General features: G+C 39.5%; 1 protein-coding gene, 1 long non-coding RNA gene and 5 pseudogenes across 9 annotated transcripts, besides 9 other annotated features; 3 read left to right on the forward strand and 4 right to left on the reverse strand.

The window, feature by feature from the left end:
* STAG1 (STAG1 cohesin complex component) lies at nt 4,877–421,019 on the reverse strand. Of its 8 annotated transcripts, NM_005862.3 has the most exons (34): nt 420,836–421,019; nt 299,511–299,622; nt 291,787–291,889; nt 272,950–273,114; nt 237,406–237,502; nt 210,760–210,836; nt 189,854–190,058; nt 171,269–171,420; nt 168,864–168,937; nt 145,930–146,053; nt 142,180–142,278; nt 141,054–141,133; nt 133,522–133,629; nt 120,674–120,788; nt 111,928–112,045; nt 102,197–102,300; nt 91,593–91,685; nt 91,409–91,498; nt 91,051–91,254; nt 89,734–89,804; nt 86,526–86,613; nt 67,390–67,470; nt 46,301–46,393; nt 37,749–37,923; nt 35,584–35,723; nt 32,007–32,108; nt 27,789–27,937; nt 26,361–26,489; nt 17,799–18,004; nt 12,473–12,647; nt 10,082–10,192; nt 9,132–9,246; nt 7,011–7,091; nt 4,877–6,918 (listed from the first exon to the last, which is right to left on the reverse strand). In NM_005862.3, exons 2-34 carry the CDS (start codon nt 299,537–299,539, stop codon nt 6,895–6,897), a joined length of 3,777 nt encoding a protein of 1,258 aa, NP_005853.2. In that variant the 5' UTR covers nt 299,540–299,622; nt 420,836–421,019; the 3' UTR covers nt 4,877–6,894. The 8 variants fall into 8 exon arrangements, 7 of the variants coding, with proteins under 7 accessions (NP_005853.2, XP_047303184.1, XP_047303185.1 ...); XM_047447228.1 differs by lacking the exons at nt 299,511–299,622; nt 420,836–421,019 and adding an exon at nt 293,846–293,912; XM_047447229.1 differs by lacking the exons at nt 291,787–291,889; nt 420,836–421,019 and having other exon boundaries at nt 299,511–299,579.
* Nucleotides 98,725–98,824, reverse strand: RNU6-1284P (RNA, U6 small nuclear 1284, pseudogene; annotated as a pseudogene).
* Nucleotides 216,195–216,244: an enhancer, noted in NCBI's record as "active region_20586". NCBI's record gives its function as "activates an Ori minimal core promoter by ATAC-STARR-seq in GM12878 lymphoblastoid cells {active_cell/tissue: GM12878}" and the evidence as "EXISTENCE:reporter gene assay evidence [ECO:0000049][PMID:35858748]".
* On the forward strand, nt 256,850–256,952 carry RNY4P4 (RNY4 pseudogene 4; annotated as a pseudogene).
* HMGN1P10 (high mobility group nucleosome binding domain 1 pseudogene 10) lies at nt 277,691–278,243 on the forward strand (annotated as a pseudogene).
* Nucleotides 294,315–294,815: an enhancer, noted in NCBI's record as "H3K27ac hESC enhancer chr3:136344516-136345016 (GRCh37/hg19 assembly coordinates)". NCBI's record gives its function as "activates a minimal SCP1, AML or CMV promoter by ChIP-STARR-seq in naive H9 embryonic stem cells {active_cell/tissue: H9 hESC(naive)}" and the evidence as "EXISTENCE:reporter gene assay evidence [ECO:0000049][PMID:30033119]".
* RNU6-789P (RNA, U6 small nuclear 789, pseudogene) lies at nt 390,035–390,136 on the reverse strand (annotated as a pseudogene).
* Nucleotides 392,728–393,354: an enhancer, noted in NCBI's record as "NANOG-H3K27ac hESC enhancer chr3:136442929-136443555 (GRCh37/hg19 assembly coordinates)". NCBI's record gives its function as "activates a minimal SCP1, AML or CMV promoter by ChIP-STARR-seq in naive H9 embryonic stem cells {active_cell/tissue: H9 hESC(naive)}" and the evidence as "EXISTENCE:reporter gene assay evidence [ECO:0000049][PMID:30033119]".
* Nucleotides 404,937–405,896, reverse strand: DNAJC8P2 (DNAJC8 pseudogene 2; annotated as a pseudogene).
* Nucleotides 420,343–420,722: a silencer, noted in NCBI's record as "silent region_14758". NCBI's record gives its function as "represses an Ori minimal core promoter by ATAC-STARR-seq in GM12878 lymphoblastoid cells {active_cell/tissue: GM12878}" and the evidence as "EXISTENCE:reporter gene assay evidence [ECO:0000049][PMID:35858748]".
* Nucleotides 420,343–422,327: a biological region, named in NCBI's record as "hESC enhancers GRCh37_chr3:136470665-136471596 and GRCh37_chr3:136471597-136472528".
* Nucleotides 420,464–421,395: an enhancer, noted in NCBI's record as "H3K27ac hESC enhancer chr3:136470665-136471596 (GRCh37/hg19 assembly coordinates)". NCBI's record gives its function as "activates a minimal SCP1, AML or CMV promoter by ChIP-STARR-seq in primed H9 embryonic stem cells {active_cell/tissue: H9 hESC(primed)}" and the evidence as "EXISTENCE:reporter gene assay evidence [ECO:0000049][PMID:30033119]".
* Nucleotides 421,043–421,272: a silencer, noted in NCBI's record as "silent region_14759". NCBI's record gives its function as "represses an Ori minimal core promoter by ATAC-STARR-seq in GM12878 lymphoblastoid cells {active_cell/tissue: GM12878}" and the evidence as "EXISTENCE:reporter gene assay evidence [ECO:0000049][PMID:35858748]".
* Nucleotides 421,283–421,602: an enhancer, noted in NCBI's record as "active region_20587". NCBI's record gives its function as "activates an Ori minimal core promoter by ATAC-STARR-seq in GM12878 lymphoblastoid cells {active_cell/tissue: GM12878}" and the evidence as "EXISTENCE:reporter gene assay evidence [ECO:0000049][PMID:35858748]".
* STAG1-DT (STAG1 divergent transcript) lies at nt 421,312–424,481 on the forward strand. Its single transcript, NR_185911.1, has one exon. It is a non-coding gene; the product is annotated as an STAG1 divergent transcript (long non-coding RNA).
* Nucleotides 421,396–422,327: an enhancer, noted in NCBI's record as "H3K27ac-H3K4me1 hESC enhancer chr3:136471597-136472528 (GRCh37/hg19 assembly coordinates)". NCBI's record gives its function as "activates a minimal SCP1, AML or CMV promoter by ChIP-STARR-seq in primed H9 embryonic stem cells {active_cell/tissue: H9 hESC(primed)}" and the evidence as "EXISTENCE:reporter gene assay evidence [ECO:0000049][PMID:30033119]".
* Nucleotides 424,482–466,122: the final 41,641 nt, after the last annotated feature.

Below are 466,122 nucleotides of genomic sequence, written 5' to 3' on the forward strand. Positions count from 1 at the left end.
CAGATCACCTTAGGTCAGGAGTTTGAGACCATCCTGGCCAACATGGTGAAACCCCATCTCTACTAAAAATACAAAAATTAGCCGGATGTGGAGGCACATGCCCAGCTACTCAGGAGGCTGAGGCAGGAGAATCGCTTGAACCTGGGAGGCGGAGGTTGCAGTGAGCCGAGATCACACCACTGTGCTCCAGCCTGGGTGACAAAGCTAGATTCTGTCTCAGAAAATTAAATAAATAAACTTTCACCCAATAATTTTAGTATTCATTGATGATTTTTGCCTCAATCAATGATTCTGCATTGATTATAAAATGTTGAGTTTCTAACTCTCTCATATTTATTAGTTGGAACTCTAGGTAAGGAAGGGAGCTTTCTTTTCTCCTGTTTTTGTTTTCTTAGTATCATTTTGGACTTGATTTATTTTATTTTATTTATTTATTTTTTGAGAAGGAGTCTCGCTCTGTCGCCAGGCTGGAGTGCGGTGGCGCAATCTCGACTCACTGCAACCTCTGCCTCCCAGGTTCAAGCAATTCTCCTGCCTCAGCCTCCCGAGTAGCTGGGACTACAGGTGTGTGCCACCATGCCCAGCTAATTTTTGTATTTTTAGTAGAGACGGGGTTTCACCATATTGGCCAGGATGGTCTCGATCTCTTGATTTCGTGATCTGCCCGCCTCAGCCTCCCAAAGTGCTTTTAATATATCCCACTGATTTTTTTAGTATTTCGTTATTTTCTGACAAGATAATGCTCTAGGCTTATCTTGTATTTTCCTTGCCCAGCCCAGGAATCAGCAGTTTCTCCAAGGAGTTTCTTTAATAGGTATGTAGTAGTAGTATATAGTAGTTTCTTAGTTTCTTTTAGTAGGTATGTCATTTAGAAGCTAAAATTGGCACTAGGTATTCACACTGATACTGGATATCATTGCTTTGAGGCATTTCAGCAGACAGAACTAGGAAAATTTATGCAAATAAGTGTGTGTATATATATGTGGGACACATGTATATATGAATACATATTTATCATACTTTTAAATCATGAGTTCATACTGAAACTTTTAATCCAACACCATGGGTGCTTCTTTGCCTTCCCCCATTCTGTATTGTCTCTCTTACCACAGCAGTAATAACCCTGGCTCCCATTATTCTCAATATATTTCACTCATTTGCTCAGTGCTACCATAAATACAAGTTTCAGAATCACTACAGCTCTATCAACAATAAACCTTCTAAAGTTCACGACTTCTTTGTAGTTCATTTTGTCTTTAAACTGAAGATACATGGTTAAGCTACCTCAATTAGTAACTGAGTGGTTATCAATATGAATTAGTCCTTTTTGTTTGTAAACCACTTTAAAGCCTTTCCTCCTACACTGTTGACTTGATTTTACTAAGTTAAAACATTAATAGTTTTACCGAACTGGAGATTAAGTTTGAGCAGAAGTACCAACCATGGAGTGCTGATCCAAGATGCCCCCCCACCTCAGGCATCCTCTCTGGTGAAACCCCAGGGCCCTCCCACTACTGATGGCTTTCCCTTGGCTCCAGAGATCTGTAAGCACTGCTTGGACAGTGAATCATTATTTCAAGGTCAACTTAATGTGTGACTGTTTATTCTCCACTTTTCCCATTTCAAAAATATTTTCCCCTACCCCCCATTCCCAGTAGCCCTTAAGAGTCATTCTTTTTTTTTTTTTTTTTTTTTTTTTCTTAAAGCATCTTTCCACTCTCCTTCAGTCACCAATCCTAGTTGGGCTCTGAGGACTTTTGCAGCAGTCTCTTCACTGATCTCTGTGGCCTCCCACTGAGCTGGAAGTCCTGTTCTCAGCTACCATACTAACTCCAGATCCAGATTTTGTTGCATTCCTCTGCTCCAGCGCCACTTCCAGAGCTCCCTGTTCTCCAGAGTCCTTAGCCCACGTAGGTGGTCCTGGACAGTCTGTCCCTCCCTTGCTTGCCTAGTGAGTTTTCTGAGCCCACAGTTCTTGTTTTCGTGATCTCTGCTATGGTCCATAAAAGAGTACATACAAGCTCTTTTTTTTCTTTTTGGAGGTAAGAGTCCAAGAAGTGTTTCACCAGGTTGTGCAGTCTGGACACCGAGATGGTAGAGGGGCTGTAAGATGGTAGAGGAACCAGCTCAGGAGAGCAGCTGGGCTAGCAGCTTTACGGAAGCCTTGGATGGTGGGGAAACTCCCGTACAGAAACTCAGCTGGTCAAAGAAACTCAAAGCCACAAGACCTTGGAAGCTTTGTCAAGTGGACCAGCCTCCATGGACCACGGAATACCTTGAGAGTAATGACAGTTGAGTGTTCTCTTGTGTGGGAATGCCTTCCCCAGCTGGTGCCCTCACCTTAAAGGGAAAAAGAAAATACACTGAATTTTGTAAATGGGAAATACTTGGGTCCACTGAGCTGATAGCTGACAAGTGTCTGTCTTTAAACTGAGAGCAGATAATATGGTGAGCTGTGGTGTAGGAAGCACTGCTAGGGTCTTGCTGGTCCTGCCCCGCCTTGTGTTAATCCAGTTCCTCCTGAGCTACACAGCTGACAAGTGGTGAAGCTGGGATTTGAACTCAGATGGGTTTGACCCCAGCCAAGCCTGTGTTCTGATCATTTCAAAGTACTACCACTCAGCTGATGAGGAAGGTGAGATGGACTTCTAAGGGTTGGCCTAAGAGTAGGGGTGAGGGAGGTTGGTGGTCTGTTCCCCTGGGCTTGTCTTAACCCAGAAAGCTACTACATTTAGACAGCTTTCCTATCTCCCGCATGATTCTCTTGCAAAGCAGTACCAACAGATGGCCAGTCATCTTTTTGAGTTGCTAGAGTAATGGGGAGCACATCCACAATACACCCTTCTAATGCTTGTTAGAAAGTGCTTTTGTTGCAAAGTTCTTCTAGCTTCTTTTTTTGACCCTGTCTTGGTCTCCCCAGCCCAACTTTCTGCCTCTGGTTGCACTGATACTTTGTCCTGGTGCTGGTGCTTAAGATGTGGTCTGCTCAGCCAAAGAAGTCTGTGAAGGATACTCACCCACATGTGGAGTTGATGAATCAGCCCTCTTCACCTATTCAACAGATGTGACTGTTTTGTCTTTCTGGTTCCAAAGGATTTCTGGAGAGCTATGACTTTACCCTTTTAGAAGTATTGGTCCTCATACTCTGTGCACCTCTGATGTCAGCATGGGATTTCTACAATTCCAAGCAGGAGTTGCAGCCACTTGATAGGCAGTGCCTCAGTCTGGGGCCTCTGTGGAATCCAGCTGGCATATTCCAGCCAATGTGGCAGCCTCAATAGTTAGTTAAGTTTTGACCATGTCCCTACTGTCCTGGGTGGTGAAAATACTCCCTTTATGTGTCCTTGGGAGCAGAAAGATGCTCTTCAAAAAGTGGTGCCTGATGGAGATCTCCACAGAACAAGACACTCAGAAGGGCAGGGATAGAATCTTACCTGAGCTTGGTCTAGTATGAAAAGCCTAAGGCTGGGTGCGATGGCCCATGCCCTGTAATCCCAGCACTTTGGGAGGCCAAGGCAGGTGGATTGCTTGAGCTCAGTTCATGACCGGCCTGGGCAACATGGTGAAAGCCTGTCTCTACTAAAAATACAAAACTTAGCTGGGCGTGGTGGTGGGTGCCTGTAATTCCAGCTACTTGAGAGCCTGAGGCAGGAGAATCTCTTGAACCCCAGAGGCGGAGGTTGCTGTGAGCTGAGATCACACCATTGTACTCCAGCCTGGGTGACAGACCGAGACCCTGTCTTCACTTACCGCCCCCCCCCCCCCCCCGAAAAAAAAAAGGCAAGCCTGAGTGGCATCAAACCTTTGTTTCCCATGAATATACTAGTCCCTGCTTGATGGACTGTTACCTGGGAACAGGGGCAAACAGGGAGTTACAGTCAAGCCACAAATGGGAGATTTGCAAGCCTGACCCAAGCCTGAAAGTGCTCATCTAGTCTCATACTCTTGTAACCATCTAGATGAGCTGTTACAGACCATCCTTAAATGACCTTCCTTCCTTGGCTGTCTGGAAAGCTTGCTTGCTGATTTGTCTCCCACACCTTTGCCTTTTTTGCATAGGCATATTAGGCCATTTAAGGAACTCACCCCCTATTGCCAGACCCATGAAGTGTGTAGGGTATGACTTCTTAAAGAAAGAGTGAGGAGGTCTAATGCCAAGAGAAACTTTTTAAGACAGTCTGGCTCTGTTACCTAGATTGGAGTGCAGTAGTGGTGCAATCTTGGCTCACTGCAACAACCTCCACCTTGTGGGCTCAAGCCATCCTCCTACCTTAGCCTCACGAGTAGCTGGTGTGCGCCATCATACGCAGCTAATTTTTGTATTTTTTGTAGAGGAGTTTTACCATGCTACCCAGGCTGGTCTCGAACTCTTGAGCTCAAGTGATCCACTCACCTTGGCCTTCCAAAGTGCTGGGATTACAGGCGTGAGCCACCATGCCTGGCTGAAAACTTCATTTCTGTAGCTGCATTGACTCTATGTGGTCTTCAAAAGGGCACTGCCAGGGTGCAATTATGCATGTAAGCCCAGAGTCTCAAGCCGTGAGGACCCATGCTACAGGCCAGTGGATGGGTGTTCCCTGAATGCCTCATGCAAAACTCAGTTTGCAAGAGACTCCCTCTTAAACCACAGATGACTTGGCCTACACACACTCCAGAGAAATCTAAGGAATGAAAGAAAGTGAGCTATTCCTAAATTCTGCTTTCTTAAAAAAAATTAAAAAGCCAAAACAACAAAACCACCAACTCACTAATAAGGTTAACTTGCTGCCATTTAACAGATTATCAGAAATTGCAAACTCTCTCAAGAGCCACAGGACAGAAAATCATCTCTTTAAAGCCATACCTGGTAGAAACAATAGGATGACTACCACAAGCCTGATTTTGAATAGTTTATTAAAGGAAAGGTGAAGCATCAGTTTCAAATTGTACAAAAGGAAAAAAAACCTCATATTGCAAATGTACAATTTACAGAATTACTAGCAAAACCAATCAAGGAGACACCGAAAATACAAAAATTTGATTGACTTCAAACTGAACTGGAAACCCATTGGAGTAGATATTTAGCCTTTTTGTGTGGCATGGTAGTCTACAATTCTGTCAGCATCTGTTTTCCATACAAGACTGTCACGCAAAGGATCAATTTGTGCATGTGCCAGGGCACCTCATGGCTTGCTCCCTGGCCAAAACCACAGGCAGGCAGGGCTGGGGTGGACAGTCCAGTCATTCCTGCACCTTCACTTCCAGTGAAGCCCACAATTCTGGGAGAAAGTGAGGCCCCAGCTCCCCTAACTGGAGCCCAAGAATTGCTGAATTAGCAGAGAAGATATTTTTGGTGACCAGGTTTTTTTCAGAACTGTACAAATGTTGAGAAAAATGTTTTGTGTCTTTACTAAAAGGATGAATAAAATCATCCATCATCATCTTGCTTTCCCGCACAAAAGATGATCACTGGGTGTGCAGAATTTTAAAAAATGTTTTTCGTATTTGATAAAAAGGGAAAGCCTCATGATTCTGTTGCAGCTACTTTAAAAACCAGCCCAGAAACAGCTGTGGATGAATTGGTTTGGAAATTCTGAGGCTTACTTTAGAAATCAGAAAGGAAGAGAGAGACTAAGTGGGGTTTTTAAAACAATAGCAGCAAGTCATAAAAGTCTAGGCAGAATGTAACTCTAAACCATTGTAGACTGTCCTGAAGATTCATAATTTCTTTCCCCAAAAGAATTATTCTTAATATGCACATTTAACACTGAAATGTAGCTGTAATTCAAGGTAAGCTTAGGAACTTCACCCTCTAAGCACAGACTTCTATGCAGCACATACTTCTATAATCAGTAAACTTAATTCACAAAATTAGCGCATAAGGGTATTAAGTGCATGGGAAGTAAACACAGTTATGTTACACTTAAAATTACTTTTGAATGATTGATAAAGGATTTCTTCATGATTGATTATCTTAAGAAAATGGAAGTCTGTGTAACTTGAATTTGGCAGGGCATGAAATAAGTGGTAAAAACAGCAAACTGATAACTTGAGAATCATTTTCGTTTTACTGAGAATACTTTATTTGCTGGTAGAAGTTGCTAAAAATGCACAGAACAAATACCAATAGAAAATGCACTGTATTTGAATCTCCCTAGTCTATATAAAATGAACGGTGTACAGCATCTGTTGGAAAAATGGCTGCATGGACATTTCTTATTTTATGCCCACTTATAAATAAAAATAAACCTTTTATTCAAGAGTATATAAAATCTGGGAATTCATATCCATATCCACAGAGGGTGTGTGGTTTTTGGCAGAGATGTACTATGTCAGAATTTCATCTTAGCTTGTCAATGTTCTGCTCCTTCATTATTTGTGTTCCACAAAGGTCAACCAAATCCAGTGAACTCCAAAACACTCTTCGCAATTAGGATGAGCTGCTTACTCATAGGTTTAATAAAAATGGTTAGCTTTTAAAACATAAAAAGGCAAAATGTTAAAACGGTTTTTAAATTGTACAACAGGAAAATAAAGTTAAAAATATGTTTTTTTTTACTCAATGTTGAGTTTTCATAAAACAGGTGTATAACAGTGTTTATCTTGACAGCTGTTTTAAAAATTTAAAATTTCTTCCTCCCTCCAGAAAAACACACACATCTGTATTGGGATAAGTCCAATAGTAGGACACAAATGATTTTCAGGTCAGTCTTTCTGAGTTGACATTCACCAACATTCCCTTGGGTAATTTACATGCTCCTCTTCTGTCACTGCAAAAAGGGATTGACCTTAATCATTTGATTAAAAAACAAATCAGATCACATCAAAAGTGTTTTTCCCCATACAAGCTATCACAGTATATAGGCCTCTAGCTCTAAATAATAGAGTTCCAGATTTGTAAATTTTCTTCAGACTTCAGAACATAGGCATTCCAAATCCCTAGAAAAATGATGAGAAACATAATTATTAATTTCATGCATAAACAGGACCCAGGAACCATAAATAAAAAGCAGTAATAATTTGACATTTACTGAATCATCTTCTATGATAGCTGCAGAGTCAAAGAAGTCTGGCCTTAGCTCAGCTCTCTCTCGCCGATTTCTTGATGGAGGCTGGAAAGAGAAATCGGTTTCTTAATTTTTTTCTGAGATCATTAAGACAATGAATTGTGATAATCAGCTAATATTTCTGACAGTATCATAAATATATGGAACTGCTAAGAGTCAATTTTGAAAGGAAGAAGAGAATCTGGCTTTTATATGAAATAGATTTTTTAAAAACAAACAGTACTTTTGGCTTTTAATTATGTTGGCAAAAACAAGGCACAAAACTTTCAAACTATCATGAATAAACAACATGTTAATACATATAAATAACTTTGGGCCTACATGCCCAGGCCATATCTTCCCTTTAAAGTCACAGAAAAATTACAGAATTCATTAACTACTAGGTGATAAACCTCTGTGAATTCCCCAAAGCAGGTAGATGGAAAGTTATTGGAAGGTGGGGGCAGGGAGATTATAGATTGGAGTAATATGATCTCATTTATATTTACAAAACTTACAAAAACTTTTCATTATGGAAAATTCACAACATACAAAGCAAAATGTTACGGGCTGAATTATGTCCCTTCAAAATGTGCATGATGCTGAAGTCCTAATCCAGTACCTCAGAACATGCCAGTATTTGGCGACAGGGCCTTTAAAGAGGTAATTAAGGTAAAATGAGGTCATATGGGTGGGCCCTAATTGAATATAGTTGGGGCCCTGATAAGAAGAGGAGAGACACATATAGGAAAGACCATCTAAAGACAAAGGAAGAAGGCAGCCATCTACAAGCCAAGGAGAGAAGCCTCAAAAGAAATCACCTTCATCTCAGGACTTCTAGCTTCCAGAAATGTGATAAAAAAAATAAATTTCTGGGCCAGGCATGGTCGCTCACACCTGTAATCCCAGGTGGGCGGATCACGAGGTCAAGAGATCAAGACCATCCTGGCCAACATGGTGAAACCCCGTCTCTACTAAAAATATAAAAATTAACTGGGTATGGTGGCATGTGCCTATAGTGCCAGCTATTTGGGAGGCTGAGGCAGGAGAATCGCTTGAACCTGGGAGGCAGAGGTTGCAGTGAGCCGAGATTGCAGCATTGCACTACAGCCTGGCAACAGAGCGAGACTCCATCTCTAAATAAATAAATAAAAATTTGTTTACCCACTCAGTCTGTGGTATTTATTATGGCAGCCTTAGAAAATACACAGAAAAAGCAGCATGATTAATTTCTATGTACCCATCACCCAGTTTCAAAAATTGTCAAACATTTGGCCAGTCTTGTTCCACTGAGTCTCACTGTTTTTCCTTCCCTATGTAATTCTGCCTATAACTACTACAATGTGTTGTCTATAACTGATGAGAACTTTTGAAAAAAACATAAACACCATGCATTACTATTCCTGAAGAAATAAGTTCTTAGTATCACCTATGGTTAAGTCCATATCTCAAACATGTCTTCTCATACTGAACAAAGAAGTCCCATATTCGGCATTTTGTTATGCTGAAGCACCGTGGATTTTTGTCAGGCTCAAATTTAAAGCACAAGAGGCCAGATACACAGTGACGCTGAAAGATCTGGTATGAGCTCTCTTCAAAGAAGGTAAAAAGAAAGAACCAGTTTCTGTTATTATCAGAATTTAAAATATGACTGCTTTGAAAGGAGGCTTGAAGAACACCCAAGCTCATCCAAATGCCCACTGTTGTTGATCAGTGTCACCTCCTCCTCACCTCACCCTTCCTCCCAGAATTCTGAGAATAAGAGGATAATTTTTTTTTGTTTTTCTGAGATGGAGTTTCGCTCTTGTTGTCCAGGCTAGATTGCAATGGCACGATCTTGGCTCACTACAACCTCAGCCTCCCAAGTAGCTGGGATTACGGGCACGTGCCACCACGCCTGGCTAATTTTGTATTTTTAGTAGAGACGGGGTTTCTCCATATTGGTCAGGCTGGTTTCGAACTCCCGACCTCAGGTGATCCACCCACCTCAGCCTCCCAAAGTGCTGGGATTACAGGTGTGAGCCACCATGCCCGGCCTAAGAGGATCATCTTACACCAATGCCCCCACATATTTTAACAAAAGAAAAATATAGTGAATTTCTCTACCAGATCAATAACCATGGTGTCCTCAAATTCTTCATTCATATCTTCTAACTGGCTTCGGGATGACATCATCACATCTTCAAAGATGGGCTCAGCATCTTCCTCCATTAGACCCCGACTGGTAAGAAAAAGGTATTGTCAGAAAGCTCATCAGACTCCACCATTTGGAGTCCTGGCTGTTTCTCAGATTAAAGTTATTCTAACCAAGTGAAGTATACCTTCTAATCATGACCTACAGACTACACAAATTAGACTGAATTCCAAGACAATTAAGAATCATTCCTTTGGTTCATTCAAGATTTCATCTCACATATCAAAAGGAAGTACAATTCAATAATAACGGTTGTTAACATTTATTTATGTGTCAATTACCCTAAAAATCTTATTGGTAGTATTATCCCAATTTTACAAATGAGGAACCTGAAGCACAGATTTTTTTGAGACGGCGTCTTGCTCTGTCGCTCAGGCTGGAGTGCAGTGGCGTGATCTTGACTCACTACAACCTCCGCCTCCTGGATTTAAGCGATTCTCCTGCCTCACCCTCCTGAGTAGCTGGGATTATAGGCGCCCACCACCATGCCCGGCTAATTTTTTGTATTTTTAGTAGAGACGGGGTTTCACGATGTTGGCCAGGCTGGTCTTGAACTCCTGACCTCAAGTGATCCGCCCGCCTCGGCCTCCCAAAGTGCTGGGATTACAGGCGGAGCCACCGCGCCTAGCCAGCACAGATGTTTTAGAGCTTGTCCAAGGCCATGCAGCTGCCAAGTGGCAGAGCTAGGATTTAAATGCTGAAAGTGTTAAGAACTCACACCCTCCTTTCCTATGCTGCATAGCATATCACGAATTATAATTTTAACTCCTAAGACCAAACATCAAAGAAACCCAAGTCATTTCACAAAATGATGGGCATCACATAGTTGTTATGTTCTTGTGATACTCCATGTAACACTTACACAGCATGCCTCACTCCAGTTCTCACTTTCATGTAGTTCATTCCTGTTCTGTCCTTCCGATTTAAGTCTTCTAACTTCGGCTGGCCTAACCAAGAGATCTGCATCTGAGGACTAAGAGAGGGTACTATTATTAATTTTGTAGCAGCAGATGATGAATTTAGCTAATGAGCCCCAAGCTAAGAAAGCCAAGGTAGGTTTACTTAATCCCATGTTGGAGGAATTAGCTGGATTTATTCTGGTGCCTTTTTATAAAAAAGGCAATAAGTTGCCCAAAGATATCTGTAAGTCTCCAAGAGAAGCTGGCTGAGGCTAATTGTTAGATGCTTAAACTATCAACCAAATCTCTGCCAAACAAGGGTTCTCAGACCTCTGTTTTGGGCTGGTGCCGCACTCACAGGTGTACCTAGCTGGACAGCAGATCCCCAACTAACAGAAATTATGTTGGCTTGGCAGCTGAAAGTTCTCCAGAATTCAACAAGGAAGAATATAGCATCTTTTCCTCAGTCTTTATGGAGTCAAATCTGCACTTGTACTCTAAACTTATTGGCACATGGAAGTGTGTGTAAACATGCCTCTAAGGAATTTTTTTTTTTTTTTGAGATGGAGTCTTGCTCTGTCATCCAGGCTGGAGTGCAGTGGCACAATCTTGGCTCACTGCAACCTCCGCCTCCCTGGTTCAAGGGATTCTTCTGTCTCAGCCTCCCGAGTAGCTGGGACTACAGGCGTGCACCACCACACCCAGCTAATTTTTTGTATTTTTAGTAGACATGGGGTTTCACCATGTTAGTTAGGATGGTCTCGATCTCCTGACCTTGTGATCCACTTGCCTCGGCCTCCCAAAGTGCTGGGATTACAGGCATGAGCCACCGCGCCCAGCCAGGAATTTTTTTTTTTTAAGACAGGTTCTCACTCTTGTCACCCAGGCTGGAGTGCAGTGGCATGATCTCAGCTCACTACAACCTCTGCCTCCCAGGCTCCAGTGCTGCTCTCACCTCAGCCTTCCGAGTAGCTGGGATCACAGGCATGCGCCACCACACCTGGCTAATTTTGTGGTGGTGGTGTTGAGACAGAGTCTGTGTCACCCAGGCTGGAGTGCAGTGGCGCGATTTTGGCTCACTGCAACCTCTGCCTCCCGAGTTCAAGCAATTCTCATTCCTTAGCCTCCTGAATAGTTGGGATCACAGGCGTGTGCCACCATACCCATACATTTATAGGATGTAAACTTTAGTGGTTTTTTAGCCAATACAAACTGTCACATGAAGTTGTCTCTAAGTAGCTGTCTTTATATCATGTGGGGCCACCACCTTGATTAAACCTATAAACCTGGAGCAGGGAAAAGAAGGCAGACCATGGCCACAGGGAATGACAAATGGTAGGGTCAGAGGGGCAAGGCAGGCTGCTAAAACAAGGAGAAACCCACCCTGTAGGAAGAGGGGTGGGGATATTGGTTAGGTCACCCATCTTCGGATGCTTGCCATAAGGCAAACCACCTTCTAGGATACTTGGCAGCACAAGAATGCCCAGTTATACCATGGGTGACAGTGAGTATCCTCTTGGGTTTGAAGGCTGATCCCTTAGAGCAAAGGGATCATGAAAACCCAGGATTTGATACTTCTAACACTGTCTCTATTTTCAACCTAACTAAATTTGTTGAGTTCAAATGAGAGTTCTCCCTCTTATCCATCAGAGTAATTCACAGCATTACCCAACTATACACAGAAACACAAGTGAGGAGCTCAAAGAATTTCAAAGTTGGATGGAAAACAACAATAAGATTTTTATAAGCAAAACACGCCATCACCCTCTGCCTTCTCTACAATTTTCAGAGGTCTGTGTACTAGAAAACATTTTAATTACTAGCATGGAGGAAAGGTAAGACCTTGATTTTCTCTTTGAGGGCAACTATTCTCAGAATTTATCAAGTAAGATCTTAAAAATTCTTAATCCATGAGAAGTTTGAGTTTAAAATGTAACAAGACAAAATATTAATTAAATGGATGATAAAGCTAAATACAGTCTATTTATTTGGTGTCCAGACTACTGACAACTTAATATAGGCTCTTACAGGTTTTCTTGCCTAGGAAGTAACCTGCATTTCTTGGTAAGTCCCTGAGAAGAAACAGACCTGCCCAATGAAAATGCACATGCCAACTGAAATTAGCACCTGGTGAGACACCGTACATTTAAAGGTCTGTAAACTTCCAGGAACTGGTATCTTCAACAATGTTTACAGACTTTTTATAGCTCTTCTCACATGAAGTGTTTACCCTCCGTTTGTGGCTTATCATGAACTGACCAGCAATATGTTCTGATGAACAAATAAAGTTTTTCTTAAATAGTTTTACTTTCTTTAAAGGCTTTTTGTGAAAAAGACAAATTTTTGCTACTTACTTGTGTAAAAAGTCTGGTTCAGAACCATGTTCAGACTCAGGTTCTTGAATCTGGTCTCCCATGGGCCGACTGTTCTCCCGCAGTACAGTGGATGTGAGTTGTGGTGCTGGCAGGGGGCCAGGAGTCTGAATCATGGTGTCAGTCCTGTTTAGCCATGTGTTATCCAGACTCTCATCTGTAAAATTCCAGTTAAGGTCACACAATGTCGTGGGTGGAGTGAACTCTGGTAGCAGTCATAGCATAGACTTGTGAAGAGTGTGGCTCTGCAGTCAGACTGCCCACTTTAAATCTCAGTTCCACCACTTACTTACATGACTTTGTGTAAGTCATTAAACTTCCAAAGTTGAGTTTTCTCATACATACAATGGGGATGCATTACCTAACCTCACGAAGTTGTAGGGACTAAATGAGGTAATGTATGTAACCACTGAATGTTAGCTATCATCACATCATCATCTCTTTAAGTCCCTCCATCTCTAAAGATTCATTCATCCTAGAAGGGGAAGATTGCAGCCAGCCAGAGACCTCTCCTCTTTTCTTTGTTCAAGCAATAAAGGGCCTATTTCCTGGGCCTCGTAGGGGTCCCAGGCAGTAGCAATTAAAGTCTGACTGGCTTTTGTGGAGAAATAAGCAAATCCCCTTGCACAACTAGACACTGGTCAGTAACTTCTTGCCAGGTTATACATGTGGAGATGGGTTGAAAGGTTCACCATTTTCATGCCTCTGTACTTCAGGGAAGCCTTCCCTGATTACCCCTACCCAACCCCCCACTTACCATTCTTTGTTTAAACTTTTTTTTCAAGACGGAGTCTCACTCTGTCGCCCGGGCTGGAGTGCAGTGGCGTGATCTCGGCTCACTGCAACCTCCGCCTCCCAGGTTCAAGCGATTCTCCTGACTCAGTGTCTCGAGTAGCTGGGATTACAGGTGCCCGCCACCACGCCCAGCTCATTTTTATATTTTTAGGAGAGACGGGGTATCATTATGTTGGCCAGTCTGGTCTCGAACTCCTGACCTCAGGTGATCCGCCCACCTCGGCCTCTCAAAGTGCTGAGATTATAGGCATGAGCCACCACGCCCAGGCTTCTCTTTTAATTTCTAGAGGAAATACAGTCATTCATACTCACTTAGGACTTAATTATACACTATACTGCATTAGCAGGTTACGTAATTTGTCATGTATATAAATTATCTCTGTAAAACTTAAGTTTTCCAGGGGCTACGAACTGTTTTTCTTTCAGAACTTATGAAAATGGTTTATAAATATATATATATTTTTTGAGACAGCGTCTCACTCTGTCGCAGGCTGTAGTACAGTGGCACGATCTTGGCTCACTTCAACCTCCGCCTCCTAAGTTCAAGTGATTCTCCTGCCTCAGCCTCCCAAGTAGCTGGGATTACAGGCATCTGCCATCATGTCCAGCTAATTTTTGTATTTTTAGTAGAGATGGGTTTCACCATGTTGGCCAGGCTGAAATGGAACTCCTGACCTCAAGTGAGCAGCCCACCTCAGCCTCCCAGAATGCTGGGATTACAGGTGTAAGCCACCAGCTAAGATGGTTTATAAAGATTTGAGCAGATTAAAGCATTATTTACAAACTGTCCTGATAAAATATTACCTAGTTGTTTTTTTTTTTTTTTTTTTTTTTGAGATGGGGTTTTGCTATGTTGCCTAGGCTGATCTCAAACTCCTGAGCTCAAGCGATCCACCCATCTCCCAAAGTGCAGAAATTAAAGGCATAAGCTACTATGCCCGGCCAAGTTTCTACCTATAAAAATTCTAAATTATTCTAATATGATAAGGCTTCTTAAAAAGTATTACTGCTTTGGTTTTCCTTCTGAAGAATTTTAATCCCAATACATAGTATGAATCCTGTTGCTTTTCCTCTCAAGTCTCAGAGATGTGTGTGTTAGGTTCCTCTTTTGCCATCGAGCATCCTGTTTCTCCTCGTATTTCTCAGGTTTCTGATATTTTTTTAGACCTGTACATTCTAGATGGGCTTTTCTGTGCCTGGAAATACCTACCCATTGTCTGGTTAAAGTAATTCCTCTGATCTGAAGCTCACTACTCAATCTCTTCTTAGTTAACAAAGACACATTTCATCATCTTCTATTCATAACACATTTCATTCAACATTTAATTCAAAACTTTTATTCTCTACCACACTTAAAATTTTATGATAAAAAGATTATTATCACTTAAGTTCTGAACCTGGTAAACTCGTCTGTCAGCTGTCTACTACATGTCATCTTTTCCAGAAAATCTTCCTGTATTCATTAAAAGTTTGGTCACTGTCTATATGTTCCCACAACCTCCTGTGTTTGGCACATCAGAGCATTGACCATGGTGAAATCAAACAGCCTGTTTCTGTTCTCTATCTGCACTCACAGCATATTAATACTTAATCTGTAGTACTTAGCACAGTTCTTAGGAAGGCGCTTGGTAGAAACTCACTGAATGAATGGATAACTCCAGGGAGAACTCTCATCTTAAATAGAAATAGATACTTCTAATCCTTTAAAGATTCCTCAATGAAAATATTTCTTTTAATACTTTCTCATTTTCATCTCTGAAGGATGAAACTCTGCAGCCTAAGGGTTCTGTGCATGCAACCCATCTTAGTCATTTTGTAAATCTCAAATTGACAAAAAAGTTTTCTTTTTTTAATTTAAACAAATTAGGTTATCTGGTTCCACACAAGCTTCTCTTAATCTTGAAAATAATATTGACTGTACCACTAATGAACATTATGGATAGTTAAAATCTCTAAGCTTTAGTTTCTTTTGTGAAAAATTTAGATAACAGTGTTGACTTATAAGACATTTATACACTTATACGTCATTCGCTATGTGCCAGAGACTGACTTAAGTGCTTTATAAATATGTCAAATAAATGATTAAATGATATAACGCATGTTAAAACATATTCCTAGTACCTAGCAAAAATTTGATGAATGTTGGCTAATAAGAATATTACATTGAAGAATGGCTAGGCGCAATGGCTCATGCCTGTAATCCTAGCACTTTGGGACACTGAGGCATGTGGATCGCTTGAGTCCAGGAGTTCAAGACCAGCCTGGGCAACAAGGTGAAACCCTGTCTTTACGAAAAATACAAAAATTAGCTGGGTGTGGTGGCACATGCCTGTAGTCCCAGCTACTTGGGGGCTGAGGTGGGAGGATTGCTTGAGCCAGGGAGGTTGAGGCTGGACAAGACCCCAGCCTGGGCGACAGAGTGAGACCCTGTCTCATTAAAAAAAAAAAAAAAGAAAAGAAAAACAAAAGGCCAGGTGCAGTGGCTCATGTCTATAATCCCAGCACTTTGAGAAGCCAAGGTGGGTGGACCTACTTGAGGTCAGGAGTTCGAGACCAGCCTGGCCAACATGGTGAACCCCTATCTCTACTAAAAATACAAAAATTAGCTGGGCGTGGCGGTGGGCACCTGTAATCCCAGCTACTTGGGAGGCTGAGGCAGGAGAATTGCTTGAACCTGGGAGGTTGAGGTTGCAGTGAACCAAGATCACACCACTGCACTCCAGCCTGGGTGACAGAGGGAGATCCTGTCTCAAAAAAAAAAAAAAAAAAAAAAAGGAAATGCCTGTAGTCATTCTTTAGAGAAAAGTCCAGGATCCTACAGTACAAAGACAAGATTTTATATTTTCTTTCTCTGGACTTTTAAAAAAGACTTTAAGTCCCAAAGCTGTAATTTGAAAGGAAATCTTAAACTTTGTGGAGATTTTGTTAAACTTGAACAGTAACATTTATATTAATTCTTTTATTCCTTTTGAAATATAGATGCTTTGAGCTGGAGCTGCAAGGTTAAAAAAAGAAAAGGAATACAGATGCTGCCTAATTTACTGACTGATGCTAGATAGATATGAGGCATTACTATACAATGATAACGTTCAGATAATTTATTGAATGCTACCTATGTGCCAAGCACTGTGCTCAGTACTGTGTGTATACTAAGTAGTTTATTTGTAGTATCTAATATTCACGGGAACTGACAGGATAAATACTCTGCTAATCCTTCATTTGATGAATGATTTAAACTTAGAGAGGTTAAGTAATATGCTCAAAGGTTGCATAGCTGATAATGAGAAGGCCAGGTCTGAATTCTGGAACTCTCATGTTAGAATTTGTACTCCTCATCAACAGTCAATACTGTTTCCCCAATAATGAAAAGAATCATTAGATTTAAATTCTAATTAATTTTGCCACAGATTTTAGCAAAACCTTTATTAGTCATTTTTTTAGGCAGCACAGGTAAGATGCTGAAAGATAAGAAGTTATAAAAAGAACAAGAGAGAAGGCTCAGATCACAGACCTCCTCTTGGTTTGGAGAAAATTTATTAGAAGCATGAAGAAGGATGAAGATTATTTGAGAAAATAAGCATTTTTACTTTGAGGCTTCTCTTAGTAATTTTAACAGGAATGCTTTGTTTTAATAGAGCAATTTTTAGGTTTTTTTTTTTTTTTAACATATAGGAATACCTACTGTTGATCAGATTTTCATGACAATTTAACTTCCCATTCCCCATAGTCCAAGAGGGTTATAAAACCAGATTTAGCCATTACTGCCTTTTTAAAAAATTAAATGATGGGAGTCTTCCTCTGTCGCCCAGGCTGGAGTGCAGTGGCATGATCATAGCTCACTGCAACCTCAAACTTCTGGGCTCAAGTGATTCTCCCACCTCGGCTTCCCAAGTAGCTGGGACTACAGGTGCATGCCACCCATTTAAAATTTTTTTTTTCTTAGAGATGGGAGTCTTGCTATGTTTCCCAGGCTGGTCTCAAATTTCTGGCCTTAATTTCCTGATCCTCCTTCCTTGGTCTCCTGAGTAACTGGGATTACAGATGTGAGCCACCACACCTGGAGGCCATCACTGTCTTACTGTTCCAACCAAGTGGTAGAACTGGAAAACAACTATTCTGGTATATTCAATTTGCTGCAGAAATCTACCCTCAAATTACCTGTATCTCATCTATATTAGGAAGAATTTTAATAGAATAGCATTGTGACTATCTTACTTTATATTTTAATGTATTAGAGGCATATAGTATGGGGATTGATTTTATAGACCTAGCTAATTTTTTCCTCTTTTGGGCTGTCTTCCTTTGTGCTCCATGCTTCCTCAACTTCTTTTTCCTTGATGCTTTTCTGTCTTACTTCATCTGTTTCAACCTTTTTGCCTTAACATCTCATTGTGAATAAAATATACAAGAAAATCATGTGCCTGATACTATTATCTTGCTTCAAAAGATTATTTACTACTTTATCTCTTTAAAACCAGGCAAATTGTTTCTTATAGTGTAAAGGCAGACTTACCTTCTACTCGTTTTTTATGAAGTGGAGGTCGTCCTTTCTTATTCCTTACTGATGAGGTTTTGCTGCTGCTACTTCCACTGTTCACAGACATTCTATCATCTTCACCCCCAGTGACTAATGAATTTCTATAGGAGATGAGTGGAAGCCATACATCCTCCCTCCTTTCCATCATCTGCTCGGTAAGGAATTTCTCTAGGTATGAATGACTAGAAACACAATAGAAACAGCAGTGATTTTCAGAGAAGCAGTTCATACATCACTTACTTTTTCTTAATCTGAGGCTCTCTTTCTGCAGGTTCTGAAGAATACCTAAGGACACACATTAAACTATTAACAGTGGTCACCTTTGGAAAGAGAGGGACTGAGGAGTTAAGGTTTTGTTTCACTTATTCTTGGGATACTTTAAAGCAAGTGAGTGTATTACCTAAGGGTGTGTATGTATGTACGGTCTTTCCTATATTTCTTCCTTTGCTTTTAAACACCAATGTTAAAAAAAAATCAGAAGTTTAGCTCAAAAAGATTATTGAGTTTTCTTATAAAGTGTTCAAGCCAAAGCAGGATTTCTAAGATGGTGGAGTAAGGAGGCTGGCATGCCCTCTTTCCAGCAAAACAACATTTTAACTAGTAAAAATTATAAAATACCGTAATTTAAAGTATTTGCCAATTCTCTTAAGGGCATACAGCAAATGGAGAAAAATTTATTCAAGAAAATCTGGCCAGGCACCGTGGCTCACGCCTGTAAATCCCAGCACTTTGGGAGGCCGAGGTGGGCAGATCACTTGAGGACAGCAGTTTGAGATCAACCTGGCACAACCCTATCCCTACAAAAAAAATTAGCCAGGCGTGGTGGCATGCACCTGTAATCCCAGCTACTCAGGAGGCTGAGGCAGGAGAATCGCTTGAACCCGGGAGGCGGAGGTTGCAGTAAGCCAAGACCGTGCCACTGCACTCCAGCCTGGGTGACAGTCTGGAGACTCCATTCAAAAAAAAAAAGAAAATCTAATACATTTTAGCAAGAACAGCAAAAGTTTTGTAGCATTTGATCCACAACCTGTTCCCTTCCCTTGTTTCCTTCTCCCTGCCACTACAGCTCTATATTTTAGAAACTCTATCTAGTCCAGGCAGGTGGCCAAGAAGATGGGGGTTCCCTCTCTCTCTAGTTCCCAGGCTACCCTGAAAGAAAGAAGCATACCATTTGCATTTCTCATCACCTCCCAGCCCTGTGTTGTGTAAGTTCTATTCTGAACAGCAACCAGGAAAAATGAAGCTCCTTTTATCCCACCAAGTCTCCACTCCTGGGGTAAAACACTACCCTGGGCACAGCAGGCTGAGAACACTGGAACCCTGAATGCCCCACCTCAAACTCCCTGTCGAGAGATTCCAAACCTGGGGCAAGCTGAGAACCAGGGGTTACCTACTCTCTCCCCTGCTCAAAGAGCCAGAGGTGTTATTCTGGGAGAAGAGGGATGCTGGTCCATGCCATCCAAATTCTGCCCTCCTCCCCATTTCAGTGGCATAAAAGTTAAAGTTCTCCCTGGTGGCTGAGGCTGACTATGAAGAAGAAACTGCAGCTGGAGAGAGGAGTGAGGAGGAAGGTGGTGGTGATGACTTTGTTTATTTGGAATGAAATGTAGAAAATTCCTTTCCTAAGGGTGTTGACAACAGAGATCCTGATGGAGTGAAAATGAGAGGGTGCTGGTAGTTCTCTGACACTAGCAGCAACAAATGACAGCGCAAAACAGCCGGAAGTTCAACAGAGAAAACCAGAGAAAGAGACAGCCAAGAAGAACCTTCCTGGAGTCATAGTCAATCCTGGGAGTTGGATTTGTTAACTGACTGTTGTCATCATCTTACAACATATATGTATATCAAGACATCATATATATACACCTTAAATATATATTATTTTTTAAAAGGAAGGATTTGTTTCCCTTTGTTTTTAACTAAAAAACAAGTGATTCTTCATTTCACTAGCTCCCTTTGATTCATTTGAACGTAGCCTACCAAATCCTCCACTGTGCTTATTTTTTTTTTTTCATCACAGCATTGGAAGAATGCTTTATCACCAATCTTTGGTGGTTATTAATAGGTTGCTGAGCTAACTTGGCATTTCACATATTTCTTCTTATATGAAAGAAGGATAACATTTTATAGTTACTGATCTGCTTAAGTAATTGCTATGCTTAAAAGTTTCTTTTGTTTATAGGTTTCAAATTTTGTGAGTTTATCTGTTTATCCATTAAGCATATTTGGAACAGGTTTAAAAAATAAAATAAAAAATAAAAGTGCTGGGAGTTGGGAAAGCTATGCACATATCCTAAGCTGCATTCACTCATGGGCAAAAAAAGGGAAGGGAATGAGGCAGACTTGAAAGCATTCCCCAAGCCACATACGGATCTATCAACACAGGGAGGAAGCTTCACTGGCAAAAGTGGTTTAAATACAACCTCTCACCAAACACTGGCTGAACTAACAGCTATTCTTACACCTAGGAGCAACTCCTAGGAAGCCAGGCTTAAAAATAAAATAGTAATGCTTCCCTGGTTGTCTGAAGACTGCACACCCAAGGCTGCCTTTCTCAGGAATAATCAGAGAGGTATCTTCCAAGCTGCTAGTCCCTGGCCTAAAATGTGGGTCAAAAAAGTAAATACCCTGAATTATGAAAGCAGCCTGCAAGCCATACACATATCCAACAGTAAAGGGTAAACCTAACTGGCTAAGGGGTTTAAGCGCAACCTTTGATCAGTAAGTGGCTTATGCTAACCCAGGGGTGACCTCCTCAGCAGCCAAGACAAATGATAAAAACAAAGGAAAAAAGATCTGAGCAAAGACATCAGAGGCTGCACAAGGCAGAGAAAACAGATTTTGGAGTTTGTTCATCCAAGTAACTAAACAAATAAATGACCAACGAGAAAATAATATCAACCTCTAGGGGGCAGATAATTAGTAAAGAGTAGCTATATTATTATTTCAAAAGATATCATTTTTGCAATATTTGTTCTTTTTATTTATTTATTTTTTTGAGATAAGGTCTCACTCTGTCACCGAGGTTGGAGTGCAGTGGCACAATCTTGGCTCACTGCAACCTCTGCCTCTCAGGCTCAAGCCATCTTCCCACCTCAGCCTCCCGAGTAGCTGGGACTACAGGCATGCATCACCATGCCCAGCTAATTTTTGTATTTGTGTAGAGACAGGGTTTGCCATGTTGCCCAGGCTGGTCTTGAACTCGTGAGCTCAAGTGATCGGTCCGCCTTGGCCTCCCAAAGTGCTGGGATTATAGGTGTGAGCCACAGCGCCTGGCCAAATGTCCAGTTTTTAAGAAAAAATTATGAGACGTACAAAGAAACAGGAAAATGTGATGGATACATTGATAAAAGAGCAAGCAACAGCACCTTGGCCCACAAAGATTTCAAAGCAATGATTATAAATACAAAGTCCCCAACTTACAATGCTTTGACTTATGATTTTTTTTTACTTTATGATAGTGCTTTTAGCTGTGTACTTTAATGGTGAGTACCTATACAATCATTCTGTTTTGTACTTTCAGTATAGTATTAAACAAATTTCATAGTATATTTGACATTTCATTATAAAATAGGCTTTGTGTTACATGATATTATCAAACTATAGGCTAATGTAAGTATTCTGCGTGTTAAAGGTAGGCTATATTATTCTGTGATGTTTGGTAGATTAGGTGTATTAAATGCATTTTTGACTTACAATATTTTAAACTTATGATGGGTTTATTAGATGTAACCCCATCTTAAATCCAGGAGCACCTGTATGTTCAAAGAACTAAAGAAAATCATATCTAATTAAAAGTGGGTATGATGACAATATCTCTCATGAAATAAAGAGTATCAATTTTAAAACAGAACCAAGTGGAAATTCTGCAGTTGAAAGTATAATCAAAATTAAAAATTTACTATAGTGGCTTGACAGTAGATTTGAGCTGACAAAAGCAAGAAACACCACATTTGACGATATATCAAGAAGTTATGCCATCTGAAGAAGAGAGAGAAAAAAGAATAAAGAAAAATGAACAGAGCATGAGAGAAGTATGGGATACCATTAAATATACTGACATATGTGTAATGGGAGTAACCAAGGTAGCAGACGAAAAAGCAGAAAAATTTAGGAGAAATAATGGCTAAAAACTTGCCCAATTTGATGAAAAACATAATTTACACATCCACAAAGTTCAATGAACTTCAAACAGGATAAATGCAAAGAGATGCACACATGGATTCATCATAGGAAAAATGCTGAAAGCCAAGGATAAAAACAAAATCATGAAAGTAGTAAGAGAAAAGTAATTCACTACATACAAAGAAAATCCAATAAAATTAATGATTAATTCTTATCACCTGGCTCACAATGGAGGCCAGAAGGTAGTGGGATCACATGGTCAAAGTGTTGAAAGTAAAAAACTATCAAACGAGAATCTTACATCGCTCACTGTAACCTCAAACTGCTGGGCTCAAGCAATCTTCCTGCTTCAGCCTCCCAAAATGCTGGGTTTACAGGCATAAGCCACCCCTGAGAGAATCTGTTGCTATCAGACCTGCCTACTAAAGGAAGTTAGTCAAGTTGAAAGCAAATGTCACCACAGGGTAATTTGAATTTACATGAAAAAACAAAGAGTGCCAGTAAAGGTAATTTGTAGGTAGTTACAAAAGTATAATTACATATTTACTTATCCCTTCTCTCTTAACTGATTTAAAAAGCAAATATATAAAACAATATGTATGTTACTGTATTGTTGGGTCAATAACATAGAAATGTAATATATTTGACAATAAACACAAAAAAGTGAGTGAAAGAGAAGCTGTATTTGAATATAGGAATGATACCAGATGGCAATTCGAATCCACAGGAAGAAATGAAGAGAACCAGAAAAATGGTAAATAGGAAGATTAATATAACAAACTCTATAAATACATACTGGCTTTCCTTTCTTTTCTCAGTTTCTATAAAAGATTATCTCAAGTATAATTATAACAATTTATTATTGGGTTTCTAATATATATAGATGGACTAGGTATAACAAGAATAGCCAAAAAAGGAGGAAGGAAATGGATTTATATAGAATTAAAGTTTCTGTATTTCCTTAGAATAAATCAGGATAGACCTTAGGTAAATTTTGTTTTGTTGAGGCGGAATCGCACTCTATCGTCCAGGGTGGAGTGCAGTGGCACGATATTGGCTTACTGCGACCTCTGCCCCTGGGGCCCCTGGGGTTCAAGCAATTCTCCCACCTTCGCCTTCCAAGTAGCTTGGATTACAGGCATGTGCCACCATGCCCGGCTAATTTTTGTATTGTTATTAGAGATGGGGTTTCACCATGTTGGCCAGGCTGGTCTTGAACTCTTGACCTCAAGTGATCTGCCCACCTCAGCCTCCCAAAGTGCTGGGATTACAGGTGTGAGCCACTGCACTCGGCCAGTAAATTTTGATAAGATGTATACTGTAAGGCCTGGTAAGGCCACTAGGAAAATAACTAAAAAAATACAATTAAAGATTAATTAAAGGAATTAGTATGCTACACTAGAAAACATACATTTAATATAAAAGAAGGCAGTAAAGGAGAAAGAACCAAAAAAAAAAAAAACCAAAAAACAAAAACAAAATCTCCAGGAGACATATAAAAAACAAAAAGTATAATAATAGAGAATGTCAGGTTGAATTTAAAAACACATGATCCAATTTGCTGTCTACATGAAACACACTTTAGATTCAAAGATACAAAGGCAGAAAGTGAAAGGATGGAAAAAAAGGTGTACCATGCAAAACAGTAGTCAAAATAAAGCTGGAGTGATTATAGTAGTATGACACAAAAATGTCTTAGAGAATGACACTTTAGAATAAGACTCAACTGGTCAGGAAGATGTAACAATTAAAAATGTATGTACAGGCCAGGCGTGGTGGCTCACACCTGTAATCCCAGCACTTTGGGAGGCCGAGGTGGGCAGATTACTTGAGATCAAGAGTTCAAGACCAGCCTGGCCAACATGGTGAAACCCCATCTCTAATAAAAATACAAAATTAGCCAGGTGTGGTGGCACGCGCCTATAGTCCCAGCTACCCAGAAGGCTGAGGCAGGAGAATCGCTGGAACCCGGGAAGCAGAGATTGCAGTGAGCCAAGATTGTGTCACTGCACTCCAGCCTGGGTATCAGAGTGAGACTCCATCTTAAAAAAAAAAAAAAAAAAAAAAAAAAAAGTATATACACCTAACAAGAGAGCCCCAAAATGTATGAAGCAAAAACTGACAGAACTGAAGGGACAAATAGACAATTCAATAGTAATATTTGGAGACTTCAATATCCCACTTTCAATAATGAATAGGACAACTAAGCAAAAGATTAACAAGAACACTGAAGACCTGAAAAGCACTATAAACAAAACTATAAGCTAACTAGACAGAACACACATCTACAGAACAAAAACTCCAACCAAAACCAGAATGGTAACACATTTTGTCAACTGATACATGGAACAGTCTCTAAGACCGTATGTTGGTCCATAAAACAAGCCTCAATAAATTTAAAAGGATTAAAATAATACAATGCATGATCTCTGACCACAATGAAATGAAGAAATCAGTAAGAGAAGGAAAATCTGGAAATTCAGAAATACATAAAAATTAAACAAAATACTCCTGAATAACCAATAGGTTAAAGAAGAAATAAGTGAAATGAGAAAATACTTTGAGATGAATAAAAACAGAAATGCAACATACCAAAACTTACAAGATGCAGCTAAGGTAATGTTTAGAGGAAAATGTATAGCTGTAAATGCCTGTATTGAAAAAGTTTTCAAACCACTCCCACTAATATTCAACACCTGTCTCTATCATATTACCCCATTTCAGTGCCTGAAACTCTCGTTTGTCTGCCTGTTTTTTTTTTTTTTTTTAGAGACAGTCTCACTGTCTTGCCCAGGCTGCTCTCAGACTCTTGCCCTCAAACAATCCTCCCACCTCAGCCTCCGGAATAGCTGGGATTCCAGGTCGGAACCACTGAGCCTGGCCATCTGCCTGTTTATGCTGTGCCCCCTGGCATTAGAGCATAAGCTTTACAACAGTAGCTGACCATACTAGGGGCTTAATGAATATTTTCTGATCAACATGACATCAACATCTTTACTTAGAACTATCACTTATAGTCATATAAGTATTAACTGTCTCTCCAAAATTCTATTTATTTAGAATCCTGTTATATTTAAAAAATCGACTGATTGACACAGGCTCCCCAGGCTGTCACCCAGGCTGGAATGCAGTGGCATAATCATAGCTAAGTGCAGCCTCAAACTCCTGGGCTCAAGTGATTCTCCGACCTCAGCCTCCCAAGTAGCTGGGACTACAGGTACACACCACCACACCTGGCTAATTTTAAAATTTTTTTATAGAGATGGGGTCTTGCTACGTTGCCAGGACTGGTCTTGAACTCCTGGACTCAAGCAATCCTCCTGCTTCAGCCTCCTTACAGGCGTGAATCACTGCACCCAGCTAGAATATTATAAAGGACTCTCTGTCTTAACAGTTTATAAAATTTAGGATTCATTATAGTATTATCCTCTAAAAAAGTTTTTATTTTATTTTATTTTTTTATTGAGACGGAGTCTCGCTCTGTCACCCAGGCTGGAGTGGAGTGGCATGATCGCAGCTTACTGCAACCTCTGCCACTTGGGTTCAAGCGATTCTTGTGCATCAGCCTCCTGAGCAGCTGGGACTACAGGCATGCACCACCATGCCTAGCTAATTTTTTTTTATTTTTTTTAAATTTTTTATTTTATTTTATTTTTTTTGAGACAGAGTCTCGCTCTGTCACCCAGGCTGGAGTGCAGTGGTGCGATCTCGGCTCACTGCAAGCTCCGCCTCCCAGGTTCACGCCATCCTCCTGCCTCACCCTCCTGAGTAGCTGGGACTACAGGCACCCGCCACCACGCCCGGCTAATTTTTTTGTATTTTTAGTAGAGACGGGGTTTCACCGTGTTAGCCAGGATGGTCTTGATCTTCTGACCTTGTGATCCGCCCGTCTCGGCCTCCCAAAGTGCTGAGATTACAGGTGTGAGCCACCATGCCCAGCCTAGAAGTTTTCTGGTTTGGTTTTAAATAAAACTTACCCAATCAAGATTTTCTTTTGAAATTACATATATATTTCTTTAAACTGTTATCAATAATCAAAAAAAGCAAATATGAAAAAAATCAATCTTTTGAAACAAGTCAAATAGAATATAAAACTAAAATGAAATTAATATAAAAGGAAAGAAGGAAGAGTTACACAATGGCTAAACCAGTGTTTATACATCTTTGAACTGCATAATAAGAAATCATTTCCACCTGCTTAATTTCATGTTGCAGATTCTAGGGTACTAAAAGATAAGCAGTGAAATAACTACTACATAAATGCTTGAAGGAAAACTATAATTCCTTAAAACAAACTATCAGAGCCTAAATTATCAAGAGTAAAGATATCCAAATGATTAAAAATTTTTCAAAAAATAAACATTTACAACAGTATTATTATAAAAACCACTTCTCTTGTAATGTGCAACTTACACTGTCTTTTTGTCCTGTCGAAGAAGTTTAGAAGAAAATTCACTTAGTACTTCAAGAAAAGCCAGATTAGGAGGTGGATACTCTTGTCCTTTCTGATTTTGGTATTTAAATGCAAACTCTATGCCATCCCTGAAGTAAAAGAAAATATCAACTTATTTTTCCAGATAGTGTAATTCTCTCAATTAGCTAACATTACACAAATATTTGTGAAGGTAGTAAAATTATCACAAAAGGTAGTAAAATCTGATAAATTCAAATAATAAACTAATGTGAATATATAGGACATATTTGTGTATATTTATAGTATGAAACTGTAAGTTGGGGAAAATATACAAAAAATAGCTACAGAGCAACAAAGCTAAATTCGTATTTTTTTTTTTTTTTTTGAGACAAGGTCTCACTGTGTCGCCCAGGTTGGAGTGCAGTGGTGCTATCATGGCTCACTGCCTTGACTTCCTGGGCTTAGGTGATTCTCCCACCTCAGCCTCCCGAGTAGCTGGGACTACACGTGTGTGCCACCACACCTGGGTAATTTTTGCATTTTTTGTAGAGATGGGGTTTCGCCATATTGCCCAGGCTGGTCTCAAACTCCTGGGCTCAAGCAATTGGCCTCCTTTGGCCTCCCAAAGTGCTGGGATTACAGGCATGAGCTACCCGTGCCTGGCCCACTATGTGTAGTTTTTAGAGGTAAGAAGATACCCTGGACAGAGAATTATTAATACATTGCCAGAATATTTGCTTCTTAGAGCTGGTAATGGTACCAAGCTGTGTGAGTTTACTAAAGATTTTCTGTTACTTCTGTTTTCACAATAATGAAACCCAAATCAGTTTTGTATAGTCTTAACAAAAAATTCTATAATAATTATTTTTTCAGAGTCAGGTTCTCACTCTGTTTTCCAGGCTGGAGGGCAGTGGTACAATCATAGCTCACTATAACCTCAAACTCCCAGTCTTAAGTGATCCTCCTGGCTCAGCTTCCCAAGTAGCTAGGACTGCAGGCACATGCCACTATGCCTGGCTCATTTTTATTTTTTGCAGGAGACAGGGTCTTACTGCATTGCCCAGGCTAGTCTCGAACTCCTGGCCCCAAATGATCCTCCTGCTTTGGGCTCCCAAAGCACTGGGATTACAGGCGTGAACCACCACACCCAGCCTGTATAGTCTCTCAAACCCACTGTTTTCTTACTGACAGACCAGACAATAATATGTTATTAAATTTTGCTTTCCATACTTTGTAAGATGAACAAATGGGTGGTTTAAGTTTTTTCAAATTAAAAACATCCTCCCAGTTTAGAATCTCTAAACTAATCTCCAAAGTTCTTATAACTTAAAATTCTATCGTCACTTTAAAAATGGGTCATATAAGAGTTATTTCATTAAAATTCAAGTAAATCAGATTCTGCATAACAAAGTGTTTATCTCACTCACTTGTGAAGTGTGGCAACTGCTTCTCGTGTCTTAATCTGGTCCAATCCAAATGTAAGGGCAAAGCGACGTGCCAGTTCTTTAATGCCACTGACATGGGCAGATGTCCTATCTAGGTTGGGACCTTGCTCTTGAACAAGTTCATTAAATAACTGATAGAAAGAAAAAAAGAAGAAAAAACCTATAGCTCAGAATTTTAAACAGTTATTTTCAGAATAGGTAATTAAAAAATATGTAAAAGGTATAAGGTGAAATGTTTCTCTTCTTGCATTGAATTTTAGCTACTCTGTTCCCTTTCTACAAATTGTCTATTATTAATAGCTTGAGTTAATTTTCATGCTAGTGGTGTGATTAAATGCAGACAGAAATTTGTTTCTAATAATAATAAAAAAACACATTCTTTTATTGAGAGTCTCGCTCTGTCACCCAGGCTGGAGTGCAGTGGTGGGATCTCAGCTCACTGCAACCTCCACCTCCCGGGTTAAAGGAATTCTCACGCGTCAGCCTCCTGAGTAGCTGAGATAATAGGCGTGTACCACCATGCCCATCTAATTTTTAGCAGAGATCTTGGCCAAGCTGGTCTCAAACTCCTGTCCTCAAGTGATCCGCCTGCCCTGGGCTCCCAAAATGCTGGGATTACAGGCGTGAGCCACCACACGTGGCCAAAAGAATGTATTTTGAGATGGGAAAAGGAAATATATTTATAGAAGTACACTGTATATTTATAAACATCTATTCTTTTTGTTATTGTTTTTACAGGAATGACAATATATGAAATATAGGGTTAAGAGGTTTGTTTTTTCACTTATTATATTTCAAACAAGAACATTATATAAAAGAAGACCATTTACATACATGGTGCTATGATTTTTCCCACCCAGTAACAAAATATACCAAAAAGTTCTTAAGCTGGGTGGAGTTTTATAAATTGCATATCTGTTAGCTATTTCCTGTGAAAATAACAACAAAAACAGAACCCTGGAGGTAATATACAAGCAATTATCATTCCACTACCAAATCTAAAAACTTAATTTTATCTGTAGACATCTACCTTTCCTCCTGTTATGAGGGGTGAACTGTCCAGACTTTCACCTAAAGCCATTCCCTCCTATGTATTAGATAAGAAGGGAGTATGTAAGGTTTCGCCTGCTCAATAGTTTTGCTCTTGTGTTTACTGCTCTCTCCTGCCTCCTAAACTATTCCTTCTGTACTAGATGTATACATCTTAAAAATACTCTTAACTTCTTGACCCCATTTCCTCTGCCAGCTACTAACCCATTTCTCTGATTCCCTTTATAGCAAAGGTCCTGAAAAGTATTGTTGACATTTCTTTTCTTCAGTCTCTCACCTCCCAATCTCTCAATTTATTCTAATCACACCATTCACTGAAATAGCTCCTGGGTGCTAATATGTTCTGCACCTTTTTAGTTTTCTTCAGCAATAGATTGGCCTGAACTACTTGCTATGTCATTACTGAAGGAACAGTTCTTCCAGGGATTTCAAATTTATTCATAGATAATTGTTTATAAATTCTTTTTTTTTCCTGAGGAGTCTCGCTCTGTCACCCAGGCTGGAGTGCAATGGCATGATCTTGGCTCACTGCAAGCTCCACCTCCTGGGTTCATGTCATTCTCCTGCCTCAGCCTCCTGAGTAGCTGGGGCTACAGGCGCCCGCCACCACACCCAGCTAATTTTTTGTATTTTTAGTAGAGAGGGGGTTTCACCATGTTAGCCAGGATGGTCTCGATCTCCTGATCTTGTGATCTGCCCGCCTCAGCCTCCCAAAGTGCTGGGATTACAGGCTGTTTATAAATTCTTAAACTTTAAAATGTTTTCACATATTGGTATATACAATAGCCTTAAACTTTAAAACTTAAAGTGTACATTTAAAGTGAATACAAAGAATACATTTTGTTGTGAAAAATTCAAAGAATATCAAAGTAAAAGTTATTCTTTCTCTCTTCTACCAAATACCATTATTCTCTCCAAAGGTAACCAGTGTTTAAAGTCTGAAAGTTTTCTAGATCAGTGTAGACATATTACTTTTACAGCTAAAGTTTTTATTTTTACATAAATGGTAGCATACTGCATTTGTCCTGAAACTTGCTATTTTTCACTCAATATTTTGTCTTAAAAATCCTTTATCTAGCTCAGTTTATTTAACCATTCCCCTGTTGATAGACATTTAGACTATTTCCAGTTTGTTACTATTACAGAGACTGCTGCAATAAAACATCTTTTACATATATTTATTGGTACACACCTGTGCATATCCATGTAGATACCTAGAAGCAAAATTACTGGCTTAAAGGGAATATATATCTTCAATTTTGGAATATACTACAAAACTGTCTTCTAACAAGGCAGTTTTCAAAAGGGGCCTTTTCCTCTATATCTTTGTCAATCATTTTCATTCATGCCAATCTGTTGAGCAGTAAGTATCCATTTTAATTTGTATTTCATTAATAATAATTATTATTATTAGAAATGGGGTCTCACTCTGTCACCTAGGCTGGAAGGCAGAGGTGCAATCATAACTCACTGCAGCTTGGACCTCCCAGGCTCAAGCCATCCTGTCACTTTACCCTCCCGAGTAGCTGGGACTACGGGGTGCGTGCCAACACATCTGGCTATTTTTGTTTTTGTTTTTGGAGACGGGGTCTTGCCATGTTGCCCAGGCTGGTCTTGAATTCATGGGCTCAAGCAATCTGCCTGCCTTGGCCTCCCAAAGTGCTGGAATTACATGTGTGAGCCACTGTGCTTGGCTTTCATTAATTATTAATTACTTATGTTATATATAATTAATGCTTCTTTTCTTTCTTTTTTTTGAGACAGAGTTTTGCTCTTGTGGCCCAGGCTGGAGTGCAATGGCATGATCTTGGATACCTGCAACCCCCGCCTCCCAGGTCCAAATGATTGTCTTGCCTCAGCCTCCTGAGAGTAGCTGAGATTACAGGCACCCGCCACCACGCTTGGCTAATTTTTTGTATTTTTAGTAGAGATGGGGTTTCATCATGTTGACCAGGCTGGTCTCGAACTCCTGACCTCAGGTGATCTACCCGCCTCGGCCTCCCAAAGTGCTGGGATTACAGGTGTGAGCCACTGCGTCCAGCCTAATGCCTCTTCTCATGTTTACTGGTTTGTAAGATTCTTCCTTGGAAAAGTGCCTTTTTCATATCCCTCGCTCACTTTTCTATGGGATTTATTTATCTTTCCTACTGATCTGTAGGATTTGTTATGTAGGACTGAAAATATTTCCATCTGTCACTTTTTTTTTAACTTTGCTCAAAGTGCTGATTGATGTATACATCTATTTAATCTATTTAAATTTATACAGATTGGCTGGGGCAAGGTGGCTTATGTCTATAATCCCAGCACTTTGGGAGGCCGAGGTAGGTGGATCACTTGAGGCCGAGGAGTTTGAGACCAGCCTGGCCAACATGGTGAAACATCATCTCTGCAAAAAAAAAAAAAAAAAGAAAAAAAAAGAAAAAAGAAAAGAAATTTATACGGATCATCAATTATGAACTCTGTGACTTCTTTAGAAAGAGGATTTAAAAAATATCCTCTTATTTTCTTATAAACCCTTATTTTTGTCCTTTTATATATAAACCATCTAGTAGTTATTTTGGGTACACATTAGGTAGGACTATAAACAGCTATTTTTTTCAAATACACAGTCAGCTGACCCATCACCATTTATTGAATAGTCCCAATCCTTTTGCCACTGATATAAGACTTTTATCATAAACTAAATACAAACATATATATATTATGTATTTTTATATATGCACATATCACATATATATATCCACTAGGCCCCCTGAAATCATTTTAAATTACTAAGCATTTATTAGAAATCTTATTTACGCAACATGAAAAACATTTTCTTATCTCCTGGTGCCCTTCCTCATGAAATACTTTTTATATTTTTCTTCTTAAATTACTACTTTTTAAATTTCCAGTTTGACATTTCATCTAGTCCAAGAATAAATCACCTTAGGATTGCATCTATTTGAAATATGAACTCTAGGATTTTCTTCCAAAAGAAAAGACACCTAACCTATGTCTTTGTACCAGAAAATATCCACAGTAATGCACTGACAAAATGATATAAAATGACCTAGTTTAAATGAGATGAGATACCTAGCAAATATTAAGCACAGAGAAGTGCAATAATGTTATTTCCATTCTTTGTCTCCCTCTCTCCAAATTTCTTACCTGTTGCAAACTGAGAATGAGAGTCTTGGCACACTGAATTTTATCAATCTGCCTGGTTTTACTCAGTGTTTCCTTAATAATATCACCATAGTCATTGTAATACTGTGAGGGAAAGAAAGAAAACATGGCTTTAAAATTACTGACATTTCATGAGATAAAGAATAGGTTGGTGTCACCTCCTTTGAAAATGAAAAAAAAAAAAAAAGAACAGGTTGGTTGGTAAAAGAAAGGAAAGGTAAATAAAAAAGTGTTTTATTTCTTCATCTTAAACATAACAGGAGTTAAATAACTAAAGTTACAGGAATGCACATTTGATGTTTAAGATTATGAACTAATACTAGTAAAACCAAAAAAGCTGGGAATTCCAGGAAGAGAGGTGGTGAGAAAAATTCCCCATTCTTGTTTTTTCTTGTTTGATACAGGGTCTCACTCAAGCTGGAGTGCAGTGGTGTGATCGTAGCTCACTGCAGCCTTCAACTCTGGGCTCTGGTGATCCTCCCACCTCAGCCTCCTAAATAGCTGGGACTACAGGCATGTGCCACCACGCCTGGCTAATTTTTTTAAAAAATATTTTGTAGAGATGGGGTTTTTGCCATGTTGCCCAGGCTGGTCTTGAACTCCTGACCTCAAGTGAGCTACCCACCTCAGCCTCCCAAAATGCTGGGATTACAGGCGTGAGCCACTGCACCTGGCCTTCTCCATTCTTGTTTTTTGTTTTTGCTTTTATTTGTTTTTGAGATGAAGTCTCACTCTGTTGCCCAGGCTGGAGTGCAATGGCATGATCTCGGCTCACTACAACCTCTGCCTCCTGGGTTCAAGCAATTCTCCCACCTCAGCCTCCCAAGTAGATGGGACAACAGGTGTGTGCCACCATGATCGGGTAATTTTTATATTTTCAGTAGAGACAGGGTTTCACCATGTTGGCCAGGCTGGTCTTGAACTCCTGACCTCAAGTGATCCACCAGCCTCAGCCTCCAAAAGTGCTGGGATTACAGGCGTGAGCCACTGTGCCTGGCCCCATTCTTTATAACATGATTGAACAGACAACATCTAAAAGGTGACAGATCAAGAAATAGAATTTTGGTAGAAGCCTCCTGAAGAACTAAAACCAAAACAGTTAAAACTGCTTACTTCTGGGGGGTGGGCCTAAATAGGGGGAAGGGGGGATTAGGGTAACAGACTTAACTCTTCATTTAATACTTTGTGCACTATCTCATCCCTGTAACCCCCCCATCAACATGTCTATATTTTACTATCGAAATATAAAAAAGTAAAACACAGACATCTTCGACAGTGACTGGGAAAAGTTATAATTCAGTTTCTTGACACAAGATTTAAATAATTTTTTCTGTGAGTAAATAATCAAAAGGTTTCATTTAAAACCATTAAATCTGGACATTGTTTCCAAGCTAAAGTCTACAGCCTATGTGAAGAAGTGATTAATAATAGTTTGGCAATTAGATTTTCAAAATCTCAAAAAGATAGGTATGTTTCCATGATGTGAAATGCTAAAAGGCGAACAGCTCAAAAGGATCCTTTTAGTGCAAAGAAGAATTATCTCAATGAAGAGAAAAAGATAAATATCAAAACACTAAAGTACTGGAGCAGGCAGATTTCTTTTAAGTTCAGACTGAACCAATTATGTACAAAAATTGGAGGAAAAGCCACATAGCCATATATCAGAAGAGCAAATAGCTATTATAATACTCACAAAAAGGTTAGAGCCTATAGTGAATAGAAGTGTCCCTGAAATGCTAAGGATGATAAAAGTTCTGAATAAGACTCACTTTTTGGAACCAATGAAGTATTGTTAAAGGATTACCAGGAAAAACCAGAATTCAACATATTTCATGCCCTTTATTTCCTGCTAAAGAGAAAACTATATAAAAAGGGTAGGATAAACACTTATAAAATGGAACTGACATCCAGGTTTAGTGAAGAGATAATGAAAGCATCAAGTTGTTCCGAATTGAATTAGTTTCCTAGGCCAGATGAATCGTGTCTTAAGAAAATTTGTGGAGATTATGGAAACTTTGTGCTCTTTAAGAAATGGTGAAGAATAGGAAAGGTGCTAGAGGACAGAGAAAGATAATCATAGTTCTGATTTTCCAAAAGGAAAGAAGGTTATATGGAAAATTAACCCCTCCTCCACAAATGCCTGGGATCCACCCTAAATATTTTTCATTTAGGTTGAGTGGGACCCAGGAACATGTAATTTGGAATAAAGTTCCAGGTGACTGATGGAAAATCAGGATGAGGAATAACTTTTCTGAACAATACCATCGGTGAGCTTGATGCTGAGCCTAAGATTACAGAATACATTATTAAATTAAATGTAATGCCTGCGAATATTTGGAAAGTAAATGGTCACTGGAAGCAAGCAGAAGTTTGCTAACAGATCATGACATTTTCTTTTAGAAAGGTTCAACATGCAAATATCACAGTCTATTTGGGTATCAATAATTAGTTTGACAAGTTCTTTCATGATTTCTTTTTGGATTAAGTAGAGAAAAATGAGCTGAAACAGGTAGGCATATTTATGCTGCTGTCTTGGCAAGGGCTTGTCTTCCTTCCCATGCTCATCTAGTAAGCTCCTATTTATCCATGCAACTCTGTTTACACATTAGCTTTAGGAAGTCTTCTCTTGCTCCTCTCACTTAAGTCTCTCTCTATATTTGGTGTTAGGTTAGTAATTTATGCATCTATCACTACAATAATCATGCTGAAGCTTTGTGGTCTAGTGAAAAGAGCTAAGCTTTGAAGTTAGACAAGCCTAAAATAAAATCCCAGTTTCTGTTATTTTAATAGTTGTGTGTGACCTTGAAAGGTTTACCTCTCGAGCCTTAGTTTCCTTATATGTAAATGATGATACTATTTCTTACATCACAGGGGGATTAGAAAGATCAATGATAATGTGAAAGTCTTAGAACAGTGTCTCAAATATAAATGGCATGAACACATGGCAGTCATTCATTATCAGTATGCTACATTATATTATGTTTAGATGTTAGTTAACTCTTAATCTGTAAGCTCCTTAGTGCAGAAATCATGTCTTACTTAAACCTCTGGCTACCAGCACATTACTCAACACATTGCAGTTGTTCAGCATAATATGATAAATCAGCTACTATGCCATAATTGGAATTGGACTACACCCAAACATGAAGACACAAGTAGATCAAATGACACATACAATATTCTAAATAAAAGAGAACATTCTCTCTGACACAAGAACAAGGCAAATACAGGAAAACTGAGTATTCCCTCCCATCTGTGCCTGTCAGGCCACATCAAGAAGGTCTCTGAGCCCTGCTTTTTCAGAGAGTCAGGAACAAAATGGAGCTTATGAAAGTAGCTAGAAAGTATGTTCTTTCATATAAATGCTGGAACTCCTACTCAATGGAACTGATATAATAGTACAGACTGATAAAAAGCTTATATAAGAGAAACTTTATCATAAAATCATCCACATTACATAGGTGAAAAGCTGTCAATTTTAGCTTCTGTCATCATCCTTTCAATTGCTAATTTCTCTGCCAGTTAGAGGAAGGAGAAAAATAAGAATATTTAACTATACCTTCATGTAGTGTTTGAAGATGTCTGCAGCTGCATGCATGTCAACAATGTCATAAATGATAAGTTTGCTGAAAGCAGCAAGTAGATTCCTTCTTTTATGTAAGGCCTCAATTTTATTAGCTTCATCTTCTTCATCACCCTCTAAACACAGATTACAAATTGGTTATGAATTCTGGTACTTTATCCACGTAAAACAATGCAGATAATCTGTATAATTGAAAATTAGCTTAATATTATAACTTCACAAATAGTACAATTCAGTTTTAGATGGGACAAAAACTGTTACATTAATTATTTTAGGGTGCTGTATTTAGTTACTCATTTATCAAACATTTAATAGGTACTAAGGTTTCTGTCTTCTTAGGAGATTATCATAGTAAAGACTGAATAAGATAAGCAAACCATGTATAGTCTACCCTCCCTATCTGTGGATGCAGAACCCACAGATAGGGAGGGCTGATTATACTCTACCATTTTATTTAAGAGATTTGGGCATCCATGGATTTTGGTATGAGTGGGAGTCCTGGAATCAATCCCCCACAATACTGAGAGACAGCTGTATAAAGATTGGTTTTCTGATACTTGTGTCATAACAATACTGTGAAATTATCTGATTACCTTTAAAACGCTGTCTTTTCTTATTTCAATATTCCTTATGTGTTAATACATTCTCACTGAGAGAACACTTCTGAAAAATTTTAAGACACAAGGAAAAAGTTTTCTTTTAGAAAAATATTTAGGGAAGAAATTGAAATATGGATGAGTTAAATTTTCAGTGCTCATCCTAAACATGGTTACATTATCAACTGAGAAACAAAATATTTTGCATACCATGTTATGCACATATAAAAAATTTTTAAAGCCCTATCAAATACTTTCAAAACAAGTGTGTTTCTTCCTCAAATTTGTAAGTTCCAGACCCCACTGGGGTTTCTATTTCTAATCCTAGAAAAAACATGCCAACAAGACTCCAGATGATAACATTTGTTTCAGGCTCTGTACTGACCCTCCCGTGTCCTGGCCTGTCCTTATTTGGAATCAACCTTCTTTCTTCTCTCCCTTATATGTATAGATTCGCAAAAAGAACTTGCTGTCAGTCTCTTTCCTTTCTACTAATTAGTCTTATTGTGAAGCATCAGTGGTTTGAGAAGAACACATTTTTTTGCTTAAGACAAGTAGCAGGTAAATTTGTCTCCTGAGATGAATATAGACTCTAAATAAACATACTGTTTCACAGACTAGTATTTTCCAAAATGTTGTGAAAGAACAGCCGAACAGCATCAAATAGACTTGTGGATCAAATATACTTCTTATATTATTTTAGAGAGCTTAAATAATCTATTTCACAAATAATGTATTCTAAGTGAACTTATTTACAACTAATCATTAACAATTCAGTCTAATATTGCTAAGTTATCATTCTGCAGGCATAGCACAATTTTCACTAGTGAGGTTTGATAACAGTTTTTCAGCATTTAATATCAAACAGTTAGGTTTTGTTCATTTAAGTAATACATAATGACCACTTAGGAACAGAAAGGAACCTGGATACTTTCTTTTAGAAAAATTATGAACCTGGACATAGCCAATTAGAAACAACATCTATCCTACATACACATTTGTACATGTGGCAAATGACAAATGTACACTACTATTCATTACACCATAGTTTGTAATAGTTGAAGATTGGAAACTAGCCATATGTCAATCTGTGTGAGATGGATAATATGAATTATGCTATATCTACATAAAGAAATGCTGTGTAGCTGTTAGAGAAAGACAGAGCTCTCTATATAACGACAGGAAAAGATCTGAGGTACAGTATTAAAGGAGGGAGACTTCACTATGTACATTTTTATTCTTGTTGGTTTCTGAACTATATGAATGTATTACTATTAACTTTTTTTTAATTTATGTTTTTTCTGTTTTGTAGAGACAAGGTCTCGCCATATTGCCTAGGCTGCTCTCGAACTTCTGGGTTTGGAGCAATCCTCCTGCCTCAGTCTCCTAAAGTGCTAGGATTACTGGTGTCAGCCACTGCACCTGGCCAACTTTTTTAAAAGAAAGAAATCTCGATAATTTTTAGAACTGAATTTGTTTCTTTTCTCCTATCTTTTGGGGTTGGTAAAAAAAAATCAATATTGACAAGATGATAGCTACAAGTACCCATGCTCTGGTTCTCCTCGTCTTGGTCAATAAAAACGTGATCCATCACAAAACTGAGGAGTTCAGATTGGAGTCCAGTATCTGGATTGAACACCAAAGGCTGAAGGCCCTCTCTGCCACCTGTCATTAATTGGTGGCTGAAAATCATCAGAAGATCACAGAGTAACATGAAAGCCTGGAATACAAAGGCAATTTATCAGCAAAATATTACACAAATATAACTACAAGTCAACATTAATGAAAATGTATGAAATTAAAACATAGTTTAATAGCAGTACCATAATATAAATTTTCAGTATTTAAATTCCAAATATTGTTATAATTTCCAAATTTAATAAAATTATTTTTTCTCACTAAACAAGTGTCATATTTAAGACTTTTCCCAAATATAACCTATTTCTTTTACTTTGCTGTATCAACTCAAAAATAGCTCATTAAGATAGTTTGACTTGAACTTTTAAAAAATGAGTTTAAGCAAGGTGTTGATTACAGGTCAAAGAACAAAATGAGTTTAACCCAACTTTGCAAATACAAAATTGATAGATTATAACAAAGATTAGAAATCAATTGTATACTGCTTAATCAAATTAGCATAAAATTTGAAACTCTAATTCAACATAGTATAATGAATATTTCTAAAAATTCTAATGTTAAAAAATGTCAGTGTACTACTGCACAGTGATGTTTCCGTCAATAATGAACTGCATATACATGATGGTGGATCCCATAAGCTTGTAATGGAGCTGAAAAATTCCTATCACCTAGTGATGTAGTAACATAACCCTGTGGTGCAACACATTACTCACGAGTTTGTTGTGATGTTGTTTGTGGTGATGCTGGTGTATTATGCTGCCAGTCGTATAACAGTATAGCATATCTAACTTGTGTATAGAACCTAATGCTTGAGGATAATGAATGACTATGTTACTGGCGTATGTATTTACTATACTATACTATACTATACTATACTATACTATACTATACTATACTAATTTCTATTCTATACTTTTAATCATGATTTTAGAGTGTACTCCTACTTATGAAAAAAATTAACTGTGAAACATCCTCAGGCAGGTCCTTCAGGAGGTACTCCAGAAGAATGCATTATTATCATAGGATACGACAGCTCCATGCAAAATACTGCCACTGAAGACGTTCCAATGAGACATGTGGGAGGTGGAAGACACTGATACTGATAATTCTGACACTTTGTAGGCCTAGGCTAATGTATGTGTTTCTTTTTTTAATTTTATTATTATATTATTATTATACTTTAAGTTTTAGGGTACATGTGCACAACGTGCAGGTTTGTTACATAGGTATACATGTGCCATGTTGGTGTGCTGCACCCATTAACTCATCATTTAGCATTAGGTGTATCTCCTAATGCTATCCCTCACCACTCCCCCCACCCCACAACAGTCCCCAGTGTGTGATGTTCCCCTTCCTGTGTCCATGTGTTCTCATTGTTCAATTCCCACCTATGAGTGAGAACACGCAGTGTTTGGTTTTTTGTCCTTGTGATAGTTTGCTGAGAGTGATGGTTTCCAGCTTCATCCATGTCCCTACAAAGGACATGAACTCATCATTTTTTATGGCTGCATAGTATTCCATGGTGTATATGTGCCACATTTTCTTAATCTGGTCTATCATTGTTGGACATTTGGGTTGGTTCCAAGTCTTTGCTATTGTGAATAGTGCCGCAATAAACATACGTGTGCGTGTGTCTTTATAGCAGCATGATTTATAATCCTTTGGGTATATACCCAGTAATGGGATGGCTGAGTCAAATGGTATGTCTAGTTCTAGATTCCTGAGGAATCGCCACACTGACTTCCACAATGGTTGAACTAGTTTATAGTCCCACCAACAATGTAAGTGTTCCTATTTCTCCACATCCTCTCCAGCACCTGTTGTTTCCTGACTTTTTAATGATCGCCATTCTAACTGGTGTGAGATGGTATCTCATTGTGGTTTTGATTTGCATTTCTCTGATGGCCAGTGATGATGAGCATTTTTTCATGTGTTTTTTGGCTGCATAAATGTCTTCTTTTGAGAAGTGCCTGTTCATATCCTTTGTCCACTTTTTGATGTGGTTGTTTTTTTCTTGTAAATCTGTCTGAGTTCATTGTAGATTCTGGATATTAGCCCTTTGTCAGATAAGTAGGTTGCAAAAATTTTCTCCCATTCTGTAGGTTGCCTGTTCACTCTGATGGTAGTTTCTTTTGCTGTGCAGAAGCTCTTTAGTTTAATTAGATCCCATTTGTCAATTTTGGCTTTTGTTGCCATTGCTTTTGGTGTTTTAGACATGAAGTCCTTGCCTGTGCCTATGTCCTGAATGGTAATGCCTAGGTTTTCTTCTAGGGTTTTTATGGTTTTAGGTCTGACATGTAAGTCTTTAATCCATCTTGAATTAATATTTGTATAAGGTGTGAGGAAGGGATCTGGTTTCAGCTTTCTACATATGGCTAGCCAGTTTTCCCAGCACCATTTATTAAATAGGGAATCCTTTCCACATTGCTTGTTTTTCTCAGGTTTGTCAAAGATCAGATAGTTGTAGATATGCGGCATTATTTCTGAGGGCTCTGTTCTGTTCCATTGGTCTATATCTCTGTTTTGGTACCAGTACCATGCTGTTTTGGTTACTGTAGCCTTGTAGTATAGTTTGAAGTCAGGTAGCATGATGCCTCCAGCTTTGTTCTTTTGGCTTAGGATTGACTTGGCAATACAGGCTCTTTTTTGGTTCCATGTGAACTTTAAAGTAGTTTTTTCCAATTCTGTGAAGAAAGTCATTGGTAGCTTGATGGGGATGGCATTCAATCTATAAATTACCCTGGGCAGTACGGCCATTTTCACGATATTGATTCTTCCTACCCATGAGCATGGAATGTTCTTCCACTTGTTTGTATCCTCTTTTATTTCATTGAGCAGTGGTTTGTAGTTCTCCTTGAAGAGGTCCTTCACATCCCTTGTGAGTTGGATTCCTAGGTATTTTATTCTCTTTGAAGCAATTGTGAATGGGAGTTCACTCATGATTTGGCTGTCTGTTATTGGTGTATAAGAATGCTTGTGATGTTTGCACATTGATTTTGTATCCTGAGACTTTGCTGAAGCTGCTTATCAGCTTAAGGAGATTTTGGGCTGAGACGATGGGGTTTTCTAAATATACAATCATGTCATCTGCAAACAGGGACAATTTGACTTCCTCTTTTCCTAACTGAATGCCCTTTATTTCCTTCTCCTGCCTGACTGCCCGGACCAGAACTTCCAACACTATACTGAATAGGAGTGGTGAGAGAGGGCATCCCTGTCTTGTGCCAGTTTTCAAAGGGAATGCTTCCAGTTTTTGTCCATCCAGTATGATATTGACTGTGGGTTTGTCATAGATAGCTCTTATTATTTTGAGACACGTCCCATCAATACCTAATTTATTGAGAGTTTTTAGTATGAAGGTTGTTGAATTTTGTCAAAGGCCTTTAATGCATCTATTGAGATAATCATGTCGTTTTTGTCTTTGGTTCTGTTTATATGCTGGATTACGTTTATTGATTTTCCTATGTTGAACCAGCCTTGCATCCCAGGAATGAAGCCCACTTGATCATGGTGGATAAGCTTTTTGATGTGCTGCTGGATTCAGTTTTCCAGTATTTTATTGAGCATTTTTGCATCAATGTTCATCAGGGATATTGGTCTAAAATTCTCTTTTTTTGTTGTGTCTCCGCCAGGCTTTGGTATCAGGATGCTGCTGGCCTCATAAAATGAGTTAGGGAGGATTCCCTCTTTTTCTATTGATTGGAATAGTTTCAGAAGGAATGGTACCAGCTCCTCCTTGTACCTCTGGTAGAATTCGGCTGTGAATCCATCTGGTCCTGGACTTTTTTTGGTTGGTAAGCTATTAATTATTGCCTCAATTTCAGAGCCTGTTATTGGTCTATTCAGAGATTCAACTTCTTCTTGGTTTAGTGTTGGGAGGGTGTATGTGTCGAGGAATTTATCCATTTCTTCTAGATTTTCTAGTTTATTTGCATAGAGGTGTTTATAGTATTCTCTAATGGTAGTTTGTATTTCTGTAGGATCGGTGGTGATATCCCCTTTGTCATTTTTTATTGCGTCTATTTGATTCTTCTCTCTTTTCTTCTTTATTAGTCTTGCTAGTGGTCTATCAATTTTGTTGATTTTTTCAAAAAACCAGCTCCTGGATTCATTGATTTTTTGAAGGGTTTTTTGTGTCTCTATTTCCTTCAGTTCTGCTCTGATCTTAGTTATTTCTTGCCGTCTGCTAGCTTTTGAATGTGCTTGCTCTTGTTTCTCTAGTTCTTTTAATTGTGATGTTACGGTGTCAATTTTAGATCTTTCCGGCTTTCTCTTGTGGGCATTTAGGGCTATAAATTTCCCTCTACACACTGCTTTGAATGTGTCCCAGAGATTCTGGTATGTTGTGTCTTTGTTCTCGTTGGTTTCAAAGAACATCTTTATTTCTGCCTTCATTTCATTATGTACCCAGTAGTCATTCAGGAGCAGGTTGTTCGGTTTCCATGCAGTTGAGCGGTTTTGAGTGAGTTTCTTAATCCTGAGTTCTAGTTTGATTGCACTGTGGTCTGAGAGACAGTTTGTTATAATTTCTGTTCTTTTACATTTGCTGAGGATTGCTTTACTTCCAACTATGTGGTCAATTTTGGAATAGGTGTGGTGCTGAAAAGAATGTATATTCTGTTGATTTGGGGTGGAGAGTTCTGTAGATGTTTATTAGGTCTGCTTGGTGCAGAGTTGAGTTCAATTCCTGGATATCCTTTTTAACTTTCTGTCTTGATCTGTCTAATATTGACAGTGGGGTGTTAAAGTCTCCCATTATTATTGTGTGGGAGTCTAAGTCTCTTTGTAGGTCACTAAGGACTTGCTTTATGAATCTGGGTGCTCCTGTGTTGGGTGCATATATATTTAGGATACTTAGCTCTTCTTGTTGAATTGATCCCTTTACCATTATGTAATGGCCTTCTTTGTCCCTTTTGATCTTTGTTGGTTTAAAGTCTGTTTCATCCGAGACTAGGATTGCAACCCCTGCCTTTTTTTGTTTTCCATTTGCTTGGTAGATCTTCCTCCATCCCTTAATTTTGAGCCTATGTGTGTGCCTGCATGTGAGATGGGTTTCCTGGATACAGCACACTGTATTTATTCAAAAATAAATAGAAAAAAGCTTCTAGAATAAAGATATAAGAAAAAAATATTTTGGCCAGGCACGGTGGCTCACAGTTGTAATCCTAGCATTTTGGGAGGCCAAGGTGGGAGGATCACCTGAGGTTGGGAATTCGAGACCAGCCTGACCAACATGGAGAAATCCCATCTCTACTAAAAATACAAAATTAGCCAGGTGTGGTGGTGCACGCCTGTAATTCCAGCTACTAGGGAGGCTGAGGCAGGAGAATTGCTTGAACCTGGGAGGTGGAGGTTGGGGTGACCCGAGAATGTGCCACTGCACTCCAGCCTGGGCAACAAGAGCAAAACTCCGTCTCAAAAAAAAAAAATTTTTTTTTTTGTACAGCTGTTTAATGTGTTTGTGTGTTAGGTATTATTACAAAAGAGTTTAAAAGTTAAAAAAATTAAAAAGTTTACAAAGAAAAAGAATTATAGTATGATAAGGTTAATTTATTATTGAAGAAAGAAAAACATTTTAATTAATTTAGTATAGTCTAAGTGTATGGTACATATAGAGTCTACAGTGATGTATAGTAATGTCTTAGGCCTTCCTATTCACTCACCAATCACTCATTCACTCACTCAGAGCTACTTCCATTCTTATGGTAAGTATACCATTTTTAAATCTTTTATACTGTATTTTAGATATGTTTAGATATATAAATACCAGTTGTATTATAATTATCTATACTACTCAGTATAGTATTATACAGTACAGGATCATAGCCTAAGAGGAATAGGCCATACCATAGAGCATAGGCATGTGGTAGGCAATACCATTTGTTTGTGTAAATATACTCTTATGATGGTCATACAATGATGAAATTGCCTAACAACACATTTCTCACAATGTATCCTTGTTGTTAAGTGGTGCATGACTGTATTAGAAAACCATTCATATAAAAACCAGTATCTAATAAAGCCTCCAAACAAATTTAATTATATAGAGACTTTGAATACATTTGTACACATTATAGGTATGCTGCCAAATTTGCCCTATTTAATGGATTGAGTGAAATAAATGGGTCTGATCAGTTTATTACAATAGAAAGATTTTGTTGTGGGATAATTGAGGGCTCTGAAACTTCCAAACAATCCACTAACACTGCCCCCTCCAAAGTTGACTTCTATGGGAAAACATAATTTTGGCATTTAGTTTGGGATAACTGTATATCTGGTTGTCCAACTGCAGCAAGAGTCTTGGCAGTTTATGCCCTGACAGCACAACCATGAAATATACTCAGGTATTTAGAAAGAGCCATTTGAAAAAAAGGCAGCATACAGAGAATCCACAGGGAATACTTTTTAACCAGCAGGCCATAGTTTTGGACATCACCAAGCAGGTCTGATGCAGAAACACTGGATTTGGGGTTTAAATGGCAGAGCTGGGCCAGGTGCAGTGGCTCACACCTGTAATCCCAGTACTTTGGGAGGCTGAGGCAGGCAGATCATGAGGTCAGGAGTTTGAGACCAGCCTGGCCAACACAGTGAAACCCATATCTACTAAAAATACAAAAAAATTAGCCAGGCGTAGTGGTGGGCACCTGTAATCCCAGATACTTGGGAGGCTGAGACAGGGAATTGCTTGAACTCAGGAGGTGGAGGTTGCAGTGAGCCGAGATCACGCCACTGCACACCAGCCCGGGCAACAGTGGGAGACTCCGTCTCAAAATAAATAAATAAATAAATAAATAAATAAATAAATAAATAATTAACAAAATAAAATAAAATAAAATAAAATAAAATAAAACAAAATAAAATAAATGGCAGAGCTGGGTATTTCTCCATAAGTAGTGTTCTGAAGATTTAAAGAATAAGGTTTAGGGAAGACCATCTCTGTTTCCATTTTAAGTTAAATGCTGATAACTCAATAAAGATACTTGTCACTATTTATAAGAGACAGCAAAGGATAAGTAATACTGTACTCTTTCACCAAACGACTCTAGCCCAATATCAAAATAAGAAATAGTATGGAAAATATACATTTTGTTTTACACAAATGTACTCCCCAATACAACAGTCTATTTTAAAAAATAGTTTACAAAATCATATCATGGAAACAGTACTTCCCTGGCCCACCCTGACCCCCACCCTGACCCTCTTTGGGCTGTGCCCCTCTACAAGAGATGAGGAATCTATCAGACCAATGGGATATGCCCACCTGCTTACCAAACCCCACTTCTACACCATTGTCCAAGTATAGGGACTCAGAAACTCCTTGCCCTACAGTCCTGATCCTGTTGTCTGAGCCTGCAAAGGCCTCTTCTCTAGGCATACTGCATACCCAATGTACATATTACTAGGCCCCTGGGTGGTGAATGGGCAGCTGTTTGGGCGGGTGGTATTGACAAGAGTTTCAAGATGTGGGGCTAAAGTGTTGGCATGCATGTGTGAGAAACTTAACTGGTGTGGGAAGGAGCTGAAGGTAAGATGATAAAAGGGTATGTCATATGTCAGCTCCCCAGACCCTCAATATTCTGGTGTAGAATTCTTTTTTTTAATCTTTTTTGAGAGAGTTTTGCTCTTTCTGCCCAGGCTGGAGTGCAATGGCGCGATCTTGGCTCACTGCAACCTCTGTCTCCCGGGTTCATGCGATTCTCCTGCCTCAGTCTCCCAAGTAGCTGGGATTACAGGCGCCTGCCACCATGCCCGGCTAATTTTTTTTTGTATTTTTAGTACAGACGGGGTTGACAGTCTCGATCTCTTGACCTTGTGATCTGCCCACCTCGGCCTCCCAAAGTGCTGGGATTACAGGCGTGAGCCACTGCGCCCGGCCATTCTGGTGTCAATTCTTAGGAGTCAAAAAGTCTACATTTCGGCCGGGCACGGTGGCTCACGCCTGTAATCTCAGCACTTTGGGAGGCTGAGGCGGGCTGATCACGAGGTCAGGAGATCGAGACCATGGTGAAACCCCGTCTCTACTAAAAATACAAAAAATTAGCTGGGCGCAGTGGCGGGTGCCTGTAGTCCCAGCTACTCGGGAGGCTGAGGCAGGAGAATGGCGTGAACCCGGGAGGCGGAGCTTGCAGTGAGCCGAGATTGCGCCACTGCACTCCAGCCTGGGCGACAGAGCGAGACTCTGTCTCAAAAAAAAAAAAAAAAAAAGTCTACATTTCAACCTGCCCTTCCAGCTGATGACAGTATACTTGTGAAAGTAAAAGGAAAGAATGTATATTATATAATAAGTTTGTTAGCTTGCTTTATAACATAAATTCACACATCTACAGTCTTGTTCCAGGTCCAGTAAATGTTAGGAATGAACATGTGTACAAAAACTGCCATAAAAAATTGTATCTTCTTAATGTTCATTAATGTATTTGAGTTGATTTTATTGAGAGCTCTTACTGATAATTTCTTACCTGTTCTTTCACTGGAGTATTAACATTAGACAGGCACTGCTGGCAAACAGCCAAAAAGGATTTCACCGTTTTCCTCAATACCAACAAATCCTCCTGTAAGACACATTCAAATTTGCAAGCGTGAATTACAGGATCACAGAAAACTGATCTAGAAGAAACAGTAAGTGGAAAATAGCAAAACTGGTTTATTCTCAAGGAAATTCATATAACCAAATTTAATGTTGGGAACCATTTAATGTAGTCATTTCTTAGTTATCTGTCCTAATAGAAGGGGTAGTGACACTGACACTCTAAAACAGTTATAGTTAGCTATGGAATACTCAGTATGATTGTTTTCAACAGATTTCCTTTATAAATATGGTTTATTTAGGTTGATTAAAATTGCTAGTCATTCCTGTGACACACATTACTGCTAGTAAAGTGAGGCAGCAGAGCAGCACACTGAAAAAACTCAATTAGGCAACAAATGTGTACTGAATTTATCTTATATCTCAGCACTCTGCAAAATGTCAGGGGAAGAAAGATAAATTTAAGACAGTGCCATGCCCTCAAATAGTTAACATTCTAGCAGACAGGCCAATTACGGAGATGAAGTGTTCAGTTATTGTATTAACTCTTAACTGCAGCAAAGTTGGAGAAATCTTCATAGGAGGATGGGCTTTAATCTAAGGTTGGATGGGTAAATAGATTTAATTAGATGGCCAGATAAGATTCCATAAGGAACATTTGAAAAGTCCAAAAGGAAATTTCAAGTTGAGTGCAGTGGCTCATGCCTGCAATCCCAGTGCTTTGGGAGGCCCAGGTTTGAGAGGATTGCTTGAATCCAAGAGTTGGAGACCAGCGTGGGCAACACAGAAAATTAGCCGCGCATGGTGGAGCATGCCTGTAGTCCGAGTTACTGGGGATGCTGAGGCAGGAAGATCACTTGAGCCCATGGGATCAAGGCTGAAGTGAGACATAATTGTGCCACTGCATTCCAGCCTGGGTGACAGAGCAAGACCCTGGCTTAAAATATTTTAAATTTATCGAGTGCTTACAACCCACCAGGCACTGGTTTAAGGGCTTACTATTATATAGTTTAACATTTACATTGATCCTAAGAAACAGTAATTATTAGCGAGGGGTTGAAACTAGGACTATCTGATATAAGAGCTCATATTCTTCTCACTGACTAATGAGTAAGACACATGCAGATACCAACATTTAAAACAGTAATGCAGACTAATTACCTGAGCAAAGGCTAATATAGAAACACTTAAAAAGTACTCAACTAAAACTCTTTAAGCCACTCTATTTTATACAGATGACAGCACTTAGTCTTTTTGGGGATCTTTACATCCCAAATAATGATACTTCAAAAATTACACACATATTTTCTTTTGCTAACATGAGTATAGTATGTGGAAGAAGGAGCGAGTTCATCTTGTGGAGAGAAGTAAAAAGGACACCCTCTTGAGAACTTTTCATGTTTCTGCAGATAAATATCTAATAACTAAACTTCAACATTCCTGAAACTTTAATTTTAAACATTCAAAATACACTGAGGGAAACAGATAAGAGAACAGGCAACTGCAATATAGTGTAAGGAGTGCTATGGTAGGAGAAAACATGGGCCCCATGTTGGAAAATCTTAACTCAGAGTCAAAAGTAGTCATGGAAGAGTTCCCAAAGAAGATAACATGTAAGCTGAGTCCTGAAGGAGAAAAATAATCTAGCTACAGAAAAAGGTATTCCAGTTAAGGCACAGATATTCAAAAAAGCAGAGGTGGCTGGGTGCGGTGGCTCACGCCTGTAATCCCAGCACTTTGGGAGGCTGAGACGGCCAGATCACCTGAGGTCAGGAGTTCGAGACCAGCCTGGCCAACATGATGAAACCCCGTCTCTATTAAAAATAGAAAAATTAGCCGCGTGTGGTGGTGCATGCCTGTAATCCCAGCTACTCGGGAGGCTGAGGCAGGAGAATGGCTTGAATCTGGGAGGCAGAGGTTGCAGTGAGCCGAGACTGCGCCACTGCACCCCAGCCCGGTCAATAGAGCAAGACTCTATCTCAACAACAACAAAAAAGTGCAGAGGTGCTTTTGAGGAACTGTTAATTTATTGTAGCTGGGGTATAAATAGGGAAGACAGCAGCAAGAAAAAAAGCTAAAGAAGAATAAAACCATTTGCATTTACATAGAAGACCATTTAAAATATCACGTTAAATCATTTGAATATTGTCCTGCTGGCAATGAGGAACTACTGAAGAAGGATTTTTAGCATAAGAGTGCTAAAATTTTGTGTAAATGAATCATATTCTAAACACAATGGAGAATGATGTGGAATAGGCCAGTTAGAGTAGTCACATCTTTCGTTGAGAGCTGATATGTACCACATACTGTGTTCCCAGAACTATAAATTTACATTTCACCATCACCCTACAAAGTAAATGGTAATATTCCTATTTTACAGACAAGAAAACTGATACTCACAGCACCCATAGATGCTAAGTGACAGAGCAAGGATTCAAACGTGGGGCTGTCTGACTCTAAAGTCCATGTTCTTAATCATTACTGTGTATTTTATTGCATATTAACAAAGGCCATAGGATTTTTTTTTTTTTTGAGACGGAGTCTCACTCTGTCACCCAGGCTGGAGTGCAGTGGTGCGATCTTGGCCCACTGCAGCCTCTGTCTCCCGGGTTCAAGCAATTCTGCTGCCTCAGCCTCCTGAGTAGCTGGGACTACAGGTGTGTGCTGCCATACCTGGCTAATTTTTGTATTTTTAGTAGATACGGGTTTTCACCATGTTGGCCAAGATGGTCTTGATCTCCTGACCTCGTGATCCGCCAGTCTCAGCCTCACTAAGTGCTAGGATTACAGGCGTGAGCCACCGTGCCCAGCCAGGGATAATTTAGAATGAGGGCCTGAAAATAATATATTGGCTCTAAAGATATGGATAGATGAAAGATAAAGCAGTAGAACTGATAGAATTTAGGGAGCAATCGGGTAGAGCCTGTTGATGATTACTCCTTAATTTCTAGGGAGCTGCCTACTAGAGGAATTGTGGTATTAAGTCATCAAGATAAAAAACACAGGAACAGGCCAGGCATGATGGCTCACGCCTGTAATCCGAGCACTTTGGGAGGCTGAGGTTGGCGGATCATCTGAGGTCAGGAGTTCAAGACCAGCCTGGGCAACATGATGAAATCCAGTCTCTACTAAAAATACAAAAATGAGCCGGGCGTGGTGGTGGGTGCCTGTAATCCCAACTACTCAGGAAGCTGAGGCAAGAGAATCGCTTGAACCCAGGAGGTGGAGGTTGCAGTGAGCTGAGATTGATTGTGCCACTGCACTCCAGCCTGGGAGACAGAGTAAGACCCTGTCTCGAAAAAAAAAAAAGAAAAAAAAAAAAAAAGAAACATAGGAACAAATGCAGTTAGTAATAGTTAAATTTTAGAGATGATGATTTTGAGATCCCTAATAGATATCTTGAAGATGTCTAGTAGGCAGCTGCGTATGTGAGTTCAAAGCCTAAGAGAAAGAAGTAAACAAGGATTTGGGAGTCTTCAGCATTTAGATAGCAACAGATGTGTCAGAAGTGGATGAGACTGCTCAAGGAGAATACACAGAGAAAGGTGACAGCAAGTATCCTGGGAAATACCAATATTTGAAAGATGAATGACAAAGAAGAGCTTATGAAGAAATCTAAGAAATTATTTGAGAAGTAGAAATAAAACCAGGGGAATATGATATCCCGGAGGTAAGAAAACATTAAAAAAATGAATAATTAACAATGACAAATGCCACAGAGAGATTAGAGATAAGTATTAAAAGTGCCAGGGATATAGCAATTATGAAGCTGTGGGTAACCTTGGGGAGAGCACTTTCAATGGAGTTATGAGTGCTGAATCAGACTGCAGTAAGCTGAAAGGAAGATAAGGAAGAAGTCAACTCTTTCAAAAAAGTATGATTATAAAGAGTCAGTGAAAAATAGGATGGGGCTGATAGAAGTCTTTTAAGGTTGATGGATTTTTTTTTGGTCATTCTTGACCTTTTTAATAGAAAAGATGTGAGAATGTTTGCTGAATGAAAAGTAACTAAAAGAACAAAAAGCAAGCAATGCTATTAACTAGCTATATGATCTCAGAAAAATTATTTTACATCTCAGGATTAAAGATTTTTAAAATCTATAAACAAGAGAGTTGAACTAGGTATTCTAAGGTTCTATGTTACTCTGATTCTGCTAAATTAACTCTATGAAACTCAAATGAGAACAGATAGCTGTCAACTTGTAAACCTTCCAGTATTCAAAGGAACACTGTTCCACTGTTAGTACCTAAAATAGTGCTTTGCATATAGTAGATATTTAATAAATAGTTACTCAATGAAATGTTGGTATACTTAATATGGATGTTTACCACAATCCTGGGGGCAACTTATAATGTGTTAATTTCATCAAACAATAAATAATTATTGGGTTTTTAAGAAATGATGCTAGGAGTTACTAATGTTCCTTTACTCCCTCAGATTTCTTGATTAGTATGTAAGAAAGTCTAGGGAATCAGCCATCTTAGGAGTTGGAGGCAAAGGATTCCTTTATAAAGGCTGAACACAAAGCAAATGTGTCTTATGTAAAATGATTACTTCCCAAAACATCTAAAGAGTAGTACATTTAATACCACAAATAAGTAAGCAATCAACTGATGAACTAATTAACAGTAGTATTTTAAGAGACACTGGAAATGTGAAACAACCAAGGCTTTCTTTTTTTTTTTTTTTTTTGAGACAGAGTTTTGCTTTTATCGCCCAGGCTGGAGTGCAGTGGCGCTATCTCGGCTCATTGCAACCTCTGCCTCCTGGGTTCAAGCGATTCTCCTACCTCAGCCTCCCAAAAAGCTGGGATTACAGGTGCCCACTGCCACGCCCAGCTACTATTTTTTTTCTTGTATTTTTAGTAGAGACAGGGTTTCGCCATGTTGACCAGGCTGGTCTCGAACTCCTGACCTTAGGTGATCTACCCGTCTTGGCCTCCCAAAGTGCTGGGATTAGAGGCATGAGCCACCACGCCTGGCCAGGCTTTCTTTATTGTTATTATTTTTTCCCAATGGGGATGGACTAAAGACCTTCTTTAGCAATAAAGTTTGGCCTAGATTTGGATGCAAACTAAATATTATTTGAGTGCTCAAGAAAGTTAATTTAATTGTAACTATATTCCACTGAGAGAATTATACATACTGACAGATTTGGGTAAATAAGCACAGATATTGTATACTTAACAAAGTTAGTTAATCTCTTATAGTAAATCCTTTGAACAGTTGGGAAGATAATTTAGGTTCCTGAAAATTTCAGAACTCAGTGCTTTTATTCATCCACTTCATGATGTTGGCCTGTTACTATACTTCATTTCATTTAAGTAGTGGGAATTATGATTCCCAAGACTGTGATTTTGCTCAAGTTGAGGAAGGCTGCCATTACTGGGTCATGTGATAGTAAGTATCTATACATTTTCAGGGTGTTACATCAAGATTTTGAAATTAGTTCAGGATTTGCCAATTTAAGACTCCAATAGTAAGAAAACAAAGAAGTCTCATAGAGTTAGCTTTACTCTTAATGCCCCTTAAAGAACAATAGATAATATTCAAGAGAAAAAGAAAAAGAAATATAAAAAGATTTGGAATAGGGCAAATTATAAGAGCTTGCTCTAAATAGGTGAAAATTAGCACACTTACTATGAATTCTTTTAAAATATATCACTGACTGCTTTTTAATTTGAAAAAAGTTACATTCCTCATATTATGGATACTGTCACTTCTCATCTGCTATAATAGCTGTAATTCATTATGAAAAAAAGTAAATATGCTTAACTTACTTCATTTTATCTGGGCCAGAATACAATAATAATAAAAGTTAACATTTATCCACACTTACTACTTGCCAGGCACTAATCTAAATTTTTCACAGATTAACAACTGATCCTTACAACTGTGATAGGTATTGGTATTATCACCCCCACTTTATGTATAAAGAAACAGGCACGGCCAGGCGCGGTGGCTCACGCCTGTAATCCCAGCACTTTGGGAGGCCGAGGTGGGCGGATCACGAGGTCAGGAGATCGAGACCATCCTGGCCAACACGGTGAAACCCCGTCTCTACTAAAAATACAAAAAATTAGCTGAGCGTGGTGGCAGGCGCCTGTAGTCCTAGCTACTCGGGAGGCTGAGGCAGGAGAATGGCATGAACCTAGGAGGCAGAGCTTGCAGTGAGCCGAGATCGCACCACTGCACTCCAGCCTGGGCAACAGTGCAAGACTCCGTCTCAAAAAAAAAAAAAAAAAAAGAAACAGAAACAGTCACAGAGATGTTAAGCAACAGGCCCAAAGACACAGAGCCATTAAGTAGCAAAGTGAAATAACAAAAGCAGTCTGCCTCCAGACTGTGGTCTTAACCAGTATGCTATAATGACTCTTTAATATGATAAAATTAATATGTGGCAACTTGCAGAGACAGGCAGCATTATGAAAGTAAGAAATTTGGCTGGGTGTGGTGGCTCATGCCTGTAATCTTAGCACTTTGGGAGGCTGAGGTGAGTGGATCACCTGAGGTCAGGAGCTCGAGACCAGCCTGGCCAACATGGCAAAACCCCATCTCTACTAAAAATACAAAAACTGCCGGGTGTGGTGGCACATGTCTGTAGTCCTAGCTACTCCAGAGGCTGAGACAGGAGAACTGCTTGAACCTTGGAGGTGTAGGTTACAGAGAGCAAAGACTGCACCATTGCACTCCAGCCTCGGCAACAGAGCAAGACTCCGTCTCAAAAAGAAGAAGAAAAAAAAAAAAAAAAGAAATTTGAGGCCAGTCGTGGTGGCTCACACCTGTAATCTTAGCACTTTGGGAGGCCAAGGTGGGTGGATCACTTGAGGTCAAGAGTTTGATACCAGCCTGGCCAAACAGGTGAAACCCCATCTCTACCAAAAATACAAAAAATTAGCCAGACGTGATGGCATACGCCTTTAGTCCCATACTCTGGAGGCTGAGGCAGAAGGATCACTTGAGCCTGGGAGGCGGAGGTTGCAGTAAGCTGAGATTACGCCACTGCACTCTAGCCTGGGCAACAGAGTGAGACTCCATTTCAAGAAAAAAAAAAAAAAGTAAGTAAGAAATTTGAAAGTTGAATTACTCAAATATATTTATATATAAACAAAAAAGCCAGTTAACTCACTAGACACTGAAAAAGAATAATACAAGAACAAGATATGCTGATTATACAGACTGTCATTTTAAGAAACTAGAATACATTGGAATTTTACTTCCACAAATCCCCTTTCTAGTCAGATTACCTGGATTACAGGAGTGGGAACTGAAGCTAATGGGTGAATACAGAAGAGTAATCTATGCTACTTTATCTACTTCTCTTAGTTCATATAAAATGTCCTTATATTGATGCTTCCTTTCAAATTTTCTTTTTCCTAAATGAAACCAATATTTTATCTTATTTTTAGAAAGCAGCATGGCATCAAAAGCACTTTTTCTGGCTGGGTGGGGCAATTCACACCTATAATCCCAGTACTTTGGGAGGGGGAGGCAGGAGGAACGCTTGAGGCCAGGAGATCAAGATCAGCCTGGGCAACAAAACAAGACCTGTCTCTACAATATATCAGCCAGGTGTGGTGACATGCACCTATAGTCCCAGCTACTCAGGAGGCTGAGGCGGGAGGATCTCTTGAGCCTGGGAGATTGAGGCTGCAGTGAGCCATGACCGTGCCACTGCACTCTGGCCTGAGCAATAGAGTGAGACCCTGTCTCTACAGAAAACCAACTTTTTCCTAGAGTACCTGCAGAAAGGAATTCAGATGGCTCGAGTAGTAAGATCACACTGAGATGTAAATCATAGTATCTTGGTTATATTTTGTATCCATTTTGCAAGTAGCTTTATTAGATTGGCTAAGGTTTTTGCTTCCTGGTAGATCTAGTGAAACCGAGAATTAGAAGACTGAAACCTACATATACCCATATATAAAAGGGCTAAAATAGTTTCAGTTTATCAGTGATCTACTAACCAAGATAAGAGGAGAAACCTCTTAAAGAGACAGGGTCTCACTATGTCTCCCAGGCTGGAGTGCAGTGGCACAATCATAGCTCAATGCAGCCTTGAACTCCTGGGCTCAAGTGATCCTCTTGTCTCAGCCTCCCAAGGGGCTGGGAATATAGATGTGTGCTACCACACCTGGGCTAATTTTATATTTTTTGTAGAGACAAGGTCTTGATATGTTGCTCAGGCTGACTTTGAACTCCTGGGCTCAAACAATCCTCCCGCCTCAGCCTCTCAAAGCGCTGGGCTTACGGGCATTAGCCACCATGCTTAGCCAAGAAGAGAAACCTCTTTCAACAAATTAAGTTGACGTTTTTAAAATACAGTCTTGGCCGGGCGCAGTGGCTCATGCCTGTAATCCCAGCACTTTGGGAGGCCGAGGCAGGCGGATCACAAGGTCAGGAGTTTGAGACCAGCCTGGACAATATGGTGAAACACCGTCTCTACTAAAAATACAAAAAAAATTAGCTGGGCATGGTGGTGCACGCCTGTAATCCCAGCTACTCAGGAGGCTGAGGCAGGAGAATTGCTTGAACCCAGGAGGCGGAGGTTGTGGTGAGCCGAGATCGTGCCATTGCACTCCAGCCTGGGCAACAGAGTGAGACTCTGTCGCAAAAATAAATAAATAAAAATAAAATAAAAGTCTTGTCAGCAAGATATCAACAATGAAGAACCCCAAATATGGAAGGCACAATTAAGATGGTGAATTTATCATATAAGCTATATTAGAAAGAAGCTTTCCTAAAGGCACAAAGGCTCAAATTTGACATCTTAGGAAGAAAAAAGATCTTTAAATGTAGACTGACCCATAACAGCAAACTGTATGATTACAGTCAGTGAGGAAAGGTAAGGGAGTTTAATACCTATACACACAAAAACAGAAGTATATAGATTTTAAATGTGTGATTCCTTTTAATTTTCTTCCACAATAGTAGCAAGCACTACAGGCACACACCACTACACCTAGCTAATTTTTTTTTTGGTATTTTTTTGTAGAGACCAGGTACCACCATGTTGCCCAGGCTTTGTTCCAAAATTTTACATGGCTAGCGGAGGACCAAATTTAGTTGCGTTTTCATCCATAACTATGAAATACGGTTAACATAATCACAGTCAGAAAATGAAGCCATGGAAAAACTAATTAGTAAACACATAAAACTTTAGCTCAACATTATCTGACAAATATAGATTTTTGGAATGGGCAGAAATAAACAGTAAAGTAGCAAAACAAGGACCTAGACCAGATAAAAATTCTCAGAATACAAAAATAAAGCCTGCTAAAAATTTAGTGATCAATTTTCATGATGAAAAGGCAGCACAAAACTAAACTGCTTACCCAGAATAGGCAAATACGTTTTTCTAACTGACAAAGTTTGGTACACAAGGCAAAGAAGTTAACTTATTAGGCCACTGGTTGGCAAACTTTTTGTGTTAAGGATCAGATAGTAAATATTTTAGGCTTTGCAGTCCATATGGTCTGGATCCAACTACTTAACTGTCAGTGTAGCATGAAATAGTCCTAGATAGTACTTAAATGAATGAGCATGGTTGTGTTCCAATAAAACATCATTTACAAAAACACATCAGGTCAGATTTGGCCCATGGTCTGAAGTCTGCTGAGCCTGTTCTGAGCTATAAAGATCTTTGGAGACAAACTGTATTATGTTTTTTTGTACCTACCACAGTGACTAATATATAACAAGGCTCATTAAATTACTTTTCACCTGAAGTAAGTCATTATCCATACTATATATAAAACAGAACTAAATTCATTCACTTGGAACAAGTGACAAAAAGAACAAGACACAAAAGGCCCCACCATTGTAGAAGGGTAAACACTATGCTGTATTTCTGAGATTGTTTTCTTCTAAGAGTAATTGCTACTGGCAACTTTCTTCAGAGGGATAGGGGGAGAGTGTGCAACTTTTGTGAATATATAATAAAACGACTATTTGATATTTAAACCCCAAATGTAATACCTAGTTTTCAGTGTTGTTGCTGCTCTTGGCGATCTGAATCCCCACCTGCTGACTCCTGCCATTGCCTCAAAGGCTAATCCACTTATGATCCAGGAACCCTTAAGCTGCCTACTGTAGTTCCAAAACATCTTCTGATTTCTTTCCTGTAGTATACAAAGATGAAGGAAGCTAAAGAAGGAGTCAGAGGAACAGGGGAAAAGCAGTGACTGTTAGGACCAAAGTGAGAGACTTGAATTCCCAAATTATCCCAAAAATTCAGATGGAGGACTAAATCTATCACGCTGTATCCCAAACCTACACTACCCATTAAGTATGTTTATGTATGCCCATGGCCTCAGGCAATAGTTCAATAGTTCATTTTGGTTTGAGCAGGGGAGAAGACTACAAAAACAAAGATTAGGACTGCGACTTAGTGCCAACAAAATAACATTTACTGTTAATTCAAACACTTCTTTCAATTTCATCTTCTCAACAAACCTATCCAGCAGTGAGTATCATTCTCATTTTATATATCAGGAAAGTGAAGCTCAAGGTGAAGTACCTTGCTTATCTTGCCACAGGTGGTAAGAAGTGGAGTAAAAATTCAAACTCAATTTTAACTCCAAAGACCATGTTCCAACACACACACAAAATGCTGGAAACAGAAGAACTGGGAGCTGCTTTTTTGTTTGTTTGTTTTTTTGAGATGGAGTCTCGCTCTGTTGCCCAGGCTGGAGTGCAGTGGTGCGATCTTGGCTCACTGCAACCTCCGCCTCCTGGGTTCAAGCGATTCTGTTGCCTCAGCCTCCTGAGTAGCTGGGATTACAGGCACACACCACCACGCCCAGCTAATTTTTATATTTTTAGTGGAGACAGGGTTTCACCATGTTGGTCAGGCTCATCTCGAACTCCTGGCCTCCAGATCCGCCCACCTCAGCCTCCCAAAGTGCTGAAATTACAGGCATCAGCCACCGCACCTGGCAGGGAGCTACTTACATAGATAAATTGTGTAAGCAACAAGAAGTCATTTAACAAACAACTAGTAACTGTTACTTATTAGGAAAAACAATTTTTAATGAAAAACCTACTGTAGTAAGGAAAATGATTACTGTACCACTTAGGGGATATTAAGCAGGATAAGATACCCATTTCTTTTTTACTCAAATAAATAACCTGACAGGAAAGGAAACTTCTTTTATCATTAATTTTGGTGGAGGAAATCTCAAATCTCTGTACTAGAAAGTGTTATGTTTTGTCTAAATATTCTTTTTTTATATATAATAAGTTTAAAAAATAGAGATGGGATCTCACTATGTTGGCCAAGTTGGTCTTGAACTCCTGGCCTCAACCAATCCTCCTGCCTCGGCCTCCCAAAGTGTCTAAATATTCTTAATATTGTTTTAGGCTTCTGATAAGCTTAGTGAAAACATATTTTTACAATGTAATACTTGTTACTTAGAATTAATTATCTTGGTCCTGCCTTGTTACTTAGATCATGAAGTATTAAATGTCTTAAGAAGTTTGGATATTTGTAAACGAGGCAACTGTCTCTTAATAAGTAAAAACAGCATTCACTGGGGACAGGCTAGTGAGGCTGAGAAGGCCTTATGCTTTATTTACTTATTTGCTTATTTAATTTTTTTTGAGACTGAGTCTCACTCTGTCACGCAGGGTGGAGTGCAGTGGTGTGATCTCCGCCTCCCAGTTCAAGCAATTCTTCTGTCTCAGCCTCCTGAGTAGCTGGGACTACAGGCGCACACCACCACACTTGGCTAATTTTTTTGTATTTTTAGTAGAGACGGGGTTTCACCATATTGGTCAGGCTGGATTTATTTATTTTTATCATTCTTTTCTGAGATGGATTCTTGCTTTGTCGCCCAGGCTGGAGTGCAGTGGTGCCATCTCAGTTCACTGCAGCCTCCACCTCCTGGGTTCCAGCAATTCTCCTGCCTCGGCCTTCTGAGTAGCTGGGATTACAGGCGTGTGCCACCACATCTGGTTAATTTTTGTATTTTTAGTAGAGATGGGGTTTTACCATGTTGGCCAGGCTGGTCTCAAACTCCTGACCTCAGGTGATCCACCCATCTTGGCCTCCCAAAGTTCTGGGATTACAGGTGTGAGCCACCGCACCTGGCCTTATGCTATTTTTTTTTCTTTTTTTTTTTTGAGATGGAGTCTCACTTTGTCACCCAGGCCGGAGTGCAGTGGCATGATCTTGGCTCATTGCAACCTCTGCCTCCCGGGTTCCAGCGATTCTTCTGCCTCAGCCTCCCGAGTAGCTGGGACTACAGGTGCCCGCCACCACGCCCAACTAATTTTTTCTATTTTTGGTAGAGATGGGGTTTCACCATATGGGCCAGGCTGCTCTTGAACTCCTGACCTTGTGATCTGCCCACCTTGGCCACCCAAATTGCTGGGATTAGAGGTGTGAGTCACCACGCCCGGCCCCTTATGCTATTTTTAAAGAGGGGATTCCCTACCAGCAAGCAAGCCTCTATATCTAGGGACTCAGGAACAGGGCTGCAAACACAACATGGTACTCTTAATGGAATGCTGAAACCATGACTTGTAAGTCATTTTCTAAATCGAAGATATTTATTTCTGGTTTTCAGAGAATTTTAAAATATTGGGTTGAATATAATTTTGGAGAAGTTCTGAATTTGGTATGAATAGACACCTACTTTTACATTCCAGATTCTTTTAAATGAATATTCTGAGAGCTGAACATGAAATGGATATTAAACAAGACCTGTATCTTTCTTCTCTAACTTTTCTAGACCAGCCAATCAGGCACTTGTGATTGGACATAATATTAACAGGAACACATGTATTAAAGAACAACTCTGGAGTCATGGAACGACCGAAAGGAAAGGCTTAGAACTAACTAATGGAACAGAATTTCCAATAAATAAAAGGTGGGGGCAAAGATTCTCTAAGAAAAGAAGTGAAATAAAATGCTTACATGCGACTAAAAATTTGTTCCTACAAGGATCACTATTATTTCTCACGCCTGGCCCCACTCCCTTCCTCTCAAAGCAGTTAACTCTGCAGATAGGGAGTTGCTATCTGTATTTTGTTATTACAGGAATTCCGGGCCAGGACTCTAATGAGCTATCTCTTGCTCACTGCTATTCTGAAGGAGTGGGTAGGGAAGAGAAAAGAAAGAGCTACAGAAAGCAGCCTGTAGATTTTTACACATCTGAGCCTATTTCTAACACATTTGTAGGAATGCATGTTTGTGGGAAGGACAGCAAGGTTAAACATGTCTTCTCATGGGGCTTGGCCACTATCAGTCCCACCTTCACCCTTACTGCTCTTTTCTCCAGTCTGTTTGCAGGTCAACAAGTTGGAATTTTCAGAGGAGAACCTTTAGTCAAGACAGTGATGGAAGGACAAATTTTACAGCTAAATACCTCAATAATAATTGGACTTGTAGCTACCTAGGGTATATTGACTTTCTTTGACATAAAGGATTTGAAATAGGGTGAGGGTCCAGAGGTAGGGATGTTTGGCCCAGGCCCTCCCTATTGCAGTCTAGAATAGAAACATGCAGGGTAAGGCAGAGAGAGTAGCACAAATATAAGACTACAGAAAGCAGGACAGCTCCTCCCAGGAGAGAAAAAAAATAAGGATAAATTCTAGATCCGCAGGCCAAAGAAAGTAATAGGGCATTACTTTAGCCCTCTTTTTTTTTTTTTTTTTTTCTTTTTTTGAGACAGAGTCTCACTCTGTCGCCAAGCTGGAGTGCAGTGGCATAATCTTGGCTCACTGCAACCTCCGCCTCCTGGGTTAAAGCGATTCTCCTGCCTCAGCCTCCCAAGTAGCTGGGACTACAGGCGCACGCCACCATGCCCAGCTAACTTTTGTATTTTTAGTAGAGACAGGGTTTCACCATGTTGGCCAGGATGGTCTTGATCTCTTGACCTTGTGATCTGCCCGCCTCGGCCTCCCAAAGTGCTGGGATTACAGGCGTAAGCCACCATGCCCGGCCCATTTTAGCCCTAACTCTTATTTGCCTGGCTCTTTAAATGTCTTTGTGTATGTCCAGAAGGAGCTGAAGGAAGAAGGATGTTTTCTGCTACAAAGAAAAAATGAAGGTTACTTCCACAGGACCAGCACTAGGGGGCACTGGAGCAAAGTATACTTAGCATAACCTGTAAGACTGCCCCAGAGCTTCCAACTCTGGGAATCAGGGGAACAGAGGAAAACCTATTGGTGAAACCCAGTGCACTTCCATTTCAAATAACGATCAAAGCTTTTTCTTGATATAGTCTTCTCATAAACTTTATTTAATAGTGTTTACTGTTGAGTTAAATTATAACTTGAATTTAAACTTCAATTATAACTACCATTCATAATCTCCTGAATGAGTGTTTATGACAATAGAAAAGAAAAAAAATTTTAGAAAAGTACTCTTTAAAAAGCGATTTGGCAGTATGCATCAAGAACCTTAAAAGTATATACAATCATTGACCTAGCAATTCCATTTCTAAGAATATAATACAAGATGAAACAATGAAAAACACAGAACAAGCTTTTTGCACCAGAATGCCCATCATCACAGCATTAATTTTATTAGTAAAAATATTTAAACCCAAATATCTAAGAGCGGAGAGAGGTAAAATAAATTACGGTATAGCTACACAATAGATTATGCATATATTAAAAATATTCTCTATAAACTTTTCTTAATAACTGAAGAAAATATGTTAATTGAAGAGAAGATAAAAATTGAAAGTACATTGTAATCTCAATAAAATTACAAATATATTAAAGAAAAAGCACTAAAGAAAATAAACCAGGCTGGGCGCAGTGGCTCATGGCTGTAATCCCAGCACTTCGGGAGGCTGAGGCAGGTGGATCACAAGGTCAGCAGATCGAGACCATCCTGGCTAACACGGTGAAACCCCGTCTCTGCTAAAAATACAAAAAGTCAGCCAAGCGTGGTGGCATGCGCCTGTAGTCCCAGCTACTGGGGAGGCTGACGGAGGACAATCGCTTGAACCTGGGAGATGGAGGTTGCAGTGAGCCGAGATTGTGCAACTGCATTCCACCCTGGGTGACAGAGCCAGGCTCCGTCTCAAAAAAAAAAAAAAAAAAAAGAAAAGAAAATACACCAAAATATTAACAGTGGTTATCTACAAGTGGTAAGAGTCAGTTTTATTTTGTTTATATTACTATTTTTGTATTTCTTCTTTTATAATAAGCATATGCTGAAGTAGGAGAGCTCAAATTTATGAGAACTCTACCTTGTATTTTATAACAAAAAATAATAAGCATATTTTATTAATAAAAATATGTGACCTCTTGAGAGATTTAAATGTTTCTATAACTGTATAAATGACTACAGAAAGAAAAACAAATAATGGTTGGCTGGCTTGCTCCCTCACTGTCTAAATGACCCATTTCATTTTAACATTTTCTCAACAAAATAATACAAAATTACTTTACGTAACAAACTTTCAGCTTGCTTCTAAATGACCAACATTACAAATATTAAATACATTTAACATATATAAAAATCCCAGTATCTACCATACTACATTTAAACTTCAGGGAAAAAATTAAGGGGAAAAAATGGATAGAGTTTTAGGTGCATTATCACAGAAGTCCTCCATATACTGTTAGTCCTGGCATTACAAACTGAGCCAACTTTTGTAAAAATACAAAAATTAGCCGGACATGGTGGTGGGTGACTGTAATCCCAGCTACTCAGGAGAGGCTGAGGCAGGAGAATCCTTTGAACCTGGGAGACGGAGCTTGCAGTGAGCTGAGATCATGCCACTGAGCTCCAGCCTGGGCAACACAGCAAGATTCTGTCTCAAAACAAACAAATGAACAAACGAGCAAACAAAATGTAAAACAATAAGGTAATGACAACAACAAAGTCCCTTCCTACGCTTCATCTTTTTTTTTTTTTTTTTTTTTGAGACAGAGTCTCACTCTGTTGCCTAGGCTGGAGTGCACTGGTGTAATCTTAGGTCACTGCAATCTCTACCTGCTGTGGGTTCAGGCGATTCTCCTGCCTCAGACTCCCGAGTAGCTAGGACTACAGGCATGTGTCACTACACTTGGCTAATTTTTGTATTTTTAGTAGAGACAGGGTTTCACCATGTTGGTCAGGCTGGTCTCCAACTCCTGACCTCAAGTGATCTGCCCACCTTGGCCTCCCAAAGTGCTAGGATTACAGGCATGAACCACTGTGTCCAGCCTGAAACATGGATTTTTCTTTTTTTTGAGACGGAGTCTCGCTCTGTTGCCAGGTTGGAGTGCAGTGATGCAATCTTGGCTCACTGCAACCTCCGCCTCCTGGGTTCAATCGATTCTCCTGCCTCAGCCTTCTGAGTAGCTGGGACTACAGGGACATGCCCATGCCACCACGCCCAGCAAATTTTTGTATTTTTAGTAGAGACGGGGTTTCGCCATGTTGGTTAGGATAATCTCTATCTCTTGACCTCGTGATCCGCCTGCCTTGGCTTCCCAAAGTGCTGGAATTACAGGCATGAGCCACTGCACCCAGCTGAAACATGAATTTTTAAAGTTTGCATGTGTCTTAAAAATTCATGCTTTTGAAGATTATCACTTAGAGAACCATTTTAAAATTATAGACAGAACTGATGTACGATGACTACTGAATATACCCTGGACTTTTAAAGAAACTACCAACAACTTCAAAATGAGAAGAAATAACTTGAGAGACAAATACCTAAGTAAGAAAAATTCCACATATGCTATAAATGCACATAAAACTATAAATTGTAATTAACTGAATAAAACACATAAAAGATGCTGCAGCATTCTTTCTGGCATAAAGAAAATCAGTGGGTCACACCTGTAATCCCAGCACTTTGGGAGGCTGAGGCGGGTGGACTGCTTGAGTCTAGGAGTTTGAGACTAGCCTGGGTAATATGGTGAAACCCCATCTCTACAAAAAATATAAAAAAGTAGCCAGGCGTGGCTGGGTGTGGTGGCTCACACCTGTAATCCCAGCAATTTGGGAGGCGAAGACAGGCAATCCCAGCAATTTGGGAGGCGAAGACAGGCAGATCACCTGAGGTTGGGAGTTCGAGACCAGCCTGGCCAACACGGTGAAACCCCGTCTCTACTAAACATACAAAAATTAGCCAGGCATGGTGGTAGGCACCAGTAATCCCAGCTACTTGGGATGCTGAGGCAGGAGAATCGCTTGAACCTGGGAGGCGGAGACTGCAGTGAGCCAAGATCATGCCACTGCACTCTAGCGAGACTCTGTCTCAAAAAAAAAAAAAAAAAAAAAAATGTAGCTAGGCGTGGTGGCACACACTTGTAGTCCCAGCTACTTCAGGGGCTGAGGTGGGAGGATCACCTGAGCCCAGGAGGTTGAGGCCACAGTGAGCCGTGACAGTGGGCAACCAGGGTGAGACCCTGTCTCAAAAATAAAACAAAACAAAATCAGTTCTGGTAACAAAATCTGCATTGCCAATGAAATATGTAATATGACTAATACAAAAATAAAACTATCTTTTATTAGGAGAATGTGTCAGACAAAAAAGGCAAGGAATTTCAAAATAATTCTGCTGTAAAAAGATTAAAAAATAGAAAATATTCAAAGAAGTCGATTGAAGAATAGAGATTCTCATTCCAATTATGGAATATAGTTGTAAAAAGACAAAATTTAGGCTGGGCACAGTGGCACACACCTGTAATCCCAATACTTTGGGAGGCTGAGGTGGGTGGATCACTTGAGGTCAGGAGTCCAAGACCAGCCTGGCCAACGTGGTGAAACCCAGTCTCTACTAAAAATACAAAAAACCCGGGCATGGTGGCATGCGCCTGTAATCCCAGCTACCCTGGAGGCTGAGGCAGGAGAATCACTTGAACCCGGGAGGTAGAGGTTGCAGTGAGTCAAGATTGCACCACTGCACTCCTCCAGCCTAGGTGACAGAGTGAGACTCCATCTCAATTAAAAAAAAGACAAAATTTAAATTATTAATAGATTTACAAGGAGGAATTAACTATCAATTATGCTGAATTTTTACGGAATAACATATTCTAAATTTGCTAAATGCAATAATCAATATTTAGCCAAAATGCAAGTAACTCAACAAAAATGACGTCTGTGGGAAAAACTATCTAAAACTCAATCAGAAGGGTGAGAATAAAAGCAATTGTGTAAAATCATTAAACCCTTCCTATCAAATTTTAATATATAAATTCAATCTCCTTTGACTTTACTATATTAAATAACATTTCAAAAAAAGACAAGAGGCTCGCTCTGTCACCCAGGCTGGAATGCAGTGGCAAGATCTTGGCTCACTGCAACCTCTAGCTCCCAGGTTCAAGCGATTCTCGTACTTCAGCCTCCAAGTAACTGGAATTACAGATGTGCGCCATGATGCCCAGCTAACTTTGTATTTTTAGTAGAGACAGGGTTTCATCACGTTAGCCAGGCTGTTCTGGAATTCCTGACCTCAGGTGATCCGCCCACCTTGGTCTCCCAAAGTGCTACGATTACAGGCGTGAGCCGCCAGGCCCAGTGTAACACAGTTTTTTTTTTTTTTTTTTTTTTTTGAGACAGAGTCTCGCTCTGTCGCCCAGGCGGGGGTGCAGCCACGCGATCTCTCCGCTCACTTCAAGCTCCACTTCCTGGGCTCCGGCCATTCTCCTGCCTCAGCCTCCTGAGTAGCTGGGACTACAGGCGCCTGCCACCACGCCCGGCTAATTTTTTTGTATTTTTAGTATTGACAGGGTTTCACTACTGTGTTAGCCAGGATGGTCTCGATCTCCTGACCTTGTGATCCGCCCACCTCGGCCTCCCAAAGTGTTGGGATTACAGGCGTGAGCCACCGCGCCTGGCCTTTTTTTTTTTTTTTTTTTTTTTTTTGGAGACAGTCTCGCTCTATCGCCCAGGCTGGAGTGCAGTGGCATGATCTTGGCTCACTGCAACCTCCGCCTCCCGAGTTCAAGCGATTCTTCTGCCTCAGCCTCCCAAGCAGCTGGGACTACAGGCGCCTGCCACCACACCCAGCTAATTTTTGTATTTTTAGTAGAGACAGGGTTTCACCATATTGGCCAGGCTGGTCTCGAACTCTTGACCTTGTGATCTGCCCGCCTCGGCCTCCCAAAGTGCTGGGATTACAGGCGCGAGCCACCGCACCAGGCTGTAACACAGTTTTAAAGTGGCTTTCATTACTAATAAAAGGTTAACTGTTATTTTTGTTTTTCAAGACTGAAATTATTAATAAAAGAGAAAAACCAAGAGGCTAACCAATATATTACCATTCTTCTAATGAAAAAGAATTTAAAAATCCTACTACTTTCTAAATGCAGAGATCCTCAAATTGTTACTCAGAAAGGAAAAAAAATTCTTACTCTGAAAAAATAACACTCCATATCAAGCTGTTTGTTCTATATGCAAATGCATTACTCATCTTTACTGGTTAAACAGCTTGTTTTGTTAAGAGGAGATACACAAACATACTAATATCTTTATTTGGTTCTTTATCAAATGTTTACTTCTTAGTCATGTTCAGGCCTCTCATTACATGAAATAACTGAAACATTTATATTTGTGTCAGATAATTCCAATGTGAAGTATTTTTTGTCTGATTCTCTTCATGGTTGTTTTCATGAGTGATATTTTTGCTGTGAGCTCATTTTGCTTAAGGTTTTACTTGTGGAAAATTCTTTAAGGCAAGTTCCTTCAGAAGATATTTAGATTTGATTCTGTTAGGTGGTTGGGGATTACCACCATTATAGAACACTTAATCAAAATCTCAACTTTTTTTCTTTCTTTTTTTTTTACCATCAAAATAGTATGAATTCAGGTGAAAACCTATGCAAAAGCTAAGTCATAAACTTTCATGGGAGATTTATTTTTCCCCATTTTAATCAATGACAAATTTTAAGACAGACTCTTTTCCTTATAATCCCCCAGCCCCTGAAGGAAACTGGAGTGCGTTTATTTCTAGTTCACCCCTGTGGTAAGAGCAGGTCATTAGGATCCCAAAATTATCTGGGAGATGTGGCCACCTATGAGACATTCTATCCTGGATGGACCTTGAGAAACATCCTCAAGGTAAAGCAGGCTTCAGTGCTCTTTTTGGCTTTCTTGATCTTACTTTTTTTCATTTAATCCCTAGCCCACATTTTTCTTTGTTTTGCATGGTCATGGATACATTAAAATTCAAAAAAAAAAAATTTACCCAACATTTTAAGTTGTTTTTAACTTCAAGAGGGTTGTTCACTTTGTGTCTCTAGGTATCATACTACTATCTTTCAATGATGTTATTCTTTTTTTTGAGATGGAGTTTTGCTCTTGTTGCCCAGGCTGGAGTACAATGGCGCGATCTTGGCTCACTGCAACCTCTGCCTCCTGGGTTCAAGCGATTCTCCTGCCTCAGCCTCCTCAGTAGCTGGGATTACAGGCACCCAACACCACACCCGGCTAATTTTTGTATTTTTTTTTTTTTCAGACAAGAGTCTCACTCTGTCGCTCAGGCTGGAGAGCAGTGGCGTGATCTGAGCTCACTGCAACCTCTACCTCCCGGGTTCAAGTGATTCTCCTGCTTCAGCCTCCCAAGTAGCTGGGACTACAGGTGTGCATCACCATGCCCAGCTAATTTTTGTATTCTTAGTAGAGATGGAGTTTCACCATATTGGCCAGGCTGGTCTTGAACTCCTGACCTCAAGTGATCTGCCTACCTCGGCCTCCCAAAGTGCTGGGATTATAGGCGTAAGCCACCGTGCACGGCCTCAATGTTATTCTTTTTAATAGCATGTTACCTATCAGAGCTCTTGTGTCTACTACAGTGATTTTATATAAGAAGTTTTAATCCGTGTGTGTGTGTACATATATATACACACACATAACTATGTGTCTTTTGCTTGAAGATTTTGGCTCTTCCCAAAGAGGTAAATGTATACTTACTCATAAGATAAACCAAGAACTGGTAATAGTCATATATTTTATTAAATATTACAATAATTTATATTATACAATAACTGATAATAGTAAATTATTAAATAGTTAAGCAAGGTTATTATTTCAGTAATAACCCTTCTGCCTACAGAAACTCTTACTTACTTTGGAAGGAGAGCCATCAGTAATTTTCACCAACTGCCAAAGAATCGAATAATGGGAACACTGCAGTGCTTGCACGACTATCTGTATCAAATGAAAAAAAATTTTTTTAATGAAAAATTCAAAAAAATGAGATCATCTGTTTGCACCGTGCTAAGATAATATTTATCACAGTTGTTATTTTATAGTATAGCTTCAAGTCCAAATTTTTGTATAATTAATGAGAATGTATAAAATACTTGGTTAAAAAGGACAAACCAATGTATCAATCTGGAGAATAAAGACACAACATATGGGAATAAATACAGATTGAAATAGCACTATGTTTAAACAAAAATGTAGTGTCATGAATATTTTACTTAGTCAAATTTTTAAAAGGAGACTGATGAAATTATTTTTATCCAAATTTTATAGTTGAAATAACTGAATCTAAAATATTTACCCACATTTTATAAGAAAATTTCTACTTCTTTTAAAGTATTTTAATGTGAAAACAGTCATATCAAATATACATTTATGAGTATAAAGCTTAATGAATATAAAGCAAAAATACCTGTGTAACCACCACCCACATCAAGAAATAAAACATTGCCAGCACCTCCTCCCAATATAATTATCTTTCTTCTCCCAAGGGCAACAGTTATTATGGATTATTTGGGAATTGGTATATTTTAATTACCTAAGTCTGCATTCCTAGTTTTTTACGCATATCGTTGAACAGTACATAAACGTAATCATACCATATGTATTGAGTCTGACTTTTTTCATTTAACATTTATGTTTCAGATTTATTGATGTTGCATGTACCTAGAGTTCATTAGTTTTTAGTTCCGTGTAATATTTAGAATACTCCCTATTCGTCTATCATTGATAAACTTTTACACTGCTTTGAGTTTTAGGCCATTGTGGATCATATTGCGATTAACATGCTTATATATGTGTCTTGGTGCACTCTGCATGCATTTTTCTAGGGCAGAGGTTTTCAGAGTTTTTAGTTCTCAGGATCTCTTTATACTCTTAAAAGTTACTAAGAGTCCCAAAGAGTTTTTCCTTATGTGTGTTATATCTCTCAATACTATCATATTAGAAACTAAAACTAAGAAATGTTTATAAAATACTTATTAATTCACTTAAAAATTTATTACATAACAAATAATAAAACTTTCTGAAAAGAAACAAACTTTCTTTTTTTTTTGAGACAGGGTCTCACTTTGTCACTCAGGCTGGAGTGCAGTGGTGTGATCACGGCTCACTGCAGCCTCAGCCTCCCTGGCTCAGGTGGTCCTCTCGCCTCAGCCTCCCAAATAGCTGGGACTACAGGTATGCACCACCACATCTGGTTAATTTTTGTATTTTGAGTAGAGGCGGGGTTTCACCATGATGCGCAGGCTGGTCTCAAACTCCTGGACTCAAGCAATCCACCTGCCTTGGTGTCCCATACTGCTAGGATCACAGGTCTGAGCCACGGTAACCAATTATCAAAAATTTTCTTTTTTTTTTGAGACAGAGTCTTGCTCTGTTGCCCAGGCTGCAGTGCAGTGGCGTGATCTCGGCTCACTGCAAACTCCACCTACCGGGTTCAAACAATTCTCCTACCTCAGCCTCCTGAGTAGCTGGAACTACAGGCACACGCCTGACTAATTTTTTTGTATTTTAGTAGAGACGGGGTTTTGCCATGTTGCCCAGGCTGGTCTCGAACTTCTGAGATCAGGCAATCTGCCCACCTCTGCCTCCCAAAGTGCTAGGACCATAGGCGTGAGCCACCACGCCCGGCCGCAACATAAATTTTCTTTCTTTTTTTTTTTTTTGAGACGAAGTCTCGCTTTGTTGCCCAGGCGGGAGTGCAATGGCACTGTCTCGGCTCACTGCAACCTCCGCCTCCCGGGTTCAAGTGATTCTCCTGGCTCAGTTTCCCAAGTAGCTGGGATTACAGGCGCCTGCCACCACGCCTGGCTAATTTTTGTATTTTTAGTAGAGACAGGGCTTCACCATGTTGGCCACGCTGGTCTTGAACTGTTGACCTCATGATCCGCCCGCCTCAGCCTCCCAAAGGGTTGGGATTACAGGTGTGAGCCACCGTGCCTGGCCTCAAAATAAATTTTCTAAAGGAAAGAATATTTATTAAGAGTAGCACTGTTTTACATTTTTGCAAATCTCTTTAATGTCTGTCTTAATAGAAAACAACTGAATTTTCCTATCTGCTTTGCATTGTTACAATACATTGTTTTCATTGAAATATATGAAAAAATCCAGTCTCACAAAGTAGTTTGGGAAAAGAAGGTATAGTTTAATAACCTCTGTAGACAACATGAATATTCCTTGCTATGACACCAATACCCCACCTGTACACTTGCAAGAGAATGAGAGTGTAAAAAGGAAATAACATCTTGATCTTATTGTAAAAATAGTTTTGACTTCATGGACCTCTCCTGGAAACCGCCCATGGGTTCCCAGGCCACATTTTGAGAATATCAATATTATTAGGTATGTTTTATTGCAGTAAGATACATCAAGTATTCAAACAAAAATGTGGTAAAAAACCTATCCAAATTGGAGTTCTCTTTTACGTTGTAATCCTTAATCAATTTTACTTTCCTTAATTCTGATATTTGTCTCTCTGGAAAATAGGGACAAAATCCTATTCCTGATGCTCTAAGAATAGGACTTCTGGATCATACAGTATGTGTATGTACAATGTTATTAGATATTCTGAAACTGTTATTCAAAGTGTTTGTATCTACTAGTCATTGACAGTTGCTGGGTCTTCACATTTCTACCAACACTTGATATCAGATTGCTTAAGTTTGGGAATTCTATTACATATGGGTAGTGGTTTTAATTTACATTTCTCTAAATACAATGAGGATGAGCACCTTTTCAGTTTTTTTTTGAGATGGAGTATTGCACTGTCTCCCGGGCCTTGGATAGATCTTTTACTGCATTTTTGTACACAAAATGTTTACTACATTTTTTGAATAAACGATGTATCTTTTCGCAATAAAGCATACCTAATATTGATATTCCTTTATTTTATTTTACTTTAATTTTTTGAGATCAAGTCTTGCTCTGTCGCCCAGGCTAGAGTGCAGTGGTGGGTTAAGCAGTTCTCCTGCCTCAGCCTCCTGAGCAGCTGGAATTACAGGCACGTGCCACCACGCCTGACTAATTTTTGTATTTTTGGTAGAGACAGGGTTCACCATGTTGGTCAGGCTGGTCTCTAACTCCTGACCTCAGGTGATCCACCCGCCTCGACCTCCCAAAGTGCTGGGATTACAGGTGTGAGCCACCGCGCCCACCCAATATTCCATTATGTAATCAGTAAATTTATCTTGTGTCACTATGATCTTCCCCACTTGATAAACTACAAACCATAAAGGTAAACATATGTAGATAATAAGTTAAAAGGAAAATCAATAAGTAGAATGCTGCAGGAACTAGTTGAGAGTTAGAGCTGATTTTATTTTTTTAATTTAATTTAATTTTTTTGGGGGGGACAGAGTCTCACTCTGTCACCCAGGCTGGAGTGCAATGGTGTGGTCTTGGCTCACTGCAACCTCCTCCTCCCGGGTTCAAGTGATTCTCCCGCTTCAGCCACCTGAGTAGCTGGGACTACAGGTGCGTGCCACCACACCCGGCTAATCTTTGTATTTTCAGTAGAGATGGGGTTTCACTATGTTGGCCAGGCTGGTCTCGAACTCCTGAGCTCATGATCTGCCCACCTCAGCCTCCCACAGTGTTAGGATTACAGGTGTCAGCCACCGTGCCCGGCCTAGCTGATTTTACTTTAAAATTTTCAGGTTTCAGACCAGGCACAGTGGTTCACATCTGTAATCTCAGCATTTTGGCAGGCCGAGGCGGGTGGATCACCTGAGGTCAGGAGTTCAAGACCAGCCTGGCCAAGATGGTGAAACCCCGTCTCTACTAAAAATATAAAAAATTACCGGGTGTGGTGGCACATGCCTGTCTCAGCTACTTGGAGGCTGAGATATGAGAATCACTTTAACCCAGGAGGAGAAGGTTGCAGTGAGTCGAGATCATGCCACTGTACCCCAGCGTGGGTGACAGTGAGACTCTGTCTAAAAAAGAAAAAAAAATAATAAATTTTCAGGTTTCAGATCACTCAAGCAAAAGATACTTCCAATGTGCCTACTTGAGACTGACAATAACTCTTAAGAATTGGAGGTATGAGGAATGACCTGGTCCTGGGTGCAGTGGCTCACGCCTGTAATCCCAGCACTTTGGGAGGCCGAGGTGAGTGGATCACCTGAGGTCAGGAGTTCTAGACCAGCCTGGCCAACATGGCAAAACCCTGTCTCTACTAAAAATACAAAAATTAGCTAAGCATGGTGGCACATGCCTGTATTCCTGGTTACTAAGGAGGCTGAGGCAGGAGAATGACTTGAACCTGGGAGGCAGAGGTTTTATGAGTCAAGATCACACCAATGCACTCTAGCCTGGGCGACAGAGTGAGACTGTCTTAAAAAAAAAAAAAAAAAAAAAAAAAAAAAGAAAAGAAAAGAAAAAAAAAAGAAAAAGGAAAAGGGAAGAAAAAAAGAATTAGAGGAATAAGTGGTGCGCTGCCTTTGGTGCAAAATTAATGAGATGATGTCAGGATTTTATTAAACATAATTAAATGATTGACTCATGTCAGAATGCAGAAAATAGACTACTGGAACATTGTCAAGTTATAAACATTAGTGCTAAAAAAATTACCCTAATACACTAGAAGATGTTCAATGGTCCTGAGATACCTTAAGGTAAATTCTAAATTATAATATTAAGTACAATAATAATGAGGTCTGAATGGAAAAGACAAGATTTGAATTTGAAACAACCCTATCTGTTAAATTACTAGAAGAGTGATATATAAATTAATAGTAATCAATGGGAAATTAAGCTGGAAAAGAGTAATGTTGAAGAATTGCTTTATTTTGGTTATGTCATTGTCCTACTCATTATAAATATCACTTCCTTTCCTTCTACTTTTCTATTATTCTACACTATAAATATTTCAGGCTGTTTCATAGTTTTAAAGAAGTTTCTTGTCAGGGGTTATGAGGGAACAGAGACACTTGGCCATCCCATTACCTGTTTCAAATATAGAATTTCCATTCTAATCTGTTTCACACATTGGTATTCCTTTTAAGTTTACTTTTAAAGGGACTCCACTGCATTACCTTAAAATAAAAAGCTTGCTCTTATTGACTTGGAAACATTCTGCTTTCTCGCAGACATAATTCTATAACAATATAGCTTATCAGACACCATTTAGAACTTCTCCTGTCAAGCTTCACTCTTAGCCATTTTGATATTTTGTCCTCCACACCAGCAATGTTATCCTAACTTGTCCAGAAATCATTGTTCAGTAACTTCGTCTTTCTGGAGGACAAATGACACAAGAAACAAGGAACAAAAAATTGAAAAAGGCAAAAGCCACTGTTGCAACCTTGAGTACCATACTCTTTCTGCCTTGGATTAACATTGCTCTGAGCCTGGAGAGGATCATCAAATGACAGCAAGTCATTATTAGTCTGATGACTAATAATTTCTTCCAACCCATCTTCTCTGCCCTCCTGTTTCCATGAGGAAATGGTGTTCCTAGGAGGAAACGCTAATGTGTATTGCACATTTCTAGGCAAATTAACAAGTAGGAGTGCCTTTTCTATCTTTTTATCTTCTCCTGTCTGCCAGGACACCAATACCCCATGAAAACTTCGGTCCCTGAATGACTGGGGAGAGCAATTAACACCCTACTCCCCCTAATGATACTTTACGGTTATGGGTGTGAGAAATAAATTTCTATGTGTTAAGCCACTCAGATTTTGAAATTAACTGATTATAGCAGCCAGCACTACTTTAATCAAAATAAAATTGTTATTAGTCCCTTTCCTTAATAGTTCTTTAAAAGAACTATACCTTTTTATCTCTGACTAGCTGGCTGAATCAGTGAGAATCATTCAGCTTGTGGCTAATGACAGATATCACACATCTTGAAGATTAATTTTCTAATTAATGTAAAGCTTCTGGAATGTTTAAGTTTAGAAAACTGAGTTTACCTGGAAAACAAAGTCTGAATTAAGACTAGAGAATAATAGTAAGGAAAATAATTATGCATATATGTGTGTGTGTGTGTGTGTGTGTGTGTGTATACATGCATATTACCCACACCTATAGGACATGTTTAAAAACCTAAAAATCCACGTAATGACAGTGGAAAATCTGGGCTCTTCTATTTTTCTGTTGGCAAGAGACCTTAAATAGAAGGAGGCTCAAACTTTTTAGTGGACATGTGCATGATAAAAGAGTGAACTAAACTTAATTGTGTCTGATAGCCAATATTGGTCTATCATTTTTAGACTGGGTTAATATGAGCGACAATTAACATCCTCTTCAAAAAATGAGCATTTAGATGCAAATAAATAATCAATATGGCTTTCCCAAAGAGGATATAAGGCTGGCAAATAAATAAACACATGAAAAAACCTCTTTTTTTTTTTTTTTTTTTTTTTTTTTTCAGACGAAGTCTCACTCTGTTGCCCAGGCTGGAGTGCAGTGGCATGATCTCGGCTCACTGCAACCTCCATCTCCCAGGTTCAGTGAATTCTTGTGCATCAGCTTTCCGAGTAGCTAGGATTACAGATGTGTGCTACCATGCCCAGCTAATTTTTATATTTTTAGTAGAGACAGGGTTTCACCATGTTGGCCAGGCTGGTCTCAAACTCCTGGGCTCAAACGATCTGCCTGTATCGACCTCTCAAAGTGCTGGGATTATAGACATAGGACACCGCGTCCAGCCTCAACATCTTTAGTATTAGGAAAAATATGTTAGGCCAGGTGTGGTGGTTCATGCCTGTACTCCCAGCACTTTGGGAGGCCCAGGTGGGTGGACAGCTTGAGCCCACAAGTTCAAGACCAGCCTGGGCAATGTGGTGAACCCCGTTTCTATTAAAAATACAAAAAATTAGCTGGGTGTGGTGGCAGGTGTCTGTAATCCCAGATTGTGCCACTGCGCTCCAGCCTGGGTGACAGAATGAGACTCTATCTCCAAAAAAAAAAAAAAAAAAAAAAAAAAAAAAGGAAAAATGTTAAAAGCATGATGAGATACCACTATATACTTAGAAGGATGGCTAAAGTAAAGATTATCAAGTACCAATGACGATACACAATAACTGAAGCTCATACATTGTTAGCAGGAATGCAGAATGGTACAGCCACTCTGGAAAATGGTTTGACAGTTTCTAATAAAGTTAAATATATAATTACCATAAAACCTAGCAATTTTACTCTGGGGCATTTACTTAATAGAAATGAGTACTTATGAATTCAGACAAAAATTTGCATACAAATGTTCATGACAGACTTAATTGTGATAGCCAAATACTGGACACAACTCAATGTCCTTCAGTAGCCGGATGGATAAAGCAAACTGAAGTATCCACACAGTGGAATATTACTCAGCAGTAAAAAGGAACCAACTTTGACTCACACAACTTGAATTAATGTCAAAAACATTACTTTCAGGAAGATATTATGCTCAGTGAAAGACATGCTCTCAACGGTTACATGCTGTATGATTTCATTTATTTGGAAATCTTAGAAAGATGAAACTATAGTAATGAAAAACAAATCACTGATGTCCAGGAGCTTCAGTTGGGGTGAGCATATGACTATAAAAGGATAGCATGAAGAAGTCTTCTGGGATGATGAAACTGTTATGTATCTTGATTATGGTGATGACTACAAAAATCTAAACACATTAAAATTCATAAGACTGTACATAAATAAAAAATTAGTCATTTTTATTGTATAATAATTCAAAATAATATGGCAGAGTAAAATTCACTGTAACATTTTTAAGGAAATATTAAGAAATACATAAACACTGATGCAAATCCTCAGTGATATAAAGTAGCAAACGATTGAGTAAAGAGAAAAGATTAATAAATTCTAGGAAATAGGGGATTGATTATCCAATCAATGTACTGTATTATTAGCAGGATGCTATATCATAAGTTAAAAAAATAAAAAATATCATTAGAAGCGTGAAAAACTCAAGTAAAAAATTCAAGCAGTAAAAGGTTAACTTCCGTGATTAAAGAATTAAAAGATTTCCCAAAGAATGGATACGAAGCAGGCTAATGCACATTAATCCTTGGCAATTCAAGACTCTGAAATTTTATTGTCAAGCTTACATATAAATTCCAAATATTGGAAACAAGGAAGTGTAAAAAGAAAAATCACATATTAACAGTGTGGTGTAGAGATTATATTCTCTTTTTGCAATCTCTTTTTTTTTTTGAGACAGAGTTTTGCTCTTGTTGCCCAGGCTGGAGCGCAGTTGCGCAATCTCAGCTCACTGCAACCTCGGCCTCTGGGGTTCAAGCGATTCTCCTGCCTCAGCCTCCTGAGTAGCTGGGATTACAGGCATGTGCCACCATGCCTGGCTAATTTTGTATTTTTAGTAAAGACAGCATTTTGCCATACTGGCCAGGCTGGTCTCGAACTCTTGACCTCAGGTGATCACCTGCCTCGGCCTCCCAAAGTGCTGGGATTACAGGCGTAAGCCACTGTGCCCAGCCTCTTTCATTAATGTTTTATACTTTTCAGCATACAGATCTTGCACATACTTTGTTAGATTTATACCTAAGTATTTCATGTTTTTGGCACTACTGTAAATAATACATTTCATAATATTTCATTTTTCAATCGTTCATTGCTAAATAATTATTTTCTTGAGACAGAGTCTCACTCTGTGACCCAGACTGGAGTACAATGGTGCGATCTTGGCTCACTGCAACCTCTGCCTCCCAGGTTCAAGTCATTCTCATGCCTCAGCCTCTCAAGTAGCTGGGATTACAGGTGTATGCCACCATGCCGAGCTAATTTTTGTATTTTTAGTAGAGACAGAGTTTCATCATGTTGGACAAGCTGGTCTCGAACTCCTGACCTCAGGTGATCTGCCCACCTCAGCCTCCCAAAGTGTTGGGATTACAAGCATGAGTCACTGTGACTGGACTGTATTTTAATTTAAAAAGCATTAGACAGGAGGCTGAGGCAGTGGAATCACTTGAACCTAGGAGGTGGAGGTTGCAGTGAGCCGAGATCACGCCACTGCACTCCAGCCTGGGCGACAGAGCAAGACTCTGTCTCCAAAAAAAAAAAAAAAGCATTAGATGTGCATGGTAAAATATCCAACAGTATAACTGGTGTACAATTCAAGTTAACTTTCTTCCTCTAGTTTTCCACTGAGAAAGCCACTGTTCATAGTTTCTTATGAAACATCCAAAAATATATTTCAACTAAATGTATGTATATATAAATCTTCTCATCATCCTTTATCCTTCTGTATTTAACTGGTTCTCTGTAGATGAACATGTAGAATGTTTTAAATTTTAAATATTCATAAATGCTACAATGAACATATTTGCATCTATGCCTCTGTACACACATCCAAGTGTATATTTATAATCTAAATTCCTGGAACCACAAATCCTCAGAGAAAGGTATGTCCACTTTCAATTCTGATAGAGATTGGCAAGTAATCTACACATACAACAGTATTTGAGAGAAGTCAGGTATTTTTTAAAAAACATTATCAGAGTTTCTCATGGATACACATAGTTAAGAGTTACTGTAACAGAACCTAGAATGGAGAGAGGGTGAAACTGAAGTTACTAAAACAGAAAGGTTCTGATGTGATCCACAAAAGAAAGTATTAGGTTGGTAAAAAAGTTACTGTGTTTTTTTTTTGCCATTAAAAGTAACAGCAAAAACCACAATTACTTTTGCACCAACCCATAAGGGATTAAACTAAAGATATGGTAGTGGGGCTAAAAGAGTACGGCAAGAAGATATTCAGAAGGTAGAATTTATAAAAAACAATCAAGAGTCTCATGAGATTAAGGATTGCTTGTAGCACACCATTATATCCTCAGGACTTGGCACTCAAATGCATTTTTGGTAAATAATGACAAGGTAGACAGCAAGTAGGATGTACAGTGTGTGTGCTGATGAAGAAAAGGGAGGCATTAACCTAGATTCATGTCTTTTTGACTTAGAAGTCTAGACAGATAAAAAATGGATAGAAGAATACTAAAAGGTTTTTATATAGTATGATCAAGGAATAATCAGAAGTATGTAACTAAAATAATTTCTAAGCTCAGTCATGGAAATAAGTGTGTAGTCTTCTAAGAATAGCATGACTCTATCAATATAAATAACATAAATAGTAAGTCACAAGCCAGGTGCGGTGCCTCACACCTGTAATCCCAGCACTTTGGGAGGCCGAGGCGGGTGGATCACAGAGGTCAGGAGTTTGAGACCAGCCTGGCTAACATGGTGAAACCCTGTTTCTATTAAAAATATAAAAATTGGCTTGCCGTGGTGGCGGGCACTGTAGTTCCAGCTACTCGGGAGGCAGAGGCAGGAGAATTGGTTGAACCTGGGAGGCGGAGGTTGCAGTGAGCCAAGATCGCACCACTACTCTCCAGCCTGGGTGACAGCACAAGACTCTGTCTCCAAAAAACAAATTAAAATAAAAGTAAATAAATAATAAGTCACAATCTATCCAAAAACCAATAACCACTATTGGTTCAAATGTGACTATTTTTTTTTCCTTTGAGACAGTCTCATCCAGGATGGAGTGCAGTGGCATGATTTCGGCTCACTGCAACCTCTGCCTCCCAGGTACAAGAGATCCTCCCATCTTAGCCTCCCGAGTAGCTGGGATTACAGGAGCACGCCACTATGCTCAGCTAATTTTTGTATTTTTAGTATAGATGGGGTTTTGCCATGTTGCCCAGGCTGGTCTCAAACTCCTGGCCTGAAGTCATCCACCTGCCTTTGCCTCCCAAAATGACAGGATTACAGCTGTGAGTCACTGTGCCCAGCCAAAATGTGACTACATTGAAACTCGCCCCCTACATTACACTCAGTCTGAAGAATGTGTTCATGTCTAGTTCATGATGATGTATTAAATACTAGCATCTAATCTCTCCCCATTAACTGCCATTAAAACAACCTAAAAAGATATCTGAAAAAAGATAAATTCAGCTGGGTGTTGTGGCTTATGTCTGTAATGCCAGTATTTTGGTTGGCAGTGGTGGGAGGATCCCATTTGAGCCCAGGATTCCAGACCAGCCTGGGCAACATAGCGAGACCCCATCTCTATGAAATATTTCTTTTAAAAAATTAGCTGCGGTGTGGTGGTGCAAGCCTGTGGTCCCAGCTCCTTGGGAGGCTGAGGGCCTGGGAGGTAGAGGATGCAGTGAACTGTGATTGTGCCACTGCCCTCCAATCTGTGCAACAGGGAAAGTCCTTGTCTAAAAAAAAAAAAAAAAAAAAAAGATAAATACAAAAAATAAGAGTTTGCTGGCCGGGCATGGTGGCTCATGCCTGGAATCCCAGAACTCTGGGAGGCCAAGGCAGGCAGATCACCTGAGGTCAGGAGTTCAAGACCAGCCTGGCCAACATGGTGAAATCCTGTCTCTACTAAAAATACAAAAATTATCTCGGTGTGGTGGCGGGCTCCTGTAATCCCAGCTACTTGGGAGGCTGAGGCAGGAGAATTGCCTGAACCCGGGAAGTGGAGGTTGCCTGCAGTGAGCTGAGATCACACCACTACACTCCAGCCTGGGCAACAGAGCAAGACTCTGTTTGAAAATAAAAAGTTTGCCCTAAGACCAACATCAGAAGGCAAGGATAAAGTGGAAGAGTAGTGCAAGCTACCACAAACAACACATTAGTAGAAGAAAATGGGAAGAGACAATGAAAACAATTAAAAAACTTGGATTTGAGTGGGTGCGCCACTGCTATGTGACCTAAGGCTAGTTATTTAGTATCTCTGGTTTCATCATCAACAAAATGAAAATAATGAAACATATGTAAAGACTTAAAATGAAACAAATGTAAAGACTTAAAAAGACTTAAATGTAAAAGACTTAAAATACACCAGCCTGGTGGCTCCCTCCTGTAATCTCAGCACTTTGGGAGGCCAAGGTGGGTGGATCACTTGAGGTCAGGAGCTTGAGACCAGCCTGGTCAACATAGTGAAATTTCATCTCTACTAAAAATACAAAAATTAGCTGGGGACGGTGGCACATGCCTGTCATCCCAGCTATTTGGGAGGCTGAGGCATGAGAATCTCTTGAAAATACAAAAATTAGCTGGGCACGGTGGCATATGCCTGTCATCCCAGCTACCTGGGAGGCTGAAGCATGAGAATTGTTTGAACCCAGGAGGTGGAGGTTGCAGTGAGCTGAGATTGCATCACTGCACTCCAGCTTGGGCAGACAAGCGGGGAGCTTAAAATAGTACCTTGTATGTAAGAGCAAAATAAAAGTTTTCTATCCTGATGACTTGAGAGGCCCAAAGTTAGTGATACATGATTATACTTCATTTTTATGGGTGTAGTCGCACAATTTTGTTCTATGGCAAATACTATTTACAAAAACACCTGTAAATGATCGATTGGTTTTCCATTTTTAGAATCTACTGAGGGTTGTACAAACTATAAAGCAGGAAATTAATATTTTATTTTTCCAGAAAATATTTCATCTTTCAAATGGTTTCATGAAAAAAATAAAAAATAAAATAAAAAATTATTTTTCTTAGAGGTTATCTGGGATGATATTTAAATTTAAAACTATACCAACAGAAAATAGGAACAAAGTCACAAAACAGAATAGAATTTAAATATACCTTGACTTTATTCTACAAAAGTGGGTATAAGAGATATTACAATAAATTCTGAAATGTGTGCTTTTCACAAGCTAATGATTATTGTTGTTACACAACTGCAATCACTTTTAGTACTTTTCATAGATTAAAAATAATTCATTAGCACAGAAAAGGGCATAAGCAGACCCTGAAACATATTCGTGTGTCAGAAAGGATGGAGATGCTTAAAAAATAATAATAATAAAGGTCAGGTGTGGTGGCTCACATCTGTAATCCCAGCACTTTGGGAGGCCAAGGCAGGTGGATCACAAGGTCAGGAGTTCAAGACCAGTCTGTCCAAGATGGTGAAATCCCATATCTACCAATACAAAAATTAGCCGGGCGTGGTGGTGGGTGCCTGTAATCCCAGCTACTTGGGAGGCTGAGGCAGAGAATTGCTTGAACCCGGGAGGCGGAGGTTGCAGTGAGCCAAGATCACAAAAGCCTCCTGAGTAGTTGGGATTACAGGCATGGACCACCACGCCCGGCTAATTGTGTATTTTTAGTAGAGAGAGCATTTTGCCATATTGGCCTGGGTGACAGAACGAGACTTCGTCTAAAAAACAAACAAACAAACAAACAAAATCTAACGTACATAGGAACTGGATTGAAAGGAACTCCCACTGGCCAAATCTGCTACAATTTGAGAACCAAAATAAAAAAAGAGTACTGATTTACAACTTGTCAAATAAAACAGAAATAAAATAGGTATCCATGAGTCTACAGTGATACCAATTTTTTTTAAAAGGAATTCAGAACTGTAAAAAGTGAGTGAATGAATGAATAAATGGAGAAAGGAAAGTTCTTCCTTACAGTAGAGTGCCAACTAAGAAATACAAAATAAACGACAGAGTTAGAAAATCATCATTTTAGTCACTACTCTGTGACCCTCACAGTAATAACTGAGTCAGGCAAAGATCATAAATCGGTACTAAAACTATTATGTCAGAGTCTGATAAGAAACAGGATTATTACATAGTTTTAAAGAATACGTCTACAGCTCACTTCAGTAATTAAAAAGGACACTGCTAACTACACAGGAGAAACTTTGCAGACCTCACTTTAGTCAGTGATCAGAGTTAATAATATGAATAATGAACAAACTGACATCACGTGCCTCCTGATGTGATGCATTGAGGACAAAATATCATTTATGTAGTAGTCCTGCCAAGAATGTGAAACTAAAATTTAAACATGCAGATCAGACAAAACTCAAGTAAGAACATTCTGTAAAATAACTAGTCTATACTCTTCAAAATGTCATGAAACAAAAAGGCTCAGAAACAATTCCAGGTTAAAGGAGACAAAAACAAATGTAACAACTAAATGCAATGCATTATTCTGCATTGGTCCTAGGCTGAAAAAAAATTGTTAAAGGTTGGGGTGGTTGTGACAATTTTTTCTTTTTTTTTTTTTTGAGACCGAATCTTGTTCTATCACCCAGGCTGGAGTGCAGTGGCGTAAATCTCAGCTCACTGCAACCTCCTGTTCCTGGGTTCAAGTGATTCGAGTGCCTCAGCCCCCTAAGTAGCTGGGATTACAGGGACGTGCCACCACACCTGGCTACTTTTTTGTATTTTTAGTACAGACAGGGTTTTGCCATGTAGGCCAGGCTGGTCTCGAACTCCTGACCTCAAGTGATCTACCCACCTCGGTCTACCAAAGTGCTGGGATTGCAAGTGTGAGCCACCTTGCCTGGCCTAATATATATTTTATATATGCATATTAACATGTGTAACACACACATTATATATTATATATAATTTATATAATGTATACTATATATAATATATATCGTATATTACATATCGTATACAATATATATCGTATACAATATATATTATATATACATAGTGTCTAAGTGCGGAAATCTGGGAAAATATTGAAAATGGATTAGGTGAATTTTCTGTAACATGTCTATAATTTGATTGTTTTTTAAATTTATTTTAAAAAATTATTAGAATACGTAATTTCTTTTTGATCTGCCACATATTATTATTATTATTTTTTTTTGAGATGGAGTTTTGCTCTTGTTGCCCAGGCTGGAGTGCAATGGCGTGATCTTGGCTCACCGCAACCTCTGCCTCCCAGGTGCAAGCGATTCTCCTGACTCAGCCTCCCGAGTAGTTGAAATTACAGACATGTGCCACCATGCCCAGCTAATTTTGTATTTTTAGTAGAGGCAGCATTTTGCCATATTGGCCAGGCTGGTCTCGAACTTCTGGTCTTATGTGATCTGCCTGCCTCAGTCTCCCAAAATGCTTGGATTACAGGTGTGTGCCACCATGCCTGGTCAGTCTTCCACATATTCTAAAACTACTATGGTTAAAACAGTACTGATATGATAAAAGATAAATCACTAGGAGGAGAAAAAATATACAAATACATAGGTGTACCCTGAATATAGCGCAAGTTTACTCCCAGACCATCACAAAAAAGCAAATATTGTAATAAAGCAAGTCACAAAACCTTTGGTTTCGCAGTGCATATAAAAGTGTGCAATAGCATTATGTCTGAAAAAACAATGTACATAGCTTAACTAAAAAATGTAATACTTTATTGCTAGAAAATGCTAATGATCACCTGACTCTTCAGTGAGTCATAATTTTTTCAGTGGTGGAGGGTCTTGCTTGAAATGTTGATGGCTGCTGACTTAACAGGGTCGTTGTTGAAGGTTGGGGTGACTATGGCAATTTCTCAAGATGACAGTGAAGTTTGCTGCATCAATTGATTCTTCCTTTCATAAAAGATTTCTCTGTAGCATGTGATGCTGTTTGACAACATTTTCTCCACAGACCTTCTTTCAAAACTGGAGACAACCCTCTCCCACCCTTGTCACTGCTTTATCAACTAAGTTTATGTAATATCCTAAATCCTTCGTTGTCATTTTAACAATGTTCACAGCATCTTCACTAGGACTAAATACCATCTCTTTCATTGCTCATCCGTAAGAATTAACTCCTCATCTCTTCAAGTTTGAGCAGGAGATAGCAGCAACTCAGGCAAATTTTCTGGCTCCACTTCTAATTCTAGCTCTCTTGCTATCTCCACTACATCTGGGTGACTTCCTCCACTTGTCTTAACCCCTCAAAGTCATCCATGAACACTGATATCAACTTCTTCCAAACTCCTGTTAATGTTGATAGTTGGACCTCCTCCCATGAATCACTAATTTCTTAATGGTATCTAGAATGGTGAATCCTTCCCAGAAGTTTCTCAATTTTCTTGCCCAGATGCATCAACAGAGTCACTTTCTATGGCAGCCACAAGGCTTATGCAATGTTTTTTCTTAAATAATTAAGGCTTGAAAGTAAAAATTACTTCTGTTGTGTTAACAGTCATGAAAAATGAGAGAAGTGTGACTCTTCCACTTGAACATTAAGGAACATTGTAGAGTTATTAAGTGGCCTAATTTCAATATTGTTTTGTCTCAGGGAATAGGGAGGCCTGTGAGGGAAAGGGATCAGGGAAGGGCCTGTCAATGGAGCAGTCAAAACACACATAACATTGATGGATTAGGTCCACCATCTTATGTGGGTACAGTTCATGGTGCCCCAAAACAATTACAATAGAACATCAAAGATTACTGATCACCAATCACCATAGCAGATTTAATACTAATGAAAAAGTCTGAAATAACCAAGATTTACCAAAATGTGACACAGAAACACTAAGTCAGCATATGCTGTTGGGAAAATGGCACTGATAGCCTTGCTTGATGCAGGGTTGCCACAAACCTTCAATTTGAAAAAAACCACGCAATAAAGCAAAGCACAATAAAATGAGGTCTGCTTGTGTAACAATTCAGTGAAGGAAGGAACTAGGAACTTCTAGTTGAATTGGTTATTATAAAAAAAAAACAAAAGACAAACAAAAAAGTCAAACATATAGCTAATATAATCTCCCCAAACAGCTAGACAGTTTTAAGGTATCTTCAAAACATTAAGCACAACTGAGGGTCAACAGTAATAAATATTTTGGTAGCTCTTCAGTATCCCTGCTCCAAAAGGTATTTTCTCTGAATTCTTATTGTAAGTACACAGTTGGAACCTTAAAAAGTGAGCTTGCATGGTTGTATTAAGAAGTGGTTGAGGGCCGGGTGCGGTGGCTCATGCCTGAAATCCCAACACTTTGGGAAGCCAAGGCAAGCAGGTCACTTGAGGTCAGGAGTTCAAGACAGCCTGGCCAACATGGGGAAACCTCGTCTCCACTAAAACCCAAAAATTAGCCCAGCGTGGTGACGCAGCTACTCAGGCGGCCGAGGCGGAAGAATCGCTTGAACCCAGGAAGCGGAGGTCACAGTGAGCTGAGACCACGCCACTGTACTCCAGCCTGGGTGACAGAGCGAGACTCGGTCTCAAACAAACAAACAAAAAAGAAGTGGTTAAATACAGAATTTCTGTATTTTCAACAGTATCTTAAGAGATATTTCTCAGAGCTGCTAAAATGAACAAGAGTACAATCTAGTCATATTTGAGTCATGCACTCAAACTTCATACACATGGTTAAAAATACGTGTTCAAGAAATTAACAAAGTTAAAGCCATAAAACTTTTTTTTTTTTTGAGACGGAGTCTTGCTCATCGCCCAGGCTGGAGTGCAGTGGTACAATCTCTGCTCACTGCAACCTCTACCTACTGGGTTCCAGTGATTCTCCTGCCTCAGCCTCCCGAGTAGCTGGGACTACAGGTGCCCGCCACCGTGCCTGGCTAATTTTTGTATTTTTAGTAGAGATGGGGTTTTGCCATATTGGCCAGGTTGGTCTCAAACTCCTGGCCTTGTGATCCGCCCACCTTGGCCTCCCAAAGTGCTGGGATTACAGGTGTGAGCCACCGCGCCCAGCCCCTAAAGCCACAAAACTTTTAATGTCACATAAGTATGTACTTTTATCCAACAATAAAAATGGAGGAAATAAGACATATGCAATGAACATAAGCAACAGAAAACCAAAATAACAAAGACGACAACACTGTGAAGCTGTCACAAGTCAGTACTAGCACAATAATGATGGTATAGTAAGTCTAAAAATTTTGACACAGTAGATGAAACAGAGATGTACTCTTATTCTCTCCCTGGAGAAAATGGAGAAAAGGATAAAAAGAATATCTTAACTCTCTCATTCACTTTCAACTTAGAAGCATGGCTTGAAAATATGAGTGAATTTTATTTAGGTTGCTGGTCTGAGATGAAGAGAGGATGGGAAGTTGATGTCAGCAATACATTTTAAAAAAGAGAGGGTAAAATATTTAGTGTCTTTTCACAAACTACAATAAAAACACCTAATATAATCAGGGACATTTGTAGGGACCAAGAAAATGACTAATGTTAGGCAATTTAAATGAATTAATCACAGCAATAATAAAGTACTGTTTTCATAATTAACTTTTTTTTTTTTTTTTTTTGAGACAGAGTCTCACTCTGTCACCAAGGCTGAAGTGCAGTGGCACCATCTTGGCTCACTCCAACCTCCGTCTCCCAGGTTCAAGCGATTCTCCAGCCTCAGCCTCCCAAGTAGCTGGGGACTACAGGCGCATGCCACTGCATCTGGCTAATTTTTTTATTTTTAGTAGAGATGGGGTTTCACCATGTTGGCCAGGCTGGTCTCGAACTTCTGACCTCAGGTGATCCACCCTGCCTTGGCTTCCCAAAAGGCTGGAATTATAGGCGTGAACCACTGTGCCCAGCCCATGATTAATTTTTAATATAAGATTATTATTGTATCTGTTGAAATTCTTACTGCTTTAGAGTAATAAGGTATCATCTAAGCATTCTATACTACCAAATGGAAATGAATGAGATAACCCCTAAATATTACCTACACTTAATGATGGAGATGATATTTTGGTCTACATGAATATCTGCAGTGTACAAAATAACTCCTTCCTTTCTCATACTGAATCAAGTAGAGTAATTATTCTACTGAAGTCTCTTTCAGATTAGGCAAAGTTTGTTGAATTTCTGCCCCTTCTACTCTAACTTGTATATATGAGTGTACAAAGTTCTAAAGTCTATTAAAGGCTGCCATGTTAATTTAACTATGGTTCTAATATAAAAACTAAGCCATACTTAATATGATTAATACCTAGAACACGGCTGGAATATACCCATCATCAATTTTCATTATCCAAAGTTTTAAAATTGCTGCCATAGATATTAATGGTATTTCTCCTAATAGAGAAAAGTCTACCTTAACAGTAAAATTTTTAAGATATGTTATAGCAAAAGTTTTTTCTACTCTTAACACATAAGCCAGTATAATACACCTATCAATAACATTTAATTACTACAGCAATAATTCTCTCAAAAGAGGCAGCTGCCCTAATGAATCGTCAATTACTTTCTATAAAAGGCTTCTGATAATCATATGACTTCAGAAAAACAACTTTCTAGAGTCATACAGAAGGAATACCAATAAACTCCTACCTGTTCTGGCATGGCTCCATGTTCAATTCCAGTCTTCAATAATCTGTAGCAATTACCAAAGAGATCCCATTTTGTGAGATCATGTGCACTGAAATAAACAAAAATGCATCTGTTTTATTCTAGAATGGAAGGAAATTTAAATTTGAGCTCAGTTCAGGTGAGTGGAAGAATAAAATAATTTCATTTCGGCTGGGCACACTGGCTCACGCCTGTAATCCCAGCACTCTGGAAGGCCGCGGCTGGCAAATCACTTGAGGTCAGGAGTTCGAGACCAGCCTGGCCAACATGGTGAAACCCTGTCTCTATTAAAAATACACACAAAAAAATTAGCTGGGCATGGTGGCGCATGACTGTAGTCCCAGCTACTCGGGAGGCTGAGGCAGGAGAATCACTTGAACCCAGGACACGGAGGTTGCAGTGAGCCAAGATTGCGCCACTGCACTCCAGCCTGGGTAACTGAGCAAGACTCTGTCTCCAAAAAAAAAAAAAAAAAAAAAAAAAAAAAAAAAAAAAAAAGGTTTTTTTCATTTCCTTGCAGAATTGAAAAAGATCCATAAAGGAAATACTCATTAAATGCTCAAATTTGAAAGAAAGGTAGAAAGGAAAAGGAAAGAAAGAGATGATTCTATGAATTTATTAAAGAAATCAACAAAAAAATAAAACCTGACATATTTAATTGAAAATTTCTACCACATGGTCAAGCTAAGCTTATATTCTATTCCATATATGGATAAAATCCCTTTATTGTATATATAATAGTATTTTTTTTTTTTAAAAGACAGGGTCTCGCTCCGTCGCCCAGGCTGAAGTGAAGTGGCAAGATCTTGGCTCACTGCAACCTCCGCCTCCCGGGTTCAAGAGATTCTCATGCCTCAGCCTCCTGAGTAGCTGGGACTACAGGTGTGCGCCATGACACCTGGCTGATTTTTGTATTTTTGTAGACATGGGGTTTCACTATGTTGGCCAGGCTGGTCTTGAACTCCTGGACTCAAGAGATCCACCCGCCATGGTGTCCCAAAGTGCTGGGATTATAGGTGTGAGCCACCGCGTCAGGCCTATTTAAAAGTACATTTTAAAGAACTCCATTTACAATTTAAAAATATAACCACATGTGTATTTTTAAAAGAGATTTGTATTTTCAAAATGGAGATAAAGATAAAACTCGGGGAAAGGAAAAATGGGAAAGCTCAAAAACTGCATTATAGCTATTTACTTGGGCTGAGGACTTATGAATGTGATAATGGTAAATTTTTATATTCTCATGGGCTCTACTACTAAAAATAGTCATTCTGACACTAGTAACTTCTGTTTTCAAATGACAGTTTTTTAAAAAAATAAAAGTTTGCTTTTCTAGGGAATTCTAAAAAAAATTTACTTGTATATAAAGGCTTAGATTTTGGAAACTGCTTTTGAATTTTGAAGTACTGATTAGTGCAAAAGCTATATTCAAACTCTCTTTGGACAACAAAGTTCTTTTTGTCCTTTCTTCATGGAGAAGACCGGCATATCTCATTACAATGCAAGTGAAAATTACAATTTGACAACACAAATTTCAGCCACCGCACCCAGCCTTTTTTTTTTAAAGAGAGAGTCTTGCTCTGTTGCCCTGAGGTGCAGTGGTGTAATCTTGGCTCTCTACAATCTCTGCCTCCTGGGTTCAAGCGATTCTCGTGCCATAGCCCCAAGAGTAGCTGGGAATACAGGCGTGTGCCACCATGCCCGGCTAATTTTTGTGTGTGTTTTTTTTTTTTTTTTTTTAGCAGAGATGGGGTTTTGCCATCTTGGCCAGGCTGGTCTTGAACCCCTGGGCTCAAGTGATCCACCTATCTCAACCTCCCAAAGTGCTGAGATTACAGGCATAAGCCACCATGCCTGGTCCCAAATCTTATTTCTTACTTATTAAGAGCAAGATTTCTAAAAGCTATCATTTGAAAATTATACCTGTAGCACTCTAGTGATAAAATAAGCCTAATTTGTTAAATACTCATGGGCTGAAACTTTTACAGTATATATTCATTACATTAAGTGATAGCTAAATCATTACAGTAAATAAATTTTATACCTTAAGTAATTAAATGATAGGCCAGGCACAGTGACTCACGTCTGTAATCCCAGCACTTTGGGAGGCCGAGTGCCAGTGGATTGCTTGAGGTCAGGAGTTCAAGACCAGCCTGGCCAACATGGTGAAACCATCTCTATTAAAAATATAAAAATTAGCTGAGCAAGGTGGTGTACACCTGTGGTCCCAGCTACTCGAGAGGCTAAGGCATAAGAATCACTTAAGCCTGGAAGGCGGCAGTTGCAGTGAGCCGAGATCGGGCCACTACATTCCAGTCTGGGCGACAGAGTGAGACTCTGTCAAAAAAAAAAAAAAAAAAAAAAAAGTAATTCAGTGATAGCAAAACATAATCATCTAGAGAAAACTGAATAAAGGAAAAACATATCTCAATATTCTCTAAAATTCCCATTTTTTAAAAAACAACTATTTTGTTTTAATTGAGATAGGGTCTGCCTATTGCCCAGGCTGGTCTCAAACTCGTGGGGCTCAAGCAATCCACCTCCCTTGGCTTCCCAAAGTGCTGGGATTATAAGGTGTGAGTCATCACACCAGGCCTAAAATTCCCATTGTTATTAATGTCAAACACAACAATCAGTCAGTGTATGTTGGCTGTTACATGTCATTCACTAAATCTATTTTATCTTTTTGTTGTTACTGAGATCAGATCTCACTATACTGCCCATGCTGAAGTGCAGTGGCTATTCACAGGTACGATCATGGGCCAGTGTCATGATCAAGTGCAGCCTTGAACTCCTGGGCTCAAGTGATCTTCCTTCCTCAACCTCCCAAGTGGCTGGGACCATAGCTGTGTGCTTACACACCTGGGTTACTACATTTACTTGATTTATTTATTTTTTGAGACAGCCTGTTGCCCAGGCTAGAGTGCAGAGGCACGATCTCGGCTCACGACAACCCCCACCTCCTGGGTTCAAGCGATTCTCCTGCTTCTCCTGCCTCAGCCTCCTGAGTAGCTGGGACCACAGGTGGACACTCTCATGCCCAATTTTTGTATTTTTTGTACAGACAGGGTTTCGCCAGGCTGGTCTCCAATTCATGGCCTCAAGCAATCTGCCCATCTCGGCCTCTCAAAGTGTTGGGGTTACAGGCATGAGCCACCTCGTTGCCTTTACTTTAAATAAAATAACGTACTTGTGAAAAGAAGTTAACCGCTTTAATGTAGAAAGAACATTGTAAATGTCATCATCATCAGCTTCTTCTCCCTATAAAAAAAGGAAACATCACATCATTACAACTTTACTCACCTTATAGTATATTACTACTTATTGCCTAAATAAAAATTCTTCTAAATTATATTAATAGTATATATTCATTGTAGATCCATAATACAAATAAGCAAAAAGGCAAAAACACCCATAACTCTAACAACCTAGAAATAATTTCTGCATTTTAAATAATGTTGTGATAAACATGACTTTGAAAAGTTTTCTGATACTATAGATAAAACCCTTTAAAATTTCTAAGAGAAAAATGTACTTGAAAGATTTTCAATGATTTCCAATATTTTATTTATTGTCAGTCACTTTTGTAGCTTGAAAATCACAAGGAAAATCATAAATAATGGTTGAAAAAAACTGGTAAGTTTCAATAGTAGGAAAGAGTCTTTTATAAATCAGTTACATGGTCATCAGAGCACAGAGAACTATGGAAATTCCAGACTGCCTTATATAGATTGATGAGAGAGAGGGAAAGAGGAAGAAGTCACAGAAATAATTAGAAAATAAGCAATTGGAGATGTTTGCTGATATCTTGGGCATACCATTGATAAGCAGGCATCCTTAAAAGTAGACTTAATTTGTACGCTCTATTCATTAGCATATCACAATAATTCAGCAATATTAAAATGTAAATTAGGTCCCAGAAATAGAAAATGAGTTAGGAAAAATTAGACTTTAAAGAGATTTTTTTGCCCGATGTGGTGGCTCATGCCTGTAATCCCAGCACTTTGGGAGGCTGAGGTGGGCGGATCACTTGAGATCAGGAGTTCACCAGCCTGGTCAATATGGTGAAAACCCATTTCTACTAAAAATAAAAAAACAGCCAAGCGTGGTGACAGGTGCCTGTAATCCCAGCTACTCAAGAGGCTGAGGCAGGAGAATCACTTGAACCTGGGAGGCGGAGGTTGCGGTGAGCAACGAACTGAGATCGTGCCACTGCACTCTAGCCTGGGTGACAAAGCAAGACTCTGCCTCAAAAAAAAAAAAAAAAAAAAATTTCTTGAAAGAGAAAAGAAATTCTAGTTTTTATGACAGATTTTTAGAATAAAAATAAGGCATAACCAAGGCTGATCTTTATAGAATACACAATTGTAATAAGGTTGCTAAGTTTTGGAAGGGGCAGACAATTCTACTCAATTTCATTTTAAAATGAAAATGATTTACACACTCAGCTATCTTAAGTAATTCTCAGTCAATATTATTATATGTACACATTAACTTTAGAACAGACCTCTTGCAATAGGTCTTCCACAGAATGATTGAATCGATCTACAAACTCATCAATCAGCTGGCTTCGAGCTATGTCAACTCTGTTCTGGATGGTATATTCTTCACTGCATAAGATACTATAGGTTTTACTGCAGGCTTCTAGAACATCTGATTCTACGTGTTTCTCCACAACAAACTTAATCTGTTTTAATAAAGCATCCAGATGCTGAGGAGACAAAAAAAGAAAAACTGTAATATTTAGGTTAACAATAAAAAATAAAAAATTAGCATCTGTCAAATAACAAGTCTATAAGAGTACATGAAAATAATTCAGTTAATAAAACTATAACAGCTGAATTTCAATTTCATAATATCATTACCTTTTCCATTCTACCTGTGCTGTAGATTTCTAAATCAAAATACTGTGGGATTTGTAGCAAGTTTGCTACCTTCTCTGCATCTGCAGAATACTAGAAGGAGAAGCAAAGAAAAAGACAGTAACTACTTTAATAGTACAATGAAAGCAAACTCAGTGACATAACAAAACTGTAAATGAAACTGTACCTTTGACAGTAACATAGGAAGTGTAATAATAAAATGTTCAGTCAATTTGTTTCTATCATCAATTTGAGTTTTCCTTTCTTTGGCAGTTAGCACCTAGAAACAAAATCGGAAAAGAAGAAGAGTATTGTGTTAAATTATAAATCCAAACTGTTACATATATTGATGAAGCACTGGCAAATAATATAACCACAAATTTTAAGAGAAACTTAATGACTGAAATAAACACAAGAAAGTTTATGCAAATTTTTACATAACATGCACTACTACCTTATCAAACAGCTAAAGTCTGGGCGAATTACTATTTGTTTATGTCAAATAAAAATATATACATATTAATAAAACCATAGTTACCATTATTAAAATACTGAAACCAATCAATACCCAATTTTTCTAGGGTTTTAATCTCAGTGTGTTAACAGTGATCTTCCTATGTTAAATATACACACACTTTTTAAAGTAACGCCTTTTAAATACCAACAGAAGCTAACACATTCTCACTTATTTTTAAAGCACACACTAATAATATCTCTGGATTCATTTACATTTGAGTCTCCTTGTAACTAAACTCACAAATCTGTTAAACAGCTATCAAGAAAAAAGAGTATAGTTTGTGCTCATGGAACAAATTTAAGCTGCTAATGCTCATCACTTTAGCCTGTATCCAACATGTGAAACCACAGGTGATTCCAAAAATAAAATATTAAAATGTAAGTTCAGTTTAACATAATCATTTCCCCTAAGTATTCTGCATTTTATTATCTTGAAGGGATTTGCCATCATAATGTCAAATGGTTTTACGGAACAGAAACATTCCAATATAAATTGCCACTTCATAAATGTGAACCTCAATGTTTAAGAATATGTGCAAGAAGTAATAGCACTGCCTATTTGATTGTTCAGTCTTTTTTTTTTTTATTTTTTTTTATTTTTGAGACAGAGTCTTGCTCTGTCACCCAGGCTGGAGTGCAGTGGCACGATCTCGGCTCCCTGCAACCTCTGCCTCCTGGGTTCTAGTGATTCTCCTGCATCAGCCTCCTGAGTAGCTGGGACTATGGGTATGTCCTACCATGCATGGCTAATTTTTGTATTTTTGTAGAGATGGGGTTTCACCACGTTGACGAGGCTGGTCTCAAACTCCTGACCTCAAGTGATCCACCACGCCCGGCCTTGTTGTTCAATCTTTTAAGCATATAAAATAATCACTTTTGAATGATCTACCAACTACTGTGTTTACCTCTGCACAAAGCAATTAAGGGAACTACATGTATGTCTAGGAATGTATTCAATACATTGAAAAGTCTTGAAATTCATTTGACAATGTATGAAACATCTAAGGATACTGATTTTAGGGAAATGGCTATTTTTGATGGAACGATCTTTTTTTTTTTTTTTTTTTGAGACGAAGTCTTGTTGTGACACCCAGGCTGGAGTGCAATGGCGCGATATTGGCTCACTGCAACCTCCGCTTTGCTTCCTGGGTTTGAGCGATTCTCCTGCCTCAGCCTCCCAAGTAGCTGGGACTACAGGTGCGTACCACTAAGTCGGGCTAAGTTTTGTATTTTTGGTAGAGACGGGTTTTCACCATATTGGCCAGGCTGGTCCAACTCCTGACCGCAAGTGATCCGCCCACCTTGGCCTCCCAAAGTGCTGGAATTACAGGTGTGAGCCACTGCGCCCAGCCTGAGTGGTCATTTTGTTAGGCACTCTACATACATGAACTCATCTAGTCCTCAAAATACCTCTGAGGGGATAACAAAAATGGCATGATACCTATGAAGAAGGAATTTGCCAATATCTAACAAAATTGTATATATATTTTTCCTTTGACCTAGCAATACCAATTCTATCTCACCAACACACCTGGTACAAGTAATGAGATATGCATAAGATTATTCATTATTTCTTTTTTGATGGAGTCTCACTCTGTCGCCAGGCTAGAGTGCAGTGGTGCAATCTCGGCTCACCGCAACCTCTGACTCCCTGGTTCAAGAGATTCTCCTGCCTCAGCCTTCTGAGTAGCTGGGATTACAGGCACGCACCACCACACCTAGCTAATTTTTGTATTTTTAGTAGAGATGGGGTTTCATCATGTTGGCCAGGATGATCTCGATCTCCCGACCTCGTGATCTGCCCGCCCCGGCCTCCCAAAGTGTTGGGTTTACAGGCATGAGCCACCATGCCCAGCTGATTATTCATTATTTCTAGTAGCAAAAGACTAGCAACAGTACAAAAGACTGTGCGTAGGTGAACTTTCAGTAGTGCATCCACCTAATAGACACTATACAGCCAGAAGAAAATGAAGACCTCCAAATAAAGACATGGACTGATTTCCAGGATACACTGCTAAAAAAAGAAAGGTACAGAATAGTATATAAAGTATAGTATCTTTGGTAAAAGATTGGGGGGTGAGTGGGTGGAATGTGAAATATGAATATATATATCTGTATGTGTACATGCCTTTACCTATTTGTGCAAAATGAAACACCTGAAGAATAAACCAGAAACAAATAAAAATGGTTACTAATAAGAATGAGGTGTAGAGAAAGTTATATAAATAAGATTTCTCTGACTATATCTTTTCACATGGTTTTGACTTTTTAACTAATGTAAATGTTTTACCTATTTCAAAAAAATAAGTTTGGGAAAAAAACTCATAAATTCAAAGAGGTAAAAACTCTATTAGGCTAAATTTAGGTCAAATACCAATATGAATGTATGATTTAAATACGTGTATGTGTGTGTATGTATGTATGTATGTTTATATATATGTATATATATAAACATATATACATATACATATATATCTATAAAAGAAGAAGATATGTGAAAAGTGCAAGAAAGTAATTAAAAAATAAGATATGTGAAAAGGACAAGAAATTAGTATGAAGGGGCTTATCACTAGTCAAAGTTGGGATAGCATATACTTTAAAGACTATTAAGGAAAATTTCAGAAACACTCAAAAGCAGAACAATAACCATTAGCACTGTCATTCTTGTTTCATTAATTATCTCTCAGTTTTTTTTTTCTATGGCATTTTAGGGGAAATCCTTGTACATTTGTCCCTTGAACAACATAGTTTGGAACTACATGGTTCATTTATATGCAGATTTTTTTCAATAAACATATTGGAAAATTTTTTGGAGATTTGCAACAATTAAAAAAAAAAAACTTGTGGCCGGGCGCGGTGGCTCATGCCTGTAATCCCAGCACTTTGGGAGGCCGAGGCGGGCAGATCACGAGGTCAGGAGATCGAGACCATCCTGGCTAACACAGTGAAACCCCGTCTCTACTAAAAATACAAAAAAAAATTAGCTGCGTGAGGTGGCAGGTGCCTGTAGTCCCAGCTACTCTGGAGGCTGAGGCAAGAGAATGGCGTGAACCCCCAGGGGGCGGAGCCTGCAGTGAGCCGAGATCGCGCCACTGCACTCCAGCCTGGGCAATAGCGAGACTCCGTCTCAAAAACAAACAAACAAACAATAAAACTTGCAGACAAGCCATGTAGCCTAGAAATATTGGAAAACAAAAGCAAATTTAGACTCATCATGATGTATAAAATATATGTAGATATTTAACATTCACTACTATTAAATATATATGAATCTATTGTAAGAACTTAAAATTTATCAAAACTCACACACACACTTACAGATTGTACATGGCACCATTCGCACATGACAGCAATGTGAATAAAGATACAGTATCGTGGCTAGGAATGGTGGCTCACGCCTGTAATCCCAGAACTTTGGGAGGCTGAGACAGACAGATCACTAGACATCAGGAGTTCAAGAGCAGTTTGGCCAACATAATGAAACCCCATCTCTACTAAAAAATACCGGCTGAGCGTGGTGGCTCACGCATGTAATCCCAGCACTTTGGGAGGCCGAGGTGGGTGGATCATGAGGTCAGGAGATCGAGACCATCCTGGCTAACACGGTGAAACCCTGCCTCTACTAAAAATACAAAAATTAGCCAGGTGTGGCGCCTGTAGTCACAGTTACTTGTGAGGCTGAGGCAGGAGAATGGCATGAACCCAGGAGGCGCAGCTTGCAGTGAGCCGAGATCGCGCCACCGCACTCCAGCCTGGGCGACAGAGCGAGACTCGTCTCTTAAAAAAAAAAAAAAAAAAATTAGTGGGATGTGGTGGCAAGCGCATGTAATCCCAGCTGCTCAGGAAGCTGAGGCAGGAGAATCGCTTGAACCCGGGAGGCAGATGTTGAAGTGAGCCGAGATCACACTACTGCACTCCTGCCTGGGCAACAGAGCGAGACTCCAACTCAAAAAAAAAAAAAAGATATAGTATTAATCATAACTGTACAGAATTAACTTTAGCACACATTCTACTACAATAATATTGTACACATCTACTGTTGCTATTGCAGTGAGCTCAAGTATTGCCAAGTATTCACTAAAAAAGCCCCATGACACTAATCATCTTTGCATGAACAGTTGGTCTCTCCAGTGAATTGTGTATCATAGTCAAAAGTGATCTTGTGGTTCTCACTTACCATGTTTAGTGCCATACCATAAACCTTGAATAACATTATGGGACCCATATGTGCTACTAGTGATGCTGGAAGTGTTCCCAAGAAGCAGAGAAAAGTTATTACAAGAAAAAATTTAAAGAAAAAAATTAAATTGCTTGATATGTCTGCAGCTACAGTTGCCCACCATTTCAAGATAAATGAATCTGGTATAAGGACCATTGTAAAAAAAAAAAAAAAAAATTCTTAAAGCCATTACTGCTATACTAGCAGGTGCAAAAACCACTGTACCTTTTGCAAAATACCTTTTTATTTCACATTAGAAGTACAGCTTATATATGGGTGCAGAATTGCTATAAAAAAGGCACACCTATACTCATATGATTTTAAAAAAGTGAAGTCATATAATAACAACTTAAAGCCAAAGGAATGTGAAGGTTACAAAGCTGAGAATTTAAAGCCAGCAAAGGATAGTTTGATAATTTTAGAAAGAGGTTTCACTTTAAAAATGTCAAGAGAAGAGGAAAAACTGTTTCTGCTGACCAAGAGGCAGCTGACCACTCTCCAAGACGCCATTAAGAAAATCACTGAAGAAAAGGATATCTGCCTGCAAAGGTTTTTAATGCAGATCACAGTGCCCTATTCTGGAAAAAAAAAAAAAATGCCACAAAGGACACTTATTAGTAAGGAAGAGAGGTGAGTACCACTTTAAAGCAAGAAGAAATACACTAATCTACTCATTTGTGCAAATGAAGCTGGGTTTATGATCAGGACTGCCCTTATCTGTAAAGCTGCTAACTCTCAAAAGCCTTGAAGGGAAAAGATAAACATCAGCTGCCTGTCTTTTTTTGCCAGTAATGTCTAACAAGAAGGCCTGGACAACAAGGACCCCTTTTCTGGATTGGTTTACACTGACGCTGTAAAGTCCCTGAAGCCAGGAAGTACCTTGCCAGTAAGGGATTGCCTTTTAAAGTTCTTCTGATAACGGACAATGCCCCTGACCAACCAGAACCCAGTAAGTTCAACACCACAGGCATCAAAATGGTCTACTTGCTCCTAAACACAGTATCTCTAAATCAGCCTACAGATCAGGGGTCCATAGAACCCTTAAAGGTCATTAAACATAGTACTCAATGGAAAGGGCTGTCAACACTATTGAAGAGAACCCTGATAGAATATGATGGAAGTCTGGAAGAATTACACCACTGAAAATGCCATTGTTGTTCTAAAGCCATCAAGCCCCCCAAAATAAATACCTGTTGGAGAAAACTGTGTCCAGATGTTATGTACGATTTCACAGAACTTATGACAGAACCAATCAAGAAAATCATCAAAGAGATTGTGGTTATAGTATAAAATGTGGGGAATGAAAGACTTCAACATATAGATCTTAGAGAAATTAGAGAGCAAATAGACACCAGCCAGGAATGAGGGCTCACGTCTGTAATCCCCGCACTGTGGGATGCCAAGGTGGGAGAATCACCTGAGGAAAGGAATTCGAGACCAGCCTGGCCAACATGGTGAAACCCCGTATCTACTAAAAATACAGAAAACTAGCTAGGCGTGGTGGCACAGGCCTGTAAAACCCAGCCACTCGGGAGGCTGAGGCAGGAGAATTACTTGAACCCATGAGGCAGAGGTTGCAGTAAGCCCAGATAGCATCATTGCACTCCAGCCTGGAACAGAGCGCAGGCTGGGAGAGGTGGCTCACACCTGTAATCCCAGCACTTTGGGAGGCCGAAACGGGTGGATGACCTGAAGTCAGGAGTTCGAGACCAGCCTGGCCAACGTGGCGAAACCCTGTGTCTACTAAAAATACAAAAACTAGCTGGCCCTGGTGGCGGGTGCATGTAATCCCTGGTACTTGGGAGTCTGAGGCAGGAGAATCGCTTGAACCCGGGAGGTGGAGGTTGCAGTGAGCCCAGATCACGCCACTGCACTCCAGCCTGGATGACAAGAGCGAAACTCTGTCTCAAAAACAAAAAAGACTACACCAGAGGAACTAATAGAGGATGACTTGATGGAGATGAGTGCTTCTGAACTGGTACCAGATGATGAGGAAGAAAATGCTGAAGAAGGGGTGCCTAAATCAACATTAGATAATTTGGCAGAAGAGTTCCAATTATTTAAGACTGCTTTTGCTTCTTTGGTGACACAGACCCTTGTATTACGTGGGCACTGAAATTAAAGCAAATAGTGGAAGGAGGATTGGTATCACACAGAATGAAAAAGCAAAAAGACAGAAATTACAATGTATTTCTGTAAAGTTACAGTGAGTGTACCTGCCTCTCCTTCCTTCTCCATCTCTTCTGCTTCTGCCACTGGAGACAGCAAGACAAAAACCCTCTTCCTCCTCCCCAGTGTACTCAATGTCAACATGTCAAGGATGAAGACTTTTATGTTGATCCAGTTAATAAATAGTAAATATATTTTCTCTTCCTTCTGATTTTCTTAAAAACTTTTTTCTCCTCTAGCTTAATTTATTGCAAGAATACAGTGTATAATACATATTACATACAAAATGTGTTAATCCATTGTTTGTGTTAACAGCTTTAAGGCTTCTGATCATTTAGGTTATTGGTAGGCTATAGTAGTTAAGTTCTGGGGGAATCAAAAGTTACACGTGAATTTTTTAAATTTTAAGATTCATAAAAATATTTCATAAATTTGCATGTCATCCTTGCAAAGGGGCCATGCTCATCTTCTCTATATTGATCCAAATTCAGTATATCTGCTGCCGAAGTGAGCACACATGGATTTTTGACTGTGCAGGTCAGTGCCACTAACCCCTGCATTGTTCAAGGGTAAACGGTATATAATTTCACCCTTAAATATTTCAGCATATGTCTCTAGCAGATGAGGACCACTATAATTCCTCTGTTTTTATTTTTAAATATGAATGATTACTGTAGGGATTATAATATACATTTTTAACTTGTAACTGACTTCAGGTTGATATTGAATTAATTATAATAAAACATAGCAATTTTGCTCCAATATAGTTCCATATCTTTTTCCCTTTTGTGTTACTCTTGTCACATATATTTATGTTATAATCTCAACACTATAGTGCTATAATTATCTACTTAAATCAGGGGTATCCAATTTTTTGGCTTCCCTGGGCCACAATGGAAGAACAATTGTCTGGGGCTACACATAAAATACACTACCACTAACGATAGCTGAAGAGCTTAAAAAAAAAAAAAAAAAGCGAAAATATCTCATAGTGTTTTAAGTTTAAAAATTTGTGTTGGGCTGCATTCAAAGCTGTCCTGGGCCACATGCAGCCTGCAGGCCACAGGTTGGACAAGCTTGATTTAAATAATTTCATGTTCTTTCAAGGAAATTAAGAGAAGGAAACAGACATAGACAGACACACACACACACACACACACACACACACACACACACACACACACAGCCTTTTACCTTTTATATCCACTCACATACTTACCATTTCAGATTTACATTCTTCCTTTTTTTTTTTGGAGACAGAGTCTTACTCTGTCACCCAGGCTAGAGTGCAGTGGGGTGATCTCAGCTCACTGAAACTTCTGCCTTCTGGGTTCAAGCAATTCTCCTGCCTCAGCCTCTCGAGTAGCTGGGATTACAGGCATGTGCCACCATGCCCAGCTAATTTTTGTAATTTTAGTAGAGATGGGGTTTCGCCATGTTGGCCAGGCTGGTCTTGAACTCCTGACCTTAGGTAATCCACCTGCCTTGGCCTCCCAAAGTGACAGGACTGCAGGAGTGAGCCACTGCACCCAGCCCATTCCTTCTTTTTTCATTCCTTCTTGTGGATTTGTTTTATCACCTTATGATATTCCTTATGGCTTGAAGGACTTTTCTTTTTTTTTGAGTCACAGTCTCACTCTGTTGCCCAGGCTGGAGTGCAGTGGCACGATCTTGGCTCACCACAACCTCTGCCTCCCGGGTTCAAGAGATTCTCCTGCCTCAGCCTTCCGAGTGGCTGGGACTACAAGCGTATGCCACCATGCCTGGCTAATTTTTGTATTTTTAGTAGAGATAGGGTTTCCCATGTTGGCCAGGCTGGAGTCGAACTCCTGACCTTGTGATCCACCTGCCTCAGCCTCCCAAAGTGCTGGGATTACAGGCGTGAACCACTGTGCCTGGCTGAAGGACTTCTTTTAGCATTTCTGGTATGGGAGATCTAGCAACACATTCTCCAAATTTTTCCTTTTTGTTTCTCTGGTAATGGTTTTTTACACCTTCATCTTTGGAAGATAATCTTATTAAATTTGTAATTCTTGGTTGGCCATTTTGTTGACTTTCACTGAATATGTCATTCCACTGTCTTCTGGACTCCACTATTTCTGATAAGCTAACTGTTAATACTATTGCTACTGCCCTCTACATTAGTTGTTGATCTCTTGTTGCTTTCAAGATTTTTTGTCTTTGTCTTTTAACAATGTGACTATGTTGTGTCTATATGTGGAACTTTTGTGTTTATTTTATTTGGATTTTGTTAAGCTTCTTGAATCTGCAAATTGTCTCTCATCAAATTTGGGAGGTTTTCAGTGATTATTTCTTCAAATATTTTTTCTGCCTCTATTCCTCTCTCCTTTCCTTCTGGGATTCCCATTATACATATTTCAGTGCACATGATGGTGGTTCCACACATTTCTGAGGCTCTGATAGTATTTCTTCAATCTTTTTTCTTCTCTGTTCTTCAGAATGGATAATTTCTATTAATCTTCATGTTTTTCTATTGTCTCTTTCATCATCTTAAATCTGCTAATTAACTTACTCAGTTAATTTTAAATTTGTGCATTGTACTTCTCACCAGAAATTCCATTTGGGTTTTCATTATTGAGATTCTCTACTTCTTGTTTTCATATTTTCCTGTAATTCTTTGAATATACTTATTAAAAGGCCTCTGAAGTCTTTGCCTGCTAAATCCAACATATAGCCCTACTGAGAAGCCATTTCTATTGTCTGCTTTTTTTCCTGAGTATGGTCACATTTTACTGTTTCTTTGCATGGCTGTAGTTTTTCTTGAAAGTAGACATTTTTGAATAATACAGTAACTAAAGATTTTAATTTTTGTTTTCTTTTTTTTTGGGGGGGGGGGGGCACAGAGTCTTGCTCTGTCACCCAGGCTGGAGAGCAGTGGCATGATCTGGGCTCCCTGCAACCTCTGCCTCTGGGTTCAAGTGATTCTCCTGCTTCAGCCTCTCGAGTAGCTGGAACTACAGGTGCATGCCACCCTGCCCAGCTCATTTTTGTATTTTTAGTAGAGACGGGGTTTCACTATGTTGGCCAGGCTGGTCTTGAACTCCTGACTTCAAGTAATCCCCCACCTAGGCCTCATAAGTGCTAGGATTACAGGCATGAGCCACTTAATCCATTCTCTCTGACAACAAAGCTTCTGGTTTTTGCACGCAGTGCCACTCTGGTAACAAACTACAGATCTTATCGACCAAGCATGTGGGTACATGTGTATTGGCAAGAAGGCCACAGACTTCCGCTGCTTTTACCTGAAGCTCTATCAATTTTTCAGGAAAAAATATTTCCCAATGTGTGTTTTTTTTTTAATCTTTGGTGAATTTCCAGAGCCCTGATGTAATGTTTTTGACAATACATTCCAGTTTTATACTTGCTTTTTGCAGAAAGATCTGCCTACCTCTTCAAACCAACAGAGCCAGGAGTCTCTCCATCTATGATTATCTGAACTCATCTTTAATATAAATACCTGTATTACTAGTCCCATATTACAGATAAGGAAACTAAGACATACAAAAATCATTCATCTATCTAAAGATTATATAGCTGCTAAATAGAAGAACTTGCAAACTAGGCATTTTGCTTCCAGAGCCTTTATGTACTTTTAATAGACGTAAAAATCCTTAAAATATATATATATATAAAATACGTAAGTACAATAACAGAAGCAGGTACAGGTGCTATGGGAGCATGAAGGAAAGAATCTATTTTTGGAACCTGAGTATAGCATATAGGATATAAAGATGAAGCACCATAGTCCATCATTTATAAAAACACCATGTTTTTAGGGATACAAATATCAGTAAAATTTCCAAATATTTAAGACAGTTAATTGCCATTAAAAACCTTTTAGGAGATTTCTCACTAATGTAACTTACTCTCTTGCCGGTACCCCTTCCCACTGGAGGATGTGCCTCAGCAGCTTGACGAATTGTACAAACCATTAGCTCTATAAGAGCACTCTCTTGACGATCAGACATTGCTAAGGTAAAACAAAATACATGAGCATGAGTAGACAGTTTTACAACAACCATGTATTAAAAATGAACACATTATTAAAAAAACTGAAAACATTCTATTACTGCTTATTTTAAAGACTAAAGTTAAGCTCTGTACTTTGCTATTTTTTTTTTTAAAGTAATTATGTGCTTGCTGTCATAAGTCAAATAGGAAAGAGATACAAAGTAAAGAATAAGAGGATAAACTCTGGTCTCTTCTAATGCTACCTTTCTAAGTTAGGCAATTCTAAAATTTCACAGTGTTTCCTTCTACATAATTTCAAAACTCCTAATTTTTCTTTTTTAATGAAAAAGACTATGCCGTATGTTTTTAAAAACTTAACAGACAATATTTTTCAAGTCAATACACACATAATAATTATCTTAATAAATTACTATCTAACGTATGTACCATAATTCAGTCAGCCTTCTACTTATGGTCATTCAAATAATTTCCTGATTTTTGACACTGAACAATGCTTCAATAAACATCATTAATAGATATATATTTATGTAACTGATACATTTATTTCTGTACAATAAATTCTCCAAAGAAGAAATAATGGATTCAAATGGCAAGACCTTGATATTGAGAAATCATAAGATTATTTATTATAATTTATATCCCCAACTGCAATGTTATGAATGTTTGGTTCCTTATATCCCTGTGAACACTAGATGTTATAAACCATTTTAATTTTTGCCAGTCCAATGGTTGAAAAGGGGTATTTGGTTATTATTTTGCTCCTTCCTATCTACTAATTAGTTAAGTGGAATATATTTTCTATTTTTCCCTAAGATTTGTCTATGTTTATTCTTCACCTGTTTTTGTGCTACTATTCACCTTTCTTATCAATCTGAGAACTCTTGTATGGTAGGGGTAGTACTTTTTATCTTTTGAATGATGCAAGTATTTTCTCCCAGTTTGTCATTTGTTATCAGACTCTTCATGGTATCTTCTGTCAGACAGAAATTGTTAATTTTTAAAAAGCCACGTCTGTCTCCTTTTGTTTTATGGCTTCCAGGTTTCTTGTATTGCCTTCAAAGATCTCTCTGTCCTGCAGATTACACTAATATGTTCTTCATTTTCTTCTAATTTATTTCATCTTTTGCTGTCTCGTGTGCTTGCTTGCTCTTTTGCTCTTCCTTCCTTTCACTTTTTCTGTCTCTCTTGCTTGCTCACTTTTGTATTTTTAACCTATTTGGCATTTATTTCTGATGATAGTAGGTGGGTCTGTTTATTCCCACCAAATAGCCAGTTGTCTCCACCACTGTTAAACCAGATTTCCCTTTTTAATTTAAATGTCATTTTTAAACATGGTTCAGGCATTTTTGGATTCTTTAGTTTCACTAATCTATTTGTATATTTCTATGACAATGCTTTACTGCTTTGATTATACTAGACTTATGGCATAATTTGTTATAACTTAATATGTAACTTAATTCAACCAACTTGAATATATAAGCAAGTTTCCCTTATCTAGCCCTTTTTCTAAAATTTTGTTTAATTTCTATAACGCTAATAGCAATTCATTTATTAAGAATTTTCTATATCTAAAGCACGATCATAAGTGGCTTATATGTAATAACTTGTTTTATCCACAAAACATTTCTAAGAGATAGGAACTAATATCCTCACTTCACAGACAGGGAGAATGAGCCACAGAAAAATGCACTTAGCTAGCAGTAGAGCATTCAAATATATGAACTCAGGTAGTTTGACCCCAGAGTCAGTTCTCTTAAGCACTACGCTATACTGTCTTTTCAGCATAAGCTTAGAATTCTACATAAACTTTAAAATCATTTTGCTTAGTTAGTTCGTATTCACCATATCTCCCAGAACTCTCTCAAACCCACTGGAATTATGACTAGTACCATTAAAAAAAATGACATTTTCAGCTAGAAATACAATATAGCTTTTCAGTTTTGAGATCTTAAGTCATTTAATTAAAACTATGGTTTCCTTCACATAGATTCTATACTTTCCCGAATTCTTTTTTTCTTTTTTTTTGAGACGGCATTTCACTCGTGTCACCCAGGCTGGAGTGCAGTGAGGCTATCTTGGCTCACTGCAACCTCTGCCGCCCAGGTTCCAGTGATTCTCCTGCCTCAGCCTCCCTAGTAGCTGGGATTACAGGTGGCTGCCACCGCCCCTGGCTGATTTTTGTAGTTTTAGTAGAGACGGGGTTTCACCATCTTGGCCATGCTGGTCTTGAACCCCTGACCTCGTGATCCACCCGTCTTGGCCTACCAAAGCACGGGGATTACAGGTGTGAGCCACTGCACCCAGCCTGTTTTTTTTGAGACAGTCTTGCTCCATCGCCCAGGCCAGAAGGCAATGGCGTGATCTCAGCTCACTGCAACCTCCGCCTCCCAGGTTCAAAGGATTCTCCTGCTTCAGCCTCCTAAGTAGCTGGGATTACAGGTGTGCCACCACACCCGGCTAATTTTTGTATTTTTAGGAGAGTCGGGGTTTCACCATGATGGCCAGGCTGGTCTCAAACTCCTGACCTCAAGTGATCCACCGGCCTCAGCCTCTCAAAGTGCTGAGATTCCAAGCATGAGCCACCACGCCTGGCCTCATTCTTACATATTTTTAAACTCAGATATTTTTGGTTTTTTTGGAAGTGGAGTCTCACTCTGTCACCCAGGCTGGAGTACAGTGGCGTGATCTCGGCTCACTGCAACCTCTGCCTCCTAGGTTCAAGTGATTCTCCTGCCTCAGCCTCCTGAGTAGCTGGGATTACAGGCATGTACCACCACGCCCAGCTAATTTTTGTACTTTTAGTAGAGACAGGGTTTCACCATGTTGGCCTGGCTGGTCTCGAACTCCTGAGCTCAAGTGATCCACCCACGTCGGCCTCCCAAAGTGCTAGATTACAGGTGTGAGCCCCTGTGCCCAGCCTTAAACTCAGATTTTGATAATTCGAATAGTTTAGTTCTTTCTTTCTCCTTCCCTCTGTATACTTATTTATATTGAAGACCAGTAGATGTAGGTATTATAGACACAGAACTAGGTATAAATTTAAGAATTCAATTAATTTACAAAGGTTTAAAAGTTTACATTGATTATTTTAAACTAAGTTGGAGCAAAATCAAAGAAAAGGCAAAAAAGATACAACATCTTGTTCTTTATTCTGTACCAAAATTATCTTGTAAAAATATGTATGTACATCTTAATTCAGTGTTTTAACAATTGTCTTTTAAAAAAACACATGAACTTTAGCTTATCTTAGGAAAAACAAATGAAACATCAGCTTGTCCATCTGTATCCGAATGATCCAATGCCTAGTAATACAAAAAAAGCTTTTTGCTCAATAACAACTAAAGTTCTATTTTTATGATTTCAGAAATTCATAATTTTTCACATTTGGCTGGAGCTAAAGGAAGTACAAGGCTGCCCATGAACTAAATGCATTGTCTGTTATTTAGGAAGAAAACACAGTCTTACGGAAAGTGAGGAAGGACAGAACAACTTATCTCAAGAACAGAAACATTCTCCCATTATAGTGGGAGTAAAATTCACAGTAGTGTTGAAGCTTAACTCAACCTTGCACAGTGTTCAATTCCATCAATTTTGTTACTTTATCATTTGAAGCCATCCACTTAGAAACTTACCCTGAACGGGGAGATAAGGTAAACTCAAAAGCAGTTGAAATTTAATTGAAATTCCTTTTGGGATATGACAGCAAAACTACATAATAAAATTGAAAGCAAACAAGCCTTAAGCCACAGGCAAGAGCCAAACAGCCACACTGACTGAAACAAATGGGTAGCTGTTCATGGTACAAACTGTCATTTGAACTTCCTAACACAACATATAACTATACAAGTTTCTACACAGCATCTCCATTTCCTCACTATTGATTTTAGTCTTATCACCTTGAACTCTGGCTTCTCCCTTTTAGTATCACTGAATATATATGGTATCATTGAATCATGCTTTAAAATCACCAATGACCTAAATCATCACAAAATGATTTGTGTAGTCTTTTTTCTCCTCTGCAATATATATTATTAACTATGGCTCTCTTGAACATCCTCTTTACTGGGCTTGCAAAGGTTATAATTATCTCTTATCCTTTTTATAGTTAGGTAGAACTCTCATTCTTTCTTGCTCTTCCTGCTTTCATCCCCTATCCACAATCTTTAACTCAGCCATGGGCTCTTTCCCTCTTTATAAGCCATCTCCCTCTTTTATATTTTTACCATCATTCCTCATAGAGACCACTGCAATGATTATGTATTTTTCCAAACAATGTTTATGAAAGGGATTTTTCTTAAAATATGCATTGGATCACATTATTCCCCTGTTTAAAATCTTCAAAAGCATCTTATTACATTTAGGATGAGATAAGTTCACTTATAAACTAAAATGCTCTATATCATCTGATTTCTGCTTCTATTACATCTTGTATCATTGGCTCATTATGTTCCAGCTATTGCATCTCCTAGAACATAACATCATTCATGTTTCAGATACTTTGAAACTGTTATTTCCTCTATCTAGATAGCTCTTTTATGACAATTTCCATATCTGGTCCCTTATCGTTTAGTTTCTTTTCTTTTTTTTTTTTTTTTTGAGATGGAGTCTCGCTCTATTGCCCAGACTGGAGTGCAGTGGCATGATCTTGCCTGCCGGGTTCCTGTGATTCTCCTGCCTCAGTCTCCCGAGTAGCTGGGATGACAAGGCGCGTGCCACCACACTCAGCTAACATTTTGGATTTTTAGTAGAAACGGGGTTTCACCATGCTGGCCAGGCTGGTCTTGAACTCCTAACCACAAGTGATCCGCCCGCCTTGGCTCCCCAAAGTGCTAGGATTAAAGGCATGAGCTACCGTGCCTGGTTGCCTTATCATTTAGTTTCTTGGCTCACAGGTGGCCTGCTCAGGAAGGTCTTCCATCAGGATTCAGTCTAAAGATAGATCCCCTATAATTATCCACCAAAGCTACTTATTAACTCTTGAAATTATTTTGAATATTTACTCAATTTTGGTCTGCCTTCTTCAGGAGAATGTAAGCTCCATATTGGCAGTGAGCTCATCTAGTATAACACTATACGCTCAGCACTTAGCATAATATTTGACTCATATAGTTAATAAATATTTTTAAATTATTAATGAATTAATAATTCCTGCTTTTAAGAATCTTATTATTTACAGCTACTTCATTCATCAACTGGATTACAGAATGTTAGCACTAGAAATAACCAAAGAAGATTATCTAGTTAAAGTTTCTCAGCCAGGTGTGGTGGCTCATTCCTGTAATCCCAGCACTTTGGGAGGCCAAGGCAGGCGGATCACTTGAGGTCAGTAGTTCGAGACCAGCCTGGCCAACATGGGGAAACCGATCTCTACTAAAAATACAAAAATTAGCCAGGTGTGGTGGTGAGCGCCTGTAATCCCAGCTACTAGAGAGGCTGACACATGAGAATCGCTTGAACCTGGGAGGCGGAGGTTGCAGTGAGCCGAGATCCGCCACTGCACTACAGCCTGGGCAACAGAGCAAGACCCAGACTCAAAAAAAAAAAAAAAAAAACCCATAAAAAAAAAAATAAAGTTTCTCATTTTACAGTTTAAGAAGCTGATATCCAGAAGTTACTTGATTTGGTTATGGTCTTGTTACCTGGTGGCAGAGCTGTTGACAAGAACCAGATCCAAACATTATACTAAAAATTTATTCAGCAACTTGATTTTGCTGTAAAACACCCCCCGACACACACACACACACACACACACACACACACACACACACACACACACACACAAACACTGTAAGACAGTCTTAAGGCCACTGTGATTTAAACTGATGTTGGTAGTCTGTCACAGTGTGTCTGCTTTCCCAAAATTTAGTCCTACATCTCCAACTGCTAACCACAGCCTTCTCCACTGGAATTCTACCACATTCCACCTATCTAAAAAATTACTTTAAAAAAAAGTTACTGGTAGCATTTTGTTGTCATAAAATACAGCAAAATACTAGCACAGAAAATTAATTTAGATGCCACTCCATGCCAGAGCTTATATGTGGTTTGCATGTGGTACAACATGCATAGAGATAAAATGTATTTGAAAAATTAAGTCATTATGTAGATACAGTTCTGCAACTGTTATGCCTAATTTCTCAGACTCTGCCTACCTAGATTCGATCAGTGAAACTGTGGTTGACTTCCAAAAATGTTCCCATCTGGTAAGTTACTTTTCTAGCTTAAACCAACCAACCAAACCCAAGCCAAGCCAAACCAACCTTCTGACCGGAAGTTTAAAAAATCCAATGTAAACAGAATTTAAACCACAATGAAACACCTAATAGTATATATTTTAACAAGTAAAATGCACCTAGACCACCTTCATTACTGAAACACTTAGTAATTATTATTTACTGACTTACACATCTTATTAACATGAGAGAAAGTTAACAATATCAAAGCAGACCATCTTGTCTTGTCTTAATTTATATATTTATTTTTTTCTTTTTTTTGAGATGGAGTCTCACACTGTCACCCAGGCTGAAGGGCAGTGGCGCAATCCTGGCTTACTGCAAGCTCTGCCTCCCGGGTTTACACCATTCTCCTGCCTCAGCCTCCAGAGTAGCTGGGACTACAGGCGCCCGCCACCAGGCCTGGCTAATTTTTCATATTTTTAGTAGAAATGGGGTTTCACCGTGTTAGCCAGGATGGTCTCGATCTCCTGACCTCATGATCCACCCATCTTGGCCTCCCAAAGTACTGGGATTACAGGCCTGAGCCACTGCGCCCTGCCCTTAATTTATATTCTTTGCCTCCCTTCTCCTTGGAAATAACCTTATGGAACATGGGGTGATATACAGAAAATGAGTTGGAATAGGAAGGAGAAGCTCTACCTTACTCTGGCAATTTTATAGCTACAAACAAGGTAAGGAAAATGAATGGAACCTACCATTGAATACTAACCTGAGGCCCTTTACTCAAGTGTTGATAAGGCAGTAGACATTAGAGGGAAATTGATTTTTATCAGGGAAAATATTAAGGTTAGTTAGAAACAGAATGTGTAAGCCGGGGAGTGGTGGCTCACGCCTGTAATCTCAGCACTTTGGGAGGGTGAGGTGGGAGGACTACTTGAGCCCAGGAGTTTGAGACCAGCTTAGGCAACATGGTGAAACCCCATCTTTACTGAAAATACAAAAAAAATTAGGCATGGTGGTGCACGCCTGTAGTCCCAACCACTTGGGAGGCTGAGGTCGGAGGATTGCTTAAGCTGGGAAGGCAGAGGTTCATATTCCTGTGATCACAAAAGTGAAGGGAATTCAAAATATAGTGGACAGTTTCACCTAGTGAGCAGAGGGCCCTGTCAACTTAACAACAGGACCATCTTTCCTTTTTTTTTTTTTTTTTTTTGAGATGAAGTCTCACTCTGTTGCCCAGGGTGGAGTGAATCGGCGAGATCTCAGCTCACTGCAATCTCTGCCTCCAGGGTTTAAGTGATCCTCCTGCCTCAGCCTCCCGAGTAGATGGGATTACAAGTGCCCGCCACCAAACCTGGCTAATTTTTGTATTTTTAGTAGAGACGGGGTTTTGCCATATTGGCGAGGCTGGTCTCAAACTCCTGACCTCAGGTGATCCACCTACCTCAGCCTCCCAAAGTGCTGGGATTACAGGCGTGAGCCACCACACCTGGTCTAGGACCACTTTCTTACTAAGGATATCATGGAGTGAAAGACCATGTGCAAATAAAATAAATAATAATTACAGCTAGAGGCAAATATAGCATAATAAGCTCTTCCTTGAAAGGTCTGAGAAAAGTTTGGGAAGAATTTGTGTCACACATAATAAATTAGAAAAAAGTTTTTAGTTTAGAAGAGGCATTTTGGGCCAGTTTACCAGCATGTATCTGGGTTTAACACAAACTTGTTTGTCTCAATGAATTATGTCAAAGCCAGAATAGATAATACAAATTAGTATCACTGCTTGGAAGGAACACTGGGGGATGCTCACTCTCCCGGTAATCTGCATGGGTAGTCTACTGCGGGGGATGGCTCATTATGCTCTTGTAATATTCCAAAAGGATGAACCACACAGGAGGGTACAGGAAGCAGAAAAGGGACTCAATAGAACAGTATCTTGCTTAATCTTCACAGCTATATAAGGTACACAAGGAAATAATCTCTGTTACAGAAAAAGGCAAACTAAGGATTAGAAAATCTGAGGACATAAGTAAAAAGAGAGAGAGTTAAAAATTTGAATTAATATTACTTTAGATTTTGGCCAGATGCGGTGGCTCACGCCTGTAATTCAAGCACTATGGTAGGCCGAGGCGGGAGGATCACCTGAGCTCAGGAGTTCAAGACGAGCCTGGTCAACATGGTGAAATCCTGTCTCTAATAAAAGTACAAAAATTAGCTGGGCATGATGGCATGTGCCTGCAGTCCCAGCTACTCAGGAGCCTGAGGCAGAAGGATCACATGAATCTGGGAGGCAGAGGTTGCAGTGAGCTGAGAATGCGCCACTGCACTCCAGTGTGGGTGACAGAGCAAGACTCAATCACACACACACACAAAAATTTTCTTTTGATTCTGAAGACCATGTTCAATCTACTGTGGGCCTCACTTACCTCAAGGCATCACTCACCTTCTAAAGCTGTTGTATGAATTAAATGAGTTACCAATTCTTTAAAGTACTATTGTGGGCTAGTTTGAAAACGTAACCATACACAGGAAAAAGCATTTCTAGTTCTAACGAACGAATATGCGTATAAGCTTTCAGAACACAATCTCTTTATTAGGTATACATGTTCAATTTGCTGTGCATATTATTAAGTAGCATATAAAAAGATGCATACTTCAAAAATTATCATGTGGCTCTTATGTCCCCCTATTTCTTGAGTAGCTAGGTAAATGACTTTATCTCTGATTTCCTGATTTTTATCTTAAAGAAAATGCAACAAAAGAGGGGATGGCTGTGGTCTAATTAAATCATTATGCATAAAAGGTTTTTTCAAAGTTCACATATAAATCAAGAAAAAAAAAATTCTGGATGTACTTAAAAAAAAAAACATTAAGTTACGTCAGTATTTTGTATCTCAAATCAGCATCAAGAAAACCTTTTGGCCAGGTGCAGTGGCTCATGCCTGTAATCCTAGCACTTTGGAGGGCTAAGGCAGGAAGATTACTTGAGGCAATCTGGGGACCACAGTAAGATCCCTGTCTCCACAAAAAATTTAAAAATTAGCTGAGTGTGGTGGCATGTGCCCATAGTCTGAGGTGGGAGGATCCCTTGAGCCCAGTAGTTCAAGGCTGCAGTGAGTTATGACTGGGCCGCTGCACTCCAGCCTGGGTGACAGAGCAAGACCCTGTCACTTAAATTTAAAAAGGAAAAAGTAAAGAAAAACTTTTTTGACTATTACATGACACGCATGGATTTTTAAAAACTTATGTGGCATGGTGGCAGTGTTTATATGGAAACATGTTAGAAACGATTGACACATCCTTACTTGTTACAGAAAACAAATTGTTCTCTTGGCAAAAAGACACAACATGCTTATATATGCTCATTTTTAAGAAGCGATCTATATACAACTGTATTGCTATCAATGGAAATACAAAATCATGTAAATTAACTTGTCAAAATACTATACCTTCCTCTCCTTGAACAGGTTCTTCTAATAGCAACTCTGTCATACATTCCCAGTCTTTCAACAGTTCTTGAGAGCTCTCCCATAAACTGTCCACCAAGTAGGCTGCATGTTCATGTAACTAAAAAGAAAAAATCAAGTGTGACCAAAGAATATTTAATAAAGAAACTACTAATACTAATTTGAGTTAAGAAATCATTTTCTTCATAATTAAAATGGCTTGGTTTCCATGATTCTAAAAACCACTTAGAGAACAATATATATATTCACATTCCACTGTCAATAGTGTGGATGCAGTATGTAGAATCAACTTTTTACCATTTACAGTAGTAAAAGTAAGGATCTCCTAGTCCAATGACATCATTTATAGATGAGGAAACAGAGCATAGCTAGTTAGAAAATTTTCTGAAGTTATATGCTGGATCTAGGTCACTTTTCCCTACTCCTTGCGGTCTCTTCAACTATCTTTATTTTTATTTTTTAAAGGAAATTAATAATTTTTCCCTTGGAATTCCATTAGAAACTCTTGGACCAGCTGTACTTACTTCACATCTCTGTCATCTTAGTCAAAGTAAAAAATACAAGTTACTCCATCTCTCCACTATTCTACTCTCATTTCCACTGGACTCATTTCATTCCTTACTCCACCCCCATTTTCTGTTGGTCATTATTCTCTTGACAATTTTCTTTGGAGCCCATGTTCCCACAGTAAACAAACATAGTTAAGGTCTTCATCAAACACTTCACACCAAACTCTACCACTTGCCAGTCATTAAGCCTTGGAGAATATTATCCTTTTTTTTTTTTTGAGATGGAGTCTTGCTCTATCGCCCAAGCTGGAGGGCAGTGGTGTGACCTCAGCTCACTGCAACCTCCACCTCCTGCGTTCAAGTGATTCTCCTGCCTCAGCCTCCCGAGTAGCTGGGATTACAGGCCCACGCCACCATGCCTGGCTAACTTTCGTATTTTTGGTAGAGATGGGGTTTCACCACGTTGGCCAGACTGGCCTTCAACTCCTGACCTCAAGAGATCTGCCTGCCTCGGCCTGCCAAAGTACTAGGATTACAGGTGTGTGCCACCATGCTGGGCCCTGAGAATATTACTCTAATGAAGCTTTTCAGGGAAGGCAAGTACAGAAGGTGTTGGCATTGTTCTGGTTTCTGCTACTTACAAGTAACTTCTCCACCCTAATATAAAAGATCTTCCACTTTTGAGGCTCATTACATTCAGTTAAACAGTCCTGGTAATCAGTGTTAGTCAAACTACAGACTGCAATCCATTCTTGGGTTATTAAACCAATTCAATGCATTGAGAACTAAGATTCAAAAAATGATGCACAGTAGAAAGAGTGCATAGCACATAGAAAGGGTAAATACTATTTCATTAACTGTAATCTGTTATATGTGCTTGTACTTGTCAGAGAAAATATTTTTCTCATCATAAGTAGTGGCCCAAAAGTATGAAAGTCACCCTTCTAGATCTACTATTGGTTATCTACTGTTATCTTGGCACATTCAGCACTTGAGTTGGATTTCCTCCTCATTCCTAACTCTATAATCACTCTTAACTTCAGTGTGATTTTTTTTTCTCCTTTGGAGACAGGGTCTCACAGTGTTGCGCAGCCTGGAGTGCACTGGCACAATCACGGCTCACTGCAGCCTTGACTTCCTGGGCTCAAGTGATCCTCCGAACTTAGCCCCTGGAGTAGCTGGGACTATAGGAGTGTGCTACCCCGCCTGGCTTTTTTTTTTTTTTTTGTAGAGACGGGGTTACCATGTTACTAGGCTGGTTTCAGTGTGAATTTTAATGACTTATGTAATGCTCTGCCTCTTCTGACACTAATTCAGTACTTCATTTCGACTGCATTTCAAATGCACACAACATGTCCTGGTGAATTCCATCAAAGCCAGAGTAAATAATACTGATTAGCATCTTTGCTTGTAAATAATATAGGCAAAGGTTTGAGGGAGATATCTTCAAACTTTCCTAATTCGCATATTCTGAGAAACTATCCTTAGACCATCCATAACATTACTCCAACAGTGACAGGAACAAGAGGTGCACAACTCAAGAGTCAAAGATGAACAATGGCAGCAGAAAAAAGAAAAATAAATTGTTTCAAAACTGTTGCTATTAACCCATGCTAAATTAAAGAGTTATTATTTATACATATATAAATTAAAGAGCTTTATTTTAAGCTAAAATAAAGAGTTTCAGTTTGGGAAGATTTGAAAAAGTTCTGGAGATAAATGGCAGTGATGACTGCCTAGCAATATAAATGTACTTAATGCCAATGAACTGTATACTTAACAAGGTAAATTTTGTTTTATATATTTTACAATAAATCAGCTGAATATGCTTTTGTGCTTGATTATGTGTATTTCTGTAGAATAGGTATATGAAGATTTACAATCGCATATATTTGGCAGATTATACCTTCAATAAATACAGACTATCCCCTTTCTATCCCTCTTAATGCTTTTGGTCTTTAATTCTGGTTTATCTTGTACTGATATTGCCCCCTCTGCTATCTTTGTGTAATCATTTATTAGTTATTTCCAGCCTTTATCCAGCCTATTATTTATAAACTTCCTATAAGTTATTTTAAGATGTGTTTGTAAATAGCATAAAGCTATTCTTCATTTACTTCAATCCCAAATGATAATCTGCATTTTAATAAAATATGTTAATTGATTTATATTTACTGGGATTACTCATGCTGAAAATATTGCTGGCATTTTATTTTCTGTGCTCTATTTGTGATGTTTTCTTGATTACTTTATCTGTCCTTCATTCAGGGTTTTATTTTCTAGCATTTATCCGTTATCAAAATCCTTAGCCTATTTTTCACTTCTCTTCATTTAATTTGAACACTATACTCCTACATTTAAAAACTAATTAATAGATATTTGCCTTAAACATCAATGTCATAGTTTTTAGGTTTAGCGCTCAGGTTTTTGTTTTTTGTTTTTTAATTTATTTGCTCACCAATGTTTCTTATACTCCTCTTTTCCTTTTATTGTATTGATTTTTCACTTCCCTAGAAAACATGTTCAAGTAATAATCTGCATATAGAGTCTATTAGGCAGTAATCTGACTGCATGTCCTTTGATTTGGTTCTTTCCCTTCATTGTTTTTTTTTAAATTATTTTATTTTTAGACAGAGTCTCACTCTGTCGCCCAGCCTGGAATGCTACGGCATGATCTCGGCTCACTGCAACCTCCGCCTCCCAGGTTCAAGCGATCCTCCTGTCTCAGCATCCCGAGTAGCTGAGATGACAGGCACCTGCCACCATGCCTGACTAATTTTTACATTTTTAGTAGAGAGAGGCTTTCACCATGTTGGCCAGGCTGGTCCTGAACTCCTGACCTCAAGTGATCCACCCGCCTCATCCTCCCAAAGTGTTGGGATTACAGGCATGAGTCACAGTGCCTGGCCTCCCTTGTTTCTGTTCTCCTACACAGCTCCTACTACACAATATAATAAAATTTCTTAATCTATACTGTACCTTAATTTCTCTTTCATATTTTTTTTTTTTGAGACAGAGTCTTGCTCTGTCGCCCAGGATGCAGTGGCGCAATCTCGGCTCACTGCCACCTCTTGCCTCCTGCGTTCAAGCAATTCTCCTGCCTCAGCCTCCTGAGTAGCTGGGACTACAGGTGCATCCCACCACGCCACCCTGCTAATTTTTGTATTTTTAGTTGAGACTGTGTTTTACTATGTTGGCCAGGCTGGTCTCGAACTCCTGACCTCAGGTAATCCACCCGCCTCGGCCTCCCAAAGTGTTGGGATTACAGGCGTGAGCCATCGTGCCTGGCATTTTTGGGAAATTTCTTAAAAATATCGATAAGAAGCTGTCAATTTTCCTGTCTTAAATGACTGTCACAATTATCCTCCTCATTCATAAGAAGGGTGACTGGCTGGGCGTGGTGGCTCACGCCTGTAATCCCAGCACTTTGGGGGGCCAAGGCGGGCAGCAAGAGATCGAGACCATCTGGCCAACATGGTGAAACCGTCTCTACTAAAAATACAAAAATTGCTGGGTGTGGTGGCGCGTGCCTGCAGTACCACCTACTCAGGAGGCTGAGGCAGGAGAATCACTTGATCCCAGGAGGCGGAGGGTGCAGTGAGCTAAGATTCTGCCACTGCACTCCAGTCTGGCAACAGACCGAGATTTGGTCTCCAAAAAATAAAACAATAAAAAAAGAAGAAGGGTGACCATACTGCCAGATTATCCAGAAATGTTCTGGGTTGTTCTTGTTGTTTTGAAATAATTACTAATAGCATCCTTATCCCTCTGAAAAGCATCACATTTTTTTTTTTTTTTTTTTTTTTTTTTTGAGACAGAGTCTTAAACTGTCGCCCAGGCTGGAGGGCAGTGGTGCGATCTCGGCTCACTGCAAGCTCCGCCTCCCGGGTTCATGTCATTTTCCTGTCAGTCTCCTGCCTCAGCCTCCAGAGTAGCTGGGACTACAGGTGCCCGCCACCAGGCCCAGCTAATTTTTTGCATTTTTAGTAGAGACGGGGTTTCACCGTGTTAGCCAGGATGGTCTCGATCTCCTGACCTCGTGATCTGCCCGCCTCCACCTCCTAAAGTGCTGGGTTTACAGGCATGAGCCACCGCGCCTGGCTGCATCACACTTTTTATAATAAATTCTAGAGTCATACTACCTCTAGGGAAATCCAGACTTATCACATTCAAGTACGACTTATCCAACTATCTGGCATGCATCTAAAATACAAGGTATTTTGTCACCTGAAATCAATGACTGTCACAGGTTGAAACATCTTAAAAAATCACCTTTTGGTACCAAAAGAAAACAAAGTTACTGACTTGTTTATGCAGATCTCTTAATCACATTTTACATGCACTGCAAACTGATTCCAATTCAACATTTTATAATTCTACTAAAATGTTACTACTTCTCATTTCAGTAAAATAAAGAAAAAAATAATCAGTTCAGTTAATCCCAGGTAAATGTCTGTGTACTGGTCTGTTCTCATGCTGCTAATAAAGACATATCAGAGACTGGGAAATTTATAAGGGAAAGAGATTTAATGGACTCACAAAACAGATCCACATGACCGGGGACGCCTCACAATCATGGCAGAAGATGAAGGAAGAGCAAAGGGACATCTTACATGGTGGCAGGCAAGAGAGCTTGTGCAGGGGAAATCCCATTGATAAAAACATCAGATCTCGTGAGACTTACTACCATGAGAACCATGTAAGAAAAACTGCCCTTATGATACAGTTATCTCCACCTGGTCCCACCCTTGACACATGGGGATTATTACAATTCAAGATGGGATGTGGGTGGGGACAGGGCCAAACCATATCAGTCTGTAACTAATCTATAAAAGACTCCCTTGGCTGGGGACAGTGCTTCACGCCTGTAATTTCAGCACTTCGGGAGACTGAGGAGGGTGGATCACCTGAGGTCAGGAGTTCAAGACCAGCCTGGCCAACATGGCGAAACTCCATCTCTACTAAAAATAAAAAGATTAGCCAGGCGTGGTGGCGCATGCCTCTAATCCCAGCTACTCGGGAGGCTGAGACAGGAGAATCGCTTGAACCCAGGAGGCAGAGGTTGCAGTGAGTGGAGATTGCACCACTGCACTCCAGCAAGACTCCATCCCAAAAAAAAAAGACTCTTTCTACTCTATTATTTCTAAAGTCTCTTTAAATTCAGTATTTCACAAGTCTATTACAAAATTTTACCAATTAAAGTGTGTGACAGTAAAACAAAGAGAAATTCAGAGTAGAGCACAATTGGAATACCATCATACTATGAGAATATGGCTTCATTAAGCATTCATCCTAGGTGTACACTAGTATAAAAAGATAAGAGGAGAGATTTTCACAAAGAATATTTCTTGTGAAACACAGGATACCATAAAAGTCAATATAAACACCATGAATCATTAGAATCAACCAGAAACCTTTCAATACTATTTGCAGTTGCTTTTGTAGCTGTGAAAAATGCAATACAGGGCCAGGCGTGGTGGCTCACGCCTGTAATCCCAGCACTTTGGAAGGCCGAGGCAGGTGGACCACCTGAGGTTAGGAGTTCGAGACCAGCCAGACTAACATGGTGAAACCCTGTCTCTACTAAAAATACAAAAATTAGCCAAGCATGGTGGTACACACTTGTAGTCTCAGCTACTTGGAGGATAAAGTATGAGAATTGCTTGAATCTGGGAGACAGAGGTTGCAGTGAGCTGAGATCACGCCACTGCACTCCAGCCTGAGTGACAGAGCAAGACTCTGTCTCAAAAAAAAAAAAAGAAGGAAAAAAAAGGAATGTAATACAGCTGGCAAATACATTCTAATTCTGTTGTAAGACTTTAGAAAATGGTAGCAAACACAGGAATACAGTAAGACCATCTGAAAATTGTGCAGTAATAAACATTACAAATTACTTCTTTAAATAAAAGACAAAACGCCTGAAACTAAGTACTCATGCCTTTTAATAAATTGAAAAGCCCTTGAGCTTTCAGAGATAAAAAACATTTTCCTTTAATGAATAATCAAAGTCAGTTAGCGAAGATCATCATATTCCCTAAACTTTTTAGTAGTTATCTCATACTTATCAATTTCTGAAACTATTGTTGCTTTTTTTTTTTTTTTTTTAGAGACAGGGTCTTGCACAGGCTGGAGTACAAATGGAGCGATCATAGCTTACTGCAGCCTGTGCAACTCCTGGGCTCAAGGGATCCTCCCACCTTAGCCTCCCAAGTAGCCACCATGTCTGGCTACTTTTTATTCCATTCCTCTAAAAAACCTAAGGGAGGTAAGAGTGTAAGTTGAAATGGTTTACTAGACATGTGATATTTACGGGGTAGTTAGTGTTTTACTAAAAAAATTCACACTTTGCATTTTATTCTGTAATACATGCACCCTTGCTTGTTAAGAAAATAATGCTTCAAATCATTAGTATGCAAAGTGTGATCCTTGGACCACGAGCATGAGCACTATCTTGGAGACTGTTAGAAATGCAGAATCTCAGGCCCCATTCTAGAGCTATTGAATAAGAACTGGCATTTTAACAAGATCCTCAGGTAATTTGCATACACATTTAAAATACTATTAAACACATTCTTTACTCAAATTCAACTCTCTAGCTAGTTTTGTTTCTGACTTTATTTCTCTAGTCATTGGTAACTCTCTTAAAAAATGGCAGCAACTCCTTCACCACTTTCTGCTGTTTTGCCCTAACACCCTTCACTCCACTGACTGAGTTCTTCTCCAATTTTAATTTTCATATAGGCTACCTGTTTGTGTCTCTCTTCCTTATTCCTACTAAGTTCCCCTCTTACTCTCAAACTTGAGCATTCATAGAATCGTTTCTTCACTGACATTCTAGCACAAATCAAAAACACTTTTTAACAAATAAAATTGAGAGTCCTAGGTTTCTAGATGTTCTTTACTTCTTTTGCAACTCTATTTTGTTTGCTTATTTATTTTAATTTTTTTTGAGACAGAATCTGGCTCTGTCGCGAAGTGTGGAGTGCAGTGGTACAATCTCGGCTCACTGCATGCAACCTCTGCCTCCTGGGTTCAAGCAATTCTTGTGTCTCAGACTCTTTATTAGCTGTGATTAGGTGTGCGCCACCACGCTCAGCTAATTTTTTTCTATTTTTAGTAGAGACGGACTTTTGCTATATTAGCCAGGCTGGTCTTAAACTCCTGGCCTGAAGTGATCTGCCCACCTCGGCCTCCCAAAGTGCTGGGATTACAAGCGTGAGCCACTGCACCTGGCCTGCAACTCTATTTTCAAGCATTTCTAAACGAAGAAGTTAAGTTATTCAGGAGTTCTTCAGGTTTAATTTACTGTTTCTCCAATGACACGGCAGTAGTAGGAAATACAGATTACAATATATTAAAAAAAAAAAAACCCACACCATTTTGGTGGAAAAACCGAAGTTTACTTGAGAAAACAGATCCTGACATATAAGTGTTAATTACAAAATTGTTTAAGCAATAACTGAATATAGCACATGGAAATATTGCTATGAGGCTCGTACAACTATCAATTAAAACATGAATTTGTATTTTTCTTTCTCCTTACTAAATAATTTTCAAACAAGATAAAACTAATGTTATTAACAGTCTGACAATTTTCAAAAACTGTTTAATGTAATGTAAAAGCTACAGGCATAAAAACAAAAGGCAACAATAAAAAAAAGGTATGCAGGCTGGGCATGGTGGCTCATGACCATAATCCCAGCACTTTGGGAGGCCAAGGTGGGCAGATGACCTAAGTCAGGAGTTCAAGACCAGCCTGGCCAACATGGTGAAACCCCGTCTCTACTAAAGATACAAAAATTAGCTGGGCGTGGTAGTGGGCACCTGTAGTCCCAGCTACTCGGGAGGCTGAGGCAGGACAAGCCCTTGAATCTGGGAGGCAGAGGCTGCAGTGAGCCGAGATCGCACCACTGTACTCCAGCCTGGGTGACAGAGTGAGACCCTGTCTCAAAAGAAAAAAAAAAAAAGATATGCAGTATTGCAATACTGTAAAAGTTTAACAATTGCCAGTCTGTATTCAGTGTTGATCCACACCTACATATATATTCAGAACACCTTTCCACAAAAGGTAAAGGACTGATTCTATATCATGCAATTCATGAAGGTAACTTTATAAGAAACAGACTTGTTTTTATTTGATTGAAAAAAATTAAAATGAATTGACATTTAAAATGTAATATAATAAAAGAAATAAGGAATTATCTTAAAACATTTTTTACCTCACTTTCAAGAAAGAAAAGAACCAGCATCCTAATGAGGTTTCCATTCGGGCTGTTTCTTCCCCTCCTCTTTGCTAATGCTTCTTCTGCTTGTGGGTCATGTCTGCTAAATAGCCTGGAAATGAAAAACAGGGCATTGCAAAGTTACATGAATATGAACTTTAGTCTTCCCTCAACACACAAATCATTTCAGTGTTTAACAACAACAACAACAAAAAGGGGGAGCAGGGAGAACGAGCATCAGAGATCAGGCCAGGTGCAGAGGCTCATGCCTGTAATCCCAGCACTCTGGGAGGCCGAGGCAGGTGGATCATGAGGTCAGGAGACTGAGACCATCCTGGCTAACACGGTGAAATCCCGTCTCTACTAAAAATACAAAAAATTAGCCGGGCATGGTGGCGGGCACCTGTAGTCCCAGCTACTTGGGAGGCTGAGGCAGGAGAATGGCATGAACCCAGGAGGCGGAGCTTGCAGACAGCTGAGATTGCACAACTGCACTCCAGCCTGGGTGACAGAGACTCCGAAAAAAAAAAAAAATCAGAGATCAGATTATTCATCTATTTCAATAGAAATATGTAACTGATGTCATTATAGGTCGGAAAATGGTGGCATCTGAACAATGTCCTACAGGTTAAACTAGATATAAAATGTAAAGGGAAACTTTTACAATGAACAATCAATGTTCAAATATGTGTGAAAATGATAAGGACTGCTATTATCCTGTATGATTGATACTAGAATATGTAATTTTTAACTGAGTTCTATTTTCTTTTTTGAGACAGAGTCTCGCTCTGTCACCCAGGCTGGAGTGCAGTGGCATGATCTCGGCTCACTGCAACCTCTGCCTCTCGGGTTCAAGCAATTCTCCTGCCTCAGCCTTCCAAGTAGCTGAAATTACAGGTGCCTGCCACTATGCTGGGCTAATTTTTGTATTTTTAGTAGAGATGAGGTTTCACCATGTTGGCCAGGCTGGTCTCGAACTCCTGACCTCAAGTGATACCCCTGCCTTGGCCCTAAGTTCTATTTTCCTAAACACTGATTTCACAGTCATGTAATTATAACATATAACCAAATGTTTCATCAATAATTTAAAAAATTCACACCTTATTATCTGGAAACATTATCTATGAACCCAATAGTTTTTAGTAAAATGACATTAATGGTAAATTAATAAAATATCATGTAGTAACAAAACATCTGAAATATGGCAAAAAAAAAGATTTGAAATTTTTAATTTGTTTAGATTTATTCTAACAAAACTTAAAAACTGCTAAGTTGGCCGGGCACGGTGGCTCACGCCTATAATCCCAGCTCTTTGGGAGGCCGAGGCAGGCAGATCATGAAGTCAGGAGATTGAGACCATCCTGGCTCACACAGTGAAACCCCATCTCTACTAAAAATACAAAAAATTAGCCGGGCGTGGTGGCGGGCGCCTGTAGTCCCACCTACTCGGGAGGCTGAGGCAGAAGAATGGCATGAACTCAGGAGGTGGAGCTTACAGTAAGCCGAGATCGCGCCACTGCACTCCAGCCTGGGTGACAGAGCGAGACTATGTCTCAAAAAAAAAAAAAAAAAATTGCTAAAGGTATCTTATTTCTAGGCATTGCTCTAGGTAAAAGGGAATCTTAGGAACAAACGACAAAATCCCTGTTCTCATGGAGCTCTCACTTTAGTGAATAAACGGTAGATAAGTATATACTGTTGCTGGTTATAAAGAAAAGTAAAAAAAAAAAACGGTATATGTATATAGCATGTACTAGTTTATACATAAAAGTCAGAGTAGGCCTCTCAAATGAGAGGCAAAATAACTGAATAAAATGAGAATAATTTCATGTGATATTAAAATAAACCAATCTCTACCAGAAAACGACCACAGAGAAGCTGAGGTTTTCTGGGGGGGCAGGTGAGGAGGAAGGCATATTAGGGGACTAGAGAACTTATCTTGAAGCTATATCTATAATCTATATAGCTGTCATTTAAGAGAAGGTTCTGTTTAATGGGTGACTTTCAGAGGGGTGGTAAAAGGAAAATATGAATATCCCTGATAACTGAAATATACCAATCTATTTATTTATTTTTTGAGACACAGTCTCACTCTGTCACCCAGGCTGGAGTGCAGCGGCACAATCTCCGCCTCCTAGATTCAAGCGATTCTCATGCCTCAGCCTCCCAAGTTGCTGGGATTACAGGTGCCTGCCACCATGCCCAGCTAATTTTTGTATTTTCTAGTAGAGACAGGGTTTCACCATGTTGGCCAGGCTGGTCTCGAACTCCTGACCTCAAGTAATCCGCCCACCTCAGCCTCCCAAAGTGCTGGGATTACAGGCCTGAGCCACCGTGATCGGCTTATTTTATGTTTTTTTTGAGATGAAGTCTCACTCTGTCGGCCTGGCTGGACGGCAATGGCATGATCTCTGCTTACTGCAACCTCCGCCTCCTGGGCTCAAGAGATTCTCCTGTCTCGGCCTCTGGAGTAGATAAGATTACAGGCGTGTGCCACCATGCCAGGCCAATTTTTTGTATTTTTAGTAGAGATGGGGTTTCACCATGTTGGCCAGGCTGATCTCGAACTCCTGACCTCAAGTCGTCCACCTGCCTCGGCCTCCCAAAGTGCTGGGATTATGGGGATGAGCCACCATGCCCAGTTTGTGCCAATTTAAATAATTCCATTTATTGCATATAAATAAGGTATTGAGGAATTTGCTTAAATTTTGAGTATTAAAATGTGGAATTTTTGATCATGTAGTAAAACATTCATTTCAGACAGATCTTACTACTTTTTGGATGATTGGTTAATATTGTGAATAGCTTATGACTAGACTACAAGACACTATACGTGTGTGGATGTGTACATTTATGTATCTTTGAAAGCTGATCATGGAACTCCTGGGGATACACCATAGCTTATTTAAGATTTTCTAAGTCACCATATTAAATGATGGAAGAATGATAAAAGAGATCATTAATCAAGTCATCAAACTGTAAGTTTCTCCAAGACACGGGCCTAAAAAACATTTATGGAGTGAAGCTTTCATTTGCATAAGAATTGGCTTGATTTTCACAAAGAAACAAAAACTAATGGAGGCTTATCCTTCTGGATTTCTGTGGCAGATATTCTAATAAAAACTTTTTTTGGTGTTGTGATATCAGCAAGATGGTGGAACAGAAGATTGCCGAGCATCACTCCCCCTACCAAGATACAACCAGAAACTATTCAAACACAAGGATACCACCCTGAATATGCTAGAACTCTGAAGAGAAGTGGAGAAACCCTCTGGGCCCACAGAATCAAGAAACTATGATTAGTAAGAGAAACAGTCATTTCACACGGTGCCAACTGCCCCCTCCCTACAAGCTGGCAAAACTCAAAGAGAATTTCCCTAGACCCATGATTCTGGTAAGAGGGAATTAGAAGTGGAAAATTGCTCTCCTTGCTGGTCTGGGCATCTTTGCAAGAAGCCCACTCCAGTTCCATCCCACGGAACCACTGGGAGTGCCTGGAGGCCAGAAACACCTGGGGTGAACTGGGGAGAAAGAATAGGGTGCTGATCACAGCAACTGGTGCACATCACAGCAACTGGTGCACGGATCTTGGCAGCCACTCGGCACATTGGCCAGTGGGAATGCCATGTTGAAGGGAGTGGCCAGTGCAAAAGCACTGCAAGGGGCACAATCCAAGCGAAGGATCAAATCCCTAGATGTATTTTCCACAAAGCCCAGGTGACTGTATAAAGTCTTTCCTTGGCCTGGAAACAACTAAAAGGTCAGGATTAAGTTGCAGTACCCACTTAAGGATTTCCCAGGTTGGGAAATAATGTAAGGCCAGCAATATAGTTCCAGGGAAGTGTTTAAGCTCCAGTACTAAGAGTCTTCACCAGACTGAGAAAGAACAGAAGTGCAGTGACTTGGTTCTGGAATACTGTTTAAATTCCACTATAAGTTCTTGCCAGACCAAGAAAAAAACAAGAGGCCAGGGTTCAAGTTCTGAAACTAAGAAGTAAAGGTCTAACACTACCAAAGAAAACTTGCAAAAAAGTGGAAGCGGTAGCTATCTCTTCAAATACACAAGCATCAACTTAAGTCAGGGAAATATTACACTACCAAACAAAACCAGCAGAGGTCCAGCAACAGATCCAGAAAAACTGAAGATCTATGAAATGTCTGACAGGCAATTCAGGGTAATCCTCTTAAAAAGAATTTTAAGGAATTACATACACACAAAAAATCCAAATAGAAAACTAAATCAAATTTGAAAAACAAAATGAGAAATATGATGAATAGAAACAATTTTTAAAAATCAAATATACATCCTAGAAATAAAGAATATAACTGAAGTGAAAAACTCACTAGAAAGCTTCAACAGCAAACTTGACCAAACAGAGGAAAGAATTAGTAAGCCTGAAGGCAGAACTTATGAAATTACCTAGTCAGAAGAGCAAAAAGAAAAAAAGAATTTAAAAAGCCTATGAGAATTATGGGACACGTTCAAGCAAACTAACTTCTGCAAAATTAGCATTCCCAAAGGAGACGAGAGAGAAAAAGGGCCTGGAAAGCATATTAAAAGAGTAAGGCTGAAAATTCCCCAAATCTGGAGAAAGACAACAGCATCCAGGAACAGAAAGCTCAGATGTCATCAAACAAATTCAACCCAAAGAGGAATTTCCCAAGGCATATCATAATCAAATTAACAAAAATCAAGGACAAAGAAGAAATATTCAAAGCATCAAAAGAAAAGAATCATATCATATTCAATGGAGCTCCTATATGGCTTTCAGTAGATTTATCAGCAGAAATCTTGAAGGTCAGGATAGACTGGGATGCTATATTCAAAGTTTTGAAGAAAGAAAACTGCTATCCAAGAATACTGTACCTAACAATATCCTTCAAACATGAAAGACAGATAAAGACTTTCCCAGACAAATAGAAGCTGAGGGAATTCATCAACACCAGAGCTGCCTTATAAAAAATGCCAAAAGGAGTTCTTCAATTTGAAAGAAATGAATGCTAATGTGTTGGCAGAAAAGCTCAGGCAGGATTGGCTTGTCTGTCATAATATAAAAGAGTCTTGGAAAATGTCCGGGGTCCAGGGTCTAAAACCCCTCATGGCCTTTGGAACAGCAAAGTCTGTGCCAAAGGGTGGAAGGCTGCCCTGCCGCACCACAAATATAAGCCCAGGCATAAAACCCCTCGTAGCTTGGATGGAATCCAAGGCTCAGAGCATAAAACCCCTCGTGGCCTCTGGAATGTGCGCAGACTTGTTGGTTGCTCTCCCAGGCTCGTAAACATGTTCTCCATTATCTCAAGCAGCAGAGCATATTTTATATGCATCAAAGAAAATAGTAAACTGTCACAGATAACGCTTGATGCACCGCTACCTTTCTACCCCTACGTCCTCATGTCCTCACCTGTTTACCCCCACATCCAAACGTCCTCACCACCTGCTTCTTTCTTTCATCACCAATAAATAGTGTGGGCTCCCAGAGCTCGGGGCCTTCGCAGCCTCCATACCAGCGTTGGCCCCCTGGACCCACTTTATGCACTCATTCTTAACTTGTCTTTTCTCATTCCTTTGACTCTGCTGGACTTCGTAGCCCCCACGGCCTGCTGTTGGGTCTGATCACCCCAACACTAATGTGTGACAAGAAAACTTCAAGGTATAAAACTCACTGGTAAAAGTAAGAAAACTGAAAAAAATTCAGAGTACTTTAAAATGCAGCAAGTAAATGACTTATATCTTAAGCATGAAGACTACAAGAAAAAACTATTAAAAATAACAACTGGGGCCAGGCATGGTGATTCATGCCTGTAATCTCCAAACTTTGGGAGGCCGAGATGGGAGGATCGCTTGAGCTTAGGAGTTTGAGACCAGCCTGGGCAACATGGCAAAACTCTTGTCTCTACAAAAACAAAAAACAAACAAACAAACAAAAAAACCCCAAAACAAACTGCAACAATTGCTGAGATAAGCAAAATTTTTAAAATGTAAATTGAAACACAGAAAAGCCAAAACATGGGAGGGGAGCAGTGTTAAAGTGTAAAGTTTATTTATGATACTTTACAATCAAAGTTATTATAAGTTTAAAATAAACTGTATTTTTTTCTGTGTTTTTTTTCTGTTTTGTTTGTTTGTTTGTTTTGTTTTGAGAGTGAGTCTTGCTCTGTCACCTAGGCTGGAGTGCAGTGGCACAATCTGAGCTCACTGCAACCTCTGCTTCCTAGGTTCAAGCAATTCTCCTGCCTCAACCTCCCAAGTAGCTGGAATTACAGGCACCTGCCATCACGCCTGGCTGATTTTTATATTTTTAGCAGAGACAGGCTTTCATCATGTTGGCCAGGCTGGTCTTGAACTCCTGACCTCAAGAGATCTGCCTGCCTTGGCCTCCCAAAGTGCTGTGATTACAGGTGTAAGCCACCATGCCCTACATAAAATAACCTGTTTTAACTACAAGATATTTTTTACAAGCCTCAGTGTAATCACAAAGCAATGTCTATAATAGATACACCAGAAATAAACAGCACAGAATCAAAATATATTATTAGATAACTAAAAGGAAGACAGTGAGAGAGAGAAAAAAATCAATGGGATCTACAAAACAACCAGAAAACAAGCAACAAAATGGCAATAGTAAACACATGCCCATCAACAATAATCCTGAAGGTAAATGGATTAAATTATCAAATTGAAAGACATATAAAGTGGCTGAAACGATTAAAAAAAAACATGACCCAATTATATTATGCCGTAAGAAACTCACTTCATCTATAAAGACACACACAGACTGAAAGTGAAGGTATGGAAAAAGATAATCCATGCACTTAGAAACCAAAAATGTAACAGAAGTGGATATATTTGTTATCAAATAAAATAGACTTTAAGTCAAGAATGATTAAAAAAAGACAAAGAAGGCCAGGCACGGTGGTGCAAGCCTGTAATCGCAGCACTTTGGGAGGCTGAGGTGGGCAGGTCACAAGGTCAAGAGATGGAGACCATCCTGGCCAACATGGTGAAACCCTGTCTCTACTAGAAACACAAAAATTAGCCAGGCGTGGTGACACGTGCCTGCAGTCCCAGCTACTCGGGAGGCTGAGGCAGGAGAACTGCTTGAACCCAGGAGGTGGAGGTTGCAGTGAGCCAAGATGGCGCCACTGCACTCCAGCCTGGCGACAGAGCGAGACTCTGTCTTAAAGAAAAAAAAAAAAAAAAGAAAAGAAAAGAAAAGAAAAAAAGACAAAGAATACCATTTTACAATGGTAAAAGGGTCAATATGACAAGAGGATATAACAATTATAAATATCTCTACACTCAATATTGAACCTCACAAATATATTTAAAAACTTAAGACATAAGGAAAGAGAGTAACTGCAATGTAATAGGAGTAGTAGGGGACTTCAACGTGCAATTTTCAGCAATGGGAAGATTATCCAGACGGAAAAAGAATCAATGTTTCCAAAGAAACACTGGAGTTAAACTGCATTCTAGACCAAATGGACCTAACATACATTTACAGAACATTCCATCTAACAGTTGCAGAATACTCATTTTTCTAGTAGCAAATGAAATATTCTCCAGGACAGGCTACAAGGTCACAAAAGAAGTCAATAGATTTTAAAATATTGAATGCATATTGAGTATCTTTTTTAACCATAATGCAATAAAACTAAAAATCAATTACAGAAGGAATGGAAATTGTTCAAGTTCATGTAAATTAGACAACACGCTCCTGAACAACAAATGGTTCAAAGAAGAAATTTTAGAATTTCGTGAGAGAAAAGAAAATAGAAACACAACATACTAAAACCTATGAAGTACAGTACAGCTAAAGCAGTTCTAAAGGAAAGTTTATACCAATAAGTATCTATATCAAAAAACTAGCAAAACTTCAAACAGACAACAATAATGAAAGGTATCAAGGAACTAGAAGACCCACACAAAAACAACAACAACAACAACATCAAAAAACAAACCAAAATTAGCCGAAGGAAAGGAATAATAAAGATCAGAGAATAAATGTAATTAAGACTAAATACAAAAGACCAATGAAACCACAATTGGTTTTTTAAAAAATAAACAAAATGGACAAACCTTTAGCTGAACTAAAAAAAAGAATATCCAAATAAAATCAGAGACAGAAAAAGAGACATTACAATGGTTACAAGAGAAATACAAAGGATCAGTAAAAACTATTATACACATCTGTATACCAACAAAATGTAAAACCTAAAAGAAATGAATAAATTCTTGGACACATACAACCTAACATAAATGAACCATAAAGAAATAGAAAACTGCCGGGCACGGTGGCTCACGCCTTTAGTCCCAGCACTCTTGGAGGCCAAGGTGGGTGAATCACCTGAGGTCAGGAGTTTGAGACCAGCCTGGCCAAGATGGTGAAACCCCATCTCTACTAAAAATACAAAAATTAGCTGGGCATGGTGGCAAGAGCCTGTAATCCCAGCTACTCGAGAGGCTGAGGCAGTAGAATCGCTTGAACCCAGGAGGTGGAGGTTGCAGTAAGCCGAGACTGTGCCATTGTACTCCAGCCAGGACAACAACAGCAAAACTCCGTCTCAAAAAAGAAAACCTGAAGAGACCAATAATGATATTGAAGCAGTAATAAAAATTAATGATACTGAAGCACTAATAAAGTCTCCCCCCCCAAAAAAAAAAGCCCGGTACCTGATGGCTTCACTGCAGAATTCTACCAAGCATTTAAAGAAGAACTAACACCAATTCTACTCAAACTATTCCAGAAAATTGAAGATAAGGGAATACCTCCAAGCTCATTCTACAAGGTCAGCATCACCCTGATGCCAAAACCAGACAAAGACAAAATAACAACAACAAAACAACAACAAAAACTATTAGACAATATCCCTAGTAAACATGCATGTAAAAATTCTCAACAATAACTACCAAACCAAATTTAACAACATATCCACAAGGTACTGTACCATAATCAAGCAGGATTTATATCAGGGACACAAAGATAGTTTAACCATATGCATTATCAGTAAATGTGATACATCACATCAACAGACTGAAAGACAAAACTCATATGACCCTCTCAACAGAGAAAAAGCATTTGAAAGAAATCAACACCCCTTCATGATAAAAACTCTCAACAAACTAGCAAAGATGAAACACATCTCAAAATAATAAAGTCCACATATGACAAACCCACAGCTACAATTACATTAAATGGGGAAAAGGTGAAAGCCTTTCCCATAAGAACTCAAGACCAGGATGCCAACTTTCACCACTTTTATACAACATAGTACTAAAAGTCCTAGTCAGAGCAGTTAGGCAAGAGAATGAAATAAAAGACATCCAAATTGGAAAGAAGTCAAATCATCTTTGTTTGTGGATGGCATAATCTTATATTTAGAAAAACAGACTCCGCCCAAAAAATTGTTGTGAGAACTAATAAATTCTGAAAAGTAGCAGAATACAAAATCAACATAAAAATCAGTAGCATTCTTGTACAGCAAAAGTGAACAATCTGAAAAAGAAGTCAAGAAGTCAATCCCATTTCCATTAACTAGCAAGACTCCGTCTTGAAAAAAAAAAAAAAAGAGAAAGAAAACACTGGGGATTCTTAAGAATATTAGTCTGGGTAGAGTTTTGGGGCAAGACCTCAATAGCATGGGCAATAAAAGGAAAAACAGACAAATGAGATTATATTAAGCAAAAAAGTTTCTATACAGCAAAGGGATCAATAAAGAGACAACCTGCAGAGTGGGTGAAAATATCGGCCAACTATTCATCTGACAAGGGATTAGTAACCAGAATATATAAGGTACTCAAACAACCCCTTAGCAAAAACGAAAACAATCCAATTTACAAATGGGCAAATGATCTGAACGGACATTTCTCAAAGGAAGACATACCAGTGGCCAACTGGTATACAAAAAGTGCTCTCATTATTTATTATAAAGAAAGTGCAAATAAGAAATCACAATGAGATATCATCTTACCTCATTTTCAATAGCTATTATCATAAAGACAAAAAAATAACATGCTGGCCAGGATGCAGAGAAAGGTGAATGCTAGTACACTGTTGGTGGGAATGTAAATTAGTACAGCAACAGTGGAAAACAGTATGGAAGTTACTCAAAAAACTAAAAATATCTACCATATGATCAAGCAACTCCACTGCTAAGTATATATCTACAAGAAAAAAATCAGCATATCAAAGAGATATCTGCACTGCCATGTTTACTACAGCACTATTCATAGTAGTGATACATGGAATCAACCTAAGTGTTCACCAGCGTTTGAATGGATAAACAAATGTGGTATATATACACAATGGAATACTATTTAGCCATAAAAAGGAAATCCTGTCATTTGCAGTGACACAGATGGAACTAGATGACATTATGTTAAGTGAATTAAGCCAAGCACAGAAGGACAAATATCTCATGTTCTCACTTTAATGTGGGAGCTAAAAAAAAGATTGATCTCCTGGAGGGGCAGTAGAATGATCGCTACCAGAGGGTGGAATAAAGAGAGGTTGGTTAATGGGTTCAAAAATACAGTTAGAAGAAATAAGTTTTAGTGTTTGATACCACAGTAGGGTGACTATAGTTAACAATAATTTATGGAATATTTCAAAATATTTATTAATAGAAGATTTGGAAAGTTCCCAACACAAAGAAATAATACATATTTGAGGTGATGGATATCCCATTTACCTAATTTCACCATTACACATTAGGTGCATGCATCAAAATATCACATGTACCCTATAAATATGCATTTATCAATTTTTAAAAGTATAAAAAATTTAGCCAATATTTCAAACATAGAAAAATATAATACAGACATAAAATAAGTATATTCTAAGACTTTTTCTAACTCAAGAGTTACCAGTTTATGGCTTCTATTATACAGAGAACCAATCTCATAAGTTTATTTTTCTCTCTGAAACTACAGAAGCAACAAATTATTTCTAAAAACACGAAGTTCTTTGAAAAGTAGAGAATAGAGACTAATTAGAATAAAATAATGCTGAAAAAAGAAAGACTACAGTACATTCTTGGTATCAGTGACAGACAACATCCAAAGATAAATATAAAATCAGCATTATTCTACTAGCCAGAGCTGTCAGAGTCACTAGGAAATGCAATATTATTTTAAGTCATGCCTGAAAACCTTGACTTTCTTCCTCTTCATTTCCTTTGCCAGCATGCCCAGTAAGTAGCTGGTTTCTTTCTTAACAGAGATTTCTTACATAGAAATAACTTTTCTCACTTTGAGAGGTACAAGTGAGTAGAGAACAATTTGTTATTGTAGCACTGAATGCAGATACTGGAGAGAGGACCAGGCCTGCTCATTATCAAAGTTAGTCAATGATGCACAACAGTTGCCTAGTCCATGATTTATAGTTGTACTTCAGCATAAGAAGAAGTTAGAATACATAATAAACTTTTAAAATCACTTGTGAATATTATTCAAAGCTAGTAATTTAAATCCATGAACAAAAATCCAAAACACAAAACAAAGCAAAAAGATACACACCTATAACCAAGAATATGTTTATATTTTAAATATGAATTAATCAACTGGGTACAGTGGCTCATGCCTGTAATCCCAACACTATGGGAGGCTGAGGTGGGAGGATCACTTCAGGCCAGGAGTTCAAGACCAGCCTGGGCAAGACAGCAAGACCCCATCTCTCTAAAAAAAAAAAAATGTGTATATGTGTGTGTGTGTGTGTGTGTGTGTGTGTGTGTATACACACACACACACACACACATATACATATACATACATATATACACATATATTCATATATACATATATACATACATATATAAATATATATTTATATATACATACATACATATATACTTATATATACATATATACTTACATATAATATATATTTTAAAATGATTTAAAGAATGAGTTAATCTACTAATCAATTATAGAACATATACAGTAAATCACGCTAAAACATGTACATCCTAAATGTTTACATGCATACACTCTCATTAACGTTATGCTTTACAAAAAAATAAGGTTTAAAAAAAATTAAACTGCAACTATATATATATAAAACTTTCAGAATTACTATGAATTACTGATTAAAATAATCCTGATCATGGCCAGGTGTGGTGGCTCATGCCTGTAATCCCAGCAGTTTGGGAGGCTGAGGCGGGCGGATTACCTGAGGTCGGGAGTTCGACACCGGCCTGACCAACATGGAGAAACCCTGTCTCTAATAAAAACACAAAATTAGCCGGGCAGGGTGGCGCATGCCTGTAATCCCAGCTACTTGGGAAGCTGAGGTAGGATAATCGCTTGAACCTGGGAGGCAGAAGTTGTGGTGAGTCGAGACTGCACCATTGTACTGTAGTCTGGGCAACAAGAGCGAAACTCCGTCTCAAAAAAAAACAAAAAAACAAAAAAATCATCATAATGGAAAGAATGAAAAAAAATGAAAATTTGGAAGGCATTTTAAAGGTGATACTGCTTCAAATTTAGATTACAAATGTTAAGAAAGTAAGATCAGACCTCAGAATTTTAAAGAAAAAACTAGTGTGATGAATTATCAATTACGTTAGCTTTTATAAATTTCATGCATTCCTCCAATCTCCACTCACATCTAGCTGAGAATCATCCTCTCAGATTTCAGAAAAAAGGAGTATGTCACAAGGTACAGCATCCTCAAGGCTGTGATTCACCATGTATACATAGGCTGTGAGGCTGTTATAGCCCCTGGAGTATCAGATGGACATTTTCAGCACTGTGTTCAGTCACTATTACTCTCTTCTACAAACTCTAAAACAACAAGAAAACAACATAGAAAAGTAGAACCGGTTTTCAAAGATAATTAGCTCACTTTTTGTGAAGGAACTCTCCAGCTGCCACAGCAACAGGGCGATGTGCCGAGTACACCAAGTGGTAAACATTTTCACAGTCTTCATTGGAAAGAGCTTCTTCACTTCCACTGAAAAATACAGAAAGTAACATCTGATCTAAAGCAAATGTTTATTTTCCTTTCTACTTTTATTTAAACTTGCTAAAGTTCATTATAAAGCTCAAGACTTAATAATTGTTGTCTCATCTTTTATCTTACTTTGAAAGTAATGTTTCCCCTTTAAGTATAAAAGACAATAATGTAAAATTCAGAAAATACAGATTCAACGAGAAGAAAATAAAATGCTCACAATTCTTCTACAGCTTTTTTTTTTTTTTTGAGACAGAGTCTTGCTCTGTCAACTAGGCTGGAGTACAACACCATGATCTTGGCTCACTGCAACCTCTGCCTCCCGGGTTCAACTGATTCTCCTGCCTCAGCCTCCTGAGTAGCTGAGATTACAGGTGCCCAACACCACGCTCAGCTAATTTTTTGTATTTTTAGTAGAAACGGGGTTTCGTCATGTTAGGCAGACTGTTCTCTAACTCCTGATCTCAGATAATCCAGCTGCTACATCCTCCCAAAATGCTGGGATTATAGGTGTGAGTCACTGTGCCTGGCCGCCTTCTAGTCTGTGGGACAGAGCAAGACTCTTGCCTCAAAAAAAAAAAAAAAAAAAAAAAAAAAAGGGAAAAGGAAGAGACAAAACTGAAATTGTTTGCAGGTTATATAATAATATACATACTAAAACCAACAAAATCAACAAAGTATTAGAATGCATTCTAGGACTCAGAATAAGAGCTCAAATAGGGTCCACATATTAGACCAACACAAAAATTGAAGGTTCTCTTCCTCAGCAATAACCAAGCAGAAAATACTAAATACTATTCTAACAAAAACAGCATAAGGCATTTCAGAATTAACCTACTAACTAATGCATAACCTCTACGAAAAAATTAAACCCTATAAGACCTAATGGTATTTTTAAAAAGAAATCCAGCTGAGCATGGCAGTGCATGCCTGCCATCCCAGCTACTTGTGAGGCTAAGAAAATAGAGGGAAAACTAACAAACAGAAAGGACATCCACACCAAAACCCCATCTGTACGTCACCATCATCAAAGACCAAAGGTAGATAAAACCACAAAGATGGGGAAAAACTGAGCAGAAAAGCTGAAAATTCTAAAAATCAGATCGCCTCTCCCCCTCCAAAGAAACAGAGCTCCTCACCAGCAACAGAACAAAGCTGGACGGAGAATGACTTTCACGAGCTGACAGAAGAAGGCTACAGACGATCAAACTTCTCTCAGCTAAAGGAGGAAGTTGGAGCCCATCGCAAAGAAGCTAAAAACCTTGAAAAAAGACTAGATGAATGGCTAACTAGAATAACCAGCGTAGAGAAGTCCTTAAATGACCTGATGGAGCTGAAAACCATGGCAGGAGAACTACGTGACGAATGCACAAGCTTCAGTAGCCAATTCGATCAACTGGAAGAAAGGGTATCAGTGACTGAAGATCAAATGAATGAAATGAAGTGAGAAGAGAAGTTAAGAGAAAAAAGAGTAAAAAGAAACGAACAAAGCCTCCAAGAAATATGGGACTACGTAAAAAGACCAAATCTACGTCGGATTGGTGTACCTGAAAGTGACAGGAAGAATGGAAACAAGTTGGAAAACACTCTGCAGGATATTATCCAGGAGAACTTCCCCAATCTAGCAAGGCAGGCCAACGTTCAGATTCAGGAAATACAGAGAACGCCACAAAGATACTCCTCGAGAAGAGCAACTCCAAGACACATAATTGTCAGATTCACCAAAGTTGAAATGAAGGAAAAAATGTTAAGGGCAGCCAGAGAGAAAGGTCGGGTTACCCACAAAGGGAAGCCCATCAGACTAACAGTGGATTTCTCAGCAGAAACTGAACAAGCCAGAAGAGAGTGGAAGCCAACATCCAACATTCTTCAAGAAAAGAATTTTCAACCCAGAATTTCATATGCAGCCAAACTAAGCTTCATGAGTGAAGGAGAAATAAAATCCTTTAGAGACAAACAAATGCTAAGAGATTTTGTCACCACCAAGCCTGCCCTACAAGAGCTCCTGAAGGAAGCACTAAACATGGAAAGGAACAACCAGTACCAGCCACTGCAAAAACATGCCAAATTGTAAAGACCATGGATGCTAGAAAGAAACCGCATCAACTAATGAGCAAAATAACCAGCTAACATCATAACGTAACGACAGGATCAAATTCAAACATAACAATATTAACCTTAAATGTAAATGGGCTAAATGCTCCAATTAAAAGACACAGACTGGCAAATTGGATAAAGAGTCAAGACCCATCAGTGTGCTGTATTCAGGAGACCCATCTCACATGCAGAGACACACATAGGCGCAAAATAAAGGGATGGAGGAAGATCTACCAAGCAAATGGAAAACAAAAAAAGGCAGGGGTTGCAATCCTAGTCTCTGATAAAACAGACTTTAAACCAACAAAGACAGAAAGAGACAAAGAAGGCCATTACATAATGGCAAAGGGATCAAGTCAACAAGAAGAGCTAACTATCCTAAATATATATGCACCCAATACAGGAGCACCCAGATTCATAAAGAAAGTCCTAAAAGACCTATAAAGAGAGTTAGACTCCCACACAATAATAATGGGAGACTCTGACACCCCACTGTCAACATTAGACAGATCGATGAGACAGAAAGTTAAAAAGGATATCCAGGAATTGAACTCAGCTCTGCACCAAGCGGAATGAACAGACATCTACAGAACTCTCCACCCCAAATCAACAGAATATACATTCTTCTCAGCACCACATCACACTTATTCCAAAATTGACCACATAGTTGGAAGTAAAGCACTCCTCAGCAAATGTAAAAGAACAGAAATTATAACAAACTGTCTCTCAGACCACAGTGCAATCAAACTAGAACTCAGGATTAAGAAACTCACTCAAAACTGCTCAACTACACGGAAACTAAACAACCTGCTCCTGAATGACTAATGGGTACATAACGAAATGAAGGCAGTAATAAAGATGTTCTTTGAAACCAATGAGAACAAAGGCACAAACCTGAATCTTTGGGACACACTGAAAGCAGTGTGTAGAGGGAAATGTATAGCACTAAATGCCCACAAGAGAAAGCAGGAAAGATCTAAAATTGACAACCTAACATCACAATCGAAAGAACTAGAGAAGGAAGAGCAAACACATTCTAAAGCTAGCAGAAGGCAAGAAATAACTAAGATCAGAGCAGAACTGAAGGAGATAGAGACACAAAAAACTCTTCAAAAAATCAATGAATCTAGGAGCTCGTTTTTTGAAAAGATCAACAAAACTGATAGACCACTAGCAAGACTAATAAAGAAGAAAAGAGAGAAGAATCAAATAGACGCAATAAAAAAGGATAAAGGGGATATCACCACCGATCCCACAGAAATACAAACTACCATCAGAGAATACTATAAACACCTCTACGCAAATAAACTAGAAAATCTGGAAGAAATGGATACATTCCTGGACACATACACCCTCCCAAGACTAAACCAGGAAGAAGCTGAATCCCTGAATAGACCAATAACAGGCTCTGAAATTGAGACAATACTTAATAGCCTACCAACCAAAAAAAGTCCAGGACCAGATGGATTCACAGTCGAATTCTACCAGAGGTACAAGGAGGAGCTGGTACCATTCCTTCTGAAACTATTCCAATCAACAGAAAAAGAGGGAATCCTCCCTAACTCTCCCTGTTATGTCCCTGGCAGACACATAACAAAAAAAGAGAATTTTAGACCAATATCCCTGATGAACATTCACGCAAATATCCTCAATAAAATACTGGCAAACCGAATCCAGCAGCACATCAAAAAGCTTAGCCACCATGATCAAGTTGGCTTCATCCCTGGGATGCAAGGCTGGTTCAATATACACAAATCAATAAATGTAATCCAGCATATGAACAGAACCAAAGACAAAAACGACATGATTATCTCAATACATGCAGAAAAGGCCTTTGACAAAATTCAACAACGCTTCATGCTAAAAACTCTCAATACATTAGGTATTGATGGGACGTATCTCAAAATAATAAGAGCTATTTATGACAAACCCACACCCAATATCATACTGAATGGGCAAAAACTGAAAGCATTCCCTTTGAAAACTGGCACAAGACAGGGATGCCCTCTCTCACCACTCCTATTCAACATAGTGTTGGAAGTTCTGGCCAGGGCAATCAGGCAGGAGAAGGAAATAAAGGGTATTCAATTAGGAAAAGAGGAAGTCAAATTGTCCCTGTTTGCAGACAGGATTGTATATTTAGAAAACCCCATCGTCTCAGCCCAAAATCTCCTTAAGCTGATAAGCAACTTCAGCAAAGTCTCAGGATACAAAATCAATGTACAAAAATCACAAGCATTCTTATACACCAGTAACAGACAAACAGAGAGCCAAATCACGAGTGAACTCCCATTCACAATTGCTTCAAAGAGAATAAAATACCTAGGAATCCAACTTACAAGGGATGTGAAGGACCTCTTCAAGGAGAACTACAAACCACTGCTCAATGAAATAAAAGACGACACAAACAAATGGAAGAACATTCCATGCTCATGGATAGGAATAATCAATATCGTGAAAATGGCCATACTGCCCAAGGTAATTTATAGATTCAATGCCATCCCCATCAAGCTACCAATGACTTTCTTCACAGAATTGGAAAAAACTACATTAAAGTTCATATGGAACCAAAAAAGAGCTTGCATTGCCAAGACAATCCTAAGCCAAAAGAACAAAGCTGGAGGCATCAGGCTATCTGACTTCAAACTATACTACAAGGCTACAGTAACCAAAACAGCATGGTACTGGTACCAAAACAGAGATATAGACCAATGGAACAGAACAGAGCCCTCACAAATAATATCACACATCTACAACTATCTGATCTTTGACAAACCTGACAAAAACAAGCAATGGGGAAAGGATTCCCTATTTAATGAATGGTGCTGGGAAAACTGGCTAGCCACATGTAGAAAGCTGAAACTGGATCCCTTCCTTACACCTTATAGAAAAATTAATTCAAGATGGATTAAAGACTTCAATGTTAGACCTAAAACCATAAAAACCCTAGAAGAAAACTTAGGCAATACCATTCAGGACATAGGCATGGGCAAGGACTTCATGTCTAAAACACCAAAAGAAATGGCAACAAAAGCCAAAACTGACAAATGGGATCCAATTAACCTAAAGAGCTTCTGCACAGCAAAAGAAACTACCATCAGAGTGAACAGGCAACCTACAGAATGGGAGAAAATTTTCACAATCTACTCATCTGACAAAAGGCTAATATCCAGAATTTACAAAGAACTCAAACAAATTTACAAGAGAAAAACAAACAACCCCATCAAAAAGTGGGCAAAGGATATGAACAGACACTTCTGAAAAGAAGACATTTATGCAGCCAACAGACACGTGAAATAATGCTCATCATCACTGGCCATCAGAGAAATGCAAATCAAAACCACAATGAGATACCATCTCACACCAGTTACAATGGCGATCATTAAAAAGTTAGGAAACAACAGATGTTGGAGAGGATGGGGAGAAATAGGAACACTTTTACACTGTTGGTAGGACTGTAAACTAGTTCAACCATTGTGGAAGACAGTGTGGCGATTCCTCAAGGATCTAGAACTAGAAATACCATTTGACCCAGCCATCCCATTACTGGGTATATACCCAAAGGATTATAATCATGCTGCTTTAAGACACATGCATACATATGTTTATTGCGGCACTATTCACAATAGCAAAGACTTAGAACCAACCCAAATGTCCATCAATGATAGACTGGATTAAGAAAATGTGGCACCTATACACCATGGAATAGTATGCAGCCATAAAAAGGATGAGTTCATGTCCTTTGTAGGGACATGGATGAAGCTGGAAACCATCATTCTCAGGAAACTATCACAAGGACAAAAAACCAAACACTGCATGTTCTCACTCATAGGTGGGAATTGAACAATGAGAACACTTGGACGCAGGAAGGGGACCATCACACACTGGGGACTGTTGTGGGGTGGGGGGAGGGATAGCATTAGGAGATATACCTAATGTAAATGACGAGTTAGTGAGTGCAGCACACCAACACGGCACATGTATACATATGTAACAAAGCTGCACATTGTGCACATGTACCCCAGAAGTTAAATTAAAAAAAAAAAAAGAGGATCACCTCAGTTCAGGAGTTAGCAGTTTTAATGTGCTATGATCACATCTGTTAACACACTCCAGCATGAGAAACATAGTAAGAATACTTCTCTTTAAAAAAGATGAGAATTCCAGCATTTTCATGCATAAGTGATATAACATAGCAAAGTACTTTAAACTCTCCTAAATTCATCATAGAAGTCAATGGAGTTCTAATATTCAAAATTCCAGGCAAAGTTTTTGAGGCACTTGACAAGTATATTTTTAAAATTCATATCAAACAAAAATCAGACACAAGAAGGTAACTAGATTTTGAAAAAAAAGACAAAGAGGAGAAAATGACCCTATATTTAGAACATATATTATAAAGCCACAATAATAAAGAGCATGGTGTTAGAGCCAAAATGTAAAAGGATTTCAAACAACAGTAGATCCCTGCATACATATTTAGTTCGTGATAGATGTACCATCACAAAGTAGGGAGAGGAGGATTTGTTATGTATGACTTTGCTAGGATATATTCTCTCACATAGATTCTTGCTAGTTTTTAGTCAAACCTGTAGAAATACAGCTATAACATTATTATTTTGAAATCTCTATCATTAGTGAGACAATTTAATTGCTTTATTTTTTTCTTCTACTTCTATATCATTAAAAAGAAGCCTATTTGGGAAACTGTCCCTTTGAGGGTTCTTCCTTTTGCAGTCTTCTTTCTCTCTGAGTTATTTATTTATTTTTGACACAGGGTCCTGCTATATCACCTATGCTGGAATGCAGTGGCTCCATTACGACTCACTGCAGCTTTGACCTTCTGGGCTCAAGCGACCCTCCCACCTTAGCCTCCTAAGTAGCTAGGACAACAGGCATGTGCCACCATGCCAGTTAATTTTTTTAATCATTTGTAGAGACAGGGTCTCCCCTTTTGCCCAGGCTGGTCTTGAACCCCTGGGCTCAAGTGATCCTCCCGCCTTGGCCTTCCAAAATGCTGGGATTTTAGGCAGGAGCCAACATACTGGGCCTGCTTTGTTTTAAACAGAAAGGTAAGTTACATCATTGGTATTTTCTCTAGGCTGCATAAAATAATTTTTATGTGGAAGAAGTAAACAATAGTGAAAATAAAAAACAAAAATAGAAAAAAACAGAAAACACTTTTTAAATCTAACGTTAAAATGTAAAAGTTGAACCTAAAATGATAAACATATACATAAGGACTATATATAGATAGGACATTAAAAATCCTGGGGAAAAGGTATTAAAATATCAATAAAGTTAAAATAGTAATGGATATTACTTACTGAAGTATCAGAGTAACCAATCGAATAGCTTCCACAGCAACATCATATTCTTTATCAAGTGTCATTGATACAATGCGATCCTGAGAAAAAAAAGTTGTAAAACAAACCAACTATGAACAGAAAATAAGCTGGGACAGATCTAATATAATGTATTCTGGGATATATATGCAATACTAATGATAGGTTAAATAAAAAGCTTTACTCTTGAAACTGCAGTATTGTAGTCCTACTCACACAAAGGGGATGTTAGTATAAATGTTTGTAATTTAAAATCTTTCTCAACAATTGCTGTTCCCTAAACCTTGTGTCAAGGAAGCCTTAACATACAAAATTACTATCTTTATAACAAGCTGTAAAGAAAATTTTAAGCAGGTAAGCCTTCTTCCAAAGGTAATAAATAAGAACTCATGGTAATATCTTTTGTAAAGCAGAGATTCACTTATCAATTTCATATGGGTTTATTTAAAGAACATGTAGTAAAAGCAGGGGTCCCCAATCCTGGTCTGTAACCTGTTAGGAACTGGGCCACACAGCAAGGGGTTAGTGGTGTGGGAGCAAGTGAGCCAGTGAAGTTTCATCTGTATTTACAGCTGTTCTCCATCACTCCCACTATTGCCTGAGCTCCAAGTCTTGTCAAATCAGCAGTGGCATTAGATTCTCAATAGGAACAACAGGAACATGAACCCTACTGTGAACTGCGCATGCAAGGGATCTACGTTGTGTGCTCCTTATGAGAATCTAATGCCTGATGATCTGTTACTGTCTCCCATCACCCCTAGATGGGAACATCTAGTTGCAGGAAAACAAGTTCAGGGCTGCAATGATTCTACCTTATGGTGAGTTGTATAATTGTTTCATTACATATTACAATGTAATAACAACAGAAATAAAGTGCCCAATAAATGTAATGCACTTGAATCATCCCGAAACCATCCCCTCAACCCCCACCTTGGTCCACAGAAAAACTGTCTTCCATGAAACTGGTCCCTGGTGCCAAAAAGGTTGGGGACTGCTGTAATAAAGAATATGAACTAAACACTTGTATGATAATGTAATTTGCTAAACTAGCTGTAACTAGCATTTGTAAAGAGAAAAATTAAATAAGCTTATCATTCTTGATGCTTACCTTGAATCGGTTAGTGAATAGTTCCAATTTGGGGAATAATTCTCTATTGGTATATAGACTCTGCAGAGCTTTCAAACACTTCAGCCTGACTTCCCCTTGCTTCAGAAATACAAATAAAAGCACAACAGAAGGAGTCAATTCCATACTACAATTTTCAAGTCTATATGAAGACTAAAATTTAGCTTAAACATTTGACTTACTGCATATTGTAATTCAACATAGGATGAGACTGAACAATTGTATAGTGTGTGTTGCCCTTATATGTAAAAAAAAAAAAAAATTCACTGAAAAGACCTTAGTTACTTGAGAGTAAGTTATGCCTATTTTAAATATTTATCAACGCTGACTCAACATGTGGTATAACCCACGTCATCCAGAGGCACAAAGAGAGAATTTTAAACCTATAATTAGGGAAAAGTATGTTTATTTGTCCTTTATGTAATTATTGAATAATTCTGTGGAAAAACCTGATTTTTATACAAAATGGTCATCATTTATTCATGCAACAAATATTTACTGGATTCAATTTATATTCCAGGGACAGCAGTTAGCAAAACAGAAATAGCACAATGTTTAAAACAGAGGCAAAATGATACATGAAGAGTCCTGGGAGTGCTATTTATTAGTGGAATGTCTTTAATAAAGTCATCAACTTGGCGTACAGGATGTTGATGATCAAAATGCATTCAGGATCACCTAGAAATCTAGACAAGTCTCTCAAAAGATTTAAAGGGGATTAGTTTCTATCCTCTGAAAGAAGCTATGTGCTGTAACAGCAGGAGACCAAGTTCTGGAATCAGATACAACTAAATTTTAGTTCCAATTCTATATAATTTATTAGCTACATGCAAGATGTTAAGTATATTATTAATCACCCTGATACTCAGGTTTCTTGTTTATAAAATTATCGTAGGGATTAAGTGCAGAGATATGCTGGTAAAAGTTTTAACAAAGAGCTCTGAGGAATAGGGTTCTGATTTGTTCTCTTTGCAGATTTATTTAATGTAAATAGTGCCTTCATAGCCAATATTAAGTTATTGATGAGATGTCAATGAACTCATTTATGGAGATGCATAATCACTCTTTTGTAAGCTGATTCAAGCCTACAGTAGCATACATACCATGAGATGTGCTATGAGATAACGTAATATTTGTTGGTAAGTCCCTAGCACACAAGCGAAAGCTGAAGTGCCTGTGGCAGGTGCTGCTGATGCCCTACCCAGGTCCCCTTTACTGGGCTAATTCTTCAGTGTCTGCCAGTGTTAACTGCTAATGGTTCAATATCTCTATCTTTCTCTGGAGAATGGACCACGGTTTACTAGAACCACCTAGCACATAGACCCCTAGGAGGTTATGCTCCATCTTTCCTCTCCCAACCACTTCCCTTCTCTCGCCCAGGTTGAGGCCCATAGCCAGTAAAGAAAGATACAGGGGTGAAACAGCCCAGCCTCCTTGCTTCTGTACAGGATACCCTCTAAGGTACAATTTACTCTCCCAATCTCCCTGTGAGATCAGGTTGAGATTAGACTTCTCCTGAAACCACATTTTCATTAGTCTGTTTCCTGCTTTGTCATACTTTCCTCACTTTTTTATAGGTTCCTTTTTTTTTTTTTTTTTTTTTTTTTGAGGCAGAGTCTTGCTCTTGTCACCCAGGCTGGAGTACAGTGGTGTGATTTCAGCTCACTGCAACCTCCGCCTCCCAGGTTCAAGTGATTCTCTTGTCTCAGCCTCCCGAGTAGCTGAAATTACAGGTGCCCACCACCATGCCCAGCAAAGTTTTCCATTTTTAGTAGAGACAGGGTTTTGCCATGCTGGCCAGGCTGGTCTCGAACTCCTGACCTCAGGTGATCCGCCTGTCTCTGCCTCCCAAAATGCTGAGATTACAGGTGTGAGTCATCATGCCCAGCCAACAGGTTACTCTTGAGAGTACAAACCTCGCAACATCACCAGCACAAAAATCCCCAACTCAGGCTTGGCATCCAGGGAATGTGATCTATGAGAGCTGGAACCAAGAGTGGTCCTGGGAATCAGACTTCAATAATGGGATTCTGGGATTGGATTACTGAAGGCTGGATTGCTATGAGGTAAGACTCAATGGTGGTAGATGAAGTCTTGATAGTTCCTGACGTAGGACAGCAGTTTGTTAGGATTTTCACTTTTAGTTGAAAGTGGATGTGCATTAACTTGTACAACATTTCTACACTGGAGGGAGCAGAGCAAATAGTAACTGTAAAAACTGTGAAGTTAAGTGGCTATTGCTAAGTGTCACTGAAAGGCTAAAGAGAAAATGACAGGGCCAGGGTGTTTCATCACCAGTTCAAAGCCAAGTGTTGCCTCTTTGGAAACATTTATTTCCTTTAGAAAGAGAACTGATGATACTAAAGACCAGGCCTAGCACTAAATTGTAAGTGTGACAGAATTTAAGAACTCTGAATCCCAGGCAAGTCTCTTATGTCAAAATAAGAGTTATGATATGAAAAAAGTGAAGTCTAAAGGATATCTGGGTAGATGCAGTGAGAATCTTGAACTCCCCATTTCCTCTGAATTTGTAGGCCTGAAAATATGGCTCATGCCCACTTGTTAGAGGATAGTATGTTTCCTCCTTACTCCATCCTTTGCTGAAAGACTACCTGGAAGCCTCAAATAAGGCAGGTGCCTATAGGACAATGCTAGTAGCCCTTGTCTTGATATAATACACAGACCTTCCTCCTGGTCATGAGACTAAGGACAAATCTCAGCACAGACCAAATGGAAAATTTGGCTCCCAGGAGCAATGGAGATGTGAAGATCCCAGAAGAGCAGAGAGAACAAAGCTTCTCCTGACCATCATAGTCAAGGGGGGTGGGAACACAATAATTGCAATAGGCAGTAACTGAAGGGCAACCCATAGGGATTTATGGAACTTGCTCAATGAATATGGTATTCCAGGGGGCAAGACAGGTGGAAAGCAAACAAAAGTATTACGTAACATGTATAATGAAAGGATCAACAATGGATGAGCAAAAGGCTGAGGACAGCTGTTCTCTGTAAAGTCACCACAGGAACTTCTTAACAATTAAATAAGGTAGTATTCATGAAAAATACTTCAGAAAACTGTAAAATAACTTATAATGGGAATGAAAATTCCAGTTGCTTTTATGATAAGTGCTCTACTTTGGGGCTCTAATATACTCTAATATTATTTCTATTACAGTACGTAAATGCCACACCTGGCCAAATTCCAATAACTTATCACTCCTACCCATGGTTATTCTAAGGATTACTTATTCAGGATTACTTATATGAGGGATTCCTTTTAAAGTCAGAAGGCAGAATTAGATTTTTAGATCAAATATTCTAAAATCCAACAAATCTATTCAAGTCTGATAAAGCACTCTACTATGATATGGTCCTAGAAAATTTTTTTTAAAAAAAAGCTTAGTTTTTATATATTAAGAAAAAAGAAATCTCCTTTGATTCTGAATTAGAAAAAGAATATAATGATTTTCTTTCTCTGAAAACTTTATATATACCAGGTTGTCAAACTTGGTTCAAGACAATATTGTAACTAAACAAGATAGGGTCTTCACCCCTGGGCAAATGCTTCCAGTTTCATCACAATCATCAAGTAAATAGTTATTCAGCTGCATCATCTTAAAATTTCCACATGATTACAACTCCTGAAAAATCAACTACTGTCATTTTGATTCCCAGCATTTTAGTACTGAGACAAACATAACTTCCATCAAAGCTTAGAACAGAGTAACTTACCCTGTCATGAAGAGTCCAGCCAACATATTTTAGGTAACTGTCATTTAGGAAGGCATCACTATACATTTTCATCCATACTCCAATTTCTTCAATACAAATGGCTCTAATCTCAGCAATAGCATCACTAGAGAGAGAAAAAAAAGACAATCTCAAATTAATATACAAAGCTAGAATGCATTCATACTCGCTTTCCATAAGCAATAAATATTTCTAATGCTGTTTGTATATATTTGCATTCTGAATGGCCTCCAACTTAAGTATCTTCTGTTTTTCATGTTTTCTATAAAATAAACACTAATAATACCAAACTGGAAAAAAAAAGCTTCTATTAAACTATTTTGACCCAATTACTCTATTTTCACTGGGCTAGACAATGACATTTGGAGCTTTCTGAGAGCCTCACAACTATTACAGAGCCAAGAAACATGTTAAACTTTCTAAGAAAATCAGAGTCACAACATCCAAGTACAGAATAATGTTTCTCAAAAGAACTGTTAATCTTTTTTTAAAAAATTATTATTAAATGGAGTCTTGCTCTGTCGCTCATGCTGGAGTGCAGTGGCATGATTTCGGCTGACTGCAACCTCTGCCTCCAGGTTCAAGTGATTCTCCTGCCTCAGCCACCCAAGTAGCTGAGACTACAGGTGCAAGCCACCACACCTGAGTAATTTTTGTATTTTTAGTAGAGATGGGGTTTCATCATATTGGCCAGGGTGGTCTTGAACTCCTGACCTCAAGTGATCCACCCACCTCGGCCTCCCAAAGTGCTGGGATTACACGCGTGAGCCACTGTGACCGGCCAGAACTGGGAATCTTTATAAGCTAGCACACATGTAATGAATTAAAAGAAAAAGCCCACTTTATTCAAGGCACAGGTCTTTCATCTGTAATAATATATTTTTTAGGCTGAGACGGAAGAATCCACCTCTAGTGACAATGGTAACCATCTTGGTGACAATACTGCGAAGTCATGGCAGAACAACCCGAAAAGTCAGAATTCTGGCTCATTGCCTAGATGGCTTTTCACCTCACCATAAGTAAGCATCCAATATAACCCTCCTGGGATGACTTTCCTACTATACAATCTCTGTGAATTGTAAACAAATACAATGTTAACACTTTTATAATCTTTCATCACAAGGTTATTAGCCTTAGCTTTAAGAAAAAAATATTAACTATAATATCATAAATCCTAATTTTCTTCTGTAGATCAATCTTCAAGGTTTCTGATTTACCATTCACAAATGTTAAAATTTTAAGTAATTTTTAATTATCCAATTTACAAAAGGCAATAATCTATCATTTTAGCTAAAATTTTAATGATAATTAAGGCACTTTTCTTAGTTTCTCTTTGGTGACAAAATTCCTTGCTCTAATAAGTCTCAGTTCTCTCTAGGCTCCTGTCATTGCTTAAGGATAAAAACAGGGAAAACATTCTCTTTCCAAGCCATACTGCCAATTACAACCTTTAGTTTTCCTACATTTTTTGATAGTATCTTTTTCTCATGGAGAGGCTGTACAACATAGTGGCTAAAAGTACAGGCTCTGGAGGAAGACATCCTGAGTTCAAATCCTGGTTCTGCTATTTACTAGCTGTGTGACCTTGGGTATTTCCCTTTTTCTTAGGTTTCCTCATCTCTAAAATAGTGGTAATAATACCACCTAGCTCACAGTTACTATGAGAATAAAATCACTTAATACAAATAGAAGACTTAGAATTCTACCTGGCATCCATTAATCCTTCCATTAAATGTTGGCTATTATAATCTTTCTTTTTTTTTTTTTTTTAATTTTTTTTTTTATTATACTTTAAGTTTTAGGGTACATGTGCACATTGTGCAGGTTAGTTACATATGTATACATGTGCCATGCTGGTGCGCTGCACCCACCAACGTGTCATCTAGCATTAGGTATATCTCCCAATGCTATCCCTCCCCCCTCCCCTGACCCCACCACCGTCCCCAGAGTGTGATATTCCCCTTCCTGTGTCCTTGTGATCTCATTGTTCAATTCCCACCTATGAGTGAGAATATGCGGTGTTTGGTTTTTTGTTCTTGCGATAGTTTACTGAGAATGATGGTTTCCAATTTCATCCATGTCCCTACAAAGGACATGAACTCATCACTTTTTATGGCTGCATAGTATTCCATGGTGTATATGTGCCACATTTTCTTAATCCAGTCTATCATTGTTGGACATTTGGGTTGGTTCCAAGTCTTTGCTATTGTGAATAGTGTCGCAATAAACATACGTGTGCATGTGTCTTTATAGCAGCATGATTTATAGTCCTTTGGGTATATATCCAGTAACGGGATGGCTGGGTCAAATGGTATTTCTAGTTCTAGATCCCTGAGGAATCGCCACACTGACTTCCACAATGGTTGAACTAGTTTACAGTCCCACCAACAGTGTAAAAGTGTTCCTATTTCTCCACATCCTCTCCAGCACCTGTTGTTTCCTGACTTTTTAATGATTGCCATTCTAACTGGTGTGAGATGATATCTCATAGTGGTTTTGATTTGCATTTCTCTGATGGCCAGTGATGATGAGCATTTTTTCATGTGTTTTTTGGCTGCATAAATGTCTTCTTTTGAGAAGTGTCTGTTCATGTCCTTCGCCCACTTTTTGATGGGGTTGTTTGTTTTTTTCTTGTAAATTTGTTTGAGTTCATTGTAGATTCTGGATATTAGCCCTTTGTCAGATGAGTAGGTTGCGAAAATTTTCTCCCATGTTGTAGGTTGCCTGTTCACTCTGATGGTAGTTTCTTTTGCTGTGCAGAAGCTCTTTAGTTTAATTAGATCCCATTTGTCAATTTTGGCTTTTGTTGCCATTGCTTTTGGTGTTTTGGACATGAAGTCCTTGCCCACGCCTATGTCCTGAATGGTAATGCCTAGGTTTTCTTCTAGGGTTTTTATGGTTTTAGGTCTAACGTTTAAATCTTTAATCCATCTTGAATTGATTTTTGTATAAGGTGTAAGGAAGGGATCCAGTTTCAGCTTTCTACATATGGCTAGCCAGTTTTCCCAGCACCATTTATTAAATAGGGAATCCTTTCCCCATTGCTTGTTTTTCTCAGGTTTGTCAAAGATCAGATAGTTGTAGATATGCGGCATTATTTCTGAGGGCTCTGTTCTGTTCCATTGATCTATATCTCTGTTTTGGTACCAGTACCATGCTGTTTTGGTTACTGTAGCCTTGTAGTATAGTTTGAAGTCAGGTAGTGTGATGCCTCCAGCTTTGTTCTTTTGGCTTAGGATTGACTTGGCGATGCGGGCTCTTTTTTGGTTCCATATGAACTTTAAAGTAGTTTTTTCCAATTCTGTGAAGAAAGTCATTGGTAGCTTGATGGGGATGGCATTGAATCTGTAAATTACCTTGGGCAGTATGGCCATTTTCACGATATTGATTCTTCCTACCCATGAGCATGGAATGTTCTTCCATTTGTTTGTGTCGTCTGTTATTTCCTTGAGCAGTGGTTTGTAGTTCTCCTTGAAGAGGTCCTTCACATCCCTTGTAAGTTGGATTCCTAGGTATTTTATTCTCTTTGAAGCAATTGTGAATGGGAGTTCACTCATGGTTTGGCTCTCTGTTTGTCTGTTGTTGGTGTATAAGAATGCTTGTGATTTTTGTACATTGATTTTGTATCCTGAGACTTTGCTGAAGTCGCTTATCAGCTTAAGGAGATTTTGGGCTGAGACGATGGGGTTTTCTAGATATACAATCATGTCGTCTGCAAACAGGGACAATTTGACTTCCTCTTTTCCTAATTGAATACCCTTTATTTCCTTCTCCTGCCTGATTGCCCTGGCCAGAACTTCCAACACTATGTTGAATAGGAGCGGTGAGAGAGGGCATCCCTGTCTTGTGCCAGTTTTCAAAGGGAATGCTTCCAGTTTTTGCCCATTCAGTATGATATTGGCTGTGGGTTTGTCATAGATAGCTCTTATTATTTTGAAATACGTCCCATCAATACCTAATTTATTGAGAGTTTTTAGCATGAAGGGTTGTTGAATTTTGTCAAAGGCTTTTTCTGCATCTATTGAGATAATCATGTGGTTTTTGTCTTTGGCTCTGTTTATATGCTGGATTACATTTATTGATTTGCGTATATTGAACCAGCCTTGCATCCCAGGGATGAAGCCCACTTGATCATGGTGGATAAGCTTTTTGATGTGCTGCTGGATTCGGTTTGCCAGTATTTTATTGAGGATTTTTGCGTCAATGTTCATCAAGGATATTGGTCTAAAATTCTCTTTTTTGGTTGTGTCTCTGCCCGGCTTTGGTATCAGAATGATGCTGGCCTCATAAAATGAGTTAGGGAAGATTCCCTCTTTTTCTATTGATTGGAATAGTTTCAGAAGGAATGGTACCAGTTCCTCCTTGTACCTCTGGTAGAATTCGGCTGTGAATCCATCTGGTCCTGGACTCTTTTTGGTTGGTAAACTATTGATTATTGCCTCAATTTCAGAGCCTGTTATTGGTCTATTCAGAGATTCAACTTCTTCCTGGTTTAGTCTTGGGAGAGTGTATGTGTCGAGGAATGTATCCATTTCTTCTAGATTTTCTAGTTTATTTGCGTAGAGGTGTTTGTAGTATTCTCTGATGGTAGTTTGTATTTCTGTGGGATCGGTGGTGATATCCCCTTTATCATTTTTTATTGCGTCTATTTGATTCTTCTCTTTTTTCTTTATTACTCTTGCTAGCGGTCTATCAATTTTGTTGATCCTTTCAAAAAACCAGCTCCTGGATTCATTGATTTTTTGAAGGGTTTTTTGTGTCTCTATTTCCTTCAGTTCTGCTCTGATTTTAGTTATTTCTTGCCTTCTGCTAGCTTTTGAATGTGTTTGCTCTTGCTTTTCTAGTTCTTTTAATTGTGATGTTAGGGTGTCAATTTTGGATCTTTCCTGCTTTCTCTTGTAGGCATTTAGTGCTATAAATTTCCCTCTACACACTGCTTTGAATGCGTCCCAGAGATTCTGGTATGTGGTGTCTTTGTTCTCGTTGGTTTCAAAGAACATCTTTATTTCTGCCTTCATTTCGTTATGTACCCAGTAGTCATTCAGGAGCAGGTTGTTCAGTTTCCATGTAGTTGAGCGGCTTTGAGTGAGATTCTTAATCCTGAGTTCTAGTTTGATTGCACTGTGGTCTGAGAGATAGTTTGTTATAATTTCTGTTCTTTTACATTTGCTGAGGAGAGCTTTACTTCCAACTATGTGGTCAATTTTGGAATAGGTGTGGTGTGGTGCTGAAAAAACTGTATATTCTGTTGATTTGGGGTGGAGAGTTCTGTAGATGTCTATTAGGTCTGCTTGGTGCAGAGCTGAGTTCAATTCCTGGGTATCCTTGTTGACTTTCTGTCTCGTTGATCTGTCTAATGTTGACAGTGGGGTGTTAAAGTCTCCCATTATTAATGTGTGGGAGTCTAAGTCTCTTTGTAGGTCACTCAGGACTTGCTTTATGAATCTGGGTGCTCCTGTATTGGGTGCATAAATATTTAGGATAGTTAGCTCCTCTTGTTGAATTGATCCCTTTACCATTATGTAATGGCCTTCTTTGTCTCTTTTGATCTTTGTTGGTTTAAAGTCTGTTTTATCAGAGACTAGGATTGCAACCCCTGCCTTTTTTTGTTTTCCATTGGCTTGGTAGATCTTTCTCCATCCTTTTATTTTGAGCCTATGTGTGTCTCTGCACGTGAGATGGGTTTCCTGAATACAGCACACTGATGGGTCTTGACTCTTTATCCAACTTGCCAGTCTGTGTCTTTTAATTGCAGAATTTAGTCCATTTATATTTAAAGTTAATATTGTTATGTGTGAATTTGATCCTGTCATTATGATGTTAGCTGGTGATTTTGCTCGTTAGTTGATGCAGTTTCTTCCTAGTCTCGATGGTCTTTACATTTTGGCATGATTTTGCAGCGGCTGGTACCGGTTGTTCCTTTCCATGTTTAGCGCTTCCTTCAGGAGCTCTTTTAGGGCAGGCCTGGTGTTGACAAAATCTCTCAGCATTTGCTTGTCTATAAAGTATTTTATTTCTCCTTCACTTATGAAGCTTAGTTTGGCTGGATATGAAATTCTGGGTTGAAAATTCTTTTCTTTAAGAATGTTGAATATTGGCCCCCACTCTCTTCTGGCTTGTAGGGTTTCTGCCGAGAGATCCGCTGTTAGTCTGATGGGCTTTCCTTTGAGGGTAACCTGACCTTTCTCTCTGGCTGCCCTTAACATTTTTTCCTTCATTTCAACTTTGGTGAATCTGACAATTATGTGTCTTGGAATTGCTCTTCTCGAGGAGTATCTTTGTGGCGTTCTCTGTATTTCCTGAATCTGAACGTTGGCCTGCCTTGCTAGATTGGGGAAGTTCTCCTGGATAATATCCTGCAGAGTGTTTTCCAACTTGGTTCCATTCTCCACATCACTTTCAGGTACACCAATCAGACGTAGATTTGGTCTTTTCACATAGTCCCATATTTCTTGGAGGCTTTGCTCATTTCTTTTTATTCTTTTTTCTCTAAACTTCCCTTCTCGCTTCATTTCATTCATTTCATCTTCCATTGCTGATACCCTTTCTTCCAGTTGATCGCATCGGCTCCTGAGGCTTCTGCATTCTTCACGTAGTTCTCGAGCCTTGGTTTTCAGCTCCATCAGCTCCTTTAAGCACTTCTCTGTATTGGTTATTCTAGTTATACATTCTTCTAAATTTTTTTCAAAGTTTTCAACTTCTTTGCCTTTGGTTTGAATGTCCTCCCGTAGCTCAGAGTAATTTGATCGTCTGAAGCCTTCTTCTCTCAGCTCGTCAAAATCATTCTCCATCCAGCTTTGTTCCGTTGCTGGTGAGGAACTGCGTTCTTTTGGAGGAGGAGAGGCGCTCTGCGTTTTAGAGTTTCCAGTTTTTCTGTTCTGTTTTTTCCCCATCTTTGTGGTTTTATCTACTTTTGGTCTTTGATGATGGTGATGTACAGATGGGTTTTCTGTTAGATGTCCTTTCTGGTTGTTAGTTTTCCTTCTAACAGACAGGACCCTCAGCTGCAGGTCTGTTGGAATACCCTGCCGTGTGAGGTGTCAGTGTGCCCCTGCTGTGGGGTGTCTCCCAGTTAGGCTGCTCGGGGGTCAGGGGTCAAGGACCCAATTGAGGAGGCAGTCTGCCCGTTCTCAGATCTCCAGCTGCGTGCTGGGAGAACCACTGCTCTCTTCAAAGCTGTCAGACAGGGACACTTAAGTCTGCAGAGGTTACTGCTGTCTTTTTGTTTGTCTGTGCCCTGCCCCCAGAGGTGGAGCCTACAGAGGCAGGCAGGCCTCCTTGAGCTGTGGTGGGCTCCACCCAGTTCGAGCTTCCTGGCTGCTTTGTTTACCTAAGCAAGCCTGGGCAATGGCGGGCGCCCCTCCCCCAGCCTCGTTGCCGCCTTGCAGTTTGATCTCAGACTGCTGTGCCAGCAATCAGCGAGATTCCGTGGGCGTAGGACCCTCTGAGCCAGGTGTGGGATATAGTCTCCTGGTGCGCCGTTTTTTAAGCCGGTCTGAAAAGCGCAATATTCGGGTGGGAGTGACCCGATTTTCCAGGTGCGTCTGTCACCCCTTTCTTTGACTCGGAAAGGGAACTCCCTGACCCTTGCGCTTCCCAGGTGAGGCAATGCCTCGCCCTGCTTCGGCTCGCGCACGGTGCGCGCACACACTGGCCTGTGCCCACTGTCTGGCACTCCCTAGTGAGATGAACCCGGTACCTCAGATGGAAATGCAGAAATCACCCGTCTTCTGCGTCGCTCACGCTGGGAGCTGTAGACCGGAGCTGTTCCTATTCGGCCATCTTGGCTCCTCCCTCCTATTATAATCTTTCATTTGTTTCATCAATCTAGACATTTATAATGAATACAGTATAAAAAGTAGCTCTACTGGCCAGGCACAGTGGCTCACGCCTGTAATCCCAGCACTTTGGGAGGCTGAGGTGGGCAGATCACGAAGTCAGGAGATCGAGAACATCCTGGCAAACATGGTGAAACACCATCTCTACTAAAAATACAAAAAATTAGCTGGGCGTGGTGGTGGGCACCTGTAGTCCCAGCTACTCGAGAGGCTGAGGCAGGAGAATCGTTTGAACCCAGGAGGCGGAGGTTGCAGTAAGCCGAGATCACGCCACTGCACTCCAGCCTGGGTGACAGAGTGAGATTCTGTCTAAAAAGAAAAAAAAAGTAGCTCTACTATAAACTGTGAGGTGTTCCTAGACCTACATAATACTGAACATGCGTGGGACAAGAATATTTCTTTTTTCAGACAAAAAATTTCAGACATAAAACAAGGTATAGGGGACAATATAATGAATAACTGCATATATCCACTGCTCAGCTAAGAAATATAATACAGTTAAAAATTCCTATATACGTCTGATACATCTCCCTTCCCAAGAGTAAATGACTGTCCTTGATTCAGTGAATATCAATTCCATCTCTGTTTAACGTCATATGTATTGTTTTACATAAATATTATCCTGTAGGCCTCCTTCTACAACTTGCTTTTTTCACAAATCATATTTTGCAATTTATGCATACTGGTTTATAAAGCTCTGATGTTTTAATTTTAGCCAGTGTCCACTGTTCCTTTCTATAAACAATTATAAATTACATATTCTCTCATAAATGGAAATTTAAGTTGTTTCCAAGGTTTTGCTTTTACTAACAATGAGTCCATGAATATTCTTGTATGTTTCTCCCTGTGCAGATATGTGGGAGTTTCCTTAGAGCAGTGTTTTTAAAATACTGCATCGGGACCCATTAGCACATTATAAAATTGATTCAGTGAGTGGCAACAAATACATAAAAGTATATAGGACAGAAAATACCAAAATGCTCCACATGTAGTAGGCAAGTAAGTATTCTTTCTTGAAGCTACTGTGTACCTAATGTAGGACATAGTCAACAACATCTGTGAGACACTGTTTTGATACCTACAAGTGAAATTATTGGGTTAGAAGCAATGCACATCTTCAACATTATTAGATATTTAAAAATGTCTACATCAGTGTTTCACATCCTTGCCTGACATTTGGTATTATCCTACTATTTAAAATTTCCATCTCTGAGCTACAGCTTTGTATACTTTGTTTTCTACTGGGATGTCCAAATAAAAACAAGCTAACAGTAGCAAAAATAAAACTCCCCTCAAAAACCAAAACACAACTACAAAATATATCTATAAAACATCCAAATCATATCATTTTAGCTCTTTCAGTCCTACCAAGTAGTATCTCTGCCGAGGATCCATTACATTTTTCCTCTGCTATACTACCCTTGTAAAAGTCAATTCTATAAAAACCAGGCTAAGTTTTATTACACAATTTCATGGAAGCAGGCTGAGGACAAAGTCAATAGGTACAGCATGCTGATTAAAACTTAGTGACTACTCAGTATGGTAACTGCACATATACACAGTGAAATCATTCTTCCATCTAACTCTTCCAACTAACTCTTAGAGTTAGGTTAATTCTTGGAATTACTACTAATACTGAGATTATGAATGGCTGTTTGCAACAGGCTAGAGAACAACCAGTCTTACCTTTACGTCTTCAGCAGGGAAATCCTGTTCAAAACATTTTTTACACCCATATCTACATCTATGCCTAATTTCTAACGTCTTTGTTGTTTCACCAACTAGACTACTGAACAGCTTATGTTCTCAGAACACAGGTTCTCTGTATGCAATGCCGATTTTTTTTTATTTCTTCAAAAAAAAAAAAAAAAAAAAAAAAAAAAAAAGCAGATACAAGCACAGAACGTGCAGGTTTGTTATACAGGTATGCATGTGCCATGGTGGTCTGCTGCACCTATTGACCCGTCCTCTAAGTTCCCTCCCCTCACCCCCAACTCCCAACAGGCACTGGTGTGTGCTGTTCCCCTCTGTGTGTCCATGTGTTCTTAATGTTCAGCTTCCACTTATGAGTGAAAATATACGGTGTTTGGTTTTCTGTTCCTGTGTTAGTTTGCTGAGGATAATGGCTTCCAGCTTCATCCATGTCCTTGGAAAAGACATCATCTCACTCCTTTTTACGGCTGCATGGTATTCCATGGAGTGTATGTACCACATTTGCTTTATCTAGTCTATCACTGATGGGCATTTGGGTTGGTTTCACATTGCCAGTATTTTCATACCACATGTTTTCTAGGAATCCCAGTCCTTGTCTACTTCAGATGCCAGTTCAATCCTTCCCATCTTAACTTTAAAAATGTAAATATCCTTTTCCAGACTTGCAATTTGACCATGTGGGGCCAGAGAGCCTATTCTGTAGCTATAAAAACTCCCTGGGTAACTTGTCTCCTCTTTGGGTTCTAGTGCTCCAATCCACTTTGACTGCTGACATCACCCTGATAGATCATAATACATAACATATACATGTGAATAATCACAGACTAGACAGCAAAATTACAACTGATGTGGTAGTTTTGAAGGATGTCCACAAATTCTTTGCTCCTTTCATTCCCCTTTTCTTGAATGTGGGTATACTACGTAAAGTATCTCTGATGAATATAATGTAGTAGAAATGAGGAATTCTGACTCCTGAGGCTAAGTGACTGTTTTGTTCTCTCTGTGATCACTCTCTGGGGAAAGCCACCGGCTATGTCTTGATGACATTCAAGGTGCTCTATGGAAAGCTCCATGTGATGAGTAACTAGAGCTTTCTGCCATCAGCCATGTAAGTAAGCCATTGTGGAAGCAGAACCTACAACCCCAGCCAAGTCTTCAGATGACTTGGAGGATGCTTTGATTGTAATCTTATGAGAGATCTAAGCTAGAACCAGCTAGCTGGGCTACTCCCAAATTCCTGACCCATAGAAATTATGAGACAAATGTTTTTTTGTTTGCTTTTTGAGACGGAGTCTCATTCTGTCACTCAGGTTGGAGTGCAGTGGCATGATCTCGGCTCACTGCAACCTCCACCTCCTGGGTTCAAGTGATTCTCCTGCCTCAGCCTCCCGAGTAGCTGGGACTATAGGCACGTGCCACTGCATCCGGCTAATTTTTGTATTTTTAGTAGAAACAGGGTTTCGCCATGTTAGCCAGGCTGGTCTTGAACTCCTGACCTCAGGTGATGCACCCGCCTTGGCCTCCCAAAGGGCTGGGGTTACAGGCGTGAGCCACTGCCCCCAGCCTGAGATAAATATTTGACACCACCAAGTTTGGGAGTAATTTGTTACATGGCAAAAGATAATTAAAATTATTAGTTTCCTTATTATAAAAGACCCTTAGAAATATAATAATAACCAATCATCTTACACAATTAGTTCTTTAGTCCAAATAGCTCAAGTGCATCAGCACCTACACGTTTGTGGTTATCCCTATGCCTATAATACCCTGAATTCTACTCTGATTACCTACACTGATTATTCTTTCAAGCTCTAGTGAAGTCTCAGTTCTTCTGTGATTCCTATTATTATTATATATTTGCTTTCTTGCTCTCCAGGAACTAATAGTATATTCAAGGAGATACAGTATAAAATAAAAATGCAGTGTAAGTCTAAATATCCCTGATTTGATTACAACATATCTTTTGATATAAACATATTTCCTCATAAGAGTCCTCCAAATTTTATGTTTTCATATTAAATTTATTTTTAAACAACTAATCTCTATTTCCAATAGCCTCACCCCATTTAAGAAAGATGTCTAGCTGAGGCATTTGGGAGCATCCAAAGCAAAGAGTAATGCAGGGGGTGCAAAAAATAGTAAGACAAGAGGAAAGGAATAAAGACAATCATAAGACAGACTAATTTTTACAACATCCTAGCATTCAGGCCTTGAAATTAAAAACTAAACATGAAGGCTTTACTTGGAAACTCAAAGAAAAGGAACTAGAAAAGAATAATTCAGGTGCAATTCTATTAATCCTTTGTGGTAACTCTATTTTACAGCATAAAAGAATGATCATGTTTGCTTCTAGGAAAAACTTATCTAATTATTGATCATTACAATGCATCCTTTTGGGGAGAACATAACCCTTTAATATGGTATCTGGACCTAAGTTTTCATTGGATTACTTTCTCAGCAGATGGAAGTTTAATTATTTTCTGCTTATAACAAAATGAGGTTGAACTCCAGTGAATTTTAATTAAATGTTTCTTGTATTACCCTTATGGATGCTTTTCCAGTAAGGATGCAGACTAAATTAAAATGATTATAATACAAATTTCAAAAACCATGCTTAGCTAATATGGATGTTTTGACACTCACAATTATTGCTCATGTACAAGGAATCTCATGAGAGCTCCACAGGGAGAAATAATTATGAATGGCCAAAAAAGGCACACTCTCTAAATTGCAGCACCCAGTGAATTCAGGTCTCAACCAATTTTATCACTAAGATTAGGCTGCGAGGAAAAAAAAAATCACATTTTCCAAAATAGAATAATTATAGAGAATTTTTTGGTATGAAATAGCATAGGGAGAAAGAAATAGCTGAAAGAATTACAGAAAAGTCATACTGTATCCTTTATTAGACTAAGAACTTGAGAATAGAGACCCTAACTTACAATAAGATGATTAAAATAAATACTACCTTAGCGAGTGCTGAAAGTTAGTAAAGAGTGTTACAGAGAACACAGAAGCACGTAAAATGGAGAGGAGAGAAGGTGGTCAAGGAAGGCTTTTGAAAGGTAGTAATGTGTAAGAGTAAACCCGAAGAGCTGAAACTGTGTTGTTTACAAATTAAATACAAATATTTCATTTATTATTTCAGGCTTACTAGAGTTATTTAATTTTAGTTTTAATTTAATTTAATTTAATTTTTTTGGGACATAATCTTACTCCATCGCCCAGGCTGGAGTGCAGTGGCACAATCTTGGCTCACTGCAACCTCCACCTCCCGGGTTCAAGCGATTCTCCTGCTTCAGCCTCCTGAGTAGCTGGGATTACAGGCACAGACCATCACACCCCTTTTTTTTTTGTATTATTAGTAGAGACAGGGTTTCGCCATGTTGGCTAGGCTGGTCTCGAACTCCTGACCTCAAGTGATCCTCCCAAAGTGCTGGGATTACAGGTGTGAGCTACCGCACCCGACTGCTAAGAGTTATTTTAGATGTATTGAAAATGTGGCAAGTTTATAAAACTATTTTTCATCTCATTTTTGTTGCTAATTATTAATAAGTAAAAACAGTGGCAAAATACACAGAAAGGCACTGCATCACTAAGAGTCTCATACAGAGAAGGTGTATGGCTATCTGTTACCCTGCATTACGCCTTAATATTTTACTATTAACAGAATTTTAGGCTTTAATAAGATTAAAAATCAAATGTCAAAGATACATTAGCTTTCAAAGAAAAATATCCTCTAATTAATATTTACATTTTAACTAGCAACCTGACCCCCACATTAGATCAAAGATGAAATATTAAGAAGAAGATTAAAATAATGGAATAATAGTTTGTTCAGAATAAATCTATTATGGTATTGTATAAGAATAGCTCTGAAAATATGATTCTGAAATGTTTCATTGTAACATAAAAGGATGAAAAGACTCAACTAGTCTTAAAGACATCTGTTTTTCATCTTCTCAAAAGTACTTAAATCTGTCCTCTGAGTAAGTTTGTCCTTATGGCCTAACAACTTTGTTATTCTTTTTTGTTGTTGTTGTTATTCTTTTACCATTACTGAAATAACAATCTTTCTGGTTGCTTTTATAACTGTCTTCATCTTTGATGTTTTTCATTTTCACTACGGTATGTCTAGATGTAGAATATATTCCCTAACCTACTCAGCACTCATTAAGTTTTTTTAATCTGAAGTTTCTGTTTAACTAATTTTATAAAATTGTACTCACTACTACTACTTCTCTCTAATACATTTCTTTCTATGTATCTATTTTTTTAGACACGGGGTCTTGCTCTGTCGTTCAGGCTGGAGTGCAGTGGCTTGATCATAGTTCACTGCACCCTGGAACTCCTGGGCTCAAGCAGTCTTACCATCTCATCCTCCTGTGTAGCTGGGACTACAGGTGCACACTACCATGACCAAGGGCTTCTCTCTTTTCCTGAAACTTCTTTTTAAAGGACTGGTGAAGTATCTGACACTACCCTTCCCATATCAGAAAGGTCCGTCCATATCTTTTTATCCCTTTATTACTGTGATCTGGGTAAACTCCTCAGTATTACATTCCAATTCACTAATTGTCTCCTCAACATTCTAAAGTATATCCTGTTCATTAAATATGAATTTGTGAGTGTTTTTCACATTCAGTATTTTGTGTTTTTACATCCCCTGGTTCTTATTATTTGCCATTTATTTGTGGAAGAAACTGATCATTTGGTCTGAAGTACAGTTTCCCAAATTCTAGACTTAAGCAATACCACAAGGATTCAGTTAGAAAACACATTCTTCTGGTCTCCATACTTACTGTAAATGATTACTTAGATCTAGCAGCATACAGATTAAAATCCAATTTGTTGGCCGGGTGCAGTGGCTCACACTTGTAATCCCAGCACGTTGGGAGCCCGAGGCAGGAAGATCACCTGAGGTCAGGAGTTCAAGACCAGCCAGGCCAACATGGTGAAACCCTGTCTCTATTAAAAATACAAAATTAGCTGAGGATGGTGGTGCACACCTGTATTCCCAGCTACTCAGGAGGCTGAGGCAGGAGAATCACCTGAACCCAGGAGGCGGGGGCTGGAATCAGCCCAAGATCACGCTGCTGCACTCCAGCCTGGGAGACAGAGCAAGATTGTCTCAAAAACAAAACAAAACAAAAAAACAAAAAAATCAAATTTGTTTGAAGTGGATGGTGGTAAGTGGGACACAAAGTGGTAACTTAAAAAGTGATATCTCTGCATAGTACCTACTACTTCCAGTACGTGCAGTAATATCTCCTATTAATCAATAATGTAGACTGAGTGATACTTATGGAAATTAATGATTAGTATCCATGGCATGCTGATCACTTTTGCCAAGTAGGTCACATTCTCAACTACACTTGTATTCTAGTTTTGAATAGTTCAGTCAGGCTATGACAGATCCAATACTAGTTTATGCAAGGTCTGATTAAATAAAATGTAAATCAACATTGTAACAGTAAGAAATTAAATAACTGTTGTTTCTACAAGGATAATAGGTTGAAAGCTTTGTCAAGACTCAAGAAAGGTGAGTCATTAAAATAAATACTGGTGTTACAGACTGACAGAAAATCATAAAAATATGGATTCTGAATTCAAGACTGCATGACGGAGCCAAGATGGACAGAATTTATGCTCTCACTTGAAAAAAGTAAATGAAAACAAAAACCAAATTGCACAAAATGATTTTTAGATGTTGGATTATCAGTCAGAGCAGAATGGTAATCTCTGAGAGGGGATAACACAAGATGAGCCCTAAGACTGCCCCCAGATATTTACATGCCATTTAACAGTTTAAGCAGGGTAAAATTTACCTTACAAGGGACACAAAATGAAGTCCTTCAAACTGCAAGGGAATAACACGATACAATAACTAAATTCCACGGGAAAAAATGAAGAATGTCAAAAATGTTAACAAGAAAGTAAATTAGAAGACAGTAAGTGTATTTGTATTTTCTCCTCTTAATTTTGTTAAGAGATGACTGAACACTCTGAAAATAATGCTGTACAGGTGGGTTAGTAACTAATGTAGACAAAATATATATGACAATAATAGCACAAAGGAAGGACAAGAAAATGAAGCTGGGCTAGAGCAGTGCTTTGTGGAAAATTTAGAGCTTATAAGGGGAGTTGAGAAAGGAGGAAGGATATAAAATGAATAATTTTAGTTTTCAACTTAAGAAACAATTAGGCCAGGCATGATAGTTCACACCTAATCACAGCACTTTGGGAGGCTGAGGGTGGTAAATGGCTTGAGCCCAGGAATTTGAGACCAGCCTGGGCAACATGGCGAAACTTCGTCTCTACTGAAAATACAAAAAATTAACCAGGTATGGTAGTGTGTGCCTGTAGTCCCAGCTACTCAGGAGGCTGAGGTGGGAAGATCACCTGAGCCCAGGATGTTGAGGCTGAAGTGAGCTGTGATTGTGCAACTGCACTCCCACCTGGGTGACAGAGTAAAACCCTGTCTCAAAAAAACCAAACCAAACCAAAACAAAAAGATCAGCAAAGGATGGCTCACACCTGTAATCCCATCACTTTGGGAGGCTAAGGCAGGTGGATCACTTGAGTCCAGGAGTTCAACACGAGCCTGGACAACATGGCCAAACCCTGACTCTACAAAAATAACAAAAATTAGCCAGGCATAGTGATGTGTGCTTGTAGTCCCAACTACTCAGGGGGCTGAGGCGGGAGTACTGCTTGAGCCCGTGAAGTCAAGGCTGCAGTGAGCAATGATCATGACACTGCACTCCAGCTTGGACAACAGAGCGAGATCCTGTCTCCGAAAAAAAAAAAAAAAAAACAACACAAATAATAAATATGGAAACATAAATCAAGGAAATAAAAAACAGAGAAAGCCAACAAAATTACAAGTCCATTATTATTTGAAAAGATCAACAAAACAAACTTACAGTGAAACTGAGAAAGACAAAAGAGAAGACACAAATCACACAAGAATAAATAAGGGGGCTGACAACCCCCCAAAAATTAAAACAACTACAAAATATTATGAATAACATTATGCCATTAAATTTACAATTTGCATGAAATAGACATATTGCCTGAGAAATACAAATTACCAAATCTGACTCAAAAACAACAAAAAATCTGGCGGTGTGCAGGGCGCAGTGGCTCACACCTATAATCCTAGTACTTTGGGAGGCCGAAGCAGAAGGACTGCTTGAGGTCAAGAGTTCTAACCATTCTGGGCAAAACAGGGAGAAGCCCTAGTTTCTAGAAAAAATAAAAAATTGGCCAGGTGTCGTGAAGCTTGCCTGCAGTCCTAGCTACTTGGGAGCTGAGGCAGGAGGACTGCTTGAGCCCAGGACATTGAGGTTCTACGGAGTTGTGATTGTGCCACTGCACTCCAGGCAGGGTGACAGACAGAGACCCTGTCTCAAGAAAATAAATTAATAAAAAACAAAACAAAACTTAAAAAAATTCAGGATATATAAATTGAATCAGTAATTAAAAACCTTTACACAAAGAAAAGCCTGGTATTAAAGGGCTTCTCTGCTGAAATCTACCAAACATAGAAATATTACCAATCCTTCATAAATTCTTTCAGAAAACAGAGCAGGAAGAATAGTTCCCAGTGTATTCTATAAGGCTAGTATTGACACTGTTATTCCTTATGAAAGTAAATGCACAAATCCTTAACAAAATACTAGCAAACTGAATCCAGTAGCATATAAAAAGGATTGTATACCATAACCATGTGGAATTTCTCCCAGAATGCAAGGTTGGTATAATATCTGAAAATCAATGAACACAATACACTATATTAATATAATAAAAGAAAAAACCTGCATGACCACCTCATTCAAAACAGAAAAAATAAAGAAATACATCAATCCATCATGATAAAAACACCCAACAAATCAGGCTAGAAGTAAATTCCTCATCCTACTAAAGGGTATCTACACAAAACTTAGTTAATAACATCGTGCCTAATTTCAAAGTCTAATTGTTTCCCCATTAAGATAAGGAATAAATTCTATATTGTTAAGAGGTTAATTCTCTCCAAATTGGTTCACAAGGTAATTACAATCCCTATGATAATTTCAGAAGCTTTTGTTCAAAAATTGACAAGCTGACCCTAAGATTTATACAGAAATGCAAAGAATCTGTACCAGTCAAAAAATTTTTGAAAACGAAGAATAAAGTAAGACAACTTACACTACCTAATTTTAAAAGCTCATCTAAAGCATACTCAATGCAGGTGGTATCAGTGTAAGGATAGACAGAAAATCCAAAAATAAAACCTTGTGTTTATGGTCAATTCATCTTCAAGAGAGATGGCATGGTAATTCAATTGGGGAAAGATACTTTGTCATTAAATGGTGCTGGGAAAACTGAAAATTTGTATGCAAAAAGTAGACTTCTGCCCTTATATCACGTCATCTACAAAAATTGAATTAAAAATTCAATTTTAAAGGTTCATATGCCTTAATAGAAGAGACAAAATGATTAAACTTCGAAAATAAAACACAGAAGAAATCTTAGGGGTTAGGCAATGTTCACAGATACCAAAAGCATGACCACAGAAGAAAAACTCATAAACTGGGCCATACAAATTGAAAACATTTGCTCTGTAAAGGTCACCATCAAGAAAATGAAAAAAAGCTATACATCTGTTCACGAACTTATATCAAGAATATCAGCCAGGTGTGGTGGCATGGATGGCACGGTGGCTCATGTCTGTAATCCCAGCACTTTGGGAGGCCAAGGTGGGTGGATCACTTGAGGTCAAGAGTTCGAGACCAGCCTGACCAACATGGTGAAACTCCGCCTCTATTAAAAATACAAAATTAGGGCCGGGCACGGTGGCTCATACCTATAATTCCAGCATGTTGGGAGGCTGAGGCAGGTGGCTCGTGAGGTCAAGAGATCAAGACCATCCTGGATAACACGGTGAAACCCCATCTCTACTAAAAATACAAAAAAATTAGCCAGGCATGGTGGCAGGCGCCTGTAGTCCCAGCTACTCGGGAGGCTGAGGCAGGAGAATGGCGTGAACCTGGGAGGCGGAGCTTGCAGAGAGCAGAGACCGTGCACCACTGCACTCCAGCCTGGGTGACAGAGCAAGACTCCGTCTCAAAAAAAAAAAAAAAAAAAAAAAATTAGCTGGGCGTGGTGGTGCATGCCTGTAATCCCAGCTACTTGGGAGGCTGAGGCAGGAGAACCACTTGGATCTGGGAGGCAGAGGTTGCAGTGAGCTGAGATTGTACCACTGCACTCCAGCCTGGGCAACAAGAGGGAGACTCCGTCTCAAAAAACAAACAAACAAACAAAAAAACCCCCAAAAAACACAGAAAGTACTCCTATAAACCCTTCTTAATAATTGTTAGAATAAACAGACCGAAAATCAGTAAAGAGAGAGAAGACTTGAACAACACTATTAACCAATTTGACCTAACTGGTATAAGACGCTAGCCAACAAAAGCAGAATATACCTTATTTTCTTGAGGTATAGAGATCTATAGGTATCTATAGGTATCTATTCACCAAGATAGAGTTTACTGTGGGTCTCATACAAATCTCAATAAATTTAGAAGCATTCAAATCATACAAACTATGTTCTTTGACTACATTGAAATTAAATTAGAAATCAATAACAGAAAGGTATCTAGAAAATCCTCAAATATCTGCACACTAAATGCCATGCTTCAAAATAATCCATGGGTGAAACAAAAAAATCAAAAAGGAAACTAGACAGTATTTTGAACTAAATAAAAAATGCAATATATCCAAATTTAGGACACATAGCTAAAGCAGTGCTTTAAAAAATTTATAGGAGTAAATTCCCTTATTAGAAAAAAAGTGTCAAATCAATGACCTCAAATTCTACCTTGAGAAACTAAGAAGAGCTGAAGAAGTGAAACCCAAAGTGAGCAGATGAAAGGAAATAAAGGACAGAAATCAATGAAATAGAAAACAAAAATAATAGAAAAATTCAATATAAAATAAGATAAAATAGCTCCACATACACTGAACAATGAAAAGAGAAAAGCGGGAAGGAAGCAGGGGGAAAAGGAGTGGGAGAGAGAGAGGGAGAGAGAGAGAGATGTTAAATTACCAATATTATGACCAACTTTATGCTGATAGTTTTTTAATACAACTCAACCACCAAGATGAATGTACCAATTTCTTATAAGACATAAACTACCAAAGTTTACTCAGGAACAACAGATAACCTCAACAGCCCTATATCTACTGGAGAAAATTCATACTTAAAAACCTTCCTGCAAAGAAAATTCTAGGCTCCAATGGTAGAACTCTTATCTGAAGAAGAAATAATACCAGTTCTATCAAACTCACCGAGAAAATTAAAGAAGAGAGAATACACTGTAACTCAATCTACAAGGCCAGCATTACCTTGCTAACAAAGGTAGACAGTGATATTCATTAAAATAAAGTTAGAGCTATTTATCCCTCTTGAACATAGATGCAGAAATTCTTGGAAAAACTCAGCAAATCACATACAACCATATATAGATAAAAACATATCATGATAATGTGGGCTTTATGCGTTCATGTTAACATCTGAACATAAATTCACCACATTAAGTCTTTAAAAAATAAAACAACACACTGATCTCAATAGATGCAGAAAAAGATTTGACAAAATCCAAGATATATTCCTAATAAAAACTCTCAGAAAACTAGGAATAAAAAGAAACTTCCGGCTGGGCGCGATGGCTCATGCCTGTAACCCCAGCACTTTGGGAGGCCGAGGCGGGCGGATCACCAGGTCAGGAGATCGAGACCACCCTGGCTAACACGGTGAAACCCTGTCTCTAGTTAAAAAAAAAATAAAATAAATACAAAAAATTAGCTGGGCGTGGTGGCAGGCGCCTGTACTCCCAGCTACTTGGGAGGCTGAGGCAGGAGAATGGCGTGAACCCGGGAGGTGGAGCTTGCAGTGAGCCGAGATCGCGCCACTGCACTCTAGCCTGGGCAACAGAGCGAGACTCATCTCAAAAAAAAAAAAAATTCCTCAATCTGATAAGGGGCATCTATGAAAATATTACAGCTAGGCCGGGCCTGGTGGCTCACGACTATAATCCCAGCACTTTGGGAGGCCAAGGCAGGCAGATCACCTGAGGTCAGGAGTTCGAGACCAGCCTGACCAACAGGGAGAAACTCCGTCTCTACTAAAAATACAAAATTAGCTGGGCGTGGCAGAGCATGCCTGTAATCCCAGCTACTTGGAAGGCTGAGGCAGGACAATCACTTGAACCCGGGAGGCGGAGGTTGCAGTGAGCCGACATTGTGCCAGTGCACTCCAGCCTGGGCAACAAGAGCAAAACTCCATCTTAAAAAAAAAAAAAAAAATTATATATATATATATATATATATACACATACATATACATACACACACACACACACACACACACCACACACACATACACACACACACACACACACACATATATATACACATTACGGCTAGCAACGCATTCAATGATAAAAAAAACTCTGACTTTGTTCAGAGAAAGAAGCCAGATCCGCCCACAAAAAAAAAACCCAGATATGTTGCATAATTCCATTTCTATAAAATTCTAGAAAATGTAAATAATCAGCACATCAATGCTTGCTTGAGGATGATGGAAAGGTAGAACAACAGGAAGGGAGGTAGAAAGGAGTTACAAAGTGCCATGAGAAAACTTGGCACTTGAATTTCTTAAGGATGATGGAGAGATTCATTATCTCGCTTGTGGTGGTGGTTTTATAGGTGTATATATGTCAAAACTCATCAAATTATGCACTTAAATGTGCAGTTTATTTATGTGAATTAGACCTCCATAAAGTTGCAGTAAAAAAAAAAAAACAAAGACTGCATGGCAGGTATATGCAAATCCTTGTTCTTTTTAAAACAAATATATCAATAACATGTTATACATGCAGTATATGCAAGAAAGCAGACATAAAACTCCAATCAGACAATCCACACTGAACATAAAAGCCCTGGACCTATTTCAAAAGAACATTTTATTCTTTTGGTTAAAATGTTTAAGTTCCATTAAAATAAATTATCAAACAGATACACATACACACACAACTTGCCACTTGGTATACACAGGGGATTGCTTCTCGGACTGCTCACATATAGCAAAATCCATGCATACTCAAGTACTACAGCTGTCTCTGAGTAATCTGCATATTCAACAAGTTAGACCTCCATGTAAACAGGTTTCGTATCCCACAAATACTGTATTTTCAATCCGTGTTTAGTTAGAAACAAATGGTTTACAGGCAATTCTTGCAGTTCAAACCCATGTTGTTCAAAGGTCAGCTGTGTATGTGTGTATTTCTTTGTTTTGTTTTAGACAGGGTCTTGTTCTGTCACCCAGACTGGAGTGCAGTGGCGCAATCAAGGCTCACTGCAGCCTTGACCCTCTGGTTCAGGCAATCCTCCCACCTCAGCCTCCCGAGTAGCTGGGACTACAAGTGCACACTACCACACCGGGCTGATTTTTAAATTTTCTGTAGAGATGCAGTCTTTAACTCCTGGCCTCAAGTGATCCTCCCACCTTAGCCTCCCAAAGTGTTAGGATTACAGGGATGAGCGACCACATCCCACCGCTCTATATTAATTAGCCAAATATACTCTCAAATGGGTCTGAAAACAGTGCTTCTATTTATTATCTTTGTCTATCTACTTACACACATCACATCTAATCAACAGAAGGTAACAAGTATATGTATATGATTCATTCACTCAATGTAAAATATGCTCTTTTACAATGTAGTTAGTGTTTTTAAGGTTCCTGGGCTTCACAGAAAGACAAACTAAAATCATTAGCAATGGAGGATAACAAAAATATTTTGCTAATGGCTTTTATTTCAATGTGTTTATCTGAAAGGAAACAAGAATGAAGATACAGTTGTTGCATTAACTGCGGGGTTGCCCTTCTCTGTCCTCTTTTCGCCCAGCTTCACACAGGTTTTTTTTTTTTTTAAATTATTAATTTGCCCATGGAACAAAATGAGTACCACAGAGCAAGAAGTAGGGCACTTAATTTTTTAAATGTGAAAACAAGAATATCTTATTAAAGCTACATTAGTTTATGATCCTATTAATTAATATTCCATCAGTATAAATCCAAGTACATAAGCTACTTCCAACAGCATATGTTCTGAATTTGGAAGAGTATAACAGTGGTAGTGGCAGCAGTCATACAATTTCTTCTATAGTTGTAGTGTGACACTGACAGCCAAAGTTGTTTTCCAGAAAACAAAACATAAATCATAATTAGTGAGTTTTACAGTTAGCCTGGGCCACAAAAAAAATCAATAATTGTTTAAGTGAAAAGCCTTCAAAATTATTTTTAAAATCTCTTACCGGTATCTATGAACAAATATACCCTTAAAAATAGAGTTCATCATATTTTCGATTTCATCCTGATTTTCTTGCAGCTGAAATGAAAAAATATATATAAGTTGAAATCCTGATCATTTTATTTGGAAGGAACAGCTCCAATTGTTTTTAATTCCTGGTTATTTTCATTCTGGGTAGTTTTCAATCCTTTTCTCACTTGTAGTACAGATGTGTGAAAATACCAGTATATTTCCATTATTCCTTTACATTTATATCATATTGGTTTTAGAACTTTTCACTGTCTCTCTCTAGACACAAACTTCACAATCACAAACAAGGAGTGGTGGTATAGCTAAGTGTGGTCAGATTCCTATCTCCAAAATATCATCTGCCTTAGGAACAGAACTCTTCTGTCTAAATCAGGTCCCTGGGTTTGGTTTTGCCTTTCTTGGTTAAAGGAACATCCCTAATTAACATATTTGCTGTTCTAAAAGTAACTTCCTACTCCATCTAATGTATCCAAACATTACTCTGCATCTCACTAGCCTGTAACAGACAGCAGGCCAAGTTCCCAATAAGAGGTATAACAGAAGATAAAAAGGATCCTGGCTACTTATGGTGAAGTACAGTAACAAAATAAATAGTATCTATGGCAAAGATACAAATTTCAGGCAACAAAACTGATCAGAGTTAAAGTTTGTGTTTATTATTACTCAAAAACAACAACAGCACTGAATTACATTCAAGGTGGTATCTACTATTCTAATTTATTCTGTAATTTACTGTATAGTAATATTCAGTGAAATATTTGCTTTTACTACATACATGAATGTTGACAATAAAATTCCCTCAGATTTATTCTTTTGCTGTATGCTTTGTTTCAGGCTTTACTAAAATAAGTTTGGGAATACTTTTATTGCAAAATCATTCAAATTTCTGCAACTTCCTCCAAGTGTTAAAAATTATTTTTATTGCATTTATCATATAAAAACTAATTAATTTATAAGAGGCATACATTTCTGAGTCAGCAGTACTTACGAAAGCCCAGCTCTAGTATTTACTTCTATAATATTTCAAGTATGGTATGTGTGAAGGGTTAAACTATGTTCCTTAAAAATTTGTACATTGAAGTTCTAACCCCTAGTACCTCAGAATGTGAAATTAGGAGAGGACTGTGGCAGATTTAATTCATTAAGATGCAGCCATACTGGAGTAGGGGAGGACCCTAATCCAATATGACTGATGTCCTTAAGAAGGGAATAAATTTGGGGACAAACATACACACAGGAAGAATGTCATGCAAAGATTGGAATTATGCTGCCACCAGCCAAGCAACTACCAGACACTAGGAGAGAAGTCTGGAACACAACCTTCCGAGCGAGGATGGCCCTGCCAACACCTTGATCTTGGAATTCTAGCCTGCAAGCCTGTGAGATTATAATAATGTTATTTTGTTTAATTCGTTCAGTTTGTGGTACTTTGTCACAGCAGCCCTATCAAACTAATACAGTATGGCTAATAATCAAAACATCGTTGCTTTTTCTTGCCTATTATAAACCCATTAAGTTATTATTCATACGTAATTCCTTTGCTGTAATGTGATATTCTTTTTTCAAGTTATAAGATAGACTAATAGTGCAGATCTAAGATTTTATGTAGTATTGGATAAATAAAAATGTTTCCTATTAAAAACCCAGTATAGGCCGGGCACAGTGGCTCATGCCTGTAATCTCAGCACTTTGGGAGGCCGAGGTGGGCGGATCACCTGAGGTTGGGAGTTCGAGACCAGCCTGACCAACATGGAGAAACCCCATCTCTACTAAAAATACAAAATTAGCCAGGAGTGGTGGCACATGCCTGTACTCCCAGCTACTTGGGAGGCTGAGGCAGGAGAATTGCTTTTGGGGAGGTGGAGGTTGCGGTGAGTTGAGATCGCACCATTGCACTCGAGCCTGGGCAACAAGAGCGAAACTCCATCCCCCAAAAAAAAAACAGTATAAAATCATTTTTAACACATATATGAAAATGTCATTGTAAAACTGAGACCAATCTTATTCATAGGAGTGCCTTATATACCAGCTAGTATGTAGCCTTTAGCTTTTTCCTGGAAATGTAGCTTTGCTGGCTCACGGTTCTGACTTCAGTATTTATCATACTTTTTGAGCCTATAGCCTTATAACCTTTTTGAGTTGCCTAACTCCCAGACCAACTTCTTTCAAAAACAGAGGTGTTCTATGATTCCTTTCTGCCATCAGACGGCACTTACATGATCACCAATGAACACTCCAGCTTCATTTGGAAACCCTGACATCAAATAATCTAACTAAATATACACATAAACCTTTTTACAGGGAACTTAAAAAGTACTAATGTCATATATATTCCACACATTTACAGAACATAAAATCATCAGTTCCCATGAAACTTACCTCTTTGCGTTTCTGAAGTAGTAACTCCAACCTTTCATTGGCTCTCTTCCCAATCATTTTATTTCTCTCGGCTTCATATTGTCTCTGGGTATTATCCTGATGAATACTGAGGTTTAAGGCAACATTCACCAGAGCAGTCATGAGCTTCATGGCTATGAAATGAAGAAATATTATAATACCTATGAATCAAAACTTTATCCATATAAGATTACAAATTTATAAAGCCAATGGATGAAGAAATGAAACTAGTGAATTTCTGTTTTACAACCCAGGCATAATTTAAGTTTAAATAAAAGATAACTAATTTATAGAAATAAACTCATCTGCAACATAATTTTCTCTACCTCAGCTTGGCTTGTTAACACTTTCCATTTAAACACAGCCTCATCCTAACTAACAGAAGAAAGGATTTCAGTTCTATCTTCAACAACTCCTTTCTCCTACTCCTAAAAATACACACGTAAGGGCACACTAATCAAGCCTAAACCTCTCTACTGATCATCAAATATGAGTATATATAAATGCATCCTTAGTACCTTTACTTAAATGTGTCAAAGGTACCTTAGATGTTTTAGATGTTTACAATCAATTTGTGATCTTTACCCCCATATATGGTCCTCTCCCTTTGTTCCTCACCTCAGAGAGTTGCACAACCTCCAAACCCTGAAAAACATACTAATCCTACCAAACTCATTGAAGTCCATTAAAAATGTACTTTGTGAATTTCCAATTGACCTATCCTCCCCAGCCACAGTGATAATGTACTTTTAAACGTTCACTTGTATTTGTAAATCTTATTAAACACTTTCAAATTTGTTTCACATCCTCTGACAAACAGGTATGACACAAACCTCAAACTTCTGTCTGTTCATATTTGTTTTCATCATTGAGATAGTGAGAATATGGGAAATACAGGTAAAGGAACAAGACAGTTTGAGCTGGTAAATAATTTCCCCTTTTTGCTCCTTTTAGGTTATTCATGTGCAAGTATGAACATTTGGTTATTAAAAAAACTGAACTGTTCAGTGCTTTAGAAGAACTGATTCATTTATCTGCAAACATATCCATATAATTAAAAACAAGCATGCACTGTTTCTAAAATTTCATTATTTTTATTTTTTTTTTGAGTTGGAGTTTCGCTCTTGTTGCCCAGGCTGGAGTGCAATGGCGCAATCTTGGCTTACTGCAACCTCCACCTCCCAGGTTCAAGTGATTCTCCTGCCTCAGCCTCCGGAGTAGCTGGGATTACAGACATGCACCACCACGCCCAGCTAATTACTGTATTTTTTAGTAGAGACAGGGTTTCACCATGTTGGCCAGGCGGGTTTTGAACTCCCGATCTCAGGTGATCCGCCCACCTTGGCCTCCCAAAGTGCTGGGATTACAGGCATGAGCCACCGCACCCGGCCTATTTTTTCTTAATTACATATGTAAACATATGTGTTTTCTAAATACATATAGTATGTATGTATGCTGTATCTGTATTTCTATCTACACGTATACTCAATTTGTTATTCGGAAACTCTATCTACATTTTGATCAGTTCTATGTTATTAAATAATTGCTGCTGTCCTTAAACCAAAATATAAGGTAAAAAACCTGAAAAACAAATGTAAACATCCTGAAAAAACAAACGTGTTTAAGTTAGTGACCATTACAATGCAAAATTATAATGCAAAAATCCTGAAAAACAAATTTATTTAAATTAGTGACCAGAAATGGATTTTTCAGGATTTTTGCATTAGAAATGAATTAAATGAAAATGTTTCTTTCCCTGTGGTAGTGTCTCAAACAGTAAACTGAGAAATATTCTTGTGTTTCAAAATATAAGACAGTGATTTTGAGTTTTGTGTGTTGCCAGTAGTAGTATATTGGACTACACTATGAAAGTTTAAAATAATTTGTAAAATTAAACTGTATAAGGAAAGAGAACAGCTCAAAGACAAGAGGAATCTGGAGCATTCCAACTACTCAAGCTGATAATACTAGTTTATCAGTGTTTGTTATGAGCATATGAAGTGACACCCAAAGGAGCTTAATTCAGTATCTACCTCTACATACCTAACGCAAAATGACTTGAATATCCAGGAGCTGAAAAGCATTAAAATTAACACCAACCCTGGTTGCAATTCACCAGTGGAAACTGAGGCACGGCTTTTTAAAAACTTCATAGCTTTTACTTTCAGCTGTATATCTTCTTGTGAACCCAGATCCCAAACTCCAAATGTCATTATTTAATGACTCTCCTTCCATCCCAGATACATAAACAGTAAAGTAATCAACATACTAAAACAGACAAGACATGTTAAAAATGATCAATATATCTTCGGAAACATATTAGGTATAATACAGCAGTGTTTACTGAGATAAAATATTTTTAAACCTGTAAAACTGAGACTTCATTGAATAACACATAAACAGCTATTAAAAACAAACCTCAAATTAAATGACAGACATAAAATGAGGATTATGATGTTTTAATTGAGTCCACTGAAAAAGACTTATCTCTGCATAGAATTGGTACTTATCAAATTTTCCTGGTATTACTAAAAAAACCTTTTTGTAAGTTAATAATCCTGCAGGAATTCAGCCATCATAATGTGACATCAGCTCTTAAGTGGCTTCTTCTTGTCTAGCAAGGAGAAGAATACGTCCTTCATTTAGCTTTCACATTTTAACTGCTGACTATAAAATGGTAAATATGTTCTAGTACAGTGGTACTGATAGTGTCGTCTGCAAATGGGTGCTGACCACAACAAGTTTATTAGAAGGTCATTATGAGCAAAAAATTGAAAACATTTAGAAGTTTTTATAGCAATCTGACAATTTAATGCCTGTTGATTTTAATAACATGACACTAATAAATACATATATACTATTTCCACCGCATTTTACAAAAGTACTAGGTTGTGACAGATTCGTAATTAAAAACTAGTCATTCATCATAGCTAAAGAAGCACTTATTTAAAGTCCTGTCCATTCATCTAACAATCCAGCATATACTGAGCATTGTTCTAGTTATTAGAGATACACAAGTGAACAAAACAAACAACTTCCTTTTGTGATTTTTACATTCTAGTGAGGAAAAGAAGACAATAAATGAATAGGTAATATGCAAATGAAAAAACCACGTCAGTTAATGATTAAGGGGGTGCTATTTTAGATGGTCATTTGGGAAGGCCTCTCTGAGACCTTGACATTTGAGCATGAAGTGAAGGAATGGTCACATGATTCCACAGCAGAACAGCTTTCCAGGGACAGTTATAAGGTAAACTGTTGGGAGGAGGGTACTCACTACAGAGTATAGTATTTAGTCTGGTTGGAGCACAGAGGTAGTCAGAGGCAGAAGAAGATACTTAAAAGGAAGGAAGAGGCCAGATTATAAGAGAGTTACTAGGATCCAGTTAACCTATCCTCTCCTTAAGGCTCATGAATTAAATCTAAGCAGGGTAAGATGTCCTAGAGAATGTGGAGTGATGTGAAACAGTCTGAATTAGATTTTAAACTGATGTGTGACCAGAGTATAGGACAGTAAAACTGGAAGAAGGGAGACTAAATAGGAGCAGTGAGGCAGAGCTGAAAATATTTTGCTCAAAGTTTGCAATAATGAGTCTTAGGTTTTTGCCTTTGGCAACTCAGTGAAATGATGCTGGCTTAGATTAACGTGGCAGCAATAGGTAGAGAGAAATTGTTAGATATGAAGTGTATTTTGAAAATACCAGGCCAGGCGAGGGGGCTCACGCCTGTAATCCCAGCACTTTGGGAGTCTGAGGCAGGTGGATCACTGGAGGTCAGGAGTTCAAGACCAGCCTGGCCAACATGGTGAAACCCCGTGTCTACTAAAAATACAAAAAAAAAAAAAAAAAAAATTTCCCAGATGTGGTGACGCACGCCAGTAATCCCAGCTACTCGGTAGGCTGAGGCAGGAGAATGGCTTGAACCCAGGAGGTAGAGATTGCAGTGAGCTGAGGCTGCACCACTGCACTCCAGCCTGTGAGACACAGCAAGACTCCACCTCAAAAAAAAAAAAAAAAAGAAAAGAAAAAGAAAAAGAATATACTGCTGAAAGAATTTGTTAGATTACAATGAAGGAAATGAGATAAATGGAAAGGGCAAAGATAATTAGAAATATTTTTGTTTATTAGTTATGTAAGTGGAAATGCCTAGTAGACACACATTTGGAAGTCATTATCAAAGACACTGGTATTCAGAACCATAAAACTAGATGGAAATTAGAAAAAGGTGGTATTATTTGTGTGTTGTAAACAAAAGATCACCAAGATATTTGTTAATGGAAAAATACAGACAAGATAGCCTTACAGTGTGTATATGCTATCATTTGTGCAAAAGAATGTATTATTTATTTTTACTTGCCAGTCACTCTTCCAAGCCGTATAAACATACTTATTCATTTACAACTCACAAATCTACGAAGGAAGTACTATTATTAGTTCCTTTTCACATTAAGAGAAAACTGAGGCACAGATCAGCTAAAAGACTTGATGGTTACATAGCAATTGGTGGACATAGAATTTGAGTATAGGCAGCCTTGCTCCATAGTCCCAGCTCTTAAACACACCATATTGTCTCTCACTGAATGTGTATTTGCTATTATTTGCATATAACATGTTTAGAAAAACGTAAGAAACTGGCAACTTTGGTTGTCTTCAAGGAAGTTAATTTGAAGGTCAGAGACAGGGGTGAAAGAATAACATTTCACCATATAAAATTTTTTTACTTTTTGTTTTTCTTTTGAGACAAGGTCTTGCTCTGTCACTCAGAATAGAGCACAGTGGTGCAATCACAGCTCCCTGCAGCCTCGACCCCCACCAGGCTCAAGTGATCCTCTCATCTCAGCCTCCTGAGTAGCTGGGACTACAGCTACCACCATGCCCAGCTAATTAAAAAAAAAATTTTTTTGTAGAGATGGGGGTCCCACTATATTGCCCAGGTTGGTCTTGAACTCCTGGCCTCAAGTGATTCTCCCACGTCAGCCTCCCAAAGTGTTGGAATTACAGGGATGAACCGTAGTGCCTGGTCTACTTTGAATTTTAAATCATGTGACTATATTATTTTCCTACTCATCACTATTTTTTAATAAAAATAATGTCTATGAAATTGGTTTTCACTTTATTCAATAAGGAGTGAATACATTAAAAAAACCTGTCTGAAGATTGAGTGTCAAGATAACTCGATATTTGCAGTTTAGCTTTCTAAAATCACCAGGACAATGTGGTATTCCAGAAAACAAGTGAAGACAGTGTTCCAAGGAGAAAAAATGGTAGCTGTGTCTTTCCAAAGAAAAAAAGATGACAACTGGAGCTGCTCACTGATTTGGGCAATAAGAAGGTAACTGCTGACCTCAACAGGAGAGGTAGTGAAGTAGTAGAGACAGAAACCTAATAGGAGAGGACTGAGTGGAGAGAGTGAATATAAATAATTCTGAGATTTGCTATAAAGAAAAGGAGAAAAATGAAACTGGGGCTAGAGGAACGTGAGGGAACAAGGTACAGTGTAATGGTTAGTCTTATGTGTCCAGGCATGGCTAGACTATCACAGTCAATTACTTAATCAAACACTAATGCAGGAATTTTGTAGATATTCCTTGAAGGAATTTTGTAGATATTTTGTATGGTTAACACCTATAATCTCCTTTAAATAAAGGAGATTACCCTCAATAATGTGAGTGGGTCTCATGCAATCAGTTGAAAGCTTAAGAGAAAAAATAGGTTTTCTAGAGAGGAAATGTTTGCCTCAAGGCTGCAACATAAAGTCCTAGGCTGAGCATGATGGCTCACATCTGTAATCCCAGTGCTTTGTGAGGCAGAGGTGAAAGGATGACTTGAGGTCAGGAGTTCAAGACCAGCCTGGGTAACATAGCAAGACTCCATCTCTACAAAAAATTTAAAAATTACCTGGGCATTGAGATGTGCACCTGTAGTCTCAGCTACTGGGGAGGCCGAGGTGGGAGGATTACATAAACCCAGAATTCAAGGTTGCAGTAATCCACAACTGTGCCACTGCACTTCAGCCTGGGTGACAGAGTGAGACCCTGTCTCTAAAATAAATAAATAAGTAAATAAAATCCTGAGTTTCTAGCCTGCTCCACAGATCTCAGACTCAAGACTGCACGACTCCTGTCTGATTTCCAGCTTGCTGGGGTACCCTACAAATTTCCGATTTGCAAGTTCCCACAATTGTGCTGAGCCACATCAGTGAAACGTGTGTACGTGTGTGTGTGTCTGTGTGCGCGCGTGCGCGAGAGAGAGAGAGAGAGAGAGACAGAGACAGAGAAAGATGCAAGAATATCTCTTAGTTCTGTTTCTCTGGGGGAACCCAGACTGACACAAAGGGTTCCTAAAAGATGGGAGCTATTAGCAAAATAATGAGTTATCTAATAAAAGAAAGAAATTTTGAAGTAATGAGAGTGAGAACAACTTGAGAGACAAAGTTCTTGAGAAGGTGAAAAGGGATCAGATTCACAGTACAAGTACAAGCATTGGCCTTAGAGGCCACTGTAGTTAAGAAAACAGATAGAGGATAAGAGTATAACTGCAGCTAGATAGGTAGGTAGGCTTAATCCCTGAAGGATTCTCTTTCGACTATCCCGATTAAACAGGCAAGATAATCAGCTAAATGTGAAGACTGGATAGGAAATGTAGCTTTGAGGAGAAAGTATAAAACAATTTTGTTAGGATGTGGAAATAACCCTGGAGTATAATACACTAAGGGGATTGCTAGGCAGCATTAAAGGACCACTTGGAAAAAAAAAAAAAAAAAAGTAAAGCCCAGCCCTTATGGTATGTATTTTTCTCCAGCCACTTTCAGCTCTGCTGCAGGTATGGGAGAGATGGTTGTATGGGGTTTTCCTACGGAATATGAAAGAGGAAGACAGAAGCAAGGAAGTTGACGGTATGAAGGAAGATGTAATTATAATAAAGAATGATAAAATCTAAGTGGGAAAAATAAAGGCAGTGAGGACAAGAAGAGTGTGAAGAACATTAAAAACATAGTGTCAAAGTATTTAAAATCACAATTAAAAAAACAGTTGAGTGGAAACACAGAAGAAAACACTGGAACAAAAGGAGAGTTCATCAGGAAATGGGATGCCTAAAACGAAGTCGAAGGACACTGACCCTTTTAATCAATAACCAACAATTTGCATTTCTGTCTTGCTAAACATAAAACTGAAAAGTAAAAAACTGCATTTATATTTAGTGATACCTATTATACCTTTGAAAACTATTGTTATACACCTTGGAAATATGTCTGATATAGTGGAACAAACTAGATTTTTAAAGAGAGAGGTGATTATAGTACTTTATTTTTACAATGCTTATTTTTTTTAAAAGGGATCTTATGACAAACTACCAGTTTCCAAATGACATAGATTTAACAAATCCATTTATCTCTTAAAAAACAATTTTTCTGGAAAGCAGTGTTGCAGTTCCACAAAGACCTAAAAACAGAACTACCATTCAACCCATCAATCCCATTACTGGGTATATACCTGATATGGCTTGGCTCTGTGTCTCCACCCAAATCTTACCTCAAATTGTAATCCCCATAATCCCCACATGCCAAAGCGGGACCAGGTGGAGGTAACTGGGATCATGGGGGCAGTTTCCCACATGCTCTTCTCATGATAGTGAGTTCTTTGGATTATTTTTCTTATTTTTTGAGATGGAGTCTCATTCTGTCGCCCAGACGGGAGTGCAGTGGTGCGATCTCAGCTCACTGCAACCCCCGCCTCCCTGGTTCAAGTGATTCTCGTGCCTCAGCCTCCCTAGTGGCTGAAATTGCAGGCGCCCACCACCAGCCCAGCTAATTTTTGTATTTTTAGTAGAGATGAGGCTTTCACCATGTTGGCCAGGCTGGTCTCGAATGATCTGCCCTCTTCGGCCTCTAAAAGTGTTAGCATTACAGGCGTGAGCCACTGCACCCAGCCAATAGTGAGTTCTCACGAGATCTGATGGGATGTCTTTGTTTTTTTTTTTTTTTGAAGTGGAGTCTTGCTGTGTCACCAAGGCTGTGAATGCAGTGGTGCGATCTCAGCTCACTGCAACCTCCGCCCTCTGGGTTCAAGTGATTCTCCTGCCTCAGCCTCCAGAGTAGCTGGGATTACAGGTGCACGCCACCATGCCCAGCTAGGTTATTTTTTTCTTTTTGAGATGGAGTCTTGCTCTGTCGCCCAGTCTGGAGTGCAGTAGTGCAATCTTGACTCACTGCAACCTCCACCTCCCAGGTTCAAGCGATTCTTCTGCCTCAGCCTTGTAGCTGGGATTACAGGCACGCACCACCATGCCCGGCTAATTTTGTATTTTTAGTAGAGATAGGTTTCACCATGTTGGCCAGGCTAGTCTCGAACTCCTGACCTCAAGTAATCCACCTGTCTCGGCCTCCCAAAGTGCTGGGATTACAGGCATGAGCCACTGCACCTGGCCTGAGATCTGACGGTTTTATACGTCTCTGGCATTTCCCCTGCTTGCACTCACTTCCATCCAGCTGCCCTGTGAAGAATGTGCCTGCTTCTCCTTTGCATTCTGCCATGATTGTAAGTTTCCTGAGGCTTCCCTAGCAATGCAGAACTGTGTGTCAATTAAATCTCTTGCCTTTATGAATTACCCAGTCTAGGAGAATTCTTTATAGCAGTATGAAAACAGACTAATACAACACCCAAAGGAATATAAATCATTCTATCATAAAGACACATGGATGCACATGTTCACTGCAGCACTACTCATACTGGTAAAGACATGGAATCAACCTTAATGCCCAGCAATGGTAGACTGGTTAAAGAAAATGTGGTACATATACACCATGGAAGGCTTTGCAGCCATAAAAAAGAACGAGATCCTGTCTTTTGCAGGGACATGGATGGAGCTGGAGGCCATTATCCTTAGCAAACTAATGCAGGAAAGGAAAACCAAATACCTCATGTTCTCACTTATAAGTGGGAGCTAAACGATGAGAAAGCATGAACACACAGACAGAAACAACAGACAGTGAGGTCTAATGGAGGATGGAAGTCTAGAGGAGGGAGAGAGTCAGGAAATGTAACTAATGGGTACTAGGCTTAATACCTGGGTGACAAAATAATCTGTACAACAAGTCCCTGTGACATAAGCTTTCCTATATAACAAACCTGCACATGTACCCCTGAACGTCAAATAAAAGTTAAAAAATCAATTTTCATCTTCAACAAACTCAGAAAATACATGTAACCCCTAACCACAATATAAGAATATATTAATATGGACAGCAGGAGGATGAGCAGAGAGCATTTAAAATCACAGAAAGGGTAGAAAAAGCATGATAACCATATCTCTAAGAAAAACAAGCACTGGGCGTGTGGTGGTGGGCACACCTATAATCCTAGCACTTTGGGAGGCCAAGGTGGGAGGAAAGCTTGAGCCCAGGAATTTGAGACCAGACTAGGAAACACAGTAAGACCTCTTCTCTACAAAATAAAAAAAAAAAAAAAAAAAAAAAAGGAAAGGAAAGGAAAAGGAAAAAGAAAGAAAAGGAAAATTAGCCAGGTGTGATGGCACATGCCTGTAGTCCCAGCTTCAGGAGGCTAAGGCAGGAGGGTCAATTTAGCCCAGGAGGTTGAGGCTGCAGTAAGTTGTAATCATGCCACTGCACTCCAGCCTGGATGACAGAGCAAGACCCTGTCTCGAAAATAAAAATAAGCTATTTTAGCTTAGTAGAATCCAGACACCATCAGCTATTAGAAGTAGTAGGTTCCATAGAAGATGAAGTGTGTTATGGTCTGAAAATAGGAATATTATCTCAAAGTCTGTATAATAAGCAATTAAATCCCCAAGTCTCTACTCCAAGCCAGGCAGTCAAGCAATTCCTTTATGACACATTCATTTTGGAAGTCCAGACATTTATCTTCTCAAGAAAATAAACCAAAAATCCAGAGTCATCAGACATATGTGTGTGATTATGTTTGGTTTGTGTGAGTGCCCTGAGTGTTTCTTCATTCTATCTAACTCCAAAAGAGCAGACAGCAGCCAAGCTTAAGTGGACTGGAAGATCCTTCTGCAAAGAGGCTGAACTTCTCCAGGGAAGACAGTGATCACTAACAACAATTGAGGATCTATAAAAAAAAAAAAACTAACTGACCACCAGACTGCTCGATAGTGATGCTCACCAATCTGGAAGCCAGAGTCAATGTCCCATCATGCCAGAGGTGAACACACACACCCCTCTGCTATTGAGCTTTTTAGTATCTCACTATCAACAATAACTACAGAGCCAAGAAACAAATATTTGAGGAAAATGTCCAATATGAATTACAGTTTAAAAAGCAGAGAATAAGAAGAAAAAAGGTTAGGACTGACAGCAGAAGAAAACCTCAGAGAAATAATTAATACCATCAACGAAAAGGTATCTACGAAACACAGAATATTTCAAAAAAGGGAGACTTGGGCCGGGTGTAGTGGCCCAAGTGGCGGGGTGTAGGGCCTCCCAGCCCTTTGGGAGGCCGAGGCAGGCAGATCACCTGAGGTCAGGAGTTCGAGACCAACTGGCCGACATGGTGAAACCACATCTCTACTAAAAATGCAAAAATTAGCCAGGCATGGTGGCACATGCCTGTAATCTCAGCTACTCAGGAGGCTGAGGTCGGAGAGTATCCCTTGAACCCAGGAGGCATAGGTCATAGCGAGCCAAGATCGTGCCACCGTACTCCAGTCTGGGTGACAGAGCAAGACCCCGTCTCAAAAAAAAAAGGAAGACTTGGAAAATAAGAAAGAACTCTTAGAAATGTAAAAGGATACTCAAAATTAATAAACATGAGGTAACACAGTGGACAGAAAGGACAAAGAAATGGAAAATAAACATACATAACACTGTATCATCACAAAATTTCAGGATATCATCATGAAATTTCAGTAACAAACAAAAAAATCTGCAAAGCTTCCAAAGACAAGAAACAGGATCACAACCAGAAGTCTAAAATTAGCACTGGACTTCTCAACAGCAACTTTGGAAACGAGAAACAAAATCTTAAAAAAAAATTTTCAATTATGAAATTTAAATTGGGTCAAACTATTAAGCAAGAAGCTACAACATGTTTTTCAGGCACGTAAAGTCTCAAATACATATTTCCCAAATTGTCTTTTTCTCAAGAAACTATCAAAAAATATGCTACACAAAAAGGAGAGAACAAATTAAGAAAGAAAGAAAACAAAAGATAATAGGGGATCTAAAAAAGAAAGACAAAAAATTCAAACAGCAGAAACAATTAAGTAGCATCTAAATTTTAGAAAATGAGGCATAATTTTAAAAAATTAAAAGAAAAAAAGTCAAAAATTTGATCAGAACACTTGTTTAAAAATAAAACCAAAAAGCTTCACAAGTACACATGACAAAGAAACTTAAAATAACAAGTTATGGCATAGTCATAAGATGGTACCATTATAGAGAATTTTTATTTTTGTACTTTTCTCTTTTTCTGAATTCTCTGTAAGTAGTATATGTAATTTTATATACACTGAAAATATTCTAGTGTACAATATGAAAACGAAAAGTATGTTAAAACATTTTTCAAGTTCTGTGCCCTCTTTACAACCAAACCAAGTAAGCTTAGCTGTTCTCTATATTAAAATCACAAGGATATGAACAGACACTTCTCAAAAGAAGACATTTATGCAGCCAACAGACACATGAAAAAATGCTCATCATCACTGGTCATCGGAGAAATGCAAATCAAAACCACAGTAAGATACCATCTCACACCAGTTAGAATGGCAATCATTAAAAAGTCAGGAAACAACAGATGCTAGAGAGGATGTAGAGACATAGGAATGCTTTTACACTGTAAGTGGGAGTGTAAACTAGTTCAACCATTGTGGAAGACAGTGTGGTGATTCCCCAGTTATCTAGAACTAGAAATATCATTTGACCCAGCGATCCCATTACTGGCTATATACTCAAAGGATTATAAATCATGCTACTATAAAGACACATGCATACGTATATTTACTGCGACAATATTCACAATAGTAAAGACTTGGAACCAACCCAAATGTCCATCAATAATAGGCTGGATTAAGAAAATGTGGCACATATACACCATGGAATACTATGCAGCCATAAAAAAGGATGAGTTCACGTCCTTTGCAGGGGCATGGATGCAGCTGGAAACCATCATTCTCAGCAAACTATCACAAGGACAGAAAACCAAACACCGCATGTTCTCACTCATAGGTGGGAATTGAACACTGAGAACACTTGGACACAGGGTGGGGAACGTCACACACCAGGGCCTGTCGTGGGGTGGGGGCAGGGGGAGGGATAGCATTAGGAGAAATACCTAATGTAAATGATGAGCTAATGGAAGCAGCAAACCAACATGGCACATGTATACCTATGTAACAAACCTGCACATTGTGCACATGTACCCTAGAACTTAAAGTATAATTAAAAAAAAAATCACAACGTTGGGCTGGGCATGGTTGCTCAGGCCTGTAATCTCAGCGCTTTGGGAGGCCAAGGTGGGCGGACTGCCCGAGGTGAGGAGTTCGAGACTAGCCTGGCTAACATGATAAAACCCCGTCTCTCCCAAAAATACAAAAATTAGCTGGGTGTGGTAGTGCACGCCTGCAGTCCCAGCTACTCGGGAGGCTGAGGCAAGAGAATCACTTGAACTCAGGAGGGGGAGGTTGCAGGGAGCCAAGATTGTGCCACAGCACTCCAGCCTGGGTAACACAGTGAGACTCCATCTCAAAAACAACAACAACAAACAACATTAGACAATTACTAAGTGACTTATGTATGTTACATATTTAACAAAAATTATTTCATCTATATGACTCAGGAAACAAAAGATAAATTATTTCATTTAAGCTTCCCAATACTACCACGAGAAAGGATTATTAGTATCTATGCTATAAAGACGAAGAAAGGCACAGGAGTTACATAATTTGTCCAAAGTCACCAAGTTAATAAATTCAAGATATGTAATGCTTATAAAGTAATTTTTAAAATCCTTGTTTCTTTACAAAAACTGGCTGCCAAAAGAAAGCTAATTTTCAGAACCGATGATAGAACGTAAAAGACAATAATACTAAGAAAAAAGTTAGAAAATTTCAAGTTATTATAGACCTAAATATACAGATTCAAAAAAGTAATTACATTTTAAAGTTATACTTTATTTTATGGGTAAAACTACATGATATAGTGGTATTTGCAGATTTCACCAACTATTGGGCATTAATCCCACGAGAACATCAGAAGTCTGTTATATACAAACCCTAGAAAATTGAATAAAGATTTTATATCTGGAGGAGGGATGAAAAACACAACGGTGAAAAAGTAAAGTAAGACAAAGTAAAAGTACAAAGCAATGAAAAGGTCAAACTCTAGAAGAATTTTGAAAAATGAATATAAAAAAATAAAATGTAAATACAAAAAGGAAGAGCAATTATTTATACTACATGGTCTATTCTTTGATAATACCAGATTGCTCTAAAATTTTCACATCTTAACCATAGAAACCAGAAACAATCTGTGTGGTTAAAAATTATAAAATAATTATTGAATTTAATAAACAGAATATGGGTCCTGAGAGCCAAAAGATAAGTAAAATGAAAATGCAGGCTGGGTGTGGTTGTAATCCCAGCACTTTTAGAGGCCATGGTATGCAAACTGCTTGAATTCAGGAGTTCAAGGCCATGGGCAACATGGCGAAATCCCAACTCTACAAAAACTACAAAAAAATTAGCCGGATGTGGTGGCATGCACCTGTGGTCCCAGCTACTCGGGATGCTGAGGTGGAAGGATCGCTTGAGCCTGGGAAGCGGGGGTTGCAAGGAAACAAAACCATGCCACTGCACTGCAGCCTGGGCAACAGAGTGAGAATCAGAAAATAAACATACATTAAAAAAAAGCAAAAGAAAAGAAAATGCATGCTGTTCGTTTTCTTAACAGCGGTTCTTGAAAGTTTATCTACTTGTTTATTTATGATTTCCCCATCTGTCATGTCTTATTACTTTTTATTAAAATAGAACAAGCAAATCAATAAATTCTGAGTAAAACCATAAAGGAAGGGAAATATTGGCAAATACTATTATCCGTTTTTCTCATTAAAGAATAATAGAATAATAGCTGCAGCTTACTAAATGCCAAGCATTGTCCCAAGCACTCCTAATCTCTTTTCTTTCCCACTTTGCAAATAAAGAGAGTAAGACCAGTTATGTTAAGGACTTGTCCAAGGTTATCCAACTAGTAAAAGACAGAGACGAATATGAATTCAGACAGGCACGCCAGAACCCATTCTATCAACCACAGTATTACATGATTTCAGCAACTGAAGGCCAAATAAAAAGACTTCAATTTTCTGAGGCAAAATTATTTTCAGCCTCTGATCATAAATTAAAGCAATTTCATATGTCATTTCCTTCCTCAGAGGAAAAGTCTGGAGATGCTGATTCTATAAGAAAAGTTAATCAATAATGAATCATATGTGAATATAAAATCAACCATAAGGTATAAAGAAATGTTTATCCCTCAGGAGTCTGAGAGTGACTTATTGATAAGCACTGATGAAGACTGGCCTTGTGATGATCTTGACCACATTTTCTAATTTTTTCCCAAATTCATTTTAGGAGGGAAAAAAGAGAATAGAAACAATCTTCATGTCATTATTAGTACAAATTTTGTATTTTAACTCCCTTTTGTTCAAATTAGAACTTTAGAAGTCAGAGGCAGCCAGCATTAATATATTTATAACATCACAGAAAATTATGTAGGTGAGAAAATAACAAAATATTAAAACGTTAACCAACATTACTCAGCCTGAATGTTGCCCTCTAACAAAAATTTGAAGTCAACAAGTTGTAAAGTATTGGTATACATTTTAAAAGCAAATGTCTAAAAATAAACATAATCCTGAAAAGCAATTCTTTGAGAGTAAAATTTTAACTTCATAATACCAAACAAGAAAGTGGTAAAACAAAGAAAATCTTACCTATTTTTGAACTTAAAAGGAAAATATTCCCTCAAAAAATAAAAATGTCATCAAATTTGAAAATAAAAAAGTTCCCAGTCTCAGATTGTAAATCCACCAAAATAATTATGACACAATGTTTCTTACATAAATTAAATCCACAAACTGTACTACTATGTCCCACTGAGATAGCTATTTCAAATAAAAATAAGGGCACTTAGCTCTGAAGATCAATAGTTAATGAAAACTACAATGTAAAGCTTATTAAAATGGGCCAAATAACTAGGACAGTATGTTTGAAAATTCCAACGAAGGGATTAAAGAAAATATAAAATTTAATTGTTAACAGTCTCTTTCAATTTAATGGTAAAATATATTCTAAAAAGAGAGTTTACCTCCAATGGAAAAATAAGAATATACTTATGAGTGTGGAATAAACAGACATAAAGAACTATATAATGATAAAAAAAACTTTTAATAAAAATGTAAAAGTATACAATTAAATGCAATGCATAAACACTGACAACAGGGACACATATTGAATTCATAACAGGAAAATGGGATATTTGGAAAACAGATTAAAAATACTACTGATAAGACCACTCTGATGACTTATGAAGCTCTGGAACTCATCACATCTGTACCCTACAAAATAACTAACCTGATTGTCTCTCTTCTCAGCTAAGATTTAAGCAATGTCAAGGAGCATTTTATTCCAAAGCCGATAATCATATCTGGCCATAACTGCCTTGTAACTGTCCATGCACATAGTCTTTGAAGCAGAGGATTAAATGTTCCTGCCCATTTTATCTAGTCCCCAAGACTTGTCCTGCAAAGTGAATAAAAATGATTATCTTTTAATCTATTCCTCGTACATATACCATTAAAAATAAGAAGAGGGCAAAGATGAGAACAAAATGTCCTTGAAAAGAGGGATAATTGTTGTCCAGCCTGGAATTAAGTTCTCAGCAAGCCCTCTGTGCTTTGTTGAAGGGTAGGTGACTGCTATGTCTCACATTTTATACAAGTGAGCCTTGGAAGATATAACCATTAATTAGTGTAGACACATGGGAATTACAGTAATACGTTAAAGTAAATTGAGAGAACAACTGAAAAGTTTTATCCTTTGAAAATTCCGTATAAACGTATGTTGTTAATTTGTTTTTTTGATATCTGATTTTGAAAAATAATTTCGAATTTAAATAGGCTACATGATGATACTAATATAAAAAGAACACAGGTGAAAACAAAATCACATTCATCAAGTAGTTTTAAAGGTTATGATGAACGCAGGTAGACCGTGGAAAAGAGACACAGAAAGGCAATGGGGGGAGGCAGGAGACACTCAATTCAAAAGGAATAATGAAAATATATTTAAACATACACAAGATTAGCAGATGGAGATAACCAAAGGGATAAGTATAGAGAAAACAATACAATGAAAGTTACTAAAAATGAGCAAATGAAAAGGAGAGCTGAAATGGCATCAAAAAGGCAGTAAAATACAGTAATACTGCATTTACATGGCAGTGAAGGACAAATGCAAATGAGTTAAAGTGCATTGTTCACAAAATAAAACAATGTTTTAAGAGTCAAAATATTCTGCGTATTTCTATAATATAGCACTCCTCTTATGTTCTTAGAGTAAATGGCATACAATTAACCTTTTAAACAGAATGCACACAAGTTTCTAGATTAAAGAAAAGTAGCTTGCCCCTACAGAGAAGCCAAAGGTTGTGCTCTATCTTGAGAACTGTAAACTAATTTTTGTGTCTTCTTCTTTTAAATGGTCATTTCACAATACTATCAGCCCTCAATTAACTTATTGCTTCTCCTTCTCTCTTGGCCTTGGGAAACCCAGATAATAACTTCTGCATAAAAGTAAATTCGTTAATTCTTATGACAGCAAAGTTGGTTATTTACAAGCAATTTCTACTTTATTTTCAAGGTTTTTTTTTCCAAATTGCTGAATTTCCTATGCATGTGACAATCAAGTAAATGGGCATTACTGTACACAGAAAGAAGTAAGACGAAAAGGAACAGAAAGTATAAAGAAAAGAAAAAAAGCAACGACCAAATGCAGAGGATACTACGAAAGGTTGGCGAATTAGAAAAAAAAAGTCTAACATTATATAACTGTTTGAATAATAAACAGTATTTTTACAGTAACTTTTTAAAAAAGATAAACAGGGTAAAAAATCTTTTTCTTCCTGATAATGAGGAAGAAGATACTCTCAAAACACAGTATGAACTGTGTCTGATGTATGTTCTACATAGGTATTTTTCAACAAATTATATTTTTAATCTTTTGAAAAAAGATAAAATTGGGTAAAATATCTCCCTCTCTTCCTAATAATGAGAAAAGAACACTCTCAGAAAAAACAAACTGTGCTTCATGTTTACTTGGTTAGGACTGTAACTAACAGAATAACAGACACTAATATGAATTAATATGAATTAACTGAGTAAGGGAAAAATGAGAATTGGGAAAAAAAGAATGTAAAAACATATACACAACTCCAGTTATTATCTTATTGGCTTTGGGCAACAGGTTAAGCCAAAAAATAACAAAATTTTAAAGCAGATATTTGCAATGTGTAGTTCCCAAATCACCAGCATCAACATTGCCTAGGAACTTCTTGCCCAGCCATCTGTTTGAACAAGCTCTGTAGGTGATTCTGGTGTGTGCTAAAGTCTGAGGAACAGTGCTTTAAATAAATTAGATAAATGAGAAATTAAAATTTAAATGCAAAATGAAATGTAACTAATGAGTCTAAATCTGGTTTATTATGATAATAAGTAAGATGAATATAGGCAAAGTTACTGCTACTAAAAAAGATGTAATTTGGGAGTATTTAAACATACACTTATGAACACTCAACAAGTATACACACACTCCATTATGAATGAAAAAAATAGTCATTTTAGGTAGGCACAGTTAAAGCAGTGACGGAAAAATAGAACAATTGCTAAAATAAGAAAATTACCTCGTTACTGAAAACCAAGAAAAAAAATGAATATAGTTGGTTGACAAGTTGTCATGATAATTCTAAAAGAAAGCAAAAGTGAAAACTAATCTGTTAGTTCTTCAAATTATCTACAGCCTACCTTAAGAACTGACTTTAAAGATGTTAATATTTGAGTATGTTTAAGTTATTATAGCACTAGGAATAGGAAGAATGTTTGTTACCCTAATGGACAGAATTGTTTCAAGTATATAAACAAGTATTTACCCACTTATCTATAATAATAATGAGCAATAAAACAATGTAATTATGCGATGAAAAAATACAATAAATTTGGAATTTCAACTATTATTACTTGGGTTTTCCAAAGAATTTGGCCTAGTGGTCTCTTAAAATTTCTTCAGTTATAAATAAGGATGTACATTAGTAACTAAACATTCAGACAGACATTTGATGACACTGGCCAGAAAATTTCAATTTTCATTCTTAAGGCTATCAAATGCCAGTTATGAAAACAGGCATAAATTTTAACAAAAACTATTCAAATGACTGTTTTATTCTAATTAAATTTTTAATTAAATCTTCTCATTAAGTTTGTAATCAGAATAAAACATAGTCAACAAAACTAAATGAAAAGGAAATAAAATGTTAATTACTTACCAGCCAGGGTACTTGTATGCCTAAAAGCTCTGACCTGGGAGTCTGACAAACCCGTCAAAAGGGAGATTACTGTGTCCATCATATACTCATCATAAATTATGCTATACTGACACTGTCGAATCAGGACTCCAATAAATTCACAAAAGTTTGAACGAAATTTTTTCCACTGAGGTCCAGGCATGGTAAGAGGATAATCACCACTGTCCTAAAAAACAGAAAAAGAACATATTAAGTATGTCACATTACAGAGTTTGATGAAAGCTTTTTTTTTCTTCCTACCTACATAGGAACCCTTTTTTGCAAAGCAGTTATAGAAAGAAATAGGTGACTTTCATAGCACATTTGATTGCTTTATTTCTCTTTGATTTTGATCTGCCACAACTAAGTAATTCTTAAAATACTCAAAATTACTATTTTAGAACCAGCATCTACTTTATTGTTCTAAGTCTTTGGTTGAAAATAATAGTTCCACTTTGTTGTATTTGGATCATAGTTGAGGTAATCTGAAACAGTAAAAAAAATTTTTTAAAGTTTAGACTAGAAAGGATGATTGCCAGTTGAATTTTGATGAAAGCTATCATGATACCTGTGTCATACCACATCTTTCAATATTTTAAATTGAATTTTTAAGAAGTGAGAATTTCAAAAGTATAAGCATTTCATTGGGAAGTGCAAAAATAATCTTACACATCCTAAATTCCAACCAAATTTCCTCAAATTTTACTATGAACTTCATTTTAATACCACTTCATACACTGGACTGATTAAGTTTTCTAAGAAAACAATCTGAGTTCTTGATATCACCAGGTTGTGTCATCTTGTTTTAAAACACAAAACGTAGAGTACAACCCAATTGGTTAGAGGTTTCTCTGTCTAGTGTAAGACACTTAAGTACAGAAATGGAAATTAACAAGGTAGGGAATGAGGAATTCTGTGAACAAGGTTGCCTGAATATTCTCAATGTGTAGCTTTTTGTCCTTTCTAGAACAAAGTGCTGCTAGGCAAATTTCTTTATAAATGAGGCCTTGAGCTCTACTGGAGTCATAGGAAAGAGAACTAGTGTGATATACAGAACACCAGATCCCAAGAACAGGTAACAAAAAGCAGACACTACAGGAGAACGGACTCAGAGTCAAAATCCCAAAAGTTAGTTAATGTTGGTGTTAGATGAGTGGTAGGGAGCACTACATGACGGGGAGTGTGAGTGTAGATTGGAGAAGTTACATAGACTAGAAAGAAAAGATGCTTCCTAAAGGTATCTCAGCAGCCTACCTGCTGCTTCTATATCACAAAACCCCACTATAGTAGAGTTCCTCTTGTTTTTTTCTTTTTTTGCTGTTCTTTTTTGTTTTTAATTATAATTATTTTTCACTCTACTTTTAGTTCTAGGGTACATGTGCACAACGTGCAGGTTTGTTACATATGTATACATGTGTCATGTTGGTGTGCTGCACCCATTAACTCATCATTTACATGAGGTATATCTCCTAATGCTATTCCTCCCCCCTCCCCCCACCCCACGGCAGGTCCCAGCGTGTGACGTTCCCTTCCTGTGTCCAAGTGTTCTCACTGTTCAACTCCCACCTATGAGTGAGAACATGCAGTGTTTGGTTTTTTGTCCTTGTGATAGTTTCCTGAGAATGATGGTTTCCAGCTTCATCCATGTCCCTACAAAGGACATGAACTCATCATTTTTTATGGCTGCATATTATTCCACAGTGTATATGTGCCATATTTTCTTAATCCAGTCTATCATTGATGGACATGTGGGTTGGTTCTAAGTCTTTGCTATTGTGAATAGTGCCGCAATAAACATACGTGTGCATAGGTCTTTATAGCAGCATGATTTATAATCCTTTGGATAGATACCCAGTAAGGGGATGGCTGGCTCAAATGATATTTCTAGTTCTAGATCCTTGAGGAATCGCCACACTGTCTTCCACAATGGTTGAACTAGTTTACAGTCCCAACAACAGTGTAAAAGTGTTCCTATTTCTCCCCATCCTCTTCAGTACCTGTCATTTCCCGGCTTTTTAATGATTGCCATTCTAACTGGTGTGAGATGGTATCTCACTGTGGTTTTGATTTGCATTTCTCTGACGGCCAGAGATAATGAGCATTTTTTCACGTGTCTGTTGGCTGCATAAATGTCTTCTTTTGAGAAGTGTCTGTTCATATCCTTAGCCCACTTGTTGATGGGGTTGTTTTCTTTCTTGTAAATTTGTTTGAATTCTTTGTAGATTCTGGATATTAGCCTTTTGTCAGATGAGTAGATTGCAAAAATCTTCTCCCATTCTGTAGGTTGCAAAAATCTTCTCCCATTCTGTAGGTTACCTGTTCACTCTGATGGTAGTTTCTTTTGCTGTGCAGAAGCTCTTTAGTTTAATTAGATCCCATTTGTCAGTTTTGGCTTTTGTTGCCATTTCTTTTGGTGTTTTAGACGTGAAGTCCTTGCCCATGCCTATGTCCTGAGTGGTATTGCCTAGGTTTTCTTCTAGAGTTTTTATGGTTTTAGGTCTAACATGTAAGTCTTTAATTCATCTTGAATTAATTTTTGTATAAAGTATAAGGAAGGGATCCAATTTCAGCTTTCTACATGTGGCTAGCCAGTTTTCCCAGCACCATTCATTAAATAGGGAATCCTTTCCCCATTGCTTGTTTTTCTCAGGTTTGTCAAAGATCAGATAGTTGTAGACGTGTGATATTATTTCTGAGGGCTCTGCTCTGTTCCATAGGTCTACATCTCTGTTTTGGTACCAGTGCCATGCTGTTTTGGTTACTGTAGCCTTGTAGTATAGTTTGAAGTCAGGTAGCATGATGCCTCCAGCTTTGTTCTTTTGGCTTAGGATTGTCTTGGCAATGCGGGCTCTTTTTTGGTCCCATATGAACTTTAAAGTAGTTTTTTCCACTTATCTGAAGAAAGTCATTGGTAGCTTGATGGGGATGGCATTCAATCTATAAATTACCTTGGGCAGTATGGCCATTTTCACGATATTGATTATTCCTATCCATGAGCATGGAATGTTCTTCCATTTGTTTGTGTCGTCTTTTATTTCATTGAGCAGTGGTTTGTAGTTCTCCTTGAAGAGGTCCTTCACATCCCTTGTAGGTTGGATTCCTAGGTATTTTATTCTCTTTGAAGCAATTGTGAATGGGAGTTCACTCATGATTTGGCTCTCTGTTTGTCTGTTACTGGTGTATAAGAATGCTTGTGATTTTTCCACATTGATTTTGTATCCTGAGACTTTGCTGAAGTTGCTTATCAGCTTAAGGAGATTTTGGGCTGAGACAATGGGGTTTTCTAAATATACAATCCTGTCATCTGCAAACAGGGACAATTTGACTTCCTCTTCTCCTAATTGAATACCCTTTATTTCTTTCTCCTGCCTGACTGCCCTGGCCAGAACTTCCAACACTATGTTGAATAGGAGTGGTGAGAGAGGGCATCCCTGTCTTGTGCCAGTTTTCAAAGGGAATGCTTTCAGTTTTTGCCCATTCAGTATGATACTGGCTGTGGGTTTGTCATAGATAGCTCTTATTATTTTGAGATACGTCCCATCAATACCTAATTTATTGAGAGTTTTTAGCATGAAGGCTGTTGAATTTTGTCAAAGGCCTTTTCAGCATCTATTGAGATAATCATGTGGTTTTTGTCTTTGGTTCTGTTCATGTGCTGGATTACGTTTATTGATTTGTGTATGGTGAACCAGCCTTGCATCCCAGGGATGAAGCCCACTTGATCATGGTGGATGAACTTTTTGATGTGCTGCCAGATTCAGTTTGCCGGTATTTTATTGAGGACTTTTGCATCGATGTTCATCAGGGGTATTGATCTAAAGTTCTCTTTTTTTGTTATGTCTCTGCCAGGCTTTGGTATCAAGATGATGCTGGCCTTATAAAATGAGTTAGAGAGGATTCCCTCTTTTTCGGTTGATTGGAATAGTTTCAGAAGGAATGGTACCAGCTCCTCTTTGTACCTCTGGTGGAATTTGGCTGTGAATCCATCTCGTCCTGGACTTTTTTTGGTTGGTAGGCTATTAATTAGTGTCTCAATTTCAGAACCTGTTATTGGTCTATTCAGGGATTCAACTTCTTCCTGGTTTAGTCTTGGGAGGGTGTATGTGTCCAGGAATTTATCCATTTCTTCTAGATTTTCTAGTTTATTTGCGTAGAGGTGTTTATAGTTTTCTCTGACGGTAGTTTGTATTTCTGTGGGATCGGTGGTGATATCCCCTTTATCATTTTTTATTGCGTCTATTTGAGTCTTCTCTCTTTTCTTCTTTATTAGCCTTGCCAGTGGTCTATCAATGTTGTTGATCTTTTCAAAAAACCAGCTCCTAGATTCATTAATTTTTTGAAGGGTTTTTTCTGTCTCTATCTCCTTCAGTTCTGCTCTGATCTTAGTTATTTCTTGCTTTCTGCTAGCTTTTGAACGTGTTTGCTCTTGCTTCTCTGGTTCTTTCAATTGTGATGTTAGGGTGTCAATTTTAGATCTTTCCTGCTTTCTCTTGTGGGCATTTAGTGCTATAAATTTCCCTCTACACACTGCTTTAAATGTGTCCCAGAGATTCTGGTATGTTGTGCCTTTGTTCTCACTGGTTTCAAACAACATCTTTATTTCTGCCTTCATTTCGTTATGTATCCATTAGTCATTCAGGAGCAGGTTGTTTAGTTTCCATGTAGTTGAGCAGTTTTGAGTGAGTTTCTTAATCCTGAGTTCTAGTTTGATTGCACTGTGGTCTGAGAGACAGTTTGTTATAATTTCTGTTCTTTTACATTTGCTGAGGAGTGCTTTACTTCCAACTATGTGGTCAATTTTGGAATAAGTATGACGTGGTGCTGAGAAGAATGTATATTCTGTTAATTTGGGGTGGAGAGTTCTGTAGATGTCTATTAATTCTGCTTGGTGCAGAGCTGAGTTCAATTCCTGGATATCCTTTTTAACTTTCTGTCTCATCGATCTGTCTAATGTTGACAGTGGGGTGTTAAAGCCTCTCATAATTATTGTGTGGGAGTCTAAATCTCTTGTAGGTCTCTAAGGACTTTCCTTATGAATCTGGGTGCTCCTGTATTGGGTGAATATATATTTAGGATAGTTAGCTCTTCTTGTTGACTTGATCCCTTTACCATTATGTTATGGCCTTCTTTGTCTCTTTCTATCTTTGTTGGTTTAAAGTCTGTTTTATCAGAGACTAGGATTGCAACCCCTGCCTTTTTTTGTTTTCCATTTGCTTGGTAGATCTTCCTCCATCCCTTTATTTTGAGCCTACGTGTGTCTCTGCACTTGAGATGGGTCTCCTGAATACAGCACACTGATGGGTCTTGACTCTTTATCCAATTTGCCAGTCTGTGTCTTTTAATTGGAGCATTTAGTCCATTTACATTTAAGGTTAATATTGTTATGTGTGAATTTGATCCTGTCATTATGTTACCTGGTTATTTTGTTCATTAGTTGATGCAGTTTCTTCCTAGCATCCATGGTCTTTACAATTTGGCATGTTTTTGCAGTGGCTGGTACTGGTTGTTCCTTTCCATGTTTAGTGCTTCCTTCAGGAGCTCTTGTAGGGCAGGCTTGGTGGTGACAAAATCTCTTAGCATTTGTTTGTCTCTAAAGGATTTTATTTCTCCTTCACTCATGAAGCTTAGTTTGGCTGGATATGAAATTCTGGGTTGAAAATTCTTTTCTTTAAGAATGTTGAATGTTGGCTCCCACTCTCTTCTGGCTTGTACAGTTTCTGCTGAGAAATCCACTGTTAGTCTGATGGGCTTCCCTTTGTGGGTAACCCGACCTTTCACTCTGGCTGCCCTTAACATTTTTTCCTTCATTTCAACTTCGGTGAATCTGACAATTATGTGTCTTGGAGTTGCTCTTCTCAAGGAGTATCTTCATGACATTCTCTGTATTTCCTGAATTTGAATGTTGGCCTGCCTTGCTAGGTTGGGGAAGTTCTCCTGGATAATATCCTGCAGAGTGTTTTCCAACTTGTTTCCATTCTCCCTGTCACTTTCAGGTACACCAATCAGATGTAGATTTGGTCTTTCACCATAGTCCCATATTTCTTGGAGGCTTTGTTTGTTTCTTTTTACTCTTTTTTCTCCAAACTTCCTTTCTCGCTTCATTTCATTCATTTGATCTTCAATCACCGATACCCTTTCTTCCAGTTGATCGAATCAGCTACTGAAGCTTGTGCATTTGTCACGTAGTTCTAGTGCCATGGTTTTCAGCTCCATCACACCATTTAAGGACTTCTCTACACTGGTTATTCTAGTTAGCCATTCGTCCAGTCTTTTTTTGGTTTTCAGCTTCTTTGTGATGGGTTCCAACTTCCTCCTTTAGCTCAGAAAAGTTTGATCCTCTGAAGCCTCCTTCTCTCAACTTGTCATTCTCCCTCCCGCTTTGTTCCGTTACTGACGAGGAGCTGTGTTCCTTTGGAGGGGGAGAGGCAATCTGATTTTTAGAATTTTCAGCTTTTCTGCTCTGTTTTTTCCCCATCTTTGTGGTTTCATCTACCTTTGGTCTTTGATGATGTTGACATACACATGGGGTTTTGGTGTGGATGTCCTTTCTGTTTGTTAGTTTTCCTTCTTACAGTCAAGACCCTCAGCTGCAGGTCTGTTGGAGTTTGCTGGAGGGCCACTCCAGACCCTGTTTTCCTGGGTATCAGCAGCGGATGCTGCAGAACAGTGAATATTGCTGAACAGCAAATGTTGCCACCTGATTGTTCCTCGGGAAGCTTCATCTCAGAGGGTTATCCGGCCGTATGATGTGTCAGTCTGCCCCTATTTGGGGATGCCTCCCAGTTAGGCTACTTGGGGGTCAGGGACCCACCTGAGGAGGCAGTCTGTCTGTTCTCAGATCTCAAACTCCGTGCTGGGAGAACCACTAATCTCCTCAAAGCTGTCAGACGGGGACATTTAAGTCCGCAGAAGTTTCTGCTGCGTTTTGTTCAGCTATGCCCTGCCCCAGGGTGGAGTCTACAGAGGCAGACAGGCCTCCTTGAGCTGTGGTGGGCTCTACCCAATTTGAACTTCCTGGCTGCTATGTTTACCTACTCAAGCCTCAGCAATGGCAGGCGACCCTCCCCCAGCCTTACTGCAGCCTTGCAGTTTGATCTACTGCTGTGCTAGCAGTGAGTGAGGCTCCGTGGGCATGGGACCCTCTGAGCCAGGCGCTATAAGAGATGTGCAGATATCAATTAAGGAAACAGGAAACATGAAAAAGCAAAGAAACTTGACATCTCCAAAGGAATACAATAATTCCCCAGCAACAGATGTCCCCGCACCCCCCCCCCCAAAAAATCACTAAGTCCTGGAAAAGGAATCCAAATTATTTATTCTAAAGAAGCTCAGTGAGATACAACAGAATTCTGAAAAACAATACAGAGGAGTCAGCAAAACAATTCAGCATATAAACCAAAAATTTACCAAAGAAATAGATATCATTAAAAGGAACCAAGTCAGGCGCAGGGGCTCACATGTATCATCCCACCAGCTCGGGAGGCTGAGGTGAGTGGATTCCTTGAGCTCAGGACATGGCAAAACCCCGTCTCTACCAAAAATACAAAATATTAGTCAGGCATGGTGGTATGTGCCTGTATTCCCAGCTATTTGGGAGGCTGAAGTGGGAGAATCACTTGAGCCCAGGAGGCAGAGGTTGCAGTGAGCCAAGATCATGCCACTGCACTCCAGTCTGTGTGACAAAGCAAGACCCTGACTGAAAAAGCAAAAAACAAAACAAAACAAAAAAAAACAGAAAACAAACCAAAAAACCCCCACAAATTTTGGAACTGAATAATTCATTGAATAAAATAAAAAATACATTTGCAAGCTTCAACAAAAGACTGGATCAAGCAGAAAAATGAGTATCAGAGCCTGAACACAGGTCTTCTGAAATAATTCAGCCAGACAAAAATAAAGAAAAATGAACTATGCCTTTGTGATATATGAAATACCACAGAGCACCCAAATGTTCAATTTGGGGTCCCAGAAGGCCAAGACAGAATGAAAGCATTTTAAAACCTACTTAATAAAATAATAGATGGAAACTTCCCAAGTCTAGCAAGAGATACAGACATTTAGATACAAGAGGCTAAGATCCAAAAAGGTCTTCTTCATGGCACGTTATAGTCAAACTGTTTTAACGTCAAAGACAGAGAGAATTCTGAAAACAGCAAAAGTGTCTAGTCATATATAAAGAAACCTTCATCAGACTACCAGTAAATTTCTCAGCAGAAACCTTATAGGACCAGAGAGAATGGAAGGACATATTCACACTGCTAAAAGAAAACAACAACAACAACAAAAAACCCTGCTAGTCAACAGCACTATATTCAGCAAAACTATCTTTAATAAATGGAGAAATAACATTTTTCCCAAACAAGCAAAAGCTAAGGAAATCCATCACCACCAGATCTGTTCTACACAAAAAAATGCTCAAGAGAGTCCTAAAACTGGATGTGAATGAACAATGTTTACCATGAAGAAAACACACAAAAGTATAAGTCTCACTGGTAAAGCAAACACACATATGAGGAAGATAAAATAATCAAATGACACTGCTACAGAAAATCACCAAACAACAAAGAAAAACAATAGGAGAAAAAGAAAGAAACAAATAATATTACAAAACAACCAGAAAACAATTAACACTATGACAGGAACAAAGGGTCACATAGTAATATTAACTTTGAATGTAAACGGATTAAATATTCCACTAAAAAGACAAAGACCAGATGAGTAGATAAAAGACAGGATCCAACCACATGCTGCCCACAAGTAATGCACTTTACCTGTAAAGACACATACAGACTGAAACTAAAGGGATGGACAAAGATATTCCACACAAATAGAAATGAAAAGTGAGCAAGAACAGCTATACTTATGATGAGTGAAACAAACTGTACATCAAAAACAGTCATAAAGACAAAGGTCATTATATAATGATAAAGAGATTAATTCAACAATAATAATTAATAATTTTTAGTATATATGCACCCAACAGTGGAGCATCCAGATTTATAAGGCAAACATTACTAAATCTAAATAGACTCCCAGACTATAACAGAGACTTCAACACCTCACTCTCAGCATTCGATCATCTAGACAGAAATTCATTAAAGTAACACTGGATTTAAACTAGATCTTAAACCAAATAGACTTGACATTTATAGGACATTTTATCCAACAACTGCAGAATACACATTATTCTCTGAGATCAGACAAAATTGGGTGCGTTCAGGGTGGTATGGCCATAGACAGAATATACATTATTCTCATTAGCACATGGATAGACCATATGTTAAGCCACAAAACAAGTCTCGTCAAATTTTTAAAAATCAAAATCATATGAAATATCTTCTCAGACCACAATGGAATAAAACCAGAAATCAATACAAAGAGAAACTCTGAAAACCTTACAAATACATGAAAATTAAAAAACACACTCTTGAATAACCAGTCAACGAAGAAATTAAGGTGTAAATCAAAACATGCCTTGAAATAAATGAAAGTGGAAACACAACATACCAAAACCTGTGGGATATAGCAAAAACTGCAGTAGGATGAAAGTTTATAGAAATAAACACCTGCATCAAAAGAGTAATAAGGTTTCAGGCCAGGCACAGCAGCGCACACCTGTAATCTCAGCACTTTGGGAGGCTGAAGTTGGTGGATCACCTGAGGTCAGGAGTTCGAGATCAGCCTAGCCAACATGGTAAACTCCGTCTCTACTAAAAATACAAAAATTAGCTGGGTGTGGTCATGGGCGCCTGTAATCCCAGATACTCGGTTGGCAGAGGCAGGAGAATCACCTGAACCCAGGAGGCAGAGGTTGCAGTGAGCCGAGATCACGCACTGCACTCTAGCCTGGGCAACAAGAGCGAAACTCTGTCTTGAACAGACACTTCTCAAAAGAAGACATTTATGCAGCCAAAAAACACATGAAAAAATGCTCATCATCACTGGCCATCAGAGAAATGCAAATCAAAACCACAATGAGATACCATCTCACACCAGTTAGAATGGCAATCATTAAAAAGTCAGGAAACAACAGGTGCTGGAGAGGATGTGGAGAAATAGGAACACTTTTACACTGTTGGTGGGACTGTAAACTAGTTCAACCATTGTGGAAGTCAGTGTGGCGATTCCTCAGGGATCTAGAACTGGAAATACCATTTGACCCAGCCATCCCATTACTGGGTATATAACCAAAGGACTATAAATCATGCTGCTATAAAGACACATGCACACGTCTGTTTATTGCGGCATTATTCACAATAGCAAAGACTTGGAACCAACCCAAATGTCCAACGATGATAGACTGGATTAAGAAAATGTGGCACATATACACCATGGAATACTATTGCAGCCATAAAAATGATGAGTTCATGTCCTTTGTAGGGACATGGATGAAATTGGAAATCATCATTCTCAGTAAACTATCGCAAGAACAAAAAACCAAACACCGCATATTCTCACTCATAGGTGGGAATTGAACAATGAGATCACATGGACACAGGAAGGGGAATATCACACTCTGGGGACTGTTGTGGGGTGCGGGGAGGGGGGAGGGATAGCATCGGGAGATATACCTAATGCTAGATGATGAGTTAGTGGGTGCAGCGCACCAGCATGGCACATGTATACATATGTAACTAACCTGCACATTGTGCACATGTACCCTAAAACTTAAAGTATAAAAAAAAAAAAAAAAAGAGTAGTAAGGTTTCAAAGTAACAATTTAATGATGCACCTCAGGAACTAGAGTAGGAAGAACAAACCAAATGCAAAATTAACAGCAGAAAAGAAATAATACAGATCAGACCAAAAATAAATTAAAACTAAAAAAAATACAACGGATCAATAAAATGAAAAGATAAAACTGATAAACCACTAGCTAGATTAACAAAGACCCAAATAAAAAAAATTAGAAATGAAAAATGAGACATTACAACTGATAACACAGAAATACAAAAGATCATCAGAGACTATTATGAACAACTATACACTAACAAATTGCTTGATCATGGTATATTACCTTTTTGATGTCTGTTGACTTTGGTTTGCTAGAATTTTTGTATCTAACTTCATCAGGGATGTTGGCCTGTAGGTTCCTTTATGTTGTTGTTGTTTTTGCTGTGGCCTTATCTGGTTTTGCTAACAGGGTAATGCTGGCCTTCTAGAATGAGTTACTGAGAATTCTCTCCCTTTAAGTTTTTTGGAATAGTTTGAGGAGGACTGGTGTTATTTCTTCTATCTTTGGTAGAATTCAGCTGTGAATCCTTCTGGGCCTGGGCTTTTCTTGGGTGGGAGACTTTTTATTACTGATTTAATCTCACTACAAACTCACTAATACACCATGATCAAGCAAAATTTACATAAGGCATTCAAGGATGGTTTAACGTATGCAAATCAACAAATGTGATACATAACATCAACAGACTGAAGGACAAAAACCCTATGATCATCTCAATAGATGCAGAAAAAGCATTTGGTAAAATCCAACAACGCTTCATGATAAAAATTCTCAATAAACTAGGCAAAAAAGGAATATACCTCAAAATAACAAAGTTCATACATGACAAACTCACAGGTAACATCATACTGAATGGGGAAAAGTTCAAACCTTTTCCTTCAAGAACTGAAACAAAACAAACATGCCCACTTTTACAAGTCTTATTCAACATGGTACTGGAAGTCCTAGACAGACCAATCAGGTAAGAGAAAAAACAAAATACATCCAAATTGGAAAAGAGGAAGTCAAACTGTCCCTCTCAGCAGATGACATGATCTTTTATTTAGAAGAACCCAAAGCCTCTACCAAAAAATTCTTAGAGCTGATAGCAAATTCAGTAAAGCGCTTTACATTTTTTCAACATATAAAAATTGGTTTCTATATACCATTAATAAAACAGCTGTAAAAAAATCAAGATGGCAATCCCATTTACAACAGCTAGAAAAAATAAAAGATCTAGAAATAAAGCTAACTAAAGTGAAGGATCTCTATAAGGAAAACTACAAAAGACTGATGAAAGAAACTGAAGAGGACACAAACGAATGGAAAGACAACTCATGCTCATGAATCCCAAGAATATTGGTAAAATGTTGGTAACCACTGAATTTTTTCTTTAAAAAAAGGTTGGTAAAATGACTGTGTCGCCTTTTTTTTATTTTTATTTTTTGCATTACTATAAAGAAATACCCAAGACTGGGTAATTTATAAAGAAAAGAGGTTTACTGGCTCAGGTTCTGGAAGCTGTATATGAAGCATAGTACTGGAGTCTGCTCGTCTTATGGTGAGGTCCTCAAGGATGCTTATAATCACAGCAGAACGTGAAGGTGAGCCAGTGAATCACATGGTGAGAGAAGGAGCAAGGGGGCAGGGATGCCATACTTTAAAAAATAACCAGATATCTTGTGAATTCAAAGTGAGAATTCACTTGTTACTGCAAGGAGGATACCAAGCCACTCACGAGGTATCTGTCCCCATGACCCAAACACTTCCCACCAGGCCCCACTTCCGACACTGGGGATTACATTTCAACATGAGATTTAAAGGGGACAAACATCCAAACCATATCAATGACCATACTGTCAAAAGCAATATACAAATTCAATGTAATCCCTATCAAAATATCAATGTCAGTTCTCACAGCAACAGAAAAAACAATCCTAAAGTGTGCATGGAACCAAAAGAGAACTGGAATAGCCAAAGCAAAGTTAAGCAAAACAAACAAACAAATGAACGAAACAAAACAAAAACAAAGCTGAAGGCATTACAGCCTGACTTCAAATTATATTACAAGGCTATATTCGCCAACAGAACAAAGTATTGGTATAAAAATAACCACACATACCAATTGAACAGAATAGATAACCCAGAAATAAATCCACATATTTACAGCCAACTGATGTTTGACAAAGGTGTCAAGAATATACACTGCGGGATGGACACCTCCCTTCACTAAATGATACTGGAAAAACTGGATATCCATATGCAGAAGAATGAATCTGAACCCCTATCTCTCACGTTATATAAAAATCAACTCAAGATAAAGACTTAACTGTAAGACCTGAACCTATAAAACTAGTAGAAGAAAACACAGGAAAAACAATTCAGGACACTGGTCTAGGCAAATAATTTATAGCCAAGACATCAAAAGCACAGACAACAAAAACAAACAAATAAAAAAGGCAAACAAGATACATTAAACTAAAAATAAAAAAGCACAGCAAGCAAAGAAAACAACAGAGTGAAGAGACAACCTCTTGAATGAGAGAAAATATTTGCAAACTATTCATCCAACAGAAGACTAATACTGAAAATAAACAACTCAACAATGAAAAAAAAACATAATCGCATTAAAAAGTGAGCAAAGCACATGAATAGTCAATTCTCAAAAGAAAACTTAAATGGCCAACAGGTATATGAAAAAGTGCTCAACATCCATAATCATCCAGAAAATACAAATTAAATGGGCAATGAGATATCATTCACCCCAGTTGGAATGGCTATTATTAAAGAGAAGAAAAACAACAGATACTGGTGAGGATCTGGAGAAAAGAGAACTTCTATACACTGTTGGTGGGAATGTAAATTAGTACAACCACCATGGAAAACAGTGTGGAGATTTTTCAAAAAACTAAAAATAGAACTACCATATGATCCAGCAATCCCACTACTACGTATTTATCCAAAGGAAAAGAAATCAGTATATCAAAGGGATACCCACACTTGCATGTTTATCACAGCACTATTCACAATTGCAAAGATATGGAATCAATCTAAGTGTCCATCAATAGATGAATGGATAAAGAAAATGCAGCATATACATATAACAGGATACTATTTGGTTATAAAAAATTAAAGTCATTTGCAACAGCATGAATAGAACTGGACATCCTTATATTAAGTGTAATAACTCAGGAACAGAAAAACAAATACATTTTCTCACTCTTATCTGTGAGCTAAAAAACCTGATCTCATGGTGATAGGGAATAGAATGATAGATGCCAGAGGGAGAAAAGCGTGTGAGGAGGAAACAGAGAGGTTGGGTAAATAGTTATAAACTTACAGTTAGATAGAAGAAATAAGTTCTAATGTTCGATAGCAGGCTTGGGTGACTACAGTTAACATCAATATATTATATATTTCAAAATAGCTAGGAGAGAGCTGGGTGCGGTGGCTCATGCCTGTGATCCCAGCACACAGGAAGGCCAAGGCAGGTGGATCACTTGAGGACAGGAGTTCAAGACCAGCCTGGCCAACATGGCGAAACTTTGTCTCTACTAAAAATACAAAAATTAGCTAGGCACAGTGGCACAAGCCTGTAATCCCAGCTACTTGGGTGGCTGAAGCAAGAGAATCACTTGAACTTGGGAGGTGGAGGTTGCAGTGAGCTGAGATCGTGCCACTGCACTCCAGCCTAGGCAACAAAGTGAGACTCTGTCTCAAAACAAACAAACAAGTAAACAAACAAAACAAAAGCTAGGAGAGGACTTGAAATGGTACCAACACACAGAAATGATAAATACTCAAGGTAAGAGATACCCCAAATACCCTGACTTGATCATTACACATTCTATGCATGTAAAAATATTCACATGTACCCCATAAAAATGTGAACTACTATGTATCCATAAAAGCAAAAAGTGATACCTCTAATAAATAAAAAACCGAATTCCTACTATCTGGCTTTAGCTGAAAAATCTAATACATCTTAATAATAATTAACAAATATAAATGTGATTTATGTGAATCACTGTAAAATCCAATTTTGTACGAGTTTTAAAACGGAAAGATAAAAATTTTCAAATTACCAGCATGTAAGTATATCCTCAATAAATACTTTATCATGACTAATCCAGATAGTATTTCATCTAGTAACCACTGACATAAATGTTATTGTTGGAATATACTTTGGCTTCATGAGTATCTCATTTAAGCATCTCTCATAATGAGTGATGTCTCAGATAATGTAATGGAGAGGTCTGACTCAATCTAAAAAGATTATCCCAGATTAAGAGAATATAACAGGCCCATTAAAAAACTACTAGTACAATTCTATAACTTACTGGATCAGCAGTAAGAAATCGATAATAAAAATAGCCAGAAACAAATTATATGACCAGGGTTGTCCAAACTGAAAAAGTGTAACTGTTACTGAGTAATCTTTTCCCAGACATTTCAGTATCATAAACTTCTGACTATATAAAACACAGAATAGGACAGTAGTTAAGACTATGGACTTAGGGCCAGGCACAGTGGCTCACCTGAGACCAGGAGTTCGAGACCAGCCTGTCCAATATGGTGAAACCTTGTCTCTACTAAAAATACAAAAATAAGCCAGGCGTGGTGGTGTGCGCCTGTAGTCCCAGCTACTCAGGAGGCTAAGGCACGAGAATCGCTTCAACTCGGGAGGCAGAAGTTGCCGTGAGCCAAGATCACACCACTGCACTCCAGCCTGGGGGTGACAGAGCAAGACTCAGTCTCCAAAAAAAAAAAAAAAAAAAAAAACTACGGCTGTAGGAGCTAGATTGTTTGGGTTCAACTCCTGGCTTGCCATTTACCAGTTGTGTGACCTCAGGCAAGTTTCTTAACCCTTTTGTGCCCCAATTTTCTCATCTGTCATATAGGGATAACAATATTATAAACTACCTACCTCACAAAAATATTGTGAGAATTAAGTATATGTAAAGCACTTAACAGTGCTTGCATCCATTAAGCATAATTATTAGCTATTATTATTACTATTCAACATTTGCTCTTGTCCCCAATAGATCGAACTGCAGGGTTCAGTCATTGTATATTTTCTTTGTTACATTTTTGCATATTACAAATTCATTACAATTTCTGGAGTCATCCCAATTTTTTAATTATTCATTTGTCTTTTGGCACTTGTCATTTCTAATTCTATTTTCTTTAACATTTTCTGTTTACCTTTCTCATCTTGGAGCAGTTTCCACAGTGATGTATGCAACACAAATGGAGTGGTGTATTGTAAGAAAATATTAGAACTTCTATTTCTATTTATTTTTATCTACAAAAAGAAAGAAATTAATTGCTGCTAATATTTAATATACAGAATAAGCCTGGTATGCCCTCACTTGGTCCATATTTCAGACTGCTTTGTGTCACAAAACAAATTTAACAGAGTAGCAAAGAGTTCAATACTCAAAGGAGCTGACAGTAGAAATGGCATTCCTCACTGGTTTCTTAGGTTATTTTAAGTTACATATGACCACTTCAATGACTTTAAGCCTAATAGTGTCTTTTTTTTGTTTATTTTTTTTTTGTTTTTTTTTTTTTGAGGTGAAGTCTCACTCCATTGCCCAGGCTGGAGTGTGGTGGCGTGATCTCGGTTCACTGCAACCTCTGCCTCCTGGGTTCAAGTGATTCTCCTGCCTCAGCCTCCCCATTAGCTGGGATTACAGGCATGTACCACCACGCTAATTTTTTTATTTTTAGTAGAGATGGGGTTTCACCATGTTGGCCAGGCTGGTCTCAAACTCCTGACCTCAAATGATCCACCCACTTCAGACTCTCAAAGTGCTGGGATTATAGGTACGAGTCACTGCGCCTGGCCAATAGTATCTATTTTTAACTCCTGGCAAAATGGAAAGGCACCAAGCACAGATTTTTCAAGAAAACTGAAACAACAAAAACCTGAGCATGTGATCATAAGGAAATAAGAAATGTGGTGGCACTGTCACTCCTTGCACGCATTCATCTTAGTCCACTATAAAAGTAAAGCCATGAAAATCTAATGATACAAGAAAATGACCCTGAAAACTTTAAATTATTATTAAGACTATTAAAAATAAAGATATACACCCATTACCAACATTAGAACCATGTCTAAATAAATACTGAGTCTTGAGTTATTAGCCTGTGATATTTGAAAACCACTGTGTGATCACAGTATTTTGATCAGAATAGTATGAAATATTGTCTTATCTGTCCATTAAAATTACTTTTACACAAATAATGATAGCGCAATACTATATACATTTAATTCTATTAATAAATATGCATATGCTGCAAAGTATACTTTAATACAATAAACAAACAAGGGTATACACTCAGTCTTGATTACCAAGGGTGGAAGGAAGAAATCTTTTCATGTATTTACTATTTATAAGACATTTAGAAAATAGATGTAGTTCAGAACTAAGAAGGTCTCAAATAATCACCATATAGTTACTTTTTTTTTTTTTTCTTTTTTGAGAGAGAGCATCTCACTCTGTTGCCCAGGCTGGAATGCAGTGGTGGGATCTCAGCTTACTGCAACCTCCACCTCCCAGATTCAAGCGATTCTCCTGCGTCAGCCACTCCAGTAATTGAAATTACAGGCATGTGCCACCACTCCTGGCAAATTTTTGTATTTTTAGTAGAGACAGGGTTTCAGCATATTGGCCTGGCTGTTCTGTGAACTTCTGACCTCGGGTGACCCACCCACCTTGGTCTCCCAAAGTGCTGGGATTACAGGCGTAAGCCACCATGCCTGACCACCACATAGTTACTTCTTAAGCACTCCTCTCGTACGTTAAAAACTATGGCCCTCTGAAAAGGAGCATGGTGAAGAGAGAGGAGGCTTATCACAGGTTTTCACTATTAGGATTATAGTTTAAAAAATGTTTTAGTGGCTGGGAGCGGTGCTCACGCCTGTAATCCCAGCACTTTGGGAGGCCGAGGCAGGTGGATCACGAGGTCAGGAGATCAAGATCATCCTGGCTGACACGGTGAAACCCCGTCTCTACTAAAAATACAAAAAATTAGCCCAGCGTAGCGGCAGGCGCCTGTAGTCCCAGCTACTCAGGAGGCTGAGGCAGGAGAATGGCGTGAACCCAGGAGGCCGAGCTTGCAGTGAGCCGAGATTGCATCATTGCACTCTAGCCTGGGCGACAGAGCCAGACTCCGTCTCAAAAAAAAAAAAAAATGTTTTAGTGATGGGATATACAATTGAAACAATTTAGAGACTTTAACTTGGGACTGGAGATAATTTGAGCTTTCCCCTATCATATCCGTAATATTTCCTTTTCTCAGTTTGTATACTATTTAACCATTTTTATACTTATTAATGATGTTAATCCTTTGATTAAATAAATGCTGAAATGGATAAATTTAGAGAAGTACATACGATTAGACAGGAAAAGAGAAAAAATCTGCAAGGTTAAGTTATCACGGGAGAAGAGCACAATACACAAAAATCACGCAATTTATCAATGTAATGCAAAAGAACAAGCAAGAATTAAAGGCACTAAATGAATATATTAAATGTGTTTTGTTATAAAAATTTCCCTACATAAAAGTCATACTTAAAACATATGAAAACTATGCAATCTGACCTTGGAAACATAACAAAGACTTTACATATGAAGGTGCAATTCCAAAAATGTGGGGAAGAAATATCAATTTGCTTTAGCTTTCTACAGCTAGCTCTATCAAGAGCGAAGTGTATGTATTGACTGAACAGCCCATAGATTGCTCTGGGAAATAATTTATTTTTAAATTAGGTTGACATTACAATCACAAAGCACTGCTATGTGCAGGTTTATAGGTATTTTAAAAAGATTATTAACCAACATTGTAATAATCTGTTTGTAACAAAGAATAGGAACCAAAGTGTACTTCTCAGGCAACAACTTACTTTTAGATCACTTTACTGAAAATCTTAACAGCTTCAAACTAACTCATCTCACCTTTACCTTACTTTGCTGTAATACAATATATTAATTTTAATAAAATTTAAATGATTATTCCTTGAGAATTAGACATTGTTCTAGATTCTTGGGACCCAATGGTTCTTGTCATCAGATCTTTTAGAATATTATAAAATACAATTTAATAAAGCTAACCTCCTCAACTCCCACAAAACCAAATGACATATATAGTCTTTTGAAGAAAAAAATGTAATAAACTTCTTAAAATAAGTTATATTTCACAATATACATGCATTTAAACCAAGTTTCTCGGGTATATACACAGTAACAAAAGGAATAATATCTTCCTCAAGTGACAGAAGATAAAATGGATAGCCTCAAATATCTAGTAAGTATTTTCACTTTAAATACCTTCATATCATAATCAAACTGTGTTACTTTACTATCAAACAAAAAAAAAAAACTAGAATGGTGATTTTAAAAAAGTCTTCTTTGATGAAGCTGATCATCTCAAATATTGCGAGAAAATATATTTAGGTATATGAAATGCCTTTTCAGTAATTTCACTTGCAACGTAACTCATTCTTACTTTTCTTAATAGTTTACTATTCCTTCAACATACCATAATAGTTAACAATATTTACAGGAGTATTTTAAGTATATATTTGGCCAGGCATGGTGGCTCATGTCTGTAATTCGAGCACTTTGGGAGGCTGAGGTGGTTGGATCACCTGAGGTCAGGAGTTCCAGATCAGCCTGGACAACATGGAGAAATCCTGTCTCTACTAGTAATACAAAAATTAGCTGGGCGTGGTGGCACACCCCTGTAATCCCAGCTACTTGGGAGGCTGAGGCATGAGAACTGCTTGAACCGGGGAGGTAGAGGTTAAAGTAAGCTGAGACAATGCCACTGCGCTCCAGTCTGGGCGACAGAGTGAAACTGTGTCTCCAAAAAAAAAAAAAAAAAAAAAAAAAAAAAACCTATATATTTATTTTCCTGAATTTCTCAACTTCTAGTTATTTAATAATCCTAAAACAAAAGTAATGCTTTCTTGTTATATGTGCATTTTCACAGTGTCTTTATTTCTGTTTTTATCTCATTCCATTTTCATACGTGAAGAGTTTTACTAAGTTAATTCTTGGCTTTCTGTTAATTTTCTTTAAACTAGTAGTTCCCAAGCTTTGGTATACATTAGAATCACCTGATGAACTTTCAAAAATCCCAATACCCGGGTCACACACTGTTTGTCTTAACATATGTGTTTGTATGACGTTTTCCAAGTTAAAATTAATAATAATAAAACCCCGTGCCCACTCCCTGTCAAAGAGCAGACCTAGAAAACAACCAATATTTTAGTGCTGAAAGTCAAGAAAAAGAAACACATACCAAAAATAGAAATGTTATTTAAATCAAAAGGCAGATTGTTAAAACTGGAATTAATGGTAGCCTAATACATAATATAAATTCATTTCACCATAAATACAATACAGAAATAAAACTGTGGAAATGTTTCTGCATTTACAATCACTGTAAAACTGCTCAAGAGAATATTTCTGTGAAAATGAGAAAGGTGATTAATTTGTGAAGCCAAGCAAAGAAAACATGTATTCTAAATGAAAATAAGAATACTTTCAAGTAGAGTATCCCAAATAGAAGCTTAACATTCACACACACACACACACACACACACACACACACACACACACACACACCAGGGGTTTGGGAGAATTTCCACGTAAAATAATTTTGGGAAATTCTGGGTTAAATGAAGGTAAGCAGGGCTTTTCTTAATTAGGATGTCTTGGAATCTTAAATAACATAATGTGATTTTATAATCTCTGAGACAGGTATAATATGTGGTCCTGCTTAGAATTCACTGACCTCCAAACTGTTTTCCCCTTAAAGCATTTAATGCAACTAGCATTCCACAAACAGAAAACTGTTGGAGATGCATTTATAAATTTGGGAATTTGAGATGGTCTTCAAAATAAATATCAAGAATCTACTTTTACCTCATATCACTAATTTTCTTAGCCTGCCAGTAATTATTCAATACTCCACACAACATAATCAAATCTCCAAAGATCATTAATTTTGGAATTAGTACCACAGATTATCATATATAATTAAAAAATAGATTTTCAGTTACACTAAACATCAAATCAAAACAAAACCTGAGATAATCAACATATTCATCATGTGAAAGTATAAGTAAGCAATTTGTATGAATATTGGAATGCTATACCTCATCAAATTCTTCAGTCATTTTTCTGATGATTTCTGCATTCTGCATATTTCGAAACATCTCTATTCTCACAGTACCTGTGGAACAACAGATTTTACATTAATCTTTCAATTAATCTTTCAGATCAATTTCCACTCTCTCAAGCATTAACAAGTTATCTGTGAGAATCCCAAAAGAATAACCTTCCAACATATATTTTATATTAAAACATAAAATGTTGTTTGATCAGGCCCTTCTGACAGGACAGTACTCCTAAGAAGGAAAAGGAAGAATTTTGAAATTGCCGTTTTTAACTATAAATAATTCCATAATTAGACATAACATCAGAAATCTACCATAAAGTTCTAGATAGTTTAAATTACGTTAAATTGCTGATAAAAGTATATAATTTGGTACAATCTCTATGGTATGCAGTTTGGTAAATGTCTGCCAAAACTACAAATTTACATACTCTTTGATCCACAGATTGTACCTGTAGCAAAACATCCACTGACTAACACATGTGCAAAGTAATGAATGTAAAAGGTTATCCCTGAAGCACTGTTTGTAATAAAAAAAAAAAAAAAAGGAAAGAAAGCCTATATGCTCATAAAGATCAGATGAAATAAATAAAAAGGTGATATTAATGACGATGGTGGTGGCAGCTAACATTTGGGTGCTTACTATCTCCCAGGCACTTGATGCTTATACATTTAATCTTTACAACAGCCTTATGAAGAATGTACTATTATTTCTGAGACAAGAGGCATCTAGAGGTTTAGCAACTTGCAAAAAAAGTTTCCCGGTATCAGACCCATGGTTTACATGCAGGCAGACTGGCTACTATGATTAACCACTACTCTTTATTGACTCTCAAAGTCAATGGAATCTATCAAAACTATAGATGGAGCTATCAAAAAATAAGCTATCTATGGAAAGATCTATAGGATATATTCAAACACAAAAAAGAATGGATACTGAAATATATTTGATTGAACATACATTAAAATATTTCTAGAAAGATACTCTAGTAAAACTGGTTGCCTCCAAGAAAGAGAAATGGGCAGTTGAGGTTTAGAAAAATAAGGGAGGCTATATTCATACTTTTTGCACTTTAAAAATTTGAACTACATGAATATATTACCCAAACAAAATTATGAATAAATACATTTCAAATAAAAAATAAAATGTAAAAAACTAAACTGAAAGACACTGCTCTTAAACACTATCAGGCATTTGTATAGTCCTTATCAATATGCACTCAGTAGAAGGCAAGAATAAGAATCCTTAACACAAGTTTGCCAGAAATACTGTGTTTTTGTTATCTGCTATCACAGGGCACAAAAGACGGAATATAAGGCTGGAAAACACGCTCTTGTATAAATATCTATATAGACAACAATAAAAACAGACTGTAATTGTAGTTGCAGTGATTACAACATACGTTAGAAGCCTCAGGAAATAAGTCATCCTAGAGTGGCTCAATGTCTTTAGAGTAAGACATAGTAGGGTTTCTCAGCTCCATCAGTTACCGGATATGGGACACTAGAAAAGTCACTTAGTCTCTATGAAACTAGGATTTCTAATCTTTTAAGTGGTGATAATATCACTGCAGAGCAGAGAGCCTTTCTTCAATGTTCTAACTGCTACTGCCTGGAACATTACTTAGCACATGGGAAACATTCAAACAAATAAGGATGATAAGAGAATTAAATGAGATAACAAATGTAAAGTATTTGGCATTGCACCTGTAACATAAAAGATACTCAGTATTAGACTCTCCTACTTTGGGCATTCATTTTTTTTTCTGATACATTATCGTGCCCATTTTGGAAGCAAGCTAAAAGCTCCAGTTCCTAAGTTGAGTTCTACAGGAAGTCAGATTCCTACGTATGCACAGATTCAAATACTGTTTCAAGAGACGAGCTACCTCTTTTATCCCAAAACCAGGGAAAGTAATTCCAGAGGTTTTCCCATCACCTAGACCTATAGCATCCACCTCCAGAGTAGACATATCAGGTCCAACAGCACTAAACACCCTGTTCAAAATGCCTAGTACCTATCATAGGGGTAAGTTAAGACAATGATGAGGTAAATTGTCAGAAAAGTCAAGAAGGACCCAGCAAACTTTCTTATCCTCATATATATGAACCACACAGTTTAGAGAAATGTCTCAACCCTGTCCCTCCTCAGTCATTTTCAATTCTCCTCCTCTATTCTATGATGTCAGCCAGGGCATAAACTCCAAGCCTTCTATACATCCCTCCAACTAGGTACACAAGTACACAGAAGACTGAAAGTAGACAGAACTTTACTCAGCAGCAAAACAATTTATCCAAATATAACACAAGGCTCTTTTAAGTTTATATTAATAATAGCTTTTGGCCATGTGTGGTGGCTTACACCTATAATACCAGCACTTTGGGAGGTTGAGGTGGGCAGACTGCTTAAGATCAAGAGTTTGAGACCAGCCTGGGCAACACGGCGAGACATCATCTCTACTAAAAATACAAAAAAACAGCCGGGTGTGGGTGGCACATGCCTGTAATCTCAGCTACTCAGGAGGCTGAGGCACAAGAATCTCTGGAACCTGGGAGACTGAGGTTGCAGTAAGTTGAGATTGCACCACTGTACTCCAGCCTGGATGACAGAGCAAGACTCAAAAAAAAAAAAAGTTTATAGCTTTTATGACACACCATTCTTGCTTACCTCAAATTACTGAAGTCTAAGTGTGATTGAAATACACTAACATTGTCTAACACACTTAGCAAAAGATCCTTCCAAATAGCAGATGCTTTCTAAGTAATTGCTCCATGTATAAATCATTTTAAAGCTCTTCTTTTACAGAGTGGATTATAGCGCCTTAATAAATAAAATGTAATCTAGTTATGTACTAGAGATAATCCAAGCATATGACAGGATCATTTTTATTGTCATCTAACTTTTTATTTTTTTATTTCTTTTTTTTTGAGATTGTGTCTTGCTCTGTTGTCCAAGATGGAGTGCAATGGCGCGATCTCAGCTCACTGCAACCTCCGCCTCCCGGGTTCAAGTGATTCTCCTGCCTCAGTCTCCTGAGTAGCTGGGATTACAGGCACACGTCACCACGTGTAATTATTCTCTACTAAAAACACAATAAGTTTTGTATTTTTAGTAGAGACAGGGTTTCATCATGTTGGCCAGGCTGGTCTCGAACTCCTGACCTCATGATCCACCCACCTCGGCCTCCCAAACTGCTGGGATTACAGGCGTGAGCCACCGTGCCTGGCCATTTTTAGTTTCATTTTTATATAACCTAGCCTGATAAACAGCAAACTGTAAATCAAGACTAGACATAAATATGGATGGATTGGTAGAAAAAATCTGAGTCAGGATAGGAGAAGAAATGTTGAGTCTACTAAAACTGAGAAGGATTCACTAAACAAATATCAGTATACCAGAAATGTAGAACTTAACAGTTACCTAGTAATGCAGTGACTACATTTAAGAGTCTTTTTCAAGATTTGAGGAGGGGGTCTGGGGAAGAGGTAAAGAAAGAGACACTTTGATACCTTTCAAGCTTAATCGTAAATATCTTGGGATGCATGGGATCTGTCTAAACAGTATGTGCAAAAAGGAAAAAAAAAACCCTCACAAATTATGAATAAAGATACATTTTTGATACTTATAAATTTTTTAGAATGCCTTGAAAACAGAAATTGCTGTGATTACATCTCCAATGATGAGTCTGTCTCTAGATGGCAGCCTTCACTTTATAACAGTCCTTGTGGGGGAGGAAAAAAAACTAATGTATTTTTTCCTTTCTAAATACAAAAGATAAGTAAAACATTAAAGTAAATGTTTTTAAAAATCACGTATTGGCACATAACATGTGAGTACCGGTTAACTAATCTTTCAAGACTGCACAGGATGCAGTCCATCTACACCAAGAACAGAAACTTTACCAAATACTAGAATATCAAATTGTAGAGCTTGTTTGAGCCATGCTAGTATAGCCCAGGGCCAAAAGCAAGCACTATCCTAGCTAGAGCTATAGAACTGTTCAAAGATGTCCAAAGTATTTTCACCATATCTTCAAGAACTATTAAAATAAGTTCATATCAGTGCTAATGTTGTTCACGTAAGACTTAGAAGAAATGACTGTAAGAAAAATAATGTCTGTCTGCCACCTCAGTTCTATTACGACTATTAATAGGATTCAAGATAGGCAGGGTTTCTTGACCTGTGGCACATGGACTCCAAAGTACCTATGAACCATTTTAAAACATACGAAAATTCATGTCTATGTATTTTTGTAGAGAAAGTCCCAAAATTTTCAGGATATTATTAAAGAAAATCGAGAACTCAGGCAAAAATTACACATTAGAGACAAAATGTCAACCAAAAAATTTTAGTCATAGGGAACTAAAGGGAGAAATAAAATGATAACAATAAAAAGTAATTCTAGAGAAGATTGTTACCTTTCATCGCATGGTATGGAAAAGCAAGGAGTAGAAAACAGAGAGTAGAAAAGGCTGAACTCTTCTCCTTTCTAATTAATGAGGCCATGAGTGAAATAATCTGATATAGGGAGAGCCAGGTTTCATTTCTAAATTCAGGGTGAAAAAGCAAAGAGAAGCTGCCCACATTGTATACAAATCCATAAATTATAGAGCAAAAAGTTTTAGCAAGTACCTTGTTTATAGATGACATTGTATAATTGGCTCCAGTTACATAATTTAAGATTTAAATATTTGAGACTACTTAAGATTCTTTAGCAGTTTCTTATCAGACTGCATAAATGATCAAGTCCTGTTTCTTCAACCTGTGCTTCAAAGCTATGTCACTAGGGGTCCCAGATAATCTCAAGTATACTTTGAAGTCTCTCACAACTTTTGTCTGGTGCCACTAAGATTTTCTCAACTCATCTTTTGCCTAGAATACCTATTTTTCATTTTACAAAACTTTTATGTATGTGAGGAAAAGAACTGGTTGGGTTTAGTATTTCAGTCTCAAGGAATTTTTCTTAACTGAATTCCTATAGCATTTTTAAAAAATATGCTTTCTATTTTAGAATAGTTTTAGACTAACAGAAAAGTTACAAAGATAGTATAGAGATCCCATACACATCAGATTCAGTATCCCTTATTGTTAACACCTAACATTAGTATAGTACAACTGTCACAACTAATGAGCCAATACTGATAACATTAATAACTAAAGCCCATACTTTATGCAGACTTCCTTAGTTTTTACCTAGTATCATTTTTGTTCCAGAATACCACCAAAGGTGGTAGCTGTCATGTCTTCTTAGACTCCTCTACACTGTGACACTTTCTCAGACTGTTTATCTCTAGAATGAATTCATTTTGCATTACTGAAACTTGATACACATTATTAGCAATTTCCCACTTCCTGCTTCCCCCTCCCCCTGGCAATCACCCTTCTGCTCTCTCCTTCCATGAGTTAACATACCTCATGTAAGTGTAATCAAGCAGTTATTTGATTGATTTCTGTGTCTTTCTGTGGCTGGCTTATTTCATTTAGCATAATGCCCTCCAGATTCATCCATGGTTGTCACATATTGCAGAATTTTCTTCCTTTTTAAAGCTCAATAATATTCTATTGTATGTATATACTGCATTTTATTTATCCATTCATCCATCCATCCACAGACACTTTTTGGTGTTATTCCCATGAATTCATTGCCAAGACCAATGTCATGAAGCTCTTTTCTCCCTATGTTTTCTTCTAAGAGTCGGTAAGTTTCAGGTCTTACGTTTAATTGTTTAATCCATTTTGAGTTGATTTTTGAGTTAAAGTGTAAGGTAAGGGTCCAAACCAATTTCATTCTTTTGCATGTAGATATCCAGTTTTCCCAAACACCATTTGTTGAAAAGACTATCCTTTCCCTACTGTATATTCTTGACACCCTTGTCAAAGGTAAGTTGTCCATACATACGTGAATTACTTCTGGGCTCTCTATTCTGTTACATTAGTTGCTATGCCTATCTTCATACTAGTGCCAAACTGTTTTGTTTTGTTTTTTTTTTTTGAGACAGGGTCTCACTCTGTCATCCAGGCTGGAGTGCAGTGGTATGATCATGGCTCACTGCAGCCTTGACCTCCCCAGCTCAGGTGGTCCTCCCACCTCACCTCCCAAGTAGCTGGGACTACAAGCAAGCACCACCATGCCCGGGCTAATTTTTGTATTTTTAGTAGAGATAGGGTTTTGCCATGTTGCCCAGGCTGGTCTCAAACTCATGGGCTCAAGTGATTTGCCTGCCTCAGCCTCCCCAAGTGCTGGCATTACGGGTGTGAGCCACTGAACCCAGCTGATGTTTTAACTACTGTACTTTTGTATCGTATTTTGAAGTTTGGAAGTGTGGTGCTTCCAGCTTTGTTCTTCCTTCCTCAGACTGTTTTGGGTATTAAGGGTTCTCTGTGATTCCATATGAAGTTCAGAATTTTTCTATTTCTGCAAAAAATCCCATTGGAATTTTGATAGAAATTTCACTGAATCGGTAAGACCACTTTAGGCAGTATGGACATTTTAACAATATTAAGTCTTCCAATTCATGGATGTCTTTCCATTTGTTTGTGTCTCCTTTAATTTCTTTCATCAATGTTTTGTTGTTTTCAGTGAGTCTTTTACCTCCTAATATGGTTTGGGTCTGTGTCCCCACTCAAATCTCATGTCAAATTGTAATCCCCAATGTTGGAGGTGGGGCCTGGTAGGAGGTGGTTGGATCATGGGGATGGATTTCCCTTTTGGTGTTGTTTTCATGATAGTAGGTGAATTATCATAAGATCTGGTTGTTTCAAAGTGTATAGTACCTCTCCTCCCTCTCTTCCTCCTGCTCTGGCCATGTGAAGATGTGCCTGCTTTCCCTTCTAATTCTGCCATGATTGTACGTTTCCTGAGGCCTTCCTAGCCACGCTTCCTCTACAGCCTGCAAAATCGTAAACATTAAACCTCTTTACTTTATAAATTACTCGGTCTCAGATATTTCTTTACAGCAGTGGAAACGGACTAATAACACCTCTTAAGTTTATTCCCAAGTATTTTATTCTTTCTTATGCTATTGCAAATTGGAATGTTTTCCTAATTTTCTTTCAGAAAGTTCACTTTTAATGTATAGAAATACAACTAAATTTATATGTTGATGTTGCATCCTGTTACTTTGCCGAATTGATTGATGAATTGTAACATTTTTGTGGAATAATCAGTTTTCCTTTTTTTTTTCCCTTGAGACAGAGTTTCACACTTGTCACCCAAGCTGGAGTGCAATGGTATGATCTCGGCTCACTGCAACCTCCGTCTCCCAGGTTCAAGCAATTCTCCTGCCTCAGCCTCCTGAGTAGCTGGGATTACAGGCACCTGCACCATCCTGGCTGATTTTTTGTAGAGACAGGGTTTCACCATGTTGGCCAGGCTGGTCTTGAACTCCTGACCTCAGGTGATCTGCCTGCCTCAGCCTCCCAAAGTGCTGAGATTACAGGCATGAGCCACCATGCCCAGCCTGGTTTTCTATATATAAGATTATGTCATCTGTTAACAGAAACAATTTCACTTCTTCCGTTTTTTTTTTTTTGCTTGCCTAATAGCTCTGGGCAGAACTTCTGGTAATACACAGAATAGAAGTGGTGAGAGTGGGCATCCTCACCTTGTTCCTGATCTTACAGAAAAAGCTTTTAGATTTTCACCATAGAATATGTTAGCAATAAGCTTTGTATATATGGCCATTATTGTGTTCTATTTTCCTCTATTCCTAGTTTGCTGAGTTTTTTCTTTTAACATGAAAAGGGTGCTGGATTTTATAAAACTCTTTGTCTGGTATCTACTGAGATGACCAAGTGATTTTTATCCTTCATTCTGTTAATGTGGCATACCATATTAATTGACTTTCATTTGGTGAATAATATGCTGTTAAATTTGGTTGCTAGTCTTTTGTTTAGGACTTTTTGCATATATACTCATCAGGGATCTATACTGGCCTTTTTCTTTTCGTGGTATCTTTTTTTTGTGATGTCTTTTCTTGGCTTTGGTATAAGAGTAATGCTGCCCACATAAAATGGGTTTACAAGTGTTCCATCCTCATCGATTATTTGGAAAAGACTGAGAACTGGCATTAATTCTTTAAATGTTTGGCGAAAGTCACCAGTGAAGCCAAATGATACTGGGACTTTTCTTTGTTCTCCTAATCCGCCCACTGGTTACAGGTCTGTTCAGCCTTTTTTTTTTTTTTGAGACAGAGTCTCACTCTGTCGCCCAGGCTGGAGTACAGTGGCGCGATCTTGGCTCACCGCAAGCTCTGCCTCCCGGATTCACGCCATTCTCCTGCCTCAGCCTCCCGAGTAGCTGGGATTACAGGCGCCCACCACCATGCCCGGCTAATTTTTTGTATTTTTAGTAGTGACAGGGTTTCACCGTGTTAGCCAGGATGGTCTTGATCTCCTGACCTTGTGATCCACCTGCCTCAGCCTCACAAATTGCTGGAATTACAGGCATGAGCCACTGTGCCTGGCCCAGCTTTTCTTTTTCTCCATAACTCAGTCTTGATAGGTTGTATGTTTCTAGAAATTTAGTCATTTATTCTAGATTATCCAATTTATTGGTGTAGAGTCGTTCCTTGTAGTCTCTTATGATGTTTATTATTTCTGGGACATCATCTTTAAAGTCTCTACTTCCATTTCTAATTTTCACACTTTACTTGTTTTTGATGACCACAAAGGTTTTAAGAAGCAGTGGTCAGGTATTTTATACAATGTCTTTCGATTTGTCTGATGCTTTTCTCACGGTTAGACAGGGTTTATGGATTTTTGGAAGGAAAGTAAAGAGAGAAATTGCCATCTTCATCATATAAAATCAAGTCACTATCGATATGACTAAACACTACTGATTATTAATCATGAACATCTAGATGCAAGTGTTTGTCAGTTTTCTCCTTTGTAAATTACATTTCTCCACCTCCTTCCACACTGTACTCCTTAGAAGTCACTATGCACAGCCCACACTTAATGGGTAAGAAGTTATGTTTCATTTCCTTTAAGATGATTTAGGTATCTACATAAATTTTTTTAACTCCTTTTTTTTTTTTTTTGAGAGAGAGAGAGAGGTTGAGAGAGAGTGAGAGAGAGAGAGAGAGAGAGAGAGAGAGAGAGAGAGAGAGAGAGAGAGAGAGGGAGAGCGAGAGAGCGTGCTCTGTTGCCCAGGCTGGAGTGCAGTGGCACAATCCTGGCTCACTGCAGCCTTGACCTCCCAGAATCAAGCAATCCTCCTACCTCAACCTCTCCCACCTCCCACCTCTGCAAGCTAGGACTATAGGCAGGCATCAATACATCTGGCTAATTTTTTTTTTTTTTTGGCAGGGGGAAGAGGGGAGAGAGATAGGGTTTCTCTGTGTTGCCCAGGCTACTCTAGAACTCCTCAACTGAAGCGATGCCCCCACCTCGGGCTCCCACAGTGCTCAAATTACAGGCATGAGCCAGCCTGCTCTGCCTCTTTTGAATTTCTGAATAGTTCATGTGTCTATTCTCAGTATTTTTTTTTTGAGACAGGATCTTGCTCTGTTGCCCAGGCTGAAGTGCAGTGGCAAAATCATGGCTCACTGCAGCCTCAACCTCTTGGCCACCTCCCACCCAGCCTCCCAAGCACCTGGGACTACAGGCACACACCTGGCTAATTTTTCTATTTTTGTAGAGACAGGGTCTTACTATGTTGTCCAGGCTGGTCTTAAACTCCTGGGCTCAACTGATCCTCCTGCCTTGGCCTCCCAAAGTGTTGGGATTACAGACGTGAGCCACTGTGCCTGGCCTACTTGAGAGAAAGACATGAGAGAGAGACACTGAGAGAGAGAGAGGCTGAAATTGAAAAATATTAAGGCAAAATACTTCATATTCCAATCTCTTATTTTATAATTTTTATCCTGTTCTCTGCATACCCAACAGGTTTTCTTTAAGTGTAAACCCATCAGGATTACTTGTGGTTTCTTTGTACACTCTACCTAAAACAGTACCTGCACGTCAGCCTACATTTGAAAGCTTTTTCAAAACCATGACAATAATAAGCAATTGAAATCTTCAAGTAGGCCCAAGAAAATCAAAACCTATGAAAGCAGAAATTACATTACAACAATATACAAAGTAAATATGCAAATTATGCCAAAAGCATCAAAGTTTCAAAATTATTCATTTCCACAAAAAATTTTTTTGAAAAATTTCAGCATTAGAAGTTACATTTACACACACATATACATATCATCTGAGGGAGAAATCACTTTACATTTATATATACAAGTTCAGTTTATAATGATATTGTAAACAATATTATTTATACAAATCCTTTCCCTCAAATGCTAAATAAAATATAAACAGCATTTTGAAAGCATCTGAAGCCATATGAAGCAGGAAGATATTAGGAGGACAATAAATAAAAGCAGAAATTCAATATATAGAAGCAATGCTGAAATCACTTTTTCTATGATGACCCTTGCTAAGCCTATTTGCTTCAGTTGGGCGATATGAGGTAGAGGGTCTAGAAGAAATAACTCTATAAAGTGGGGCCTCAAAGGATTACATCTTCAGGTTAAGGCTAAACCAGGGGTCAATTTATCACCTCATACTCTGGGGAAAATAAAGTTTTTCTGGTACTGCAAAGAGGGAGATAAATGTATCTAAGAAGTTATAATCAAAAACTGGTGTTCTAACAAATAACTGAAAGAAAATCTCAAACTCTCTATTCAATTACAAATGGTCCTAGATTGGTAGCGCCCCTGGACACCTGCAAAGCAAATGCTAAATCCTCTCTTAGAGAAATGTAACTTAATCCTAGGATTCAAATAAATTTGAGAGTAAATAAGGAACTTGGAACAAAAAGCAACAAAATACACCAAGAAGAAAGACAACATGCAAAAAACAAGCAAAAACAAGACCACAGAAACAGGCTCACAAAGACTTAAAATACTAGAATTATCAGATAGAGATTAGAAAAGAAATAAACTTACCATGTTAAAAAATAAAAATACAAGTTTGAATATCCACAGGGGAACAATTCCATGGACCAAGTAGTTATAATTTACAGAAATGAACAATACACTAACTGAAATAAGGCTTAAGGGATTGGCATAGATAAAAAGAGTAAAAGAACTCGAATTTGGGGGGGATATTATTCAGAAAGCTGCACAGAAATTCAAAAATATGGAAAGATACACAGAAGAGAGTATAACAAATTTACACAAAGTTCCTGAAGGAGAAGATAAATAAAATGGAAAGAAAATTTAAAGAGATAACAATTAAGAAATTTTAGAATGAATGAAAAACAATACTCCCTGCCCCTGTCAAAATATATTCTACGCCTACAGCAAAACATAATGAAACTCAGAAAACCAGAAATAAAGAGCAAAAATTAAATTTTGGGCCGGGTGTGGTGGCTCATGCCTGTAATCCCAGCACTTTGGGAGGCCAAGGCAGGTGGGTCACAAGGTCAAGAGATCAAGACCATCCTGGCCAACATGGTGAAACCTTGTCTCTACTAAAATACAAAAAATTAGCCGGGTGTGGTGGTGTGCGCCTGTAGTCCCAGTTACTCAGGAGGCTGAGGCAGGGGAATCGCTTGAACCCAGGAGGCAGAGATTGCCGTGAGCCAAGATCGCGCCACTGCGCTCCAGCCTGGCAAGAGAGCGAGACTCCATCTCAAAACAAAAAGTTCAAAGAAGTAGAGAAAAGAAAGACAAATTCTTTGGTATTCAAGTAATTTAAAGACCAGAAAGAAGAGAAAAAGAAAACATAGAACAGGAGGGGCAAAGAACAACCACTGGTTCAATATAAAACTAATTACAGTGATTGTATTAAATGCAAAAGGGACTAAATGGTGCAACTAAAAGACAGACTGAATTAAAAAAATACGATCCAGCTGTAAGTTGTAACAAGCGGCATCTAAAAGATACTGGAACAATAAAAGGAAAAAAAAATAGAACACTAGAAAAACATGAAAAGTGGTAGGTTTCATTAATATTCAAATGAAACAGACTTTTAGAGAAAAAAAAGTATTGCCGGAGATAAAGAGGAACATTAAATATAAAATATTGAGTTATAAAAAAGCTGGATGTCTGTATACATCTAATAACATATCAGGGAGTGGAGAGAGAGACAGACACAAGAGGGAGGGTAAGGAAGGGGAAAGGCAGTTAAGAAGAAATCAAGGAAAAATACATAAATCTACAACCATGATGTGGGATTTTAACATACACCCCTCTCAGTAATCATCAGAACAAGCACAATAAATTAGAAGGATATAAAATATTTTAACAAAATTATTGAGCTAACAATGGACATACTACACCTAAAAAATGCATAATACGCATGAGTTTTAAGGGCACATGAAACATTAGCAAAAGCTGACCATACAACCTTGAGACAAGTCTACAATTACAGACCATTTCCTTTTGCCTCAAATTCAAGGAAGCTAAAGAAGAAAACAATACAAAAAGTTAACCAGAAAACTCTCATGCTTGAAAATTTAAAAATATGCTTCTGAACAGGCACAGTGGCTCATGCCTGTAATCCCAGCATATTGTGAGGTTGAGAGGGGAGGACTGCTTGAGTCCAGGAGTTCAAAAGTAGCCAGGGCAACATAGCAACCTTGTCTCTAAAAAAGAAAAAAGAAAAATCAGCTGGTGTGGTGGCACACACTTGTGGTCCCAGCTACTTGGGAAGCTGAGGTGGGAGGATCATTTCTGCCCAGGAGTTCAGGCTGCAGTATGCTGTGATCACATGACTCCACTCCAGCCTGGGTGAGAACCCGTCTCAAAAAATAACCGAAAAAATAAAACAAAACAAAAGCCATTAAAACAAAGAAGAACAAATATGCTTCTAAATAATCCATGTGTCAAGAAAAAGCTATAATTAGGAATTAGAAAACACTTAAAATTAATGAAAAGGGACATCAGTAATTCACAACTATATATATACATATATGCACACACGCACTCAGGCACACACACACACTATTTATATATTTATAATATATATATTATAAATATATAAATAACATATATGGAATATTATAAACAACTTTATAAATTTTAAAATTTAGATAAAATGGAGAGTTTCCTAGAAAAATCTGGTTTATCAAAATAATAAAAACACCAGAAGCTGGGCATGGTCTTGCATGCCTGTAGTCCTAGCTACCTGGGAGGCTGAGGCAGGAGAATCTCTTGAAGTCCTGAGTTCAAGACCAGCCTGGGAAACATAGCGAGTCTCTAAATAATAATAATAATAAAATACCTCAATAGTGCTAAATGAGTTTTTAAAAAGTGAATCACGACTGGGCACAGTGGCTCAAGCCTGTAATCCCAGCACTTTGGGAGGCTAAGGCAAGCAGATCACTGGAGGTCAGGAGTTTGAGACCAGCCTGGCCAATATGGTGAAACCCTATCTCTACTAAAAATACAAAAACAGCTGGGCATGGTGGCTCACACCTGTAATTCTAGCTACATAGGAGGCTGAGGTAGTAGAATCCGCTTGAACCCAGGAGGCGGGGGTTGCAGTGAGCCGTGTTTGTGGCACTGTACTCCAGCCTGGGCTACAGAGCTAGACTCTGTCTCAATCAATCAATCAATCAATCAGTCAATCAATCAATCAAGTATACAATTTAATAGTTAAAAAAAAAAATCAGTAGCTTGAAATCATCCAACAAAAATCTTCAGGGTCCAGATGCCTTGAATTCTACCAAACATTCTGGAAAGAAATAATTCCAAAAAAAAAACAGAAAAAGAAGGTATTGTTTGCAATTCATTTTGTGAAATTAGCAAAGTTTTCATAACAAAACCCAAAATGGAAAGAATGAAAGGGGAAAAGGACAGGCAATCTCACTGATACAGATATAAAAACCCTAAGCAAGATACTAGCAAACCAAACCTAGCAATAATTTAAAAATATATCATGACCAAGTTGAATTCGTTCTAGGAATGCATATTAAATTTTACATTAAAATATCAGTGGTAGACATGCTTTTCTGTAAACCTAAAACTGCTCTAAAAAAATAAACTCTATTTTTAAAAAACCATTACTTATAATGAAATTTTTAAATGCTGAAAGTTCAGAAATAAATTTAATAACGGACGTATAAGACCTTTTCACACATACATCCCCTTCAAAAAATCCTCTAAAATACTTGGCAGAGGGGATGAATATATGCAGAAATAAACACAATGATCACAAACTGAAAGATTCTATTTTATCAAAATGTAAATTCATCCCCACTGATATACAGCAGCAGTTGTTCAAGTAGGAATGGGGTTCTACTGACATTTAGTGGGTAGAGGCCAGAGATGCTGCTAAATGTCCTACAATGAAAGAATGCTTCCCACGACAAAGACTTTCCAGTCCAAAAACTCAATAGTGTCAAGATTGAGAAATGCTAACATACATACAGATTCAATATAATTCCATTTAAAACTCCGACGAGTTTGCTGATAGAACTTGACATTCGTTTTTTTTTTGTTTGTTTGTTTGTTTTTTTGAGACAGGTTCTCACTCTGTCACTCAGGCAGGAGTACAATGGTGTGACCACAGTTCACTGCAATCTTCACCTCCTGGGCTCAAGCGATCCTCTCACCTCAGCCTCCCAAGTAACTGAGACTACAGGCACACACCACCACGCCCCACTAATTCCTGCATTTTTTGTAGAGGCAGGGTTTTACCATGTTGCCCAGGCTGGACACCAATCCCTGGGCTCAAGAGATTCACCCACCTCAACCTCCCAAAGTGTTGGGATTACAGGTACGAGCCACTGTGCTTGGCCCACAAACCAGTTTCTAAAATATATACAAAAATACAAAAGCCAGTAAGTTTCTAGTCAAGAAATTTTTTGACCAGGAGCAATGGCCGACGCCTGTAATCCCAGCACTTTGGGAGGCTGAGGTGGGCAGAACTCTTGAATCCAGGGGTTCAAGACCAGCTTGGGCAGCATGTTGAAACCCTGACTCTGCAAAAATCCCAAACAATTAGCCAGGTGTAGTGGTGGTGCGTGCCTGTAGTCTCAGACACTTGGGAAGCTAAAGTGGGAGGATCACCTAAGCCCAGGGAGGTTGAGGCTGCAGTGAGTCAAGATCGCACCACTGCACTCCAGCCTGGGTTACAGGGTGAGACACCATTTTAAAAAAAGAAAAGAAAAGAAAGTTAGCTTTCCATCTAAGAGACCAATTAGCAGAATAGAGAACCCAGAAAAAGACTCTCCTGTAAAGGGTTACTTGATATATGCTAATGGGGTCATTGTACAATCAAGAAAAACTGAAGGACTTTTCACACTTAAAAAACTGAAGTCTAGATGACGTAAAAACCTAAATTTGAAGGACTAACCTATACATAACTAACTAAACTTCACATAAACTAGAAAGCTTTTATAAGAAAACAGGAGAGTATCTTCATGACCACGGTGTAAATAATTTTTTAATTTTTATTTTCACTTATTTATTTTTTTGAGATGGAGTCACACTCTGTTGCCCAGGCTGGGGTGCAGTGGTGTGAGCTCGGCTCACCGTAACCTCCGCCTCCCAGGTTCAAGCAATTCTCCTGCCTCAGCCTCCTGAGTAGCTGGGATTACAAGTGCCCACCACCATGCCCAATTTTTTTATTTTTAGTAGAAACAGTGTTTCACCATGTTGGCCAGGCCAGTCTTGAACACCTGACCTCAAGTGATCCGCCTGCCTCAGCCTCCCAAAGTGCTATTACTGCAGGCAAAAGCCACAGGGCCTGGTCAATAATTTCTTAAATATGACACAAAAAGCCCATAAAAGAAAAGACAAATAAATTTGGTTACACTTAAAAATTTAAAACTCATGTTCATTCATTCTTTCAATAAATAATTATAGGTGCTAGAGATACAAAGAGAACAAAGACAGACAAAAATCCCTTCCTTCAAAGGATAATGTATCAAAATAAAAGAGAAAAAGCAGGCTGCAAGATGGAAGAAGAAAGCTGCAATATACATAACAAAGGAGATTAGTATTAACACTTTTTTAAAAATCTTGGCCAGGTGCGGTGGCTCATGCCTGTAATCCCAGCACTTTGAGAGCCCAAGGTGGGCAGGTCACCTGAGGTCGGGAGTTTGAGACCGGCCTGGCCAACAGGGAGAAACCCCATCTCTACTAAAAATACAAAAATTAGCCAGGCGTGGTGGCACATGCCTGTAATCCCAGCTACTAGGGGGGCTGAAACAGGAGAATCACTTCAACCTGGGAGGTGGAGGTTGCAGTGAGCCAAGATTGCACCGCTGCACTCCAGCCTGGGAAACAGAGTAAAACTTATGTCTCAAATAAAATAAAATAAAAATCTTACAAAACAATAAAGGACAAAAGGTAACATCGCAATACAGTAATTTGTAGAAGACTTTACACAGTTCATGCAAGAGAAAATTCTCATGGTTAACTGTTATGTGAAAAAGTAGTCCATCTCAATAGTACTCAAAGAAATATAAATTAAAACCACAATCTGATATTTGTAATCCTACTCAACAACATAAAACTAAAAATACTGGCAATACTATCTATGAGCAAAATATGTGAAGCCATCAGAATTCTGTGACATCACCTGACTAAAGCATGAAAAGTTACAACTACTTCAGAGAAATTTGACATCATCCAGAAAAGTTGCATATCTTATAACCCAGCAATTCCACCCCTCAGTACGCAAACTAGAGCATTTTGTGCATGAATACCAAATTAATATGTGCAAAAGATAGCTTTTAGTAACCACTGTCTACATTACCCAAAAATTTCCTTCAAGAATGGGAAATATAAATTAACTGGTATATTCATATAAGGTATACTTTACAGTAGTTCTCAAAATGGGGTAATTTTGCTTCCCAAAATTGAACACTGGGAAACTTTTGCAGACATTTTTGCTTGTTACAACTGGAGGAGAGGGAGAAAGAAATGTGCTACTGGCATCTAACAGGTAGAGGCCAAAGGCACTTTATATTCAGTCTTTTGTATATATAAGATGTCACAATTTAAAAGGATTTAAGAAAGATAACACTGAACTACCTATCTATCTATCTATCTATCTATCTATCTATCTATCTATATACGTACACACTGTACAGGTGAGGAGATAAGAATTCATTAAAATAGATTGCTAAAGAGAATACTGATTAATATATAATAAAGCCATATAAGCACTTGTTAGTTTCTATCCCCCAGATGCAGATACTAAAACAAGGATGCCAGTGCAAGTAATTTATTTAGAAGGACAACCCACAAAATACCAGTAATGCAGTAGAGACATGAAACAAGAAAAAGAAAAATAACAATTAAAAAAAAGCAGACAATAAAGAGTATGTTATCTAGCCAATTACAATTGTAGGTAACTGGAGCCTAATTAAGCTCCTTGAGAAACTGCAGTCAGAGTAGGCCATGCCCTTCAAAATGATCCCACTGATAGGCAAAGGAATTGGGGTATTTATACACTAACTCCCGGTCAGTCACTTGTTAAAGCCATGGTGCCCAAACTGTGCACTGAGATGTCCTGAGGGACTCACACAAAATGATATGGGTAATGTGGATATTTTAAATATTCAAAGGAAAACAATACAATATTTGATATTTGTCAAGTACCACAGGAACTATTAGCATGAGGCAACTTGCAATCTCAACATCTGGTCCTTTATTCCTGTTGATAATGCCCTATCTTTGAGAGGCTGAGTTTCAACAAGGGCTATCAAAAAACCAATATAAAACAGGAAATGAAGATAATTTCAAAATGTGAGAAGCTATACAATGCCCAACACATCTGTACACACATTAGTAAGTAACTGCAGTTATTTGAGACATGAATACAATTTTTTTCAATTATGTATGTCATTTTCTAAATGGCTACTAAGTTGTGAGGACCTAAATAAATAGTTTGGACATAACAACTTCCTGAAAAGAATGTTAGGTATTTCTTTTGGCTTACAGGTGCCATGAAAAAATCACTGAGATGCTAATTAGCCAGCGAACTGGGTTAAGTTCAGGAACTCTTAGATTAAGTGCTCCTAGGTGATTAATTCTCTGGCAATTCTGCACTCCTAGAAAGCCCTGAGGCATCCGGAACTTCTCTGTTAGGCACAAACAGAGCAAAATAGAAACATTCCTTGTTATATTCAACTAAGAAAGAAGGTTGCTTTTAACCACCAACTTTCAAGTTTGATCAACAACCCTTATTAAAAATAGGCACATCTGTCAATGAAAACTACTTATCAAAAACCATATATTTCTGAAATTAGTTATGTTTAAGTACATACCAAAGTAAATATGTACGTGTATCAACAAGGTATACTTTGAATATATGGAGAACATATCTTCATTTTGCTATGCATAATTCCCTGAATACATGCTATAATTCTGTGTTCTTAGTTCTCTCATAACTTATTCCAATAAACACTTATGAATTTACATAGCTTTAGAATGCAACTCTAAGTCAACAGTGTTTAAATCAACTTTACCTTTGCATTTTTCCCACTTCATTGATACTGAATATATCTATTACTACTACATATTGAGTTAGCCAATTCTGAGGTTTCCAATGGTAAACAGAATTCACTCCAGCTGGTTCAAATGAAGAGACTACAGACGTTTCAGCAGAGTTAGAAAAACAACTATGGGTGCTAATGCAACTTGAGATAGCTAAATTAGAAAACCAATACTGCACCTTAGGGCTTGGCTCAAGAGCCAAGATGAGAAAATAGTGATAATAGGGATACTGGAGCCAATGAAGGAGGAGTTGTTCATACTATTCACTCATGAGAAGATGTTTCACTTTGTTCTGTCATTGTTGGTGATACCACTTCTAGCCGGGAACTTGGGTGGGGACGGGGCGAATTGTGATTTTTTTTTTTCCTGCCTTTCCTTGCTCTCTTCCCACTTCAGGTCAATTTTTAAAACACTCTTTTGGTCCTTGGTTCTTACGCAGCTTTAGGGGAAAATGGGCTCACACAGTAAAATGCCAATCTAGATTTTGGATATTAATGTGCAAGACAAGGAGTCCTTATAAAATGCAAATCTTATCTCAACATATATTAGAGATAGCAGCCTTTGTAATACAAAAAAATTTCCCCCACTTGTCCCTTGTCGTTTGACTTTCCCTATAATGTGTCTCCATCTTACAAATTTTTTGTTTTCTTATGTCATTTATGAGTCTTTGCTAACTTATAGATTTTGAGTCAGTTAATTGTGAGTCAGTTAATAAAAAGGTCTTCCCCACTCCGTGGTTATAAAGGAATTCTTAGTTTTCATTGAGTGCTTTTACTATTTTTCTTTGTATTTGTTGTTTGTTTTTGCCCTTAAACTCTTGATGCACTGGAAATTTATCCTGGTTTACACCATCACAGTGAAATGTAAATCTGAAAGAATTTTCCCCCTCACTTTTGTCTTGAAAAGGAGGTCTTTAAATCTTCTAACTGGCTGTAGGATAGTAATTTTTCTCTATAAATTCTGTATCTCAATATATTATGGAATTATTTTATTGCTTATAATAGTTTTGCAAACTGATTCTCCTGAGTTTTCTAAACATGCTATATTATTTTGAATAACATCATTTTAAAAACAGTGATCATAATTACTTTTTATTGTCCAAATGTGTTGGCTTGCATATCCAATATAATGTTAAATAAGAATTGTGAGGCTGGGTATCCTTGTCTTGACAGTGACAATGACTACTGATTTCCCTTGAGCATGACGCTGGCTTTGGGGTTAAAACATTTTTTTTTTTTTTCATTTTTGTACTTTGACATAATTTTAGATTTACAGAAAAGACAGCAAAGTACAAAGAACTTCTGAATACCTTCCACCCAAATTCTTCAGATGTAAACATTTACATCCGTTTTATCCTTCTTTCACTCTTCATATACAGATGCATTTGTTCTGAATAAGTGTTTAGCTACAGACATGATATTCCTTTACTCTTTAATATTTCAGTGTGTATTTCCCCCAAATAAACCTATTATACAACCACAGTATAGTACAATGTTCCAAAGCATAAGATATAACAATTGATACTACATGTATGTTCTAATCCACAGAACTAATTAAGATTTCACGTGTCTCAATAACGTCCTTTATGCCAAAAGAAATTCTAAGATCATGCACTGCAGCCACCTGTCACATTTCTTCAGTCTACTTTAAACAGTTTCTGAGTCATTTCTTTTTCTTTTTTTTTTTTAGACAGAGTTTCGCTCCTGTTGCCCAGCCTGGAGTGCAATGGTGTAATCTCAGCTCACTGCAACCTCCGCCTCCTGGGCTCACGCGATTCTCCTGCCTCAGCCTCCCAAGCAGCTGGGATTACGGGCACCCACCACCACGCCCGGCTAATTTTTGTATTTTTAGTAGAGACGGGGTTTCACCACATTGACCAGGCTGGTCTTGAACTCCTGACCTCAGGAAATCTGCCCAAAGAAATTCTAAGATCATGCACTGCAGCCACCTGTCATGTTTCTTTACTCTACTTTAAGCTAGAACAGTTTGAGTCATTTCTTTTTTTCTTTTTTTGAGACAGAGTTTTGCTCCTGTTGCCCAGGCAGGAGTGCAATGGTGTGATCTTGGCTCATTGCAACCTCTGTCTCCTGGGTTCAAGTGATTCTCCTGCCTCAGCCTCCCAAGTAGCTGGGATTGCAGGCGCCTATCACCATGCCCAGCTAATTTTTGTATTCTTAGTAGAGATGGGGTTTCACTACACTGGCCAGGCTGGTCTTGAACTCCTGACCTCAGGTGATCTGCCCGCCTCAGCCTCCCAAAGTGCTGGGATTACAGGTGTGAGTCACGACGCCCAGCATTTCTGACTATTTCATGACACTGACTTTTTTGCAGAGTACAGGATAGTTGTTTTGAAGAATATAACTCAATTCAAGCTTGTCTTATGTTTCTTCATGAGTAGATTCAGACTATGCACTTCTGGCAAGAATATCACAGAAGTGATGTTGAGTTCTTCTAAGGGCATATCAGAAAGCACATGATAGCAATTAGCTCCGTAACTTGCAATGTTTGCTTTTATCATTTGTTAAGGTGCTATCTATCAAGTTTCTACATTGCAAAGTTTCTATTTTACCCTGTAAATAGTAGATATCTTGAAAGGAGACATTTTGAGACTGGGTAAATATTGTGCTCTTCATCAAACTTCTCCCCGACCCCACTAGTTTCACAGCCCACTTACTGAGTTCCCAAGTTACGTTGGTTAGTAATTTTACACCTTTCAGTGTGGTTGTTATTATGGTGTAAAGGTTATTTGTTCTGTTTGTATTCATTTTTAGGATATTCTCCCTCCATCTTTGTTGATTTTGTTTTCTTGGGGATTTGAAATATTAAGATAGCTCCAAAAGTCAGGACTATTCAAAAACTATAAAACTATATTCAAATTCAGTATCATTCCCTCACCTCAATTCCCTCTAAACTTTCCGACACACACACACGCACGCACGCACAAACTCTCTCTCTCTCTCTCTCGCTCTTTAGGTAACCAATCTCGTTACCGTCAGGTTTTTCTTTCCTGTATTTCTTTTTGGTGAAATGAACCCTTATATTCCCTTCTTTCTTACAAAAAAAAAAAAAAAACAACAACAACAAAGTTGCATACTGTAGATATTATTCTGCAATTTGTATTTTGCCCTAAAAACATATCCAGAGAAAGGCCGGGCACGGTGGCTCATGCCTGTAATCCCAGCACTTTAGGAGGCCAAGGCGGGTGGATCATGAGGTCAGGAGTTCAAGACCAGCCTGATCAACACGGTGAAACCCCATCTCTACTAAAAATACAAAAAAACTTTAGCTGGGCATGGTGGTGCGTGTCTGTAATCCCAGCTACTCGGGAGGCTGAGGCAGGAGAACTGCTTGAACCCAGGCGGCGGAGGTTGCAGTGAGCCGAGATCGCACCACCGCACTCCAGCCTGGGTGACAGAATAAGACTGTCTCGAAAAAAAAAATACAGGGAAAATCCCTACTTCCATTCACAGACATCTTCCTCATTCTTTTTTACAGTAGCACAAAACTCCAACATGTGGCTATCCTATAGTTCATTCAATCACTGTCTTATATATGAACATTTGGATTGTTTCCAATATTTTCCAGTAACAAATAATGTTGCATTAATTTTGTGTACCTATTTTCTTACTGCTGAAGGTATATATTCAAGGTAAAATCCCAGAAGTAGGATGGTTGAGTCAACAGATAAGACATAAATATAGATTTGGTAGATATTCCTGGATACCTTTACAAAAGAGTTTATCAATTTGTATTCTAACCAACAATGTAACAGTGTCTGCTTTCCCCCGCCACAGCCTGAACAACAGAATGTTGTTATGATTTTAAACTTGTGCCAATCTGATAGGTAAAAAGAAATGGTAACTAAGTATAGTTTTAATTAGTAAATCCCTTTTGTAATAAGTAAAAAATGTTTTCTTTTCATATGTTCTAAGATATGTTTACTAATGTCTCATAGGTACTTAGGTCTATGTCAGGATTTTTATTATATTCTACTGATGTAAAAGACAGTGTGCTTTCTTTATAAATCATATTAAGAAAATATGCTTCTATGCCCCTTCAACAAAAATGTTTTAAGACCCATTTTGTCAAATGTCTTTTCAGGAACTGTAAAGGTAGTCAAAAGAAAAATGGGCAAAGGATAGGAACAAAGAATTCAAAGAAAAAACAGTAATGGTTCTCAACCCTCATTCATTAGAGAAATACAAATTAAAACCAACCCATACACAAAAATTAACCATGGATTAACAGCCTAAATATAAAATATAAAATCCAGCCTCCAGATTTGTGAGCAATCGCCATTAGAAGGAAACATAGAGGTAAATCTTCATGACCTTGAATTTGGCAATGGATCCTTAAATTTGACATGTGTATGAGGAAGGAAGGAAGGAAGGAAGGAAGGAAGGAAGGAAGGAAGGAAGGAAGGCAGGCAGGCAGGCAGGCAGGCAGGCAGAAGGGAGGGAGGGAGGGAGGGAGGGAGGGAGGGAGGGAGGGAGGGAGGGAGGAAAGGAAAGAGAAAGAGAGAGAAAGAAAGGAAAGAGAAAGGGAAGAGAAAGGAAAGAGAAGGGAAAGGGAAAGGAAAGGAAAGGAAGAGAAATCAGACTTAATAAAATGTAAACCTATTGTGCACCAAAAAACATCATTAAGAAAGTTAAAAAGACAACCTAGAGAGCGGACAAAAATAGCTGAAGTTAAATACTTGATAAAGGTTTGGTATCCACAATATATACAACTCATCAACAAAAAGACACATAATCTAATTTTAAAATGAGCAAAGGACTTGAATGTATATTTCTTCAAAGAAAATACAGACATGTCCAACAAGCACATGAAAAGAAGTTCAAGATCATTAGGCATTAAGTGCACACAAATTAAAACCACAGTTAGATACCACTTTATACCCAGTAGGATGGCTATAATTTTTAAAACTATAAAATAACAAGTGTTGTTGAGGATGTAGAAAAATAGGAATCCTCATACATTTCTGGTGGGAATATAAGATGGTGCAGCCACTGTGGAAAACAGTTTGGTGGTTCCTCAAAAAGTTTAAATGGAATTATTATACGACCTAGCAATTCTACTCCTAAGAATTTACACCTCAAAGACTCAAAAACGGCACTCAAACAAGTATTTGTTCACGAATGTTCAAAGTTGCCATATTCACAATAGTCAAAAGGTGGAAACAACTCAAATGTCCTTCAACAGATGAATGGATAAACAAACAGTGATATATACATACGATGGATTATTATTCAGCCCTAAACGAAATGAACTACTGATGCATGCTACAACTTAAATGAACCTCAAAAACATGGTAAGTGAAAGAAGTCACACACAGAAGGTGACATATGGTGTGGTTCCTTTTATATAAGATGACCAGGACTGGCAAATCCTCAGGGACAGAAAGTAGATTCATGATTGCCAGTGATGGGGGAGAAAAGAACAAATAGTGATTACCTAACAGGTATAGGGTATTTTCCTGGGGAGATTTTTAAAGTTTTGAGAAAAGAGAGAGGTGGTAACTGCTACAATGGATTGAATGTTTGTGTCCTCCCAAAATTCCTATATTAAAATCCTAACCCCCAAAGTGATGGTATTAGAAGGTGGGACCTTTGGGATGCAATTAGGTGATGAGTGGGACCCTCATGAATGAGATTAGTGCCGTTATAAAGGGGACTCCAGAAAACGCTCTCAACCCTCTTTTTGCCATGTAAGGGTACAACTAGAAGTTAGTATTCTGCAATGTGGAAGAGGGCCCTCACAAGAACCAGACGATATTGAGACCCTGATCTCAGACTTCCAGCCTCCAGACTTGTGAGAAATAAATTTCTATTATTTGTAAGCCACCCAGTCTATGGTATTGTTACAGCAACCCAAAGTAAGGCAGCTGCACATTTATGAATGCCCTAAATGCTACTGAATTGGTACACTTTAAAATGCTTACTTGTATATTACGTGAACTTCAAAGCACTTTTAAAAATCAGACTGAAATATTATCTTCAAATCATTCTGAAGACTAATCCAAAATCTTAATACACTTTGTTGAAAAGGCTAAGAAAAAAAAGACATTTTAATATATCACTGATGAGAGTATAGAAGAGTACAATTCCTATAGCTGACGATTTGGCAGTATCTAATATAATAACAAATGCATTTACCTACAGACATTCTTTATAAAGACCAAATAAGGTATACATAAAATTACTCATTACAGTACTCTCTGTAACAGCAAAAGACTACAAATAACACACTGGTCTTTTAATAGAAGTCTAGTTAAATAAATTATTGTACATATACACAAAGGAATGCAATGAGCCTGTGTTTTTAAAAATGAAGGAGAAAGGTCTCTATACACTATTATCTTTTGTGTACGACAGGTGAGGTGGAGAAGGAAAGAATATACATTCCTACCCTATAGGTATGAAAATTAGATAGATGGACAGACAGTTAAGTTCAACAAACTAGTTAAGAGCAGTTAACTATGTGTAGATGGATGGGAAGACAGAAAGGCAAAGACTTCTTATTATACAACTTTTAAACTTTTTTATTTTGAACCATGAAAATAAATTTCAAAAGGAAAAATTTTAAACACTACTAATTGCTTTCAAATTAAAACCCAATCCAACAGGTCTGTTGATTAATAGGACTATATGAGAAAATTTATATAAAGCACATCATCAGTGCTTGCCTCACCTACTTTAAGGCTGCAAAATGAGCAAACTCTCTTACTTTCAAATAGTCTAATCTCTTGCCAATCCTCACTCATCTCCATGCTCTACAATTCAGCCACAGAATCCTCTACGTCCCGGACTGAACCATGCTTTCTTGTCTTAAGGTCTTTTTGCATAATATGTTACCTTTTGCCTTTCTCATCCTTCTAACTTCCTTTTACTCATCTTTAATCTCACATCAGAGTTTATTTTTTGTAGGATATACTTTTTTACAACCTCCCCACATTCACACATATATACAGAGACACACAGCCTGGGCTGCATCAGCATCCCTTGCTTTCTTGTTATTCCCACAGTGTCTTGTGGCTGGGGACACACACTCCAGGTGACACAGCTTGACTCTCAATCTTGAGTTTCACACTTGCTAACTGTATGATCTGGAATAAATTTACCTAAACCCTTTCATCTCAGTTTGCAATGTACAAGATAAAGATCAGATCTGCCTGATGGGACTGTTAACAAAGATTAAATGAGCTAATGTATGTAAAGCACACAGCTTGCCACATACTAAACAGTCATTAAATAGTAACCAGTTTTATTATACTTATCATGGCACCAAGCCCTTTGCTGAACTATTAATGTATTTCCCCTCTTTCTTACTCACAATGAAGATGCCTTTAAAAATTACACATACTTTAACACTTTTTACGGCAGAGACTGCCTTGATAACTTCTGTATACCCTGGTGGAGTATCTCGTATAAGGGTGGTGCTCTGTAAATATTTGATAAACTACTCATGTCAATATGGTAAGTGATAACTTGTACATAAATAAACAAGCCTTCAAGAAATCAATTTGGTCAGTTATCTCAATTAAAGATTACTATTCTTCTGTATTCACAAGCAGAGAATGGTGATTTAACAACTCACTTCCCCCCATGTAATACAAATTAACCTGTTAAGATTTATCTAGAGAAGAAAAAGATCTAGCAGTTATCTCCTAAAATGATAAAAATAAAATTACACTTTAACAAACTGTCTTACAGTTGTAAACTTAAGACACCTGATTCTGCTACTTGTGTTACTTTAAGAAAAGTATTTAAACTTAACTATAAAATGAGTACGAAATACTGGCAGGGATATAAAAGAATGAATGCTAGCAACTAGCACACTTCCCAATATGGAGCATACATACAAATAATATGAGTAAAAATTATAAAAGCCTATGATCTAAAAAATCAATTCATGAAACTACTGAACGAATTTCAGATTTCCTCCCAAAATTTCAAAAACTATATAAATGTATTACTTTATAGGAGCAAAACTGAACAAGAACAAAAATGGAATATCCTTATATAACTTACCAATAATATTCTCTATCAGAAAAAGATTAGCAGATAATCTTTAATTTTAGGGTAAATTATATACGACTAGTGGCAGGTGAAGTAAAAGTCACACTGCTGGACTGACAGGCTCAATGTACATCATTTATTTCAACATTCTGTACCTCGACATCCTGAACACTGGATAAAAAAGTTGATTAAATCCAGAAGTGCGATGTCCCTGTCTTGTTTATATGATTCAATCCAGTCATCCACCACGGACTGTGGAAAAAAAATATAAAAATGAAAACTTCAAAAAAATTTGATATTATAGCAAATAAATTTTCAAAAAAGTTTGTGTGTTTGTGTGTGTTTCTATCTGAACGAGAAAATTACTTACCTGAAATTATTTCTCTGTAGCCTAATAAAAGTAGAGACTCCCTTATTTTTAAAGGCCAATAAAAAGTGACTTACTAGGTTTCAAAGATTTGTTTACAATAGAATCCAAAACAAATCGGACCTTACCAATCCCATTAAGTCCAATAATTATTAAGCAAGTATAGATAATATTCAAACCATATTAAGAAAATGATAAAAATTAACTTCACTTTTACACAGATACAAACTTTCTGAGTTATCAGAAAGCATAATCCACCAGTAGTGCATAAAAAGAATGCAAATAATAAGAGGCATTTTTTCAAGAGTACAAGAATGGCTTAATATTAAGAAATCAAATAACTGAATTTATCAACAAAGTGAAAAAGAAAAATAAAACAATTATATATCAAATCAGATCTCAAAAACGTATCTGATAAAATTCTGTAGCCAATCCAAAAAAAAAAAAAAACTTTCTAGGAAAATTAGGGTTCAATAAAATCTACTTAAAGGATAAAAAGACTAAAATATATTTGTTGTTGAAATACTTAAGATATTTCAACTAATTAAAGAACAAGGCAAGGATGCCCCTCTAACCATTCAACCCAGGGTTGAAGTCTTTAGTTAATGCAAAAGTTAGCAAAATTTAGTAAAGACAATTCTCCTTTCCTACAGTTGATAAGAAAACCCAGGAGTCTCTATTAAAGTGATTCAAGAGATTAATAATAGGAAAATTTGACAAGGTAGCTGACAAGATAAATATACAAAATAACTTAATAGTGCAATAACTAGAAAATATAAATGGATTAGTAGCTTGTTCACAACGAAAAATACCTAAGAATAAATCTAAGAGAATTTTTAATAAGGAAAATTATTAAAACTTACAGGATATTAAAAAAAGACTTCAACAAGTATCATATTCTGAATTTAAAAAAAGATTTAGTGTTGTATCAATAAAGTCTGAGAGTCTTGCCAACTTACAAGGCAAATTTAATGTAATTCCAGTTTGCATTCCAGTGGGCAGGATTGTTTGAGATTTTCTTGGGCAGAGGTAGGGATCAGAGGAAATGTATAAAAATGTAAATTTTAAAAAAATAAAATTTTGTGTACTAAGGTATATTTATATACAGTAAAATGCATTAATCCTGTTATACCTTAATTTTTATAAATACATACACCTGTGTAACCACAACCAAGATGAAGATATAAAACATTTCCACAACTAAAACAGGCTCCCTTATGTTGCTTTCCAGTCAGTAACCATCCCCAGCACAAAGGGTAATTATTATACTGATGCATATTACCATGAATTAGTTTGACATGATATTGAAACTCATATAAATGATATCATCTTTTTTTATTTCTTTCAAGCAAAGTTGTATTGGTAAGATTCAGCAGCATTGTTATGTGTATTAGTAATGCCTTTTTTACATTGCTGAATATTATTTCATTGTATGAATATACCACAATCTATCACCCATTTTACTGTTGAGGAATATGAGTACTCTTTGCAGTTTAGGGCTATCACAAATAAAACTGTTATGTACACACATTTGATGAATGTAAACATTCTTTTCTGTATTACAGAACCAAGAGCAGATCTGTTAACACACGTTACACACACGCATCAAGGCTTAGTAGATAATGCCAAACAATTTCTCATAACAAGTTGTAATAAATCACACTTCCACCAGCAATGTATGACATCCAGCAAGATGTGAGATTTTCAGATGCTCTACATCCTCACCCAAGACTAGGTACTGTCAGTTATTTTAATTTAGCCCATGCTGATTAAGCATATCCCTTCTTCAATGACCTTCCATTGGGAAGAACCACTTTCCCTTCCTCCAAGTGAAAGAGAAGACTTTCTATACATAATACTGTTTCACTGTCTCATCACATTAGTGTCTGGGGGGTTTTGTTTTTAAAGTAAAGAGAAAACTAGAAAGAAGATTATGGTGGTAAGAGAGGGTCAAGAAGAAAAGAATACCATGGTATCTGGGCAAGGTTCACCTCTGCTGAATAATGTGTCAGGCTCTGCAAGCTCAGGATGATGGTGAAAACTAGAAGTTAATAGAGCAGATTAAGAGCAACTTTTAGACTCAGGACTGAAGCAGAAATGCTTTGCAACCTAGGTAACAAAGTGTGGCATAAAACTGAAGAAGTCACTTCCTCACTTTTACAGGGGTCCAGTAATATAAAGGCAGTCTGAGTAGAATTTTAATTCCCAAAGTGATTGTACCAATTTATACTCCCACCAGTTACATATGAAGAGCTCAAAACATTCTAAGACTGGTGCACAGGAACCTGCATCAGAAATATTAACACTTTGGTCTGAGCGTGGTGGCGCACACCTGAAATCTCAGCACTTTGGGAGACCAAGGTGGGCAGACGACTTGAGCACAGGAGTTTGAGACAAGCCTGAGCAGCATGACGAAACCCTGTCTCTACAAAAATTACAAAAATTAGCTAGAGTGGTGGTGCATGCCTGTAGTCCCAGCTTACTTGGGAGGCTGAGATAAGAGGATCACTTGAGCCTGTAAGGTCAAGGCTGCAGTGAGCAAAGATCGCACCACTGCACACCAGTCTGAGTGACAGGGCGAGACCCTGTCAAAATACAAACAAAAACTTGGGGCCAGGCACAGTGACTTGCACCTGTAATTCCAACAACTCCTGGGAGGCCAAGGCAGGAGGATGACTTGAGGCCAGGAGTTCAAGACCAGCCTGGGCAACATACAAAGACCCTCATCTCTACCAAAAAACAAAACAAAAAAATATTAGTGAGGAATGGTGGCACGTGACCACAGTCCCAGCCACTTGGAAAGCTGAGGCAGGAGGATCACTTGAGCCCAGGAGTTTGAGGCTACAGTGAACTATTACCATGCTAACACACTCTCTCTAGCCTGCGCAACAGAGTGAAACCCTGTCTCTAAAATGAATAAATAAGGCTGGGCACGGTGGCTCACGCCTGTAATCCCAACACTTTGGGAGGCCGAGATGGGTGGCTCACTTGAGGTCAGGAGTTCCAGACCAGCCTGGCCAACATGGTAAAACCCTATCTATGCTAAAAATACCAACAAAAAGACAGAAAAGAAAAAGAAAAAACAAAAAAGAGCCAGGCATGGTGGCACATGCCTGTAATCCCAGTTACTTAGGAGGCTGAGGCACAAGAATCACTTGAACCTGGGAGGCAGAGGTTGCAGTGAGCCAAGATGGTGCCACTGCACTCCAGCCTAGGAAACAGAGCAAGACTGTTTCAATTAAATAAATAAAAATAAAATGAATACAATAAAATAAACATTAAAACATACTACGAAGGAACTGAAAAACAATCAGAAATAGTAAAATAGTAAACAAGGCCAGGCACTGTGGCCCATTCCTGTAAACCCTGCACTTTCATAGGCTGAGGCAGGCAGATCTCCTGAGCTCAGGAGTTTGAGACCAGCCTGGGCAATGTAGCAAAACCCGCCTCTACCAAAAATCCACGAATTAGTCAGGTGTGGTGGTGCACACCTGTGGTCCCAGCTACTTGGGAGGCTGAGGTGAGAGATCACTTAAGCCCAGGAGGTGGAGGTTGAGGAGGAAGCTGCAGTGAGCTGTGAGCGTGCCACTGCACTGCAGCCTGGGTGACAGAGCAAGACTGTCTCAAAAAAAAAAAAAAAAAAAAAGTAAGCAAGTAAGAGAACAAAGTACAGAAATAAAAATAAATAATAGCCCTTTGCATTAAGGGAAAAAATAAATGCAGAAGAAATAGATCCAGATATATATAACTTCCACTATGACAAAGGAGACGTTTCAATTTTAGAGGGGAAAATTATTTATATAATAAATGATACTGACCCTGATATATTGGTTATTCATCCAGAAGTAAACAAAGTTGTACCTTTTATAAGCTTTCATAAAGATATGAAGATAAATGAATTTAAAGAACTAAACTCCAGGCCAGGTGCAATGGCTCACACTTGTAATCTCAGAGCTTTGGAGGCCAATGCGGAAGGACCACTTGAGGCCAGGAGTTCGAGAGCAGCCTAGGCAACACAGTGATACCCTCACTCTACAAAACATTTTAAAATAATTAGTTGGGCACAGTGGCACATGCCTATAATCCCAGCTACTCAGTAGTCTGAGGTGGGAGGGTCACTTGAGTCCAGGAGTTTAAGGTTGCAATGAACTGTGATCTTCAACTGCATTCCAGCCTGGGTGACAGAGCAAGACCTTATCTTTAAAAAAGAAAAGGATTAAAAAAAAAAAAAAGAATTAAACTTCAAGGAGTCATGTATGAGCCTTTCTTGAGTTGGCAGAGAATGGCAACTGTTAGAAGCATTGCCAAGTATGGGCATAGGTGGGTGGATAATGCAGCCTGTCATAAATACAGGGGACCATGACTAAGTTAAGAATTTGTTTTAGAAATCACATATGGCATATAATCAAATTGTGCTGAAAATTTTCAAAAAGAAAATTCAAGCAACCAAAGGGTACACACATAGGGAAGCAAAGGATAGAATAATGACACACTTCCCATCAAAAACAATGCAAACCCATGGATAATACAGTAACATATTTAATGTCCTGAAGAAAGATGAAAAAGTCCATTCTGAATTTTTTAACTGGCCAAAAAAAATATTTCAAATAAAGGCAAATAAAATATTTTGAGACTAAAAAACTAAAACAAAAAATAAAAAAAAAACCAACCTCATGAAAGACAGATTGTCCAAGCTGGATAAAAAGACCCAACTGGCCGGGCATGGTGGCTCATGTCTGTAATCCCAGCACTTTGGGAGGCCGAAGCGGGCGGATCACGAGGTCAGGAGATGGAGACCATCCTGGCTAACATGGTGAAACCCCATCTCTATTAAAATACAAAAAATTAGCGGGGCGTGGTGGTGGGTGCCTGTAATCCCAGCTAATCAGGAGGCTGAGGCAGGAGAATGGCGAGAACCTGGGAGGCGGAGTTTGCAGTGAGCGGAGATCGCGCCACTGCACTCCAGCCTTGGCCCCAGAGTGAGACGCTGGGTGCAGTGGCTCACACCTGTAATCTCAGCACTCTGGGAGCCGAGGCAGGCGGATCAACAGGGCAGGAGATCGAGACCATCCTGGCTAACACGGTGAAATCCCATTCTACTAAAAATACCAAAAATTAGGTGGGCATGGTGGCACGCGCCTATAGTCCCAGCTACTCGGGAGGCTGAGGCAGGAGAATTGGTTGAACCCGGGAGGTGGAGGTTGCAGTGAGCCGAGATGGTGCCGCTGCACTCCAGCCCGGGTGACATGAGCGAAACTCTGTCCCCCCAAAAAAAAAACCCGACCACATAATATTTACAAGAGACACACTTTTAATATAAGAGCAGATAGGCCACAATAAAGGATATATATGTATGTGTGTGTGTATACACACACACACACACACACACGCACATCCTTGTCTTGATTTCTACTTTGATGTAACTATAACAATAACAGGTTTCTTATGGTTTATGTTTGCATGGTGTATGTGTGTATATACACATACATACACACACATATATACATATACACACATATACACACACCATGCAAACATTAACCGTAAGAAACATGTTGTGGTTATATTCATGTCAAAGTAGAAATCAAGACAAGGAATGCTACCAAACATAAAGAGAAATATTTTATAATAATAAAACAGTAAATTCATTAGGAAGCTATAACAACATTAAATTTTAACACCAAATAACAGGAGTCTCAAAATACATAAAGCAAAGATTGAACTAAAAGAGGCAAATTCATAGCCATGGCTGAAATTTTTAACACACATCTTTTGGTAACTGATAGAAGAAGCAAACAAAAAAATTAATGAGTGTATAGAAGATAGGGATAAAATTACTAATGTGATCTAACTAATACATAAAACTTAACACCAACAATTACAGAATACACATTCTTTTCAAGTACAAACAAGAATATTCACCAAAATAAATCATAAATCAAACCTCTGTAAGTTTTTAAACACTGAAATAATACAGAGCAAGCTCTCTTGCAATAACAGATTTAAAAATCTGTTTAAATCTGATTTAAAAATCAGTAACAAAAATATACCTAAAATGTCCCCAAATGTTTGGTAATGAGAAAATTTTAAAAAACTGAATAAAAACATCTCAAAAACTGTTGAATCCACCTACAGTAGTGTTTACAAGAAAATTTAGAGCTTTAAATATTTATAATTTATAGCTAAGTTACAGTTTATATAAAGAAGGGTTTAAATCAATGACCTAAGAATCTACCTTTTTGGTAGTGGGTTTTTCTTTTTTCTCTGAGACAGGGTCTCACTCTTTCACCCAGGCTAGGGTCCAGTGGCATGACCACGGCTCATTGTAGCCTAAATCTCCCAGGCTCAAGCTATCCTTCCACCTCAGCCTCTCAAGTAGCTGGGAACAGAGGCATATGCCACTGTGCCTGGTTAATTTTTGTATTTTTGGTAGAGACGGGATTTCGCCATTTTGCCTAGGCTGGTCTCGAACATCTGGGCTCAAGAAATCCTCCCACCTTGGCCTACCAAAGTGGCTTCTACCTTAATAAACAGAATATTCCAATGTGGATTGTCTCTATCTGGAGGATAAGGAAAAGTATGCAATATAATTCCAACAGAAAATTAACAGAAAGGCTATTTCTGATAACACAGCCACAGACCCAAAGAGAAGGCTATAGCTTTAGAACATCTGAATCACAGATTATAGACACACAATCATTCTGGGACCTAAGGTGACATAGGATCTTGTATCCTTAACAAGCAGCTTCCAAGGTCAACCATGAATATCAGTAATAAGACAGCATTTCATGGGAAATTTTTGTAAGTCATGTTTGGAAGTTGTGCATATCATTTCAGCTAATATTAATACTTCACAGGCAAGAACTTGTTAGCTAGCCATATATGAATGCAATGGAAGTAGAGAAATGGAGTCTCTGTTTGCCAGCGGCCTCCTTGAACGTTCTTCACTATGAAAAAGGAAAAATAACTTTTGGTAGATAGCAAGTCACCTCTGCCAAAAACTGCCCCTCTGCCTACTAATATTTATATGCTGCCTTCCTCCCACTTAGAGAAAATATTTATTTGCATGGATATAGGTATTATACTACTATTTACTATTTTAAAAACCCCACGAAACAATTTTAATGTCTATAAAGGAACGTTTCACTAAATGATAGTATATCCATACAGTAGAATGAAATGTAACTAGTAATACAAATGAGCTGAATCTATGTTAGCACTAATGACAGAAACAGTTGCTTCTGACATCAAATGCACAAAGAAATGAGTATGATTCTATTTTTTAAATAAATAAATCTCTCTTTTTCTCTCTCACACACACATACATATAAGCATGGGAAAAGGTATGGAAAAATTCAACTTGTGACACTAATAGGCTTGAATGTCCTCAATTGATTCCAGTTTAAGACTTGGATACAAAGAAAACCTCGAGACCTGAGCCATAGATCCTCAATGAGAAAGCTATAACAAGCAGCATCTGAATCATAGATTACATTCATATGACAAAAAATGATGACATTTGCTATAATTATGATTTTATCATATTGTACTAGAAGGCAGTATAAAAATTAATATTCTGTCTTGTTCCATAAGGAATATGAGGTAGTTAAAAAATAACATTTTTTAAATTGAGAAGAATAAAAAACATCAAGGCTACAAAGAGGAAATATAAATATATGGAAAAGAGCAGTCAATATGGTGGTTAAAGATGAGTTTTAAATCTGCCTAAGCTCCCTGTAAGGTAAACCTAAAAGATAAATCAATTCAATCTAGATATCTACATAGTACAGAGTCCACATTCTTCAAATTCTATTAGGTTAAGTATACTTTTCTCAGTAAGCCATTTAGTAGGACCTTGGTTAAGCAGACAAGGGCACAGAGAATTCGTATTCTATACTGCTGCTTAAGAGTAGATTCGTTTGCTTTGGAGAAAGATAGATTCGTTTGCTTTGGATTAAAGTAGATTCGTTTGCTTTGGATTAAAGATAGAGCTTAGCTCCTTGCCAAGGAAATGGAATGCTAGTAATCGATGTCATATAGTAACTTGGGAAAATTAATCAAGCTATTGCTGGTGGCTGATTGTGATAAAGTACCAATTCAAGCACATGCCTTGAAAGCTTACATGGCTGCTGAATTTAGGAATTACGGCAATAATTATGGCTGTAAAGGCAGCAGGGTTAAGAAAGATCCTTTTAAGTACACCTGAGTATTCACAGAGATAAAACAAAAAGCTCAAGTCAATTAATGCTCAGCTTAAGTCGTAATTTGAGAACCAGAGAACTTCCATGAAGAATCCTAGAATGTCTCATTTCTTATAGGTGAGGGGCTGATTTTGTTGAAAATCAAGCCAATAAAATCTAATTGTATCAGAGGCAATAACAGTTTAATTCAGTCTCACCAAGTTTCTCATCTGGAAGTAAGGATCTTAACTGGCAAAGAATGGGATCCAAAAACTTGGAACAGAGAAATCTGGTTGGTCCCAGATCAAACTAACAATTTTGAATAGCTCTCCCCCATCCTCCAAGTAATTCTGAGCCTCCCATACCAGTGGAAGTAGCTTGCTTTCCAAGGTTTGAGAATACTAGCCTTCTTAAGCTTGAAAGCCCTCTGATAACTTTACATGGACAGATGCCTTGAAGGGGGATGCTCATTCTCCTGAAGACTTACCAAAACCAGCCCCTGATGCCACTAGATCCATGACTAGGGTCAAATCTCACCATGCTCCAAGAACACAAATACACACTATAACCCAGAAGAAAATAGCTTATATACTCAACAGAAATCTGAGGAACATGTATGATAGTAGATTCTAAATGTATTTTACCAAAGGAGGTGGTATAAAACCATAACACGCCAAATTCATTGGTATCAGGCGCACTTACTAGAGATTCCAGACTTCATACATTAGTTCCTGTCGCTGAAAGTGACTACAACAGTTTATCTGGTTGGTGCACTGAAAGCTGGATTTAACAGCTGAGATACCAGAGCCTCCCTGGCCTTGACAGATTAGGGAGTTAGGAATGCTGGACTAGACTTACCATGTGAGAACTATACACATGCAGCCCCATTCCTCAACTATGCTCCACAAGAGGGCCCAGAGGCAATGAAAACTACAATAGTGAAGGGAGTAACTATATCTATGTGCTTTTAAAGTTCTGTAAGCTTACTCTTTTTTGTAAGCCAGATATGACTATGGGGAATGTGGTCATTAAGAGATTTCTATGGAGATGATGGGATCCCAAGGTAACACAGCCCAAGTGGCCACACTTAACCATCAAAGACCAAGAGAGCAAATTGTCTATAAAGGGCAGTAGGGACACACTGGTATTCACAACGTCTTGGCCTGCAGAGATCTTGGGCAGTAGATAACATTACCAGTACCCCTAGGAACAATATAGGTGGGCAGCCCACAAGAATACTGTTTGATTTATGGAGAAGAAAAAACTTTAGGCCTGGTAGGCAGAAATCTAACTTGTGGAGAGTTATGGACTCTCACCAGTCTCCAGACCTGTCTCAGTTCACAGACCCAGAGCCCCCTGACTGAAGGGGAACCAGATCCCTGTACAACTATTCCAAGTACATACAATAAATCTTTTAATCCTTTCCCAAAGGGACCTGTAGCCATTAATTAGAGATACTGTGCATTGTTGAAAGGAAATATCCAGACCTTTCATGTATTAATAGACACTGTCTCTGAATTGACATTAATTCCTGGGGATTCAAAATGCCATTGCAGTCCACCAGTTAAATCAGGGGCTTACAGTGGTCAGGTAATAGATGATGGAGTTGTAACTCATGTCTGTCTAAGAGTGGGACCACCACTGACCCACCCTGTGGTTATTTCCCCACTTCCAGAATGTGTAATTGGAAAAGACATACTTGGCAACTGGCAGAAACCCCATTATCAGCTTTCTAACCTACACGATTAAGGTCATTAAGGTTAAATATGGCTAAAAGGAAGTTCGTGGAACTTCCTCTCCCTACCAAGATAATAAACTAGAAGTAAACACTACATCCCTGGGAAATTGCAGAGTTTAATCAAAGACTTGAAAGAAGCAGGGGTGGTAAAATCTATTACATCTTCATTTAACTCACTAGTTTGGCCTATGCTGAAGTTAGAGGGATCTTGAAGAATGACTATGGACTATAATAAACTTAACTAGGTGGTTACATTAACTGTAGTGGCAGCCCCTGGAACTTGATATGCAGCTACTGACCTCACTAACTCCTTTTTCTCCAATTAACAAGAACCACTCAAAGCAAGTTGTTACCTGAAATGACAGAAGTATACCTTCGTACTCAACTAAGTATGAATGCTTTAGCACTATGCTAGTTCTCCTGTCTCTGCCATAAGGTAGTTGTATTGGTTATCTAATATCTCACAATTTCTGTGGATTCAGGAATCTGAACACAGCTCAGTTGAATCCTCTAGGGTCTCATTAGGCTGCAATCAAGGCACTTACCGTGCTGCATTCTAATCTGGATGCTCAACTGGGAAGAAGCGATTTCTAAGCTCACTTAGGTTGATTTCCTTGTGGTTGTATAACTGAAGCCCTTGACGTCCTGCTGGCTAATGGCTAGAGACAAACCTCAGGGCCAAGAAGCTGCCCACAGTTACTTTCTACATGGGATTCTCCAATGTGTCATTTTATTCCACAAAACATCACATTCTGGTAACATGTTCCAGACCACTGACTGCCCTGAAACTTTATTGAGGTGTCCACCAGGCTCTGAATTTGACAGGGTTGGAGGGGCAACTCCTACATTCTACTTTGCATATGTTTTACTAAGGCTTTAGATGTACTCCCCGTTCATCATAAACAATTAGTACAATGCTGTCAGTGTATACGTATAAAATATCAGTAAATAATTATGTAAATGCCAGAGGAGAAAAAAGCTAAAAGAAATGAAAACATTCCACCAGGTTGGAAGTGGAGAGGACAGAACAGGGGATTGCTATTTTGGTCACAATACCATCTGAATTTTTTTTTTTTTTTTTTTTTTTTTTTTGAGACGGAGTCTCACTCTGTCGCCAGGCTGGAGTCCAGTGGTGCGATCTCGGCTCACTGCAACCTCCACCTCCAAGGTTCAAGCAATCCTCCTGTCTCAGCCTCCCAAGTAGCTGGGACTACAGGCGTGCACCACCACGCACAGCTAATTTTTTGTATTTTTAGTAGAGATGAGGTTTCATCATGTTGGCCAGGATGGTCTTGATCTCTTGACCTTGTGATATGCCTGCCTTGGCCTCCCAAAGTGCTGGGATTACAGGCATGAGCCACCGCGCCCGGCTCATTTGATTTGTTTAAGTCATGTACATGTATTACTTAGATAAAAATAAAAAAGAAGAAAATAAAGATACGAATCAATAAATACTAGGTAAATAAAAAAACAGAAAAACTGTGGTGACAATATTAACATCAAGTTAGTATTAAAGATTAGAAGCACTAAACAGTAAAAAGGTGGCTATTATATGGTAAAAGGCTGAATATACAAAGTAGGCAAACAAATCATTTGCTCTGAGTTTGCATTTATTCTTGTATAATTCTTTTTTTTTTTTTTTTTTTTTTTGAGACGGAGTCTCGCTCTGTCGCCCAGGCCGGACTGCGGACTGCAGTGGCGCAATCTCGGCTCACTGCAAGCTCCGCTTCCCGGGTTCACGCCATTCTCCTGCCTCAGCCTCCCGAGTAGCTGGGACTACAGGCGCCCGCCACCGCGCCCGGCTAATTTTTTGTATTTTTAGTAGAGACGGGGTTTCACCTTGTTAGCCAGGATGGTCTCGATCTCCTGACCTCATGATCCACCCGCCTCGGCCTCCCAAAGTGCTGGGATTACAGGCGTGAGCCACCGCACCCGGCCTCTTGTATAATTCTTAAATCTAAGTTTTTCACCAAATTTTTTTCTCATTGAATTATTATTTTATTATTTACTACATCTAGACTCTACTTTGGTATATGGTATGAGGTAAAAATCTTGTGCTTTTCTTTTTTTTCAAGTTGTTAATCAACTGTCAGTCACAATTATAAGAGAAAGAAAGTATCAGGAGAACAAAAATTTTTTTGTAGAGATGAGGTCTCATTATGTTGTCCAAGCTAGTGAACTCCTGGGCTCAAGCAATCCTCCTACCTCAGCCTCCCAAAGTGCTGGGATTATAGGTATGTGCCAGCAAGCCCAGACAAGAACATAATTTTTAACTTAGTTATGTTATTGATACACTTAGGTCTATTTCTGTTCAAGTGATCCATCTGCCAGCTGTTGAGCTCCGCTAATTTACATTACTATTTTCTGAAGTTTTATGATACAATCTACAAATCGGTAGAGCAAGTCCTTCATTACTCTTCATTTCCAGAATTTTCTTGCCACTTACATGTAGGTTCTACTCAATCATTCAGCAAGTTCAAAAACAATCCCTAATATTTTGCTGTTGCAATACATATAAGTTATTTTAAAAAGATTTTTAAAGGAAACACAAATATTTCAGAAAAAAAACCACCTGTCTTTTTATCAAAGAAACGCAAATAGACCATTTTAATCTTTCAAATGACAAATAATGTATTTAAATGATGACCCTCAGTGTTGCCAGAGGTTTGCAAAATAAGTATTTACAATGCTGGTAGGAAGAGACAGCTATTTGGTTACATTTATACAAAACCTTAAAAATATTAATATTTTTGGACCCAGCAGCCCTAGTTAAACGAATCACATGAAAAATTATATGGGCATCAAGATTTTCTAAATGTTTACTTCTACTTAGGATAATGAAAAATTATAACACAATCAAAATGGAAATGAAAAAATGGAATTTTTTTATGGAATACCATATATTAAAAATTCACATATATTCAAGGAATATCAACAGTGGAAAAAATTAATCATTCCACTTTTATAAAACAAATATAACTTTAACATAAGCCTAAACCAAACACCAAACAAAACACCAGGAACCAAAATCTTAAAAATTATGACTATGTGTGATACTTTCTTCTCTTCCTTTTAAAGTTTTCTTCTAAATTTCTAACAAGAGTATATATGAGTTAAATAAAAAAGTAATAAACATTATTTTAAAAATTATACATCTAAAAGGAAATAATTTGTTAAATCATCTTAGTAAGTCACTAAGTGCTGACTATATACATTTTACAGTGGAAGGTGCTAAGTGGATACAAAAAGTGCTTACCATAGTTCCTGCTATAGGAAAACATTTAATCCTGCTTTGTTTTTTGTGTGGGGGTTGAAGAGGTGGGGGTGGGGGGTTAACAAAGAAACACAAATGTATCAAAGGTACATAGCCAATACCTGCAATGAGAGAAGTTCAGGTAATAAACACGGCTAGAAGAGGCTCACCACAGTTTTAAGGAGAGCTGAGGGAGTTTGTTTCACATGTAACAGATGCTTTTGAAGTAGCAGTTAACATTAACCACCTGTTTCTCAGAGAGCCATTAGCAAGAGCTGATAATGGAAAAAGGAAGGAAAAAATCCTTTGCTAGTTGCTAATGGTATAATGCCAGGCTTTAAATTTGGATCATATAAATTAGCAATTCCAGGCTGGGCACGGTGGCTCACGCCTGTAATCCCAGCACTTGGAGAGGCTGAGGTGGGTGGATCATCTGAGGTCAGGAGTTCGAGACCAGCCTGGCCAATGTGGCGAAACGCCATCTCTACTAAAACTACAAAAATTAGCCAGGCGTGGTGGTGCGTGCCTGTAGTCCCAGTTACTTGGGAGGCTGGGGCAGGAGACTCACTTGAACCCAGGAGACGGAGGCTGCAGTGAGCAGAGATCAAGCCACTGTACTCCAGCCTAGGCAACAGAGTCAGACTCCATGTCAAAAAAATAAATAAATAAAATAAAAAATAAATTAGCAATTCCAAGATGTTATTTCATGAACCAGCAAATCTCCACAAATAACTTGAGAGATGAGCAAAGGGTTGCCACAATAGTAAAGAAAAGAATCAAAAAAAGGTTAAGAAGAGAAATTCATTACCTTTATTTTTCTCTTTGTGCATAGACTAGTGTCAGAATTTTTAGACCCATTCTGAACTGCTATGCTTCTTCTCTATAGCTGCATTATTTCTTTATTACAAAATATAATGGTATCAACTAAGTCAATATTGAAATGAATTATTTTGATTAACCTTAGCATCTTATTAAAAGCAGTAGGCTCTCAGGCAATTCATTTAATACACAATTTAAAAGAAGATTAAATTAAAAAATTAATTCAGGGTAAGGGATATTGTATATGCTTAAGAAGGTATTGCCTGACTCAAAACAGGACCACTCAGAATCCTTCTCATTCTAACTTTTTTCTAGTTTTAAGTTAAATTTTAACATGATGTATTCTAGAACTCAATATAATATCTATAAATACAAAAAAAATTCTACAAAATCAGAACCACATTAAGTCCACTGAAACTGGGCTGAATTTATCATGAATTTTTTTAATGTTATCATGAAGCCAAGTATAATTAAAATAATTTGTAGAACAATATACTGACATAAATCAGCCTCACCTGATTCTCACATGAAGCCTAATAAGGGCCGGTGCAGTAGCTCATGCCTGTAATCCTAGCACTCTGGGAGGCCAAGGTGGGTGGATCACCTAAGGTCAGGAGTTCGACACCAGCCTGGCCAACGTGGTGAAACCCTGTCTCTACTAAAAATACAAAAATTAGCCAGGTGTGGTGGTGCACACCTGTAATCCCAGCTACTTGGGAGGCTGAGGCACAACAATTGCTTAAACCCAGGAGGCAAAGGCTGCAGTGAGCCAAGATCGTGCCATGGCACTCCAGCCTGAGCAATAGAATGAGACACTGTCTCTCAAGGAGATTTAAAAAACAAAAACAAAAACAAAAAAACAAACCTAATTAGACAGAAGATCAATTATAAGGAAACTAGGGGAGGGAAGATGTTTAGTGACTTGCCCAAGACCGTCCCAGTTAAATAATGACAACTTTCTATCTTTGTCTCCTCATAGTATTTTCCCCACTGTAAAATACCTGGGGATCAGCTACATGTCACTCAAAGCCAAACAAAACAAAACACCAGCTGGAGAGCCTATACAACTGTTCAATTTTAAAGCCAATTTATTCTAAACACCTAAGCCAATAAAACTTTTTAAATGACCATGTAATCTGTATCACCAACAATCGTTAAAAGCACAATGCTCTCCTGTCCTGGTACTCTAAAATACCATACTGGTCTTGGTTTCTTTCTCCTTATTCTTCCACTGATCTTCCTTCAAGATTATTTCCACTAAAAATATCTGGACTGGACACAATAAACTAGTAGTTCACACAGTAAAATTCCTCTATACATTCAACCAGTTCACAAAACCTCCTTGGCCCTTATCTAAAACTGGGCTATTATCCCAGTAACCTTGGAATATTACAGTACTTACTTTTTAGGTACTTTATGATAACTGCTGTCTCCTAGCTATTAACTATCACATGCAAGCCATCCTGTTTCTATCAGCATTCAAAAGACTGATCAGCCTTTAGGACCCTTGCCAGGATTCCTACCACCACTCCTCCACCTTGTGATAGATCAGCCTCATAAGCCATCCCTCCTTCCATGCCCAGTCACTGAAGCTTTGTTTCTTGGTTCAGTGTTCTCTATCCTAATTTGAGCCATAATGCTGAGGTATTTTGATATTCTTATTGAAGATACATCCAATATCTTTCAATCCACAATTTCTACTTCTGTAGGTCTGAGGAGAAGCTAGCAAGGAACATACCAAGGCAAGCCTCTGAGTGACAGGTGAAGGATGAAGTTTTAATATGGAATATGGGGCTTTTAACTTTCTTAATTATGTTTTTTCAGGTCCTCTCTGCATCCAGTTAGGAGACATTCATATCCCAGCCCATTAATGCTGCAAACAGCATGACATCTATAAACATTTTCTAAGACTATACATGCCAGATTATACTCTGTCTTGTTTTAAGTAACTCAGGACACTCAATGAACTACAACTACTGAAAGGAGTTCCTGGAATGAATCATAACTCACATTCTTGTTCTTTTTGCTGAAGAGTAAATTTAGATTACTAATATCTGGGTTACAGAGCCTTAGGAAAAATATCAAATAATTATATGAACTGGAACAGCTATAAATTTCATCTCCAATGCCTTCAACAATTATTTTACCTGTCCTAGATCAGTTTTCTCACTTACGTCTTTTAAATCAATTCCAGGCTGGGAGCACTGGCTCACACCTATAATCCCAGCAATTTGGGAGGCCAAGATGGGCAGATCACCTGAGGTCAGGAGTTTCAGACCAGCCTGGCCAACATGGTAAAACCCTGTCTCTGCTAAAATTACAAAAATTAGCCAGGTATGGTGGTGTTCACCTGTAATCTCAGCTACTGGGGAGGCTGAGGCAGCAGAATCGTTGGAACCCGGGAGGCGGAGGTTGCAGTGAGCCGAGATCACGCCGCTGCACTACAGCCTGGGCGACAGAGTGAGACTCCATCTCAAAACAAACAAACAAAACATCACAAAAATTATCTGGGCATGGTGGCCTGTAATCTCAGCCACTAAGGAGGTTGAGACAGGAGAATTACTTGAATGCAGTGAGCTGAGATGGCACCACTGCTCTCCAGCCTGGGTGACAGAGTGAGACTCAAAAATAATAATAATAATAATAATAATAAAAAAATAAAATTAATCAATTCCAATTTTTTCCTTTTCACCACTCTTTCCATCTGTGTTCATGTCCTCCAAGAATCCTAGCACTGACTCCAGATTAAGAAATCCTGTACTGAGATCAAAGGTCCTCACTGGAAGTAAACAAATCTCTTTTGTCTTCCTATCTCAAAAGCTAAGACTAAAACCTAGCAAATAGTGAGAAATTCTATCAACATACATTCAGTTTTCTTTAGTAGTTTGGAAACAAATTGTGAATTAGCTTTTTGCAAGGATTCTGCTTCATACATGATTCAAGTCAGTGTACAATGAGAAACTGCACAGGCATATTCAAACCAAATTTATTGAGAAAGAATTTTTAAGAAATCTCATTTATACCTGGATATAGCTTTATTCATGCAATGTTTTCTGTATTTCAATTCTTACTGAGGGTACATGCAGGATAATTTGGCTAGAAGCATTAAAGTAAGTTAGGTTCCCTCTTTGAAAATTAAACTAATAGAAAGTCCACCATATTTCATATATTTAAACATCTATAAACAATAATATAAATGAAGTATGTAAATACATAAAGTCCATTTTTCCTAAACATTAAATAAAACCAGTAAATGTATAATCCTTTATGTGTGTGTATACATATACATATACACACACACACACACACATCATAATCACAAACACTACAGTCATCTCTTTACTTACTTGATCTGCCCTAGATAATCTGTATAAAATTCTATATATATAGGGATAAAGCCTTTGGAAAATGATTTACGGGAAATCATGAAGGGACTTAATATTATCTAAAACACCCATGTTAATTTAAAACCACGTGTTTGAAATCAGCAAGTACAGAAAAATAATAACATCAATATATTTGCTAAAAGCTAAGCTCACGAGTAACAGTAGGTACCTTTAGGTGTAACTGAACAGAGGCTAAGAAAATTCCTATTTAAAGTTTCTAACTTCCTTCAAGGATCTAGCTCTAAGTAACCTGAAGGCAGTGAATGCTCTTCTTATCTTGGCACTAATCAGCAGCTTTTATAATCTATTGTGTTTTGGAGAAATTAAACAAAAGCAAAATATTTACTGCATGCCTTCTAATTACCTAAAAATAATTGTAGTGTGACTAATCTGTATGCACTAACATGGGGAAGCAAGCATCCAGCTATGAAATACATTACTTAGCTCACCTGAGTATGTGGTAAGTTCCCATCAATGGAATGTAAATAGAGGGGCCAAAGGCTTCTAAGAAGTAGACACTGCTTCTCTTTCTCTCTCCCCTTCCAACCAAGTGAATGCAAACAACATGAAGGCTCTAGGGGTAAGAAGAGCCAGAAAATGGAGGGGCTTAGATTCCTGAATCATCCTATGAAGAAAAGATAGCTACCACTAACTCTGGTATTGGATGGTTACATAAATGAGAAATTGTCTATCATGATAAGCTACTGATTTAAAGTACATTTTTTAACAGCATGTGAACTATACATGAAGCTGCTAGACTCATTTAAGACACGTTAAAATACCCAAAGTTAATTTCAGAGACTTTCTAATTATGTTAAAAAAAAAAAACAACTTCACTCTTAAGCAAATATTAATCTATCATCTGAGGATTTTCAAACAGCTATGAAATGAAAAAAGCAATTTGAGGCCGGACCTGATGGCTCACACCTGTAATTCCAACACTTCGGCAGGCCGAGGCAGGTGGATCACTTGAGGTCAGGAGTATGAGACTAGTCTGGCCATCATGGTGAAACCCTGTCTCAACTAGAAATACAAAAATTAGCCAGGCATGGTGGTAGGCATCTGTAATCCCAGCTACTCGGGAGGCTGAGGCAGGAGAATCGCTTGAACCTGGAAGGTGGAGGTTGCAGGGAGCCGAGATCACACCATTTGCACTCTAGCCTGGGTAACAAGAATGAAACTCCATCTCAAAAAAAAAAAAAAAAAAAAGCAATTTATAGCTTTTGACCCAATACATTCTGTATATTCTATGTATTACTTTTCATCCTAGGAAAATAAAGGGAAAACAGAACTAAATTGCTTAAAAAGAAAAATTAGCCAGGCCAGGCATGGTGGCTCATGTCTGTAACCCCAGCACTTTGGGAGGCCAAGGTGGGTAGATCACCTGAGGTCAGGAGGTGGAGACCAGCTTGGCCAATGTGGTGAAACCCTATCTCTACCAAAAACACAAAAATTAGCCAGCCAAAAATAAGCCAGGCGGGTCCCTGTAATCCCTGCTCCTCGCAAGGCTGAGGCAGGAGAATAGCTTGAACCCGGGGGGGCGGAGGTTGCAGTGAGCCAAGATGGCACCATTACACTCCAGCCTGGGCAACAAGAGCAAAAGTTTATCTCAAAAAAAACAAAACAAAAAAATAGCCTACACTTAACACAATATTAGGTCAAAGTAAGAGTAAAGATTAATCAAGTCCAAGGAAAATTTAGAAATTTGTCAAATACCTTTTATGTTAACATCTTTCCCTCATAAAAACATTCTTAACACATTGTTCAACAAATAGCAAAACATGAATTCGCTCTTCACTTGCTCATTATCTACTGGGGAGGGTAATCAATCAGTAGATATATACAAATATACACATGGCTGGTCTGATGGTAGTGGGTTATCAGAACTTATTAACATTAGTGTCATTAAAGTTGGTATACAACCCGCCACCCGCCACTGCTATATTTGACTGGTTTTTTGGGTTTTTTCTGTTGTTGTTTTTGGGCTTTTGTTTTTGTTTTGAGATGGAGTTTCGCTCTTGATGCTCAGGCTGTAGTGCAATGGTTGGCTCGATCTCGGCTCACTGCAACTTCCACCTCCCAGATTCAGGCAATCCTCCTGCCTCAGCCTTCCAAGTAGCCAGGATTACCGATGCATGCCACCATGCTGGCTAATTTTTGTATTTTTAGTAGAAACAGGGTTTCACCATGTTAGCTAGGTTGGTCTTGAACTCCTGACCTCAAGTGATCCACCTGCCTTGGCCTCCCAAAATGCTGGGATTACAGGCGTGAGCCACTGCATTTGGCTTTATTTTTTTTTTTGTCTCCCTCTGTTGCCCAGGCTGGAGTGCAGTGGCGCCATCTCAACTCACCACAACCTCCGCCTCCCGGGTTCAAGTGATTCTGCTGCCCAGCCTATTTTCTGTTTTTTTTGTTTGGTTGGTTTTGTGAGATGGGAGTCTCGCTCTGTCACCCAGGCTGGAGTGCAATGGCACAATCTCAGCTCACTGCAACCTCCGCTTCCAGCTTCAAGCAATTCTCCTGCTTCAGCCTCCCAAGTAGCTCGGACTACAGGCACGTGTCACCACAACCAAATAACTTTTGTATTTTTAGCAGAGAAGGGGTTTCACTATGTTGGCCATGCTAATCTCGAACTCCTGACCCTGTGATCTACCCGCCTTCGTCTCCCAAAGTGTTGGGATTACAGGTATGAGCCACCACACCCAGCCTTGTATTTTTAATAGACATGGGGTTTCACCACAATGGTCAGACTGGTCTGGAACTCTTAACCTCAGGTGATCCGCCTGTCTTGGCCTCCCTAAGTGTTGGGATTACAGGCATGAGCCACTGCACCTGGCCTATTTTATCTTTAAAAAGCCAATCAAGGCCGGGCGCAGTGGCACACGCCTGTAATCCTAGCAGTTTGGGAGGCCAAGGCGGGCAGATGACCTGAGGTCAGGAGTTCGAGACCAGCCTGACCAACATGGTGAAACCCAGTCTCTACTAAAAACAAACAAAAAAAAATTAGCAAGGTGTGGTGGCGTGTGCCTGTAATCCCAGCTACTTGGGAGGCTAATGCAGGAGAATCGATTGAACTCGGAGGCAGAGGTTGCAGTGAGCCAAGACTGTGCCACTGCACTCCAGCCTGGGTGACAGAGCGAGACTCTGTCTCAAAAAACCAAACAAACAAAAAACAAAAAATAGGCCAGACAGCAGAATCACTTAAACCCAGGAGGCGGAGGTTGCAGTGAGCCAAGATCGTGCCACTGCACTCCAGCCTGGGCAACAAAGGGAGCCAAAAAAAAAAAAAAAAAAAAAGCCAAATGCAGTGGCTCACGCCTGTAATCCCAGCACTTTGGGAGGCCAAGGTGGGTCCATCACTTGAGGTCAGGAGTTCAAGACCAACCTAGCCAACATAGTGAAACGCTGTCTCTACTAAAAATACAAAAATTAGCTGGGCGTGGTGGCACACGTCAGTAATCCCAGCTACTCGGGAGGCTGAGGCAGGAGGATCGCCTGAATCCGGGAGGCGGAAGTTGCAGTGAACCGAGATCGAGCCACTGCACTCCGGCCTGGGTAACAGAGCGAGATTCCATCTCAAAAAATAAAAATAAAAATACATAATAAATAAAAATACAAAAAATAGCCAGGCCTGGTGGCACACACCTATAATCCCATCTACTAGGAAAGCTGAGGCAGGAGAATCACTTGAACCCAGGAGATGGAAGTTGCAGTGAGCCAAGATCATGCTATTGCACTCCAGCCTGGGTGACAGAGTGAGACTCCGTCTCTAAATAAATAAAATAAAAATACATGTATCTCTGAGAAACAGAAGACAATTCAAACACTTCATGACTAAAAACTAAAGACTGGCTGGGCACGGTGGCTCACGCCTGTAATCTCAGCACTTTGGGAGGTTGAGGTGGGTGGATCACGAGGTCAGGAGTTCGAGACCAGTCTGGCCAACACAGTGAAACCCCGTCTCTACCAAAAAAAATACACACAAAAAAAATTAGCCAGGCGTAGTGGTGTGCGCCTGTAATCCCAGCTACTCGGGAGGCTGAGGCAGGAGAATCGCATGAACCCAGGAGGCAGAGGTTGCAGTGAGCTGAGATCGCGCCACTGCACTCCAGCCTGGGTGACAGAACAAGACTCTGTCTCAAAAAAAAAGAAAAAAAAAAACAAAAACAAAAAAACTAAAAGACTGGGAGAAATGCAGCTTATATTTAGCACTTTCCTACTTTTATGCTTGAATAACCTAAAAGTTACTCATATGACCAGGACTTATTGTAAAATATCCTGGACCAGTTCCAAATATTGGTCTAAGACATGTACAAGATGATGAGCTGTAACTGTAGAGTATAAAAATGAAGGAGTATAAAGGTAATTCAGCTGAATCTCTAAAGGGGTTCAATGATGATAGCTTTATAAAAATACAATTGTGGAGACACTATGGGTTATAAAATCTGAAAATTTCTGAGGATCAAATTAATTAATCAGTTCTAAAATATGTGCCCTGGTTTGACAGTTCACTGATGGACGTAAATATTTCATTTATCCAATTAGTTATCTGTGAAGTTCCATTTATTTTATCTGATGATGCACAACCTCTCACCAGGACCCCCCAGAAAAGCTGTATTGGTTTTGGTTGGGTGTTGTTTTGTTTTTTTTTGCATAATCTGACTGAAATTCAAACTCCATCTTTCACTTTATGCTTTCCCCATATTTTATTATATTTCATTAGATTTGTTATATTAAGAAAGTTGCTGCAAAATTATCAAAGACAAAATATGTACAAACATTTTTACATAATAAAATATTACTAATAGCTTTAATGAGTGACCTGCAGAATAAACACTGGCAGTTTGTGGACAGAGTCTTTTTTCAAAAAAAAAAAAAAGAAGGGAGGGAGGGAGGGAGGAAGGGAGGAGGGAGGAGGGGAGGAGGGAAGGCGGGAAGGTGGGAAGGCAGGAAGGCAGGAAAGAAAGAAGTAAGGAAGTAAGGAGGGAAAGAAGGAAGGAAGGAAGAAAGGAAGGAAGGAAGGAGGGAAGGAAGGAAATTGTTTAAGCAAAAAAATAATATTCCCTGGGCTTGGCGTCATGGCCATATGCACCTGTAGTCCCAGCTACTCGAGAGGCTCAGGCCGGGGAGGATCACTTGGGCCCAGAAGTTCGAGGTCAGCCTGGACAACACTGACCTATTTGAAAGGTCAACATCTCTATTTGAAAAAAAAAAAAAAATTATCTGTTAAGTGAGAAGCAAAGCATATGTATTGGTGGTATAACAGACAAGAAATATGGCTATTGTGCAAGTTCAAATAAAACCAAAATTTTCTTTTCAACAAGATGATAACTATGAAGTAGAATTCAGGATGAAGATGCCAAATCTTTCCATTTGGAACCAGAGAGAGATAATTAAAAGAACTAAATGCAAGAAAGAAAAGCACTGTTCCTCACATAAACTCATTAAACCTTTAAAAGGTATCCCATCACTTTGAAATGGCCCTAGGGTATCATCTTAACCTTTTCCTTTACATACTATCAAAGACATCATTCAATGGAGACCTCTTACATCTACCTTTGCTGAATTCAAGAGTCAGATTTCTTGGCCCTGGACCAAGAGTAAGAAAGAATATTAGAAACAGCACTTCAAGAAAGGTTGGGACATGAGGCCAGAAAGAGAGGTAGTCCTGGGTCAAAACCATCAAACTGAAGAATGGAAGGAAAGGGAGGAAGGGAAGTTGGGGATGATGATGGAGGAAGTATCTGCCTTGGACCGAGAATTAAGTTTCACTCTGAACTGATCCTGAACCCTCCCTTTATGTCTTCCCTACTACAGACCCATACTTGCTGATATAGTTTGGCTATGTCTCTACCCAAATCTCATTTTGAATTGTAATTCCCATAATCCCCATGTGTCATGGGATGGACCCAGTAGGAGGTAATTGAATCATGGGGGTGGTATCCCCTATAATGTTCTCATGACAGTGAGTGAGTCCTCATGAGATCTGATGGTTTTATAAGCATCTGGCATTTCCCCTGCTAGCACTCATTTTCTCTCCTGCTGCCCTATAAAGAGGTACCTTCCACCATGATTGTAAGTTTCCTAAGGCCTCCCCAGCCATGCAGAACTGCGAGTCAATGAAATCTCTTTTCTTTATAAATTACCCAGTCTCAGGTATTTCCTGATAGCCATGTGAGAACAAACTAATACACTTGCCCATATATTCAACTCCCTCAACCCTTGATCTCTATCTTCTTATATTTCCCCAACTTTCTCCTGATGGTGACCACCAGAACTACAATGCCAGCAACAATGGCCACCAGGACCACTAAAATGACAACGCTAAGGTTAGTTGCCAAATACTTCATGGTGGGTAAAAGTAGGTGGCAATTTCTTATCCACATAGAGATTACCAGCAGAAGGACTCTTTACACAACTGCATTCTGGGGCTGCCACAGGCCTAAGAGTAATTTATCCTTAGTCCTCCTCTCAAAATAGGCAGGGCAAAGTCCAGCAATAACCACTGTAGACAGTCTTCTGAAAGGTTTTCTGCTACAACTTGGTATAGATGATGCACTGCTTGTAGTGCACAACTTTGTCTGAGTTCAAAGGCACAGACAACCTGGCAATAATAATTTGTGACAAGGGTGTTGTTATCATTGGCTCAGGTCTTCCTTTTCCAAATTGTGGGTGCTCACTAGGTTCACCCACCAACACAATGATATCTGGCTGCACTAGTGGGCCTTTAAATATCCTTTCTGCCATAGCTGGGGTTGGGAAGGCAATCAACATCCAAAAAGGTATGCTCACTAAAGTTCACCATGCTCTGGTCACTCGCGCATGTTTTTTCAGAAATAAGGGATATAAACTGGAACAGTTCCTCTCAAAAGCCCAGTGCGTGGGACCAGGCTGGGACCCACCCTGCCCCTCACCTCACCCCAACACGTAGCACATTAACTTGTTCATGGTACATATTAGGTGAGATATGTCTGGTCTTCACCACTAGCAAGAAGCATTAGGCCCAGAATGCCCACCAGCGTCAGGCAACAGGAATGAAAACAGCACAGGAGGATATCCAGAGGGTGCTTGGAATAAAGACCTAGAGTTGGCTGCCTCCCATTGTGCTGCCTTAGCAGCTTCTTCCTTTTTAAATGGAAAATCCAGTTTTGAAAAACATCAACAGGTATACTTCTAAAATTACAATAAAATATACTTTAATGATTATTAAAATATTGAGAATTTCAATTATTTCACAATCCACCAGTCCCCATGGAAAAGACCACGTATCTATGATCTTTTACATATGAGAGAAATAAACATCTATCTTGTTTAAACAACTGCTATTTTCAGTTTTCCAATTTTATCTTCAGGCAAAGACTCTAAATGTTTAGAATATTATATGATTTTAAATTCTGTACCCAATATTTTGCACTGTAGCAGTCACAGCTATTAACACATTTCTTGTATTATACACTCAAGTATTAATTCTATTCAAGTATTTATATTTGCTTAGTTCCACAAAATTTTACTCCTTAACTTCATTACAGTATTTCTGTCTTTCAATGTGTTCTCCCCATCTTTGTCATGAAGTTTCATTTTAATCAATAGTATATGTGTCCTCTCATCTAATGTCTCAGTATCATTTGTTTATAATTACAATCCTTATACATTCTTTGGCCATTTTAATACTTCTTGAAACTTTCAAGCTTCTCAGTCAATGAATATTAGAAAATTATTAAAACACTTTTATCCATTCTATTAATAGCTCAGAAATGCATACAAGCCCTATTACAGTTACTATGTAACTGTCAGTTCTAACACTTACAAGTTAACAGGTAGAATTTAAATAAACCCACAGCTGCTTTCCTCTTTCCTTGGTATAGTCATAGAGTAAAACTCAAGCCCAGCTTGAGAATTCCTCTCCATTTGATGATACGAAGCGATTTGGCATGTAACTCATCTATAATTCGGAGGCTAGAAGAAACCAATGTCACTATAAAAGTCCATACTTTTCTTTGACACTAAAACAAAGCTTACTAACCCTAAGGGACAGAGAATGTCTGATCACAATTTCTAAGACACCTACCTCTTGCCCAATCATATTTAAATGGACAAAATTAGTTTCACCTTCAAAGTCAGTTGTCAAAAGCAAACAGAAGACCAAATTGTCTCACTAAGTATACTTAATTTATAGGTTAACAAGAGTTCCTTATTCACATAAGCTGTTGTTATCACTACACTAAGACCAAAGAAAGTTTGCTTAGTGTTAATCAACAGTTTTTAATTGTATATTAATAGATCATTTGATTGGTATAAACTATTTCTTCTTCCAAGACTAGAAAGTCCATGAAGGTAAGGGTCAGGTGAGTTTAATTAATATTGTAGCCCTGCGCCTAACCCAATTAGCTTGGAATTTTTGTTGAATGAATAAACGACAGTCCGACTTTTTTTTTGAGACAGAGTCTCACTCCCGTTGCCCAGGCTGGAGTGCAATGGCACAATCACAGCTCACTGCAGCCTTGACTTCCCGGGCTCAGGTGATTTTCCCAACTCAGCCTCCTGAGTAGCTGGGACTACAGACACATGCCACCACACCTGGCTACTTTTTGTATTTTGGTTGAGATGGGGTTTTGCCATGTTGCCCAGGCTAGTCTCGAACTCCTGGCTCAAGAGATCTGCCTGCTTCAGCCTCCCAAAGTACTGGGCTTACAGGACTGAGCCATCATGTCCAGCCCTATAGTCCAACTTTTATAGTTGATATCTAGGTGTACAAAATGAAAATGCCAATGGATTACAGAAATTAACAAGCTCTTACTCATAACTACTAAAGCAAAAAATATCACTTAGACTACACAGCTTGAAAGTTCCAAAATTCAACATGTATTTAATGTCACAGATCTAAAAGTCAGGATGTCCAAACTACTCTCATAGCCATCCTCCAATACCTATATTCACACAAACTTTCAGTGAACGCTACCAAGTCAAACAACTAGGGACCACCTTAGATTACTTCCTCTTTCTCATCTTTCCTAATCATTCCAGAGCCTGAATATTTGCACAATCTGTCACTTCCTCTCCATTCTCACTGACCTTCTATAAATTTGAACTTTCTACTTTGGGAGGCTGAGGCAGGTGGATCACGAGGTCAGGAGATTGAGACCATCCTGGCTAACACGGTAAAACCCTGTCTCTACTGAAAATACAAAACTGCGGGCGCCTGCAGTCCCAGCTGCTCAGGAGGCTGAGGCAGAAGAATGGCATGAATCCGGGAGGTGGAGCTTGTAGTGAGCCGAGACCGCACCACTGCACTCCAGCCTGGGCGACAGAGCAAGACTCCATCTCAATAAATAAATAAATAAATAAATAAATAAATAAATAAATAAATAAATAAATAAGAACTTTCTTTAGTTCCCTAATGGATCAGTGTTTAAAAAAAAAAAGCCTTTGGTCTGATTCCAGCCTTACCTGCCCACCAAATCATCATCTAAATTGCTCCCAGAAAGGCATTTCTAAAAATGAAAATACAAACAAGTAATTTTCTTTCTAAAATACCATCAATTTTACAAAAAGTATTCAATGGTCAGAATGTAGTTTCTCTCAGCTCCATTTTTACAAGGGCATCTACTGTCCTCTATGGTCGGATAACAGATTTTATCTTTGCATTTCCTGTTTCTAAATTAAGAAACGTCTTCTGCTACTGCCTACTAAACTCCTACTCCTGGTGAAGATGCTGTGAACACTGTTGAAATGGCAACAAAGGATTCTGAATATTACATAAATTTATATGATAAAGCAGTGACAGGGTTTGAGAGGACTTCCTCCAATTTTGAAATAGTTCTGTGGTAAAATGCTATCAAACAGCATTGCATGCTACAGAGAAATCTTTCATGAAAGGAAGAGTCAACTGATGCAGAAACTTCATTGTTGTCTTGTTTTAGGAAACTACCACAGCCACTTGATCAGTCGGCAGCTATCAACATCAAGGCAAGACTTTCCACTAGCAAAAAGATTATGACTCACTGAAGGTTCAGATGTTCATTAGCGTTTTTAATAGTATTTTTAATTAAGGTACGTACATTGGTTTTTTTTCAGACATAATAATATTGCACACACAATACACTATAGGGTAAATATAACTTTTATATGTACTAGGAAGCCAAAAAGTTTGTATGACTCACTGGAACCAAACCCACAATATCTCTGAGGTATACCTATATATCATATAAACCTTTGTGGTCCTATCCTTTTTCTCCTATCTTTTCAGAAAGTAATCAATATAAAAAACATGATGTTAAATAACCTTAAGTATATTTTCACACTTTATAAGTACTGTAGCATCATGTGTTATGCATCATTCTGCAATTTGCATTGGACCTTTAAAATCCATTTTTAAAATTTATTCGTACTGGTACCTAGAATTCTAGTTTACTCATTTTAAATGCAGTAAATAATTTCAGGCCAGGCATGGGGGCTCACATCTGTAGTCCCAGCACCTTGGGAGGCCAAGGCAGGCAGACTGCTTGAGGCCAGGAGTTCAAGACCAGCTTGGCCAACATAGGGAAACCTTGTCTCTACTAAAAATACAAAAAATTTAGCCAGGCGTACTGGCGCATGCCTGTAATCCCAGCTACTTAGGAGGCTGAGGCACAAGAATCACTTGAACCTGGGAGGCAGTGGTTACAGTGTGCTGGGACCATGTCACTGGCACCCCAATCTGCGCGACAGAGCGAGACTGTATCTTAAAAAAAAATTTTTTTTCAGAGTTTAAATATACCACAGTTTATCAATTATCCTGTTTATTATAGAAATTTGGGATTTTTATTTTTTTGTTAGTATAAACAAAGCAATGAAAAAAATATTCATTCCTATATATGCCTTTTATAAACATGTAAAAAAACTGTATCCAGAGGTTATATCTAAGAATTGAATTGGTTTTCTTTAATGTTATATTCTTAGTAAAGAAAAGAAAGAAGGGAAAAAGTGGTTTCCACAGTGTAAACACTCATTAAATATTTACTGCCTGAATGAAAACTCTTCTTGATATTACCAAAATAGTCTCCAAAGGAGAATCTGTACACAGATCTGTACTCCCACTAGTTGCTGTTCTACAACCTTACTGACTATTGGTATGGTCAGGTCTTTTTAATTACTCAATATGATGGGTTTTTAAAATAGTAGTTTATTCTGTTCCACCCAAATTTTTTATTAGATTTTTATTTTGTACTTCATTGATTTTACTTCTATCTTGAATATGCTCGTTTCTGATTACTTGTTCTAATTGGTTATTAATGCCATACAGAAAAGGCTACTGATTTTTTAAACTTTCTATCCAGGAACGTTGCTGAATGCTCTCATTAGTTCTAACAGTCTACGGTTTCTCTTGAAATTTCAACACAATTATATCCTCTTCCAATAGGGATACTTTTGCATCTTCATCTTCAATTGCTATAGCTCTTCTTTTTTTTTTTTAATGTATTGGCTAGGTGTTCCAGTACTGAACAGCAGTAATAATGCTTATATCCTGGGAATACACCTAAACTTCACCGTTATTTAAAAATGACATAATCTGAGCTGTAGGTTTGGGGGAGATAACCTTTACAAGCTAAGGAAGTTCCCTCTTGTTCCTAATTATCAAAAGTTTCTGTTTATAAAAACTATTAGCTATATATTATCACATAATTTTTCTAAACATCCTACATCACTTCAGGTAAGTATAGGCTTTTTTCTCCTGTAATGAGATTATCTGGACATTATACTAAAAGATTTTCTAATATTAAACCATCTCGGTATTCCTAAGATAAAACCTTCTGGTCCTAAAGTTTTCTTAGACTCAAATATTTGGGTTTAGTTGACCTTCTTTAACCTTTCTATTTAACTTCCATTTCTACTTTTATTATTCCTTTCTTCACAGTAATGTTAGGTTTGCTGTTTTTCTTTTTTCTAGTTTCTTTTGCTTTTGCTTAGCATTAATGCCCTTAAGATAACACATCTATCCAAGTAATGCTTTAGCTGGCTCCAACATTTTCACTAACATTTCTTTCACTAATATTCACATTACAACTCTGTATATCTCCTCTTTAATACAACCTTTTTTTTTTTTCTTTTTTTTTGAGACGGAGTCTCGCTCTGTTGCCCAGGCTGGAGTGCAATGGCGCAATCTCGGCTCACTGCAAGCTCCACCTCCCGGGTTCACGCCATTCTCCTGCCTCAGCCTCCCAAGTAGCTGGGACTATAGGCGCCCGCCACCACGCCCGGCTAATTTTTTGTATTTTTAGTAGAGACGGGGTTTCACTGTGTTACCCAGGATGGTTTCGATCTCCTGACCTTGTGATCTGCCCACCTCGGCCTCCCCAAAGTACTGGGATTACAGGCGTGAGCCACCGCGCCCGGCCAATACAAACTTTTAAAAAGCACCTTTTTATTCTCCTGGTAAATTTTATAATGCAATTTACCAGGAGAATTTATTTTACTGTGTATTTCAACATTAACTGCATTATAAAGAAAACGATCAGACATTCCTTGATGAAATCTTTCAAAATTTCCTTAATACTTCAGTTATACTATACTATTTACAGCTATGAAATTACTTTCACTTATCTTGCTCACTCCTGAGAACAAACTTTGGATCAAAGGAAATTTGTCTGGAAATTTCTCCAAAATTATCTCTTCAAAAATTGTATCTAAGACCGTGATTCCTCAAAGAACTAAAGGCAGAAATACCACTTGACCCAGCAATCCCATTAACAGGTATATACCCAAAGGAATGTAAATCATTCTATTATAAACATACATGCATGTGTATGTTCATTGCAGCACTATTCATAATAGGAAAGACATAAAATCAACCCAAATGCCCAACAATAATAGACTAGAAAATGTGGTATACATGCAGCCATTAAAAGGAAAGAGATTGGGCTAGGTGTGCTGGCTCAATCTTGTAATTCCAGCACTTTAGAAGGCTGAGGTAGGAGGATCACTTGAGTCCAGGAGTTCAAGACCAGCCTAGGGTAACATGGCAAAACCCTGTATCTACTAAAAATAAAAAAATTAGCCGAGCATGGTGACATGTGCCTGTAGTCCCAGCTACTTGGGAGGCTGAAGCAGGAGAGTGGTGTGAGCCCAGGAGACGGAGCCTGCAGTGAGCCGAGATTGCGCCACTGCACTCCAGCCTGGGTGACAGAGCGAGACTCTGTCTCAAAAATAAATAAAATAAAATAAAATAAATCCTTCATCTCTTTTCTTCCCTCTGATCTCTTCCCTTGGTATATTCTGGAACCCTTCAATCCATACCAAAGTCTTTAAATGGCTCTTTCATGTTTTCTTACCTCCTTATTTCTCTGGGCTACATTCTAACTGAGTCCAATAAATGCCAATACTTGAATTCTCCCTCTCATGGCACCTAAAGCAGTATTTTTCCTCAGTAACATAATGTACTGTTTTAAGAATTTACTTTCAATTTTCGAGACTGCTCCTGTTCCATATCTTGTTTCATCTTCCTTATTTTGTATAAGACAGAATTTCTTCTTTCATCCCTCTAGCATCTTCAACATACATATTCATTATTTTATTATTTATCCCTCCCCTCTTATGTTTCTGTCATTACCTCCATGGCAGAACCAGATCATATAAAAGACAAGAGTGGGAATTTTCAGACTCTTTCCTAAAACAACATTGGGAATTTTCACAGACCCAGTCACCAACCAAATGAACAGACATTTCAATTCAGGTGTCAGTTATAAGAATTATGTCCATCTTCTCCCTTTCCTCAGCTTTTGATTTCCTGTAAGTGATGTTTTAATAAAAATAGCCATGCAAACTACTACCCTTCTGAATATTAAAGGAGCCTCTATTAATAAATACATGGACAATAAGCACAAACTGGACATCTCAAGGGTAACTTGAGATACACGATTACCCTAAACATAAGCCTATGCAGTAGTTATTGGCACTTTCCTTCAGCCTGCTTTACAAATGGGGAGACTCACATTAGGCCTTGGCTTCATGTAATAAGCCCGATTCGATTCTCCTATTCTTCATGAAGCACTTTAACACTCAACAACCAAACTCCTGGCTATAAAGCATATGCTTTTCTGCCCTAAACCCAATCCTGTTCATCACTTTGTAGTTTTCTTCCATACAAACCACAGAAATACCTACTTTGTTTCTAAATCACTGATGTCGGCTTGTATTATCTTGCTCTTTATTTTTTATTTTTGAGACGGAGTCTCGCTCTGTCACCCAGGCTGGCGTGTAGTGGCACAATCTTGGCTCAATGCAACCTCTACCTCCCGGGTTCAAGCAATTCTCCTGCCTCAGCCTCCTGAGTAGCTGGGATTACAGGCTTGCGCAACCATGCCCAGCTAATTTTTTTTTTATTTTTAGTAGAGATGGGATTTTACCATATTGGCCAGGGTGGTCTCAAACTCCTGACCTTCTGATCTGCCCGCCTGGGCCTCCCAAAATGCTGGGATTACAGGCGTGAGCAACCACGCACAGCTGTGCTCTTTATTTTTTCTTGTTGTTGTTTGTTTGTTTGTTTTGTTTTGTTTTGTTTTGTTTTGTTTTGTTTTGTTTGAGAAGAAGTCTTCCTCTGTCGCCAAGGCTGGAGTGCAGTGGCGCAATCTTGGCTCACTGCGACCTCCGCCTCCTGGGTTCAAGCAGCTCTCCTTGAAATTAGCACCACATCCAGCTAATTTTTGTATTTTTAGTAGAGACAGGGTTTCACCATGTTGGCCAGACTGGTCTCAAACTCCTGACCTCAACTGATCCACCCGCCTCAGCCTCCCAAGGTGCTGAGATTACAGGCATGAGCCACCACACCCAGCCTAAAGAAGTACTATTTTTAATACAATAAAACTGGAAACAGTTCAAATAAAATCTAGTTAAATAAACCATGACCCAACTATTTTAGGAAGTACTGCCAAAATAATAAAAATCAGAAGGTAAATTCATAGAAAAAAATGTGCCCAAAAGACTGCCACATAAAAAAATTACAAACGTTTATAAATTTTAAATATAGCCAGTAAAAAATATTAATAATTAAAATTACAGTAAAAATAACATGAAGCAGATTTCAAGAGAGAAACAGTAAGAAGAAGTTGAAAGGTGGGTTAACACCAAATTATGGAAGGTACCAGAGTCCTGACTACTGATCATTATCTTTCAGAAAATAAGAAACAAAAAGTTTCAGCCGAAGACAGCTGGGTGTGGTGGCTCATGCCTGTAATCCCAGCACTTTGGGAGGGTGAGGCGGGCAGACCACTTGAGGTCAGGAGTTTGAGAGCAGCCTGGCCAACACGGTGAAAGCCTATCTCTACTAAAAATACAAAACAAACAAACAAACAAACAAAAAATTAGCTAGACGTGGTGGCAGGCACCTGTAACCCCAGCTACTCGGGAGGTTGAGGCAGGAGAATCGCTTGAACCTGTGGGGCAGAAGTTGCAGTGAGCTGAGATCGTCCACTGTACTTCAGCCTGGCTAATAGAGAGAGGCTCATTCTCCAAAAAAAAAAAGTTTCAGCAGAAAAGACACAGCATAAGAGTATAATTAGAAAAGAGTAATATGGATGAAGAGAAGAATACCATGAATTAAAACTGAAAACACTTCTATTGGTCAATGTTTTATTTCAAATATAGATGATGATAAGAGTTTGTTAATATTAAAAATAAGGACTGGCATTAAGCTTTAATACAATATGCATGAAAATTATTTTTACATAAATATCTCATAAAATAAAGGCTTACATTTAAAGAAAAGGAAGTAAGGCCGGGCACAGTGGCTCACGTCTATAATCCCAGCACTTTGGGAGGCCGAGGTGGGCGGATCACGAGGTCAGGAGATCGAGACCGTCCTGGCCAACATGGTAAAGCCCCGTCTCTACTAAAAATACAAAAATTAGCTGGGCATGGTGGTGTGTGCCTGTAGTCCCAGCTACTTGGGAAGTTGAGGCAGAAGAATTGCTTGAACCTGGGAGGCGGAGGTTGCAGCGAGCCGGGATCACGCCACTGCACTCCAGCCTGGCGACAGAGAGACACTCCATCTCAAACAAAAAAAAAAAAAAAGAGAGAGAGAGAAGAAAAATATCTGAAATGCAATTATCAAAATTTTACATAAAAATACATTTCTGTCATTTTTCTGCTTGTATTTCTACCTAAAGGTGGGAAGCAATAGAAAAGGTCTTTAAAATTAATGCTTCCGTAGCTTGTTAACAATTCTTCTATTAAAGTATAATGAGGCCGGGCATGGTGACTCATGCCTGTAATCCCAGCACTTTGGAAGGCAGAGGTGGGTGCATCACTTGAGGTCAGGAGTTTCAGACCAGCCTGGCCAATATGGTGAAACTCCATCTCTACTAAAAATACAAAAATTAGCTGGGCGTGCTGGCACACACCTGTAATCCCAGCTATTCAGGAGGCTGAGGCACAAGAATCCCTTGAACCCGGGAGGTGGAGGTTGCAGTGAGCCACTGCACTCCAACCTGGGCAATGGAGCAAGACTCTGTCTCAGAAACAAAAGTATAATGAATAAATTATCAAGCTTAATGGCAAAAGGTCACAAATCTATTTTTATATTAAACTTATATAATTTAAATATTGTCATCCATTGCTTTGGGTAACTGGAAATTCAATACATGTTTCACCATTTAGCATCATCCCACTAATCCACCTCCTTCCCTGCCCACACAAATTCCAGGACTCTTGAACACAACACGTCAATCTGGTAACATACATAAAAAGAAAGAAACACTAAACACCCTTAAGGGCTTCAAAAAGAAATACAGGTAAAAAATATAATAGAAAGTATACTAATGAAAAGTTGTCTGTTTTAGTTCTAATAGTAATTCCGTTTCACAATTACCTAATTTTTTTTTTTTTGAGATAGAGTCTGGCTCTGTACCCCAGGCTGGAGTGCAGTGGCACAATCTCGGCTCACTGCAACCTCCACCTCCTGGGTTCAAGCAATTCTCCTGTACACTTCTCGTGAAAGGTGAAATAGTACAATTTATGGGAGAGAAATACAGTATTTATATATTTCACAATTTAAAAATATCCTTTAGCCAAATAATTCCACCTCTAGCATTTTAAAATGTTAAAAATGTAGAGACGAACATAAATAATAAACACATTTAATGATAGTGATAAAAATATACACACTAAAGAAAAATAATTATGGCTTATCCTTACAATGCATTAGTGAGAATGGTGCTCCTGCAGAATACTTAGTATTTATGGACTAAATGAGAAGAGATAAAAGAGTAAGAAAGTTATGGCCGGGCGCGGTGGCTCACGCCTGTAATCCCAGTACTTTGGGAGGCCGAGGCAGGTGGATCACGAGGTCAGCAGATCGAGATCATCCTGGGTAACACGGTGAAACCCCATCTCTACTAAAAAACATACAAAAAATTAGCCGGGCATGGTGGCAGGCACCTGTAGTCCCAGCTACTCGGGAGGCTGAGGCAGGGGAATGGCGTGAACCCGGGAGGCAGAGCTTGAAGTGAGCCAAGATCGTGCCACTGCACTCCAGCCTGGGCAACAGAGCCAGACTCTGTCTCAAAAAAAAAGAAAGAAAGAAAGAAAGAAAGTTACAAATGATGTAGTTCTGGTTATTCCTAATTCACTACTTAAGAATTCTTTTTTTATATCCCTTCTTCTTTCAAATACTCTGAAAGACACATGTGTTACTTACACTAAATCAGATTCAAAAAAAAAATATCAAGACAATAAAAATTCTCTTGGGCAGCTTCTAGTAGACCTTTTTACTTAGAACAATTTAAACAAAAGTACATCTTACGATTAAACAGCCATTCCTGACACTCTTTGCAAAACAAAGCAAAATAATAACCTTTCAGGATAAACTGAAAGGTTGCTTACATAATCAACAGAAGTATATAAAGTGCCAATATACACACTAACTGATTCCACCCAAGTTATTAACTGTATTGCTTTATACGTGAAATAAAAACTTAAAATTTACCTGCATTGCACTTTTCCCCAGTTTCACCACCTCAAATAATGTGACAGGCTCCCCTTCCCCATTCTGTTGAGGGTGTCCATTAGCTCTTCCACGGCCTGCTCCTCTAATTCCAGCTTCAATTCTGCTCTTCTCACCTGGAGATTTTCGAGGTTTCTTATTTGTAGACTGAAAAAAAGATAAAAAAAGATTCCATTCGATTAGGTTTACTTTGCTTTATATAAAATGATCACTACTATAGAAGAAATATAATCCCTAACCAAAAGAAACTTTAAAATTTCTTCTCAGTAATTCAAAAAAGTGCAAAGAGCAAAACATAAGTTTATACATAAAAGGTATGAAGGTAACTTTCTTTTGTTTTTTGAGACAGAGTCTTGCTCTGTCGCCCAGGATGGAGTGCAGTGGCACTCTCTTAGCTCACTGCAGCATCCTCCTCCCAGGTTCAAGTGATTCTCCTGCCTCAGCCTCCCGAGTAGCTGAGATTACAGACCCCACCACCACGACCAGTTAATTTTTGTATTTTCAATAGAGACGGAGTTTCACCATGTTGGCCAGGCTGGTCTCGTACTCCTGACCTCAAATGATTCGCCCACCTTGGCCTTCAAAAATGCTGGAATTAACAGCATGAGCCACCACACCTAGATGATGTTTTAAAAATTGCTTTAGTGTTTTGTACAATAATAATGCCAATGTTGAATATTTTAACCTTGCCCCTTCTTGACATTTCCTTCTGCATACATTCATTGATACTCTCCTACTTCCTCAGAAATCTTGTACAGAAAACATTTCTGGGAAATGCCATATATTCAACTTCTACCCCTACTGAAATGCTCAAGTATTTCTTAGTCATGCAACAAATATGCTGAACGTATCTGGAACTATTTCAGGTACTGGCAATACAGCAATAAACAAAACAGACAAACATTCTTGCCCTGATGGAGTTTACATTCTTTAATTAACATACCATCCCCTCCCCCCAACTTTATTTTAAAAAGTTAATACTTGCTATAATCTTATCTCTATCTCACCTTTAGGGCCAAGGATCATTTGAAAAAATTGTTGGCAGTCACTGTATCTATTCCTGTTAATTTCATTCATTCATACATTCATTCATTCACATACAAACTCATTCTACAGTTGCTACTTCACCAAACTCACCAGTGACACCAACGTTGCTAAATGCAATAGACATTTCTTGAAACTCTCTTAACAGACAAGACTTTTTTCCTTTCCTTTCAGTTATCTTTCCCCTCCCTGTATTTCTTACCTGCTAGTATTACCTAGAGGTCTCCCCTAAGTATCTTTTCTTCTCAGTCCTTATGCTCTCTATTGAGTAATTTAATTCATTCCCATTATATGCCTGCTTCACTTACCAATTTATGGTCTCTCATCTCCAATGAGATAAGTGTCTCCAATGAGAGACAATAAATTGAAATAAATTTGCCCTGCTTTTTGACACTGAAGCTGGACCCTGTAAACATTTATCTTTTGCCATCTGCTGCAGTATTAGGCTTTGTAAAAGGAAGGTACTAGAGGAACACTACAAGGCATAGCTTGGAGGGGCTTCTTTTCCTTATTATAGTACCTGCTCCCTGCATTTGCTTTTACTGTGTTTCTGACAGTATAGTCCTCTTTTCACTTCTGTTAGTAGTTAATGGCCCTCTAACCATTTCTGTGTGTGGATTAATATATAGAGTTCATTGCTTAATTTTTAAATAAACTTTTTTTAGAACTTTCAGATTTACAAAAAAAAAAGTTATGAAGATAGTACAGAAAATTCCTAAATACATATAGTTACTCCTATAATTAACATCTTACATTAGTATGGTACATTTGTTACAATAAACCAATACTGATACACTAACAAAAGCCCATACTTTCTTTGAATTTTTTTTTTTTTTGAGAGGGAGTCTCACTCTGTTGCCCAGGCTGGAGTGCAGTGACACAATCTCGACTCACTGCAACCTCCGCCTCCCAAGTTCAAGTGATTCTCCTGCCTCAGCCTCTAGAGTAGCTATGATCATAGGCGCCTGTCATCACGCCCAGCTCATTTTTGTACTTTTAGTACAGACAAGGTTTCGCCATGTTGGCCATGCTGGTCTTGAACTCCTGACCTCAAGTGATCCACCCACCTCACCTCCCAAAGTGCCACAATGACAGGCATCAGCCACCACGAGCGGCCTGATTTTTCTTACTTCTTGCCTAATGACCTTTTGGTCTAGGAGTCCATCCAGGATACAATATTACATTCAATCATCATGTCTTCCTAAGCTCCTTTTGGCTGTGACAGTTTCTCAGATTCTCCTGGTTTTTGATGACCATAGGAGTTTTGAGAAATATTGATCAGGCATTTTCTAATAGGTTCCTCACTGGAATTTGTCTGATGTTTTTGTCATAACTAGACAAGGGATTATGGGATTTGAGAAGAAAGGAGAGGTAACATGCTTTTTTTTTTTTTTTTTGGGGACGAAGTTAACTTGTTGCCCAGGCTAACGTGCAATGGCGTGATCTCAGCTCACTACAACCTCCGTCTGCTGGGTTCGAGCAATTCTCCTGCCTCAGCCTCCCGAGTAGCTGAAACTACAGGTGTGTGCCACCACCCCGGCTAACTTTTTTTTGTATTTTTAGTAGAGATGTGGTTTCACTGTGTTAGGCAGGATGGTCTTGATCTCCTGACCTCGTGATCCGCCCACCTCAGACTCCCAAAGTGCTGGGATTACAGGCTTGAGCCACCACGCCCAGCCAGTAACATGCCATTTTTATCACCTCATATCAAGAGTACATACTATCAACATAATTAATCAATGTTGATATTGACCTAAATCACTTGGCTGACATAGTGTTTTGTCAGGTTTCACTTCTGTACTTTTCTTACTCTTTCCATAGTGTACCCTTCAGAACAAAGTCACTATGTATAGCCCACATTTAAGGGGTAGGAAGTTCCACTCCACCTCATTGAGGAAGTATTTACACAAATTATAATTCTCTCACATGGAAGATTTGTCTATTCTCAACCATTTATTTATTCAATCATTTATATCAGTATATACTCATCATTTATTTTATACTTGGGGTTCTAATTCAATACTATTTGTTTTGTTTTGTTTTCTTTTTGGAGACAGATTCTCTCTTTGTTGCTCAGGCTGGAGTGCGGTGGTGCGATCTTTGCTCACTGCAACCTCTGCCTCCTGGGTTCAAGCGATTCTTCTGCCTCAGCCTCCTGAGTAGCTGGGATTACAGGCATGTGCCACCACACCCAACTAATTTTTGTGTTTTTAGTAGAGATGGGGTTTCACCATGTTGGCCAGGCTGGTCTTGAACTCCTGATCTCAAGTGATCCACCCACCTCGGTCTCCCAAAGTGCTAGGATTACAGGCGTGAGCCACCGTGTCCGATGTAATTCAATACTGTTTTACTTTGTTGTTCAAATTGTTTCAGCTTTGGCCAATGGGAGCTCTTTTAGTTGGCTCCCAAGTCCTTATGACATAATCACATCATTCTGTGTGGTTTTTCATTTCTTTTTTAGCACTTGGCTACTTACTGGCACAAGATGCTCCAGGTTCACCCTGTATATTCCTTGCCCCAGTTCTAGAATCAACCAATACAAGAAAGAGACTGGGTTCCTTTTATTGGAAAATGATATCAGAGAGTAAGAACTGCACACTGGTTGGCCGGGCACAATGGCTCACGCCTGTAATCCCAGCACCTTGGGAGGCCAAGGCGGGCAGATCACCTGAGATAAGGAGTTCTAGACCAGCCTGGCCAACATGGCAAAACCCCATCGCTACTAAAAATATAAAAATTATCCAGGCGTGGTGGCACATGCCTGTAATCCCAGCTACTCAGGAGGCTGAGTCGGGAGAATCGCTTGAACCTAGGAGGCAGAGAGGTTGCAGTGAGCTGAAATTGCACCATTGTACTCCAGCCTGGGCAACAGAGCAAGACTCCATCTCAAAAAAAAAAAAAAACTGCACACTGGTAATACCAGCACAGGGGTAGACAAGGTGGGGAGGATGACTTGATCCCAGGAGTTCCAGACCAGCCTGAGCAACATGGCAAAAGCCCATCTCTACAAAGTTAGCTAGGGTAGTAATGTGTGCCTGTAGTCCCAGCTGCTCAGCAGGCTAAAGTGGGATAATCGATTGAGCCGGGGAGGCAGAGTCTGCAGTGAGCCGTGATTATAGCACTGTACTCCTGGATGACAGCGAGACCCTATCTCAAAAACAAAACAACAAAAAGAACTGCACACTGGTAATACCAGCACAGGGGTAGACAAGGTAGGGAGGATGACTTGATCCCAGGAGTTCCAGACCAGCCTGAGCAACATGGCAAAAGCCCATCTCTATAAAGTTAGCTAGGGTAGTAGTGTGTGCCTGTAGTCCCAGCTGCTCAGCAGGCTGAAGTAGGAGAATCGAATGAGCCGGGGAGGTGGAGTCTGCAGTGAGCCGTGATTGTAGCACTGTACTCCTGAATGACAGCGAGACCCTATCTCAAAAAAAAAAAAAAAAAAAAAAGAACTAGACACTATGTTTTGCTCGTTGCTACTAGAGTACCTTTGCTTCTAGGTTCTTATGTGGACAAAACATAAAATACACCTCCCATATGTTACACATAACAAAGTCACTCTTTGAGCGGGTATCAGTAGCTCAGGCAGTTGGAGGAGCGGCCCGGCAGCCCAGCTCACTGAGGCTCTCTGTGCACCATGGCCCACTAGCACCCAGTATGTACTCTCCCCACTGCAATGATGCCCAAGAGGAAAGTCAGCTAAACAGAGGTGGAAGTCAAAGTGAAGAAAGAGTCAAAGAGGAAGACAGGCATGGTTGTCAGCTAAACCTGCTCCTGAAAAGTGGAAATGAAGTCAAAAAAGGCAGCAGGAAAGTACAAACAGGGCCAGGTACAGTGGCTCACACCTGTAATGCCAGCAGAGGTCAGGGCAGGCAGATCGCTTGAGCCCAGGAGTTCAAGACCAGCCTGGGCAACATGGCGAAACCCTGTCTAGACAAAAAATTACAAAAATTAGCTTTCATATATGTGTATATATATTTGTATATATATTTGTATATAAATATATATTTGTATATAAATTTGTATATAAATATTTATAGATACATATATATATATATACACACACACATATATACATGTAAAAGGTATAAAGAAAAGGGAAAAGGGGAGCAAAGAGAAAAGAGGCTGATCAGGCTAACCAAAAAACTATAGATTTACCTGCAGAAAATGGACAAAGCAAAACCAAGAAGAGTCCAGCTTCTGGTGAAGCCGGAGAAAAAGAAGCCAAGTCTGATTAATATCATATACTATTATCAGTGGTCCTTCTATTCTAGTAGAATCCAGAGGAATATTTTTATCAACTATTGTATAAATGCAAGTTTTTTAGTAGATCTAGAAACATTTTTAAGAAGAAGGGAATCCTACCCACATCCCATTTTTAAAGTGTAAATGCTTTTTGTTTTTAAGAGGTGAAATCATTCACTGGTTATCTTTTGGTACAACCAGAAAATAGTGTGGGATACTGAATTGTTGTCGGAGGCTTTGACTGTGTTGGGTGTCAGCTTAACATTCCATAGATGGGGGTTACTTTTCATATCCTAAAAGACAAAGCATATAAAATGGCAACATGGAGTTATAGTCCTGAATTTAAAAAAAAAATTTTGCATTTTAATGTCTTGGATATTTTAAATTATTTCTATTGCATGTTTTTTTATAGCAGAATTTTCTTTTTTTTCTTTTTTTGAGATGGAGTCTCGTCTGTCGCCCAGGCTGGAGTACAGTGGTGCGATCTCAGCTCACTGCAACCTCCACACCTCCCAGGTTCAAGTGATTCTCCTGCCTCAGCCTCCCAAGTAGCTGGGACTACAGGTGCCCGCCACCACTCCCAGCTAATCTTTGTATTCTTAGTAGAGATGGGATTTCACCATATTGGCCAGGCTGGTCTCAAATTCCTGACCTTGTGATCCACCCACCTCAGCCTTCCAAAGTGCTGGGATTACAGGTGTAAGCCACTGTACCTGGCCTTTAGCAGGATTTTCTAAAAACCAACAAACAAACAAATAAAAACTCCTTGATCATGGCTCTCCCTGTCAGAATTGTGTGCACTCTAACATCTTTGGTTGTGGTATTCCTGTTTTCCCAATAACTTTGTTAATGTGCTGTGAAAGACTGAATATTTGAGTATGTTGTGTATATGCTTTTAACTGAATTGGAGAAGTGTATTTAACAGCTTATCAACATGTGAAGATACTGGTACTTGATAGACTCAAGGAAAATTTGCCTCCAAATTTTAAGCTGGAAAGTCACTGGAATAACTTTAAAAAAGAATTACAAACTTTTTTTTTAGATTTTCAGTATGTATGTTAAGAATTGCACACAAACTGAAATGTCTGTGTACTAATCCCCAACACAACCAACAAAATCTCAATTATGAAAGAAAAAAAACACATTTACTCTTTGTTCTGTGAAGTTCTAAGGGTTTTGACAAATGCTTGGTGTTGTGTATGCACAATTAATGGTTATCATGGAGAATAGTTTACTTTAAAAATCCTGTGTATTGCCCATTCAACCCTTTCTCTTCCCCTTCTCAGGAAACCACTAGTTTTTCATTTTTTAATCATCATCATAGTTTCCTTTTTTCCACATATTAATATATGGGTTGAGTACCCCTTATCTGAAATGCTTGGAACAAGAAGTGTGTCAGACTTCCAGTTTTTTCAAATTTTAGAATATTTGCACATACATAATGAAACATCTTGGGGATGGAACTCAAGTCTAAACATGAAACTCGTTTATGTTTCACATATACCTTACACACACAGCCTGAAAGGAATTTTACATAATTTTTTTTTCTTTTAGACACAGTTTCACTCTTGCCGCCCAGGCTGGATTGCAACGGCACAATCTAGGCTCACTGCAACCTCCGCCTCCTGGGTTCGAGCGATTCTCCTGCCTCAGACTCCCAAGTAGCTGGGATTACAAGCATGCGCCACCATGCCCGGCTAATTTTGTGTTTTTAGTAGAGATGAGGTTTCTCCATGTTGGTCAGGCTGGTCTCGAACTCCCGACCTCAGGTGATCCGCCCGCCTCAGCCTCCCAAAGTGCTGGGATTACAGGTGTAAGCCATCGTGCCTGGCCATAATATTTTTAATAATTTTGTGCATGAAACAAAGTTTTGACCTTTTTACTTTTTCTTTTTTTTTGAGACACAGTCTTACTCTGTCACCCAGGCCGGAGTACAGTGGCACGATCACAGCTCACTGCAACCTCCCCTCCCAAGCTTAAGCAATCCTCCAGCCTAAGCCACCTAAGTAGTTGGGACTATAAGCACTAGCCACCACACCCAGCTTTTTTTTTTTTTTTTTTTTTTTTTTTGGTACAGATGGGTTTTGCCATGTTGCCCAGGCTGGTCTCGAACTCCTGAGCTCAAGATATCTGCCTGCCTCACCTCCCAAATGCTGGGATTACAGGGGTAAGCCACTGCATCTCGCCTTAATCTTGGTTTTAACTGTGACCCGTCACATAAGGTTATGTGTGGAATTTTTTTTTTTTTATAAGACAGAGTCTCGCTCTGTCGCCCAGGCTGAAGTGCAGTGGCGCGATCTCGGCTCACCGCAAGCTCCGCCTCCTGGGTTCACGCCATTCTCCTGCCTCAGCCTCCCGAGTAGCTGGGACTACAGGTGCCCGCCACCATGCCCAGCTAAGTTTTTGTATTTTTAGTAGAGACTGGGTTTCACTGTGTTACCCAGGATGGTCTCGATCTCCTGACCTTGTGATCTGCCCGCCTCGGCCTCCCAAAGTGCTGGGATTACAGGCATGAGCCACTGCGCCTGGCCTATGTGTGGATTTTTTATATGGCTATATGTTCGGATTCAGAAAGTTTCGAACTTCAGAGCATTTCAGATTTCAGATTTTTCTATTAGGGTTGCTCAACCGTAACTGGAGTCTAACAACATGTAGGCCTTTTAGACTAACATCTTTCACTTTAATAATATGCATTTAAGATCCATGTCTGGCTGGGCACGGTGGCTCACACCTCTAATCCCCGTACATTGAGAGGACAAGGCGGAAGGATTGCTGAGGCCAAGAGTTCAAGACCAGCCTGGGAAACAAAGCAAGACTCCTTCTCTACAAAAAAATAAAAAAATTTATCAATTGACAAGAAATACAAAGAAAAAAGAAAAAATATCTAAAGATAAAGGATAAAAAAAACAAAAAACAAGAACAAAAAAGTTAGCTGGACACGGTGGCATGTGCCTGTAGCTCCAGCTATGCAGAAGGATGGCTTGAGCCTAGGAGCCTGAGGCTGCAGTGAGCCATGAACGTTCCACTGCACTCTCTCCAGCCTGAACAACAGAGCAAGACCCTGTCTTAAAACAAAAACATTCATCCATGTCTTTTAGTGGCCAAATAGGTCATTCAAAAAAATTGTTGAATAGCATTCCATTCCATGGATGTATCACACTTTGTTAGCCATTTACCAAATAATGGGCATCTGGGTCACCACTGTTAGGCAATTACAAATAAAAAACATTCACAAGCAGGTTTTTCTGTGTACTTAATTTTTAAAATCAGCTATGTATATACCTAGAGGTATAACTGCTGGAACTTTGAGTAAGACTATGTTTAGCTTTGTATGAAATTGCCAAACTGTCTTTCAAAGTGGCTGTACCATTTTGCATTTCTACCAGCAAGAAATGAGAGTTTCTGGGCCGGGCGCAGTGGCTCACACCTGTAATCCCAGCACTTTGGGAGGCCGAGGTGGGCGGATCACGAGGTCAGGAGATTGAGACTATCCTGGCTAACATGGTGAAACTCTGTCCCTTACTAAAAATACAAAAAAAATTAGCCAGGTGTGGTGGCGGGTGCCTGTAGTCCCAGCTACTTGGGAGGCTGAGGCAGGAGAACGGTGTGAACCCAGGAGGCGGAGCTTGCAGTGAGCCACGATCATGCCACTGCACTCCAGCCTGGGCAACAAAGTGAACAGAGTGAGACTCCGTCTCAAAAAAAAAAAAAAAAAAAAAAGAAATCAGAGTTTCTGTGGTATCACATACCTCCCAGGAAACTGATATTGTCAGATTTTTAAATTTCAGCCATTCTAATAGGCATGTAGTAGGATCTCATTGTTGTCTTGATTTGCAGTTCCCAAATGACAAATGATTTGAAGCCTTTAAATAGTTAATAATTATTTTTTAAGATGGAGTCTTACTCTGTCACCCAGACTAGAATGTAATGATGCAATCTCAGCTCACTGCAACCTCTGCCTCCCAGGTTCAGGTGATTCTTGTGCCTCAGGCTCCCAAGGAGATGGGATTACAGGTGTGTGCCACCACACCCAGGTAATTTTTTTATTTTTAGTAGAGATAGGGTTTCACCATGTTGGCCAGGCTGGTCTCGAACTCCTGGACTCAAGTGATTTGCCCCGCCTTGGCTTCCCAAAGTGCTAGAATTACAGGTGTGCGCCACTGTGCCCGGCCAATTAATTCTTTACATTAATTTTTCTCCATTTGAATTACTGGCAATGATTCTCTCACCAGACTGGACCCAGACTGATTCTTTATATGTGCACTGTCCAACATGGTAACCACTATCCCCAAACATGGCTTTCAAAGAACTTATACTGGCTGGGCGTCGTGGCTCATGCCTGTAATCCCAGCACTTTGGGAGGCTGATGCGGATGGATTAGCTGAGGTCAGGAGTTTGAGACCGGCCTGGCCAGCATGGTGAAACCCCGTCTACACTAAAAATACAAAAAATTAGCCAGGCATGGTGGTACGCGCCTGTAGTCCTAGTTACTCAGGAGGCTAAGGCAGGAGAATTGCTTGAACCCGGGAGGCGGAGGTTGCAGTGAGCCAAGATTGTGCCACTGCACTCCAGCGTGGGCAACAGAGAAAGACTCTGCCTCAAAAAATAAACAAATAAAATAAAAAAGAACTTATATTATTTAAGATGTATTTTCAACATCCTAATACAATCTTGTCAATTGGTAGTGATGAAGGAACACTAGTGTTTTATATCCCATAAACAACAGTACAAATGAAATATCTATGGTCCATAGGGTTATTAATACAGAAATTAGAGTTCATTACTGCAGGTAATTCAAGGGACATAGTGATTTTAAAATATTTTAATGAGTATGTATAGGAAAGCAAACCTGAAATACCTGAAAGAAAGCCTGCAGCAACACAGTAAGTAATGAATTTCATGGAAAATATGTTACATATACATAGGAAGTCATTAATCTTCACTGTTCCTATATAAAAATGATGCAATCTAATCTCAGAATTTACAGCAATCTTTAGGACAACTGTATACTATTCAATTTAAATGTGTATCTACATTTCTAGTAAACTGTTTTAAATACACAAATTAGCCCTGCTGTGTAGGAAAATAACTTATCCCAAATACTCTATTCCAAAGCTCTAGAATAGGTTAAGTTGCAGTATGAATGTGCAATGACTTTCCTAGAAGTTTTAAGAAACAAAGATACAAAAACATTCTTTAACCTTTGTGCCTTATCTGGCATAATGAGCTGTGAATGTGAAATAATCCACACCGTATCACAAATAATATATATTAACTTTTTTGGGGACTGCATAATGCAAAAATTTTATACATACACAATTAAAAGATAAAGAGATAAATACGTGCAATATAAAATAATAAACTATAGTATACAAAGATACTTTTAATGGAATTTTGGTTTATGATAAGTGCTAAAAACCTTCTAAGAGAAACATTATTTTTAGTACCGAGAAGCAGGAAAAGTTTCACAAAAAAATTATGCTGCAAGTTGGGACTTCATGAACTCATAAAATTAGTTAAGAATTAGTATTAGTAAGATTAGCATATGTAGAATTTAGAAAACAAGGGTTCCAGAACGAAAAAACACAATGAGCAATGGTGTGAATGTGGGAAAGCAAAAGCCATACATGAAAAAACAAGAGACAGATAGATACCTGACTAAAAAGTTGTGAACAGGGAAATACAATAAAATATTAGGTGTAATATTAGGTTAGTTGAAGATACCCCACACTTTTTCATAAAATGGCATTGCCTGTGAGCTGAGATCGTGTCACTGCACTCCAGCCTGGGTGACAACAAGACTTTGTCCAAAAAAAAAAAAAAAAAAAAAAAAAAAGGAGTGGGGGCACTGCCTGCTTTTTGAATAAGAAAAAACATATTCGTGGCCGGTCGGTGGCTCACGCCTGTAATCCCAGCACTTTGGGAGGCCGAGGCAGGCAGATCACGAGGTCAGGAGATTGAGACCATCCTGGCTAACACGGTGAAACCCCATCTCTACTAAAAATACAAAAAATTATCCGGGCGTGATGGTGGGCACCTGTAGTCCCAGCTACTTGGGAGGCTGAGGCAGGGGAATGGTGTGAACCTGGGAGGCGGAGCTTGCAGTGAGCCAAGGTCGTGCCACTGCACTCCAGCCTGGGCAATAGAGCAAGACTCCAAATCAAAAAAAAAAAGAAAATGAAAAAAAAGAAAAAACATATTCCCACCCGGCACTATTAAAAAGGATGAAATAGAAAAAGACAAAGACCAAAGGTAGGAAGCTAACAGTACAGCTGCCAATAAAGTAAGCCCTAAAGATACAAACTTGGGAAATGTAAAATAAAGGACAGATGTGGAAGACACAGTGAGCTTATAAAGTAAAAGTCATCAGACGCTGGGCGCAGTGGCTCGCACCTGTAATCCCAGCACTTTGGGAGGCCAAGGCGGGTGGATCACGAGGTCAGGAGATCAAGACCATCCTGGTTAACACGGTGAAACCCCGTCTCTACTAAAAATACAAAAAAAGTAGCCAGGCATGGTGGTGGGCACCTGTCGTCCCAGCTACTCGGGAGGCTGAGGCAGGAGAATGGCATGAACCTGGGAGGCGGAACTTGCAGTGAGCCGAGATCGCGCCACTGCACTCCAGCCTGGGCGACAGAGCAAGACTCCGTCTCAAAAAAAAAAAAAAAGTCATCAGACCTCAAATTTCAATAGATAAAGGAGACAGGACAAGAGACTTGGAGATGAGGAAATGTAACAATGACTCAGGTCTTAATTCTGTGTTCTTGGAACTGTGGTAGTCTTTAACATAATTAAGGAAGTCAGAACTAAAAACTAGTCTAGTCAGTAGAAGAAAATTCTAAATGAAAAATTAAGAAAACAACAAAGACAGCTTAAAAAGAAGTCCAACTAATATACTTCCTAAAGTGATCACAAAAGAGTGCACATTTAAGCTCCAAAAAAATTTTTTATAGAGATCTTTGTTTCTTAGAAAAATAAAAATAGAAAAAGTAGTACAGAAAATTATAAATAGGCTGGGCCCAGTGCCTCATGCCTGTAATCCAGCACTTTAGGAGTCCTACTGGGCAGACTGCTTGAGCCGAGGAGTTTGAGACCAGCCTGGGCAACATGACGAAACCTTGCCTCTACAAAAACTTAGCCGGTGTGGTGATGCATGACTGTAGTCCCACTCCAAAGGCTGAGGTGGGAGAATCACTTGAACCTGGGAAATCGAATCTGTGGTGAGCTGTGATCATACCACCTTTATTCACAAATAATGAACAATATAGAAAGTACTGATTTAAACTTCACCACTTAAAAATTAGAAAAGACTTAACCATTATAAGCAGTAACATAGCATATACCCATATATTTTGCTGTGTGAAAGGCAATAATATATGTCAAAAGCTTTCAAAACAAACAGCATATACTAACAAACTTCACTTCTAGAAATTTAGGATTAAAAAAAACAATGGCTATACAGCAAAACTTACTTGCAAAACAGTTCATGTCAGCATGGTTTAGAATAGTTAAGAATTTTTAACATAAATGCTCAACATGGCACCAACTCTGCAATTGGTTTGTCAGTGTCCCACATTAACTCCCTGGGCCTGGTCATTCAGTTTCCAGCCTCTGCTGAGTCCCTCATACTATTCCAAGTGTAGCAGGGGAAATTGAGAGGCCCTTCCTCAAGCTCTGGTCTTAATGGAGGTACAAGGGAGACATCTACAGGGAACCATGAGATCATTGGTGTTGGAAATGCTAAGTCAGTCCTTCTTTAGGCTGGATGTTGGTAGTGGTCATCACAAAGTCCATATATTTTATATCCAGGCCTTCACCTGGCCTATGGACTTATACCCATGTGCCTGGTTTATCAGTTCAATGGTTCTTCAGCCCATTACAGATAAGGAGCTATACTGAAGATCAAGGAGGAACCACTGGAGTCTGAATGTTCCTGAAAGATTGACTTAGTCCTAGCTTAGTCCTCATAAAACCTGGTAACAACAGGGTTGGTACTTTTACTCTCTATTTTACAGGAGTTATAACAGATTGTTAAAGGACAACCAAGAAAGGACAAAAGAAGTGACAGTCAGAGGTTGAGAGGAGCCAGAAAAAATCTAGCAGACATCTGCCACCACATTGTAACATGGTGGTTCCTATCACAACGCTGGGTCAAAAAGAGATTGATTTGATTTATAATGCTAAACCAAGAGGGTGGGCAAATAAAAATTTTGGTATTTAAAAGAAAAAAAAACTTTGGAATTTGAATATTATGAAATTCCCAACAGTCTACATTAAACTACCAAATAATTTTAAAGATCCAATTTTTATAAGTGACCTGTTAACTTACCCTTCTGGTACTCATTAATCTTTTGTTGTGCATTCTCCATCTTCTATGTATGAATAGACATTTAAAAATAAAAACTGTATCTTTTTATTGTTAGATATGAGTTCTAAATTTCTTTTCAAAGAAAAGTATGTTCAATTCTTTGCCTTCTACTTTTAAACTTAACTTCCTCATAAAGCAACCTTTTCCAATTACCTGCTCCACCCTGACTCATTCCAATCACCTGCTCCACCCTGACTCATTCCGATCACCTGCTCTGTCATAACCATTTTTCCCACCAAACCACTCACCCCGTCACTCTCTTTAAATTAGCCAATCGGAATTAGTTTAGCCTGGGTGGTCTAACCCTAGCCAATAAGGGAATGACACAGCAGCAGGCGCCACATGCGTCAGGGATAAGAACCCCTTCCCCTCCCTTGTCCAAGTGTGCACTCACCATTGTTCCATCTGTAAGGGCGCACCCTTCTATAGAAGTACCTTGCCTTGCTGAGAATTAAAAGAACATTTTATATTCAAGTGCTATTTCTTTTGCAGCACTGAAACTTTATATACAACATTATTTACCTCTCCTACTCAGCCTATGCAAATATGAAAGTTAAATAATGTTGAGAATATAGAAGTGCTGGTTCTCACTAAGAGAAAAAAATCCATAATAAAACACGAGAGACTAAAGAGGGGTTAAGGTTAGAGAGGTGCTGATTTACATGACAACTACAAGCAACATAAAATCCTGGACTAGACCCTGATTCAGGAAAAGAATAGTTTTTCTTTTCTTTAAGGGATTAGATTATGACAACTGGCAAAATCTAAATGAGATGTATAGATATCATTCTTATATCAATATTATTTTCATATTTTCATAACTGTACTGTGGTTATGTAAGAAAAAATGTCCTTGACTGCAAAGAAATACACACTAAACTATTAGAAATAAAGTGCTGCGAAGAGATATTCTACAAAACAATACTGAATTTAAAAAAAAAGTAACATCATGTCTGCAACTTACTCCAAAACAGTTCAAAACTAATAGATACCAAAATACTTATCTCTGCATATGTCATAAAAAATCCATATTTACATGTGTATATGTGTGTACATACATAGAGGAGAAGACAGAAGCAAAGAGTGGGAATATGATAAAGCAAATGTAGTAAAATGCTAACATTAGGACAATGTGCATGAAGGACAGCTGACAATTCTTCATAGAATTCTTAGAATCCTTCTGTGTTGGAAATTATTTCAAAATGAAAAATTTTTTAAACACCAAAGGGCAGGGGGTGGGGCAGTGCTTATTTAACAAAATTAAAACACCATTCACTCATTAAACATTTACTGAACACTTACTGCAGGTCAGACACTAGTAAATAGCAGAAGACACACTAGATAAAAATTCCTGCCTTCACACAACTTACATTCCAGTTGTAGGAGAGAGACAATAAGCAAGTAAGTAAAATGTATGTTACGTTAGCGCAAGGGGAAAACAGTTAAGTCATATTGGGTAGAGGTGGCGATTTGCAATGTTAAACACATCTTTAGGCCTGGCGTGGTGGCTCACGCCTGTAATCCCAATACTTTGTGAGGCTGAGGCTGGTGGATCACTTCAGGTCGGGAGTTCAAGCCAGCCTGGCCAACATGGTGAAACCCTGTCTCTACTAAAAATACAAAGATTAGCCAGGTGTGGTGGCGCATGCCTGTAATCCCAGCTACTTGGAAGGCTGAGGTGGGAGAATTGCTTGAACCTGGGAGGCAGAGGTTGCAGTGAGCCAAGATCGTGCTACTACACTCCAGATTACGCAACAGCGCGAGACTCTGTCTCAAAAAAAAAAAAAAAAAAAAAAAGGAGAGGCCGGGGTAGCGGTTCCTGCCTGTAATCCCAGCACTTTGGGAGGCTGAGGTGGGACGATCAGTTGAGCCCAGGAGTTTAAGACCAGCCTGGACAACATAGTGAGACCCGGTCTTCACACAAAAATAAATCAGCCATGCGTGGTGGCGTGCGTCTGTAGTCCCAGCTATTCAGGAGGCTGAGGAGGTGGGAGAACTGTTTGAGCCCAGGAGTTTGAGGATGCAGTAAGCCACAGTTGCGCCACTGCACTGCAGCCTGGGTGACAGAGTGAGATCCTGTCTCAAAAGAAAAAATAAAATAAAATAAAATAAAACATAAAATAGAAGTAAAGGAAACAATACTGCCTATAATAGAAACTCCTTATATTATTTGTTTTTGACTGGCTAAATGAAAACCAAAGATACAAGAAATGCCTTTTAAAAGTAATAAATTTTAAAAGGATTAAACTTAAAAAAAGAAGTGATGAATAGTATTACTACAGCTAAACAAAGAATGCTATCAGTTAAAACTTGATTTATTGTTCAAAATGCAGCTAGTTGATAGAAAATGTCCAATATTTCTTCATAATAGGTACCTGAGGCAGGACTCCAATCTGATCATTCTGACAATTATAACTCTCAAGATTAATTAACAGCTTGGCATTCTGGCTTCCTTAAGAGAAACAGTGTGGGAGTTATCATATAAATTCAAATCCTAGCTTTCCCATTTACTTGCTGTGTGACCTTAGGCAAATTACCACTTTTTAACTTCATATTCTACTCTGTAAACTGCATCTAAGACCTATTTCATAACACTAGTGTGAGGATTAAATAACATAAAAAGCCAAAACAAAGCTCAAAGTAGAAATTCAGGAAGTTGTTTATGTTACATTGTTGGCACAATCAAGAAATGGGACTGATTGAGTTAGGTGGAAGTACAGACAGCCATGTGAACTAATTTGTGTGAATGTATAGACTGAAATATAAATAAAACAAATTTCTAGAATACTACTTTCTTATACTGGTTGACATTTTTTCAATACTGTAAATATGGCATGAACATGCACTATTTACTTACTAGATTATGTAGTAGTAACTTCAGTAAAAATCAAGTATTTCCTACCACAAAAGGGTTAAGCATTTGGGTACACAGACTTCTTTTCATCAAAAAAGCACAACATTGGTGAAACCCCATCTCTACTAAAAAATACAAAAAATTAGCTGGGTGTGGTGGCGCACGCCTGTAGTCCCAGCTACTCAGGAGGCTGAGGCAGAAGAATCACTTGAACCCAGGAGGCACGGGTTGCAGTGAGCCAAGATCATGCCACTGCACTGCACTCCAGCCTGGGCGACAGAGTAAGGTTCCGTCTCAAAAAAAAAAAGGTACAACATTACAAGGATTCAGCTGTACACACATAAAACTTAAACAGGTTCTAACGAATTATACAATAGCCTGCTGGTGGGGTGGTAAATTCTCTTTAGGAAAAATAAAAAAGTTTCTTTAAGGAGACAGTACTTAATCTGAATCCTGTAAGTGAAGAATTTCAAGTTGGGGAGAACAAATTCAAGTAAGCAAACATGTGGGCAATTCATTCTCCTACCTTTAAGCAAATCTAGTCTTATTTCCAATTCTGCAGTTATATCCTGAGATTGCCAGGATAGCAATGAAACTTGCCTATGGTCTCAGAAAAATCACATGGTAGTAATGGGAACTAGAATAGTCAACAGCTTCCAAGTGCAAAACTCTCACTTTTCCCAAAATACGTTTGTAAAGAATACTGTACCACCAAATACTTCTACAAATGAAGAAATAATACAAAAAGTTACTATACTGCATGTCTTCCCCCATTATTTTTTTCCTTTAAATAAAAGTAGAGGATAAAAGCAAGTGTATAGCAAAATACAAGAAGTCTTTCATCTTGTTTTTTATTTTAAGGTTGGCCTGGAGGAGTAATTAATTAAAAATTCTGGCAAACAAGAGGGAAAAATGACTTAACTTATCAAAAAACCAGTCTTGTTGTGTAACTCACTGTAAAAGACATATAGACAATAACTGGTTAAGCAACATAACCATCAGTTGCAGGGGGTGGATCATTCCTGTGTCATGACTCTAACCACCGAACTAGATTTTAAATGTTCATAAGATGATTACAAACTATAAAACTGGCTATTTGGTGATATTAATAAAATATTTTATACTGGGACTTCACAATGATATTGTGGTGGTGTGGAAAAAAAAAAAAAAAAAAAAGAGGGCTGGGTGCGGTGCCTCAGGCCTGTAATCCCAGCACTTTGGGAGGCTGAGGCGGGTGGATCACCTGATGTCAAGAGTTCGAGACCAGCCTGGCCAACATGACGAAACCCCATCTCTACTAAAAAAAAAAAAAAAAAAAAAAAGAAAAGAAAAAATTAGCTGGGCATGATGGTGAGGGCCTATAATCCCAGCTACTCAGGAGGCTGAGGCAGGAGAATCGCTGAACCCAGGAGGTGGAGGTTGCAGTGAGCCAAGATTGTGCCATTGCACTCCAGCCTGGGCAACAGAGTGAGACTCGATCGGTGGGGGGGAAAGAAGAAACAGGCCCTTATTTTTAGCAATACACACTAAAATATTTACAGATGGAATGATGTCTAGAATGACCTTAAAAATAACATAGGATGGAAAAAAAGGAGGAGGGGTGATGAGATGAAACAAGATTGGTCATGATTTGATAAATGCTAAATCTGGGTAATGGCTATATGGTGGGTTCATTATATGATGTCTCCTATTAAAAGGAGGCTAAGAGTTTCCATTAGAAGAATTTTCATAAAATAGAAAAGAATTACTAATAGCAAATCACATCATAAAAGCAAACATAGAACAGTATAACCCTTAACCCCTTGACAAGCAGATAACAGTATCTTCTATAGGGTTTATGCATGCTTAAATTATGACTGATGCTCGTACAATACATTAAGCTATCTCTCAAAGTAGGATTATCTAGAGCTCTTCTAAACTTCCCAATCAGGTTATCAATGAGAATATACTCTGAGACTGGCCCCAAACTCCAAAACAGTACTTGGGAGCTCATAAGAAATCAGAGTTGCATCTGAAAAGCAGCAAGTCTTAACTAACTAAACCTCATTCACTGTTAGTGACCTTCTCTATGCCTTCACATGGACTACCATTTATTTACAAAGAGAAGGAGGGCAACAAAATCATACTACAATCATCTCCTTTTTCTGATCACTGCCAAGACAATTTATGTGAAAAAAAGTTTCCAATCTCTATTGTGTCACTGAATTTTTTTTAAGTATTAACCATACTAGCACTAGAATTAACAACTCATATAAACTCATTAACACGGTCACTATTAAAGGAACAAAGAAGACAAGCATAATACATACTGGAGGCCGGCCAGGACGACCCCTTTTTCTTTTTCCTTTGACCTCTGTTTCTTCAAGCTCGCTGCCAGCATCGGAATGGGCAGTAGTTTCATTAGTTGAATCCCTAGAAAATGTTATATTATTTTAGCGAACAAATTAATAAGTATAATGCATTTCTGTTTCACTACTTTCCTTACCACCTGCTATATGGCTGATTAGAAGTGGTTTATACTTCTACTTTCAGAGAAACTCTCTAGCAAACTAAAAATGTTATCCTCCCTTCCTAATTTCACATAACAGTGAGTGAAATGAATCCCCCAAATAAAGAGGGAAATGAAGAGGAAGAAATGATTGTGGAAATGATAGCTGCTATACAAAAATAAATGCAAAATATAACTGCAAAAGACTAATTCTTCAGTACAAAAATATGAAGGCTTAGGAATATTTTTATTTATTTTGTTTATTTTATAAAGTCATGAAGGGCAGTGTTATGCCAGTCTTTTCAAAAAAAAAATACAAACACCTAAGTTATAAGTATTAAGACATACGGCCGGGCACGGTGGCTCATGCCTATAAATCTCAGCACTTTGGGAGGGTGAGGCAGGCGGATCACCTGAAATCAGAATTTGGGACCAGCCTGGCCAACATAGTAAAACCCCATCAGTACTAAAAGTACAAAAATCAGCCGGGCATGGTGGCGCATGCCTGTAATCCCATCTACTCAGGAGGTTGAGGGAGGGGAATCATTTGAACCCGCGGAGGTTGCAGTGAGCCGAGATTACGCCACTGCACTCCAGCCTGGGCAACAGGGCAATACTCTGTCTGAAAACAAAATAAACCAACAAAAAAGACATAAAGGATACTTAGCATATAATTTACAAACAATAATAAAACACAAAACACTCTTTATTGTAAATTCCACATAACCGATTCTCACAAAATAATTTTAAAGATAATTTTTGCCCAACTCTTATATTGGAATCTTTTTTTTTTTGAGACAGTCTCACTCTGTCGCCCAGGCTGGAGTGCAGTGGCACAATCTCAGCTCACTGCAAGTTCCAACTCCCGGGTTCACACCATTCTCCTGCCTCAGCCTCCCAAGTAGCTGGGACTACAGGCACCCGCCACCAGGCCCGGCTAATTTTTTTTGCATTTTTAGTAGAGATGGGGTTTCACCGTGTTAGCCAGGATGGTCTCGATCTCCTGACCTCATGATCCACCTGCCTCGGCCTCCCAAAGTGCTGGGATTACAGGTGTGAGCCACCGTGCCCAGCCAATTATTGGAATCTAACCTACAGCTGCAACTGATGAATGAATAGGAATTTTAACATGAAAGGTGGTTTCTATTTTTGTTCACTTTAATGAGTAGGATGCAAGTAAAATTATAAAGACATTTGTTGAAACTTCATTCATTAGTCAATGGTGTGAGCAACTTCTCTGCTGACTCAGATAAGGGCTGAGGAAACATGCTTCCTCAATTTTTTGTTATTGTATTGTAATGGGTATAGACCATCCGATACACCTTTAAGTTGAATCTGCATTGTTAACAATTTCTCTATCACTTTCTTAAGTCTATAATCAACAAAACAATAAATTAAGCATTGATTTTTATCATTTGCTGATTTTCACGGTGTACATATTCCTACCATAGCCAATTTCAAATGACCAAAGTGGCATAACCAAAGTGAGGTGGGAAGTGACAAACAGTAGTACAGCATTAAAACATATTTCTACCACAAAGACACAACAGGTTTAAATAACAACTTCAAGAGCATAAATAGTAACATGAAATAATTAGGAAGTGATGAATTTTGAGTATTTACTATTTTTATTTTTCATATGACATTTAATTTAAGCTTATATAAGTTAACTTTTTAAAACAGATATGTTGTGTTTAGCTACCTTGCAAAATTCCTAAAAATTTAATATTTAACTCTCACAGGCCAATACAAGCTGGCTTCAACACAGCATTGAAAAGGTTTAGACAGCATGAACAAGAATCTCTTCACTAAATTCTACATTACTGCATAAAATTGTAAAGAGTAGGAAAAGTACATAGCAAATGGTAAGTCCAACTCACAATCTACTATTTCTCAATCTCCTTCACCAAATGCTCTTTTAGGCTCATTCCCTCTTCCTTAAAGCTCAACTGTTAGGTCTGCTCTTCTCCATTTATATTACACTCCCTTGGAGATTTCATCCAGTTAATGTGTAACTTCTATGCAAATGACTTCAATACCCTATCAGTACACCTGACCGCATTCCAGATCTCTGACTCAGGATTTTTATCTTGCATGCATGACATACTTACTTGAATGCCACCTCAAATTCACCAAATGCCACATCTAAAATTGAATCCAATCCTGACTTACCTCTGACTTTCTACTCACAGAGATACAATTAATTAACTGATTTAAGTTATGCATACGTATGCTTTAAGTTATTATACAAATTTATTGTCACCATTATCCTGTCTATAAACTCGAATTGATAGAATGATATCAGTCTTCTTGTGCCTCCTGCTAACATAATCCTACCTCAGCCATCCTTCTCAGAACAATATAATCTGTTTCTCACTCTTTCCAGGATTATTACCACAATCACCACTCCCCATGATAATCTCAATTTATCTCCCTACTGCTGCTTATTCAAGCCATTCTACACACCGCTGCCAGTAATATTCTCACATCATTACTTACCCACTTGTAAATCTTCAAAGTTATCATATTACTCTAACTTATATATCTTTAAAGTTAATCTGGTATTTAAAACCATAAATAAGACTGGGCGCAGTGGCTCATGCCTGTAATCCCAACACTTTGGGAGGCTGAGGCACGAGAATCGCTTGAACCCGGGAGATGGACGTTGCAGTGAGCAGAGATAGCACCACTGCACTCCAGCCTGGGCGAAAGAGTAGAACTCTGTCTCAAAAACAAACAAAACAAAACAACAAAAATGAAACTATAAATAATATTGTAAATGATGTCCAGGGTCAGCAAGCTTTTTCATAAAGATCCATACAGCCGGGTGCAGTGGCTCATGCCTGTAATCCCAGCACTTTGGGAGGCCAAGGCCAGCAGATCATGAGGTCAGAAGTTCGAGACCTACCTGGCCAACATAGTGAAACCCCTTCTCTACTAAAAATACAAAAATTATCCAGGCATGGTGGTGTGCGCCTATAGTCCCAGCTACTTGGGAGGCTGAGGCAGGAGAATTGCTTGAACCCACGAGGCGTAGGTTGGCCGAGCCAAGATCACGCCACTGCACTCCAGCCTGAGCAACAGAGTGAGACTACATCTCAAAAAAAAAAAAAAACCAAAAAAACAAAAAACCATACAGTATATATTTTAGGCTTATGGGTCTTAAGTTCTCTATAGCTACTACTCAACCCTGGTGACATAACATAAATGCAGCCATATGCAATATGCAAATTAATGGGTGTGGCTATGTTTCAACATTTTATTTAAAAGAGGCATCTGAACCACTAGCAGTATTTGCCAACCCGGATCCAGTCAATCTTATTTGTCTCTACTAAAGAACAATGAATCATACTGCTTTTTCTCCTCACTACAATCCAAATAGGCCATGTTCAGTATAGACTATGTGTCAGTTTACATATGTTATCTATAATACATATGCACAAAAACCTTGTAAGAAGCATGTTATCTTCCTGATTTTATGAATGAGGAAATGAAAGATCTGAAAACCCGATAAACTTGTCCACAGTCGCACACTTAGTAAGTGGCAGAGTCCAGTTAGATCTCAAGATCAACCTGAATTTTCTATTTTCATGTTAAGATACTACAATGCAAATACTATGTTTCGTATTTATCTTGTGTGGACAAAATCTCCAAGTGCTTTTGATGCTTACAAGTGTCCAGGCAACTATAGGAGCAGGTTGGTTCTAGAATATAATTACTGACCCATTAGTGAAACTAACCTATTCTTCAGCAGTATTGTTTATTGATGCCCCTACCAAGAGTCAGAAAAGTACAATTTGTTTAATAATGCTGCCAACTGCAGTCAGCTTAAACAGTGAGAACTATTGCCAACAAACAGCTAATGCACTGTTATGTGTTAGTATGTGTATGTTTAATTATTAAGACATAAGAAAACAAATTCTAGGCTTTTGAAAAAGAAAATTTCGAGCAACAGAAAATATATAAGAATACAAGGAAAAGTTTCACTTTATCTCATCCTAACTCTGAATCCCATCTGCAGAATACCACTGTTAATAGTTTGACGCTGCCATAAATATTTAGGCTTTTGCATCTCTCTGTCTCTCTCTCTCAAAATATAAATATCAATATTTCAATTTTTTAAGTGTTACATACATGAGAATCTTCCATATAAATATTTTAGATTCCTGAATGGCACTCCATAATATGCACTGAACTTATTTAGCTACTTCCTTATCAATGAGCACTTAGTTTGTCTCTAGTTTTGCACTATTACAAACAGGGCTGAAATGACTGTTCTTGTACATAAATAAATCTTACTACATAATCAAGTTTCTCTTTAGGATATATGCAGTGAAAATGACAGGTCAAGGGGTATGGAAATTCAAACTTTGACCAATTGCTCTTCAAAACTCCTGCAAATGGCTAATGTTCACATTTATAACACTACTAGACATAAATTAAGAGCATGGAAGAGTAAGATCAAATCTTGTTTAAAAAATGATTTTGCTCCCTAGAGCTCTCTAAATTCTGTCTACCTCTTTCTATCTCCAGGGTAACTAGTTTATCATCTTTTCCCTAGATACTGCAACATCCTTCTCCTGACAGGTCTCCTTGTTTCTAGTGTTGGCCTTTCCCATCTAATACTATACTGCACCAAGTAACTTTCTAAGTATATAGCTTATTATATCTCTATCATGCTGATACGGTTTGGCTCTGTGTCCTCACCAAAATCTCATCTCGAACTGTAATCCCCACCTGTCGAGGGAGGGACCTGGTGGGAGGTGACTGGATCACGGGAGCAGTTTCCTCTATGCTGTTGTTGTGATAGTGAGTTCTCACGAGATCTGATGGTTTAAAGTGTGGTACTTCCTTCCACTCCCCCACTTCTCTCTCTCCTGCTGTCTTGTGAAGAAGGTGCTTGCTTCCCCTTCACCTTCCTGAGGCCTCGCCAGCCATGCCATGAGTCAACTAAATCTCTTTTCTTCATAAATTACCCAGTTCCAGGTAGTTCTTTATAGCAGTGTGAAAATGGAATAATACACATAGTGAAGAGAAAAAAACATAATTCTGAACATGACTTAGCAGGTACTGATATGATATTGTTCCTCCCTACTCACAGTTTATCTCATGTCACTCTCCATCCCCAGTGCTGGAGAAAAAAAAGGGGTGGGGGGAGGCTTTATTTCAGGCCTTCAAACATATCGCAGGGTCCTTGCATGACATAATCTCAGTCTGGGCCTAATAGCCTGCTCCCTTCTTCTTCTCCTAAACCCCACTTAAGACCTCAGTTCAACTGTCTCTTCCTTAGAAAAGTAGACTAAACAAAGGCATGTGTTAAAATTCTCATAATACCTCCTACTTTTCCTTCACAGCACCAATGATAGTTTAGAACTATGTATTTGTGATTATTTGATTTATATCTAACTTTACAAGCTTCTTTGCAAAAAGAACTAAGTCTGCTCTACATGTTATATCTACCCAGAACCTAGTAGGCTTCCCGGAATATAAAATGTAGTAAATGATAATGTTTTGACAATGCTTAATAGTAAACAGCACTAAGGTGACAAATCCATCAGCAATTACAATATCTAAGTAAGCCAAGAAATAATAAGGATAATCACTAGAGTGGTCTTTATAGTGTCTACATTTTAAAACCAAAATTGGACATCTCAATTTAACCAAGAGTACCATCTTCGGCTGACAGATCTAAACCAGAGCTCATTTATCCAGCTCCCAGATCACCACTGTCCAGTACCCACAGACATATTACAGATTTACATTCTTTTGAAAAAAATTCACTCACAAAGCATGATATATTAGATATAATGTCAATACAAACTCATGTAATACAACTTCAATTTAAATATAACCTCTGTTTCATATTTTATCAAAGAGCTATTAAAGGCCTACCTAATACCCAACAGTGTCCTAGCAGCAGGACATACAAAAATAAGGCACACAATGCAGTTTAGGAGATGGGTCAGAAAAAACAAGAGACAATTATAAAATGTTACATTAAGTACTTTTCTGGAGGCATAAGACCTGAGCTAAGACTTAAATAGATAGTGGCTTGGCCAGGTAAGGGCAGAAGTGTATAAGTACAAAGAAAAGAAAGAAAATACTATAAGGGGCCCTCCAAACTTAAATATCATATAAATATGGTATTTATACCATATTTATATATGTTCATATATTTATATATATGATATCATGCTCAGGTACAGGGGTAAAAAAGAAATAAGTAGGCAGAAATAAATTTTATCTCCCATATGTCGGCGAAAGGACAGGAGGACAGTATTGATGGTTTTTCAAGCGGTTTAAAGAAATTTGGATAGCTCTGTGTCTTAGAATGCTGGAAGGGAAAAAAAGAAGGCCAAGAGATCAATCAGAGGTTCTCTCTTGAAAATAAGGTATGTAAATGAACTGAGTAGTAATAATATATAAATAACTGCTTAAAGTGCTCATCACTTTTATTATATCTAAACCATTGTTATACAGAATCAAAGTATGCAGATTCCCGACTTGCATCATGATAAAAGCTATGAAAGGAACAATATCTGCCATTCCTGTGATCACATTTCCCAGAATAAGTCCCAATTCTAAATCTGGCCAGGCACAGTGACTCATGCATGTAATCCCGGCACTTTGGGAGGCTGAGGTGGGCAGACCACCTGAGGTCAGGAGTTCGAGACCAGCCTGGCCAACATAGTGAAACCCGTCTCTACTAAAAATACAAAAATTAGCCGGGCATGGTGGCACGTGCCTATAATCCCAGCTACTCAGGAGGTCGAGGCAGGAGAATCGCTTGAACCCGGAAGGCAGAGGTAGCAGTGAGCCGAGATCGCACCACTGCATTCCAGCATGGGCAACAGTGGAAAATTCCATCTCAAAAGAAAATAAAAATAAAAATAAGTCCCAATTCTAAATCTGTCCTTAACTCCAACAAATCTAATGGGACGCCATCAAAAATGTCAACTGGTGTATCCCTTACATTTCTTCTGGTAGCCGGAACACCTCAACAATCTCAATCTAAGGAAAAAGAAAGAATCATAATAAAAGAGCTGGAAGTGAGCAGGGAGGGGGGGTAGAGAAGGGGTAGAGAAAGAGTATGGTATAAGATAGGTGACACCAAACTATTTTTTGTAAATGGCCAGACTAAATATTTTAGGCTTTCCACGCAATACTATCACTGTCACAACTTGTAATACAAAGTAGTCATAAACAGCATGTAAAGGAATGAGTATGGCTCTCATCCAAAATTTTATTTTGCAAAAAGAGACAACATGCCATATTTGGCCCATGGGCCACAGTTTGCTGACTCCTGATATAGGACATTAACATCTTTTTTGTTGAATATCAGAAAACATGTTGACAGTTCAATAGCAAAAGCCATGAATGGATACGGTAATTACACACCCTACTACTACTTACACTGCAAAGATATTGTCCCAATATCAAAGAACATATTTGAAATGTATCATCGAAGAGAGCATTTTGATAAAGAAATAAGTTGTCCAAAATTTTCCTTAAAAAATATAAAAAAAAGAAAATTACAATACTTACTGTAACACTGGTAATTCTGAAGTAATCATTGCTGGAGAGGTCCTTTCACAATGCAGCAAAATAATCAAGTGCTGTACAACTCAAAACTTTTAAAATAACCTCAAAGGCAATCCTGTCAATTAAAAAAAAGAAATTATTTTAAAATAAAATGAGGATGACAAAATTCATAAACTACAATCAATCCACACCACTACCAGTGATCACACTACTTGGCATTTACCCAAATGAGCTGAAAACCAATGTCCACAGATGTTTATAGCAGTTTTATTCATAACTGCCAAAACTTGGAAGCAACTAAGATGTTCTCACTAAGTAAATGAATAAATAAACTACGCACATCCTCACAGTGAAATATTATTTGGCATTAAAATTAGCTTGAGAGCCTTGAAAAGGCATGAAAGAACCTTAAATATTATTAAGTAAAGAAGCCAATCTGAAAAGGATACATACTGCATGATTCCAACCATATGACATTTTGGAAAAGGCAAAACTATGGAGCCAGTAAAAGAATCGGTGGTTACCAAGGATTTAGTGGGTGGAAGGGATGAACAGGCAGATCACAGAAGATTTTTAGGGCAGTGAAACATGTGTGATGGATGTGTCATTACAGATTTGTAAAAACAGCAGGAGTCCAAAAACAGCAAGACACCAACAGCAAGAGTCAACCCTAATTTAAAGTAGCAACTTGGGGTGATAGTGACTTGTCAATATAGGTTGATCAGCTGATAAAAAATGTTCTCTCGTGCAGGACGTTGATAGTACGGTAGGCTGTGCACGTGTAGGGACAGAGAATATAAGCAAACACTCTTTACTTTTCCTTCAAATTTGCTGTGAACCTACAATGGCTCTAAAAAACATAAAGTCTCATATTTTTCAAAAGCAGGGGTAGTAGGACCTAACAGTCCACACTAGGCCATTATACCGTATCAAATGGAATAACACAGGTATAGTTACAATTCCGGACAGAAAGACAAAGTACAAGGCAGAATAAATATTTGAAGAGATATAATGGGGAAGAATGTTCAAAAAATCATGTAAGATATCAAAACAGATGTAAGATCAGAGAATTCCCAAGCAGAATACATCAAACTACACAAACTGCTAAAAACCACAGTTAAAGGGAAAATTCAAAAGGAAGCTAAAGAAATAGGATACATACATACAGAAAGACAAAGATCAGTATCAGTCTTCCTAATGGAAACTATGTAAGTTCAAAGACAATGGAGTAACATCTTAAAAGTACTGACAGAGGGGGAAAAAAAAAGTCAACCCTGAATTACATACCAAGTGATAATCTTTCAAAAAAATGAAAGGAGTCATACCATGGGAAATCGATGAGTAGAAAACTTCAAGAATAAGCCTCTCCAGTGAAACAACACTTGGGTTGACAAAAACTGAAATCAACTTTTACAGAATTCCTGAATCTAATAAAACTTACAAAGAGAGGGGTGCTTAACAAAGAAAGAAGCTGCAAAATTTGGTGAGAAGGCACTATGGCGTCTTTTGCTTACTTGCCTACCATCGCCCATTCCCCAACTCAACAGTGTCAATGAGGACAGCAGATCAAACTCTTGGTGCAACTTGCTGGTACCTGTGGGAGCAATACCAACTTCCTTCTCAAAAATGATAGCTGTGCATTTTGAAGAGATTCCCAGCTGGCATCTGCTGAAAGGATTTAAATATATATACTACACATAAGCTCTCTGGGGTAAGAGACAGCATACAAGACAAGCAGCAATATGTAAAGCCTTAGAATAAAGAGTCTAAGGAGGAAAATATGTTACGGACTAAGGGCTTTCAAAGACTCCCACGTATTCTGGGGAATTCAAGGTGCTACACGCATGCCCAAGGCTAAAAGCATGGTCAGAGGAGGCCTGAGAGAAGCATAGGCTTGCACCTCTAATTGATCTTTGAGCTCTGTGCAAGCAGAAGATGAAGACTAAGGCCAAGCTGCAAATGGCCAGGCTATTTATTGCAAAAATACTTCCGCAAAGAACCTATCTGCAAATACCCACAGAGGGTTTTTCCCTCTTTTGGGTGCCAATTCTTTAGGTAAATCTATCAGGTTACTGGTTTGACCACCAAGATGAAAAATGTCAGTGTCCACACAGGACAATAAAGACAGTCTTGGCAAAAGTAGTTGGGGGAGGGCGGGGAATCACTAAATAAACAGATGACTATAGATTTTAACAGTCAGTAAAATCAAACAGGGCATGGGGGAGGTGAAAGGATGATTCCCAGAGTGAAAACATTTTAATATTCAAAATGTCCATTTTTTTAATGTTAATGTTTGAATTTGTCCAGCAGGCTTTCCAGTTTCGGCCAGAAAGTACCCCCACCCCGGCCCCAAAATAAAAATTAAAAAATGTGATCATTGAAGTAAAAAAGGCAGTAGGATGACATAACTAAAGTGCTGAAAGAAAAACCATCAAAAAAGAACTATATAACCAGTAAAACTATCCCTCAAGGGAGAAATTAAGACATTCATAGAAAAATAAGAGCAGAAGGAATTTGTCCCTAGACATGCCCTACAAGAAATGCTAAAGGGAGGCCAGACATGGTGGCTCACGCCTGTAATCCCAGCACTTTGGAGGCTGAGGCAGGTGGATCACTTGAGGTCAGGAGCTCCAGATCACCCTGGCCATCATGGTGAAACCCCATCTCCACTAAAAATACAAAAATTAGCCAGGTGTGGTGGCAGGTGCCTGCAATCCCAGCTGCTTGGGAGGCTGGGACAGGACAATCACTTGAACTCGGAAGGCAGAGGTTGCAGTGAGCTAAGATTGTGCCACTGCACTCCAACCTGGACAACAGAGCAAAAGTTTCCATATCAAAAAAAAAGGGGGGGGGGGGGGTCAGGGGCACAGATATTATAGGCCGAGGCAAGAGGATCACTGGTGGGGGCCAGGAGTTCGAGACCAGCCCAGGCAGAATATATAGAGACTCCATCTCTACAAAAAAATTTAAAAACTGGCCAGGCACAGTAGCCCACGCTTATAATCCCAGCACTTTGGGAGGCTGAGGCGGGCGAATCACTTGAGGTCAAGAGTTTAAGACCAGACTGGCCAACATGGTGAAACCCTGTCTCTACTTAAAAAAAAAAAAAAAAAAAAAAAAAAAAATTAGCCAGGCATGGTGGCAGGCACCTGAAGTCCCAGCTACTCAGGAGGCTGAGGCAGGAGAATCACTTGAACCCAGGAGGCGGAGGTTGCAGTGAGCCAAGATCGTACCACTGCACTCCAGTCTCGGTGACAGAGTGAGACCTTGTTTCAAAAAATAATAAATAAATAAACATAAAAAAAATTTTAAAAAGGCAAAAACAAAATTTTAAAACTAACCAGGCGTGGTGGCACACACCTGTGGTTCCAGCTACTCTATTCGAGAGGCTGAGGTGGGAGGATCACTTGAGCCTAGGAGGTTGAGGCTACAGTGAGCCATGACTGGGCCACTACACTCCAGCCTGGGGTGACAGAGACCCTGCTTCAGCCCCCAAAACAAACAAACAAAAAAAAAACCAGGGCACCATATAATGGGGGGGTCCCCAATTCATTTCCTTACAAACATATAAAAAATCATAAAGTTATAAACCCTTAACAACAGAATCTCAAAATTTTTTTTTAAAAACCAGAGAAATTAGAATACTTGGAGATAAATGAAACAAAAACACAATATATCAAAATGTATGGGATGCAGCAAAAGCAGTGCTCAGAGGAAAATACAGTTGTAAAAATCAAGCTTTTAGGGAAAAAAAAAAAAAAAGCTCAAATAAATGACCTAATTCTACAACTGAAGAAAAAAAATACAAAGGGCAAACTAAGCCCAAAGGCAGCAAACTGAAGAAATAATTAGTGCACAGATAAACTATATTGAGATTAGAAAAACAATACAATCAATAAAACCACAAGTTTGTTGTTGGAAAAGGTAAACAAAATTGACATATCTTTAAATAAAATGACTTTTGAAAAAAAGAGAGAAGGGGCAAAAGAATACGGTAAACAACATATGTCCACAAATTTAGTAACATATTAAATGGACAAATTCCTAGAAATGCACAAATCGTCAAAACTGGCTCAAAAAACACAAAAAATGTGAAAAGAACTATAACGAGACACTGAATCAGTTATCAAAAATCTCCCCAGGAAGAAAAGCCCAGGACCAGATGGCCTTACTGCTTAATTATACCAAACATGGTTTAAAAAGAATTAACATCAATCTTCCAAAAAAGAGACAAGAAGGAACTACTTTCGAATTCATTCTGTGAGGCATTTCTGTAACACCAAACTACACAAAAACACTACAAGAAAATTACACATCAATATCTCTAATAAACATATATGTGAAAATCCTCAACAGAAACATCAGCAAATCAAAACACACAATGTGTAAAAAGAATTTTACATGAAGACCAAGTGGGATTTATCTCAGTCATGCAAGGCTGGTTCAACATTCAAAAATCAATTAATATAATACATCATATAAAGAGCCAAAAAAGAAAAACTACATGATCATACCAAAAGACAAAGGAAAAGCACTTGACAAAATCCAACACCCATTCATAATAAATACTCTCAGTAAATGAGAAATATAGGGGAACATTCTCAACTCGATAAAGAGTATCTCCAAACGCTGCAGCTAACATCACATGTAATGGAGAGAAACTCAAAGCTTTTCCGGTTAAACCAGGAAAAAAGCTAGGATGCTATTCTCAACCACTCCTTTTTCACATCACACTGGAAATCCTGGCTAATGCGACAAGAGAAAGAAAATAAACAAAAGGTACATAGCTTGGGAAAGAAGAAATAAAACTTTATTTCCAGATGACAAAACTGTCTATATAGAAAATCTGAAAGAACTGACAAAGGCAAAATAAAACAACTCTTGGAACTAATAAGCTATTATAGCAAGGTTTCAAGATACAAGGCTAATATATAAAAGTCAATCACTTTGCTGTAGACGATGAACAAATATAATTTTAAATGAAAAACACAGTATCATTTGCATTCACATCAATGAATTAAATTCTTAGGTGTAAATCCAACAAAATACGTAGAATCTATATAAGAAAAACAATAAAATTGTAATGTAAGAAATCCAGAGGCCGGGCACCATGGCTCACGCCTGTAATCCCAGCACTTTGGGAAGCTGAGGCAGGTGGATCACCTGAGGTCAGGAGTTCAAGACCAGACTGGCCAACATGGTGAAACCCCATCTCTACTAAAAATACAAAAATTAGCCAGCCATGGTGGTACGCGCCTGTAATCCCAGCTACTCGGGAGGCTGAGGCAGGAGAATCACTTGAACCCAGAAGGCAGAGATTGCAGTGAGCCGAGACCACGCCATTGCACTCCAGCCTGGGCACCAAGAAAGAAACTCTGTCTCAAAAAAAAAAAAGAAAGAAAAGAATCTCTTAGCAATGTATACACACACAGACATACAACGCAGGTGGTGGTAGTGGGGTGCCACATGATTTGCTAAGCAAATCAAAAATTATAATTATGACAATGATGTTATTTGTGAAGCCACTTTTCAACAGTTTCTGTAAGTGGTACTCCATCTACATAGAAGAGATAGACTCATTTACTATTTTTAATGGAATTTAACTATTTTACTCATGTTTATATCAAATCAAGTATATTAACAGAAAACTTTTTATTGAATATAACATACATGAATATACACTAAGTCTTAACGTCAACCATGGGTTCTTGGAAACTAAGAGTTAAAGCAAAATGACATGTAACAAAACCAATTTTAGCATAGGCTAACTGATATAAACAATAGTTAAGTTCCTACAGCATACTTCTGGTCACAAAAAAATCAGCAAACTTCTAAACAAACACCAAAACATTTAAAATATTAAACACTAAAATAAATGTTAAGCTTTACATATATTTAAGAAAGATTAATTTTTAACAAGTCAGATAATTATTTACCCAATTATTCCAGCTCAGAATCGCAGGTGGCCAGAGCCTATCCCAGCAGCTCAGGGAGCAAGGTAAGAACAAACCCTGGACAGGTCACCATTCCATCACACAGGGCACTCACATACATACCTAAACTACTCATACTAGGACAATTTAGACATGTCAATTAACAGGCACATGCACATATCTGGTATGTGGGAGAAAACCAGAGTACCCAAAGAAAAGAAATCCACACAGACATGGGGAAAATGTGCAAACTCCGCACAATGGCCCCAGCAAGCAATCTATTTTTCTTTCCCTCATCAACATTATAACAAAATGATATTTGACAGCCTACTGTATACTTAAATTCTCTGTAGCATAAAGGTTTAAGTAGCATCAAGAAAATAAAGTTCCAAACTCTTTTCCCAGTAAAATTTAGCCTGTGAGACAGATTTTGTAGCTCTTTCAGTGAACAAAAAGAATGCCAAAAATAAAATTGGATTTTCCAAGTTGCACAGCAATTCACACGAAAAGATAAATAAGTAGGAAACATTAAGACTCAAGAAAGAGAGGAGTAATAAATCTTTTGAAAATATCAGCCTAGAAACTCTCAAACATTAAGCAGACAGAAGGATATTTTAAGCCAAAACTGAATGATGTGCTCAATGGGATAGCGATGAGGTTCACTGGCAACAGCAGGTTAGATCATTATTCTGCTCTTTCTCTCTGAATGTTGTACTGTAAAAGACTATTTTTAAAATATCTCAGTAACATAAACCTTAAAATCAAAAGAAATGTAAGAGTAATTTAAGAGTTTCGGTTCTGGGGCTCAATTACCTGAGTTCTCATACCACGTATTCTACTTTCTAGCTTTGCAACTCACTATGCCTAAGTATTCTCATACATCAAACTGGAATAAAAAAAGAACCCATATAGCATACAGTTATTGTGGTAAGTGACTGGAAGAGTACCTGGAACTCCAGAATGAATATTAATTCACAGCTACAGGAGGAAGACAAAAGCATAAAGGAATGTAAGTTTCATGAGGGAAGGTATTGTTTGTCCTTTTTGTTCACTTCTACATATGTGTGAACACATTTTTTTTTTTTTTTTAAGATGGGAGGTCTTGCTCTGTAGCCCAGGTTACAGTGCAGTGGAGCAATTCATAGCTCCCTGCAGCCTCCAACTCCTGGGCCCAAGTGATCCTGGCCACAGCCTCCAACTCCTGGGCCCAAGTGATCCTGGCCTCAGCCTCCCAAGTAGCTGGGACTAAGTACACGCCACTATGCCTGGCTAATTTTTTAAAAACTTTTTGTAGAAACAGGGTCTCACTTTGTTACCCAGGCTGCATTTTCTTTTTTTTTTTTTGAGACAGAGTTTTGCTCTTGTTGCCCAAGCTGGAGTGCAATGGCGCGATCTCAGATCTCAGCTCACTGCAATCTCCGCCTCCCAGATTCAAGCGATTCTCCTGCCTCAGCCTCCCAAGTAGCTGGGATTACAATTACCCACCACCACACCCAGCTAATTTTTTGTATTTTTAGTAGAGAAAGGGTTTCACCATATTTGTCAGGCTGGTCTCAAACTCCTGACCTCAGGTGATCCGCCTGCCTCAGCCTCCCAAAGTGCTGGGATTACAGGCATGAGCCACCAAGTCCAACCTCACTTCTATATTCTTAATGCTTGAAACCTAGTAAACAGTTGTTGAATTAAAAATATGTGTGTGTATATGTGTTTATGGATATATTTATTTTTAAGGAGAGTACACAAAGTTAAAAACAAGGAAAGCTCTTAGAGTTAGCAAACTAATCAAAGTTAGCAGCTTTCTTTTAAAAAACAAAAAATCATGGCTGGGTGCGGTAGCTCGCGCCTGAAATCCCAGCACTTTGGGAGGCCTAGGCGGACAGATCACCTGAGGTCAGAAATTCAAGACTAGCCTGGCCAACATGGTGAAAACTCGTCTCTGCTAAAAATACAAAATTAACTGGGCATGGTAGCATGCGCCCGTAATCCTAACTACTCGGGAAGCTGAGGTGGGAGAATTACTTGAACCCAGGAGGCGGAGGCTGCAGTGAGCCAGGATCACGCCATTGAACTCCAGCCTGGGCAACAGAGGGAGACTCTGTCCGTCTCTAAATAAATAAATAAATGCATGTTATTGATTGGATTGCTCTAAATTTAAGCAGCATTAAAAATGTCACAGTCTTTAAAACAGCTAACAAGTAAAAATGAACCTCAAGACAATTAACTTGCCTTATCCTAAATCACCCTGCACTAAATATATGAGAGAATGCTCACACACACACACACACCTTCCTGTCAAAATTACAAGTATTTATGTTCCCATGCATATTATAAGAAAAGTGAGTCTGGGCAACATAAGTAAGACTCCCATCTCAAAAAAAGAAAAAAGAAAAGAAAAAAAAAAGGCCTTGGAGTCCCAGCTACTCTATTCCAGAAGCTGAAGTGGGAGGGTCACTTGAGGCGAGGAGGTCAAGGATGCAGTGAGCCATGATTGGGCCACTACCTTCCAGCCTGGATGACAGAGCAAGACCCTGTCACCAAAAAGAAAAAAGGAAAGTAAATTATTATGATTTTTAAAAACTACAATTTTCCCCAAATTCAAATAACCACTATCACTCAACCTCTCTCCAGTTAAAAATTACATGCTTTTAAATATTTTACAAATCAATCTACATACTCATACAAATAAGAATTGTGTGACAACTAATAGCTTCATTAGGAAAAGCATATCACTAGTTTAGTGGCTGTACATAAGGAACAATAAAAATATTCCAAAAATGTCCTCTGGCTTAAGAAAATAAACATCTACTATTAAAGAGATCCTAAAAGAATTAACTAACAGTACTTACGAGAAAACTGTCTTTTATAAATACAACAAAACCTTACCAAAATAAGTAAGTTTGTATAGCCCCATGATTTTCATACAGAAATCATTTCAAGCGTTCATATAAACAAACATTGGCACTACCACAGCCATAAGAAAAAATTACAACATTTAACAAAAATACACATGGTGTTTTTAATATGGTAAAGAAAGCATCACTGAAGACCAATCTTTCTATTTTCAATTTCCTTTAAACTATGTATGTGTGTGAAAAAGTATACATGTATATATTAAACCCACTAAATGAAACTTCCCATAAACACTAAAATTTCTCCCACAATTTATAACTCAAGCTTAAAGGCCTTATCTAATCAACCCCCTTTCCACATAATTACTACAAAAATCACTCACAAAAACCTGTAAGTTTTTGAAGAAAGAATATGTACCTATTGAGTTTGATGATGCAGTGAAAAATTCTCTGGGACCACAATCCAGAATAAATGAGTTCTTAATAAATTCTATGGCTAAATGAACGTTTTAAAATAAGGCCAAAATCAAATAAAAGATAACAAGTTGTAGTGGTTCATTATTTTGTTGATTCATTTAGGAAAAGTTATTTTATAACAAAAAATTCCGAACAAATATTGTTTATTGAAAAATAAAGTATCTAATTTTGTGTGGTTACTTTAAATCCAAAGAGAGCTATTTGTGAGTTCTTCTCAAAACTACTGTTCCACCATTAGATAACTTTTTTTTTTTTTTTTTTGAGACGGAGTCTCGCTCTGTCGCCCAGGCTGGAGTGCAATGGCACGATCTCGGCTCACTGCAACCTCCACCTCCCGGGTTCAAGCGATTCTCCTGCCTCAGCCTCCTGAGTAGTTGGGATTACAGGTGCCCGCCACCATGCCCGGCTAATTTTTGTATTTTTAGTAGAGACAGGGTTTTGCCATGTTGGTCAGGCTGGTCTCCAACTCCTGACCTCAGGTGAACCGCCCGCCTCAGCCTCCCAAAGTACTGGGATTACAGGCATGAGCCACCGCACCTGGCCTGTTTTGTTGTTTTTTTTTTTTTTAGACAGAGTCTTGCTCGCCACCCAGGTTGGGGTACAGTGGCGCGATTTTGGCTTGCTGCAACCTGTGCCTCCCGGGTTCAAGCAATTCTCCTGCCTCAGCCTCCCGAGTAGTTGGGATTACAGGCGCCCGCCCCAACATGCCCGGCTAATTTTTGTATTTTTAGTAGAGACGAGGTTTTGCCATGTTGGCCAGGCTGGTCTCCAACTCCTCACCTCAGGTGATCTGCCCGCCTTGGCCTCCCAAAGTGCTGGGATTACAGGCGTGAGCCACTGCGCCCGGCCCCATTAAATAACATTTTATCTGAAAATCTGAAAGATCTTCCACATCTTGAACACTGCTATAATTAGGAAAAACCTCATGGTTTTCATATAAATATGAAACTGTAATGGATCCTAACATAATGAATAGAAGAGCTGTCTAAGAGTTTTTACAGATACAAAGTTGAATGAAAATTGGGGGAGAAGAGAAAGATTCTTCTTCAAGTAGAATAAATATAAACAAAATGACAGAAATAGGAAAATCACCATTTGAGGAACATCACAATATTTTTTCAGATGGGAATCAATAATGAATACTAATGGGCAAAAGTACAGTAACTCCAGGAAATCCTTTTTTTTAAAACGTATTAAAAGAACTTACACAGAATATCAAAGTATCTCCCCTGAGGAAACTAATTATAAAGAGGAAAATGGTAATGTTATAGTGAAGAAATCCAGCAGACCCCTCCATAACCAACTGATTACAGTTAACACTGCTAATAGTGAGACATATTAACAGGGGCCTCCTAATAGGATAAACAAAGGACACAACTATATTTCTTTAGCATTCTTGCCAAAAATGCATAACCTGAATTTAATCACAAGTATAATCAGATAAACCCAAACTGCAGGATATTCTGCAAAATAACTGGCCAGTATTCTTCAAAAGTGTCAAGGTCATGAAACAGTAAGGCTAAGGAACTGTCCCTGATTACAGGAGAGGCATAAAAACTAAACTCGTGTGATCACACACTGGATCATGCACCAGAAAGAGGACTTTAGTAGGACAACTGATGACATTTGAATAAGTTCTACATTTTAATTAATAGTATCATATCAGTGATTTCTTGACAATTACTATGGTTATGTAAGATATTGGCAGTTGGGGAAGCTAGGTGAGGGGTACAGGGTTGAAAACCTCTGTGCTATTTTTGCAACTTTATTAAAGTATGACATTATTTCAGGAGAGAAGGAATAGAACCCAAACTAACTCCCAACTCTACACTAAAATACAACTCAATAAAAGATCTAAGGACATGAAGAAAAAGAGGTGAGGTACTTTACCAAATGACCTTCCAACTTTCTCCCCAAGGTTCAAAACATTTCTTTACTCTTAGTAATACACTTACAAAAGCTTGGCATTAGTGCTATGTAAGTTCCCCCTCCCTACTCCTAGTCAATATGGTGTCTATCTCTTGAAGATCAAAAATTATAACTACTCATTACAAATAAACTGCACTTAAAACTATTTGCATATCCCATAGAGTTCGATGGAACTCTATGGAACACGTACTGTGTAACAGACAGAATTTCTTTTTTTTTTTTTTTTTTTTTTTTTTTGAGACATTCTTGCTCTGTCACCCAGACTGGAGTACAGTAGCGCGATCTTAGCTCACTGCAACCTCCGCCTCCTGGGTTCATGCAATTCTCCTGCCTCAGACTCCCAAGTAGCTGGGATTACAGACATGTACCACCACTCCCAGCTAATTTTTATATTTTTAGTGGAGACGGGGTTTCACCATGTTGGTCAGGCTGGTCTCAAACTCCCAAGTGATCCACCCGCCTCGGCCTCCCAACATGCTGGGATCACAAGCGTGAGCCACTGCACCCGGCCCACAATTTCAAGCAACCCTTGATGGACAATAAAAGAAACTGCTGATAAAACCAGATAATTTTGTATGGGAATAATTTCTCCCTTTATCTTTTATTCTTATACTTTGCAATTGCAAGGCTCTTCCCTTGTATTAGTTTCCTAGGGCTGCTGTAACATACAAAAAGCTGGATGGCTTTGAACAACAGAAATTTATTCTCACAGTTCTGGAAGCTAGAAGACCACAATCAAGGTGTTGGCAGGGCCATGCTCTCCCTGAAGCCTCTAGGGGAGGATCCTCCCTGGACTTGTTCCAGCTTCTGGTAACCCCAGATGTTCCTTGGCTTGTTGGAGCATTAAATCTAATCTCTGCCTCCATCTTCACATGGCCATCTTCCCTCTGTGTGCCTCTGTGTCATCACACTGTATTCTCTTCCCTGTGTCTGTCTTCTCTTCTTATAAGGACACCAGTCATATTGGATTAGGGCCTACGCTAAATGCCTATGAGCTTGTTTAATAACTTGATTACATCTGCAAATATTCTACTTCCAAATAAGGTTGCATTCATAGGTATAGGAATTAAGATTTCAACGTATCTATTTGGGGGACACAAATCACAAATACGACATCTCTCTGTTCTATAAAAGCATTGTTTTGAAATTACTTATTCAAGATCATTTTAAGAAATGTTTACGAAGCAACTCCTCTATGCTAGGCACTATTCTAATTAGCTACAAACAATGGTAAATAAATTAGATGAAATTCCTGTATTTAAGAAGTTGCTATTTCTAGTTCATAGAATCAGACAATAAAGAGATAAACATGAGAGTTTCAGATGAGAAGTTCTATGAGGTGATAAATTACTTCAAAAGGATGGTCTTATATTTCTAAGGAGGTGACACTTCAGCTAAGACTTGAGGGACATGCAAGTGTAATGACCAAGGCAGGAGGCTGGAGTAGAACAACTATTCTTCTTGTTTGTTTTGAGAAAGAGTCTGGCTCTGTTGTCCAGGCTGGAGTGCAACAGCGCAATCTCAGCTCACTGCAACCTCTGCCTCCTAGGCTCAAGCAATCCTCCCACTTCTGCCTCCCAAGTAGCTGGGACTACAGGCACACACCACCACACCTGGCTAATTTTTGTGTTTTTTGTAGAGATAGGGTTTTGCCATGTTGCCCAAGCTGGTCTCAAACTCCTGAGCTCAAGCGATCCACCTGCCTCAGCCTCCCAAAGTGCTGGGATTATAGGTATGAGCCACTGCGCCAAGCCTGAATGATATTCTTGACAACTGAGGAAAGATGTTTGTTTACTTAATATGACCGTGTAGCAAAGGTATAGACAGTTTACAATTTACTAGACCTACCAACCTTAAAATTATGTGATTCGTAAACAATAATTTTCAAAGAATCATCAATTTTGCACAACAAAGTTCGATACTTAATTTTTTTAATATTACACCCATTTCAATTTTGGCTAAATTTGTACAGACCATAATCATGTTGTGAGCATTTGCTTATCACAAACCTGAAGGACACAGTAAACCACACCAATAACACAGTGTAGGCTAAGTCATGACAATGTACTTTTATAATATGAAACTGTGGTAGTTATTATACAGTAGCATATTTACTATTAAATAAATATTATGCTTCACTACTATAAGAAAATTAATTTCTAGGTGGTGAAAAACTTTGAGGATGGTTCAAGAACTGGAGTATTCCCCCAACAGAAGGTTTTTCAGAATCCCACAGACTGTAAAATTAGGGGAAGAACAAGTTAAGTGAAGTATAAAAGTATCAGAATAATCATAACCATACACTTTTATCACTGCTCACTGGAGCACCATGCCTGCCAGCTGCCCAAGGCAATCATCTTGATTAAATATACTCCAGGGATGCCTCTGATCAGGTTTCTCCTCTTTATTTCTCTAGTGTTTCCCACTGACAAGCTCACTCTCATCAATGAGATATAAAAAACCCACGGAATTAGTAAGAATGCAAAAACTGTTATACTAAGTACAAAATTCTGGGATATGATTATTGATGTAGGTTAGTATAGCATAATACAATGATCAGATTTAATGCAGGCTGTTATGTGGAATTAACAGTTTACTAGACTCATTTCTTACATCTCAATTCCTACAAACATGCAGTATTTCTGTCATTTTTTTTTTGCTTTTATTTTTTCTGCTTTTATTTTTTGAGACAGGATTTCACTCTGTCACCAGGCTGGAGTGTGCTGGCAGATCTCAGCATACTGGAACCTCCCCTTCACCGGCTCAAGCCATCCTCCTACCTCAGCCTCCCCAGTAGCTGGGACTATAGGCACCTGCCACCATGCCCAGCTAATTTTTTGTATTTTTGGTAGAGACACAGGGTTTGGGTTTCGCCATATTGCCCAGGCTGGTGTCGAACTGCTGAATTCAAGCAATCCTCCTACCTCGATCTCCCGAAGTGCTGGGATTACAGGTGTGAATCACCATGCCTGGCCTGTCATGTACTCTTATTAAACATTAGGCTCTCCAGAGAAACAGCAACACCTCTACTGGCTAAATAGTGTATGGGTGATTCTGTATGTAGTTATCTGGGACAATTGATATTTTGCTTTTTAAGTCCCAAAACACTTAAGCATATTGAATGGCAAACCTAAATTATACTCCCCTGATTTCACTGCTCAGAGATACATCTTCTATCTCTGCACCCCAAAAACAGCTATAAGGGGTATCTTTATGCGAGAACTGTGGTTTGAGAGAATTGGGTGAAATGCCTGAACATGTGAGAGGTAGGTTTCCTGGTGCTAAACCTGCTTCCTTTCTTCCCCAACTACTCCTTCCTCCATGCTCTATTCTAGGTTAAATGGTAAGTTTCATTGACTTCAGCCCCAACTGCCTCTGCTCATACCACTCTCCATCTCCATTTCACCTCCATCACATCACTCTTCCTCTTCTTCCATACCTCTAGATCTCAACATTTCAAATGTTACTGGATGAAGTAATAAATCTTTTCTTCAAAAGTATCCTAGAAAATTTACTGTCCATGCTGTTCATAGCAAGTAACTGCTTTATTTTAATTTGCACATGAAAATATTAAGCTTTATGGGTAAACCCAAGGTCTTGGACATCTGTTTACAGAAATAGCTCAACTATCTGGAACATAGCTGAAAACTCAGAGAAATAGTCTCCTACACTCTGAATTCTCTTAGTTACCCATAGTGTCTCTCCCAAACCATTTTCTCTCCTCCATTCGACATATATACCACCGTTTAATCTTCCTTATCAGTGCCATCTACTCACTTTCTGACCACCTACCACTGCTCCTCACATTCACTGAAGGTATCTGCATCTTAGTCTTATTTCTGCCCTGCCCTACCATATGTCCCACAACCATAGGCAATGTCCACTGCAAACCCAAGTCTCAGGATTCCTAGACATTTTCAATTCCAAAGACCTACTTCATGTGCTACACTCCACAGCCCGACACTTTAACCAATATGACCTAATCTTCCAACATTCACAGCTTTCTCATGCTTACACTACCATGGCATCTGCTCCTCAGTTTCATACACACAGTCTAGGGCTTACTCCTTTCACTGTCTACGTGTCTCTTCTTCATCTCATTTCCTTAGTCAATCTACACATGAATGATTACCTAAACCACTTTCTCACAAACACTCCTTCTAGGCTCAAGCAATCCTCCTGCTTCCACCTCCCAAAATGTTGGGATTACAGGCATGAGCCACCATGCCTGGCTCAGGTGGAATCTTAATCCCACTAAGCAATCTTTGTATTTGTCCGTGGCTCCCTTTCTGATTCTCTTCAACAACTATTTCAAAGTTTTACTAATATTGAGAACCCATCCTAGGGACAACCTCAATACTCTCCAAAGTTCATCCAAAAATAATTAAGTCATTAGTTATGAATTATCGGTTCAACTTTTTGTCTCTCCCTCAATCACTCTTTATCCTTCAATACTATCTCAGAAAATAAGGTATCCTTGTGGGATAGATTTTTTAAAGGATATAAAATTACAGCCAGGCAGGAGGAATAATCTCTAGTGTTCCATAGCACTATAAGATGACAGTAGTTAAAAATAATATAGTTTCATAACACCTGTAATCCCAGCACTTTGAGAGGCCGAGGCAGGCAGATCACGAGGTCAGGAGTTCAAGATCAGCCTGGCCAACATGGTGAAACTCCGTCTCCAGTAAAAATACAAAAAGTAGCTGGGCATGGTGGTGCATGCCTGTAATCCCAGCTACTCGGGAGGCTGAGTCAGGAGAATCGCTTGAACTGGGACCCAGGAGGTGGAGGTTGCAGTGAGCCGAGATCACGCCACTGCACTCCAGCCTGGGCAACAGAGCGAGACTCCATCTGAAAAAAATATATAATAATAATAAAGTTTCAAATAGCTAGGAAGAAAATATTGAATGTTCCCAACACAAAGAAATAATGAATGTTTGAGATGATACACATGCTAATTACTCTGATCTGATCATTATACATTATGTATACTGCAACACCACTATGTACACCTAAATAGGTACAATTGTGTCAATTTTTTAAAAAACTTAAATCGTTAAATTTAACCTATTTTTTTAAAAATAAATACCATGCATAAATAATTGTGGCACAGAAAATGAGGTAATGGTGTTCAATATGATTCCAGGGTCTGAGAAGTCATGCAGTGCCCAACATACATCCCATTAGTAAATATTGTGGTTATTTAAAAATGAAATAAAAATATCTTTCCTGGCCGGGCATGGTGACTCATGCCTGTAATCCCAGCACTTTGGGAGGCCCAGGCGGGCGATCACCTGAGGTCAGGAGTTTGAGACCAGCCTGACTAACATGGAGAAACCCCGTCTCTACTAAAAATACAAAATTAGCCGGGCCTGGTAGCGCTAGCCTGTAATCCCAGCTACTCGGGAGGCTGAGGCAGGAGACTCGCTTGAACCCGGGAGGCAGAGGTTGCTGTGAGCCGAGATCGTGCCATTGCACTCCAGCCTGGGCAACAAGAGCGAAACTCGGTCTCCAAGAAGAACAAAAATATTTTTCCTTCAAAAAAAAAAATAAGGAAAAAAAGATATTCTTCTTGTTCTTGCTCCCCAAGTCCCCATGTCAATATTTCATTTCCCTACTAGCTCTTTTGCTAAGTCTACAAACCACCCAACTATCCCTTATCACTTAAAACATATAGCCTGTAATTTCGTATACATGTTAGGCACTATACACCTTGTTTTCCTTTGAAGAAAGGCAGTTTATATTCATTGCTTCTACCTTCTCATTTTTCATTCCCTCTCATTTAATAAAGAAAAAAACCTTACTATAATCCCAATTCTCCATTGAAAATACTCTTTGGAAAAACAATCACTACAAAGTATTGTATGATATTAAGAAATTATTGTTGATGTTTATAGTGCTTCTTAGTTCTTATCTTTTATAGATATATACTACAGTATTTACAGATGAAGACAGATTGTCAGGGATTTGCTTCAAATAAATATAGAATGAGTGGTATACAGATGAAATAATAGTAGAGCCATGAGTTGATAACTATTGAAGCTGGACAGTAAGTATCTAGGGGGTTCATAGAATTCCATCTACTTTTGTATATGCTTTGAATTTCCATTAACAAAAAGATAATAAACCCATAGATCTCCACATTATCCTAGTCTTTTCAACTAGACCATGGTTGTTAACCAGAACAGAAATCATTGAGTCACCTGGGTTTGGGGAGTATTCCCTTCTCCCAAACTCCTCAAACACTCCCCAATCCTTGCTCCTCAAGCACCAGTAAACTGCTTCTACTGATGAAATGTGATGTACCCTTTAGTTATGTTAGGTAGTAAAAAGGTTGTTAACATTAATTTTCAAAGCACCTGATGACTCCAACATCTTTATTTCACATCCTAATTTTACTACTGCTTCCTGTAAAAATTTTCTTAGATGTAACACCATGACCTTGGTCAGGACATCCCACAAATTGAGCTTCTTTTCTAACAATCCTCTACCCTCTCTGTCCTCCAAAACAAGAACCTAAGTAAAATTTAAGATTATGTGTTTTATCCAAATTCCTCATTTTATGTAATGAAATCATGCAGTCATCCAAGCTAGAAAATAAAAAACCCTGAAATCAGTCTTGATTTCCCCTTCTACCTACCCTTCTTCCCCTTCTACCATATCCTGACTATTTTACCTGTAAAATGTATGTTAAATCCATCCCTTCCTCTTTCTCTCTAATCTTATACTGTCCTAATAAATAAACGCCCCTGCTGTCCTGTTGAATATTTCAATAGTCTCCTAGTCTTCTTGCTTGCCGCAATTCAATTCTCCACCCTAGAGCCAGACTGATTTATTTAAAATATTTAATCACACCAGCTCCCTATTTAAAATCTTTCAAATAACTCTCTACCACTTCGAGGATAATATTCCAATTCCTAAACATAGCAAGCAAAAATTTTAAGTTCTGGGTCCTCCCCGGTCTCACCTCCAATCTCTCTCTGACACTGTAATTTACATCTCTGTAATATCAAATTATATACTTGTAGTTCATCCCAAATACCTTTATGGTTCAGACCTCCATGCCTTTGCTTATACTATTTCCTCCCTGAAACATTCTATTCACTATTTTGTTTGTTAATTGAAAGGGTTGTTAATTGAAAGGCCAGGGGCGGTGGCTTGTGCCTGTAATCCCACTTTGGGAGGCTGAGGTGGGCGGATCACCTAAGGTCAGAAGCTCAAGACCAGCCTGGCCAACACAGCAAAACCCCATCTCTACTAAAAACATAAAAACTAGTAGGGCATGGTGGCACGTGCCTGTAATCCCAGCTACTCTGGAGGCTGAGGCATGAGAATTGCTTGAACCCGGGAGGCGGAGGTTGCAGTGAGTGGAGATGGCGCCACTGTACTCCAGCCTGGGTGAAAGAGTGAGACTCCATCTCAAAAAACAAAAACAAAAACAGAAACAAAAAAAAAAAAAAAAAAAGAAAGGGTCCAGTTTGACTTAATAAATATTTCAATAGGGCAGCCAATGAAATAAATACAGAAAAATGAGTAACTTTTGTTTGTATATTTAAAAAACTAATATAAAATAACAGGCCAAGTGCAGTGGCTCGTGCCTGTAATCCCAGCACTTTGGGAGGATGTGGCAGGAGGATTACTTCAGCCCAGAAATTTGAGAGCAGCTTGGACAACATAGTGAGACCTCGTTTCCGTAGCAAAAAAAAAAAAGATTTTTTTTGTTTATTTGAGACAGAGTCTCACTCTGTCACCCAGGCTGGAGTGCAGTGGCACAATCTCAGTTCACTGCAATCTCCACCTCCCAGGTTCAAGCAATTCTCCTGTCTCAGCCTCCTGAGTAGCTGGGACTACAGGCACATGCCACCAAGCCTGGCTAATTCTTTGTATTTTTAATAGAGAGGGGGTTTCACCGTGTCAGCCAAGATGGTCTTGATCTCCTGACCTCGTGATCCACCCACCTAGGCCTCCCAAAGTGCTGGGATTACAGGCGTGAGCCATCACGCCCAGCCAAAAAAAAATTTTTGTAAAGTTAGTTAGGCAAGGTGGCATGTGCCTGTAGCCCCGGCTACTCTGGAGGCTGAGGTGAGAGGATGGCTGAAGCCCAGGCAGTCGAGGCTGCAGTGAGCTATGGTTGCGCAACTGTACTCCAGCCTGGGTGACAAAGTGAGACCCTGTCAAGAAAAAAAAAAAAAAGAGAGAGAGACAGGAAAAATAATAATAGAAATAAATATTCCATTCATAATAACAATACAAAAATAAAAATGTATCAACTTATCAAAATATACAGAATAAATATGAAGAAAATAGTCATTTTTAAAGATTGACTAATGATTATTTCTAAACAGTGAAATTAAGGGCAACTTTTATTCTTTGCTTTTGCATCTCCATACATACTACAAGTATTACATATGCAATAAAAACGAAAGATTTTTAAAATCTGGATAGATCTAAATAACTAGTTAGTAACACACTGCTAAAAAGTTACAAATGCCTATCTCTACATATACACACCTCCCAGGGCCTACCCAAATTGTAAAAGGCCTTCAATGTTAGTCCAGGGAACTTAAGATTTCATTTTGTCTAATGAAGCTATCTATATAAATGTTAATTTGAGGCACAGTGGTGGAAAGGACAGAGCGATTACAGCCTAGCTATAAGGCAAACAAGTATAAAGCTCTTATGATAGTACTGTGAGGAGATATTATGGGACTTAATCATGAATCTAGTAGCAGGTAAGCAACAATGAGCTCAAGAAAAAATAAACTGGTAGCCCTGAGCAGTTCAACTGAATGTGGTGGCCTAAAAAAGTGTCATTAAGAGAGATTTATTTCAAAGTATACACACAAGAGAATGGTGGTAGAATTAAAAAAAAAAAAACAAGGAAGATGCAGCACTGGGGAGAAAAGCACTCCCCACAGGGATAAAGGGTAAAGATAATGGGCTCGGTTTTAGAAGAAAGGGAAGATGACAATGGATCGTTCTGTCAGAAATATCCAATGCAGAGATATAATATTAAAGTATCATGTGCTGGGCACTGTGGCTCACACCTGTAATCCTAGCACTTTGGGAGGCCAAGGCAGGAGGATTTCTTGAGGCCAGGAGTTCAAGACCAGCATGGGCAACGCAGTGAGCTCTCGTCTCTACAAAAAATAAACAAAATTATCCCACTGTAGTGGTGCCTGCCTGTAACTCCTGATACTTCAGAGGCTGAGGTGGGAGGACTGCTTGAGCCCGGGAAGTCAAAGCTGCAGTGAGCTAAGATTATGTCACTGCACTCCAGCCTCAGTGAAAGAGCAAGACCCTATCTCACCAAAAATTTAAAAAAAAAAAAAAAAAAGAATCATGTAAAGTAGATTAGATTCAACAGAAACAGACTCTGATCTTGGCTGTAATATTTACTAACTTGTAAATATTAAAATATTAAAAATCTTGTAAATATTAAAAAGTTAGTAAATATTTACAAGTTAGTAAATATTTTTGTAGTAAAATTTTGTAGCAAAATTGATCTTGGCTTTAATATTTACTAACTTGGCTTTAATATTTACTAATTTCTCATGCTAGATCAGTATATATTTCCAACTTTCTCTCTCTCATGGCAGAAGATATAAACCAATAGTCTTATGCAGACCACCTACACAGAGATGATCATATGTAGACTACCAACAGAAAAGAGCTCAAAGTACCTCAAGAAGGGGAGGAAACTTGGAACGCTGCCCAATTATCAAGCCTACACCTCAGTGCCATATCTCCAACGGACCCTGAGATACTTCCATGACATCCTAAGCTCTGTGAAAACCAAGGCAGGGGGTGGGGAGGCACACACACAGTGAATAATATTTATGATCACCTACAATTTTAGCATGTCAGGGGAAGAGGTAACACCTGAAGTCAGGTGAGTGATTCAGAATGAAGGAAAAAGGATAAGTGTGCCCTTGGTTCAACCAGGAAAACATCACAGCAGAAAGTAGAAAGATCACAGGAAAGTCTCAGAAGAAAGTTTCAGGAGCTAAGGCCTTCTTGTGCATAAAAGCAATAAAAGATTTCACAAAGGAAAAAAGTAAATGTGTTTTCATAAAAATTAAAACCTTTCACATCAAAACGAACAAGTTAAAAGTATACCACAAATAACAGCTGCAAGTCATAACTTATACAATTCTGAGAGGAGGAAAAATTGTTAAAAGACAAATATACTCACAGAGGAAAAAGGGCTAACGCACTTGTAGAAAAATTCTCAATATAACTAGGAAATACAAAACATCACTTCATTGCTGATTTAAATTGCATTTTTTTGATCAACAATGAAGTTAAGCATTTTTGCCTCAAGAACACATTTTAAGTGATAATACTTAGGCAGGATAAACTAAGACTGACATCCTCCTATATTGTTTGGTGTTACTTCATCTTAAGAAACTTGAAACTCATTCCATAAAGTTCAGAACACTACAAAGACGCCTATTACCACTGCTACTGTTTAATAAAATAGTAAAGGTTCTGGCCAATGTTATAAGAGAGTTAGAGACAGACACATAAAAATTAGAAAGGAAGAGACCAGATCATCTACAAAGAAAAACAACCAGAATCTACAAATTATTAGACTCAAGTTCCAGTAAGTTTAGTTGAGCACAAGTGCCAGATAAAAGGTAACAGAAAAAATCTGTTAACATCTCCCTCCGATAGCAATAACCAATCAGAAATTAAAATAAACTCCATTCAAAATGGCAACAAAAACAATACCTCAAGAATAGGGTTTCTCAACCTCGGCATTATTGACATTTTTAGCCAGATAAACTAGTTGTTGTGGAGACTAGCCTGTTGATGCTACTAGATGAAGTAGCATCCTCCTAAACTGTGACAACCAAAAATGTCTCCACACATTGCCAAATGTCCCACGGAGGAAATAAGGGTGGGAGACACTGCCCCTAGTTAAGAACTAGCAGCCGGGCACAGTGGTTCACGCCTGTAATCCCAGCACTTTGGGAGGCCGAGGCAGGCAATACCTGAGGTCAGGAGTTTGAGACCAGCCTGACCAACATAGAGAAACCCTGTCTCTACTAAAAATACAAAATTTGCCAGGCGTGGTGGTGTATGTCTGTAATCCCAGCTACTCGGGAGGCTGAGGCAGGAGAATAGCTTGAACCCAGGAGGCAGAAGTTGCGGTGAGCCGAGATCGTGCTGTTGCACTCCAGCCTGGGCAACAAGAGCAAAACTCCATCTCAAAAAAAAAAAAGAAAAGCAAAGAAAAAAGAACTAGCAATTGAGAATAATGAGTACTATGCAGGAAAAAAGGAAATTTGATTGTATTAAAATACGTTAAAAGTTTTGAGCAATAGACAGCCATTACATTCTCTTGGATGGGGCAACTTAACTTAATTTCTCCAAAATTTATCAATTCAAATATGAAATTCAGATGAAAATTCCATTTTTTTCTAATTTTTTAACACTAACCCATTTATATAACATTTATTGTGTGCCAGCCACTATTCTAAACACTATACACATATTTACTAATTAATCCTCACCAAAAGGGTGGGAACTACTCTTAACCCCATTTTACAAATTATAAAAATGTGGCATTGAGTGGTTGGCCCACAGTAGCACAGTTACTAAATGACAGATTCAACCCCAAGCTGACTGGGTCCAGAGTACATGCTCTTAACTTTGCTGAGAAAACACTGAAAAATACAACCCAAAAAAGTTGTCAAACTGAATCCAGAGCATATAAAAGGATTATACACCATGACCAAGTGGGATTTATTCCTGGAATGCAAGGATGGTTCAATATACAAAAACTAATCAATGTAATATACCACATTAACAGAATGAAGAAAATAAAATCACATGATCATCTCAATGCAGAAAAGGTATGAGAGAATTCAATACCCCTGCATAACAAGAACACTAAGCAAACTAGCAACATAAGGGAATTTTCTCAATATAATAAAGATGATATATGAAAAACACACAGCAAACATCAAACTCAATTCTGAAAGACTGAAAGCTCTTCATCTAAGATCAGGAACATAAGAAGAATGCCTGCTTTTACTACTTCTATTTAAAATAGTACTGAAGTCCTAATCAGAGCAATTAGGCAAGAAAAAGAAATTAAAATAAAAGCAACCAAATTGAAATGAAAGAAGTAAAATTGTTTCTGTTCAGACAACATAATCCTGTATGTAGAAAACCCTAAAGATTTCACACATAAAAGCTTTAGAATAAACAAATAAAGCCAAGTAGCAGGATACAAAGTCAACACACATAAAAAAAATCAGTTGCATTTCTATACACTAACAATGAACAATCTGAAAAACAATTACAAAAACTGTTCCATTTATAACAGCATCTAAAGCAGTGAAATGTTAATGAATAACTTAACCAACAAGGTGAAAGACTTGTAGTACACTGAAAACATGGATGAAAGAAATTAAAGACACAAATAAGTAAAAACACATCCCACGTTTTTGGATTGGGAGACAATCTTTTTAAATGTATCAATACTACCAAAAGCAGTCTGCAGATTCAATGCAAACCCTTTCAAAATAACAACAGTATTTTTTGCAGAAATAGAAAAACTCATCCTAAAATTTATATGGAATCTCAAGGGATCCAAATAGCCAAAACAATCTTGAATTTGAGGAACAAGATACTGAATCTTGAAGAACAAAGCTGGAAGACTCACACTTCCTACTTTCAAAACTTACCTCAAAACTACAGTAATTAAAACTGTGTGGCACTGCCATACAAATATATTGACCAATGGAATAGAAAAGAGAGCCCACAAATAAGCCCTTGCATGCATGGTAACATGATCTACAAGAAAGTTGCCAAGACTATTAATGGAGAAAGGACAGTCGTTTCAACACATAGTAATGGAAAAACTGGGTAGCCACATGCAAATTTGGACCCTTATTTAACACTAAATACAAAAGTTAACTCAAATGGATCAAAGACCTAAATGTATGACCTAAAATTATAAAACTCTTACAGAAAAAACATAAGACAAAACTTTCACAGCATTAGGTTTGGCAATGATTTCTCAGAACAACATCGGCACAGACAACAAAAGAAAAACAGGCAAACTGGACTTCACAAAAATTTTAAAACTTTGTGCATCAAGAAACAAATCCAACAGGGTAAAAAGTCAACCCACAGAACAGGAGAAAACCTTTGCCAAGTATACATGTGATAAGAGATTAATATCCAGAACAAATAACTTCTACAACTCAACAACATAAAAACAAATAACCTGATTCACAAATGGGCAAAGAGATTGAATAGACATTCTCCAAAGAAAATACACGAATGGCCAGTAAGCACGTGAAAAGATGCTCAATATCATTAGTAATTAGGTAAATGCAAATCAAAACCACAGTAAGATAACACTCATCATCCATTAGGATGGCTATAATAAAAAAATCCAGAAAGTAGGCTGGGTGCTGTGGCTTATGCATGTAATCCCAGCACTTTGGAGGCCAAGGCAGGTGGATCAGCTGAGGTCAGGAGTTCCAGGCCAGCCTGGCCAACATGGTGACACCCCATTTCTACTAAAAATATAAAAATTAGCCAGACATGGCGGCGCATGCCGGTAGTTCCAGCTACTCAGGAGGCTGAGGCAGGAGAATCACTTGAACCCAGGAGGCAGAGGTCACAGTGAGCCAAGATCACACCATCTGCACTCCAGCCTGGGTGGCAGGGTAAGACTCCATTAAAAAAAAAAAAAATCCAGAAAGTAACAAGTAGAGAAATCAGAACCCTTATATACTGTTGGTGGGGATGTAAAATGGTATAGCCACAGTGTAAAAAAATATGGTGTTTCCTCAGAAAATTAAGAATAGACTTACCATACAATCCAGCAATTTTACTTCTGGGTATGTAGTCCAAAGAACTGAAAATGAGGTCTTGAAGACATATTTATACACCCATGTTCATAGTAACATTATTCACAGTACTTCAATCAAGGAAGCAACTCAAACTGACAAATGGATAAACACAATGTGGTATACACAAACAATGGAGTATTATTCAGCCTTAAAAAAGATAATTCTGACAGATGTTATGAATGAAACTTGCTTTCATTATGCTAAGTGAAATTAGCGAGTCGCAAAAAAATAAAAAAAAAAAACACCAAATACTGTATGATTCCAATTACATAAGATACTTAAGAGTAATTAAATTCATAGGAACAGAAAGTACAATGGTAGTTGCCTGAAGCTGGGGTTGGGGGCACTGAAGGGTTTTTATTTAACGGGTATAGAGTTTCCAGTTTGCAAGATGAAAAAGAGTCCTGGATACATACAGCGGTGATGGCTGCAAAACAATATGGACCTATTTAATACCACTAAACTATACACTTAAAAATGGTTAAGATAGTAAATTTTAGGTTGTGTGTATTTTATCATTTTTTTTCCCAACATTAGCGGTGGGGGTAGAAACGGTGGTGGCAGAGGGGTCCCCAGAACAAAGCAATGCCAATCCACTTTATGTTTGACTTCAAATATAACCACACAAAACAACAATATATATAAGAACACATACAAATAAACGTGTGCTCTCTGTATTTATTTGTGTGTGTGTGTGTGTGTGTGTGTGTGTATCAAACCTATGGAGAAAAGGAGAATGAGTGAATAACCCACATAAAGGAAATAAATAAATAAAATGAAAGCAAGGCTTTGAATGAGTCAATTACTGCATGCCATGAACTGTGGTCAGGATTAATTCAGCCCTCCGCACCTGAGGTCCTACAAGTAAATTTAAAGTAATTTACACGTCAAAAAAAATGTAAAAGCTCTTCCAGAAAGCATCTAATATTAATACGTATCAAGACCTTTAAAAATCAATAATCTTTAGTTCAGCAATTCCTCTTCTAAAAATATTTCCTAAAGCAAAAATAAATACATAAATGAAAATATATTTACACTTAAATGTATTATCCACTCTGAACTACTTTATAATAGCCAAAAAAAAAAGAAACAATGTCCTATAAATGGAGAGCAATTACTTGTGAATATTTTTTATACACTATTAAGAACTATGAGAAGAATTGCTTATGATATGCAATACTTATATGGAAAAAAAAGTGGCCAGTGTATAGATGCAAATATAAAGAACGTCCTCTCCTACACGTTTCTTTCTTTCTTTTTTTTTTTTTTTTTTTTTTTTTTTGAGACAAAGTTTCACTCTTGTCGTCTAGGCTGGAGTGCAATGGCACGATCTTGGCTCACCACAACCTCACCTCCCGGGTTCAAGCAATTCTTGTCCCTCAGCCGCCCGAGTAGCTAGGATTACAGGTGCATCCCACCACGCCTAGCTAATTTTTGTATTTTTAGTAGAGACAGGGTTTCACCATGCTGGTCTCAAACTCCTGACCTCAAATAATCCGCCTGCCTCAGCCTCCCAAAGTGCTGGGATTACAGGCATAAGCCACCACACCCAGCCATCCTACACAGTTCATATATACTCACATGCACATAAAAAGACTGAAACGGGCCAGGCAGGGTGGCCTCACGCCTGTAATCCAAACATTTTGGGAGGCTAAAGCCAGTGGATTGCTTACACCCAGGAGCTCGAGACCAGCCTGGGCAACATGGCAATACCCTGTCTCTACTAAAAACACAAAAATGAGCCAGGCATGATGGTACATGCCTGTAGTTTCAGCTACTCCTGAGGCTTAAGTGGGAGGACTACTTGAGCCTGGAAGGCACAGGTTGCAGTGAGCCAAGATGGCACCACTGCACTCCAGCCTAGGCAACATAGCAAGTTGCTGTCTCAAAAAACAAACAAACAAAAAAGGCTGAAAAGGAATGAAATGCACTAGAATGCAATAGTAGCTATGAGTTGTGGATTTCCCTGTTGACTTGTTGTACTTTTCTTTTATCTCTTGGTATTAAATATAAAAAGGGAACACTATTAAGAATAATCCAGTACTACCAGAACTGGCAGACCAGGACTTATGGTCACCTGCACACTATCATTTAAAAACAAAATGAGGCTGGGTGCAGTGGCTCACACCTGTAATCCCAACACTTCAGGGGGGGCTGAGGTGGGACAATCATTGGAGACCAGCAGTTCCAGGTTACACTGAGCTATGATCGTGCCACTGTACTCCAGCCTAGGTGACAGAGCCAGGTCCTGTATCTTCCACCCAAAAAAAAAAAAAAGCATTTCCAAGGGGTAATACTGATGATTAACGAACTTACAGATTTTGGTGTTTAGAGGAACATTTATTGAACTTTAAGGTGTTTTGTCAAAAAAAGTAATGAGGGCATCCCACATATCTAGGTAGGTCTATTAAGAAAAGTTTTTCTGTAATATTCCTGAGTGTTACTTGAATAGGAAATTTAAAAAAAAAAATCAAAGGTAATTTAGGGTGTTGGTAGATATTGATTTGTATCACCAATTTTTGCTTGCAAAACCAAAAAACCAAATATAACTATACACCAGCATAGCTGTAACATAATCAGTTCATCAATTTCAACACTAGTACCATAATCAATAATTTTTTAAGACCCTAAGTAGAAACAGCAGATATGTAAAATAAGCTACATGCCTTAGTACTCTTTTCCAAGTACATATGGCTGAACTAACCAACTGAAGTTTTTACAAAGTGAAATCATTTCCGAGGTGATGTTAAATTATTGATTAGTAAATTTCATCTGAATTATAAATTCTGATAATTATGTTTTACTTATATTTAACTGTCAAAAGTAGTAGTAGGTGGAGACTGATGAAAATTCTGTCATTTAACAAGATATATGTTACTGTGCCATTTTCCATGGCTCTATTAATTTTTATTATGGTAGTTAATTATGCTTAATTTTACTTACTTTACTGGCCTCAAAATCCACAGTACACACCACAACCTCCCTTTTCACACCATCCAAATACCCCTAAGAATGAGGCAAGTATTCATGGGGCTATCTTAAGAATCAAGTAAGAGGCAATTCTAATCTAATTCATGTAACCAGAGTAAAATTTTGACGCTATTCCTGGTTTTACCACTCTTTTTGACCCTGCACAATTAACAACCTTCTCACGCCTCATTGTAATTAACTCCTCTGAGACAGGTACTTCAGAGAATAGAGCACAGAACGCGAGTGATAGCTGTGAAAGTGTTTCTTTAAACAACAGTAAAATAAGGAAAAGTGACAAGATTACAACATTCCTAAAAGGATTTTGAAAATTATTTTTCCAAAAATTTGTCCTGTCTCACTGTCATTATTCATAAAACTACTTCCAGCAAAATTGTGTTAACAGTAATATAAGTGTTAAATTTTTGTGAGCTGTTCTGTTAACTTCAAGAGCTTTAACAGGATTCCTTCAAAACCCTCTTTCATTTGCTCAATTCTCTTCTCAAGCATATTAGACTCCATTAACAGCCAATCATGTAAGCTGAGCTGCAAGTGACCCGAGAGTTGCCATAGCAACAGCTGCTTTCTGAAATACGTGTTATGCATTTTAAAAGCTTTCACAGAGAGGATACCACATTTATCAATTAACAACCAAAGCTCAACACAGCACATTATCCAAATGAAACGGAAAACTCAACTACCTTAAAGGGCAACTACTTCGTAATAAAAGGAATGTCTGGTATTCTTGACCCAAAATGCTATCATGGTTTGTAAATTACTAAATGAAGTCTATAATTAATGACAGAATAGTTGAATACCATGTTTAGTAACGTGCAAAACTGATACAGTAAAGGAGAAGAATAATCAGGACTAAAATTTAGCAATGGGCCATCAAGGGTAATGAATGAACATATGCTATAATATACTAGAAAAATTGTCATGAAATCTTACTAATGAAAAGGTTGGTCCAAATGTGGTATACTGAATTTTTTTTTGGCTGGGCATGATAGTTCATATCTGTAATCCCAGAACTTTGGAAGGCCAACTCAGGAGAACTGCTTAAGGCCAGGAGTTTCAGAACAGCCTGCACAACAAAGCAAAACCCCATCTCTATAAAATTTTTTAAATTTTTAAAAATTAATGTTTTTCAACATACATGCAGCATGTGCGTGTGCGCATGTGTGTCTGTATACATACTTCACAGATACATGACAAATGTGGAGGCAAACAGAAAAGACATTCTACTATTTTCAGGAAAAATCATTCTTTTGGCAATTCATTGGCGATAGATGTCTCTTCCTATAAAACTCTTTCTCATAGAGAGATGTACAGCTACCCAGGGTTTACCAGTAAAGTCATTTCCACAGTGTGCAATTCTGCAACTAAGAAAATTCAAAAACTTGTCTCTGCAAAATAACATCAAAGCTGTTACTTTTAACGTATGGCCCACAATTGAAGAAAAAAGATAATAAAATTTAGCAATCTTAAAAAATGAATTTCTAAAACTATATTCAAACAATTAATTCAAGTGAATAAGCAGAATGTTCAAAAAGTACTACTCAGGATGTTTTTCACGAGAAAAAAAACTACAAATAGGATAATTAGACAAAACATACTGAAAACACTAATGATTATACTGTAACACTCAAATACAGGAAAGGAAAATACGTTGGGTAACATACTCTAAAGAGAGACTTTAAATTAATGTGATAGAAAATCCTGTTTCATACACATTCTAAGTTTCCTACAACTTCAAAGGGAGAATTTTTTTTAAACCTGGGGACTGGCGAGGCATGGTGACTCACACCTGTAATCCCAGCACTTTGGGAGGCTAAGGTGGGAGAATCACTTGAGCCCAGCAGTTTGAGACCAGTCTGGACACATGATGAGACCCAATCTCTAAAAAAAAAATAAAAAATTAGCCAGGTATAGTGGTACACGCCTGTAGTCCCAGCTACTCAGGAGGCTGAAGTGGGAGGACTGCTTGAGCCTGGGAGTTCAAGGCTGAAGTAAGCCATGATTGTGTCACTGCACTCCAGCCTGGGCAACAAGCGAGACCCTGTCTCAAGAAGGAAACAAAAATAAAAATAAAACCTGGGGACTACTGTTAACTATTAAAGCAGAAATTCAGAAAATAATGTATAACAAGGATGAAAAAGGTAAATTGTTTTAATGACTAAGTGAACAGGCTAGCAACAAACCACCATAGCAATGCCTAGGTATGGCCCCAAATATCTTAGAATAACTCTAGAAGGCCTAATGTTTGAAGTATTGTTGTATTCATAAAGTATTTATTAATCTCCCAACTAACTCCTGTGTCCTAAATATTATTCCACCTCTAGATGGTAGAAAATATAGTACATTTCTATCAATATGAAAATCTCACCCTTTACTTCAACTCTGTATTCTTTATAAAGGTTGAACATTCCTAACCCAAAAATCCAAAATTCAAAGTGCTTCAAAATCCAAAACTTTTTGAGAGCCTATATGATGTCATAAGCGGAAATGTCTACACCTGACCTTAGGTCGTGGGTTGCAGTCAAAACAAAGGTGCACAACAGTTTATTCAGTGTCAACAAGGGAAAAATAATACTGCCTTCAGGCTATGTGTATAAAATATGTATACACATACGAAATATAAATAAATGTTGCGTTTAGACTTGGGTTCCATCCCCAAGATATCTCATTATGTATATGCAAATATTCCAAAACCCCCCCAACCAAAAAAAATCCAAAATCCAAAACACTTCTGGTCCCCAAGCATTTTACATAAGGGAGACTCAACAAACTCTGAACAAAATCAAATACTGAATTCAAATCCAAGCAAAATGAATTCAAAATCCAAGCACAATATTAATACTACTAATAGCTGTTGTCTCTTAAGCACTTGTAAGCAACTAACATGCATTAATTCATGAGATCTTCACAGTATCCCTGTGAGGCAGGTATTATCATCCCCATTTTACACAAGGCACAGAAAAATTAAGTAACTTGCTCAAAGTCACACAGCCAGCAAGTTGTGGAACCAATGATCTAACTCAGATAGTCTGACTCTGTATCCCACACCCTTAACTATTATCCACAAAGCAAATGTAAGTAAATATGGTTTGCAACCTACTATCCTTCATCCTAATAAGCTGACGTTTCTCTAATCACCTCACACCTTTTCTCTCCTTAGTTCAGCTAACTGAGTCTTAGCTAGGCCAATTTTCCAGTTTACTAATTCCAGTAAAGCAAAACACAGTTAGACTCTTTTTTTTTTTTTTTGGAGATGGAGTCTTGCTCTTTCGCCCAGGCTCAAGTGCAGTGGCATGATCTCAGCTCACTGCAGTCTCTGCCTCCTGGGTTCAAACGATTCTCCTGCCTCAGGCTCCCAAGTAACTGGGATTACAGGTACCTGCCACCATGCTCACCAAATTTTTGTATTTTTAGTAGAGACAGGGCTTCACCATGTTGGCCAGGTTGGTCTCAAACTCCTGACCTCAAGTGATCCACCTGCCTCGGCCTCCCAAAGTGCTGGGATTACAGGCATGAACCACCATGCCTGGCCTTAGACTCTTTGAGACAGGGTCTCACTCTGTTGCCCAGGCTGAGTGTGCTAGCGCAATCATGACTCACTGCAGCATCAACCTCCCAGGCTCAAGTGAACTTCCCACACCTCAGCCTCCCAAGTAGCCAGGACTCTAGGAGCGTGCCACCATGCCCAACTAATTTTTGATTCTTTGTAGAGATGGGGTCTTACCATGTTGCCCAGTCTGGTCTCAGATTCCAGGGCTCAAGCGAGTCCCCTGCCTCAGCCCCCCAAAGTACTAGGATTACAGGCAAAAGCCACCGCACCCAGCCTTAGATTCTTTTAAAAATAAAATCAGCTGGGCATGGTCGCTAACATCTGTTAATCCCAGCATTTTGGGGAGCCAACGTGCGTGGATCACCTGAGGTGAGGAGTTCAAGACCAGCTTTGCCAACATGGTGAAATCGCATCTCTACTAAATGTCAAAAATTAGCCAAGCATGGTGGCAGGCGCCTGTAATCCCAGCTACTTGGGAGGCTGAGGCAGGAGAATCGCTTGAACCTGGGAGGTGGAGGTTGCAGTGAGCCAAGATCGCATCACTGCACTTCCAGTCTGGGCAGCAGAGTGAGACTCCATCTCAAATAAATAAAATAAAATAGTAAAATTAAATTAAATTAAATTAAAATAAAATCAAGTGGGTTGAAAATAAATAAACCTACACAGCCTATACAAAAACTGTGTAAGAGGATAAAAAAGCTGTTTGTTTTTTTAAAAAGGATATATATGTATGGATGAGTATAGTTATGATGATGATGTTGACAAACAGCAGTTATCAAATGCTTAATATAAGCCAGGAACTGTCCTAAGAACTTTCTTTATATGCCCTTAACATTTAACTCTCACAACAACCCTATGAAGTAGATATTACTATTCCTACTTTAGAATAAGCAAATAGGTACAAAGAAATGAGGCAATTTGCTCAAGAGCACATAGATTATAAGTGGCAGAATTTAATAAGTGAGATAGAAACCTGACAGTTTGATCAGAGATAGATTCACTCTTAACCATGACCCAATCAGTTAGCACCAGAGATAAGGGGAATGAAAGATTTTACAGGTAGGCTTCAGACAAGCAATCATGTTTTCATCATTCCTAAAAATAAGCATGGCTCCTCATGTAGATATAGCAAAAATAAACTCTTAGAAAAACTGGAAAACACCAAAATGTAACACTAACTTAGGACTGTTAAGTAAACTATAAGGTTTCCAATTGAACACGGTGGACTGAGCATACAAATGTACTCTTTGTTCCACCCTTGATCTTCAGGTAACAACAGAAAGCTGTTTTATTTTGTTTTTAAACTCAGAAATCAAATCATAAACATATGGAAGGAAAAAAACTCCACTCTCAGATCAGAAAATGTGGGTGATACCTAGAAAATATAAAACAACCGAGATCCAACTAAGAAAAAGTAAGCAAAGGAAACTGCAGCAAAGATAGTGGTTTAGGTCTTCCCAAAGGAGATAAAGAGAGGATCCAAGCTTAAAATGCAAAGAGCAGGGGTTAGGGGTGGGATATCATCAATTTTATCATGTAAAATTTGCATTCCAAATGACTTAGCCAACTAGGCCTCTCCTCCTCTTCTTGCTTAAAGAGTTGACAGCAAGGCTGTCAGCTTCAGGATTAAGCCCAGGTACTGGTCTAAAGTATTCTTCAAACTATGGGGTTTCAAACAGTTTGGTGGGTTACTAGTAATTTTTAATGATCTGGAATGCATATAACAGAAAATACAAAGTGAAGCTATGTCCTATTTCACGGAATTTTTCTTTAGTTATAGATTTACAAGTTAATATACATGTGTGTACTAAATTGCAATGTAAAATGTATTTTGAACTATGGAACATAGTGCATAAAAGTTTGGAAGCTACTGCTCTAAACAAAATGGGCAGGTCTGTGAAGAGCTCTTGAGGTAGATGTTGAGACCTAAAAGTAAACAAGGGCAGCTCTTCAGACACTAAAGCATTCCACTCCCAAAATAAGGCATGATTATTTTAGCAATTGGGGGTACCTAGAAGCCTGCCACCTAGTCAACCATATACCTTAGAGCACTGTTTCTCAACCTTTCTTCCTATTACTAACACCAATGGAGCTTTTTTAGATGGTTATTCCCTAATCACTCCCTCCATGAAAAGTTTAGAACCACAGATATACTATACATTTGTGTATTGTATGTATATCTGTGCTTTACACACAAAAAGAGCAACTTTTTTTTTTGCCCCCAAAACCAATTTTTTGAGAAACGCATGCCTTTGAGAAGGCATTAAAGACTACCACATGCCACAGCCAAGAGAAAGACCTGTGGATGAAATAAACCTGCAACAGAGAATCTCATTCCAGTTACTTAAACAGACCAACTTAATCCTCCTTTCATGAATATGGATGGGCAACCAAGAACCATCAAACCTGAGGAAAAAGAAAAGATATTTTTTTAAAAACTAACAAAAGTATCTAAGAGAGCAGGCAGAGCTGCAAGCCCAGAGGGTGAAACTGCAAACCACAAAGGATTATTTTCAGGCCTTGAAATGTAGTGGAGTTTCTCCAGCTGGTTTTTGAAATTGCTTGGGACTTGCGACTCCTTTTTTACATCTTCTCCCTTTTTGAACCAGAATGTCTATTACTGTCCCAACACTTATTTTGGAAGAAGTAAACTTGTTTCTTTAGTTTCACAGGTCCATCAATAAAGAGCATCACCCATATTTTTATTTAGATGATCTAGATGTGAGATTAAGGACTTCTGAGCTGAAAAGCTTGAGATGAGATATTGAACTGTTATACAATGAGATCTTTGAGGACCTTGGAATGGGGTGGTTGTATTTTGTATGTGAGATAGATATGGATCATGGAAGCCAGAGGAAGGACTGTGGCTAGGCAAGATTTAGGCCCTTTATGATTTTTGTCCCTTGCTGTTACTCTTCTATATACTGTACTACATAGCGTTAGGGTTACAGACTTTAAAATAAGGCAGTTATCCTAGATTATCCAGGTAGGTATGATATAATCAAACAGGCCTTTAGAAGTGAAAGAAGGCCAGGCGCAGAGGCTCACACCTGTAATCCCAGCACTTTGGGAGGACGAGACAGGCAGATCACGAGGTCAGGAGATCGAGACCACCCTAGCTAACACAGTGAAACCCCATCTCTACTAAAAATACAAAAAAATTAGCCAGGTGTAGTGGCAGGCGCCTGTAGTCCCAGCTACTGGGGAGGCTGAGGCAGGAGAATGGTGTGAACCCAGGAGGCAGAGCTTGCAGTGAGCCAAGATCACGCCACTGCACTCCAGCCTGGGCAACAGAGCAAGATTCCGTCTCAAAAAAAAAAAAAAGGCCAGGTACAGTGGCTCACACCTGTAATCCCAGCACTTTGGGAGGCCGAGGCAAACAGATCATGAGGTCAGGAGATCGAGACCATCCTGGCTAACACAGTGAAACCCCGTCTCCACTAAAAATACAAAAAATTAGCCGGGTGAGGTGGCGGGCACATGTAGTCCCAGCTACTCGTGAGGCTAAGGCAGGAGAATGGCGTGAATCTGGAAGGCAGAGCTTGCAGTGCGCCGAGATTGCGCCACTGCACTCCAGCCTGGGCGATAGAGTGAGACTCCATCTCAAAAAAAAAAAAAAAAAAAAAAAAAAAAAAAAAAAAAGAAAGAAATGCAAGTGGTCTATAGAAGCTGAGTGTGACACTTCCTCCCCCAAGCCAACAGCCAACAGGGAAATAGGGCTTAGTCCTACAAGCACTTAGAAATCAATTCTGCCAACAATCTGAACAATCAAGGAAGCTGATTCTCCCCTAGAGCCTCCTGAAAGAAAACAGCGCTGCCAACACCTCGATTTTGGTCTTATAAGACTCTTAAGCAGAGACCTTGCCTAGCCCTCTGAACTTCAGACCTATGGAAACTATGAGATTATAAATGGATGTTTTAAGCTTCTAAATTTGTGGTAATTTACTGTAGCAATAAGAACTGTATAAGAACTCAGAACTGTAACACTAGTTTTGCAGATCATAAATGTTAAGCACAGAGAGTAAGTAACTTGCTAAAGATCACATGATGAATAACTGTTTGATACGACTGGGCGCGGTGGCTCACGCCTGTAATCCTAGCACTTTGGGAGGCCGAGGTGGGTGGATCACCTGAGGTCAGGAGTTCAAGACCAGCCTGGCCAACATGGCGAAACCCCATCTCTACTAAAAATACAAAAAAATTAGCAAGGCATGGTGGTGGGCACCTGTAATCCCAGCTACTCAGGAGACTGAGGTAGGAGAATCGCTAGAACCCTGGAGGTGGAGGTTGCAGTGAGCCGAGATCACGCCATTGCACTCCAGCCTGGGTGACAGAGTGAAACTCTGTCTTTAAAAAAAAAAAAAAAAACCTGTTTGATGCTAGGATTCAACTCCAAGTAGTGTGGCTTGTGCTCTTAAATGAAGAAGACAATATAAGCAACAAGGAACAGAGACAGCTGAGCATCTAGAAAGAAAACTGAACCTGGCAAAGCTGAGATACATGGAATTATATTCCACCTATATAGTTTCAACCAAACCACTCACTTCTGGACTAAGTTATATTTATGTAATTATAGCAAATAAAATTACTGATTTTCAATTTTTAAAATCAATTTTTACTCAATAGGCGGTCTAAATAATATATACAACTAAGTATAAACATAAGCTTTAACAAGGTAAAAATAACATCACCAGTAAACAAAAATTTAAAAATGGAGGAGAAAAGGTAAAAGAATGTTAGATATACTAATTCCCTTATCTTTCAGAACACACATGATAATAACAGACACTATCTAAAGTTGGATGTGGTGACTCACACCTATAATTCCAGCATTCTGGGTGGCAGAGGCAGGAGGATGACTTGAGTCTAGGAGTTCATGTCGAGCCTAGACAACATAGCAAAACCCCATCTCTTAACAAAAAAGAAAGATAGATAGATAGATAGACAGACAGACAGAAAATGAAATAATGATATCAGTGAGATTATGACATAGGTATGATTATGAACATATGAAAATGGTTTTCTTAGAGTTTGGAGAAGGGGTGGATTGTTTATTTTTCATTTTGTGCATTTCTGTGTTTTTGTGGTGCCATCTTGGCTCACTGCAACCTCCGCCTCCCAAGCTCCAGTGATTCCCCTGCCGCAGCCTCCCAGTAGCTGGAGTTACAGGCACATGCCACCACGCCCAGCTAAGTTTTATATTTTTAGTAGAGACAGGGTTTCACCATGTTGGCCAGGGTGGTCTCAAACTCCTGATCTCAAGTGATCTGCCCGCCTTGGCCTCCTGAAGTGCTGGGATTACAGGTGTGAGCTACTGCCCCTGGCCCCATTTCTGTGTTTTTTAAACCATAAGAATGAATGATAATGTCTTTAAATACTTATTTTTTAAAAACCACCTGGTTGTGTGTCAGTTCAGGTTCTCTAGAAAGTAGACCTGGCCGGGCATGGTGGCTCATGCCTGTAATCCCAGCACTTTGGGAAGCTGAGGCAGGCGGATTGCTTGAGGCCAGGAGGTAAGACCATCCTGGCCAACTGGTAGAGAATAGTAGATAACTGGCCAATTGGTTCTCTTTAGTAGAGAACAAAACTCTGTCTCTTCTAAAATTACAAAAATTAGCCAAGCATGGTGGCATGTGCCTGTAATCCCAGCTATGTCGAGAGGCTGAAGCACAAGAATTGCTTGAACCCAGAATATGGAGGTTGCAATGAGGCGAGATCATGCCACAATGCATTCTAGCCGAGGCAACAGAGTGAGACTGTCTCAAATATATATATATATAAAACACATTATATATTATACATAATATATATTATACATGATATATAATATATATTATACATGACATATATATTATACATGATATATACCATATATTATACATGATATATATTATACATAATATATTATACATAATATATAAAATATATATTATGTATAATATATATAAAATATATAACATTTATATATTATATTTATATTTATATATCTATAAAAAAATAAAGTAGGCCCAAGATGGAGTTAAAACTTTAAGAAACATTTTGTGAGAAATGCCTACGAAGAATGAAAGGAGAAAGCAAGAGGAGTAAGCATAGAGAAAGCCTTCAGGCTGCAATGCAGGCTGCCAACTGTGAAAGCAGAGGAGGAAGGAGGGGAAATCAGGAAAGGACACGGAACAGTACAGTTCTGATCTGCCAGCCCAGCAGAGAACTCGAGAGAAGCCCCATGTTGAGCAGAAATGGTCAGACCGTAGTATCTACTGGGATCAGTCACTGGGAGGGAGCTGCCTGAGGAGAATGTGGCTCAATGATGTAGCCAATCCCAAAGGCTCTGCAGCTGGAAGCTATCAGCTAACACTCCTCAATAGAGACTTCCTTCAAGGGAGATCGAAGCAAAACACTTCCAGAACTATCACAGATGTCAAAGGATGGAATATGATGCAGCCATTAAAAATATTAGAGGTCAGTAATTTTCCAACTATGCTTGCTTTCTACATGATGCCCTATACTTCTTCAGTGGTACCTCCAAGGCAGAATGTTCAGACTGGTGAAGAAAGCCAAATACTGAGGTTTTCTATTACAATCCCTCCTTCAACCGCAACAGCTCTAGTTTTGTTGTATTTACTCCATTTCTCTGTAAGATCTGTTTGAACAAAAAGTTGCAATGCTAGTAACAGTTGTAGTATTACCTCTGTCACAAAAAGGAACTTCCAATTGAAAAAGGCAACACACTGTATTTAGAATCCACTTGCCTGCTTCTAACACACAAAAAACGCTGAAAAGATCAACACGGAAATGTTAACAGTGGTTACCCTATTGGGTGGTGAAATTAATAACATTAATGGTCGTTGTTGTTTTTTGTTGTTGTTTTTGCTTACTTGAATTTTCTTTCTTCTTTCTTTTTTGAGACGATGTCTTGCTCTGTCACCCAGGCTAGACCGTGGTGGTGCAATCATGGCTCACTGCAGCCTTGAACCCCCGGGCTCAAGCAATCCCCCCAGCTCAGCCTCCCAAGTAGCTGGGATTACAGGCGCACAACCACCATGCCTAACTAAATTTTTATTTTTATTTTTGTAGAGATAGGGTCTCACCATGTTGCTCAGGCTGGTCTCCAACTCCTAGACTCAAGTGACCTGCCTGCCTCAGCCTCCCAAAGTGCTGGGATTACAGGCATGAGCCACCACACTCAAGACATATTTTCTATACATTTTACAACTGACATTACAAGACTTCGGTGATAAAAATAAAAAGACGCCATTTCAAAATTTTGTGTTTAAAAAACAAAGCTCTAATCTAACAAACTGACTTCTCACAACTTCAGAGCTATATTGCTGCAGAAAATAATGTGGCTTTCTATTAACTAGTAGGAAAAACCGTATTTACAAGGTATAACATTTACTTCAAAGACTACTCATTTGATATATGAATTTACTCCATATACCATAATAGTTAAAGAATATTCAACTAATTATGTGCTACTAATTGGTAACACACAAATAACTAAAATATATCACATAGTTTTCAGGAAATTTTCAATGACTCCAATATATAAATTCCAGGACCTGGCACAGTGGCTCACACCTGTAATCCCAACACTTTGGGAGGCCAAGCCAGGAGGACTGCTTGAGCCCAGGAGTCTACAGTCAAGTTATTCACTAATCATTTTGATATTATAGAATCATCCAATATTAGCAGCAATGCCTGTGGTAAAAAGCACATAGGTATATGTAACTGCCTTTGTTTTCCCAACCCTATAGCCAAGAAAGTTTCCAGTATTCCCATTTAACAAATGCAGAATGTGATGTATGAAGCCAAGGTCACAAGTGACAATGCCATGGAAAAACAGTGATTCATAATTAAGTGATTTTAAAACTACACTGGTAGAGCTCCTGTAGAACTCATGCATTTCCAACAAGACCCTAATTTAATTTACCACAAAGAAAGTACAATCATTTTATAAGAAAAGAACCAAAAAAACTAGTATTTTTCATTTTGGTTTTATACCTTTTTTGGGGGGTGGGTGGAGCAGAGAAGGACAGAATCTCACTCTGTCGCCCAGGCTGGAGTGCAGTGGCACAATCTCAGCTCACTGCAACCTCTACTGGGTTCAAGCGATTCCTGTGCCTCAGCCTCCTGAAGAGTAGGGATTACAGGCAGCATTCCCAGCTTATTTTTTGTATTTTTAGTAGAGCCAAGGTTTCGCTATGTTGGCAGGGGCTGGTCTCTAATTCCTGACCTCAAGTGATCCGCTTGCTTCAGCCTCCCAAAGTGCTGGGATTACAGGTCTGAGCCACCATGCCCGGACTTGTTTTTTCTTTTTAATCAACTTATATTTTCAAGTAAAATCATCTATATTAACACATGTTGAAATACATGTTAGCTGACACCACCTGAGATTTCAATAATGGATGTATTTTCCAGATGTTGGTGGAATTTTGTTTTCTTTTTGTTTTGCATCTGTATATGCCAGAAATTACTCAAAAGTGAAGAGGCTCTTAATATTTTAATGAGATTTTCTCTTTAAAAGGAAAGTACCGGCCGGGTGTGGTGACTCACGCCTGTAATCCCAGCACTTTGGGAGGCCGAGGCGGGCAGATCACTTGAGGTCAAGACTTCAAGACCAGCCTGGCCAAAATGGTGAAACCTCGTCTCTACTAAAAATACAAAAATTAGCTGGGCATGGTGGCGCAGCCTGTAATCCCAACTACTCGAGAGGCTAGCACAGGAGAATCGCTTGAAATCAGGAGGTGGAGGCTGCAGTGAGCCAAGACTGCGCCACCATACTCCACCCTGGGCAACAGAGCGAGACACCATCTCAAAAATAAAAAGAAAGCACACACACACACAAAAAATCATACGTGCCATATAGCTTGCATTTTTTTCTCTTCTAGATGCTTTGTATACCTATGACAGGCAGTATTCTCATACTCTATTTGGGTCTCAATGGAGCCTATCATCTTCACAAATACAGAGGAATAGGAAGAAAAGGCTAAAAGTTACTAGTGTAGGAATGCGAGATTATCTCTAGATAATGCCTTTGATAGTACTAATAAAAATGTAGAAGTAAACTGAAAAGAAAAGGTTCTAAAAACAGGACTCTTGAAGAAGGAGTTTAATGAAAAAGCAATGTATTACACTGGCAAACAGGGACCTGGTGCAGTGGCACACACCTGTAATCCCAGCACTGTGGGAGGTAGGTGGATGACTTGAGCCCAGAAGTTCGACACTAGCCTGGGCAACATGGTGAAACCCCATTTCTACAAACATTAGCTGGGCATGGTGGTGTGCACCTGTAGTTCGTGTTATTTTGCAGGCTGAGGTGGGCAGATCACTTGAGCCCAGGACGCCGAGGCTGCAGTGAGCCAAGATGGCATTACTGAACTGGGTGACAGAATGAGACCATTACCTTGAAGAAAAAAAAGAGAAAGAAAAAGAAAAAAAGTAAACAGACCATCATTCACTAATGTAAGTGTAGAACAAAAAAGATAAACTAATATTTTCATCATCAGTGACACAGGGGGTGGTAGTAAATTTCACTGCTGAAGTATGAACTGACTCACATAACCAATCCACCAATAAATTTCTGGAGTTTCACTCAAATAAATATCCAGAAACATTTTTCTTTTCCTTGGTTACTGTTTACCAAAGCAAGGATTCCATTCCCTTAACCTGTAGCTGGCAGTCTGGCCAATACACATGCATCTGACTACAAGAACAGAAATGTCATGAGAATTCAGATTAGCTCACAAAAATGAGGCCTACAAAATGAAAATTACCACTCTTGTTAAACACATCAGTTAAGATGGAAACAGCATTTTCAATAGATGTGTATGTGCACACAGATGTGTGTTTCAACACAAAACCTTAAATTGAAAAAGTGAGGGTTAAATAATAAAAATACATAGTGAGAAATATAACTTCTACAACCCTTGACCCCAAAGGCAAACAAACCCACTGTGACCAATTTTGTCTGTATATTTCCAGATATATTGTATTCCTAAACAAGCATCTAGGAGTATATATGTAGTTTAGAGAGAGAAAAAGACTATCACAAAGCTTGGCTATTTTTTATCTTTAGCACTCACACATTTCCATTAAAAGTTTACCACAATAAAAAAGCTGCCACAAAACACAAAAATTAAAAAAGCTTGTCATCACAGTGTAAAAGTCAACAACTAGAGTACTTAGAACATGATAAGCATTTAGCCAATGTTTTAACCACTCCACTCCACCCCGCAACACACACACAGAGAGGGGGGAGATCCAAGATACATGCTAGTCATATGTGCCAGTCAAAAGAAGATACAGAGAATTCATACAGCAGGTAAAGTTCATATTTTAAAATATAACAGTATTGTTAGACAAAGACCATGGTGAAAAGGCTAAACAAATAATTTGGACAGAAGAAAAATTACTATTATGCAGCACATACTGACATGGAATATTCAAGCTCACTAAAGCAGAAGAAAGAAAATGAAGAACAGGTGACTCCCAAAGCAAGACTAGATGTTATCTACTCTTATACTGAAAGTAACTTTCCAATGTCATTATACATGGAACATTCTCATTAAGAGATGGGGCATCTCAATGAAGAGATCATTCTTTTCTACTGGATTGAAAAAGGGAATAAGAATTCGTTTTAATATCAAAACAACATAGAGAGTTACTTCAAAGAAATAGGGTAAACCTGTTTAGTTTTAAATTTCTAGAAGCAGCAAAGTTGAATTTGGGCCACTTAAATCTGTAAACTGTGTTTTCAAAAATGAGGAAGAATACGTAGCAAAGGGTTAGACAACAGATGGCTAATATTAGCTTAAAAATGTACTGAATGAGTTTGCTGACAATTCTTAGTTATAGTTTGTACCTTAAAATCTCTTCACTGTATGACACGGTTGAGTATGTACTGAGCCTAGGATGAACAGTATTTCATTTTTTATTTTATTTTGGGGGAAAAATGAGTACTAGTTGTAATATAACTAGAAAACATGAATGGTAAGATCCAAAAGGAGCTTCATGAAGGTTTAAAAAGTAAATTTAGTCATGAGAAATGACTGCTTGATGTGTGGTTTGAAAAACTGTAATAAAATAGGCCCAACATCTGTATTACATGTTGTATGTATGTACATGCCACAATCCCTCTACCTCAATTATGTCAACCTGTTATCATAACAATTATCTAAAGGGAAACAGAAAAATTTTTCACCTCAAAGCCTGCCCATGATGATAATGCTTTTGTCTCCAACTTTGCTGTCTCTATGCATGAAAGACATGGTTATAACATACTTGCTAAATGTGGAACAATCTGAACATCAAATACAATAACTATAATTGATTATAGAAAATATAAAAATACAGGCCAGGCGCAGTAGCTCACACCTGTAATCCCAGCACTTTGGGAGGCCGAGGCAGGTGGATTGCTTGAGCTCATGAATTCAAGGCCAGCCTGGGTAACATGGCAAAACCCCGTCTCTACTAAAAATACAACAATTGGCCAGGCGTGGTGGTGCATGCCTGTAGTCCCAGTTACCCAGGAGGCTGAGGTAGGAGAATCACTTGAACCTGGGAGGTGGAGGTTGCAGTAGGCTGAAATCATACCACTGCACTCCAGCCTAGGTGATAGGGAGTGACTCTGTCTCAAAAAAAAAAAAAAGGGAGGGAGGGAGGGAGGGAAGGAAGGAGGGAGGGAGAGAGGGAGGGAGGGAGGGAAGGAGGGAGGGAGGGAGGGAAGGAGGGAAGGAGGGAGGGATTAATTCAAAAGAGCCCAAAATTGATAACAACCCAAATGTCCAAAAAGTGAATGAATAAAACAGACTGGAATATATCCATACAATGAATGCTACTCACCAACAAAAAAAGAATAAACTACTAATAAATGCAAAAACATGCATGACTCTTAAAAGACATTTGGCTTACCTCAAGAAGCCAGACAGAACAGTACATATTGTATGATTCCATCTATGTGAAATTCTGTAGAAAAATTCTGTCACTTATATAGTGATAGAAGCAGAACTGTGGTTGCCTGAGAGCAGTGGTGGGAATAACTGACCAAGAAGGGACACAAGGGAACTTTCTGGAGTGCTAGAAACGTTTTCATCTTGACTGGTGGTGGTAGTTACAAAAATCTATACATTTGTCAAAACTGAAAATGTACACTTACAATGGACACATTATCAGTATACTAATCCTAAATAAAGTTGTTTTTTAAAATAAGTATCCTGATTGTGGTGACTGATGTTTTCACAATGTATACTTATGTCAAAACTTAACAAATTGTACGCTTTAAATATGTACCATTTACTGCATGTCAATTCTAACTCAATAAAGCTGTTTTTTAAAAAGCTAAATGAAGACTTGCATAATTAGTTCTGTCTTCCTGTTTCCTTAAAAAACGAAATTCTACAGCCAGCCCTGAACATGTAGAGTAGAGAACTTTGCTACTTTCTAGCAAAAGTTAAGAGAGTAACTCTCTAGCAAAAGTTGGGGGTTGGGGGGAGCCGGAAACTAAACTAAAAACAGTAAATTGTGAAACCTATTTAAACATAATTAAGACTACTGAAATGTTCAACTAAAAAGTATTCAAGTTGGTTTCATAATTGTAACCAACAGTAGATGTCCTTCCAAAGTGTGAATATTAAGTGACAACAGTTAAAATAAGGATTTAGACAGGAAAGCTCACTGTGGCAGAAACTTTCTGGCCAAAATCTAATTCCCTTACCACTATCTTGTCCCCAGTCAACTTCCAGAAAAGAGTGACCATTTGGCATTGTCCAACCATTAAGATGTGAAGACTGTTTTGGAGTTCCTGGTACAGTCAATGTTGCTTCCCTGTCCTCTTGCTTCCAATGCTTGGAGCCACAACAGCCATATGCAAACATGAGTGACAGGCCAAAAATTAATCATAGAGACATCTGTCCTGATACCACCACGCCAGTGAATCAATACCAGCAACACTGCAACTCTGCTTATTATGAAGGAAAAATAAAGCTCTGTTTTATAAAGCAAGTGCAGTCTGGTTTTCTGTTATCTAATGCCAAATTCAACCCTAACTGATAGAACCACTGTTATCATTTTTTTAAAGTTGAGATATACAATTCACGTGCTATAAAATTCACCCTTTCAAACTATACAATATAGTAGGTTTACTATATTCACCAATTTGCATAACCATTACCACTGTCTAATTTCAGAACACTTTCATCATACCAAAGAGACATCCCATATCCATTAAATCACTCATTATCCTCCCCACCCCTACTCCCTGACAATCACTACTATTTGGATTTGCTTATTTTAAACATTTTCATATACATGAAATCATATATTATTATTAACATTTGTGTCCAGTCATATGTTGCTTGACTGTATTTCTCTTTTCTCCATCAACTGATGAATAAACACTCCACAATGTGCAATGAAGAAATTATCTAATGATGCATTTTCTCAGAAAATTTTCTTTACAATGTGCAAACATTGTAGAATGTACTTACACAAATGTAGATGGTGTAGCCTGCTACACACCTAAGCTATATGGTATAGCCTATTGCTCCTAAGCTACAAACCTGTACATCATGTTACTGGACTGAACACTGCAGGCAACTGCAACACAATAGTAAGCCATTTGTGTATCTAAACATAGAAATGGTACAGTAAAAATATGGTACAGAAGACTTAAAATGGCACATCTATATGGGGCACTTACCATGAATAAAGCTTGCAGAACTGTAAGTTGCTCTAGGTGAGTGAGTGAGTAGTGAGTGAATGTGAAGGCCTAAGACATTACTGTCCATTACTGTAGACTTTACAGACACTGAACATTTAGGCTACACTAAATTTATAAAATAATTTTACTTTTCTTTCAATAATGTCTTAACCTTAACTTACTGTAACTTTTTTACTTTATGAACTTTTTACTTTTTAAACTTTTTGACTCTTTGGTAATAACACTCAGCTTAAAACAAACACATTGTCTGGATATACAAAAATATTTTCTTTCTTTTTGAGACAGGGTCTTGTTCTGTCACCCAGCTAAAGTGAAGTGACTCAATCATAGCTCACTGTAGCCTCAAACTCCTGGGCTCAAGTGATCCTCAAACCTCAACCTACTGAATAGCTAAGACTAAAGGCATGTGCCACCATACCCAGCTAATTTTTAAATTTTGTATTTGTGGAGATAGGGTTTCACTATGTCTCCTAGACTCGTCTTGAACTTCTGGCCTCAACTGATTTTCCGAACTAAGCCTCCCAAAGGGCTGGGATTACAAGTTTTTGTTTGTTTGTTTGTTTTACATCCTTGTTCTATAATTTTTTTTCTATTACTAAGCTTTTTTGTGATTTTATTTCTTAGACTTTTTTTATTTTTTAAACTTTTTTTAAGTTAAGTTATAAAAACTTAAAGTTTTTTCTTTTTTAAACTGTGCCTTAAAAACTAAGGCACAGGCATACACATTAGCCTAGACCTACACAGGGTCAGGATCATCAATATCACTGCCTTTCACCTCCACATGCTGTCCCACTGGAAATTCTTCAGGAACAGTAACACCCATGAAGCTGTCATCTCTTATGATAACAATACCTTCCCTCTAGAATATCTCCTTAAAGACCTGCCAGAGACTGTTTTACAGTTAACATTTTTTTATAAGTAGGAGTACACTCTAAAATAACAATTGGAAGTATAGTACAATAAATATACAAACCAGTGACATAGTCATTTATTATCAAGTATTATGTACTATATGTAATTGTATACGTCCCATACTTTTATTGTAAGACTGGCAGCCCAATAGGTTTATACCAGCATCACCACAAACGTTGACTATTTTGTAGTTCTATGACATTAGGAAGGTTACGAGATCACAAGGACTAAAATATTACTAGGCCATAGGAATTTTTCAGCTCCATGATCATCTTATGAAATAACTGTCACACGCAAGGTCACTGTTGACTGAAATGTCATTATATGACATATGACTATATATAAAAATCAACAGCTTTTTCTACTGGAGAAACGAGAATTGCTATGGTCTGAATGTTGGTATCCTGCCAGCATTCAGGTTAGAACCTAATACCCAATGTGAAATTATTAAGAGGTGGGGTCCTTTTGTGAAGTAATTAAGGCATGAGGACTCTACCAACATGAATGGAATTAGTGCCCTTATTAAAAAGGTTGATGTAAGTTGCCTTGCCCTTTCTAACATGTGAAAACACAATCTTTGCAGCAGAGTGAGCCCTCGCCAGACACTGAATTTACTGGCACCTTCATCTTAGACATCCCAGCCTCTAGAATCAAAATAAATTTCTGTTGTTTATAAATTACTCAGTATAAGGTATTTTGTTATAGCAGCCTGAATAGACTAAGAAAATAATCTTAGAGAAGGAAGTGAGATTAAAATACTCTCAACATCAGATCATTTCTGATATATATATCATATATATAATATATATTATATATATTTAGTACTTTGATATATATTATATATTATATTTTATATATGTATATAATATATATATATTCTCAACAGCAACAATACCTATATATGACTTCTGAAGAAATTTAGTAAAAGTTGGCACTAGTATGAAGAAAATACACATTCTTAGTGAAGGGCATAAACTTTATCATGTATTTGAAAAGCAGTGATAGAAGTATCAATTGCCCCCATATTAATTTATTAATTTTATGTAATTCAAATTAGAATCAAAACAATTTCTACTTTATTAAGAAAAAAATCGAGTTTATATATAAGAACAAATGCTAGAGAACAGCTAATGCTAAAAAAAAAAGGTGTAAACTTGAAACTGCTTCAAATAACAGTGCATATTAGACTGTCACAGAAAATAAATCAATATAGTATTGATATAGAAACACATCAATATATAAATAAAATAGTACCCAATGATGAAAAAATCCATAAATATAAAGATTTTAAATGAAATAGGGCAATCACCCAAGTCAGTGGGAAATAGATGGCTTAATTTTTTTAAGTGTTGAGAATCTCCAAGCAGAAAAAAGTAGATTCCCTTATGTTATCCAACATACAAAAATAAACGAGGTAAACATGAATTGCAAAAAAAAAAAAAAATCTTATAGGAAAACAGTATGAGAAACATTCACTACTCAAAAGTAGAACTATAAAAAATTCATATTAAAAATTAAGTTTTTGTATCTAGGGAAAAGTAAAAATATTTCAACAGTGGTAATGAAGAACTAATGCTTTTAACACACACTGAGCTTCTGCAATTTGAAAAAGATAAACAACTCAAAATTAGGTGCCATGTGTGGTGGCTCATGCCTGTAATCCCGGCACTTTGGAAGGCCAAGGTGGGATAATCACTTGAGGCCAGGAGTTTGAGACCAGCATGGACAACATAGCAAGACCCCCATGCTCACAAAAAAAAAAAAAAAAGAAAAAGAAGAAAAAGAAAAAAAAAAAACAATCAGGCATGATGGCATGTGCCTGCTGTAGTACTAGCTACCTGGCAGTGGGGAGAGCAGGGCAAATTTTATTTCAACAAAGAATATCAAAAATACTTCACAAAAAAAAAAAAAAACAAATGTCTACAAACATAAAAAAGATGTTCAAACTTATGCCTGCCCAAGAAATTCAAAGTAACAGAAACTAGGAGACATAATGTTACACCTATTGGGCTGGCAAACTTAAAAAGTTACAGCCCTACTGCTGGCAAGGATGTAGGAGAAAGAATTCTCCAACATTGCTGGTGGCAAATTTTTGTGGAAAGCAATTTGGCAACATCAAGTGAAACAAAAAATATAGAAATCCTTTAACCCAGCAATTTTACTCCTGGAAATCTATCCCACAGAAATAAAAGCAGCATGGGCCAGGCACGGTGGCTCATGCCTGTAATCCCACCACTTTGGGAGGCCGAGGCGGATGGGTTCCTTGAGGTCAGGAGTTCGAGACCAGCCTGTCCAACATGGTGAAACCACATCTCTACAAAAAAAAATACAAAAATTAGCCCAGCATGGGCCGGGTGCGGTGGCTCACGCCTGTAATCCCAGCACTTTGGGAGGCCCAGGCGGGCGGATCATGAGGTCAGGAGATCGAGACCATCCTGGATAACACAGTGAAACCCCGTCTGTACTAAAAAGACAAAAAAATTAGCCGGGCGCGGTGGTGGGCGCCTGTAGTCCCAGCTACTCGGGAGGCTGATGCAGGAGAATGGCATGAACCCACAAGGCGGAGCTTGCAGTGAGCCGAGATAGTGCCACTGCAGTCTGGCCTGGGCGAAAGAGCAAGACTCCGTCTTAAAAAAAAAAAAAAAAAAAAAAAATCAGCCGGGCATGGTGGTGCACGCCTGTAATTCCAGCTACTCAGGTGGCTGAGGCATGAGAATTGCTAGATCCTGGGAGGCGGAGGTTGCAGTGACCCGAGATTGCACCACTGCACTCCAGCCTGAGCGACAGAGTGAGACTCTGTCTCAGAAATAAATAAAAGCATCATGAAGTCAGGACATATATTCAAAGATACAACATTATTTAAAATGAGAAAGAACTAGAAATAAAATATATTCCCATAAATGTGGGAATGGCTAAATAAATTTTATACAACACAACATGAAGCATTCATTATACAGCCATGAAAATAATAAACTACAGTCTGGCCAACATGGCGAAACCTGTCTCTACTAAAAATACAAAAATTAGCCGTGCACGCCTGTAATCCCAGCTACTCAGGAGTCTGAGGCATGAGAATCACTTGAACCCAGGAGGCAGAGGTTGCAGTGAGCCAAGATCGTGCCACTGCACTCCAACCTGGGCATCAGAGCGAGACCCTGTCTCAAATAAAAAAAGAAAATAATAAACTAGAGCTATACCTTAGGTGGGGGAATTCCCTCCAAGCTGTTATTAGTGAAAAAGCAAGTTACAGAAAAGTGTGCAAAACAATCCCTTTTTTAAAAATCTTCACATAAAGGCCTATATAAGTAAAAATACACATAACTAAAAGATTGTATGAGTAGAGAGAAAAAGAGTAACATTTTTAGTAATACAGTAAAATGGAGTAATACGTAATACTATTTACAAGAATTTTTGGGAGGCACAGGGGCAGGGATTAGGGAAGGGATACAACGGGAAGGAAAGTTGAAAACCAAGTCAAAAACAATGGCATGAGTGATAAATCCTCATTTATTATTTCATGTAAAATTATAAATAAAATATTTTTAATTTTAAGCAGATACATCAAGATATAAATTTTGTCCAAGATAAGGATGAAAGATTTACACTTACACATAACAAGATAAAGAAACCTAAAGTAACCATTGAATAACACAAAAAAATTATAACTAGTGGTAAATATATATATAAAGAAATATATATATTACATATACCTATATACGTATAAAAGTATACATTTATATATACAGTCATTCCTCAATATCCATGGGGGATTGGTTCCAGGACCCCACCCCCACCCCACCCTTGTGAATACTAAAATCCACAGATGCTCAAGTGCCTTATATAAAATGATGTAGTATTTGCATATATCCTACAAACATCTGTCCATATATTTTAAAATCATTCTTGCAACCTTTTAAAATTTCTTATGATACCTAATAAAACATAAATGCTATATTAATAATTGTTGTATTGTTTAGGAAATAAGAAAAAGTCTATACACATGCAGTACAGACAGAACCATTCTTTTTTCCCCAAAATATTTTCTACCCACAGTTGGCTGAATCCACAGATATAGAACCCATGTACGAAGTTATGTATATGATATGCAGGGCTGACTGTACACATAAAGTATCAAAATTCACTGAGGAGAATATAATCAATCTGTGAATTACATTTCAGAAAGCTACAAAAAGCAATTTACCTATGCCCTAATTGAAGAATATGAATCTTTATATTAGAATTGAAAACTGTATTAATCACAAATATTTAATTGAACGATTTAAATGAACAGCTTTGATATGTGAAATTAAGCCTTCCTTATATGATCAATCTGCCTGTAGCCTTGGGGGAAAAATACACTCCCTTAACTCAGGCACAATCCAAACAAGGTAGTATACAAGGCATGAGGTTATAAATAAGAGCTGAAATACCAGGCTATATAAAGTATCTATAAAATGAACACAGCCACTGCCATTTACAGCAAAAATTGGCATTACATTTTTTTAAAAAAGATAACTTCATTTTTCAAATGTTTCAAGATTAAACAAAACACTAGCAAACTGAACTCAACCTCATATTAAAAAGACTATAAACCATAACCAAATGACATTCATTAATAAAATGAAAGGATGATCCAACGTATGAAAATCAATACACTACATTAACAGAAAGGGAGGGAGTCACATGATCATCTCAATGCAGGAAAAAAAATGACAAAATTCAAAAGCCTTGCATGATAAAAACAATCAGCAAATTAGTAATAAAGGAAATTTTTTCAATATAACAAAGGTGGCATATGAAATACGCACAGCTAATATCATACTCAATGTTTAAAGATAAAAATCTTTTCCTCTATGACCTGAAAGAGGGCAAGGATGGCCACAGTCACCCTTTCTATTCAACATGGTGCTGGAAGTCCTAGCCAGAACAACTAGGCAGGAAAATGAAATAAAAAACATCCAAATTTTAAAAAAAAGAAATAAAACTATCTCTATTTGCAGAAGACATGATCTTACATGTGAAAATATAAGAAATCTACAGATTTCTCTAAAATATATATACCGAAAACTCATGCCTGTAATACCAGCACTTTGGGAGGCTGAGGTGGGTGGATCACCTAAGTTCAAGATCAGCCTGGGAAACATGGTGAAACCCTGTCTCTACTAAAAATACAAAAATTAGCCAGGCGTGGTGGTGGGTGTCTGTAATCCCAGCTACTCCGAAGGCTGAAACAGGAGGTTCACTTGAACCCGGAAGGCAGAGGTTGCAGTGAGCCAAGATCATGCCACTACATTCCAGCCTGGGCAACAGAGTGGGACTCTGTTTCACAAAATTAAAAAAAAAATAAAATATATATATATATATACACATATGGACAGAGAGGTGAGAAAGAGAACTAAATATGTCACACGAAAAAAACACTTTTTATAACCAATAAATTCAGTGAAGTTGCAGGATACAAAAATTACCAAAAATTTACATTTTGATACACTTTTAAACAATTTGAAAATGAAATTAAGAAAAGAATTCCATTTACAATACCATGAAAAGAAATAAAATACCTCGGAATAAACTTACTGAAAAAGGCAAAAGACTTAAACACTGAAAACTATAAATGTTGCCAAAAGACATTAAAGAAGGCACCAATGATCCAGCAATTCCACTGCTGAATATATACCCAAAAGATTTAAAAGAAGGCTCTCCAAGAGATATTTATACACCCATGTTCACAGTAGCATCATTCACAATAGCCAAAAGGCAGAAGCAACCCAAGTGTCTACTAACGGATAAATGGATAAAAATGCAGTATATACATAACATGGAATATTATTCAGCCTTAAAAAAGGAAATTCTGACACATGCTACAGTATGGATGAACCTTGAGGATATTGTGTTAAGCGAAATAAGTCAGACACAAATATACAAATATTATATGGTTCTGTTTATATGAGGTGCCTAGAGCCATCAACATTCAGAGAGACAGAAAACAGAATGGAGGATTGCCAGGGGCTACAAAGAGAAAGTTAGTGTTTAACAGGTGACAACGTTTCACTTCTGCAAAACAAGAGTTCTAGAGATTGGTTGCACAACAATGGGAATATATTTAAATATTACCAATTGTATATTTAAAAATAACTAAGATAGTAAATTTTATGTGTATTTCAACACAATTTTTTTTTTTTTGAGATGGAGTCTGGCTCTGTCTCCCAGGCTGGAGTACAGTGGCATGATCTAGGTTCACTGCCACCTTTTCCTCCTGGGTTCAAGTGATTCTCCTGCCTCAGCCTCCCAAGTAGCTAGGACCACAGGTGCACACCAACACACCCAGCTAATTTTTGTATGTTTTGTAGAGCTGGGGTTTTGCCATGTTGGCCAGGCTGGTCTCAAACTCCTGGACTCAGGTGATCCACCAGCCTCGGCCTCCCAAAGTGCTAGGATTACTGGCACGAGCCACAGTGCCCAGCCTTCAACGTGATTTTTTTTTTTAAACTACAGATAATGTTGTACTGGTGAGAAACTAGAAACTTTCCTACTAAGATAAGCAACAAGGCAAGGATGCCCTCACCTTTTCGACAATGTAATGGAAGTCTTAGCTAATGCAGTAAGATATGAAAAGGAAATAAAAGGCATACAGAATGGGAAGAAAAAAGTCAAAACAGTCTCTGTTCCCAGGAGACGAAATTGTCTTGCAGAAAATCCACACAAGAGCTGACCAAAAAACTCTTTGAACTAAAAAGTGATTGTAGCAAAGTTAATATACAAAAGCCAATCGCTTTCCTATATGCCAGGAATGAACAAACAATTTGACATTTAAAACTCAATACCATTTATGTTAGCACCCCAAAACATAAAATGCTAAGGTATAAATCTAGCAAAACATGTACAAGATATATATGAGGAAATGTATAAAACTCTGATGAAAGAAATTAAAGAACTAAGTAAAAGGAGAAATATTACATGCTTGTGGATAGGAAAACTCAGTATTATCAAGATGTCAGTTCTTCTCAACTTGATTTATAGATTCAACATAATCCCAACCAAAATCCTAGCAAATTGTTTTGTGAATACTAACAAAGCGATTCTGGTTTACTGAAGAGGCCAAAGGTCTAAAGTAGCCAATATGATACTGAAGTAGTATAACAGAACAAAGTCGGAAAACTAACCGTAGCAACTTCAAGATTTACTATAAATCTACAGTAATCAAAACGATGTAGTGTTGGCAAAACAATACGACAAATAGATCAACAGAAGAGAAGGGAGTCCAGAAATACACCCACACAAATACAGTCAACTGATCTTTGACAAAGAAGCAAAGGTAATACAATGAAGAAAAGATAGGCTTTTCAAAAAACAGTGCTGGACCCAAACAGGCGGGGTGCATTGGCTCGCGCCTGTAATTCCAGCACTTTGGGAGGCTGAGGCAGGTGGATCACTTGAGGTCCAAAGTTCGAGACCAGCCTGGTCAACATGGTGAAACCCTGTCTCTACTAAAAAATACAAAAATTAGCTGGACGTCGTGGCATGTGCCTGCAGTCCCAGCTACTTGGGAGGTTGAGGTGGGAGAATCATCGGGAGATTGAGGTGGGAGAATCGCTTGAACCCGGAAGGTGGAGGTTGCAGTGAGCCAAGATCACGACACTGTACTCCAGACTGGGCAACAGAGTGAGACCCTGTCTCCAAAAAAAAAAAAAAAAAAAAAGTGCTAGAACAATTTGACATCCACAAGCAAAAAACATCAGTCTAGACACAGACCTTAAACTCTTCACAAAAAATAACATTAAAGACCCAAATGTAAAAGGTAAAACTATAAAACTCTTAAGACAATAACACAGAAGACAATCTAGATGACCCTGGGTTTGGAGATGGCTTTTTAAAGGTACAATCAATGAAAGAAATAATCAAAAAGTTGGACTTCGTTAAAATTAAGAACTCTTGGCTGGGCCCGGTGGCTCACGCCTGTAATCCCAGCACTTTGGGAAGCCAAGGCAGGTGGATCACCTGAGGTGAGGAGTTCGAGAACAGCCTGGCCAACATGGTGAAACCCCATCTCTACTAAAAATACAAAAAATTAGCCGGATGTGGTGGCACACACCTGTAATCCCAGCTACTCGGGAGGCTGAGGCATGACAATTGCTTGAACCCGGGAGGCAGAGGTTGCAGTAATCCAAGATCGCACCATTGCATTCCAGCCTGGGCGACAGAATGAGACTTCCTCTCCAAAAACAAACAAACAAACAAACAAACAAACAAACAAAAGCCCTCACCAAGAAAATGAACCCAATAATGATGAGCCAGACCTTAAACAGACACCTCACATCTGGCAGTTTCTTACAAAACTAAACATATTCTTTTCATAAGATCCAGCAACTGTACTTCTTAGAATTTACTCAAATGAGTTGAAACATATGTCCACACACGTTTATAGCAACTTTACACACAACTGACTGACAAAACTTGGAAGCAACCAAGACGTCCTTCGGTAGGTGAATAGACAGATAAACTGTGCTAAAAGAAATGAGCTCTAAGTCTTGAAAAGACATGGAAGAACTTTAAATGCATATTATTAAGTGAAAGAAGCCAATTTGAAAAGATTATATATTGTATGATTCCAACTATATGACATTCTGGAAAAGGCAAAACGAAAAAGGCAGTAAAAAGATCCATGACTGCAAAGGGTTGGGGGGACTAGTATGCCGAGTATCAAAATCAAAGTATAGAGACAAATCTCTAAGCAAAATATTTCAGCTGGGAATATATAAAACCAGAAGTGCAACTTGGAACAAACACAAAGACTGAGGTGGTCTTTAGTATGTCTGAAGAATAAAGAAGATTGGGGTTTAAGTAGGAAAGATAAATGTTATGTATATTGTTTTAATAGAAAGCTCATTGGTGCTAGTGAGAGTTCTCAAGTATTGGTAAGCTCTGATTGGTGAGTGACAGCAGTAGGTAAAACTAGCCACAGAGTAAGGCAGGTGGTTTTAGCAGCTACTAGGCAAAACTGGCCTTAAGATTACAGCAGGTTGTTTTGGCAGCTGGGCTTGGAAGATAATTCCTGGCACAGGCACTTTATGCTCTGAGTGTTTTTCCCCTACCTGGTGCCTCAACTCCAAATTAGTTGGGTGTCACAGTAACTCCAATTCACATAATCGATTTTCACATTTTTCCCTTTTCCTCAAACTCTTTCTCTGAAAGCATCAACTATCCTGAATTTAGGCTTTAATTGTCTCTCAGTGTGGAAATGGATGTATCCTTGTTGTCTCTGGTCCCACATCAGGGAGAAAATATGACAGTCAATGTCAGGGATCCAAGCCACAAGTTAGTTACAAAGAGGACAAAAGGAAAAACCCTCATGGCAGGTTTGCCTGGAGTTCAGAATTGAATTCCATCTTATTAGAGCCACAGGCATTAGCAATCGCCTCGAACCGTTAGGCCAACATCATCTTGTTGGGAGAACTGGCTTTACAAAGGTTAGGCAACAAGAACAGAGCTTAAAGATCATAAGGTAAAGAACAGTAACATAATAAATCTAGTTTGAAAAACAGCTCTAATCCATGAACCCAATTTTGAAAGTAACCAACTGAACAGATCAAAAAGTCTAGATGTATTTGATGAACTTGTTGGAACCAGGTGACTTGTTTTTTTTAATCTTCTATAATTGTGTTTTTACTTTTCCAGAGGAATTTATCCATGTGTAGTAAGTAGAGGCAGCAAATGCATAAATGCCTCCTTGTTCAGCTACTTAAGTAATTCAGAGCAATCCTAATTCACTTTAGCAAGAGAATCTAGTGAAGTCTGTTGAGATGCAATGGCTTAAGCTGTGGAGTCAGCTACAGACCCAATTAGTCACAAATTTTTGACCACTGTTTATAAGGGGCTAACTGATCCAAGGGAAAAAGGATCTAACAACTGGGACCATCCAGTTGGATGCATGTTTCTTGGTAAAGTATCTCTTTTAATATGATGGTGTAAGTTAAGAGGTGACAACCAATGTTCAGATTTTGCTAATTTAAATCCAGAAATATCTCAAACCACACTGGTATTTTTTCTTTAATTGACTGAGACATTATGTTGTCCATGCATATGGTTGACTACTGAATCCCCCTCAAATGAAACTGTATCTTGATAGAGCACAACAGGTAATTCCATCTACAGTCTGTGTGTATTCATAGTTACTTGTAGGGAGGTGACAGCAATACTTATTTAAGGTTCTATTATTAAACTACTATATTGTTGGAAGACATAAAAAATTAGAGGAACAGGGTCATAAATGTTTTTGTAATCTGTTAAATTTTTTTTCTTGAATTATATTACCATATTTTTCTTTACATAATTTGAATTTAATTTTAAAGTCTTTTGTGTAGACTCTAGGTATTACGGTGAAGCAGGGAATCTGCATAAGTGGGTCCAAAAACTCGACCTTGAAAAAAAAGGTCCTATACAAAATCTGAATAGTTGCACTGGGAACATTAGTAAAAATTTGTTATAAAGTAAACTAAAGGTTCATTTGGATCATGGATAGATGAGGGTTTTGGGTGATAAATCTAAGAGTCAGTTGTGTTTTCCCCTTTGGCAAGAGACTGGGAAACGTGGATTATACATTGTCTTTCTAGAAAAATGAAGGTATCTAAGAAGAGACCAATTTTTTTTTTTTTTTTTGAGGCAGAGTCTCCCTTTGTCGCCCAGGCTAGATTGCCATGGCATGATATCAGCTCACTGCAACCTCCACCTCCTGGGTTCAAGTGATTCTCCTGCCTCAGCCTCCCGAGTAGCTGGGACTACCAACGTCCACCACCATGCCCAGCTAATTTTTGTATTTTTAATACAGACGGGGTTTCACCATGTTAGCCAGGATGGTCTCAAACTCATGACCTCATGTGATCCACCCGCCTCGACCTCCCAAAGTGCTGGGATTACAGGCATGAGCCACGGTGCCCAGCCAGAAGAGACTAATTTATACTGGCCTGGTCCAAGCATCTTGGGATGACAGTATACTACAGATGTCTGTTTTGATTCCAGGTTAACTTTAGTTTTAAGTCACCTGTTGAGGTACTGTTTCAGTCAGGAGTGAGGGCCTTTTTAAAATGAAATGTGGATCCAGGAGTCAATACCTTTCAGCATGTCGACATAGGGACTGGCGACAGGGAGCAATATGAACCCTTTCAATGAGACTGACAAGAGTTCTTATGTAAGTGTCTTCTCCAGTAGACAAAGTCAACAGGTTGCAGACTGTGGTGTTTCAGATCTTCATCTACCAGGAGTGCACTAAGCAAAGATCGTTCTACCAAAGTACAAAAAGTTTAATTTTTTTTTTCTTTTTTTGAGACAGAATCTCACTCTGTTGCCAAGGCTGCAGTGCAGTGGCACAATACTGACTCACTAAAACCTCCGCCTCAAGCAAGCCTCCTGCCTCAGCCTCCCATCTAGCTGCGATTACAGGCGCATGTCACCGCGCCCAGCTAATTTTTATATTTTTAGTAGAGATGGGGCTTTGCCATGTTGGCCAGGCTAGTCTCAAACTCCTGACATCAAGTGATTTGCCTGCCTTGGCCTCCCAAAGTGCTGAGATTACAGGCAGGAGCCACCACGCCTGGCCAAGAGTATAATTTTTATATGTTGTTTTGACAATGTCCTTACGATACTGGAGTATATCTCCTTTTATCAACTCTGACTAAAAAAGCAGAGTGACCTAAATGTACAAAACAGCCTGTGATTGTTTTTAAAGATGAAAGTTTGTGAGCCCCAAAGGATGGACAGCTTTCAAATTTATTAACACCAAAGGAAGAACCTGAGGCCAAAAAAGCTGTTAGGTTTCCATAAATTTTGCCAACTGGGTTTTTACAGTTGCATTTCTTTGTTCTGCCAGGAATAAGATGGGGGATGATATAAGCACAATGAAAATCCTGTAAAATTTGCCAAATTAAATGTACCTGTTTAATTACATGGCCAGAAAAGCAGATTCTTTATGGTGTTCTTTATAGAACTTTACAAAACACTATGAACTTCAAGGGGAGTTCCCCAAATGGGAATAATTTTCTCAAGAATAATTTTGGCCATGGTTGAAGCAATGGCTTGTCTATAAAGAAAAATTTCCACCTGATAAGAAAACATACAGATCATAACCAATACATATTGCATACCCATGGGAAGGAGGTAACTGGATAAAATTCAATTGCCAAACCTAGAATGGCTTATTACATAAATTACAATCTCCAGGAAGAATGTGTACATATAGCTTTTCCTGGATTAAACTCAGAATAAATGGCATAATAAGCCAAATAAGGAATCTTGGCAGGTTTTTCTTTGTTTTATGTTGCTTCTCAATACTGTTTTATAAAAGAAATCAATTTGTCAGTTATCAAAGGAATCAAATTATATACTATAGTTAACAGTGGATATTTTATTGAATTTGGGAGAAAAGGTTTATTATCAGGTCCAAATCATAGTTTTCTTTTATCATCAAACCAGTAGCCATGATTTTTCTAATTCTGTTTTTCAGCTTCTGGAGCCAAATTTTGTACACCTCTGGCTGATCGCTCTTAAATTATCTTCTGAAATCTCTTTCAGTGGGACGACAGAGATCTGACTGACAAGCTTTAATAGCAGCATTTCTTACAGCATTATCAGCAAGGTGGTTTCCTGTAGCCTCAAGAGTCTAACCATGGCCAGGCACAATGGCTCATACCTGTAATCTCAGCACTTTGGGAAGCCAAGGTGGGCGGATCATATGAAGTCAGAAGTTCCAAGACCAGCCTGGCCTAGATGGTAAAATCCCATCTCTACTAAAAATACAAAAATTAGCCAGGCGTGGTGGCGCATGCCTATAATCCCAGCTACTCAGGAGGCAGACAGGAGAATCAGTTGAACCTGGGAGGCAGAGGCTACAGTGAGCCAAGATAGCACCACCGCACTCTACCCTGAGCAACAGGGTGAGATTCTGTAACAAAAGAAAAAGCAAACCAAAAAAAAAAAAAAAAAAAAAAAGTAAAGAAAAGAGAGAAAAAAGTCTAAGAGTTAGTCTAACCCTGAATGTCCAGGAATTCTTTTAATAGTCAACACAGCTGGTGGCTGAATGACATCCAGTAAGTCTCGTACAAGGGTCAACTCCTCCAGTGGAAATAAGGAAACCAATTTGTTTTTGGCTTTTTTTGTTTGTTTTGAGAGAGAGTCTCACTCTGTTGCCCAGGCTGGAGTGCAGTGGCACAATCTCAGCACTTTGCAACCTCCACGTCCCGTGCTCAAGTGATTCTCCTGCCTCAGCCTCCCGAGTAGCTGGGACTACAGGCCCACGCCACCATGCCCAACTAATTTTTGTATTTTTAGTAGAGATGAGGTTTCACCATGTTGGGCAGGCTGGTCTCAAACTCCTGACCTCACATGATCTGCCCATCTGGGCCTCTCAAAGTGCTGGGATTACAGGCGTGAGCCACCGTACCCGGCCAAATCCTATTTGTTCCTATAACATTTTACAATCATGAGCAACCCCAAAGGCATATCTGCTATCTGTGTGTATATCACATATACACACACAATCATTAAGGTGGAGGGGTGTCTCATCAGAAGGAAGGGGTAAAAGAGTCACAGGAGTAAGACTGTTACATCAAGAAGAGTTCTGTGAGGAGGAAGAGTCAGCAAAAGAATTTCATAAGAGGTAAGATGACTGGCAAAGATGTGTTGTTATGATGTAAATTTAGAAGAGCTTTGATACTATGGGAAACAAAGGTGGTTAAGGGAGATACCATGATAATTTCTTTGGTGGATTTGACTAGTAGGGCAGTGGCTGGGATAGTTCTCGAATGGGGGATAATCTTTGAGCTACTGGATCTAGTTGCTGACTGCAATATCCAACGGGGCAATGTTATCTCGATTTTTCTGAGTCAGACATGCATTTTCTTTCTTTTCACAAAAAGAAAGACAGTTGGCTGGGCATGGTGGCTCAAGCCTGCAATCCCAACACTCTGGAAAGCCAAGGCGGGTGGAACACTTGAGCCCAGGAGTTCGAGACCAGCCTGGGACACATGGCAAAACCTCATCTCCACAAAAAATACAAAAAAAATTGTTTGGGCGCAGTGGCTCACGTCTGTAATCCCAGCACTTTGGGAGGCCAAGGCGGGCAGATCATGAGGTCAGGAGATCGAGACCATCCTGGCTGACACGGTGAAACCCCACCTCTACTAAAAATACAAAAAATTAGCTGGGCTTGGTGACAGACGCCTGTAGTCCCAGCTACTCGGGAGGCTGCGGCAGAAGAATGGCATGAACCAGGGAGGTGGAGCTTGCGGTGAGCCAAGACTGCACCACTGCACTCCAGCCTGGGTGACAGAGCGAGACTCTCAAAAAAAAAAAAAATTAGCTGGGCACAGTGGCACATTCCTACAGTCCCAGCTACTGGGGAGCCTGAGGTAAGAGCCTCACTTGAGCCTTAAGTAGGGCATGTAGAAGTTAAGCAATCAAAGAAAAGTTTGGTGTCCAGTAGTAGCTGGTGTGTCTGAGAAACCCTCAAAGCTGCCATTTCATTTCAGGTTTAGGGAAGTGCAGGATGTCCTGAATCCATTCAGCGTCCAAATGTAGTCTTGTTTCAAGAAATTAGATGGCCCAGATATTTAACTTGTGTCTTACTAGTTATAACTTTTCTTTAGAAATCTTATGACATTTCGCAGCTAGATGTTTTAATAAATCAACACCATCTTCCTTACAAGCCAGCTACAGGGAAGAGGAACTAAGTAGATCATCTACATATCATAGTAAGGACAAGTCCCGGGGAAAACTTCCATCTCCTAAATCAGGCTTCAGAACTTGAGAGAAATAGAAAGGACTTTCAGTACAGTCCTGAGGCATAAGTCTAAATGAACTATTGTCCTTCCCCAGTGAAGCAAATAGTTACTCACTGGTTTGAACAACAAGGATAATGAAGAAGGCACTGCAGAAGTCAATTACAGCCAGGGGCAGTGGCTCATGCCTGTAATCCCAGTACTTTGGGAGGCTGAGGCAGGCAGATCACCTGAGGTCAGGAGTTTGAGACCAGCCTGGCCAACATGATGAAACCCTGTCTCTACAAAAATAGAAAAATTAGCCGGGCATGATGGCAGGTGCCTGTAATACCAGCTACTCAGGAAGCTGAGGCAGGAGAATCGCTTAAAATCAGGAGGAAGAGGCTGCAGTGAGCCAAGATCGCACCATTGCACTCCAGCCTGGGTGACTAAGCAAGACTCCATCTCAAAAAAAAAAAAAAAAAAAAAAAAAAGTCAATTGCAGTGGGCCAGGCACAGTGGCTCATTCCTGTAATCCCAGCACTTTGGGAGGCCAAGGTGGGCAGATCACCTGAGGTCAAGAGTTCGAGACCAGCCTGCTTAACATGGTGAAACCCTACCTCTACTAAAAGTACAAAAATTAGCCAGGCGTGGTAGCAAATGCCTGTAATCCCAGCTACTCAAGAGGCTGAGGCAGAAGAATCACTTGAACCCAAGAGATGGTGGTTGCAGCAAGCCAAGATCGTGCCACTGCACTCTAGCCTGGGGAACAAAGCAAGACTCTGTCTCAAAAAAAAAAAAGTCAATTACAGTGAAAAATTTACTATCAGTTGATATGAAAGTAAGGTGTTCTAAACAAATCTCTACCCTCAACCATGAAGTTTTTTTTAATTGGGAGAATAGAAGTCTTATAGGGGCTGGTAAAAGGAATTATTAAACCTTCAGCTTTGTATTCCTTAATTATAGGTTTTCCAACTTGTAAGGCAGATTGGCTCAACAGATATTAGGCAAAAGCTTGGCTGGATCAATTTGGATTTCAATTAGGGATGTATTACACAAGCATCTGATGATGATGTGGCCCATAAAGAGACAGATGTATGTTTCAATAGGGAATTTTGGGAGCCAGCAGAGATGTCTTCGGTGTGTGGGACACCGTAATAGAAAAGCAGGGCATGACTGGAAGAGTCCAGTGAACTATCCAGTTTATCAAACTCTAAAATTATGTCTCCCTTTTAAGGAGAAAGAGATGTCATCATGATTTTATTTTTTGTTTTAAGTCTTGTCCCAATAAATGAGCTGAAGCAGATTTCACCAATAAAAAGGGATGAATATCCTGTAAACGTCCAAGGCAAAAAGTAATGGGCTGGGACAGAAAGGTTGTCAATGGTTTATTAGAAACTCCCACTATTTGAATATTTTTATTATTCCAACACCGTGGCTGGTTGAGACTGGTGGGGCTGAGGACCAATATGGTTGCTCCTGTGTCTACAAGAATAGTCAGAACTTCACTGCCAATTTGAAGAAAGTTTTCTGTGAGGTGATTAAAAGAAAGGACTGGGAAAAACCCCAATGTGTCCTCAGAACCCCTTCATTCTAAAGGAGAAGCCAAAGAGATAAATGAAGAAGTCCATTTAGATAGCTTAAGTTTATGGCAACTTTTTTTGCAGTGGGATGGCTGTTTACATTAAGGACAGATTTCAGGAGGTTGCTTTTGTGAACTACAGTTGTGCCACGTAGAGCCCTAATTGTTTTCTGTGGGTGAATTTATCTGTTTTAACTGGAGGTACGTTCACCACTCACTGAAGCCTTGACCTCCCGGGCTCAACTAATCCTTCCATCTCAGCCTCTCAGCAGCTAGGACCACAAGTGCACACCCCCATACTCAGCTAATTATTTTTTTTTTTTTAAGAGACGGGGTCTCATTATGTTGCCAGGCTGGTATCAAATTCCCAGGCTCAAGCCATTGATCCTCCCACCTCAGGCTCCCAAAATGCTAAGATTACAGGCATTAGCCACCATGCCTGGCCTTTGCTGATATTTTTTTAGAGTGAGACAATTAATTTACCAAGTTAACAAGGTCAGGGGTTTGTACAGTCTCCCATTCCATGTTAGCTCTTTTAACTGAGAAATTCTATGTTAGCTCTTCTTGGGAGACCACTGACAAAATTAAGACCAATTCTAGTAGAGTCAACATCCACAGGAAAGCCAGAATTTTCTCTGAATACCACCTGGAGTCTGTTATAATGGTTATGAACCAGTTCATTTGGCTCTAGGATACAAGCTTGAATTTTATTCCAATCAATGGCTTTAGGAAATGCTTTGAGGATAACCCTATGTAAATTCTTTGCAAGTTGATACTTATCCCAATATCGTAGGCCAGAAGCTGAGGAAGTGGAGACAGGTCTCACAGGGGATAGATGCAACTGACCACTGAGTGTTGGGCTGGTCTCCCACAGGCACATGAGTACACTGATAAAGATTGGAAAGTGGCTGGGTGCAATAACTCATGCCTGTAATCTCAACATTCTGGAAGGCTGAGGCAGAAGGATCACTTGAGGCCAGGAGTCTGAACCTAGCCTGGGCAACATAGTGAGACCGTGTCTCAACAAAATAAAAAAAAATTAGCTGGGTGTGGTGGCACATCTCTGTGGTTCCAGCTACTCAGGAAGCTGAGGTGGGAGGTTCAGTTCAGCCCAGGAGGTTGGGGCTATAGTGAGCTATGATCATGCCACTGCCTAGGCTGCAGAGTGAGATGCTCCCATCTCTTTAAAAAAAAAAAAAAAACATTGGAGAAGACAGTCTGGTAAACTTGAAATGTAATGTTAAATTAGTCAGCAAAATGACAAGGGACCTCAATAACCTACGAAATTCCTTGGTTTGAGCACAGAGTTCAGCTTTAGCTCAAGGGACACAGGAAATCTGGGGAACCTCACAATTGTTAAACGGCCTAATAATAAAGGGAAAAGTTTTTGTAAGTAGAGGCTGGGAAGCAGAGGGAGGAAGAATAGTAGGGTAAGAAATATCATGGAAGAAGAAAAGTTTTGAAAAGTGAGGAAATATCACAATAGAACAGAAGCTTGAAAAGGTGGCACCTGAGAAATAGAAAAAGTTTGAATTTCTAAGTCCTTTTTCTCTGTTTGTCTGAGATCACCCAGAGAAGTATTTTGGAGCAAGGCAAATTCCGACTCTTAAATGCATTTGGATGCCTGAAGATACCAACTAAGGTATATGTCCAATTTAGACTGTTTTTTGGCCTTGGCCTTCTAATTTATCTCTGAGGAAAACAAATTTAGGAAGGTCAAAAGAACCCAATGAAGGCCACTGTAATCTCAAATTATCTTTAGTATAATCAGTTTATCAAGATAAGAAGATATGTGATAGCACACCATAATGTTTCAGCCTGGCCAACATAGTGAAACCCTCTACTAAAAATACAAAAATAATCAGCTATGTGTGGTGGTGCAGCCTGTAGTCCCAGCTACTCAGGAGGTTGAGGCAGAAGAATCACTTGAAACTGGGAGGTGGAGGTTGCAGTGCGCCGAGATTGCACCACTGCACTCCAGCCTGGGCAACAGAGTGAGACTCTGTCTCAAAAAAAAAAAAAAGAGAGAGACAGACCGTAATGTTTAAGCACATAACCAGCTGGAGTCCTCAATGGGGGAGTTACTTTCGCATGCCTTTGAACCCTGAAAGCCCATTTTGTAAATAAATCTAGGTGACTTGGTTTAACATCAAACACACAAAAGTCGAAATAAAAACCAAGTGCAAAAAGAGTAAAGTACTCACTAGAAAAAAAAAAAGACAAAACTTTCTTTAACAGGAGGGTGAAAGTCCCCATACACAGGAAGGGGAAAATCCCTCATAAACAAGAGGAAAAAGATCCCTCAAAAATTAAATCCAAAATAAAACTGGAAAGTTCAAACCACAAGAAATGGGAGTTCAATCCGAAAGAGACTTACCAAGTGGGGGAAAAAAAGCAACACACAGAAGCAGGAGGATCAAAGAGTACATAGTTCTGGGGCGGGGGGATGGGGAGGCCACTAAACCCCTCCAGGTGAGCTCACCTTGGATCCCACTTCTGACACCAGGTATGTCAAAAGCAAATAAAGCACAGAAACACATCTCTAAACAAGACATTTTATTTGGGAATATATAAAAACAGAATTGCAATTCAGGACATACACACAGAGCAGGATAATCTTTGGTATGTCTAAAGAACAAACAAAAGATTGGGGTTTTATTAGGAAAGAGAAATGTTGCATTAATTGCTTTGATAAAAAGCTTGTTGACATTAGCAAAGTTTTTCTGGAACCACCAAGCTGTAACTGGTAAGTGACAGCAGTAGGTAAAAGTTGCCTTAGAGTCAAGGCAGGTGGTTTTAGCAGCTACTAGGTAAAACTGGGCTTAAGTTTATACAAGGTCATTTTGGTGGCTGGGCTTGTGAGACAATCCCTGGAAGCATGTGCTTTGTACCATAAATGCTTTTTCCTCCTTGGCCCCTTGACTCCAGTTTAGCTAGGTATGACAATTAACCTCAATTTGTATAAATGATTTTCATAAGAGCATGGAGGATTTTTAGGGCAGTCAGACAACAGTGTATGATTCTATAATGGTGGGTGCATGCTATATTTGACAAAACCCATAGAATGTACACCACCAAGAGTAAATACTAATGTAAACTATGAACTTTGAGTGATAATGAGTCAGTGTAGGTTCATCAACTATAACAAATGTACCAATCTGCTGACAGTGGGGGAGGTTGTGCATATTGGGGGAGTGAAGAGGGGTTTTTTGTGAACCCTCTATACTTACTGCTCAATTTTGCTGTAAATCTTAAACTTCTTTTTAATAAAAGGAATGAAGTATTAATAAACAAACAACATGTATGAATCTCAAATGCACTGTGCTTAATAAAAGAAGCCAGGCTAAAAAGGTTACATATCAAATGATTCCGTATGTATGACATTCTGAGAAAAGCAGAACCACGAATAAGAAAACAGGTCACTGTTGCTAGGACCTGAGGTTCATGAAAGGAATGATCAAAAAGGGTATGAGGGAAATGTTAAAACTCTTCTATATTTTGATTCTGTTGATGGTTGCACAACGGATGCACATGAAACTCATGAAACTGAACACTAAAAAAAGTTTTGAATTTTACCGTATGTAAATTATACTCAGGGTGGAGGAACGTTTGTTGTCTTTAACATCTGTGGCGATATTCTTTTTGCTAAGTTAGTATTTATGATGCTTGGGACTTTTCATTGCAAATGAAATTTTAAAGTTTATTTCTGACTTACAATGAATAAAGCCTTTCCACTTTATAAATTAAAATTTTCCACACTTAACATTTTTTACCTTGAAATCTATTACACTTTCTATGTTGCTTATGAACTTAGTTTTCTCACTTAATATTGCATATGTTCCAAATTAAGCAGGTAGTTCCCAATCCCAGTCAGGGTACAGTTCTCAAAGTGTGAAACTAAAAGCATCTGCATCAACTGCAAGTTGTTCGAAATGCAAAATCTCAGTTCCCACCCGACCAACTGAATCACACTCAGTTTGGGATCTTCCAGGTGATTCTAAAACAGTTTAAGAATCACTATCTTTACCCTCTAAATAATTAAATCAGGTTCTCTGGGGATGAGATCCAGCCACCAGCATTTTTTTTAACTCCCTAGATGATTCTAATGTGTGGTCACAGTTGATTTTGATTCAGAAAATCTTGGGAGGGCACCAGACATCATATTTTTAACAATTCCAATTATTTCTAATGTCAATAGCCTAAAGTAGAAAATAAAGCATTCTCTCACAAATACTGACTACCATCTTCTGCTATAATGCAATGTACTTTTTCTCACTGGAAAACTCCGTTTACTTCAGCTCCCTGGAATTAGACACAACCCAGGCATTTTGAAATCTGGAATTATCCAACTAAGAGGAACAGAATATAAAGAGATTAAAACATCTTCAGCCTGATTACATTCCCAGGAAGTGTATCTTGTGTTAATATAGGGATTAGAAGATACATTTATAGAAATGGGACTGCACCACAAATGTTTCAATAAATAAACATCAGGTGCATTTAGCAGAAGTCAGATGTCCACAGCCATATTTTACTGTTTTCTTATGAAATACACATTATAACTATATAGACAGAGCAAGATTACGTCTTGGGAAAAAAAAAAGAAAGAAAGAAAATCTAAGACCTGAAACCACAAAAATTCTACAATATCAGAAAAACTCTTCTAGACATTGGCTTAGGCAAAGAATTCATGACTAAGACCTCAAAAGCAAATGCAACAAAAATAAAAATAAATGGGACCTAATTAAACTAAAAAGCTTCTGCACAGCAAAATAATCAGCAAACAGGCAACCTACAGAATGGGAGAAAATATTCACAAACTGTGTGTCTGACAAAGGACTAGTATCCTGAATCTACAAGGAACTCAAATCAGCAAGAAAAAAACAATCCCATCAAAAAGTGGGCAAAAGACATGAAGAGACATTTCTCAAAAGAAGATATACAGCTAACAAGCATGAAAAAATGCTCAACATCACTAATCATCAGGGAAATGCAAATTAAAACCACAATGAGATACCACCTTACTCCTGCAAGAATAGTCATAATTAAAAAGTCAAAAAACCAACAAACAGAGGAGCATGGATGTGGTAAAAAGGCAACATTTTTACACTGCTGGTAGGAATGTAAACTACTACAACCACTACGGAAAACGGTATGGAGATTACTTAAACAAAAGTAGAACTACCATTTGATCCAACAATCCCACTGCTGGGTAAAGGTAAAGAAGCCAGGCTAAAAAGGTTACATATCAAATGATTCCGTTTGTATGGGTATCTTGCTGGGTATCTAAGCAAAGGAAAAGTCATTATATGAAAAAGACACATCCACATGCATCTATATAGCAGCACAATTCACAATTGCAAAGATATGAATCCAACCTAAGTGCCCATCAACCAATGAGTGGATGAAATAAAGAAAATATAGTATATATACACCATAAAATACTCCTCAGCCACAAAAAGGAATGAAATAATGTCTTTCACAGCTACTTGGATGGAGGTAGAGGCCATTGTTCTAAGTGAAGTAACTAAGGAATGGAAAACCAAATATGGTTATGCTCTCACTTCGAAGTGGGAGCTAAGCTATGAGGACATAAAGGCGTAAGAATGATATAATGAACTTTGGGGATTTGGGCAGTGGAGGAAGGTTTGGAAGGGTGTGAGGGTTAAAAGCCTACATATTGGGCACAGTGTACACTGCTTGGGTGACAGGTACAGTAAAATCTCAGAAATCACCACCAAAGAATTTATCCATGTAACGAAAAATCACCTGTACTCCCAAAACTATTGAAATAAAAAAGAAAGAATGACTTCCTTTAATGTCTCAATAGCCTACTTAATTTTATAGGAAGAAAATGTCTTTGCTGAGACCACTGCTTTATTCAAATACTTAAGAATTTCTGGTCTGTTTATCCACACCATCAAATATTATTACTATCTCTAGAATTAGTCAACTGCATTTTCTTTTCTTTTCTTTTTTTAAAGACAGGGTCTTGCTCTGTCACCCAGGCTGGAATGCAATGGCATAATCACAGCTCACTGCAACCTCTGCCTCCCGAGCTCAGACGATCCTCCCACCTCAGATTTACAAGTAGCTGGGACTAAGCGCCACCACGTCTAATTTATTTTTTTTTTTTTTATGGTAGATGGGGTTTCACCACATTCTGGATTACCAGGGTGAGACATGTCTTTCACAGCTACTTGGATGGAGGTAGAGGCCATTGTTCTAAGTGAAGTAACTCAGGAATGGAAAACCAAATATGGTTATGCTCTCACTTCGAAGTGGGAGCTAAGCTATCAGGACACATCCTTTGTGTATCCTTTCAGAAAAAAAAAATCCTAGATGATACTAATGTAATATATAATCCAAATCACTAGGTTGATGACAACCACTAAATTAAAATATACAAAACGATCACTTCCACATCCCAGGTTTTTCTGAAAGAAAAATACTTTCAGATGAAGCGGTAAGAAATTAAGAGCAAGCAGGTTTGATACATCCGAGGAAATACAAAGAACCCTCCCAAGGAGCCATATCACATGTACATCTGCTTTAAATGCTATGCCTATTACTATTCACAGCCCTCTGTTCTTCCTCTTGCCTGTAAGTTTACTTTAAAATATCTAAAATTGCCCTGTGTTGAAGAGAAACCATTTATTCTTCCCTTTCTCCTCTGTGCTGTTCTACAACATGCCTATAATGTGACAGTCCTTCCAGTTCCTAATTTTCATATACCTCCCAAATTGTTTCTTTTTCTCTATCTAGGATGCTTTGCCTAGAATATGGTCTTCAGAAAAAATTATTTCTGGATGCTCATGCTATCCTCATTCCTAATTTTGAGCAATAAAGAACTAAGAAAGACTTGAAGATAAAGGATCACTAAACTAGGTTTCGAATCTCGGTCTGCTGAATAACTAAAAGTATTTAATCTTTTAAACTCATTCAATTTTCTCATCTGTTAAATGAACATATACAACTAAATTACTTCTTCTTTTTTTTTTTTTTATTTGAGACAGAATTTCGCTCTTGTTGCCCAGGCTGGAGTACAATGGTGTGATCTCTGCTCACCGCAACCTCCACCTCCCAGATTCAAGCAATTCTCCTGCCTCAGCCTCCCAAGCAGCTGGGATTACAGGTGCCCGCTACCACGCCCGGCCAATTTTTTGTATTTTTAGTAGAGACGGGTTTCACCATGTTGGCCAGGCTGGTCTCGAACTCCTGACCACAGGTGATCCACCCACCTTGGCCTCCCAAAGTGCTGGGATTACAGGCATAATAGACCATAGAGCTAGCCACAGAACTAAATTATTTCAAAAGTCCCTTCCAGTTACTGAAAATATGAATCAACGATCCTGTTCATTTATAATGGGATTACTAGCAGAAATTAACACACGGTCTCTCAAGAACAACTTAAAAAAACATAAATGTGTGTGTGCTCTATTTTTTTTCTTTTTTTTTTTTTTTTTTTTTTTGAGATGGAGTCTCACTCTGTCACCCAGGCTGGAGTGCAGCGGCATGATCTTGGCTCAATGCAACCTCGACCTCCCGGGTTCAAGTGATTCTCCTGCCTCAGCCTCCCGAGTAGCTGGAACAACGGGCACATGCCACCACACTTGGCTAATTTTTGTATTTTTAGTAGAGACAGGATTTCACCACGTTGGCCAGGCTGGTCTCAAACTCTTGACCTCAGGTGATCCACCCGCCTCGGCCTCCCAAAGTGCTTGGCCTCCCAAAGTGAGCCACTGCACCCAGCCTGCTCTCAACTATTTTAAGTTGACATGACAATCCCTACCTTGATTTAGTGCATCTTCAGAAAACTCTGAATATTGTCCTTATTTTTTAATATCCAACTTATCAGGAAAAACATATTAAAATACTCCTATTTTTGTAAAAACTGAATTTTATCCTTGACCTTTTTGCTTCTTGATTAAAACTTAACCTCAAACTGACACACCACCACCACCATTCCCATCCTCGTGTGTGTGTGTGTATAAAATCCTAAAAGGAAAATAGTCTCTATAAAGTAGTGCTTACCCTACACATTTTCAGACAAATCCTAGAAGTTATTGTATCCTATAATCAAAAGCAGCTCAGTAAAATAAAAAATAAGAAAGATCTGAACTCGCTTCCTACCTCTGCCACTTAACAGCCGGTATGCCCCCCGGATGTAAATATGTTGAATCTCTCTGAGCATCAATTTTCTCAACTGAAAAAATCAAGATAACACCTATCTTACAGGAATTCTCTGAGGATTAAAATAGATCATCTAATAAATCAGTATCCCTGGAATACAGCAATCACTCAATAAAAGGCAGTTAATGCTTCTGAGAGAATCATTATACAAACTCCTTCTTTATAGGCACTGAAACTTCAAATGAAAATTGTTATCACAAAATTATCAAGAGCTTCAACAGGATACAGACTAGAGAAAAAAATTATCGAGAGCTACTTCTACTTCTTTTCCCCCAGAGTTTTACTGTGCAAGATAAATTAGATTTTAACTGCTAAGTCAAACTTAATAGGTATTCTTTTACTCTTTTTTTTTTTTGAGGTAAGCTCACAGCAGTCTCCAACTCCCAAGCTCAAGTGATCCTCCTGCCACAGCCTCCCAAGTAGCTAGGACTACAGGCATGCACCACCATGCCGAAAGAGAGAGAGAGAGAGAGAGAGAGAGAGAGAGAGAGAGAGAGAGAGACAGAGAGACAGAGAGACAGAGAGACAGAGAGACAGAGAGAATGAGAATGTGGTGTGTGTGTAAAGACATGATCTCACTATGTTCAGCCCAGGCTGGTCTTGAACTCCTCTTGCCTCATCCTCCCAAAGTGCTTTTACATTTATTTTTTAAGTAAAAATCACTACTTATAAAATTATTTCCAATAAATATTGGTCAATATTAAATTAACAAATTACTAAGTTAAATCCACAAATAAACTTACCAAGTTCAGTTATAAAATCACTTACAATTTTTTCTTCTTTTGAGATGGAGTCTTGCTCTGTTACCCAGGCTGGAGTGCAATGGCGCGATCTCGGCTCACCGCAACCTCCGCCTCCCGGGTTCAAGTGATTCACCTGCCTCAGGCTCCCAAGTAGCTGGGATTACAGGTGCCCGCCACAACACCCAGCTAATTTTTTATTTTTAGTAGAGATGGGTTTTCACCATGTCGGCCAGGCTAGTCTCGAACTCCTGACCTGAGGTGATCCACCCACCCTGGCCTCCCAAAGTGCTGGAATTACAGGAGTGAGCCACCATGCCCTGCCTCACTTACAACTGAACTTAAAAACTGACTTCAATTATCCAGGTTCATTCAGATTTTAAGCTAGGAAACAGGAGATAACGTCAATATATAAAACTAAAGGCCGGGCCAGGCACGGTGGCTCACACCCGTAATCCCAGCACTATGAGAGGCCGAGGCGGGCAGATCACGAGGTCAGGAGATCAAGACCATCTTGGCCAACATGGTGAAACCCCGTCTCTACTAAAAATACAAAAATTAGCTGGGCATGGTGGCGCACACCTGTAATCCCAGCTACTCAGGAGGCTGAGGCAGGAGAATCATTTGAACCCGGGAGGCACAGGTTGCAGTGAGCTGATATTGCGCCACTGCACTCCAGCCTGGCAACAGAGGAAGACTCCATCTCAAAAAAAAAAAAAAAAAAAAAGTAAAGGCTGAGGTGACATCATGGAAGATGGCCAAGTTAAGAAGCTCCAAGAAAAAGTTCTTCCACTGAAACAATTATAAAGCTGGCAAGAACTACAAGAAATCAACTATTCCAGAACTCTAAAAGTCTAGTCAAACACTTATAGTGTCCATGAGTGGGCAGGATGAAGAAAGTCATTGGTTAACACTGGTGAATTTCTATATTCCATGTAGCAGCTACCATCCCCCATTCACCAGCTAGGAGGCAAGCACTTATCAGGACAGCAGCCCACCTTTCTGATTCAGCTTGCTGATGTCAGGGTGGACAATAAGTGCCTTGTTCAAAAATTGGGGTTGTGTGTTTTTATCTGCCTGGTGGATCACTAAGGGACCTGCATGGAGGCTGACCACTGTTTCAATCCCATTGAGCTAAAGTGATTTATTGAGCGGCATTGCTCAGTAAACATAAAACACAGAAAACTTTTTTTCTTTACTGGATTCAGACACTCAAGGATCTGACAGGTCACTAGCTGACCACGAAGATAACAGAACATAGGCTTCAGTGACCACACACAAATAGCAAAGTGGCAAGAGTTCTTCCTTATCAGCAATTACTTTAAATGTAAACAGCTTAAAATCGACAATTAAAAAACGTAGACTGGGGCTGGGCTCAGTGGCTTATACCTGGAATCCCAGCACTTTGGGAGGCTGAAGCAGGTGGATCACCTGAGGGCAGGAGTTCAAGACCAGCCTGGCCAACATGGTGAAACCTGGTCTCTACTAAAAATACAAAATAATTAGCCAGGCATGGTGGCACACACCTATAGTCCCAGCTACTCAGGAGGCTGAAGCAGGAGAATCGCTTGAACCTGGGAGGCGGAGGTTGCAGTGGGCCAAGACTGTGTCACTGCACTCCAGGCTGGGTGACAGAGCAAGACTCCATCTCAAAAACTAACAAACAAAAAAACACAGATTGGCATAAATGATTTTTTTTTTTTTTTTTGAGATGGAGTCTCACTCTGTCGCCCAGGCTGGAGTGCAGTGGTGCGATCTCGGCTCACTTCAACCTCTGCCTCCCAGGTTCAAGTGATTCTCCTGCCTCAGCCTCCCAAGTAGCTGCGATTACAGGAGTGCACCACGACGCCTGGCTACTTTTTGTATTTTTAGTAGAGACAGTATTTCACCATGTTGGCCAGGCTAGTCTCGAACCCCTGACCTCAGGTGATCCGCCTGACTTGGCCTCCCAAAGTACTGGGATTACAGGCGTGAGCCAACGAGCCCAGGCATGATTTTTTTAAAGATGCAACTATATGCTAGTTAAAAGAGATTCACTTTAGCCTCAAAGACACATATAACTTAAAAGTAAAAGGATGGAATTATTTATATCATGCAAACAGTAACCAAAAGAGAGGAAGGGCAACAAAACTGATAGTAGACAAAGCAGATTATAAATCAAAAGTTGTTACAAAAGACAAAGAATGGCCGGGAGTAGTGGCTCATGCCTGTAATCCCAGCACTTTGGGAGGCCCAGGCAGGCAGATCACTTGAGCTCAGGGGTTCCAGACCAACCTGGGAAACATAACAAAACTCCGTCTCTACCAAAAATACAGAAAATTAGCCAGGCGTGGTGGCATGCATCTGTAGTCCCAACTACTCAGAAAGCTGAGGTGAGAGAATCGCTTGAGCCTGGGGGGTTGCAGTGAGCTGAGATCATGTCACTGCACTCCAGCCTGGGTGAAGAGTGAGTCCCTGTCTCAAAAAAAAAAAAAAAAAAAAAAAAAGATAAAGAAGAATGCATAGTGATAAAAGGGTTAATTCATTAAGAAGATATAACAATTACACACAAAACAATGGAGCCCCGAAATTGTGTGCAAACACTGAGAGAACTAAAAGTAGAAATAGTTCAACAATAATACCTAACAATAAACTTCAATATATAATAAACTTCAATATAACAATAATAAAACTTCACTTTCAATAATGGCTAAAACATCTAGACAGAAGATCATTAAGAAAATTAAAAAACCTGGCCAGGCGCAGTGGCTCACGCCTGTAATCCCAGCACTTTGGGAGGCCAAGGCAGGCGGATCACAAGGTCAGGAGTTCGAGACCAGCCTGGCCAACACAGTGAAACCCCATCTCTACTAAAAAATACAAAAAATTAGCCACACGTGGTGGCATGCGCCTATAATCCCAGCTATACACCATGAACAAGTAAGATTTAGCCCAAGAATGAAGGATGGTTTATCATAAGAAAATCAATCAATGTAATACATGATATTAACAGAAGGAAAAATATCACATGATCATCAAACACACACACACACACACACACACACACACACACACACACACACACAACGAAGTTCAACGTATGATATTGTTTTGCTGTGTCCCCACCCAGATCCTGAATTGTAGCTCCCATAATTCCCACGTATTGTATTGTAGCTCCCATAATTCCCATGTATTGTAGGAAGGAAAGATGGGAGGTAATTGAATCATGGGGGTGGGTCTTTCCCATGCTGTTCTCGTGATAATGAATATAAGTCTCATGAGATCTGATGGTTTTATAAAGAAGAGCTTTCCTGCACATGCTCTCTTTGCCTATTGCCATGTCAGATGTGACTTTACTCCTCCTTTGTCTTCTGCCATGATTCTAAAGCATCCCCAGCCATTTGGAATTGAGTCAATTAAACTTCTTTCCTTTATAAATTACCCAGTCTCAGGTTTGTCTTTATTAGCAGTGTGAGAATGAACTAATACAACATATTATCAGGCTAAAAAACAAACAAATGGCCAGACACAATGGCTCATGCCTATAATCCCAGCATACCGAGAGGCCAAGGTGGGAGGATCACTTGAGCCCAGGAGTTCAACAACAGCCTGTCTTGCCCAGACAGAGGCCAAGGTGGGAGGATCACTTGGGCACAGGAGATCAAGGCTACCATAAGCCATGATCATGCCACTGCACTCCAGTCTGGAAGACAGAGTGAGACCCTGTCTCAGAAATAAACAAACAAACAAAAAACTCAGGAAACCAGCAATAAAAGGGAGCTTAATGTGATAAGATGCATTTATGAAAAGCCTACAGTTAACATCATACTCAATGGTGAATAACTAAAAGCTGTCCCTCTAACATCAGAAATAAGACAAGAAGCCCACTTTCAACACTGCTAGCCAGGCAAGAAAAGAATTTAAAGGCATTCATATTGGAAAGGATGAAGTGTAACTATCTCTAGTCGCACATGACACAATCCTATATATAAAATATTCCAAAGAATCAACAAAAAATTCCCACTAAACTGATAAAAAAATTGAGCAAAGTTGCAGGGTATAAGATCAATATACATAAATCAGTTGTGTTCCTACACATAATAATCCAAAAAGGAAAGAAAACAAATTTATGATAACATCCAAAAATTAAAATATCTAAAAACAAATTTAACCAAGAAGGTGAAAGATTTGCAGAGAACTATAAAACACTGTTAAAAGAAATTAAGACTTAATTAAATGGAAAGACATCTAACATTCCCCAATTAGATCATTTAATATTGTTAAAATGGCAATACTCTCCAAAACAACGTACAGATTCGGTGCAACCCCTATAAAAATTCCAATGGACTTTTTTGCAAAAATGGAAAGTCCAATCCTCAAACTCATACAGAATTGCAAGGGGTCCCAAACAGTCAAAATAATATTGAAAAAGCACAATAAAATTTGAGACTAAAACTTTCCAATTTCAAATTTACTACAAAGCCAAGGGAGTCAAAACAGTGTGGTATTCGCATAAGGACAGAAATATAGACCAATGGAATAGAATGAGAGTTCAAAAATACACTCTATGGTCAACTGATTTTTGACAAGGGTACACGACAATTCAACGGGGAAGAAATAGTCTCTTCAACAAATGGTATTGGGATAATGTGATACCCACAAGCAAAAGAATGAAGTTGGACCCTTACCTCACGCCATACTAAAAATTAAATCAAAATGGATCAGTGGCCTAAATATAAAGGCTAAAATTATAAGCTCTTATAAACTCTTAAGAGAAAACATAGAAGTAACCTACTCCACTGAATTTGGAAATGGTTTCTTACATGACACCAAAAGCCCATGTACCTAAAGAAAAATTATATAAACTGGACCTTGTCAAACTTAAAAGCTTTGTGCATCAAAGGACATTATCAAGAAAGTTAAAAGACAACTCACAAAATGAGAGAAAATACTTACGGGTCCAGTATCCAGACTACATAAAGAACTCTTACAACTCAACAACAAAAGACAAACAATCCAATTTACAAATGGGCAAAGGACTTGAAAAGACATTTTTCCAAAGAAGATAAACGAATGGCCAACAAGCACATGAAAAAATGTTCAACTTCATCGGTCATTAAAAGAATGCAAGTCAAAACCACAAAAAGATACTACTTTACAAACTTTAGAATAGGGTATTAGTCCATTTTGTGTTGCTTATAACAGAATACCTGACTGGTAATTTATAATGAAAAGAAGTTTCATGGTTCTGCAGCCTGAGAAGTTCAAGGGTTCAAGGGCATGGCCCTAGCTTCTGGCGACAGCTTTTGTGCTACTTTACAACATGGCAGAAAAGGTCAATGGGGAAGTGGACACATGCAAAGAGGGGAAAGTGTGAGGGATGTCGCGGCTTTACAACAACACACTCTTGCCGGAATTAATCCATTCCCTCAAGAATTAATACAGTCTCTAGAAAGCAAGAATTCACTCACTACAGTGAGAACAGCACCAGCAATTCATGAAGGATCTGCCCTCATAACCCAAATACCTCCCAATAGGTCCCACCTCCCAATATCACCACACTGGGGATCAAATTTCAACATGAGTTTTGGTGGTACAAACAAATCATATTCAAACAATAGCAGGCGGCTATATTTTTTTAAAAAAAAGGAAAACAGCAAGTGTTAGCAAGGATGTGAAGGAATAGGAACTCTCATACATTGCTAGTAGAAATGTAAAATGATGCCAGCCACTGTCGAGAACAATTTGGCATTTCTCAAAAAGATAAACAGAATTACCACATGATCCAGAAATTCCACTTCTAGGTATACACCCAAGAAAAATTAAAATATATATCCACACAGCAATTTGTACATAAATGTTAATAGCAGCATTATTCATAATAGCCAAAAGGTGCATCAACAAATGAACTAAGAAATAAATGTGGTATATACATACAATTGAATGTTATTTAGCCATAAAAATTAAGTACTAATATATGCTATAACTTCGATAAACATTGAAAACATGACACTAAGTAAAAGAAGCCAAATATTATATAATTTTATTTATAAGAAATATAATAAATAAGCAAATCCATAGAGATAGAAAGCATATTAGTGATTGCCAGGAGACTGGGGGGGAGGGTGTCAAGGAAATAGGAAGTTATTACTTACGGATATGAGATGCTCTTTTGGTATAATGAAAACATTTTGAAACTAGAGATGATTGCACAACAACACAATTGCACTAAATGACACTAAATGGTATACTTCAAAATGGTTAAATATATGTTATGTGAATTTCATCTCAATAAAAAAAGACTCAGTACTGGAAAGCCAGTATGAAGTATCAAACACTAATATGAAATAAACAGTTTCTAGGCTTACTATGTTGGTATTACTACTATATAGCTACTTAAAATTGTTAGGTGCTTAGTTTCACCCCTCCCATCCCATTCGTCAACAAGTTATTTATAGTTAAAAGTCATGGAAGTTTTGTAACATGTAGTAAATCCTGACAATTATTTAAGTTGGGGTACAGTGGCACAATCACAGCTCACTGCAGCCTCAACCTTCGAGGCTGAATCAACCCTCCCACCTCAGCCTCCCAAGTAGTTGGACCACAGGCATGTACCACTGCAGCTGGCTTTTTTTTTTTTTTTTTTTTTTTTTTAAAGACAGGGTCTCAGCCAGGTGCGGTGGTTCACATCTGTAATCCCACCACTTTGGGAGGCTGAGATGGGTGGATCACATGAGGTCAGGGGTTCAAGACCAGCCTGACCAACATGGTGAAACCCTGTCTCTGCTAAAAATAAAAGAATTAGCTGGATGTGCTGGCGCATGCCTGTAGTCCCAGCTACTCAGGAGGCTGAGGCAGGAGATTCACATGAACCCGAGAGGTGGAGGCTGAAGTGAGCCGAGATCATGCCACTGCACTCCAGCCTGGGCGACAGAGCGAGACTCTGTCTCAAAAAAAACAAAAAAAGACAGGGTCTCATTATGTTGCCCAGGCTGCCTAATTTATAACTAACTTAAATGAAGACAAATTTATTATATAGGAAAGCAGGTTACCATATCATTTACATAGAAGAACTCCAGTTATTTCTGAGTTTTGGTGAATTTTTCTCTAATCAATGAAGGGGCCCAGCTCACTCCTATAATCACAGCAATTTGGGAGGTCGAGGCAGGAGGACTGCTTGAGGTCAGGAGTTCAAGACCAGCCTGGGCAACATCATGAGACCCATCTCTAAAAAAATAAAATAAAATTAGCTAGGCATGGTGGCATACACCCGTTGTCCCGGCTACTAGGGAGACTGAGGTAGGAAGATCACTTGATCCCAGGAGTTCAAGGCTACAGTAAGTTATAACCAAGCCACCTCATTCCAGCCTGGGCAACAGAACAAGACCCTCTCTCTAAAGAAAGAAGGTGGGGGGCCGGACAAGGTAGCTCATGCCTGTAATCCCAGCACTTTGGGAGGCCAAAGTGTGTGGATCACCTGAAGTCAAGAGTTGGAGACCAGCCTGGCCAACATGGTGAAACCTCATCTCCACTAAAAATACAAAAATTAGCTGGGCATGGTGGCACACACCTGTAATCCCAGCTACTGGGAAGGCTAAGGCATGAGAATCGCTTGAACCCAGGAGGCAGAGGTTTCAGTCAGCCAAAATTGCAACACTGCACTCCAGCCTGGGCAACAGAGTGAGACCCCATCTCAAAAAATAAAATAAAATAAATTTTTAAAAGGTGGGGAGGAGGGATTGGGAACTCCAGATAAGTATCAGACTTTATTCATAAAACAATACAACAGCATTTTTGGGGGGCTACATATACCCCTGGAAACATGCTGGGGTTTTTGTTCTTTTTCCTTCCTTTCTGGATAACCTGTCCTTAAGACCCAGAAAAGTTCACCCAAACACAATTCCAACATTAAGTTTTTATAAAAATGCTTATCAACTTTCACACAGTAATACAGTCTGATTTTATAATGGTTTTCCAGAAACTAAGCTGTTAAAATTTTGTTTTATCATTCTCTTCTCCATGCTATTTCATTTTCCCTGTATTCTGATCCTTTTCTTCCTCTCTATTACAGTGCTCCAATTCCAAAGCTCTGGTTCAAGTATTCAGAAATAAGCATTTTTCTGTCTCTCTCACACACAACACTATGCAGTATTAAGCCTACCCGGTACTTTGCTTCTTTTCCATAGTACCAGAATTTCAAGTCTTTTTACTTCACTTCCACTGAAACAAGATTGCAATGTGCATACTGTATTTCACTTCGATGTTGGTTTAATTATAGCCCCTCCCCCCTCCAACCATCGAGCGAAGAAACTACCTAACCCAAAATAAAGTTTGCCAAGAAGAAAAATCTAAAACTTAAAAATAGTAAATAAACCATTTTATTTAACCAACTACTTTCATGAATAGATTAAAACCATAAATGAAACTAAATGCCAAAGTCCCCCTACCAAAAAAAAAATGAAGTGAAATGGTCATGTTATTGTGTTTGTATTTCAATATATGATACTTTACCCAGTCCTGCTTGAAAACAAAAAGGAAAATGACACCATCAGAAGCATTATTTGTGTACCATCCTGGACTCCCTTTGGCTTTATAAATACTGGAGATGCTTTAGACAATGACTTAAACCTATTATAGAATATAATTTTTCACAAAAACCTTTGCTATAAAACTCCTGGTTAAAGTATGACAATTTCTGAAATCCCACTTACAAAAAGAAAAATATATATATATATATATACTTACTATGGCATAAGAAAATCAAGTATCTAAGAATAAATCTAACAAAAGATATGCAAGACTTCTAACTAGAAAACCATAAAGGATGTCAATTCTGCCCATTCCAAAATTGATCTAAGGCAACAGTATAATCCCAACCAAAAGTCCAAAAGATTCTGTGGTTTGGTTGGAGGTTAAGTTGGTTACTCTGTTTACTTAGGGGGAGAAATTAATGCAGTGATTCTAAAATGTACATGGAAATGCAAAAGAACAGACTAGCAAATCTTTAAAAAGAACAAGCTGGGCAGCCTGAGTAACATAGGGAGCTCTCGTCTCTACAAATAATTTTAAAAATTAGCCAGGCATGGTGGCTCACACCTACGGTCCCAGCTACTCGGGAGGCTGAGACAGGAGGATCGTATAAGCCCAGGAGGTCAAGGCTACAGTACACTGTTATCACGCTACTGCACGCCAGCCTGGGAAACAGAGCGAGAGCATGTTTCAAGGAAAAAAAAAAAGGATACTTATTCTACAGGATATTTAGATTTATTTTATTAAGCTCAATAAATGAGGCAGTGATATTGGTACAAGGCTAGACAGACTAATGTAACAGGATAAAGGCCCAGACACATAGCATGCATCTATGGACATGACTTATGAAAACACAACACTCCAGAGTGATGGCAAAAGTTTTTTTGTTTGTTTATTCATAAATGGTGCTGGAACAACTGGATATCCATTTGAAAAAAAAATAAAACTTGACCTAAAAACTACACACACACAAAAATCTATTCCAGGTGAATTACATATTACATATCTAAATGAGAGAAGTAAATAAAATTTATAGATGATGTGAATAACTCCATTACCTCCAAGGAAGAAAAAAAATTTTAAAACAGAACACAAAAAAGCACTGTTTAACGGAAAAAAACCTGACGTATGTACCTATTCAGATAACTTTTTTTGTTTGTTTGTTTTTGAGATGGACTCTTGCTCTGTCGCCAGGCTGGAATGCAGTGGCATGATCTCGGCTCACTGCAACCTCTGCCTACCCAATTCAAGCGATTCCCCTGCCTCAGCCTCCTGAGTAACTGGGATTACAGGCGCACGCCACCACACCCAGCTAATTTTTTGTATTTTAGTAGAGACAGAATTTCATCACATTAGCCAGGATGGTCTCGATCTCCTGACCTCATGATCCAACTGCCTCGGCCTCCAAAAGTGCTGGGATTACAGGTGTGAGCCACCGCACCCAGCCTACAGAGAACTTTTCTGCACCAAAAGATACCATATAAAAAGGCACCACAGGCAAACTACAGAATGGGAGAAGACATAAGTAACCTACTTAAACTGACAAATGCCTTATATTAAGAATATATAAAAAGCTCCTATGAATCAAAATATGCATTAATTAAAAATAAAAATAGATAAGTGATGAGAACAATCACTTCACAGAATAGGACATCAAAATGGTCAGCACTGAGATGCTCAAACTCATTAGTAGCCAGAGATAGTGCAAATTAAAGCCATCAAAAATGGCTACAATTTTAAAAGATTGGCAATAATGTGCACTCAGGAGAATATAAAAGGGAATTCTCACATGCTGCTGTTGGAAGAAAAGTTCAGTAAAACCACTCTGGAAAACAATTTGGCCTTTTCTACTAACAACATACCTTATGACCAAGAGATTTCGATCTTAGATATATATCCAACAGAAATGGCTTCACATGTGCATTAAAAAACACATATGAGGCCGGGCACGGTGGCTCATGCCTGTAATCCCAGCACTCTGGGAGGCTGAGGCAGGTGGATCACCTGAGGTCAGGAGTTTGAGACCAGCCTGGCCAACATGGCGAAACTTCATCTCTACGAAAAATACAAAAATTAGCCAGGCACAGTGGCGGGTGCCTGTCATCCCAGCTACTCAGGAGGCTGAGGCAGGAGAACCACTTGGAACCCGGGAGGCAGAGGTTGCAGTGAGCCAAGATTGCGCCACTGCACTCCAGGCAGGGCAACAAAAGCAAAACTCCGTCTCAAAACAAAACCACAAGAGTGTTCTCAGCAGTAATACTTACAATGGTCCCAAACTAAAAATAATGTAATATCCATCAAGAATAGAATGGATAAATGTGGCGTAATCACACAAGTATATAGTTCCTAAAAATGAACTACGGGTCCCACAACATGGATGAATCTCACAAACAATGCTGAGCCAAGGAAGCAAGACACAAAAAATAGTGTGCAGCCAAGCATGGTGGCTCACTCCTGTAATCCCAGCACTTTGGGAGGCCAAGGCGGGACAATCACTTGAGGTCAGGAGTTCAAGACCAGTCTAACCAACGTGGTAAAATCCCGACTCTACTAAAAATGCAACAATTAGCCGGGCGTGGTGGTGCATACCTGTAATCCCAGCTACTCGGGAGGCTGAGGCAGAAGAATCGCTTGAATCCGGGAGGTGGAAGTTGCACTGAGCCGAGATCATGCCACTGCACTCTAGCCTGGGAAACAGAGCGAAACTCCACCTCAAAAAAAAAAAAAAATACACTGTGGGGAAGCACGGTAACTAGCATTTGTAATCCCAACACTTTAGGAGACTGAGGCAGGAGAATCACTTGAGGCCAGGAGTTAGAGACCAGCCTGGGCAATATAGCAAGATCCTGTCTCTACAAAAAATTTATAACTTGGCTGGGCGCTGTGGCTCAAGCCTTTAATCCCAGCGCTTTGGGAGGCCACAATGGGCAGATTACCTGAGGTCAGAAATTTAAGACCGCCCTAGCCAACATGAAGAAACCTCGTCTCTATTAAAAATACAAAAATTAGCTGGGCATGGTGGCAGGCACCTGTAATCCCAGCTACTCGGGTGCCTGAGGCAGGGAGAATCACTGGAACCCAGGAGGCAGAGGTTGCAGTGAGCCAAGATCGTGCCGTTGCACTCCAGCCTGGGCAACAGAGCAAGACTCTCTCTCAAAAAAAACAAAAAAAGAACAAAAAATTGAAAATTAGCAGGGCAAGGTGGCTCATGCTCAGGAAGAACCACTTGAACCCAGGAGGTGGAGGCTGCCCAGAGCCATGATTGCATCACCGCACTCCAGCCTGAGAAACAGAGCCTGCACTCCCGTCTGAGCAACAAAGCAAGGCCCTACCCCCCAAAAAAGTGTAATTTCATCTATGTGAAGCTCAAAAACAGAACGTCAAACCACAGTATTTAGCAATAAAGACTTAGGGTGTGAAAATATTTTTTAAGAACAAGAGAACTGGCCAAGCACAGTAGCTCACACTTGTAATCTCAGCACTTTGGGTCACCAAGGCAGGAGGATCGTTTAAACCTAGGAGTCTGAGAATCCTGGCAACGTACCGAGAACTCATCTCTAGGAAAAATAAGAAAATTAGGCCGGGCGTGGTGGCTCACGCCTGTAATCCCAGCGCTTTGGGAGGCCGAGGCAGGTGGATCACGAGGTCAGGAGATCAAGACCATCCTGCCTAACATGATGAAACCCCGTCTCTACTAAAAATACAAAAAATTAGCCGGGCGTGGTGGCGGGCGCCTGTAGTCCCAGCTACTTGGGAGGCTGAGGCAGGAGAATGGCATGAACCCAGGAGGCGGAGCTTGCAGTGAGCCAAGATCGTGCCACTGCACTCCAGCCTGGGTGACACAGCGAGACTCCGTCTCAAAAATAAAAATAAATAAATAAATAAAATAAATTAGCTGGGCATGGTGGCACATGCCTATATTCTCAGCTACCTGGGAGACTGAGATGGCAAGATCACTTGAACCTGGGAGGTCAAGGCTGCAGTGAGTCATGATTATGCCACTGCACTCCAGCCTGGGCAAAGGAGCAAGCCCCATCTCAAAAAAAAAAAAAAACAAATATATATATTAAATATATATATATATATATATATATATTTTATATATATATTTTTATATATATATTTTATATATATAATATATATATAAAATATATATATAAAATAAAAGTCAAGATAATTGTTCTTTTAGAGGAAAGGGAGGGTACCGTATGAAATACAAAGGGGCGCACAGTAAGAGAGTTCGGTGGTGCTGACATTCTGGTTCTTGACCCAGATAAAATTTGTGTATGTGGGGTTTTTTAACTTTTTTTTTTTTTTTAATTTAAATAGAGACAGGGTCTTGCTATGTTACTCAAGCTAGTCTCAAACTCCAGGGCTCAAGTAATCCTTTCGCCACAGCCTCCCAAAGTGTTGGGATGACAGGTATGAGCCACTGCACCAGGGCTAGTTTGTGTTTATAATAATTATTTAGGCCCGGTGCAGTGGCTCACGCCTATTATCCCAACACTTTGGGAGGCCAAGGCAGGCGGATCATGAGGTCAGGACATGGAGATCACCCTGGCTAACACAGTGAAACCACGTCTCTACTAAAAATACAAAAAATTAGCCAGGCATGGTGGTACACACCTGTAGTGCCAACTACTTAGGAGGCTGAGGCAGGAGAATTTCTTGAACCCGGGAGGCAGAGGTTGCAGTGAGCCGAGATCACACCACTGCACTCCAGCCTGGTGACAGAACAAGACTCCATTTCAAAAAAGAAAAAAATTTTTAAGCAGTATATTTATATCTAATTAACTTTATGTGTTTTATTTCACAATAAAAGGGAATTGTGAAAAACGTTTTTACAAAAGGCAAATAAATGGGAAAAACCTACCAGACATTATCAATAACTACTGTAGTTTTTTTTTTTTAAAGTATGTATAAAACATATATATAAACTGAAATGATGGCCAGGCACAGTGGCTCATGCCTGTAATCCCACCACTTTGGGAGGCCAAGGCAGGCAGATCACCTGAGGTGAGGAGTTCGAGACCAGCCTGGCCAACGTGGCAAAACGCTGTTTCTACTAAAAATAAAAAAAATTAGCCAGTGTAGTGGTGCATGCCAGTAGTCCCAGCTACTCAGCAGGCTGAAGCAAGAGAATTGCTTGAACCTGGGAGGTGGAGATTGCAATGAGCCACGATGGCGCCACTGCACTCCAGTGTGGGCGACACAGAGAGACTTCATCTCAAAAAATAATAATAAAAATTAAAAACATAAATTGAATTTTCATGGTTCACTTTTCATGGTTCATCTCACTTAAGTCATGGCGGGCACAGTGGCTCACACCTGTAATCCCACCACTTTGGGAGGCTGAGATGGGTGGATCACCTGAGGTCAGAAGTTCAAAACCAGCCTGACTAACATATAGTGAAACCCCACCTCTACTAAAAAAAAATACAAAAATTAGCCAGGCATGGTGGCGGGTGCCTGCAGTGCCAGCTACTCGGGAGGCTGAGACAGTAGAATTATTTGAACCCTACAGGCAGCGGTTGCAGTGAGCCGAGATCACGCCACTGCACTCCAGCCTGGGCGACAGAGCAAAACTCCATCTCAAAAAAGAAAAAAAAAGAAAAAAAGAACTACATTCCTGCCAGGCACGCTGGCTCATGCTTGTAATGCCAACACTTTGGGAAGCTGAGGCAGGAGGAGCTCTTCAGGCCAGGAGGCTGAAGGTGCAGTGAGCCATGATGGCACCAATGCACTTCAGCCGGGACAACTAAAGTGAGACCCTGTCTCTTTAAAAAGAAACAAACAAAAAACTCTATATTCTAATTAGCTAACCAATCCAATTATCAAAGTAACCTCTAACATTTCAGTGCTTTAAAAAAGGAGAGCAAAAACAACTGCATTCCCTCCCTGATAAGACAACTGCCCACAGTGGAAAGTATACCATGGTGGTAAAAAGAAGCATAAACTTTCCAATTAAAGCTGCACTAACTAATTGTAAGACTTTCTGCAAATTACTATATTTTTCCAAGCCTAGTTTCCTCATATATGAAGTGAGGATAACAATACATATCTTCTGTAAATTACTTCACAGTTACGAATTGTGGTTTGGAATGATAACAACAACATATACCACCATCATTGTCACAGGGATCAAATGGGAATTTACATAAATGGTTTATAACAGCAACGTGTACACAGCAACACTTAATCGTTTTTGTCTGTTCTATTTCTCTTTGCTCTTCTTTGTAAATGCATACTGCATAAAACCACAAGGTATTGTTAACCCTGCCTCAACACCTATTCCCACCACCAAAAGAAATCTACACACACTTAACCTTCTCATTATCTTATGATATTATAATATCCCTATTTTATATATGGACTGAGGCTCAAAAAAGCAGAGCTGCCTATATAGATCAGACATAGAACAAAATCAAAGCCAAGATTTACTATAAACAGTTATTGATTTTGGTGTTAAAAGCATTTTGTTACTAATGAGAAATCAATTCTAAATAATATGGAGGTCGGGTGTGGTGGCTCATGCTTGTAATCCCAGCACTTTGGGAGGTCGAGGCAGGTGGATCACTTGAGACCAGGAGTTTGAGACCAGCCTGGCCAACATGGCAGAATCCTATTTCTACTAAAAATACAAAAATTAACCGAGTGTGGTGACAGGCACCTGTAGTCTCAGCTACGTGGGAGGCTGAGGCAGGAGAATCACTTGCACCCAGGAGGTGGAGGGTGCAGTGAGCGGAGATCGTGCCATTGCACTCCAGCCTGGGCAACAAGAGTGAAACTCTGTCTCAATAAATTAATTAATACGGAAAAAAATTGTAGTTTTCAGAAAACAACACAGAAAAGAGATGATGGATCTCAGACTATCCAGTGAGATCCATAATCCAAACAAGGAATCACGTATGGAAAGTAAAATTTAGAATTTAATTTTAAAGCAATTGGATTTCTAATGCAAATGATAGAAATAATTCCTCTAAAGCAGTAATAAAATGAATTCAAATTGGACCTCATCCCATGTTCTAAAGCTATTTATTCTCATGTAAATGGACCAAATGAAAACATCCTCTCAGCCTCCACACCCTCAAAATTTTGTTATAATCTTTTTCTGATAGAAGGGGAGGAAAGCACAGGACCTAAAATCCCTAAAGAGATTTCTTTAAAACATATACACACACAGACTCGTGTATTTACTGTAAAAAACCACTCCAAAATATTTCCATTTTTAAACAAAGGTAAAAAGAAATTGAAATTTTTATTTCTGTATCTCACTAATCAAAAGTAACCAATTCTTAGTAAAGAATTATTATGGAAGGCTTTAGATGTGATAATGGGAATATATTTATCTTTACGATATTGGGGAGAAGAGTCTAGGTATGAGTATAGATGAAACAAAACTGGAATGAGTGAATTTTGAAGCTGGGTAAAAATTATGTGAGGAGGCAATAAACTATTTTGTCTTCATCTGTATTGTATGAAATTTTCCATAATTAAAAGTTTTTTTAATAATTAATAATACATTTTTACACTGTTCTAAGGAGTGTCTTTAAGTGAAATTTTCAAGCAATCATGCTCACCTGGTAGAAATCTAGGTTTTAATCATTAAACATTACATTTTTGCATGTGACATACTTGTATTTTATTATTTTTTACTAGCTGGAATAGAATCCTGTGATGCTATCTATGATTCTTCTTCTATGGTAACAGCTAATGTCATGTGATACTGAATTCTAATCAAATAGTTATCTTAAATATTCAGATAAATAGAGGTGGCCAGGCGTGGTGGCTCATGCCTGTAATCCCAGCACTTTGGGAGGCCAAGGTGGGTGGATCACATGAGGTCCGGAGTTTGAGACCAGCCTGGCCAACATGGCAAAACCCCATTTCTACTACGAATACAAAAAAATTGGCCAAGTGTGGTGGGGGGGGCCTGTAATCCCAGCTACTCGGGAGGCTGATGCAAGAGAATCACTTGAACCTGGGAGACGGAGGTTGCGGTGAGCCAAGATCACGCCACTGCACTCCATCCTGGGTGACAGAGCAGGGCTCTACCTCAAATAAAAAAAAGGCAGGCAGGGAGGGGGCAAAACAGTACAACCATTCTGGAAAACAATTTAGCGGTTTCTTAAAATATTAAACATAAATTTACTACATGACCGAGCAATTCCAATCCTAGGTATCTGCCAAAGAGGAATGAAACATATGTCTACACCAAGACTTGTAAATGAATGTTCACAGCATTATTCACAACAGCCAAATGTTTGAAACTCAAATGTCCATGAAGTAAACAAATTAATAAAATGAAGAACTCTTCAAAATACAAGAAAGTATTGAAACATGCCTTAACATGGATTATCCTCAAAAACATTGCTAAATAAAAGCCAAACATAAGAGCATATAAATGATTCCAATTTTATGAAATGTCCCAAAAAAGCATATCTATAGAGACAGAAAATAGATTAGTAGTACCCTAAGATTAGAAAATGAGAAATGACTACAAATGGGCACAGATTTTCTTCTTTGGGGGGTGATAGAAGTATTCTGAAATTAGGTAGTGTTGGCTACATAGTTTTCCAAATTAACTAAACATCACTGAATTGTACACTTAAAATGGGAGAATTTTATGTTATGTAAATTATACCTCAACGTATCTGTCAAGGAAAAACAGAAAAGCAAGGAGCGGCAGCACTACAGTGCCTCTGGGATGATAAGTGGGTAGATGGGTGGATGGATGGGTGGGTGGGTAGGTGGGTGGCTGGGTAGGTGGGTAGGTGGGTAGGTGGGTGGGTGGGTAGGTGGGTGGGTGGGTGGGTGGGTGGATGGATGGATGGATGGATCGATCTCAAAAAAGTAACTTGCTCCAAAGTTTCAGCTAAATACTTGACAGGGCAATCTAGGATGGACTGCAAAATCCATACTCTTCCTAGATGCAAAAGCAAGAATGCACTAGAAGCAATATATATCTCACTCAACTTTGTAAGGATAAATCCAATCCACAAGTGGCTCTTTTAAAACTGAAGTGAGTCCGGGAGCGGTGGCTCATGCCTGTAATCCCAGCACTTTCGGAGGCCAAGGCGGGCAGGTCACCTGAGGCCAGGAGTTCGAGACCAGCATGACCATTACGGAGAAATCCCATCTCTAGTGAAAATATAAAATTAGCTGGGCATGGTAGTGCATACTTGTAATCCCAGCTACTCGGAAGGCTGAGGTAGGAGAATCGCTTGAACTCGGGAGGCAGAGGTTGTGGTAAGCTGAGATCGCGCCATTGCACTCCAGCCTGGGCAACAAGAGCGAAATTCCGTCTCAAAAAAAAAAAAAAAAAAATCTTAAGTGAACACTGAGCATTAAATTAAGAAGAATGAAACAAGATAAACCATCTGTGTGGAATGAACAAAGTAAATACATAAAATCCAAAATAGGTGGCATGGGAAGCAGAACCCAGATCTTGTAAATGATTATATCAAGCTGAAACCAAATTAACTCAATGGTGAGGAGTATTCAAACAAATTAAATTTGGCAGTTTGTCTCCAACACAGTCCCAGGAGAATGTGTCCTGACCCAGATCTGCTATAGTGAAGACAGATTTATCAAGCTATCTGAGCTCAATAACAGTCACAACTAAAATGAACCAACTTGGGCTGAGCACGGTGGCTCACACCTGTAATACCAGCACTTTGGGAGGCCGAGGCAGGCAGATCACCTGAGGTCAGGAGTTCAAGTCCAGCCTGGCCAACATGGCAAAACCCTGTCTCTACTAAAAATACAAAAATTAGCTGGGCATAATAGCTGGCGCCTGTAATCCTGCTACTCGGGAGGTTGAGGCAGGAGAATCACTAGAACTCAGGAGGCGGAGGTTGCAGTGAGCCAAGATTGTGCCATTGTACTCCAGTCTGGGTGACAGAGCAAGATTCCATCTCAAAAAAAAAAGAAAAAGAAAAAGAAAAGAAATCTGTGGATGTACAAAATGTCCCCCCAAAAGAACTACCACTTATATTCATATTTCATAGTTTACAGAGCACTGTTAACATTAGCTCATTTGCTAGCCAATATGCTCTGAGATGACACAGACATACCTATTTATTACCAATACAAGTGACGCAGAGAGGTAAAAGTAATTTACAGAAGCACATGATGCTAATAAATTGACTAATCTGGATTAGAATCCAAGTCATTCTCCGAATCCAGCAGTTCCTTCCTTAGACATTGGAAGTGTATAAAAGGTCAACCAAATAAAACCAAGAAAGCCTGAGCTGCCAGGAAAATCAATGATTATTTTTCTGCAGTCTTATAAAGCAGTCAGAGAAAGTCTTCAAAAAAGATAATAAGCTTACAGACAAGAGATCAAGATAGGACACAATAAAGAGAAACGCTCAGAATTTGGATAAAAAAGGGAAATAGAAGATTTAAAAATAATACTGAAGGCAGTATAACAGAATCAAATAGTTCAATTTGGAACTAAGTAAATCATTTTAATTTTATATGTAAACGAAAATAATGAAGCCCCTTATCTTAGAATCTTGTTGAATATCTAATACTCTTTTTACATTATTTTTTTCTTAGTACAGAGGCCATGCTAATCTCTATATGGTTCCCATTTTAGTGTATGTGCTGCCAAAGTGAGCACTCTTTTTACATTATTTATCAAAAGAAATGAAATAAATTGCTTACAGATCAGAAGGGGTGAAGTTAAATAATTTGGTTCCATTATAAAAGTGGTATTAAGAATTACACTATGGGGCCGGGCGCGGTGACTCTCGCCTGTAATCCCAGCACTTCAGGAGGCTGAGGCGGGCGGATCACGAGGTCAGGAGATGAGGCCGAAGTGGGTGAATCACAAGGTCAGGAGATCAAGACCATCCTGGCTAACACGGTGAAACCCTGTCTCTACTAAAAATACAAAAAATTAGCCGGGAGTGGTGGCGGGCACCTATAGTCCTAGCTACTCGGGAGGCTGAGGCAGAAGAATGGCATGAACCCGGGAGGCAGAGCTTGCAGTGAGTGCCACTGCATTTCAGCCTGGGCAACAGAGCTAGACTCCATCTCAAAAAAAAAAAAAATTACACTATGGGGCTAGGTGTGGTGGCTCACACCTGTAATCCCAGCACTTTGGGAGGCCAAGAAGGACAGATCGCTTGAGCTTCCAAGTTTGAGACCAGCCAAGGCAACATGGTGAGACCCCATCTCTAATAAAAATACAAAAAAATAGCCAGGCATGGTGGTGCACACCTGTGGTAACAGCTACTTAGGAGGCTGAGATGGGAGGATCACCTGAGCCCAGGAAGTTGAGGCTGCAGTAAGCCATGACTGCATTCCAGCCTGGGCAACAGAGCAAGATCCTGTCTCCAAAAAAAAGGAAAAAAAAATGATGTACTAAAATTACCTCATAGTAGCCTCACTAAAATTACCACAAAGATATATCTTTCCGTTTTTGTCCTAAAATTTATACTTTAGTTTTCTGTATGCCTCCAAGCAACATGCATCACAAATGTTAAGGTGATGTCTATGTGGTCTCATTTCAAACTTTTTCAACATCTCCCAGAAATAAAATAATAATTAAATTCAAGTTTCACAGTGAACAGATGAGGTCATCTACTGAAAAAGAGAAGGGAAGTGGTAAAGTAAGGGGGCTATAGGAGATTACAAGTTTTTAAGTAACTGTATGAGGAATGAGAAAAAACTAGGAACAAAGGAGAATTACTGGGTAATGCTGAGGGTTCAATTAAGATTGGAGAGCATGACTCTCCCTCTCCCTCTCCCTCTCCCTCTCCCCCTCCCTCTCCCCTCTCCCTTCTCCCCTCTCCCTCTCCCCCCTTTCCCTCTCCCCACGGTCTCCCTCTCCCTCTCTTTCCACGGTCTCCCACTGATGCCGAGCCGAAGCTGGACTGTACTGCTGCCATCTCGGCTCACTGCAGCCTCCCTGCCTGATTCTCCTGCCTCAGCCTGCCGAGTGCCTGCGATTGCAGGCGCGCGCCACCACGCCTGACTGGTTTTCGTATTTTTTTGGTGGAGACGGGGTTTCGCTGTGTTGGCCGGGCTGGTCTCCAGCTCCTAACTGTGAGTGATCCGCCAGCCTCGGCCTCCCGAGGTGCCGGGATTGCAGACGGAGTCTGGTTCACTCAGTGCTCAATGGTGCCCAGGCTGGAGTGCAGTGGCGTGATCTCCGCTCGCTACAACCTCCACCTCCCAGCCGCCTGCCTTGGCCTCCCAAAGTGCCGAGATTGCAGCCTCTGCCCGGCCGCAACGCCGTCTGGGAAGTGAGGAGCATCTCTGCCCGGCCGCCCATCGTCTGGGACGTGAGGAGCCCCTCTGCCTGGCTACCCAGTCTGGAAAGTGAGGAGCGTCTCTGCCCGGCTGCCATCCCATCTAGGAAATGAGGAGCGCCTCTTCCCGGCCGCCATCCCATCTAGGAAGTGAGGAGCGTCTCTGCCCGGCCGCCCATCGTCTGAGATGTGGGGAGCGCCTCTGCCCCGCCGCCCCGTCTGGGATGTGAGGAGCACCTCTACCCGGCCGCGACCCCGTCTGGGAGGTGAGGAGCGTCTCTGCCCAGCCGCCCCGTCTGAGAAGTGAGGAGACCCTCTGCCTGGCAACCGCCCCATATGAGAAGTGAGGAGCCCCTCCGCCCGGCAGCCACCCCATCTGGGAAGTGAGGAGCGTCTCTGCCCGGCAGCCACCCCATCCGGGAGGGAAGTGGGGGTCAGCCCCCGCCAGGCCAGCCGCCCCGTCCAGGAGGGAGGTGGGGGGATCAGCCCCCTGCCCGGCCAGCCGCCCCGTCCGGGAGGGAGGTGGGGGGGTCAGCCCCCCGCCCGGCCAGCCACCCCGTCTGGGAGGTGAGGGGCGCCTCTGCCTGGCCGCACCTACTTGGAAGTGAGGAGCCCCTCTGCCCGGCCAGCCGCCCCGTCCGGGAAGGAGGTGGGGGGGTCAGCCCCCCGCCCGGCCAGCCGCCCCGTCCGGGAGGGAGGTGGGGGGGTCAGCCCCCCGCCCGGCCAGCCGCCCCGTCCGGGAGGGTGGTGGGGGAGTCAGCCCCCCGCCCGGCCAGTCGCCCCGTCTGGGAGTGAGGTGGGGGGGTCAGCCCCCCGCCAGGCCAGCCGCCCCGACCAGGAGGGAGGTGGGGGGGTCAGCCCCCCGCACAGCCAGCCGCCCCGTCCGGGAGGTGAGGGGCGCCTCTGCCCGGCCGCCCCTACTGGGAAGTGAGGAGCCCCTCTGCCCGGCCACCACCCCGTCTGGGAGGTGTACCCAACAGCTCATTGAGAACGGGCCATGATGACAATGGCGGTTTTGTGGAATAGAGGAGGGGAGAAAGGCGGGGAAAGGATTGAGAAATCGGATGGTTGCCATGTCTGTGTAGAAAGAGGTAGACACGGGAGACTTTTCATTTTGTTCTGTACTAAGAAAAATTTTTCTGCCTTGTGATCCTGTTGATCAGTGACCCTACCCCCAACCCTGTGCTCTCTGAAACATGTGCTGTGTCCACTCAGGGTTAAATGGATTAAGGGTGGTGCAAGATGCGCTTTGTTAAACAGATGCTTGAAGGCAGCATGCTCGTTAAGAGTCATCACCACTCCCTAATCTCAAGTACCCAGGGACACAAACACTGAGGAAGGCCGCAGGGTCCTCTGCATAGGAAAACCAGAGACCTTTGTTCACTTGTTTATCTGCTGACCCTCCCTCCACTATTGTCCTATGACCCTGCCAAATCCCCCTCTGTGAGAAACACCCAAGAATGATCAATAAAAAAAAAAAAAAAAAAGATTGGAGAGCATGAATACTTAGTGGCTCCAGTCTGCAAGTTTGTTATTTTCTCCAGCTGTGCTCAGTAGCTCAGAGCCAGGTACACAGAAGTCAGAAAGATGAAGTGATGTGGTTGGGTTTTAGACAAATGCAATGAAAAGACAAAAATGCAAAGCAGATGAACATATTTTGAGAGGTAAACAAGGTTCTCAGCTAGTTAAGAAAATAAAGGCAGGAGGGGATGATACATTGGGACAGAACAGTAATACCAGAGAGCTCTATAAGGCTGAAAAGAGACTGTGAATGTCTGTTCAAAAAAAAACATTAAACCTATGTAAAAAATCATGAATAGGTCTTCTATACCAAAGTATCATTTCTTCTTATTTTAGAAAATGAAATGCTCCTGGCTGACAATTCAAATTGTCTTGTTAAAGTGAACTAGAAAGGTTCCAAATGGAAGTAGTCTAATACTTAAAGTATTATAATTGCAAATCTAGATGTTCCTCAACATTTCTGTGTAAATCTAGTGATATTTTTTCCCGTATTTTAAATCAACTAAGGAAGCTTCTAAATTTCTTAGTGAACCTTTACCAAAAATCTTACCCTAAGCAAATGAGTCACTCTATACATCAATATTACCACTCTTCAGTAGGCAAGAACTAGAAAACAAAATTATACGGGTGTGTGTGTGTGTGTGTTTAAAATAAGGTCTTCTGACAAAAGAATTATTTCCTATTTCTAAAATCTGACTAGCTTGACCAATGATCATCAGTTGAGCTATTAACATTGCTGGTTCCATGCATGTTGTGTTTAACTGCTTTCAAAATACTACTCTACAATTTGGCACTGAAAAGTTATTAAGTATGCAGAAAGGCACAAAAAAAATCTGTATTAGCAAGTTAAGTATTAATTATTGCTAGTAATAACGCCAATTCTATGTTTTCTTGCAAAGCAACAGTAAAGTGATGACTTATGGGATATGAGAACAGCCACAAGTAGATGAAGCTGTATTATGTTTTGTTACTGAGACACATGCAGAAGGACAGCCTATCATATGCCACGCAATACAAATAAAGGTAGAAGAAACTGCCATATCCCTGAGAACAGATAAGATTTCAAAGCAATGAATGGCTGGTGTGACCAAGTACAGACAGCATGAGGTTACTGCTTCCTTCCTATTGTACCCTAAAATAGTGTTGTGTCTTCTATTAATAGCAACTCAAATTCAATGAAATAAAATTTTAAAAATCAGAACACTTCATTCCCAGTCTTCCCTACTTTAGGACTGTATCACAAATCACTCAATTATTAGTTAGAAACCTGGAGATCGTCCTTGACTTATCCCTTTCCTCACTTATCTACTCTAACTCCAATACACATACAGAATAAGAACACTTCTCAGTATTATCTCTATTACAACCATCATCCAAGGCACTGTATCTGTCACCTGTACACTGTAACAACCTAACCCTCCCTCTTGCATTCCCCACACCCCACCCACCATCCAATATTCACACAATAGCAAAAGCAAGGGTTCTCAACCTTGCCACTAGTGACATTTTGGGCCAATAGTTGTTTACTGTTCTGTGCATTACAGAAGGTTTAGCAGCATCCCTGATCTCTATCCACTGATGCCAGTAGCATACACCATCATCCCCAGGTCTCTATCCACTGATGTCAGTAGCATACACCATAATCCCTAGGTTTCTATCCACTGATGCCAGCAGCATAAACCATTATTCCCAGTTGTGACAATCAAAAATCTAGACATTGCCAAATGTCCCCTGGGAAGCAAAATCGCCCTCAGTTGAGAACCACTAAGCTAGAAGAATATGTTTTGTTTTGAGACAGTCTTGTTCTGTCACCTGGGCTGGAGTGCAGCAGCACAATCTCGGCTCACTGCAACCTCTGCCTCCCAGGTTCAAGTGATTCTCCTGCCTCAGTCTCCCAAGTAGCTGGGATCACAGGTGTGCGCCACCTTGCCTAGCTAATTTTCGTATTTTTAGTAGAGATGGGGTTTTGCCATGTTGACCAGGCTGGTCTCAAAGTCCTGGCCTCAAGCCATCAATCTGTCTTGGCCTCCAAAAGTGCTGGGATTACAGGTATGAGCCACTGCACCCGTCCTAGAAGAATGTTTTTTAAACATTCCTCTTCTTAAAACTCTCTAACAGCTTCTCATTTCACTTATAATAAAATCTATGAGTCCTAACTATCCCAAATACACCCTACATAATCCAGACTCTGCTTACCTCTCTAACCTCATGCAACACCACTGTACTCTTCCTGCATTATGTTCCCTCTAGTCACTATGGCCTTCTCTGAATTCCTAGAGCCATTTCTGCTAAAAAGATTTATCCTTGCTCTTCCCTGTATCTGGACCATTCTTGCCTAGGTTCTGTACACATCCTCAGCTTAAATTTCACACCCTCAGAGATGCCTTTCCTGGCCTTTTTTAATGTTAAGTACCTCATTATTATCCATCATAACACCTCATTTATTCCCTTCATAGACAGCATTCATCATAATATATGATTATTTTGTTTACATGATACTGTCTCTCATGTAAGAATAAATACCATCTGCCTTCTTTTCCAGTATATAAATGAAATGAAAAATGTATAACTTGGACAGCCTTAAGTAATAGGCGAGCTGGCAGCAGTGATAATCCCAGCACCACCCCAATCTCATTCCCCATCTATGTTTATGATCATTTCCCCTTGAAGTGAAGGGGAGGGGAGGAGAGAGAAGAAAAAGAGCCTAACAAAGCCCTCATCTGTAAAAACATCTTTGCCATATTCTCTGAAGGGTTATATGTGAAGAAAATGGCATGTAATGAATCTAAAGCACTTGAAAGCCTTAATAAAAAGCTTGTATTCAATAAATGATGGCTATGTATTTAAAGCACCAAAAATAATGCCTATAACAGATACTTGAGAAATGACAGTTCTCTCGCCCCTTTAATCTACCACCAGGTTGGCCTGAATATAGTTAAGGATGGAACTCTGTCTCTGAGAGATACTTTCCCCCTTTTGGGTCTCTAGGAACACAACATGCTAGGTGTAACAGGTTAGTTATTCAAATATGTTCTCTAGGGAAAGCGAAATATCCATTAACCAAAGCCAACTCATCACAAAATGACCTGAGAATTACATTTTGTTTCAGTAAGGAAAATAATCATATTATTATTAAATTTTAGAACCTAACTTTAACCTTTGGGAGGAAAAACATCTAGATTATTAACAATATCGGTGTTGGTTATTTAAAAATACCCACCATGGCCGGGAGCGGTGGCTCATGCCTGTAATCCTAGCACTTTGGGAGGCTGAGACGGGTAGATCACCTGAGGTCAAGAGTTTGAGACCAGCCTGGCCAACCTGGTGAAACCCCATCTCTACTAAAAATACAAAAAATTAGCCAGGTGTGGTGGTGGGCAGCTGTAATCCCAGTTACTCGGGAGGCTGAGACAGGGGAGCTGCTTGAACCTGGGAGGCGGAGGTTGCAGTAAGCCGAGGTTGCGCCATGCACTCCAGCCTGGGCAACAAGTGCGAAAGCCCATTTCAAAAAAAAAATCAAAAACAAAAAAACACCACACTGAATACAAGTTTACTTACACTAAATAGTAAATTGAGTCCATGATTAGAATCAAGTAACAAAGGGGAAATAAACTATAAAGTACCACAATACTTTTAGTTAATAATTAGAACAAAATTATTTATCTTAAATTCCTTTTAATGTCTTGTTTCTGAAAGCAGCATGTAAATGCATTTGTGGGTATGGGGAAAATGATAAAGAAGTATAAAGGGAGCATAAAGGAAGCCAGACTGCCAGAGTCTGAATCCCAGATCTTCTAATTACTACCTATATAACCTTTGGAAAGTCAACTAACTTCTCCGTGCCTCAGTTTTTTCATCTGTAAAGAGACTTAGCCCTACCCACCACATGGGGCTATTGTAGGGATTACATGAGTCAATATATACAATATGCTAAGAACAGTAGTTGGCATCTAACACATACTGTTAACTATTATTATATAATGTTATTATGTTCCTGTTAACTATTACTATATTACTTTCTCTTTCTGCATCATTGTGGTTAACAACTACCACACTGGATAGCACAAACAAAAAAATTTCCATCACTGCAGAAAGTTACATTAAACAGCACTATATCAAACTATAGGATAGTTAAAATGCCTGGTGAGATGATGCATATAATCCTCTTCCCTAATTTATTAGGAAGTGCTTAGTAAAAAGCACTCCTAAACCCTAAGTGTTTTTTAATCTAATACTTTGACATGTAACAACAAAGAACTTAGGTTTCATTTCTATTTAACAAAACAAATAAAGGAGGGATGGGAAAGAGAGACAGTCTCTTCTGTAAAGATTCTTTTGTTTTTTTTGAGACAGGATTTCACTCCTATTGCCCAGGCGAGAGTGAAAGGCACGATCTTGGCTCACCGCAGCCTCTGCCTCCCTGGCTCAAGGGATTCTCCTGACTCAGCTTCCAGAGTGGCTGGGACCACATATGCATGCCATCGTGCCTAGCTAATTTGCGTGTGTGTGGTTTTTTTGTTTTTGTTTTTGTTTTTTTGAGACAGGGTTTCACCATGTTGCCCAGGCTGGTCTCAAACTCCTGAGGTCAAGTGATCTGCCAGCCTCAGCCTCCCAAAGTGTTGGGATTACAAGAGTGAGCCACCACGCTCAGCCTAGACAAAGGGATTTATGAATTTAAAATTTCCTGTCTACCCTACATCAAGCTATCCACTAAACTCTCCCTCTTTGTGAATGGTACCATGCTTATAAGAGAATTAATTATATTCAAATACAATTATCAATATATTAAAGCAACTTAAAATATTGTAATATGATTCTTTAACACAGTAAATAAGATCTAGAGGTTAGTCTAACAATTACCCTAATTTTGAAGTACTGAAATTGTACTTTGAAATATCTACAACATCTGTAGTTTTCCTTTTTTTTTTTTTTTTTTTTTTGAGACAGAGCTGTGCTGTCACCCAGGCTGGAGTACAATGACATGATCTCGGCTCACTGAAACCTCCGCCTCCCAGTTTCAAGTGATTCTCCTGCCTCAGCCTCTCGAGTAGCTGGGATTACAGGCATGTGCCTCCACGCCCAGCTAATTTTTGTATTAACATTTTTAGTAGAGACAGGATTTTGCTATGTTGGCCAGGCTAGTCTTGAACTCCTAGCCTCAAGTGATCCACCCACCTCGCCCTCTCAAAGTGCTGAGATTACAGGCATGAGCCACCACGCCAGGCTTTTTTTTTTTTTTTTTTTTTTTTTTTTTGAGACAGAGTCTCGCTCTGTTGCCCGAGCTGGAGTGCAGTAGCGTGATCTCAGCTCACTGCAACCTCCGCCTCCCAGGTTCAAGCAATTCTCCTGCCTTGGCCTCCTGAGTAGCTGGGACTACAGACACGTGCCACTACGCCCGGCTAATTGTGGTTAAGAGACAGAGTCGCCCTCTGTCACCCAGGCCCTCTGTCACTGCAACCTCAAGTTCCTGGGCTCAGGCAATCCTCCCACCACAGCCTCTCAAGTAGCTGGGACTACAGGCCCACACCACCACACCCAATCTGTAATTTAATATGAAAATATTTCTAATTTCTGTTGGTGACAAAATAAGTATTGCTAACACAACTGTGATTTGTTGCCAACATTTGAAATTGAAGGAACTGCTAAATTTCAGTTATAGGTTAGTAAAAATAAAGATGTCATTATTTTGCCATCCAAATTCAAGAACCCAAGGTTTTTTGTTTTAATTGCTTAAGACATTAGACTTTAGAGTCACAAAAACCTGGACTCAACCACTTTCCAGCTATGTAACATTGGGAAAAGGTACTTAACCTCTCTACCTTGCCTGTGAAATAGGAATAATACCTACATAAAACTGCTGTGTTGTTTAATTATTATGCATGTAAGCTACTTGACACCATGTTTGATACATTTTCAATAAATATGTACACTATTATAATCAGAACTATATATAGTTCACAACTCTCACTGTGCATCAGAAACTCAGATTTGGGTTCAGCTGGTCTGGGACAAATCCCAGACACTGCTATAGTTTTAAAGCTGTCAGGTAATTCTAAGGTGCAGCCACTGGCCTAAGGACAAAGTTCAAACACTTTCCTTTGGCACTTCACTCTGCTCATGACTTACAGCTCTGTATTTTAATCACTCTTCCCTAGTCACCCCATGCTCCAAACACAATCAAGTAACACTTTCTGAAGAGGTGGGCTATAGCAATGATTCTTAAACTTCAGCCTACATCAGAATCACCTGAAGACCTGTAAAAACACAGATTGCTCATCCCCAGAATTTCTGAGTTGGCAGGCCTATGGTGAAGGCCAAGAATCTGCATGTCTAACAAGTTTCTAAGTAATGCTGACACCATGGTGCTAGGACCACACTTTAAGAACCACTGGGCTATATATCACAGCTCTGTCCCTTTGCATATATACACTGTACCTTCACCTGAAATGTCATTCTCATCTCCAACATCTACCCTTGTCTGGCTTTCACTTCTCTTTCAAAACTCACATAACAATTCATCTCCTTCAGGAAGCATTTGCTCACTTCAACAAACCACCTCAAGGCATTCATTACCCACTACAAAACTTTACTACAAAAAAAAAAAGCAATACAGAATGTTTATGATACAGTAATGCAAAGGGTGGATATTTGCTGGAATACACAGGTTCTTTTGTAAGAATTAGAAAAAGCACTCTCCTCTGGGCAGGTAAACTAGAAAAAGCTGGAAAAAGCAAATAGAATTTGTCAAGCAGAATAAAATCTGGATTTCAGCCTTCCCCTACCACTTTGGCCAAGTATCTTTAGGCAGGGTACCAATTCTACAACCATTCATGGCAGCCCCGGCACTGTGTGCCACTAAAATACAAAGGCAGAGAGAACACTTAGATCAACCCTGGATGGGAGAAAGAGAGGAGCAATAAGCCTATCAAGTAAAGATTTCCGAAGAAGGTACTACCTAAGTTCTGAGTCTTCATATGCCCCTCCTTGTGTACTTCGGGAAAACAAGAACTGTGCTTCAATGTCTTTATAACCACACTATATGGCTCATTGTAAATGTTCAACAAATGCTTGATGAATGACTCAATGAGCAAAATTACACGAAAACACTTGCTAACCTATCTCTTTTTCATCAAGTATGTAGCAAACACATGCCCACACCTGGCACCAGAAACTATAAGTGCTATCTAAATATCAACATTTTATTTGGCCTGTGCACTTATCAGCTAGTGGAAAGCATAAATTATTCCAATAAACAGACGGGAGGTGTGGAGGCAAAATATCACACCTAGGTCTTCAAAACTAATGACTTTCAAATCAAAAACTGCATTACCTGATAAAGACTTAACTTCATGATTATTTCAACAGGGACTAAAAAAATTACAGGAAATCTTGGAAACCAGCTATCTGGCCAAAGACACTAATTTTAGAGATGAAGAAACTGAGGCCCAGAGAAGTAATCAATCAAAGACACACAGTTAGTGGCAGAGTTATAATTAAAACTCAGATCTCTGGCCCTACACTAGTTTTTGTTCTTCTACACCATGTTGCCTTTGTATCTATAAAATCAAATCTTTTATCCACAACTAAAAAAAAAAAAAAAAAAAAAACACCTTAGTCACAATTTTGTTGTCTGCATCCCAATGGGAGGAAAAAGTAGTAAGCCATCATCTTATTTTGTCTAGAGGTAACTTTCCAACTTTGCTCTTGGTTTCATGCCTAACCTTCTGTGTGCAGAATAATAAAGAAAAAGCTAAGATTCATAAATAATCCTGATAAAGCCATCAAAATTTATCAACTACCAAAGAAGCATTACAATGTCTTTCCAGGATGCAGCACTTTTCTGAAGAAAGAAAAGGAGCCTAATTTCCGAAATATGTTTACTAAAAAGCAGAACACGCTGGTGATAACCTTCATCTCTCAATTAACCAGAGTACCTTATCATCTGACCATTCTCATTAATAAATTTTTTGTTTTTGAGACAGAGTCTTGCTCTGTCACCCAGGCTAGAGTGCAGCGGCGCAATCTCAGCTCACTGCAACCTCTACCTCCCAGTTTCAAGTGATTCGCCTGCCTCAGCCTCTCAAGTAGCTGGGATTACAGGTGCCCACCACCATGCCAGGCTAATTTTTGTATTTTCAGTAAAGACGGGGTTTCACCATCTTGGCCACACTGATCTCAAACTCCTGACCTCGTGAGCCACCCACCTCGGCCTCCCAAACTGCTGGGATTACAGGCTTGAGCCACCACGCTCGGCCTCATTAATAAAGTTTTAATCTATTGCTAGCCCTACCTGCTGATGAGAACCAATTAACTAAAATTCTTTGCTTACAGAAAGTAACCTCAGCATTTACTTAGATTACGATATGTCTTTTAAGATAAATGATCTTTGGATCTATGCACAACACAATATAGTCTAGTGGTTAAAACCTAACTTTTTTTTTTTTTTTTTTTTGAGACAGTCTCACTCTGTCACCCAGGCTGGAGTGCAGCGGCATCATCTTAGGTCACTGCAACCTCTGCCTCCTGGGCTGAAGCAATCCTCCCACCTCAGCCTCCAGAGTAGCTGGGACTACAGATGCGAGCCACCATGCCTGGCTAATTTTTGTATTTTTTTGTAGAGACAGGGTTTCGCTATGTTGCCCAGGCTGGTCTCAAACTTCTGAGCTCAAATGATCCACCCACCTCAGCGTCCCAAAGTGCTGGGATTACAGGCATGAGCTACCGTGCCTGGCCAAAGGCTAACTTTTTAACGCACACTGACAGGGAGAAGGGCAACTCCTTTTACTTTTGTATTTGCACTGTTGTGCAGCCCACAACAGTGGAATACTTTTATTATTATTCCCATTTTACAGATGAGAAAACTGAGACTTAGAAAGGTTAAAGAAGTTGCCCAAGTTTACATAGACAGAAACACGCAATTAGAATTTGATACAGTGTGATTCAGGCACCAGGAACTCTCCCAGACAATGGACAATAGATTTCTTAGCCATCTGTCATGTGACAGTGCTTCATCTGTGAACACATGAGATTTTTAACTGTAACTAGCAGCACATGGCATAAACTAAGGCATTGTTTTCCCAACAGTTAATTTAGGCTATAAGAATAAAATAGAACACAGCCTAAAATGTTCAACTTTTATACCTTGGCACTATAAGAATTTCTACACACTTGCAGGCCCGGCACAGTGGCCCACGCCTGTAATCCCAGCGCTTCAGGAGGCCAAGGCGGGCGGATCACAAGGTCAGGAGATCAAGACCATCCTGGCTAACACGGTGAAACCCTGTCTCTACTAAAAATACAAAAAATTAGCCGGGTGTGGTGGCGGGCACCTGTAGTCCCAGCTACTCAGGAGGCTGAGGCAGGAGAATGGCGTGAATCCGGGAGGCAGAGCTTGCAGTGAGCCAAGATTGTGCCACTGCACTCCAGCCTGGGAGACAGTGCGAGAGACTCCATCTCAAAAAAAAAAAAAAACAAAACAAAACAAAAACAAAACAAAAAAAATTTTCTGCACACTTGCCAGTTTGTACTGTCTCTGCTAAAGAATAGGGGCTGACTACCTCTCAGTGCCCCAAATAAGACAGGAAAAATTGTAACCTGATATAATCATGGTCAACTAAGCTTCATGATAAAAGAGAGAGGCAGGTACCTCAAAGGAGAGAACCATGTCAAACTCATGTTTGACTATGTATAAAACATTTCTTTTCTGCCTAAGATTGAGGAGGCAGACAGTAGTGTCTCAAACTACCACCTGGACCTTTAAACCAATTTAACAATTATGAAGAGAAATCTTGCCAAAGAGCCAAAAAACAGTACAGGTAATATTTAACTATTCATGTTATCTTGATTAGAAAATAAAGGGACTCCCCTGAAAAACTCTTCTGACCTATGTTTGTCATTTCCTGACACATAAAAAGGATCTATTGTTACGTGGGGCAGCAGGGGGCACACTGACAGGGAGAAGGGCATCTCCTTTTACTTTTGTATTTTTTATGCTTCCCACCTCCTCCCACCCACATTTCATTAACCCTATTGGTTTGTTTTGTTGCTTTAGGGGTGTTTTTTGTTTTGTTTTTAATCTCTCTCAACAGAATAGAAGCTTTTTAAGAGAAGAACCTACATATTTATCAATTTTGTATACCACTGCCACACATATAATAAGTACTCACAAAATATTTGCTGAATCTTAACTGAAGGATATCCTGCCATTCGTGACAACATGGAAAAACCTGGACATTATGTTAAGTGAAATAAGCCAGGCAAATACCTCATGATCTCACTTACATGTGGAATCTAAACACAGTGAACTCGTCCTCTCCACCAGGCCTGCAGTTTCTGGTCAGAACTCTTGACACTAACCTAGGAACCAAACTCCCCTCAATTATTATTGCACTCTCCAATTCCAGTTTCCATGGTGGGGCAGCTAACTTCCCTTCTTCCTTCCTTCCTACCCTATCTCTCCCTCCTTACTCCCTTTTTTTTTTGGAGATGGACTTCCGCTCTTGTTGCCCAGGCTGGAGTGCAGTGGTGTGACCTCGGCTCACTACAACCTTACAACCTTGACCTCCTGGGTTCAAGCCATCCTCCCACCTCAGCCTCCTGAGTAGATAGGACTACAGGTGGCCAACATCATGCCCAGCTAATTTTTGCATTTTCTGTAGAGACAGGGTCTTGCTATGATGTCCAGTCTGGTCTCAAACTCATGAGCCCAAGCAATCCTCCTGCCTTGGCCTCCTGAAGTGGTGGGATTACAGGCATGAGCCACTGTGCCCAGCCTTGCCTCTGCATTTTTTTTTTCCTTTTTTGACGCAGGGTCTCATTTTGTTGCCCAGGCTAGAGTGCACTGGCATGATCTCAGCTCACTGGAACCTCCGCCTCCTGGGTTCAAGTGATTCTCATGCCTCAGCCACCAAAAGTAGCTGGGATTACAGGCATACACCACCACACCCAGCTAATTTTTGCGTTTTTTTATTTTTTAGTTTGAGACAGTTTCACTTTTGTCTTCCAGACTGGAGTGCAATGGCGCGATTTCTGCTACCTGCAACCTCCAACTCCCGGGTTCAAGCGATTCCCCTGCCTCAGCCTCCTGAGTAGCTGGAATTATAGGGGTTCGCCACCACGCCCAGCTAATTTTTTCTGGGGGTGGTGGGAGGTATAAAAATTTATTATACATAAAGAATATTACCACTAACAAATGCAGACAAGCTAGGACATGGTACTGGGTGGAGGACGGCTAGCTCTTTGGAAAGTGAAAGGTTGGGGTGGCGTAGGCCTCATGCCACGCTGATTGGTCAGTAGACGGGGGCACATGCCAAACACCACAGGGCATCAGGGCATCAGATGCCACTCTGTGTGCCCACAAGTGTTCCCTGTTTCATCTGGGCCTTCAAAGGGAGCACACCCAGAAGCAAGCAACTGAAGCGAAGGGGCTTCCTAAGGTGCCCCTTCCAGGCTTGTCTATGAAGTCACAGCAACATCATTTTAAAAAATATGTTTAACTGTATGAGTTCCACAAACTACCCACGAAGTTTCTAACCATCACAATTCAGTGAAGTACAAAACACTGAGTTACAGGCTGTGGGAAGAGAAGGCAGCACCAATGGCGGCACCTTCTAATCCTGGTTGTTCTAGGGGCAAGGAGAGGGGAAGGCCTTTTTTTAAACCAAGCCCCGCATTTCAATGCACAAAAGAATTACTCTGATCGATATTAAATTGTATTGAAAAAATGGACTGAAAAGCAAATACTACTCTATGTTGGGGTGGAAGTGGGAGGAAAGAATGAGTCCTTCGAAGCAGGAAGGGAGATAGCAGGGGGAAGGTTCTGTGCCTGTGACCCCGGGTGGTCATTCACGCTGCTCCATTTTTACTTTCGGTGGTCTCAGGAAGGTCCGATTTATCTTCTCTTTCTTCCCCTTTGTATTGGCTTGGAAGTTTCGCCAGCTGTCCACACAACCATCTCGACTTTCCTCAAAGTTTTTCTGCCACTCTCTTTCCCGTTTGGCTTTTTCTTGAGCTTCAATCTCTTCTCCCCTTTGTCGTTTCCTTTCAGCATCTCTTTGGCTTCTCTCTCTTTCCTTTTAATTTCCAGCTCAGCAAAGAGTTTCATTGTCTGTTTATATACAGCTTGTTTGAACAGCTCAGGATCATCCTCCTCTACAATTGTAGGTTTTCCTTCCTTCTTTGTTTTTTTCGCTCTTTCACAGTGTGGTCAACGTATTCTTTTCCTGCCTGAATTACATCCAGGGTCCTCTTCTTTTGCTCCTGATCTAGTAGCAACTTGTAAGCTTTGTCCACAGCCTCAAAAGCCTTTTGTGCTCTGTCAGCATCATCTTGATTTTTGTCAGGATGCACCAAGATGGATAACTGCCGCTTTTTTATTTCTTCATCTGTAACTTCAGGATCTGAAGAACCTCAAATGGGGTGAAACTGAAGTAAGAGGAACCAGGACAGGTCAGTCTTTCAATCTGATTTTTTCACGTTAGAACCAAGTCTCTCTTCTCTATTTGTTTCACCTCACTGTAGAAGGTCATAAATGCTGCCTCCGCCACACGAAGTCCCGCTCTCTCCTGAAGCCGCCACTTCCCCAGCCCAGCCACCACGTGACCCCCATGCCCAGTTAATTTTTTGTATTCTTAGTAGAGATGGGGTTTCACTATGTTGGCCAGGCTGGTCTCCAACTCCTGACCTCGTGATCCACCCACCTCAGCCTCCCAAAGTGCTGGGATTACAGGCGTGAGCCATCATGCCGGGCCAATTTTTGCATTTTTAGTAGAGACAGGGGTTTCGCCATGTTAGCCAGACTGGTCTCAAACTCCTGACCTCATGTGATCCTCCCGCCTCAACCTCCCAAAGTGTTGGGATTACAGGCATGGGCCATCATGCCAGGCCTTGCCTCTGCATTTTATGTTCACTTTTTCAACTTCTACCTAGTCTGCCTTTTTCACCATACTACCTCTTGCTTCCTGGCTTTCAGTTAATGATACCGCTTACTATATTCAACAAATATTTGTTAGCCCTTACTGTGTCAGAATCTATTCTAGGTAGCAGTATAAAGGAGGCAGATAAGTTCTCTCATCACAGAGCTAACATTCCAGAGGGAAGAAATAGACAATAAATGAGCACTTTAAAAATAGAATAAGGCCAGGCGCGGTGGCTCACGCCTGTAATCCCAACACTTTGGGAGGCCGAGGCGGGCGGATCTCAAGGTCAGGGGTTCAAGACCAGCCTGACTAACATGGTGAAACCCCGTCTCTACTAAAAATACAAAAATTAGCCGGGCATGGTGGTGTGCACTGGTAATCTCAGCTACTCAGGAGGCTGAGGCAGGAGAATCGCTGGAACCTAGGAGGTGGAGGTTGCAGTGAGCCGAGATTGTGCCATTGCAGTCCAGCCTAGGCGACACAGTGAGACTCTGTCTCAAAAAATAAATTAATTAATAAAATATAAAATACTAAAAAATGCTCAATTCATAGAAGCACAGAGAATAATGAATGGTGGTTACCAGGGATGGGAGCAGGGATGGGGATTAAGAAGACACTGATCAAACAGATACAAATTTTCACCAGGCCCAGTGGATCAGTCCTGTAATCCTAGCACTCTGGGAGGCCAAGGCGGGCAGATCACCTGAGGTCGGGAGTTCGAGACCAGCCTGGCCAACATGGTGAAACCCCATCTCTACTAAAAATACAAAAATTAGCAGGGCATGGTGGCACTCATCTGTAATCCCAGCTACTTAGGAGGCTGACGAAGTAGAAACGCTTGAACCCCGGAGGCACAGGCTACAGTGAGCCAAAATCGCACCACTGCCTTCCAGCCTGGGCGACAGAGCAAGACTCCATATCAAAAATAATAACTAGCTGGACACGGTGGCACGCGCCTGAGGTCCCAGCTACTTAGGAGGCTGAGGCATGAGAATCACTTGAACCCAGGAGGCAGAAGTTGCAGTGAGCCGAGATCGATCGTACCACTGCCATCCAGCCTAGGCAACAGAACAAGACTGCTTTCCTCCTCTCCCCCAAAAAAAGTATACAAATTTTCATTAGACAGGAGGAATAAGTTCAAGAGATCTATTGCACCACATGATAGCTATAGTTAATAGCAATGTATATTGGATACTTGAAAATGCTGAGAACAGATTTTAAGTGTTTTCACCACACCAAATAAATATGTGAAGAAAAGTATATATTAATTAATTAGCATGATTTAGCCATTCCATAATGTACACATATACCAAAGTTATTCACCATAAACATAATTTGTCCATTTAAAAATAAGTCAATTTTTCTAAAAATAAAAAAAAGACTCTAAACTGTATTCCCATCTTAAAAATGAGAAAATCGAGGACTCCAGAAAGTAATGTCCTACCCAAGATAATTATTACATAATGGAATAGGGAAGAAAATCAAATCTCCCTAAAATAAACTTCAAAATGCAAAGTATTTCAACATGCAGAAATGAGGCTGAGAGAAAAATGGCCTTTTAAGAAATTTAGAGACTGGGTTCTGAAACAGCCTAAGTTCAAATTCTGGCTCTATCATTTACTAGCTGTTTGGCCTTGGGACAATTAATTTCAAACACTACACACTGGGTGAGGCTCGGTGGCTCACAACTATAATCCCAGCATTTTGGGAAGCCAAGGCTGGGGGACTGTTGAGCCCAGGAGTTCAAGACCAACCTTGGCAACATGGTGAGACCCTGTCTCTACGAAAAAACGTATTTTAATTAGCTGGGCCTGGTGGCACACACCTGTGGTCCCAGGTACTCCCAGCTAGTTGGGAGGATGAGGTGAGAGGTTGAGGCTGCAGTGAGCCGTGATCACGTCACAGCACTCCAGCATGGGGCAACAGACTCCGTCAAAAAAAAAAAAAAAAGAAAAAAAAAAAAAGAAAGGCTAGGTGTGGTGGCTGACACCTGTAATCCCAGCACTTTTGGGAGGTCAAGGCAGAGGATTGCCTGAGGTCAGGAGTTCGAGACCAGCCTGGCCAACATAGTGAAACCCCATCTCTACTAAAAATACAAAAAAAAATTAGCCAGATGTGGTGGCAGGCACCTGTAGTCCCAGCTACTCGAGAGGCTGAGGCAGGAGAATCACTTGAACCTAGGAGGCAGAGGTTGCAGTGAGCCGAGATCGCGCCACTGCACTCCATCCTGGGCAACAAGAGCAAGACTTCATCTCAAAAAAAATAATAATTATATACATATATACACACACACACATACACACATATATATTACACAGGATACTGTGCCTTATAAACACTGCCACTTACTAAACCTTATGACGCCAACAATAAATGCAACGGGATAGATACAGAGGATAAAGATTGGCTGAAGTTATCTGTAAAGATTTCACACAGATTCCACATCTTACTCTGCGTTTGCTTTTTCTTTTCTTTGTGAACTATATCAATTATACAGTACATTATGTAAAATTCTAAATAACAGTTTAAAGAATTTTAAAGCACGGTGGCAGGCACCTGTAATCTCAGCTACTCGGGAGGCTGAGGCACAAGAATCGCTTGAGGCGGAGGTTTCAGTGAGCCAAGATCACACCACTGCACTCCAGCCCGGGCAACAAAGCGAGATTCCATCTCAAAAAAAAGAGAGAATTTTAACGCAAACACTCCATGTAATTATTACTAAGGTCAAGAAATAGACTACTACAAAAGCTTCTCCATAATATGTCCCTCCCTAATTACAAACTTGGGAAATTTAATCCAAGCCTCAGTTCCTCACCAGTAAAAGGGGGATAACACCAACATAACAATAACTACCCCACAGGGTTATTGTAAAATGTTTATTGGCATATAGTAAATGCTCAATGTTCTTTTTTGCTTTTGTTCTTTTTTTGAGACAGAGTCTCACTTTGTCACCCAGGCTGGAGTGTAGTGGCGCAATCTCAGCTCACTACAACCTTGACCTCCTGGGCTCAAACTATCCTCTGCCTCAGCCCCCCAAGTAGCTGGGACTACAGGTGCGCACTACCACACCTAACTAATTTTTTGTATTTTTTGTAGACACAGGGTTTCACTATGTTGCCCAGGCTTGTCTGAAACTCCTGAACTCAAGTGATCGCCCGCCCCAGCCTCCAAAAGGGCTAGGATTACAGGTGGAAGCCACTATGCCTAGCCAAGCGTTTTCTTACACACACACATATTCACCAGAACAAAGACGTGGGGAAAGACAGGATACGAGTATGTAATCTAATTTGGTGATAACATATAACCATAGAGAAGTACAATGAAGAGATAAAGCTGGAAAGCTAGGTTGTAGCCATGTAAGAAACAAAAGAAAAACTTAAGCAAATAACAAAAGGGAAACTGAGAAAATTCACTAGACAGTTTTGGAAGACAACTCTCCATGGAGTCTCTTGATTTTCTGCCTGTCTTGAGAAGAGAAGCACTGGAAGCCTTTGTTCCAATCTTTTCAGGATAGTTATATAGTGAAGGGTCCTGGAAGAAAGACATGTCCCAGAGCAAAAAGCGTATTTATGACCCATTATAAAAGATCTGAGTTTCTCTAAGCTTGGGATTTCACTACTTGTGCAGGTTTCACCTGGACCTCTTCCCAATGACCTATGCAAACTGGAGCTCAGAAATCTGATGCAAATGCTGACTGTCTGGCTACTGACACAGTGCATCGTTCTTCATCTATGACCAAGTCATTTCAATGACTTCTACCATAAGCCATTAAACTATGCCAAGTTAACTTGTCAGCCTATAAATAGGGTAAAACTTCAAACTCTTCATAGTTCTTGACAGACATTAGCATATGATCAATGATTATTATAACTGAAAGATTCCACTTCCATGTTGTTGGAAGGAATTTTTTTTTTTGGAGATGGAGTTTTGCTCTTGTTGCCCAGGCTGGAGTGCGATGTCGCGATCTCAGCTCACCACAACCTCCACCTCCCGGGTTCAAGCGATTCTCCTGCCTCAGCCTTTTAAGTAGCTGGGATTACAGGCGCCCACCACAATGCCCGGCTAATTTTGTATTTTTAGTAGAGATGGGGTTTCTCCACGTTGGTCACGCTGGTCTTGAACTCTTGACCTCAGATGATCCGCCTGCCTCGGCCTCCCAAAGTGCTGGGATTACAGGCATGAGTCACTGTGCCTGGCCAGGAATTTTTTAAAAAGCAATACTCGACTATATACTACCATCAAAAGCAATTTAAATATAATGAAGAGTTTTGGGTAAATAGGTAGAAAAAGATATATTATGGAAACAGTAAGCTCAAGATCGCTGGAGTGGCTATATTAACATCAAATAAAGCAGACTTCAAGGAAAAGATTATTACCAGAAACAGAGAGACATTTCATCACAATAAAAAGGTCAATTTGTCAAAACAACATAATAATCATAAGTTGTACATGTCTTACAACAGAGCTTCAAAATGAGTGAGAAAAACTTGACAGAATTAAGGGAAAAACAGATAATTCCACAGTCATAGTTGGATATTTTAACTTTCTTCTTGGCAGCTGATAGAATGAGACAAAACAACAACAACAAAAAACAACAACAAATACATAGATTATTTGAAAAGTGCTATTAAAACACCTTAACCTAATTGATAGTTACAGAATACTACACCCAACAACTGCAAAACACACTTTCAAGTATAAAAGATACATTAACCAAGATGGACCATATGCTGGCCCATAAAATAAGTTTCAATAAATTTTAAAGGATTAAAATCATAAAGATATGACTCAAAATGAAACTAAGTTAGAAATCAGTAATAAGTTATCTAGAATAATCCCAAATATTGAAAATTAAACAACAAGGCTGGGCACGGTGGCTCATGCCTATAATCTGAGCACTTTGGGAGGCTGAGGCAGGCGGATCCTTGAAGTCAGGAGTTCAAGACTAGCCTAGCTAACATGGCAAAACCCCGTCTCCACTAAAAAAATACAAAAATTAGCTGGGTGTGGTGGTGTGCGCCTGTAATCCCAGCTACTGTGGAGACTGAGACAGGAGAATCACCTGAACCTGGAAGGTGGAGGTTTCAGTGAGCAGAGATTGCGCCACTGCACTCCAGTCTGGGTGACAGAGCAAGACTCCATCTCAAAAAAAAAAAAAAGAAAAGAAAATTAAACCACACACTTCTAAGTAATCCATGGGTAAAAGAAGATATCACAAATTAAAAAGAATGTCAAGGTAAATTATAAACATAAAACACATCAAAGTCTGAGTAATGTAGCAGTGCTTAGAGAAAAATATATAGCTTTAAATGTATTTATTAGAAAACAAAAAGTGCCTAAAATCTATAACCTAAAATTTCACTTTAAAAGGCTGGAAAGAAAGCAAAGCAGAAGAAAATTTTAAAAAGCAGAAACCAATGAGATACTAAAGACAAATACTGACAATTACCTCAGTTGGTTATTTGAAAAAATAACCGATAAATCACTAGACTGGTCAAGATAAAAAGAACATACTGGCCAGATGCAGTGGCTCACGCCTGTAATCCTAACACTTTGGGAGGCCGAGAAGGGTGAACAGCTTGAGGCCAGGAATTCAAAACCAGTATGGCCAACATAGTGAAACCCTGTCTCTACTAAAAATACAAAAAATTAGTCAGGCGTAGTGGAGGGCACCTGTAATCCCAGCTACTCGGGAGGCTGAGGCAGGAGAATCAGTTGAACCCAGGAGGCGGAAGTTACAGTGAGCTAAGATTGCACCACTGCACTCCAGCCTGGGCAACAAGAATGAAACTCCTTCTCAAAAAAAAAAAATAATAATAACAATACCAGAAATTAAAGAAGAGATATCACTACAGATCCTACAGACATTAGAAGGATAGCAAGGAAATCTTACAAACTCCTGCCAATCAATTAAGTAAAATGAACCAATTTCCCTAAACTGATACAAGATGAAACAGACCAAAATTGACACAATATGAAACAGAAAATTTGAATAGCCCTATATCTAGTATAGAAACTAAATTTGATTTTGTTATCAAAACCATCCCAAAAAGAAAATTCCAAGTCCAGATGGCTTATCACTGGTACATTCTAAAATTCAAGGAAGAATAACACTATTACACAAACTATTTCAGTAAATACAGGGAACACGTCCCAACCTTTTTTATGAAGCCATCATAACCCAAATACCAAAACCTGACAAAGACATTACAATAAAACTATAAAGCAATATGCCTAGTGAAGAAATAGGCCAAAAATCCTATCAAAATAATAGTAAATACAAAAGGGATACATAATACACTGTGACCAAGTTGGCTTATCCCAGTAACCAAAATTATTTTAACTTTTGAAAACCATCATTAATTTAACCATTCTACCACTAAAGACATACGGTTTATTTCTGAATTTTGGCTACTGCAAATAAGGCTACTATGAACATTCTGTTCACACATCCTGGTACAAAAATACAAGGATTTTGGCTGGCCACGTGGCTCACGCCTGTAATCCCAGCACTTTGGGAGGCTGAGGCAGGCAGATCACCTGAAGTCAGGAGTTCTAGACCAGCCTGACCAACATAGAGAAACCCCGTCTCTACTAAAAATACAAAATTAGCCAGACATGGTGGTGCATCCCTGTAATTCCAGCTACTCGGGTGGCTGAGGCCGGAGAATTGCTTGAACTGGGGAAGCAGAGGATGCGGTAAGCCGAGATTGCACCATTGCACTCCAGCCTGGGCAACAAGGGCGAAACTCCGTCTCCAAAATAAAAATACAAGGATTTCATTCATCAGGAATATAAAGACAGGAGTACAACTGCTGGGGTTAAAATACATGAAGCTTGAATTTACTATCTTACTAACATCTTTCAGAAAATGATTGTATCAATTTACACTGCTGACAAAAGTGAGAATGTAATTTCTCTACATTCTCACCAATACTTGACATTATCAGACTTTTAATGCTTGTCAATCTGATGGAAGTGAAATGGTTTCTTCTCATGGCTCTACTTTGCACTTTCCTTTTTACCAATGAGATTACAATTCAATGCTTTTCCCAGTGTTAGCTGCTGTGAGTCGTGACATTTCTTAGGTAAACTGCAACCATCTTTTTTTTTTTTTTTTTTTTGAGACAGAGTCTCACTCTGTCACCTACGCTGGAATGCAGTGGTGCCATCTCAGCTCACTGCAACCTCCGCCTCCAGAGTTCAAGCAATTCTCGTGCCTCAGCCTCCCGAGCAGCTGGGACTACAGGCACATGCCACCACACCCAGCTAATTTTTGTATTTTTAGTAGAGACGGGGTTTCGCCATGTTGGCCACACTGGTCTCCAACTTCTGACCTCAAGTGATCCACCCGCCTCGGCCTCCCAGAGTGCTAGGATTATAGGTGTGGGCCACTGTGCCCAGCCACAACCAGCATTCCTAATAGAAAAGATCAGAAAATATCAGAGTGCACTGCATAAAGATAAAGTATTATTTCATGAAACTTATTTTCATTGTGTGTGGATGTGTGTGTTTGTACTAGGCTACAATGTAAAATGTTTTTGTAACTGCTAGCAGAAGCTAGAAAACAAGTTAAAAGCCATTGCTATTATGTTTACAGCAAAATTCCATTGAAATTCTTGGACAACTAAATGGTACATCATTTTGGCCCATAGCACAAAGGAATGTATTTCATAAAGAAGGTAAGACATTCTCACATAACCCATAAATACATACACCTACTATGGACTCACAAAATTAAAAATAAATAAAAAACAAACGGGGGGCAGGGAAGAAGGCAAGATTTATGACATCCTTCACTACTGACTGGCAAAAAGGAGTAGCCATCCCCAACGTTTTTGGTACCAGGGACCAGGTTCGTGGAAAAAAATTTTTCCACGGATGGGGTGGGGAATCAGAAGGTTTCAGGATAAAACTGTTCCACCTCAGATCATCATGCATTAGATAAAGCACGCAACGTACATCCCTTGTATGTGCAGTTCACAATAGAATTTGCACTCATATGACAATCTAATGCTCCCACTGATCTGACAGGAGGTGGATGGAGCACAGGTGATAAAGCTAGCTCACCTGCCTCTCACCTCCTGCTGTGCAGCCCAGTTTCTACCAGGCCAAAGACCAGTATGGGTCCACAGCCCAGTGGTTGGGGACCCTTGATTTAGAACACAGGTATCCAATCTTTTGGCTTCCCTGGGCCACATTGGAAGAAGAATTGCTGTAGGCCATACATAAAATACACTAATGATAGCTAATAAGGTAAAAAACAAACAAACAAAACAAACCTCATAATGTTTTTAAAAAGTTTATGAAATTTGTGTTGAGCCACATTCAAAGCCATTCTGGGCTGCATGCAGCCCATGGGCCACAGGTTGGACAAGCTTGATTTAGAAAAGGAGGAGAAAAATCTGAGGGAAGCAATAAGGGGTATGTTATATAAAGAAAAGATTCTATAAAACCAACTGAATTATAAGACACTTTCAGCACTAAAAGGCAGGAAGCTGACTGTCCCCTTAACCACCAAAATAACAGAAAACTTCCTACAGACACAATTCTAATTCCTTCAAGAATCACCTCATTCTGTGGCTTATGCAAGAATATCATTTTAGCTCTCTGCTTCCTAGTTTTTCCCTACCACTCTAGCAAGAATCATCTAAATTCTAAAGATTTATATTTTTATTCAGTCAACAAAAATTTACCAAGCCCCTATTATATCATTTCTGTGTTAAAATATATCTCCCTAGCAATTTTAATTCCCAGTTATATCCTTTAAAGCAAGGGTGTCCAATCTTTTAGCTTCCCTGGGCCACACTGGAAGAATTCTCTTGGGTCACCTGTAAAATAAACTAATTATAAATGATGAGCTAAAAAAAAAAACTCACAATGTTTTAAGAAAGTGTATAAAATTGTGTTGGGCCACGGGTTGGACAAGCTTGCTTTAAAGCTTGATTATCCTTGGCTAACCTGTCTTAATTGCCTCTTCATGAAAATATTTTGCTTCTTGGACTGCTAAACCGTATGCCATGACTAAACTTCTGCTGCCTTCTTTGTTCCACCAATAATACCCCTACTCTGAGACTTGCAAATAACTATTCTCTTCATAAGAATTCTCTCCTCAGTCGGGCGCAGTGGCTCACTTTGGGAGGCCAAGGCAAGCAGACTGCCTGAGGTCAGGAGTTCGAGACCAGCCTGGCCTTAGGCAGGTGCTGAAACCCCGTCTCTACTAAAAATACAAAAATTAGCCAGGCAGCCAGGCACAGTGCCTCAAGCCTGTAATCCCAGCACTTTCGGAGGCCGAGGCAGGCGGATCACCTGAGGTCAGGAGTTCGAGACCAGCCTGACCAACATGGAAAAACACTGTCTCTACTAAAAATACAAAATTAGTTGGGTGTGGTGGCACATGCCTGTAATCCCAGCTACTCAGGAGGCTGAGGCAGAAGAATAACTTGGATCCAGGAGGCAGAGGTTGCAGTGAGCCGAGATTGCACCACTGCACTCCAGCCTGGGCAACAAGAGTGAAACTGTCTAAAAAAAAAAAAAAAAAAAAAAAAAAAAAATTAGCCGGGCATGGTGGTGCGTGCCTGCATTCCCAGCTACTCAGGAGGCTGGGGCAGGAGAATCACTTGAACCTGGGAAGCGAAGGTTGCAGTAAGCGAAGATCATGCCACTGCACTCCAGCCTGGGCGACAGAGCAAGACTCGTCCCAAAAAAAAAAAAAAAAGAATTCTCTCCTCAAAAGCTGCTAGACCAATCACACCACAGCAACTGTCTGACGCAATGATTGTGTGACTCTGCCACTTAAGAGGAGTGTGATCCAAGGCATTTAAATTCCTTAACTTCGGCCACACACACTGGCTCACGCCTGTAATCCCAGCACCTTGGGAGGCCAAGGCGGGCTGATTACTTGAGGCCAGTAGTTTGAGACCAGCCTAGGCAACATGGCAAAATCTCATCTCTATACAAAATACAAAAATTAGCCGGGCGTAGTGGCATGCACCTGTAGTCCCAGCTACTCCAGGCCCCACCTGAGCCTGGGGAGGTTGAGGCTGCAGTGAGTGAACTGTGACTGCACAACTGCACTCCAGCCTGAGTGACAGAGAGAGACCCTGTCTCAAAAAATAAAAAATAAATTCCTTAACTTCTCTGAGATTCAATATCATATCAAAAACAGGTAAAACAAAAGGCATCAAAGAATGGCAAGAATTACGTAATTTTTTTTTTTTTTTTGAGACGGAGTCTCACTCTGTCACCCAGGCTGGAGTGCAGGTGGCACAATCTCGGCTCACTGCAAGCTCCGCCTCCCGGGTTCACACCATTCTCCTGCCTCAGCCTCCCCGGTAGCTAGGACTACAGGTGCCCGCCACCACACCCAGCTGATTTTTTCTATTTTTAGTAGAGACAGGGTTTCACCGTGTTGCCAGGATGGTCTCGATCTCCTGACCTCGTGATCCACCCACCTTGGCCTCCCAAAGTGCTGGGATTACAGGCGTGAGCCACCGCGCCTGGCCAAGAATTATGTAATTTTTAAAAAATAAAAATAACTGGCCGGGCACGGTGGCTCATGCCTGTAATCCCAGCACTTTGGGAGGCCAAGGTGGACAGACGGTTTCAGGTCAAGAGTTTCAGGTCAAGAGACCAGCCTGGCCAACAAGGTGAAACACTGTCTCTACCAAATATATAAAAAATTAGCTAGGTGTACTGGCACATGCCTACAGTCCCAGCTACTCGGGAGGCTGAGGCACGCGAATCGCCTGAACCCAGGCGGTGGAGGTTGCAGTGAGCCTAGATCATGCCATTGCACTCTGGTCGGGGCACACTCAAAAAATAATAAATTTTTTTTTTTTTCCTGAGACGGGGTCTCACTCTGTCACCCAGGCTGGAGTGCAGTGGCGTGATCCCAGCTCACTGCAAGCTCCGCCTCCCAGGTTCAAGCAATTCTCCTGCCTCGGCCTCCTGAGTAGTAGGATTACAGGCAAGTGCTACCACGCCTGGCTAATTTTTGTATTTTTAGTATAGACAGGGTTTCACCATGTCGGCCACGGCCAAGCTGGTCTGAAACTCCTGACCTCAGGTGATCCACCCACCTCGGCCTCCCAAAGTGCTGGGATTACAGGTGTCAGCCACTGTACCAGGCCAATAATAGTAATTTTTTTAAATTTTTTAAAAAGGTGTTCTTAGTGGCAGAAATGAAAGAAAAAATAATTATACAAACTCCCTTCTCCCATTGCCTCCCTTCTTTATAACGTTTTAAATTTTCGTTTTTATTTTTAATTTCCTCTCAATGCAATAAAATTATTTCATAGAGGAAGGCATGTAAACTAAGGTACCAGGAAACGGGAAAGGAAAAAAGGTGAGGAAAAGGCAATATAAGTAAGAGTAAGCTGATCAAGTGGGGTTACTGCTCTGCCTAGGTCCTCTCCTTGTATGTCCGGAATCTGAAGAGGTAAATGTGAAGATACTTCTTTTCCTACGGCAGGCAAAATTCTTAAAAGCCTCCACTAACCCACACCCTTGTATCATGCCCTCCCCTTGAGTGTGGGAGAGACCTGTAGATATAACGGGATATCATTACGGTGATTATATGACAAAATATATGTTTGCATATGTAATTAAGGCCCTTAATCAGTTAAGTTTACCACAAGGGCCTCAGAGCTTAGCTGGTGAGCTTTTAAAAAAGACCTTAAAGGGGGGAGTCAGAGGTCAGACACACAGGAAATAGGGAGACTGACTCCTGCTAGCATGGATAAAAGCTAACAGCCATGTTGTGAACTATGTGGCCACACGGCAAGGATCTGAGAGCAGTCCTTGGCCAACAGCTAACAAGAAGATGGGGACTTCAGTCACACTATCACAAGGAAATTAATTGTGCCAACAAGTAGTGACCTTGAAAGACAACTCTGGCCGGGCACAGTGGCTCACAACTGTAATCCCAGCATTTTGGTAGGCTGAGGTGGGCAGATCACGAGGTGAAGAGATGGAGACCATCCTGGCCAACGTGGTGAAACCCCGTCTCCACTAAAAATATAAAAATTAGGTGGGCATGGTGGCACGCACTTGTAGACCCAGCTACTTGCGAGGCTGAGGCAGGAGAATCGCTTGAACCCAGGAGGCGGAGGTTGCAGTGAGCCGAGATCACACCACTGCACTCCAGCCTGGTGACAGAATGAGACTCCATCTCAAAAAAAAAAAAAAAGAAAAACAACTCTAAGCCTCAGATATGCACTGCAATCACAGCTGACACCCTGATTTTAGCCTGAGATGCTCAGCTATACCTCCCCAAACTTCTGACCTATGGAAGCTGAAATAATTGTTAATCTGTTAAGTGTGAAATTTGTTATGCATTAAAAAAAAAAAGAAAGAAACTAATATACCCCCCTAAATAAAGATATAAAGATACAGGACAAAACAACAAATAAAAGGGGAAACAAGAACGTATCTTTCCCAGAGTACATTATTTCTTCTCACAGCACTGAGATTATGAACATACACAGAGTCAGAATCAAGGAAAAAAAGATTAAAACTGTACAAAATTCTGTAAATTTTAAGTTACAGCAATTAAATGTGTGTTTTTCACAGACATCTTGTTACACAATCACCGTAAGATACTATCCCCATTTTATTTTATTTTTTTAAAGAGATGGAGTCTTGTATGTTGCCCAGGTAAGCCTCAAACTCCTGGGTTTAAGGGTTCCTCCTGCCTCACTACAGAGTAGCTGGAACTACAGGAGTGCACCACTGGGCCCAGCTCCCCATTTTTAGAGATAAAGAAAGTAAGGCTCAAAGGTAACACCCTGAACACCACAAACCCAGGGGACGTTCAAAGTAACTTCGGTCCAGGACCCACTCCTTCTCCCCTACACCATAGTGCCTTTAAGGCTTTAAAAGAGCCAATCAAATCTACAGTCATTTTATTAGTCTCTTCAAAGGAGGCAATCCTAGTAACACAACAAACTTCCATATTTTGCATCTATTTAAATATTCCTTAGCCTTATCAGAACATCGAAACTGAAGTGGATACAGAAAAATTTCCACTCAAAAGCAGTTCGTTTGTGAAAATGACCACTGGTAGATCACTTGAATTAATTTAGTTTACTCGAAGTACGTTTTAAATATGTAAAGGAAAATGCGTGGCAAAACACCTGTAGATCTTCTACAACTTTATTTGGGTAACAATTTGTCTTATAAGTATTCTTAATCATCAAAAGCAAGGAAATAACATTTCTGCTTCTTTCCATTCCATATTTCCCTACTTGGTTAAAATTTTTCAGTCTGAATTCCTCATACATTATGAATATTAGAACAAGGTACGTTACATTACCATACAATAAACAAGTTATTTTTATTTTCACTCTTCTGTATATTTCCCTAAGTGCTTCACCATCGGAATGTGCAATTTTCTTAAAACACGAGGAAAACTAAAATGTAGAGTCATTCAAATTCCAGATAAGTTACAAATCACACAACTTTGTGCCAATTCAGATACTTTCTCAAGTAAACACTATTTTTGCGAAGATGCAAGTCTTTCTAGTCAGAATCACGAGAATAAACTCTATCCATCTTAACACCAACTTTAACAGCAAATAATTTTTTTTTATGACAAATTGCGTTTTTTTTTTTTGTTTTTTTTTTGTCTGTAAGTGTCCAAAACTATCCTATGACTTATACTCCCGGAGCACGATTCCCTGCAATGTGAAGAGAATCGACAGATAACATTTCAAATGTGGGTAGATGGGGGTGACGTGACAATCCTAAAACCTGAAAATTTCTTAGTACCCATACCATACAAGAAGAACCCAGTTCGGACCCTGCAAACGGGGCTCAGGTCCAACTCCAAGCACTCTAGTTTCCCACCCCGCCCCCACCTCGAGAAAGGAGGGAAAACAACTTTTATTGGCCTCGTCTCTCAGGGGACTGGCAAACTAGCGGGGCAGTGCTTAGGCCTGGACACGTTTCACAAGGAGGCCCCCGTCGGGGGCTGAGAGGGCAGATAGCTGGAAAGCCCAGCATTGATGCATCTCCCCCAGCCGCCACCCCGCTGCCCCACCCCGCCAACAAGAAGCCTGGGCCAGCCGCCCCGCCGAGCGACCCCCCAGGCCCCTCCGCTGAAATGAACTCGTTGTCATGTGACGCCGCCGCCGCTAAAACACCGCAGAAACGCAGGTCGGCAGGCGGCGGAAGGCATTCGCGCCAGCCCGCGTCGGCCCGGCCCCGCTGGGCGCGGGCGACTCCCGAGAGCCCGGGCGGGGGGGGGCGGAGGGCGGGCTTGGCGGCGGGCCCGAGCGCGCCACAAAGGCTTCCGCGCCTGTCGCCGTAGTGCCCGGGCGGGCGGGGGCAAAATTTTTGGTGCCCGCGGGAGGGGTGGCAAGCGACGAAGACGCCGGGGTGCCCACCGCGCCCACAGACGTCTCTCCGGGCACTCGGACGGCCCACGACCGCCGCACCCCGCACAGGCCCGCGCGGCCTCCCTCCCCCGCACGGGGCCCGCGCCCGGCCCGCCCGCTCGCCGCTCGCGCTCTCTCGCTCTCGCCCGGCCTCCATCTTGGATCGGCGCTTCCAGCCCCCGCGCCGCTGCCGCCGCATTCCCCCTCTTTCCCGCCCCCCGCCGCCGTCGCCGCCGCCCGCACTCACCTCAGCTGCCCATCCGGGCGCCGCCGACCATCGACCTAGTTTCCCCCCAAAAGTCTCCGGTGTGTTATTCCCGATGTGGGGGGGTTGTTACGGGGTGGTCGCCGGGGGTTCGGGAGCGGGGGCCGCGCCTTCAACGGAGCTGCAATCCTAACCCGCCATCTGGTGGCATTTTCCACACGCCAATGGCGCCGCTGCAGACTTGGGTCCGGACCGCCCTCTGCTGGCCGCGGTGCTCACTGCCTTGCTGACGGGACGGGCCTGCCCGGAAAGGGGAGGGAGCTGAGGCGCGAGCTAGGGGCCGCGGCAGGGGCGCGCGCAAACGCTTTCCAGTGGGGATTGCGCGCACGCGCACCAGCGGGGCGGGAAACGTGGCCGCTGCGTGGCGGCCCCGCCCCCACACGGAGCGCTCGCGCAGTTCAGCCAATCGCGAGAGGCGTAGGCTTCTGGATAAGGGCGCTGTGGACGGTTCTTGGGCCGCCCGCGGCTGGCGGAAGGACGGCCACGGTGGCGCCTGCGCGTCCGGCTCGCCGAGTTGCCGCCCGCCATTTTTGGAGCTTCTTGGAGATCTAGGCAGGAACCCGCCCCGGGTTCCTTCACCGAGGCTCCTCCCTAGGTCTCAGGGCCGGCGCTTTCCTCTGTTCCCGCCCGGCTCCTGCTGCCCCCATCCGCAGCTCTCGAGACGCCCTGCGGAAACCCGAGGGTGAGGCCGCGCAGATCCCTGCTCCTACTTGGATTTAGCAAGGGCCTCAGAGCTTAGCATTGTATTCGCGATTTACGGCTGACAAGCGCTTTCACCAGGCAAGAGTGAAAAGGTTTCAAAAGGACTATTGGGGACTTCCCTCGCCATTAATCTAGACGAAACACCGCCGGCCCTAGGCCGATTGGCGTCATCCTGCCTCTGTAAAGCACATCTTTCCGTGGTGTCGGCTTTGCATAAGGCGGCAGCATTGGCTAGTTTGTGAGAGGAGAATATAACTAGACTGAGAAGATAGACTCAGCTGTGAAAGTGGATTTCTCCCTCCACAACCTAGGACTACTTTCAGTAGCTCTGAAATACACATGAGAATCTTAGCCTTCTAGATGCCAAAAGAGAAATAATCAGTAAGGTGAAATCATTAACAAACTATTTATGTTTAACGTCGCCTCTTCCCTGATCTCCACCTGCCCGTCCGTGGCCATGGATCCCTACCTTTCACCTGCTTACAACTTTTCACCACAAAAGTGAATCCTTACTCTCCTGGATCATTAGCCCCATATATGACTAACTTCTCTATCGCTATAGCCAACTCTATTTCAGTATGGAATCGCTCAACTACTTTATAGTCTTAAGGGCCTGTCTCCAGTAGGTTACCCCTATTTGTGTTTTCTCTCTCAAGGGTTTGCAAGATGTGTGGCTTTTCGCTGGAGGAAGTCATAACTGACCAGATTGGATATGAATTCGTGACTGGACTCCTACTTATAATTTTCTTGCGTTTTCTTCTAATCTCTGGCTGATCTCCTATTTTCCACAAAGACTGTTTCAAGCTTTCCATGTTGTTAAAGATGCCAGTCCCAGTCCATACTAATAGATAAATTCATCCAGTTTCCTGGGCTCAGAGCTATGGGACTCCAATTCCGGTTTGACCTTGCCTCCATTATAAAATATCTGTGACCACCTCCTGTTCGTGATCCCAAAACTTCTAACCAAATTAACCCAGAACCCTTCTCTCCAAAGCCACTCCCTCTGCCTGAAACTATGCCATCCCTTCCCACCTTCTCCTTCCACCACTACTTTCCTAGCGCCTTATAATGTAAATATGTTCTTATCCACTGTCTTCTTCCTTTCTGTTTCTCAGAAGTTTCTGTTGTCTTGGCTGGGTGCGGTGGCTCACACCTGTAATACCAGCACGTTGTGAGGCAGAGGCGGGCAGATAACATGAGGTCAGGAGTTCGAGACTACCCTGGCCAACATGGTGAAACCCTGTCTCTACTAAAAATACAAACAGCCAGGCGTGCTGGTGTGCGCCTGTAATGCCAGCTACTCGGGAGGCTGAGGCAGGAGAATCTCTCGAACCCGGGAGGTGAAGGTTGCAGTGAGCCGAGATCACGCCACTGCACTCCAGCTTGGGCGATAAGAGTGAGACTCTGTCTCAAAAAAAAAAAGTTTCTTTTGTCTTTTTTTTTTTTTTAATTCAGTGATGTTACTCCCTCCAGTTGCTATGCTATCAACGTTCCTTTCATTGACACATTCTCAAAAGAAACAGTTACGGTTTTCACCAATCCCCATCCCCTACTTGAAACCCTTTTTCCCTTTCTTTTAAGACACTTCCCCGGATCTACACCTACCTAGTTTGCTGGTCTTCTGATTTCTTTGCTAGCACCTCCTCTTTCTTCAATCTGTTCTCTACTACATGCCTTCTCTTAGGTCTCCCAAAATTAGTCTGTTCTTGATTTTTCCTTAACTGAGTTTCCTCGTGTTCAGCTACTTGCCAGAAAGCTGCAGCTCAAACACTTAAAATAATTCATCTCTCTTATTTGAATTTCCTAATTTATCCTAACATTGTAATTTCAGCTAGTGTAGTGATTAAGAACATGAACTGTGAAACCAGACTGCTCTGGAAAGCTTTGTAACCTTAGACAAATCTCTTTCTGTCTCAATTTCCTCAACTGCAAAATGGAAATAGCAACAGTACCAATCTCATAGGGTTGTTACGAGTGTTAAACTATTTAACTATTTAATATTTAAACTATTTAATATATTATAGAAATGCCATCAGCATTATTACATTTATTGTTTTTAATCTTACTAAGAAGTTTTTAGCATTTTTTTAACTCTGAGGGCATGGGTAATCAACTTTCTAAGTTTATAGAAATCTAAAATTGTATTTTGCCCTCACACTTAATAATTGATTATAAGTCATTTTTATAATCAATTTTATAAATTGTTTATAAATAATTACATAGCAGCCTAGGCTCTAAATTGTAGGGCCAGACTTGATTATTTTCTTTCAAAAAAGCCTAAGTCCCACCATACCTCATTCAGATGGCTTGCTTTTTTTTCTACTGCTGCCATCCTTATTCAAACCCTTCTCCCCTCCCATTGCCTTACACCAAAACTATTGCACTAGCCTTGTAAACACCTCTCCCTTCATTCACCTCCCTTTTGTTTGTGTTTGTTTGTTTGTTTTTGAGACAGGGTCTTGCCGTGTTGCCCAGGCTGGAGGGCAGTGGTGCAGTCATAGCTCACTGCAACCTCTGACTTGGGCTCAAGTGATTCTCACACCTCAGCCTTGCTAGGTCCAGAAGTAGGTGCCATTGACCCACCTTCCCTCTACTCCCCACTCCTGCTTCACTTCTCTTTTTAAAATGCAACATTGTTATACCTACACAAAAGCGTTCTGTGATTCCTATGGCTTAAAAGATATCATCTAAAATAGTTAATGACATTCAAGGCATGCCTTGATATTTTTTCATTTTTTTCTCTATTTCATTAGAAATTATTCACACTAGCTGACCTGTCTGATTAATCATAAATGTAAGTGAAGGGCAGATTTATTCATCCTTTACCTATCTGGTAAGATAAAGTAATAAAGGTCCCATAACATGTTGACTTTGTTACAGAATTACACATAAAAGCAGAGGCTGCTTTTAAGAAATTCTTCCCCACCCCCACCCTCCCTGGACAGAGTTTTGATCTTGTTGCCCAGGCTGGAGTGCAATGGCGCGATCTTGGCTCACCGCGGCCTCCAGGTTCAAGCGATTCTCCTGCCTCAGGCTCCAGACTAGCTGGGATTACAGGCATACTCCACCACGCCCAACTAATTTTATATTTTTAGTAGAGACGGGGTTTCACCACGTTGCCCGGGCTGGTCTCAACTCCCGACCTCAGGTGATCAGCCCACCTCGGCCTCCCAAAGTGCTGGGATCACAGGCGTGAGCCACTGCGCCTGGCCAATGAAATTCTTAATCAAGATTCCAATTCTCTTGGCAAGGATTTTCAAACATCACAATTTTTATTAACAGCTTCAAGTCATACATATGATCAAAATATTATTGAGGCACAGTAAAACGATTCCCCAAAATACAGCACTTCAGCATGCTCAATGCTTTGAAAATTGAACGGCCTCAGAACCAAGGTCTGTCTCTTACCTTTCCCTGTCTCCCTGATCCTCTTTCCCGAAGCACCAAGGGTACACTCTCTTTGGAATTTCCTTATCTGACCAAGAAAGCTTTTTTCCAAAAGAAAGGCAATGTTGGCAGGGCAGGGCATGGTGGCTCATGCCTGTAATCCTAGCATTTTGGGAGGCCGAGGCAGATGGATCACCCGGGGTCAGGAGTTTGAGACCTGCCTGGCCAACATGGTGAAACCCTGTTTCTACTAAAAAAACAAAAATTAGTTGAGCATGGTGGCGCATGCGTGTAGTCCCAGCTACTGGGGAGGCTGAGGCAGGGGAATAGCTTGAACCTGGGAGGCGGAGGTTGCAGTGAGCTGAGATTGCACCACTGTACTGCAGCCTGGGTGACAGAACGAGACTCTGTCTAAAAAAAAAAACAAATAAATAAAAAGAAGAAATGCAATGTTGTAAAACTCCCTCCCTAGTAATCTCATCAAACAACCAGGAAATATCAACCACTAGAGAATAGATTGACAGTCACTATGACCTGACAGACTTTTCATCTGTTCTTCTGAGGGCAGCCCCAAGGGATTACCTGGAGGACTTTCTCTGCATAATAAGACAATCTTTGTTCCTGTGCAGCTCTACACCTCACCTTCCCATTAATGTCTGCCTTCCACCTCCAAGGTCCATTTGTTCTCCCTAATGACTTGCTGTCACTCAAAAGAATTTCTACATTCTCCATCTCCCCCTTCCCTTATGAAAAAGGGTATATAAGTTTCTTTACCACACTAAATAATAGGTAATCACTCTGGATTATTCACACACACACGTTAATTTAAAAAGTTTGGTGTTTCTGAAACAGGATCTCACTCTGCCACCCAGACTAGAGTACAGTGGCACTATCACAGCTCACTGAAGCCTAAAAGTCCTGGGCTCAAGCGATCCGCCTCAGCTTCCCAAGTAGCTGGGACTACAGGCACACACCACCATGCCCACTAACTAAAAAAAAAAAAAATCTTTGTAGAGATGAGGTCTCACTGTGTTGTCCATGCTGGTCTCAAACTCCTGGACTCAAGCAATTCTCCCTAACTTGGCCTCCCAAGATGCTGAGATTACAGGTGTGAGCCACTGCGCCCAGCCTAATGTGACTGTCGTCAGTTAATTTTTCAGCAAACCTTCAGCAGAGGGAAAACTTCCCTTTGTTATTACATATAAAAGTTTTCCCTTCACCCCTACGATATGAAAAATAATGTAATTCTTCAGACACATGCCCATCAGAACTTTAATTCAACTCAATCTCTTAGCCAACCTGGTCCAAAAGTAGATATTTAATGTTATAAATAGAAAAAAAAATGCATTCTATAGCCTATGAAATGGGAAGACATTGAACAGGGGTTGCAATAGTTTAAAAGATTTTTATATAGTGTTGTTTTACTGGGAGCTTTAGATTGCTTTTCTTGTTTTCCTTGCAAATATACCAAATTGTGTTTCTGAAAATGCATTAGTTCTAATTAACATTTATTAACCAATAACATGAAGAACTTTGCTTTATAACCCAAAGAATGAGTTTCTGATTGTGTAGATTGCACAGTTTCTTTAAAATTTGGGCCAGACTTATGTCTTTTTCTCTCTGGATAATTTTAGCACACAAAAGATTTCAGTTATTCTATTGGCCTTACAGTTAGAGTAAGACACATTAAATCAACTTTTTTTGCGTGAGGATAATGGTGATATTTCTTACACAGAAAGGATTTTTAAAGTAAAATTTGGGCCGGGCGCGGTGGCTCATGCCTGTAATCCCAGCACTTTGGGAGGGCAAGGTGGGCAGATCACTTGAGGCCAGGAGTTTGAGACCAGCCTGGCCAACATGGTGAAACCCCATCTCTACTAAAACACAAAAATTAGCCGGGCGTGGTGGCGCACACCTGTAATCCCAGCTACTCGAGGGGCTGAGGCAGGTGGCAAGAGAATCGGTTAAACCCATGAGGCAGAGATTGCAGTGAGCCAAGATTGCGCCACTGCATTCCAGCCTGGCTGACAGAGTGAGACTCCGTCTCAAAAAAAAAAAGAAAAGTAAAATTTGATTCGTCATTCTTCCCTTTCCTTCCCCTTTTTCAGAGTTCCAAGTGCAACTGCTCGATATCTAGAGCAAAGAGAGGTCTTCTGATCAAGCTTCCTCACCCTTCATTTTTACCACCTCCACAAACCCTGTGTTTCAGGGATCATGACCACTGTCTCATCTTAATCTCCCCCAAATCAAGTATTCCTTTGCATTTTTCACTTGGTCACAAGGCATTTGTTCTTTCTTACGTTGGTAGACCTTTGCAATTATCAGAAATAATTTTCCCTTCTTTTCTACTCTTGCAATTAAGGTGTGCTGCCAATTGGTGGCAGTAATATGCCATGGTGTCCTCCCTACTGGATTTAAACCATTATTTTTCCTTTTTTTTTTTAATTTTTTTTCTTTTTGGAGACAGAGTCTCACTCTATTGCCCATGCTGGAGTGCAATGGCGCGATCTCAGCAAACTGCAACCTCCGCCTCCTGGGTTCAAGCAGTTCTCCTGCTTCAGCCTCCCGAATAGCTGAGATTACAGGTGACTGCCACCATGCCCGGCTAATTTTTGTATTTTTAGTAGAGACAGGGCTTCACCATGTTGGCCAGGCTGGTCTCAAACTCCTGACCTTAGGTGATCCGCCTGCCTCGGCCTCCCAAAGTGCTTGAATTACAGGCGTGAGCCACCGCGCCCAGCCTAAAAACACTATTCTTTCTACAACTGAGCAAGCAGCCAGGCCCAGTGACTCACACCTGTAATCACAGCACTTTAGGAGGTTGAGGCAGTCAGATCTTTTGAGGCCAGAAGTTCAAGACCAATCTGGGCAACATAGGGAGACCCCATCTGTATAAAAAATAAAAAATTAGCTGGGCAGGATGGCGCACACCTGTAGTCCCAGCTACTTGTGAGACTGAGATGGGAGGATCACTTAAGTGAGCCATGATCATGCCACTGCACTCCAGCCTGGGTGACACAGCAAGACCCTTTCTCAGATAGGCAGACAGACAGATGTATAACTAAATCAATAAATTCTGCCCCGTTCTTGGTAATAAGATGGTAAGAGGGATCCAGAATACCTTCCCTTTCAGAATCAGTAACCTGGTTATAGGCAAAACTCTATTCTCAAAAAGCAGAGGATCGGAATTGCTCAGATATTTTTTTAAAAAGAAATTTTGGCCAGGCGCGGTGGCTCACGCCTGTAATCCTTACCCAGAACTTTGAGAGGCCAAGGCGGTGCGGATCACAAGGTCAGGAGATCGAGACCGTCCTGGCTAACACGGTGAAACCCCGTCTCCACTAAAAATACAAAAAATTAGCTGGGCGTGGTGGCAGGCTCCTGTAGTCCCAAATACTTGGGAGGCTGAGGCAGGAGAATGGTGTGAACCCGGGAGGCGGAGCTTGCAGTGAGCCGAGATCATGCCACTGCACTCCGGGCTGGGTGACAGAGCGAGACTCCATCTCAAAAAAAAAAAAAAAAAAAACTCACAGGCAGAGGGCTGGAACTAGTGTGGGTAGGAGCTAAGAGTTATTATTATTTAGAGACTCAAGTGCCAGTAGAACAACCGTTTTCTTAGTCCAAGTTTCTTGATGTCCTTGGGATTCCACTTTATGGCTTATTTCAAAAGACCTGTATGAGGCCTGGACTACTTTGAGGAATCATCCTTTTTTTTTTTTTTTTAAAGTCGGAATCTTGCTGTGTTACCCAAACTGGAGTGCAGTGGCATGATCTTGGCTCACTGCAACCTCCGCCTCCCGGGTTCAAGCGATTATCCTGTCTCAGCCTCCCAAGTAGCTAGCATTACAGGTGCACACAACCACACCCAGCTAATTTTTGTATGTTTAGTAGAGACAGGGTTTCACCATATTGGCCAGGCTGGTCTCAAACTCCTAACCTCAGGTGATCTGCTGGCGTCGGCCTCCCAAAGTGTTGGGATTAGAGGCGTGAGCCACTGCACCCCGGCCTGGGAATCATTCTTGATAGAATAGCTATCTAAAACATTGTTTCCATATAGGCAGAAAAACCAGCCTCTAATTTTATTTTCTGTAAAAGAAATGCACAATGGCAACAAATTAAAGGATACAAAATAAATTGTAACATATCAAACAGGACAAAAAAACATAACGTTGAAAAGCAACCAAGCTTCATCCTAACTCTACCGCCAGGGCCACTGCCCAAGGACAACATCTTTTACATGTTTTTGTTTGTTTGGAATTACTTCAATATTTCTAAATATGCTCATTCAACTTTAAATAAAATCTAATGACTCCCTGCTACAAAGGATAAAGATTATGTTAATACCCACTGGTCCAATATTTAACAGTTGCATTAAGTTTGCGTCTTTTGTTGGTTTTCTTTGTAACTTTTTTTTTTTTTTTCCTTTTTGGAGACACGGTCTCCCTCTGTTGCCCAGGCTGGAGTACAGTGGCATGATCTTGGCTCACTGCAACTTCTTCCTCCCAGGTTCAAGCAATTCTCCTGCCTCAGCCTCCTGAGTAACTGAGATTACAGGTGTGGGCCACCATGCCCAGCTAATTTTTATATTTTTAGTGAAGACGGGGTTTCACCATGTTGGTCAGGCTTCTCTCAAACTGACCTCAGGTGGTCTGCCTGCCTCAGCCTCCCAAAGTGGTGGTATTACAGGCATGAGCCACCACGCTTCTTTGTAACTCTGAATAATACAAGATAAAACACTAGATAACATTTCAACTTTAGGTAGTATTACAACTCTCCACTATTAACACCACCATTCTTCCTTCACACCTTTTTCTCACCTCCCTTAAACACAAGAAGTCTTTTGTGTTTTGTCCATAGGTTGACACAGTTAATAGCCAACTTCCAGACTAAGGAGTGTGCTAGGATTACATCTTCTCTTTTACAGAACCACTGAACCACCGTGAAAACCACTAGAAAACCACTCAAAGGAAAATATAGAAAGCATCAGGATCAAATGGATTATCTTCCCTTATTAACAATTGCCCAAATATCTTTGCTTCATATTTAGATCACAAACGGGCTGGGCAGAGTGGCTCACGCCTGTAATCCTAGCACTTTGGGAGGCCGAGGTAGCAGATCACTTGAGCCTGAGAGTTCAAGACCAGCCTGGAAAACATGGTGAAATCCTGGTTCTCCAAAAATAAAATACAAAAAATTAGCTGGGCATGGTGGCACACACCTGTAGTCGCAGGTACTCAGGAGGCTAAGATGGGAGGATCTCCTGAGCCTGGGAATTCAAGGCTGCAGTAAGCCATGATAGCACAACTGTGCTTCAGCCTGGGTGACAGACGCCATCTCAAAAACAAAACAAAACAACAACAACAGAGAGCAAACTTCCCCGTCTCTACTAAAAATACAAAAATTAGCTGAGCGTGGTGGCAGGTGCCTGTAATCCCAGCTATTCAGGAGGCTGAGGCAGGACAATCACTTGAACCCAGGAGGCGGAGGTTGCAGTGAGCTGAGATCGCACTGTTGCACTCCAGCCTGGGTGACAAGAGCAAGACTGCGTCTCAAAAAAACAAAAACAAAAAAGCAAACTTGTATGGCTTTGTTTTTCCTGGAGTTTTAAATTACCCTTTTGCCTCCTGAATATTTTATCTAATTTATCATATCAAGTTTTTCCATTTACAGAGATGCTCTCTCTTTTGCCCCCTGGTACATACCCCTGAAGAACATTTGGCCTTCTGCTTCCATTTAATCTAATTGTTCTTTAGTTCTGCTGTACCACTGAGGACTTCCCTTTACTGCACTCCAAAGTTAGAGCCACTCTTTTCTAGTATCTATGTCTTCGATATGGTTTGGCTGTGTCCCCACTCAAATCTCATCTTGAATTGTAGCTCTCTCAATTCCCATGTGTTGTGGGAGAGACCTTGTGGGAGGTAATTGAATCATGAGGGGTGAGTCTTTCCTGTGCTATTCTCGAGATAGTGAATAAGTCTCATGAGATCCGATGGTTTTGTAAAGGGGAGTTTCCCCGCACAAGCTCTCTTCTCTTGTCTGCCACCGTGTAAGATGTGCCTTTCACTTCTGCCATGATCGTGAGGTCTCCTGCCACTTGGAACTATGAGTCCATTAAACCTCTTTCTTTTGTAAATTGCCCAGTCTCTGGTATGTCTTTTATCAGCAGTGTGAAAATGGACTAATACAGTAAATTGGTACCAGAAGAGTGGGGCACTGCTGAAAATATACCCAAAAATGTGGAAGCAACTTTGGAACTGGGAAACAGGCAGAGGTTGGAACAGTTTGGAGGGCTCAGAAGAAGACAGGAAAATGTGGGAAAGTTTGGAACTCCCTAGAGACTTGTTGAATGGCTTTGGCCAAAATGCTGATAATGATATGGACAATGAAATTCAGGCTGAGGTGGTCTCAGATGGAGACTAGGAACTTGTGGGAACTACAGCAAAGGTGACTCTTGTTACGTTTAAGCAAAGAGACTGGCAGCATTTTGTCCCTGCCCTAGAGATGTGTGGAACTTTGACTTGAGAGAGCTGATTTCGGGTATCTGGCAGAAGAAATTTCTAAGCAGCAAAGCATTCAAGAGGTGACTTGGGTGCTGTTAAAGGCATTCAGTTTTCAAAGGGAAACAAAGCATAAAACTTTAGAAAATTTGAAGCCTGGCAATGAGATAGAAAAGAAAATCCCATTTTCTAAAGAGAAATTCAAGCAGGCTGCAGAAATTTGTGGTGGCACATGCCTGTAGTTCCAGCTACTTTGGAAGCTGAGGCAGGAGAATCACTTGAACACAGGAGGCGGAGGTTGCAGTGAGCCAAGATTGCACCATTGCACTCCAGGGCAACAGAGAGAGTCTTCATCTCAAAAAAGAAAAAAAAAGGCACATCAGAGACCTTTGCAGCAGCCCCTCCCATCACAGGCCTGGAGGTGTCATGGGCCAGTCCCAGGGTCCCTCTGCTCTGTGCAGTCTAGAGACTTGGTACCCTGTGTCCCAGCCACTCCAGCCATGACTAAAAAGGGCCAAGGTACAGCTCAGGCTATGGCTTCAGAGGGTTCAAGCCCCAAGCGTTGGCAGCTTCCACATGCCGTTGAACCTGTGGGTGCACAGAAGTCAAGAATCGAGGAACCTCTGCCTAGATTTCAGAGGATGTATAGAAATGCCTGGATGTCCAGATAGAAGTTTGCTGCAGGGGTGGGGCACTCAGTGCTAGGGCAGTGCAGAAGGGAAATGTCAGGTGGGCACCCCCACACAGAGTCCCCACTGGTGCACTGCCTAGAGGAGCTGTGAGAAGAAGAGGGCCATCATCCTCCAGACCCCAGAATGCACCATGTGCCTGGAAAAGCTGCAGACACTCAACGCCATCCTGTGAAAGCAGCCAGGAGGGAGGCTGTACCCTGCAAAGCCACAGGGGCAGAGCTGCCCAAGACCATGGGAACCCACCTCTTGCATCAAGGTGACCTGGATGTGAGACATGGAGTCAGAGATCATTTTGGAGCTTTAAGATTTGACTGCCCTGCTGGATTTCAGACTTGCATGGGGCCTTAGCCCCTTTGTTTTGGCCAATTTCTAACATTTGGAATGGCTGTATTTACCCCCATTTTGTCTAGGAAGTAACTAACTTGCATTTGGTTTTACTGGCTCATAGGCAGAAGGGACTTGCCCTGTTTCAGATGAGACTTTGCACTGTAGACTTTTGAGTTAATGCTGAAACGAGCTAAGACTTTAGGGGACTGTTGGGAAGGCATGATTGGCTTTGAAATGTGAGGACATGTGATTTGGGAGAGGCTGGGGCAGAATGATATGGTTTGGCTGCGTCCCCACTCCATTCTCATCTTGAATTGTAGCTCCCACAATTCCCACGTGTTGTGGGAGGGACCCAGTAGGAGGTAATTGAATCTTGGGGGTGGGTCTTTCCCGTGCTATTTTCGTGATAGTGAGTAAGTCTCAAGAGATATCTGATGGTTGGCCCGGCGCAGTGGCTCACACCTGTAATCCCAGCACTTTGGGAGGCCAAGGTGGGCGGATCACAAGGTCAGGAGAGCGAGACCATCCTGGTTAACACGGTGAGACCCCGTCTCTACTAAAAATACAAAAAATTAGCTGGGCGTGGTGGTGGGCGCCTGTCGTCCCAGCTACTCGGGAGGCTGAGGCAGGAGAATGGTGTGAACCCAGGAGGTGGAGTTTGCAGTGAGCTGAGATCACGCCACTGCACTCCATCCAGCCTGGGTGACAGAGCGAGACTCCGTCTCAAAAAAAAAAAGAAAAAAGAAAAAAAAGAGATCTGATGGTTTTATAAAGGGGAGTTTCCCTGCACAAGCTCTCTTCTCTTGTCTGCTGCCATGTGAGACATGCCTTTCACCTTCTGCCATGATTGTGAGGCCTCCCCAGCCATGTGGAACTGTGAGTCCATTAAACCTCTTTCTTTTGTAAATTGTCCAGTCTCAGGTATGTCTTTATCAGCAGCGTGAAAATGGACTAATACAGTCTTCTTAGTTTATCTTCTTATTTGCTGGAGAACATCCCCAGCTACTTATGAAAGAATGGGAGATAAACTTCCAGTTTTTGGATATTTGAAAATATCTTCATTCTGCTGGTCACTCTGACTTAGTTCGAATTTACATTCCCTCAAAATTTCAAGGCATTATGTAGTATAATACATTCTAGTTTTCAGTGATACTGATAAATTGGATGGAAGTGTGGTCTTAATAGATAATTAATTAATTATTTTTTTTCTTAAAGATGGAGTTTTACTCTTTCACTCAGGCTGGAGTGCAGTGGCACAATCTCAGCTCACTGCAGCCTCCACCTCCCAGGTTCAAGCAATTCTACCTCAGTCTCCCAAGTAGCTGGGATTACAGGCATGCACCACCATGCCTGGCCAATTTTGTAGTTTTTAGTAGAGACTGGGTTTCACCATATTGGCCAGGCCGGTCTTGAACCCCTTACATCAAGTGATTTGCCTGCCTTGGCCTCCCAAAGTGCTAGGATTACAGGCATGAGCCACTGTGCCTGGCCAATAATTAACTTTTTAATCCCCTCATTACCACCAGAAATTTTTCCTTTCATGTTTAATTAACTTAGTTAGCTATAAATCATCTCTAGGTTAAAATATATTATGGAAACATATTCAGATCACTTTTGCAATCTTTCATTACATATATTTCATAGTCAAGTTATTTCTTCTTCCCCAAGCCCCACCCTCCCCAATCAAGTTATTTCTGAAAAAAGAACTTTTTAATATAAATATTACACACGTTACCAATTCAAACAGTAAAAAGTTACTTGCCTATTTCTTGCGCACTAGAATCTTAGCTTTCTTTCCAGAGGTAGCCACTATTATTCATTTCCAGAAGCTTTTAGGCTTTCTCTTTAATCTTAGTGATATAACATTTTAGAAATAAAAATTTAGTAACAACTTTTCATGATCAGAATTGCAATTTTTTTGAATTAACGTAAGCAATCAATAAACTAAAAGTGAATATACTTTGTCAATGACAGCTAGGCAGACATGTACTGAGTATATAGTACTATATATATATAGATGTTTGATACAGTTTCATTGAGATATGATTGACATATAACAAAAATGCACATATTTAAAGTTTATAATTTGATGAACTATGACATATATGTATACCCATGGAACCATCACCACAATCAACATAATGAATATAGGCCAGGCATGGTAGCTCATGTCTGTCTGTAATCCCAGCACTTTGAGAGGCTAAGGCAGGAAGATTGCATGAGCTCAGGAATTCAAGACCAGCCTGGGCAATATAGTGAGACCTTGACTCTAGAAAAAAATAAACAAAAAAATAGCTGGGTGCAGTGGCACATGCTTGTAGTCCCAGCTACTTGGGAGGCTGAGGTGAGAGGATCCCTTGAGCCAGGGGGATCAAGACTGCAATGAGCTGTGATCGCACCACTGCACTCCAGCCTGGGTGACAGAGTGAGACCCTGTCTCAAAAAAAAAAAAAAATAAGAATAACAATTAATATATCCATCAACTCCAAAAGTTGCCTCATCATCCTTTGTAAACTGTCTTCCCCAAACCTCCTTTATTTATCTTATCCCCAGGTAACCACTGATCTGCTTTCTGTCACTGCAGATTAATTGCATCTTCTAGAATTTTATATAAAGGGAATAATACATCATGTACTTTTTTGTCTTCTTTATTCAACAAAATTATTTTGAGATTCATCCATGTGGTGTGAATTAACTGTTCATTCCTTTTCAGTACTGCTATAGTAGTCCATTGCATGATTATACTACAATTTTTTCATTTACTTTCTAATGGACATCCATACATAGTTTTTGTCTTTTTTTGAGACATTTATTCAGTGTCATGATCAGACTATTACATTTAGCAAATCAACAGCAACTTTATGTAAACTTTCCTGATGTTTTTATTTTATTTTTGAGACAAGGTTTCACTCTGTCACCCAGGCTGGAGTGCAGTGGCATGATCTCGGCTCTCTGCGGCGTCAATCTTCCAGACTCAAAAGATCCACCTGCCACCCCAAGTAGCTGGGACTACAGGCACGTGCTACCACATCTGGCTATTTTTTTTTTTTTTTTTTTTTTTTTTTTTTTTTTGGTAGAGACAGGGGTTTCACCATGTTGGCCAGGCTGGTCTTGAACTCCTGACCTCAAGTGATCTGCCTGTCTCGGCCTCCCAAAGTGCTGGGATTACAGGTGTTAGCCATTGTGCACTCCCTCAAGCTCTCCTTTTAATTAAGGACTTCTTCTAGCTACTGAGTTCACTGTTGGGTAAGTCTTTGGTTCCTTCAGAATTGCTACATTTGCAGAGCGCCACCTTGCTCAAGGTTAGGTTCCTTCCCAAGTGGCCCACATGCAATTGCTGATCAAAGTGAAGGTATAAGAGGCCAGGCATGGTGGCTCACGCCTATAATCCTAGCACTTCAGGAGGCCAAGGTGGGTGGATGGCTTGAGCTCAGGAGTTTGAGACCAGCCTGGGCAATATAGCAAAACCCCATCTCTAAAAAAATAGAAAAATTAGCCAGGTATGGTGGCATGAGCCTGCAGTCCCAGGGACATGGGAGGCTGAAGTGGGAGGATGGTTTGACCCCAGGAGGTGGAGGTTGCAGTGAGCCAAGATTGTGTCCGGCCTGGACAACAGAGCCAAATGCTGTCCCCCGTCCCACCCCACCACACACACACACACACACAGAAACAAAACAAAACAAACAAACAAGCAAAACCTTAACGTGAAGGTATAAGAGCTTGACCATCTTAGCCCAACTTGGGACAACTCTAAAGGTCAATTGTAACATCCCAGACTCCCTATGTAATCTGCATAATCTCTCTCTGCCCAATCCGTGTCCTTCCCCCTCTGTTCCACAAGTGCTAACCCCAAGGGCACTCCTTAATAAATAACCTGCCTGTTAAATTCTGTTTCATAGTTTGCTTCCCAGGAACCCAACCTATGACAGTTGGTGGCAGGAGTGAGGTATGAGAAAGCAGGCACTAAGATGGGACTTTGGAGCATGATCACTAGCTGCCCACCTGACAATGAGGACCCCTATCACAAGATTACAGTCCAATTGTTAAAACTTTCATGCATGGTCAATTGGGTTGATACACCAGTAAAAGAGTATATATTTACAGATATGATGTATTAAGCATTTGAGAAACATGGGGGAAATAGCAACTATAAGGATGATGGAATTGATTGGTACTATGGACTGAAATATATCCCCCAAAATATCTGTATTGAAACCCTAGTCCCCAATGTGATTATATTTGGAGATAGGACTTTTAAGAGATAATTAAGGTTAAATTAGGTCATATGGGTGGGGTTCTACTCTGATAGTACTAGTGGTCTTTTAAGAAGAGGAAGAGAAATCTCTCTCTTTCTCTGTTTCTGCACGCATGCACCGATGGGGTTCTACTCTGATAGGACTAATGGTCTTTTAAGAAAAGAAAGAGAGATCTCTCTCTCTCTTTCCCTATCTCTGCACACATGCACCAAGGAAAGACCATGTAAGGACAAAGCAAGAAAGCAGCTATCTTTAAGACAGGAAGAGAGCCCTCACTAGGAATCAAGTCAGCTGGCACTTTGAAGTTGGACTTCCTAGCCCCCAAAAACTGTGATAAATAAAGTTCTGTTGTTTAAACCTCCTGATGTGTGGTATTTTGTTATAATAGTCCAAGCTGACTAAAACAGACTAAGACTATTGTTTAACCGATTGATGCACTAGAAAAAAGATAATGAAAAGTTGAAAATGATTAATCACCAATTTCTTCATTGAGAATGATTAATCACCAAGTGAAAATTAGAGAGTCTGCTTAATAGCTCACAAAGTGGCTCTCCTCTCCAGCAGTGGGGGTACAGAATAAGCTAAAGAATAAACTTAGAGTAGCTAAGCTCCAAAGAAGATTCACTTTCCAGTCAACACAGGTAAATCAAGTTAAGGTCAGGGCCCTAGTTGGGAAAGAATGGGGCTTGACACATTAGATGAGGACGTTCCTAAAAGTGGCCCACCCTCTCTGCACCATTGCTCAGAGATGGTGCAGAGACCTCTCTCTATCAAGACAACAAGTGTTGTCTGGGTGCAGTGGCTCATACCTGTAATCTCAGCACTTTGGGAGGCTGAGGTGGGAGGATCACCTGAGACCATGAGTTTGAGACCAGTCTGGGAAACATGGAGACCTTGTCTCTACAAAAAAAAAATTAGCCAGGCATGGTGGCACACATCTGTGGTCCCAGCTGAGGCAGGAGGCTGAGGCAGGAGGGTTGCTTGAGTCCAGGAAGTCAAGGATGCAGTGAGCCATGCCTGCACCACTGCACTCTATCCTGGGCAACAGAGTGAGACCCTGTCTCCAAAAAAATGCATAAATAAGTAGGCCAGGCGTGGTGGCTTATCCCTGTAATCCCAGAACTTTAGGAGGCCGAGACAGGCAGATCACCTGAGGTCAGGAGTTCAAGACCAGCCTGACCAATATGTGAAACCCTGTCTCTACTAAAAAAAAAAAAAATACAAAAATTAGCTGGGTGTGGTGGTGGGCACCTGTAATCCCAGCTACTCGGGAGGCTGAGGCAGGAGAATCCCTTGAACCTGGGAAGTGGAGGTTGCAGTGAGCCGAGATCATGCCACTGCACTTCAGCCTCGGTGACAAAGCAAGACTCCGTCTCAAAAAAAAAAAAAAAAAAAAAAAATTAGCTGGGTTCGGTGGCTCATGCCTGTAATCCCAACACTTTAGGAGGCCAAGGTCGCCAGATCACTTGAGGCCAGGAGTTCGAGACCAGCCTGGCCAACTTGCTGAAACACCGTCCTACTAAAAATACAAAAATCAGCTGGGTGTGGTGGAGCATACCTGTAGTCTCAGCTACTTGGGAGGCTGAGACAGGAGAATCTCTTGAACTGAGGAGGCGGAGGTTGCAGTGAGCCAAGATCGTGCCATTGCACTCCAGCCTGAGTGACAGAGTGACTCCATCTAAAAAATAATAATAGGTTGGGTGCAGTGGCTCATGCCTGTAATCCCAGCACTTTGGGAGGCTGAGGCAGGCAGATCATGAAGTCAGGAAATCGAGACCATCTTGGCTACCACAGTGAAACCCCATCTCTACTAAAAATACAAAAAATTAGCTGGGCGTGGTTGCACATGCCTGTAGTCCCAGCTACTCAGGAGGCTGAGGCAGGAGACTCGCTTGAACCTGGGAGGCAGAGGTTGCAGTTAGCTGAGATCCCGCCACTGCACTCCAGCCTGCGCGACAGAGCAAGACTCCATCTCAAAAAATAATAAATAAATAAATGTCTAATTGGACAGTTATTATAAGATCAGAGAGACAGTCGGGGGAGGTGGCCCTCAGAGGATTATTATGGAGATAATTAATGTGGTGTCCTTAGGGAAAAAAATAGGTGGGCAACCAATAAGGGTATTCAGTTTGTTTTTTAAAAATTTATGACCAGGAGACTGAATCAGTAACCCCAATTGAAATATAATTCCTTGACAAGTTTCCAAACATGAACTCATGCTTTAGACATGAAATCCATTAACTCAAGGAGAGATTAGGTCCCCAGGAAAAAATAACCTGTAACACCATGGTGAAAGTACACAGGAATGATTTTCTCCGTCCTTCCCCAATGGTTGTTCCAGAACTGTTGGACCTATGGCTTTACTCAAATAATCATGCACTGGGAAAATGGTAGTAGTACCAAAACATTTCAAAGACTATTGGTTCCAGACTCTGAATTAACGTTGATACATAGAGACCCAAAGAATCATTTATGGTCCCCCTATTAGGGTAGGTACATGTGGGGGTCAGGTAATAAATGAAGTCCTACCCAAGATGCCATGGTCTGAATGTTTAAGTTCACCCAAAATTAATATGTTGAAACCTAATTCCCAATGTGATAATATTAAGAGCGGGTCCCTTGGGAAATGATAGATCTTGAGGGCAGAGCTGTCATGAATGGGATAAGTACTCTTATAAAGAAGCCTGAGGGCTGGGCATGGTGGCTAGAGCCTGTAATCCCAGCACTTTGGGAGGCCGAGGTGGGCAGATCACATGAGGTCAGGAGTTCCAGACCAGCCTGGCCAACAAGGCAAAACCCCATCTCTACTAAAAATACAAAAATTAGCCAGACATGGTGGCACGTGCCTGTAATCCCAGCTACTCAGGAGGCTGAGGCAGGAGAATCACTTGAACCCAGGAGTTGGAGGTTGCGGTGAGCCGAGACTGCGCCATTGCACTATAGCCTGGACAACAAGAGCAAAACTCTGTCTCAAAAAACAGAAAAAAAAAAAAAAAAAAAAGAAGAAGCCTGAGGAAGCTGCCTTACCCCTTCCTCCATATGAGGACACAGGGAGAAGGTGCTATGTATGAAGAACAGGCCCTTACCAGACACTGAAATCTGCTGGCAACTTGTCTTGAACTTTCCAGCCTCCAGAACTGTAAGATTTAAATGTTCATCACTTATAAGCTACCCGGTTTTGGGTATTTTGTTATAGTAGTCTGAATTCACTAAGAAACAAGGTCCAGATCACATTGGATCTACTCTTCTACAGACCTATATGTTGGTAATTTCCCCATTTCCCAAATACATAATCAGAGTAGATATACTTCATAGTTGGCACAACTCCCTCATTGGGTCCTTGGCCTATGAAATAACAATTATAATGATATAAATCAAAAATAGTACTGTAGGCTGGGCACCATGGCTCACACATATAATCCCAGCACTTTGGGAGGCCGAGCCAGGCGGATCACTTGAGGCCAGGAGTTCGAGACCAGCCTGGCCAACATGGCAAAACCCCGTCTCTACTAAAAATACAAAAATTAGCCAGGCTTTGTGGCAGGTGCCTGTATTCCCAGCTACTTGGGAGGCTGAGGCAGGAGAATCGCTTGAACCCAGGAGGCGGAGGTTGCAGTGAGCCAAGATTACACCACTGCACTCCAGCCTGGGAGACAGAGCAAGACTCTGTCTCAAAAAAACAAAACAAAACAAAACAAAACAAAAAACAGTACTGTTGGAGGAATGGCAGAAATTAGTGCCACTCTGCTATGGTTTGAATGTGTCCCCCAAAAAGTATATGTTGAAAACTTAATCCCCAATGCAATAGTGTTGGGAGGTGAAGCCTAATGGGAAGTGATTAGGCCATGAGGGCAGAGTGAGTGAATTAATGCTGTTATCTTGGTAGTGGGTTTGTTATGAAAGGAAGAATTTGGACCCTTTTTACTCTCTCTCTCGCACTTCCACCTTTCACCATGGAATGAGGAGCAAGAAGGCCTTGCCATATGCCAGCCTCTTGCTCTTGGACTTTCCAACTTCTAGAACTGTAAGAAATAAATTTTCATTTATTAAAAAATCACCCATTCTGGCTAGGCTCAGTGACTCACACCTACAATCGTAATCCCAGCTCTTTGGGAGGCTAATAAGGCAGAAGAATTGTCTCCCAAGTCTGAGCTCTACAAAGTTGGAGGTACAGGTCCCCAGAAGGAGTGCAATTTTACCAGAGAATATAGCAAGACTCCCACTGAGTTCCAAGCTATGGCTATCAACCTGGGCCCTTTGTGTTCTTTGTGTCCAGGGATAGCAGGCAAAAAGAAGAGTCACCATTCTGGCATCAGGGAAAGGTTAGATAGCAGAAGCATGAATGTTTGGCATTTAGGTAATCTAACTGTGTACCTCCTGGTGTATGATTTTTCCCAATTTTGACCATAAATAGACAAATACAGCAACCTCGGCTTGAGAAAGGAATAAAAACTAGGGGAAACCCTTCAAAGATGAGGGTCTGGGTCATGCCACCAGGTAAGCCACTGAGGTAATAGCTGAGGTAAGAGGACTCTAAACTGGATAGAGGACAAGGGAGACAATAAGTATCAGTCGCAGCCCTGAGACTAGTGGCAGTAATAAGAGCTATGGTTTGCTCCATTAATCTTACTTTTCTAAATGTCCCACAGAAAAAGAGAGGCCCATCCTAATGCTGGTATTGCTGCTCCTAGAACATATATGAAGATGTAGATCTGAACAGAACAAGACTATGGTGGACACTGTGATATGCTGCTCAGATCCTCCTTCAATGAAGGATTACCTCAACTTCTGGGAATGCTATTGGCTCCTTCAGGGATTGCCTTAGCTACAGAGAGACAGGTCCCTTCCCAAGATGACTCATATCCAGTGATCAATGCCAGGGTAAAAAGGCCTGACTGACAGGGTGCAGACGGGGTGCAGGGGCTCATGCCTGTAATCCCAGCACTTTTGGAGGCCAAGGCAGGCAGATTACATGAGGCCAGGAGTTTGAGACCAGCCTGGCCAACATGACAAAACCCTGTCTCTACTAAAAACACAAAAATTAGCTGGGTGTGGTGGTGCACATCTGTTATCCCGGCTACTCAGGAGGCTGAGGCACAAGAATTGCTTGAACTGGCGAGGCAGAGGTTGCAGTGAGCCAAGATCACACCACTGCACCCCAACCTCTGTGGCAGAGCAAGACTGTCTCCAAAAAAAAAAAAAAAAAAAAATCCTGACCATCTCCAATTTGGGATAACTCTGAGGGATCATTTCAGTTGCAGAACTTCCTGTGAGGTCAGCTGAGGCTACCATTGGGTTTAAAATCCAATATAACTTCTCTGTCTGTTCAATTCTGTTTCCTTCCCCTCTTTTCCACAGATGTTGATACCAGGAGCACTTCATCTCAGAATCTGCCTTCCCCAGGACCCAACCCAAGATATCCATTTTATATCCTTATAATAGATTACTATGTATCTATTAAAAAGATACAACACTTCCATATTACCTGTTGGCTTAGAAAGAAACCCAAAGTACATTAAATTCAACAAAATCAGGTTAATATAAACTAGGAAAAAGTTTGGATACATAGTTTAGTGTTAACAGTGAGTATCTGCTGGGTGAGGTGGCTCACTCCTGTAATCCCAGCACTTTGGGAGGCCAACGCGGATAGATTGCTTGAGCCCAGGAGTTCAAGACCAGCCTGGGCAACATAGCAAAACCCCGTCTCTACAAAAAATACGAGAAATTAGCTGGGCATGCTAGGGTGCTCCTGTAGCCTGTGATCTCATCTACCTATCTGGAAGGCTGAGTTGGGAGGATTACCTGAGCCCAGAAGGTCTAGGTTTCAGTGAGCCATGATCGTGTTACTGCACTCCAGCCTGGGTGATGAATTCAAACCGTTTCAAAAAACAAAACAAAACAACAATGAGTATCTGTGGATAATGCTTTTTATTTTCCTTTCTTTTTTTTTAGATGGAGTCTTGCTCTGTCTCTCAGGCTGAAGTGCAGTGCTGCCATCTCGGCTCACTGCAAACTTCACCTCCTGGGTTCAAGTGATTCTCCTGCCTCAGCCTCCCAAATAGCTGGGATTACAGGTGCCCGCCACCACACCTGGCTAATTTTTGTATTTTTAGTAGAGGCAAGGTTTCACCATGTTGACCAGGCTGGCCTCAAACTCCTGACCTCAAATGATCTACCCACCTCGGCCTCCCAAAGTGCTTGGATTACAGGTGTGAGCCACCACACCCAGCCTTTTTATTTTCCTTTCTACAAATTTCCTGTTTTGCTTTTCAGACATGGTCTCACTCCGTCACCCAGGTTAGAGTGCAATGGCACCATCTCAGCTCACTGAAGCTTCTGCCTCCCAGGCTCAAGCGATCCTCCCACTGCAGCCTCCCAAGTAGCTGGGACCACAGGTGTGCACCACCATGCCAAGCTAATTCTTCTATTTTTGGTAGAGATGGGGTTTTGCCATGCTACCCAGACTGATGTCAAACTCCTGGGCTCAAGTAATTCACCCACCTCAGCCTCCCAAAAATGCTGGGATTGAGGTGTGAGTCACCTCACCAGACCTAAATTTCCTGTGTTTTCGGAACTTACATATTTAGCTTTTTTTTTTTTTTTTTAACAGAGTCTCTCTCTGTTGCCTAGGCTGGAGTGCAGTGGTGCTATCTCGGCTCACTGCAACCTCCACCTCCCGGGTTCAAGCGATTCTTCTGCTTCAGCCTCCTGAGTAGCTGGGACTACTGGTACGTGCCACCATGCCCAGCTAATTTTTTGTATTTTTAGTAGAGACAGGGTTTCACCGTGTTCACCAGGATGGTCTCGATCTCTTGAACGTGTGATCTGCCTGGCTCGACCTCCCAAAGTGAGCCACTGTGCCCAGCCACATGAGTTATTTTTATATTCAAAAAGTGCAGCAAAGAGATTTTCATTTTGGAAAATAAACCTTATAGTGAGTAGATAATCTCTTTAACAACTGGGATAGTAAATTGGTATAAATATTCTGGAAAATAATTTTACCATATATGAAGATCCTTAATTCCCAGTAATCCTACTTTAAGGAAATTATCCTGAAAAAATAACTAAAATAGAATCAAATAATTTTTTGTAAGATAGAGTCTTGCTCTGTTGCCCAGGATGAAGTGCAGTGGTGCAATCTCTGCTCACTGCAACCTCCACCTCCTAGGTTCAAGCAGTTCTCCTGCCTCAGCCTCCTGAGTAGCTGGGACTACAGGCACACACCACCACGCCCATCCAATTTTTTGTATTTTTAGTAGAGATGGGGGGGGGGGTCTCACCAGGTTGGCCAGCCTGGTCTCGAACTCCTGACCTCAGGTGATCCAACCGCCTCAGTCTCCCGAAGTGCGAGGATTATAGGTGTGAGATACCGTGCCCAGCCTGGAATTAAATAAATTAATAGAATTGAAATTATACAAAAATACATATTACAACTTTATTTCTTTTCTTTTCTTTCTGTTTTTGTTTGTTTGTTTGAGATGGAGTCTCACTCTGTCGCCCAGGCTGGAGTGCAGTGGCACAATCTCGGCTCACTGCAACCTCTGCCTCCAGGATTCAAGCAATTCTCCTGCCTCAGCCTCCCGAGTAGCTGGGACTACAGGCACGTGCCACCATGCCCAGCTAATTTTCTTCTTTTTTGTATTTTTAGTAGAGACAGGGTTTCACTGTGGTAGCCAAGATGGTATCAATTTCCTGACCTTGTGATCCACCAGCCTCGGCCTCCCGGAGTGCTGGGATTACAGGCATGAGCCAGCGCGCCCGGCCTAAAATATTCTTATACCTCCACCTTTTCATGCATATGGGTGTACACATGGAGAATAAATGGAATCTCTGGGTCAAAGAGTTTTTTAATTTGTATCAATTTAAAATTTGTATCAATATTTTCAATTGCCTTTCAAAGAGACAGTACCTATTTATTTATTTATTTATTTATTTAGTTTTGAGACGGAGTCTCACTCTGTTGCCCCTGCTGGAGTGCAGTGGCTCAATCTCGGCTCACTGCAACCTCCACCTCCTGGGTTCAAACAATTCTCCTGCCTCAGCCTCCCGAGTAGCTGGGACTACAGGCACCCGCCACCACACCCAGCTAATTTTGTATTTTTAGTAGAGACTGGGTTTGACCATATTGGCCAGGCTGGTCTCAAACTCCTGACCTTGTGATCCACTCGCCTCGGCCTCCCAAAGTGCTGGGATTACAGGCGTGAGCCACAGTGCCTGGCTGAGATTGTACCAATTTATACCCTCAATCTACAAAAAAACAAAGCAGGATACAAAAATATAAATGTATATGATTTTATTTTTTCTAAAAAATTAAATTATACGGGCCAAGCACAGTGTCTCACACCTGTAATCCCAGCACTTTGGGAGCCTGAGGCGGGTGGATCACTTGAGGTCAGGAGTTCGAGACCAGCCTGGCCAACATGGTGAAACCCCATCTCTACTAAAAATACAAAAAAAAAGTAGCTGGGCATGGTGTACACCCCTAATCCCAGCTACTCAGGAGGCTGAGGCATAAGAATCACTTGAACCCAGGAGGTGGAAGTTGCAGTGAGCTGAGATCATACCACTGCACTCCAGCCTGGGCAACACAGTGAGACTCTGTTTAAGAAAAAAAAATTAAATTATATGATATGGATAACAAAAACACCAGAAGAAACTATACAAAAATGTTAACACTAGGTTTCTGAAGGTATTAGAATTATAGATGATTTTTATTCTCTTCTTTATATTTTTGTGAATGTTCCAACTTTTCTATCATAAACGTATATTATGATAATCAGAAAAAAAAAAAGCTGGGTACTATGACTTCATGCCTGTAATGCTAGCACTGTGGGAGGCCGAGATAGCAGGATGGCTTGAGCCCAGAAGTTCAAGACCAGCCTAGGCAACATGAAAAGTCTCCATCTCTACAATTTTTTTTTTTTAATTAGCCAGGTGTGGTGGCATGTACCTGTAGGACATTTTTCAGGAGTAAGAGGGTGCAGTGAGCTGTGGTCACACCACTGCACTCCAGTCTGGGTGACAGAGCAAGACCCTGTCTCTTAATAATATTAGGCTGGGCGCAATGGCCCATGTCTGTAATCCCAGCACTTTGGAAGCCCGAGGTGAGTGGATCATCCGAGGTCAGGAGTTCAAGACCAGCCTGGCCAACATGGAGAAACCCCGTCTTTACTAAAAATATAAAAAATCAGCTGGGCGTGGTGGCGGGCACCTCTAATCCAAGCTACTTGGGAGGCTGAGGCAGGAGAATCACTTGAACCCAGGAGGCAGAGGTTGCAGTGAGCCAAGATCACACCATTGCACTCCAGCTTAGGCCACAGAGAGAGACTCCCTTTCAAAAATAATAATAATAATAATAATCAGAGAAAAAAATGTTTTTAAAGTTAAACAATAGTATGTTATATATTTTCACATATTTATTTCTAGAAACTGAATAGAATTGCAAATATCATTTTTATATTTTACCTCTGAGGCTATAAAATAATTGCATCTAATTGATTACAACATACCATAAATAGATGACATAAAAACACTAATATTGATATTTAAATAATGAAAGAGGTATAAAAATATTTGCATCAGTCAGGCATGGTGGCTCATGCCTGTAATCCCAGCACTTTGGGAGGCCAAGGCGGGCGGATCACGAGGTCAGGAGTTCGAGACCAGCCTGACCAACATGGTGAAACCCGCCTCTATTAAAAAAAAAAAAAAAAAATTAGCCGGGCATGGTGGTGGGAGCCTGTAATCCCACTTACGAGGCTGAGGCAGGAGAATTGCTTGAACCCAGGAGGCGGAGGTTGCAGTGAGCTGAGATCACGCCACTGCACTCCAGCCTGAGTGACAGAGCGAGACTCTGTCTCAAATAATAATAATAATAATAAATAATTGCATCTAAGTTGTGCACAATGGCTCATGCATGTAATCTCAGCACTTTGGGAGTCTGAGGTGGGCAGATCGCTTGAGCCTAGGAGTTTGAGATCAGCCTGGGCACCATGGCAAGACTCCATCTCCACAAAAAATTAGCTGGGCATGGTGGTATGCACCTGTAGTCCCAGCTACCTGGGAGGTTGAGGTGGGAGGATCACCTGAGCCCAGGAAGTTGAGGCTGCAGTGAGCTGTGATTGAGCCACTGTACTACAGTCTGGGTGACAAAGTGAGACCCTGTCTCAATAATAGTAATAGTAATAATAATTGCATCTAATTTTCACGTCTGAGAAGATTCTTTTAACTTAGGGCTAAAGCAATCAATGATCCTTTTAAACGAGTGGTTCCTAAGCATATATGCCATAATCAGACATCTAGAACTGGAAATGGACCATCAGATCAAAGTCCATGAGGACTCCCACCAGCATCAGTCTCCAAGAATCTGTACGTGGCTCCCAGAGACTGAGACCAAGACACATTGTGAGTCCTAAAAGGAATTTCCCTTCTGATAGAAGTCAGGGAGAACCTGAGAATGGAGGAGTGCCCATAAGTCATGCTTTCATTCATTTAACAAATATATTTAAGTGCCGATTATATGTAAAGTACCAGGTTAGGTGTTAGGAAGACAAAGATTCACAAGACATAGTCCTTGCCCTCTTAGAGATTTACATTCCAGCAGAGGATAAACACACTAAACAGTTAATTATATAACTTCTTATAGATAAATGACTAATTTTATAAATACTAGGTATATAGTAACTATTCTGTTATATTAATAATTGTTATAAGTGCTATGAAAACTACAGGATTCTATGAAGCTACATAATTGGGGCACCTGACTAATGTGAGAATTATCAGAAAGGCAACTTCAAAGACAAAATGCTTTAGCTGACATCTGAAGAAGATGGGTTGTTGAAGCGGGGAACCACTTGTACAAAGGCCCTTATCAGTAAGCATCTGGAGCATTCAAGGAATTAAAAGAAGGCCAGTATGGAGAAAAGGCAGAAAGCCACGGGAGAATGCACAAAGCACTGCGTCCACTCTGGCCCGTCTCCAGCCACTCCCTTGCCATGGGGTGAGGAATTCACACAGTCATTGCCATGGGATGAAGAATTCACACAGTCAAGAGGATATGCCCATCTGAAACCTGCATCACCCTTCTTTCCAGAACACACTCTGGATTCTCTGAAATTCCCAGCCTAAATGTCTCTGAGCCTGCTTCCAGGGCCTGTGTCACCCTCTTTCCTGGTCTGTTCTTTTGAGTGTCGACCTGGTTACTGATATGCACACGCCTGGGCCCAAAAGTTGTCTAAAGGGCAGCTATTCATCAGGGATGTGGAACATGCAGACTGGGGTGACCACACATGTGCAAGTGAAGTCCCTGTGATGCTGAATGGAACCTGGTGTGGTGAGAAACATAAGAGCCAGGGCTTGGGGCTCAGCTCTCCCTGAGCCAGAAACTTCATGTCTGAGAATTCTAAATGTAAACCTGGCCTTATAGGGAGTCATGAAGATATGTTTGTCAAAATAGGAGGATATTACATATTTTTAAAATTTCTTCATCAGCTTGTTTTATAACTTTTAAATATCTAAAAATTTAGTATGTCAGCCTCTATTTGTGTTCTTGTTTCAGCCTGGTAGATGTTAGGGATGAGCCTGACCATGTTTCTAAGTCTCATTTTGATCTTTACTCTAAGAACAATAGGAGACATTAAAGGGTTGTAAACAGAAGAGTGATTTGATCAGATTTACAAAGATCACTAGTTGCTGTGTGGACAATGGATTAGAGATAGACAAGAGAAGATGAAGTCTCTTTAAGTGATGATTTGGCAGTGACAAAATCCAAGAGACAAGATAATTGATAATCACCTCCAAGAGACAAGATAATTGATTGAATATAAATGACTCTGGAATTTCTGACTGGTGCAACTTGATGAAGAGTCGTACCATTTACTGAGATGAACAAGAAGAGGACCAGACCTTTCTTTCCTTTTCTTTTCTTTTTTTAGTTGGGGGTGGATAGGGTCATGTTCTAGCTAGAACCATGGCAATCACTTCTTTCAATAATATTCGATCATGTGTTTTACAATTACAAGTAATGATTTTCTCTAATCAAATGGAGCTCTTCTTTTATCTCTCAATTAAATAACTAATAGAGCAGGAGGCAACTTATTTGAGGAAGCACCAGAGCCAGTGCCCACAGGAAGAATGGTCCACAGGTGCACTGGGGCCAGCACAGATGACTGCAGCTATGGGTCACGAGCAATGGCAGGACAACTCAGCAGTCAAGAACCCAGCTACAGTGGAACAGTAAGTCTATGCTGGGGTGGGAATAGGGTAGGTGGGCACCTCTGCTTTGCCCCTTGACAGGAACTGACAGGTGAGAGAGTTGCCAGATTTACTGATACGTGTTGATGGGCTCATTGTCTGTGGGAAGCCTCCTGTACTGTGGAGAATGACATGGACAAAGCCAGAGGAGGAAGAACAGTCCTCAGCCCAGAAGACGGATGGTTGCTTCTCTGGCCTAGGTGTTAAGGATGCTTAGAGAGGAGACAGCTCCATCTTCATTGGATTTCCAGTCTACACCAGATGCCAAACCAATATGAAGTAGAAACAGGGGGAATTTTTGCCACAATTATCTGCCATAATGATTTCTCTTCTTACTACCCTGTCTTTTTACACTTTAACTATGTGTTGCATTAAATAGTTGAGTTTTGCAGTGAAAAAAGGTTGCTAAGCAGGATTTACACAATAAATTTAAAGATAGAAACTAGAAAAGATTTCCATTCACATTTCTAGAAGCAATTAATTAGAGAGATGTAAGGAAGACAGAGTGGACAGAATGTTTGCTGTTACTCAACTGTCAACAGGCAATTAGAATAAAACTGGTGTGTGAAAAACATGACCCCATCATGAGATGGAGGACATGGCTGCAAGGCCAGCAGCCAATGTAATTGGTGAAACAGCTGTTGCAAGTACAACTTTACAATGTTACTTTAACATAACACACATTGTCTTTCTAAACAAAATTCATAGTTATTCCATAACAAATGAATCGTGGCCAGGCAGGAGCAGTGGCTCACGCCTGTAATCCCAGTACTTTGGGAGGCCGAGGCGGTGGATCAAAAGGTCAGGTGATCAAGACCAGCCTGGCAAACATAGTGAAACCCCGTCTCTACTAAAAATATAAAAAATTAGCCAGGCGTGGTGGTGGGCACCTGTAATCCCAGCTACTCGGGAGGCTGAGGCAGGAGAATCACTTGAACCTGGGAGGCAAAGGTTACAGTGAGCTGAGATCGTGCCACTGCACTCCAGCCCTGGCTACAATGCGAGACTCCGTCTCAAAAAAAAAAAAAAAAAAAAAAGAAATGAATTGCCTGACTGGGCACGATGGCTCAGGCCTGTTATTCCAGCACTTTGGGACGCCAAGGTAGGCAGATCACTTGAGGTCAGGAGTTCAAGACCAGCCTGACCAACATGGTGAAACCCTGTCCCTACAAAAAATACAAAAATTAGCCAGGCATGGTGGCAGGTGCCTGTAATCCCAGCTACTGGGGAGGCTGAGGCAGGAGAACTGCTTGAACCTGGAAGGTGGAGGTTGCAATGAGCCTGGATTGTGTCACTGTATGCCAGTCTGGGCATGAGACTTCATGTCTCAAAAAAAAAAAAAAAAATGGATCGCCTGTGACACTGCTTATCAATCAGTACTTAGGGTTGGTTACTTTGTGCTAGCTAATTACGCGCCTCTTCCAACAGTGAGAGAGACTCTTGCCCCTCTCCACCTACAAGCAGGAACAAAGGAAGAAATGGGGCGGGACCTAGTGATGGCAGGTCAACCCAAACACTGTCTGGGGGAATGTACATTATCTAGCACAGTCGGTGTTTTTGCAAGTTTGGAATGTGGAATGATCTCAGGTGTTACAAAAACAAGCTATGGAATTACACTGCATCAGAGAGAGAAAAATATTCCTCTTTAAAATAACTTTCCATTCTCCTAATTATAGAGAGAAAATTGTAGTTTGCTGGTGGGTTATTGTTGATACTTGTTGACTTCCTTTTTAACCCAAAACTAAGTTTTGACGAGAGGTTCAAGGGACCTTATTTAGCTAGAATTTTTTTTTTTTTTTTTAGACGGAGTCTCCCTCCATGTTGCCCAGGCTGGAGTGCAGTGGTGGGATCTCGGCTCACTGCAGCCTCTGCCTCCTGGGTTCAAGCGATTCTCCTGTCTCAGCTTCTCTCAAGTAGCTGAGATTACAGGTGCACGCCACCACATCCAGCTAATTTTGTATTTTTAGTAGAGACAGGTTTTCACCATGTTGGCCAGACTGATCTCAAACTTCTGACCTCAGGTGATCCGCCTGCCTCGGCCTCCCAAAGTGTTGGGATTACAGGGGGGAGCCACCGTGCCCAGCCAAGACTGTAACTTTGAGAGAGGTTAATCTCTTTAAATGAGAAAAATCCCTAAAGGGGTTGGTGATTGAAGACTATCTCTGCCAATACCACTCCCAGCAGTTGGGGCAATAATCCTTCATTGAAGGGGATTTGAGTGGCATATTGCCACATCTATGACAGTCACAAAGAAGAAACTCACCTGAGCTGGACAGCCTAGCTGTCTAGATGTGAGGAGATAGCCTTTGGCATTGTATTTATGAAAAATGAAAATTCAGTTGGAAATCCTAACTTCAAAAATTTAAAGTTCTATTTTAATTTCTAATGCATCAGTAAATAGTCTCACAAAAATATCACGAATATGCGGAGGATATTTCTCAGAAATAACAGTTTCAAACTTTGTGGTATGGAGAAGGGAGAGAAGGGTCACTCAAAAGTAGCCAGCTGACTGAGAGCTTGAAATTTTATAGTTTCTTCAAATTTGGACTTCGTAATTAAAAAAAAAAAATTGGTTGTTTCTGGACAGGCACAGTGGCTCATGCCTGTAATCCTAGTGCTTTGCGTGGTCAAGGCAGGAGGATTGATTGAGGCCAGGAGTTCAAGACCAGCCTGGGCAACACAGTGAGACCATGTCTCTACAAAAAATTAGAAAATTAGCCAGACATGTTGGTGCAACCCTGTAGTCCCAGCTACTCTGGAGGCTGAAGTGGAAGGATCTCTTGAGCCCCCGAGTTCAAGGCTGCAGTGAGCTATGATGACACCACTACACTCCAGCCTGGGAGACAGAGCAAGACCCTGTGTCAAAAATAAATAAATAAATAATTGATTGTTTCCCTTCTACCTTTGATTCTGGCACTATGCTTGTCCACTTCTTGAAATTCACTGATAGCTGGGTGTGGTGGCTCGCACCTGTAATCCCAGCACTATAGGAGGCTGAGGCAGGTAGATTGCTTGAGCTTAGGAGTTTGAGTGACTAGCCTGGGCAACATGGCGAAACCCCATCTCTAATAAAAATACAAAAAAATTAGCCAGGCATGATGGTGCATGCCTGTAGTCCCAGCTACTCGGGAGGCTGAGGCACGAGAATCGGTTGAACTCAGGAGGCAGAGGTTGCAGTGAGCCGAGATCGCACCACTGCACTCCAGCCTGGGTAACAGAGCAAGACGACTCTGTTTCAAAAAAAAAAAGGAAAGAAAAAGAAATTCACTGATGGTTAATTATTTGGTCTTGATGGCAGCAAAGGAGCAGTGAGGCATATGTTTCACATTTCTTGATGGGATCTTCTCTGGCCCCTAGCCTGCTGGCTTTTTGAAATGAAAGAAATACAAGTGCCAACAAGGGCCCTGAGTGAATGCAGCCTAACCTGCACTCATCACGTGCAGCAGCAGCTGCAGCCTCTGAAAAGGGCTGATCTCAAGTTGCATGTGGCCAGGAGGCAGAGCTGGGAGGTCAGCACAGAAGCTGGCCCTCATCCTGTCCTAATTCTGTTTTGAATGGAACATGTGATCACTCTGGCATCCCAAGGAGAAGTAGCAGAGGGCACAGGACTTAGTGCTTCCAAAGTTGATAGGAGTCTTGAAGGACATCCCAGATGTGAAAATGCTCCATTAACTGCGATGCATTGGACAATCACCAGGCGAGATTTCTGTTTGTGTTTCTTTTATAGTGTGGCTGACCTTATAAAATAAATACTGCTTCCTTGGCAAAAGAATTTAAGTTCCCTCCAAGAGCTAGGGCACCCTGATGCCCTGGAACATGCCTTCGGCTTGACTCACAAGTCAACACGAGGTTTGGATTCTAATCCCGGATCTTCTGTTACCTTAATCTCAATCTCTCCTCCAAAGCAAGAGAATTGGACTCCATGACTACTGAGTTCAGGCCCAGCTGGGTTAAACTGATGGGTTCTTTTTTTTTTTTTTTGAGACGGAGTCTCGCTCTGTTGCCCAGGCTGGAGTGCAGTGGTGCGATCTCGGCTCACTGCAAGCTTCACCTCCTGGGTTCACGCCATTCTCCTGCCTCAGCCTGCTGAGTAGCTGGGACTACAGGCGCCCGCCACCTCGCCCGGCTAATTTTTTGTATTTTTAGTAGAGACGGGGTTTCACCGTGTTAGCCAGGATGGTCTCGATCTCCTGACCTCGTGATCCACCCACCTCGGCCTCCCAAAGTGCTGGGATTACAGGCGTGAGCCGCCGCGCCCGGCCAAACTGATGGATTCTAAAGGGAATTGGACATATTGAGGTGCAGAACAAACTGGTATGCAGAGAAAAGAACACTAATTAGAGTCACCGTCACCGGGACTCTGCCTCTCTATATTACTCTTCTTTTCTTCTCAGTTGGCTGTTCCCAAAACGGGCTCAAGCAGCTGCAGGCAGGCATTGTACTAATTTCACGGTGAGCAAAAGGAAAGATTATTTTCCCTCATGGTTCCAGAAGAAGTTGCAGAATTAAATCTCATTGTCTAAGATTAACTTGGTTGGGACACATGCAGTAGTGGATGTTTTGGCACTCCACTCAGATCCCTTTTATCAGCTGGTGCACCCCTTCCATTCTTTACCCTTTCCCCCACTCCCTGCAGCTATTTTGAGGCTGTGGCCAGCAGTTTAAACCTGTGACCTTGGTTTATGAGAGGTGTTTTAGGTTGTCAAAAGCCTCCTAGCCTAGGGATGCCGGGGAAGTTACACTGTCTCAATATATAGACTAATAACTAATAGATATGGAGTTTCTTAACAGGCTAACCTCCTTGCTTCAAGGCAGAAACAACTCTGTAGTGTAATTTGTGTTCCAGAGGCAAGCTTCCCTCTCCACACACAAAACCAGACCAAGACTAGATTTTACCTGACATCAGGTCGTTACTTGGCTCCTTCTCCTTCTCTATCTTGCTCCCTTACAGGTTTCTCTAAGAGCATTCCCTGCCTTTCTTACATCTGAATCCTTGCCTCAGGCTCTGCTTCTAGGGAACTTCATCCAAGACACATTTCTGAACCAGTCATTGAAGGAGTGGCTAAGTGTTTCTTAGGGACAAACCAGGTAATATGCCCATCTACACCTCATAAACCTGAATTACTGAATGTTTCATGGAGGACTTTGGTTTGTTTAGTACTATAACCCCAATATTCAAAATAATTCATTTACTTGTATTACGAAAATAAATCAAGGAAAGAATGGACTGAGTGTGTGTGTGTTTGAATCCTTGAAATGGAAGAAATATAGTGCCAACAAGGGACCTGAGTGAGTGCAGCCCAGCCTGAATTTACGACGTGCAGCCAAAACGGCTGCTCTCAGCTTGCATGTATGTGGCCAAGAGGCAGAGCTGATAGGTCAGCACAGAAGCTGGCCCTCATCCTGTCATCCTGTCTCAATTTCTTTTTTCTTTTTTTCTTTTTCTTTTTTGAGATGGAGTCTCATTCTGTTACCCAGGCTGAAGTGTAGTGGCATGATCTTGGCTCACTGCAACCTCAACCTCCATCTAAGGCAGTGATTCTCCTGCCTTAGCCTCCCTAGTTAGTAGCTGGGATTACAGGTGCCCGCCACCATGCCAAGCAAATTTTTGTATTTTTAGTGGAGATGGGGTTTCACCATGTTGGCCAGGTTGGTCTCAAACTTCTGACCTCAAGTGATCTGCCTGCCTGTGCTTCCCAATGTGCTGGGATTACAGTCATGATAAACTTATTTTATTTTATTTATTTATTTTTGTGTGTGTGTGTGACAGAGTTTTACTCTGTTGCCCAGGCTGGAGAGCAGTGGCACGATCTTGGCTCACTGCAACCTCTGCCTCCCAGGTTCAAGCAATTCTCTTGTCTCAGCCTCCTGAATAACTGGGACTACAGACGCATGCCACCACACCTGGCTAATTTTTGTAGTTTTTTAGATACAAAAAAAGAGATGGGATTTCACTGTGTTGGCCAGACTGGTCTCGAATGCCTGACCTCAAGTGATCTGCCTGCCTCAGCCTCCCGAAGTGCTGGGAATTACAGGAGTGAGCCACTGCGCCCTGCCCGATTTTGTTTTGAATGGAACATGTGATCACTCTGATATTCAAAGGAGTAGTAGCAGAGAGCACAGGACTTGGTGCCCTCCAAAGCCTATGGGAGTCTTGAAGGATATTCCAAATGTGGAAAAAAAATATTTTTTTCCCAAGAAAATTTGTGCGTGTGAAAGAGTGTGTGTGTGTGTGTGTGTGTGTGTGTGTGTGTGTGTATGACTGTTACCAGAAGAAAGGGGATTGAATGTAGGAATGTGGAATGATAACTATGCACTACAACGATAAACAAGCGGAACTGAACTTAAAAACCAAAGCTTTCACTCTGCCAAAGACCAAATTTTTGTTAATGACCATACATGCCAAGCATTTGTGATTCTAAGCACTGCTTTCACTTTAGGATTAAAAAAATATCCTAGGAAGTGTGTTTGTTGCTTATTTGTTATCTGGTGAGTAATGGAATTACTTCAAGTAGATAATGAAAATCCGCTTTTTATTTAATATAAGAATTGCAGAGAGCAGAAACTAAAATCCTGTAAACAATTTCTTGCTGAGTCATTCACCCTTGCTCAAGACAAGCTTTCACTTTGCACTGAATTTTAATGTGATGTTTCTTCATCTTCCCCCACCTTCTGTACCATAGTCAGCTAGTCAGTAATTTCTCTTTGACCAGAGTGATACTGTCCTCCCAGAATGGTCAGGCAGACAGCTGAGACATTTCTAGGGATCTCCATACTTTTTCACTTCCAAGGATCCATTCATGATCTTTCTCCCAAGGATCCATGGGTGTAAGACCTCATTGCAACACAAACTATGCGTCTGGAAAATAATTAATTTGTGTCCTCAAAATTTATTAATTGTAGTAACCATGCTGGTATAATTCTAGCACAAACTAAAGCAGTTTTTTAGTTACTTTTAAAAGCACTCTCATGAGTTAAAGCGGGATTTCTATCAAGCTTTCTGAAATAATGAAAATGTTGGAAGTCATTAAATAACTTTATTCCAGGGAGATATATGTTTGCAAAGATAATTCTGGTTTGGGTAGGAGAAAAGCCAAGTCAGGGAGATCTGCCAGAAGACTGTTTTGGTAGTCCAAAGAGAGAGAGATTTGTTAATAAAGAGAAGCATGAGAAATGCCCTTTGGAGTAAAATTGACTACCTCAGAGTGTCTAGCTTCACTGTGCTAAATAAGGCAGGACCTGCTGTGCAGAGACCAAAACTAACAAGTCTCTCAGAACCACTGTACTCAGCATCTCCCCTGAACAGTCTGTGTAGCTGTCACCAGGTGGCACGTGGTAGGAATCTGGGTCATGCTGTGTAACCTTCCTGGTTAGGCCACGAAGAAGTGAGAGAAGTGCAGTCCATATGATTTGGTCCATAAATACAAAACTTCTCCTTGATATGAATTAACCAACTACTAACAGGGCCAAATGATAACATTCATGAGCTTTGGGCAGTTTTGAATCTGTGGGCCCTTCCCTCCATAATAAATATTAAAAATTATATTTTATAACTGCATTGGTATAAAGATGAATATAATCCATGCTGGTTTCTTTTTTTTTATTGTGGTAAAATATACATAACATTTCCCATTTTAACCATTTTTAACCATACAGTTCAGTGGCTTTAAGTACACTGGATTCTTTTTATATGTTTATTATTATTTATTTATTTTTATTTATTCTGATTTTAAAAGAAATTAAAATTAAAACATTCTGCAGGCCCTTAAAAGTATCTCGGTCCCTAGATACTGTGCTAGCTGTACCTAATGGATGAGTTGGCCATGACTATTAGATGGCAAAAAAAGGGCAAGAAAGAGCAAATTTGAAATGTACTCAAACTCATTTTACAGTTCACACACACAAAATGACATTCCAACTTGCTTTTCCTTTCTGCAGGGAGACATTAATCCTAGGAAGCAGTGTGTTTACTGGATGGAACACAGGACTATGGCACACTGAGATCAAGCATTATTTTTGTCCCATACTAGGTATGTATCATACTCAGCACAATGTGGAGCTCAGACAGGCCCATGCGAGGAGCCCAAGGGGGTCAGTGCCAGCAGACTCAGAAACAGCACCAGCTCCAGGCTAAGAGGTTGGGGCAGAGACTCCAGATGAAGGCCAGGACAGCTCCCAGGGGTCCAATAGGAATAATCCAAAGTTCAGTAGGGGACATATGTACCAATCATAGCCACAAACTAGAGAATGGAAACAAATAAACAAAGGAGGGAACTGAGGCAAGAAGACCAAATGCCAGTCAGGCCCGCTTGAGCCTCTTTTATTTTAAATGTTTTGAGGAGACAGAGTCTTGCTATATTGCCTAGGCTGGTCTTGAACTCCTGGCCTCAAGTGATCCTCCCACCTCGGTCTCCCAAAGTGTTGGGATTACAGGCATGAGCCACCATGCCTGGCCTGAGTATCCTTATTCTTTTTTTTTCTTTGAGATGAAGTCTCACTTTTGTTGCCCAGGCTAGAGTGCGATGGCGTGATCTCTGCTCACTGCAATCTCAGCCTCCTGGGTTCAAGCGATTCTCCTGCCTCAGCCTTCTGAGTAGCTGGGATTACAGGCACCTGCCACCATGCCCAGTTAATTTTTGTATTTTTAGTAGAGACGGAGTTTCACCATGTTGGCCAGGTTGGTCTCAAACTCCTGACCTCGGCCATCTGCCTGCCTCGGCCTCCCAGAGGGCTGGGATTACAGGCATGAGCCACCGTAAGCTGAGTCTCCTTGTTCTTACTGCAAGTGCTACTGTTGCCTGGAACTGTGTGCCCTTGGGCATTTCTTCTCTCCAAGCCTCCGATTGCCTATCTATGCAATTAGAAATTGGACTAATGACCCCTCAGATCCTATAAACCTTTTTGCCTGTTTCCAGCTTCTTAGTAGCCTCACCCTTTTTCCTGTTCTAGTACTAGATGATTGAAATTCAGAGATTAATGCTCAAGTTTTAGAGTAGAGGTTGCAAATTTATAGCTGCAAGGCCAAATCCAACCACAGGAGAACTTTGTTTGGCTTGCTCAACATCTTAAAATTTTGTCACGCCTGTGATCCCAGCACTTTGGGAGGCCAAGGCGGGCACATCACAAGGTCAGGAGATCGAGACCATCCTGGCTAACACGGTGACACCCCATCTCTAATAAAAATACAAAAAAAAAAAAAATTAGCTGGGTGTGGTGGCATGCGTCTGTAGTCCCAGCTACTCGGGAGCTGAGGCAGGAGAATCGCTTGAACCTGGGAGGCGGAGGTTGCAGTGAGCCGAGATTGCACCACTGCACTCCAGCCTGGGCGACAGAGTGAGATTCTGTCACAAAACAGAACAAAACAAAACAAAACAAAACAAAACAAAACAAACTTTGAATTAATTCCCAACATCCAAAAAATCAGGAGATGACTCATAAAAATCTGAATTTCTGCCTTCTCTTGAAAAGTTGTCAGCTCTCCATTCCTTGGCTTTGTGTTCCCACGTGACCTTTGCTGGAACTGAGTAGAATCTATCCCTTCTAGATGAGGCACAAATTCCCCAGGGTGCCACAATCTCCCCCAGCCTACTTCACTGTTGTCTTGTCCCTGTAGGCAGTTGGATGTGCTCCCTCTGCAGTCAAAGGTCAAAGTTTTTCTTACCTTACTCACCTCTCCAGGGCCCAGGTACTGTCCATTACTGAGGCTGCTTGAAGCTGAACTTCAGGCCTCCCAAGCCATCCCCTTGTGGCTAGGTCTGAACAAAGCCTTTGAGCACTAAGTCTTCCACAGCACATCTCCCGATGGTGACCATGATCCAATGAGTAGTTTTCCCTGTTACTCATCTGCCTCCTGATAGATGTACTACATCTGGAGATGTGGAATTCCTCTGCCAAGATGTGCTTCTGCCCTTTTGGGACATTGACTAGATAGTCCAGAGGTGCCTGCCTCCAAGGATCCAGTCATTTACAGGCTGAAAGGCTGAAGAGGGGAAGCATCAGCTGGAAGTTCTTGCCAAGAAGGAGGAACCAAGAGAGCATGGGAACTGGAAACCATGGAGATAGCACAGACTGTGTGCCCACCTGCCACTGCCACAGGACACCCCCTATAAAATCCACCTTCTATGTCTCTTCATAAATGGGCTCTGTGGCTGGGAGCAGTGGCTCATGCCTATAATCTCAGCACTTTGGGAGGCCAAGGCGGGTGGATCATGAGGTCAGATCCTGGCCAAGATGAAAAAGAAAAAAGAAAAAAAGAAAAAGAAAAAGAAAGAAAAGAAAGAAAAAGAAGAAGATAGCAAAAAGAAAAAGAAAAAAGAAATGGGCTCTGTGTTTCCTCTATAAAACATCTCAAATACAACAGGTATCGAATAGAATGAGCTTTTAAAACAGTTCTACATGGTTTTGCTCACAGTAGGTTGAAACAATTCCACCAAAATGATATATAAATGGAATGAAGAATTAAAGAGTAGTGCCATTTTCTGGTTATTTTCCTGAGTCAGTTCTAATATCACCCACTCTGCAATATCTTTTCCCCTTCCCCTCCCCTATCACTAAATACTGTCATTTGTACCAACGAAATATCCCTGGGACCTCTGCACTTCATTCCCAGGGCCTCTGCTTTGATTAAAGCAGGTTGGCCCGCTCACAGCTCCCCAGTGTCTCTGACCATCTCCTCGCAGCTGTCAGGGGGAAGGTTCTAAACACAAATCAGTGCATCTCACTTTCCAGCTTAAAATCTCTCAGGGGTTCTCACTATCTCCAAAGTAAAAGCTACATTTCCTCACTTGATCCCAGAGTCCTGCTGACACCTGGCCCTGCTCCCTCTCCAGCCTCATCTTGTGCTTATACTCCCATCACATATAATTGCCCATAGAGCCTCAAAAGGTCCCCTATGTTTTCTGCCTCTCAGCTTTGGCTCTTGCTATTTCTCTGTACCTGGAATCCACTTTTCCCCCTTGTGAAACTCCCCTCAGCAAACTACTACTCATCCTTCAAGACCCTATCCAAGTGATTCCAGATCAATGAAGCCTCCTCTGTCTACCCTGCAAGGGAATAGCATGGGGCAAAATGACTACATGCCAGTTCCTTGTAGGCTGAGCACCAAAGAGAGATGGGGCTCTGACCATGGGTAGGGATCAAAGGAATAGATCGGAAGTTGCAAACTCAGAACTTACCCAGTCCTTATTCTGTCTCCAGAAGTGTTTTCTTTGTCAGGCATGGGTTTTAATTTTTTAATTTTGAGCAGCTGTTCTTCAGGTCTCAATTTATGTTACATTGTTGGTCCCGGAAGGCCTCTGGGTAAGTGGGTGAAAGGGTTGTGGGAGGGGAACTGTTAAGAAGGGCTATATAGGGCCATGCCGGTGGCTCACGCCTGTAATCCCAGCACTTTGGGAGGCCGAGGTGGGCGGATTATGAGGTCAGGCGTTTGAGACCGGCAGATTACGAGATCAGGAGTTCGGGACCAGCCTGACTAACATGGTGAAACTCCGTCTCTACTGAAAATACAAAAAATTAGCCAAGCATGGTTGCATGCGCCTATAATCCCAGCTACTTGGGAGGCTGAGGCAGGAGAATTGCTTGAACCCGGGAGGCGGAGGCTGCAGTGAGCTGAGATCATGCCACTGCACTCCAGCCTAGGTGACAGAGTGAGACTCCATCTCAAAAAAAAAAAAAAAAAAGGGCTATGTAAGTATTTGCTGTTTTTGGTTTTTGGACAGTACCATCCCTCCAATATACAAGGAAGAGTGTGGTGCTCTACTACTTGGTATACGTATGGCCCCAACCATAGGACTTCTTTTTTTTTTTTGAAATGGAGTCTCGCTCTGTTGCCCAGGCGCGATCTTGGCTCACTGCAAGCGCCACCTCCCAGGTTCACACCATTCTCCTGCCTCAGCCTCCCAAGTAGCTGGAACTACAGGGGCCCACCACCACGGCTAATGTTTTTGTATTTTTAGTAGAGACGGGGTTTCACCGTGTTAGCCAGGATGGTCTCGATCTCCTGACCTCATGATCTGCCCGCCTCAGCCTCCCAAAGGACTTCTTACAAGTTCAGTTAGAGGCACCCATGAGAGTAACCATGCTCAAAGCTAATGGTACAAACAGAGCCTCCTCAACAAGATCTGCCCCTTGCTGCCTGGGTATGTAGCTGGAAGGGCTAGGGCTGAGTGCTCACAAACTGGCCATCAGTGGCACAAGCCTGGCCACCATCAAGCCCTGTTCTACCTCTCTGTCATCTGTGTATCACAGGCTGAAATTGGTGTGCCATGTTTACTTAATTGAGAAAGAGAGAAGGCAATTTGATTTTTATCCTGCTGGTAGAGTCCTGCATCTTTTTCTGTATCCAAATAAGTCAGAACCAAGGCAGAAGCTTGCACAAAGCTTCCCAGGGAGCTCAAATACTCTCATGCTGCTTCCCCCTCCCCTCATTGCTTGGCCCCTTCTGTTCTTTGTATGTGCTTCTGTCATAGCACGTGGCACACTAGTATACCAAATGTTTTCCAGTCCAAAACGCTATAGATTGTAAGACATCTTTTAATCTATTAATTTAATAATAGATATCTGTGTCGGGGGAATCCATAACATTAAATGAACTCATCTATTCATGCATCTGACTTTGGAAGCTTTAAAATGTTTTTTAAAAGCGTCTTTAAATTGAGGAACTAAGTCAATGATTTTTTACACTGTTTCTCTTCAACAGACTGTGAACTTGGTGAAGTCAGGGACAGTATATTTTTGTCCCTCTCCTCCCCAACTCCCCACCCCCAGGCCATGCCTGTTGGTGTCCTGAATGAATGTTTCATTTGGAAATTTTTCTAGAAGCTCTCTTGGTTACTATGGTAACCCAAAATTGGCTTCAAAGCCCTGTGTACCAAGGGAAGCCCTGCTGAGGATGGCTGCCTGCTGACCTGGACTCTGAACCAGGCTGCATATGCTGACCTCCCTTCCTGGGCAAACAGAAAAATGATGGAAATGAAACACTTTTGATAAAAACTGCAGAGATGACAGCTTTGCTAATATAAAAAAATTTATTTTACATAATTCTGTTGACAATTTTCAAACTTTTTTACCAATGCAAAAAAAAAAAAAATCTGACCTCTCAAAGTCTTTTCTCGGTGAGCCCCTAGACAATTTGAACAAAGGACCCTTAGTGGAGAGTTAGAAAATCTATTCTCATGGTTCAGTAATTTGCTGAACTTCTGTTGAATCCATTTATTCTCTGAAAATATAAAGATTCCAGCTAAGAAATAATGCATATAAATACAATAATAGTGTCATTTCCCAGGTGCCTATTCATGCTCCAGGTACTTCACATAGACTTACTTGACAAACACTGATATATCATTTACTGTGTACTAAGCCCCTTTCTATGTTCTTTACACACATTAATTCATTTGATTCTTATAACAAGCCTATGAAGCAGCTTATATTGTTATTCACATTCAATTGAGGCATAGAATTGAGGCATAGAGGTTAAGTAACTTGCTCAAGTTCACATAGCTAGTAAGCTCTAGAGACCAAATTCAAACCCAGGGTGCTTGGCTCCAGAATCTGTGTTCCTCACCAAGTTGCTACACTGCCTTTTTTAATCTTTTCAATAATCCAGTAAAATAGTGACATCTATTTTATTGAATTGTACCAATTGAACAGATTGGATACTCAAGTTTAGTCAGGTAACATGTCTCCATAGCTTCTCTGCTTCTGACCACATTCTGCCCTGGGAAAATTCTGGAAACACTCCTAAGGGTTATTAGAATCAACTTTCCAGCTGGGCGTGATGGCTCACGCCTGTAATCCCAGCACTTTGGGAGGCTGAGGCGGGCAGATCACAAGGTCAAGAGATCGAGATCATCCTGGCCAACATGGTAAAACCCTGTCTCTACTAAAAATACAAAAATTAGCTGGGTGTTGTGGCGCCTGCCTGTAGTCCCAGCTACTCAGGAGGCTGAGGCAGGAGAATTGCTAGAACCCGGAAGGTGGAGGTTGCAGTGAGCTGAAATGATGCCACTGGACTCCAGCCTGGCAACAGAGCGAGACTCTGTCTCAAAAAAAAAAAAAAAAAAAAAAAAAAAAATTCAACCTTCCATCTCCCACTTCCCCAAATACATATACATACATTCACAGGAAATGTACACTGTTTCTCTCAAAGTTATTTTTAGGAGTCTAGGAGCCCCACATGCACAGAGACAAATTATTTTTAAGTGATGCTGTAAGGCATGCACTGGCAGGAATTGAATATGCAAACATGAGTTCAATTAATTAGAAGAGAGTGTTTCTTTTAAGAACACAAAATAACTGCTGTTTGAAGTGTGAGCTCGTAATCAGGAATACTGTAACTTAAATGCCTAAAGCATTTGAACTATATTAGCCTAAGAAAGTGCTCTTGGGATATGGAAGAGTATTGTCTTCCACAGACCTGTCAGTTGGGAGAAGATATAATACCCTAAAGCTGGTTCCACTCCCCTAGGTGTAACTTTGAGTAGGTTGAACATACAATAGTAGGGTAACCAACCATCCTGATCGACCTGGGACTATCCAGGTTTTAGCACAGAAAGTCCCCCATACTAATGAAACCTCTTAGTCCTAGAAAAACTGGGATGGTTAGTCACCCTCAATTGAGAACCAGTTATGTTCCAGCAAGGTGGTTTATGCCTGTAATCCCAGCACTTTGGGAGGCTGAAATGGGTGGATCACCTGAAGTCAGGAGTTCGAGACCAGGCTGGCCAACCTGGTGAGACCCTGTCTCTACTAAAAATACAAAAAATCAGTCGGGTGTGGTGGTGCACGCCTGTAATCCCAGCTACTTGGGAGGCTGAGGCAGGAGAATTGCTTGAACCCGGGAGGCAGAGGCTGCAGTGAGCTGAGATCGTGCCACTGCACTCCAGCCTGGGCAACAGAGTGAGACTCGGTCTCAAAACAAACAAACAAACAAACAAAACAGTTATGAGTGACAATTTCTGGGAGAAATTCCCTTTTGCCTGGAGAAGAGGAAATGAGGGTAGTGAGAGGTAAAGTTCATGCCAGGCAGAGAGAGAGCAGCTTGAGCAAAGGCCGAGAGGTGTGAAATGTTAGGGGGCTTTTGGGAAGTTGCAAGACTCCCTCATGGCTCTAGTTTAGAGTTGAGGAGTGATGTAGAGTAGAAAGTGAGGGGAAAGGGAGGTGACTGGCCAGATGTTAAACTAATGGAATTTGAAATTCCTGGATAGAGCTTTATGAGCCTGGTTCAATATTAAGGAGCTGTCACCAGGACCAAGAGCTCTTTTCTGGTGATGATGGTCTTTTTGAGTCTTGGTTAAATTAAAAACAAAAGAAAACAAAATGAAAATGGGCTTGGGGCTGTGGGCAGTGGCTCATACTTATAATCTCAGCACTTTGGGAGGCCAAGGCAGGCAGATCGCTTGAGCTCAGGAGTTTGAGACCAGCCTGAGTAACATAGGAAACCCTCTCTCTACAAAAAATACAAAAATTAGCCAGGTCTGGTGGTGCATTCCTGTAGTCCCAGCTACTCGGGAGGCTGAGGCAGGAGAATCACTTTAACCTGGGAGGTGGAGGTTGCAGTGAGCTGAAATCACACTGCTGCACTCCAGCATGGATGACAGAGTGAGACCCTGTCTCAAAAAAAGAAAACAAAAAAAGTAAAACAATAATAAAAGGGCTTGGCTTATAGAATCTTAAATCAGTGGTCATCAAACATTTTGACTCACATATTCTCTAAAATAATTTGAAAACTACGTATCTCCTTGCATTTTTTAAGTTGACATTTAACATTTTTATCATAAGTTTAATCATTGCAAACTATATAGTTTCTGGCACTTTAAAAATACAGACATTTGGCCGGGCGCGGTGGCTCACGCCTGTAATCCCAGCACTTTGGGAGGCCGAGGCGGGCGGATCACAAGGTCAGGAGATCAAGACCATCCTGGCTAACACGGTGAAACCCCGTCTCTACTAAAAATACAAAACATTAGCCGGGCGAGGTGGCGGGCGCCTGTAGTCCCAGCTACTCGGGAGTCTGAGGCAGGAGAATGGCATGAACCCCAGGGCGGGGAGCCTGCAGTGAGCCGAGATCGCGCCACTGCACTCCAGCCTGGGCGACAGCGAGACTCCGTCTCAAAAAAAAAAAAAAAATAGACATTTTAAAATTAAGTCATTATATAACTTTTAAATAAATCCAGTGGAATCTAAATAACAAAGCAATTCAATATTTGATATCCTCCCCATCAACATTATTATCATTATTATTATTTTTTGGAGATAGAGTCTTGCTCTGTGGCCCAGGCTGGAGTGCAATGGTGTGCAACGGTGTGATCTCGGGTCACTGCAACCTCCGCCTCCTGGGTTCAAGTGATTCTCCTGCCTCAGCCTCCTGAGTAGCTGAGATTACAGGTGCCCACCACCATGTCGGCTTTTTTTTGTATTTTTAGTAGAGATGGGGTTTCACCATGTTGGCCAGGCTGGTCTTGAACTCCTGACCTCAGGTGATCAGTCCACCTGGGCCTCCCAAAGCACTGGGATTACAGGCGTGAGCCATCACACCTAGCCCCAAACCAACATCCATTTAAAAAATACATGAACAGTCCATCTCAGTGGCTCACGCCTATAATCCTAGCACTTTGGGAGGCTGAGGCAGGCAGATCATGAGGTCAAGAGATTGAGACCATCCTGGCCAACATGGTGAAACCTCGTCTCTAATAAAAGTACAAAAATTATCTGGGTGTGGTGGTGCGCACCTGTAGTCCCAGCTATTCAGGAGGCTGAGGCAGGAAAATCTCTTGAACCTGGGAGGCGGAGGTTGCAGTGAGCCGAGATGGCACCACTGCACTCCAGCCTGGCAACAGAGTGAGACTCTGTCTCAAAAACAAAACAAAACAAAACAAAACACGAACAACCTCTTTTTCAGCAGAAAATTTTACATTGGCCTTTTTTCTCCTTGAACTTATATTTCCATTCCACTTTCTCCACAGATTTTTTTTTTTTTTGAGACAGAATTTCACACCCGTTGCCCAGGCGGAAGTGCAATGGCACAATCTTGGCTCACTGCAACCTCCGCCTCCCGGGTTCAAGCGATTCTCCTGCCTCAGCCTCCCAAGTGGCTGGGATTACAGGCACACACCACCACGCCCGGCTAATTTTTGTATTTTTAGTAGAGATGGGGTTTC

Source organism: Homo sapiens, chromosome 3, assembly GCF_000001405.40.
Source record: "Homo sapiens chromosome 3, GRCh38.p14 Primary Assembly".
Lineage (NCBI taxonomy): Eukaryota > Metazoa > Chordata > Mammalia > Primates > Hominidae > Homo > Homo sapiens.

Excerpts from the sequence above, each read along its gene's own strand:
- STAG1 (NM_005862.3), bottom strand. The coding sequence starts at position 299,539 with ATGATTACTTCAGAATTACCAGTGTTACA. Across the intron at positions 86,614-89,733 it reads CGGTTAACTTCTTTTCACAA|TGCACATGATCTCACAAAAT; the intron begins GTACGTTATTTT and ends TGTTTATTTCAG. Across the intron at positions 37,924-46,300 it reads ATACTCCAGTGAAAGAACAG|GCTTTCATGTTACTCTGTGA; the intron begins GTAAGAAATTAT and ends TTTGTATTCCAG.